This window comes from Prionailurus viverrinus, chromosome C1 (genome assembly GCF_022837055.1).
Source record: "Prionailurus viverrinus isolate Anna chromosome C1, UM_Priviv_1.0, whole genome shotgun sequence".
Classification (NCBI taxonomy): Eukaryota; Metazoa; Chordata; class Mammalia; order Carnivora; family Felidae; genus Prionailurus; species Prionailurus viverrinus.
Window position 1 is genome coordinate 212,494,160 of NC_062568.1, and position 540,405 is coordinate 213,034,564.

Genomic DNA, 540,405 nt, shown 5'->3' on the forward strand with positions numbered 1-540,405 from the left:
AAGAGCAGGTTCGGAGAGTTCTGGGGACATCCCCTAGGCCGGCACAGCTCTGCCCACGAGCTAAGCCCCTCCGGGGGCCGTGCAGACTTGGATGCCCTCTTGGTTTGTACGAGACTCACAATTCAAGGATGGCCCAACCTCCTGTCTCCCAGGACGTCCCTCCAGGGAGGGCGCTGCAGCCCTGCACACAGCGGGCCCTCGGCACCACCGGCTGCTGCCCTTGAAGGTCAGCATCGCCAAGCTGGCACCAGATTCCACGGGTACTGTTACTGGCAGGAGAGCCTGCCTCTTGGGAACCGGAGGGCTCGGTGCTTGGATTCCCGGCAAAAGATATACGTGAGGACTCTGCCTCGAGTACAGACAGCCAGAGGGAAGGTAGCGAGCACAAAGCTGTTTGTTCAGGACAGTGCGCTCTCAGGATGGGGGAGGGGGCGGGCCCAGGGGGGCAGGGCTGTCTTTCATGGCTCACAGCCAAGGTGGTCTCCCACTGAGGTGGTTTCTTGTCGGTTGGGAGGGGGAGTTGGGGCCCTACTGGGTCCTGGCTGGAACCATCAAGGCCCGTCCTCCCCGCTGAAGCGTGAGTGGGGGCGGGGAGAGGTCCAGACGGCAATGTCAATATATTGTAATGAAACTAAGGGCTAGGCGAGGCTGGGAAGCAGGGCGCACGTTCATCACCTGTTCCTCTTGGGTGGCTAGCCCCCCTCCCCCCGCCCCGGAGGTTGGAAACCACAAAATCACTCCTACTGCCGCCTTGCCCCCAGCTCCTCTCTAGCTGACTTCCGACTCTCAATACCGGCATAGTTTTGGTACTTGGCTCCCTGCAAAAAAAAACACAGAGATCTCAAAGAGTGTTAAGTGAGTGTGCAAATGTGGGCGGCAGAGTGCTTCTATCCCCTCTGGCCTGCTGAGGTGGGGTGGGACAGACGCTGCTGCCTTCTGTTGACCCCAGGGCTGGTGACGCCCTCTTTGGGCCCTGTCCCCGCGGGGGTTGGGGGAGCCCCTCTTCTCTGGCAACCACAGTCGGGGCTGAGTGTGCTCTGTGGGGTGGGCCCCTGGGGGGCCTGCTGACCCCTCTCTTGGGTCTCCTGTCACCACCCAGGGGAGTTGGAGCAGAGCGGGGACCCATCAGGGATGGCAGCTGGCGTGTGGGCCCGGGAGCCCTGCTGTCTGGGCCTGGACCCTGCCTCCTCTACCTCTGGCCACAAGGGCCAGCTCCCTTCAACCCTCTGTGCCCCCGTTTGCTTTCGTACTGACTCTGGGAGATAATAGTTCCTACTTCCAATGGCCACAGGGGGGACCAAATGAGACCGTGCTCGTGACGTGGCTGGCACTCTGCCGGGCCCGTGTCAAGAGCCGTGTCTGTGTCAGTGGTTACTCTTTTTTTTTTTTTTTTAATTTTTTTTTTTATTAACGTTTATTTATTTTTGAGACAGAGACAGAGCACGAACGGGGGAGACACAGAATCCGAAACAGGCTCCAGGCTCTGGGCTGTCAGCACGGAGCCCCGCGGGGCTCGAACCCACAGACCGTGAGATCATGACCTGAGCCGAAGTCGGACGCTCAACCGACTGAGCCACCAGGCGCCCCGGCGGTTACTCTCTTTTACGCTGGTCCTGAGTGCCGCTGTATCGCAGATATTGCCTCTGCTCCCAACACTCATGCATGGGGGGCAGGGATACCCCTTTTCCCGAGGAGCAAACAGCCCAGAGAGGTTGTCCCGTCCACAAAGCTAGGATGCCCTGAGGTTCAGAGCCTGTGCTCCTGTGCCCGAGGCCCCTGTGGTGCTCCACTGGGCACCGATGCCTCCAAGTGGCTGAAGCCGGGGCTGGAAAGCTGCAGGAGAGCCGAGGTTAGGGGAGGGCACCACGCTCTGCTGGGCTGGGGCTGGCAGGCGAGGTGGGAGTGCAGGGTGATAAGCGAGAGGCTCCCCAAGCCGTCTCACAAAGCTAGGAGGGCGCAAGCTGGGAGGACGGATGGCCCAGTGCTCCTGACGGAGCCGGAGCGGGACGCTGACAGGTGGAGTCCCCGAGAAAGTGGGGCGCGGAGGGGAGAGGGCTGTGATTGACGGCGAACTGTCGGAGTGCCCCGGGCGGCCCCACCCACCGGTAACGAAGGAAAATCTTAAATAGTCATTAGTCTAGACTTCTAATAATTGAGAACATACCCCAAAACTCCTAGGAGAAGACTTGCATTGTTCCTCTGCTTCTGGAAGCCGGAAGTGTCATCATGCCTGAGGTGCAAGCTCCCGGGGATGACGGAAACCAGTAACTGGATCGCCTGCCTCTGGGTCAGGATACAGACCCTGCCGGGGAAGGTCCCTGCCTGCCTCTCCATCACGGCCTCTGCGGGACTGCTGGTCAAGGGCAAGCCAAATCTTAAACGTCCTCTCCACAAACGTCAGTGAAAAGCCTCAGCCGCGGGAGGCGGCCCTCACCTGTTCCACCTGCCAGAGACACGGTGGGTTTCCACTGTTACACTGTTGTGAGGCTGGAGTGTCTGTGCCCATCTGCGTGTTTACGGACGTGTACAGATGAGTGTTCCCTGTGTGCAACATCTGTCTCCCCCGAGGGTACTGCGGAAAGTAATTTGTAAAAGGGCTCTGTTCAATCGCCTTACAGAAAAATACGCTTTCGTATCAATGATGTACCTAGGAAAAATCGAAAACTGTCTTTCGTCTGGTGAAAGGACAAAGGTTTCTTGGGTGATTGGTCTCTCTTGATGGAATTATGAAAGGTTTTCCTTTACCTTTTAGGCCATCTACCTAGAAGACAAAGATTCTGTGTTTTATTAAAATACTTGCCTGCGTGCGCTGTTTATTTATTTTTCAGAGAGAGAGAGAGAGAGAGAGAGAGTGCGTGAGTGGGAGAGGGCCAGAAAGAGGGAGACAGAGCATCTGAAGCAGACGTGGGGCTTGAACCCACGGACTCTGAGATCCTAACCAGAGGTGACATCAAGAGTTACCGCTCAACCACCGGTCCAGCCACCCAGGGCCCCTTTCATTGTCATTTTCATTAAATGGAGAGCTGATCCCAAAAGTCAAATTCTGGGTGAAGCCTCGTTGGCCTTGAACTATCTTTGGGATTTTGAGGAGGTCCCTGAAACATCTCAAAAGACGGGTTCTCTCTCCTGGCAGAGAGAGATTATGCTAATGAGGCTTACTGGACACATTGACTCCCGTGGGAAGTTCGGTCAAGAGAGCAGGGACATTAGACTTCTGTTAGGGCAGATTTATATACAAAATTCCTAAAGATCTGATATGTCCCAGTAAGAAGGCATCAGCCATAATTTTAAGGCGTATGTCACGGAGTGGGGGCGCCTGGGTGGCTCAGTTAGTTAAGCGTCTGACTTCACTCAGGCCGTGGTCTCACAGTTCATGGGTTCGGGCCCCGCATGGAGCTCTGTGCTCAGCTCAGAGCCTGCTTGGGAGTCTCTGTCCTGCCCCCCCACCCCTGCCCTTCCCCAGCGTGCTCTCTCTCTCTCTCTCTCTCAAAAATAAACATTAAAAGAAAAAACGGTACGTGTCACGGGAATGTCCAACTTTCCTCCTCGGTGTGTCACAAGGCCCCCTCAGCACATGTGTAGATGTGGCGATTTGTAAGTGTTTCGTGTTTTCTCACGCGCAGACGCGTATGGCTTTACTCGAACGCTTGGCAAACCTACTTCCTCTTCAAGGAGATTCACGGAAAAGACTCGGGCGAGTGCGGGCTTGTGAGAACTAAAGTCCATTTGCCTTCGCACGGGAGGGGCAGCAGCGGACCGGGGGCTACCTGCCAGCCCCCCGCCATGTCAAGGGGTAGCAGTCCTGTCCCTGTCCCCCTCCCCCCATTACGTTGGTGACGCGGCGCTTGCATGTGAAGGCTTGTCCCTGCAGCAGGACACTCTGGGGGCCTTGCTGGAGCACCTGTGTGTGTGTGGGGGGGAGGTGGAGCCCAGGCACCCCCCCCGTAAGGTTTTGGGGAGCTGTGTGGTCGTGTAAGATGCACACCTTCCCAGAATGTGTGATGCATCAGATGCCAGCCTATCCAACCCCTGGGGACAGGAAAGAGGTGCGAGCCTGTGTAGGGATTTGGGGGCTTGGGAGGACTTTTATCCCCACCCGGCACGGTGCTTCTGTCCCTTCGGTCACCTGGGGAAGAAGGGGCATGGGGGGCCGGAGACGGAGCAGGGAGCAGCCTCTGAGAACACGAGAGAAGCAGGTGAAAGGTCTGGGGTCTCCCAAACAGGGCCGCCCTCCTAGTAGGGCATGTCTGTGTCACCGGGAGGTACCAGTTGGGGGCTGTGGCAGAGACAACGACTGTCCCCAGGATTCTGTTCCCAGCTCTGGAAGGCCCCCCCCCCCCCCCGAGAGCGGCAGCCCTGAGCAGTGTGCCTTGAGCTCCTCCAGTGGAGCACCCCACGGAGGCACAGCCGATGGCGGCGAGACCTTCCCCGCCCGCCACGCGTGGGTGAGGACGTCGCCCACCCGCGCACCTCGGCCAGGCGCAAACCCTCACGCTCAGCAAGTGGCGTGCTTATGTGCCGCAGAGCAGCGCCCCATCCGCCAGCCCGCCGTCTCCGGAGATGCGGGTGCCACTCCAGCCCGCGGGCGCCGATCCTCACATGCCCCGCTCCCCCTCCGTGCCAGCCCGCGGGGAGGGAACGAGACAGATGACGGATTCCGCCCGATGCCCGCTGACGCCCGCTGTACGGATGGGTCTGTTCGAGGCAATCCGTCCACACAGACCGGTTACCATTCAGCCCAACAGTGACACCGTGTGGACAGCAACAGGGACCAACCACAGCCGCCTCTGGGCGGAACTCCGCGGTCTGGCTGGTGACCACTCGTGGGTTCTGGCCGTTAACCCTCTGTGCTGGCGGGCTGTTGGAAAGGGAGGGGCCTTCGGGCTCAGAAGCCGAGGGGTGACGATCGTGAATGAGCCTCTGTGGGGTCAGGATACGTGGAAGGACGTTCGGGTTGAGCCGCGAGAGCTTCAGGTGGTCCACCAGCGTCTTCCGCATCCTGGCTCGGGAGGCACTGGGCCCCCTGCCCCCCCCCGCAATCAGGAAGCTGATGCCCCAGCCCGAGGATGAGCCCTAGCAGGTGATCCCCAGTAGACCCAGCAGAGGGCGCGCCCAGAAAGAATGGCCACGACCGTGCCCAGGCGAGGTGGCGTAATGCCAAGGAGGCCAAGGAGCCTGGGGCCGTCCTCCGGAACCCTCGGCTAGTAAGGGACTGGCACGTTATAGACAGACCGGTGCCGCCCTCTGAGTGAGGCTCCCCACAAGCCCCGGTTCGTGCGGAGGCTGCATCTGGCCCAACCCAGGCCTCCTGTCACCACGCAAACCAGGCTGCCACCATCAGGGCCGCTGACTACCACGGATGGATACCCTTGTCGAACAGACGGTGATTGGGGGTCACATTTCAAAGGCCACGATGTGGAGCCCCCGCCCCCCTAACCGCCAAGCAGCAGGGGTCGTAGGAAGGAAACATAGGATATGGAACCCGCAGATTAATCCCCTACAGGTAATCACCTTGCCAGTGCGCGGAGTTACTGTCGGGTTCTTACAATTTCAGGGCCTGTTGTGCCCCACGGGCCAGCCTGGGGACCCCTGCAGAGGCACCCAACACCGGCCGGCCCCATGTGGAACTGGCGGGAAGCAGCCGTTGCCCCTGGGCCCTGGATCAACGCGTTGCGCTTCCGGGAACCCTGGGCCCGTCACGCCTGGGAGAGGAGCTGTCTGCCTGAGCTTGCGATGGGGTGGCTCCGGAATGTGTGAGGGGGGCCCCCCAGTCTCCCTGGGACCCCAGTATCTGGCACAAGCTGGGCCGGTGGAAACGCACGGTGGCTGGAATGGAACACACACTGTGAAACGGGGGGTCCTGGCCGGGCGCACCCACCTGCCCAGTCCTCACACCTGACCATGCTGCCCCGCCCCCCCCCAACACGTACGTATGTGCAGCACCTCCCTCACCCGGAGACCAGCTGTGCTCCTTCTGTTCCCACGGGCCGGGTCGTCGGGAGCCGTGTCTGCCCTCTACGGGCCGGGAGGCGCCACAGCGCGCAGAGGTCCTCGCCAAAGCCGCCCACAAGCCCTGAGGGACAGCCAACAAAGCGAGTCCTCTCCGAGCACTGCAGGGTCCCTGACGGGAGAGCCGCACTCCGGAACAGGATACAGGATGGCCTTGGACTCGCCTCCTGCCTCTCGAGGAGTTGTGTGTTCAGACCCGAGGAGTCTGCTACGGCGTCGTCTTTATTAAGTCACACTGAGGACACAGGGCAGCGCCCTGAACCGTCTGAGCCCCAGCCCAGGGCATCTCATAAACCAGTGGGTCCGATCATGGGGCTCTTGGTGGAAAAAACCGTCACTTATTTTGGGAATTCCCGTCCCGATGTGCGTTTTCTCCTGCATGTGCCCGCACTTTTGCTGTGGCCTCTGCTCCCAGTGGAGCCAGAAAGCCACCGACCGAGCCCCCTCCAGGCTAGTGCCGCCCCTTGCTGACCACGCAGGGCCCGCTGCGGAGGAGGGGGCCTGTGAGACTGAGAGCCGGTCACGGGGCACCGGGGGCCTGGCGTGGGAGGAGGTCACGGAGAGGACGCGACCGCCGGTGGACCCTGGAGCCGGCCCCTCACCCCTGCCCGGATGTGGGCTGTGACCCCTCATTTCCACAGCGGGAGCCCCGCGGAGGCCTCTGTCGTGAGATTCTGGCGGGTGGGCGCGGGGATCCCCTCGGCCTGCGGTGCCCAAGACCAGCCTCGTAAGTAGCTTATCACACCTGCTGCCCACCAATCACCAGCCGGGAGCATCTGCCTCTTTCTTTGGGGTCCCCCTGCCCTCTGCGTACGGGGGGCCAGGTAGCCACCCAACAGAGGGAGGTACGAAGAGCCAGAGCCCGGAGGGAGCGTGTCGGTGTAGGGAGAGAAAGAGCTGGGCGTCCGGGCGCTGTGGCCCACGGGTGGGTGCTGGCAGCGAGATGCCACAGACAGGACGCTCTGCGTGGTGGCCAGCCCCAGTCTCTGTCTTGGGACCGGTTGCCGCTGTGTTGGCATGAAAGACTGGGCAGGCAGGGGCCCGGGACCCGTCAGATGGGTGGGTCCTGAGGTCCCCAGGATGGCGGCAGCAATGGACGGGAGGAAGAGGAGGATGCTGGCCCGGTGCCCGAGCCTCGGGTGGGTGTGGGGGGCACCCAGTAGGCCCGCAAGTTGCGGAAATGACGAGAGATGATGTGTGTGTGTCGTGGTAGGTGACAAATAGCATCGGCTGGTGCACCAGCTCCCAGGCTGCCACAGGGAAGTACCCCGCCCCTCCCAACTCCGGGGCCCGAACACCAGGGACTTGTCCCCGGTGCTGGAGGCCAGAGGCCCGAGGCTGGCGTGTCTGCAGGGCTCCGCTCCTTCTGAAGCCTGTATGGAAACCGCCCTGGCCTCTCCAGCGTCTGGCTGTGGCTGGCAGTCCTCGGTGTCCCTCCGCCTGGGACCTCATGCTCACAACCTTTGCATCTGTTGTCACATGGCCGTGTCCCCCGTATCCTGTGTGTCTCTTTGGACAAGAACTCACCCCATGCCCTCATCTTGACCTGCTGTATCTGCAGAGACCCTATCTCCAAACGAGGCCGCACTCGCGGGAGCGGGGTCAGGACTTGAACATATCTGTTCGGGGGACACAGTCTGCCGGGGCAGATGGGCAGTATGTGTGCACACGGCGACCAGGCCCCGACAGAAACGCTCTCTCCACACACGTGTGCACTCTGGGCATCGGGCAGGGGAAAGCAGCTCCCGGCCGGGTCCCCCTGGGCGTGCGAGACTTCTTTCCAGGGACTTTGACAGGCTGCTCCCCTCCCGTCAGCAGGTGGCAGAGTGGCCACACGGGGCCTTCGAACCGGGGCACCTCGCACAGTGCGTGGCGTGAGATGAAACCAGTTTGTCTTCTCTTCCCTCGGAGGACAGGGGAGTGTGGATGCTTACCTTATCTTCCCGATGTTGTGGTTTAGGGTTTTACGAAATCCGCCTCTGATGGAAGCGGCGGTCAGGGGCACGAGGGGCCAGGCACGTACCGCATGGGAGCCCCAAGGGTGGGAGCTCAGAGTTGGACTGTTGGAGGCTAGTGCGTAGCCCAGAGAATATTCCCGACTGCAGGGGCTGTGGGCCGAATTCGTCTTCCAGAGACAGTGCACTCTGGGCGAGACCTCTCCCTCCCCAAAGGGACCAGAGCTGCATCCGAGGCTGCGTAGCGCTGGGAGGCTGTTGTGGTCCCTAGGGATCCGCCTGAGAGCTATCAGATGTTATGTCGCAGAGACGGCCCTTAATCTTTGACTTGGGCGGGTCATGGCGGAAGTAGGGACTACGTGGACAGAGAAACACCCTTCCCAGAGGATGGGGGGCTAGGGACCAAGAGGGCAGGCTTCCAAATGTGGCTTTTTAAAAATAATTGTTTATTTATTTTGAGAGAGAGAGAGAGGGAGGGAGAGGGAAAGAGAGAGAGCGGGAGAGAGAGAGAGAGAGAGAGAGAGAGAGAGAGAGAGAAATTGGGGAAGGGGCAGAAAGAGAGAGAGAGGGAGAGAGAGAATCCCAAGCAGGCTCCGCACTGTCAGTGCGGATCCTGACTCAGGGTTCAAACTCACAAACCGTGAGATCACGACCTGGGCCGAAATCAAGAGTCACACGCCTAACTGACTGAGCCACCCAGGCGCCCTAAAACATGATGGCTTTAAGGCAAGCAGGATTTGGAGAATTGGAAAGGGAGTGTTCTCCTGCAGTTTCTAAAAGCTGAGTTGTTTTCATGGTGACTTTGTCACACATTCTGAATGTCTCGGCCAGAATGGGGGTTTTTCTCTGGCTCCACCAGGCCGCCCACCTTGCTGGGTCCAGGTGCCCCGAGGTCTCTCTCCACACGTGAAAGGAGCTGCAGCCACGGTGGGATCCATGAGGAGGTCAAGCTTTGATGTGCTTCCCTTGGGCGAGCTGCAGCCAGGAGGGTGCTGGGGACAGCAGGCTAGGTTGGGGGCCAGGAGATCTCGGAATGCACACTGTCAAGGACTGGAGCGTCAGCCCCGGTTCTGGCCGGCACAGCTGGCGAGGGGGACGCACACTGCCTTGTTTCTAAGAAACGCAAGGGCCACCCCGCAGAAAGCGTGTCCAGCAACAAACTCCGCATCTCCCACACTCGGCTTCCCCAGGGAGCCTCTGCTCGCTCAGTGTCCACGTGCTGCTGCGATGTCTGGAGGGAGGGGCCCTCCACGAGTCCCCAGGATGGCCAGCTCCCCTCTCGGCCAGGAGCCCCAGGGGAAGGTGCTGGTCGGCCTCGCCATGGCTGCTGGCTTCCTGGGCTGCCAGAAGAAATCCGCAGGCTGGGTGGCTAAAACAGCAGCCCATTCTTCTCTCCTCCTTCTTTGGAGGCCGGAAACCTGAAATCCCTCTGGCACTGAGGGACACCTGTCCAGGCCTCTCTGCTTCCTCGCTTCCAGGGCTCGGTGGCCGCCTCTGGCCTTCCTTCACCTGCAGGCACACGGCCGGACCTCTGCCTCCCTGAGGCCATATGGCCTTCTCCTTGTCTGTCTGTGTGTCCCAACTCTCCCTCCATTCTCCATAAGGACACCTGTCCGTGGGTTTAGGGCCGCCGTAAGTCCAGGGTGATTTCATCCTGACATCTTTAATCACATCGGCAAAGACCCTCTCCCCAGATCCAGTCACATGTGCAGGTACTGGGGGATAGGACGTGGCTGTATCTTTTTGGAGACACAGTTCAGCCCACGGTACCGCTGTCCCCCAACACCTGGTGCTTTGCGTGAATGGGCAGGTTTTTGCTCTCGGTGTGGCAGGTGACCTCAAACACCCTGGTGACCCCTTTCCGGATGCTGCGTCCCGCCCCGGGGGTGGGAGAAGAGAGCGGCTGCAGTGCGGTGTGGGCCAGGCCTGTCCATTCACCAAGCAGTAGGATCCAAGGCTCGGCGGGCACCAACTCTGGAGGTGCCTCTCTGTTGCTTCTGGTTCACGCGTGAGGATGGAAGAACAGAAGGACGGTGTCCAGGGCCACGCACAAGGCACAGGGCCGGTCCAGGGGAACGTAGCTGGCCAGCACCTGCCCCAGAGTCTCCGTCCTACCCGCCACGCTTGAGTGGATTGCTTCTTTGGTTTTGCTTCTCTTTCGGGGCACATGAGGAGGTTTAGAAATGAACTTCAGAGCTGGCTACCCAAAGACTTCCCGCAGACGTGGCAAAAATATTTGGCGTGGGGTTCCAGTTGCCATAGTTTGTGTATCTACAGGATTCCCCCGTCTCTGGCTCCAACCAGCTATGGTGCTGATTTCCCGCATCCCCTCCCAGAGCCGAGCACGCCCTCTGCCTCCGGGCTGGGCAGAGGGGACAGGTGGGGGTGCGGGGGTCTCCAAAGACAGTGAAGTCACCCAGCTATGGACGGAACTGTGCCCCTCCCAAATTCACAAGTCGAAGCCCTAAATCCCAGTGTGCCTGTATTGGAACAGGGCCTTTCAGGAGGTAGTTAAGGTAAATGAGGTCATAAGGGTGGGGCCCTATAGGGCTGGTGCCTTCTAAGAAGAGGAAGAGACAACAGAGCCTTCTCTCCTGGCCGCCCCCCTCTGCCGAGTGAGAACTTCGAGAGCGGGCAGCCGTCCGCAAGCCAGGAGGGTGCTCTCCTGGCACCAGTGGCCGGCACCTTGATCTTGGACTTCCCGTCTCCAGAACGGGGCGGCGGGGCTGCGGTGGGGGATGTCCGTTGTTCACCCTGCTGGGTCTGCGGTGCTCTGTTCCGGCAGCTGGATAGACTGGGACACCCCCGTGGGGCAGTCAGATTTGCGGGACCTCCACCTACCCCATGTGCTTTAGAGCTATTCTTAGGTTCACAGCCGCAGAGTAGGGCGTTTACCAAAGGTCCCCAGAGCCAGACCCTGTGTTCCGTTCTCAGACCTGCAGTTTACAAGCTGGGTGACTTGGGGGTGCTGCTCCCCACTCTGACCTCGGTTTCCCCATCTGCCGTCTCGGCCCGATGACTATAACCCTCCAGGTGGTGTGGAGGGCTCAGATCCTTGGCGGGGGGCGGGGGCACTGCCACATCTCCACTGCTCCTGGACAGCTGGGGGTCCCTGTCTCCCAAGCCCCTCCCAGCCAGGAGTTCCTGCGCTTTGTAGGAAGGCGAGGCGAGGGCCAGTCACCCAGACCACGGGAAGTGGCAAGGACGAAAACCCCAAGACAGAGGCCTGCCAGCTTCAGAAGTGAGCCTGACCACCCGTGGGCCTCTGCAGCTGGGCCGGGCACACGGGTGGCTAGCGGGTCCTAAGTCCCGGCCACTCCTCAGGTCCTACCCAGGCTGCACCTTCCCCTGCTTTTCAAAAACCTCCGGAGGGGGTTGTTTCCACCCCAGGGACCCCCACGAGCCCCTGGACCCTGGAGCACCTAGTCGTCACCCCTGGAGTAAGTGAATTCCAAACCCCACCCAGCTTCATTTAAGTTACCTCTACGCCCAGCCTGGGGCTTGCACTCAGGACCCCAAGATCAAGAGGCGCAGGCTCTACTGACTAAGCCAGGCAGCCGCCCCAACCAGGTTACACTGGCCAGAAGCAGGGTCTCCGGAGGGTGGCTCCTGCTCTGGCCGGCTCGCCCACTTCAGGCCACGGGCCAAGAACGCCCTGCACAGAACAAGGGTAAAAATGCCCAGGGGGTGGTCGGTGATCTGCGACGCGGGTGCCCAAGGGGGAGCACCCAGAGGCACGGGGAGGGCCGTTACCCCCCACCCCCTTGCCCCCGGCCCGGCAAGGGAGGGGAGAGGGCAGCCGGTGACAACGGACCGAGCGTCCGCAGAGACTTAAGAGGGACGGAGGGAGGGCGGAGGGAGGGCGGAGGACTCCCCCAGAGATGGGCGCCTGGGCCCAAGGTCCGCCGGAGGTGGTGACCACTCGCTCGCAGGGCATCTAGACCCGGCGGCCTCGGAGCAGCCGAGCGCGCGAGGCTCGCGGCGAGGACCCGAGGAGGGTTGGGGGCGGGGCCGGGAGGTGGGCGGGGCCGGGGCGGGGGTCCGGGCCGGGGGCGTGGCAAAGGCGGGCCGGCCTCTGGCGCCGGGGCCGAGCGCGCAGTGTCGCGCGAAGCGGGCGCCGGCCGGGCGGGAAGCCGGTCCCTCCACACCTGCGGCTGCGTCCCGCGCGTCCCCGGCCATGGCGCACGTGCGGGCGGCGGCTCCGAGGGTCCGCCGGGACGTCCAGTGAACTGGGGGTCGCAGGAAGGAGCCGGCGCGGGGCGGCGGGCGCGATGCCTGTCCTTCCGGAGGCGACGGCGGCGGGGCGCGCGGTGGCCCTGGCCCTGGTGCTGCTGCTCCCCGCGGGTCCGGCGGGCGCCCTGCCCCGCCTGCAGCCCGGCATGTGAGTAGCGGAGCCCCGGGCCCCTGAGCAGCTTTGTCCCTGGGGCCCTGACAAAGTTGGGCTCTTTGCCGCCCCTGGGGAGGGAGTGGTTAAGACACGGGGGTCGGGGCTTGGGTCTAGGGGCGCTTCCGTGGCGGGGCCACCTCCTCCTCCCCTTACCCTGTCGGTGACCCTCCACTCCGTCATGTGCGACCGCGCGCTCTGGCAGACGCCGCGCTCCAGTCGGGGTCCTCGTGGGCAGGGTCTGGCTAGCGAGCAGGAAGGAAGCAGCCCCTTCTCACTTCCTTCCAAAGCTGCCTCCGGGGGCCTGGGGGGCCTGTGCAGGGGCGGGGAGCGCCCAGACGCGGCGGGGGGGGGGGGGGGCGGTAGTGGTGGTGGCTGGACGTGGTTTATGTGTTAAACACGTGCGTGCTGGGGCTGAGAGACAGAAGGAATTCAGCACCAGAATGGGCAGGAAGAGAGGGTCCGGGAGCCAGCGGAGATGAATTCAGTTTTGAAAGATGATTCCCCAACGGGCCGTTTAGCGGTCTCTCTTAACGGGCAGATCCATCCCGTGTTGGCCTCCCAGGACGGCTGGTGCCAAAGTGAGCCAGAGAGGAGGGGGAGGAGGGGAGGTGCCTGCTGGGGGCCCCCAGCCCAGGGCTCCTGCAGGGTGCTGCAAAGGGGCAGGCCAGTGGCCCGGCCCGGGTTAGGGACCCCTGCCCGGCACTCGCCCAGAGGGCCCAGTGCACCTGGTGGGGCAGAGCTGGGGGGCAGGGCAAGTCGGTGCCCCAGGACCCCCATCCCCCACCCTGGGTCTTGCTTTGCCCCAGGCAGGAAGATTTCCTTGTGGCCTTTGCATCCAGAAATGTGAGTGGCCTGAGTCCCGACTCTGCATGACTTCTGCTGGACATTTTTCTTTCCTGTGATCCCAGTGAGTTCATTTGTCCAAGGGAAGCTGCAGGCTCAGAAGGGATTATCACAGCGGCGGGCGGCCCCTGACCCTGGTTGGCATGTCACCTAAGGCTCCGGGAAGGCTCTGGCCACTCTGGGGCAAGCAGTGGGTCGCAGGAGACCTCTTTCTGCTTCCTGCTTTTCCCCAAAGCCTCCTCTACCCTGTCTCTTCCTCCCCTTCCCCCTCCTCAGGGAGCCTCCCACATGTCAGGGGTGGCTTCCCCTATGGGGGCCTGTGTCCCTGTTTCTTGGCTAGGCTTCTGTTCTCAGATGGCCCTGGGCAGACTGAGTTCTGTGACACCTCGGGGTACACCTTCCACAGCCCCATTGTCTCTGATTGTCTCTGAGGCACCTGCTGCTAGGCAGCATTGAGCTCCGCTGGCCAGCTGAACAGGGGATAGCTTTCTGCTAGGCCCCGGAGTGCTGGAAGCCGGTGGGCTCTGGGTGCCAGAATTTGCTTTTTGCTCCTTGTGCCCCAGAGGAGCAGGGGAGGGGGCCAAGAGAACAGCCGAGGTCCCTGAAAGTGCTTTGTCCTCGCTGGTCCTGTGCCCCCTGCCCCCTTCCCCTGGGGGAGGTCTGATGAGCCCGTAGGGCCCCGCACAGGCCTCCCCACTGTCTGTGACTGGTTTTCCTGGTGGGCCTCTGGGGGAGACAAAGAGAAGAGGGGTGCCGTGGAGTAGGGGTCCCACTGACCCGTGGCCCAGGGTGGCCTTTGTGGACGTGTGGGAGCTTGTGGCTGGTTCTTGGGTTCCCGCTGGCCGACCGTGTCCAGACTGAAAACCCTACAACATGTCTTTATTTATTTATTTATGCCTCTAAGTGCATTTCTGCTGGAAGAATGGTTGGCTTATCTTCCCGGGGCCTGGAGTGACCGCTCACTACACACAGGGCTGGCCCAGGGCTGCTGGCGGGGTCTGGGGATGGGGAGACAGTGTCCCCTACACTGGAGCTCCAACCAGCCCAGGGCCGAGCCTGCAGGCTTCCAAGTTCAAGGGTCGCGCCTGGTCCAGGGGGACGTGTGTTCAGAGGCCCACCCTGGGGCTCAAAAGGGGAGCTTGTAAAGACAGACATGACCGAGACGCTTCTGGGGAGCCTAGCCCTCCTCCTGCACAAGGGTGTGCACGCAGCCCGGCTTCGCCAGCTGGGCGGGGCTGCCTGCCTCTCCCTCCCTGCCTGCTTTTCCCCTTCCTGTCTCCTCACCCTGGGGCCATCATCCTGGGGCCTGCTGGCCTGGAACTGCCTGCCCCAAAGGGACGGCTCACGTGCCCACCTTCTCCTCGGCTCTGGGCTGAGGCGCCGGCCTCCAGCAGCCCCTCTCTGCCCGGGAGCAGATGTCCCACGGAACTGTTTGCTTTGTAGTCTGCGAATTGCCTTGCCTCTCCAGATGGGAACCAGGAGCCAACTGCAAGGACAGGCCTGTGACTGTCCTGCCACTTGGGCTGACACTTCGTCTCTATGTCTGTTCCCTCCCCCATCCCGCCTCCTCCGCCCTGAAGATGGAAAAGTTGGCCCAAGCTGTGCTTCTGAAGGGCTGGGAACTCCCCGGAGGGGATCGGTGCCGCGCTCACCCCCGTCCCCGGGAGGCCAGTGGGCAGCCAGCAGAGCGGGGACTGTTTTGGGGGGCTGTGGAGGGAGCAGCAGAGCCGGAGGGGGAGCCCAGGCCCACGGGCCTCGGGAGAAGTCACGCAGGTGACTAGGGGATGGGAGAGTGGCCCGTGGGAGTGAGCCCACAGGGTTGTGTGACCCTGAGGGTGTCCACGGGGGAGGCGAGCCCACCCCCCATCCCCTTCCTCAGAGGCTGTGGAATCTGGCTGGCCTCGAAAACTTTGTGCCTTGTCTCCCGAAATTTGAAATTTGCCTGTGTCTGGCTGGGGCAGCTGCCCCTCCCCCCACCTCCCAGGCCCCTTCTCTATAACTACCTCCTTCCCGAGCGAGGCACCCTCCTGTCCTTATTTGGGGGCGGGGGGGTCAAGGGCACTGGGGAGCCACTGACATCAGAGGGCTCCGCCTTGCACCCCTTCCACGCTCCCTGGAGGCTCCCCGCCTTCCACACTTTGTCCCACCTGGAGCGAACTCCGTGTGCCCAGCGGGGGCAGCTCAGGGGACATCTCTGAGGCCAGGATGGCTGGGAGGTGGGGGCCTAGGAAGGGAGTCACACGGACGCGGGGGCCATGTCACTGTTCCCGCTGACCCTCAGGCCCCTGTTGTCCAGGCAAAGCTACAATAGTCCTGTGGGTGGTATGGGGCCCCTGCAGGGTGTCTGCAGGATGTGGCCCTGTGGCCGTCCCTCCTCGTCCTCTTCCCACACCTCGAGCCTGGCCCTGCCGCAGGCCTGGGACGGGCACCGCGGGGCCTGGCCCTGCTGTGCACCCCACCCCTGGTGGCTCCACGCCCTGGACTGGGGCCTACTGACCATCTGTCCTCTGTCCCAGGCCGCACGTGTGCGCCGAGCAGGAGCTGACCCTGGTGGGCCGAACCCAGCCCTGTGTGCAGGCTTTCAGCCGAACCGTGCCCGTGTGGAAGCCGGGCTGCGGGCGGCAGGCGTGGTGCGTCAGCCACGAGCGGAGGTATGTGCGGGGGCCCCAGGTCCGGTGTGCGAGCGGGCGGCCGGGTGGGGGGGCTCTCCTGGTCCCAGGGCCGTCCACACCCCTTCCCGCTGCCCTGCGCCTGATGCCAAAGCTTTTCCCGCCCCGGAGGGCAGCTCACAGACGGAGCATTGCTGCTCAGTGGGCCCCGCAGGGAGGAGGGAACTCTGGGAGGGTGCTCTGAGGAGGACGGAGTCCTGTGGCCGAGGCGGGGTGCTGGGGGCAGTGGCTGGCCACACGAGAGGGGAAGAGTGGGGTGCCCGGCCCGCTGAGTGCCCTGTGGGAGCTGCTTTGGCCGAGCCCTGGGCCTCGTTCCCCGGCGGAGCCAGTGCCAAACCTTTTCTTGCTCAAGATTTTATTTCAAAATCAAATTAAGGAGTGCCTTTGCATACCTCTCCTCTCTCTGGAATCTGCCCGACTGCAGAGCCGGATGGTGGGGGGGGCCTCAGCTCGGGCAGCTCCCCCATTAGGTGCAGGGAAGGTGGGAGCGGCCCTTACGTGGGGTGTGGCGTCCAGCTTCGCAGCGTGGCCTTCGAGGGTCGCCTGCATGGTGTCATCCGTGTGGGGTGCCAGCTCCCTCCGCGGGCCCTTGGTGGTCTCTGAGGGCAGCGTCCCTTGTTCCAGGTGCGCCGAGGGTGGGCGCCATAGCCAGCGGGTGGGGGTAGGGATGCCACTGCCCGTGCCGTGGGGCGTAGGGTGGCCCCTCAGCCACGGAGGGTCCTGCCCAAGGGTCAGGGGCGTCGACGCTGGGAACCGGGGGCAGAAGGAAGATGTCTGCCCTCCTGCTGCCCCCAGAGGTGTGCTCTGTGCGGTCCTCCGGGCCTCCTCGTGTGTGCGGCCACCACCATTCACAGATCAGGAATGAGGTCACGTCAGCCGTGTCCCCACGACGACCCGTGGGGAGAGGTGCTGTTTCTAGAAGCTGCCAGGGGCCCCGTGGTCCCAGGGCTGGAGCGTGGGGGGGGGGGGGGCGCGACGTGTGTGCTGAGGGAGCCCCCAGGGCGGACAGTTCCCCGATTTCCCTGTCGCTGGTCCCCAGGCTGGCTTGGGTAGGGGCGGGAGCATCCGGGCACCTTCAGTCTCCTGGCGGAGCATCTGGGGCCCTGGAAGGAAAGTCCCACTGTCTGCGAGGGCCTTGCTGCCTGGTCACGTGGGGCCGGGGCCATGGGTCTCTGCCACGTTTCCTGCCAGGCAGTGGGGAGTGGTCTGTGTTCTGTGTGGGGGTCTCCTGGGAAGGCTCAGGAGGGGCCACGTGCGGAACGGGTTCCTGGCATCCTCTCCTGGCCCAGCTTGAGGTGATGGGGCTGGGGCAGTTTGGGCCCCTGGCCTGCGGGGGGTGGGGGTGCCTGGCCTGGAATGCAGCCACGTGGGCTGCTCCCCCCATGGTCCTCCACCCCACGTGGATGAGAGCTGTCTTACCACCTCTGTGTCCTGTAGGGTTTCTGCGACCTGTGCTAACCGCTTCCCTTCTGTGGGGCGCCCACTGCGCCGTAGTGGGTGTGTCCCCTCCCGCGGTGCCACAGCCGAGCCCCACGTGCTGTCTGGGGGCAGTTGCCCACACGCCTCGTGCGGACGTTTCTCCAGTGGCCATCGAGGCTGTGGCCTCTGCCAGGCACGGTCCCCTTCATCCTTCAGGAACGCACAGGGGCCCCAGCTTGCCTGGGTGGCCGGCCCTGCCCCCTGGCCCCCTTTCCCCATCTGCCAGCTCCTGGCGCATCAGGAGGGTCTCCCCGACAAACCACCAGCCAGCTCAGGCTGTGCCGGGGGGAGGGGCTCCCCTCCCCTGCCCTGCCCCTCCACACTCCCCTGCCCTTTGGGGGGTGTGGCCTGTGCAGGGGGAGGAGGGAGGGAAAGGGTGCTTGGAGGAGCCCGGAGCCCTCCCAGAACCCTTCCCTCCAGGCCCGCCCGACCCCGCACCCCCTGTCGCCCCTGGCCCTGCCCTAAGCCAGCTCCCCGGCGGTGGCCAGAGCCCACCTGAGGTGTCCCGTGTGGGCTGCAGGGGAGCGACGGGGCAGTAGGCCCACCAGCTGTGTCGCAGGGGTCTCTAACTCCCAAGGGCGGGGGCGCAGGGAGGTGGCAGATGGGCCGGCCGGCTCCGTTCTCCTGGCGACCGCGCGCAGCAGCACGTAGCCCCGGGAGAGGGATAAATATTTACGGCGGAAGGGCCCGAACACCGTTTGCTCTGCCAAGAGCCGTCCACTGCTGCGGTCGGTGTCTCTCCAGGCAAGCGGTTTCATGTCCTGCCGAAGTGATGTTTTGCAAAGCTCTCCCGAGCTGCTGTGTGCAGCGGGCACATGAACTCACGCTTCCGGGAAGTGGCCTGCCTTGTTGGTGGGGTCCTGGTCCCCAGGGTGGCCATGGGTTTCCCACGGCTCCCTGCGGCCAAGCCCCAGCAGGCAGCAGGGTGTTTGCTCACCTGGAAAGGGCAGGCCGGGCCCTCGGGCCGCTCCCGGGGCTCAAGGGTCCTTGACCCCATGGCTGTTGGACGAGCCCCGGTCACCTTTCCCACAGACAGCGGTGGGGCAGGGGTGGCCTCGGGTCACCCCCTTCCTTTTGTTCTGTTACTCCTCTCTCTGTCCCTCTTCCCCGGCCTTCCTGCCCACCTCCCCACGGCCCGTGACCAGTCCTGTCCCGTGGACACAAGGACCTCACAGCCACGGACCCAAGGACAGGGGCTGAGCTCCCGGTCTCGAGCTAGTTTCCTGTTGCTGCTGTAACAGGTTGTGACAGACCGTGGGGGCGGGGCTTCAGTGTTCTCTGCCTGGGGGCCTGAGACCCAGGTGTGGGCATAGCTGGTTCCTTCTGTCCCAGGCCTCTCCCGGCCCCGGGCCCTGGTGGTGGCCGGGTCCTGGCTCACACCTGCCTCTCCCCAGTCTCTGCTGCGGTGGTCACGTGGCCCTCCAACGGTGTGTCTGTGACCGTTCCCTGTCTTCCGAGGACATCAGTCCTTGGACTGCGAGCCCACCCGAAGTCAGTACGGGCTCCTCTCAGTTTGTTTCCATTGGGAAAGACCCTGCTTCCAAATAAGGTCAGCAGTCTTCGCCTCTAGGTGAGAAAAGAGAGGCCGGGCTGGGGCAGTTAGCTGTCCATCTGGCTGACCGTCACCGGGTAAGGGTGGAGGTGGGCGGGGCAGGGATGAGGAGGGAGAATCCGTTGTAACTCACTCTGAACAAGGGGGAATGGAGCTTTCCGGAATGGCAGAGACCCTTCCGAAGGCTGAGGCCCGGCAGAAGTGGAGCCAGGATGTAGGAGCCTGGGGCTGTGGGGTGCCACTGAGACGGGGGGCTGTGTGGGCGATGTGGGACCAAGGCACTTCTGCCCCCCACCCTGGCTGCGGCTCCAAGGTCAAGGCCGTGGGGCGAGTCCCAGGACCGTGGGAGGTGGACCCCTTGACCACTGCTCCTCCAAGGCCACCCTGTGGGGCCTGCTGCTGTGCAGAGAAGCAGGGTGGAGGCTGGGGTTGGCCAGCCCGCCATGCAGAGGGCGGGCCCAAAGGTCCTGGGGCTGCAGGTGGTCTGGGGCAGCCTCCAGGGGAGCTGGTCTCTTTCTGGTTTAGTCAACGCCCTCCTATGGGCACTGCCCGTGCCAGGCCCCAGCCTGGCCAGACCCCGGTGCCTCCTTCCAGCGTGGACCCCCTCCCAGCTCCTGCTTGGGGCTCTGTCTCTCTCCGCTCAGCCTTTGTGAGAGCTGCCCCATCCTGAACAGGAACCGGCCTTGGACCCAGGCCGCCCTGTCCCGTCTCCTCTGAGGGTCCCTCCCGCCTGCTCCCCTCTGACGGCAGTGCTGTGTGTGACCACAGTCTGGCCCCTCTGCTGTTGTCCACAGCTGTCACCCTGGGTCCTCGGCTCAACCCTCCACTCCACAGGTGGGGAAGAGGGCCCTCGCCAACCGCGAGCGCTCGGGGTGGTCCTGCTGTCTGGTGTACTGGGAGCCTGGGGTCTGAACTGGCACTATCCAGGGCATAGCCTGCCTAGCACTGGGCACCTTGGAAGCCACTCTTGGTCCTCGGCTGGACATTTCGAGCCTGACTCCGAAGGCCTCAAACCTGGCCTGGGGCCAGACGTGGGATGCTATGCCCGTCCTGACGCTGGCTTGGAGCTGGGCCCCAGCAGGGGCGGAGAGGGAAGGGGGCAGCAGCCCCACGGGCGGAGCTGGCCGGGGCCATTGGTCCTGGCTCCAGGGCAGCCACGTGTGCCCTGCTGCCCCTCTTCGTGCGGGTGTGGCTCACAGACCTTGCCCCCACCTCGGAGCCTGGACCTGAAGGGAACAGTCGGGGAGTCAGTGTGGGGAGGGGTGGGTGGGCGAGAGCCAAAAGCAGCGGGACGTGCCGCCAGAGCTGTGTCTCCACGGTAAGCGTTTCCCTTCTCCCTTCTCTTCTAGAACCATCTACTACACGGGCCACAGGCAGGTGTATGCCATGGAGGCGCAGACCGTGTTCAGGTGCTGCCCCGGGTGGAGCCAGCAGCCCGGTGACCAGGGCTGCCTCTCCCGTGAGTGTCCTCCCCCAGCACTAAATCTGTGCCTCAGAAGAGGCCGCGTCTGAAGGGATCGTCCTCCAGCGGTGGGGGTAGAGGCCCTGTCTCTGCACTTGGTGGCACTTCTCACAGCGTGAGAGTTCCCCACTCTGCCCCCCACCCAGGCTGTAGAACAGAATAATAGAAGAGGAGCGGTGAGCTCCGTAGGCTGATGCGGGCGGGGGCCAAGGAAAGAGGGCTGGGGCTGGTGGGGGCTCCGAGCGGAGGGTGGGGGGCTGTCGGCCAGGGCCTGGCATCCGGGGGAGGGGTCTGAGGGCAGCCCCGGGACCACGCGGTGGTGTGTGTGGGCTCAGGAACCTCTTCAGGGCCCTGTCACGGAGCCAGCCCACACCCCCGCTCTTGGGTCTTGTGGGCCTGTGTTCCCAGGAGGGCCCGGGGCTGGGCGGTGGCCCCCGGCCTCTGTGGACATTCGAGACTGCAGCTCCTGTCCTGCCTCCCGTCCTAGAGCCATGGGCCTCAGACTCCCCAGGTGCCTGGTGGAGGTTTGTCACTGCCTCCCTCAGAGAGAGGGGGTCCTGATCGACGCAGGAGGGACGGGGAGCCCGTGTGTCAGCACACGAGAGCCTCACTGTGATGCCTCTGCTTCTCGAAAGGAAGGGGGGTCACAGCTGTGGAGTCTGGCGGCAGAGGGTATTTGGGAAGCCGTTCCTGGCCTGTGGGTGTGGGCACAGGTGGGCCGGCAGGTGGGTGTGGGCACCGGAGGGTGTGGGGACAGGTGTGTGCGGGGACAGTTGGGCCAGCAGGTGGGTGTGGGCACCGGAGGGTGTGGGGACAGGTGTGTGCGGGGACAGGTGGGCCAGCAGGTGGGTGTGGGCACAGGAGGGTGTGGGGACAGGTGGGCCAGCAGGTGGGTGTGGGCACAGGAGGGTGTGGGGACAGGTGGGTGGGCAGTTGGGGTAACTGGGTAAGAGGAGGCCGCGTCCCTTCCCAGAGAGATGGCCTCGGAGGCCTGGCCTCCCCTGAAACAATGCCGTGGCGCCCCCTGATGTGAGGCGACGGACAGGGCCATGCTGCGGCGGTGGCTGGGGGGTCTCGGCTCCCCCCTGCTGGGATGGGAACCAGACTTGGGGGGCCGTGTTCCAGCCTGTCTCTGCCCCTGGGCCCCCCTCCACACACGGGGAACGTGGGAGCCGCTGAACAGGGGCAGAGAGTTTTTACACGAACTCCAGTTGGAGAAGGGGAAGAGAAGGATGGTGGGTGCTGTTTTCTGGGAGAGGAAATGAATAATTCTCCCCAGGAAGGGAGCAGGAGGGAGGAGGCGAGGAAGTAGCTCCACCTTCCCGTGGGCAGGAGAGCCTGGGGGGGGGGGGGATGTGGAGGGAAACGCCTGGATGCTGGCCAGCCTCCCCACCTCCCTGTGGGCAGGAGAGCCTGGGGGGACGAGGTGGGGGCGCCTGGATGCTGGCCAGCCCCCCAACCCCCGGCGGCGGCCCTTCTCCCCACGCCCTCTGATCGCTCTCTGATCGTGGTGATGTGTGTGTTCCCTGCTTCCGGCTTCTAGGAAAACAAAGGGGTCTGCTGAGTGGGGGTGCAGACATCAAAGCCAAGGCTCCTGGTTTCCGCTGTGAGGCCGGGGCTCCTCAGACCTGCCAGAGGCGTCCCTACCAATCTGGTGGGTGACGGGGGCGGGCGGAGGAGGTGCGGGTGGGGGTGAGGAGCGTGGCCTTTTACACCTGGGAGGGGACACGGATGTGTAGCCACATGGTGGCCCGGGGGTGGGGGGCCCTCTGGGCTTGGCTTCCTGGTTTGGGGGGACTGGCGTGTAGCCCGTCACAGGCAAGGACAGGGGGAGCCCGGGTGCAGGCCGGGGTCTGTACCCCACGTTCCCACAGCCCAGGCTCATGAGCTGGGGTCCCATAACCCTTGGTTTTACCCGTGTCTCAGAGAGACCATCCCAGAGGCAGGGCCAGGGAGCAGCCGCGGGGCCCAAGGGCCGGCCAGACCCTGGGAGGCCCTGTTGGCCTCTCTCCATGGCAGAGACGGGGCCCAAATGCTGGCTTTTCAGGGATGGGAGGCCAATTTCAGCAGAGGCGTTCAGGGCCAGCGGCCACCACGGTCTGCCCTGCCCGGTCTGGCTCCACTGGCAGGAGCGGGGATGCGGTAGAGGGGCAGAGTGGCCTTGGCCTTGCAGAGGTGGAGGAGATCGGCTGCGGTCAGGGCTGTGGCGGTGAGGACATTGTGGGGGGGCGGGTCCCGGCCACAGTGCCTGGCCTTGGTGGTCCCGGTTGTCACCGGTCTCCGCGTGTATCCTGAACTGGAGGCTTTGCCTTTCTTGACTGTTTTTTTTTTTTTTTAATTTTTTATTTTTTTAATGTTTATTTATTTTTGAGAGAGAGAGAGAGAGAGAGACAGACAGACAGACACACAGAACACGAGCAGGGGAGGGGCAGAGAGAGACTGAGACAGAATCTGAAGCAGCTCCAGCCTCCGAGCTGTCAGCACAGAGCCCCATGCGGGGCTCGAACTCACAAACTGTGAGATCATGACCTGAGCTGAAGTCGGATGCTTAGCCGACTGAGCCACCCAGGCGCCCCTCGGTTGTTTTTAAAGGATCATTTTTAGTGCAGGATTTACTTATTTACGTATTTGGGTTTTATCTGTTTATTTGAATGTTCCAGAAAGAGCCCTGTGATCCAGCCTCTCCGGACACCCACTTGTTCCCCGGGGTCTGGGCTGCCGGCATGGGAAGGGGAGGGACTGGGGGGTTCACATGGGGAGGGTCCTGAGCCTGGGACCCTGCCCCCCGTTGCTCAGCTCCCACCGAGCTCTGGGAGGTGAGGCCTGACGGGAGGCTGGTTGCTCGAGGATGCTGATGTGATGGGGTGTGAAGGGGAGCGCAGAGCCAGCCGGGGCTTCGGGGTGGCTTTGGGGTGCAGATGGGCAGGGGAGGCCCGGGGGGGGGGTGGGGGTGGGAGCATTCCGGGAGCCTGCTGGGGCCCCAAGCAGGAGGAAGTGTAGCGGATGGCAGGGGGCGGCAGAGGAAGGCGGGAGCACATGTGGGAGAACGGCCGTGGCTGGGGAAGGTGGGCTCAGCACAGGGAGTGTGCTTCCTGCTGTGACCTCTCCCGGGCTGAGCAGGTGCCCAGAGCCCCCAGCGCCCGGGAGGCCCTGCCCTGGGGGGTCAGGTGAGTGTCTGCGGGGCTGCCTTTGGCCTCTCCATGGGCTTGCCTGTGGTGGCAGGGCTGGGGCAGAGTCTCTGGGCTCCCGAGTGCGAGCGCTGACGGGGTGCCGGGCCCCACTTGGGAGGGGTGCCCGCTTCCCTGGGGTCAGGATCCTCTGACCTTGTCCCGTTCCTCTGGTGGCTTCCGGCACCTTCCCTTGGTCCCAGTGCAGAGTGTCTGTGGCCCAGGGGGAGTGGGAGGTGGTCAGGCTGGGACAGGGCAGGGAGCAGCCCCCGCCCTGCTCCACCAGCCTCATGCCCTGGAAGTGCAGCTGTGTGCGGGCCGACGTCCGGGCCCCCCGTGCGTTCGTGTGGGATCGAGGAGGGGGCCTAACGCCGTCTGGGAGAATGGCAGGAAGCTTCTAATGGCCGTCATGATTGCTCAGAGACCCACTAAGCGGCATTTGTGACCTGGAGGTGACCGAAAAGGAAAAGTGCTGGCTGGGTGGGGCGCGTTGCCTGGTGACCGGGGGGCTTCCCCGGGTCCACATGGCTCCCCTCTGCGTGCGTCCCCAGGGCAGCCTGGCGCAGACCCCCTCTGCCGTCGGGGTGCCAGATTCCTGCCCAGCGGCTCTCGCAAGTCCCCGTCTCTCCCAGTCAGGTGCAGATTCTGCCTAGACCCCCTGAGACCCTGGGTCCTGGCTCCCCCTCATCAAAGGCGGGCCTGAGTGTGAAGGTGGGTGTCTGGGCTGACCCTGCCATGCACGCACCTAGGAATGCGGTGCCGAGAATACGTTCTGTGGCTCCCCGATCTCTGTCCGTATAGGGCTGGGCTCCGGCCATCTGAGGAGGCCACAGGATGCAGAGGAGGGCCCGAGCAGGTGCTGGGAGCCGCACCAGAAGGGGTTCTGCGGTCCTCGCAGTTCTGGTTCCTTTGTTGCAGGACTTCTCAGAGCATTTAACATGCTAATGTGCCCTGAGGATTCCTGAGACAGACCGTAGTGTTCCCAACCAATTCTTTCTTTGAAAAGAAAGGAGGAAGACACAACAAAGTCGAAACTATAAGCAGGGTCCTTAAAGCAGGCCCTGGGGAACACTGACGCAGCTGATCCACTGGACGGACGTCTGTGCGGGGCCGACGCGGTGCCCGGCGCTGCTCTCAGGCAGAGGCTCCTGGGGCTGCTGTCCTGGGGCAGGTGGACACGCGGGAAAGCTTGCAAGCAATGCTGTGCGGGCCGGTGAGACGCGCTCTGGAGAACGCGGAGGTGGGGAAGGGACCGCAGGCCGGGCGGGGAAGGGCGGGCCTTGGAACGGCTCAGATTTACTCCCTGGAGGCCAGAGGTGTCCAGTCTAGGTGCGCGTGGGGGTCCTTCCTTCGTCTGCTGGCTTGTGGCCGCGTCAGCCCCCTCCTGCCTCCTCCCTGCCTGTGTCACCTCCTCTCTCCTAGCAGGGCCTGCCCTGCTCCGAGTGGGCTCGGGCTCTACCTTGGTCACACCCGCAAACACTCTATTTCCAAACGGGGTCACTTTCTGAGGTCCCGGGGCCCTTGTAAGGACAGGGAGCCAGGGCAGGGTCTGAGTGGGGCAGGGACACGGTCTGCTGTGGAGGGCAGAGGCAAAGTCGAGGAGCCACCTCGGGGCTGGCCCTGGGGGATCAGGGAGCATGGTGAGAAGGGGTCGGACTCTGGGTGCGTGGACAGTGGGAACTGCGTCTGGAAGCCGTGGCCGTGGCTGGGGGCCCAGGACCTCGGAGCCCTCCGGACCCCCGTGTGAGCCCAGAGTGCGTGGGACAGCCGTGCCCTTGACTCTGAGCAGACCCTCAGAGATGACCGGGTCCTGGGGAGGACACTGTGGAGTGACCACCCGGAGCTTTGTCCACGGGCTTCCCGCCCCATCTTGGTCACTCATGCCTTCTTGCTGCCCGGGGGATGCCGGGGGAGCTAGAAAAAGTCTGTGGCCTGTGAGGGCTTCACATCAGTAGGGGAGGGACTGACATGGTTCGTTGTCACCGGAGCCCAGAACGGGCTGTGGGGCTGGCCGGGGGACGGAAGCCCAGGCTGCTGACTGCCTGGCAGGCTGGCCCTATAGCTCTCCCTCCCGGGACGGCCGCCGCCTCCTCTGGGCCCCGCTGGTGGGGGCGTTAGGGAAGGAGCAGCCGGGGGGCAGCCACGAGGCCTGGGGACGGCCGCCCTCTGCTTTCCTGCCTTGACGCTCACTTTTCCGTTTCCGTTCTGGACGCGTGTCAGCCCGCGCCCAGCGTGGGAATTTGGAGAGCTGGCGTCCTGGCCCTCCTGTCCTCCGTGTGGACGTAAGCACCCACAGGGTCGCTAGGGGTGGGCACGCTGTCCTGCTGTGACCCCCCCCCCCCCCAGGTCTCTCGCACCCAGTCACACGCAGCCCCGCACGGTGCCGTGCCTGGCACACGTTCGCACTTGTGCAGACGCGTGCCCTGGGCCAGCATGCTGTCCACCCAGGCCAGCTGACCTGCCTCGCGGCCTCACACACGCGCCCGTGCATGCGAGTGTGCTCACACTCCCACATGCGTGTGCACACAATCCCGTGCTCACGTGGATGGTCTCACACGTGCTGACACGCTCACCCTGAGACAGGCGCACACACATGTGCTGTGTGCTCACACACGCACAAATGCGCCTGCACACACGTGCTCGTGCTCACATGCACGCGCATGCACCCGTGCTGCTCACCGGTGTGAGCACTGCACACCCACGGGGGTATGCTCGCACCCGTACTTGCAGCCCCCGGCACTCACACTGACCACGCGCTCCTCCCCCGGGCCTCCAGCACAGGCCTGTGGCGGGCGCGTGCCCGCAGCGGCGCCCGTGGAGTCCCCAGGCCCCGGGGCAGGCACTGGCTCGGTTCTTCCTCTGGAGCTTGGAGCTGGAGTGCCTCCCTCCCCGCCGCGAGGGTCCGGGATGGGCGGAGGTTGGGGTGGGGGCCCGTGGTCCTGGCCTCTAGCCCCCAGCCAGCAGGTTTGGGGACAGACCAGGGACAGAGAGATGGAAGGGTGGGGGGGAACTCAGGGCCTGTCCTGTCCCCTGGGCTGCCGGGGAAGCGCCTCTCTCTCCTGCAGCCCCCCTTTGCTGTGAGGTGGGCACTGTGGTTCCCACACCTGGCCGCCCCGCGGCTTTGCTGGATGAGTGGAGGACCACCCTGAGCCACGGCGCTGATCCACCTGCCCTCCGGGGCGACCCAGGGCCGGTGTCGTCCTCGCTGTCACCCCCTTTGTCTGCGCTCTTCCCCCACCCAGGGTTGTTCGAACCCCTAAGTGCCTCCCTCGATGGCAGACGGAGGTGCTTTGCGCCGGGTCCAGCCCTGACTCCCCTGGCCTCCAGGGCCGGTTGCTGGAGAAGTGTTGGGGACAGGCGTGTCCTCCTGGGGTTCCACCGTGCTGTGTGTGCCCCGCAGTCCTGGGAGACTTTCCTGGGCACCCGGCTGCGTCTCACAGACCCTCCCTCCGGCTGGCCTGGCGGGCTTTGGCCACAGGCAGGACGCTGCCGGGTGCTGGTGTCGCTGCTATCGTTGCTAAGGCTGGGAGCTGGGGACCAGCCATCATCGGATTGATAGGCTGCATTTGGGGTGGCCTCTCTGACCTTTCCTTGAGCCTGGTCCACACTGGGAGCCTATGTGGGCGGTTTTGTTGAGTCCCCATGTCCACCACGTGTCTCGGTGGGGGGCTGATCCCAGGTTCCAACCTTGGAGCTGCGGCCCAGAGAGCCCCCTTCCAGGCTCCGTCCTGGAGAAGCTGAGGGTTCAGCACTGGGCATGCGCGGGGTGCAGGGAGGGGCTGAGGTCGCCTGCAGGTCTGCTCAGGATGTGACCTCAGACCCATCCCATGGACAGGCGTGCCCCTCCTCTGGGGATGCCGTGGGGGAGCTGGTGGAGGGATGGGGCTCCGCTGCTCCTGGCTCAGCCCTCGCTGCGGAGAGAGGACAGAAGCCAGAGGCGTCCGCAGGGGATGTGCGCAGGAGGCCGGCAGCCGGAGTCAGCAGGGTCACAGGCGGGGCACTGAGTCCTGGGTCTGAGTTGGTCGCCCCAGCCCCGGCCTCCTCCAGCTGCAGAATGCACGTAGGGTCTCCGGGCCGCTTCGGCAGAGGGGCCCAGGGAGGGGCTCATTCCCAGCGCTGGCCTGGAGAAGGCCGACGTTCGCCACCCACGGTTGGTGACCTTGGTCGCGTGCTCAGAGCCTGCGGGTGGGTGGCCTGGCAAGACCAGGAGAAACTCGCCAGCCTGGATCACACCTGTCCCGCCTGAGGCCACTCTACTGTCCAGCAGAGGAAGGGAAGAGGAGGGGCCGTGGGCTCGACGACGGAGGGGCCCTTCTGGGGGCGAGGCCTGGGCCTGCGTGCGGGAACCCAGCCACAGTGGAGGGGCCGGGCCCGCATGGAGGGGGCGGGGCCGTGTGGAGGGGCGGGGCCGGCGCGGAGGAGGGCGGGGCAGGTGGCCTGGCAGATACTGCGCCCGCTGCACGCATGGGGAGTTCCAGCCAAGCGCACCTGTTTCTTGCCTCCCACCTCGAGAGAAAGGGGCGCTAAGATGCCACGGAAGATGTCCACACGTGCCGCCCTCACCCTGGGGACTGCGCTCCCGGGATCTGCCATCCTGCCGACTGGACGCCCCTCAGGGCCCTGCCAGCCTGAGGATACGGGCAGAGCCTCCCTCTTTCCCCCCAGAGCCAAGGCCTGGTCCGGGGAGGGGCTGGAACGCTTGGTGAACCGTCACCGTCCTCGAACCTCCAGCCCGCACTCTGTACACCAGAGCAGTGTTCCCCCTTTTCTCCCCAGATCGTGGGCGAGGAGACCGGTTCAGGCCTGGCAGCTGCTGCGGGTAGCGTGTGCGGCTTCAGGCTGAGGCAGTGGTGTGGAGGGGACCCTTGGTCGTGTGAACGTCGCTAAGAATGTTGTATTCGATGTGTGCAAGTCGTGGAGCTTGACAGGACTTTCTGACCCACTGGCTAATATCAGACCGGAGCTTGAACGCCTGTGCACAACACCCAAGCCGCCTGCCTTGCCCGCTAAGGCATCTGGACTGTGGGGCGGTGTGTGCACGGTGGTTCCTGGGGGGCTTCTCCAGCCACGCGGGACTCCCCCGGCTCGGCCCTCCCTCTGCCTGCTTGGCCTTCAGAGAACAGAGCCACCCAGCGGCAGCAGACCCGTGGGTGCCGTGGGCCTGGGTCACCTCTGCCTGCCCTGGCATTTCTCACTCTCTCGAGGCAACCGGTTCCTTCCAGGGCCCCTGAGGGTCCTGTGGGCACAGTCCTGGCCCCCCTGACAGCCTGAGGGGGCATCCCCAAGCCGAGCCTCTGTGGCGACCCTGGACCGTAGTAGGAATTCATAAAATTCATTTTAAAAAATGAGCTAATGTTGGGGCGCCTGGGTGGCTCAGTCAGTTAAGCATTCGACTTCGGCTCAGGTCATGATCTCACTGTTTGTGGGTTTCGAGCCCCGGTTCAGGCTCTGCACTAACAGTGTGGATGGAGCCTGCTAGGTATTATCTCTCTCAAAATAAATAAATAAACCGGGGCGCCTGGGTGGCTCAGTCTGTTAAGCATCCAACTTCGGCTCAGGACATGATCTCTCGGTTTGTGGGTTCGAGCCCCACATCGGGCTCTGTGCTGACAGCTCAGAGCCTGGAGCCTGTTTCAGATTCTGTGTCTCCCTCTCTCTCTCTCTGACCCTCCCCCGTTCATGCTCTGTCTCTCTCTGTCTCAAAAATAAAAATAAACGTTAAAAAAAATTAAAAAAAAATAAAAAAATGAACTAACGTGAAGCGTTAAATACATCTGTTCCTTGGAAATCCCGAAGTCGTTTTGCGAGGCATCCGTCCAGCCTTCAGTAACAGCCACGCGTCGAGGTTTCACGTGTTTTGTTTCCAGGTCTCTTACTCGGTTCTTCTTCCTATCTACCTGTTCCTTTCCCACACAGGGAGCCTCCCTCTTCCTTGTGCGGGTGTCAAACATGCTCATTTGAAAGCCAGGCTCTGGCTCCTGTGCTGTGTCTGCCTGGGGGGGGGGTGGGGGCAGTTCTTCAGTGTTTGCTCGTGCGGCCTCTTCCCTCAGCTGCTGGGGTGGGGGGGTTCCTTGGGGGGCCTGTCCCCTTGGACAGGGGCGGGTCCTCAGCCAAGCCTGCAGCCTTCCTTTCAGTGGGGGGCTGTTCCCCTGCTGGCCCTGACTCCTTCCCCACCTCCTCAAGAAAGTGGGGGGTGGTGTTGCAGGCTCTGGTGGTGTTGGGCCAGTGCATGACCCAAGACAGAACAGAGCTGGACCCTGATCTGGTGGCAGGGTTGGGACTGCCGGCCCGGGAAACCTCCTCCCCTCTCCCCCTGCCCCCCCCCCCCCCCCCCCAGCCAAGGTTCAAGGGCTCGGGCTTCAAGACGTAGTCTGGGCTTTGCTGTCTGTGAGGTGAGGATCTGGGTCCCATCCAGCTCCAGGCCTGGCCTTATGGGGAGACTTAAGGGACCGTCCCCAGGGTCGCTGGTGGCTGGGCTGGGGCTGCCCCTAGGCTGTGGCCCCTTCTCACACACCTTCTCTCCTCTCTCCACAGCCCGGTGCAGCGCTGGCTTCTGTTTTAACGGCGGTCACTGCGCGCCCAGCTCAGTCCAGCTGTGCCGCTGTCCCCGAGGGTTCCAGGGTCCCCGCTGTCAGTACGGTGAGTGGACGGCCGGGCATTCTCTCATCCCCTCACCCTGCTCCCTGCGGCTCATCTGAAGTTGTTGGGAGGAGGGGGAACCCTGAGACCCCCTTCCTCCACCGATGCCTCCACACCCCTTCATCTTAGGGCCTGTCCAGTTGTGGCCTCCCCTGGAGAGATGGGCAGGGACCGGCCGGGCTCCTGGGCGGCCAGGAAGCGGCCCGTCCCAGGGTCTGCAAACGGCATTCCTGCCTTGCTGGAGGCTCCAGCGTCCCCAAAGATGGGGGACAGCCAGGGTCCTATCGGAGGCGACTGGTTCAGTAAAACTGGGCACAGCTGTAAAGTGACGTGTCACGAAAACCCAGCCACGCTACACGCTGTTAAATAGCAGAAACTCAACGGAGCGAATTTCAGAGATCGAATTGGCTTTAGGAATCGATTCATGAACCGGGCAGAATCCCATATAACAAGGGGGAGGGGAGCTCCCGGGGGCTACAGAAAGGAAAGGTTTTTAAAGAGAGAGAGAAAGGGCAGGAAAAAGGAAATCGTCAGCCAAGAACCCTGGCTGCAGGCAAGGGGGGCCTCCTAAGGGGAGCGGAATCTGCCGGTTTGCTTCCTTGTGCCAACCAGGGTTCCCGCGATGACCCCCCCCCCCCCCCCCCGGGGCTTTGAGCTGCAGTCAGGTTGGGTCTTGGGTCGTACACTACGTGGTGCCATTTTGGGGGCCTGCGGTTTTCCTTTTAACAACGTGCCGTCGGGGTGCCGGGAGGGGGGTTGGGCCTTGGAGCAGACGTGCGGGTGACGGGGTTTCTGTAAGGAAAGGGAGTACAAGTGCGTGAAAACGCGTCACAGGAACCCCCACAGACATTCATCCTAATCTCTCTGCGACGGATCAGCGAGAGCTCCCCTCTCCGGGGTTTCCTGCTCGGTCCGGGGTGCCTTCATTGAACGTGTAGCTTTCCGGGTCCTGTCGCCACGGGGCGCAGAGCCACGGCCGCCGGGGGAAGTGAAGTACTCCCGACGGCTTCCGGTGCTTTGAACTTGCTCCTGGTGAGCGGCTGGGGGCTTCTTTGAGGGCGTTCGTCCTGCACCATGCTTCAATGCTTCGGATGCCCAGCAGGCAGCCAGGGGGAGGGTGGGCATCGGGAAATCGTAGGGAGCAGGAGGCTCTCTGTTTATAGAGGAGACCCAGCCCTCTCTCTGGTCCCTGCATGTTCACCTGTGGTGGCCCCCCTGCTGTGCCCAGCATGGGCTGAGGGTAGGGGTCCTGGGGAGACAGGTGCCGGTAGCTGAGGGTGCTGACCATTGCACAAGCTGGCGGGTTGGTGGCTTTTCTGATACCCTCTGTTAGCTGGAAGTTTCTCTGCTCAGCCAGCTCCTCAGTCCCGCTGCTTCATGGGCTCTGTGTGCTGGGAGGACCGATGCCTGGGCCAGGGAGTGAGGCCCGCTGTCTCTCAAGCCCTCTGGGTGCTGGGGGGCCTGCCCTGTGCCCTCTAGGACCCTGAGCCCCTCTGTGGGCTGTGACCCCCCCGCCCCAGGCAGGCTGGAGAAAGAGACACATCTTGGTCCTGGGGTGGGCTGGCTTTGGGGCCGTTGCTGGGTCAGGGATGTGACTTACCAAGTCGGCAGCACGGATGCTCTGTGGTCCCTGCCGCGGGGGGAGGGCAGTGAGGGGATGCTGGAGTGTGGCCTGTCTTTGGTCACGTCCTCCAGGAAGCAGCTGGGGACACCTGCCCTGACCCCCTCAGGGCCGGCCTTCCTCCCATGCCCTGCTTCCTGTCAGCCATCAGCCACCCCCGCTCCTGGCCTGACTCTGTCCAGGTGGCCAGCTCTGAGTCCCGAGGGCTGGTGCTCTCTCTGATGAGCAGCCTCCCCCACCCAGAGACCCTGACACTTGGCCTCACGGGGCCAGGGGTGGGGGTCATGAGGCCTGCAGAGGCAGAATGGGGAGGGAGCATCGAGTGGGGGGAGCTCAGCGTCAGCAAGTGACCCTGTATCCATGGGAGGGGGCCTGTCTGGCCAGGACACCTGCTCGGTGGGCTCAGATCCACACACGGGGTCTTAGGGAGGGGGGAGCCGTGCTCACATGCCTTGTCCTCTAGCTTCCGGGCCTGGGCTCTAGGCTTGGCTTTGCCTCCAGAGCAGCCCCACTCCCCGCGTTCACATCAGGGGGCCTCTCTGGGCCTGGAGACTTGCGCCGTCTCACCGAACCCTCAGTTTATCCACTTGGTGGAAGAGGAAACCGGGATCAGGGAGGCCACGTAGCTGGTCACGTCCCAGCAGAGCTGGGGCAATGGGCGCTTGGAACCTTCCACCGTCTTCCCGCACCAGGCTTCAGTGGGGCCCCGTCAAGACCTGCTTTGGAGAGAGGGGGCAGATCTCCAAGTCCCCACCCTGCCGTGTACACCCTGTGACCAGCCTGAGTCCTCCGGGGTAGGTCGGCTTTCCGGGAGTGGCTGGTCAGGGGTGGGACAGATGTGGCCTTCAGGAAGCGGCAGGTCCAGCTGGAGGGCAGCTGCTGGGCTGCCTCATGAGGCGCCGTCTCCTGGAAGAGAGGCTGGGTGTGCAGAGCCAGCTATGCAGGGCTGGGTGAGGGCTGGGTGTGAGGGCGTGCAGGCTGGGTGTGCAAGGCTTGGTGTGCAGGGGTGGTGTGCAGGCTGGGTGTGGTGCAGGGCTGGGGGTGTAGTGCTGGGTGTGCATAGGTGTGCAGGGCTGGGCATGCAAGGCTGGGTGTGCACAGGTGGTGTATAGGGCTGGGTGTGTAAAGCTGGGTATGCATAGATGGGTGTGTACGGCTGGGTGTGCATAGGTGGGTGTGCAGGGCTGGGTGTGCCCAGGTGGGTGTGTGGGGCTGGCCGTGTAAAGCTGGGTGCGCACAGGTGGGTGCGTAGGGCTGGGCGTGCGAGGCTGGGTGTGCACGGTGGGTGTGCAGGGCCAGGTGGAAGGGCTGGGCCGCCTGCAGGGACAGCCCTTGTCTGTGCTGCTGCCCAAACGTCCACCAGCACCACCTTCCAGTCTCTCCTCCGTCCGGATGAGGCAGACCTGAGCCTCAGCACAGTTGGCAATATTTAACCAACCCCCCAGTTATAATTGCTTCCAGTTTTGAAAATAAAAGCCATATTTTTTTGGTTCCCCCAAATTCTTTCGTTTGAACAAAAGAGAGGGGGGAGGAAAGGACCCAGCTGTGTGAATGGTGGAGCGTGGAGGGGGCGGGGCCCTAGGAAGAGCCCTCCCCCGCCTGCCCCCTCTCCCTGGGGCTGGGGGCCTTGGGGGCCCCGGTGGCTTAGCCCCTTTGTTCCACCTCCACCCGCCCCCATCCCCCCTCCGGAAGGCGGAAGGCTTTCTGCAGGAGCCAGGGGACACAAAGGGGGCCTGTGCGGGCAGAGCCTGGGGTGTGGGGCGGGGTGTGGGGGGCTGGGCCCTGGGCACCCGCAGCAGAGCCCCCACCTCACCCGGCCCAGGCCCTCTGCCGCCAGGACCAGCTTCGTGTCCCGTAGGTGGGCCAGTGTGACCGCGCACAGCATCCTGGACCCCAGTCACTCCTTCTGTTGGGTGGGGATCAAATGGTGTTTCGTGCAAGTCCCAGGCGCCAGCGCAGGTGAGGCGCAGGGCGTCCCGGTGGAAGAGGCTTGTGGTGGGGGTGGTGCTCTCTCCCCCCAGAGGCCCGGTCTGCTGGGCGTGAGGGCCTGAGGGTAGATGACCGGCTGGCTGGGGACTGCCCCTTGTTCCTGTGGTAGCTGCATGCACAGCGTGCCTGAGCTTCCGGACGGTGCTGCTCACATGTGGGCCCTCTGGTAGGGACACCCCCCAGGACTGGGGGCCTCCTCGCCCTGGGGGTGAGCTGCATGTCAGCAGAGCAGGGCCAGTAGCTGTCCCTTGTTGGGCTCCGGGGGCCCTGCAGATCCACCAGGAATGTTCTCACCAGCAGAAAACACGGCTTTGTCCCACCCCTACACCCGGCTCACAAGCGCGTGCTCCTGAGTGAGCCAGTACCTGCTGGTGACGTGAGTGCTTCCTGGCCCCGGGCATGGGGTCTTAAGGAAAATACAGGCAAGAAACACATACATTTAGGGACACAGCTTGCTTTTGCACTGGGCGTCGTGACCGAGCCGCTGGTCATTTCTTGTGACTTGATCTCACTTGACTTCTTTTTTTTTTTTTTTAATTTTTTTTTTTCAACGTTTATTTATTTTTGGGACAGAGAGAGACAGAGCATGAACGGGGGAGGGGCAGAGAGAGAGGGAGACACAGAATCGGAAACAGGCTCCAGGCTCTGAGCCATCAGCCCAGAGCCCGACGCGGGGCTCGAACTCGCGGACTGCGAGGTCGTGACCTGGCTGAAGTCGGACGCTTAACCGACTGCGCCACCCAGGCGCCCCTCACTTGACTTCTTGGGTAAGAAGCAGACTGAGAACTCAGGCCTGGGTTATCTCTAGGTACCTTCTGGGTCCAAGAAGCTTTGGCTTTTGTTCCCTTCTGGGCCTCAGTTTCCTCACCTATAAAATGGGTGGGTTGGGCAGGTCTCTGAGGCAGTTCTGGGACTCTGGCTCTTGGGTCCAGCTGAGCGATCAGGGCATCAGCACCGAGGCCCAACAGAGCGCAGCCCGGAGCGCTTCCTGGAGGAAGAGGGCCTGTGGGCTGGGGAAGGTTTGGGGAGGTGCAGGTGGTTCAGGGTGGGCTTTCCAGGTGGAAGATAGGCTGGAGCAGAGCCGCAGAGAGGAGACAGTGAGCCAGCTTGGCCTGGAGGGCCTGGGCGGGGGCCGCAGGAGGGTCAGCCTGGAACCCCCAGGGCCCTTAGCCTCCCTCTCTGAGCTGGTGGAAGACCTGCTTCCCGGGGCCGCCTGGCAGGTGCCCCTGGGGACCCAGTGTGATCTGTTGCTCTGCCCCCACGCCAACCCAGCAGGGAGGGAAGTCAGCGGTCCTGCCTGGAGCCTCTGCGCCCTGACAGTCTGCCTTCTGAGCAGGAAGCCAGCGGATGGGAGACCCTGGAGGCGGCTGTGCAGGGAAACAGAGCTGCTGAGGGTGTGGGGGCAGGAGGCAGGCCTCAAGGGCGACTCTGTTTCTAAATTGGGATGACTGATCAATGGAGAGGAAGCAGGCCCTCCCAGGCCACCCTTCCGTGCTGCCCACTGTGTCTGAGGGTGGGAGACTGACCCCCGGCCCGAGGTCCAGACACCATCAAGGGCTGCTCCTGGCCAACCGCTGTGACCAGCTCATCGAGGGGCCAGCGCTGCCTGCCTCGGAGGCGCTGGGGCCCTGGGTCAGGGTTGTCTCGTTTTGGAGGGCACGGCCCACAGAGGCCAGGTTCCAGGACCTCTGTGGTCCTGCCACCTGCCACGGGGTTGCTGTCCTGAGGCCAGCAGCCACAGTGGCCCTACACTGGCCCGATTCCCTTGGAGGCAGCTCAGCCACTGTCCTGTGGGCGTGGCCTCGGGTTAACCTGTCCTGACCTGCCTCTGACCTTGGTCCTGGGCCACGGTTGCGGGTTCCCTGTGCCGTTCCCTGCACCAGCCGTGTGGGGTGGCAGGGCCATTTGAGTCGTGCTGGCTGTCAGCGTGAGGTTGCTTTCTGAGCCCAGGAGTTGGGGGGCGTCCCCTGTGAGCACCTGGCACCTTTCGCCTAAGCCGGGGACACACCTTGGCTTCCCTGGGAGGCTGCCCTCAGGCTCTAGCCTTTGAGGAGCTGGGTCCGGTTTCTGGGTCATGAGAAAACCCAGGCATGTGGGGGCCTGCTGTGCGTGGCTCTCCTCTGGCTGCGGGCGGCCCGCTCTGCCCTGCTTTTCCCCCCGGGTGGGCGGACTGGCCGTGGGCTTTGTCTTCTCCATGCACACCTGCTTTAGCTGCACCAAGCCCCTCCCTCGAAGACAGTTCCCGAAATTTCCAGAGCCCCAGTTCCCTGCAGGAGGTGGCCCTGGGCGTCTGCCCAGTGACTCTTGCTTCCTGGCACTGGGTGTGTGTGTGTGTGTGGGGGAGCCCTGCAGCCCCTGGGAGGGGAGGCCTGCTGGCTCAAATGCAGGGGTGGGTAGTGGCTTCGACTCTGCCCTCTGGCCTCGGTCCCGCTGCCCTTGACAGTCGGCTGGGCCCCATGGGTGGTCACTGCGGGTCCATCCCGCACTCGGGCCGGGCCGCATCCCTGCAGGGCCGTGTGTCTGCTCCGGGACAGTGGAGACCAACCACTCGCAGAATCGAACAGGTCTTTCAAAGCGGCTGACTCTGGGAGGGGTGTTCGTGTTCATACAGTGAATCACTTAACTACCAGGTTGGCCACCGCACCCCCCCCCCCCCCCCCGCCCGCCCTGCTCCAGCCAACCACAAAGGCACCTCTGTCTTTTGGGATGACTGTGGCCTCCAGGCAGGCCTCGTGCCCAGTGGGGCTGTGGGCCCCTCCCAGGGCTGACTTCAGAGTCGGGTGGTCTTATGGTATAATTATAGCCGAGAGCCATGGGGCAACCCTCCTGGGGGTGGGCCGAGAGCTCGCCCCGGCTGTGCATTTGCTGAGTGGGCATCTCGATGGCCCCCGCCCACGTGGGGCCTACCGTCCAGGCAGGGTCGAGGCTCAGATTAGAGGACACGGCCTCCGCGCCTCCCCTCCCCGTGCTGCCCCAGGCTACAAGCCCTGCCTCATCCTCATGGGTGGTCTCCTGAAAGGACCCTGTGAACCTGCCCTTCACCCGCCTCGGCCACACTGCCCTGGCCCTCCCTCCCCAGGGTTGGCCCAGACTTTTCCGTGGAGTGCTCTTCCCTTACAAGGGCGGTCCTGGGGCGTACCCTGCGTGGGCTGGATGCTCGTCCCGTTTTACAGATGGGGACGCTGAGCCCTGTCACTTCCTGAGTTGTTGGGGTCAGTGGTGACTCAGTGTAAACAGCCTCTTGCGCCCACCAGGGCAGGACCGGACCCCAGGCCCCCTCCTGGGGGCCCCCCACTGACTGGGGTTGAGGGACCCTGGGTGGTGTCTGGGGGTCTGTGCAGTACGGGTACCCCTTGTGGGTCCCCAGACTGTCGTCACCTTGGGATTGACAGACTCTACTGCAGGAACTCCCTCCTGCATGTTTGGGGCCAAGGGGCCTCTCCCGGGCCTCCGGAAACTTTTCCCAGGGGGTCCGCTGGACTGTAGAGCCTGGCAGCTGCCCGCTGGCCAGGAAGCAGCAGTGCCCGATGGTACGGCACCCAGCTGGCCAGGGTTGATGGCTTGGCGCTTTCTATCTGGACAGAGGAAGGGCTGGGCCGAGCTGAGCCGGGCAGGCTGCTGTCCCCCGGCCCTCAGGGACCCTGCTCCGTACAGAGGCTGCCCCTTGCCCTCCTGCACCGTTGGGTCCTTCAGACTGTCGCTGCCTCGGGCCTTCTCCGCCAGTAGAGGGGAGCAGAGCTGGGGAGGCCTCCGTGGTGGGCCCAGGCGGGTGCCCACTCCAGGAGGGGCGGAAAGATGGGCTTTCAGGTCGGGACAGTTAGCTGGAGGGGGCCGGGGATGCTAGTGCGAGATGGGGGGTGGTCCTTGCATTTGGGGAGCTCTCAGGCTGGACATGGGAGAGAACGTCTCCGCACAGGTGAGGATGGGCACCTGTGAAAGGAACTTGCGTAGGAGGCCATGGGGGTCCTCCCTCCACCCCCCCGTGAGGACCCCCCATGCAGGAAGGGGCACCTCCTGAGTGAGCTCCCCGCCGTGCTGGGCCCCTTCTCGCTGCCCCAGAAATCTGCCCCTGTGGGGGCTTCTGTGGCTCGGCAGAGGCTTTGGGGTTTGAATTCCTGCAGAGTTCCTGCCTCGTGCAGCCCTGCGCTCAGGAGCCCTTTCTGGGCCTGGTGCTGCCTCCTTAGCGGTTGTGCCCCTCGGCCGCCACATCCCTGTCTGCAATCCCAGCAGTGCCCCGAGACTGTGGGGGGAGGGCCTGGGCGGTGAGCACAGCAGGTCCAGGTGGGCCCGGACCCCCGGCTATTTTCAGGCTCTTGGAGAGTGCCTCAGCCTCCTGTCTACCCCATCCCCCCAGGCACTGGCCGCCCACCTGCCAAGCGCTGGCCTCCCAGCGCTGTTCCAGGGGCAAATTCCAGGAAATGTGCTGATTGCTCGTTTTCAGGATTCCTGGGGCTCGTGCCTGCCTCCCCATCTCGGCAGGATAATTAACGAGGGGTCTGCAAGCAGGGAGCTGGCCTCGGCATCCCGGAATCTGCTCTCGGGTCTTGGCGGCTCCAGGCATTCCAGAGCAGGGCCTGGCCCTCTGTGCCCGGGTCGAAGTGGGGCCTGGGCAGCATCGCGCAGAGCCAGGCCAGCTGACAACAGGGCAGCTACTGCAGGAGGAGGGGTGGCAGCCAAGGGTGCCGACGTCCTGCCAGACCGGCCTCCGGCCAGCACCGACTGCACGGGAGCCCCTGCCCCGGTCAGTCTCTCTGGCCAGCATCTCCGCTGGGAGCCCCGGGTACCGGGGAGGTCACCCTGCCATTTGGGGCCAGGGCGAGATGAACCTGTGCATTAGCCTTCCGTTGTGGGGCCCTCTACAGCCAGCCAGCCCCGCACTCAGAGGTCCCTGGAGGGAGGAGGCCGCATCCCCACTGAGCCCCGTGCTGCTGCCCGTCCTGCTGCGGGCTGGGTTTCTGCAGAGCGAGTCTCGAGGCCAGTCCGGAGCAGGACGGAGTGCAGGCGCCCCACGCGTCTGTCCGTGCTCTCCCCAGTGGATGCGGCCGCCTTGACTTGGGGACTCTCGACCCTGAGCAAACTACGGTACGTGTTGGTGGGTGCGGGCCTGTGAGCCCCTGGGGCAGAGAAGACCGGCGGACCTGTGGCCACTTGGTTTAACTGGGAATTTGGGAAGATTCTTGGACACTGCACACCCGGGCACTTAGCCCCAGCTCCTAGCTGGGGATTATGTCCCGGACTCGGTGGCCCCACAGACAGAAGGGGCGTGACACCTGGTGGAGTGCCCCGCCTTCACTCTTCCAGCCCCCTGGGGCAGCCCAACGCCCCCCGGCATGGCCCTGGCTGTCAGACGGGCTGGCTCTGCTCTCGTCCTTCCCTTCCCAAGGCCTGGCAGGGCCTTTTCTGCTCAGGGGAAAGGAAGGGCGAGTTTTGGCAAACCTGTGACACGACTTGTTTGTCAGGAAAGGCGAGCTCACACCTTGTCCTGCAAGCATCACCCTCCTAGCCAGGTGGGCGCGGCCACACGTCCCCATTTGCGCTGCGGCTGCGTCCTGGCGGGCATGCGGGGCGGACGGCTCTGCCCGATGCTAGCTGGGTTTGGGCGCCTGTTGCAAGCTAGGCGAGACAACCTCTGGAGGGACCTCTCCCTCCAGCCCCCAGGGGGAGAACTCGTCCACTGGTGGGCACGTCTGGAACTCACACAGCCTGTCCTTAATTTGAGCTGCATACGAGGTCACCGTCCTCAGGACGGCCCTGCAGAGGCTATGGGACTAGGGAGCCGGGACGTGATACTCTGCTGGGTGCTCACACTGCTCTGTGAGTCCTCTGACGTCGACACAGCCCCCACCTCACTTTGTAGGTGGGGACACTGAGGTTCCCGAGGGGTGGTGTTCAGAGGCACCTCTGTCTGTCCCCCTGTCTGTCCTTCCTTGGGGTCACTGGGTGCAGGGCTGAGCTGGGCAGTCTGTTCGTTGCTTGGCTGAGCTGTGGTGCCAGGCATGGACACGGGATGGGTGCAGGCCGTGCTGGCCACTCTGCCCACAGCCTCCCGGGCCCTCCCATCTCCTGTGCCCTGCATTCTGGTCTGAGGGGGAAGGTGCCAAGGTTTCTGGCCCTTGGGTGTGTGGGACTGGGAGATGCCCCACCTTGGCCCAGCCGGCCCCGGATGCACCTGCTGGGCCCAGAGCTGTCACAAAGAGCCTGGCGAGTCCACCTGGGAAGCCTCAGGAGATCATGCAAGGAGGGTCTTGGGCAGTGTGGCCCCCGTGGCTTGAGGGCCCAGGCTGGCTACCTCCGCTAGCCCTTGGAGGCCACAGACACTGCTCCCCGCGGGTGTGGGCAGAGCACACGTAGATGGCATCGGGGTGACGGGGCCCAGCCTGGGCGGGACTGTCTTTGGGAGCCTTGTGAGCGCCTGCTCATCCTGCAGCGAACATGGTTTCATTTCCTGTTTCCCAGCCGCAGCCAGGCTGGGGCACTGGGGGTGGCCCGGGTGGGGCTGCAGAAGGCACCTGCCCTGCTCCTGGCGGTGAGTGTGGACGAGCTGAACCTGCCCGTTTCCGAGGCCAGGCTCCAGGAAGGGGGCAGTCGGGCCCTCAGCATTGGGTAGCTGCCTGGGCCCGCCTGGCTGTCCCAGAGCAGGAGTGTCTCCCCGGGCGGGTGGGGACTTGGATCCCCTCAGAGGCTTCGGGATGGTGCTTGTGCTGGGAGGCTGCCTTGACTTGCGAACTCAGGGATCGGAGGCAGCTGGACACTGGCCCCAGCCCCTCCTTTCACAGGTTGGACTGTGTTCCGAAACATGTGTGGCTGTGGCACCTCCCTGTGTGTTCTGGAGGGCGGTTGCCAGGCTGGGGCCCTGCTGGGCTTTCTGTGGGCTGTGTGAATGAATGAATGAATGCATGAATGAATGAAGAAATGAATGAATGAACGAATGAATGAATGATATGGGTGATCTGGTTCTGTGGGCTATGTGAATGAATGAATGAATGAATGTATGAACAACAAATGACTGAATGATATGTGTGATCTGGCTCTCTGTGGGCTGTGTGAATGAATGAATGAACAAACGAATGAATGAACGAATGAATGAATGATATGGGTGATCTGGCTCTCTGTGGGCTGTGTGAATGAATGAATGAATGAATGAACAAATGAACGAATGAATGAACAAATGAACGGACGAATGAATGAATGAACGAATGAATGAATGATATGGGTGATCTGGCTCTCTGTGGGCTGTGTGAATGAATGAATGAATGAATGAATGAATGAACGAATGAGTGATAGGGGTGATTTGTAGCCAGGCCCACCTACAAACCTTCCGGCAACCTGTTCCTTTCCTTGGGACGCGCTGGGGTGGGCAGCTCTCCGGGAGCCTGGAAGGTGGTGGGGGCCCTGAGGGGTGGTGGGTGAGGTGGGGTTCCTGCCAGGAAGACGTTACCTTGGGGGCCCTGGCGCCCAGGCCTGGTGGGACTTGAGGCCAGGCAGCCGGCCCTGTGCACCCAGCGGTGTGCCCCCGGGCTTCACCCCACGCAAGGCAGATGTCCACAGAAGGCCAGGTCATGTCCCAAACCATCGTCCATGCTGACCTCTGCCCTCAGTGGGCACTGGGCTCTGCGGGTGGGGTGGGCAAGGCCCAGAGGCTGGCTGGGGGGTGACCCTTGCAAATGGGTCCCTCAGCCCCCGGGCCAGCCAGCGGTGCCCCCGGGGCCGCCCAGCCCTGCCATCCTTTCCAGAGTGTGGCCCGGGCAGCGGGAAGGCACAGAGAGGGTTAGGGCCACAGACCCCTTCCGGGTGGGGTGTCCTGCCCCCGCCTTTCCGGCCTGGGTGGTCAGGGTGGGGCACCGGCGCCCCCTGGTGGCGATGAGAAGCCAGAGCAGGTGCACCAGGCTGCCTGGGAACTCTGGGGTCATTTCCTCAGCTGCTTCTGAGCCAGCCCAGCCCTGTGACGCCTGGTGTCACCCGGTGTCACCTCTGACAGCTGCTGAGGCCTGAGGGATACCGTGGGAAGAAGAATATGAGACCCAGACCGGTCCTGGGCAAGAAAGGGGAGGGACGGCCTGGGAGCCCCAGGGAAAGGGGGCTCGCGTCCTGGGGGCAGATAATAGGAGACACGGGAATGATTTCTGATTTCAGGAGTGGCAGGTGTGAGGGTCGGGCCAGGAGGAGGGATGTAAGTGTCTGGGGGCTGCATTGGTGGGGATGGCGGGGGCTCTGAGGGCTTAAGTACATGCCCCAGACATGAGTGTGAAGGCCTGGCTGGTCCAGGTGGGGGACACGGCCAGCACAGGGCCCAGCCAGGCAGGGGCCGGGTCCCAGGGGTTTGTTTCCGCCGGGACTGCTGAGGGCTCTAAGTCGGGGGTGGGGGTGGAGGGGCAGACTTGTGCTTCAGGGACCGACCACCCGAGGCTCCAAGGCCAGAAGCCCGGGTAGCCGTGGTGGCTCATGCTGGGACGGCTGGTGGCCAGAGGGACATCAGGCCAGGGCAGAGAGGCGGGGCTGGCAGGGAGGGGAGAGGAGTCCACCGGTGGGTACAGGCCAGGGGCGGGTGCTGCTAGCCTGGGGCTCCGCGTGCAGTGTGAGGGCAAGAGGCGTCTCCCGGGATCTGGTCTGAGAGGTGGGGGGCATAGCGGTCCCTTTCCCGCAACTGCAAAGACCGGGGTGGGTGCAGGCTGGCGGGCACTTGGAGCCTCTGTGCCGGGAGCCGCAGGCATGGCCGGGAGGTGCCCCCGGGCCCTGGGGGTGGGGCGTGGACGCTGCAGGGCCCGAGGCTCCAGACACCGAGGTGGCAGCACCATCCTCTCCCGTGTGTGTTCCTATCTGTGGGTTGGGCCTCTGAGGGCCTCTTGGATTCTAAGCCCCGAACCCCAGCCTTATCCCCTCTGCAGGCATCCGGGGACCCAGAGGAGGGCTCTTTTTGGAAAACTGAGCATTTGCACCCAAATCCCGAGTGAGATAATCATCACCTTTAATCTTCCAGGAAGCCCTCTTCCAACGAATGTTTGTTGGCTTTCCCTGCGTACCAGGCGCTGCTGGGGGCAGTCCCGGGGGGTGGGGGGCGGGGGGCGGGCGTGCGGTCACCAGAGGACCTGGTCCCTGGTGAGCAGCCACTCTGTGGGTTGATTCTGTGCTCCTCTGCACTAACTTCGTCCATCTGTCTGTCCGCCTGTTGGATCCCATAGCTTTGGGGTGCCTGCCGGGACCAAGCACGGGGCTCAACACTGGGCCTGTAGGGACTCGCCCTCAAGGTCTCCGGTGACCTCCAGAGAGACAGTCGTGAAGCTCGGGGGAGACGAGTATCTGCTGAGGGTGTGGGCAGGTAGGGCAGCCGCTTGCGGAGGCGCGGGTGACATATGTGTGTGTCTAGGGGCCCAGGCTGCGCAGAGGGCTGAGCTGGCCCGCAGAGTGGGCGGCCCCCAGGGAAGTGACCCTCGTGTGGGCTAAGAAGGAGTGTAGATGGAGGCCGGCGGTGCAGAGGTCCGCGGTGGGCAGCGGGATGCTTCTCTGGGGAAGCTTGTGGGGAGCGGCCTGCCTGCCCGGGGGTAAGTCCTGAAAGGGGCCCCCTCCTCCCCTCTGCTGTAGCGGCCGCTGCTGCCCCGGATGGATGGGGTGGGCCTGGCCGCGGGGGCTCCTGTGGTCTCACACCAGGGAGGTGTGAGGGGCATTCAGGCGTGGAGCAAGGTGTCAGAGCCCAGCTTCATGCGTTTGGTGGGGAGGCTGGGCTCCCAGCGAGGCCTCGGACTCTGCTTCGGGAAAGAATGGAGACGTGCAGGGCCCCCTACCGCCCCCCCCCCCCCCCCCCCCCGGTCCTTCCTGATCTTGGCCTAGAAACTGAGCGAGATGCAGAGAGGGTGTCACATCCTGTTGTCCAGACCAGAGGGTGGACGCCTTGTGGCGGGGCCGCCGGGGCCTCTGGGTTGTGCCGCTCGGGTCTCAACCATGCAGGGGATTAGATTGGCTGTGGGTGGACTGGATGTGAGTCCGGAAGTCCAGGTTCTTGGGACACAGAGAGACATGTGCACTCACACGTGCACAGTGCAGACACACATGCACACACGTGTGCACAATACAGGCACGCACACACAATGCACACGTGCACACACACAGAAGAGTGTGCATGGCTCGGCCCACACCAGCCCTTCCTAAGCGTCGCTCCTGCTGTGGGTGTGGCTGGAGCCCCCGAAGCAGTGAGCTGTTTCGGGAAGGCACTGCGGGGGAGGGGGGGGGCAGAGTGGAGACCTGGACATTGGGGGAACCGAGGAATGTTCTTGGCTCTCTTCTGGGCCTTTTACATTTTGTCTTGTTTTCTGGGAAACAAATGGAAAAAAAAAAAAGCCCCATTCCCACATATTTGAAGGCTGATTTGTATAAACAGACCAAACCCGATAAGTTTCAGAGTAAACAGAGAAACTCTGTCTGAAGTCGGGAAAGGCAGTCCTGTGTCCTGGGCTGATGGCAGGAGGTGATGGAGCCCTTCTGGTCCAGCCACGGGTGGACCTGCTTCCTGAACTGTGCCTGCTGGGGGCCCGTTGGGGGGGCCCGCTGGGGAGCCTTCAGGGCCCCTCGTCGCCAACTCTGCCTGGACCTGCCCCCCATGTCACACCTCCAGGCCCCTCTGGGACTGGCAGCCGAGTGCGATCAGCCCTGTGCCTTGATGGAGCCAGGCCCCCAGAGCTCCACTTGGAGCTCGAATTTCCTTGTTCTGCTACCTTCGCGTCTGGAGCCGGTGGCGGCCTTTGCCTGGTGGGACTGTGCCCACCTCCCCATCCGAAGGCGGTCTCCTGCCGGGTGGGCCTCTTCCTCCACGACCCCTCTGCTTTGCAGAGACAGGGTGTATTCAGCAGATGCTTCTGAGAACTTGCTGCCTCACCTGATCCCGGGCCACCTCTGTGCCTGGCCCCAGGGACACGGGGACCGAGAGCTGGCCCCTGGAATCCTCTGGGAGAGGCCCCAAAGAGGGAGTACGCAGCACCCCACTCCTGACCTGTCCCTACAACCTTCTTCCAGAGGGGACTGCCAGGTGACCCTGGAAATCCAGAGCGGGTGAGGCCTGTCCGACCATTTCTAGGCGACCCACTCTTGGTTTCCCTGGTTGCCCTGGAAACCACAGACGGGGAGGGTGTTGATGGGACCCCCTTCCCCCCAGCCTCTCTGGCCCTGGGAAGGACTCCCTTGAACCTGGAGCTTTCCCTGGCCGCCCAGGCTGTCCTCTTGGAAAACCACGTGAACAGCTGAGCATCCTTAAACACCGATCGCTGAGTGAAGGAAGCGTGTCCAAAAAGGCCCCACGGTGTATGATTCCAGCTGGAGGGCTGACTGGAAAAGGCACAGCCAGGGAGACAGCGCAGAGATCGGTGGTTGCCGGGGCTGGGGGGGGGGGGGGCGGAGACAGGTGGGCAGGTGGGGAGCCGGGGGATGTTTAGGGCAGCGAAGCTACTTAATGTGACACTGTCATGGTGCATACACGGCGGCACACATTCGTCAGACCCCCGGAATGCCCAACACCGAGAGCGGCCCTCGCGTAAGCCGTGGGCTTAGTTACAGATGCTTCGTCAGTCCCGCCCACGTGGGGGTGAATGTGCCTCGAAGGCAGGGAGTTGGTAACGGGGACCCTGTGTCCGCAGAGAAGGCAGCGCGTGAAGTCCTTGCACTTCCTGCTCGATTTCTCCCCGGAACCTAGAACTTCTCTGAAGAATAAAATCTCTTAATTCGTCACAAGGTGATGCAGGAGCCCAGCCTTGGTGGCCGTCAGGACTGGCCTTGCCCGACCCCGCCCTGAGATCGCCTGCCCGCTCTTGGGATCAGGGCGGCTTCCTCGCTTTCTTTCTGTGCCTGCTTGGCATCTTGCGCCGTGTGCCTCCGGACGCCTCATTTCCTTTGTCTCCTGAGGACGAGGACGGCTCGATGGTTCCCGTCTCTGCCTGGTCCCCCTGCCGCACCCCTGCTCACAGCCATTGGGCCTCTAATTGCCGTTGTTACAAATGATTGTAATGTGATATTTCAACGGTCAAATGTGGAGGCGCCTGGTGTGAATTTAATTCCATCCGGCAAAACGCTTTTGGACCTGCCAGTTACCATGGCAACCCCGTGAAATGTGTGTGGCGTTTTCTGCCCCCAGGGAGCTCACAGTCTCCTTGGACCCGGGGCGTGGAGTTCGATCTGGAAACTGGCTAGCAGGTCACACACAGAAACTCCCGGGTTACCTGTGGACCCTTGATCCACTCTGTCCCTGGAACTGCCGGCCGGGTGGGGCAGGGAGAGGACCCCGAGTGGACCCCTGGATGGCCTGTCAGCACAGCCAGAATCATGCGGTGCTGGGGTCAGGGAGGGCTGCTCTGTCTGTGACAGGCTGAGCCCACCCTGAAGCGGGGCCTGCAGCCAAGACCCCTTCCCTGGGCAGTGATGGGACAGGTTTTTGAGATCCTCAGGATAACTGTTTCCTCGCTGGGGGGCGGGGGTGGGTCTGCCCTTGGCTGCCCGCCTGGTCCCTGCCCTACCTGCTGCACACTTCCCCCCAGGGAATGTGGCTCGGGAGCGTCTGGGACAAGCCGAGGCGAGTGCCTGGTGGCAGCCGTGCCGGGAGAATGTGGGTGAGCCCAGAGATGTTCTGTGCCGCCTGTGGGCTTTCCGCATTTCCATCATAGGCCCTCGCAGCCACGGAGAAGGCTCCGGGTCTAGCTATTGTGGGCCTGGGTCCCAGTCTGGGCCCTGGGGCTGTGTGACCACAGGCTTTCATTTTTGACCCGAATGGAATTGAACACTGGCCGGGGCCTCTGTTCCTTCGAGGGGCCCCTCGGGCATCCCCTTCCTGCCCTCCGGTGCCTGCATCGCTCTCCCCAATTCAGAGACGAGGAAGCAGAGGCCCAGAGGGTTTTTGCGACGGGCCACGTTCACCCAGTGGCTGGAGGCTCGGGCAGCCCGGACCTTTGCCTGCGGGACCTGAGCCCTACTTTCGGGCACTGCCTCCCCCAGCTTCTGGGGGTGGACGTGCAGAAGGGGCCTCTTTCAGACTCGGGCATCTGAGCAGGGGCCTGGCTGCAGCGGTGGGTGTGGTGCCCCGTCAGCCGAGGAACACGGCTCTTGGAAGAGGCCCCGGGAACTTCCGTTTCTAGGGCCTCAGGAGGGAGCGTGGCCCTGCCGCCACCTGGTTTCGGCCCAGTGACCCTGATTCTGGCCTCCTGGCCTCCAGAACTGTGTGAGAGAGTATATTATGGTTGTTTGAGCCCCCAGTCTGTGGCCCTCTGTCCCAGCAGCCCCAGGACACTATGCCACCACCTTTCGCCACGGCTGGGACACCTTGCCTGACTCCGGGTGAATTTCTGCTCTCCTGGGTCAAAGCCAAGTCCCCGTCTACAGCTTTCCCCCGACAGAGCCACCAGGGGCCTGGTGACCTGGCCTCCCCCTCGGCCCTGCCCGGCCTTCCTGGCACCGTCACGGGGGTCCCCGCAGGCCTGTCGCTGCTCCACGGGCTCCTGTCAGCGGCTGTCCCCAAGGCTGGTTTGGGGCCCCCACAGGGGCCTTGCATCACCTGTCTTGGGGGCCGGGACGTCCTGTCCTAGATACTCAGTAGGGTGCATGGGAAAGGGGGGGGTCCCCGGGGCGGGGGAGGGTGCATACGCCCAACCCCACCCCGCGTGGGCTCCTGGGGCAGGCCCAAGCCCGTTCCGGCCGGGGTGCCGAGCAGGCATGTGGGCCCGAGGAGCAGGCTTACACAGGGAGCCCCAGTGTCCTGTCTCCCCTGACGGAAGGAGGGGCCGGCTGGGCTCTGGGGGTGGAACATTCCTGGGGAGATAGGGAGGGCAGGCCCCGGCCGTGTGTCCTGCCCAGAGAGGGGGTTCCCTCATCATTCAGGCACGCTGGCTGTGGGGCTGGCCCGGGCACCCCTCTTCCCGGACGTTGAACCTCCCGTCCTTCCTCGGGGCACAGGTACCTTTCCAGGCCCCTCTCCCAGTGCCCTTTGTGAAGCCGGAGCATGAGACCAGCCCCCCTGAACCTGTAGGTCCTGAGCCTTGCGTGGCGACTCTGGTCCAGCCAGCTTTCATCAGCCCTCCCGGCAGAGATGTGGGGAACAGCCCTGGCCTGTCCGGGTGACACCTGGCTGCAGGGAGGGAGGGTTCTTGGCCTCCTTGGCAGGCAGGGCCTCATAAATCCTGGCTGCTAACAGGTTGCCCGAGGCCTGGTGGGCCGGCGGGATGAGGGCTAGCTGTGCCCATGGACCCAAGGCCCAGCCGAGTCCGGCACCCCCTGGGCTTCCGTGGCCTCCTTTTGGGTGCTGTCAGCCTTCAGTGAAGAATTTAAAGGCCCCGGGCCCCGGCGGGTGCCTCACGTAGTTGTTTTCTGGCGGGAAACCCGAGGCTGGTTTGTGGCCGGCGGGTCGTCGAGGCCGCTACCCTGCCCTGCCTGCCTGGAGCGGCTCGAGGCCTGTCCTGCCAGAAAGCCTGGCTCAGAGGGTTGCTTCCTGTCCTGCGGGGGAGACGGGGGAAGGCACGTGTAGGGGGAGGGCAAGGGGCAGTGTGCTGCAGGACCCTGGGGGCTCCCCCCGGCTCAGAGATAGCCTGTGACCCCCGAGGTCCCACTCGGGTGTGGGGGGCTCGCGTTCACGGGGCGCCTGCCCCGTGCGTGTGGGCGGCTGTCACTGCCACTGCAGTGGGATGGCCTTGCCGTGTGGCAGACAGCCTGGTGCCTCTCCTCACCTGCTTCCTGCCTGGGGGCTCTGTGGCCCAGGCCAGCCCCGTCCTCACCTCACCTCACCTCACCTCACCTCACCTCACCTCACCTCACCTCACGGTCGACCTGAGAGGCCCGTGGCTGTCCCCAGGCTGCTGGCAGACGGGCGGGGAGGGCACGCGGGCCGTGGGGCGTGGGCCCCTCTGGTTCCCCAGAGGGTGGCAAAGGGACAGCTGCCGGGGACTCCTCGCTCTGTGGGGCCTGGTCGCCCGCCAGCTGCACAGGCAGGGCCTTCGGAGGAGCGCTCGTCCGTCGGGGATGCCGCTGGCTACTTAGGACGTTTGCAGAGTTGCTGGCTCTCGAGCAAGGGCCCCGCGGCCGGGCCAGAGCCTGCCTGGAGCCGAGGCCCTACCCCAATTCGTGCTGCATCACCCCCTGGAGATGCGTGGTGGGGGGTCCAGTTGGAGGAGGGCTTTCTGGTTGTTGTCCTTGAGGTGAAATTCACATAACGCAGACCTGACCCTTTTAAAGTGATTCCAGCACATTCAGGCTCCTGTGCCCCCTGGCACGCCTACCTGGTTCACGACATTTTCATCACCCGAGGGGAGACCCCCGTGCCCGGCAGCCAGCCCCTCCTCACCTCGCCCAGGCTCCCCCGCCCCCCACCAGGCCTGGCTTCTGTCCCCGAGGGCAGTGTTTCTAGCCTCTTCCGCGTGTCAGCTCCTGGTCTGTCCCTGTAGCTGAGTACTAGTCCCCCCGTGGGGACAGCACGGTTTATTGTCTGTTTGCCCACTGATGGACATTTGAGTGGTTTCCACCTCTGGCTGTCGTGACTCGTGCTGTGAGGGACATTCACGCACACACGTCCATCTGAGTCCTGTTTTCGAGTGTCCCGGGCACACGCACACAAGTGGTGTCGCTGCGTCCTTTGGAGACTCTGCTTAACCTGCAGAGCTGGAGGCGTCCTCCCCGGGTGGGGAGGGCTGGGGGCAGGGCACCCTCCCCTCCCTTCAGCCTGACCTCTTGCTTCTGGTCGCTTCTGCCTGTGACCTGACCCTGCCTGGGCTCAGGCGGTCCCTGCGGCGTGCTGGAGTGAGGGGCCCACGTGGTGCCCAGCCTGCTGGGTTCCGAGACGCACCCCCGGACCGGCCCCGTGGGCGAGAAGGGCAGTGAGACCCGCCTGGGGGTTTCCTGGGCCGAAGCACCCCCCGAGTCTGGGTCACGCACGACGGGCCAGAGCTGAGCGGGGTGCTGGGCTGCAGTGAGGAGTGGGGGCTGCCGGGGTGTAATCTGCTGGAATTTGGCTCCGGGGCACCCCACGCTGAGGCCGACAGAGAATTGATGGATGGCGCTGGAAGCAGCCATCCCGTGAGGCTTGTGAAGCGCATTACTCGCCTGGGCCAGGACTTCCCAGGATCTGCTTCCAGAACCCCCCAGGCAGCTCCGGCCTCCCCTCCCAGCTCCTGGTGCCACCTTTCCTTCCCAGGCTGTGTGGGGGGGCTCCGGGCCCTTTGCCGCCCGCCTCGCTCTGGCCACGTGGCCTCAGCCCAGGCCTGCCCTGCCATCTAGCCCAGGCCTGGCTACTGCTCCAGGGAGGGGTCATTGCTGGCCCCATCCTGTCCTCAGCAGGGCTGCTGATCACCCTGGGGTACCCACGGCACCCACAGCTGCCCCATAGCCCTGTCTATAGCAGTGGAGTTTTTGAAACATGGCTCAAGAGGGGCCTGCTGGAGGTGGGGGGGGGGGGGCAGGAAACAGGTGACCCTGAGCAGGCGACTTTGAACCTGAAGTGTAGTCTCTGGGACCTTACTGCTGCGTGGTCCCCTCCCTCTCCCATGTTCCCCCCCCCCCCCCAGGATGATGGGGTCCCTCGTCTATATCCTATTCCCCCAGCCATGTGCACAGCAGGGGCTCAGCGGAGGGGAGCCTGCCGAATCTGGCCAGCCCCTCCCTGGCCCCAGCCAGGGTCTCGTCCTGCTCCGTCTGGGCTGCCGTTGCCCGAGGAGGGGACCTGGGGAGGGCCAGCCACCTGCCCTCTCTGCTTCCACTGCCCTCGGGGACAGGCCCTCGGTGTGATATTTGTTCAGGGTTCAGTGAGGGTGTCCCGTGGCCTCGGCTGGGCACAGGGACCCCGACACTAGTGGGGTCCTGCCCCCACAGCGAGGATGGTGCGGCCCAGCCTCGCGTGCACACAGGTGCCGAGCAGCCCGCCTGGTGCGGAGTCACAGGGGGCTCGGCCCAGTCAGGGTTGGGGGGCTTCCTGGGGGCTCTGGGGCCGAGGCGTATGGCACGCAAATGCCAGGGGTCAGGGGTAGCAGCGAGGGGTGTAGCGCCGGGCCCCGCAGCCCCCTCCCTGCACCCCCAGCAGTCAGGGCTTTTCCTGGGGAGTGTGGAGCTGCCAGCAGGGTCCGGGTAGGTGCTGGCTCATGCAGCCGTCAGGCCCGGTGGGCCCTGCGCGCCAGGCTGTGAGGAAGCTCCCTTGGTGTGTGTCCTGCCGGCCTGGCACGCTCCCTGCCCCCGGGGGCCCACTTCCTGTCCACCCGCCCACTGGGGCTGGCCTCTGCGCTGTCTCCCCAGCCCAGGCCGACTGCTGCCCCGGGCACCCCGTCTCTGACTCCCGGGCCGGGCTGACCTCTGTCTGGCCCTGCGTAACTCTCTAGGAATTCCCAGAGAATTCCCGGCGTTAACCTCTGCAGGTCTGGGCCGAGGGCTGCATTCCCGCGGTCCCGAGGAGGGTTCTGGCTGCAGCCTTTCGTGTGGAACTGCGGCCTCAGCCCGGCCCGGGGTCTCCCGGGGACCCTCCCGGGGACGTGCAGAGGTGAAGGGGTCATCAGGGGAGGCTTGGGCTCGGTGGGAACACCAGCGGTTGTGGGGTGACCTGTGTGGGCATCGAGCCTTGTGGGAGGGGCTGCTCCCTGCGTGGCCAGGGAGGGTCTGGTGCTCAGTACTCGCACCTGGCCGTCTGTGGCCTGTGGCCCAGCGGGGTCTCAGCGGGGTCTGTGCCTGCCTCTGGGTCGCGTTCCCCATGAAACCAGGGGAGCCTTGGCCTTTGGCCTCGAGACGCCAGGAGACGAGCAGAGCCCCTCTCGGATCTCAGATGGGCATGGGGGCAGGGCAGCCCGGGCCCCCCGTCATCCCACACTCTTGTCCATCCTTGCTGGCAGCCGTGGCTCTGTGAGGTCCCCAGCAGCCTGGGGTCAGCGATGCGGGGGGTGGGGGGCACTGGTTCAGGTCTAGGGGCTCCTCCTGGCCTCGGAGCTGAGGGAGGCCCGGGTTCCCTGGAACGCTGACAGGGGGACTGGAACACGTGCACGGGCAGTTCTTGGAAGGACTCAAAAGAGCAGGTGTGGCTCCTTTATGGGGGAGCAGAAGCTGTGCCTGCAGGGCCTTCCCGAGAAACCGCCCTCCAATGCTGCAGGACAGACAGCTTGTCCTGGACTGACACGTTGGGTGTCCTCTCTCGTGGGGTCTGTCTGGAGGGGCGAGGCTTCCCCATCCCTGCTGCTCAGTATCCCCCTGTGGCCTCTCTGGTCTGGGCCGTGGGGTGGGCCGTGGCTGGGAGGGAGGTCCCCACGGCTCACCAGCGTCTCCCCCTCGCAGACGTGCGTCAGTGTGCCAGTGGCGACAGGGGCCGTGGGGATCAGGGCTGCAACACTGTGGGGGCTTCCACTGCCGCTGCCCCTCCCCTCCCCCCACCCCGGCCGCAGGGAGATGGCAGGACCCGCCGAGGTAGGCCCCAGGGCCCAGCCCACTGCTGCCCCCTGCTGCAGCCTGGCCTCAGCCTCACATCGAGGCCCTGGCTGGTCCCTGGGGGCGCCTCCTCCTTAGTCCCCCCTGGCTGCCCTGGGTGGCACGCGGGCGGTGGGCCCTTCCTGCCCCACCACTCGTGATGCCGTTAGGGCACCCACGTGTGTCTCCTAAAATGAGCCTTGGGGGACCCAGAGAACCTGAGGGGGTGGGGGCACCCTGGAGGCCGTCTTGGGGGAGGTGCCCTTGGCGGGCCTCGAGCTGCAGCTGGCCCAGTGCAGACAGCGGGGCCTCGGGAGGGAGGGCCGTGTGCCCAGGCATGCACGAGGCGCCGGTGGGCACCGAGCCCGGCTGGGGCTTGCTGAGGCCTGGGCTGGAGGTGTTTGCCGGCCTTGGGTATACTCTCGACCTCGGCCCTGTGGTCGCTGGCAGGCTGTCAGCAAAATCGAGAACGGAGAGATTTCCCCCGGGGGTGGGGAGGGAGAGGGACGGATTAGGGTTGAAGCAGGGGGAAGGCAGGGGTGGGAGGGCGGCTCCCCTCACACTCCCCTGTCTGCCCCAGCCCTACCTGACCCCTGACCCCGGGGCCGGGTCTGGGCAGCGTGGGTCCCCCTGAGTGCACACCTGTCAGGCAGCAGCATCTGCCCCATTTCCCCATATTGGACAGTGCCCCACCCCCGTCTCTGTGTCCGGAACTTTCCAGAGAACACTGTCTCCACCGGTGCCAGCCAGGAGCTGTCCGTCAGAGGGCGGGATGGGGCCCAGCCTGCTGGACCGGGGTCCCGGGGTGGGGGGTCTGTGAACACAGGGTTTGCCTGTGCTGAGTCTCTTTTCCAGCGTTTCCATGGCCAGGAGGAGGGCTGGAGGGAGGCGAGCAAGTGCAGCAGGGGGGTAGGGGAGCACCCCCAGTCCCGGTGAGGAGGCCCCCTACCTCACTCCCACCAAATCCGCACGTCCAGTGGCCCAGTGACGTTTTGGAAAGACGGGGCTGGAGGTTTGCTGCCAGTGAGGAGTGTTTTTGGCACCCGTGGGAGAGTCCCGGTGGGGTTTTGGGGGATGGTGTTTGCATTTCCCCACCTGGGACCAGCTGGCAGTGCCTCCAGAAGGGAGCAGGAGGACGGACTGCCTCCCCCCCCGAGAGCCTGTGTACCTCTCTAAGCGGGGAGCACGTGTCGGTGCGGCGAGCGAGTCTGGGGTCCGGAGAGTGCCGGGCCCAGGGCAGAGCCCCGGGAGAGTCTGCTTCGCTGCCGGCTGCCCTGGCCCTCCTCCGCCCCAAGGATGCCCACGTACAAGACGCACGCGCCCTCCGCGGAGGTTCTCCTGGGCTTCGGCGCCCCCACGGCGCCCCTGGAGGATCCTGGTCCGAGCCTCCATCTGCCACCTGACCCTGGTGGACCTGGCCGGTCTGGGCCTCGACTTCTGCATCAGGGTCTCCAGCCTCAGGAAGCTGCCGTCTGCTCCTTTTGGGCCGGTTTGTGCACAGTTTGAGATGGAATCGGGGTCCCCTAGCCCAGTGGCCTCTCGGGTTGGGGCTGGGCCTTGGGTTTCCCACCCCCCCGCCCCTTCCTGTCCCCGGCCCCTAGAGCCGGACCCTTTGTCAGGGTCCGGGAGGCCCTGGGGAAGGTGCTGGGGCTGCTCCAGAGCTGGAGGTCTTCCGACATGTGCTCCGGGCTCCCGGTGCTGCCCAGTCACTGGCCAGGGCCCTGCACGGAGCTAGCACAGCAAGGGTCTGCAAACCCGGCCTCTCCGAGTTCCTTTGGGAAGCTTTGGAATCCCTTAATCCACAGGGTCCCGAAGGGCAGGCGGGCTGCCGCCATCTGGCAGAGTTGTCTGAGGGCAGCGCCGTGGACAAAATGACGAGGTGGGGGGGCGGGCCGGGGGCGGGCGGGGAGGTTGGCCTCAGACCCTGCATCCCGCAGCGCTGGCCTTTTGTCCCCCTCCCGGGGCCCCTCCCTGGTCTCAGCCCCTGGGAGTGTGCAGACCCCAGCCCTGCGTGTTTGGGATGGCTGGGGCTCCGAGTCACCGCGAGGCTGAGAGGGCTCCGCAGAGAGCCAAGCGCCTGCTGTGTTTTCTCTGTCCCCCTGCCAGCCCAGCCCAGCCCCAGCCCCCAAATGCAGCGCGCGAGCCAGTGAGCCGGACCGGTGGGCGGCCGGCGGCCGTGAGCGAGCAGAGCCAGCAGGAAATCAAGATGTTACCGCCGAGGAAAGGGCAGCTCTGCTCGTTCACACGCGGGGTGGTGCGCCCCGAGTTGACGGTGGGGTGAGCCCAGAAACCACTCAGAGTGATGAATCGACGCTAAAACCCTGAGCGCTGGCATGGGAGCCTGGCTGCAGGGCGGCTTGGCCCTTGCTCCGGGAGCATTGCCAGGCCGTGTGCTTGTCATGTTCTGGGACACCATCCTGGAGTAGGAGCCGTGCAATCCATGAGGCTGCGAGGTGGGGAGGCTGGGAGGCCTGGAGACTGGGAGGCAGGGAGGCCAGGAGGCCTGGAGACCTGGAGATCAGGAGGCTGGGAGACTTGGAGACCAGGAGGCAGGGAGGCCTGGAGACCAGGAGGCCAAGAGGCCTGGAGCCTGGGAGGCAGGGAGGCCAGGAGGCTGGGAGACCTGGAGACCAGGAGGCAAGGGAGGCTGGGAGACTGGGAGCAGGTGCACTTCCGAGGTGAGGTTGACGCTTGTCTCAAGTCCCAGGGCACGACCTCTGGCGTGTGTCGGCCTTACCCCCAGACGTGTGGGTTTATGGAGGTGGCGGGCCCCGGGGAGAAGTGTGGGCTCCCCCATAAAACCTCCGTCCTGGCAGCCCGGGGTCCCCAAGCTCCCATCCACGGTCCCAGCTCTCCATGGCAACCCCTCTGGGGAGGCCACTCCAGGGCCAGGCTTTGATGTCAGGCCCGGGATGAGCCTCAGCTTAGCACCTTGGGTGACTCTGAACCTCAGTCTCTTTATCCAGTAAGTGGGACTAAAAGGACCCTTATGTCTCAGGGAACTTGGAGAGGCCCTGGGGAAATGCCTCCAGGCCGCTGGCCCAGTGCCCCTGCAGGCCCCCAGCCCCAGGCCGGCTCCCTCGGTGGCCTGGGATGGAGAGAAGGGCCGTTCCAACCTGGCCTGAACCTGTCCTCCCCCTGGCCTTGGGTAGCTTGCCCCTTCTCCAACCTCACAGCCTTCTCTTCAGCAAGGACCTCTTCAGCAGGTCCGGGGGATTGGGGAGACCACACTGAGGCTGCTGAGGGGGTCCCAAGACCCTCTGGCCGGTCTCCGTGCCTGTCCCAAGCCCCCGCCCCACCCCACGGCTGGCTGGTTGGGTACTGGGTTCGTAGCGCCCCATCTGGAAGATGCGTCCAGGCCTCACGCTAGGCCAGATGGTGTGGCCTGAGGACTGCAGGGACACTGTCACAACGGGGGGAGGGGGTCTCGGTCCCACGCCCTAGGAAGATTGACACTGCTGTTTGGAGAGAATCAGGGTGTCTCTGTGGGGGGAACGTGAGGCCCACAGGCCTGCTTTCCCACGGCGGGTGACCCCACTCACTGTTCCCACCGCCCTGATGGCCCTCCTTCCAGGAGATAAGAGAGGCTCTGGGGAAGGGGCAGCGGTCACTGCCAGGCGGGAGCCAAGTGGGGAGCAGGCTTCCTCGGGGTGAGAACAGCTGGGTCTTTCCTGGGGGGCTGGGTGTGCCTCTCCATTACGCCTCACCGCGGGGGGAGGCCGGCAGAGCTGGGGTCCACATCAGAGTGGCTGTGAGAAACCTGGGGGGCTCCAGGACTTGAGACGGTAACGGGGTCCCCGCGTCCCAGCCCATGGGCCCAGCTTGGGTGTCTGCGCTGAGCAGAGGGTTCTGCTGACCGCCGCCCCACCCCCCACCCCGACCCCCAGGGACACGAAGAGGGGGCAGGGCTCGCTCTCTGCAGGCCGGGCCCCCCCCCCCCCCCCCCCCAGCCTCGGCTGTGGCTGTGGCTCCGGGCCTGTCTCCACCCCCGAAGCAGACGCGGCCGGACAAGTGCTTCTCTGTCGCTCCCACTCTGCCTGGCCAGACTCCTGGCCTGGCCTCCACTGGCCTCCTGGACGTGGCTGCCAGGTTCTCACCATCCCGAGGGAGAGGCAAGAATGTGGGAAGTGACAGGCCTTGATTAGGAGGCTGCGGGGCCCCGTCCCCAGCCTGGGAGGGCCGTGGGCTGACCGGGGCCAGCTGTGCTGTCCTGCAGCGACATCCTGGTGGGGGTGTGACAAGGGGGACTGCCAGGGACCCTCCTGGTGGCACCCAGGTGGGGCCTGACCACACTTCCATAGGGTCTTGATAGTGGGGGGGGGCTTTCTCTGACCCCCGGCCCGGGTCATACTTGGTCCCTCCAGTGGCAGGGCCCCCCCCCCACCCCCCCACCCCCACCCAAGAGAGTCTCGAGGGAGATTTAGCATCGTGAGGACTTCTGCACCTCCCGGGATGATCATGCTCTTGCCGAACCCAGAGAACGGGGAGGGTGGCAGGAACCGTCATGGTGACCTCAAGAAGGCCGCCTTGTTTTGTCCAGCCCACACCACACCCCGGGGCCTGCAGCGCTGCTGCTCAGGGCTCAGGGCTGCCCAGGGCCGCCCAGGGCCCAGGTGACACAATGCAGCGGGAGGCCCAGGGGTTCATAGTGCATCTGGGGTCACACAGCCGGGGAGTGTGGGGAGCCGGGGACGAAGCCTGGAGTGACATCCTGGCCTCCAGGCCCCACCTGGGGGGCCCCTTGCTGTGTCCTCCGGGGCCGTCCGAGCTGGCGGTGCCCGGCCCATAGTGGGCGCTCGGTGAGCATCTGTTGGGTGACCCAGGTGTGGAGACCGGGACCGGGACCTGCCTCGGAACCGAGGTCCTTCCAGGCAGGATGGCAGTGTTTCCAACGAGGCGTGTGTGGTAGGGTCTCCTCCGTCAGAGGCCCTGAGAATCGAGTGCTTTCGTTTCCCGACTCCGGCTGCGTTTGCTCCCCTAGTGAGCCGATGCCAGCAGCCATGCCCTCGGTTAAGGCCCAAGGCAGGAAAAATGATAGCCCTGCTGTCGGCAGTCAGAGCCCGCCGGCGACCGAGAGACCACGGCCTGGCCCGCAGGCCTGCCCGACCCCCGAGTCCGGGGCCCAGTGCCGTTTTCCGGCAGGAGACCTGGGGATGGGCTGCCCGGAGGCACCCACGCGGGTGAGCCTGGGTGCCGAGGCCAGTGGTACAGCCTGAGGGTTTAGGCCGAGGTGCGAAAGGCCAGGTTCAGATCCCCAACTTAGCACAGGCATGGCGGGTAACCTTGGAGGCCGTGGGCCTTACACTCGGGACTCAGCAGGAGGAGGCCGACCCATGTTAACCGTGAACCCCAACGTGCGCTGGGGGCCCTGCCTGGCCAGGGCAGCTGCTGGGGGGTGGGGGGTGGGGGGTGGGGTTGGGATATGCCCCCGGGCCGAGAGGACCGACGAGGGAGGGCACAGCTCAGGAGTCAGGCCGCACCTTGCCCTCGCCCCAGAAGCTTCTGAAACGGAGCTGGGGGCCTGCTGTGTGGGGCAGCCACTGTCACCTGGAATCACAGTAGTCCAGGGCCCCCTGCTGAAGGCTGGGTGGTTCGGGGCGGCAGCGATGTGGAGCTCGAGGGGGCCGTGGCTCACCCGGGGAAGGTGAGAGAGTGGAGACAGAGGCCCCTCACAGCCTCGCTCCTGGGTGGGGGGACTCTCTGCCTGGCAGGGGGCAGGGGGTCTTGCCCTCCGCTTCATCCCTCACCCGGCCCAACTCCCTTCCTTGCGAGTTTCTGCTCATCCTGAAGTATCCCCCCCCCCGCCCGGCCCCCATGCCTCATCTCCTGATTGGATTCTGCCCCATGTATCTTGGCTGCCCCTTGTCTCTGTCCCTCCTTGTGGAATGGTGGCCTCACCTTCCCCTCCCTCCCTGGCTCTTCTCCAGGCATCCCCGGGAGGCGGGGCTGGGCTGGCCTCCACTCCAGTCTCTCCCTGCTGCTCTGGACCCCGCTGGGCTGCTGGGCTTCTGACCACACCCTGGGGTCTGGCCAGAGCAGCCCTGGGGGTGGGCAGCTGTACCAGAACTGAGGGCAAAGGTTTTTCCTTCCTCCTGACGAGGAAACAAGATTCCTGTGGTAAGACCACAGGACTGGTGCATCTCCTGTGAACCGATCTTAGGGAGAGGATGTGGGCGCTCAGAGCCCGGGCCCTTGGCCTGCCGGGTCAGAGCTGGGGAGCCCTCTGGACTTACTTCTTGTCCCTCTGCTTGTCACATGCACGGTGTCTGTCCCTGAGCTCAGCCTCTGTAGGAGGTGGCCTTGAGTACTTGTGGTGTGACGTCGGGGCCTCAGCGGCAGGAGGGGCCGATGGCCAGCCTGCCAGTTTCGGGCTCAGGCACCTTGAAAAGGTGCATATGTGCGGGCTGGTCCCCGACACTGGCTGGAGCTGGCCGACACCCCCGTGACCGCAGTGTCCTGCCTTCGGGTGGGAAAACAGCAGGAGGAGTGACCGACGGGGCCCAGCAGGCTGAGTGGGCTGCTGGGTGAGGGCCTGGTGATGCACCTGGCCGTCGATGTTCTGGTTCCTTCTGGCGGTCTCTCTGGGTGACTGCTGTGGACCAGGGCCAGGCGCACGGCTTCGGCCAGATTCCCCGGCTGGCATCCTCCCCTCCGGCCTTTCCTGCCTCTGCACCCGCAGCCCTGCACCCGCCCAGATGTCCTCCAACGAGCCAGTCTTCACGGCTGCCCCCTTCCCCGCTACCTGGCCACAGTCTGGCTCGTCGCCTTCTCGGGGAAACCTCCCCGTCCATCAGCCTTCCCCGTCTCCCCTTCTCTGAGTAGTGTGAGCCCCAGCGCTGTGCATGCGTCCCTGGCAGCTCAGATGTCCTCGGTGAGAGCCAGGCCTCGGGGGCTGTGCCCGTCGTGGGGGCCGTGGGCGTTCCTGGACTCGGGTGGTGGCACAGCCTGCCCTGGACTCACCACAGCCTGTGCGTGACGGCAGGGGCGTGAGTCCAGGCAGCGGGCAGCCACAGAGCGGGCCCTGTCACGCGCACACACGCATGTGCACACGTGTGTGGGAGGCCTCCAGCACGGCTCTGGGGCTGGCCCTCCGCGGGCGCCTCCCCGGAGCAGGGCAGGCCTTGGGTTCTGCGGCGTGGTGCCGGGGTCCGAGGCCCCCCGAGCTGGCTGGTGCCCGGAGGGCACGGGGCCTGCTCTACCTTGGGCTCTCCTGGGGGGCCCGTGTGTGAAAGAGGAGGGAGCACCCCCATTGCGCCGGGCCCCCGCCACCGAGGCCATAGTCGGGAATGGCAGCTGGGCTCTCGGAAGCAACCGTGGTTTCAATTTTCCTTCCCTCTGCTTGGGTGAGGAGTCCAGCCGGGTAATGGGTTTACCAGGAGGCTGGCGCGGGGACCAGCTGGCTCCCCGCTCCTGAAATAAACTCAGGCAGCAGCACGGGGCGGGGGGGGGGGCAGGGAAGGGGCGGGGGGCGTCCTGCAGGCAGCTCCGCTGGGTCTGGGTTGATCGCGTGTGGCCCCAGACCAAAAACTGGCCTCCCCTCTGGGCTGGGCTCTGGATGTCAAGGGTGGGAACAACCAGGCAGGGCGTTTGTCACCTGGGGGACCGGAGGTAGAAAGGAGGACTTTCCATCTGAGAAGACTTGAGTACCCCCCCCCCCCCCCCACAGGGCAGATTGAACATAAGCCATGGGCTGTCTGATCCCTAGCCTGTCATGTTCGGTCCCTGTGCCCCCAGCCTCGTGGATGGCACCCACACTGCTCTCCCCTGCCTTCGGCGTCCAGTAACTGGTCTCTGCCTTTCAGCCCACCCTGCCCCACTCTTCCCCTTTTCTACCCCCCCCATGCTCCCCCCCTTCATCCTGCACCCTCAAAGAAGCTTCTCCCCGGGGCCAGACAGGTGGAACCCCGTGTGTGTCCCCGGGCACGCTGTGGCTGTGGGGAGGGAGTCCGCTCGGGCACTTGCTGTCTGTCGCTCCCGCCCAGAAGGGACACGGGACACGCCGACTTCAGTAGGAGGGGGAGCAGAGTGAGCAGAGGTGCCGGGGAGCCTGGAGGACCCGGTCTTCCTGCCCGCCTGTGCGTGGGCGTGGCCTCGGCCCCCACACAGCACCCAGGGCCACAGCTGCTGGGTGGCCAGCACCCGCTGTTGGACTCTGGAGCCTGCTGTGCCGGCGACTTCACCCTCAAGTCCAGGCACCCTGGGACCACGGGCAGTGACTTCTGGGAGTCTCTCTGTGTGTCCCTCTCGCCTGGAGCCCCTCCCCCACCCCTGCCCCGCCTGCAGAGCGGTTAGCTCCTCCTGACAAGCTGGGACCCGGGAACGCCTGGCCCCCAGCCACATAGGGAGGGTCCAGGCCTGTGGGCTCCCCCTCGGGGGCCACACAGGGTGCCTGATGCTTGGTCTCCTTGGGTTCTGCTGGAGGGCCTGCTCACTCCATGTCTTGACCCCCAGGAAGGGGGGAGGTGTGGGGCAGCCTCCCAACGCGGGCCAGCATCTCACGCTCCCAGGCTCAGCCAGACTTCACCCGGCGCCCACTCTGCATCCCGGAGCTAAGGCAGCTGGCATGGGGCGGGGTTGGGGGGAACACCTCCCCACCCCCCTCAGATTGGCAGCATGTGGCCAGGCCCCTGAACTGAGCAGGGTGGGGCCTCGAGAGGCCTCAGGGAGGGCTTCAGGGAGGAGGTGTCCATGAGTACCAGGGGACAGACATTACAAGTGGGGGTAAGCTCGCCTGTGTTCTGCTTCCTGCTGGCCCCAGCTGACCCAGGAACATGGCAGCTCTCCCTAAAGCCCTGATGTCAGGGGTCTGTGGCACTGAGGGGGCAGTGTGGCATTTGTGGGGCAGCACGGGGCCCTCACCCCAGCCTGGGGCCTGGCAAAGGAGCCCCGTGGCCGCCCAGCTGGGAGAGGAAAGCTGGAGCCGGCCTGGCGGGTGGGGGGGACACGGCTCCTTCTGCTGACACACAGACATTCCGCCGGGCAGAGACGCCCAGCCCGCATTTCCGCATCGAGAAAGCATTTCCCAAACAGCTTCCAGACCCCACAGCCGCGGCCCTGGATGCGCTCGGCGGCACCGAGCCCGGGGGGCGGGGGGACAGTGGGGCGGCTGTGGGCACTGTCTGGACGGCCGGTGGTGTTCTGTCCTGGGTGGTCTGCTGGCCTGCATGGCTGTGCCTGAGTCCCCGTGCCTGGCCTGGTGGGGGTAGGGCCCAGAGCCATCCGCAGCCCCCCCCCACCCCAGTCCTTCAGGGAGGTGCCAAAGCCATCCCAGGCTCTGGGGACCTCATCATAACCCTTATTTGCTGCTGCTCAGAACCGTGTCCTGCCCACTGCATAGACGAGGAAGCAGGCCCAGTGGGGTCCTGGGACTCGTCCGTGGGCCTGCACCCATGTCTGCTGCTTGCAGACTGTGCTCTGCCCTTCCCAGCCCCTGGCTGTGCCGGTGCTGAGGACAGAGGCCTGGAGCAGCATGCCTCCCCACCCCGAGGCTGGGATGTGCGACGGGGTCCAGGTGGATACAGAAGGGTGGTGACAGCCCCACCGTGGGACGAGGTGGCCCGAGCAGCGGTCCCTGGCTGGGGGTCCTGGGGTCGGGGAGGGAGTGCAGGGGGCACTGGGAGGTGGCTCTTGTGGGATAGGGACAGTCCTGGGGCGCCCGGGTGGCTCAGTCGGTTGAGCGTCCGACTTCAGCTCAGGTCATGATCTCGCGGTTTGTGAGTTGGAGCCCCGCGTCGGGCTCTGTGCTGACAGCTCGGAGCCTGGAGCCGCCTTCGGGTTCTGTGTCTCCCTTTATATCTGCCCCTCCCCTGCTCGCACTCTGTGTCTCTCTAAAATAAGTAATACTAAGAAAAAAAGAGAGCTAGGGACGGTCCTCAGGTCCCTTGGCTCGTCTCAGGCTGGCCTGGCTGGGTTCCAGGATGCCTGTCCTCACGGCTGCATCTGCCATGTTGCAGGGAGCTGGCCAGGTCCCAGGATACCGCCCCTCGGAGACCCAGTCTGGGCACTTCCTTGGGGCTTGCTGCCCCGCCTGGGGGAGGGCCCCTGGCCACCAACCTTGACTGACTCCTACTGACTCTCAGTGAAGCATTTTCCCCATCAGCTTACCGGCTCTGTGATGATCATCCCTCGTTACAGACAAGGCAGTGGGCACAGAGAGCCTCGTGCCCCTTGGTAGCAGAGCTGGGGGCTGGGCTCGGGAAGACCAGCGCTGCCCGGCGGAGGTGGCCGGAGCCACACGGAGAGCCCGTGTCTACCTTAAGTTCTCTGGAAGCAGCACTGAAAAAGGAAGGAAGCAGGTGACGTTAATTTTGACGACGTATCTCATTTAACGCAACACGTCCAGGTGGAATCATTTTAACATGTGATTAATACAAAAATGAGAAGGAGTGCCATCATCTTTTTGGTACCAAGAAAGTGGTGTGTTTTACCCCCAGTGCGTGTCTCCATTCAGGACGAGCTACAGTTCCCGTACTCAGGCCCCCCTGTGACAAGGGACAAGGCAGAGACCTTTCCCAGGGTGGGCTAGACTTGGGCTGCACGGGAGACGAGGCCGGCGCCTCCCCCTTCCTATCTTTGGCTCCTCCTCCTCCCACGGCCCTGGTCCTGCATGGGAGTTAGTGATGCTTCAAGGGGCCTCCACCCCAGAAGGGAGCTCCCGGAGGAGCCCCAGGCCCTGTGCCCCGTTGGTGAGGGTGATCTGTGGATCCGAGGTGTCTCTCTGCCCCTCCCTGTGAGACAGACAGTCTCCACGGCCTCCCGTCCCCCTGCACCCTGGCTGCTGGCTGCAGGGGTGAGATCCTCCGGTTTCTGTTAGCACTTGTTTGCATGCTGTTGGAGAACGAGGTTTACGTTGCAGTAACGGACTGCCAGCCCACGTGGAAGGCCCCGTTCAAACAGCAATCTGACAGTGTGCCCATCGGGGAGACTTCCGGAGGCTCCCCGGGTGAGAGCCCGGAGTTCGAAGGCTGGTGTGCTGTTCAGAGGGAGGCCAGAAGAGAGGCTCATCCAGGAGGCGGGGACAGACAGGCAGGCGGGGCCCCAGGCAGGCCTGTGTCTGCACTGCAGGGCGCCTGGCAGGCGGGGGGCCAATGGGCTGGCCTCCGCACCGCAGACAGGACCGGGCAAGGTGGGTTGGTGCCTCTCTCCCACAAACTTGAGGACCCCACCCATTGCGGGGCAGGGCTGAGTGACGGCCAATAGGGCCTTTGCCCCAGTAGTTGGCCAGGAGCTAGAGGGTCGGCCTAGGCAGGGCACGAGGGCCAAGACATCAGGAGCCAGCATGGGGCCGCCGGTCCGGCGCTCATCGGGGCCGGAATGCATAGACCCTTATGATGCCATTGGCCACTTTGGACAAGGCTGGAGCCTCAGGCCCTGTCCTTGAGCCAAGGAGGGGGTTCAGGGGTCTGGATTTGGACTTGCCTCCCGGGCTTCTGTAGCCTGGCATCTGGGGCTTGCTGTCCTTGTGAGGGAGTCCATTTTCCCCGTGGCCCTCTCCCACCTGCTGTGGGCACAGGGATTCCCTTGCTCCCTCCGGGTGCCTGTCCCTGTCCACTGGAGGACACGACAGTTCAGGGTGCAGGACACCGGGTTTGGGGGCTGCAGGCGTCTCTACCCCTTGGGATTTCCACTTTGGTGGCTTGGCTCCCCACCCCCCTCACACTTAACAGCACCCAACCCCACCCCACCGAGCCGCCTTCTCAAAGCCCCAGGCGGCATTGCCAGGGTGGCCTCCGTTTCTGCCTCGGTTACTTTCCCGCGTTGGTGCTGGAAACACATGTGTTTGAGCATGTGTGTCTGGGTTTGCTGAATACGTCTGTGCAGTGAATACGTCTGTGCAGGGTCCCCTGTGTGTCGCGTGCGTATTTGCACACGTGGGTCTGTTTGTGCACGTGTCTCTGCGTCTTGGCCTGAGGGGTGCCTGTGTCCGAGTGCGAGGGCGCGAGTGCGAGGGCGCGCGCGCGCGCGCGGGAGTGCGCGGGGGCGGTGGGCGGTGCACTGGGGGGCGAGGGCGCGGCCCGCGGGGGCGGGGCGAGGGGCGGGGGCGGCCCGTCCGCCTCTAGGATTTGGCTTTCACCTGCGGGGGGCGGAGGGAAAGCCGAGAACATAAAGGCGAGGGGCGGGGCGCCGGGCTCAGAGCGCGGCGGGGCCGCTGGGGTGCGCGCCGCTCGCCGACCGGCCATGGAAGCGTCCCGCGGCCGCGGGGGACTGGCCGCGCTCTGGTGCCTCGGGCTGCTGGGGGGCCTGGCGCGCGTCGCGGGCACGCACTACCGCTACCTGTGGAGGGGCTGCGTCCCGTGCCACCTGGGCCAGGCCGGCTACTCCGGGAACGCCGGGGACCGGAGGCCAGGTGGGCGCCGCGCGGACTCTGCGCGGGGGGCGTGGGGGAGGCGGTGCCCTGCTCCGCGCTGGGCTCCCTTTGCTCCGCTTGGGTCCGGCCTGCGCCCGTCCCGGCTGACCGGCTGACGGAGCCGAGGTCGGAGGGAGCAGGGCGGGGGCAGTGCCGCCGGCGGCCCCCTTCCTCTGGGACGCCCTGAGCTGTCGACATTCCATCCCCTCTCGGGCCTGGCTGAGGGGGCTGCCGACAGCAGAGTGGTCTTGAGCGGAGGGAAGAATAAAACAGCCCCTTGCATTGGCCTGTGGCACAGGGCGTGCATTTCCCTGGCGCTGGCAGCTCTGGGGGCAGGCAGGAAGGCAGGCTCAAGAGAGAGAGTCCTTGGGGTCCCCGGGGCAAAGTCTCGGCTTCCGGGGTGCCCAGGGCCTGGGTGGATGTGCAGGCGCTAGCCTTTCTTTCTGTCACCTTTCCGCAAGCCTTGGGAGTGGTCAGCCCAGTGGGCTCCGGGTGAGCTGTGAGGACCCCAGCAGATACACCCCTGTCCTGGCTGCATCCTGCCTCTCCCTGCTCTCCAGATCTGGTACCCACGCTGGGCCACCCTCCCTGCGGGAGGGAGCTCCTCAGAACTTGGAGCTGGTCATCCTCAGGAATGCGAGGTGGGGCGTGGTGAGTCATCAACCGGATCACGGCAGGGGCGGGGGCGCTCCCCTCCAGGCCTTCCCGGCCCTGCGTGTGGCTCTGGGCAGGGCACGCATCTTCTTGGAGATGCTGGCCCTGCCCAGCTGTCCCTGGGGCAGTCTCTGCGGCCCTCCGTGCCAGGGGACACATCGAGCACTGAGCTGCAGGCCCCTGATGGTGGCCGTCTCCCACCTTCCCTGACTTTGTCACTCGGCCAGCCGGGTCCCTGGCTGCGTCCCCACGGGGTAGGCAGCCCTCCCACTCTGGCTCAGTCGAGGCCAGGCCGGTGCTGTCACTGAAGCAGCGTGGCACTAAGCGCCGTGAGGCTGTGTAGCATCCCGAGGCCTGGGGCTGTGTGGGGCTGGGCTTCGGGGAGCCCCCCGCCCCCCACCCCCCACCCCAGGCCTGCCTGGACTTGCAGAGAGGAAAGGATCCCGGCCTGTGGTTGACAGGGCGCCACCTGCGGGCCTGAGGACCCTCTGGCGTGTTTGGGAGGAAAGCAGGACTCTGAACTTGGTAACCATCGGAGCCGAGCTTCCCGGCAGCATCTGGAGGGAGCAGGGCTTCAGAAGGGGCTTCTCTGGGTGGTTTCTGCAGGGGCAGCTTGTTTGGCCCTGGCCTGAGCTCCGGGCTTGGGAGCTGCCGTGACTTGATGGGCTCCCGGCCGCGTCGTGATGGGCGTCCCCAGGCACCGCTGGGGAGCCAGCCGGGTCTCAGCCCGGTGATGTGTCACCAGGCTGCTCAAGTCTCCAGCCACACGTGTCAGCTGAGGGCAGCACGGCACCTGTGGGCGATGCTGGAGGCCCCAGGCCCGGCTATTCCTTCCCGTAGCCCAGCTCTGGACCTGCCGGCTCCTGGGCTCCCGGCTCCTCCCACGCAGGTGTGAGCTGCCCCAGACGAGTGTCAGCCGGGCCTCGGGCTGCAGAGGGCAGGGGGTCTGCACCCAGAGGCAGCTTTCGTCCCCTGGCTCCACTGGGTCAGCATGGGAGGTGCGGTGCCTTGGCGCTCTCTTTCGGCCTGGGGGAGGACCCAGGCCCCCTTCTGTGCCACCTGGAGAGTGATGTTCTCTTGGTGGTTCCAAGGCCTTCTGTGTCAATGCTCAGTTGGGGCCCTGCTGCTTGGGGTGCCTCAGGGCACTGATTCCACGGTGGGAATCGCTACGTGTAGGCCACTTGGCCCGAGAGGGCAGGCCTGCAGGACGGGGCCCAGGGGAGCACGGCCAGCCCCCGGGGAGCACAGAGGATCTTACTGTGGGAGTCAGGAGGCCGGGCTGGCCAGAGTGGACATTTGGAAACCTGGATTTCCAGCATGGGTGGTCTGAGCCTCCCCACCCCACAGTTCCAGAAAAGACCACAGAGGGAATCTTTACACGTGCCCCATGTTTAACTCCTGCGGCTGCTGCAACAAATCACCCCAATCTGAGTGGCTTAAAACCATACGGGTCTATTACCTTACGGTTCCAGAGGTCAGAAGTCTGAAATGAGCTAAAGTCCAGGAATTGACAGGCCTGGTTCCTTTCGAGGCTCCAGGGAGAACCTGCTTCCTTGTCCTCCCAGCGTCTAGAGGCACCGCATCCTTCGACACAGCCCCGCCTCCGTCGACACAGCCAGGGGCCGGGTGTCTTCCCATCTCTTTCTCTCTGACCCTCTTGCCCCTTCCTTTAAGGGCCACGTCATGACACAGGACCCCCCTGGATACTCCAGGATCATTGGTCACCTCGCTGTCCTCAACTTAAGCCCACTTGCAAAGTCGCTTTTGCTGGGCCAGGCTCCAGGGATTAGGATGTGGACCTCTGGAGGGCTGACCACACTCTCCTTAAAGACCACTGAGCTGTGGCTCTCAGGGCACAGCCACGGCCACGGCCACGGTCACGGAGTCCGAAGCTCCCGGTGGTTGGAGCGGGCTGAGGACGGCTCTGCTCTGCCCCCACGTGGTCACCTCAGGAGTGGGGCAGGCGGGTTTAGGTAATTTGATCCTGCTTGTGTCCTGGTTATGTCTCTGTGAAGGGGCCCCAGCTAGAGGGCATGTGGCCAAACGCCCCACCACCCTTAAACAGGCTTCCCTTGCCCAGAGAGCTGAAGGGGGGAGGCTTCAGATCCTTCGGCCTTGAACTGCCCGCTGTGTCCAGATACCCACCCGGGCTGACGGCACAAGTGGTGCCCGAAGTGGTGGCTGAGCATCACTGCACCTGCCGGGCCCCCGCTCACAGATCTTGTCCCCACCCCCCCTCCCCAGTGGCAGGTTGCAGATCACCAGGCAGTGCGGCTCCAGGGGCCAGGGAGAGCTTGGGGCTGTGGTCAGTGTGCCAGCCCCTCCCGAGGGGGGCGCCCTGGGAGACGGCTTGGCCGATGTGGGCCTGTGCGTCTTAGCGAAGAGCAGGATTTCTGTCCCCTGGGGTGGAGTCTGAGTGTTCCTGTGCGGGCAGCAGGGGGGCCAGAACAGTGGTCACGTGGGCAGGGGGTGTGAGCTGGGGAGGGAGGCCCCGACTGGAGGGGCCCTGCTGGCTGACGGCTGCCTCCTGCCCCTGCGTCCCCCCCACGTGGCTCTTCCCAGACTGCCCATCTGGTGTCCTTGTGGCCCACAGGGCTGCTGAGCGGGCCCGAGAGGCTGACGTTGACCAGGGCTCCCTGCGTATCCGACCCGCCTGGGAGCTGCTGGAGGGGGCAGTCCTCAGGGTGGGCTCAGCGCCCCCAGCCAGGTGTCTGAGAGGCTCAGGGGCGTGGTGCCATCTGAGCCTGCCTGTCCCCAGGGTCTGGACTGAATGAGCATGGAGACAGAGCTGCTGGCCGAGAGCAGGTTTCCAGAAACCAGCGTCCCTGCCTGCCTGCTCACCCAGCACCTGCCTCCGCGGCCACGTCACGGGGTCAGCCTGCCGGAATGACACCTGCCTGCCTGGCAAGGCCGCTCAGGACACCGAGGCCGCTGTCCACCCAGCCCTCAACACACACGTGGTGCACCTTCCTCAAAGCTTCACTGAGTGCCAACTGTGTGCCCGGGGCTGTGCCCCCTGGAGGCACTTACCTTTCAGGGACTCTCTCAAAGACAGGGATCTGCGCTCAGAAGGGACGGGCGGGGTCTCCAGGGTCTCCTCTCTGAGCCCCCTTGGGTGGGTGCTGTCCGCCTGCCCTGCCCGATGGCTGTGGGTCTACCCTTCTATCCCCTCCCCTCCCAGCCAGCTCTCCCTCAGCTGTGCCCCGGGTCCCTCTGTCCCCCACCCTCTTTGGGGGCTCTGCTCTGCCCTCCAGCTTCCCATGAATCACCCTGGTTCCGTTCTGAGAGGACTCTAAGAGAGCCTCTCTTGCTCCTCTGTTGTCTGTCTTAGGCAGCCTCAGGGCTTGGCAGGGCCCCGGGGATGTCCCCAGAGTAGACGCAGCTTGTGTGTGCAGCAGAGGCCCTGGCTCTGTGTCGTTTCTGGAGTGCCGGCCGGGCACATTCTGAGCATGGACCGGTGGCGGGGTTTGCATAACCTGATGGGCAGGCTCTGGGGTGGCCGGGAGGAGCCTGGCCCCCGTGTGCTGCCTTCGGCGCCCTTCAGAAGTGGGCTCACGTGGCTGGCATTTTAGGGTCGGAGCACTGAAGGTGGGCATTTTCACGGGAACTGGAGGGTGCAGTCGTGGCTTGTACGTGCTTGAGTGAAGCGTCTGTGTGTCTGTCTCCTTGCTTCTGTGGTTAGGGGAGCTGGCTGCTTAGCTGGTGAGGCTGCGTCTGAAAAGTGCAGACTGGCCCGTGGCCCAGGAGTGGGCTCCCGTCCCCGTGCCCGGCACGCTGGGGATGCTCCGTGTCTGCAGCGGCTTCCCGCCTCAGTCTCCGTGTCTCTCGGGCAGTTGCGTCCTTCCTGGCCCTAGCCTCGCACGCAGGTGTCCCGGGCAGCCTGTTCTGACGCCCTCAGTCGCTGCCCAGCCTCCCCTCGAGCTCAGCCGGGTGGACGGAAGCCTGGAGGGAGGGATGAGAGGCGAGGGCAGCCCCAATCTTCTCCACACCTCTGCATTCCTGCAGAAGGAGGTGTGACCCTCCTGGGGTGCATGGGCACAGGTGTCCTGCCCTGGTGGTCGGTGGTCTCAGATGGGAGGTGTTCTCCCAGAAGCGGAGTGCCAGGGACCTCCACTGGGTCCTGTGCTGGGGTTCTTGCTGGTGGTCTCCTGTCCCCCTGGCATTGGGAGCCCCCCTGGGACCCCAGACAGGTCCTGTGCTCGTCTACCAACAGTAGACGTTGGTTCTCTCGCTGTTCCTGGAGGCTGGGAGTCCAGCATCAAGGTCACGGCAGGGCCACGCTCCCTCTGAGACCTCCTGTCCTTGACGTGTCCCCCAGCCTCTCGTGGCTCCCATTGTCCCTCAGCTTGTGGCCACCTCACTCTGACCTCTGCTTCCCCGTGTGTCTCTTGTCAGGACCCCAGTCGCAGGATCTAGGGCCCCCCTCACCCAGTGCGGTCTTGCCTGGATCTTTACTTGCATTTGCATTTTATTTGCGGATAAGGTCACATTCCGAGGCTCCGGATGGATGTGAATTTGGGGGGGCACCTAGTCCCTCTACCCCCTGCCCTCCCTTGGGCTTTTTGTCCCCCAAAGCCTGGGCAAGGGCACCTCATGAGTTACCGGTTTTTTCCTTTGGGGCCCATGGGCCCCAGAGGAGCGGCGGGCACTGGCTGGCACCGTCCCGGGTATTTCTGGATTTGGACTTGGGAAGCGCACTCCACTCCCCCACCGCTCCCCCTGCCCCGCCCAGTCCCCTCTGCAGCCACCGAGTTTCCTCAGTGAGGGGCCCCGACCCCAGGTGGCTGCTGGCTGTTAACCCTTGGCCTTGTGTCCCCGCGCAGATGTGGATGAGTGCCAGGTGCACAATGGCGGCTGCCAGCACAGCTGTGTGAACACGCCAGGCTCCTACGTCTGTGAGTGCAAGCCCGGATTCCGGCTCCACGCGGACGGCAGGACCTGTTTGGGTAAGCGCCCTGCGGCTCCGGGAGCAGCCGGCCCACCCACTTGCTGGGCGCGCCCGCCGGGACAGGGACTGAGAGACCCTCTGGGGTCTGTGTGCTCAGTGGCAGCTCTGACGGCGTCTCCGTCCTGCTGAGTGTGCGGCTCCTGGGGGAGGGAAAGGAGGCGTCCCAAGGACCTGGCTCCCCCTGCTGAGGCTGGGGCCTGGGACGCTGAAGCCGCGTTCCCGGGGCGCCTCTGGGCACCTGGGGAGGAGCCCCTGGGCCCCCGATACTGTGGAGCGCCCTCTCTGCAGAAGCCGCAGTGATGGGGACCAACCTCGGGGGCGACTTGGGTGCTTGCTGGGTGTCAGGGGAGGCCTGGTGAGGGCGGGGGTGGTGTGAGACCGCTCTGGGGTGGGTGGGCTGGGGTTCCCGGGCCCAGGTCCCCCCGCCCCAGCCTTGGGGAGCATAGGGGGGGCCGTGGCGGGGTTGGGGGGAGGGGTAGCCAAAAGCCGGGTCCTGACCCTCACTTCCTCAGCACGGTCTTTTCCTGTGGGGAGTAGGCTTGATGGAGTGCCTGGCCGTGGCCTGCTGCCGTGGCCTGCTGTCCCCGCGAGCCAGCCTGGAGGGCTACTGGGGGGAGGGGACAGAGCCAGGCTCCCGCTGAGGTGGAGGCTGGAGGGGCCGGAGGCGGGTCTGGGGTCTGGCGGCCAGCGCTTGCTCCCCACCCTCCTGTGCCCCTCTCCTGGCTGGCTCTGGACGCAGGGGCCCAGGGCACAGGGCTGCTGTGTCTGGGAGGCCACGGGATGGTCGTTCTCGGTGGGGGGGGTGGGGGGCTGGGGGCCAGACACCCCTTCTCTCACCCCGGAGACCCAGAGCGGGCCCGGCAGGCTCCCAGCGGCCCCATCCCCGCCTGCCTTACTGCTATGTGGCAGGGCGGCCTGCCAGCCCCGGGGGGGCCCTCCCGGCACTCAGGGCGCATACTCACATGTCCGGGCGCTGCTCCGTGAAGCTTCTCTGGGTCGGGAAGTGGAAACAGATGTGGGAAGTGTTGTAATGTGCTTCCAGACAAATCTGACTAGGGTGCAGTCTCCAGCTGCTGCCCCCCGGCGCTAGGGGGAGGGGGCTTCTGGGAGTCTGCTGGTTCACCCTGGCCCCCCGACGTCTCTCTTCACCCTTCCTCCGGGCCGGGTTCTCCCTGGAGAAGGGTGTCCTGGGGGTTGGTCCGGGGTGGGCCGGGCCTGGTGGGTGCCCACTGCCCCCTCCCTGTCGCGGGCTCCCCTGCAAGGGGCCTGGGGCTGGGACCCACCTCCCCAGTGTCTCTAGTCCCCCCGTGTGTGCTGATCGTGGCCTTCAGTGAGGTGCTGGGTGGTGGTGATGCGTGGGCAGCATGCAAAGGGAGGGGGGCCTTCACGGCTGTGGAGGGACAGGCTGTGGCCTTGAGACTGGCCTCAGGCTGTTGGCTGCGGGAAGTTCAGGTGGGGCGCCCCTCAGCCTTGCCCTGGCCCCCAGCCCACCCCCTCGCTGCGCTGGAGCTGTTCCCAGGAGCCTTTCCTAGGAGTCCCCTCTGCTCCAGGCCCCAGAAGTCTTGATTTGTGACATTTGCTTATTTAAAGGTCCTCTCGGGTCTGATGCCGGGCTCCTAGGCGTGGTCTGCACAGCCTGACCTGAGGCTGCTGGGACCTCTCGGCCTCTGCCCGGCTGCCCCTCACACTGCCCACCAGGCGGGGCAGGTGCGCTCCGTACCGAGGTGGCGGCCAGCCCTCTCCCTGTCGGTGCCACCCCCTGGGCGCTCCCCGTAGCCGGAGTGGCTCCTTTCTTAGAGGGCATGCGGCCTCTTGCGCTTTCTCTTTCTTTGGACTGGAATCGCCAGCGGGAAATGCGCGCACTGTGCCCCGCTTACCTGCACACACCTGGCTGTTTTGGGTGAATTCTGGGACCTGGTGGATCCCAATGGATACCTGGGAGTCTGGGAGCTGACCGGTTGACAGGCCGGTCCCCACGTCCCCCACCGTGTCTGGGATTGGTGCAGGATTGTCAGACTTGGTCCATTGGGAGCTGCCTTTCCTGGGGAGGCCTGGGCTTTGCTGAGAAACTTCCAGAGTGGACAGGCGTCTCCAGGGGGCTTCTTCACAGGCAGAGCGGGAAGTGTTCGTTCTAGGGGCACCTCTCCCTTCTTGCTACTGTGCCCTTTTGGTTGCTGAGGGACCTGCCCAGGTGCGGCGGTGGCCTTGGGTGGGTGGGCAGGCTGGCCAAGCATCTGAGATCGTGGATGGGTGGCTTCCGGGTGGGGCTCGGGTGGAGGGCGCCACTGGACCCTCGGAGGGCTCTGAGTTGGGTGGGGGGGCTGGACTTCTTGCCACCGAGAAGTTGTGGGGCCCTGCCCCCTCTCCTCTGGGGCTCCTGGGGAGGAGCTGGGCCTGTCTGAGGTTTACAGGGCGCCTTCTGAGCCCAGACCACCCTAGGGTTGTAGCACAGGATTATGGGAAGCGTCAGAATAGGACCCGCACCCCCACCCTGTGCAGCTGTGGGACAGGCTGCACAGCTGGAGCACAGCTGCTCTGGAACCCCTCTCCTGGGCCCTGCTGGGATCCTCTGCTGGGGGAGGGGTGCTGGGAGCTCTCCTGGGACTTTGCAGGCTGGCAGGAGACAGCCCCAGGCACCCGCTCCCATCTAGCAGCTGGGAGTAAGAGTTCTAGAGATGCTGGGGGGGTGGGGGGAGGGCGGGTAGAGAAGACGCCCACAGGGATATGGCCATCTTTCCTGTGTGCTGGCATCTCTTGGGGTGTTCCACGTCACGGGGCCCTGAGGGACGTGGGAAGTCCTCAAGGGAGGCACACTGGAGAGGGGAGCCTTGAGACACACAAGGGGGGCCTTGAAACCCTTGAGGAACTTGCCTCCGAGGCAGGGAGAGGGCAGGAAATCCCTCCCTCTCAGAAGTTCTGACGGAAACAAAACACAGAAAGGTTTCAGTTCTTAAAGATGAGAATTTGCCAGAAGGATTTTGCCAGCCGCCTGAGGCCCCTGAGCACCACCCACTCAGCCTGGCCCCAAGGGAAGCAGCAGTAGCCGGGCGTCTTGGGGCCCTCCATCTCTGGGCTGCCCTCCTGGGTGTGTCCCCCGGGCTCTGGGGTGGGAAGAAAGAGCAGGGCAGGGCCCAGTGCTAGTGCACCCTGAGTGTCACCCTCGGGTCACAGAGCAGGCCTCTTGCCTTTTCCAACTTGGGGCATCAGGGGCTGGGAGTGCCTTGGTCAGGTGATGTGTTCAGGAAGGCCATTCTCGCTTTTCTGTGACATCTTGCCGAGGGCCCAGCTGCTGGGGGGTTTAACACTTGGCGCTGGGAAACCCGCCTTCTCTGCGCGGCTGGGCGCCCTGAGCCAGCAGGACACCTGCCCAGTGGTCCCTTCTGGACCTTGGACGTGGAACTTCCCCTACTCTCCCGCAGCAAGCGATACAGCACAGGGTCCATCTGAGGGACCATGACCTCACTGGCCCAACTAGTAGGGGGCCGTCTGTGTGATACCCACCCCCCCGGTCCTCTGCCCTTGGCCTTTTGGACTACTCACCCCCCACCCACACCAGCCCTCGCACTCCCCACCCCCCTTCACCCGTGTCCCAACGCCCTGACCCGGGTTCCTTCCCCTAGGAGTCACACGGGCCCTGTGGTGCCCACGGTGTGGGGGAGGGTCTCCCCAGCCCTGTGTTTCCTGGGGCCTCTGCCGGCCGTGCCCCGTCGTCTCGGGGCGTCCTTTCCCCACCAGGCCTGGGTCCCTCAGGGAGGGAGCAGCGAGGGCTGCTCAGAGGGGAGGCTCCCTGCCCCCCAGGAGGCCCCGTTGGCAGAACGTGGGGCTGGCGCCAGAGCCACAGGAAGCGGGAAGGTAGAGGGCTCTAGACTCGTTTCCACGCCTCCCTGCAAAGCTCCTTTGCGGCTCCGGGCGTGCTCTCCGGTGCCTCCCAAACCCGAAACGGGCCACCGTTGCAAGAAAGCAGTGTGCCTTTCTGGCCCCGCGGGGCCCCTGGGTCTCAGTGGGGTGGTGGGAAGGGCTTCCCCGCCCCTGAGCCCCCCCAGGAGAGTCCTGGCTTTGGCCGAGCCCAGGGCCCCAGAAGGGCAGCTGCCGGCACTCGGGAGCGACGGGACGGTCACGCTCGAACCCCGGGGGTCGGGAGCGGTGGCCACAGGCCCTGGGCCGACAGGGAAGCAAGGGCGCAAAGACGGGGTGGTGCGGTGGGGAGGGTCGGCGAGTGTGGGCGGCGCAGAATGGAGCGTGGGGCCGGGCATGGGGCCGGGTGGCCTGGGCTGTGCGAACAGCGGCGGATGCACCCCCAGGGGCTGCGGCAGAGCCCGGGTTCACCCCGAGGTGGGCGGCGCGGGGCGGGCAGGCCCTGGCGCCCTGCTCGTGGCTGTCCCTCTCCCGCTGGGACTTGGGAGCTGGCCGGTGGGTGTGCAGTCTGTGATGGGGCAGGTCCGGCCCCTGGCACATGGGTGGTGGCGGCCCCTGCTGGCGGAAGGCGGCAGTGCAGCCCCACCCTGAGATCCTGGGGGGGGGGAGGGGGTTGCGGGGCCGAAGCCCCCCAGCAGGTACCTCGGTGGGTGTCTTCAGGAGCGGCAGTGCATTTTCTCACAGTTCTGGAGGTGGGAACTTCCTGCTCACGCTGCCGGCCAGCGGGGTCCCGCCTTCCTGGTGGCCTTCTGGCCGTGTCCTATGGCAGAGGGAGAGACAGAGAGAATCTTGCGTCTCTTCTTAGGAGGGCAAGCTTTCTGTTGAATCGGGGCCACGCCCTGTGACCTCATGTAACCTTAATTATCTCCACGAAATCTCTGCCTCCAAAGGGAGTCACCCTGGGGGTTAAATTTTAGGGGCACGCGTGTCGATTCAGAGGAACGGAAACATCAATCCCGTCAGGGGCGGCAGGGCCTGCCAACCTCCCGTTTTCTGACCAGTTCTTGGCTCTGCTTCGGGTCTGAGCACCGTCCTGATCTGCGGGGCCGCGCAGGCTGGGGCATGGGTTCCACGGCCGGGTCTCAGTGTGACCTTCACCACCAGCTCCGGGCACCGGCCGTGCCGAAGCGGGCCCATCCCTGAGCTGCACGGCCCCGCGTCTGAGAAAAATCCGCCTCCTCCAGCTTTCTGGGCCTCCGTGGCACAGGGTGTGCCCGAGGCCGCTGGGCTTGGCTCCCTCGTGCACACAGCTTGGGAGCACCCGGAACCTTAGCACTGTGTGGCCGGGCCGTGGGAGTCAGGTTCCGGAGGCCAGGAGGCCCCACAGCAAGCCCCAGCTCCCTCTGCCAAGCCCACCTGCTGGGGATTTGTCCCCTGGCTCACTTGACGGGGGGGGGGGGGGGGGGGGGGCAGTGCCAGGTCATGCCCGGACTCGTCCTGGGGGCTCTGCCTGTCAAGGGGTCTCCTTTCCACCCCTGCCACAGCCCCCTGGGCCCTCCTTGTGGCCGTGGTACCAGTCCTGTGGGCCGCCCTGCCCTGGGCTCCAAGACCCTGTCTCTGGGCACCTGTCCCACCTGCCAGGAAGGCCTTCTGGCTCCTGTTACAAGCCAGAACAGGAGGGAGAGGGCTGGGAGGTGTGCACACAGAGAGCCCAGGAACCGGGCTGGGTCAGGTCGTGCTCAGAAACCTCTGGGTGGTGCTGGTGGCTCAGTCAGTCATAGTGGCTCAGGTGTGGCAGGCAGGGCCGTGGGGGGTCAGTGCAGAGTAAGGTGGCTGGGTGGGGGAGGGGCTTAAGGGCTGACGGACATCAGACAGCGGCTGCCATGCAGGCCTTGGTCTGGCCCAGGTCCAACATCACTGCCACTCCTCAGTGCATATGGCAGGCAGGTGCTGCCAGGGGACCGAGCCCTCACTGCCACCCTGGTGTCCTCCCCTAGGCTCACTTCCCTAGTGCTGGTTTGGGCCTGATGGGACCCTGGGCAGGGGCTCCCCAGCCGTATGCCTCATGGGAGGAAGTCGGGTCTCTCACGAGGGCGGTGTTCTGGATTTCTCAAGCACACTGCTCCTGGCAGACAGCGTGGTCCTGGCGTCCTCGGAGCCCTGAGGCCAGGCACCCGGTCTGTGGGGATGCCGTGTCCGCTCCCCCATGCCGCCAGGCCTGCCGCTCCCCCTCCCACAGGCGACGAAAAACGGCCCGGGGTGGGCAGGGGCTGCGCAGGTCTGACAGGGGCTGCGGGCCAAGGCCTGTGGGCTGTGCTGGCCACCCGGCCCCTGGCCTGACCGACAGGATAGTGGAAGTGTCTGGGTCTCCACCACCCACAGCCGGCCCACCGCCTCCTCCAGGGAGCCTCCCAGTCTGCTTGGCCTCTGAGCCCCGAACACCTGGGCTCTCAGCGGGGCCCAGTGGTTTGCACTGCGGGCTGGATGGCGCTGGGTAGGTCTGCAGTCCCTGTCTGCACCCAGTCCCCAGACAGGCTGGGGATGTGGAGCCAGAAACAGACCCGCGTCCCGGGCACCCTGTGTATGGACTGAGGAGCAGAGCCGGGCCCGTGAACACCGCAGGAACAGTGTTGCCCTCTCACAGTCCCTGCTTCCGGAACACAGAGCAGAGGAGGGTCCTGGGGGCTTCCTGGAGGAGGCGGTCACGTGATATCCCTGCTCTGTGCCTGATGAGGGTAGGCCCTTCAGCCGGGTCACCCTCCTGGGCTGACCTGGGCTCCTGTCTGTGTGTCCCCAGCCATCAACTCTTGTGCCCTGGGGAATGGCGGCTGCCAGCACGAGTGTGTCCAGCTCACGGTGACCCAGCACCGCTGCCAGTGCCGCCCCGACTTCCAGCTCCAGGAGGACGGGAAACGCTGTGTCCGTGAGTGTGCCGCCAGCCCTCGGGAGAGAGGCTGGACCCCACCGGGGCTCCCATAACCCACAGAGCCACCCGGGGACCCGAAGCCTGAGCCCAGGGCGGGTGCAGGGGCAGATGCTGGGGGGCTGGGGCTGGAAGGGGGCCTCAGTGGAGGCAACGAGGCATCGTCCAGCCCTTGGTGGGCACTGGAGAGGAAGCCCCTCAGGCTGTGCTCTGGGAGCACGGGGGAGGTAGTCCCTTAGGCTGTGCTCTGGGAGCATTGAGGAGGGAGCCCCTAGGCTGTGCTCTGGGAGCACGGGGGAGGGAGCCCCTAGGCTGTGCTCTGGGAGCATTGAGGAGGGAGCCCCTAGGCTGTGCTCTGGGAGCCCTCCCAGGAGGGAGCCCCTGGGCTGTGCTCTGGGAGCCCTGTGGAGGAAGCCTCCTAGGCTGTGCTCTGGGAGCATGGGGGAGGGAGTCCCTAGGCTGTGCTCTGGGAGCCCTCCCAGGAGGGAGCCCCTGGGCTGTGCTCTGGGAGCACTGAGGAAGGGGCCCCCTAGGTTGTGTTCTGGGAGCACTGAGAAGGAAGTCCCTTAGGCTGTGCTCTGGGAGCACGGAAGAGGGAGCCCCTAGGCTGTGCTCTGGGAGCACGGAGAGTGAGCCCCCTAGGCTGTGCTCTGGGATCGTGCATCTGTTGGGAGCAGGAAGGCCAGGACGGGGCACGTGGGGGATGATGGGAAGGGCATCTGTGTGTTGGCCCTGGGCTTTGTGTGGGCAGGTGGAACCCAGGCCCCGGCCCTCGGGTGGAAGAAGTGGACAGGGCGCCACCTGGCATCTCGCCCTGGGGTCTCAGGGCTGCCTGCCACGGGGAGAGGAGCCTCCCTGATGGAGGTGGTGGGGGCAGGCTGGGGGCCCCAAGATGTGGAAACTGGGGGGCGGGGCGCTGGGATGGGGCAGGTACTGCGAGAGCACAACCCCCACTTGGCCTTCTGGGTCCCAGGCCAGGAGTGAGGGTGGGTCTGAGAGGCCGAGCAGCGGGGGCACAGCGGCATGGGGTTGCAGGGGGGGGGGCAGCTCGGCTCCCACTAGAAGGCTCAGGAGGAGCTGGCCGGCACCCAGTCTTCTCTGGAGTCTTCTCGGGGTATCTCGGGGGCTCCCGCATCTGGGAGGGGGAGGCTCCCCCCCCCCCGCCCAGCCTGGTGCCCTGGGGGAGCTCACGAGAGGCCCGGAACTGTCACTGCAGGGAGAAACCCGTGCGCGGACCGGAACGGCGGCTGCGCTCACACGTGCCAAGTGCGCCGGGGGCTCGCCCACTGTGAATGCCACACGGGCTTCCTGTTGGGGGCGGACCGCAGGTCCTGCGAAGGTACGATGCCCCACCCCGGGGTGAGGCAGCCTCTGCACCCCACCTCGCGCGGGGGATGGGCGGGGACAGGGACACGCTGAGCAGAAGCAGGTGGGAGACCTCGGGTTGTATTCTTAGTTCTTATTTTTTAAATGTTCTATTTATTGATTCTGGGGGAGAGAGGGAGACTGAGAGCGGGGGAGGGGCAGAGAGAGAGGGAGAGGGAGTCCGAGGCAGGCTCCAGGCTCCACGCTGCAGCACGGAGCCGACGCGGGGCTCGATCCCACAAACCGTGAGCTCCTGACCTGAGCTGAAATCAAGAGTGAGATGTTTAACCGACTGAGCCAGCCAGGCGCCCCTTGTGTTTTTATTTTTTAAATAGTTCCCATATTAGCTAAGTAGTACACAGTCGTCAGGGAAACAGAAGAGAGATCACGAAGAGAAAGGGAGGGAGGTCACCCGAGCCCGGGTGGCGTCTCCGAGGCCCACTTCTGGATGTCTCCACGGTTTGTTGGGCCGGCGCCCTCGGAATCGTCCCCGGTCCCTGGTCCCCGGTCCCAGACGAAGCTGTCCTTCATTCCTGGCTGCAGGGGTGTGTGCTGAGTGGCCTGGGGCGTCCGTTACCCCATCACAGGAGTTTGGGGCGTGCCCCCTCCTCCCCGTGCACACAGCTCTGGGGACGGGTCTGTGCGCGTCCCCCTGTAACCCTCAGGGTGAGTCTGTGAGGCGATGCGGTGTGTCCAGGGCAGGCGGTGAGCTTTTCCCCGGGCGTCCGAGAGACGTGCCCCCCAGGGCACCAACACCAGGACCCGGTGTCTCGGGCGTCATCGCCCTGCCGCTCTGCGTGCGGGTGTCTCAGCAGGACATGGGGCTGAGGGGCCCCTTCGCCCCAAGGCTCCCCCCACTCCCCCACACACTGGGGGCTGTGCATCCCAGGCCGGCAGCCCAGGGGCCTCCTCCTCGATCTCTCCCATCCAGATGTGGACGAATGTGCCACAGGGCAGGCGCGGTGTGCCCACGGCTGCCTCAACACCCGGGGGTCCTATAAGTGCGTGTGCCACCCCGGCTACGAGCTGGGCGCTGATGGCCGACAGTGCTACCGTGAGTAGACGGTGGGCGGGCATTGGCCTCAGGGGGTGTGGAGGGGCCTGGGGGGGGGCTGCAGGGGGTCAGGGAGGACCGTGCCAGGTGGGAGCGGGTCACCAGACCCCCGTCCCCGGTGGCGGGTGTCACTGCAGGGATCGAGATGGAGATCGTGAACAGCTGTGAGGCCGGCAACGGGGGCTGCTCCCACGGCTGCAGCCACAGCAGCGCGGGGCCCCTGTGCAGCTGCCCCCGTGGCTACGAGCTGGACCAGGACCAGAAGACGTGCATCGGTGCGCGGGCTCCCCGCACACGCCCCCGGTCTGCGTACTGCTGGCTGCCGTGACTCGGCATGCCCCCGTGCTCCCCTCCGTCCTGCTCGCTCTGCCCCGGGCCGGGGGTGGTGGCCGAGGGCGGGCCTGGGAAAGGCGGTACTGGGCCCCCTCGGCCCCCATCCGCTCGGTCACTTGGTTAAGCGCCCCCCTGCCCCCCGTGCCGCCAGGTGGACTCCTCACCCCCACTGCGACCCCCAGTCTGGCCCCCACAGCCGGCGGGGTGGCCCTGGGGCCGGGGCACGTGTGCCGTGTGTGTGTGTGTGTGTGTGTGCGCGCGCGCGTGCAAGGCCGGGGAGGTGCGTGGGTGCGTGTGACCGTGTGCAGGGGTGCGTGCAGGCGGTGCCAGCGGCCCTGTGTGCGCCCTGCAGACGTGGACGACTGTGCGGACTCGCCGTGCTGTCAGCAGGTCTGCAGCAACAGCCCTGGCGGGTACGAGTGTGGCTGCTACGCAGGCTACCGGCTCAGCGCCGACGGCTGTGGCTGCGAGGGTGAGCCGGGGGCCGCTGGGGGGCCGGGGCGGGACCGGGGGGACCCCCAAGGGGGACCCAGGTTTGGCTGCCCTGCCTGCCGCCCCCACCCCCGGCCAGCCGTGTCTCGCTCCCGGGCTGCGCACCCCCGCCTGCTCCTGGCCCGGCCTCCCCCCCCCCGGGCAGGCGTCTGCTGTCCCCCTGACGCTGGAGGTGGGGGGACGGCTGTGACGCAGTCATCCTCCGTCACGCATGCCCCTGACCTCAGTCCGGTGGGCGGAGCCGGGGGTGGGCCGACCCCGAGGCCCCCCGGGACAGGCCCAGCAGCCCCGGGTTTGCCCGCAGACGTGGACGAGTGCGCGTCCGGCCGCGGCGGCTGTGAGCACCACTGCACCAACCTGGCCGGCTCCTTCCAGTGCTCCTGTGAGGCCGGCTTCCGGCTGGATGAGGACCGTCGAGGCTGTGCCCGTGAGTCCCTGCCTGTCACCGCAGGGACCCTGCCTTCTAGGCACCTGTCCCTTATGCCCCCATGCACCCCCGTCCTGGCCAGGTAGAGCCCACCTCAGTCCTGCCTCTGGCTGTGGGACAAGCTGGGGGCAGCGGTGTCGGGGAAGGGGCTGGTCAGACAGGCCTCCGCCAGGGCAGGGGTTTGCCCAGGGGTCCGGGGTGGTCCAGTTCCTGCCCTGCCCTGGTCAGAGAGGGACCGAGGACGGCGTCCAAGGGAAGAGACCGCCCCTGCCCCCCCCCCCCCCTTTGCCCCTGCTGCCCCTGGTCAGGAGTACAGCTGGGACGTCCCCTTGCCATCGAGCTGAGGCGGGGTGCAGCAGGGGCTATAGGTGGGGCCCCAGGGGGTGGGAGCTGCCTCTGGGCACTGAGGGGCGGGGGAGTCCGGGACGGGAGGATGGCAGGGGCTAAGGGGCTTTTGTGCCCCCGCCAGCCCTGGAGGTACCCGAGGCGGACCTGGATGGCCAGCTGCCCTTCGTGCGGCCCCTCCCACACGTCGCGGTGCTCCAGGACGAGCTGCCCCACCTCTTCCAAGATGACTACGTGGGGGCCCAGGAGGAGGCAGCAGCGGTGGAGGCCCGGGGCGAGCACACGCTGCTGGAGAAGTTCGGTGCGGGCGGGCCCAGCCGTGGGGGCTCTGCTGTCGGGGACGGCGGCCCAGCCGCCACCCGCCCTGGGGTCTCGTTTGCACAGTGTGGTGGGGGGGGGGGGGGGGTTGCTGAGCCTGGCCGGACCACGTGGGCCCTGACCTCTCTCTGCCGGTCTGCCTCCAGTGTGCCTAGATGCCTCCTTCGGCCAGGACTGCAGTCTCACCTGTGATGACTGCAGGAACGGGGCCACCTGCCTCCCGGGCCTGGACGGCTGTGACTGCCCTGAGGGCTGGACCGGGCTCATCTGCAATGAGAGTGAGGCCTCGGGGGCGGGGTCCTGCGGGCAGCCACCCTGGGCGGGGGGAGGGGGGTTGTTCCCCGGGGCCTACCCGTTGCCGCGTTCCCTCCAGGTGCAGCGTCCAGCCAGGCGCTGCTCTAGGTGCCGGGGGGCCTCGGGGACTGGCAGGGGCAAGCGGGGCGGCAGCCCAGGCGGCAGGGGGTCTGACGGGGTGCCGCCGGTGGGCGGGACCAGCCACGACCCAGGCCGCACAGCGAGTTGGTACTGGAAGTGCCTCTGAGACCTGCTGTCCCAGCCCCCACCCGGTGACCAGCCCCTCTCAGGTGCACGTGGGTGGGCGGTCTTAGGGCCGTGGTGACTGTCCCCGAGGGTTTGCCTGCTGAGAGCACCGCACAGGAGGTGCACGTACTGGGGTTTAGAGGGAGGGAGTGTGGTGATCGATTAGTGATGTCTGCCGTGTGTCGTGGCCGGGCCTGGGGCACAGGTGCTTCCGAACTGGGGGGCTCACACCCCGGGAGGCGCCTCGGTGTCTCCAGAGGGGCTCCTGGGGCCACAGTGCTTCTGCGGCCGGTGACCCTGGTGCGTTGCTGTCACCGCCCGCAGCTTGTCCCCCAGACACATTTGGGAGGAACTGTAGCTCGTCCTGCAGCTGTCAGAACGGGGGGACCTGCCACCCCGCGACGGGGGCCTGCCGCTGCCCCCCTGGCGTCTCTGGAGCCCACTGTGAGGACGGTGGGTGCAGCCCTCCTGGGGTGGAGGGGATGGGACACGGCCTCCCAGCTGGCCTCCCGGCTTTCTCTTAGCCACCTGCCTCCCGCGGGAGTGGGGAGTGGGGAGTGGGGAGTGGGGAAGGTGGCCGTGTGGATGCGAGCTTTGCCTGGGGCCCAAGTAGAGCTGATGGTGAAGACTTGGCAGGAAAACAGCCCTTTCAGAATGGGTTCCCCTGGAAGATAGTGAGCTGTCCGTTCCTGGAAGCATTCAAGCAGACTCCTGGTGGCTTAGTGGGATTTGCACGAGGGAACGTGCCTGGGCCCATCATTGCATGGGACGACGCTAACATCCTTCCTAACTGTGAAGCATCAACATTTTTGAAGGAATTCAAGAGTCTATATAAATAAGCTTCCAAAAACGCTTTGCCTTTAAGTCTGCAGGCCTTTAAAATTCTGCCTCTTTTGCCGCAGAATGTAGTTAGTGCGTGAACTTCCTGCCTTAGTAAGGGGGTTAGTTTTAGTCACTGGAAGCCATCCCTGGGGCTTTGCCCCCCCCCCCATTCGAGGCTTCAGGGCGTGTGTGGGCCCTGAACAGACCCACGGGGCTCCTGGCACGTGAACGGCTCGCATTGTTTGCTTTTGCTTGTGGCGTGGTGTGGCGTGGTTCCCCAGAGACCTGGGCCTCTGCTGGGGTCCTGTGGGGAGAGTGCACCAGTCCTGGGAGAGGCTGGCAGGCCAGTCCTCGGGTGGGAGGGCTCTGCGGCCCCCGCATAAGTTTCCTGGACTCCGGGCGCTCCAGGGCCCGGGGCTGCATCCCTCTAGCCTCTGCCTCCGTCTTCCCGTCTCCAGCTTTCCTCTCCTTTCCCTTTTAAGGACACTCAGGGGATTAGGCCACTTGGATAACCAAGGGGGGTTCTCACCTGCAGATCCTGGGGATTTAGACAGCCGGTTGGGGCTGTGTGTCCCTCCTTCCCTGAGGGCCAGAGGTTAGGCTAGGTGACCACTGAGGGACGGAAGTCAGGATGCTGTAGATGTGCATGGGGCATAGGAGATCGGGGGAGTCTCTGTGCATCCCACGCGTATGCTGAAGAATGTCCTTGGCTTTGCACCCCGGGCCATCCTCCAGGCCACAGATGCTGGGGAGACGGGCCAGCCAGGGCAGATGGCCATATGTATGGCTCATCTTGTGTCTGCCCTGTCCTCATGGTGCCCTTGCCTGCCCCCCGGGCCCCTCCCTGTCTGGGGTGCAGAGTCCTCTGACTGCTGGTGGCACCAGAGCCCTCTGCCCCAGTGTCCCGGGCCACTCCTAGCTCCTGTGCTAGGCACTGGGGCCCCCGGGAGCATCTCCACGGCATGAGGGCATGTCTAGGGGGTCACTCAGCAGGCCCTGCCTCCCCCAGGCTGCCCCAAGGGCTTCTACGGCAAGCAGTGCCACAAGAAGTGCCACTGTGCCAATCGTGGCCGGTGCCACCGCCTCTATGGGGCCTGCCTCTGCGACCCGGGTCTCTACGGCCGTTTCTGCCACCTGGGTGAGTCCCCCGCCCTGGCTGCCTGCGCCCAAGGGGATGGCCGAGGGCTCCTTCTGTGCCTTGCTGCCTGTGCTGAGGCTTGGGTGTGGCGTCACCACCTGCAGATGACGATGCAGGGCTGGCGAGGCCCCCCCGGCTGGGATGTGGGGTCCGCCCCCGGGGCTGTGGGCTCAGAGCCTCGTCCTCTGAACTGCGCTGGCCTTCAGGGTGTCTCCCGTTACCTCCCGGCCCCAACCGGGCTAGTGGGTGGACCGGCTTCCCTCTGAACGGGGCACGGGCTCACCTTGGCTTTTGGGGTTCCCTGGCAGCCAGGGGGAGTCCTGAGTCCCCAGCGGGGCCACCCCTCCCTGGTGGGCCATGGAGCAAAGGTGGGTGACGACGAGCCGACCTCACCGGGGAGCTCTCCACGTTCCCCTGTAGATCATTGAAAGGGGAGGAACCGGGAGTCCGAGGGTCTCCCGGCTGGGAAGTGGTGGGACCCCGGGCACGCATCCACACTCTGCCGAGACCGTCTCTCATCTATACAACGGGCAAGCGGGTCGCAGCCCCCTGGGACACCAGCGGCTAGGAGGGCAGGACCGCCCTGCGCGGCTCCCGCGGACACGTGTCAGTGAGCGGGAGCTGGAGAGCTGGGACCCAGGAGGGGGTGGCCCGTGCAGGTGGCCAGGCTCTCACGTGGGCTCTGTGGCTGCAGCCTGTCCTCCGTGGGCCTTCGGGCCGGGCTGCTCGGAGGAGTGTCAGTGCGAGCAGCGGAACACGCTTGCGTGTGACCGGAGAGACGGCAGCTGTTCCTGCAAAGCGGGCTTCAGGGGCGAGCGGTGTCAGGATGGTGAGTGCAGGGGGTGTGGGGGGGGGGGGGAAGGGCCCCAGCCTGGCCGACCCTGCAGGCCCCTCTCTCCTTGCCCCCCTGCAGAGTGCGAGCCAGGCTTCTTCGGGCCGGGGTGCCTGCAGGCATGTGCCTGCCCTCAGGGTGTGGCCTGTGACCCCGTCAGCGGCCAGTGTGGGAAGCAGTGTCCCGCCGGCTACTGGGGGAAGGACTGTGACCAAGGTCAGTGGCCAGCCCGAGGGGCGCCCAGGGTCGGGTAGGGTGGGGGTCACCTGCCTGCGCCGGGCACTGGGCCCCAGAAGTGACGGGAGCAGGAGGTGGAGTGAAGCCGCCAGCCTGGCCCCGTGGCACTTGCACCTGCCGTGGCCCCGCCCTGGTCATGCAGGGGTGACTCGGCACTGGTCTGCTGGTCCCGGTGCACCTGTCAGGGCTGCTGGGGCAGGAGTAAGTCTGTGCTCAGGGCCTGGCCCAGGGAAGGGGTCTGCCCCTCCACTGGTCAGCTAGAACGTGTTCAGTGTGCTGGGGGCTCCATCCCGGTGGGTTTAAGCCTGGGGTACCCGGGGCAGCTCTCTCGCGGTGGGTCTGAGTGTGGGACCCGGGACAGCTCCGTCCTGGGGGGTCTGAGTCTGGGGGACCCAGAGCAGCTCCATCCCAGTGGGTCTGAGCCTGCAGGACCCAGGGCAGCTCCGTCCCAGTGGGTCTGAGTGTGGGACCTGGGACAGCTCCGTCCTGGGGGTTCTGAGTCTGGGGGACCCGGGGCAGCTCCCTCACGGTGGGTCTGAGTGCGGGACCCTGGCAGCTGCTCCTTCAGGGGCGACTTGAATCACAATATTGGGCTGGAAGTGCAGCGTGGTGAGTGACAGAAGGCCCCCCGCACGGCTGCCCTGGCCACGCGGTGAAGGACATGGGCAGAGCGGTGGGCGAGGCTGGAGGCCCCTCTGGTGCTCACACGCCACAGGCAGATGAGGAGGAAGAAAGCCCCCTGCGTGGGTCCTGGGGCTGCCCAGCCCTACTCTTGGGGTGTGGACACGTGGGGACCTTCCAGAGCACACGGTGTGAGCGCTGTTTGCACCTGTTGGCCCAAGTGGATGGGGACTGCCCGGCCTGAGCGGTCCACTGGTGTGAGCATTCTTTGGGGGGGGGGGACTGGCTGGCTGGCGCTCCCCCTAGTCTTGGCCTGTCCCGTCCCAGGAACAAGGAGGGGATTGGAGGCCACTACCCAGCCTGAGATGAGTCAGTGTCTCCCTGTGCACCAGGCCAGGTCTCTCTAGAGGGGTGGTCCTAGAGGCCAAGGTGATGACCTCGCAGAGCTCTCAGGTCCCAGGGGTCCAGGAGGAGTGTGTGGGGGGCTGGGAACCCAGCCTGGACCCCCAACCCCCTGTGCACCCCAAGGGGCTCTGCGGTGTCTGGAGGTCTTTAGTAGCTGCACACATCTGCTCTCCTGTCCTACAAGCCCCTGCAGAGCTCAGCGAGTCACAGACTTGCCTTGGGGACCCCTGACTCTTCTCTCTGCCTCCCCCCACCCCACTGGACACTCACGGGAGTACTTGTGAGCACAGCACACACTTGGGCAGCTGCCCCAGGGAGGGGCAGGAGGTCTCTCCGGACACCGTCACCTGGAGCCCTTCTCTGCTGGGTTTCCTTGTTTCTTTCCCTTTTCTCTTTGATAGTTTCTTGCGCCCTAAGGATGCAGCACAGGAAATGCCATGCATATTTTTTTGGGAGTGATGGGCTCCCCACTCCTGTCTGTCTGGAGAGATTTACCACCCCAAATGCGTGTCTGCCGGGCCCCCTGAGGCCCCACGGGACAGCTTCAGCTGGTGCCGTCACTGGCCTCCGTCCCCTGGTCCCCACTGCCCGGCTGCCCGTGTGCGCCTCCTGTCCTGCTCAGGTGCCCTTGCCCCGGGGGCGGGGGGAGGCGGGTGCGCGCCCCGCCCAGGACGGGCCCTCAGGACAAGGGTCCGCAGATGTGTCCTCAGTCCCAGAGCCCCCTCCAGGGACTCCACCCACCCCTCCGACACTCTGCCCCAGGGCAGGGTGCTTGCTCTCCACTCCCCCAAGGGCGCTTTTTGATTCCTCGGGCGTGGAGCTCGGCCCCACGGCCCGTCCCCTCCAAGGGCTGCGCCCTCCTTCCTGGGCCTGCCAGAGCTTTCCTGCGGCAAGGGGCAGAGCTGCAGGGGGGCCCAGGGTTACTGTGCGGTGTGGGGGAGGCCGTGCCCAGGCTGGTTGGAGGCTTAGGGTGCCCTGGGCTCTGCGTGTTCTCTTGGGGAGGGTGCAGAGGCTCCCAGCACCTGCACCCGCAAAGCCCGGCGTCTTCGCCCCTCAGCAGGCTCTCTCTCCCTGGTCTTGGCTCTTCCCCCAGGGTCTTGCTGCCCATCTGCTGGGCAGAGGAGGAGGGGGCCTCAGGACTCTGGGAGGCCCCCCCCCCCACCCTCCTAATGTGTCTGGCTACCACGGTAGCCCCCATCCTGCCGGGAGAGGGCCACAGCGGGGGGTAAAGTGGTGTGTGTAGACCCCCGCCTCACCCCAGCCCTTACTCTTTTGAGGATCTGAGACGGGCCACGCCTGTCCTGGGCTTCCTGGCGGGTGGGGAGGGGGGAGGAAGGAGGGCAGAACTGCCTCCAGCTTCAGTGTGCTTGGGGGCCTGCAGAGTCCTCCCTGCGCCCCCTGCCCCCACCTACCCCGTGCGCGGTCAGCCCAAGCAGGCTCCTCCCTGCCGGCGTGCTCTGTGCCCTGCCTGTTCCTATGACCACCATGGTCACCCAGGGGACTCTGGCTGTGCCCAGCAGCCCCACTGGGGTAGGGGGTTGCCGAGGCCCCACCTACCTGTTCCTTCCTGCAGAGTGCCCGGAGGGGACGTTCGGTGTGAACTGCTCGGGCTCCTGCTCCTGTGGGGGGGCACCCTGCGACCGGGTCACGGGGCAATGCCAGTGCCTTCCGGGGAGGACTGGGGACGACTGTGGGGCAGGTGAGTGGTAGCAGTGTTCTGAGATCCCCTCCCCCCTGCGCTGCACAAGGCTGGGTGGTCCCAGCCCGGACCGTGTTTGGGGACCCCAGCCCCAACTGCATTTGGGGACCCCCAGCCCTGGCCCCCGCCCCGGAGGCCTGCAGACCCCGGCCCCATCCTCAGCAGCTGAGACCCCACGCAGAATCACGCTTGGGTCTGGGGGTGGGGACCGAGCTGACCTACGTGCACCAGGAGCCCGTCAGCCACGGCGACGGACCGGCCAGCCGAGCCGCCTGCCCTCCCTGCGGGCGGTGCTGTGCCCTCTGGGCTGCCGGCTTATGGGGGTCTCCCAGCCTCTCTGATGCACTCCCCATTTTGCCTGTTGAGCTGTCCTGGGGCAGGGGCTCCTCTTTGGGGGTGGTCCTCTGCAGCCCGCAGCCCAAGGAGGGGCCGGGGGCTCCCATGACCCGTTCCTCTCCCTCCCCTGGGCCGGCTCAGTTGGTGCCACCGCTAGGCTGGGACACAGGGTCGGTACCGTGCTCCCCCGGGCCAGCAAGGCCCCCCGGGGAGACTGACTGGCTGTGGTGGGGGGGGGGGTAGATTGTCCCGAAGGCCGCTGGGGGCCGGGCTGCCAGGAGATCTGCCCCGCGTGTGAGCACGGTGCCGTCTGCGAGCCCGCGACCGGAGCCTGCCTGTGCCGCCCCGGCTACACGGGCAGCCGCTGCCAGGACGGTGAGTCCCATGTCACCCCCGACTTCAGACCCTAGCCCGGGCGGCCCCATCCACCGCTCACGCTTCCTCGTCCTGCAGCGTGCCCGGCGGGCTGGTTTGGGCCCGGCTGCCAGATGAGGTGCTCCTGTGCCAATGACGGGCACTGCCACCCGGTGACCGGACGTTGCAGCTGTGCCCCCGGGTGGACCGGCCTCAGCTGCCAGAGAGGTGTGTGGGCCCGGGGCCCGGGGCCGGGGGTTGGGGGGGGCGAGGAGGAGACGGGATGCTCGCGGGTTCTGCCGGGCCTGTGCGGGCTGACCTGGGTTGTGTTGCAGCCTGCGACAGCGGCCACTGGGGACCCAACTGCAGCCACACCTGCAGCTGCAGTGTCGGCCACGGGAGTTGCGATGCGGTCAGCGGCCTGTGTGCGTGTGAGGCCGGCTACGCGGGCCCGCGGTGCGAGCAGCGTGAGTCCTGGCCCGCCCACAGCCGTGCTCCCACGCATGTGCGTGCATGCACCCACGTGCTGGGGGCCCTAGTCCTGGGACAGGCAGGGGTCCCCTCCCCCAGCTCCCCCTGCCCCCCAGCTCCCCCTGCCCCCCAGCTCCCCCTGCCCTGCTGGGCCCAGGCAGCCCCCATATACCTGGGCCTGAGATACAGGCACACTTGGAGCAGCAGACAGGGAGAGGTGGGGTCTGTTGCACCCCACGGGGCACCCGGAGGAGGGGGGCACCAAGGGCCACGACCTTCTGCGTGTGCCCCCCTACAGCTGGGCCCAGGGGGTCCAAAGTCATGCCTGGGGCTCCTCTCCTGGGGGCTCAGTCCTTAGCTGGCTGGGCAGGGAGGGGGTGGAGGCAGGTAGATGAGCCCCTGGGGGACTGCCCCGTGGTCCCGTCCCCCAGCTCGGGTGGCAGAGGCACAGGCAGGTGTCTGTCAGTGTCTCCCCACCTCCGGCTGACGCTGGGCGGGGGCTGCACGGCTCAGGGTGTCCCCAGGGCTACTTCGGGCCGGGCTGCGGGCGGCGGTGCCAGTGTGAGCACGGGGCAGCTTGTGACCACGTCAGCGGGGCTTGCACCTGCCCGGCCGGCTGGAGGGGAACCTTCTGTGAACGTGGTGAGCTGGGCCGTGGGCCGGGGCTGGCGGTGGGCCCCGTTTCCTGGCTGTCTCCCATCACCGCCCGCTCTCCGCAGCCTGCCCGGCGGGCTTCTTTGGACTGGATTGCCGTGGCGTCTGTGACTGTGTCGCCGGAGCCTCCTGCGATTCTGTGAGCGGCTCCTGCCTCTGCCCAGCTGGCCGCCGGGGCCCCCGCTGTGCCCAGGGTACGAGAGGCCCAGGCGGCCCCGGGGGCTACGGGAGGGGGGCCGGGTCCACTGAGCGAGACTCGCGTCTAGGGCCTCTTCCTGGGTGTTCGACGCTGCCTGGTGGCCACCTGGGAAACGCTGCCTTTGCCCACAAGGGCCAGCATGTTGGTCTCTGTGGCCACCCTGCCCAGCTGCCCCGGATCTGCTGCAGCCCCAGCCAGGGCCGCTCCCCAGACCCCTGACTGTCCCCTGTCCTGCAGCCTGCCCAGCCCACTCCTACGGACACAACTGCAGCCAAGCCTGCACCTGCTTCAACGGGGCCTCCTGTGACCCTGTCCATGGACAGTGCCGCTGTGGCCCTGGCTGGATGGGCCCCACGTGCCTGGAGGGTAAGCCCTCCCGAGGAGGGGTCCTTTAGGAGCAAACAGTCCCACCCTGGGGAGTCTGGAACCAAGGATTGTGTCAGCCCTTCGATGAGCCGTGCAGGGTCACGTGGGCATGGGATGCCGGTGACGCGGGTTTCACCGGGAGCGACGGGCAGGGAGGACCAGGGCCTGTCACACCCCCACGGGGCCCGCAGCACCTGGGGGCAGCAGGAGGGTGCCAAGCCCCCCCGAGGTGGGTTGGGGGCCCGGGGTGGCCTGGGGCAGGTTATCTTACATGCAGCCCTGGGGGAGGTCCTCCCCACAGAGCCTGGTGTTGGGTTTTGGGGTGGCTGGAAAGCACAGAACCACCAGGGCCAGCCCTCGACAGGGGAGAGGCGTTGGCCCTGCTGGGCTGACTGGTGGGGTGCTGTCCGCCCCCCCCCCCCCCCAGCCTGCCCCTCAGGCCTCTACGGCGAGAACTGTCAACATTCCTGCCTTTGCCAGCACGGGGGCACCTGTGACCCTGTCTCAGGCCACTGCACGTGCCCAGAGGGCTGGGGTGGCCCAGCCTGTGAGGAGGGTGAGCACGGGTCAGGCGGTAGAGGAGGAGGAGGGACCCGGGGTCCGGGGTGGGTGCCCCGAGTGTCCTGGCACGCCCCCCCCCCACCCCCCCCCCGCCCGACGTCCGTGGGCAGAGGCGGCTTCCTGCTGCTGGGGGCTGTGGCCCAGACCCGTAGTGTGACCAGCCCCAGGCACCTCTCCTCGACGTGGGGTGCAAAGCCCTGGGCGGGGTGGGGGTCTCCTGGGCGCGGGGGGCACAGGGCACTCCCGGAGCACTGTACCCTGCAGAATGTCTCCCGGGACGCTTCGGGGCCGGTTGCCAACACAGCTGCAGGTGCCTCAACGGTGGCCTCTGTGACCGGTACTCAGGCCGCTGCCTCTGCCCAGCCGGCTGGACCGGGGACGAGTGTCAGAGCCGTGAGTGGGCCAGATTGGGGACCAGTTGGGGGAAGTCCGGGGGTCCCTCTGGGCCCATCGGGGCTGGCCTCAGCCTCCCTGCAGGGTGGAGGGCCCGGTGAGGGGTTACTTGGCAGGTGGGGGCAGGGGCGGCTGTCTGAGCTCCCAGGGGTCTCCTGTGGGAGGGCTGGGGGGGCCCCGCTTGAACCCCCGGAGCCCGACCCAGCCCTCTGCCTGCAGCCTGTGCCGAAGGCACGTTTGGGGCTCACTGCGAGGAGCGCTGTGCCTGCCGGCGGGGAGCCACCTGTCACCACGTCACGGGGGCCTGCCTCTGCCCCCCGGGATGGAGGGGCTCGCAGTGTGAGAACGGTGAGCCCCTCGGCGCCGCCGCACCCGGGGGCCCCGCTGCTCGGGTGGGGGTGGGCCCGCGCCGGCCCCGGGGCTCCCTGCCACCCCAGCACATGGCTTCCCGCAGCCTGCCCGCGTGGCCGGTTTGGAAAGGACTGTGGCCAGCGCTGCCAGTGCCCGCCGGGCGCCGCCTGCCACCACGTCACCGGGGAGTGTCGCTGTCCAGCGGGCCTCACGGGGCCCAGCTGTGAGCAGGGTAGGTGACCCCGCCCGGGCGGGCACAGGGCTGTGCGTCCCCCTGGAGCGGCACCCCCACGGTGCGGGGGGGGGGGCTCTGCAGGGGGGCGGCTCTGGGGCGGACGGAGGAGGCTCCCGAGCCGGGCCGGGACCGACCTCCGCCTGCGCCCCAGCCTGCCCGCCAGGCACCTTTGGGGAGCGCTGTGGGCAGAAGTGCCGTTGTCCCAGCGAGAACCAGACCTGCCACCCCGCCCTGGGGACCTGCACGTGTGCCGCTGGCTACCATGGCTCCGGCTGCCGGCAGCGTGAGTGCGCCGGGCCGCCCGCCGGGCCGTCCTTGGGAGGGCTGCGCACTGCCGCGGGCCCGGCCCAGCTCCTGGCCCCTGGCAACGGCCCCTGTCCTCGCAGGGTGCCCCCCTGGGCGGTTTGGACCCGGCTGTGAGCAGCCGTGCGGGTGTCTCCACGGGGGCTCCTGTGATGCGGCCACCGGCGCCTGCCTCTGCCCTGCTGGGTTCCTTGGGGCCGACTGCAGCCTGGGTGAGTGGTTGGGGCGAGGGCTGGGTGGCTGGCTGAGGGAGGGGGTGGCTGCCCTCTGTGCCTCAGTGGGCAGGGCCCCTGACCATCTGCCCCCCCCCCCCCGCCCCCGATTCTCCTGCTGGCCCCAGGCTGGGCTAAGGTGGGGGGTGTCAGTGTGACCCCCGTGTCCCTGCCGGTCAACTCTGTCCCCTTCACCTGTCCCCACTCTCCCCCCCACCCCCACCCCAGGCCCCCCAGCCACGCCCAGCAGGGGCTTGTGGACCTCTGTGCAGAGGCCAGCCAGGCATCCAGCTGAGAAAAGTGCCTTTCTCTGAGTCATGTGGGGACTTCCCGCCCATCCGGGAGCCTGGCTGGGCTGGTGGGGGTGGGGTGGGGGCATCAGTGAGCCCCCAGCAGACCCGTGGGTAGAGGGGAGATGCCAGGGCGGGCGGGGGCACGGGAGGAGGTCGCCTCCGCCCCGTCCGGGCCAGACACAGGGCTCCCCCTGCCCCTTCCCGTCCCTGGGCCGACGTGGCAGAGAGAAGGGCAGCCGGCAGCGGTGGCCACCCTCCTGTCTCCTCCCGGCAGCCTGTCCACAGGGCCGCTTCGGTCCTGGCTGTGCGCGTGTGTGCAGGTGTGGGCAGGGAGCGGCCTGCGACCCCGTGAATGGCAGCTGCACCTGTCCCCCGGGGAGGACCGGCCTCCACTGTGAGCACGGTGAGCACGGACTCCACCCGCCACTGTCCGTGTCAGCCCTTGGGAGTGGGGCCGATGGGCTGGAGCCATGGGTTCCCCAGGGGAGACCTGGGCCCCCAAAACCGGGTGGTACGTTCACGCTGATGGTCTCCGGCGATCCCAAGGGGCTCGTGGGGGCCGAACAAGTTCCAACCCGGACCCTCCCAGCAGAGGGTGGCCGGGCGGGGGGTGGGGTCAAGCAGCTATTTCGTCTGAGGACAGAGCCAGCTTCCTGGCTCATGGTCCCTTGGCATAGCGTCCCGCTGGCCCTTTCTTCTGGCCCAAGAGGCCAGGGACCCCAGGTAGAGGGACGTCTGGAGCACGAGGCATGGGGGAGAACAGGGGTGGCTTGTGCCCATGATGGCACCCGGACCCCACGGCCACAGCTACGGCCCCTTGGCCTGGCCCCCCCACCCTGGTAGATCTGAGCTCTCTGCTTTTCTTTAGTCCTCCTCAAGGAGTCAGTGACAAACCCCCATTCTTTTTTTTTTTTTTTTTTTTCAAATTTTTTTTTTCAATGTTTTTTTATTTATTTTTGGGACAGAGAGAGACAGAGCATGAACGGGGGAGGGGCAGAGAGAGAGGGAGACACAGAATCGGAAACAGGCTCCAGGCTCTGAGCCATCAGCCCAGAGCCTGACGCGGGGCTTGAACTCCCGGACCGCGAGATCGTGACCTGGCTGAAGTCGGACGCTTAACCGACTGCGCCACCCAGGCGCCCCCAAACCCCCATTCTTAACCAGCGGCAGTAAGGAGTCATAAGCCTTATGGCCCGGCTGTAGCTAGGCTGTGTCTTCGCCTCCAGGGGAGTACGGCAGCCACAGTCAGTCGTATTACAATCAGAGGCCACCGGAGGGCATGGCAGCCCGGCCTCCTTCTCAGCCCAGAGGGTGTGCCTGTATGGAGGGCCGCCGCCTCCAGGAAGGCTTCCCTGACCACCTCTTGACAGCTGGGCGGGCACTCCCCTGCCCTGGAGGCCGCTGGCCCCTTTCGTCCTGATCGTCCCTGGCGCCCAGCCGGCCCTGGCATTTGCTAACTGAGAGAACGGATGAATGAGCAGGACACGGCTCGTGTCACTCCCTGGCGCTCGTGTCCCTGGGGGTGGAGACCGGCACCAGCAGGCCCCAGAAGGCGTCTGTTGAAGGAAGGTCTGACGTGGTGGGGACGTGTCCCCAGAGCGTGTCCAGCCCCGCCAGAGCTGTGAGCAGCGCCTGACTTCTGCCTCCAGGCTGTCCTCGGAACCGGTTTGGCATAAGCTGCGAGCACACGTGCTCCTGCAGAAACGGGGGCCTGTGCCACGCCACCAACGGCAGTTGCTCCTGCGGCCTAGGCTGGACGGGGCCGCGGTGTGAGCTGGGTGAGCTCCCGGGCGGCCGGAGGGCCAGGGCCTCGATGGGGGGGGGGGGGGGGCTCTGGGCCCCCTGGAGAGCGTGGGGCTCGGGGCCGCCGCGGGTCTGGGCCAGGCTCCCGAGGCCGCTGGAATCAGGCTGGCGTGGGGGGGCCGCCCCTCACGACCCCGCTCTCTCCGCAGCCTGCCCTCCCGGTCGCTACGGTGCCGCCTGCCGCCTGGAGTGCTCGTGCCAGAACAACGGCACCTGTGAGCCCGCCACGGGCGCCTGCCGCTGCGGCCCCGGCTTCTACGGCCAGGCCTGCCAGCACCGTGAGTCCTGGGGAGGGGACCCCTGCCCGGCATCCGCCCCTGCCACGTCAGGGCCCACCTGGGCTTCCGTGGCAATGGCCGCCGTCCCCGTCCCTCCCGGCGGGGCGGATGGCTTGGGGCCTGGCCCCGCTCACCGTGGGAGTCCGAGGCCAGAGGTCACGAGCGAGCCGGCGGACCTCCCACCCGAGCCCCAGCCGTGATGGGGGAGCTCCCCAGGCCTGGGAGGGGGAAGGGGGGACGCGAGCCTTGGAACCAAGCCCTTTGCTCACTCTGGGCCAACTGAGGTGGGGACTCTAACGCGGGTCCCCTTCAGCCTGTCCCCCTGGCTTCCACGGGGCTGGCTGCCAGGTGGCATGTGAGTGTCAGCACGGAGCCTCCTGCCACCCCGTCAGCGGCCAGTGTCTCTGCCCCGCCGGCTTCCACGGCCAGCTCTGCGAGAGGGGTGAGTGCTCTGCGCTCCTGCGTGCGACCCTGGCCCTGTCCAGTCTGGCGCGGGGACCGGAGGGGACACCGAGCCCGCTGCCTCCCAGCAGGGTGTGAAGCAGGCTCATTTGGAGAGGGCTGCCGCCAGCACTGTGACTGCGAGGCCGGGGCACCCTGCGACCCCGTCACCGGCCAGTGCCTTTGCCCCCCAGGGCGCACAGGGGCCACCTGTGACCGTGGTAAGTCTGGGGTCCCGCTTGGCGGGGCACAGGTGTGGGTCTCTGCCTTTGGCGAGTGCTGCTGGTGCAGGTGGAGCCTCAGCTGTGCTCTGCCCTGGGCACATCTCCCCCCTCTGTGGGGGGCAGCTGCTGGAGGGGGCACCCAGCATGAGGCTCCTGCTCAGGGTCGTCAAGGCCCCACACTCTGCTCTCTGGCCAGAACAGAGGCCCGGTTGGGCGGGGTGGAGACCTGCCTGATCCACCAGCCTGCCCGGACGGAGGAGGGGCCGCACACACGAGCTCACAGTTGCGCGCTCAGCTTGACCCGGGGAGGAGCGTCCCTGACCGCCAGGCCCCCTCTGCCAGCCCCAGGGCCGAGCGGGGAGCGGGGTGGTGACGCTGGGCAGGTACCCGGTACCTGGTGCTTTCTGGTGTGGGAGCTCACGTGGGGCGGGAAAAGCAAGGCCTGGGGCCTCCGCTCCCTCACGCTCCTGCACAGAGGGCCTGGGTCCCCTGGGCAGGGCAGGTGGACGGACCCTCAGGCCTGTCTCTCCTACTTCGTGCTGCCTGCAGACTGCAGACCGGGCTTCTTTGGGCCAGGCTGTGCCTTGCGCTGTAGCTGCGGAGCTGGGGCCGGTTGTGACCCCGTCAATGGGCAGTGCCACTGCGTGGATGGCTACACTGGGCCCACCTGCCAGCAAGGTGAGCCAGGCTCCCGAGGGGGTGGAGGGAGGGCGACATGCTTCTCAGCCCCACCCCCGGCGTCCGCCCCACCCCTGGCGCGGGCCCCATCCCTCCTCCCCACACACGGCGCCCCTGCGAGGACATCACCATCCCAGCTGGGTACCCCTGTTGTCCGTATGGCTGCTGATGGGCGAGGTGTGGACCGTGGGGCCGGGTTCTGCCGCGCCAGCCGCCCACGGTGGCCCTAGACGGCAAGGGTGGGCTCAACCCCTGGGGCAGGGCTGAATGCATCCGCTGACCTGGCCCTCCACCCCTCCCCTCCTTGCCCTGCGTGTGTGAACCAGAGCGTGATGGTGCGCCCGTGTGTGTGTGTGTGTGTGTGTGTGTGTGTGTGCGCGTGTGCTACAATGTATATGCTAACCCCTGTGTGTGCACGCTGGTGCGTGCCCGTGCCCCTGTGCACGTCGGTGCCTGCCTGCACCCCCAGGCAGTGAGGGAGGGTGCAGGAACTGCACCTTGGCCCCTCAGCCCCCTGGGGGGACGTGCCTCTGCAGGCAGAGCTCTGCGGTGCCCCTGGGGTTCCGGGGTCAGCTTGCCCAGACCCAGCCTGCTGAGGGGAAGGGCTGTGTGTGCCGAGAAGGTCGTGCCTGGGGCCCGTCTGGGGCCCGCGCGGACGGGCTGTGCACACAGGTGAAGCCAGGAGCCAGGCTGGGTGGGGATTCCAGACAGGTCCTCGGCTGGGAACCCCAAATGCGGGCCGGATGTTGTGCAAGCGTGCCTTCCAGCCTCTCTGAGGCGGCCCTGGGCCCGGGAGTGTTGGGAGTCCCGGGGGCGGGGTCTCACGGGAGGTGGGGTGGGGGCGGGGCGGCGGAGGCGGGGCTTGCAGGGCTGCGGCTCGGGACGCAGCGCCACCCACGGCGGCACCTGGTGGTCGGCTGTGGGATTGCGCCGCAGGCGCTGCTAGGCGGTCCTAGCAGCCTGGACAGGTGGCAAGGGTCTGGGACCTGTGTCACCCCTGAGCCCGGTGGAAAGGAGGAGAGGCGAGGCCTCCCTGCCTTGCAGTTCTGGGCCCTGCTCACTTTCCTGGAGTGGAGCGGCTAGCTTCTAGTAAAACCCCTCTCCATCCAGCCTCAAAGTCCCTCTTCCCGGCCCTCCGTGATACTGGCCTGGGGGCACTGGGGGCTTTCATTTGCAGAGGGAGGGCCCTACAGGCCTAGGTGGCAGAGAGGCATTTGCTGGTGTCACTGGTCTGTTACCAGGAGACTGAGGCCAGAGGAGGGATGAGGATTGTGCATGTAATTACTTATAACCCAGGCCCCACAGGGTGGCGGGCAGGCCAGAATCTGGACCTCAGACACGGGGCGGTGCAGAAGCTGGGGGGGAAGGGCTGGGCTGTCTCCCCTTCATCGGCCTGGAGCTGGAGGGGCAGGAGGGGACACCTGAAGTGGGAGCCCAGAACTGGCCGGGTCGAGAGTTTCCCCGTGCCCCGGGGCTGACCCTCCCTTCCCCTGTCCCTACAGCGGCCTTGCAACCGGCCTCTGACGGACCAGCACCTGGGCTCAGCAGCAGGGCACAGAAACACTAGCGCAGAGGCAGCAGTCAAGCAGGCCCGTCTCCCGGGTGCTCTGGCGACAACTGAGGAGGGCGCCCGTAGGCCAGGACTCCAGCCGCAGCCTCGTCCCCGAGGGCCGTGTGCAGCCACGCAGCCCCTCGCTCTGCGAGGATCGGCTGGCACGGGGAGGGAGGCCCTGGCCGGCCCAGCCGCAAGGAGCCCGGACGAGTGGACCCGCCCTACTGGCTGTGTGTGCTGAGCAAGCCCGCCTCCCCGGGTGGGGACTGAGGTGTGGGCGCAGGTGCGGCAGGGGACCCCTGCCCCCCGAGCTGGTGCTTCTGGTGCTAGGCCCTGGGACCGCTGTGGCCCCGTCTGTTCGCCTGGAGCCGCAGCCCACTGTATTTATGTAAAAGTATTTATGGGCAGCTGGACACGCCCGCCGCACCCTGGGCACCGAAGGCTGCCCGTCCCCTGCGCCACGAAACCCTGACGCGGGACCTTGGGGCTCTGAGGGGCCTCTGGGTGGGGGACTCTGGTACATGTGAAACCCAGTAATTTAAGGAAGAAGCAGTCGCTTCCTTGTGACCTGTGTGCTCCCTGCTTCGGGCTCACTGTGGTGGCCTCCCGGGTGCGCCCAATGAGTGTGTTTGGACGGGGATCCCCTCCTGACCGGGGAGGCCCCGTCTGGCCCCGCCCCCCCCCCCCCCCCCCCGCTCCCCTAGGGTGTGGCTGGCACATGAGGGTTGGAGTTTGTCCTGGTTCCCGGTGCCCTGGAGGGGCACGAGGGGGCTGGTCTGTGCGTGGGCCCCTCGGGGAGGAGGCTGGCCCGAAGGCAGGGGTGCTGTGGCAGGGTGGGGGGGCAGGCTGGGCACCCCACCCCTCCTGTCTTCAGAGCGGAAACGGTGGAGGGGTGAAGAACATCCAGTAGAGTGGGCTGCACCCAGATGGTCAGGCCGGACACTTAGGGTCGGGGCTGTAGTCCCTCTGCCCTTCCCTTCGACACCAGCCTAGCTAGCTGATCCCCTCAGGGCAAAGCGTCTCATGGAGCGAAGCGACCCACCCTGTCCCCTTAGGCAGACACCTAGTGAACAACCCGTGGCAGAGGAGGTCAAAGGGACGGGCCCCTGTGTTAAGGTCTTAAAGTCCCAGGAGGGACAAGGGGGGACAGATTGGTGACGTGATACAGGAAGCTGCGGTCACAGGAGGACCGGTCGGTCGTGAAGGCTGGGGGTGGAGCTGTGCAGGGTGGGCGGTGCCTGGAGGCGGCAGGGAGGCTCCTAGAGGGGACAGGGGACGGGGACAGGGGACCGGAGAGGACGGTTAGCAGAAACAAGGGGGGTTGTGAACATCCTTCTAATTGAAGTTCTGGAACAAGGAGGGAAAAAAATGACGGAAGCAAAAACAGAAGTCCGGCCAGAAGGTGAACCGTCTCAGACCAGAAGCGCTCCACGCATAACACAAAAGTAAAAGAGCCAGGATCCCAAGAATTTTAAGAAAATCACCGGCAAAGAGAGACTCTAAGACGCCCAGAAAAGAAGGGAAGTCCTGGTGACGTCAGACTTGACGGCAGAAACTCGGGAATTGAGGACCGTGGTGCTGTTTTCAAAGCACGGATGACGCTCGAGATTGATGTTACTGTTCAAGCGTCTGGAAAACAAAGTCAGGGTTCTTCTTGGGTCTCCCAAGTCCCCACTGGGTGAGCCCTCGAAAGCCTGATCTCAAGATGCACTCAGAGGACGCTCACCGGCAAGGAGAGAAAGCCTAGGAAGGTGCAGTGAGATGTCCCCACGGTTCCCGCATGACCTGGTAACAGAATCAGGTATTCCCCTGAGCCGGCAGCAGAGACCCCGAGAGTGTGTGTGGCAGGGGTGGGGAGGGACATCAGCAAGCCCCATGCAGCGGCAGGTGAGCACAACTGAGTGCAGACATGTGCTAACAGGCTAGGTCACTTCCTGCCCGGAGGGAATGTCATCTCGGGTGGAAAGTGGAGAAGGAGGAATAATAAAGCAGAGTGAGAAAGTAGATTAGCAAAGCCTTGCAAGTGGTTACAAAGGACATCAAAACACTGATCCGTGGGTTGCGTCAGACCTCATTCCGTGGTACTTTGTCAAAGACCTGCCTCGAAGGACAAAAACATAAGCTTACGAAATAAATCAGAAGAAAGCCGGGGTAGGAGTTTTAACGTTTCTGGGCAGAAAGCATCGTCAGTGACTCTATAAATACGTGTACAGATAAATGCACGAGACAGTAGAGGCTCTGGAATCCGTAAAAGTGACACTATAACAGGCAGAAATAAACGACGGTGGGTGATTTTAACGTGTTCCTTAAAAAAAAACCACGTTAAGCAAGCAGGACACAAGCAATGATAAAATTTTAATAAACTTTAACATGCGTGGTATACATGTAAACTTACGTTCATATATTTATATTCTTATGTACAGAATTTATATTCGTGTATATAAACTTTACATTCAGCAAGTGGAGAATGATGGGGCACTTAAGCCTAAAATTCCATTGAAGATGAATAAGGAAGAAAAAAACTAGCAAGGCTGATGATACTAAAAAAATTTTTTTTAATGTTTTATTTATTTTTGAGAGAGAGAGAGAGAGAGAGAGAGCGTGAGCGGGGGAGGGGCAGAGAGAGAGGGAGACCCAGAATCCGAAGCAGGCTCCAGGCTCCGAGCTGTCAGCACACAGCCCGACGCGGGGCTCAAGCCCACAAACTGTGAGATCATGATCTGAGCCGAAGTCGGACGCTCAACCGGCTGAGCCACCCAGGTGCCCTTTGATAGTATTTTTTTTTAATTTTTTTTTCAACGTTTTTATTTATTTTTGGGACAGAGAGAGACAGAGCATGAACGGGGGAGGGGCAGAGAGAGAGAGGGAGACACAGAATCCGAAACGGGCTCCAGGCTCTGAGCTGTCAGCACAGAGCCCGACGCGGGGCTCGAACTCACGGACCGCGAGATCGTGAGCTGGCTGAAGTCGGACTCTCAACCGACTGCGCCACCCAGGCGCCCCTCATAGTATTTTTAAACGCAAAGAGAAGATACAGGAGGAAGGACTAACTTACAGACGCAACAGAGAGGAAGACCTAAAAATGATGTTAAGAACGATTACGTATAAGTAACAGAATTAAAACAAAATTTTTTTAACGTTTATTTATTTTTTTGAGACAGAGAGAGACACAGAGCATGAACGGGGGAGGGGCAGAGAGAAAGGGAGACACAGAATCCGAAACAGGCTCCAGGCTCTGAGCCGTCAGCACAGAGCCCGACGCGGGGCTCGAACTCACGGACCGCGAGATCATGACCTGAGCCGGAGTCGGACGCTTAACCGACCGAGCCACCCAGGCGCCCCTAAGTAACAGAATTTTTAAAAAGTGGGTAAGTTTTGAGGGAAGATACGAAACGCCAGGATTGATGCTGGTGGAAATATACACTCGCACAAACCCACAACTGCAGTAAACGCAAGTAGCAACGGAAGCCGCCGCCCGCGGGAGGGCCTGGCCGTATGCCCGTCCGGGTGGCTGGTGCCAGAGTTGCAAGGCCCCGTGAAGTTGTCTAATGGGAATTGTTCCGGAAACTCCCTGAAACCGAAAAGCAGCTCACCTCGTTCCGGGAGGCCCACGTCAACCTGGTTCTGAAGCCAGGTGAGGGCGGGGCAAGCGCCCAAGTCCTAATCCCAAACACGCACCACTCCAAAATGCTTGCAAAGTAATAACCTGATCCGGCGTGAATTGCCCTGAAGACGGCGGGACGGCATAACATCACAAAATGCCTCGACGTGTTTGTGAGATGAGGAATCAGATGATTGTCCGACAGGAGCAGAAAGAACATTCTATACAGTTCGTCTCTTCAGGAGGTAAGTTCTTGGAGGCCCGGGCGGCTGCAGGCAGGAGCTTTGCTGGCAGTGGTCACGCGCCGAGAATCTCTCGCAAGTCTGGTAGAGAAGCTGAGGGGGTCCCGATCTTTAAGCGACGCGACGCTGGCCAGCCCTGCCCGCCTAGCACCCCGCCCCCGCCCTCCCCGCGGCCTGCATCATCTGCATCCCCGGCCCTGACCCGAAAGCCCCCGTCTCTGGCTGTCCTGCCCCAGGAGGACACAGTGCGGGAGACGGGGCTCCGCTTGCTTTGTGCCGGACCCCCTAGGGCCCAGGAAACACTGCAGAAGGAGTGGAAAGCCGGAGCGTCTCCTGCCCCAGGCCCCAGCAGAGCTCTGTGGCTCGGGCCACACTCGGTGCGAGCGAGACACTAGAATGTGAGGCTGTGGGGAGAGAACCCCGCCCGGTGCTCGGGGGGCAGGACCAGGGAACAGAAAAGCTTCAGACCAGTAAGGGGACAGAAAAGGGCCGGCAGACCAGTAAGGATCAGCAGGGCGGGGCATAAAAATCGTATATAGCATATGAAATGTGTAAAACCTGTAAAACTCAATCGTGCTTCAGCGGAGGCCATGACCAACTAGGAAACAATGCAAAGTAAGACGCCCTTCACCTCCCCAAGAAAACCCGTCAATGCCAGCAGATTAATCTGGCAAGAGGATGCGGGAAGCCCCGAACCAAATTAGAACAGACCGGAGAGCCCCCAGTCTGATGTGACCCCGTGCCCAGAGAGCTCCATGATGGCCCGGCAGGGGACAGCTGGGGTTGGGGGTCTGATCTTGGGGATACGGACAGTAACCAGGGGTGGCAACGTGAGCAGGATTTGTGGACGCCCAGGGCCAACGGAGGTAAGGGCGGAAACACTGACCTGCGCATTGAAGGGGCAAGAATCAGGGCTATAGGGACTCCCATCGAGTTTCAGGGACTGGGGAGCCCCAGGCACTGCTAGGGTCCCGCCGTGGCACCCAGGGGCACTGGATGTCTTCAGGGCTGTGGGCCCGACCACGGTGTCCCCGCCAGCCACCAGGGGCGCTTGATTTGGGGGGGGGGCGCCCTGCAGAAAGGCCTTGGAATGTTTCGGAGTGGTTGTAATAGGTGGGTGGGCGGGGACACCTCGGTGTCTGTTCACACTGGGCCCCACGGGGTTTGGCTGATGTCCTAGAAGCCCACCGACCCCAGCAGCAGGCCCAAAAGGGGCGGTGCGGCTGGCTGGGAGGAGGGGCTGGGCTAGATTGCTTCTGGAGACCCCTCCCCAGCAGGGCAGGTGTGGCAGAGTTCACAGAACCCCCAGGAATCCGGGGGTGGGGGGCAGTGCTGGGCACTGCCATGGAGGAAGGGTTGTTTGGGGTCTTGAGACCTCAGCTGGGCTAGAAGGCAGATCAGAGCCATCTCTGGGAGGGGCCGGGGTCCCGGCTGGCCTGCCCCGCCCTCAGGAAGGCACCTCAGGCTAAGCGGAGGCCCCTCAGAGGGTGTCGAGTGGGCACTGGCCCTGGAAGGAGCCCTGGCCTTCCACACTTCACCGCCCAGCCCCACCCCCCGCCCACCTGAGCCCCTCCAGGCCTCCAAGCTGCCAGGGCCCTGTGCTTCTGGAGCTTGCTTTGAGGGGTTCCCGTCCTAGGCTGGTCTGGCCCTGCCCGGGTGGGCCCAGCCCCTCCCCCGGGGTCCTGGGGTGTCCTTCCTCCTGGCTAAGCACCTTACCCCTTGCTTGGGAGGACGAGGGGGCTCCAGCCAACCACTGTGCAGACCGAAATGGGCCTGAGGTGGTGTCTTGGCCCCAGGTCAGGAAGTCGAGGGCCTGGTCTCAGGGCTTTCCAAACCCTCTTTGCTCCATTAACTGGAAAGGTACCCGGCAGAGGGCGGGCAGTGGACAGGTCTGCCCTTCCGAGGAGCTCGGGGGTCGGTGGGGAGAATGAGCAGGCGGGCTTCCTTCGGGGGAGTTGGGCTTACACAGAAAGCCGCCCCCACCCCTGCCTGACACATGCACGCACGCATGTGCACACGCCTGGCCTCGGCCGCCAGCTTGCCCGCACAGTTCTTGGAAAAGAGCCGGGAGTTAACCCAGCTCACAGGTGGGCAAGTCGAGGTCCCAGATTCCCACCTGTGCAGTTAGTGGCAGGAGCTACGGGGGGCTGACTCCAGTGACGGGACCCTGCCGCTATCCCACCGCCTTCTGGTCGTATAAAATCCCCACCCGGGACCCCAGACCCTGCTTGGGCTCTGACCTAGACCTGGTCCTTCCGACCGCCTGTGGCCACGGAGGTCACCCTGGAGGTCGGTGGGGAGGAGGTGCTCACCCCTCCTGGCACTATATTTCTCCCCCAACCCCATTCGGTGGGCAGAGCTGGGACAGCTCATCCCCACCGGGCCCTCCAACTGGCTCAGGCCGGCCTCCCCTCCCCACCTGGCCGGGCCTAGGACCGGGAGAGGCACAGCTCAGGGCCTGCCTGATCGCCCCCTTCTGGCTGGGAGTGTGGAGCCGCCCCCCTGGCTTTCAGACTGGAGCTCCCGCGGGATCTGGGCAGATTCTTGTCATAATGGGAGCCCCCACCCCAAGGACAGCACTGCCCGAGCCGAGGGGGGCCCTGGGAGTGGACAGACTTCCCCACCTGCACGTCCAGGTCCTGGGGGGACAGATGGGCCCTGAGGGAGGCGGGGGTTGGTGGGACATCCCAGAAGAGCCCCCAGACCCACTAGCCAGACGGAGCCTAGCAAAGGAGTATGTGGGGACAGGGGTCAGGAGCCACTGGCCTCGCTCACCAAGCTCCAGGCGGACAGTCCGGCCAAGGCCACAGATGAGCACGGGTGACCAGGAAGAGGGGGGGCCGGACACGCCCCCGGGACCCGGCCCAGGTGACCATGCGCGGGGAGCCGGTCCTGGCCGGTGGCACCCTGGGGATGTTGCAGGGACTGCCCTGGCCTTCCCCGAGGCGCAGGCTCCCATGGAAATCCAGGTGCTAAAGAAATACTTTCTTTAATGTCTGTGGAAACCTCAGTCAGGATTTCAGCACTGGCACCAGAGTCCGCTCCCTCAGGCGGGACCTCCTCTCAGAGAGTGGGGCCCTCGGTCCCACGTGGGGGGCAGGAGAGGCGAGGGAGGAGCTGGGCCACATCCTGCGTCCAGTCACGTGCCCTGCGTGGCAGTGCGGTGGGTGCAGGACGCGTGGGAGACGTGGGGCCAAGCTGGCTGGCGTGGCCCTGACAGCTTGGAGGAGGGTGGCCCCCGGGGGGGGGGGACGGCGCGTGCGAGCTTCCCACCGGATGTGTCTGCAGCCGGCACTGCAGCCCCCAGCGCCTCGGGAGACCCGCGGCTGTCAGGCTCCCGGGGGCCGGTGGATCTGCGCCCCTCAAATCGCCGGGCAGAGCGGGCTACACGTCTGTCTCCACGCGCAGGCGCTCCATTCTGCGCACGTTGCCCTCCACGGCCACGCGGCTGGTGATGCATCGGGCGAAGTCCTCGGGGAACCAGCCCGTCTCCCCGTCTCTCAGCCTCTCGCCGTAGAACCATCCTGAACACAGATGTGGGGCGGGTGAGGGCGGGGTCCGGGCACGAGGGCGGGGCTGCGATGCCCTCTGAGCCGCTGTTCCAGAAGGCACCAGGCCGAGGCCCCTCCCTTACAGCGGATCACCACCGGCTCCTGCCAAGGGGGCCCGGTTCCGGGTCACACGGGCACCCGGTCCTGCATCGGCAGCTCAGCCTGGATGCCGGCGCATGCCCCGTGCGGGCGTGTGCAGGGGCCCCCGGAGTAGCACAGTCACCCTCCGCCCACTTATGACACAGAGTGACAAAGGACCTGATTCTGATCCCGTGACTCAGGGACATTTGAGGACACCCCTGAGGGAGGGTGCCGAGGGTGCCTTGGAGCACCGTGAGCAGTGGCAGAAACTGTGTCCAGGGGGCCAGGGTCAGGGTGCACCACCCACACGGGTGTGCCCTGGGCCCTGACGGGGCTGGGGCCTGTCGCCCGGGGCCTCCCCACCAGCGCCGTTCCACTCACCATCTTCCTGCTCCAGAACCAGGACCACATCCGCCTGCTGCAGGGTGATCTCGTCCGCCTGCTTGGCCAGATAGGCCTTGGTGACCTCCACCTGGGGCAGGTCTGCGGGGGCAGGTGGGGTGGGGGTCAGGGGCAGAGCTGTCCCCGGGAGGACGTGGGCTCCACCTCCCAGCACATCCCCTGTGGCCTGGTCTCAGCAGGGCCTGGGCTGGGCACATGGGCTGGGGACACGTGGCAGCTTCCCCCGGAGGCCACGGGACAGGCTGCCCCTGCCTGGCAGAGGGGGCAGGTGGCTCCTAAGGGGCGGGGCTGGAGCCAGGCTGACAATCTGTGGGCCGGCCCGGCTCCGTGTGCTCCAGGTACGGGGCACGGTCCTCTCCCCCGCACGGACGAGGCGGCCCTGGGACAGAGCTGGGTCTGTGCGCACAGACGGATACACACGTACCTGGGCAGGTCACCCTGGGGGCAGACAGTGGCACGGACGGAGGGCTGGACGATACCTCTCAGCTCCGTGCCGCCCCCCTGCCCAGGGCCGGGGAAGGGGTCTCGAGCCCTGTTCTCGGTGCGGCGGGCGCTCACCTCCTTTGTTGGCGGGACTCTGCCTCTCCTTGTGTGTGAGCGCCACGATCCAGCGGGCCCGGTCACTCCTGGGGCGGGACAGAGCGTGGGTGAGGGCCTGAGGCCAATCCTGCCAGCTTGGGGACCTCTGGTTTCACACGGCCCACCCCCAGTGTGGTGCTGTGCGGGGACAGGGGGTCAAAGGGCCTCCCCGGGGTTCCTCAGGCGTCTGCCCACGGCCCTGGAGCTGTGACCCGCAGTGATGATGAAGTTCACAGGACACTGGTATCCTTTCATGACCCCCCACAAACCAGTTCCCTCGGGGGCCGGGTGTGGGAAGTCACAGGCAAGAGGGGCAGCAGGCAGGCTTTACCGAGTCAGGCCGACCCCGAGTCTCATCTGCCCAGGGTCACAGTCAGGCAGCAGCTGCACCCCTACGACCCGGGCGCTGGGTCCCAAGCCCACCGTCCCTCCCTCCCCTGCCCGCTGAGCCCCACCCCTGCTGGCACCTCCCTGTGCTGCCCAACGCCCCCCGGCCTGTTCTGACCTCATCACCCCCACCGCTGGCGCCCATGCTCGAGCGCCACTGGCCTCACGGCTGCTTCTTAGCAGAGGCCTCCTGCCCCAGGACCTTTGTACTGTGGTGCCTCTGCCAGGCCCTCCTCCCCGGGCCACGCAGTGCCAGTCAGGCTGCCCCCTCCTGGCATTCCCTTCCCTGCCGTGTTTCCCTCCGTGGTCAGGTTCCCCGCCCCGGGACCTCCCCCCAACTCACGCGGAGTCGGACGACAGCAGGATCTTCTCCTGGCGGCCCTCGCTGTTGTGCAGCAGGGTCACCTGGAAGGGGTGCGGCACGGAGGAGCCGCGGCTGCCGCCGCCCCCCAGCAGGGAGGGGTCGGAGGCCTCTGTCTTCTGGACCCGGATGTGGTCCACTTGGGCATAGTCCTGCACCACAAAGCTGTCCTCGCTGCAGGGAGACAAGGGGGCGGCCAGATGCCTCCGAGGGTGTGGGGCGGCCCGGGTCCCCCGCCCGACGGGGGCCAGAAGGACGCTCCTGAGGGCTGCCCCCCTCACCCACCCCCTGGGGAGCACAGGCGGTGCGCTTTCTCGTCCCCGTGGCCTGGGCGGGCAGACCCGGGTCTGCAGGCACAGGGAGAGACCTGGCCGCCCCACGTCACCTGCAGGGGGACCCAGGCCGCTGCCGGGGCCGGGCCAGGCTGGGAGGGGGCCCCCACCGTGTGCCCCAGCTCTGAGGTCTGAGGAGGCCCGGGTGACTCCCCCAGGCCCCTCCCGGTCCCCGTCTTGGGGCCGCATGGCCCGGCACCCACGGCGGCCTACCTCTTCTTCTTGGTGACCACCAGGACGTCGTTGAACAGAAACAGGTAGCACGTGGGCCGGCTGGCCAGTTTTCGGAAAAGCCCGGTTTCCTCCACCACAGAGAGCTCCCCACGCTTCAGCAGCCAGCGGGAGGCAGAGATCAGCGGGAGGGACTGGAAGGAAGGGCCGGGGAGGTGCCTGAGTCGGGGCGGTCGGGGGGCGGGGTGTGGGCGAGGATGTACCGAGGGCGGGTGGGCACCAATCCCTGCCTCCAAGGACTAGGTGACTGCCCCCTCCCCCCGGGCTGGACCGAGGAGGAGGACAGTGAGATGTGTCCTCGCCTCAAACAGAGGGCTATTCAGTTGGCCGACAGGCACAGATGGGGCAGCTGCGCTGTGCCAGGTCCCCGGCCCAGATCCTGCTCGGCCACCCAGGCAGGTGGGTGCCCTCCCTGCCTCCGGCCGGGCCCAGGGACTCTCCAGGCACCTACTGAGCACCCCCTGAGCCAGAGAGGCCCTCACACCCTCGTCCGGGCCTCCGTGGCTTCCCTCTGTCACTCCGTGGCCCTCGTGCCCTGCCCACAGCACCTGCTCCAGCCCGCTGGGCAGCCTCTGCTGGCTGATGACAAGTTGAGGCCCTGCCCACAGAGCTGCCTCCAGGCCCTGACTCCTGCAGAGCAGTTCCCAGGAGGAAGCGTCTGTCTGTCTGCTCCTCTCTTGCTGCTGGGCGCCACCCTCCCCAGGAGGTGCTTCCTGCAGAAGCGGGATCCCGGTGGCCTGGGGCACAGCGGGGTCCTGGGCAGCCGGTGGGACCACCCCTGGACCATGGGATGGTGGGGGATCCGTGGGGACAGAAGTCTGAGCCCTGCCCGCGTGGGACGGCCTTTAGGATGCCTAGTGCCCACCCCCCCCCCACCAGAACTGACGACTATTCCTGGCCTCACGGGGAAACCCGAGACGCGAGCCGGCCCGGACATCGTCCTGCCCCCTGACCCCACCATGCCGCCTGCAGCCCTGGGGGTGGGGGCACAGGCCAGAGAGACCCGCGTACCCACTGAGCCTCGGGCAGGAGCGCCGAAAAGCTGAGCCTGTGGCCAAGGGGGTGGGAGTCACAAGGGTGCCGGGGAGGCCGAGGCAGAGGCCCCGGCCCCCTCGGTGCGGGCGCCCGCAGGGGCCTCCCTCCAGCCGGAGCCCCGAGAGGCGGTGGCCCCCTGACCTGAGACGAGCCGGGCGAGGAGCGGTGGGGGTGCCCACCTTGACCTTGCCGAAGTCCAGCTGCGTGTGCAGGGTGTACATCTGTTCCGTGCGCTCCATCTTGTGGGCTCCCTCGTTGCACCGTCTCACCAGCTGCGAGGCGGGCGTCGGGAGAGCAGGCTGTGCCGTGGGCAGCGGCCCGGCCGCCCCGGCCCCGGCCCCGGCCCCGCCCCCACGGGCTCGCCCATTGTGTTTCAGCTCCACTCCCTCCGTGAAAAGCTGAAACCTTCCCTCCCTCCCCGCCTTGCCCTCAGGGTCTCCACTGCCGGGTGGGGGTAGGGGGGCAGCATTCAGGCCCGGGCTTGGTCTGGGCGCCCCCTCCTCTCCCCTGGACCCTCCTCACCTTGCTGATGGCCTTGAGCGCACGGCTGGCGGCCTTGTACCTCTCAGGGTGGCCCTGACTCTTGAGGCAGAGGGTCTGCAGAGAGGATACCACACGTGAGGCGCCGAGGACCCTTTTGCCCTCCGGGCTCAGGGGCCTGCACGGGCAGAGGCGCCTCCACTAACGTCACACCGGGCGGGGCCGCAGGGAGGTCGAGGGCCAGTGTCCAGAGGGCTCCTGCCAGGCCGCCCTGGGGTGCACGGCCCCCAAACGGCTCTGCTGGGTCAGGCTGGTCCGTGGGACCCGGAGAGAGCACGCTCCCGGGACCCCAGCCCTTCCAGTCCTTGGCATCTTGGACCGGTCTGGGAGGTGCCCGTGGCCTCTTTTTCTACGCGTCCCAGAGGGACCTGGGAGGTCTGATGTCCCGTCTGCTTGGAAAGACGGCACTCTAAGCGGGAGCCACACGCTGCCTCTGTGTGCTGTGTGCACGGCTGCACGTGTACGAGTATGTGCACGCAGATACACCTGCCTGCATGTGTGCGAGCGTGCACACAAGCGTGTGCCTACATGTACACGAGCGTGAGCACGTGTGCACCTGCGTGTGTGAGCGTGTGGACATGTGTGCGCCTGCATGGGTGCGAATATTTGCACACGTGTACACCTGCCTGCATGCGTATGTGTGCACACGTGTGCGCCTACATGTGCATGAGGGTGTGCACACGTGTGTGCCTGCATGTCGAGCATGAACACACGTGTGCAAGTGTGAGCACACGTGTGCGCCTACATGTGTGCGAGCCTGAGCAATGCGTCCGCCTGCATGTGTGCTAGCCTGAGCACACGTGTGTGCCTACATGTATACGAGTGTGAGCACACGTGTGTGCCTGCATGTGTGCGAGTGTGTGCACACATGTGCGCCTGCATGTCTTCAAGCGTGAGCGCACATGGGCACCTGCCTGCCTGCATATGAGTGTGCACACATGTGTGCCTGCATGTGTGTGAGCATGTGCACACGTGTGTGCCTGCATGTTGAGTGTGAACACACGTGTGCAAGTGTGAGCACACGTGTGCACCTACGTGTATACGAGTGTGAGCACACGTGTGTGCCTGAATGTCTTCGAGCGTGAGCACACGTGTACACCTGCGTGTGTGTGAGCGCGTGGACACGTGCACACACATCGGCTTGCATGTGTGCGAGCCTGAGCACACGTGTGTGCCTACATGTGTACAAGCATGTGCACACGTGCACCTGCACGTATGCCTCTCGCCCCCACCTGCCCTGCAGCACTGAGCAGGCATCTCCGAGGCATGAGCCACTCCAGTGAGCTGTTCAGAGCTCCACGCACGGAAGGGAAGGTGACGGGCACCCGGGCTGCCCTGGGGGCCCACAGCCGGGACAACTGGCTGAGGATCCTGGAAAGGAGGCAGCGGCCCAGGACCCGCCCTCGGCAGAGGCCCGGGCAACCCTGGTTCTCACTCATCCACCTGAAGGGACCTCGTGAACCTTCTAGCACGGCGACGAACACCTGCGGAGTGCTGGCGCCGCTCCTGGCACAGAGCCCGGGGGGAGGGCAGGGTGGGGGAAGGCTATCAAATGTCAAAGCCGTCTTACGACTGAGTGACGAGGTGGGGGAGGGGGCGTGCCGTGCTCCACTCCACTGGAGAGGGGACCCGGGCAGCTCCCTCCCGGCGTCTGGCCGACCTCCCTCCCCGGGCGGGGTCCGCGCTGTGTACTCACGTCCGTCAGGAGGGGCAGCCGGGTCACCCTCTGCATGGGGAGGATGAGGAAGGAGATCATGGGGAGACCCCCGCACGCGGGACGCTTCTCGATCTCCCTCAGGGCCTCGTGGAAGGCGGCGTTGCTGCTCCTGTGACAGAGAACGGGGCTTCTGAAGTCAGGGCGGCGGGAGGGGAGGGGGAGCCCGCAGGAACGTGCCCCGAGACCGAGGCCCCCCCAAGACCGAGGCCCCCCGAGACCGAGGCCCCCCGAGACCGAGGCCCCGCTCACATCAGCCTCTGCAGGGCGCGCTGCTGATAGACCTCATTGGAGCAGTAGGCGACGTAGGGGTGGAAATGCTGCTCCGCGTGTTCTTCCAGGATGTCGCTGATGTCCTCCACGCACACCTGCGCCTTGTGCCGCTGCTCTAGGGCCTCGAAAAACCTGAGGGGTGAGAGCGGGCTGGGGCCTGGCCGTCGGGGACCGGCTGCCCAGGCCGGCGGCGAGCCGTGACCTTCCCGGGGAAACCCCGGGACGGGTCAGCTCCTTCAGCCTGAAAAATAGGGCAACTCCGAGGCCACTTCCCGCGCGGTTCTGGCGGAGACCCCGGGGGAGCCCGCAGGCCGGACGGGGAGCCTGCTGCTCTGGTTTCATGCCCTGGACTTGGGTCAGGCCAGCCCGGAGCCCTGGCTCCCTCTGCCCGGCTCAGGGTGGGAGTGGGGGCTCTGGGCGGACTCCCCGGTAGGGACCCCCAGGCCCCGCTTCCCCCTGGGGCTCCCTTCCGAGACAGGAGGCCGCTGCCGCCTCAGGAGGCCGGACGTCCCACCCCAGGACAGCGACGGCCAGCCAGAGGCCTGGGGAGCTCAGAAGCAACCACGTGGCCGCTTGGCACAGAGGACAGCCGGCCTACGGCGGCCCCGGGCCCTCTGCTGCGCCTCACGGACACGGAGCTGAGGGGCAGAGCTGGGCGGAGGGGCAGCCACCATCCCGGGCCCCCACAGAGTCAGTGGCTGCAAGCTTCCCCGGGCTGGTCACCGCGGCTCCGCAGGAAGACTGTCTCCAGGGACAAGATAGCCACCCCCCGCCCACCCCGCACGGCCCTGAAACTTCATGGGGCAACAGGTAGCAGGGCCTGGGGGCTGGGGGCTTGGGGGGCTGGTCTGATGCTGATGTGAGTGAACCGGGGCCGAGCCACCTTCTGTCACCTGCCCCACCCTAGTCTGCAGAGGGGGGCTCGTGGGGCCCACCTATGCAGTTTAGAGAGCATGCTGGGGCATGAGGGACGGTGTCCCGGGGTCTCCTGGGACCCAGCGTTGGGTGCAGGGTGCATACGTGGGCTGTGCCCTCCGTGGGAGTAAACACACACGTGCACCCGCTACCAACCACACTCACACTCACGCAGGCACATATGTGCAGACACACACACACACACACCTGCGCAAAAACACACACACACGCACTCGGGCGCACGGATGCACGCACACAGCTACGCACAGGCCCGTGCAGGTCTGGCCCCTCCTCCACCCCAGACCTTGCAACCAGAGCCCCGGGCCAAGCCCAGACAACACCGGGTGGAACATGACCCGAGGGTGCAAGTGAAGGGCCCCCCCCGCCCCGCCCACCCTGCCCCGTGGGCACCGCCCGCCTCGTCATTCGGCCGCCTTCACCCGATGTCCCGGTGGGGATGTGTCCCGTGGGAGGAACTCCACCCTCTCAAACATCCAAGGGACAGGGCGCTGGGGCTGCCGGGGCGCCCGCGGGCCTGGTGCCCAGCCTGTCCCTGGACCAGCTGTCGGCGGCCTCAGGGCCCGAGAAGGTTCTCGCGTTCCCTCCCGGCGGGCAGCAGCTCCGATCCGTCCACCCCGCAGTCCCGGACCGGGAGTGTCCTGGAGCCCCAGCCCTCCCGCCCTCCGTGGGCGCGGGCCTCACCTCTGGCTGGCGCTCAGGACGTCCAGAATGTTGGAGAAGAGGTGATGACGCTCCATCTGGGTCATCGTTGCCTGCAGCTCCCCGGACTGCAGGAACTCGGCCACCAGGATGCCCAGGCTGTGCTGGTACGAGAACTCTGACGTGAGGATCTCAAAGATGGCCTGGCGGGGAGGACAGCGGCTGCTGGGGCCACCCTGCGCCTCGGGGGTGCGGTCCGGGTGCAGGACGGGCCGGACCCGGGGCAAGGCTGGGAGCGCGGCCGTGGGGACAAGAGCCCGACACCTGGGTATGTGCTCTGGCTCAGCGGCTACCAGCCGTGATGCTGGCGAGGACTCGCACCCGCATCCGAGAAGGGGCGACGGTAGGCCCTGCCACCCCGCCACCCCGCCAAGGGCATCAGCCATCGTCCCAGTGCCCGGCCCAGGAGGTGTCCCCACGACCACCGTCCCCCGTGCGTTGTGTGACCCACGCCAAGTCTTGGGCACAGGACTGGACCCCCCCCCCCCCCCCGCCCCCAGCCCCCTTACCTCCTGCCTCTTGCGCTCCTCAGCAGGCAGCCTGTCCAGGATGCCGGACTCCACCACCTGAGGGGGGCACAGGCCTGGGGGTCACGGGGTGCTCATCCCGGAAGCCCATCCTCCCTTCCAGAGAGCCCCGGGGCGGCTGAGGAACGAGACAGGCATCTGGAGGGGATGGCCGACAGACACCCGAGGGTGGGGAGTGTGGGCTCCGTCCCCTAGAGCTGTCCCGGGGGCCGAGAGGCCCAAAGCCACCCAGGAGAGCTGAGCGGCGAGCCACGGCCATGACTCAGACACACCTGGCCCAGGGGGGCGTGCGGCCTGCCCGGGAGGTAGGAGAGGCGTTCCAGCTCTTCACCCCTGCAGGCCCAGCGGCCCTTGGCTGCCCTGGCTCGCGTGCTGCCCATCCGGCCACAGCGTGTCCGCGGTGGCCCTGCAGAGCCGGCCAGGCCGCCCCACGGCCCAGGGGCACCCCCCCTGCAGGACCCAGGGCCACCTGATCCTGGCCCTTCTCCCCTCTGGGCTGGCCAGAGGCCGTCACCAGCGCCTGGGCCGGGAGTTGGGGGGCTGGGTAACCCCCTGCCTCCTCGTCCAGCCCAGAGGCTTGGCTGAGATCCCCCGAGCTCGGGTAGGAACAGAATCTGCCAGCATTTGGAGGGTGCGGGGTCCTGGACCATTTATGCCAGGAGACCACCCACACACCCAGGCTGCGTGCAGCTCTGTCCCTGGGCCCTCGGGATGGGTCGCCAGTGCTTGCCCTCCTGGGGTAGTGGCAGGCACCTCCCCACACACACCTGCTCAGAGCACCAGGGCCTCTGAACCAGCCGAGCTCTCCCCGGAGACCCCCACAGCCCTAGGGCAGGGCCCTCGCCCTTCCCCTGCCGTCTCCCCCTTGGACCCTCCTGCCGCTTTCCCGGGCCTCGGAGGGGGTCCTTCTGCCCACAGCTCCGCAGGCCACTCTGAGTCGGGCGAGGGCCAGGGGCTCACCTGTGGGGGGCTCGTCACACATGCGCTGATGGCACGGGCCCCTAGCTGCTCTCCTTCCCTCGGGACCAAACCCAAAGTGCCCCTGGAGCAGGGCGGCTCTGAGGGTGCCAGGAAGGGGGGCCCCCTGCAAGCTGGGCATAGGAGGGTACTTCTGGAAGCCTCCTCCCCTCACTGGGAGGAGGACCCCGACCGGCTTTGAGGGGCCAATCGCCCGTGGGCTCGGGCGCAGAGCGTCACCCCACCGTCCTGGCCTCACCTCCGGGAGCTGGCTCCAGGTGATCTGTGCCGGCCGGTAGCTCTTGACCACGATGGGGGCGTCCGCCTTCCCGGTTCCGTCGGGGCTGGACGGCTCGTCGAGCAGGTCGTCGTCAGACTCGTGGCTGGTGTTGAGGCCCCGCTCCCGGATCTCCTGGTAGAACCTGGGGTCTGGGGACGGGGGGTGTGTCACCGGCAGGCCTGGGGGCTCTGAGCGGGTTCCCCCTGGGAATCTGCGGGCTGAGTCCTCCCCGGGAGACCCTGAGGGCATCAGGCGGTGCAGGGCCCCCCACTGCAGGCTCCCCTCAGGCTGGCTGGCTCCCATGGCTGTGCCCGGCCGAGCCCAGGACAGGGCTGGTGTCCCCATGCAGAATGTGGCACCTTCAGACCAGGGCCGAGCTGACCAATCAGAGCCGTGGGGGCCGCCCTCGGTGGGGGCTGCTCCCAGGCTGGGCCGAGAGCAGTGGACGCCTGTTCCCGAGTCCTCCGACCTGAGGTGCGGTCTCCCGCTCTCCCACTCTGCAGCCATCACCACCCCCCCGCCCCCCGGGGGCCAGCTGGCGCCTGGCTCAGGGCCACCAACCCTAACCCTTCTCTTCCTGTCCTGGCTCTGAGACTGGGCACCACCACTCCTCTCCCTGGGGCAGGAGGGGGCCCGGATCCTGACGCCTCCCCACCCCCAGGCCTGTGGCTGTCCACACAGGGGGGCCCCCTCCTGGCTGAGCTCCTGCACCCTAAGAACCCTGCCCCCTCACAGCCACTGGGTGCTGCATCCTGGCGGGCGGGCCCCTCCCCTGCCCCTCCCCCTCCCCTCCCCTCCCCTCCCCCGTGGGGTCCCGTTGGCATCACCCCTCAGCAGGCCAAATGCACTGCTCCGGGCCCTCCTGAGCCCCCAACACTGGGCTCCCTGTGTCCCGTGTGCAGTATACACAGCATGGGTGTCTACACCCTGGGGCCAGCACCCCCTGGCTGCACCGGTGCAGACGGGCCTGGCACACACATGCACGCTGGACAAACGTCTCCTGGGGTGAGTGTGGGCGCTCTGTCCATCCCCTGCCCCTGGAACAGCACAGAAGAGCCCGAGGGAACTTTCCAGACACGTCAGAACTGCACGATGAGACAAGCCACCAGGACCTCCAGCCCCCAGAGAAATCCCAGTCGGCCTGTTCTCCCTGCGCCGCACCAGCCTGCCCTGCCCCCCAGCAGCCCCGGCGAGACCAGCCTCAGCTGCGCCCGGCCTGGCCCATACTGGCCTCTCGAGGTCACGTCCCTTGGCCACACTCACCGTCCTTGAAGGAGCCCTTGTGTGCACGTTTCCGCCCCAGTGTCCTCTGTGCAAACAAGAGACACGGAAACAGGGCCGTCAGTGGGGAGGAGGGGCAGGTGTGAGTCCACAGCAAGGCCACCCTGGGGGCCCGGAGATCTCATAGCACCACATGTGAAGGCATGCCCAACAGGAGGGGGCCTCTGCTGGGCACGTGGAAGGTGCTCGATAGACGTCAGCTCCACAAGGAATGCACGGCCACCAAGCAGAGGCTAGGGCAGGTAGGGCAGGGTGACTGAGAGCTAGGCAGATCCAGGAGTGCTGCCTGGAAGAGGCAGGCAGGCCTGAACTAATCAAGAGCGGTGCTCGGGACAGCAGGGTGTTCCGACTGGGTCTAGAGAGAAGCCCAAGCAAGGCCGGACGGGTGTGCAGAAGGCCCAGGGTGGGAGCCGGGGCCACACCGGGGGAAGCAGAAAGGGCGGGGACTGGCAGGTTAGTGTCGAGCTCCCAGCACAGGCTTGGGGTCCCAGCAGCTGCAGAGGCTGCAGAGGCAGGTGGGGGCAGGCAGGGTCTTCAGGCAGCCCCGGCCCCGGCAGCTGGCCGCACAGAGCCTGCCCCCTTGGCCGGGACACGGTTTTTCCCGACCTCGGGGCTATGCAGGTTCCGGGAAAGGGAGAGGTTTCTTCAACAAGTTGGGGCCTGAAAACTCCCCTTGTGGGTCGGGAATGTGTGGCGCTCCCCCCACACTGGGCCCTGCTCCCCCACCCCGGGCCCCGTGCCCCCGCTCCCAGCACCCCTACCCCTCCTGCTTCTGGGTCTGGGCACCTGCCCAGAGTTCACCCTCTGCTTTCTGCCTCTGGACCACCTCAGAGTTCCTTGGGAGCCCCTCCTCCGTGCTCTGCTGGCCCCCCAGGTTCCCCCAGCCCAGACCGGAGCACCCCGGCGCACACCTGCCCCCTCCCTGCCCTAGGACCTCGCTGGGGGCCACCTACAGGGGTGCCCTAGGCACCCAGGCTCCAGGTGTGCAGAAGTCAGGAAACGTCTGATGCGAGGGAGTGAGGTGGCAGCTGGACGGGCCCTGGGTGGCTGCAGTGTGCCTAGGTCCTGAGGCAGCTTCTGGGGCCCGGGCATCTCAGGGAGGCCTGGCAGGAGCTGCGCCCCACCTCCAAGGCCACGGGCATCTGAGGACTGCAGCCAAGGTGGTCCCCGGGGGTCCCCTCTGCACGTACTCCGACGGGTGGGCTTGGCTTCTCCTCCGCCCGCGGCCACGGCTCTCGGTCCCGGTGACAGCCCCCGGAGAGGCGGCCACCGGAACATCAACTCTGGGCACGGGGGCCCCTTCCCACCAGCCCTGTGCCCGGCCCGTTCTCTCGAGAGCACCGAGGTAGAGTGGCTGTCGGGCAGGGCGGGGAGGGCGTGCGCGCAGAGAGGGCGTCACGCGTCTCCTGAGTCCCCACCCAGGGGGCCCCTCGGGCAGACCCACCGAAGCCAGGTGCTGCTGTGAGGTCGGCACTGAAACTCGTCCTCGAGACAGGCCGGCTCCCCTCGGGGCTCAGAGAGAGAGGCTGCCTTCGGGACGCTCCGTTCCTCGCTGCAGCTGAGAGAGGGGACCCCCGAGCCCGGGGTCCTACGGAAACCCCCCGACCTCGCCGAGCCTCGACTGCCTCATCTGTAAAGCGGGCACACTCACACTCCGCTTGCAGCCTGCCCATCAGACCGAACCGGATACACGTCAGGACCCTGCGCGAAGTAGGTGCTCACTGAATGGCAGCCGCACGAGACAGGTGACGGTGGCGGTGACAGCGAGGGTGACAGTGAGCCTCCGTCTGTGCCTACAAGCTCTCGAGGCCCCTCACGGCACGGCCCCCGCCCCGAAGTCCAGGCGGCACGGCCCCCTACCTTATTCTTGGCCGGGCACCGAGCGGGAGGCTGGCTGGGCTCCTCCGCCAGGGCCTGGAGCTTGGGGCTGAGCTGGAGGGGGCCCCTCTCCCCGCCCGGCGCCTCCAGGCTCTTCATGGCCGCCCGGTAGGATCGGTTCCGTAGGTTCCGTCTCAGCGCCCCCCCGGGACCCGCGTCCACGTCCATGTCGTCCAGGGAGAAGCTGGGGGCTGACAGGAGCCGGGGGTCCCGCCGGGCGGCCTCCTTGCTGAGCACGGCCGCCCCGAAGCTCTGGTGGCGGGCCGGGGTCTTGGCCTTGCTCGACACGGCCAGGCTTCTGGGGATCAGCTGCTGAGTGCCCATCTTGAGGGCCGCGGGGCTCTGCGTGCTCAGGACGACAGCCCGTGGCTCTTCGTCCTTAGGGGACACAGCGGGGGACACCGGGGTATCGAGCTGGAAGCCTTCGTTGTCCCTGAGCTGCAGGGTGCCCCGCACCATCGGGAGCCCGGACGCCGGGTTCCCCCTGGCATCGAGCCGCAGCTCGGAGTGGAAGCGGTATTCCAGCAGCTTCTCTTCCAGGGAGCTGTCCGAGTGTCGCTGGGACATGCTGAGTGGCCACGGTGTCCTGGGGCGAGAGGGCAAAGGTGAGGGCAGGTGGACACGCACACCCTGCAGCCCTCCTGCCCGCGGGCCCCGCCCACCGCCTCTCAGCGCCCGCCCGGCCAGGGACCCCGCTCGGGATGCAGGGCCCGGAGGCTGGGAGCGGGGTGTTGCGGGGGGGCGGGAGGCTCAGGCCTGCCGGGACCCAGCTGCTGGGACCGGAGCGGAGGACAGGCAGCCCCCCGCCCCCCCCCCCCACCATGCTTCCTCTGGTGGGCGCCCACGCCGAGGACGGACCCCCAGGCCGGGGGGTGCAAGTGTGTGGCAATGAGGGGCGTGTGGCCCCGGGGCCCTGCCGGCCCGAGCCGGGTCGGACACTGGGCATCTTGGCACCACCTCCTCCTGGTCGCCGTGAGCACCGCGAACGAAGCTGTCTGTGGGGCTCCCGGGACCCCGGCCTCCACCGCACCCCCACGTTCCAGAGCACGCAGGGCCACGCTCCGCCGTGCTGGGGGAGGTCGTGTCAGCTCGCTCACTCGCGGGACACGCCGGCCGTCTGCATTCTCGGTTTGCAAACGAAGACACGAGGCCCCGAGAAGCCCAGGAGCCCCCAGGGTGTGGGATGGGACGCGTGGGAAACTGGGTGGGGGCTGACCCCCGGCCTGTGTGATTCCAGACCCTCTCTCTTCACCGCCCCGCGTGGTGACTCCCGCGTGGCCGGCTGTCTAGGTGGCCTTTCTGCGTATGCAGTGACACGCCCGGACTTTCCCGCATTCACGGACTCTGAGCAGGGCCGACCGACCCCGTCTCAAGAGCCCACTGGGCACGGTCCCTCTATGCCTGGATGCAGAGGGGGGAGGGGGGCGTCTGCAGACACCCGGGGCCCATAGCCCCTGCTCGGTCTCCCTGCATCCCGTGGATGCTCGTCCCTCCGGGGACCCCGAGCACCTCACACGTGCAGAGCCCCGCCGACCGGCGTGGGGCTGGCTCTTCAGCTCGGTCTGGCTCGTGCCGGGCCGAGGGCACACGGCCCTGCGGTGTGGACGGGCCCGCCGCTGCCTTTCCACTGTGAGGGCCCACACAGGCCTCCCAGCCACCGGCTTCCGGCCAGCGACCGTCACATCCCTCGGCTCTTTTCTGTGCCTCCCGCTCAAGATCGGCAACGTGGGCAGAATGGTGACAAAGCCTCGGGAGCAAGGCTCCCGCTCGCAGGAGTCGAGTGCTGCCGCGGCCCGGCCCTGGGCCGCGGGGCTGCGAGGAGCAACGCCCCAGCCGCCGGGCGGAGCCATGGCCACAGTGACCCGCGCTGGCCAGGGCAACAGTCAGGGTCGGGAGAACTTGGAGGCCTGCGGGAGACGCACTCCTTTGCACCTCCTCCTTTCAACGTTAACGCAAGCAACACTCCTGTGCTTCTTGTAGACACGGGGCTTGTGCACACGAGGCTGGAAGCCCATTTTTCAGGCAGAAAAATCAAGTCTCCGAATCTGCAGCCCAGGTGGCTGAGACTCTGTGCCCAGCTTCCGCGCGGCATCCTTTGCCACGTTCCCTGCCGATCTGGGAAGGAACGGAGACGCAGTTTATCCGACAGCTCCGTGGGAGTGAGGCGGTCACCTGCCCTCTCCTGCCCCGGGGGGGCGGAGGGGGGCGCGCAGCCAGAGGTGCCCGGGCCTGCGCCAGGCCTCCCGGGCCTCTGGAGTCGACGGCTCCCTGGACCCCAGGGACACCACTGCCATCCGTCCCAGGACACGCCAGGCAGGTCCCAGCCTGAGCCTACCTCCCACACTCCCTGCCCAACCCTGCATCGGAAGTTCCCGGCCCAGCCTCGGCTCCAGAACCCCTCCCTGAGGGGCAGCCGGGCCCCAGAGGGCCCTAAGCCACAGCACCGGCCGGTGTGACAGCAGCAGCCGGGAGCCTGGCTGCCTGTGCTCCGACCCCCAACACACAGGGTCTCTGCTGAAGCCATCCCAGAGAGGCGAGTGTAGCTGCCTGAGGAGCCCTGGCCGCCCCCACCCCGGGAGGACTGCCCACACATTCCTGGGGACATTCTGAGTCGCAGGCAGCCAGTGGCGGGCGGTCCCCCACCCTGGCTCACCCACCCCCACGTAAACTTTGCATTCATCCAGGCCTGGCCGAGAAAGGGGTTTCTGGTAGACTTTGACCTCTATGCAGGCCAAGCAAAGTGTCCCCGAGTGGGGAGCCCGAAGGCTCGGTCTGTCCTCTTAGTCTGGGAGGCGTTTACCGTGGGAGCATTTCACCTCGTCGCCCTGAAAACCAGCACTGTGACTGTGCCTTCCACCTGCCCCATCCCCCGTCCTCCCCCTCCCCTTCCCCACCTCAGGCCCTAGGCCTGGTCTTCTGGGCCCAGACCCTGGACCCGGACCCTGGACCCCAGACCCCGGACACAGCCAGTAGCAGGGCTGCTCTCAGCAGGGGGCAAAGTCTACTCTGGGGACAGGAGGTGCCCCAGCAGGAACCTGTCGGGTGAGCCACTGCTGGGTGTGACCTCCGTTCTCAGTAACGTGGCCGCACCCACAGGCCTGGAGTGCCACCCGCGCGGGGACCGAGGCCCGAAGAGGAGTGGATGCCATCCCAGGGCTCTGCTGGACCTCCAGGACCGGGGCCGGCTGCAGCCAGCTGTCGGGGGGGGGGGGGGGGGTGCAGCTGACATGGGCACACTCTGACCTCCTCCTTCTAACCTCAGGGTTCTCACAACTCCCCGGGCACAGGTCCAAAAGTCACACGGCACCGAGAGGCCTACCGTGAAAGACAGGTGTCCGCTCCTCCACTGCCCTGTCCCCCACAGGCCACCGCTCCAGGCTCTACAGCTTTTCCCCGATGTCTGCTATTCTGAGATCTCCTGATCACACAGACCAGCCTCTCCCCGCCGTGTGGACGGGATTCCAGCCCAGTACGCAGGACCCGTGGGTGTCTGTGTTAGTACAGCCGGCTCGGCTGAGCAGGACGCCAGCGCCTGGCCTCCCCTCGTTAATAATTCCCTCTTGTTGACCGGCAGCTGTCCTCCTGTTAACTCCCCACGCGTTCCCGTGTCCCTGCCTCGCGTGTTTGGACCACATACTCCATGCGATCAGTGCATCAGCCCTGGTTCTCCCAGAGACCCTGGCCTCTCTCCCCGGCGCTCCCTTCCCTGCCCCCAGATCCCATCCTGGAACGGTCCTGGAGCTCCCCACCTTCCTGAGGCTACAAGGTAGCCTCACGGGAAGCAGATCTTTGTCCCTGGGGCGGGTAACCTGCTGAGCTCTGAGTCCCGTGGGAGATTATTTTCTTCCAGAATCCGGAGGCCTCCTTTCTTGTCCGGTGCTCTGCTCCTGGGAAAACACCAGACACGCTCCGACGCTGGTTCCCTGGACGATCACAGCCTGGGGCGTCCCCTGCCCTGTGGAGGTGTGGCTCCCACTTTCTGGTGGGGGGTGACAGGGAGCACCAGCACTCGCGGGGAAAGGTCCACATGCACTCCCTGAGCCACAGACTTGTGCCTCCTTCCAGCCCCTTCCTCGGGCCTCGCAGGTCTGGGCGCATCCTGGTGATCTCTCGTGCAAACTTTCCCCCGCCTGTTTTCTCCAGCCCCTCTTTCCGGGACAGCCCGGATCCTGCACTCCGACCTCTGGCATTGTCTCCACGCTGCGGCCTCTTCTGTCCTGGGTTTTCATTCTCTGCCCACGCCGTGGGAGATTCCAACTCTTCCAGAAACCAGCACTGTTGTTTGCACGTCCTGCAAAGAGCCGTCCAGAGCGCCCTGTCCCCGCGGCGTGCTACGGCTTCTGTCGACGCTGAAAAGGTCGCTTGTGGTTCCTTTCTGCTCCCTGGCCGTCCCTGTATGGGCCTCTGTCACCAGCTCGAAGGCAGCAGGCCCTCCCGGTCCCTCTTGGCTGTCTGCTTCAACTTTAGCAGGGAAGACGGCGCCACGCAGGGAGTGTTGCTGCCCCCCATGCTCCTTGGGGACCCCCGCCCCCCGCGTCCCCACCCGCCGCCTCTCCTCTGGCTGGTCGGCTCTGCAGAGCGGCTCTCCCTAGGTCCTCACTGGCTGCCGGCCTTGGCCTGGTGTCCGGGGGCCAGTGCAAGGGAGGGGCCGAGGGCACGGACTCGGGCAAATGCCAGCCACACTGTCCGGGCAATGGAGCTCCCGAGAGGGAGGCCAGCTGCCTTGCGGCGACCATGGGGTCACAGGGGCGGGTCTGCTCCCCAGCACAGCTCCTCCAGAGACACCCGGGGCCCTGAGGGCTGCGTGCTGCGTGTCCGTCTTCCCGAGGGGTCTGTGGGTCCTTCCGGCCCAGGGACGATTTCGGTTCACATCTGCACACGCGGCTGGGCTCAACGGTGAGAAGCGAGCTCTTGGCTGTGGTGGTGCGAGCTCCGCCCTGGTGCCCTCGCCCCGGTGCCGCATCCTCCCGGGGGGCCCTGGGGTCCGTGCCCAGAACCCACCCACACAGGTACTTAGCTTCGAGCCGGCAGAAGCCACCAGGGCGCATCGCAGGGGCTTCCACACCCATCCACACCACCTTTTAGGTGACTTTCAGGGGACTTCCTGCCGTCTCCGCACCGGGTGGGTGGGGGAGGGTGGCGACCTGTTGAGTCCTTGGAATCCATGGCATTTAACTCTCCTTTTGCACTCCGCAGCCGGCCCGGTGTCCGAGGCACAGGTGCAGGGACAGGTGAGGGGCACCTGTGACTTGGGAGGGAGGAGGGGCAGCAGGCGGGGTCAGGGAGGACCAAGCGGCCGGGTCAGCGGGGCCTCAGTGGCACTTGGTGCCGGGGGTCCTTGCAGCCCGGTGCCCGGCTCCTGCGTTCTTCTCACCAGACGGGCTCCCCGGACTCCGTGGGCTCAGCGCCCGCCCTCCCGCTGCCTGACAGAGGAGATCAGTCCGCCTGGCCCTGTGGCCCTGTCCACAGCTGCTCCCACTGCCACTGGGACCACTCCGTCCGTGGGGCCTCTCTGTCCCTTCTGCCCTGCCTCCAGGTCCGGCTGACCCCACCCTGCCCGGTGGGGCCCGGCCTCCCGAGCACCAGACCCTGGTCTTTGCTCAGGCTGACTCGGGCCACGATGATGGTCTTGTACTTGGGTAATTCTGCAGGGCCGCGCTCAACCGTCAGAGTCACACGGAATCTGGGGGCAGGATTTGGCCGTGTAAGTCACAGAGCACACAGCAGACGGTTCCATTTGCCAGGTGGCCAGGGGTGGTTCAGGGACTGCGGTGGCCTTGCCCTCCCCCGACCAGGGACACCTGGCCACGTCCGGAGCCAGTTTTAGAGGTCACGGCCGGCCGGTCCTGACTTGCTGCCCCGCCTGTGTGGGCGGAGACCGTGCCTGCGGGTCAACACCCTGCAGGGGGGACCTGTCCGGAGCAAATGTCTGCAGTGCCTAGCTTAGCTGACTCCACCCCTTCACGGTGGGGGTCAGGGAAGCCCAGCCCCGCAGAGGCCCCCTCCCTTTCTGGTGGGGCCCGGGAGACCCACTGGCCATGCCCAGCCTGGCACCCGGCCTGGCAGCAGGGAGGGGCCGTGCTGGGCCCGCCCCACGCAGAAGCCTCCCGCTGCCTCTTGCTATGAGGCTTCCAGGCTCGGGCAGCGGTCACAGAGAAGACCACCTTCCCGGCTCAGTCTGCGACGTCCACGCCCCCTGGCTCCTGTGTCTGGGTCCGGACGTCCCATAAACCTGGCTCCGGGCCCAGACTCAGCTGACACGCATGCCATTTCCCCAAAGAAGCCTCAGATGGGAAATCAGAGCCCTGACTCTGACGGGAGCTTGGACAGGTGACCAGCAGGTGTCTTCCAAATGCTTTCTCCCCCGCAGTGTCTGCAGTCCCTCCCCCATCTTCGGGAAGGTGGGTGTGTTCCCTCGCTGACAGGTGAGGGAACCTGGGGGGTGGGGGGGGGGGGTCAGGCTGCCTGTCACCAGAGAGCCGGACGAGGAGCCAGGCCTGTGCTGACCTAGATGACGGTCCTGCGGGGCCCCGCAGACGGGCAGGGATTCTCACCAGAAATAAAGACGCTCTTACAGACGGTCGGTCACACGAGCACGGTCACTGCCATGGGCAAAAACGACCAGCAGCCGCGATCCGTCTGGAAACCGAAACTAAAATTCCGGGCCCCAGACGGACGCAGGGTGAGTGGCTGTGCCCATCAGGTCACGCACACAGACTGCCCCTCAGGGACAGCACCCGTGGGGGCCCCAGCAAGCCCCTGCACCCCTGTGCCTCATGTCCCCTGCTGGGGAACAGCACTTCCCGGGCGGCGGCGGAGATGACCCCGGGGACCAGAGCTCTCCCAGGCTTCTCCCCCAAAGGAGGCCCTCTGCTCGGCTCAGTCCCTCTCACTCTGCAGGTGACATCTGTCCAAGGGACTTAAGACCTTACTTCTTCCCGAGGTCCGCACCTCCTGCCGCGCTCTCCCACCAGGCCTGGGGGAGCTGGGGGCAGCGCCTTTGATCTACGTGGGCAGAGGTCGCCCCGTTCCTGTGGCCCGCGGGCAACCCCAGAACAGCTCAGCGGCAACTGAGTCGGGGCCCTCTCTGTGGGTACCCTGACTATACCCCCTTTTACAGACGAGGAAACCGAGGTCCAGGAGCCTCACGTAACTTGCCTTAGTTCATACGGAACCAGGGCCCCCACCCCTAAGCACTCGGCCTCGGGGGTGTCAGGGTGGACAGGGTCAGACACCCTCCTGCTGGTCCCGGCCAGGTCCCCGACAGGCGCCCTCCGAACCCCCACACCAGGAGGGGCAGATTGTTCACCTCAAGGAGAGAGGGAGGAATCAGGCCTTCCCGGGCTTCGGGTCAGATGAAGAGGTTCCCCCCCCACCCCCATGCCGGGTGCTGGGCTGAGACCCACCCAAATCTCAAAGGGGGTTCTTGCCTCCCGGATGCAGAAGCCGAGGCTGGTGTCAGCAGTAAATGGGGCCCCCGGCCCTCCAGAAGCTGCTCCCATACCCCTCCCTCCTCCTCCCCTACTAGGTAAGAGTGAACAGCACCCCTGCCCCCCACCGGGGCCTGCCCACCACATCCACCGGGTGGGGGAGGCGGTGGATTTTGGTCTGTTGTGGGCGGATGTTCGTTTCGGGGGCTGCTGACTCTTGAGGCCAAAGAGGGTTTGGGCAGCAGATTGCCCGGAGTTTGGGGGAGGGTGGTTTTGTCCCCGCTCCTGACCTCCATTTCCAAAGGTCCTGGGGCTCCCTCAGGGTCTCCCGGCTCTGATGTCTAAACAGGAGACCCTGCGACAGAAGCGTCCCCCCGGGGCTCGAGGGGAGGCAGGGGGCGGGCAGCAGGACGCCGGAGGCCGCGCGGGGTGGGGTCCGGGGACCCGGGTCGGGCCGCGCCCGGGCTGCGGGCTCCGACCCGCGGCGGAGGGAGGGCGCCGCCAAGTTTCGCCGACCGCGGGGCGCCGGCGGGAAAGGCGCCCCCGGGTTCCCGGGCCTCCCCGCCCCCACCCCGCTCACCCGTCCCCAGGCTCACCTGCGCCGCGCGCCGGGCGGAGGACGTGGCGGCCAGCGGGCGGCGACTCGGGCCGGTGTGGCCTCCGGGCTCCGCGCCCCGGCCCCGCGGCCGATCCGGGCCGCGCTCCGAGCGCCGCCGGTCCCTCCCAGGCCCCGCCCCCCGCTCCCTGCGCGGCCCCGGGGCCGGGGTGGGGGGGGGGGGGAGGGGAGGCGCGGGCGGGCGCGCGCGCGCGCGGCCGCAGGCCAGGTGGGCGCCCAGGTGGGTGGGCGCGCGCGCGCGCGCGGGCAGGGCGTGGGCCGGGCGGGAGCGGACGGCCGGGCGCGCCCGGGACACCTGGCCGGGCCACCTGCGTCACCGTCCCCACCTGGCCGGCCGGCGCTCACGTGACCCCGCGGCCGGGCCGGCTCAGCTCCCCGGGCCGCAGGTGTCCGCCCCCGGACCGCCCACCCCGCCCGCTGCGGCCCGGCCGGCGTCGCCCGCGGGCTTGGGGCGTGCGTGGCCAGGCAGTGACCCTGAGCGGGCTCCCGCCTTCCTTCCCGGCCTGGCTAGCCTGCCTCCTCCTCCAGGAAGCCCTCCTGGAAGCCCACCGGCGCAGAGGGGAACCCGATCTTCTCAAGGCAGGAAAGGCGCCACCTTCTGGATTCTTTCAAAAGTGCGGCCGGAGGGCGGCCCAGCACCGCACAAAACACTCTTCGCGGTTGTTGATGTGAGGCGTTGGGGGTCCGGGAGCCCATGGTCGAGAAGGAATACTTGAGAGGTGCCTGGCTGGCCCAGCGGGGAGAGCGTGTGACCCTGGGGTGGTGAGTCCGAGCCCCGGGTTGGGTGTAGGGATTACTTAAATACAGTTTCAAAAACTTAAAAGAAAAAAATTCTTTAGACGTTTTTGGTGCAAAAACAGGCCGTGTTATTAAAACACGGGGACAGGCGCCGTGGGCAGAAAGAGCTGTCCTGGGGCTGTGAGAAGTGACTGGTTACATACTTTCAGGTTGGGAGGGGGTTAGGGACTGGGAAAGCCTCTAAGGACTTTGGAAGCAAGGCGTCCGCGACCTTGAGGGGCCGGCTGCTGTTAGGATAAGGCCATTTACTCCTGTCTAGTAAAACCTTAGTCATGAGACCCTTTAGATGTCTATCAGTGGGCCACGTGCTTGGAGGCTGGTGGCCAACATGCATCTTGGGGGGATAAAGGAAAGGATTTTTACAGGATCCTGGAGGTCAGGCTAACGTCAAGCCAAGGTTGCCCTTTGCCTTTAGCACATTGACATCGAGGCAGCTGAGCTCCTCGGGAAGGTCTCTCTGCCTGTCTCAGGTACTTGTCAGTGGGCTGCAAAGGGACTTTAACCTTTTCTGTATTTCTTCCGCCTTTGTTTCCCACACCAGTGGTTTTCATCACCCCCATTTTACAGGTAGGGCCACTGAGGCTTGGGAAGGAGGGCGCTTGCTGGCCTGTGCAAAGTCAAGCCCGGCCTGCAAGCCTGGCCTTTCCGGGTCTTGTCCACGGTGGCTCCCCCGGGCGGAGGCTGCCACAGAGGCTGATTTCAGGAATCAGGATCCTTAGTCCTGCCGGAGGCGCCAGGGGCTGGGAGAGGTGACCTGTCGTTCCGCCAGGCCGGGGCGGAATGTCCTTTGTCACCCAGCCTCCCCAACCCCCAGCCCCACACCAACCCAGGGTGTGGCAACGGCAGAGTGCTCCCGGTTCGCCCCTGCTCGGGAACCGCCCGTGCCCGTCCAGCAGGGGCAGCGGCCTCCACTTCCCCGTGAAGCCCACCCCTCTTGTTCACACCCTGCCTGTGCAGCCCCCCTCCCCGCACCTTTCCAGGGGGAAAGCCCGCGTGACTCTTTCCCAGGCTCCCCATCCTGCGGGGGGGGGGGGGGCCCAGCCCTGCTCAGGAGAGCTGGAGCCCTCTCCGTGGGAGAGACGTCCTCTTGCCCCACTGAGCCGGTGACAGGCCGCCTGCCGAAACCTCAGGGGCCATTGTGTGTTTGTGCCTAGTCACAGGGTCTGCCTCTCGTCCCTGCTCTGTTCCTCCTGCAGCTGGTGTCCCGGAAAGAGAAGGCTCGTGGAGGACAGCCGCGGCGCCCTTGGAAGCCCCTGGCGCGAGGGGCGTGTTCGTTACGGCAGCACGTCCCGGTGAGCGCTGACCGTGCCACCTCCCTTCTTCCTGATGTCACAGCCCTTCATCTGGGGCCAGCCCAGGGTTCATCTGTAGCAAGACGCCTTCTCCTTCCTGCTTTCCTTCTCCTTTCGCTTGGAGGTATTTATTGAGCGCCTACTGTGTGCTGACCGTTGGGCTCAGCGTCAGAGATACAGCTCTGAGCAAATCGGATCTGGTCTCTGTCCTGAAGGTCCTGACTGCGGCTTGTGCGGGGGGGAGGCGGGGGGGGGGTCAGCACCACCGTACTGCCCCTGGAAAGGGCTAGGAGACCTGAGACCCGGCGGATGAGCCGGAGTTAGCTGGGTGACAGGGGACGGAGGGGTGTCAGGCAGGGTCGCAGCACGTGCGGAGGCTCTGAGGTGCGGTCCGAATGACAGCCTGAAGGGCCGTGGAGCATTGGGGTAGGACGGGGGAGACTGGCGTGGCCTTGCCATCTGGGCGCGCGGTCTATTGCTTCTCCTCGGGGCAGCAAGGAGCCGCCCAGGTGGGAGCAACGGGCCGAAATGATCAGATCTGATGGAAAGACCCCTCAGGCAGCAGAGGAGAGGGCAGGGAGGACGGCTGAAGCAGACACCCTGAGCCCCAACCCAGACCAAGGAAGCTGATGTCTTGCCTCTGGAATGCTTTCAGGGCGGGGAGCTCACCCCCTCCCAATACAGATCGTTGCATTGTCTGCCTTCATCACGTGTTTTAGACGTTCCTGGCGTGACGTGGTATCCAGATTTTTCATCGTCCTGGCATGTTCCCCCAAGACACTTCAAAATGTGCCAAAATCCTTCTCAAAATGTGGTCTTCGGAACAGAACCCGGTACCATGCCAGTATAAGAAAACGGGGAAAGACTCACCTCCTCTCTTCTGGATATGATACCTCTGTTAATACAGCCTCATCCTGCTGCAGCCCTTACACGTATCCATCCCACAGCACAGAGCCCGAGGCCCTATATGCAGCAGGGGCTCAGCCAGTGCCTGGTGACTCACTGATGTGTTCTGAGGTCCCAGGACTGAGCCCCAGAGATGGCGAGTGCCAGCCTCCTTCTGACCTGTCTCCAGGCTCCCTTTTCCGGAAAGGCCCATTGCTAAATTTCCATTTGAACGCACTGGGACGTGCATTTGGGTGAATTTTCAGACCACCTTGGTGCCTGTGCTGACCCCAGGCCTTGGTGCGGTGGGCGTGTCAGCCCGCAGGGCACAGTCTAGCCCGGGGGCATAGGGCCGCCCTCCCCTGGCAGCTACCTCTCCAGGACTGGGTGAGGGGGTGCCACAGCCTCACAGGGCCGACTTGGCATTTTCTTGGGTGTCGTGGTTTGAAGGGTCCCGCCCAGCACACCTGTGGCCGGCCCGATGCTTGCCCGGCGTCGGGACTCCCATCCCCTGCCACGGGGTGTAGGTGCCACCTGGGGGACCCAGGTTGGCCACGGGAAGGTGCCCAATGGGGCCGTCAGTGCCATCTGTGTGTGTTTCGGGTAGGGGGTGCCGATGGCTGACCCCTGTGGGTGGACAGCTTCTGGGCAGAGCCCTGGGAAAGGTGGGGCGCTGCTGCCCTCCAGAGGCCATCTTGGGTACTGCACCCACAGGCCCAGCCTGTAGGAAGGGGAGTGGTGGTCCTTGGGCCTTGGTCCGGGGGGAGACGAGGGCCCGCGGGTGCCTGACCCCCACTCAGTGCTTTCCTATAAAACACATCTTTAGAACTCTGCTTGGTCATTGCAGGGTTAATCCCCACCCCAGCCCTTCCTGCCCAGTACCTACTTGGCCCCACCAGCACCCCGAATCTGGCTCTGTCCCCAAACTGGGGGGCTCTGGGGGGCATCTCCTTGTCTCCAGCTGGCTCAGTGTGTGGTTGGGGCCAGGTGACCCGGAGCGAGTGGCTTGCCTTCCCCGGGCCCCTGCTGTCTCAGTCGCAAGCTGGGGGTTAATGATGATCGTCTAAGTAGTGTAGACCTGGTTCTCAGGCGGGGCCTGGAAGAGAGCGGCTCCGGGGTCATAAGTGGGGGGAGAAGGACCCCAGGGCTTCCCGCAGGGGTGAGTCTCTGCAACTCTCTGCGCCCTGTGGCTGAGACCACGAGTGCCGGGGGCCAGGGGACACAGTGGCCCTCCTTCCCCGCTTCGGGCCTCCGGGCTGGCCCCGCCCCTGGCTGACAGATGAAGGATGCTTATCTCATGAAACCCCACGAGGCCCTCTGCAGGGCCCCCCAACGTCAAAAATAAGGACCCCAGTGTTTGCTCCCCGAAGCTTGGGGCCTTTGCACATGCCATGGTTTCTGCCTGGGATTCTCTTCCTCGGCAGTCTTCACGGAGCTGTCCCCCGATCCTGCACACCTTTGCCTCAGGCACACCTTCTCAACCAGGCCTTCGCTCACCACCCCACAGAGGAGGGAAGGCACTCCTCACCAAACGCATTACTCCTGGTTCCTTGAGGTGGGTTGACTTGAGCCCCTCCCCAAATACGTTAAAACCCTAATCCCAGTGTCTGTGACGTGCCCTTATTTGGAAATACGATTTTGCAGATGTAAGTAAGGCAACGTCGGAGTAGAACAGGCCGGGCCCTAAATCCAGTGCTCAGTGTCCTCATACAAAGGGGGACATTTAGACACAGAACAGAGAAGGCCAAGGGACAACAGAGGCGAGGGCTGGAGTGACGTGGTCACAGGCCGAGGGACACGAGGATGGCGGCAGCACAAGAGGCTGGAAGAGACGAGAAGGACCCTGCCCTGGAGCCCCCGGAGGGCAGGCGTTCAGCCCTCCAGCCTCCAGACGTGACGGGACCCGCTTCTGTGGCTTAGAGCAGCCCAGGGAGCAGACTCAGGCAGCCGTCTCCCTGTCTCCTCTGCCCTCCGGTGAGTCCTCTGCTTTGCTCATCTGTTTCCTGGTGTCCCTCTGGGCCTTGGACGCCCGCTTGTGGGGGTGGGAGCGGGCTGATCTGCAGAATGGTGGCCGGTCGGCCCGGGTTTCACGGGGCTCCGTGTGGTGGGCCTGGAAGGGCTTGGAAGGGGCTGGAAGGGCCCAGAGGGGGCTGGAAGGGCCTGGAAGGGGCTGGAAGGAGCTGGAAGGGCCTGGAAGGGGCTGGAAGTGTCTGGAAGGGTCTGGAAGGAGCTGACAGGTCCTGGAAGGACCTGGAAGGGGCTGGCAGGGCCTGGAAGGGGCTGGAAGGGCCTGGAAGGGCCCAGAAGGGGCCAGAAGGGCCTGGAAGGGTCCAGACGGGCCTGGAAGGGCCCAGAAGGGGCCAGAAGGGCCTGGAAGGGGCTGGGGCAGTCGGCCGGAGCTCACCCCGCACACCCCAGACCCCCTACTGGCCCGAGGGTTTTTTAGCCTTGAGAATTGAAAGGCAGCTGCTGTGTGGCCCTGGTCCCCGCCTTTCCCATGAAAGCCTTGGAGGTGATGCCACTGTCCCATCTCTGGGCCACCGCAGGAGGCCACAGGCCGCCTCAGCTCCTACAGCCAGTGTCCCAGGCCTGGAGCTGCACATCGGTGTGTGTGCCTTTGGAAGGTAACGTGTGGGTCAGCCTGGAGCACAGGAATGAGGGGCCTTCCCCGTGCAGCGTCCCCAGTGGGGGGAGGATGTGCACCCCCAACCCCGTGACTGCCCGGGTTTCCCTCTAGGGAAGTCGATGCTCAAGTCTGCAGGACCCCTTTCCCGTGGCCTGAGGGCACCCAGTGCCCCTGGACGTCTTGCTTTGAGACTTCCAGGGGCCGCTGGGGCTGCAGCCCAGAGAGATGATGCCCTGGGGCCGGCGGCCCCGCAGGAGGCCTTTCGGCCTGACCATCCGGGTTTCTGGTGCCGGGGCCGAGGACAAGCAAGGCTGTGGGGCGTGTCTACGTCCCCTTTCAGGGCCGAGCGCCCAGTGCCCGTGGCCTGCCCCCCTCCCTTCCTGGGAATGTGCTGGGGGGAGGGAAGGGGCACAACCGTGTCCTTTATTCTCTGGGCCCGGGCACCGGGCTGACCGACCCCTCGCTGCGGGGCCCCGCGTCCAGCCGGCGGGCAGCTGGGAAAGGCCTCGCTGATCTCGGAGGACGCTGCGGCCGTGAGTGGGCCTGAGGACAGAGGCTCCTCTGTGCTGGGTGAGTGGAGGCCCGGGCCGGGTGGGGTCCCCAGAGGGAGGCGGGGGCGGCACAGGAGCCCGATTGCCAAGCGGGGCCTGGCTGCCTGTCTGGCCCACCAGGGGAGCCCTGCCGAGCAGAAGGCTCAGGTCAGCAGAAGGCCACTCACCCTTGTCCCCCAAAGGGCAAACGGTCATTACTTGCCGTTAAGCGCCTACTGTTTGCATCCTTTTATTAAGTTCTTATGCCACGTAACTGAGAGGTGATGCTTTGCCCGTTGTCACCTGGCTAGTGAGTGGCCGCAGTCAGGATGAGTCTGTCTGACCGCAGAGCCCGGGCCCCTGTGCAGTGATCACGGACTCTTTCAGGTTTCCAAAGAAGCAGGGAATTTTTTTAAAAACGTGTGTATGGCCTCCAGCTGAGAGTTTCAAACATTGGAAGGATTTCACTTACAGTGAAAGCAGCTCCCACAATCACCAACCAGAAAACTGAACAGAAACCACAGGAAGGCGGGGGACATGGTTCCTGGGAGGAAGAAGCGAGTCGGGAGAGCCCCACAGATGCACGGCTTTCTTCCAAGAGGCAGAACGCGGTGGTCTGACCCAGCTGGGGGGACAGACGTGGGGTTCAGGGAGGTGGGGGAGGGGGCGGGGACCTCTGGCAGAGGTTCAGAGACGGAGCTCCAGGAAGCCTCCAGAAACATTACTCTGTGCACACGCAGAGGGAGGTCCCAGGAAGCCAGGCACGGAGCAGTTACCAGGACCAACAGCACTCAGTGTCCACGCAGGGCCTGGGGGCTTTAAATGCCAGTCACCCAGAATGAAGAGGCCTCGTGGCTGCGGGGCATTTAATGGGGACCAAAGGCCGTATTTCAGGTGTGAGCTTAGCCCTCAGGTGTGAAGGCTGCTGTGTGCCTGAGCCGATGAGCTGTGCAGTAAGCCTTGAAAAGACCAGGCGGGTCTCTGTCATCACTTAACACCCCGTTGGCACAAAACTCAACATCCTTAAAAAGAACGCCAACAAAATCTAGGATCTCAACAACTTAGCATTTACAAGCTCCAGCACCTGGTGATTTAAGGAATCTTTGCCCAAAAGGATTTAAAGGAATCTGTGCACAAAATCAAAAAAAGAACGTATGGTGAGTGTAATCAAAAGGGAAAGTATACTAGTCAAATGCAAATTCTAAAGACAAAAATAGACAATATATAAAAGTAAAAGAAACAGTAGCAGCAGAAAAGATGCTACGGAAGAAAAGATCCGTGAACTTGAAGCTCGGCCGATACGAGTTCCCCGAAATGAACACCGAGAGAGCAAAGCCTGGAAAAAGCAGGCAGAGGCTTGCTGATCTGGGCTGATGTCAAGCAGTCTAACGATAATACGTAGAGTCGGAGGCCCCAAAGGGGTGAGGGGCAAGAATGTCTGTGTGACAAAGTCATGGCCAAAAATGTTCCAAGTGTGAGAAAATCCTCAAGCCCACAGATCCGAGAGCCTCAGGAGTACAAAGAGAGCCCCACCGTGGCACCTGGCACCTCATAATCGGATGACTAGGAACCACGGCGGAGAGAAAGCCCTGACGCCTTAAGAGAATCAAGACACGAATCACGGCTGAGTCGTCACTGGAAACCCCGTGAGCCTGGGGAACGGAGCCCCGTCCCCGGCGTGTTAAAACCATCTACAACCGAGATGTCCTTCAAAACTGAAAGTGAGGTCAGTACATTTTCAGACAAAGGATAAGAGACCTGGCACCCCAAGAATGTCAAAGGAGGTTTTTTGGGGCAAAAGGAAATGATGAGAGAGGTGCATTCAGGTGTGCCCAAGCAATAGAAGCCCCTTGGGAACTGTAAACACGTGAAAACACGTGAGATTTTTTTCCTGGATGTATTTTAACAAGTTCTTTACAAGATAGTAGACTATTTTTTTAAAAAATATTTTTTATTAATTTTTTAACAAATTTCATTATAAAAATTTATAATTTTTTAATAAATGTTTATAAATTTCACACTCTCTCTCAAAAATAAATTTAAAACTTTTTAGTATTTATTTTTGAGAGAGACAGAGACAGAACGGGAGCGGTGGAGGGGCAGAGGGAGATTGAGGGAGACACAGAATCCGAAGCAGGCTCCAGGCTCCGAGCTGTCGGCACAGAACCCGACACGGGGCTCCAAGTCACGAGCCTTGAGATCATGACCTGCGTCGAAGTCGGACGCTCACCTGAGCCACCCACGTGCCCCGGAAGTTGAGTATTTAAAGCAAGAGTAATGAGGGCCCATCATGGAGTTTCTGACACGTGTAGGAGTAAGATATACTGAGGCAGAGAATAGAATTATACTTTTGCAAGGTTCATACATTTTATGTAAAATGGTATAATGTCATTTAAAGATAGATACTCGTAATAAATTAAAGATAAAGCACTTGACCCAACCCGGGACTTAACGACGATAAAAATCGTGGCGATGTAGGGACAGAAGGGAGCTTCCTCGTCCGGGTACAGGCACCTACAGCTGGCATGGTGCCCAGCGGTGAGGAGTGGGCAGTGGTCTCCTTCGGCTCTGGTGCCAGAGAGGTCCACCCTGTCCACTTCTGTTCCCTGTTGGTCCTTGCCAGGGCCGTGGGGCAAGAAAAAGCATACATTTTGGAAAGGAAGAACCGTTTCTCTCTCTTTAAATGACCCCCTAAGTGTCTACAAGTCATTGCGGAGAAGATTGGAGCTCCTCCCCAGCCTTTCCCCCGCTCCCCCCTCTGTCTCTCCAGCTTCCCAGGGAAAACCACTCCCAGGGCGCCTGGGTGGCTCGGTCGGTTAAGCGTCTGATTTCAGCTCAGGTCATGATCTCACATTCGTGGTGTCGAGCCCCACGTCGGGCTCTGCGCTGACCGTGTAGAGCCTGCTGGGATTCTCTCTCCCCCTCTCTCTGCCCCTCCCCTGCTCTGCACGTGCACGCACGCTCGCTCCAAATAAATAAATACACATTTAAAACCCAGCCTTCTCTGAGTTGGGTATTTATTCACCTCGTACATGTTCCTATCCGCTTTCTGCTCGCATAACCTGCCATAAACAGTCCGCAGAAACGCTCCTGGCATTTTTAAGCTGTGCGGGCGGTTTCAGCTGGAAGTCTGTGCCTACAAGGTCTGCACTGGGTGGTCCGGGCGGGACTTGGGTGGCCGAGGGGTGAAGGGCGGGCACACCCAAATGCCTGTGGTAAAGCAAGGCTGGGAGCCCCCCGAGCTGGGCCCCCGAGATCCAGGCTGGGTGCTGTAGAGGAAGAGCCCCTCGCAGGGCAGGCTGGACAGGTGGGGCCCCTCCCTTGCCAGCCTGGGTGGAAGGTGCCAGTCCCTCTAGGGACCTCAAGCTTCATGATGGACTCGGGCCTCAGAGAGGGAGTGGGCGGGACACAGTTTTTACAAAAATCAGGTTAATTGAGGTACAAGGCACCTGTAACTAGACCGCCCCTCGGAATGTACTGTTAGTTGAGTCTGACACAAGTGCGTAGGTGTGTAACCACACTCATGCCCCGGACAGCCTCCCCCGCCTCTCTTCCCACCTCCAGCCCCCTCCCCGTCCCTACAGCTCTGCCTTTTCTAGAATGCCGTGTGTCCGTGTATTTTCAGAGACCGAACGTACTGACGACGGCCAGATCGCATGTAAAGACAGGACTCTGAGCTCTGACCCACAGTGTGAGAGAAAAACCCAGAAAGTCAAACAGGAACCCCTGGAACGATGAGCCCAAAGGGGCCAGGACTCGATCCATCACCGGCGGCCTCCCTATGTTTTGTCCCCACCTCCGACTCTGGAGCAGCCAGAGGAAGCCGCGTGCGCCCCAACCAATCACGTGGGGTGCCTGCTTCTGGCCAGTGCCTCGACTCCCTGGTGCCATCTGGGCTCATCTGGAACTTTCCCTTTTTCCACCGGGAGGCTCCCCAGGCCCCTGCCGTCCTGCGAATCTCCGCCAAGTCCCGTGCTGTTGGCGGACCCCCTGCTGCACGGAGCTCTGAGTAACGTCCTCTGTCCTCTGACGGGCGGCCTTCCGTCACGCCCACGGCTTGTGCTTTCACTCACCAGTGGATGGACACTCAGGTTCTTTCCAGTTTGGGGCGATTACAGGTAAAGCCACTGTGGACGTCGGCATACAGATCTTTGTGCAGATGCTGGTTTTTCAGCTCACTCACTGTGTTCTAGAAGCAGGCTCTTGCTCTCTACAGGCTTTAAGGCTTCCCGGAACCTCCCGAGGGGCTCAGGAATCGGAGGGCCACGAGCCAGGTCCCAGGACAGAAGAGGCAACTCTGTCCTTTAGGGTTTTGGGTGGCCCCAGCCCCCCACCCCGCGGGGCCTCAGCTGGTGCCCACGTCCCCTTTCTTGTAACCTTAGAATCCTATCCTCTTCTGCCCTGGACCCTGGAGCTGACTCTGGCTTCCCTTTCCTGAATCCAGAATAAGCCATGTAGAAGACGTTGCCGGCCACGGTGAGCACAGGTGCCTTTTCCTTCACAGAGACTGCGATCCTGGCTGGCGACTGCGAGGATCCCACCAGAACCCCGCCCGGCTCCTCGGACCCCACCAAAGCCACCTTGCGTCGGGCCATTTTGCCCCAAATGAGGACACATCTCGGTTTGGGGAAGACATTTGCTGCCGCGAGAAAGAAGGTTAACGAGTCTCAAAATAGCTTCTCTGCAAATAAGCAACAGGCTCGCTTGGCCCCAGATGAATCTGAGGGCAATTTCAAAAGCATCTCTTTTCCCAGAAAACAGATTCCTCACTGACACATGTTTCTCCAGTTGATTCTTGCCCCCCACCCCCTGCCTTTTCCTCTGTCTTTTGTGCATGGAGCTGGGTTGCAGAGACAAAGTCCGCTTGTCAGCGGCTGGTCCTCTCTGCTCTCCCTTCCTCCGGGCGCCCCGACAACGGGGCTATTATCAGATAGCTCCCTCGTGGCTTGGATTTTCCTCTCCCCTCAGGGCGAACGAGGAGAAAGGTTGCCAGGCTGGACAAGGACGGGCGGGAGGCACTGGAGCCCCGGGGCGGCGAGCTCCGGGAAGGGCCGCGGTGGGGGGCCCTGGACACGGTCACTCTGTCGCTGGAGTAACTTGGAAGCACAGCCATTCATCAGGCTCATGATTCGCACGATCTGTCCTCCGAGAACGGAAGTGTGTCCCCCCAGAGACAGGCCTCTCGTGCTGCCTCCTCGCCTGGAGCTCTGGGGTGAACCCCACATCTGACCATCGGGGTCAAGACCTCACAGACACCTCATCAGTCACATCTGGGGGGAAAATGACCTGGAAACGTTTAAACGCTTCCCCCAAGCGACGCCTCCCTGGGGAAACACACTTCACTTGAAGGTATTAAGAGAATGCAGAGGCTCAATGCCCCAGATTTGGGTCCGGGGATCTTGTTTCAAGATCAACTTCTGTTTCTTCCCTTTTGTGGCTACCAGCACTGCCGTGGCAGGGACCCCAGGCCTCGTCTCCCCATCGCTCCCGTCAGAGCCCGTTCGGGCCCCTCAGAGGCACTGCCGTTCCCAGAATCCATGTGGGAACTTGCCTGCAGTGAGGGTCCTTATAGCAAACCGTCTATCCGTCCGTCCATCCACCCATCTACGCGTCCACGTGTGCAGCCCACCTTCTACCGAGAGAGTGTTCAGGCCTTGGGGATTGAGAGGTGAGTCCTGACATTTCCCATCTCTGCAGCCCCAAATCCAGTGCAAGTGGTGATTTCCGACCAGGGAACAGGCGCAGGGGCCTCTGTGAGTCCCGGGGGGCCGAGAGGTTGCGGGGAAACTCTGGACCAGACTCTTCTACAGCTGCCAGGGGGAAGGCATCGTCCCCCAGTTCGTCTGTTGGACATTAAATGTTGTTTTCTTCCTGCCTCACACCCCTGGGGAGGGCCGTGTGTCGTCCTGGGGAGGGTGGGGCCTGTTCTGCTAGACAGACAGCTCCTTGAGTGTGCAAGGCAAGCTATCCGCCTCAACTCCATGCTCTGGTGGAAGGAGAGAGGCCACCGGGCGGACTTCCTGCTGTGAGTCCCCGGAATTTAGGGGCTGAACCTTGCACTTGAGTGGGTGAAGGTGGGGGGCACGTAAAGGAGGGGCGAGGAGCCCCCCTGAAGCCCCAGGCATCTGTTCAGTCCCAGTCCACCTGGCCGTCGCCTGGGTCCCAACTGGGGACAGTGCAAGGACAGCAGGCATAGCCACTGTGGAGGGCTGGCCGGTGGGGAGGGCTAGTCAGTGGGGAGGTCCACCCTCGGGAACGGCTGTGTTTAGGATTGGCCTTATGGGAGGGGCTTCTCCACCGCCAAGAGACGTCATACAAGAGTTCCCGGTGGCCGGCTCGGGGCCCAGGTGCAGCTGGAGGCAGACAGGCTTGGAGGTGGACACGCCTGGGGGCCAAAGTGCCTCGGGGGAGACGCACTTAGGGGAGAGCCCGCCTGGAGGTCACCGCTCTCACCGCAGGGCCATCCAGAGTGGTGGCACCTTCACTGAGATTGTTTTCTGGGAAATGTGACTAGCGAGGGTACCTGCCCTGGCGGTGGTGTTGAGATGATGGCCTTGCACGTCCCGCAGCCTGTCCCCGGGGACCCTTGACCCAGGCTGGCGAGCCTTGCCGCTGGCCACGCTCCGACCCCGAGTCCTTCCCCACCCCGGGGGCCTCTGTTGCCCCTCAGTGAAGCTCGCGGGCACCGAGACTTAGAAAAGCACACAGATTTATTGCGTATCAATCTCATGTATAAATTCATTGTAGCATCGGAAAGATTACATATAGTCCTATTCTACAGCATTAACCTCCGATCGGCTGCTCTAGCCTTCATCTTAAAGACGTTTCTCGACACAAGTACATCTGTCTTTATCACAAGCATCAAAACGAAATCTGCAGAATCACTCTCGATGATTTGCTACACGGGGTGTCTTTGACTTCACGGTCGTCAGCGATTTCCGCGTCGATTAAGAACTGCGCTTTGGCGTGAGCAGTTCTGAGCTCCTAGTCCGGAGGACGTAGACCCTAATCACGTAATTCAACAAGTGCATCTACGGAATTCTCCTTTTCATAAAAATTTCACGAACAGACACAGTAATGACCGCTAAACACGAGCCATGCACGGTTTACTGGTAACAGAAGCAATTTACAATCAGGGGGACATGGGACACACACCTGCCTCCTTCTCAATGGTTTTTTTTTTTTTTTTAAAAAACATTATCTGAAAGCCTGACATTTACACTTGATTTCTTTTTCAACACTATACAGTTCTAAAAGAAAAACGAAACAAAAACCCAGAAAACAAACTGAACCGAATCTGTAATGGAACAAGGGCAAGTGGGGGGGGGGGGTCTTGCCAGCAGTTACATATGCACACGTGATGTGTTCTGACACGGGGGCTCAGCCTCCCTCGTCTCGGGAACACCGACGGTAGGAAACACACCGAGAGACACCTTGGGAAGTGCTCTGCTCACGAGTGAATTGCACGATTGGAAACTCAAGCTGCCTTTTGCTTTGTTTTCTTTTCTTTCTTTTCCCAAAGCCGTAGGACGAATCGGGGACAGAAAGGAAAAACACCACAAAACTGGAATGCAGGGAGGGAGGGAAGGCTCCTGGACTCACGCAGGAATGTCTTGTCACAGTATTGCTCGCTGCTGCACAGACAGTTTCATGGCTTTTGATTCCCGGCTGACCTCCACCGACCGGGAGCGGCCGCGGCCTCGCCACCCTAGCCGGGCCGGGAGCGAGGTACCCGGCTCTCCTGGGTGGCGCTGCCCCCTCGCCTCTCTCCCGGGCAGCACAGTAAATACAGCTCAGTAGATTTCAGTCACTTGGGCAGGGGGACGAGGGACGGGGGGATGGGGCGGGGGGACCACAATCCAGTGCTTCGAGGCTTCAAGGCTACCACGGGTGACACGTATTTGGGCAAGTGCTTTGCGAACGCTCATTGAAGAAGCAGCTAGGACAGAGAGGGCCGAGGGCCCTGCGAGTTTCCGGGGCCAGGCTCGGGCCGTGGAGGCGCTGGGCCTTTCAGGGTCTGGGCAGACCGGCTGTGCTCCTGCCTCGGACGGGAAGGCCGCAGGGGCTCACCCTGTCCACTGATGCGCACCCGGGGTCCCAGGCGGGCTGCAGGAGTGCACACCCCTGGGTTCAGAACAGGGCGTCTCTGGGGCCTACTCATGAAGGCCCTGTCTAGCCAAAGGATCGGAGCTCCATGCGTCCTACCCAATTGTCCCGGGGCCGAGAGCAGCGGCGGGGGTGGAGTGGGACGGCGGCCGCTGGCGGCCGAGGTCTGAGGGACGGAGGGCAGGGCAAGGAGGCTTCCTTCTGAATTTCCATTAGGGGATGTCAATCGTCCAAAGAAAGAACACCGTCGAGGCTGGACAGAAGGACCCTGGCCCGGTGGTGACCGAGTGCACGGGCCTGACCCTGGCCACCACCCAAGGACACGGCCAGCCAGCCCGTTCCCCTGTTGCAGCCGTGCCCTGAGGCTGGGGTCTCAGAATTCTGGCCGTCCGGCTCCCCGGCCCCCCACCGTCCGGGCTGGGCCTGATTGGCCCGTGCTGGTGCTGTGGCCCGGAGATGCAGAACCGCAGGGAGGGCAGCTCCCTGTGGTCTGGGGCGGGGAGAAGTGCCAGGCGTGGGGAGGAAATGGTCACTCTGTCGGGGGTCCAGGGACAGACCCCCCCCCCCCCCGGATCTGTCAAGTGCTTGGGCCCACGGGACTGAATGTTTAGGAGAAATGGGGCTAGTGCTCTAGCTGTTCTCAGGGGGACAAAGGTAAGGACTCAAGATGTGCATGGGGTGCTGGGAGGGAGGGAAAGAGAAAGATGCCTGCCGGGACTGGCCGGAAAGGACACAACGCCCCTTATCTGGGACCACGGAGAACAGGCACTCAGGTCTCTACCGGCCAAACTTCCTCTTTTGGGCGGAGAGAGGCATATCGCAAAAAAAAGCACACACCTTACTCTTTAGCAGAAGAAATGTAATTTGGGTTTACAGAAGTGGGCGTTTACGTCCAAGGTCGGCTCTGCGAAACGGTCCGACGCGGATGGAGGGGAAATCGGAAAGCCCACGCCACGCCTGGCGGGCCCGGGGTGGAGGTGGGTGCGTGTGAGGAGGTGAGGGGGCCCCGCCTGCAAAGCCTCAGCTCTTCCTGGAGCGCGGCCACCTTCTAGCCACACACGCGTGTGAGCGGCCTGGGCGCCCGCGAGGCCGGCTGGGTCTTGCTGCCTCCTGTGGACCGAGAGCGGGGTGGGAACCCTTTCGCCGGGGCCCGCGGGCCCCACGCGGGCCTCCAGCGCCGACACAGACGATTGTCGCTGGCCTGGAGCGGCGGGGGGGACCCGGGGGCGCGGCTGCTCCGGCCTGCCTGCTGCCCCTGGGCCAGAGCCAAGGACTCGTCCCCCGCCAGACCCCCCGTCCTCAGGTGCGGCCGCGCCCTCACCGCTTGCGTCTACATTCTTTTTTAAGGGCCACTTGGGCGATCTTTTTCTCTTCTTGTTGGGACACTCTTTTTTTTTTTTTCTTCCAAACAATAAAAGAAATAAATAGAACACTTGTCTTAAATGCAAAGGTAACTGAGACTCTAATTTAACAAAAACACGTGATTGTCTGGAAACGGGGCAGCAGGATCCGTCGGGGGGCGCGGGGGTATTTGGCACATTTAAAACCTCCCCGCTCCCTGGTTATCAATCACACAACACACAACCTTATACACGGTTTTGGTCCTTCACTAGATACTTATATTAACAATATTTCTTCACAATAAGAATGTCTAATGCCAAAATACTGTTAAGGAAGAAATAAAATAAGAAAAGAAATGAATTAGAAAAAATTACAAGTTATATACAGATTCAGGTAAATTCCATCAGGGAAACGAATTGTGAGTTGAAATTGGCCCCTACGGGAATAACTTAAAGCCCATCCGAGTGGAGAAGCAGACCCGTCCCGACCGGGCTGTGCTGTCTTTGCTCCCGAGGCAGGTCCCACCTGGATGCCCTTCCGTCCTGGAGCCGGGCCGGCCCGCCAGGAAGCCGCGCGTGGAGCAGAGGTGGTGGTCGTGTCCTGGAGCCCGGGTCTCACGCGGGCACAGAGCCTGGCGGGCGGCCTCGGGCAGGGGAGCCGCAGAACGCGCCCCACGGCGGCCACGGGGGATGCCCACTCTCCCCCTTGTCCGTCTGACGGTGCGGGTGGGGGTCGGGCTGGAGACCCGGTGTGGCCAGCGGGGCCCCCCTTCGGCAGGGTGGCCGGCGTGGGTGTGGCTGATGTGCAGGCCGTGTGGGCAGGAGCGTGGGATGCCAAGCCCACCCTTGCACAGGGGACCAGGGCCGCGGCTCCCACCTTCCCCATTCAATCGGGGGGGTCTTGGTGGGGGCCGCAGGCACGACTCACATGCCACACACACTTCCCAGCCTTGGGCCAGCCCAGGACACCACGTCTAAGAATTCCGAGGTACAGTCTGAAACTGCTCCCAGGGGAGGGCCCCAGCCCCCTTGGTTCTGCGCAGGGCTGGGGTGGTGGGGGGGGGGGCAGAATCACGGCTTTACAAACACGGTCAGGGATAGAAAATTTCTCCGTTATCTACAGTATAAAGAGCACACCCAAACACGGTACCAGTTCCCAGTGTGGGCTTGCAAATAGGCTGAGATTTCAAAGCAATGCAAAATTACTCTTAAAAAACAATTTGCAAGTCATTTTTCGATTCTTTAAAAAATACTGTCTATTTTTAAAACCACATGCTTAAATAGACTCTGTCGTCAATAAGATTACCAAAAGGGTTACTCTCGTGATTCTCATTATAAAAATCGTTGGGGCGATCTCCCTTTCCAGGGCACACCCGTGTCTGTCCGTTCCTTTCCGAGGCACCAGGCGGGTGCCAAAGTGGCCCGGCTGGCTTCAGTTTGGGACTGAAATCCCGCCCTCACCCGGCGGGTCGGTTCCGTGGGCAGCTCCCGCGAGCTGCACGTGGCCGGCCGTGCGTTGTACCATTTCTGGAACGCTGTTCGGGAGACCAATTCTTAGACTGTGGGGCTCCAGGACCGCTCAGCGACTCCTGGGTTCTGAGTTTTCACCGGAAAAGTTAGAGCTGAACCATAGTGTGTGTGTGTGTGGGGGGGGTGCTGAGGAGTGATCCACACAGGTGATGGGGGGTCTCTCTGGCCCGGGCCGCGCCGCTCCCCAAGGCTCACTTCTCCATCTCCCGCAGCCGGGACTTCTGTTGGGACGTCGGGGCCCCACGATGCCTTGCTTGGACTCAGACCCCAGCCCGTCCTGGGCCCGTCAGAGGTGGTTGATGGGGTTAAAGGCTCCGGACTCTGGCGTGGCTCCCGTGATGTTTAACCAGGCGTCCAGAGGGCTCTGGGAAGAGGTGTGGAGAGGAGCCTCCTCGGAGAGGGACAGCATCATTGCATACGCCTGGCCGGGGAGAGGACAAGGACACACGTGCACACACACACACACACACACACACACAATAGGCAGGTGAGCTGCGTGAGCTGGGGTTCTGCAGATCCCAGAGGGCCCCTTCCTAGCCCCCCGTTGCCCTCTGGCTGGGCTTAGCCTTGCACAGATCCAGACTCTCCCCTGGGGCCGGGAGCGGAAGATGTGGTGGGAGGTGGCGGGGTGAGCGTCTGCTGGGCTCCCGTGCAGACAGCGGCAAGAAGCCTTGGTCCTGGCTGGCCTCTGTGCACAGGAGCCCCTCGGCTCTTTGCGGTGCTCCCCCTGCCCCACCCCCACTTTTTCGAGGGCCCTGGGAGTTGCTGGTGGTCGACAAGAGGCAGTGTCTGTCTGGGGGGCACCGGTGGGCCTGGGGGCTGCCCGTCGGGACCACCGTGGGGACAGCGCGGGGCGACCCGGGGAAGCGGACGCACAGCTGGTCTGAGCTGGGTGCCGACGCGTTTCTGGGCCTGGGGCATGGCTGGCCCACGGGACGACTCTGCCACAAGACACAGGCCACGAGGTAATGGGACCCGGGGACCATCCGGAGCAGAGCGGGGCGGGGGAAGGCCGACCCTCCTCCCACCCGGGGTTTACACTCTGGACAGGATTAGTAAAAAGACAAAGACAGACACGCAGACGGTTTTTGCCGAGACTCAGGGGTGGGCCGACGGAGACCCCGCCCCTCTAGACGGATGAAAGCAGGAAGCAGGGCCCTGCGGCCGCCTGCGCTACAGGAGGGGGGGTCGAGGCCCACCCTGACGCCCTCGCTGACCCTGCCGGAGCTCCATTGTGGAACAAGTGGCTGTGTGAGAGGGGGCTTCCTTCGAGAGAAGCCTGGGCCGCCAGCCATTTGTGCTTGAATCGGAGAGGGAGGAAGGCCCGCCCGGCTTCAAGGCTGGACGCCCGGCCGTGGGCGCCTGTCGCCGGGGACAAGAGGGCAGCGACCCAAGCGTCCGGGAGTGCCCGGTCCCCATTCATCTGCCTCAACCTCTCCCTGGCCCGCCCCTGCTCGGGGGGGAGGGGCGGTGGCTTGGCCGTCTCTAGCCGATGCAGTGGGCCCCGGGACAGCGGTCCTGGCGTGCCCCAGGCCCAGGATGGCCACCACGAGAGGAGGCGCGGCCGCCACCTGCCACCTGGCCTGGGGGTGTCGGGGGTGGGGGGCTCTGCTCGGTACCTACCTGGTTCTTAGCCTGCCTGTACAGTGTCTGCTTTAAAGTCTCAGAGTCTAAGGTGGGATTAAGCACATCTTTAACTTCAAACGCTTCCTCAGCTGCTCTGCGCAGATCGAGCCCCTTCCCAAAAGTCGGCATCGGCTCCAAAGCTAACAGACCGCCTGGTTGCTCCTCAATACACCTGCACCAATGACCGGGGAGAGGGGGCCTGGCGTTAGCTGGTCTGGCCTCTGGCCGCCTCTCTGATGCCCCACGGCCGGCTCCGTGCCTGCATGCACGCCATGGCACCTCCGCGAGCCACATGCACAAGGAGACGGACACACAGACACGTCGACACCTGGACAGAAGCCACACAGATGCAGGAGGGCCACGGACGGAGGCCACCAGAGGGGGCGAGGGCGTGCACACACCACAAGCAGCAGGCGGGGGGGCGCCCGGGGCTCTGGGGACGGAGGACAGATCGGGGGGCCGCTCTGGAGGGCGCGGGGGCTCCCGCTCCCAGGACCCAGGGGCGAGGGGAAACGGGCAGTCCCTGCAGGGCTCCCCCAGGACCGTCTGGAGTGCTGGCCGCATCCCTGGTGCCCGACAAAGGCAGTGAGCAGCCGGGCCGCGCAGGGAGGGGTCCGGCCTGCCCTGCTTGCAAACCGCCAGTGCTCAGCCCGCTGGAAGCCAGACACCACTGCCCCGGCCGCAGGATGGAGGCCGTGTCGCTACGGACCAGCTCCCGCTCAGCTCCCGCTCAGCTCGGGAGCGTGCCTGCCCCCGCCCCCCAGGCTTGGAAAGTGTGTGTGGGAGGGGGCGGGCCAGCCCCTGACCCCCTGCCTCGGGCTGGGCCTCGCAGCCTGCGTGTGGAAGCTCCCACCGCGGTGGAGACACCTGCTGGGAACCGGGGTGAACCCAACCAGGAGGATGCTGGGGCCTCGGGTGGCCTGAGAGCGAGGTCGCCCGCACGATGTTCAGGCCCCTCCCTGGCCCGGGCCCTAGCAGGTCAGGCTGCCCGGGCGTGGCCCCCACCTTCGCGTGTGTTCGAAGCCCACGGCCAGGGAGGTGGGTGGATCCTCGTCCTCCTCGTCCTCATAGGCACCCTGGGGTTCGGGCGTGGGGGACACGGTGTCGTCCTGGGACTTCCCCGCCAGACTGTCGTCGTCGTCCTCCTCCTCTTCCTCCTCCTCCTCCTCCACGTCCTCTGGCTTCCCGCTGGCCAGGCCCGGACACTGGGAGTTGCCGTCCAGGTCCTGGACCTCCGGCCTGAAGGGACAGGGGAGGGAGTTAGCCCCGGGGCCCACAAGGCCTCCGACTGGGCTCTGGTTGGCTCTCCCCCCACGGCCGTCTTCACCCCCCTGTGGAAAGAGCCTGCATTGTCAGAACCCTCGGCCTCAGCAGCCCCTTGAGGAGCGAGCGAGGGCGTGACAGGGGCGAGAGCATGGATTCAGGATGTGCGCGTCAGGGAGGGAGGCCATGACCAGTCTAGCGGGGACAGGGGTCTTGGGCGCTGGAGCTGGGGTTGGGCACTGCACAAGGGGTACCCTTGGGGAGGTTTGCTGATCGACCCTTGCTGGCTCCTCCTGGCCAGCCACGAGGACACAGGGACACCGGCAACCCAGGGTGAGGGGGCCTCTGCCGACAGAGGCTCTGGGGGCCTAGGGCTCTGTAGGGTGAGGGCTGGGTTGCTGTCAGCCAGGGAAACCCACCCAGATGAGTTTGTTTCGGAGGCCGATGGCCTCCCTCCTGCAGCCCAGACCCCACATCTCCCTCCTAGTGACTCTGGCTGGGTGACACTTTTCCACTCTGGATCCTCGTTATTAAGAGGAAAACACCCAGGGGACCTGGGTGGCTCAGCCAGCTAATCGTCTGACTCTTGATCTCGGCTCAGGTCTTGGTCTCGACGTTCACGGGTTCAAGCCCCAAGGCAGGTCTGCTGTGTGGAATTCTCCCTCTCTCTCTGCCCCTCCCCTGCTCTCTCTCTCTCTCAAAATAAATAAAAACTTAAAAAAAAAAAAAAGGGAAAAAACCCAAGCCGAGTGATGGTGAGCCTTCTCGTTTCTTTCTGAAGATCCTGGCAGGTGTCCAGCGTGGAGGGGGAGGCGGAGGCTGGGCAGACGCCTCCTGAGCCCACGTCTGGGCCGGAGTTCAGAGCCCCCAGACCCCGTTCCCCCTGGAGCTCACATGGCCCACAGGAATCCATCCACTGATGTCAGGGGAGACCGGGGTCCTGGTCTGGGCATCAGGTAGAGGGGATGTCACTTCCGAGTGACTGCTGGCCTCCACGCTCAGGGATCTGTGCAGACGGATCTGGGCCGGGAGGTCCCCGATCTCCAGGCTGTCGGCCATGCTGATTTTCCACCCTCGCCTTTCTTGGAGGAAGTGTAAGATGCTGACACGCGACCGGCCTTCCCGGACGTGCAGAACCCTTGACGTCCCCCTTCTCGATGGCCCCTCGCACTGTCACCAGGCACGCATCCATCCGCCAGGGGCAAGGGCTCTGGAGCCAAGTGACACGGGCCGGGACCCGGGTCTCGCCTTTGTCCCTGGCTCTCTGGTGGGTGACCTTGCCATCTCGGAGCCTGTGCCCCCTCGGCGGTGTGAGGGTGGGATGAACCGCGCAGGTGGCTGTCTTGGGGGCCGGGACTGGGACTGTGTTCAGCAGGTGGCCCTGTGCATGTCTAATCGGAGTTAAGAGAGCTTTGCAGTTTCTATATATGGGCCCCTCTGTTTGGAAGCAGGGACCGCAGCCCCGCGCAGGAGGCCTGTATCCACCAGGAGCACTCAGTGGGGGGCAGCAGGGACAGAGGATGGGGTCCCGCAGGCTGGCGTCAGCTTCAGACAGAGTGGGCACCTGTGGCAGGTGACGTCCCGGGGCCACCGTGACCCAGCGCCGGGGCTGGGCTTGCACAACTGGAGCCCGGACTCTCCTGGTTCTGGAGGCTGGAGTCTGAGAGCCGGGTGCAGGTGGGCCTGGTTCCTTCTGAGGCTCAGGGACAACTGTCCGGGCCTCCCGCAGCCGCTGGCGTTTGGCAGGCGATCCGTGGCGCCCGATGGCTGTAGGTGTATCTCCCCATCTCCCATCTCTGCTACATGACACGGCTTCTCCCCGTGTGTGCTGTGCCCTAATCTCTTCTTTCACGACATCGCGTGGCACTGGGAGCCACCCTGGTGACCTCATCTTAACCAATTACATCAGTAAAGACCCTATCTCCAAACGAGGTGACGTTCTGAGGTCCTAGGGGTCAGGATTTGGCGGGGGACACAGTTCAGCCCAGGTATTTAAGCGCTTCCGGGGCCAGGGAGCCTGGCATCCCTAGATTCTCCTTGACGATCAAGAGAAGGAAACTGGTTCCGGATGAGAACCCGATAATGTCAGCGTCGGCCCCACACAGAACCGCCAACGTCTCAGCACCTGACGCAGGGTGGTGGCTTCGTGCCAACTGTGATCGTGGTTCTCACTTCTGGCGATGATGTGGGACATCTCCTGGAGGTTCCCCAGCTCCCGGGGACAGGGTCTCAGCGGGACAGGCCATCCGAGGGCCTGGGTCTGTGGCCAGCTCCGCCCCGGGCTTTCTGAGGGACGTGGGGCCCAGTCTTCTCTGTCTGAGCCTCGACTCCTGCCCCCCCCCGCGGGGGCTGGACGGGAAGCCCCGGTTGAGACGCTCCGTGGAGAAGGTTAGGGTGATGCCGTCTCCTCTCCCCTCCGTCCTGCCGGGTTTCTGGTCCTCACGGCGAAGAGCTGGGCCACCCGGGCTCTAGACGTGAAGGTCTTCCCGGCACTCCTGGGCTCACCCTGGCATGGCCGCCCACCCCGTGGTGGATGCCACTGACAAGCCCTTGTAGGCTCTTCGTTGGCCTCTGTCTTGGGTGGCCCTCCTGTGGCCAGCCTAAGGGCCAGGGCTCTGGGCCCAGGTTCCAGTCCCGGCTTTGTGGCTGGAGCAGCCCCCCCCCCCCACTTCACCGGGCTGTCTTCCTCTGCAGAATTAGGGGCTCACACCCCAAGGCCACTTGAAGTTTGCAGCGTCTCTGGTTTTATGCCGGCTGGTCTGGCCCCAGCTTTTACGCAAGGAGAATGTCTTCCTGGGGGTCTGACGGGTCCTTCCAGAAGGGACCCCCAGAGTAAATGCCACACCGTGAGCCTTGGGATCCAGGGTTGTGCAGTACACCCTCCACATCTCGAATCTGAATTCTGCCATTTTTCTGCGACCGTGTGCATGTACGTGAGTGCGTGTGTGTGTATGTGCATTGTGCATGCACGTGCATGTGCATGTATATATGTGGTGTGCATGTGCGTACGAGTGTGTGTGCATGTGCATGAGTGCGTGTGCGTGCATCTGTGTGCATGTGCATGTATATATGTGGTGTGTATGTATGTGTGTACATGTGTATATGTGTGTAAATATACACGTGTGTAGGTAAGCATGTGGGTAACTTCATGTGTGTATATACATATGCACATGTGTTCATGTGTCAGCACATGTGCATATATTTGCGGGTATGTGTGTACATGTGTGCATGTGTGTGATTTCATGCAGATGCAGACATGTGTGCATGGGTTTGCATGCGCACACGTATGTACGTGTGCACACACGTACATACACGCACACATGTGTGCCGTCGTGTGCATGCATATATGTGTGTGCGCGCATGTGTGTGCACATGCACGTGTGACTTCGTGTGTGCACACGTGCACATATGTGTGTTTAAAGGGGCGGCGCTCCTGTTTGAAAACCTGCAGTGCCTCGGACTCCACAGAAATGTTCTAGACTCTCACATCCACAGCAGAACTCACGCCAGAGCCCTCACCCGGCCTGTGCTCCACGGCACGCCCGTGACGCCCAAGCCAAAGCACGCCGGCAGCTCGGTGCGGCTGTAAGCACACGGCGCGCACCCTCAGCCTGGGTGCTTACTGTCACCACCAGAGACCGAGGCAGGAGGGGACCCCCTGGCCGAAGCCCCCCCCACCCCCCACCACGTGCAGGGGGCAGAGCCCGGCCACAACGGTGCCCGTCGGTCTCACCCTGCGCTGCGGGCCCCTACTCATCCAGACTTGGGGCTGGGTGGGGTGCCCCTGCTCTGGGCGTGGCCAGGCAGGTGGGCTTGGGGTCCGGAACGGACTTCTTACCGTTTGTCTGTTCGCGTTGATGCTTGGTTCATCTCACTATTGGCAATAAAGTTTCTGATTTCAGAGAAATAGGAGTCCTCTTTCTCGTCTAAAAGTGCATGGTTGTCTGACTCGGACGCGGGGGAGGAGGCACTGGTCCCCAGGTGGTTCGTGAGGACCCCGGAGTGCTGGCTCACTGTGGGGACGGGGGGGGGGGGGGGGGGAGCATCAGAGAAAGAGCATCCCTCAGCTGAGCCCTCCCCTCCCCTTCCTCTCCCTCCCGTCTCTCCCCTCCTCTCCTCCCCCTCCCCCTCCCCTCCCTTCTCTCTCCCCTGTCTTCTCCTCTCCCCTTCCCCCTCCCCTTCCCTGTCTTCTCCCTCCTCCTCCTTCCCTCCCCCACCCCCACCCCATGCCCACAGCCCACCTGGGGCGTGTTCGTGCTCGTGCTTCTTGAGGTGCCGGTCCAGGTTGGTCTGCTGCCCGAAGCAGCGGTTGCACAGGTGGCACTTGAAGGGCTTCTCCTTGTTGTGGATGTTCCGGACGTGCCGCTGCAGGTTGGAGGAGATGCTGAAGGAGCGGTCGCAGTACTTACACCTGGAAGACACGCGCGCCTCAGAGAAGCCCCGCCCCGCAGCCTCGCAGACGCCCCGCCCCCGCCTCCTGGCCGGCGGGGCAGGGGGGCGGGCGGTGGGGACTCACGCGGTGCTGCTGCCGCAGGGGGCCTCCTGGGCGGGGCCGCCGGTGCACCCGGGTCCCCCCTCCCCGCTGCCCGAGGGCCGCACTCCCAGCAGCCTCAAGGGGGCAGCCGAGCACCATGGAAGCCTCTCGATGCTTTTCCTTCGTCCCCCCCAAGGAGGAGCCTGCATCCTGCTCCCGGCCACCTTCCTCCCGTCGGAGAGACGGCGAAGAGACCCCACCCCCCCACTCTGGTATGGGGAGAGCTGGCCTGGACCCGGCCGCCTTTTAGTGGGTTTGCGGGCACGTGGGGCCTCGCGTGCCAATTCACTAACTGGGGGCCGGGGGCTGCCCCAACTTCCCCAGAGGCCGTCCCCCGCCTCCCTGACACGGACCGCGAGGGTCCCGCGGGCCCCACGCGATCGCCTCGCGTCCCTGCCCCTCTGCGGACGGTGATCGCGGGCCCGGGGCCGAGCACTGAAAAAATCCGAGAACGACGCTCCCTCCACCGGCGCCTCAGTCGGGTCCCTCAGAGTGTCCGTGACCTGAGCGGTGCCCCCTCGGTGTGGGGGCCTGGGGCGGGCGCGGCCTTTGCTCGCATCGCAGGCCCCGAGGGCAGGAAAGGGAGGCTATTCTCCCAGTTGAGGGAAATATCCACACCCAGAAGCCAGAAACAGCGGCCCAGCTAGAGCTGGAGGGAGGGTGGCCCGACATCCGCCACCACACGTCTGCAGAGCCGCGCCGGCGCCTCCTGGTGGCGGAAGTCCGAGCAGAGGGGACCTGATGCAGTCGTGTTCAGGTGCACATGTGTGTGTGTGCCCATGTGCAGGTGTGTGCACGCGCGAGCGTTCGTGTGCAGGAATGCACGTGCATGTGTGTGCGTGCCTGGTCCTCAGAAGGCCTCCAGGGATGCTTCCCCGTGTCACAGGCTGTGAACACTTGCAACATTGTCCGCAGGCTAGTTTATTTCCCGGTCTTGGAAAAAAACAGCTTCGGCAGGAGACAGGAGGCAGTGCCCCACCGAGTCTCTCAGGAGCCGTCTTCCCAGCAGGTCCCAGCAGGGCACGCGATGGAGGTGTGTGTTCTTCCGGAGGGTGCGGCTGGAGGTGCCAGGGACCTGTCCTGAGTGTGGCAGCGTGGTGTTCCCACAGGAGGCCCCTCCCCCCCTCCATCGCTCCAACATAGAATACGCTCACGTGCCCTGGGCCACGGGAACCGAGTCGTGCCCGAGGGTGCTTCCGAAACCCCAGCCTCCCACCCGGGGCCGGGCCGGCACGCTGTGAGGCCGGCCTTCACGGCACTGCCCTGCCCGGCTCGAGAGGCACTGGCGCTGACCTTTGACACCTGCCCAGGCAGTCTGGCCATCACAGTGCACTTGGGGGAGGCCCGAGGCAGGAAGCTTTAGGCCCCCCGCTGGCAGCTGGAGCCTCCTGCCTGAGCCCCCGGGGCGGATAGCACTGCACCCAGGAGCGGAGCTGTCCCTGCTCCCAGGGACAGCTTGATGAAGCCGTCCAGGGGAGCCCACTTCCTGCCTCACGGCCCCTGGGGGGTCTGAGGACGGATGCACGGCAAACAGGGCGAGTCCCCATCAGAGGGGACCCCGGTCTCCCACGGTACGGTTTTGGAGCTTCTCTCATTCGGTGTCTGAAGCTTTTTGGCCGAGGCTTCGCTGACTCTGGCGTCCTCCACGGTCGGCGGGCAAGGAGCCATTCGTGATCTTAACGTGAGCGGCTTGGGCCGCCGTCCCTGGCGAACTCCTGAGTGACCTTCAGCCTTCTCTGCCCCTCAGCCCAGGACTGGCCTGGCGGCTTCTTCCCTGTTGGGCTGGCTAAGCCGCCTCCGGGCCTCTGGAAGCACGCGGATTTGGTCACAGCCTCTCCTCCCACGCCTCACGATGTCCGCTGGCCCCAGCGTGGACCCGCCATCCTGGAAGCCCACACGGGCACCAGCGCTGTTCTGCGTGAGCTGCACAGGGACCGAGGCTTGAGCCCTTCACGCGGCTGGGTCAGCAGTGCTGGGGTGCCCTGGGCTCCCCCTCAGGATGGCCCAGGAAGGAGAGCTTTTACATCCCTGGACACCCCATCTCACTGTCACAGACGTCTCCTTGCCCCCGATGCTGACAGTTCCCCAGGCGACCATCCTGCTTTCAGGGCGATTGCTCAGGAAGGACCGAGTACAAGGCCATGCTGGCTGGGCACCTGCCCCCTGGCCACACAACAGGCCTCCCCGGGGCCTGTCTACGCGTGCGCTCACACACACCCACACGCGGCACCCTTCTCATCTCTTTGGAAATGCAGGAAACTTTGACAGCTTCCACCTGACCCACGAGCTCTGGCCGGGGCGCACCCTCGGTCAGACACGGGGTTGGACGGGACTGTCTCGTTACTGGAAACCGAGCTCTCTCTCCACCCGCTGTGGGGCCGGGGAGGGGGGCGGAGGGGAGCCATACATTGGATTTGGCCACAGAGAGCCCTGAGTGTGGCCCTCTCCTGGTTCCAATCTAAACCGATGGCCCGGATAGAGAAGCCCATTTGAAATTTAGGGGAGCAGGGAGCCCTGGGCTTTGGGGGATCAGCGTCCTCTGAGCAGCTGGGGTTTGCCTTGTAAATAAGCCGACAAGTGGCTAGCGAAATTTATGGCCTGGCTGTGGACCATCACGGCCATGGCACTGGCTGCAACCAGGAATGACCGGTGGCCCGGCAGCATGCAGCGAGGGCCTCGAGAGGACCCCTTGGTCACCCTCGCCCGAGGGAAGCCAGCCAGGCAGAGGTGCGGTAACAGGGTGGGGGCAGGCGCAGGGTCCTTCCCGGGACCGGACATCACAGGGGGACATGCTCTGCGTAGTTGTAAAAGCAAGGGGGAAGGGAAGCGAAGAGAGAGTTTTGAAATCCAGCCCTAAAAATCAGAACTAGGAAAGCAAGGGGACGGTCTGGGCCACCTGAGGGGATGGGGACAGGGCCCGGCTCACGGGGAGGAAAGGAGCTGCGGCTGGAGAGGCACGTGTCCCTCCGGGAGCCCGCTGGCCAGACCGCGAAGGCCTGCACCAGACCGTGACCCGGGTCCTGGGGGGACCCGTGGGCGAGGCGCTGGCATGGGTACAAGGAGCAGCCCCTCACCCCAAGCCCAGGTTTACGTCCGTCCAGCCCAAACTGCACCCCGTGCCCCCCACCTGCTGGAGCTTTCGGAGATGAGCATGTGTTTTCTGGCACCTTCCAACCTCAGGCAAAGATCTCTAAGCCCGGAGAAGCCATTAGCTGAGGACACTGGGCCGGCAGGTGGGCTGACCTTCCCTCCAGGAAACAGACTGTCAGTCACGCTAAGGGGTCTTCCTTTCCCCCCTGAGAGTCAGGGCTTTGAAACACATTCTGAGTGATTTTAGGTAATCTCGGGCAAGGGCTTAAAAGGAAGCGTCCTGAGGTCGTCTGGTTTGATTGTCTCTACTCTGCAGCACCCCAGCAGCCCTCCCTCCCTCCTCCTGCCCTCGAGGAGCCTCCAGGGGCACACGAAGGGGGGCACACGAAGGGGCGCACGCCTGGGGCTGGCCCCGAAGGGGAGCTCACCCCGGGTGGGCAGCCGGTGGTTTGGATTCACCCTGCCGGGGTGGGGGTGGGGTGGAGTCCTTGTCTTTTGGTGGAGGTGCTGGGGGGGGGGGGTGGGGGCTGTCCCCTGGACAGTTTCTGAGGACAGACGGACGAAATTTCCTCCTCCAGTGTAGATTCTCCCAATGATCAAAGTGATCCCAGAAGCGCCCAGTGATGTCAAAAGGGAAATCACACACCCCACCCTCCCCATCACAGGGCTGCCTTGAGCCAGATAAAGTCAGGATTTGCAATGCAAACTTTCAAAGCAATTATTGTTAGGAAAGTCGAAACTCACAGATTGGAGAGAGCAAAAGAAATCAATGATAATTAAACTCTTCCATAAACACCGCCCGACCCTCGGGGGGGGGGGGGGCTCCTACACACAACACTGTTCAGAAGGTGGCTACCCTTACAGGAAAACACGTTTTCGGGGAGGAAGCCAGACCCAATCAGCCTTCCCTTTGCTAGGCTTTGTGGAATGGGGGGATGGGGGAACGTGCGTGTTGGGGTGGGCTGGGGGCACTGAGCAGATGACTGCTGAGTGACCTGAGCTGTCACTTGTCCAGGCAGGACGGGACATGGCCCCGTGGTGGTCGCATCTCAGGGTGGGGCATGGGGACCACGACACCTGAGGGGACCCCACGTGGCTGCCCTTCCCAGGGACGGGAACTCCAAGCTCTGTGTGGCCGGGGCACAGGAATCTTGTGCTGCCGACTTAAAACCAGACTCCGAGTTCCCAGCAGGTGCCGCTCTCCAGACACACCCCAGAATGAGGTCTTGACATCTACACCAGCGTTTTCCCTGATTTGCCGCCTGGTCACTGCCACCCGGTCTCTCATTTAAAATGCCACCTCTCGGGGCACCTGGGTGGCTCGGTCGGTTAAGCGTCCGACTTCAGCTCAGGTCTAGATCTCGCGGTTCGTGGGTTTGATCCCCGCATCGGGCTCTGTGCTGACAGCTCGGAGCCTGGAGCCTGCTTCGGATTCTGTGTCTCCCTCTCTCTCTGCCCCTCCCCCGCTCATGCTCTATCCCTGTCTCTCTCTCAAAAATAAATCAACATTTAAAAAATAAATAAATAAAATGCCAACTCTCAGGCTCGTCGCTGAAAGCCAGATGTCACCCCCATCCCTTCTGCTCCTGATGAAGGCCCCAGGGATTGAGGGACAGGCTCTGCTTCTCTGGGGACAGGACGGTCACCTAGAGAGGCCATGGGCTCCACCCCCGGGCAGGTCAGGGTGTCTAAGCCTCTGGCTCAGCATCTTTGAAACAGCACCCCCGTTTCACCCCCCTTGGGAACAGAAGTGACGGCTCTCACACCCACTTGCGGGGTGGCTGCGTGCCCGCAGGTAGAAGCCCAGCATTGAGGAGACAGGACGGGAGCAGACACACGGCTTCCATCCAGGGCTAGCGACCCGAGAGTCCCTCAGGATGCCCCAAGCCCGGGCTCAGACTCGGATTTGCATGGAGCTCCTTTTCCACTGCGCGCCCCGCCTTAGGTGCCGCCCTGGCCCACCACCCACCCATCGTATGGGAGTTGAGCTGGGTGGGGGTGCGGCGGGATCTCTCCATCAGGCCACCCAGGGCCCTGGCTTTGGCCGGTGCTGCTCTGAACACCCTGCCCCCGTCGACGGCGGCGGTGGGAGAGCTGCTCCCAGGCACCCGACTCTGGGGGTGGGCAAGAACCTTCAGGAAGCCCGCTGGCCACCTCCTGCCTAATCTTTATGACACCCCAGGACACACGACGGCTCTGGGGTCCAGGGAGCGACCTGACCCGAGCATGCTGGCTCCCACTCCTTCCTGTGAGTGGGAAGTGGTGGGGGGGGGGGGGTGGGACGGTCTCACCGGGAGCCTGCCTACCCACCGCCCCGGCCCCGATGGGACAGGCTCCTACCTGTACGGCTGCTCCCCGGTGTGCGTCCTCAGGTGTCTCGTGAGGTTTGCCGATCGGGGGAATATCTTGCCACAGTACCTGGGTGGAGAGGGCAGGGGGACCGTTAGGCGGTCAGGCTGCCACGGACTGGGGCACCGCACCCTTTCCCGTTGCAGTTCCTCCTACTCGCTGTCTAGGGCCCGAGGTCCCACAGCTGGGGGGCAGGTGGCCTGGCTGTGGCCCCCAGGACTGCAGTCTGTCCTTCAGCCCCAGGGCCCAGCTGAACTTGACAGAGAGGCCTGCACCTGCCGCTGGACAGACGGGCCCCGCCTACTCTGGCCTGCTGGGACTCCGCCCCCTCCCCCAGCAATATGTCAGCCACGTTGAACGGGCTCCTGCCGCTGGGGACAGGCTGTGCGTCTGGGCTTTCCACCCGGCTCTGAGAACCGGGCTTACACGCTGACCAGCACACCTTGGCTTCGGACCCTCCGAGTTCTGATCGGCTGGGTTAAGGCTGCATTCTCTTGTGCCACCCCACACCTACACGTCCGTGGGGAACGACCTCCATTGGAGAGCAAACCGTGTACTTCTACCCCGCGGTGCTCTGGCTTTGACCTAGTTTTCCCAGGACGCGCAGGCTCACGGCCGCTGCGGGGCCCCTGCGGCCACCTGGCGGGCCGCCCACCGGCCCCGCCCCCCCGGGCACGCCCAGCCTTACCTGCACGTATACCGCTCCTTGCCCTTCCTGAGGATGGGGTCTGACAGCGTGGGGGGTGGGGACCGGAAGTTGAAGGGGTGGTGGGGGAGGGGCTGCAGGGAGCTGCCCGCTTCCGCCTTTATGGCCGCGAAGCTCTCCAGCTTGTCTGTCATGGTCTCGATGGCTGACATCTGTCGGCAGGTGAGAGGGAGAGACGGGGGACCCCCTGAGCTGCTACCTCTCCTGAGCAGTGTGGACGCCTCTCCCGGCGACCGAGCACATCCGCAGCTGGGCCAGGACAAGAGGCTTGTGCGGGCCCTCAGGCTGTGGGTAGAACGGGCCGTCTCCGGGCCTCTTGGCCACTGTGGCCAGCCCTGCCGCTCGTCCTTCCCTGGGAGCCCCGTTTCAGCCCAGGGCCCAGGCCGTGGGAGCCTCTCTGCCCGACAGGGGCACACGGTGGGGCAGGCTCCTGCCTTGCAATGACACCTCGCCTTACCTGGGACCCCCACCCCCCACCCCGCCCCGTTGGCCTCATCCCTGGCCGGCACTCCTGGGGGCCTAGCTTGGTTTAAAGACAGAATCATGTCTGATTTCTCTCTCCTCTCTTTTCCTTTAATTTTTTTTTTGAGTCGTGAAAAATCAAGAAATCTACCTGCATTTCAGGTTAACAGGGACCAGGGGCCTGGGCAGCACCACCTAGTGGCAGCGGGCCATGATTGCAGGCAAAGTTCTAAGAAGGAATCTGACAGCCCAAGGCTGGACGCCCTGAGTGTTCAAAAGGATGATGCCCAGGTGACCCAGCACAGACATGGTGACCTGGATAAGAGGGGCCACCTCTCCAGGCCTTGGAGATGCCAAGGGCTTGCCTGGGGGAGGAGGACGCGGCACTGGCCGTTTCCGCCTGGTGGGGAGAGTTCTGATCAGGGTCCCAGACTGTGCCTGTCCCCGAGGGCTCAGGGTTTGGGGACAGGAGAGGGGAGGGGGCCGCTGGGGCTGCATGGACACACGATGCCACCAGCCGTGGGCTGCCTTCCCTGTCCCTGCTGACAGCTTGCCCCTCGGCTGCTGCCCGGCTTCTCGCTGGCCCCTCCACCGCCTGGACGATGGGACCCCAGGCGCACAGACTGCTGCCCAGCTGGCTTTGCACCTCAGTTTTAGCTGCAGCCTTGAAAGGCTCTGGAGCTCTCTGCACACAGACTCCCTGGCAACTCCAGAGGTGGTGTGGGGCCGCGGTCAGGCAGGACCACCTCGTCCTGTACCCCAGGGGCTGCACACACCTGAGTCGGGCGTCAGAAAGGCCCTGGCAAAGTCCTGCACTTGGCCACTGCGGGCTGATGTCTTTATACAGCGGTGACCCTGTCCTTTGCAGAGGCCATCAGTTATCGTGCCCGAGTGACTGCCGGACCTCAGACCATTTAATTAGGTGACTCCCTAGGCTTCCTCCTCCCCTCCCCTGCACTCTGGCCCAGGGGCAGGCAGCAGGGGGGGGGGGGGTGGCTCGGCTCAGGGGGGAGCGGCAGGAGGGACAATGGGCAGCCGGCCCCCTGCCAGGCCTCTCTTCCTCAGGCCTGGGTGGGTCTTGCTGAGGCCGCCCAAAGGTCCGGCCTGCCGGGCCTGCTCCCCCGATCAGATATTCCGGGCCGCTAGAGCTCCCGCACAAACACAAACACAGGATGCGCCTGGCTGGCTTGTCGGCTTTTTCCAGCCCGACCCGAGGAAAATCAGGGGAAGTTATTAAGCAAACCCCATGGCCCCGACGAAACAATGGGAGGTGCTAAGTTTAGCTGTGAACCCAGGCGGGGGGCAGGTTTCACCGACTGAGGGTGTTTGTCCAAGGTGGGAAACGCAGAGAGAGAGAACAATGCCCGGCCTGGGGTCTGGTTCAGGCCGTCTCACTGTTCAGGTACCAGGACGCCCAAGTGAGGTGGGGGCGGCCCCCAGGGGTGAGGACAGGTGGACAAACTCTCCCCTCTGCTGCGCATCCCCCACATCTCTGCACCCACCCCCTGGGAGGACGCAGCCGGAGTGGGGGATGGGAGTGCCTGCAGGCGGGCTGTGTGGCCACGACCTGGCTTGGGGATTCACATTCCCAGACCCCTGACCCTGGTCTTCCCTCATAAACATCCTGGGTCTGTCACCTTATGTTCCAAATTCTTGGACCCACCGTCTCCAAGCTGTTGCCCACGGCCTTGCGGGCTCACTGCCCCTCCTAGAGCCTGAACCGTAGGTGGGTGAGTGCCCTCATGCTCTGGGGTCTTTGGCCGCCTCCGAGAGACCCACGGGGCTGCCCTGCAGAGCACCACTCTCCTTCCTCACTTGTCTTGGACCTTGTCATCCTTCCGGGCTCATGGGAACCCATGGTGGCAATCCCCTGGCCGTCTGACGGACAGGGGAGCTGAGGCACACCTTGGGTGTGGGAGCCTGCCCCCTGCAGAGCCCTGTCTGTCTGGGCAGCCCGGCTGCAGGGCCCCAGGACGGGGGTTCTGAGCCCAGCCCTCTTGCCTGGCCCCAGGATGGGGGGTCCCGAGCCCTGCCTGCCCACCTGGCCCCAGGATGGGGGGTCCCGAGGCCTGCCCACTCACCTGGCCCCAGGATGGGGGGTCCCGAGGCCTGCCTGCCCACCGGGCCCCAGGATGGGGGGTCCCGAGCCCTGCCTGCCCACCTGGCCCCAGGATGGGGGGTCCTGAGCCCTGCCTGCCCACCTGGCCCCAGGATGGGGGGTCCCGAGGCCTGCCCTCTTGCCTGGCCCCAGGATGGGGGGTCCCGAGCCCTGCCTGCCCACCAGGCCCCAGGATGGGGGGTCCTGAGCCCTGCCCTCTTGCCTGGCCCCAGGATGGGGGGTCCCGAGGCCTGCCTGCCCACCTGGCCCCAGGATGGGGGGTCCTGAGCCCTGCCCTCTTGCCTGGCCCCAGGATGGGGGGTCCCGAGGCCTGCCTGCCCACCTGGCCCCAGGATGGGGGGTCCTGAGCCCTGCCCTCTTGCCTGGCCCCAGGATGGGGGGTCCCGAGGCCTGCCTGCCCACCTGGCCCCAGGATGGGGGGTCCTGAGGCCTGCCTGCCCACCTGGCCCCAGGATGGGGGGTCCTGAGCCCTGCCCTCTTGCCTGGCCCCAGGATGGGGGGTCCCGAGGCCTGCCTGCCCACCTGGCCCCAGGATGGGGGGTCCTGAGGCCTGCCCACTCACCTGGCCCCAGGATGGGGGGTCCCGAGCCCTGCCCTCTTGCCTGGCCCCAGGATGGGGGGTCCCGAGGCCTGCCTGCCCACCTGGCCCCAGGATGGGGGGTCCCGAGCCCTGCCTGCCCACCAGGCCCCAGGATGGGGGGTCCTGAGGCCTGCCTGCCCACCTGGCCCCAGGATGGGGGGTCCTGAGCCCTGCCCTCTTGCCTGGCCCCAGGATGGGGGGTCCCGAGGCCTGCCTGCCCACCTGGCCCCAGGATGGGGGGTCCTGAGGCCTGCCTGCCCACCTGGCCCCAGGATGGGGGGTCCTGAGCCCTGCCCTCTTGCCTGGCCCCAGGATGGGGGGTCCCGAGGCCTGCCTGCCCACCTGGCCCCAGGATGGGGGGTCCCGAGCCCTGCCTGCCCACCAGGCCCCAGGATGGGGGGTCCTGAGGCCTGCCTGCCCACCTGGCCCCAGGATGGGGGGTCCCGAGCCCTGCCCTCTTGCCTGGCCCCAGGATGGGGGGTCCCGAGGCCTGCCTGCCCACCTGGCCCCAGGATGGGGGGTCCCGAGCCCTGCCTGCCCACCTAGCCCCAGGATGGGGGGTCCCGAGCCCTGCCTGCCCACCTGGCCCCAGGATGGGGGGGTCCCGAGCCCTGCCCTCTTGCCTGGCCCCAGGATGGGGGGTCCCGAGCCCTGCCTGCCCACCTGGCCCCAGGATGGGGGTCCCGAGCTCTGCCTGCCCACCTGGCCCCAGGATGGGGGGTCCTGAGGCCTGCCTGCCCACCTGGCCCCAGGATGGGGGTCCCGAGCTCTGCCTGCCCACCTGGCCCCAGGATGGGGGGTCCTGAGGCCTGCCTGCCCACCTGGCCCCAGGATGGGGGGTCCCGAGCCCTGCCTGCCCACCTGGCCCCAGGATGGGGGGGTCCCGAGCCCTGCCCTCTTGCCTGGCCCCAGGATGGGGGGTCCCGAGGCCTGCCTGCCCACCTGGCCCCAGGATGGGGGGTCCTGAGCCCTGCCCTCTTGCCTGGCCCCAGGATGGGGGGTCCCGAGGCCTGCCTGCCCACCTGGCCCCAGGATGGGGGGTCCTGAGGCCTGCCTGCCCACCTGGCCCCAGGATGGGGGGTCCTGAGCCCTGCCCTCTTGCCTGGCCCCAGGATGGGGGGTCCCGAGGCCTGCCTGCCCACCTGGCCCCAGGATGGGGGGTCCTGAGGCCTGCCCACTCACCTGGCCCCAGGATGGGGGGTCCCGAGCCCTGCCCTCTTGCCTGGCCCCAGGATGGGGGGTCCCGAGGCCTGCCTGCCCACCTGGCCCCAGGATGGGGGGTCCCGAGCCCTGCCTGCCCACCAGGCCCCAGGATGGGGGGTCCTGAGGCCTGCCTGCCCACCTGGCCCCAGGATGGGGGGTCCTGAGCCCTGCCCTCTTGCCTGGCCCCAGGATGGGGGGTCCCGAGGCCTGCCTGCCCACCTGGCCCCAGGATGGGGGGTCCTGAGGCCTGCCTGCCCACCTGGCCCCAGGATGGGGGGTCCTGAGCCCTGCCCTCTTGCCTGGCCCCAGGATGGGGGGTCCCGAGGCCTGCCTGCCCACCTGGCCCCAGGATGGGGGGTCCTGAGGCCTGCCTGCCCACCTGGCCCCAGGATGGGGGGGTCCCGAGCCCTGCCCTCTTGCCTGGCCCCAGGATGGGGGGTCCCGAGCCCTGCCTGCCCACCTGGCCCCAGGATGGGGGTCCCGAGCTCTGCCTGCCCACCTGGCCCCAGGATGGGGGGTCCTGAGGCCTGCCTGCCCACCTGGCCCCAGGATGGGGGTCCCGAGCTCTGCCTGCCCACCTGGCCCCAGGATGGGGGGTCCTGAGGCCTGCCTGCCCACCTGGCCCCAGGATGGGGGGTCCCGAGCCCTGCCTGCCCACCTGGCCCCAGGATGGGGGGGTCCCGAGCCCTGCCCTCTTGCCTGGCCCCAGGATGGGGGGTCCCGAGGCCTGCCTGCCCACCTGGCCCCAGGATGGGGGGTCCTGAGCCCTGCCCTCTTGCCTGGCCCCAGGATGGGGGGTCCCGAGGCCTGCCTGCCCACCTGGCCCCAGGATGGGGGGTCCTGAGGCCTGCCTGCCCACCTGGCCCCAGGATGGGGGGTCCTGAGCCCTGCCCTCTTGCCTGGCCCCAGGATGGGGGGTCCCGAGGCCTGCCTGCCCACCTGGCCCCAGGATGGGGGGTCCTGAGGCCTGCCCACTCACCTGGCCCCAGGATGGGGGGTCCCGAGCCCTGCCCTCTTGCCTGGCCCCAGGATGGGGGGTCCCGAGGCCTGCCTGCCCACCTGGCCCCAGGATGGGGGGGTCCCGAGCCCTGCCCTCTTGCCTGGCCCCAGGATGGGGGGTCCCGAGCCCTGCCTGCCCACCTGGCCCCAGGATGGGGGGTCCTGAGCCCTGCCCTCTTGCCTGGCCCCAGGATGGGGGGTCCCGAGGCCTGCCTGCCCACCGGGCCTCAGGATGGGGGGTCCTGAGCCCTGCCCTCTTGCCTGGCCCCAGGATGGGGGGTCCCGAGGCCTGCCTGCCCACCGGGCCCCAGGATGGGGGGTCCCGAGCCCTGCCCTCTTGCCTGGCCCCAGGATGGGGGGTCCCGAGCCCTGCCTGCCCACCTGGCCCCAGGATGGGGGGTCCCGAGGCCCGGCAGCCCTGGGTCTTACCTGGGGGTGGAAGAGCAGAGGGGACGGCCGCAGGTACTTCTCCTTCAGGACTCCCACGGGGTCTGTCACCTTCCGCTTCTCTACCCTGCTGGACGGCAGGCAACACAGAGGGTTACGTACCCCACCGAGCCTCCGGGGGTGCACAGGGAGGGTGCCCATCCGTGCCCCCCCGCGACTACTCTGTGCACCTGACAGTGGGGGGTGTCGTGAAGGAGCCCACCTGCCCACCTGCCCGAACGCTTGCTGTACCTCCCCCGCTGCTCCCCACGCCCGGTTCCGCACCCCTGCAGGTCCACCAACCCCCCCCCAGCGTCCACCAACCACCCAGCGGCTGTCCCGGGGGGTCCTCAGGGCCTCCCATGGCTGCCACGTGGGGTCTACCGAAAAGCTCACAATGGCTGCCGGAGAGGACAATTCTAGAATATTCCCCAGATGCTGGTGACAACCCATCATAGGACAAGCAGAGGAAGTAGCCGGAGCCTCAGTCCCCTCGGGGCGGGGGGGGGGGGGGGGGTGGCTGGGTAGAGACTCACAGAGTGCCATCTGGGGAGACCTGACACTTCTCTGCACACAGACACGGCTGTTCTGAGCAAACCCTACACCAGCCACTCCTGTTTTGTCCACACCAGGGCCTTGCTCTGCTGCACAGCCGGGAGCCGGCTGGACGCCGACCAGAGCAGGATGTACAGAGGGCACAAGGAGAGGGGCGAGCCGCAGGGAGACAGCATGGCCACCCTGGGACTGTCCCAGGGGCCACCGGGAACCGCGCAGGCCCGCCGGCCTGGCCCAGGAGGGAGAGGGCGCGGGAGGGGGCGTGGAGGGCCTCCCCCCGGAGAGGCGGTGTTGGTCGTGTGGGAAGCTGGCCTGGAGGGCGTCTCGCTCTGTGGGGCCTACCCGAGGCCCTATTCAGAGCTGGGCGGTGTCGGACTCGGCCGTCGAGCGAGATGCTGTGGGGTTGGTGGATCGTCCCTGAAGCCAGGGGACCCCAGGGAGGAGGCTGGGCAGTCGTGTCAGGCCGGTTCCTGAGCATTCAAGGCCAGCTGAGCCCGGCTGACCGCACTGTCACGTGCGCCCAGCCCGGGGGATGGAGGATTGTGGGTCACGTGTTCAGGGTGAACAGGACCCGGGGGCCGGCCCGTGGGGGACGGTGCAGGGTTTTGCTGGAGTCACCCAGGAGAGGAGGGGGGCCCTGGCCCCCAGCCCCAGGGCCCGGCCTGTTTGTGGGCAGTCGCAGCCGCCCACACCTTGGCTTGGGGAGGGACCTCCAAACACCGCACGTTTGTCCTGATGGGCTTGGTCGTGGCAGGGAGGGATGTGGAGCCAGCCTGCCCTAGGGCATTTCGCTGGTGTCTGTGCCCGAACCTGGGGCCCAGGCAGCCCCTCCCTCGGCTGATGGACCCCAGGACTGACAGCCAGAGCCAGGGGTATGCTGGGTCTCAGAGGAGCCCCGATTGGACTTCCCCTTCTTGGCCTCACCCAGCTTCCGGTAAAAGGCCCGTGGCCCTAAACCAGGTGAGAGGGGGCAGAGGGGCGCAGCGGGGGCCTGAAGAGAGGGCGGGGAGGCCAGGGGCAGGGTGGGAAGAAGTTAACTGACAGCCCGCCGATTCCAGCCCTGTGGCCCGACGGGGAGGTCCCGTCTCTCAGCCTGCAATCACCCTGCCGTCCTCTGCACATCCCAGGGGCACTCAGGGCCGTGCCTACAGTCTGGAGAGCCTCACCGAACTGTCAGGCACCCTCTAGGCCTTTCGCCGGGCACGTTTGGCCCGGAAAGCTAAGGAGACGCATTTGGCAGGTGGAGAGTCACCCCCTCCTCTGCAAGCATCTGGTCAACTTTCTCAAACCGTCTGTGGATGGGGTGTTCCGCACCAAACACTTAAAGGGGCATTTTCCACGTTTCCTGTCGTGACGACGTCAGTCCTTGGCCGCACACACAGGCGGCCGGGGCCATGGGTGCTGAGTGCAGAGGGTGGGAGGCCGGGCCAGCCCGGGCTCGTGCTCTGACGTCATTCTCTCCCATGCGCACCTTCAGCAGATGTGGGCTCCTCACTCGCACACCGTCTCCAGGCCGCAGTGGCCCCTTGGGGAACTCAGGCGTCTGTGCCTTCAAGGCGGCCACATGCTCTGGTGCTCCCTGAACACCAGGTGTACACGCACATGTGTGTGTGTGCACGGGCTTGTCACACACGGGCACCGGCGGTATCGGCCTCAGCAGCCTGAGCCCCACAGCTGTGCCTGGCGCCTGCTTCCTGGACCCCCCGGCCCCCCTCCCAGGCCGCCCTCTCCTCGAGGCTCGGCCTGCCCAGCACCCGCAGGACACCGTGTGGTGGCGGCGGGACCCCTCCCACCTAACAAGCCCACCTGATCGGAGCCTGCCCAGAAATTGGGGAGGGGGTTCCCCAATTGAGGGGATGAAAGCCCTCACTGGGAGGGTTATCAGAGAGGTGGATGCTGGTATTTTGCGGACCCTCCAAAGCTGCTCCTTCCCCCTCCTCCTCCCCCTCCCCCCTCCCCCCCCCCACTCCCAGAGACCAGCGGCTCCTTCTCTGCTTTCTCCTGGGCCACCAGGAACCCCAGCTGTGGCTCCGGGGCGGGGTAGGGGCCACGAGGGCGGCCTCGGGACCGGGACTGGGAGCGGAGGAAAGAGCAAGGGTCTGGGTTTTGCAGGAGGCACAGCTGGTCCAGAGAAGGCGGCTGGAGACACAGCGGGGCCGGGTGGGGTCCGAGGGGAGGCCGGGGATCCCAGCGGCTGTCCGCGAGAGGGAGCCCCGAGCATCCGGGAGGCCCCGCCCAGACGCCCAGACGCCCAGCCGGGCGGTGGCGGCCCCTCTGGGAGAGCAGGTGAAGGCAGGGATGTTAATACCTGTAGATGGGGTCCATGAAAAAGGGCGATGGCTTGGCGTAGTGCAGGGAGGGCTGCTGGGGCAGCTGTGCCGGGCACGCCTTGGGCAGCCCCTCCCCGGCCCCCAGCTTGCGCTCCCCGTAGACGTGGTTCTTGCGGGGCTCCCGCCCCCCTCCGTTCTGGCTGGCTCGGACGCGGCTACCGATGCTCAGGTCCAGTGGCTGCTCCTCCCCGGACGCTGGCGCCGGGGGCGCCTTGGGCGCGGCCAGCACGGGCTTTGCCTCTTTTGGTTTGGTGGTGAGGTCGAAGGGGGACTCGGCGCTGGGGCCGCCCACCTTGAGGGCGTCCCGGGGCGACCTCGGCTCGGCCTTGACCAGCAAGTTGTGGGCGAGGGAGCGGTCCGCGAAGGGGCAGAGGGCCGGGGGGAAGTTGGGCAGAAACTGGAAGGGGAACACAGAGTGGTAGGGCAGCGAGCCCAGCTTCTTCTCCTGCATGCCCACGAAGCCGGGGCCAAAGTACTTCTCCGCGATGGAGGCGATGGCCTTGATGGAGTCGCCCGCGGCGCCCGAGGCGGCCAGCAGCTGCTCGTCGGGCGGCGGGAAAAAGGCGTGCTGGGAGTAGAAGACCGGCACCTCGCCCACGCTGTTCGGGGCGCCCGGGGGCGCCGCGCCGCCCCCGCACTCGGGCTTGCCCTCGGCCGCCTTGCTCTTGTCCTTGGCCTTGTCCCGGTCGCTGTCCACGTCGCTGTCCAGGTCTGAGCCCGTGCCCGTGGTCGTGTCCAGGTCCGTCCCGGTCGTGGTGTTGACGTCCTCGAAGTCGCTGCCGTCGGACAGGTCGCTGCCCCGCGTCTTGAGCTTCTCGGCGTATGAGTCCTCCAGGCGGCGCTCGAACTTGTCCTCGGGCCCCGCGGCGGCCGTGGCGCCCTGGCTGCTGTTGCCCACGGCGGAGACGAGGGGCAGGGCCGGGTTCCCCAGGGGGCTGGGGAGCTTGGCGTCCTGGGTGTGGTTCAGGGGGCTCTTGAGCAGCGGCGTGGGAGGTAGCAGGGGCGGCCGGGGGTACAGGGACGGGGGGAAGATGCCCGGGAAGCCCGGGGCCAGCGCGGGGAACGGGGGGGCCGCCGCGGAGAAGGGCAGGCCGCCCGGGTGCGGCCGGGACGGGAAGTACTCGTTGAAGCCCAGGCCGGCGTGGTTGAGGTTGGGGGGCGGCTTCGCCTTGTCCATCATGGGGCTGGGGGTGAGGGGCAGGCCCGGGGCGAAGATGCCGCCCGGCGGGTAATGGTTCTTGCCCTCGCAGAACCGCCGGTGCTTGTTGAGGGAGGAGGTAGTGCTGAACATCTGCCCGCAGTCCTTGCACTTGATCTGCGTGCGGCAGTCGGCGTGCATCCGCTTGTGGCGGCACAGGTTGGAGAACTGCGTGTAGGATTTGTGGCAGACCTCACCTAAAACATCAGCACAAAGCAAAGACAAACGATATGAAATTACGGGGAAACCCTGCGGCGGAGGGGGCGGGGCCCCGCGACCGGGAGCAGACTGCTTGTGTGCGCGAGCACACGTGTGTGCGTGCGTGTGCACGCGCGTGTGTCTGCGTGTGTGTTCGCACGAGTGCGTGTATCTGTGGGCCCGTGTGCACGAGCATCCATGAGTGTGCACACACACGTGTCTGCGTGCGTGTTTGCACTAGTGCGTGTATCTGTGGGCACGTGTGCACGAACGTCCATGAGTGTGCACGTGCGTGTTTGCATGAGTGCATGTATCTGTGGGCCTGTGTGCATGAGCATCCATGAGTGTGCACACACGTGTGTCTGCGTGTTTGCACAAGTGTGTATCTGTGGGCATGTGTGTCAATGAGTGTGCACGCGCGTGTCTGCGTGCGTGCTTGCTTGAGTGAGTGTATCTGTGGGCACATGTGCACGAGCGTCCATGAGTGTGCACACACGTGTGTTTGCACAAGTGCATGTATCTGTGTGTGCACGAGCGTGTGCGTGTGCATGTATGTATGTGCCTGCATGTGTGCACACGTATGTAAGCGTGTGTGGGCACCCTACCCTGGGGGCTGACCTGTGGTGACCGGCACACACTGGTGAGACCTGCCTGCACCTTCCCACTCGGTCAGGTCTCAGGCGCCTGCCTCAACCTTCCCGTGAGAAAGTGGGGTACATGTGCTGTTTGTGCACGTGAGTGTTTGTGATGTGGGGGCCAAGGTCTCCTGGAATCCCTGCCGGGGGGTAAACCCCGGTGTGCAGCCACCCAGGCACCTGTTTCAGTCCCCCCCGGGCCCCAGGGTTCCCACCTGCAGTCCACCTCAGTGGACTTCCCACACTGTCCACCTCAGTGACACTGTCCCCGCCACTAAGAGGAAACCCCACTTGCCAGATTAAGTCTCTTGCTCTCCGTCCGGGGAGAGGGGCCTCGGGGGGACCAGCCCACTCGGGGGATTCTTAGGGGGTCTGGGCGTGGGAGCACGTCCCCTGGTTGTGTGTAGTGACCGTCGGGGGATGGCTAGAAGGTGGGCACGGGAGGGAAGCCCAAGCCGGGCCGCGTGGAGACAGGCTGGTTCCGAGTTCGAGAGAGCGAGAGGTTGGGGTGAAGAAGCACCAGGCTCAGGCTGGGGGACACCGGCCTCTGCTCTCGGCCGGAGGGGGCGCTGCTGGCCAGAGCCGAACACCAGGACCCCCGGGCCCAGGCGACCCCGTCTCCCCATTTCCCCGATGGCTTGTGAGTCGAGTGTTGTCACGGAATCACCAGCTTTGCTTCCTTTCTTTCCTTGTTTTTCTAGCCAGAAAGGGAGGAGTGCATGTGCACACGTGTCTCTCTCTGCAGGACGATTTGCCCCCTGAACGCAGCCCCAGTGGAAACAGTGATTCCAGCCTGTCTCTTGTTCACACAAATCCTCGGCCGCCTGGTGTCCTGCTCCTGCCGCGGGGGCTCTGGCCCCGGATTATCGAGCACTTTCATCGCAGTATCTATTTATATTAAAGGCCCTGCCTTCCTGGCCTTCGGCGTGGCGGGACGTGTTCTAGGCTGAGGGGGGAAGAGCGCGGCCTCGTTGGATCAAATCTGCCCTTTTTGGGAGGCGGCTGATACAGAGGAGACAGTCTATAAATACACTCGGGTCGCCCACCCGGCCTCGGGGGAGCAAGGCCATTCCTCAGCTCGGGCTGCCCTTGCTGGCTGAACGAGTGACGTGTCACTGTGCCCCGGCCCGGCTCGCCGATGCCTCGTCACTGGCTGCTACGAACCCCAGATTGGGAACCGGCCTCGCGCACCCCCTCCCCCACCCACTGGGGCAGCTCCTGGCAGGGCCTCAGGGCCGGCCCCGCGCCCGGTCGTGGGGAGTCCGGGCCCCTCGGCTCCCACTGCTCTGCTCTCAGGGTGGAGGGTGTGGCAGGGACGCTGGGGCTACCGAGGACCCTCCTGGGGGCCCGAGATCCTCACGGGGCGGCTGGACCCGCACGCTGGCAGCTGGCTCAGAGCCGGTGCGGCCCGCGGTGGACGTGAGAGGGGCCCCCCGGCCCTGCCGGGGTGCAGAGTGGCCCTGGCCACCGCGTGTCTTTTGTTCGCAGGGTGTGTGCGCGAATGCGCTCCCACGCGACACTCACTCTAGGGAGGGGCCCTTTCCGGAAAGTGCCCACGGGAGGCTGACCGCCTGCGTGCCCGACACCGCCCTCCCAAACAGCCAGCACACGCTCCGCTCCGCGGGGCAGGAGGCACCCTGGGAGGCCACGCCGCCTCGGCCTGCGTGGTCAGCGGGGAAAGGGCTTGGGGGCGTCTGGGCAGATCCCACAGTTGCCGTGTGCATCCACGCAGGGGGTGCCCGGCAGGTGGACGCCGTCTGGGCACGCCCGTGACCGCGCTGCCGTGAGCCCGCGCCCCTCCAAGCAGCCCGTCCTTCCTGACCGGCGCGCGCTGTCTGCGCCCCTCCTCGCTCGTTTGCGGGTTCGCCTTTCCAAGCCCAACACGGCCTTTACCACGGGCCGAAGGAGGCTCCGCCGGGGTTTGGAGGACGGGCAAAGCCACACTTACGTGCCATTTCCCAAGCGTGTGCCACCCTATCTGAGGCACGTGTGTGTGCAGGCAAGCCGGTCGCAGGAGCTGCGGCCCCGGGGGCCCGGCCAGGCTGCCCCACGCCCTGCCCACCCACACAGGGAGTCTGTGCAGGCGGTGCGAACGGTGGCAGAGACCTATGGTCCCTGGAGCTTCTGTCACTAAATACGTTCCAGGGAGACTTCGCCGAGTTCTCCACGTGCCCGGAAAGGCGGTAGCTTTTGAACCTCTGCACGACTTCCTGCTCTTAAGCTCATTTAGAAACTCCGAGCTGCTATTCGATGCCCCACGGTGGGACTCCCTGGGACCCTCATCCACAGAATGCAGGACACATACCTGCAGTCACCAAGTCCCAGCCCCTGGCTCCCACTCATACCCGCTCGCCTCTTCCTGACCCCTCCCAGGGGGAACCACTGGTGCACCCCAGGGCGCACAGGTCTCCATCCAGGACCTGCAGGTGACTGGGGGGCTGAGCGGCCGAGGAAGGCTGGTGTCTGGGTCATCTCTAGCAGGGCAGCTGGAAGCTTGGGCTGGGGACAGCAGCAGGAGGAGGGCACAGCCCCAGCCACCTGACAAAGGCCTGACCGGCCGGTCAGCCCTGGGTGTCCCACACCAGAACAGCATCGCTGAGACGTCCCCCAGCTCCCAGTCCTCAAGCTCCCAGAGTTCCTCTTCCTCACACCGGTGTTGTGGGGTCTGAGAGGCTCCACCCCCCAGCCCAGGGTCAAGGGCCAGGCCTGGGCTAGAATCCAGGCTCTGCAGCGTGGCCCTGAGCACCTGCTCCCCTAATGTCTGCAAGCCTCAGTTTCCTTCTCTGCCACTAGGAGACAGTGTGGCCCCGAAGGGTGCTATGAGATCGTGTGTGTGAAATGCTGACCCCATGCAATCCCATGTGGATGATGAGTCCAGGCAATTCTGGTGATAACTCTGCACAGGTCACGTGGGTGACGACTGCACAGTCCGTGTGGGTGATGACTCTGCACAGTCCGTGTGGGTGATGACTGCAGAGTTGATGTGGGTGATGACTGTACATTTCGTGTGGGTGAGGACTCTGCACAGTCCGTGTGGGTGATGACTGCACAGTCGATGTGGGTGATGACTGACTGCACAGTTCGTGTGGGCGACGACTGCACAGTCCGTGTGGGTGACGACTGCACAGTCGATGTGGGTGATGACTGCACAGTTGGTGTGGGTGATGACTCTGCACAGTCCATGTGGCTGATGACTGCACGGTCAGTGTGGGTGATGGCTGTACAGTTCGTGTGGGTGATGACTGCACAGTCGATGTGGGTGATGACTGACTGCACAGTTTGTGTGGGTGACGACTGCACAGTCTGTGTGGGTGATGACTGCACAGTCTGTGTGGGTGATTACTGTGCAGTCGATGTGGGTGATGGCTGCACAGTCGATGTGGATGATGGCTGCACAGTTCATGTGGGTGATGACTGCACAGTCTGTGTGGGTGATGACTGCACAGTCCATGTGGGTGATGACTACACATTTCGTGTGGGTGACGACTGCACAGTTGATGTGGGTGATGACTGCACAGTCCGTGTGGGTGATGACTGCAGAGTCGATGTGGGTGATGACTGCACAGTCGATGTGGGTGATGACTGACTGCACAGTTTGTATGGGTGAGGATTCTGCACAGTCCGTGTGGGTGATGACTGCAGAGTCGATGTGGGTGATGACTGCACAGTTTGTATGGGTGAGGATTCTGCACAGTCCGTGTGGGTGATGACTGCAGAGTCGATGTGGGTGATGACTGCACAGTTTATATGGGTGAGGATTCTGCACAGTCCGTGTGGGTGATGACTGCACAGTCGATGTGGGTGATGACTGCACAGTCCGTGTGGGTGATGACTGCAGAGTCGATGTGGGTGATGACTGCACAGTCTGTGTGGGTGATGACTGCACAGTCTGTATGGGTGATGACTGCAGAGTCGATGTGGGTGATGACTGCACAGTCCGTGTGGGTGATGACTGCAGAGTCGATGTGGGTGATGACTGCACAGTCGATGTGGGTGATGACTGACTGCACAGTTTGTATGGGTGAGGATTCTGCACAGTCCATGTGGGTGATGACTGCAGAGTTGATGTGGGTGATGACTGTACATTTCGTGTGGGTGATGACTGCACAGTCCATGTGGGTGATGACTGCACAGTCCATGTGGGTGATGACTGCACAGTCCATGTGGGTGATGACTGACTGCACAGTTTGTGTGGGTGACGACTGCACAGTCTGTATGGGTGATTACTGCACAGTTGATGTGGGTGATGGCTGCACAGTCCGTGTGGGTGATGACTGCACAATCCGTGTGGGTGATGACTGCAGAGTCGATGTGGGTGATGACTGCACAGTCCGTGTGGGTGATGACTGCACAGTCCATGTGGGTGATGACTGCACATTTCGTGTGGGTGACGACTGCACAGTCCGTGTGGGTGATGACTGCACAGTCCATGTGGGTGATGACTGCAGAGTCGATGTGGGTGATGACTGCACAGTCGATGTGGGTGATGACTGACTGCACAGTTTGTATGGGTGAGGATTCTGCACAGTCCGTGTGGGTGATGACTGCAGAGTCGATGTGGGTGATGACTGCACAGTTTATATGGGTGAGGATTCTGCACAGTCCGTGTGGGTGATGACTGCACAGTCGATGTGGGTGATGACTGCACAGTCCGTGTGGGTGATGATTGCACAGTCCATGTGGGTGATGACTGCACAGTCGATGTGGGTGATGACTGCACAGTCCGTGTGGGTGATGACTGCACAGTCCGTGTGGGTGATGACTGCACAGTCGATGTGGGTGATGACTGACTGCACAGTTCGTGTGGGTGATGACTGCACAGTTCGTGTGGGTGATGAATGCACAGTTGATGTGGGTGACGACTGCACAGTTGATGTGGGTGACGACTGCACAGTCCGTGTGGGTGATGACTGCAGAGTCGATGTGGGTGATGACTGCACAGTCGATGTGGGTGATGACTGCACAGTCGATGTGGGTGATGACTGCACAGTCCATGTGGGTGATGACTGCACAGTCCATGTGGGTGATTACTGCACAGTTGATGTGGGTGATGGCTGCACAGTCCGTGTGGGTGACAACTGCACAGTCTGTGTGGGTGACGACTGCACAGTCCGTGTGGGTGATGATTGCACAGTCCATGTGGGTGATGACTGCACAGTCGATGTGGGTGATGACTGCACAGTCCGTGTGGGTGATGACTGCACAGTCCGTGTGGGTGATGACTGCACAGTCGATGTGGGTGATGACTGACTGCACAGTTCGTGTGGGTGATGACTGCACAGTTCGTGTGGGTGATGAATGCACAGTTGATGTGGGTGATGACTGCACAGTCCGTGTGGATGGTTGCTGAGTGCAATTTGTGTGATTGGCGACAGTGCAAATCACTTGACGTGATGGCTGAGCACAATCTCGTGTGAATAACTCAGCACGCTGCCAGGTGGAGAGGAATCTTCCGTGGCTTCCGAACTCCTTGAGAATAAGGGAGGTGACCCTACGCTGGCTCACAAAGTCCCCACGACCTGGCCCTTGGGACCCGTGGCCCCTCTCCTCTTAGGCCCCCTCACTTACTCCCCCACACACGCCAGCCTCAAGGCCTCTGTGCTCCCAGTTCCCGTCCCAAGCGCCTCCGTCCCCCGCAGGGGCCCCCTCACGCCCGCCCGTCCGCCAGCCGTCCACCAGAAAGCCTCTCGTTTGACAAGCCGTCCTGGCCCCCCTGCACTCACGGGACCAGCGCCCGCCTGGGCCACCCTGGACACTCGGAGAGCCTCCTAAGCCTGCGCCCCGTCTGGGCTGATAGGCCGGACGCACGTGCCCTCATCGTTCATCTGGTCTAGCCTCTATCTCCTCCACGGCGCGTAAGCTCCGTGAGGACAGGGGCACTTACGGCCGCCACCTGCCGTCCCGACAGTGCTGGGGACCCAGGCCGGGCTCCCTAAAGGCCGCTGTGGGGATGAGCAGAACTCGGTGAGCGTCACCGGCATTTTCACGCCTCTCAGAGCTCCGGCCGGGGTGTGAGTGCGGAGGAGAGTAGGGAGAGCGGGGCGGCCGGGCTGGGGGACCACTTACATATGAAAGGTTTGACGGTGCTGTGGATGTGCTTGTGCTGCTTGAGGCCCGAGGACGTGGCGAACGTCTTCCCGCAGTCAGGGCAGGCGTGGGCCCGGGCGCCCACGTGCTGGGAGCGGATGTGCCGCTGGAGGTTGCTGGGGTCTGTGAACACCTGGGGGGACAGACACCTTTGCTCGCTCCCCTGTGGGCCCAGTTCTGGCCGCCGGGTCGGGGGGCGGGGGGCAGGTCTCACCACTGCTCTGCCCCCTGAGCCGAGCCTGGCCGGGAGGGGTCTCTGCCGTCGCAGTGACCCGCTGGACGGCCCGGGGTGAGCTGCCCGTGTCCGCCAGACTGTCCCCTCAGTGGTAATGCCTGGGGGACCGGTGGCCGGGGGGGGACGCTCCGGGCACGCGCTCGGAAAGCGTGGCCGACCCGAAGCACTCTGACGATGCGCTGGCGGGTGGGGGGCAGGAGCCCGCCCTGGAGAGCGCGGGGTCGGGTCTCCCTGCGCCCCCTCCCGCTGCCCTTTCTCCGTCCCCGGTAAACCGAGAGCCCCAGAGGGCTTCCGGTGTCTTATTTGCACCCTCCGTCCGCACGCGTGTGGGGGGCACGGGCGGGGGCGGTGGGCACGTTACCTTCACACAGTTTTCACATTCGAAGCGCTTGCCACTGTCGTGGGACATCTGGTGGCGAATGAGGTTGGACTTCCAGTTGAAGGCCTTGGGACACTGGTCACACTTGTACTCCCGCTCCTCCGTGTGCACGACCATGTGCTGCTCCAGGCTGCACACGGACAGGGGGCTCGGGTCACCGGGGGGGGGGGGGGGACTGCCCGCCGCCCCGCCCGGCCGCGGCCCCTCCCATCCCTACTGCCCCCCGCCCAGAGACGGGAGTGAGTCCCGGCGGGCAGCGCGTCTGTCCGCCCCCTCTCTGGACGGGCCAGCAGGACGGAGGGCGGAGACGGCCCTCCCACATCCCACGGGGAGGAAGCGCTGCCCGGACAGAGCTCAGGCCCTCATGCAAACGTCTCCTCCAGGCGGCCGGCGGCAGGGCAGGACCCCGGCTCACAGCTCCTCGCTGCCCCTCGGGGTAACCTTAACCTTGAGGCTGACCTCAGACAAGGGGCGCAGAAGCCGCCAGCACCGCCGAGAGCCCCGGAGTGGGGGCGAGGCCCGGGAGACCCAAGGCCACGCCCGGCCTACCCGCCTGGCACACACCGAGGGGGCGGGACGGGGGTGAGCGGGTGGGTCCCCGAAGGTGGGGAGGACACAGCCGCCGGGAAGGGGCAACTGTGCCTGGACGCAGGAGCCACTCCTCACCCCTCCTCTCGGGGGGGGGGGGGGGAACGTCCTGGCTCGCCTCCTGTCCCAGGTGTGACCGTTAATCTCCGTGAGCAGAGCAGTAATACATCACGGCCCGTTAATTACGGGGCCCAGCCATCCATTTACATCAGAAACGCTTGGTTCTCGAGTGCTGGCAGATTGTATCTTTTTCCCTGTTGTTAATTGTGATTTATGTGTTTATGTAAAGAAAACACGGACCCTCTTGGGCAGCGCTTACCGCCCAGGGTCTCAGTTGGGATTTGCCCAAACGCTCATTTTCTTAGTCATCTGTTCAGGGTGGAGGGTTTCCCATCCCCGGGAAGCCCACGGTGGGATTGGCGTTCGGTTCCCAGCAATAGCACAGCCAGTCAGTGACCCGACGGGGCTTTGCTCTGACCGTGCAGGGCTGTCCTGGGGAGATTCTCAAAGGTCGGAGGAGGGGCCTACCTCGGACGAGTCGTCATGCTTCTCGCAGGAGCGCTGGGACCGCATGCCCCTGATGCTGTCCCCACAAAGCCCAGAGGCTCATCTTTCCCGGGGGGCTCCCAGGGGTCCTCAGGGCCCCCACTTCCCAGGGGGAGGGCCAGCTCGTGCCTGCTCTAGGCTGAGCACGTCCGGCGGTCACATGGCGGGCCTGGTGTACCGTGCCCACGCCTGCGAAACCTCCCAGGACAGGTGGGTTCCATCCCTGGAGCAGAGGCCGGTGCCCGGGGTGGGGGATGAGGGAACCCCGGGCGGCCTTGAGCCGCCAGCTCCCGCCCACCGTGTGAGGAGTGGTCTGTGTGTGCAGAGGGTCCGGGGCACCGCACGGACCCCGGGACAGCAGGGTGTTGCCATCCTGCCTTCCTGGTCTTGGGCCTTGCTACGGGAGTGGCCTTGGGGCTTGAGCCCTGCACGTCTCGGGGTCTGGCCTGCATTTCTCGCCTTCCCCGTGGTCTATCTCCAAGGCTCAGCCCTGACTGCCGAACGGCAGGGCCAGAAATATCTCTACTGACCACGCGGATCTTCCGGGGGTGGGAGGCACCGGCCAGGGGTCAGAGCCGGGAGCACCCGTGGCCTGCAGCCACCAGCTCATGGGCCACGCTGTGTGTAGTGACAGATGAGTGGGCAGGGAGGGGTACCTGCCCCCGAGGTGAGCCACACTGGAGGGGACGCTGGTCTCCCCCCGTCCCTAAGGCTCTCTCGGCCCGTCGGTGTGGACAGGGCTGAGGGCCAAGGTCCCGGCTGTGGTCCCAGGGTCAGCTGGCTCTGCTGACCAGCTTGGGGGGCCTGGGGGGCAGTGAGGGGGTGCGGAGCGGGGAGGACAAGGGGGGTGCGGGGGGGGAGGGGAAGAGGCCTGGGGGGATGGGGGCAGCCGCACCTGTACTTGTTGGGGAACATCCGTTCGCAGTCCTTACACTCGTGGGCCTGCTCGCCGCCCCCACCGCCGAGCCCCTCCGGCTTGAGCTCCTCGCCCAGGCCCTCGTAGAGCGTGGCCCCCACGGAGCCGCACGCGTACTTCTTGTGGTGCCGCAGGTCCAGCTTGGACTGGAAGAGCTCGTCACAGGCGTCGCAGCGGAACGTGGGCTCCCCTGCTAGGGACAGAGGGTGGGAGGTCCGCGGGGAGCGCGAGACGGGGCCCAGGCTCCGGGCCCGAGGGGGGTGTTGGGGGTGGGGGCGGCGGGCCCCGCCTCCCACACCGGCCGCTCCCGCACCTGCTTCCTTTCCGCCCTCATGCCGGGCCGGGTGCGGCCGCCCCGGGGACCTGGGGACCGAGGGGACCCTGCGTCCGCACCATCAGAAGTGCCGAGAAACACCGGGCCCCACCCCGCGTGGCAGGAGGCCACGCCGGGCTCCAGAAGGCCCCGCGCTTGGGAGCAGAGAAGGAAGCTGGCCAAGTGGTTTGTTTATGAATCAGGGGAAAAAAGAAGACAGAGCTCTAATGCATATCGTAAATTACTGTCGTCAAGGTCAAACAAATTAAAAGGGGGGCAGCTATTATTAAGTTTACGAGGCGGCATCCTGACCACCGTGCCAAGCCAAACAACCCGCTCAAAGCCGTAAATTTCCCGGCGGAGACGTCCTCTGGGCCCATCCCCGAGCCCCCACCCGGGCCACTGCTTGCGAGTGGCTTCTCCCCAGCACCGTGTCCCCTCCCTGCCCGAGGACGGGACGGAACGCTTGCGCTGAAAGCTGGGACGCAAGTCGGAAAGCGTGCCTGCGTGTGCGCTGAGCGGATGTGTGCATGCTCGTGTGCTTGTGCACGGGTGTGCGGCTGTGAGTGTGCGTGGGCACGAACGTGTGTATCTGAACACATCTGCATCCTTGTCTGTGCACCTCTGTGTGAACGTGTAGAGATATTTGTGCATCCACACTTGTTTGTGTTGGTGTGCGTGCGTACTCGTGTGCGTGTGCCAGAGCGCGCATGTGCTTCCGTGTGCGGCTACACGCGTGGAAATGTGTGTGCTGGCACATGTTCACACACGAGTGCGCCCGGGCGTTAGGGCACCTGTGCACGTGTGTGTGGGTGTTAACGTGCACGCTTGCTCTGCATGTGCAAATGTCTGTTTCTGTGCACACATTTGTGCACACGGTTGGCATGTATTGTGCATGTTAAGAGTGCATGTGCACATATGTACATGTGAGTGCACACGTGTGTGAATGTTTGGTTGTGTGCAGTTGTGCGTGTGCTATGTGGCTGTATTTCTGTGCGTGGCTTCGTGTGTGTTTGTGTGAACGTGTGTGGGTAAACAGGTATATGTGTGCAAGAGTGAGCCTCTGTGTGTGCCTGTGACCGTGTGTTGGAGTGTGGACATGTGTGCCTGGGCTTCTGTGTGTGTGTGTGTGTGTGTGTGTGTGTGTGTGTGTACAAGCTTGTGCAGAGCTCAGCCTTAATAAGCTGTCCCAAATGGCCTGCCCCCGAGGGGCGTGGAAGTCAAGGATGCAGGGAGGTGGGGGCACAGGCACGCCCCCTCCCATGTCAGAGAGACCACCGGAAACATCTCAGAGTGCTAAGGACAGGGAGGGGGTGCTCTGCAGCCCGGACAGGGGGTCAGGAGAGAGGGCGGGCCACCTATTCCCGACCAGAAGCTTCCTTGAGACTAACGTTGGAGGCACCGCTCCCGGTGTGTGGTCACACCTGACATCCCCACCGGTGGCACCTGGAGGCCCCCACTCCCCGACACCCAAGGGGCAGGCTCCATGGGAGCTGGATCCGAGATGCTCCGGGGCCTTGGACGACCCCCTCAGGTGCACAAATGTGACTTCTGTCCACATCTTTGCGTGGAGGCAGACATCTGGGTGACGGGGGCGGGGGGGGGCTGCCGAGAGGGGCCCTGCGGACAGGCCGGGCGGGCTCCAGTGCTGGTCTGACGCAACGTCCGGGCCTGCCGGCCTGCCCACCGACCAGAGGGGGCTGTTGAGAAAGTGTTCGTTTGGAGGAATTCAACACAGATGGGGACAAGCAGCTCTCGCTTGTCTGGGTCAGGGAGTCGAGTTACAGCACCCAGCCCTGCTCCGGGCGAGAGCCTGGCGGGGCCGCCGTGTGGGCCTCTGAGGCCGTGAAGTCTCTGCCCCAAACACCTCCCCGAAGGGCCGCAGACGCATGGCGAGCTGCGAAACGGACCAGGAGGAGGCAAGGCCAGCCGGTCCACACCAACCGCAGACCGGGGACTGGAGGAGGCAGGGAGGGCGGCCGCCCCAGTGACCCTTCAGTGCATCTGCAAACACAAAGACCAGGGCAGGCCCCTGTTCCTGCGAGGGGCAGACCAAGGGGCGGGAGGATAGGGACGGCGGGGCCCGGGGCCGCCCGGAGCACCAAGTCAGAGAAGGCCCTGGCACAAAACCCATGCGGGCACTGGGCGGGCACCCCTGGGTGCCAGGGTGGAGTCCGGGGAGGGGGAGGGGCGCTGGGAGGGTGCACATCACCGCGCCATCATCCCCGCGCGTCTCTAAAGCATCGCCTATGCGGGAGAACCGGAGCGTCCGCGGGAAGGGCCGTGGACGGCGATGGGGACCCTGGAGGTCTGGGAGCCCCCACGCAGCAGGCGCTGCCATAGGAATTTCCCGGTGTTCGCGGATCTAAGGCTCGTGCCAATCCACGCACTGCCAGGGGGAGAATATTCTTACCCCCGATTTATAACTGGGAAACGGAGGCCGGGACAGACGGAATGGCCGGCCCAGGGCGCCCGGGGAGGAGGGGGCAGAGCCGTGTAACTGGAGCCTCAGCACCGGGCGGGGCCCTGGAGGCAGGGTGGCGGAGTCCCGCCGTGTGCGGCCCGGGGAGAGCACCGAACGGGCCGCGAGAGCTGGGCTCGCCCTGTCGTCTCCTGCAGGCCCGCCTCGACTGAACACATGTGGCTTTCCTCTACATCTGAGGACCGAGAGCCCCATTTCACAGCGGGGCCGGATGCACGGACCCCACAGAAACGGCCCCTGTGGGTTTGTTCTGACTTCCTGGGGCCCTCCCACCGCCACCGGCACCATGAGTAAGTTAGAAACGCCAGTCTGTAGTTTATTCTTTCTGGACCCAACTGGGAACAGTCCCAGAAGTTTGAAATTTGACAACAAATACGAGAAGAAAGGCCGACCCCACCCGCCCATAGCATCAACCAACCCATTCTCTCAGTGTTGATCTGGAATTTGGATTTAAAATGAAAATCCTGCCTGATTCTCACTCTGACGGCGTTTGAGGACCTCCTAGAGGCCACGGAACTGACTGGAGATACATGTCGCCCTCTTTCCCTGCCCCCTCATCCCTCCACGGACCCACGTTTGCCCTGGTTGAAGGACAGAGACGGACACCGGACATGTCTAAGCCTCAGTCCCCCACGCCCCGTGCCGTGGCGTGGACAGGTGTCCCAGCATCTCCCACGCAGGTAAGGCGGGCGTTGAGTGCACACGTCCGGGGCACGCTGCACAGGCCACAAAGGATGCACGCAGCCATGTGGGTCCCAGGGCCCGGCGCAAATAACCCCACGTGAAAAAGCACCAAAAGGATAGGTTATATTCTGGTTATATTGTGTTACGTTGTATTATATCATGTTGTCGTGTTATGTCGTATTACGCTACGCTTATATCATATCATCTAATGTTACGTTACATTGTATCATATTCCTCATACGCTTTATATACAAGTCACTGCATCCCTGCGACTTCTTTGGAAGGGGGAGCGAAGTTAACGATTTTAAGCCTTTCTCGAAAGAAAAGCATACTGGAATGGAAATGATTTTCCTTATTTTCTCCCAAGATCAAGAAGCTTTTCCCGCAAGGGAAATCTCTCCCCTCCGCGCTGAAAGAATAGGCACAAAATAAAAAGTCGCCGCAACTATTGAATGAACCTGAACGCGGCGTCCCTGTGCTCTGAGTCCCTTGCAGGGAGACTGAAACTGCGTTTCTTTCCAAAGCCGCGGCTTTCAAAGAGCATTTCCAGGCCGGGATCCACCAGACCGGCACCCTCGGCCCCCAGTGGGCCGGCCCCCAGGGGCCCCCGTGTCTGCCGCGACACCTGAACGCTGTCCCCGCCAGAGGCCCCCGCCCGCAACAGCAGCACGAAAAATTGTGAGTCAGCTCCGAATCTGGCGGAGGCTCCGTGTGCTACCCAAACCACAGCGGGCCCGGGCCACGGCAGCCCGTGCTGTGCGTGTCACATCCACACCCCGCCTGTCTGTGTGAAGTCCCGTCCGCAACCTCACAGGGCAGGAATGTGACAGAAAAATAAATCGGTGCCTAATGGCTTCAGAGAGCCGAGGGGGACACAATTATGCGGTATCTGCATGGCAATGGACCAGACCGGAGGCTCAAAAGTGCTGGAGAACCCACTCCAAATTCCTGCCGTGATAAGGGGCCTCTGCGTTTAGCTGGGGCCGGGAGAAAAGATTTTTATGATAATTATCTTAGCGAGGAACGATTTTGCATTTTCTTTCTGTGCGATTCTGAGTTTAGCTGGGGAGGGGGCGGCCGTTGGGGGGCTGGGGGACGACTGTGACAGCAGAGAGTATGAAAAGTCAGATATTTGATGCTAGACCATTATGTGTGGAAAGCAATTAGCCCACAAGTGTTTGATGAATTATTAGGGAGATGTGGACCCGGCTTATTTTAAGATCAGGGGGCCCGGTGGGGGCGGGCGAAAGCAATCCAGGTTTTTAAAACCTTTTGGAAGAAAGAAGTTTCATTATACAAGCGACATTCCCTGGCCGGGTGCTCCCCGAAGGGGAGTGGGTTTATCTTCCCGAGTTCTCGTGTGCTACCTGAGACCCATAGGTCTTTTCAACGATCATTTTAAGGAAAATGAGGCCATCCCCTCACTACCCAGACCTCAGCCGTTAATTTTTCTTTTCTTGACGGCCTAATTAAAACCAAACTTGAGAGGCGCGCGCAGACAGGATCCGGCTCCGTGACGACTTGGGAGCGGCGGCTCAGGGACACGGGCCGCGGGGAGGAAGGACGCAGCCGCCGGGCCAGGCTCGGGGATCGAAAGGGTAAATTAAGGCAGAGATCTCCGTGTTTGCTCTCAGCGCTCCCGGCCCCGGCCCATGCCACTCCCTCTCGTGGCATTATTAGAGGAACCTGCGGTAAGTGGTGTTAATCATTAAGCCTCTGTGCCTTTGGAGGGGAGGGAAGGAAAGACAGGAAGGGGAAAAGGCGGCCTCCCGCCTGCTCCGGCGTGAGCTGAGCGGAATCACCAGCCCCGGCTAGAAGGGGAGGTGGCTCTTCTGCTCCCTTGTGGGGTCTCAGAGGGAAGACGCCGCGAGCTCAGCGGCGGCACTCAGGGAGTTAACCACCGGCCCTCCGCTGCCAGTGCAGGGTTCCTGGTTCCTCGGAGGGACCCGAACGCCGTTCCAGAGTCCCCAGGTGAACAGCATGTTGCTTCGCAGTGGGGACGAAGGAGGAGAAGGCCGCGTTCCGGAAACGCCAGCCTGCTTGCGGCTTGAATTTTCTAACGCCCTCTGAGATGTAGGTGTGTGTGTGCGAGGGAGGAAGGGTGGGAAGCGTGCCCGGGGGGACGAGCACCGAGTGACGAGTCGGGAGCAAAGGACAGGAGGGCGGCTCTCCACACACAGTTCCGGGGGCTCAGCTGCCGTCCAAGTGCCCCTGTGGCAACGCCCCAACCCGAAATGTCCCCCCTCACGACATCAGTTTCCCCTTAACTTTTCTCTCGGACTCTGCTATCGACGATAGACAGGGCACCGCTTTCAGAGACCTACACGCCGGTGCTGCCCTCTCTGAAGTGACCCTGAAACGTCTCCCGCGGCACGGAGCTCTGCAGGGTGGAGGTTTCCAAGCCACAAAACCGTGCTGCTGATAATACAGTAAAAAAAAAAAAAAAAAAAAAAACAGTCCCCCGGGACACTTCCACGACAAAGATATAATGCCACACGATACCCATTGGCTCCTATGGCCCGAAGTCCTGGCGGGAATTCGGCGTGTGGCTCATATAACCCACGGTGGGGAGAGTGCGACGCTTCAGTGGAGAGCTTGTTAGGAGGGGGCCGGTCCCGCCGGCCCGGGGTCTGAGCGGCGGGCCCCGGCATGTGGCAGGAGTGACGGGCGGCCTCAGGAGGGGGGGCTTACCATCCAGACCGGGGGGCACCGGGCCCAGGGAGTACGCGCCTTCCTTCACGTGCACCAGCAGCTCTTCCCCAGGCTCGATGTCCTTGATGACTTTATAATAAATCTAGGCGTAAAGGCAGAGAGAAGGGGTGAGTGTTGCCGTCCCGGCTGCCGAGGGAGCCACGCTGCGTGCACACAGGCGACGCCCGCGGGCCACTCGACCTGCCCACTAATTGCCGCTGAGAGTCTCCCTCCTGGAACTTCGCAGAATATGCTCACAAGGGCTAGAGCCCCGTGTAGTTTGTTCCATCCCGTTGTTGGAGGTCGGTAAAGGGGACGGAGGACGCCGTGCCCAGGCGGGGCGGGTCCCAGCGGCAGGCACCAGGGAGGCTGGCGCTTCTCACGGGCAGCGGGGCCTGGCTTGGGCCTCAGGCTCCTTTTCTCAAAGTGTACGCGAGATGCCCTTTGCCGGTGGGGGCCTGGAGGGGGTCGAGGGCCAATCTGGACTTTCTCAAAGTGGCCGTGAACTCCGACAGGGGCTCTGTGGGCCAGGACGGCAGGCCGTGAGTCTCCCGTGAGCGTGGACACCGTCCGCGGGGACGGTGGAGGGACACGCATGCCTGCGGCTAGCTTGGTGACCGGCACCCGGCAGCCCTGGGGACCCAGACGGGGGCACCCTGAGCGCGGGGAGGGGTGCGTGGGGCCTGGGGGAGGGGCGGAGATCGAAGCCTGGAGCAGTGGGCTCAGGTACTCGGAGCGCCTCGGCCGGTGCCGCTGCATGTCCTGAGAAAGGGCCGTCTGCTCTGGGGAACCCTAGGGCTCAGCAGGGCCACAGGGGCAGGGGCTGTTTGGGAGGGGACCCCGGAACCAGCTGCAAAGGCCGGGGTGACTGTGGGAGAGAACCGGGCTCTTCTGTGCCGGGGAGCCTCCCCACCCCTGGAGAGCAGCGACACGGGTCCTCTGCTGGGGGAGGGGGTACCGACCCCTCACACGAGTGGGGCTGACACCAGGAAGGCTTCTATCTCAGTTCCAGAAATGTCAGACAGCCAGGCCACTGCCCACCACCCCAGCACTTGGGTATTTGGGTCTCTATCCAGGCGACAGTAACCAAGGTCCTTCCAGAAGCCCGAAGGCCTGGCTGCAGGACTGGCTGGGAGACCAGAGAAAGACCTAGAAGATTCCATCTGCACCCAGGAAATTCGAGGGCTGAGGCTCCTCCAGGCCCTTCCCTCCCGGAGCTGTTCCGGCCCCGCCCTCACGGAGGACCTGGGCCTTAGGTGCCAGGCCAGGCTTTCCAGCATCGGGGGGCGGGGACACGGTTCGAGCTGGGCACACGGCCTGCACGAGCCCTGAGCCTCCCCCCTGGCCCCCGGGCCCCAGGAAACATCTGGAAGCCTGAGCCATCCCCGTCACTTGTGGGACCCCTTTTCCCCTCCACAGGCCACATCCGTGCGGACTCCTTTACAAACCACCAGTCCTGACAACAGCAGGGAACCCCCCCCCCCCCCAGGACACACAGAGCCCCACGGTGTCCCCGGGGCCTGCCCGGATTGATTCCCAGGGCACCGCACGGCAGAAACACACACGGCCCGGGTGTGTCACGCGGCCCAAAGTTCCTCCCCGCCCCCCACCCGCCCCCCACGCACCTTCATTTTATTTGGCAACTGCCGTCACACACGTCGCTGCCAAGACGTGCGGATTTCAAATGGGGAAGGGATTTTAGCAACTGTCGCCACAAAGCCATTGCTATTAAGATCCCGGTTTTGTATCACTTTCACTAAAAATTGCAGTGGCCAAATGGTTACTTGAAAAACAAATCAGATGAGCCACTGGATCTCAAAGTGGGCCCAGCGTATGGGACACTCCAACAAAGCCAGGGGACCCCGGAGTGACCGGGGAGGGGGCCCCGAGTCGGCAGGCGGGTCTCACACGTGCATCTGGGCGGTGAGCGAGTAGGCTCACCAAGTGCACGTAGCCCCGGCCGCCAGCTACGTGCGCACAGGCTGGGGCCCGGCTGGGGCCCGGCTGGGGCCAGAGGAGGGTCCTGGCGGCTTTCCTCGGGCCCCGTTAGAGGGCAATGTGGGCCCGCCCACCACATCCCTCCGCGGCCGCGTCCCTCCCCGAGGCCCCGCTCTGACCTGGCGTCCCGCTCAGCGCGGCTCCTGGGGCCGCATCCTGCCTCCGGCTGGGACTACTGAACTCCTGCTCCAGCCCGGCTGGCAGGGGCTGGGCGCGGCCCGCCTCCCCTCTCCGCCTCCCTGTCCGACCCCCTCGGAGGGCCACCCGGCCTCCCGAGACCCCCCCCCCCACCCTCCTCACCCCCCTCTCTGAGTGCCACTGCCTCTCCTGGGACCCCCCACCCCGGTGGCTCCCAAGGCCACTGGACCTCCCCGAATCCCCTGCCCGCGCTCCAAGGCCACCTAGGTCCCCGCCCCCACACCCCTCCCAGCTCTGAGGGCTGCCCGGACCTCCTGGGACCCCTCTACAGCCCCCACGTGTGGTCCCAGGCCGCCTGCCTCCCCGGGGACTGATCCTCCTGCCAGCACAGCCTTGGAGGAGCTGAGGGAGGGTCTGGTGCACTTGGCCACAGGGAGCAGCTTTGTGCACAGCGGGCGCCCCCTCCCCAACCTCGGGACGGCACCTGGCAGGGGTGTGAGTGCAGCACAGGAGGGCAGCCAGCGGCCCGCAGCCGTGGCCGCCTGGACTTTGAGCGGAAGACAGAATTAATTGCTATTGGTGCTAATCGCAGGGCCCTGGTTAGGGTGGGGGGGCAGGGGCGCCCCCAACCTGCCTCCACCCGGAAGGGGAGACAGGAGGTGAACAGGGACCGGGGCAAACTTTTCCAAACTCAGCCGATGCCATTGCCAAGGGCACGGAGGTGTGAGGGAGGCTCTGGAGTTTTTATGACCTGTTCCCACCGGCACAAAGGCCTTATATCAGCCAGCCGCCTCCTGATCGTTGGTCCTCAGGCTCTGCTGACTTCCCAGGACAAAGGCGGCGCGCAGGCTTCGGTGGGACTGAGGCCTGGGCGGCTCCTGGCCTCTGGGGGCGTTACAAATTGCGCATTTACGGTGCAGAGCCCGGCCCCTTCCGCAGGGGCCTGTAATACATGATTCTGTAGCCCCTTAAAAACTCCTGAAGTGGGCGGGCGACTCCCGTTCACCGTGTGCCCCTCGGCGGCTGGGCCGGCTTCAGACCGAGGGCCCCGTCTGCCATGTGGACGGCTGAGCACTCGTTTATCACAGGAGGGAGAGAGGCCTGTTCCTCCAGGAAAAAGAAACCCTCCCCTGTGGTGCCTCGTCCACCGCGGGAAAAGGAAAAAGGTTTGTGTCTGTGACAGCAGCGAAAACCCGCGCCCTCAACAGCTGCAGCCCTGCACGGCTGAAACCCTGTCTCCGTGCTCTGGGCAAGGCCCAGCTGGAGTTTTCTCTCTGGTTTCAGGATCTGAGAGCTGGGGAAGTCGCAACAGCTGGGTTCATGGGAGCCAATAAACGTCTGCTCGCAAATGGCTTTCAAAATACCGAAGCCAGACAGACAGGTCCGAGGTTAGGTCCCTGTTTGAATGTCTCTGCTCTGTCCGCAGGGACGGTGGTGGCCCTGAGTGTGGGTCCTCTCCTCCCCCTCGTCCCTCTCCCAACACGGGAGCGGGCCCCTTGCAGGTGGACGGAGCTCGGGGACAAATAAGCCCACGTTCCCAGCACAAGGCGGAGAGAAGTGCCTGAGAACAGTCGATTTCACACAGGCCGTGCTCATTCAGACCCTTCCGCGAAAACAAACGTCACTCCCTCCCCCCAACGTTCTTTAAGACAAAGACATATTTCATATTTAAAATGGATGTCACTTTTAGACAGCTCCTTGAGTTCCTCAAGTATTTTTTTTTAAATATCAAATCAACTCACGAGGGTGATACTGTTTTCGAACACGACGACTTAGGTTCTACGATTGTCATTCCTACTTAATCTGGGGGTGTTATGATTGAAATTACGAGAAGCTGCCCCCGCGTTGCACGGGGTGCTTGGCCACGGCCACGGCTCTGCCCGGCCCGGAGCAAACGGACGGCTCAGAAAGGTGAAAGTGGTCAAGTGCACGGGACCGCTTCTCCCCCTCTGACAGTTTGAGGACCTTTCAAGGAGTGTCTGAGTTAACGCGGGCAACATCGCTTTCAGTGTGCTTATCGCAAAAAGAAAACCTCCCTGCATCCCGGATTTTGGCTTTGTGAGGGATCTGTGAAGGCCTCTGGGGAGCTCTGCGAGGGCTTTTCACAAAAGAGAAGCAGCAAGGGGGAGTGGAATGGCCGGTCTGCTTCTGGCCTGTCCCCGCAGGGGACGCCGGTCCTTGGGCATTCTCCTCTCAGGGACCCCCGAAGAGGCAAGGCGGTTCCGGTGCGGACTCTGGCAACACCGCTGTGCGTCCTTCCTCCTTGAGGTCCCCACGCTGTGGGCAGTCTCTGCCTGGGAAGGGCTGTGGACACCAGAGCCCTGAGGCTGCCTGAGGGCTTGAGCACTTGGAGTTTAAAAAGCCACCCAGGCGGTGCTCCAAGCCGGATTGGGGACGGCTCCGGGAGCCGCGGGGGGCTGCGGAGGCCTGCCTGTGCCTTTTCAGAGCCGAGCGAGACCGCGGGGACAGCGGGTCTGGGTCGGGCCCCCACGGCAGGCTCAGGCTCCAGGGACAGGCAGACAATTCCTTCCTCCGCCGGGGGGAGGACACGGCCTGGCGTGCCTGGCGGTTGCCACGCTCCTGTCTTCCCACGCGGGGCTGAAGCAACTCGTGTCCGAGAATCTTTCCGGTCTTGCCGCTGTACCGTCTCCTTCCCAGCGGCGCAAACGTGGGAAAAAGTCCCGCACGTCTGTCTCTTCCTTCGTCGTACGGTTTGGGGCTGGAGAGCGTGTGTATCTACACACGCACATTACCGGGGAACGTGGTCCCCACCGTTCTTACGTGGCTCTCCTAATCTGGCACCCCATTCGGTCAAGAAGGAGAAGAATGCAAATTCTGACAAGGGCTCCGGCCGGTGTTGTGCCGGCGTGGTCGAATTTAGGTCTTGTTCCTTCCCGAAGACAGGGTCAGCTTGCTCTGAAGAGGCCACCGCAGAACTCCGCGGCTTTCGGACTCCGATGAATTTGATATATATGTTAAGTCTTTTGTAAACTGGCCAAGAAACGCTACAATGAATCCCCTGCCCTTCTCGTTTCAAAGGGGGAAATTGTATCTAATTGTTTGGGAGCTACCATTGAAACGGGCCAATCCATTTACAAGGTTTAATTTAGAAAATCCTGGGCGGTGGGGGGAGCAGAGGCGGCGGGGGACCCGTGCTGGACGCCATCCTGCGGGTTCCAGCCCCGGCGGACGGCTCCACGCCCCGACCGGCCACCGCGGCGGGGTCCCCGCATCGAGGGCAGGGAAGCGAAAGCAAAAGAGAAGCTTCCGGGCCGACGTGCGGCCGGCCCGGGAGCACCAGGTTTTCATTAAACACAAGCGCTGGCTCTCCTGGACGCGGGGCTGTGTGGTTATCGGCCGGCTGATCTGCTAACGAAATGCCTTTCTTTAACAAGCTTGTCTGCTTCCTCTTCGGGGAGACCCGGCCCCGGTGCCCGGGCGGAGCCGGCTGTGCCCCGGGAAACCTGCTGGTGCTGTTGGGTTTTCCCTGCCGCCCGGCCGGCCCTGGGGGCGCACAGCGTGGGCCCCGGGGGCTCTCCTCTGTGCGCGGGGGCGTTCGGAGCCCCCGAGTCGTGCTCCCCGACATCTGCGTGTGACCCCAGCACTGGCTCACGCCCTCCTCGGCCCCGCTGGCCACCGACGTCGGGCCCCAGCATCCTTGCCCCGGTGAGGCGGGTGGGGACGGGGAGACAGCGCGCCATGAACAGGCCTCCGCCCCTCTCTGCTCCCTCCGGTGGGCGTGTTACTTCCAAGCTCTTGATTTTGGGCTTAACGTTAAAACAAATCCAGGGACAGGCCCTGTCTGTCTCCGGCAGCGTTTCAGACCAACTCGTGTGCCCATAATTGCGGGAAAAAGAACCACCCAGGGGTGATCTGAGCGTCTCAGATTTTCCAGAAGGAAAAGCAGGGGCTGGCGGGCGGCAGGGGGAGGGGAGTGAAGGTCGCCCGGGGCAGGGGGAGGGGAGTGAAGGTCGCCCGGGGCCGGGGGAGGGTCATGCTACCCGGGGGGACTCTGCTGCCCGCGGGCTCCCCTTTGATTCCCGTTTATGCTAAGTGGGAAGGTCAATCAGGGCCCTCCAGAGTCTACGGCTGTGATCCGACCACTTCCAAAAACCCAGAGACAGACCTGGAGCCCCCAGCCGTAGGCCGTGGACACTTTGTCCGGAGCAGACCGGCCGCCCTAGAGCCTGTGTTGGCCCAGGACCGTCTGTGAAAGCCGCTCGCCACTGTTTAGTGGATAGGGCTGAGTCCAGGAGGAAATCCACGGCCCGATTGTGGCCTCTCTTGCCCTGGGCTCCCCCGTCTGGAGCTGCAGAGAGGGGGACAGAGGTGGCCGTCAGAGCCACAGGGCGCCAAGAGGGGGCCTTGTGGCATGAACGAGACGCTGGAGGCAGGGCTGTGCTCACAGCCATGGGAGCCGCAGTCCGTGGAAGAAACGCGTGGCTCCCTCGGAAGGACACGGTCTCCTGTTCGGAGCTGCCAGCTCGGTTCTTCGGGGAGCCGTGACTTCAGGGACTTTCTCCTCGCGCCCCCGAGACCCCCTCCTGCCCAGGGTTCTTCGTCCTCTCAAAACGGGGGCTGGGGTCATGTGACGGGCTTCTGAGCACCATCTGGCAAAACCCACACTGCCTTATGCCTCTTAGATTCTCAGTCTGGACGCTGTCCCCTCCACGTCCGTGCTGTCGAGAGCGGTGTGTGTGTGTGTGTGTGTGTGTGTGTGTGCGTGTGTGTGCGTGTGTGCGCGTGTGCGAGTGCAGGCAGCGGGGGCTGGGGTGTCCATAAGTGCCAGGAAATCCTGGTAGAAACTCTTGGGATTATGGACATCTGAGAAACCCCATTAATATCGTGTAATGTTTCCTTCTCAAAGAGAAGCTTGTCTTCAAAAATCTTTGTTTTGTTATTAATATTTCGGGGACGTTCTTATTCCAGCTCCAACCCAGGCCAAGCCTGTTGCTCTGTAGAAACCGGTGTTCCCAGCCGTCGGGACCGGTCGCCCCCCTCAATGGGGTTGAGGGAGACAGCCGGGGTTCAACACTCACTTCACCCCAGCCAGAAGCATCCCCGTTCCCTGGGGGAAGGAGATGGAAAGACTTTGCTGCAAAGCAGTCAGTCCCACGTGGACCCTTATGCGGAGCCGGCAGAAACGCTTCCCCGAAACGTTAATAAGAAAACAAAGATGTCTGATGACACATCTGTGTGCTTTTCTAGAAGCTTGTCATGAAAAGGTACCTGCTTTGCTACTAAAGTTTGGCTCAAACGGTCCAGCAAACGTGTTTCTTAAGCGGAGAATCTGGACCCTGCCTCTCACGGAAGTGCCATCCTGGGCTCGGCCCCACGGTGTTCCTTCCGCTGCCCATCAGCTTCCAGACGCGGGTCGAGGGTACGCGCGGTCTGCACAGGAGGGGCGTGCCTAGATCTGACCTCCCGTCACTCAGATTTCACTTTCATTTGGAGGAAGGAAAAGAGGTTTGTTTTTTTTTAAGTTCTCTTCTAATTTTTGAGGATTATTCTTTTTGGCTTCAATTTCTGCAATATTTTTTGCAATCAGAAAAAAAAAAAAACCAAAACAACCCAAACCACCTTATTCTCAAAACGCTGGGTTCTGGCTACAAGCTGTAGTCGTCTCAGGAGCAGAGGTGGGGCAGCTTGTGTCCAGGGCTTAATCCAGGCCGAGCCCCAGGGCCGAGAAGGAGCCTGAGCGGATGAGGGGGGGCAGCTGACGGGGGTCCCAGGGACCTCCCTGGTGCGTGCTCTCTGTGTTTCCTAATGCAAAACTGTCTCTCTGAAGTCAAGAGCCTCGAACCACTTTTAATGGATTGCACGGGCGACGGGAGAATGCAGTCTTTGTTATGTGGTCTCCGAAAACATTTTTGGAAGCAGTGGAATCCCTTTCGCAGATGAAATCTCCTGTGGAAGCCCAAGATATTCTCGGCAAGCGCACGCTGCTTCGATCGGCCGGGTCGGGCACCCGGGCACCCCGGGTGGAGCCCGGCGCTGCTCCGGGAACGCAGTGGAGACGCGCCGAGGGGCCTGGCTCCGGGGTGGGGACTCTTCGGGGGCCATTTGCAACCTTGTAGTTAAAGACACAGAACAGGGCCTCCCAGCACTGGGGACACGTGGGGGCTGCATGTGGCATCTTCTCTCCTGTTCGGCGCTCAGCCCGGACGGCCGCCATGAGCAATGAGGGCCAGCGGTGCCTGCGTTCCCAGGGTGGCGTGGAAATAGCACGGCGAGTGAGGCTCCAGCGTGCCGAGCGGGGTCCTTGGCCTCCAGTGGGGCTGGCAGCGGGAGTGAGGCCAAGGGGCCTGGGGCTGAAGTCAGGGCCACCCGGCTCAGGAGAAAGATGCGTTGTCGGCCGGGGGAGCCAGCGGCCTCCGCAGGCTGGCCGGGACGCCGTAGGGGCTCACAGGGCACCCCCGGAGGGCGGTGCCGACCCCCCAGAGAGCACTTCCGAGCGGAGCCACAAGGACAGCCGCGCGTACCTGGATGGCCAACAGAAGGCTCCAGGGAACAACCACGGGGTGTCACGGAGCTCCCTGCCCCGCGGCAGGACAGGGCCCGGCAGGGCCCGGCTGCCCCTCCGCCCCGGCACCCCCCGCCCCCACCGTCTCTCTGGGCGCCGAGGCCCCCAGAGCCCCTCCGAGGGCCGGTGTGCAAGCCCCAGACCCACCTGCTCGTTGATCTGGGACATGGTGAGGTTCTGGTCATTGCAGGAGCAGGCCACCCGGATGTACTTCAGCCAGCTGCCGGACCCCGCCGGGGCAGCGTCCATGCAGAGCTTCTCCGTGCTCAGGTCTTCCGAGATCTGTCGGGGAGAGCGAGAACCGAGGAGGGTCAGAGACATCCTGTGTGCTGGTCTACACAGCCTGCAACTGCCCAATGAGGGACCAGCTGTCTGGGCCCAGTAGGAAGGCAGTTGGCGTCTGGACTTCAGCAGACCCCCTGGGCATTGGCCACGTCCTTGTCCCCCGCCTCCCCCCGGCTGCCCGTCCCAGGAGCCTCTGAGAGCCTGGCGGAGGGACAGGAGGACGGCCCTTCCTCTCACCGAGCAGACTGCAGCCCTGGTCTGGCAGTAAAGGGGCTGCACAGCCCGCCCCCCCCCCCCCTGCAGAGCCGCCCCACACGTGAGAAAGCGGAGGCCACTGTGTCTAAGAACAGAGCCCTCTGCTAAGGGGAGCTGGGGCGCTGGGCTGGAGGAAAACATTCTTGAAGGTAAAGGTGTTGTCGGGGTGTGTGACCGCACGGGACTCGGCGTGAGTGTGCGTGTGCAGGCGTGTGTAGAACAAGCAACGCATTCAGTTTTCTTAAAGGTGAAAAGTTTCCGTTTGACACCCGGGGCCCGCAGATGCCCGGCCTCTCCCGGCGCGCCCAGCGGCCAACGCGCGTGTGACCGGCGTCACTGACCCGGTCCCCGCCGCGGGTCTCTGCACAAGCCCCTGGCGGGCAGGGCTTGGAGCCTCTCCGGGTGTGTGCGTCCGAGCGGGTCATTTGCTAGAAGACCCGAATGCTGTCCCCCGCCGGGAGAGGGGTGCCCCTGCAGCAGAATCCCTCCCATCCTCACCCCTGCTCCGTCCGGGGCTTGCGCGGGGTTCTGAATCCAGAGCCGCGGAAGCCAGCGGCATCTTGGACCAAATTCCCGGGCAGCGCAGCCCCAGGTCTTACAGCCTAGGAGGGAGGGGCTGAAGCCTCAAAGAAGGAAGGGGCGGCCAGTGGGCAGGGAAGATGAGAACAGGGTGTCAGAAGGACCCAGTAAAGTCAGGGCAGGGGGTAGCAGCCGTCCCGGCAGAGACAGAGGAGGCTGATCCCAAGCATCGTGGCCTCTGCTCCCCCGCAGGGCGTCCTGAGCGCCCGTTCTGGACAATAAAGCCCGGGGAAGAGCAGCTCCCCGCCGAGGCCCGCAGAAGCTTCTTCTGACCAGCAATCTGGATGCTCTGTAACAGCTCAGGTGCTCCCCAAATGTCCACAGACACTTTCTACACAGCCAGGGCCTCTGATGGTGAGGAAACGGAGATCTCGGGAGGCAGGCGCGTTGCTGCGGGAGATGCGGAACCTGCCTCTGTCCCGTCTGCCCCCCCCCCCCACCCCGCACACGGGGGTACTTGGAGCCCCTCCTGGAGCCACCAGCAGTGCCTCCCATAAGTGACAAGTCTCGGAGCAGACAAGCTCGGGCCCAGCTTTGCTGACGTCTCTGGAGGCTGATCTGGAGGGGGCTCCGAACCCAGGGACCACGGTTCTGTGATTCTCTCTTTTTTTGGGGGGGGGCTTTCACCAAATGGGGCTAATTCTGAGAGAGGGAAGAGAGGCCAGGGGGCCCGGGGAGGAGGGAGGTGAGAGACGGAGGGGTGGGGCTGGAGGGCGGTGTGGCGCAAAGAAGCCGGACCTCGGGGTGCCAGGGGGCGCAGGGGTATGGCTGGCTCCAGGCCGGCATCGGGAGGCCACTTGGGGCTGGCCGGCAGGGATGGGAGCACAGGCCCACGCGGGAGAGGCCCCTCTCTGGGCACTAACGCCTCTCAGGGGCCCCCCTTGCGCCTCCTACCCCAACTGCAGGAAACCCGCAGAAAAGACCCACAAAGCAAAACCTGCGGTTAGTGGCACGTCAACCGAAGGGGCAGTCCTGCCACCTTCCTCTGTCACAGGAGGAAGAGGGGCCGAGCGGCCGAGACCCATGGACCCCACCCCGCCCTCCTCCGGGGGCCCGGGTTCCCTGTGATGCCCCCCCCCCCACAGCCACTGTCTCTGTCCGACCCCACCCGTGGCACCGGCTGGGGAAGGCGAAGAGGGCACAGGCTGCTGGGACCGTCACAGCCCTTGCGGCCTCTGCCCCCACTGCCCATGCGGCCCCCGTGGTTCCCCCCACCCCGGGCTGACCTGTTGCCTCAAGGGTGTTGCTTCACCTTGACGGGCTTGGGTCTGTCTCCCCAAGTAGTGGCTAGGGGGACACTGATCCATCCGTCCAACTAACCGAGTAACCACTGTCCTAAGTGCTTAGAAGCCCTCTTCACCCAGTTTGCTCATGTACGTGTGTGTATATGCGTGCGTGTATGTGCACGTGCATGTGTGAGTGTGCATATGTGTGTATGCACGTGTGCGTGTGTGCACGCGAAAGTGCACGTGTGTGCTTATGTGTGCCTTGTATGTGTGCAAGTGCATTTGCACGTGCACGTGTATGCTTGTGCGTGTGTGTGCACACGTGTGAATGCACGTGTGTGTGTGCGCGTGTGAGGCGCCACTCAGGTGGTTGCTGAGAAACCAGCAACATGTTTTGGGAAAAGACAAACCAGCCCCAGTGAGGAGGTGGCCCCGAGGGAGCCTACAGGACCGACCCCCAGAGACCCCCGCTTCCCCCCTGCACGCACCCTCCCCGGGGGGCCTCGCTCATCTGTGTCCTTTTTTGCCACCGTCCTCCACGGCTGCACCCTCCTGTCCCCCCGCCTCCCGCCTCCCCGGCTGGGAACGATCGTCCTGGGATGTGGGTCCCAGAGGCAGAGCACATTCTCTGGGGGCTGGGACTCTGCACTGCGCCTTGCAGGCTCAGTCCTCGGGGCTCTTGGCCTGCCGCGAGGGGACCTCCGTGCCACGCGGGGGTGGCTCCACACTGCCCCCCAGAGAGTGAGTCTGACCCTCCGGGTACTCACAGGACTTGTCCTGGGGGCAGATGAGGGAAAGCACAGGGCGCCTGGACCACAGTGACTGTCCGTCACCCTCCGGCACCTGTCGGTCCAACACCGCCACCTGAGCCCACGCCCGAGTCCCACGTGCGCACCTGGAGCTAGCCGCCTGGTCTCCCCTCGGTCCCCCCGCGGTGGCCTGGTCTCCCCTCGGTCCTGCTGCGGGCAGGGAACACCTTCGGCGCGGACGCCCCAGCCCTCCCGTGAGCTTTCTGGGTCCTCGTGGAACCAACCTCTCTCTCTCCCTTAGGACAGCCGGGCAGGTGCTGGCATGTGGCCCGTGTTCTCCTGAGCCTTCCCCGTGCCAGGCAGCCCTCTCCGTCCTCTCAAGCACGTCTGGGCGTGGACACGGCTGGCTGCTTATCCGCACGGGACGCCAAGCCGTCCCTGTCCCTGTGGGGCAGGCTCCACGCTGGAGGGCCAGCAGCCCTCCTTCCTGGTGCCCCTTGGGAAGTGCCCCTTCCCTTCAGCCCAGAGGGCCTGTCCCCCCAACCCCTGACCATCTGGGTGGTCACAGGGTGGGCGTCACCTCCTGGCGGGTCCTGCGGGTCAGAGGGGACTCCTCCCTGAAGCTCTACCTCTGAGCAGCATCAGGTACCTCCTCGCCAGAGAAGGTCCGAGTCCTGGTCTGGGGCCCGAACCTGCAATGCCCGTGTGGTGGGAGGGCCCAGGCCTGCGTCTGCCGTCTCGGCTGGGCGGTGGGGCCTCACCTGGGCCTCACCGGGGCCTGAGCCCCTGGCTCGGCGGGCAGGACACTGTAGGCCTGGCTCTGGTTTGGGGTGTGGATGGGCCCGTGCCCTCTGTGACTCCAGGCAGGGAGAAACGGGGTGCAGACACGTGTCTCCTCTGGCTTCCGCTCCTTTCCTCTCTCCGTCCTCCCCGCAGGGCCTCTGCAGTGGAGGAGCTGGGCCTTTGGGAAGCCCACCCCGAGAGCCCCTGCGGACTCAGGTCTCCGTCTGTGCTTGCGCGGCCCCGTACTGGTCACCGCAGGTGCTGGCGTTGCCGGGTTCGCCGCAAGAGGAGACAGAAGCCAGACGCAGGGCTCTGGAGCCAAGTCAGGGACAGGAGGGAGGGTCTCCGTGCCTGCTCAAAGACCCACGGGGTCCTGGAGTCCAGAAAGCAGGCCCAGGAGGCCACAGGTCTCTGCCCTTGCCTCTCCTACAGTGAGACCTTCCAGCGCCCAGAAGGCCAGGTCAAGACCACCCCTCACCCGCCTTGGCTCCTGGAGCCCGAGACAGTTACAAGTGGATGCGGGAGGGCGAGAGCGGCAAGCGGCTGACCCCTGATTGTGCGCGCTGCCTGAGGAGGGAAGGAGGGAGGGGGCCCAACCCCCCGGCCTCTCCCCCCTGCGCCCCTCCACCCCCGCCCCCTTGTAGGCAGCGGCCTGGGGGGCCTCGGGGCCGAGTCTCTAGATTTGCCATTCGGCTGCCTTGCCTGACCCCACTCCAAAGCCTTGCTCTGGGTTATTCGGGGCTGAGCTTCGGGGATCCCAGAGCCTCTCCTGGCAGCTGCCTCCTGTCCGTCCCCCAACTCGGCCTCACAGGCCCCCCCACCCCCGGCCCCCCTGCCAGCTCCCCTCGCTCGTAAATCACCGCCATCAGAAATGCTGAGTTATGAAGCAAAGGGATGGAAAAATTCTTTTAACCTTGACAATTTTTTTTGCACATCATTTGAGGTTTCCTGCACTTCTAATCTGTGGGCTCTCTGCTGGGCTGGCTCCCTCACGTGCAACAGCCACGGCCCTGGCCGGGCGTGCAGGGGGGACGCCGAGGCATCTGTCGTCAGCTCGCCTAATGGACTCGGGGCATGCAGGAAGGCGCGGGCACTGCGAGCCTGCCCCCCCCTCCCCGTGGCCGTAAGGTAGCCCCGTCGAAATCCGGGCATGGTGTCCACCCGTGACAGTGGTGGGGGGACCGGGGAGGGCCTCCTCCTACCCTGACCCCTTCTCTAAGGACCCCCAGAGCCGTGGGGGTCTCGTTTCTGTCCAGAGGCACATGCAGGCACGTGCACACACGTGTGCACACACACACACACACAGCGTGGTTATGATTTATGGGGTCCATGAGTAACTAAAGCAGAAAGTCCATTCTTGTGACGGAAGGAGGTGGGGGAAAGGCATTCTGGAAACACCTCTGTCCGGGTGCAGAGGGAGCCTGGATGAGCTCATAAATCCCCTGTCCTGACTCTCATTCTGGGGCTCAGTGGTGCTATGACCAAGCACTGACCAGCAATGTGGCTGACAGCATGGGGTCATAACACAAGCAGACAGGAGTCCTGGCAGGCAGGTCATGGGCCTGGGTCCCCACCTGCTCTGGCTGAGAGGGAGGTGGGGATGAGAGGGGGAGTGAGGGAAGGGAGGGGTGGAGGGGGGTGGAGGGAGGAGGAGAGATGGGAGAGAGAGGGGAGGGAGGGGTGGAGGGAGCAGGGGAGATGGGGAAGAGGGGGAGGGAGGGAGCAGGGGAGATGGGGGAGAGGGGAAGGGAGGAGAGGTGGGGCATGGAGAGGGAGGGAAGGGAGGGGTGGAGGGGGGTGGAGGGAGCAGGGAAGATGGGGAAGAGGGGGAGGGAGGAGAGGTGGGGGATGGAGAAGGAGGGAGGGAAGGGAGGGGTGGAGAGGGGGTGGAGGGAGCAGGGGAGAGGCGGGCAGAAGGGGGCTGCTTCCAGGAAAAACAGGTATCTCATGGAAGCCAGTTCTCCAGGGCAAGGGCCACCGTGGCTCCCAAGCTCATGGCGAGAGAGGGGCTAGAGAGCCAGTGTTTTCTGGAAGCAGCTGGAGGGGGCTCCCCATGTGTGTCTGGGGAACACAAGGGCCGAGGTCGTTGGTCTCAAGGATCCGAGAGAAGCATCTCTAGCTCAGGGCTGCTCTGAGCTGCCTGCAGCAGAACCGGGGTCACTGGCCCTTGCTGTGACCTGAACGTGACCTTGCTCTGGGGGTCCCCCCACACTCTGCAGCCTGAGGGGCTGTTTGGGGGCTGGGCTTCCTCCCAAGCGCACGTCTTGTCCCCAGGCCATGGGCTGTAGCCCTGACCCGAGAGGAGCACACGGGCAGACTGGGGATTCGGACCAGTGCTTGTAAGTGTCCAAGGGAATAACGGGACAGAAACCCCTCGAGTGGTCAGCAGTGGTGGAGGTGGCGGTGGCGTTGGGACATCTCCGCAGGCAGCCCGTGGACGGGCGAGGGGCCTTGCGGAGAGGCGAGCACCCCGTCACTGGGGGGATTCAAGGTGTAGGTGGCCGTCCTTCCAGGGTGCTCAGAGGGAGGCTGGACTCTGACCTGTATGTGCCTGTCCTGCCCTGAAATCGCATCATTCCTAACTCGACAACACGGGGGTTGTCGGGTCGTCTTGCCTCAGTCCCTCCTTTGGAGCTAGAAATCCTCTTTCCTGATTTCCGGCTGCGTGCGTGGAGGCCCTTGGCTCCCTGCACACGTGGTGTGCACTGTAAGGGACACTTGGTTTCTCTTTGGAAGCCTGCTGCACACACCCAGCACGGAGCCCCGGGCCCACACCGGTTCCGAGAGCGCTCAAGTGTGCGCGTGCCTCGGGGACTCGTTTCCGGCTACTGATGGCTGTGGCGCCGGCTGCTTCTCCGGCTGGCCGCACCTGCTCCGCGGGCTCTCCGGAGACGCGCTAGGCTGGGGGGCTCTGTCCAGCACAGGACCGTGAGGGCACCGGCCAGAAGCGGGGCTCTTTCCTGGGTCTTCTGGCTGGTGAGGAAGTCGTTCCCTGGCCAGTCAGGAATCTTCAGTGGGAGGCCCCAGGACCCCGACGGGGACAGATCAGTTCTGGCTGTGAGCAGGAGAGGGACGCCCAGCAAACAGGTGTGTGTCTCCCTTCAGGAGCCCTGCTGCCCACCTGTGCAGGAGGTGGGCTTTCTGGAGTTTCTCAGGGTGTCCCCAAAGAGAAAGCCCCTGGTCACTACAGAGAGAGCCCCGGGCCCAGCCTCGGCCCCCAGCAGGAGAGGGTCCTCGTCACAGACCCGCCAGCACCAGAACAGCGAGCTGAGCCAGGGGCTGATGGGCGGGAGTCCCGAGGACCCCCTCCCCTTGCCCCGCCCCATGGGGGTGCAGGCTGTCATGGCCACTCCCAGGGGGCGACTTTGCCCAGAGGCTCCGTCTTCAGATGTCATTCCTGGGTTGACATAGACCTTCACCTGTGATGTCGTTTGTACGTTGAATTTCTGTAATGGGGACCCCGTCTACAGATGCGTCCTCCTTAAAGGTGTCCTGCATTGAGGTCGAACGGAAGGTATTCCAGAAGGTGAACGCCCTGTGTATGACTGCCTGGTTGTGTTGGGAGCGGGTGGAGAGGAGGTGGGAGGGGACATCGAGGCGGGCGCAATAGTGAGAAAGTCACCCAGCCCTTCCCGCGAGACAGCTGGGACCCCAGGGTCTGGTGTCGGAGCTCCCGAGGGACGTGCCCGGCGCTGACATGCAGGGGGGGGCCCGTGCGTCGCCTGGGGGCCACCTCGATCTGCGATGATGGCACACATCATTCCCTCCTAGCCAACCCAGAAGGACAGCAGAGAGGGCCACACTCTCCCGAGGGTCCCAGGAGAAACAGCGGGGTGACTTATTGATATCAGTGCCTGGGGCGCTGGGGCCTGGGGCCTGCTTTGTCCGTTCCCTGTGGATAGTCAGGGGCACCACACCAGGACTGGCCTTCCGTCCCCGTGGGGACGCCTGGGTTGGCTGCCTGTGCCGAAGCCCCTGCCGCCCCCTCTCTGCTGGACGGAGTGGGCTCCTCACGCCGATGGCCCACCTGCTCTCACCCCCAGGCCGAGCCCCAGGCGTCTGCAGCCATAGGGCGGCTGGGCCCCACCACACCTGTCCACCGACCCACTGCCGTGGCCTTATGGGAGAACTTCTCACAAGCATGGAGACGGGGTCTCAGCTGAACCCAGATTCAGGAAAGCAGGCCCCGTAGACCAAGGCCTCCCTTCCTTCCCACCTCTTCGGGGCCGGCTGGTGTGACGAGAGAGGTCTCTTGCCAGAGCCGGTCTCGCTGAGATTCCTGACCTCAAATAACCCAGGTATGATCTGGGTGCACACGCTCTGTCCCCGTGTGCACCCCCACCCTGACCCGGCATCGCTGCGGGGACACCGACACCTGTCTCGTGGGCGCCCAGGTGCAGAAGCATGGTCCCGCCAGGGCCCCCGGCAAACACCGGCGCGGAGGGTCCCAGCCCCACTCGGCCCCAGCTCCTTGGGTGGAAATTTCACAAGTGGTTCTGCTGCTGGGCCTGGAGGCTGACGGCGGGGGCTGAGGCCCAGGGAAGGGCGGAGCCAAGGAAGGCCACCGAGGGTCGGACAGGTGAAGGCCGGGTCCTGGCCTGGCTCACGAGGCCCCCCCCCCCCCCCCACCGCCCCACCGCCCAGCTTGCAAGTCCCACACCCTCCTGCCCCTGCCCCTCGGGCTGCTGTGGTTACGATGCTAACAGCCCCAACGTCTTTTCAAACCCTAATTTGATTTGAAGCTGGGCCGGGAGCAGAGAAGCCTGTGAGCCGAAGGGCTGCCTGCACCGCAGGCTCAGCTGTGACATTCTGAGCGAGACACCTCTGTTTTGTTCTCGATCATAAAAAAGATTGGAAAAAAAGCCCAAACAACCAAAACCAAACGCCTGTGGCGGCGTCCTTGCCCGGGGTGGGTGGGAGCCCGGGGTCTGCTCACAGGAAGCGGTTCCACCGACAGGCTGATGCGAGGCCCTGGGAGGTGTCACATTTGTAACCCTTCTCTGGCCACATAGAGGGTGACAAACTGCAGAGCTTGTGAACAGGCGCACCCCCCCCCCCCCTTCCCCGGCAGGTGCGGGAGCAATTCTCACAGCTGCTGCAGCCTGCGGGGGGCGGGGGTGCTGGAGACCTCCAGGCACGCGCTCTCGGCTGGACAGAAGCCTCCAGAGTGGAAGCCAATGTAGAAGCCCACCCGGGCCCCCCAGGGCCTCCTCACCCAGCTCTGTCTGCTCGGCTGCTACCTGTGCGTCCTCCAGCCCGTGACCTGGATAGAACGCTCTGAGGTCCGGGGCCTGGTTGTCCTCAGACCCTCCGGGTCCATCCCTGTCTCTGCGGACGACGATCATGCACGCAGGCTGCACCCAGGAGTGATTTCAGATGCACCTCTCAGAGAACCAGATGCGTCTGGGTGGAGAGAAGCGCAGTCTTCCCATCCCTTCCTCAGACATTCTCTACAGGGGCTGCCCACCCGGCCCTTCCCACCACGCTCCCCGTCATGCGGAGGCAACATGCCCTTCTGGCCACCACCCCCCTGCAGACCGCTGACTCTGTAGTCACTGCCGAGCCTCCCCACCGAGTCACGAAAGGCTCACATCCACCCAAAGGGGCAGCCACCGTTGTAGGCACTTCTGTAGATGAGGAAACTTACAGAGAGGAGTTGGGTAACTGGCCCGATGTTGCACAGCAAGAAAGGGGCAGACAGGTTGGATAATGGGTCCTGGCTGCCTGCCTCATTCCTTTCATGGCCTATGGGGACTAGTGCCGCACACCCTGGCTGGTCCTGTCCTTCTCACCTGTCTTCTACCTGAGGATGGTGGCCAAGAACAACTAAGGCTTCCGCAGAGCTTTGCCAAGGACCGGTGTTCAGTTGGAGCTCACTGAGCATCTCCACCAATGGATGGATGGATGGACGAATGGGTGGTTGGTTGGATGGATGGATAGATGGATAGATGGTAGGTGAGTAGATAGATGGGTGGATGAATATGTTGTTGGAAAGATGGATGGATGAGTGAATTGCTGGCTGGCTGGCTGGCTGGCTGGATGAGTGGACTGTTGGATGGATGGATGGATGGATGGATGGATGGATGAGTGGACTGTCGGATGGATGGATGGATGGACGGATAGATGGATGGATGAGGCACAATTTTCCAGACCTGTCCAGACACATTTGGCTTCCTCCACTTGCCAAAGTGAGATATAAGGGAGCATCTTTCCAGGAGATGTAAAGCAGCAGAACACAGGGACGCCTCTCTCAGGAGACCTGCCCTGATCCCACACATCAGGGTGGGCCCCTCTGGGGGTCCTCACAGTCCCTGCCCCATCACGGTACAGATTACAGTGGGCTGTGACTGTCTTGTCCACACGATTCCTTCCTCTTCCCCTGGATGATGAGAGCTTTGAGGGTTTCATCTGATTCCCAGAGCCAGGCAGACAATGGGTGCTCAGTGAATGCTTAGGAGACAAAATGGGCACTTGAGACCTCTCCCTCCTGCCATATTCCATATGGCTTTGCCCAGTGGGTCTTTCTTTCCTCATCTCCCTTTGTCCCACTCTCGACCCCTCCTCCTTGTTCCTCCATGGGTTCTGCTCAAGCAACTACACACCCTCCTTCTAGTTGCCCTGCCTTGCTGGAAATCAGAGCTACAGTTTTTCCTGGATCCAGGGTGACAGTACGACTTCCCCCTAGTCAACGTGACAGCGTCCTATTTCCCAGGGCAGAGGCCACGCTCACCTGTCGGGCTCACACCCTGTGGAACCTGGCACACAGTAGGTGTTCAAGGACGCTGGGGCAGCGGCCAGGATAGAGCCGGTGGGGTATATTTAGTGCCTTCCCTGCTGCTGACTCAGTCTCTCCAAGCCCGTCCTTCTTCCTCCTTGGGGACGTATCAGTCCAGAGAAGTACCATGACTCACGGCCTTCCATATCGGGCGGTGTTTTGAGATCAGCTCCTGGAAATAGCTCAAATCTCAACAGGCCAAACCTAAGCAAATACCTGCCTGTCCCAGAAGGAGCACCTCTTGTAGCTCTTTGACATACAAAAATGGTCATTGGCAGAGGGCTTCTGGTGCAGACGCTATTATCTTTGGATGCCTTACAAATAGGCAACTCTGGGTCCTTCCCAAGCAGGCCCAGAATACCCCCCCGGGCCTGGGTCTGCACCTTGTCTGGCTTCATGGAGACTGGAGGTCCGTTTTCCCTCCGAACAGTTGATTGCAATGATTCTACCTCCTAGGATTTCTTGCTTCCCAGGGCACCCAGAGCTCAGCCACTGTCTAGTTGCGCGAGTGGGGAGAGGCCCCCGGGGTCCCGTAACTGTAATCCAACAGGCCCATCCTTTCTCTCACACCCAGCCGTCTCCGCGTATCAGACGTGGAATGACAGAGACGGGGAGGGGCAGTACCCGCTTTCTGGGTGTCACGGGCTCCTGGATTCTCAGGCGCTATCATCCCGGCCAGAGGCCATCCGGGTTTTCGGTGATGGACCCTGAGCCGCACGCCAGGCCTGCCCTTGGACGTGAGCTCGGCCTGAGACGTCTCCCCGGGAGCCCGAAGCCGGCTTCCTTCCCAAGCCGTGGGCACATTTGGTCCGATCGGCAAGTTTGAAAATGATTCATAGACAGAGGTGGGCAAAGTCAGTCTTGAATGACAAATGGGACCAATTAAATTCAATAGCTCTCCCTCTTTCCCCATGTTCCAGCCAGTTCCTACGGCCAGTCACCTTTGACGAAATATATCAAAGGAATTAAAAGTGTGTCCCCCACAATGATATTACCTGGATCCCTTTCAGGTCCACGCCAGCCAAGTTCAAGCATCTATTCAAGCCCAGGAAATAGAATCGAAACGGTTTATTAAAAACCTAATCACAAGCATTTATATGACACAAATGGTCCTGAATGGCACCCACCAACTCCACGGCCCCTCCCGGGGACAGCACAATGCAGCCGATTACCCAGAATTTAAACGGGGGTGTTTAAGAGCCTGGGAACATTTTAATGGGGATCTTTCTTTGTGGATTCTGCTATTGTGTTATTATTATTATATTTTTTTTTACTTGAAAAAAGCAAAGGATGGGAGGGCGCATTCGCTTTCCTCCCTTGAGTGATATAAGAATATATGACTTATTCTGGCAGATCTGTTTCTATGGATGCTGTCAGGATGTGAACATATACCCGTGGGGAAAGGGAACACCCTGCCCGCCTAATTAAAGCCGCGCAGCGTGGCTGAGGGCGGCTCCCGGGTCAGCTGTCCTGAGCGGGGCCCTGCAGCAGGTGCGGGGCTCGGAGAAGCTCTCCCAGGCGAGGGCCGGGTGCGGGTCTCTGGTCCCTCTTGACTCTCTGCATCTCTGGATCTCTGGCTCCCCGACAGCCGGGCAGAACAGCTATGCATCAGAAGACTTTCCTTTGAAATCCTCCCGGTGGCCACCCCGGGGGCTCGATGGCGGGGCCCCCTCTGGTGGCCGGGACCCCCAAACTTCCTCCAGTTGGAGGTGCTGGAGAGCCGGGCTCCCCGGAGGCTCCTGGGGTCTTTGCCAGAGCCGGGCCCACCGCGGCGGTGGCCCAGCGAAGCCTGCACCTGCCCCACGCCAGCACCCCACGCCAGCAAGGTTCGGGGTCGCTCTGGCAGGACGAGCGGGTCCTCAGTGGTCCCTCGGAGGTCAGGGATGAAAGGGCACGGAGCTAGGGGTTTCTCTTCAGGGCACACGGTCCCTCTCTCTGTTGGGGCACAGGCTCTTTTCTAGAAGATTCTCTGTCTCCGTGAGGAGGTTCAGCCCTTCAGTGCGTCCGATGCATTATTTCCTTTACCCCTTACTCTCCAAACGATACACCCGTTCGCTTTCATTTTATTTTTGTTCAGTCCTCCCTCTAGAGGATTATTTTGAAATTATTCCTTCAGCACAAATAACCCCAACTTTGACTCTTTCCCGAGTGCCTTGTTTTGAGGACGAGGCTCTCCCGTTTGACTATCCAGTTTAATTTTTTAACGACATAGTGAAACACGCAACAGGATAGAAACATTCAAAATAAGCACGCTCACTTCCCACCCCCGTGATTCATTTGCCGCATCAGCTACAAATTGTGAAAACCAACTTCAGAAGCGTAATTGCTTCAAAACACATGACTCCTGGGGCGCCTGGGTGGCTCAGTCGCTCGAGCGTCCGACTTGGGCTCAGGTCGTGACCTTACAGTTCATGAGTTCGAGCCCCGCGTCGGGCTCTGTGCTGACAGCTCGGAGCCTGTTGCCTGATTTGGAGTCTGAGTCTCCTTCTCTCTCTGTCCCTTCCCTGTTCATGTTCTCTCTCTCTCTCTCTCTCTCTCTCTCTCAAATATAAAATAAAACACAAAAACATTTTTTTTAATAAAAAATGAATAAAGTACACGACTCCTTCCACTTTTGGCCGTACTTTACATTTATGTACACATTCCGCAGCGGAAACGGCGTCCTCTCTGAAAACACGACCTTAAAATCCCGAGGGGCGCATCGGAGCCACGGACAACGGCTGACAGATACAGGCGGAGCCCGGGGTTCTGCAGCTGGCATTTTGCAGGTACCATCCACTGCGCCGGTGTGTTTGTGTTTGTGAAACGCATCCCCGGCTGAGTGACCCCACGGCACGGCCTTCAGCTCTCTCTGGGTGTTTCTTTAAGATTTGCAAAGCGGCCCAATCTGGGGGGCAGTCCTGGGCAGCCGCCGGTTGGAACTCCCTGTGGTCAAATGTACTTCTTCCGAGTCTCGGAGGCTGGCTGTGACGGAGGGCTCCAGGACGGGTCACGCCAGAGCTCCGTGGAGGGCCTCCCATTTGGGGTCCTGGACAAGGCCTCTGGGGACACTTGGCACATAGAACTGTCCCTGGAAAGGGAGCCTCGTCCCAGGTCCTCGCCTCCGGGGAGGGTGCGGCAGGGGGCACGCTCGGAGATGTGCGATTAGGACGAGTGCTCGCCGGGCTGTCACCGCACCCCACCGCCTGGGGCGTGACGGCACAGAGGCGGCCTCCGGAGGCCAGGGGGCCTCACGTTATATAACCACCCGTGAGAAGATCTCCATCTTTGGGTTTTCTGCAGAGGTCGGTGGAGAGATTTCAGGATTTGCATGGAACTCAGATCCTGGAACGTTCCAGCGAACAGCTCAGGGGCAGACAGGGATTAGACCTCATTTGCAGGGCAGGGGCGTGGAACTCTGAGTGAAGGTTCTCTCCAGCTTTGCCACATTACCTCCTACTCACCCGGGGAGCGGTGGGGGGGGGGGGGGCTCCTTTTCTTTTCACATTTGGGTGGATGAGGATTCACATCAGGTTTGAGATTTTCATCCCGTTTTGGCTTCTGGAGGGATGTCCTTTCACGGGAATCTTCGAGAGTCAACTAGTTGCTTTTAGGAGCTGGTAAGTTGAGACACGGCCACGAAATCGGAGGACCGCAGGGCTGCACGCATGTTTTGGACGACAGACACTTGGGCGCAGGGAGGTCCTGGGGCCCCGTCACGTCCTGGTGGCTCCTAAAAAGCCATCTGGCTGTCAGGTGACTCGAGGGTCCCCTGAAAGGTTCCCTCAAGGTCCCCACCCTCCCAGCAAAGCCAAGAGCATGCATCTACCTGACCTTCCTCTCCGCCGGAGGAGACCCCTCCCGAGCCACACCTGCCACGCCATCCACAAGGACGACCTCCTGTCGGTGGTGACCCCCTTCCTGGGACGGCCAGATCCCCCAGCTGCAGAGACCCCTTTGCTCGTCCAAGTGCAAACACTGGAAGGCAAGTGCCCCTTCCTTAACGGGCCGACATCTCCTAAACAAAGCAGAGAAAATAACACACGCCCCCCCCCGCCCCCCCCGGCTGCCCCCAGTGCTACAGTGTCCCCTTTGTGAGCCCGTGACTGGGGTGGACGGGGCCGGTGTGCGAAGACGCGTTTACAGCCTGGCATTATGCAACAGGATCGTAACCACACATTCTAATAATAAAATAAAATAAATACTAATAAACATTCGACCTAAAGATCCTTCACGAGACGCCCTAATCATTTTTCTGCTCCCACTTCGGTTTTTTCTGGAACAGCTCCAGCGAGCCCAGGGTGGTGCAGCAGCCTTTTTCTCCGAGGGAACAAAAGGTCTTTTTTAGTCCTAAGTTTATCCAAATATTCTCAGCTTACTACTAGCCCCTTTCTGAATTGATATTCCCAATAAAAGGACACTTTGTATCTTTAAGCCACACTGCCCACCCCCCCCCCCCACCCGAGCGAGGATGGAACCCCGGTCTGCCACTTCCTCGGAGATGGGCGGGAAGGGGGACATCCCCGGTGTCGTGGGGTGGGAGTGGGCGGCCGGGGGCCCAGTGCGGTGGCCAAGGCCGTGCGCCGGGGGCGGAAGACGGAACCCACGGAGGGTGCCTGCCCTCCAGCACGCCGGGCTCTAATTTTGTGCAAGCCCATCCAGGCTGCACGCACCTGCCAAGCACGTTGAGTCCTGCGTGAGCTCGCGGCAGGGGAGAGAACTCCCTCCAGCCGGGCTGAGATGTGAGGCCTGTGTTCTGGGCCGCGAGCGCCGCTGGGGAGCCCGCCTTTCACGCCAGGCACAGGCTGCTTCTTAGCGTCGGCTCCTCCCCATCTGCCCAGACCCTCTCGCACCAGCCAGCGTCGGAGCCGTGTCCTGTGCGTGCACGTGTGTGCACGGTGCCCACGGCCTCGTGCGCGCGCGTGTGCCCCCAGCAAGCACGTGTGCGCACACAGAGCCGTCCCCGCGGCCCCACAAAGGGCATTTCCTTCCACCCCGGCCTCCTCCAAACGGCTCTGATTAGCGTTAATGATAATTCTCATTAATCACCTTCAGTGGCCGCAGAATGGAAACGAGGCCTCGGCGAGGTGACAGGAGCCACTTAGGCGGGATTTATGACTTGTGTGCGTGGTGGCAGCTCCGGGCCCTGATGCCTCTGGCCTGTGGCTGACATCACGGCCACATTTGGGCTCCAGCACGGAGCCTTTCGTGTTTCTTCTCCCCGCCTGACCTCAGGGGTGCCACCGACCCGGGGGCCCTCCTGGTGCACAGCTGGGCAGAGCAGGGGCGGGGAGGGGGGCAGCCTCAGGGTTTGGGAAGAGGAAGGAGCAGGAGAGGCCCGTGTATTACCAGCAAGTCTCCCACCTTCCTCCCCAGGAGCAGCCTCACACCCCGTTTCTGCCCCTTGAGCCCTCGGGAGGGCCGGCCGCCCCCGCAGAGCCCAGCACAGACAGACCCACCTCGGACGTGGGACTGCCTCTGATCCACCCGTGACCTTGGTGGCCTGCACAGTAGGTCCTTGGGGGGTTTGGGGCTCGGCGTGGGCTGCGTGGGGGGCAAAGGAGGGGTTGCAGGGCTGAGCTCATGGGAATCCAACGGGAGTCCCCCTGAGCGGCCACCCAAGGTCTTCGGGTCATGGCTGACTCGGCAGCCCAGCCCCCGCGTTCCCGCGTGGCCCGCACGGAGCCTACGGTCCGCTGAATCCCGGCTGCTTCCGACCCCTCCTCACCCTCGCGGCCTTGCCCACTGGCCGAGCTGCTCGCTGGCTGAGGGGAGCCCTGCTCATCGTGGGGACCCTGCAGGTTTCCTCCCTTCCCATCGCCACTTGTGGCCCTGCCCTGGGACTCTGCTGGTTTGCACACAGCAGGCACGGGGGTCAGAAGAACGGTGCTCTGGAAGGACTGATCCGCCCTGGGACACTCCGCTCCCCTAACAAGCAAGCAAAGTGTCTTTCTCGGGTCTCAGGAAGGAGTGGGCCCATGTGTCGGGCTTCTGGGGCTCCTGGCTGGACCCTGATAGTTCAAACTGTGCCCTCGGTCTGGTCTCCACAGGCCCACCGGGCTGCCTGGGGCAGCTGGGGGCGGGGAGGGGGGCGGGAGGAAGAGCCTGGGCAGCAAGTAACGACGTCGCCATCAGCCCGGTTTAATTTTGCCCTTGTGCCAGGGGGCCGAGTGCGGGAGCGCAGGGTCATTACTAGGCTGTTGCCAGGGCCAGGGGGGTGGGCAGGACCGGCTCGGGCAGGGGATATTCTGGAGTCTCTGTTAACCTGGACTGAACTAGAAAAGGAGTCGGGAAATGAATTGCCAGCCTCATCCAGAAGCACCCTGGGTGGGGTGGCCGCGACCCAGTGCGATAACCTCCCGGGCCGTCGCCAGGCCCTTCCGTGTTCCTGAGCGGCAAGGCCAAGGTGAGCTCTCTGAGGGCTGCTGTGCGGGGCTCTCTGGGATCCACGTATGGACGAACCAGGAGCCCCAGAGAACCAGCCAACCACCTACAACGCAGACCTGTGCCCCACACCTCACACCGGGAGCAAAGGCTTCTTAAGAAAGGAACCTCTGTGCCAAGGCGAGGACAGCGTGGGCGTGGGCTGTTCTGAGCTCTGTGCCGTTCCGTGGCAGCCATGGGGGGGGGGGGCGCCTGTTTGAATGTCACCTGGGAGTTCCCGCGCTCAGGGCCCCCGCGGCCTAAACCACACCCCTGCCCTGGAGAGACACAGCTTCTCCGTGTTTCTGAGGGGCTCTCGGGCTGCATCGGGTCCAGGATGCTCATTTGGGCGCTGGTCTCAGACCCAGAACCACCTGCTATCAGTTGGGTGCTTTGCATCCACCTGCACGGATCTGGGTTTGGTTTGTTGTGGGGTTTTCCCCTCCTCCTCATCCTCCTCGTCCTCCTCGTCCTCCCTTCCTTCTCCAAAAGGATTTTCATCCCAACATCCAGCTTCCTGAGCATTCCCGGGGCGGCTGTAATCACTTGAAAGAGAACCACCAGGCAGTGTTGAGGCTTGTTTGGAAGGGGCCTTTTGGGGGGCGGGGGGAGCTTCTTCAGGAGCTTGCACTTCTGAAAGCATAAAGCCTGGATCACACTCTCCTAAACGAACACCCCCGCGAACGATGCTCAGGCGGAGCAGCCTCATGGGAGGCCCGGGGTGGGGGGGGACTTGGAGGTCTCGGCCCACCGGTGCTCCACTGGACTCCTCGGCCCCGAGGCTTCGGGGCTGTGCACCCAGAGACTCCCTCCCATGTGGGGAGGGATTCCCCAGAAATGAACACCTTCCTGCGGAAGGTTTACTTAGGGACGGTGCAGTCTGCGTCTTGTTGGTGGTTAAACCAGTTGTCAAAGGACAGGGACGGTGAGGGGACCGCAGTTACTGGGACACCAGCCCGTGGCGCGGGCGTCTCCTCGGACACCGCCGTCAGGGGAGGTGGCGGCCTCGCAGCCTGGGCGGAGGTCTGCCTCCGGCACCTGACCCGGCCGAGAACCAGGTGTCCCCTGCACGCCCTGGGCTGGAAGGCCCCCGAGCTGCAGCCAGCCTCCCAGATTCTGGGTCCCTCCCTCCACTCCTGGGGCGCAGACGAGGGGGCCCTCCAATGGCCTCTAAGTAATGAGGCTGCACGTTGTGGCGTCTTCGAATCCCTGCTTCTCAGACGTCTGGGGAGACGCACGCCTGTGCTTCAGAAGGGGACGGAAGTTCTTCAGATCAAACCCTCGATGCCCTTTGCGGTCCAGGTGGGCCTCGAGCCCCAGCTCCACGAGCGACCTCCGGGCTGGCCTTCCTGTGACCGTCCAGCCTCCGCTCTGCCGTCCCCACCTGCCCTCGCCGTCCCCGTCCCCGCCCCTCCAGGGAGTCCTGACGCCCGGCTCACAGCCAGGACTGTGCAATCTCTCGCCTCTCCTGCAGGAAGCCTGATGCATCGTTGCCCCCCCATATGGGTCTCCACGCGCCCTTGGTTCCCAGCAGAGGACCCCGGGCCGTCCTGTGCACAGCACAGGCGAGTCCTGTGCCACCACGTCCCCTCTGGTTAGAGTGTTCAGTAGGACTGGAGATCAGCACTCTAAACGCCGTGGGACACTTGCCGGAGGAGGAAGGACGAGGTCACCGGAGTCAGCGGGCGGCCACCCCGGGCTCCTTGCAGAGAAGCCTTGCTGGGAGGCGGGGCCGAGTCAGGAGAGAGCACTTTCCCTCACCTTCCAGATGGACGTCCCGGGCTGGCCGGCCACCAGCAGATGCCCGCGCCAGGCTGTGGCCAGTTGGGCCTTGTCACTTCCCACTTGCCAAGACTCTTTCGAGCTCACTCTTCTCCCTGGCCTGCTTGGGGCCTCTCCCAAAGTCTGGGACACCTTCCTTCCTGTTCTTCAACTGCTCCTTCCTCCGGGAAGTCGGGTTTGGGCAGGTGTTACGCCCAAAATGGGTAACGTTTGGACTACACCAGCGGTTGTGTTGATAAATCTCTCTCTCTCTGTTCACTTGTTCCCCTTTAAGGAAACAATGATTATCTTGGACTACACACGGCCTTGAAGGGGCTGCATGGTGAAGTGGGGCTCCCCAAATGCCTGGAGCCTTGGAGAAGGTTCTAGGTAATTAACGCTGCAGTGTTGGCCCGATCACACGGAAGGAGGCCACGGACGTGCGGAGCCCATCAGCTGGGACAGGTTCTCCAGCCCCGCCGGGCGCAGCGCTCGGGCCTCGGAGGCCGTCCCACCTCCCAGGCCGGTGGCGAGGACACCGGAGCGGCATCCAGCTCAGAAAGCTGGCCCTTCCTCTTCCTCAGGGAGGGAAGTCTCCAGAGGGAAGGGCAGCAGCCCCGTGGCCACTCAGTGCTGGGAGCCCAGGCTCGGGCTCAGACACCTCTGCTTGTCTGCAGGGAATGGGGTGGGGGGGGGGGCGGTCAGCACGACTCACATGAATGCAAGCCCCCAACCACACAGCCTCATCCCCAACTGGGGGGCTGGGGGTGCAGGCCCCTCGCACGGCACAACCTCCTCCATCCCAGCTGAGCAGAACCTTAGTCCAACAACATAGACTGTTCTAGAAGGATCCGGCTGCTGCCAGAGAAGACTGGCCCCTGTCGCAGCAGAAGACATCTCCCTGGACAGAAGCCCCCGGGCCCCCCACTCGAGTTCCGCACTTACGGTCATCATTAACGCGCCGAGTCCCGGATGACGGGATAAGAGACGTATTTGATTCATTTATCAGAGCTTTCAAATAGGTGGCAATTAGGGACAAGGGACTGTGGCCCAGCTGATAGGAACACACGGACTTAATTACGTTTGTCTGGTGCTCCTCTCGGGACGCCGAGCTGCTGCAGGAACCCCGTTCTGGGAGGGGGGTCAGGACGCCCCGTCATCTGTTTCCGGGGTGAGCCCGTCTGCACGCAGGGCCCGAGTCATGTCCAAGCCCAGACAGGTGTGTGGCTGGCAGCTTCCATTTTCTGGGAGACCTCACGCTCTGCACACCTGAAGCCCTTGTCCGGTGCCGACTTCAGATCTACGTGACCTTCGAGTGAGGGCGTTGCTCTCACGGGGCCTCGCTGTCCACGGGCGGGGGCTCCGGCCTCCCTGCCCCCACACAGACGACGTTTTTTCCCAGGGGGAAAGAAGTTATCACCGCCAACGGTTTTCTGAAGACGCTTTACAGGCGGCCCCACAGGACGGAGGTGACAGGGCTGCTGAGGATAAACAAGGGTGACAGGTGGAGTGGACCAGAGCCACAGAGTCACTGCGGAGACACTTCCTGCAGACGGAGGGGGCAGCCTCGCGGAGGGCGGCCATGGGTCCCGCTCGTCCCGGAGCCCCGGCCTCGGGCCCCGGACGGAGGGCACAACATCCTCACGGCCTCGGGTGGCAGGGTCCGGGGGGAGGGGGCTGTGTCAATGACCTTCAGTCGCAGGAGAGAGGGGACCGCCCTGTCCAGGAGCTGCCCAGGCCCCCGCGGTTCGGTTCGTGCCCCCAATTTTCTGAACTTCCGGAACAGTGCGCCACTTAGAAATTCAAACACGATGTGTTTCAAGCCTGCGGTGGGCACGCAGAGCTGGGGTCAGTCTGCTGAGTGACACGATGACCCCCGATCACCCTGTTGGCCGTGGCCATGGCAGCACCCTCCCTGGCTCTCCTCAAGGGGGGACCCATGGGCCACCGTCCAAGCCCCCACGATTTTCTCTTCTCCTCGGGCACGACGGAGGGTCCGTTTCCCTCACAATGGTTTGAGTTAGGAGTGAGCTCGCCTCCTCCCCCGGCACGAACCCCCACACACGGGGACGACGCAGAGACGCGGAATAAGGTGGAAATCAAGCATCATTTCCTATTGCTGGGTCCCGTTGTCTTTGGTGGTGTTTGTTCCTGGGCCCTCCGTCTGGTTTGCTGCCACTGCCCCTGCTGTCACGCTTTGAGGGATGTCGGGAGCGGCGAGGGGTCCCCCCGCCTCTTCCCAGGCTCCGGGCGCCCGCATCCCTGCTGCTCTTGGAGGCCGGGGCAGGGCGTCTGCAGTGAGGTCGTCTGCGCTCCGCTCCCTGGCTGCCACTGTGGGGGTCTCACCACCCCCCATGCCCTCTTAGGGCAGGGGGGCATCTGGTGTCCCTTTCCAGATCTGCTTGTCTTGTTCCTGGAGCCAGAGCCTGTGAGTTTGAGTTGCATGGTGACTTTTCCCTGCATTTGGGGACAGGGGACAAACGGGCCCCCCATCCCCGTGGAAAGAGGCCCATTGAACTGTGTCTGCACTGCCCACGCTGACCTAGGCGTGTCCAGGGCCCGAGGGCAGACGCGGGCAGGACAGGGCCACGCACAAAACGGCTTCTATATTCTCAAATCCTGGCATCGCATTAAGAGCACAGCAAGGTTTACCCAAGGGCACGTTTTTGCCACAGCGTTAATACACGTCAGTGGTTTCGCTTTACCAAGACCGCAGCCTCAGACGGGGCCCCTCCACCGCAGCGCGTTTGGACCCGGACCGCACTCTGCTGTCGGGGGCCGGCCTGGGATCTACCCAGTGGCATCGCCAGTGTCTCCTGGAAGGCAGTATGGCCCGTGGGTGAGACCGTGGGCAGACGCTCTCCCCGCCGTCACAGGCAGGCCCCGGGGCACGTGAGCGGCTCTGGGGGAGAAGTGGGTTAATCTCGGAGTGGGGTCTGGGGAAGGTGTCTCTGTGGAAGCCGTCTCTCCCACGGGCGCTAGCCTGGCACCTGTAGAGAAAACCGTGCTTTCTGGATGCAGGGGAGGGAGGAGGAGGGCTGGGCGGAGGTCCAAGGCGCGAGAAAACTCTGCATCTGAGCCACGTGGAGGGGCTCCACTCGGGCACCTGGTGGGTTCTCTCAGTTCTGCCAGGCGGAGGGTACCAGGTTTCCCACGGCCGATGCTGAGATGGGGAGGGGAAGAGGCTTCTCCAGGTGAGCCCCGCGGCTCCGGGAGAGACGACCCCCCGCCAGGTGCACGAAGCCGTCGAGGGTGCTTTGAAGGACGCGTTTCATTCGCTCAGAAAGTGCGTCGTCAACAGAGCAGGGCTCCAGACGCGGAGAGAACGCCGTTTCCAGGGAGGAAGGTGGCCCCTGGCTGGCCTGACCACGAGGTCTCCCCACCCGCCCCAGTTCACCGCCCGGGTTGGGGCAGGGGGACGGTGGGGGCCCGCCGGGTAGTGGAGCTTCCAGTCTGTGCCTGGCTGCGGATTGCGGTGGCTCTCGCGGGGTCGGGGTGAGGGGCTGGGGGCCCCTCTCTGCGGCTCTGTACCCAGCGTCCTGCGTGTTTCCTCCAAGGCTGGTGGGATAGGAAGCGAAGCTGCCCCACCTGTTTGCTGCCCCAGGCACCTGGACGGCTGGTGGCTGGCAGGCTTCAGCTCCCTGAATGTCTCTGCAGTTCGGGGACTTTCTCCGTGGAGGCTGGCCAGCTTCCAGGACGCTGCTCCTGAGAGTGTCCTGCTGTGAGGGCCTCCTGGACCTGCCCCCCGTGACTTCACTTTCCTGGCCTTGGATTTGCACATCTGTGAAATGGGTGCAGCACTGCTCTGGTGGGACTGGCCTGAGGCTTAAGCAAGACCACAAACATTTGTATCTGACAAGTGCTCGGAGGGCCAGCTCTGCAGCCAGCAGGCTTTCGTTTCTAAATGCTCTGCAAACAGGCGGGGGCGGGGGGGTGGGCAGGGGATGCTCAGTGCTTCTCTGCTGGAGAACGAGGGTTTCAGATGCACCATCCCCTCCCTGGGCTCACTAGGGCTTCCCCCCACCCAGGAAGGTTCCCGTCTGCCCCCCCACCTGGTTCCCGTCTGTGCCCCACCTGGTTCCCGTCTGCCCCCCCCCAAACACCTGGTTCCCGTCTGTCCCCCCCCCACAGCTGGTTCCGGTCTGCCCCCCCACCTGGTTTCCATCTGTCCCCCCCAACCTGGTTCCCATCTGTTCCCCCCACACACACCTGGTTCCCATTTGCCCCCCCCACCTGGTTCCTGTCTGTTCCCCCCATCTGGTTCCCATCTGTGCCCCCCCTTGGTTCCCATCTGTCCCCCCCACTTGGTTCCCATCTGTCCCCCCCACACACACCTGGTTCCCGTCTGCCCCCCCCACCTGGTTCCCATCTGCCCCCCCCACCTAGTTCCCATCTGCCCCCCCATCTGGTTCCCGTCTGCCCCCCCCACCTGGTTCCCGTCTGCCCCCCCACCTGGTTCCCATCTGCACCCCCCCTTGGTTCCCGTCTGTCCCCCCACCTGGTTCCCGTCTGTCCCCCCCACCTGGTTCCCATCTGCAACCCCCTTGGTTCCCGTCTGTCTCCCCAACCTGGTTCCCATCTGCCACCCCCATCTGGTTCCCATCTGCCCCCCTCACCTGGTTCCCGTCTGTCCCCCCACCTGGTTCCCATCCCCCCCCACCTGGTTCCCGTCTTCCCCCCCCAACCTGGTTCCCGTCTCTCCCCCCCACCTGGTTCCCATCTGCCCCCCCACCTGGTTCCCGTCTGTCCCCCCCACACACACACCTGGTTCCCGTCTGCCCCCCCACCTGGTTCCCGTCTGCCCCCCCACCTGGTTCCCGTCTCCCCCCCCAACCTGGTTCCCGTCTGTCCCCTCCACTTGGTTCCTGTCTGCTCCCCCACCTGGTTCCTGTTTGTCCCCCCCACCTGGTTCCCATCTGCAACCCCCTTGGTTCCCGTCTGTCTCCCCAACCTGGTTCCCATCTGCCACCCCCATCTGGTTCCCGTCTGCCCCCCTCACCTGGTTCCCGTCTGCCCCCCCCACCTGGTTCCCGTCTGTCCCCCCCAACAAACACCTGGTTCCCATCTGTCCCCCCCAACCTGGTTCCCATCTGTTCCCCCCACACACACCTGTTTCCCATCTGCCCCCCCCACCTGGTTCCTGTCTGTTCCCCCCATCTGGTTCCCATCTGCGCCCCCCCCTTGGTTCCCATCTGTCCCCCCCACTTGGTTCCCATCTGTCCCCCCCACACACACCTGGTTCCCGTCTGCCCCCCCCACCTGGTTCCCATCTGCCCCCCCCCCACCTAGTTCCCATCTGCCCCCCCATCTGGCTCCCGTCTGCCCCTCCCACCTGGTTCCCGTCTGCCCCCCCACCTGGTTCCCATCTGCACCCCCCCTTGGTTCCCGTCTGTCCCCCCCACCTGGTTCCCATCTGCCCCCCCATCTGGTTCCCGTCTGTCCCCCCCAACAAACACCTGGTTCCCATCTGTCCCCCCCCCACAGCTGGTTCCAGTCTGCTCCCCCACCTGGTTTCCATCTGTCCCCCCCAACCTGGTTCCCATCTGTTCCCCCCACACACACCTGTTTCCCATCTGCCCCCCCCACCTGGTTCCTGTCTGTTCCCCCCATCTGGTTCCCATCTGCGCCCCCCCCCTTGGTTCCCATCTGTCCCCCCCACTTGGTTCCCATCTGTCCCCCCCACACACACCTGGTTCCCGTCTGCCCCCCCACCTGGTTCCCATCTGCCCCTCCCACCTGGTTCCCGTCTGTCCCCCCACCTGGTTCCCATCTGCACCCCCCCTTGGTTCCCGTCTGTCCCCCCCACCTGGTTCCCATCTGCCCCCCCACCTGGTTCCCGTCTGTCCCCCCCACCTGGTTCCCATCTGCCCTGAGCCCCACTCTCTGGCCCGGGGCCTCTAACCTTTAGCCTGGGGGCTGAGAGAGGATGATGGCGAGGAGGGTAGGGCTGCGGGTGCGGTTGAACCAATTCCACTAACACCAGCCACGTCGGGTGGTTCGGGGCTGGTGCGCAATCCACCTGCCCGCTGCATACTGATGCAGGCCAGATTAATTAGGGAGGTTTTGCTAATGCCGTCGGAGAGTCGCCAGAAAAGCAAACAGCACTGTTTCCACAAGAGCGAGGGTCTTGGACCCTTAAAATCGCACTTGGTTCAAGGTGTGGGTGGCGGCCGTCTCCTCTTCACCGACGGGCCAGTCGTCTTTGTCGGAAGCACCCAGGCGAGCCGGAGCTGAGTGTCTTCGCCCACACGCCTCCCAGATCTCCGGACTGGGGGCGCTGGGGGGAGGGGAGCCCTGGGATAGGCAGAGCACCCCGATTTCCAGAGGCAGCCGGTGGCACGAGAGGTCGGGAACTGAGCCCGGCACCCAGGTCCAGCTTGTCTCCCTGGGGCAGCGGCTCAGCCTTCTCGTCCGCGTGAGCCCAGAGCTACTGAGTGCCCCCACTCGGAGGAGGTCATGAGGGTCGTGGGAGCCACCGTGCTGTCCGGGAGCGGACGCTGTCCTTATTCCTACTGTCACTGACGTGCACCTGCGAGCGGGGCTTCTCCAAACCAGGCCCCTTCAAGCAAGAGCTGCTGCGGGGAAAGCCTCTGATGCCCATTGTCCGGGGACATCGGTCAGCAGGGGCCGTGGCCGCCTCTCTCTGGGCCCTGCTGCCTGCTGGCCGCAGAGAGCACAGTCTGTGCGTCTTCAGGGGGCAGGGCTCCCGCACACAGACCTCACGCACACCGCGTGTCAACCCTCGTTTGCTCCCAGGGAAACTGAGGCCCTGCTCCCCGCCCTGCTGACTGAATGGAAAGAGAAGGTGTGGGCGGGCCGGGCTGCGTGAACCCGACTGGAGGACGAGGGGTTGCCGCCGGGGGCCAGGCGGGTGAAGTGAGGAAGGAGCTCAGCCCCACGGCTTTGTCTCCCGCCCGGGGGGCCTCCCACCCGCACCCTCCGGCCTCGCCCCTCCCCTCCCTCAGCGCCCCAGGCCCCACACGCGTTCGCGGCACCCAGACCTCCACGCGCTTCTCGAACACCTGCAGGTCGGGGGCCCTCGCTCCAGCCTCCCCGCAGCGGGCCCCCGAGGCTTCCCCTGCCGTCCGTCCTCCCGTCCAGGTTTGCTCCCAGTGGCGCTCCCTGCCTGCCCGCCCACCGCGGTGCTGGGCCTGCGCCCCGGGTCACGCTTCCACAGGCTCTGGAAGGCCGGCTCCTTCCGGCCCCGGGACACACTCGAGGTGCTCGCCTCCCCGAGCCCTGCCCATACTGTGTGTGCCCGGAAGTCCCTGTCCCGCCTCCGCATGATCGTGTATCACACACACGGCCTCTTGCCTTCTCTTTCCTGATGGTATTTGCTGGAAGGTGGCGGGGGCGGGGGAGGGGGTGTGTGTGTCAGGATTTTGGGTGTCCGGGTCCCAGATTGCTCGGTGGGAGCCATGAAGCCCGCGTTTACTCCCCAAGTTCTAACGGGAAGGAAATTGTTCTAACTGCCTGATGGTAACGGTGCCCCTGCACACATCTCCACTGCACCCTGCCACAGCCCTTCTCTGGGGACGCCTCTGGGGACGCCCCGGACCCTGACCCGGGCAGGGGCCTCTGGGCTCCTCTTTGAGGTCCCCTGCCCTCCTGTCCACGGCTGTGGTCGGCCCCAGTCTCTGTGCCGGCCTCCCAAGCGTCTGTGCTTGAGGTGAACCCCAGGCCTGGGCACCGAGTCGGGGCCAAAGAGTCGGGGATCATGTGCCAAGGCCCGGCAGGGTCCTCTGTCTCTTCTAGTCCCTCCAATACCGCATCATTCAGAGTCCCTGGCACCCTGGTCTGTAGTCGATTTTCACCCACCTACGCCGATCCACTCAGTTTCTCCCAGACAAGTGTCTGGACCAAGAACCAGTTCCACAAGCGTGGGTCTGGTGGGAGAGCCCCCAAGAGCACCCCAGATCGCCCTTCTCTCGGGACCTGGGGCCAGGCCCGCGTGTGCCCAGCAGCCCGGGTCTCACCCACGTGCAGGTCCCTAGGCCCCGGGTTGGCCTCTAGATTCCTCTGGGCTCACAGAGAGCAGCTCCTGGCTCGGCTGGGAACCAGGGTGACCTCTGGGGAGGGAGGGGCTCCACAGGTCGGGGCAGCACAGCGGACGTGGACCCCCCTGAGCTTTCTAGCTGGCCCTCTGCAGAGCTCACCGGAGGCAGCATCGGGGGGGGGGGGGGGGGTATGTGTCATCAGCCTGTGGCCAGCGCAGCACTTACATGAATTATAAGCGGCTGGCAGTGGGGACCGGCCTCGAAAAAGGCATCTTGGGACGACCCCCAGGCCAGGTGCAGGGGGCCGCTGGATGGAGCCAGGTCCACGTCCAAGAGGTGACCAGAGGTGCCCTGGGCTGTCCCCCACCCCACCGAGCTGCGGGGACCCTGGATGCCGTCTGCAGGCGAGCAGCAGAGACCCAGCTCGGAGCAGGTCAGGGGCAGATTATCCGCCGTCATAAACTTTTACCACATTTCACACCCGGTTAACTTTTATGACACCCTCCAAGAGGAAGCAGCGGCAGCTGGGGAGCACGGAGAAGCAAGCCGGTCTCAGCTACAGGGGTGACCCCCAGGCGCGCAGGAGTCTGGCTGGGGGCCAGCGTGCGAGATCTGCCCTCCTCGCCCCCGTGGCGGGGACCGGCCGGGAGCTCAGCACCGCGCTTGGCCCCGCCTCGGGCTGCTGCCCAGAAATGGCCCTCAGCCTGGCCCCCCGCGGGCTCCCCAAGGAGGCCCCGGCCACTCCGGGGACAAGCCTGCAGGGTGAGCGCCCCAAACTGCACCCCAAACTGTACCCGGGCCCCCCTTCGACGATGCACTCCTCCCCCCACCCCCCAGCCTCTGCGTCACTTTTGCACACGACGTGGAACTTTGATGAGTTCCAAATGTGGCCTGACCTACACCCCCAGCTATCTATTGTTCATTAAACGGGGCAGAGGCCCCGGTGGGGGCCCCGAAACTGGGGGAGGGCGAGGCAGGGGCGGGGGCTAATGTCTGTTTTCAATATGCGGCCAATCACGGCCTTTTCTTCCCGGTTAGTATAATTTATACTGGGTGGATGTACTTAGGGCCTGAATGGCTTGACAGTAATGGTTGATACTCTGCATTAGGAGGCTCCAGCGTGAGTATCGGACGAGCCGCCAGTCCGCTCTCATCAGATGGCCGGGCCGCAGGCCTATTAAAAGCAGCAGGAGACCTTGAGGCTTAATCACAGAGGCTGGGCCCGCGGAGGGAGAAGAAAGGGAAGGGGAAGGAGAACAAATGACGTGGTAGAACGCAGAGGCGGGGATGCTTCTGGAATCCCCCTCCCCCCCAGGCGCAGTTAGCGGCGGGGGGGGGGGGGGGGGTGAGGCAGTGGAGGGGGAAGGGAATGGGAGGGCATTCAGGAGGGAAAGCAATTAAAAACTGCAGTCACCTCTGCTGCTGGGGACCGCGGCTCTGTTGGGCCGTCTGCGAGGGGCGGGCAGGGCTGGGGCTGAGGAGGGCAGAGGGCAGCCCGCGGGGGGCACCGGGGAGCGGCCCCCACCCTGACGCGCCGGCTGCCCCCAGAGGATGGCCGCTGGCACGTTCCCTCCCAAGAGTGTCCCCTCTGGATGTCACGTGTGTGGTTGTCCTGCTCTCTCGGGGTCTGGGCACCCGGGCAAGGCTGGCGTGGGCACAGCTGGGCCCCCGGGAGCCTCAGAACCAAGTCACGGGCGCCGTGGGGTCTCCTGCTCAGGATAAGGAAGTGAGTCCCCACCGGGGGCCAGAACCCCTCCAAGTGGGCTGGAGAGTGGGGGGCAATGGTGAGACCGTGTGAGAGGGAGACAGAGAGACGCGAAGCCGCGGGCACCGAGTGAGTGGCAGCGAGGGCGGGGGCTCCGGGCGCTGCAGCACCTCGAGGCGGGAGCGGGGCGGCCTCTGCCGGGCACCTGCTGACCGCCCCCTCCCCCCCGCCCCAGGCAGCCGGGTCCTGCTGAGGGACCACGTGCACCCTCCTGGAGGCGTTTCCGAGTGCAAAACGTGAAGTTCGAGGTGGGGGGAGGGAGGTTTGGTTTTGTCTGAGAATCTGAGAATGAGGCTGGAAAAATTTCAGAGCTCTGCCTCGAAGGGACCTCCCTGCCCCCGTTCCGGCTTCTTTTTCTGAATTCCAGGGTCAATGTGGCGAGTGTTACGAATTTGGGGGAAAATGAATAAAAGACAAAAAAAAATTCCTCTGAATTTTTACATAAAATATACACCTCACCCAGCCTATCTGCACAGAAGTCAAGGTCCCCGCAGGCACCCAGCTGTCACAGTCCGCAGGGGAGGGGCAGCCAGTGGCCCTGGCCCTTGCTAAGCCCTTTGGCCTCCGCAGACCCAGACACCCAGCTTCAGGGGCCGAGAGGTGTGAAGCCCAGTCTTTGGAGAGCTCCACCCCCAACCGTCTGGCAGTGGTTCCTCATCAGTCGAGACAGGTTCCATACAGGTCCCGGGACCCCAGGCGGGTGGGTCCCAGGGCAGAACTTTCTCCTAAACACAGTCAGGTGAACGGGTGTTCCAAGTCAGAAATCTCCAGGTAGGTGCTCAGAACTCCTGCCCCTAACAGGGTCTTTTCCACCTGAAAGCCCGGGTTCCCTCTCTGTCTGCCCAGGGCCCCGTGGGTGAGGGTGTGGCTGGGAACCCGGGCAGCACCTGGGTGGACCCTGGGGGCATGGTCGGCTCTGCTCAGACACCCCGAAAGCCAGCGGACAGGCCACGTGCGATGCCACGCCTGGCCCGGCCGGCCGATGACCATTCCCAGGACGAGGGCAGGTCCCGCTGGGGGCTGCCTGGCAAGCCGGGTCTGTCTGGGTCTGGGAGAAGCTCATGCCAGGTGCATCACCCCAGCGGCCCGGTGGGCAGCGTGCAACGGTCCAGACGGTCCCGCTCTCCGCTGGCTATTTTTGGAAATGGTTTTCTGATTTTTTTCCCCCAAGCTCCAGGATAACAAGAGCCCAAGAGCAGCCCTGATGCCTCCTTCGGAGCAGCCTCAGCAGGGACAGGGGCCATGTGACCCGGATGGGCTAGGACTGGCCACGTGCCACCACCTGGGCACAAACATGAGGCTTGGAAAGAGGGAAACATTGGGGGTCGCATCGGGGACGGGGGCGGGGGGAGGCGGGGATGCCTCGCAGACACAGAGCTCTTGCCGGGGAGGGAGCTATGTGTTTTGAGCCAAAGAAAGGCTTTTGGACATCCGGGTCCGGGTGACACGGGGCCTGGCTCCCCTGCTTCCCCTGCCTCCCCTCTGCCTGGTGGAGACTCACTCCATCTACACCCCGGTGCGAGGGGCCCCAGAATAGCATCCCGGAGGCCCGTGCAGCCCCGGGGTACATGTATCTTTGCACTAACACACATCTCCACTGGGCTGGGACTTCACACTTGCACCCTCACCGAGCTGGACCCTGACGGCAGCCCCAGGACATGCAGACGAGGAAACGGAGATCAGGAGGGGAGGTGGGGGGCCCCGGGAGCACTCAGCTCCAAGGTGGCAGAGCCTGGCACTTCTAGCCCCTTCCCTGGGTTGGGTGCGCACCTCTGACCCCTGCTCTCCCCGCTGGCGCTCAGGGCTCGGGCTGGAGCAGGCCGCCTGAGGCCCGGCTAGGAGGCAAGTGAACCGAGCGCTCCCGGCAGGGGGCGCCTGAGCCACGTAGACCGGGGCCCTCACTCCCCACGCCCGGCGTGGGCTCTGGCGGGGCCCGGGCTCCGTGTGCGTTCCGGGCAGCAGCGATCCTGCAGGACATCCAGCCGCGGGGCCTTCGAGGCCCCCAGAGCTGGCCGCTGACCTGGCGGGGCGGAGAAGGCGCAGAGTGAGCTGACTTTGACCGACGCCCCGAGCCCCGACGACAGCCGCCCCTTAAGTGCTGCTCTCTCCCACCGGCCCCGAGGCTGTTCCCTTTGGCCATCCTGGGACAGGGATGCCCCTGGGATTAGGACGGCCGCTTCAAATGAGCGGACACTGGGCATCGACGGGTGCCGGCGGGCGGCCGCGCTTCCCACCCCGGCCACTTGGCGGGCGCCTGACCTCCGGGTTATCGGGGGCAGCAGCTTGTGCGATGACCTCATTAAATGCGGCGGCCACGTCAGCACCTTTCTGAAGCCCCTTTTATCACTCACAGCGTGCCGGTGCGGCCCCGTCGGCACCTCCTCCCTGACACCGGCTCTATCTTATCTCCCTCGGGGTGGGGACCCTCGCTGGGAGCCAGAGAGCAGGTCTGGGAATGCCTCCTCCAGACGGGGGCCCGGGGGCCCGGCAGCTGCTGACCCGGCGGGGGCGGGGCGCGGGGACCGTGCATTCTTGCTGACGACACGGTGCAAAAACGCATTGGCTTCTGGCTCCTGAAATTTAATAACGCGGGGTGGCTGCGCGTGCGAGGGCCAGGCCTGTCCGGCCAGCACCCGGGCCCCCGTGGCGGGCGGATGACTGTCCTCTGAGGAACCCAGGGGCTGGTGTCAGGAGCCCTGCACGTGGCCGGGTGGCACCTGGTGTTCAAGGTCACCTCCCGAGAGGCGCTGGAAGAGAGGCGTGAAGACGCTCGCTCGCGCCCTCCCCGCCACCCTGCACACGCAGACTGCCTTTGTGACCGCACGCCTGATGGCCCGACGGAGACGGCCCTCCGTCCCCTGCCCTTGGCCCACGGTTCTAGGGACGGGCTCAGTAGCTGCCCTCCTGCTCGGCTCTCTTCTCCACTCTCGGCTTTGCCTCTCCCGGGTGTCCACACGAACACGGACGAGGGCCCAAGCAGGCAGCCAGTGTTTGCTCTAGAAAGCTCAGGGCCCAGGCCCGGGGTTGGGGGGCAGGGGGGCTGGCAGAGACCCAGGGACCCCGCAAAGCCCGCAGGCCTCAGGCTCACGGTCAAACCTGCAGAGACGCCCGGCCGGAGGACTGAGGCCGGGCCTGGGCTACCGGGCTGGAGCCCGGGGCTGGCCACGCCTGCCCTCTCTCATCTCCGTCCCGGGCTCGCCAGGGCCCCGTCCCCTTGGTGCTCCTCTCCTGGCCCTTCCGTGCTCCCCTCATCCTCACCCACGTTGCAGGCGAAGTTCTGCTTCCTATCGCCAAATGGGTCCTCTGTGCCCGTCGACCTACAGCTTGCTTCTGGCCCAGGCAGGATGAGCCATTGAGATATGCAGGCCAGGGTCCAGATCCTCGGGAAGGCCCAGGGCCCAGCACCAGCCCTGGGGATACTTGGAGGACCCCATAGCCACATGGGATGGGCCACTGTACAGGACCAGGTGGTGCCCTCCCTGTGACAGGGCCCCCATGGCCAGTGCTTGCCTGTGGAAGGTTCTGGGGCATTTGCGGTGGGGACCAGGGCCAAGTGGAGCCTGGAGCGGACCACTGCTTGCTCTCTCTTGGGCCTCCTCCTTAGCCCAGGACCTGCCTGTCCCCCGTGGCACACCCCAGCATCACAGAGGCACCCATGTCATGCACCAAATGGATCAGTGACCCCTCCCCGTGACTCAGGCTCATACTGCCCTGAACGTGAGCGGACCCTGTCCGCGGGGCGAGACGGCTCTGACTTCCTGCTGCTGCCCCTCGGCTGGCCCCCGGCCGCCCCTCGCGTTCATTCCAGAGCATGTACTGAGTGCCCACTGTATGCAGAGCTCTGCCCTGGGTGCAGAAGGGACAGGGATGCACCTTGAAGAAGCAGACAGACAGCATTTATCAGTGGGACCCAAGTCACCCCCGTGTGACGCCCAGGGCGCTCCAGACTCCTTCTGGGACTGCAGCCAGTGACCGTGCCAGAACTTGCAGAGGCTCCCAGGGGTCACTCCCTCCCTCGGCCTGATTCCCCACCTGGAAAGGGAGCCGAGGTCCCTTTCAGCATCTGGGCTGGCTCTCGGCTGCCCCGGTGCCTCTCTGCGTGTCTGCCTGGTGAGAAAGCTCACGTGGCATCGTGAGCCCAGGGTCAGTGGGCTGGGAGGTGGCGTCCCAATTCCTTCCTGTTTTCCCAGGGCCACACACCTTTTTGCAATCCTCCCACTCTCCTGGGACACGACTCTAAAGCTGGGTCCTCTGAGGTCTCCAGGAGCTCACAGCAAGGTGGTGGGACATCTCTGGGCCTCCCTGAGCCTGGTCGGGCCCCCACGCCAGAGCTGAGTGTCGGGGAGAAACATGAACGAGTCCTTGAGACAGATGTCATCAGCCGTCTCAGGAGAAAACACGGACACTTGGGGAGAGCGATGACAGGGGTACGTGGAAACAAAGCCAATTCGAGTGACCGGTCAAAAGCGTGGCCTGCTCGACGCCCCACATAACGCGCCAGGCGCTGGCCACACGCCAGGGATGGGCGTGCGTCCGAGGCAGTCCCTCCCCTCGTGCAGCTGCCCACCGAGGCAAAGCAGAGTGGGTTCTGCACGGGCACCAGGAGGGGCCACTGGGGCAAGATGAAGCATTAGCGTGTGCCCCCTAGGGGACAGAGGCCGCTCAGAGGATGAAGGGAGTGGGCCTGGCTGGCCGTCTGGATAAATTTCAAGGAGGATGTGGCTTTTGCGCGGCCCCTGGGAGACTGGGGCAGGTGGACACGAGAGAAAGGAGGCCCCGGGACGGAACGGAGGGCGGTTATGTGGAAGCCTGGGATGTCCCGGGGGGACCACAGGGCACCCGAAAGGGAATGATGGGAAATCCAGCGGGGGGCGCGTCGCGGGAACGGCGGCACTTTCCGGACGTCGGACTTATTCATTCAGATGGACGCTTCCTCCAGTCGGGCAGCCCCAGCGTCCCCCCCAAGACCCCTGACTCTCCACAGCCCCTTTACTGACAACAGCCACGCCAGCGACCTGAGGCCCGCGTTCTGGGAAACCCGAAGCCCCTCGCCCAGTCTGTGTGGAACCCAGCACACGGCTGCTCTGCAGACGCGCCGGGATGGGGGACGGGATGGGGCGGGGGGGCACCACTGCCCCCCACCGTGGGGCAGAGCCAACGGGAGGAACGACCAAGGAAACCTGATAAACAGTTTCCATATCCAACATTTTCCACATTCAATTATTTTTAAATTAAATAATCTCTCCCTAGGAGAAAAAGGAACGTTCCCACTCAGCTCAGCCCTGCCAGGCCTCACAAAGCCCACATTGTGGGGCCCTGATGGAGAATGCGTCTCCTTGGAGCCCGCCCCTCAATGCCCCCCTTTATGCTCACACTCAGAGGCAGCCCCTCAGACCGTTCCTGAGCGGTGGAGACCCTGGCCCACAGCCACGTGGCCTCTGTGGGCTCTGTGGGCTCCCGGGAACCCGGGGTGGGGCCTCAAGCAGCTCTGGGTGGAGCGAAAAGGCCGCCAAGAAAAACTGAGCCGCGGAAGGCGGCATGGAGAGTGAGGGGTGACCGGGATGGGACCGCAGGACCCAGGAGCCGGAAGAGCGTGAGGCTTGCAATCAGCCCCTCGGGGTTCAAGACAGGCTCTCCTCCTGACGGTCAGGTGTCCTCCAGGAGAGGTGCTCGACCAGGGTGAACCTCGCCATGGCCAGCGATACGACGACCATGGCGTTTGTGCTAGCCGCGTCAGCGAGGGCGACGGCACGAGGCCACGCAGACGTCACACAGACGTGCGCACGGAATGCCGAAGGACGGGGGCTCCGGAGGCTCTGACTCCAGAGTAGGTTCGGGCTGGATTCACCGCCCCCCCTGCAGAGAACAATTACACACTCTGGACAAAATAGATGAGAAAAACAACGGGAGGCATTAAGGAGCGACCGGAAGCAAGTAGAAACTTGAGGGAACCACCCCCCGCCAGAAGGCGATGCACTGGCAAGGTGCACGATCCTTTGGCTTCTCCTCGAGGCCACCTTTTGGCACGCGGTGGCTAGGACTCCAGCAGAAAGCCACAATCTTGCCAGACTGGGGTGCCGGAGGACGGGCCTGGAGCCTGCCAGAGCGGCTCGAAGTGGAAGGAGGAACTTCTGGAGAGGAGGGGGGCATAGACAGGGGGTCCCCAGTGTGCAGCTAACCCCTCCGAGTCTTGGGCTTGCTCGCACCGGCCAAGCCCGGGGGACACCGCAAGGGCCCCAGTCGAAGGCAATGGCCGGAAGGCTGAGAGAGCTGAGCAAACATCCCAGCTACCGCTCCCCACAGCGGGAGAACGAAGATCCGGGATTCGAGCCCTGTCAACTCGGAGGGTAAGAGCAAAACTGAAACAGATACACCCCAGCCGAGTATTCGCAAAGCTTCTGTGAGGTGAGTTCAAGGAGGGGCAGCCGGTGACTGAAAGGTCGGCCAGAACAAAGCCCAGCAGTCTCCAGAGGAAACTCACAGAATCTGGACTTTCTCCAGCATGTCACCCATGACGCACAGTACGATGAAACAAGAAATAATTACTGGGGCACCTGGGTGGCTCAGTCGATAGAGCGTCCTACTTCGGCTCAGGTCATGATCTCATGGTCTGTGAGTTTGAGCCCCGCATCGGGCTCTGTGCTGATGGCTCGGAGCCTGGAGCCTGCTTCGGATTCTGTGTCTCCCTCTCTCTCTGTCCCTCCCCCATCACGCTCTGTCTTTCTCTATCAAAAAATGAATAAAAGTTAAAAAAAATTAGAAATATTACTAAATGTATAAAGGAACAGGAACATGTGACCCAGAGTCAAAGGAAAACAGCCCAGATAAGCCAACTCTGATATGACCCAGGTATTGGAATTAACAACAAAAACTTTAAAGCAGCTATTTACGTATGTCTGAAGACTTAAATAAAAAGATGATCATAATGAGTGCACAGACAGGAAAGGCTGCCAGAGAAATGGAAAATGCAACGAAAGACCAAACAGAAATTCTAGAACTGAAAAGTACAGCGTGGGCTGGGGCGTCTGGGGGGGCTCAGTCGGTTAAGCATCTGATTTCGGCTCAGGTCATTATCTCACGGCTCATGGGTTCAAGTCCCGTGTCTGGCTCTGTGCTGACAGCTCAGAGCCTGGAGGCTGCTTCGGATTCTGTGTCTCCCTCTCTCTCTGCCCCTCCCCTGCTCACGCTCTGTCTCTGTCTCTGTCCCTTTCTCTGTCAAAAATAAATAAACATTAAAAAAAAAAAGCACAATGTGTGAAATGAATGAGTCTTTGGATGGGCTTTCAAAGTAAGTTGAAGATGGCAGAAGAGAATGTAAGAGAACTTGGAGACAGACCCACAAACATTATCCAAACAAAAATTAAAAAAACAAAACGAAACATTGAAACAAAAGTGAACAGAGCTGCAGTGACCTGTGGGACAATATTTGGTATATGTGAAACCAAAGTGTCAGAAGAAAGAGGAGATAGAAAATGGAACAGAAAACATAAATTGAATTAAAGAAGTACGAAACACAAAACATTGAAAAAACTTCCACTCACCCCAAAACTCAGTTCAGGAAGGAAAAAGCCACGCCATGCGGTAGGAGAAATATATTTGCTGTATGTGTAAAACGACTAAGATTTATCTCCTAAAGATTTCCTAAAACTCAATCAAGAAAAAGACAGTCTAATTAAAAAAATTTTTTTAAACATTTGTTTTTGAGAGAGAGAGAAAGACAGAGCGCGAGCAGGGGAGGGGCAGAGAGAGGGGAGACACAGAATCCGAAGCAGCTCCAGGCTCCGAGCCGTCAGCACAGAGCCCGACGCGGGGCTCCAACTCACAGACCATGAGATCATGACCTGAGCCGAAGTCGGACGCTCAACCGACTGAGCCACCCAGGAGCCCCAACAAACAACTGAATTTAAAAAGTGGACAAAAGACTTGAACAAACGTTGCACAAAAGCCATTACACCCAAGACTCATAAGCACATGAGGTGAAAATATGTTCAACACCATTCATCATCAGGGAAATGTGTACTGAAACCCCAGGGAGACGTCGTGTCAGACCCACTCAAATGGCGGGAGCTTACAAGATGGACAATGTTGAACGTCCGTGAGGAACGGGGCGGCTGAAGAGTCGGCCACTGCTGGTGGGGACGCGAAGTAATTCATTACGTTCGAAAACAACCTGGCGATGTCTCACACGCTTAGACATACACTCACCCTAGGACCCAGAGATTCCACTCCTAGATCACTTACACGAGAGAAATAAAGACTTGGGTCCACAAAGGCCTCGCAGCCACTATATTCACGGTAGTTAATCTGGAAATGACCCCCAGTGCGCCACCCGCAGGACGACAACAGAAAAACACCGTGATCTCCTTCGGCCATAGGACACCACTCAGTGGTGACAAAGAGCGAATTACTGGCAAATGCAACATCGTGGATAAATCTCAAACATCATTAGGTTGAGCAGAAGGAGCGAAGGAAGAGAGGAGACGGTATGAGTCTGTCCGTAGGAATCTCAAAGACAGGTGGAAGTCATCTGGAGAGGCCATAGCCGTCAGAAGGGGGTGGCCGCGTGCCCCGGGGCGCCCTGGCCGGCAGGGTCGGGAGTGACAGCTGATGGAAATGCCCTCCACCTCAGCTCGGGTGTGGTTACATCTGTCAAAAGCCGTCTGTGCGCACGCTCGTGATCTGCACAGTTTATCATCCGTGCGACGTGGCGCGCGTGTGGGGCCCGGAGGCCATGCTGCCCGGTTTGAGTCTCAGCTCCACCCCTGGCTGGACGGGAGGCTGTGTGGGTCCTGTGTCTTTTCAGGGCCTCAGGTCTCTGATTCATAAAATGGGGACAGAGTCATCCGGGTGGACTGTTGTGACAGCTGAATGAGACCCCCGGGGAAACTCCCAGAACGCCGTTGGCACAGAAGAAAAACGCTCCGTCCTGTCAGCTCCTGCTATCTTTCGTGTGAGCGGGCCGGAGCCCCCCGGAGCCCCACATTCACAAGCTGCGGGCCGCCTTCCCTGCGAGCCACCTTCCCTGCGGGCGTCGAGCAGATGTGACGCAAGCTGCCGCCCGATTAGTGGGTGGCCTGGCCGTCCCGTCCGCCCCGTGGCTTTCCCCGGATCCGCGGCCGTTCATTTCTCTGCCCTGGAACTTGTCACAAGCGGCTCAGTGGGGGAGGGGACTCCCTGGGGAAACGCCCGTGAACTCCCCCGAGGACCTGGCGTGGACTGCGGGTTTCAAGGTTGTTGCTGGGGCGCAGACGGAAGAGCAGCCATCAGAGGCCAGCGGGTGTGATTTTCCGGCTGCCGCCTGTTGGCGGAGCGAAGCGGCCTGAAAGATCGGGGGCGCCCGGGTGGCTCGGTCTGTTAAGCATCCGAATCTTGATTTCGGCTCGGGTCACGTGGCTCCGAACTGACAGCGGGGAACCCGCTTGGGATCCTCTCTCTCTCTCTCTCTCTCTCTGCCCCTCCCCCCTCCCCACGCTCTCTCTCAAAAATTAAAAACTGCTTTAAACAGTTTAAACATTAAACAGTTTAAACATTAAAAAACTGCTTTAAAAACCTAAACTTTGGCTTCGTGCAGGCCCTACTCCGGTTTTGAATGAAGACACTGCTGATCTTCGAACCAAGAAAGCGTGTGTAACTCCCGACACCCTGCTTCCCCATCTTCGTCTGCCCCTTGCTGCGGGCCGCGCCGGCTGGGCTGGCCGGACACACGGATGGAGGCTGTGGGATGTCTCTGGTCGCTTGTTTCAGGAGATGCTCTCGAGGCACGTGGCCCAGCAGTCAGTCTGCTCTGGGCTTCCCTCAGCGGACCGGGAGCTCCCAGAGGAAATGGCTGTCTGAACACGCTGCCCCCCGGCCCCGGGCACCCGGCCTGGCCCTTGCTGGGCGTGAAGGAGGCTGAGGGAGCATCTGTCACTGCCTCTGTGACCTGCATACCCTGTCTGGGGGGGAGCTTGGCAGGGTGGGGGAGGCTGGCTGGGGGAGGGAGGCTGGCTGGGAGGGGAGCCTGGCTGAGGGGGGGGAGCCTGGTTGGGTGGGGGGAGCCTGGCTGGTGGGGGGAGCCTGGCTGGTGGGGGGCCTGGCTGGGGGAGGAAGCCTGGCTGGTGGGGAAGCCTGGCTGGGGGAGGAAGCCTGGCTGGGGGGGAGCCTGGGTCGGGGAGAGAGCCTGGCTGGGAAGGAGCCTGGCTGGGGCGGTAGGCTGGTTGGGGGGGAGCCTGGCTGGGGGGGGGGGGAAGCCTGGCTGGGAGGGGAGCCTGGCTGGGAGGGGAGCCTGGCTTGGGGGGACCCTGGCTGGCGGGGGGAGCCTGGCTGGTGGGGGAGACTGGCTGGTGGGGGGAGCCTGGCTGGGAGGGGAGGCTGGCTGGCAGGGGAGGCTGCCTGGGGAAGGAGCCTGGCTTGGGGGGGGAGCTTGGCTGGGGGAGGGAGCCTGGCTGGTGGGGGAGTCTGGCTGGGGGGGAGCCTGGCTGGGAAGGGAGCCTGGCTGGGAGGGGAGCCTGGCTCAGGGGGAGCCTGGCTGGCAGGGGAGACTGGCTGGTGGGGGGAGCCTGGCTGGGAGGGGAGGCTGGCTGGTGGGGGAGGCTGCCTGGGGAAGGAGCCTGGCTGGGGGAGGGAGCCTGGCTGGTGGGGGAGCCTGGCTGGGGGAGGAAGCCTGGCTGGTGGGGGAGCCTGGCTGGGGGAGGAAGCCTGGCTGGGGGGGAGCCTGGATGGGGGAGGGAGCCTGGCTGGGGCAGTAGGCTGGTTGGGGGGGAGCCTGGCTGGGGCGGGGGGAAGCCTGGCTGGGAGGGGAGCCTGGCTGGGAGGGGAGCCTGGCTTGGGGGGAGCCTGACTGGCGGGGGAGACTGGCTGGCGGGGGAGACTGGCTGGTGGGGGGAGCCTGGCTGGGAGGGGAGGCTGGCTGGTGGGGGAGGCTGCCTGGGGAAGGAGCCTGGCTGGGGGAGGGAGCCTGGCTGGTGGGGGAGCCTGGCTGTGGGAGGGAGCCTGGCTGGGGGAGGAAGCCTGGCTGGGAGGGACCCTGGCTGGGGGGCGGGTGTGCACCTGTGAACTCTGCCTGGCGCCTTGGCTGTGAGCTTGTTCACAACCTGCCGTCCTGTGGATGCTCTTCCCGCGACAGCAAAGTGGAAGCCACGGCTCAGACAGCCACGTGTCCTCCTCCTCGGCCCGGGGCCGTTGGCACCACGCTGCCTGGCATGAGGTGCTTGGGGACCTGCTGTGCTCCCTCCTCTGGAGGCACCCCCCCCCAAGAAGTGCTCAGCTCTACCCCTCTCCCCTGTGCGGAGGGGCACAGGGGCACCTTCCTTCAGTCCCTCTGGGACTTGTGCTCCCCCTCCTCACCCATCTCTCTGGCTGTTAATTTCATAAAGAGGCCATTGTTCATCTAGATGGTCTTTACAGAAGCATGTCCCCAGCGAGTGGAAACATTTAGTTAATAATTTAACACTGTGCTGTCTGCTGAATTTTCAGGCCCCCAAATACGATCGATGAGGCTTACAATTGGCTTATTGAGTTTCCCAAAGACACAGACGAGCCGAGAAGGGACGGCCGGGGAGTGGGGGAGGGGAGCGCCGTAGAGGGAAAAAATGTAGATGGGATTGATGCAACTTGTCAAAAATAATCGTTTTCTTTTCCCTGGGAATGTTCCAGACACCCCCGGACGCACTGATCCGTGACGCTGGCTCTCCAGAAGCAGGAGTTTGGCATTTATCGGCATTTTGCTGCCCCCTCCTGAGATGTTCATCAGGTAAATGCTTGTACTCATTATGTTGCAGCCTATCCCCAAATTGTTTCGGGGGGAGGGAGGGAAGGAGAGACGATGGCCACAGTCCTTCCTGCTGGCCCCCCGAGGGGTGGGTGGGGGCTTGGAGGGCTTGCCCCGGAGGGTCAGAGGTATCCGAGTCCATGTGGGATGTCGGGGATGCTCTGGGTTCGGAACGTCCACAGCCAGGAGACACAAGACAGAATGGGGCCCGGCCAGCGTGGGCAGGACCCCAGTACGAACTCGGCTGGTGCTGTCGAGGACCCGCGGCCCCTTTTCCAGAAGAAGGTGGGGATGGAACTCTGTCGTGAGGACGTCAGGTAGCAGATTCCAGACGGCAGGTGCGTCACTGCTTCCCCTTGGGATCATCTCAGAAATTCTGCTGGCAACCCCAGAGGAGGGGGGGGGCACTCAGATCACACCTTCCCTGGTCCCAGCACCTGCCCGTCAAATGGTTTTTCCAACTTTGGTCCGCCGCCCGGAAGCGTTGCCTCTTTCCACGGATCGAGAAGCCGTCTGCCTGAAGTCCTCACCTCCTGGCTGGGTGGGTCCATCCTTCCCCGTGAGGGGGTGGCTCTCTGCTGATTCTGGCAGTCGGGGACACGCTGGGCAGAGGAGGGGTCGGCCCCACCTTGCACGTTTCTTGTGCGCGGGGCCCACGGTGAGAGATGTTGGGGTCTCATGAGAGCAAGGTGCTGGTCTCTCTCCAAAGCCCCTCCCGTGCCCGTCCGGCCTCCCTGCCTGTGTCCCTTCATCAGGGACAAAGCCTGATGCCCTCTGGATTCCGGGCAGGGCAACACCTTCTCCAGGGAGGTAGGCACCCTCTCCACTGCGCTCTGAGCATGCCCCAGGGCTCACTGCCCAGGCCCGTCATCGCCCAGCCGTCCGTCTGTTTACAATTCCAGGCACTGACGCATCGGTGCCTGTATGCGCCTCACTCCAGGCAGGAGCCAGGGGTGTTAAGATGGGCAGGACACCTCCCGTCCCCAGAGGGCTGTTTCCACTGGGGACCATGTCCCACAAGATGTGGTTCAGCTCTTAGTGGCCAGAGGAGAGGGTGCCTAAGAAACCGTGCTTTAGGAGGGGAAAGATCAGGGGATGCCCAGAGTGCCTGGAAAAGAAAGGGCCTGGGAAGGACAGAGCGGAGCGAATGGTTCAGAAACTCCCAATTAATGGCCCGAGGGGGCAAATGTCTGCAGGGAGAGAAGAACTCCAAGGCTGCCTGTCACCCTCTGAACTGGGTCTTCCTGCTCTCTGGGGCTTGGGGAGCTCAGCACAGTCCCTCCAGCACAGAAATGGTTTGGACGGTGCTCCCTCGGCAGCCCATCCTCAAGGATCCTATCTGCTCTGGTCAGCTCCCGGCTCGGCACCAGGAAATGGGGTCCGTGTGCTGCCCACAGAGGCCCTCATCCCATCCACGCGCAGACACCTTCTGTCCTGGTTGCATCTGGAGCCCCAGGAGGGCATGGTGGCCAAGACCCCTGGATTCTGGGTACTCTTCCCCCCCTCCCCCGCCCCACCCAGCCAGCTGAGTGCCCAGCCTGGCATCAGACCTGGGTTGTCAGCACAAGAGCCAAGCCTGGAAGGTATTCGTCAACCATCAGCCCTGGGTAGACAGACGGGCAGGGCGGCCAGCACCCCAACTTTGAAAGGAGCTCTGATGTCAGGAGGTTGGGTTAGGAGCCCCAGGGACCTCTTAGTTGCTCAGACAGCTGGGAGCACATCGAGCATCCTGGGCCCGCGGTACGTCTGTGGGAGCCCAAGAGCCAGATGCTCCGGGGGCCTCTTCAGCCCTGCAGCGAGGAGGGAGGAGGGCAGCTGGCCCAATGACACATCCTATCTGAGGATCACAGACGGTTTCTGGAGGCACGCGGGGGTCCTTGCACCATGTCAGGGGGCCTGTACTCTGTCCCTTCCTTCCCGTCAGATGCCCCCCTCTCCCCAGCTGGAGTCTCCCTTGGAAATGCCAAGTAACTTCGCCTGCAGCCCCCAAAACAGAATTTGGTTTGTTCGTTTCTCTAGAATGAAAAAATGACCACCGTCTTCCGTGTGTGCACGTGTGTCTGTGTGTGTGCCCGTGTGCGCGTCCTGTCTCTTTCCCCATCTTCTTTCTTTCTAGCGTCACCGCTCAGGGCACTTGGCCCTGGGGCGTCACGTGAGAAGGGGCTGGAAATGAAAATCAGGAAGAAATTTACCTCCTGTGCCACCTCGTGTCCCCAACCAGAGAGGACAAATGGAAAACCGTCCCACATCACGCAAAGGGAAGGTCACCGGCTCAGGGCCGTGACGGCCGTGTGGCGTGCACCCACGGTGTCCGTCTCGCCTGCCCAGCAGCGCCCGGGCCCCCGGCCCGGGAGCAAAGCCTGGGGCGCAGCCTTCCCTCGGCCGCTCCACCGGGCGGGGCTCGAGCAGAGGGGCCCCTCCAGGCAGAGATCGCGACCCTGCCGGTGATGCCTTGGGAACCCAGCCTGGTCCTGGGGGCGCGCCCCTGCCCCCCGAGACTCCAGCTCCAGAAAGCAACGCTCTCCTAGGAACCCACATGACTGCTCGTCCACAAAGGGAGGCTAGGCTGCCGGCCCAGAGAAGTAACAGCAGGAAACATCCGGAAGGCTCAAATGAGGAGAAAAACATAGCCAGCCTCACGGGGCTCCTTCTCCTCCTCTCTCCTGATTTAGCCTTCCACGGCGGGCGTGCACACACACACACACACACACACGCTCATGCACCCTATCCAAACATACCTCTCCACGCGTGTGCACAGGCACGTCCACATGTGCACGCACTCGGAGGCTCACACTCCCACACCAGCGCACGCGTGCACGTATACGTGCCCGTGCGTGTCTGAAAGGCGCACACGATGGGTTGGCCTGGCGGTCAGACTCTACCCCACCCCCCACCCCCGCCTCCAGAGTCCTCCAGGGCCGGCTCGGCGGACGGGGCTGGCACACAGACTCGTTTGCTAGCGGGTGGGGGTGTCACGGCCTCGTCTGTCGGCAGCCAAGGGATCCGAGTCTAGAATTCCACGAGGGAGTTTCACAGGGATGCCAGGTTCTGACGGCCGGCGGGGAGAGAGGTCCCTGGCCCAGGTCAGGGGGACCAGCCCACGCGGCCCCTGTGACCCCGGCTGGGGGCTGGGGCTGGCAGAGGGGCCCCTCCTCGCACGGGCCACGTGGAGCTTTTTTCTGCCGGGACTGGGGACGGAACCCGGAATAAGGGTGGACTCGGAAAGAAGTAGACGTTTTCCTTCGGAAAGTTTGTTTGTGGATTTACGTCGGGGGGCGTGTTTTGCCTTGTGTTTTAAACCTCAGCCTCTGGGGTCAGATTTCAGATGTCCTTCGGCTCCTTTGAGGTCCCGTTTATGTGTTTGGCTTGGCCGGTCAAAAGTCAACACACACGCTGGACTCCGCTGAGTGCACTTGTGGCCACGTGCCACGTGGCCGAGTTCGGACACACAACGTGCTCTCTGTGGACGCCTCGCGGGAGGGGCTTCCCAGTGTCCCCTGAGGTTTCCGTGCGGCCCCTCGCTCCGAGTCAATGACGTCCTTTCATCCACCGTGCCGAGCGGAAGGGCCGAGGAGGCGTGCTTCCGTGCAGGGACCTGGCCGCGCGAGGCGCCCGGCTCCCGAAACACGGCCTCCATCGGGGCTGCCGCACACAGCGCTAGGTCCGCGTGCACTGTGTCCCCTTCTGGGTTGGGGCCGGAGCCTGGCAGTGGGTCCCCGGTCTTCTCTGGGAGACCAGCTGTGTCTCCTCCCCTCCCGCCCGTGCCCGCGTCCGGGTGAGGCCAGGGTCTCTGGCTCTTTCCAGTATCCGCGCAGGCGCTGTCTAATGGGGTGGGGGGACGGTCGGCCGTCGGTGCGGGGGCAGGTCATGGATGAACTCGGAAGCCTCCTTTCCTGCACAATGGGTTTGGTTGTTGGCACTAGATTTGCGGAGAGAGAGGCGCCTCGGGCCCCCCTCCCTGTGATGGCTCCGGCTGGTCACTGACGGGCACAGTGCAGGCCAAGCTGGAACTCGGGAGAAGCCCGTGGTGGCCAAGGCGGCCATGGAGGCATCCGGGGCGCTGAGCCCAGGTGGCCTGTAGGTGGGCGCTCGGGGGCCAGCTTTCACCAGAAGGGTCTGGTCGTCTCAACTTCGGGAATGACTCGAGTAACGTCTGCGGTGTCCCCAGAGAAGGGAGGGACAGGCTTGGGTCTGCTCTCTGACCTCGGCATGTCTCTCAGACTTTGTGGCCTTGCTGATGGGAGCTCCTGGGTCCTGGCCTGGGGTCCGGGGCTGTGGCTTTTCACGTGGGAGGCTTCCAGACCACACCATGGGGCGTGTCTGCCCCGTCTTTGCTGTTTCCTGAAGTTCGCGTGTGTTGGGTGTGGGGCCATGCGGACTCTCATCCTCGGGTGCAGGACGCGTGAGCCTGTCTTCACTCGACAGGGAGGGCGGCCGATGCCCAGGGCATCGACCCTGGGTTTGAAGTCAGGTGCGTGCCACGTCAGCTGGACTCCACATCTACGACCTGTACCACAAAGACTCTGATGGAGGGAAGGTTCCAGAAGATTTTGGAGGCAGGCGCTTTAGCCCAGAGAGGAGAAGCCTCGCTTGCGCGTTCCACAGACATCTGCCTCCTCTCCAGTCCTGTGCTCCTCTGCTCCAGCCCCGTGCTCCTCTGCTCCAGCCCCTCCCCGAGGGCCTCCCAGGGTCCCCAAGGTGCCCCCTCACCGGCACCCCTTCCCATCACCTCTGCTGCCCAACCGCATACGCTTCGTCCCTCTAAGATTTGTAGGTGGACCAGATGACCCAGCAGGACCACCCTAAGTAACATCCCGAACACCCGAGGTTCGAACAGAGATTTGGACACAAGCGTTCACAGCAGCACGATTCACAACAACCGAGATGTGGAAACAGCCCGAATGTCCATCAACAGAGGACTCAACGAGCAAAATGCTGTCCGTCCACACAACGGGACGTTATTCAGTCATAAAAAGGAACGCGTTACCGACACCTGCCGCGTGGTGGACAAACCCCCAAAACGCTAGGAGGAAGGACGGCAGACACGAAGGGCCGCGTGCCCGGAATGGGGGGACACAGAGACGCAGAAAGCAGATGTGCGCTTGCCAGGGGTGCTGCCGGGCACGGGTTCTGGAAGGGGGCGACGGCTGCACAGTGCTGGGGACGCCACCGAACTGCACCCTTGAAGATGGTTACGACGACGAGTTTATGTTATGTATCTTGCCACACAACACAAGAGACAAAAAAACCAAAAAACCCCAAAAAAGCCAGAATAAAGCAAGCCGGGGCTCCCCACAAGCCTCAGGACCTGACTTTCCCGCCTGGTCTTTCTCGGCTCCCCGTGGGTGTGGCCCGCGGCTGGGGCACGGGCTGGGGCGGGGGGTGGTCCTGGGAGTGCAGCCGCTGTCCCCTCCCCCGGGACGGAAGGCACCGTGGGGACCCAGGCTGCCCCCCGCCCGAGGCAGGAGGCCCCAAAGCCCCCGAAAGAAAGGACGGGCTCCGCGCTCGCCGGGGCCGCGGGAGCCGAGGGCCGGCCTTGGCCGTGGCCACTGGCCGCCGCCCCTCGGCAGAGCTCCCCCTGCAGCCCCCGCCATTAGAGGCGTGATGATTGCTTCTCTAACCCGGAGCTCCCGCCTGTAACAACGGGGCCGCCTAATTGAAATGTATGAGAAACAATTAAGAGTAATTGGAATCAATTAATAGATGATTTTCTTGGGAACTAGTACACAACGTGAGGCAGAATGTAATTACCATTTCCAAGTGCACGCACCTCCCCAATCGGGAGCGGGCATATGCCACCTGGGCCTGAGGATGGGCGAGAGCGGAGGGGGCGGGGCGGGGCGGGCCGGTGTCCCCGGGGCAGCTGCATCCGCCCGGGGCACGGCCCTAGGGGGGGCCCCCACGCCTGTTGCCTGCGTCCGCTGGCCCCAGGGCCGGGCTTTACTCTTCAGGGACGCGGTTGAGCCACTGTCCAGACGGACGTGGAGGTCACACCTCTGTCATCCTTTGAGACTCGGGGACACCTGTGTGAAATGAAAAAAACACCCCAAGCCCGGAGTCCCCAAACCCCTCCAGGACTACGCACAGAGCGGACAGAAAGGGGACCCGGGTGACAGCTCATGGCCGTCCCACCCAAGGAGGGGAGACTGCTAATGAGGGCCAATTAGCCCAGAACAGAACCGCCAAGAGCCCAGGACAGGGGACCCAGGGGTGACGGCTCCTCAGCCTCTTGCCAACACCTCGGCCCAGGGTGCCGGGCAACAGAGAGAAAGGCCATCCTGCCTGTTCCCCTGCCTGTCGGTGTCCCAAGGACCAGGATCCTGCGCGGCCGCTAATTAGGGGTTTTGGACAAACGCGTTTTTCCTCCAGGATTTGGCTTAATTCTTAAAGAACAGGCCGAGAGAGGCCCCCTCCCCCCACCCGCTGTTCCTGCCCCCTTTTCAGTGGTCGCTTAGCCTGGGAGTAGAGTCTGGGATCTCTGCCGCCTGGTCCCTTCGTTCATTCGTTCACGCGTTTCTTCGGCAAGGGTGTTGGGGCCTCTGGGGGCGGGGTCTCCAGTTTGTGGATCTGCCGACCGCCTGTCCGCTGCAGAAGCAGCGTGTGTCTCAATCAACAGGCCCTGGGATAAAGGGGGGCTGTCGGCAGAGCCCGCGGGGAGTGTGTGTGTGTGTGTGTCGGGGGGAGGCGGCCTCGGGTGGGCTCTGAGTGTGCCCTGTTGGGTGTGCAAGGGGGAAGGGAGAAGCTGCAATCCGCCACGGCCAAAGCCCACCCTGGAGGCCGAGACCCCTTCTCCCCAGGGAGAGCTTCTTCCCAAGCTGGCCGGTTCCAGGCTGGCGGGCAGGAGGCCCTGGGGGGCGGTGGGCGAGGGCCTGTCAGTGCGGGCTTAGCGTCCTTCCTTATCAGATGGAACCCGGCTGGGTGGCTGCTGGAGCTGAGAACACCGAGCTGTCCCCAGCGTTCAGGCCTGCTTCCCGTGCTTTCCACGAAAGCCCCCCTCCCTCTGGGCACAAAGGACCACCTCTTGTGTCCTCCCCCTCTGACCCCAGGCCCCCTCGGAGGCTCTAGCTCCAATTTCTGCCCCGGAGCAGCAGGTGAGACCAGACGGTTCCCCGAGGGGGGAGGGCAGCATCCTCAGCGGCCTCCTCTCCAGGAGGGAGCAAAGGTGGGCTCCCTGATTCTGGCCCAAGATCTGAGGGCCTCGCAGGGTCCACGCTTCCCCACGAGCCGGCCCTCCCCTGCAGTGCCCCCACGCCCCCCCCCACCCCCCGCCGGGTGGTCTGTTTTCTCACTGCTGTGCAGCCAGGACGAGTGGGCCCTGGGGAGGCCCTCGGCTCGGGATCTGGAGAGGGGGCCGGCTGGAGGGGGCATGTCTGTGTCCCCAGGATGAGGACAGGGAGCACGGTGAGGTGGAAGGAGACAGAGAAAGGGCCATGAACCTCGGCAGTTACAGGTGGGGCTGCGGGGGCAGGAGGAGGGAGGCGAGCAGAGAGGAGGGCCAGCACGCAGGGGTGAGAGCAGGGCGGGCGAGGCGAGGCCGGAGGCTGCTCTCGGCTCCAGGTCAGCGTCATCCCAGCCCAGCGCCCGCAGCTCCGGCCAGGCAGGAGTTAAACGCTGCCTGCGACTTGGCGACTCCGAGGTAAAGTGGGTGGCCAGAGTCTCAAAGGCGTCCTTAACCCCTCGTGGCTGAGAATTCCAGCTGTTGTTCTCCAGATAGACTCCCGTCATCACTTGTCACTTGACACGGGAATCAGAGATGCTGGCAGCGAGATGGGCTTGCGTTCTTAAAGGGACAGTGAGGCCACACATCCCCGCCCCCCCCCCCAACCCCGGGAACTTCCGTACCTCAGTGCGTGTCTTCCCAGATGAAAGAACCCCACGCGGCCCGGCCCCAGCCCGCTGTGAAGGGCGCGGCCGTGGCGCCCAGGACTCGGAGTCAGGCCCACGGCAATGACGGTTGTGTCGGCCGGGGCGGGGGTGGGGGGTGGCCCGGGGCCTCTGACGATGCCCCTCTCTGGAACCTGCACAGACCACAGGCGCCCCTCTTCCCGTGGGCTGAGCAGCTGGGAGGGGGAGGGCTGGCCCCGGCAGGGAGCTAACTCACAGGGGGTCCTGCTCTGCCCTCTGAGTCTGGAGTCTCCGTGGGTCTCAGCAGCGTGTAGGACTCCCGAAAGAGCCGCTTCCGCTGAACCCCCCGGTCTCCCTTTTCGGTGTGAGGTCAGGACGATTCTAAGCCGCATGCCTGGTGCCTCGGCCACGCGAAGTTCTCGAGCGTCAGTGGGGAGTCCGGTCGGATCCCCGCAGCCTCGGCAAGCCAGTCGAGGTCCCAGCTCACTGCCCAGGGCTCCCACGAACTCTGGTTGCCCAAATCCGGACAGTGAGACGCTTTGGGGGCCGGGGGCGGGCCGGGGGGGGGTCGGTGAGCAGGAAGGGTCCTACTCCGATACTTAACCCTTGAGGTGAAGAAGCCGGAGAGAAGCCCCCCAGCCTCAGGCTCACAGCACATCTGCCTCCCACCGCAGAGCCCTGAGCCCACGAGAGCCCCATGGCCACGATGGGCTAACTCCGTTTCCACCTGCTGCACGGCCCAGCCCCACCGTCAGCTGCCGGCACTGCCCTGAGCACAGCCACCCGAGGTGCCACGGGGTCAGAACAGGGCCCCTGGGTGGGGAGAGCAGTCCCCTACACTGTGTGGTGCAGGCTCCGCGGGGCCTGAGGCCAAGGCCATGCTCAGGAAGTGCGGCCTGTCTCGTCCCAGGGCACGGTGTCCGTGTCCGGTCTGGCCTCCTCCGGGACGGCACCCACACCTGACTTTAGCAGAACGTGGTTGGTGGGTTTGGGGACAGCTTGAGAGGCCGTTACAGGGACAAGAGCTGACTGACGGAGGGGCTCCAAGCTCTTTCCTTGCTTTGCCATCAGACAGTGGGCGCAGGGCGAGGGTGCCCTTTCGGTGGCTGGAGCAAGGGGGGGGTGTGGGCTGCTGGGGGGGGGGTCATTCCAGCCACGCTGGCATCGGTGCTCACTCCATGCTGTTGTGCACTGAACGAGAAGCCGAGGGGTGAGCTCTGTGCGTCGTGCCTTTGTACGGCAGGGAAACCGAGGCATTCGGGATCCCACCCAGCTGCAGAGCCCCAGTGTGAAGCAGCTCACAGAGCCCAGGGTCCTTGCCAGGTCCGCACGTGAGCCTGGTTCTCCAGGGGGGACGGAGGGTTGTCCAGGGTCTGACAAAGCTCACTCCCAGCAACACAGTGTCTCTGCACGGGACCCTCTTTGTCCCAGAGGAGGGGCTGTCCTGTGTGGCAGCGCCTGGTGACACGGGTGCCACCGTGTCCTATCGGCTCCAGCAGGACGCGGCAGCCTACGGCCCTTCGAACGAGGAGGGTCTGTGTGTCTCCTGCTGCGTTTGTAAGAGACCCGGTGGCTCCGGAGGAGTAAATCTGCTCCCGGAGCAGGGCTGATGGAGCAGGAAGCCACCTCAGCCGGGGGGACCCCCTCCGCCCGCAGTGTCACCTAGCAGGTGGAAGCCAGGGATGGGTGAACAACCCCCCCCCCCCGCCCAGTGCACAGGGTGACCCCAAGCAGAATGACCTAGCCCCAAGTATCAGCAGATCCGAGGTCGAGTGCTGTGGCCACAGCAGCTGGGAGTGGGGACTTCTGGGGACTTCTTGGAGTCCCCCCAGGTCCAGTCAGCTCACTGCTCAGCCCAGCAAGGCCTCTGTCACGGGAATCAGTCCCCCAGGACTCTGTGCCCAGATACCCAGCCCTTCGAGCCATAAGATACGGACCCAAAGAAGCATCTAACAGCTTGTACAGCAAGAGAGCCCTCCGTGGTCACTGTCCTGATGGAGAACTCCCGGTCCTCCCAGGCCCCGGAGACCCCTGCTCCTGAGCCCTGGGTCCCCCGTGCCTCTGACCCTCCATCAGAGCACCTGCTATGAGGGGCCACCCAGGAAGGATGTGAGGTTCACCCTCGAAGCTCTGGGACCCCTCCCAATGCGGGGCCACCCCGACTCTCCTGCTGTCCCTCCCTCCTGGACAGGGGTGAGCCCTGATGCCCAGGCCCCTCGTGCGTCCTCCCTGCCACCATGACACGGCCTCCCCAGCGAGGTCCCGCTTCTCACCCCAGATGTCTGCGAGCGGCAGCCGGGTGCAGAGGCAGAGCCGGCAAAGAGCTGATACGCTCAGTATCAGTAACGGATCAGCGTCCGGGTCAAATAACTTATTGTCGGGATAAACAGAATTCCTGCCCGGGACCCGCCGCGTTTGTTGTCCCAACGGTGTGGACGGGGGTGTTGAAAGACGACTCCAGGGTGCGTGATTAGGGAGGGCGGGGTGGGGGGCCCGAGGGGCTCACGGCCATGGAGATGGGGAGGCAGACAGGTGGCAGAGGGGCCCCTGGCAGAGGCTGCCGGCCGAGCCCCTGCCTCACAGACGGACCCAGCTTCTCAGGAACCGTCTCTGCACTGGCCCGAGGCACTGCTTCGGTGCGGGGTCCGGCAGGAAGAAGGACCCCCCGGTTGGGCAATTTTGTACCTGGGGTCTCATGAGGGCGGGGGCCCTGAGGGGGACTCCTGGCCGAGCGACAATTCAGAAATAAAAAGAAGGACGTAGGAACAAAGGATTGCAAATGGCGAATGTTAGTGTCGGGGTCGTGTCGGGGTCCTTCCTGCTGGCCCGGGGGGTGTGGGCCCCAGGCCGGCTCCCTGCTCCCTGCTCCCTGCCTGTGGCCCTTTCGTCCCACGGAGGGTTGTCTGTGGTGGCCCACAGAGGCCTGGGGACTCAGAGAGCTATTTTCCCTCTCCGACACACTGGGCCCAGCGAGGCTGAGTGTGGCCCGGAGGGCAGGAGACCCCTGCTCTGCCCCCGGCCCACATACACAGCGGCTGTGTCTGTGGGCCCGGGGGGCAGCCAGCGGAGGCCCAGGAGCCACCACGGTCACGGGCCCCGAGGGCTGCTGCTGGTCAGGCACGCGTCAGGCCAGGTGGCCACGCCCCGCACCCCCGCGGCCTGCCGTCCGATCCTCTTTCCTGGGCTCTGGCTCCCACACATGGGGCCCCCTCTCTGCTCTTCTGCTTGACGCTGGCAGGGGGAGCGGCATCCATAGGCAGAGGTGAGGACGTAGGCGCGGGGGTGACGGAGGGTCCCGGGTTCGCGGCTGCACAAAGGCAAGGAGCAGTCACCTGGCCGCTGCCCTTGCTTGGCTGGCTTCCAGCCCTGGCTGCACGTGCCCCTCCTAGAGCTCTATGTGGTCCCTGTAGTCGGTTCAACAGCATCCCCCCAAGAGTCACGTCTGCCCAGAAGCTGAGAATGTGCCTCATTTGGAAGGAGGGTCTTTGCAGACACACGGGAGAAGCCACGTGACAACGGAGGCGGAGGTCGGGGCGTGGGGTCTACGGGGCGAGGATGGCCGGCACCATTACAGGCCCCCAGGAGGAGCCCGCCCCACAACACCTTGATTTCAGCTTTGAGACGGCAGCACCGTGAGGGTAACCGAGGGCCGCTGGCCGCCTCCCAGCAGCGGGCACTTGCCACGGCAGCCCGTCCCCGAGTGCCTTCCCCGGCGGGAAACCCGCTCACGCCAGCGGTCAGGAGCACAGAGGGGACTGCCCCGCACCGTGTCCTGTGCTCTGAGGGGCATTCATCACGAGGGGGGCTTTGAGCCTTGCAGGCAGCAGATTTCCTGGAAGACGCTCCCGGCGTCCCTCAGAGAGGGTCTGGGGGTTTGGGGTAACCGCTCCAAGGAAGTGTTTTCAAGTCACAACACCAAGAGCAGGGGATCTGGAGCTGGTGGGCTTTGGGGGCGGCCGGTCCCAGGAGCCGTGGCTCCCCTCTGTGTGTGGGGGGGGAAGGGGTCTTGGGCTCTGGGGATGGGGCGAAAAGCGTGTCCCTACTGGGTAGCCAGGGACTCTGCCCAGACCCCTGGTGTGTCCCTTCCACAGAAACAGCACCTCTTCTCTGTGTGGCCCTGGGCCCCGCTGTCAGCCTAGGTGATGAGGACCATAGAGCCTTTCCTCGGGGAGGGAAGGAAGGACGGAAGGAAGGAAGGAAGGAAGGAAGGAAAGAAGGAAGGAAGGGAGGAAGGAGGAGGGAAGGAAGGAAGGAAGGGGAAAGAAGGAAGAAAGGAAAAAGGGAAGGAGGAAGGGAAGGAAGGATGGAGGGAAGAAGGGAGGAATCTGTCAGACGTGTGTCTCACGACGCCCTCCCGCGCTGGCAGCACCGTGCGGCGTGCACAGGGAGGTTGTCTGGAGTCTGCTCCAAGCTTCTGCCAGAAGAGGGAGGGGGAGGGCCCAGGCCGGGGTGGGGGTGCGATGCAGCAGGTGCAGCTTCGGGGAGGAGCGTCGGGGGGACTAGCCCCCCAGGCCCCGCTCTGAGAGTCCTGCCCCGTACCCCCTTCGTGGCGTGGCTGGGACGGGGAGGGGGGGGACAGGAGTGCCCGGGGCCACCGTGACCTGTCCTGGCTGCGTTAAGTCCACACCACGCTTGTTCCTCTGGTCGCGGGAGGGGAGTGTCCAGGAGCCGCCAGCCCCTCTGCCCGCGAGGCCCACCCCCATTTGGGCTTCTGATGCCCAGTCGTTCTTCAGCCCGGGGCCTCCCTTCCATCCGGAGACGGGGGAGATGGCGGGCCCCTCCTCACCCCGCAGCAGCTCGCAGCCTGTTCTTCTCCTTTCCAGCAAGGGAGCTGTTCCCGCTTCCTGGCCCCGCCCCCGCAGCCCCACAGCCCCGGGGAGATGCTGCGAGAGAGAGCCCGGAGCTGGGGACGACCAGAGGCTCTCTAAGCTGGAAAGGCCTCTTGACATCATTACATAAGCTGTCACATTGTTACTCGCCTTGCCAGAAGTTGTAAATACTCAGGGAGAAAGCCCTCTTTGTTGACGAGGTTCTGGGATACGGGGCCTGGCAGCTTTTACTACTCTGGATTAAGGGCGATCAGGCCTGCTGGAAAGCACGCTGCCCGGGGAACCTCCGCGCCCTTGAAGCGGCTTTTTCCTGATCGTGCACATTTGGTTTCCTGGCGGGGGGGGAGCGCCGGGGGGTCCCCTCCTGGGCTCACAGGCACCCGCATGTGGCCGGAGGGGTGGCCCCGGTTCTCACGAATCCTTTCTCCCTCGGCCGATCCGGCCCCCTGGGCCCCCTGGGTCCCAGAGAAGCCCCCTGCTGGGCGCGGAGGGGAGCCGCTTTCCCAGGCTGGCCGGGCAGGAGAGCACCTGTCCCGCTGGCAGACACATCCCCGGCTCTGGCTGCACAGGCGGGGTGAAGGTCAGACGCAAACCACGGCCTGCGGCGGCCCGAGGGCTCTAACCCACCCCGGTCCGTCCGACTCCCAAAGCCTCTTGGGGATGGCGGGCGTCTGGTCGCTCTCGGCCTCTCGGTGCGCCACGGCCAACGCCCTCGAGGGAGGGGGCTGTCAGTGGAGGGGGTCCCCAACGTTCCCGGGTGCAAAGTCCCGAGACAGGCGCCCACGGGATCCCAGGTTGGAAACACGCCGACAGCATCTCACTTCCCCACCAAACCACAGCAAGAGGCACACAGACCCACGGACTGCTCCTCGTGGGGCGCTAGGTGGCCTAAACCCAACACCGCAGCCCCGCGCAGACGCTCCCCACAGTCGCACGGGGGTCCAGGGTCCTGTCCCAAGAGCCGGCGTCCACATCAGCCCCCACGCCCCAGCCAGCGCCCGCCCCCCGCATCCACGGGCCCGGAAATCCCACCGAAGCCTGGAGCATGACCTCGGCAGAGACCGAACCCTGGGGAGGGCCGCATGACCGAACCACAGCGGTGAGCAGAAAGTCCAGAATGCCATAAAGCCCCGCATAAGACAGTATTTTCTTTCATTTCTCCCCAGGGGACTGGCAGGGACGGCGGGGTCCTCTGCAGTGTGGAGCTTTGCACAGAAGAGGGAAGACGGACGGACAGGGTGATCGTGGCCCAGTTTCTGGGTATAGGAGGCTCTGCCTGGTCAAAGGGTCTGGGGGAGAGGCCAGGACCCCAAGTGCAGGAATTTCTGTCTGCACAGCCTGTGGATGCGGGGCACCTGCCCGTGACATCTGGGCCGCCCCAAGTCTGGGAGGACAACAGAGCCCATAGACCAGCAGGGCTCCCCAGTCTCCTGCCTCAGAGTGGGTCCTGGGTTTGGGACCTGCCCACGAGCCCTCCCCCCCACCCTGTCCACAGGCCACAGGGGCTGGGGCTGGGGCGGCCTGGAGCCTCAATTGGTTTTAAATTCTGTTTTTACAAGGAGAGGGAGATTTATAGGCTCTCGAGGGGGAAGAGAATGATGTCACTTGAGTCAATCAACTGTCGGTTTCTTCCAGGCCCGTTTCCTCTCTGTCTCTGAATTCTGGAGGCGGCCTGGGGAGCTCACACGCACACGCCGCCCTGCACGCACGTGTGCACACAGAGGCACACCCGCCTTCCCCCCCCCCCCCCGCCCTGCTCAGGTCCACTGGCTCAGACCCAGACCCAGTGCCACTGCACACACCTCCTGCAGCTGTCCCCAGGGTGTGTGATGAGGGCAAACCCGGCGTCTGGCCTTCCTGTCCCTCCTAGAGTGCGACACAGTGCGCCCCGTGGGCTGCGGTCACTGGAGAAGCACACCCCCCTTCCCCACTCGACCTCAGCCGGCTCCTCCCAGAGGCATGGCTGGACCCCGCTGACCAGGTATAGCTCAGAAGCCCCTCCTGTCATAACGGCGGCTGGGGCGGGGTGGGCGGGGTCTCTGAGTCACCCGGGCTTGGGGAGACGCCTTTGCAGAGATCGATGGAGATCAAAGGACTTTGTCTTATCTCAGGAGGACCTTTGCGCAGTGCCGGGAGGATGGCTCAGTGGGAGGCGTTTCTGTAGATACAGGTCCGCATTATCGATTCCCCTCTCCCCCCGCTCAGGGTCAAGGTGGACAGATGCAGACTTTGTGCCTAAAGATGATGATAACAGTGGCCTGGCCCACCTGGAAAATGAGCCTGTTTGTCAAGAAGGCAGGTGCACTGCCTGTGCCCGCCCCACTTCCCGTGGAGCACGCTGGAGGCAGCCCTCGCCCTCAGCCTCTGCAGACCCACGCACACTCACGCTCCCCTACACACACACACACACACACACACACACACACAGCACCCATCTACCTTTTAGTTGTACTTTGCAAAGCCAACACCCTGCATTCGAATTCCCAGGGACCTCTAGGGTCTGGTCCTTAACAGACAGCAATTTGTTTTTACTTTCTGGTCTCGGCCTGATTTACATGTCTCTTCTAATTCTGGGTACTCGTGCATTTTATCAGGACGCCGCAGTACAGCTAATTACCAGTAGAGGGCGTGATGTACACTTTGCGAAGCTTGCATGGGGGGGAAAAAGGAAGTAGGTCTCCCAGAAGGTCGTACCTGGCCACTGTGGCAAGTCTTAGGCTCCTCCCTCTCAGGGACAGCCTCCCCGTTCTCTCCCTTCACAGCCCTCTGCCACACGTAGCCAGAGTCGTGCTGACTGGGAGGCGGGCCACCCTGAGTCACTCAGCTGTGCCCCCCCAGAGGCCGGGAGGCCCATTAGTGTAACCCGGCTGGTCCCGCCTTGGCTTCCGTCAAGCGTGGGCACAAGACAGCGGCGCCATGGGAGAGGCACATACCTGCCCATGGACGGTGGTCTCTAGGCCACGTTAGGTGGCTTGGGGTGACAGTCCTCTAGACTGGGAGCCAGCAGGGCTGGGCTGGGCTGTGGCTCGGCTCTGCCCCCGAATTGGGGAAGTCAGCGTCACCCCCGGGGGTCAGTTTCCCCAACTGGACAGCGAGGTGGGACGTCAGGCAGGTGCTCAGATCACCCCTGGAGCCAGGGCCCGGCCGGCAAGATTCCCACATGGGGAGGGCTTCTCTCCCGGCTACACTCCTGCCCCCCACTTGGTTTGACAGCCTCAGACTTTTGTCTCAACTCTGCGGGAACCAGAAGCAAGTCACAGTCCATGTTGTTCCCCATCGTTCACCTGCCCCGAAGGCCGACGCTCCCAAGCCAGAGAAGGCCGGACTGTTTGGAACAAATGCCCAACTGAGCATGTCAGAAGAAAACTGGCCGGTTTTGACTCGTCCTTCAAATATGGAGACTTAAGGCCAGCTTCTAATCTCCCCTCCGACCTGCAGAGGAGCTGGAGGGCCCCGCGCAGAGCCACATGTCCGAGCCCCGCCCCCCAGCAGGCCTCCCCCTCGCTCCTCGACACCTGCAGGGCCTCTGGGGCCGCCGGACCCCCTCCCACAGCGTCCTCGCTCACGCTGCACGTCACCCGAGCGTGCTCGTGCCCCTGGCTTCTGGAGGAGCGTTGACGGCGGGACACGCGGGGTCGGAATTCCCGGGTGTCACTTCAAATGTCACGCCACGTGTGTAGCCATTTGTGGCATTAAAAACGCAAATGAATTTCAAAATGTAAATGAATTAATTACGGAGCTGGGGGGGCCCTGCTCTGTCAGTCACAGTTGTGTGTTTCCAGGGAAAGTGGCTGGGCGCGGGCCGCGGGCACGGTTCCCTCGGCGGCGATCCGATGACTTTTTATTGTTACCAAATCTCTCAGTAAGCAGGGGAAAAACACACCTCTCCGGCTTTCTGGCACGCCATAAATATCCAGATGATGCTCGGAATTTACAAATTTGCTTTTGTTACTTGCAATTTAGAAATGTGGTTACCGAGATCCGCCACCCTACCAGGAGGTTCAAGGCCGCGAGGGCTGCTGGCAAGGGTGTTGGCAAGGGCGGAGCCAGAAGCCCAAGCTGGAGAAGAAATGACGTATCTGTGTGTGTGTACACGTGTGTGTGCGCACAGGTGTGTGTACGTGTGCATGCGTGTGCACATGTGTGCATACACATGTGTACACGTGCATGTGGGTGTGCATGTGTGTGCACACATGTGCAATGCAGCTGTGTGCACACATGTGTGCACACAGGCGTGCTGTGTTACACGTGTGCACATGTGTACATTCGTGCAGGTGTGCACACATGCATGCATGCGTGTGCGTGTGTGTTTGCACACATGTGCCTTGTGTACACATGTGTGCTGTGCACGTGTGTGCGCGTGTATTTGCACACGTGTGCCTGCGTGTGACATGTGCACTGTGTACATGTGTGCATGCGTGTGCGTGCACACGTGTGCGCGTGTGCGCGGGTGTGTGCGGGTGTGCGTGTACACACATGCTGGGCCGAAGCTTCCTTTCCCACATTTTCCGGTCTAAGGTGTCGAAGAACAAGAAGAGAACGACAGGGAAAAAGGGAACTTGAAGCAGATCGTTTCCTCGAGCACAGGGGCGCGTGTGACACAGCTGTAGGTTAGCAACCTGATAAAGCGGGGCAGAAAGGAGCTCGGAAGAGGCTATTCATACGGTTATTAAAAGTCCTATACGTGTCTTCCCTTGTAATTGAATTTCACCGCATAATTTGGGAAAAGCCACACAAAAAAAAACTTGTAGTAAAAAACTGGGGTATAATTTTCTTCAATCAACTCTGGCTCATGACTGCAATTACCCCGAACCCTTTGCGAGCCTCGCCGCGATGCTCGGGGCCGGGCTCGGAGCCGCCGTGGGTGGTGCCTCTTTCATGTGCCTCCCAAACCCTTCTTTATTGTAAGGTTTCGAATTAGCGCTAGCAGCAATGAGCAAATTTGATAATTCGATCTCAAATTAGTTAATGTAATGTGCCAGTAACCACTAACTAGTGCATTACAAAGAGGAAAATGTATCTTTTTGGAGTTGGGATATGAAGTTAACCAGCCTGTCATTTTGCCTTTGGAAACTTTTTTGGTCTTTATTAAAAGGAAATAATCCTCTGAACGACGTGCATCCCTCACGTTGCTGGTGCTGTTGGGGCGAGGAGGCCGGGGTGTGTGGCAGGTCCGGGCCCGCGATGCCGGCCCCGCCGGGCCTGCCCTCAGAGGGCTTCCCCGAGCGGCCGGGGCTGGAAGGCCAGGGCTGCCGAGGCGTGGCCCGTTCGGGGGGACCCACCCCGACGGCAGCTTTGCAGGAGGAAGTCGGTTCCCAGGGGAGAAGCTGGCTCTGGGTAGAAGCGGGGTGCGGCGGGAGCCCAGGGCCCTCCGGCCCCGGAGCCTTCCCACGGCTCTGCACCTTCACCGAGACCCTGGCCGCCCGTGTCTGCACCCAGCCTAGTAACGGGGCCGGCAACAAGCGACAGGCGCCCGGAGAGAATGGGCACCGGGGTGCCTGTCCTTATCAGCTGGGGTCCCCACAGGGTCAGCGAGGGGCTGGCCAGGAGTGTCCTTCTATTCCCCTTGTTACCGTCACCCCCCAGGGAAGTGCCAGCAACATGGCCCGGGGTGCCTGCTTCCGTCGTCGGAGCAGACAGCCGAGGGGCCGAGCGGCCAGAGAGATGGTCCCCCTCCCCCCCGCCCACCTGTCATACTGTCAGCCGGCAAGGGGTTCAGGACTGAATGTTTATCCAGAGCTTTTGTTGGACCGGGATGTGGAGAGCCTCATGCCTGCGTCTGGGTCACTGCACGTGTCACTGGTTCCCGCCACACTGCGTCCCTGCCTCCCGCCACACTGTCTCTGCTTCTTGCAACACTGTGTCCCCGCTTCTCACTACATGGCCCCTATTTCCTGCTACACTGTATCCACTCCCGGCTATACGGTATCTATTTCCTGCCCCACCGTACCTCTGTTTCCTGCTACACCGCATCCCTTTCCGCGCTAACTGGATCCCGGGCCCCTGCCCACTCCTTTCTCCTCCCAGGTCCTCACCTTCCTGGGCTCTGGAGTCCTCCCAGTGCTTGCTTTCTACCGGTGGGTATTTAATGAGCTCCCACTCTTCCCTGGGAGGCGGATGGATATGCGGTTGGGGACCTGAGGGGCCTGGAGCCCTTCCTTCCAGGCTGGACCGATCTCAGGGCCTCGGAAAAGGCGGGGTTCCTCCGGAAGGCCAGGCCGGCGGCTCCCCTTCCCCGTGGTGCGGGGCAAACCCGTAAGTAAAGCAGGAGAGAAGGGCTGGAAAGGCTTTCGAAAGCTTCACTGTGGCCCTGAACTTGCTACTCTAATCAGAGCTGAAAGGTCCCTCCCGCCCCCACCCGCCCTCAGTCAGTGACAGACGACTCCTGCCCGAAATGGTTTAGAAGGAAGAGGAGAAGCTCTTTATCTGTGTGGCCCGAGCCCGTTTGCCCGGGAGAAAGCCCCAGCCCCGTCCGGCTGAAAGCCATGGTTTGTTCTCTCATCTGATGGATGAAAGGAATTTGGAAGCCTGATACTGTCCCCTGAGATGTCATTCAAGTCCTTAGATACCTTCTCCAGGCAGGGCCACCGCCACTCACACGCATCCTCCCTGCCCCCCCTTCATCCCGGGCCCTCACCTCGGAGCCGGGCTCTAATCAATAGAAACCAGAGTGACCTGGGGGGGTCTCCAATTGGTAGACCAGGAAAGTAAAAACATGATTAGAAACGAAGTCGCTGGGGATGCTCTAAATTGGAGCTCTTTGAAACCAGCCCAGGCAGATCGGCTTTCCTTCATGGGGGGATTTCTTGTCAGTTTTCATGTAAACGAAAAAGATGAAAAATACAGAAGACAAAGCTTGTGACCCCTCCTCTCCAGGCTGCGCCGGGGACAGGGCAATGTTCTCTTGGCTCGTTAAAAAAGTACAACAAAGAACAACAAATTGTTAAGTGTTTCCTCTTAAAAAGAACAAAGAGAAAGCCGCAGGTCTCAATGGTTCTTATTGATGGCTTATAAATGTGCCCATGTCCTTCAGCTAGAAGCTCTTCCTTGGCCAGTCCTCCTCGGTTTTATTCCAAACTCCCCTTCCACCATGCACGCCCCCCCCCCCCATAATAATTCAAGCAAACTTTAAAATCTATAGATGCAGCATTCCCGGGTGATGGATTTGCCCCTCTTCCTGAAATTCAAATATAAATCCCCCAGCCTTCTGCAAAGTAACCATGGCAGCTTGATTTATTTGGGCTGCTGCAGAGTTGCCCTGTAGACTTTCAAAAACTTGGAAAGGCAAAGAATGCAGGGTGAGGGAGAGGGAGAGGGAGAGGGAGAGGGAGGGAGAGAGGGAGGGAAGGAGGGGGGAGAGAGGGAGGGAGGGGCAGGGGGAGGAGAGGGAGGGAGAGGGAGGAGAAGGAAGGGTGGGGGAGGGAGGGGGAGGGAGGGAGAGGGGCTGCGCCAGCCTCCCCCATGCCCTGGTGGGGTTCCCGGCCAGCCCCAAGGAGGGGCTTCCCCCAGAGCGGGGGAGGGAGGGGTTTGCTCGGAGCAATCTCGTGAACCCGGTCAATTCATCTTTGCCCGGATATCACTAATCTGCACATTTCTCTTCTCGTGTGATGTTACCATCGCTTTATCATAAATGGGCTATGAAGACATTCGGAGCTGCTACTGTTGTAATCTATCCAAGATGAATAGGGGCGAGGGCTGAAAGAAACTCCCCGCTTCCTGTCCCATCTGTCTGCCAGACTGCGGCTTCAGGTCAGGGCATCCTCCCTCTGGGCTGGTAATTGCCAAGAACGAGGCGGCTGAACCCGAACCAGAAGATCAAAGCCCAGAAGAGGAGGAGGGGGTCGAGCCTTCTGAGAGCAAACTGGCCACGGGGGCGAAGGAGATCGGGGAGGGGGGGGCGGGGGAAACAGCACCAAACCCCAACCTGCCCTCGCTAACAGAGAGAGAGAAGCCGCTGGCGGGCGACGTTCGCTCCGGTGATAACTGGACCCGAGGTGGCCGGGGGCTCAGACGCGCCAGGTCCTTGTCCCCGTGGCCCTGTGGCCCGCAAGATCTGATCAGTCTCCGGAGAGAGACACCGTCTCTCCCCCACCCCTCTCCCGCCACCCCTCCCTCTCTCCCCCTCTGCTCTCCAGGGCCAATTTAAAACCAGTCTTGGCCACGACAGAGTTGAGAGAGCCGGGGAGAGCGGCGCTGGGTGGCTGAGTTCACGCCCGCCGGGGCCCTGACGCACTGTCCTCTCCCGCCACGTGAGGCGTCCTGTCGCTCTCCGGGGACCCCTGCACCCACAACTTCTGAGACGCCCTGGGGATCCAGGCTCTCTCTCTAGATTTGGGGGACGGAGGGGTGGCTGGTCCTCCCCTTCGGGAGGAGGTGTGCTCCCGGGAGCCGGTCCGAGGGACGCCTCTAAAAACCAGGTCGACGGACCCGTTTCTGGGGCCCCACACTCGGCGACTCGTTAATCACATTTTGCATTCAAACGGACGAAACTCTGCAACGGAGCGATGTTTCCCCGGCATCATCGGCAATAAATCGCGGCCGGGAGTGCTAACAGAGCTCACATTTCCTCCTGTTAATTCTTCCTGTTTCTGGATGCTGGGCCGGGTCCAGGCTCGCTGCCTTACAAGCCTTGCTGCTGGAGAGCGAGGCCCCCAGGCCGCGTTCCAGTTCCGACTGGCAGCTAATACCTTCACACATTCGCAGATCCCAGGCCGGGCCGCGGGGAGCCCGAGGGTTGCTGGGGTCAGCACAAAGCGGGGCTCGACCCCGGGGGGGCGCAGGTGGGGCGGGCCCTGGGCGGCAGGCCCCGGCGCACGCTTTCTAATCCGGGCGAAAAGTTTCTGTCCGCGGTCGGTTTTTCTTTCCACTTGGTCTGTGTCCCCTGGGCACTCAGGCGGGGCCACGAGCGCCCTTCTCTCAAGGTCTCGACCTTGACCTCCTAGAGGGGCAGCACGTTTCACAGGCACCTGGCCGTCCTCTCGAAGGCTTCTGGTAAATTCCGCGTGCGGGGGCTGGATGCTGCGCTCTCCCTTTCTGACTCACGGCCTCGGGGATGACTAATCCTCACGGTCAGCGTGGGTCCAGCTTCGAGGCCCCACAGGGCAGAGCGGATCGGGGAGCGTCTCACGGACAGCGAGTGCTCTGCCTCACCGCCTGACCCCTCGTGGGCAGAAGGCCGGGGACGAGGCGGCAGAAACCACATCCCGTCAGCATCCACACACTGGGAAGCGCATTTACCGCAGCGGGCAGATCGGCCGAGGGCCCTCAGCTCCCCAGGAGACACCGCGTGAAACACGCCCCCGGCCCACACCTGCCCGCCACGTATGACCACGGCCTGACGTGGGACGGCTCGGACCCTCCCGAAAGCCCTTCCGTGGACAAAGGCATGTGGCACTTCCTCAGGCGGACGCCCAAGGTGCACTCGGTGCGTGTGTGGGCACACACACCCGTGTGTGTGTGTGTGTGTGTGTGTGTGTGTAGGATTTGAAAGCTTTTCTCCCTGTATGTCAGGATCACACGTGTTCAAAATCCAGGCACACTTTTCAGAAGTTATTTCTGGAAAAATGTTGAATCTCATAACAGCAATAAAAGGAAAACACTGCCTCGGCCAACATAAATGTCTCTCTGGAACATGCTTGGAGAGCTCGGGGATATTTGTGTAAGTTTGAAATTCCAGCCTTCCGAGCCGAGCAGCGCGGCTGTCGGTGGGCTTTGAGGGGCGAAGGCTGGAAGGGCCGGTTCTGAAAGCCCCTTGCTGGGTCGATCCATTTGGTGGCGCAGGTCTGCTGGCCTCGGGCTCCTGGATGGGCTCATGACGCTTTCCACCGAGAGAGATCCTGGTGTCAGATGCAGGCCGGGGGGGGGGGGAGGTGGGGGCGGAAGGCTGTTGGGACACGGTTGGCGAGGGCGGGGCCACGGCCTCCTGCTATGACCTGCACCCCAGGTCCCGGCACAGGAGGAGCATGGGAGGAGCAGAGGGGAGCCCAGTGAGGGTGAGGGAGTACAGGACGCCGCTGGGCTAGGCCGAGCACCGGCCTGTTCTCCCACTGCCTCGTCTGATCCCCACGGCACCGAGGGTCCTGGCCACCATCCCGATTCACACAGGGGGAGGCAGAAGTCAGGGTCCGGACCTGGACCTCCTCTCCAGGGACGGGCAAGCTGGGTATGGAAGCCGCTGGCAGCATCCGAGGCCTGGGCATTGCCGGCCAGGAGCTGACCTGTGACGGTGACTCTGGGGCGGGACTGTGCAGACCTGTTGGCTTTGCAGGCCTTCCGGACTCAGGGGAAGGGGCAACGGGGGCGTGGCTTCCGACTGCCTGCAGGCAGGGCTCTCTGCGGGAGGTGGGGTGGCACTGGGTTCATTCTCCTGGGATGGGACACCAGGCGGGGCCGTCTTTGGGGTCCGGCAGCCCTGGCCTCCGGCCCTGACCCTTCCTGGGCCACCCGCAAGGGCTTCTGGACCTCTCTGTGCCTCAGTTTTCCCATCAGTTACACAGTCAGGTGACGAGTAAACAGAACAATCTACGGTGCTTGGCCCGGTCCTTGGCCGGATTGATCCTTGATCATTTCCTCTTTTCCTTCCCTTGTACGTCTGACTCCCCGAGACCGGCCCGCGGGCCCAGAGCCTCCCCGGGGCCAGGATCAGCCTCAGAGCGGTGGCCCAGTGCGGGGTGCGGCGGGCACGGCGGAGGGGCAGGTTTCTAGGCAATTTGGGGAAGAAATAAAGAATCTCTCTCTCTCTCTCTCTCTCTCTCTCTCTCTCTGGGCTTGGCTTCTCCTGTCTGTTTCCAAAAACGAAGGAAAGTAAGGCAGCAGACGCACCGAGCCTGCTCTGGGGAGCACCAACAGAGATGCGTCCCGGGAGCGGGAGCGCGGGAACACTGCGGCGATTGTTGGAGGACGGCTCTGGTTTGCATTAGCGGGAAGTGACGGCTGTCTTGGCACAGGACCCCGAGCCCGGCCCGAGGGCGTTAACCCCTTCCCCGCCTGGCTGCCCTCACCCGCACACCACGGGCAGCCCGAGCTGGGCAGTCCCGACCCCCAGGTCCGGGTGAGGGCCGTCTGCACCCTGCCGCCAATGACGAGCCTGCTGGTGCTCACACACGTGTGCACACGCACGGGGCGCTCTTCCCTGGGGCTCTGCAGAGACTCACCTAAACCATTAAAGGGCACGAGGGAGCGGGACAGAGGAGGGAAGGAGCCAGGGGGAGCCTGGGGCTACAGGTGGGGTCAGAACCGGGTCCGCTCAGGCGAGAAGGGCTTGTTGGCTGGGCTTGGGGACCAGGGGCAGCCGTGGGCACAGGGAACCAAGTGGCCCAGCTGGTTCAAGCCTCCGCCTCTGGAGACCCTGACTTGGCCCCAGGCTGGGCAGCCCGGAGACCCCCGTGCGCCATGATGTCAGAAGTGGGCAAAGCGGGAGGAGCTGCGGGACCCCTGCCCCACCCGGATGAGGAGAGGGCGTGTGAGCGTGCCAGGGGCCTGGGGTCTCCTTGGGACGTGGGTGGGGGGACCCTGGGCTCCAGAGGCTGAAGGACGAGAAAATTCTGCCGCTCGCAGTGGGCTACGAGTAGGCTAATGTCCCATCAGCACTTGAGGCGAGCGTCCATCGCCCCCGCGCGTACCGAGGAGGAGATGAGTCCCCCAGAGGCTGTGACCTGACCCGGGGCCCTCCGCCGGGCAGCGGCAGGGCCACGACGTGTGTACGTGACTCAATCCTGGCTTTGTATTTTAAAATGCACTTTCCGCGTGGAAAAGGATTAAAGCAAAGTGCAATCCACGTGATGCACACACGTGTGCACGCACACCTGTGAGTCGGGTCCGAGGGGCCCCTCTCCGGGGGCCGGGCCCGCGCTGAGCCCTGCGTGGACCCCGAGGCTGGCGGCAGCGGGCGCTCTCGGGCTTTCCTTGGAATCCGTGGTCTGAATGTGGCACGGTGTGGGCCCTGTCCCCCTCGGCGCCTGCGGCTTCGCTGTGCTCTCCATCCCTTGCCCCCCGGGGCCCTCTGCCCACCCTGTCCCCGAGAGCGGGGGTCGCCCAGGAGAAGCACGTGCTTCCGGAAATGCCCCGCCCCAGCCGGTGTGGCCTCGGCCTCCAGAGTGGTGGCGAGTACCCGGAAGCTGGGCACAGAGCGAGCAGGCCTCGGGGGGTCGGGGGAGGGGCCGCCCGTCCCCCGGACGTTTGCTGAGCGTCTTCTCCGTGCTGAGTACAGTCACTTGCTCTGCCTTCTCCTGATCCTGTTTGGCATCTTGCAGACGGGACGCGAAGCCCGGAAAGGTCGAGGGCACTGCCCGTGGCTGCGGAGCTGGGATGACGGAACTTTGGAGCCACCGAAGGTGCTCCCCACGTGTGCGTCCACGGCGGCCGGGCCCTGCCCTGCTCCCTGACTGGAAGGGGGTTGCCAGGCTCGGGTCCAGGCGATATTTTCTAATGATCAGAATCCGGTTTCTTCCCCGTGACCCTCTGCTTCCGGCAGAGGGCAGATGGTGCCCACGTCAGGGGAACTAGAAGGCCTTCTGGAAAGGGAACCGGGTGCTGGGGAGGTGGGGCGGGGGGTGGGGCGAGGGCAGAGGACCGGTGTCTGCGGCTCCTTCCTACCCTGAGAAAACCTGGGAAGGCGGTGTGGACAGGTGCTGTGGGCTGGGGGATGTTCAGGGTCACTGGGGACCGGCCCATCCTGGACCCTCCGTGGACCCTCGTCATTACGTATGTGTCACCGCATCACGTCACCCAGACTGTTCGCACCTCTGACGGAGGAGACCCAGGTACAGCGATGTTGCGTCACCTACCAGGGCCACATAGCCAGGAAGTGGCCAAGTCAAAGGTCTGGCTGGAGCCCAGGTCTGCAGTGAACCCTGGCCGGGCAGCGTCTGGGCCTGAGTTGGGTTCTTTCTCAGGGCCGCGGGAGACACGGCAAAGCCACACCTGAGCGGGGCTTGGGGACGACAGGGCTGCTGTTCTTTATGAAACCCAGGCGCAAGGACACAAGTCACAAACCCAAGGTGGCCGTGGTGATTTGTACCAAGAAGAGGAATCCCACACACACACACACACACACACACTGGTCCTGCCAACTGCTGAACTTGGGGCCGGAAAGCAGGGCCATCACACGTGGCCGTCCACGAATGTCGCTGGTCTGTCAGGTGACCAACCCCTCTGGCTGGCAGGGGACTGAGAAGTGTCCCGGGACCTGGGCCTTCAGTGCTAAACCTGAGGAAGTCCTGGGCCAACCAGGACGGTTGGCCACCCGACTGAGGCCACACGGGGCCGTGTTGTCCAACGGGCAGCGTTGGACCGGAGGGGGAGGGACACTGCCTGCCAGCAGGCCCCCCTCCCCAGCGCTCGCGGGAGGGCACATGGGACCACTCGACGTGGCCCCGGGACCTTAGGTGAGTGGGGATCAGATGGGGGAGGTTGGAGCCCTGAGAGAGCACGGGGATCCCGAGGAAACCATGCGGGGCTGATGTCCCCACCGGGGAGGCTTTTGCAGACGACCCTGCCCTTGGAGACGGTCCCCAAGCAGGCACAGAGCCTTGTCCACTTGTCCACGGCCACGTGATGCCAATCCAGACAGCATTCCCCAAACTGTGCATTTTAACTGAGGGACCGGTTAGGGATGTGAGCTGTATCTCACGAAGCCGCCTTGAAACTTCAGTGACTGCGGAGGGCAACCCTGTTTCGGCGTTCCTACCTCCCTGCGGAATACGCGAACGTCTCGGGAACATCCCGCACCTGTGTGCACAGAAGAGCTGCTCCTCAGATTCTCCCAGAACAGCCTCCGTCTCTGCCCCTCGCATGTCGCCACGTGGCTGCCTCTGGGCGCAAAGGAAGTTCAGCCTTCCGGAACCCGTCAGTGCCCCGCTCGTCTGGACCACGACGTTTTCCAGGTCGGAGAGGGCGTACCCCTTCTGACCGCTCTGCCCTTGGAGACGGAGGGTTTCTAAAGCCTGTGCGCCGTCTCCTGGCCTTTGGTTGCTGGGTTCTGCGTGGACGAGCCACGTGTGTAAGGGGGGTCCACAGAGCCCACGGGAGCCGCGGTGACGGGCCCGACGATCCCGACCCCTTTGCACCCTCGCTGGCTGCGGGCTCTCGCACCTGAGGGTCACGCCGTTTTGCTGCCGTGACGGTCAGCTACGACAACAGATCATACCGACAGATGAACTTCAGCCAAAATCATTAGCAACGTGCAAGAGGCCGCGAGAGAGTAAGCAAATAGATAGAAAGAAAAGGAAAATCCACTAATACCTAATTATGTAGCTGGATGGTTGCCACGGATCAGGCCCTGGGTGCTCAAAACCAGCAACCAGCCAGAGGCTGCGCGGAGAGAGGACAGGACCGCTCTGCGCCCCCCCCCCCCCTCCCCCCAGGCCCGATGGCCATCTAGGGCTCTGCCTGAGCGTGGGCTTTGCATGCGGTTCCCGCAGCCCCTGCCGCCCCTCTGCTGGGATTTCGTGACTTTGGCGTGCCCGTGGGACCCTCCGCGGTGGGTCCTTTGTGAACGTTCACGGAAACGTCGCACAGAAGCACCAAAATGCATCAGCGCTGCTTGCAAGGCGGGTGGCTTTCCTGGTTCGCGCTATTTCTGGCCCGTGGAGTCTCTGCTATGTTTATTTGCCCGTCAGTGACCCTGGCGCTGGACGGTACTGGGTCCATACAATCCATTCCCTGGGTCTGAGTGCAGATGTGGCCTGTCCCACACTGGCCGGGCCACGAGGGAGCTGGGTTGGGTCCCAGGTTCCCCGATGGCCGCGATACGGGGGCTGAGGAGGAGGAGGAGCCCCGGGAGGTGACCCTTGCTCTGAGGCCGCCCCCTCGCCTCTCTGGAGGATTTGGGGTGCGCTGGACCCCGGGAGAAGGGGGCAGCGAGTGTTGGAGGCTGTGTCCCTGCTGTCGTGAGCTCACCCAGGAGGCCCCTCCCTGGAGCTGTTGCACATGATGGGCTCCCTCCTGCACCTGCACTTGGGGGGGGGGGCGCCACTCGAGGCCAGCGGCCCTGCAGGGCGGGGATGAAACACAGGCTTTCTTTGTTTCACAGAAGGGGATGAGCGTGTGCCTTGGGCTACAGACGGGGTTTCAACTAAGACCTGTCGCGAGAAAGTTCCACGGAAAGCTGCCTTCCTTCCTCCCGGCTATTTCAGAGGTGGCATAGTTCACAGATGAGACGATCCCCCTGCACCGCCTTGGCCGGGCTCCTGCCTCCTTGTCCCCGGCGTCCCGAAGCTGCTCTCCTCCTGCACCGCCCGGAGCTTCCTCTCCCAAAGCAGCACGCACACGAGACACACGTCACACCCGCGTCACACCCACCGGGACGCTGCCATCAGAAACGATGTGCCGGGTGTCGGGGAGGATGTGGGGAATCAGACCCCGGGACGCCGCAGGTGGAAACATAATACGGGGCAGCCGGGGCAGAAAACGGCAGGCAGTTAGTTCCTCACAAAGTTCAACGTAGAAGTCACCGCACGACCCAGCAAGCCCACACCTATCGGCACCCACCCAGGAGAAGCGAACACGCGTTCGCACAAAAACCTGTAGGCGACCGCCCGGGGCAGCGCTGTGCGGAACAGGCCCGATGCGGGAACCCCCCCAAGCCGGACACCTCAAGGGGGTGCAGTTTGCTTGGCACCGGCCACACCCCAATAAAGCCGACAGACGTCGTAGCATCTCGGTATCCAGATTCCGTATTTGCGAATTCAGATATATCTGTAACCCCCAGACCAGCAACCGCACGTCCTCTGTCACCCGTGGACACGCACGGTCCGCCACGCGCGCTCCCCGCGGAGGCCGGCGGGACAGCGCTCTGCCCGGTGCAGCACAGGCTCTAACCAAAGCGTCCCTCTCGCTGTCCGTTTAGTGTCTGCTCTTTTGCCTTCTTGTGGGTTTTGTCGGTGATTTCACCATTTAAAATGGCTCCTAAGCACGGGACGCAAGGGCTGTCCGGCGTCCCGAGCCCAACGAGGCTGTGATGGGCCTCAGGAAGAAACGGTGTGAAAGAAGCTCCCCGCCAGCACGAATCACACGCTGTTGGCCCTGAGTTAACGTTTGTGAATCAACAGCACGTGCGAATGTGTCTTCAGACAGCAGCATGCACGACACAAGGTTGTGTATCGATCCGAACACAAATGCTGTGACCAGAGGCCGGCAGGAATTGAGTAGCCTGTGTCCCCTAGGAGCCGTGGGTGACGTTTAGTGTCCCTGGCAACTTTATAAAACTCAGCTTCCACAGACGATGAGGGTTGGTGGTGTGTCTAAATGGGAAGGAGCTGGGTTCTCGGGTAGCTTAAGGGGTCTCCCCAGTTAGCCTGAGCGAAGCCTGTGTGCGCCCCCCCCCCCCCCCCCCCCCGCCGTGGCCCAGCACGTGCCCGCAGGCTCCTGAGGGAGGGGCCTCAATCAGAGGAGTCAGGAATCCCCCTGAGGCTTCGACTCTGCCGTGCCAAGTGCATCGACCTGAGCGAAGATGCCCTCTCTCAAGGATGCTCAGGCGGCAGACGAAGAAGGCAGCTCAAGACACAGAGGGTGGGTGTCTGGGGGCAGGTTAGACACCAGGGCCCGTTTGGGACCGTGGCTTTGCTCAGGGTAAGTAACAACCCACCAGGCAAAGCGTGAAGCCCATCTCTGGCTGGGGCTCCTGTAATATCTCTGTTTGTTTTTTTTTTCAATTTTTAAAAATGTTTATTTATTTTTGAGAGAGACAGAGCGTGAGCAGGGGAGGGGCAGAGAGAGAGGGAGACCCAGAATCCAAAGCAGACTCTAGGCTCTGAGCCATCAGCCCAGAGCCCGACACGGGGCTCGAACTCACGGACCGTGAGATCATGACGCGAGCCGAAGTCGGACGCTTAACGGACTGAGCCCCCCAGGCGCCCCCGTGTGTCTCTGTTGATGGGCAGGCATGCCCGTCCTGACCAGCTTTAGACTCCAGAAGCCTTGGCCGCAGGCTGTGGATGGGGCGTAGAGACGACCTTGTCATGGCGAGCTACGTCTTGTCCTTCACACTGAGCTGGGCACACGGTCGTGAGATGTTTTCCTCGGAAAATACAATGACAACAGAGGGACGACGACCAAGGGGCCACGTAACGTGACAGAAATCCAACTTCCCTCTGTGTCTGACGCACGCGCCCCCAACCACATAAGCACCTACTCTTTTTCCCTGTGTTCGTTCATTAGCAGGTGTTCCTTGGACCCTGTTAAGGGTCAGGGTCTCCGGTCGAGGGCTGAGGCCTTGTCCTCGAGAAGCTCGCTCAGGGGAAGGGAGACGGACCCAAGAAGACAGGGACAACTGTGGGGGATAAGTGCAGAAAGCAAACAGACAGCCCACCAAGCGGCCCTTCCTCTGCCCAGCGGGGCGGTCCCCACGTGCGGGAATGACGGCCGAGACGGAAGCCGTCTCTCTCTGTGGTTGCCCGTCACTCACCCGATGGACGGAAAAATGTATCTCACACATGTGAGGGGGGGGGGGAGGGGCGGGCACAAGACAAAAACCAATAACAACAAGGAAAGAAACTGGAGGGAGGGCTACGGTCGCATCCAGACCGGATGTGGGGGCACGGAACGGCGCACAATGATCCACGCAGCCCAATTGCGTGATCGTTCCAGACGCCGGCACGCCAGAAACCTGCTCCTGGACCAGAGCAGGGCAGAGCAGAGGGCCCTTGGGACTCGGACAGTCTGTCTGTCTGCAGACAGAGCTCAGAGTCTAGTCCACAGCCGATTCCAACCCACTTCTTTGAGGGACAGCCGATGTCACTTTACACTCATTCAGGCTCTGAAGGTCTGGGAGACCTTCTCTAACGGCCCCGCCCCTGTCTTCCTGCTCTGGGGCGGCTCCCTTGGTTCCCCTGCTGAGCCCCGGACAGCAGCCTGAGGGCAGAAGTCAGCCTGGGTGGGCACCGATGTGACCCAGGAACCCGGTCCCCCTCCCTGATCCTTCCTGCCTCCGTGCTCTCATATCACCTGTAGCCTCACAGATGGCGATAGGGCTCCCGAAGCCCAGGACACTGAGCCACAGAGAGGGCGTGGACACCCCCACAGACCCCAGCACCTGCCGCAGGGTGGCCCCGACGGACGACAGGGCTGTGGAGCACAGACTGGACAGGCCACCCCCACCAGAGAGCCACAGCATAGAGAGCGGGCCGGGCAGGGATGGGGCGGGGGGCGGGGTGTGGGCAGCTGTGGTCATCAATCCCAGATTCCTTCTTTTCCTTTTGAGCACCCCTTCTCCCCCTGCTGGAGCGAGTCCCTGGCGGAGGGGGGCGGGCGGTGGCGGCTGGAAGCCCCTCCCGGCCCAGCCCCTGGCCCCTGGGCACATAAAACAAGACGGGCCTCCGGCATGAGGCAGGGGACTGAGTATCTGTCAGGTGGATCCACGGGGCACTGCGCCCGGTGACGGATGCCGCCTCTGCGACCATAGACACTTGTGGCACATCTTTTCCAGGAGGGAAACGGGGCCCCTGTGTCCCCGCGTGGGGTGGGGCCGGACGGCACCCCGACGGGGCTTCAGGCAAGGACCGTTAAAACCACCGCCACATAAGATCTGTCGGTGTGACGGGCACCCGGCCACGGCCACACCATCGCCGCCGGGAGCTGGGATCGAAGGGATTTGAGCAGACAGTTCAGGCTGGTCTGGAGACTGGCCTCTGTCCTGAGTTTAGGATGCGGGCTGGGGGTGGGGGGCTGCTGAGCCCTACCCTCCTGCTCCGGGGCCTTTGGGAACACCGTGTCCCACACTCGAGGCCTTCCGGTGGGGCGTGGGGTGTCACGCTTCAGTTACCCCCGTTCTCCCCTCGCTCTCGCCCTCGGGAGAGACAGGAACTTCTCCATCGAGGAGGGCTATTTACTCTCCCCTGGGGCTGCCTGAGTGGTGTCTTCAGCCTACAGAATTTTGGAAGAATTTGGAGAAAAAAAGAGCCCGACGCCCAGAAACCCAGACTAAACAAAGTCTGCAGTGGGCGAGCCGCGGCGTGCGGGCCTCGGGAGCCGGACGGCACAGAGGGAGTGGAGGCAGGCTTCTGGGTCACAGGCGGGGCCGGCGCCGGGCCCCGGGGAGGTGACGGTGAAGGGACCCTTTGTTCCTGTGGCACACGTGCAGGCTACCTTCAACGAGTGGGGGCCGCCCACCTGCATCAAAGGCCACTTCGTCCCATCCCCCACGCGCTGATGCTCCCGGGGGTCCGAGCCGGGGGCACGAGGGCCAGCGAGGGACCCGGACACGAGTGTCACCTGGATGGGCTCATCACGGGACGAGCTCGTCTAGGGCCTCTTCCACGAGGGGTCTCCCCCATCAACACGACCCCCTCCCGACCTACACTCAGACGAGCCCACCCTCCTGTAAAGAGGGAAACTGAGGCCAGAGGGGTGGCAGTCCACAACCCAGCCCTCCTGCGCACCATCTGACGTCACGGCCCTGCCTGCGGCCGCCTGGTCTCCCCCGCCTCTGTGTCTGTCTCCGCATCAGCGGCTCCCATAGACGCAAAGACAGGGAGACACGGGACTTAAGGGGTCGGCCAGGGCTGGGGTCCCTCTGGAGGCAGCTTTTCAAAAGCCAGTCCAGGCCCCGCAGGTGGGAGAGCACCTCGAGTACACGGGGGTTTCCCGGGGTGGGTGACGCCCCAATGGTGGCTGAAGGGTTCCACACGCTGCCTCCTGGCACATTCCTGACCACGAGGTGGGCTGGCTCCGTGTGTGGGCGCACACCGGCCCCCCCACGATGGGGACCCCGGCTAGTTTTGAGTGGTCCCGCTCAAGGTGCTGGCTCTGATTTCCTCGTGGACACTCCCGGCGGGACCGCAGGGTCTTTGTTAATTCGGAACTCAACAAGGTGTGGCCAGGGAGGGGCCAGCCAGCCTCTTCCCTCCAGGTTCCTTGAGATCCAGCTGGCTGGGGGTGCTGGTCCTTCTGGGGACTCTGTTCTTGGGGGACAAGTTGCTGCTGAAGAGGAGGGGGGCACATGGGAGCCCCCAGATGGGACGGACCGGGCCCCCCGATGTCTGGGCAGACGGGCCGGGTGCTGACGCCACGGGCTTAACTGACTGGGGACGCCCCTGTCCGCCGTGATCCTGCAGCCAGGCTGGGAGGGGAAAGCGAGTTGTGGGGCGGAGGCCCCTGGAAATGCTCCCCCAAACCACAGCTGGAAGGAGGCTGAGCAGAGACAGGGAGGGGGAGAGGGGTCCGACCTGCCACCTGCTTCCTCCACACAGAAAAAGCCCGCTCGGGGGGCTTCACGGAGAAGGCCCAGGGGGTGCGCTGCCCCGTCCACCCCGGGGACACCCTCACTCTGAGCTGGGCTCTGCCAGGGCAGGGAAGCTCTTTGCACTGACGACACCTCACCTGCTCACCTAGATCTCGCCGTTGGTGTCCCTCAGGTGGGCGCGAGGGGGGGACGCCCGGGTCCCGAAGGAGACAGGGAAACACGTGGCTCAGCCGAAGTCCCTGTGCCCGAGTCCTCTCACAAGTGCGCGCACAGGGGCACACGCGCACACGCGGGGCTCCCAAGCACCTGCTGGGAGCTGTGCTGGACCTGCGGCCGTGCCCTGCAGATACCCCAGGCCCTGCAGGGCCGGAGGGAGCCTCCCGTTTCCAGGGGTGAGGTGAACCGGGGGTGCTGAGAAGCCCACCCGGGATGGAGGCAACGGCAGTGCCCACTCCCCACCTCCCGGCAGCCGCCGAGCACGCGGCACAAACAGCCACACGGGATCCCTCCATAAATCCCGTTCAACAGGCTCTTAACAATGAAATACCCTACTATTAGCCGAGACAACCTCTTACTCAAAACAAATACTGGTCTCGAGTTTAGCTGACGCACAATCCCCTATGATCATCGGTTCCTGGCCCGGGTGCTTCAATCTCTGTATTTATGAAACAATAACGGAATTCTATTTCACGGCACGGCGCTGGGGCCCAGCGCCTCCGATGAGCTTGCAAAAGCATTCGTGCTTTGCCCCCGGCGATCGGCTCCTTCCCATTACCGCCTTGTCCTGCTTCACAGATGGATGGATCACCGCCCAGAGAGCAATAGCACCTTCACCCACGTGTCATTATCAGAACCAGTGTCCGTGGCGATTTGCAAAGGTTTCATTCCGGCACGGCGGCGGACGGGCTGGGTGGGGATGGAGACGCAAATGTGGGTCCCGGTTGCCGTCCTTCCGTCCCCACAATCCCGCCGGGGAGACGCTGCACGTCTCGGGTGGAGAAGGGAGCCGTCCGGGCCCCCTGGCGTTCTGGCGGGCTTTGCCGAGGCCCCTCCCGGACAAGACCCTTCCCTTTTCCTCTGGCGGCTGGTGGGGAGGGTGAGGTGCTTACTCAAAAGCCTGGAAGCCCCGGCCACGTGTCGGGCACCAGGGTGGGATGCGGGGTCAGTAGGATCTGGCCCCCATCCTCGTGGGCCAAACAGCTCTGCGGTAACACTCAACATGGGTGCGTTCCCTGTCCTGGTAATTAGCTGTGGACAGACAGTCAAACGAGGCCGGGCCAGAGTCCAAGTTCATGAGACAGACGCCCCCCCCCCCCCCCCGTTTGGGACGATTCCAGCGAGATGAGCCGTTAAGCCTGGACGCCTCCCCCGCAGAGCTCGCCACACCTCTCAGCCCCCCGAGACCCTCTGGGGCCGTTTCGAAGGGATCGGTTTTTCCGTCGCTCGGCTGTGGGGTGGGACCCACCAGCCAAGATGTCGGTAGAGGTGTTCCGCCCGGGCCCCCCTCTCTGCCTCTGCACCAACCCCCCGATTCCCATCTCCTGGGCTCACCCCCGCCCGTAGGGACCCTAGCAGTGCTCCCTCGCCGCCTGCCTCGTCTTTCTTTGTGGGGGCGGGAACACTGTCCCTCCTTTCCTTCCCCTTCTCGACACCCCCAACTGCTTATCTGCCACCAGACAGTGCGGTCAAGGGCGAAGGTTACGTATGCGCCGCTTGCCAAGAGAGCCCTTGTCAACACGTGGGGAGGCCGGTCGAGGTGCTGCAGGGCCGGCACGGCTCACTCAAGTGCTGTTTATCTTTTCGCGCCCTCTGTCTCTCCGTGGGTGGAGCCCCCGTGGGCCGGGCTGGAGGATCAAAGCCTCCCGGACGGAGCCGGTGGCCACTCTGATTCACAGGAGCTAAAAATGCACGGGTTTGGGAAGGCCGTGCACCCTCCCGGCTGCGTTATCACCTCCTCGCTCCCTCTCATCTGGCTTTGCGCCGTAATAACTCAAGTGTTGAGTAACAGGCTTGCGGCTCGGCCACGGGAGATTCCTTCTGGCGATGCCATCGGACAAAACAACTCGACCTGTTTTCCTCTCAATAAATCCAGCGTGTGCAGAAGGTCGTCAGCATGACCTTGAAAGGCAGGCACCCTGCCAAGGCCTCTTTGGCCCGAAGACTCGGGCCCCTGAAACGGCCTTTCTGAAACGATCACGCGCGGTCACGCTGGGTTTCCTCTGCCGTGCGCAGCTCCGGCCGGACTCAGGGGCGTCTGGAGACGCCGGGCCCTGCGGCAGCCCCTGTGGAGACGTATCCACGGTGGGTGCGGGAGACAGGCGCAGGGCGAGTTCTCACACCTTACCGGGGGACGTCCCAGGCAGTGGGAGGCCTCCGTTTGCTCCCTGTGGAGAAGATCCTACAGGAACAGTAGCTGGAAGCAGATCTGTCCTGTGCAGGCCAGTGGTCTTCCTCCGGTCAGGATCACCCGCAGGGCTCAGTAAGAGACGGGAACAGAGCCCTGACCGCGGCCCCCGAGCTCCGCCCGGAAGGTCTGGGCTGGACCCTGAGCACCTGCATTTCTGACGGGTCCCCGGACGACACTGAGGCTGACGACCTCTAGCTACCACACGCACGACACTTCCGTGGTGCTTTTTGCATTTGGAACTTATTTAAAACTTATTCAAAAACTTATTTAAAGCCAGCAATGGTTCCATCAGCAGGCAGCGCGTGGCTGGGGAGGCCCTGTCCCACGGTGGCCGCTGGGTGGTCCACGTGACCCGCAGCACCTTGGAGGCTCCAGTGCCCAGGAGGCCCGCGGACCCCGGGGGCCGGCCCTCCGGCCTTCCAGCTGCTGGAATAGTAACAACAACAGATGATGTTTCTTGAGAGTCCAGGGGTCAGGTGCCTTCTGTGTCAGCTCCTGTCCCCGGAGTCCTAACTCTGGGGAAGTCACACCGCTGTCTGGACAGCTAGGGCCCCGGGACACGGCTGCTCCCGCACCTCCCTGGTGCTGGGGACGAGACGGCCTCTCCCAGGCCCTGCGGTCAGGAGGCCAGGCTGCCTCTCACGCCGTAGGACAGTTAATAAGGCCCCGATGAATGATGGGGTTGGATTTCTGCACCACTAATTTCCGTAACTATCGCTCTTTGAAAGATAGCTCGGTCCCCGGTGCTCCCGGCCCTTCCCAGACAGAGCTGTATTATGTGGCCAAGTTCAGGGCACATATCCCGTTTCAGGGATCGAATAGGGCCCGCCTCGGAAAATTTTGCAATATTTTGCGATGCGTGGCCCCCGTCTTGAGTTTCCTCCTCTGCCGCGAGGCCTCCCGGAGCCCGTTCAGGCTCGGGCCCAGTGCTCATCCGCAGGGGGGACGCCGCTCAGCAGAAGGGGTCGGGGCCACACGCCTGCTTTAGCAATGGCTGCCCCAGCACTGTCCTGAGCGTGTCCCTCTGTCCCCATCATGGGAGGAGCTGGCCAGACTCGGTGCGGTTTGGGCTCAGAAGTGGCATAGAGCAGGAGGGAGACACCACGTGAGCGTCTTGGGGAAAGTGGGGGTTCTGGCCGTCTGTGTCCCACCCGGCTCGGGGGGACTTGAGCTCCAACCGCTCTGTGCCTCGGTCTCCACATCTGTGCAGTGGGGGTGCCGAGACCCTCTCTGTGGCCGGGTCCTGGGAAGATGGCAGGAGCTCACACTTTAGGAGCTCAGAGCCAAGCCGGGCTGGTGGGCACCGTCTTTCATTTGCTTCCGTTTTCTGCCCCCAAAGGCTGGGACCCTGGCCTCTCAGGGAGGCCCTGCACAGGAGATCTGGGGATGAGGCTCGGCTCCCGGGTCAGTATCTTCAGGAGGCCGACTGTGGGCTGGGCTGCGGATGCCGCGACAGGCCTCCTTTGCCCCAGCCCCAGCCCCAGCGCAGCCCCAACGCAGCCCCAGCCCCGGCCCCAGCCCCGGCCCCAGCGCAGCATGGGCCCCAGCAAGGGGCAGGAAGGTGAGTTCAGGGAGCACCCAACAGAAGGCACGGGGGCCAGAGGTCCAGATCACCTGTAGGTGGAAATGTGCTGCAGAGAAACACCTGTGAACCTGTACCTGAGCACGTGTATGGCACCTGCATGGCCAGGAGCACAGGTGTCACCCGCTTTAACTGTCACTTGGTAGGTGTCCCATCTTATAGGTCCCTAAAGCGAGGCCCGGAGCTGAGTGGCTGCGCTGGGTCTCCTGGGCGGTGGGGGTGGGGGTGGGGGTGGGGGTCGGGGGAGGTCTGTCTGTCTGCAGAGTCCTTATCATCACCACTGGGCCCCCAGACTGTGGTGGCAACAGGACTCCCAGGGGGGTTGTTAGCCTGCAGACCCCCCGGCTAACACTCCACCCCACGCATTCCCCTGGGTCCTGTGTCAAGGGGCTGGGACCATACTCCCTGGAGCCCTGCCCCCCCCAACTTGTGACCCCTAGTTCCTGTGGCCACACGGGCAGCCTCCCCTCCCACCTTCCTTCCCTTTCGGGGTTCTTCCGCCTACGGCCTGTAGTGACTGCCCAGAGCACCAGGAAGAAGGCAGGGCCCCGGACGCAGCACCAGCCCCTCCTCTGCAGGGACTGGGGTCATCGGCCAGGGATGGATGGCGTCCAGGCAGCTGGCCAGCTGAGCATGCGGCCCCGAGGCCCTGCACGGAGGTGCTCCAGGGATGGCATGCCAGCTCCCCCCCCCATCGGGCCCACCCCCCCTTTGGAAATTCTGAAGCCTCACAAATCCTGGACGCACCGGGCATCGGCCATGTGCAGGAAGAGAATAGCTACACTTCCTCCCACGGCGTCGGCTGAACCCGCACGCCAACCCGTGCCCCAGGACACGCGCTGGGGAGGGAGGCGGGAAGGGCAGACCGTGCCTCTCTGACCCCGGCTCCTGGCTCCTGGCTCTAGGCCTGGGGTCTCATCTGCACTGTGAAGGCAGCGGGTTAAACTCCCTGCAGCAGGATGGCCGGGCTGAGGGGGAGCGGGGCACAGTCCCCCCACCACCCCGGCTGAGCTCTGTGCCGGGGGCCTGCACCTTGACTTTCCCGGGAAAGATCCCGGGGGCCCCCAGTGGCTGGGCTTTCCGTGCCCAGGGCATGTAGAAGAGTCTGGAGGTGCCTTCCTCCAGAAGCTGGCAAGGGGAAAGCACAGACAGGAGAGCGGAAGGGGGCGTCCCGGCTGTGCCGTGACCCTGACCCACAGCCTCACACCACAGAGGACGTCCAGGACCCGCCCGGCCCCCAGGTGTCTGCTCCCCTGTCCAAACACTGAGCTGGGCACGGGGGTCACAGGTCAGCACTCAACGCCAAGGCCCTGGGAAGTTCGTCACTTCCTCCTTGAGGCTGGGAGCATCTGCGTCCTTGGGGACGCAGGCCGTCGTGGCCGCCAGAGAGGACACCCCAGGTCTCCTGGCTGAGGCGGCTTTGCCTCTGTGCCGTGTGGCTCTCGTGGCCCTGAATAGACCTGCCTGGAGTTCCAGCAGCACATGAGCCAGGCCGGCCCCGGGCCCCTCCGTGCCTCTGTTTCCCTCTTTGGAGCAAGGCCCTGAGAGAGTCAAGCGTGAAGTACCCAGAAGGCTGTCAGCACGGAAGCCATCGCTGCCGTTGCTGGCGTGGGCGGTGTAAGCGTGCTCGCGGGACCCCCAGGCTCCCGTGCGGGGTGCGATGCTCAGAACCCTCAGCTGGGATCCCCTCCCAGCCACGGGGGAGCCGGTTGGCCCACTCGGGAGCCCGGAGGGCGGCGAGGAAGCCCCCCAAGAGGAAGGAGGGGGTGCAGCAGGGGCCGACGGAACCCAGCAGTCCCCTCCCCCACCCCACCCCTGCACGTTCAGGAAGGCCGGGAGTTTCCCACCCTCTTCCTCCTCTGCTGGGGACCCGGCGGGGCGCGCGGCTGGGGCGGGCTTGCCGGTTCTCGGGGCCAAGTGCAGCCGCACCCCCCCCCCCCCCCGGGGTCCACACACGCTGCCCCGTTAACAACGGGTATTCCTGGCACCCGCGCCCGCTTGATTCCACGATGGGGACGGCTTGGCGGGGTGAACCCTACAGGGACCCCGGCGAACGCTCGCTCGAGTGCCTGTCGCCGCGGGGGAGCCGGGGCCGGCGGGAGGAGGGCGGAGAATGCTGACTCCATCGCTCCAAAACTCCTGTAATTGACTTTTTAAAAAATGACATTAGCATTTAAATGGTCCCATCGTTATGAGGGTGAAGGTTCACTGGAATATGATCAATTTATTGAGCTTTTCAAATGTTCTCTTGGTATTTGTGCTTGGCCACTGCCGGGGGCCTTCAGCACCAGGCTGTGATTGGGCCCCGCAACCGCGGAGAGCGCCGTCTGCCCGTCCCGACCCGCGTCCCGTGCACGCCGCGGGCAGGCGCCCCTGTACTTGGCCAGCAGCCAGCCCTCACCTGACCAGGTGCCCACGGTCCCGGGGGAGCGCCGCGGAGGGCTGTGACCACCCCACGCTGACGTCGGGGCGTGGGTGGAGGGTGGGGCCGGGGCACGCAGGGCAGTCCCATCCCGGTGGCCGCGGACCTGCCCGCTCCCAGGGCCAGCGCCAGCCGTCTGAGCTTTGTGAGCAGGGGCGAGACACCAGCTGTGGCAGGGTCGTGCTGTGGCCTGGGAACGTTTTACAGAATTACAGGGATCAGGTGGAAATGTAAAGTGACCTAAGAGAGAGCCTGCGGAACAATGGGGCGCAGGCAGGAGGGTGAGCTCCTTTCCCAGGGACACCTGGAGAGGTAATAAGAACGACCAGGTGGCCAAGTGGAGGGGAGAGGGCCTTGCCCTCTGTGGGGCTGGGGCCGAGTGACGGGGCCCCCAAGCCAGATGGGGCCTGATCCCACAGGCACCTGGGGCCCCCAAGGGCACCCAGTGGGCTCTGAAAACCTCTCCAAGGGCTGCGGGGAGATGTTCCCACTGGAGCTGGGGCCACGGAGCACCAGCTTGCCCCCCCCCCCCCAATCTGGGCTGTCCGAGGCAGCCTCAAACACCTCGGGCTCCTGTGGCCGGGGACCCCGCCCCCATTGCCTCCCAAAGCCCACGATCTATTCCTGGGCACGTCACTCTGGAGCTCAGAGCTGGGGGAGGGGCCAGAGGGCGTGGTGGACATGCCACCTGGGTCACTGAGCCAAGAAGCTTCCGTCTGTCGCTGTGGACCGGACCACCCGTGCCAGGCTCAGGCTCTGGTCCCTGCTCTGCCCCTGGCCTGACCGGGACGCTGCACTTGTGCGGCTCTGTCGCCCGCTCGGGTGGGCTCTCTGGGGTTTTCTAGATGAAGAGCTGTTTTGAGAAGCCAAGCACAGAGCCCCCAACCGCCCAGGGTTTCATCCCTCTTTCCCCGGCACGGGATGAAGCGCCCGATTTCCCTTCATAAGGCTGCAAATTCCGTCACAGAGCATCTGTCTGTACCAAGGCCACATCTCCATTCCGTCGGGGCCAGGGGCTCTCTGCGGACCCAAGCTGTGCACGGGACAAGGTGCTTGACACCAGGGGGGGCAGGGACCCACTCACCCACCAACACCTGGACAAAGGATACCGCGGACGGTCCCAGCAGACCCTCCAGGGCACACTGGGGGGCGTTCTCTCAGGTTAGGTGGCACCCCCCCCCCATTCCCCCCCGTGGCTGTTGGGCCTTCCATAAACTCATTCCCAAATGTGGGACTCATAAAAGCTTCGCCGACGACACGGAGCCCACATGCCTTGGAAAGGTTTCCAGAGCTGTTAGAGACGGTCGTCAGCCCAGGGCCTCGCTCAGGTGGGGCCCAGAGGTTAGCAGGATCCCCGACTTTAACAGGACGCCCGGGCCTCTCAGGTGACACGAATGTGGAACTCATCTAATGGTGACTGGGCATCCTCAGAGGCTGGGAGGCCTCCCAGCTTCTCTCTGCAGAACCCAGTCCAGAATTTCAGGGAAGGCTCATTGTTACGGGAAGTGTAGGCTTAGGATCCGATACTTCCTCTGCCTCAGCCCCCACCGGCCTGTCCCTCCTGCTCTGTCCCGATGGGGAAGGACTTCCGTGGCCCCTGACCCCTCGGGGATGGCCTGGGGGGGGGCCCAGTGCTGCCCACACAGCGTGTCTGCCTGGCGAGACCCACGTGTAGGGCTGGCCTCCACTTGTCTGGTCAGGAAAGCCAGACGGACGCACTAGGACGCAGCTGTCCCCTCAGTGAGTCACTGGAAGGAGAAACAAATTGCCACAGAGGGAGATAAAAAAAAAAATCATCCATTTGTTCCCAGGTGGAAAACTGACATCTTAGACACGGAAACACAAAAACAAAAGCGGAAGCCGCTCTCCATAAAGCACTTAAATACGCTTATTAACTCTGATGTTTGAATGCACGCAGGCAGTTTGGAACCCGGGCAGGAAAAGTGTTCTCCCCAAGCTGGAACGTGCGAAAGAAAACCGTAAAGGTGGTTTTCCTCTGCAGCCCTGCCTGCCATCCGTCCCGTCCCCGCCGGCAACGTCCCGCCAGCGGAAGAGCCCCGAGGACCCCAGCCCTGCTCCCGACGCTACACGCACACAGCCCGGGGGAAAGCTGGCCCTGGGGAGGCGTGCCCCCTCTCCCTTGTTTCCGGAGCTTTCTGAAATGCTCGTGCTCTGGACAGAATGCCAGGCCGCCGGGAAACGTCATCTTGGCCGGACCTTCAACCGCTTTCCATGAACGCTGACTTAACAGGACAATGTCCGTTTTCCTTCCTCCCCAGCCCCCTCCCCAGGTAGGCACCGCCGCTTAAACGCTCGAAAAACAACTCACGCTTCAAGAACCACACGGTTTATATTAAGTCAGACTCTATTTTAAAGGTTCCCAAAAGGCAGATAATGTCTGGGGAAACCGGGGCGTGTGATGTCGGTCTGCAGGCTTTCGAGCTGCTAGGGTGTTCGGGAGGAAAGACGTCGTCCCCCAAGCAGGCGACAGAGGGCGCCTTCACCCCAGCCTCCGGGCAGCCCGGTGGCAGCCCCTGCCCAGGCCCGGACCGCAGGAGGCGAACTGACCAGCCTCTGGGGTCCGTCCCTCCAGGCAGCCGGCCACCTGCCACGCAGAGCCCCGCCCGCCACCGCCGGGCCCCCCAAACTCTGTATCTTGAGATGCTCCTGCCTGCCAGGGGGGAGCCAGGGTCCCACCCCAGAGCCTTGCAAGCCTCCCTCTGCCCCACCTGATCTCCTGCAAATAACTTGGCTCTGTGAGATCGAATGATGGCCTTCCACGGTCAGGGCTTTGCTGGAAGGTTCTGGAAGAAATAGGTGGGTGACAAGGCTTCTCCCTTGGAACAGGGTGGCTGTCCGGCCTCACGGCATCCTGCCCTTGACCCTCTGCTCCCGCCCACCCTGTCCGCAGGTGTCTGCCCGGGACCTGGGACTGCAGGGCCCCGTGCTCGAGGCACCGAGCTAACAGGAGGCAGGGCCCCCCCACTGGGCCAGACTTCTCCAAATACAGTGTCGGGAGGAACCCCTACGGGAGGGCTCTCCCCTCTGACCTGGGCTCTGACCTGGGCTCACAGAGCTCCGCTTGCTTGCTGCTAGGGAGCCCTCCAGAGCCCCTGGCTGTGCCCACCGAAAGGGGACAAATGCAGAAGAGAGAAGAGAAAGGGAAGTCGCCGTTGCTGGAACTGCCCCACTCTGCCGGCCTCCCTCACCGGGGCCTTCGGGGGAGAGGCTCGCTCCGTCCCCGAGCGCCCCGGCCCTGCGGCCTGCAGCCCTGATCACGCATCGGGGGGAGGGACACACCCAGGTTCGACACGGACGCACACACAACAGTGAACACACCAGCAAGCGAGGCTAATGACCAGCAGTCTCGCCTGTTCAGACGTACACAGGCTTCCTGGATTTTTCTGCAAGTGCTTTCCAGACACGAGACTGGGGTCCGGGGGGACCTCGGTGGCCGTGGCCGTTACCAAGCTTCTTGGCTACTCAGTCATAAGACCCTCCGGTCTCAACTCTCAACACAAGGCGGCCGTCCTCACTGCGGGCTGACTCTAGAGTAGCCTGCATGGGGGGGGGGGGGGGCGGGGGCGGCTGCCGAGACCCTCAGCCATAGGGGATGCCGGCAGGGGCAGGTGGAGGGAGGGGCTTCTCGAACCAGAGCTGGCCTCTGCTCCCAAAGTATCCCGAGGCCCAGACTGCAGGGGCAAGGTCTCTGGGTCAAGGACGTGCGGCTGCTGAGGGAGGAGCCGGGAGCCTCCGTCTGGCTCGCAGGCAGCTCCTGAGCTGAGCCAGGCAGCCTGCGTTTCCAGGGTAAGTGCCAGAGCCTGGCACTTACCGACCTCTCCATGGAGATGTCTGCGTGCCAAAGCCAGCCCCAAGCACATTCCTCTTCTAGAACATTCTGAGAACTCACGAATCGGTCCTGTTTATAGGTAGGCGGGTGGGGCCAAGTTGGAGGCCAGTTTCAGAGGCTTTTTCATTTGCAAGTCTAAAGGGGCTTCCTGGGGAAAGGAGGGGGCTGGCGGCTGCACCCCGGGGGCTGGACGGAGACCTGGGCGGAAGGCAGGGTCCACGCAACGCCCGTAAGGACCCTCCGCTTAAGCAGAGCTCTTCGGCTGCTGTGAGGGGCTCTGGCCCCCCAGAAGGCATAAGAGACGCATAAACCCCGTGGGAAGCCCAGACCTGCGTCCTGAGGGGCCTTCGGGAAACGTTCCACTACGGAACCTGTTCCAGGGCCACCTTCCCGACGGGTCCGTCCTGTCTTCCTCCTGGCTCCAAGAGTTCATTCAGAAAATGCCCACCAAACACCTACTGTGTGCCAAGCCATACTCTGGGGGAAAGAATCGGTGCGACAGCTAGGTTCTGCCATCATGGAGCCCACGTCAGAATCTCCAGGCTCTTGGGGGTCCCCACGCTTGCCCACCTACCCCAGAGTTCACGGCCAATGGCCACAGCCGGCCACCGCCGGCCATGACGGCCCGTGCTTCCTCTGTGGGGCGGTGCCCACGGGCGTGTCCTCGGGTGGGGAGCCGGCAGCACAGAACGGCGAGGTTCGCAGTGACAGGACATCTGGGCACCCTGCAGCGTTGTCCCCAAGGCCCCGATTCGTGATTCTCTGATCCTCCGGGGCCCCTGTCCCCCCCCCCCCCACCCCAACCCGTGCTCAGCAGTTCCCTCCAGCTTCACGGCAGCCGCGGGGCTGACAGCATCGTCCCCACTTGCAGATGAGTTAGGGACGCGGCCGGACAAGGCTGCCCAGGGCAAAGGACCGCCCAGAGCCCTGCTCTCTGAGGCCCGGAGCCCCGGGAGCCCGGCTTGGGAGGAAAGCACAAGCGGGGCTGTGGACCAAACCCTCAGGTCTCCTCGCTGCTTCCGACCAGCCTCCCCGAACCCACCTGGGTCCTGAGCAGATTCTCACTCCCTCCCCCACTGCCCGGGGGACCTGGCCCTGGTTTCTCGTGGCCCCGGGACGGCTGGCTGGCCCTGCCTCCCACCTGCCCAGGAATGGGTCTTGCCCAGGGTTCCCTTTTATTAGTATTTTTTTTTTTAAAGCTAAATACCTCTTTCCAGACCTCAGAAGCTTCAGTTGGTGCCACTGTGCTTGTAGCCACGGCCCTTGGTGGAGGCCAGGGTGACAGGTGGGGCTCTCCCAGCGGGAGACATGTGGGGACGATAGGAGCCCCAGGCCCTGAGGCGGACGCTCCCTGATGTGGGGCTGGACGCAGTGGCGAGGGTGGGGGGGGGGGGGGCGACAGAAAACCACGCCCTCGGCGCGAGAGTCAGGCCAGACCCGTGCCCAGGTGAGGCAGGGAGCCTCAGTGTGGAAAGTGACAGTGACGGGGCCACTGGTCTGGCCAGCTGTCCGGTGAGGCTACACCATTCCCCGCCGAGCACCATGCAGCGACTACAATGGAGAGCCGGCCATGCCCTTGGGGCGCCACGCCGCTCGGGAGGGTGAGTGCGAGAAGCCGCGGTCACACTGCGTCTGGGGTGTGACCGCGCGTGGCACTATGCAGAACCGCTAAGCGCGTGTGTGTGCCACCCTCGAGCACAGCTGTGCACAGGCGGGCACCCGCCCGAACGCAGATGTATGTGCACCTGGCTAGGTCTGTGCCCACTCGGGAGTCTGTGTCTCCCTCCCGGAGCCCATGCGTTCATCCTGTCGTCCCAGCGGGGGAATCATGGTGACCGGGATTTTCTCATTTAAGGGATCCTGGTTTCTTCCCCATAATTGTTCCACAAAGGGACTTGGGATTCCCAGAGGTTTTGTCCCAACCCGGCTCAGGCTTTCCTGGTGCCGGAGAGGAGGCCATCTGCCAATTCTGCATTGGCTGGCCTTCTGGGTGACATTGCCTCGGGGCGGGCTGGGCACAGGCTGGCTTCCCTGTCACCTCCCCTGGTGGCCCTCCTGCCTGCCCGCAGCTCCAGGCTGTCCACGGGCCCCTGGGGGGCTCCCTTCCGAGGGGGCCTGGGCACCAGCCCCTTTGTCCCTGCCTCCCTCCCGCCGGGCCCTCCCGCAGCACCCCCCCCCCCCCCGCCCCCAGTTTAGGTAGAGGAGCGGCCTCCCCCTCCCCCTGCTGTCTCTCTCCCTCGGCGGGAAGCGCTCTCAGAGTTTCTTACTCTGTCCTGCCCTCCAGCTGGCCAGGGCAGGAGAGAGCCCTGAACCAGGGGTGAGGCCAATGCAGCAGGAAGCCAGCCCCGTGGCCTGTCGTGTGCAGGGGTGCCTGGCCCGAGGCTGCTGTGCAGGGTGGCTCCTCCAAATGCCGTGCGCCCCACCGTCCGTCTTTAAGGATCTGACCTGAGCTCATTCACTCCCAGACCCAGCTGTGTTCTGGGCTTGACCTCGGGAAGCAACTCCTTGTTCCATCTGCCCTGCAAGTGCCCACAGAAGCCCCACCTCCTGCTAAGAAGCCAGGGGCCCCTCTGGGTGGACGGGGTGGCGGGGGGGGGGGCGGGGAGGCGCAGGGCCCCTGTGATCATCTGCCCTTTGACAGGAGGGTTCCACGGTCCGCCTCACACTTCAGGGACCCAGGACTGCCCTGGTGGCCTTTGGTGGCGGCTTCCACACCCACTTTCTTTGCAAAGGCTGCACAGAGAGGATGCGGGGCAGGCCAGCCCCTCGGGCCTGATGGTAGTGAGAGGATGATGATGATGGACAGACAGACAGACAGCATACTAGAGGACAGAGGCACAGGCGGCTTCTCTCCGAGACCCACTGGAACTCCACACTCTGGGGCCGGAAGCACTGGGTGGGGGGGGGGCGGAGGGGCGACTGGGGGGCTTGGGGGCACCTGGCCCTCACGACACCGGGCGGCTGTGCTACGTCACCCCATTTCCCCCCCAGCATCTCTGTCCTCAGGTCAGCAGAGGTTTTCTGAATTCAGACCCCCCCCCCCAGCCAAACGCACCACCAGACAATTTGCCAATGAAGTTGGGAAAACGCTCGGGGGGTCACTTTTCACCGGGCTGGGAGCCTTGCATGGAGAGGCCCCTGGTGACACCGGCCGCGAGCTCCACAGCCGGCCCGGCAGTCGCCACTGGGTATCCTGGCTCGCTGTGCTGCCGGAGGGGACCCGGAGGTCTGAGGGCTGGTGTTTCTCCGCCAGCACAAGGACTTCCTGAGGTGCCCGCATCCTCTGGCCAGTTGGTCCTCTGGCCGCCGGCCCCAGTGAGCAGGCCCGGGCTGTCCCTGGGAAAATACATCATGGGAGACAATCCACGGGAGGAACTGGGGTGTCCAGGGAGACCCCGTGAGGCCTCGGGGGGTCCTCTCCGCCACAGGCAGGGAGGGTTGAGACCCAGGCGAGCACCGGGAGAACGGAGGGGGTGGGCCTGGAGGGGCTGGGCGGCGATGGCGGGGGAACACGTGGAGGTCAGTTGGCAAAGAGCCCAGACCCTCCACGTCCCCAGACTCCTACTCTGGCCACTGTCCTTTCTGGAGCAGAGGACTCCCCCGCCTGCCAGCATTGCTGCTCACGCAGCTCCCAGAAACAATGGATCGGTGATGTTAGGAGGACACGTACACGCGTGTGTGCATGTGTGTGTGAAGGGGTGTGAAGCAAACTAGGACTCATTGCCCTTTCCAGGGCACTTGGGGATTCACTTGGGGCCGTGCCCCGTCTCACCTAGGCCCCGATGACCAGGGAGCACGCGCCCAGGCCACACCCCCGAGGGCATCCGCACATTCCCGTCAAAAGCCTGTTCTTTCCTCCCCAAGAAGGAAGGGTCGGGCCAGCAGGGGGCTCCCCTTCATCGTGCTCCTGGTCTGTGCACACGCGCCCGGGGTACCGCATCCAGAAGAGGCCTTAGGGGGTGCCCATGGGTTGGGGGGGGGGCGGACCCAGGCGGTCAGCGCTCCCGAGGGTCCACACCGCCGCCCCAGCCAACGTGCCTGTTGGCCTCCAAGCTGTCCCCGAGGCTTGTCGATGCCCGCCTGGGGAGAGGGTAGGCCATGGCCTCTTGGCGACATCCCCAGGTGACACGTGGCCCAGGGGCCGGAGCCTCACCCGACCTTCCGGCGGGTCCGACGGCATGCAGACACATCCGTTTGCCACACAGCCCCCCAGCTGGCCCTCCTGCAGCCCCGTCCCAGCCTGGTTCCTGTCTGTCTGCTGGTCATCGTGCACAGCGACCGCGGAGCAGGTGACGAATGGCTGGTGTCGAGTCCTGTCATGCCAACGGAGTCCTGGGGGAAATGTGAGAGGCTCTCAAAACGGCTTTATTACCAACCTGTGGCCACAGAGATGATCAATCAAACTGATCGGTGATGGCAAACACCAGGAGACGAGAGGCAGACGCCGGCCCCAGGGGCCGAGGGTCAGGGCCAGGGGGGCGGGGGCGCCCGGGAGAGGACGGCGGCACATTAAATGCTGAACTTGACTGCGGTCCAGGCCCCGTCAGCGCACTCGCTTTCCTTGCATTGCCGGCCGGCCTCGGGGGCCCTGGCGGGGGCCCCCGGGGACAGAAAATGCCAGATCAGCAGGGCAGAGGGCTGCGTGGGCAGGGGGCTGGTTCCCGTGCCAGGGAGAAATGAGAGCCTGGGGGGCTTTCAGAAAACGGGGGCTTTCTGTGCCTCGGCCCTGTTGGCGGAGGGGAGTCGGCTGGCGGATGAGGTCCCGAGCCCCGAGCTGCCCGCGGGCCGGGGACTGGAGACGGTTCCCCGCGCGCTGTCCAGGGCAGGATGAATCAGACCTTTCTTGGGGAAGTGCCTCCCCGCACAAGGACGTTTTAGTCAGACATAATTGCAAGGAAAAATAAACCTGCCTTAACAGAAAACAGCTTTCCAGTTGTTTTTTCCCGTCCTTGAAGGCCTTTCAACTCCAGGTTTTGGCAAGTCTTGGCCGGGGGTAATTGTCAACACGGTGCCGCGTCCAGAGACCAAAGCCAGCGGCACGGAAGTGGTACCCGCAGCTCGAGAGGGACCCGGGCGCTCTGGTGTGCGCACACGCCCTCCGCGGGGGCCGTCCGACCGCAGGCAGCAGGGAACTTGGGTCTTGGCCGCGGTGCACATGGCTCAGCAGCAACTCGGAGGCTCTGAGCCCCGAGCCACAGAGAGGCAGGCCTCGCAGGGGCAGCCGGAACCACCCGGCCGCTGCAGGGACCCTCCGGTTTGGGGCAGCCCCCTCCCACCCTCTGGGCTCCACCCCCGATTCTCAGGTCGCCCGGCAGAGAAAGGTCCCCCGGGTCCTTGGTGGCCTCCTCTCCCCAGGGGCCTGATGCAGTTCTCAACGGCACTGGGCCCACCAGCTGGGCCCCGAACTGGCCCCTGAAAGAGGGCACCTGCCTGGAGCAGAGCTGGCCCCTCGGGGCCCGTGCTGTCAGGGTCGTGCCAGCCGACAGCATGTTGGATGACCGCCAGTCTGTACCCGCCCCCCCTGGATAGGCCCAGCCAGACCCTCCTCCTCCCTCTGTCTTCCTTTGGGGGTCCCACCCCCAAAGGGCCATGGGGGCGAGCAGGGGACCCGGAACAGGCAGCTGTGGGCAGGGGCCGGGCTGGGGTCTGCCGGGCCTGGAGGACGGGACGCCCACCGCTTTGTCATCACCGACGTCCATGTTGTTCACGGGAGGGAACCTGTTACAGGGCCTGTCAGGCCCACGGCTGACAGGCCGATGTTACTCACTTGGCTGGGTTCTGGAAGACTCGGGCTCATTTGCCAGGCAAAATTAATGAGAAAGGAAAGACGTAAACGAGATAGTAATTTATGACTTCCACTGAGGCACTCTCTCTCCCCGCTCCCCACGCATGGGGGCGCCTCTCATTTGAAATAACGCTCTGCCCTCGGAGGACGGGGCCGGGCCACGGAGCTGCCCTCATGGGCCCCCAGCCTGGACGCCGGTCCCGCCGGGCCATCGGTACACGGCGGGCCCCCGGGGTCTCCGGCATGCAGCGCGCCAGTTTCCAGCTCAGGCCACGGGGAGCAAACCCACGGCGTTTTGGTGACTCTCGTACCGTCGGCCCCGACTCTGGCTTCCCGAGGCCCCGATGCGCCTTTCCTCTCTTCCTTGCCCTCGCCGCCACTAGCCCCCCAAAAACACAAAGAAGCATGTAAAGGGAAAGCTGGCAATTCGGCAGCAAAATAAACCTTTCCTAATGGCTACCGAACTTGCTGAGTGTCACAGCTATAGTGACTTTGTGCAGGGAGTCTGTAATAATCACGCAGCTCAGAGACAAGGCCTCTCTCCGGCAGGAGCCAACATGACAGGGCCTGGAAGGCAGGTGTTACTGTAATTAGCTATTGTTTGACTATCAAAAGTCAGGGCTGATTAAAGCCACTAAGCACGAGTGCACTATTTTATTTCAAAGAATATTTTGAACTGCACGCTGGGCCCTTTCAGAGAGGACCTTCCTTCCGCAGCCGGCTAAGAGCCCATGCCAGCAGTAATCAGACGCGAAATCTGCATAAACCTTCAGGGTTTAATTCAAGCAGAGACCTTTCATTAGAAATATGTTACTTTATGAAATCTGGTCGCCAGCAAGGGGAGAAAAATGTGACTTCTTAAGAAAAGTGAATGGCATCTCTTTAGTGATTAACCCGAGATTAATGGAGGTCCCCACTGCTCGGTCTAAGTCCATTTTATTGCTAATTCATTTAGGTACCATTTCAGATACGCTTCATGAAAGTTACCTGCCAGGGCGTCGGGCTTTGGCAAACGAGGATAGCCATTACGGTCAAAGCCCCAATACACTTTTCATTAAAGAAGCTTTGGAAAGTGTCTCGTGTTAGTCTTTCTTCCCCTTTCTTTTTTGGGGACTTTCTATTTAATGTACTCAATCAGTTAAAGATTTGGATCCCGATTCATTATGCAGACATCGATGTGGCTGTTTCACCTTCGGGGCTCGCTCCCGGCGCCCCACGCGGAGCCCGCGGTTGGGGACCGGCCCCCACGCCCACGCGCAGACGCGCCACCCTGGAAACACACGTGGGCACACCCCAGAACGCAAGGATCCCGGCGCATGGGCAGGGGGCACCCCCACTCGCCACTTCTCCCCCAAAGGCCCCTCCCGTGGCCGAGCACCCCTGGTGCTTCTGGGGGTGGTGGGGCTCCTTCCACGTGGTTCAGAGAAACTAGGGTGTGGGTGGGTGGGAGGTTAGGGTTAGGTCCTGCCAAGCCGTCTCGCCCTGCCCCCATCCTGCCCCGGGGCTTCCTTCTGTCTCGGGGAGGGGGCTTTGCCTCGTCTTTCCATTCTGAAGGCATCCCCCACCACCCCCACGCAGGCCCTGACTTTCCTCCCGGCAGCCTCAGCCCCACCAGGACACCTGTTCAGGTTCAGGTGCTGCCCCCCCGCCCCCGCCCCCCATTCTGGCTCAGGGGGCGTCCCTGCCGCACCCCCGGGGGCTGTGGAGTGGGAGTCGCAGCCCAAGGAAAGAGGGTGGCTCTGGGTTCCGGGGGGGCCTTTCCGTCCCTCATCTTTTCCCCAAATTGTATCAGACCTCGGTGTGTTTTGGGGGATTTGAACAATGCAGCAAAGAACACGGAACAATGTAAAACGTTCGCTGCCAATTGAGGACGTTTTATTCTCTTCCCTGTGCTTTTTCGTGGAAGGAACAGCTTTCTGGGTAAGGTGAGCCCTGCTTTGGCCAGACTCTGCCAGGCCCTGCTGCCTCATGCAGCCAGAGCGGCCAGGGTCCGGCCCCGGGCTGCTGGGTGTGTCCCTCACCGACACCTGGCCTGACTGCTGACGTGGCACCTAGGCCCTGGCCACGCCCCAGACACACAGAATGACCCGCGGCCTTCTACGTGCTGTTCCATGCTGCTGGGCCTTTGCACATTCTGTTCCTTCTTTAGGAACACCTCTCCTTGGACAATAACTGATGGTTTCCACTCTGTCAGGTCCTGCCTGAACCTTCCCCAGCACGAAGCCTTCCGCAGCCCCTGCCCCACACGCCCCTTCAGATGGCCTGGGTGCCTTCTCTTCACCCCCCAGTGCCCGTGAGCTCCGGCCACATCAGCGGACTTGGTGTGAGCCCCTTAGACGGACAGGGCAGGGCACGCAGGCCATGCAGGCCTCGTGACGGGTGTGGCTAATGAACGAGTGGACGGATGGACGGGTCTGTCTCACACCATACGTGGGGTCCCTGGGCCCACAGAACCACTGAGGGGGATACGGCATGGAGGAGGGACCCCGATCCTCTCGGCAGATACACAGACCTGTGCGTCCCGCTCACTCCTCAGCACAAGCCCACCGGGATGACACGACACGGCCCTAGGGCCACGGTCCCTACCGTTTGGCAGGTGAGAGCCCCCTCCCACGGCAGAGCATCCTGTGTTCTTGCAGGCACTGGGGCTTTGGGGGGGCCAGTCCAGGCGGGGGGGCCTGGGTGTGACCGAGCTGCGATCCCAGGGCCCGGCTGCCCCTTCACCGGCATGCCTCCCACAGCCACTGCCCTTCCTGGTCCTCGGGGGGCACGGGGCGCGGAGCTTTGCCCTTGCTCCGGCCCGGAACGCCAGCCCCCAGCCCCAGGTTAAGGCAGAAGCCGTGGGGTCCCAGCTTGGCGCCTCCCAAAGATCCAGGCATCACACCAGGAGCTTTTAAATCTCCCTCAACGAATGCGAAACCGGGGACATGTAGCCAACGTGTCTGTTATATTCCAAACCCGTGCCGTCCCAGGGCCAAACGTGAGTGTCAGGAGCTGAGCCCCGGGACACGCCGTGTCCTGAGAACCTGCCGGCTCCCTGCCGGCCAGGCCTGGTGTGGACGGAGCAGCAGGACCCACGGGACACCGACAGCCCGGGCTGGAGGGTCGGCCTCCGCGTGCTGTGGTGTTGGTTCCTCTGCGTCCCGGCGACTGGGAAGACGCGTCCAGCCCCCGCCTCTGCAGGTGGGGCCCGTAATGCATGATCTCAGGCTTCTTGCTCCTACTTCCGTCCTGGCCCACAGATACAAGAAGACAACAGCATCCCCGGGCCCCCAAATCTAGGACCTGGTACGATCTTCCCTGAAAGAAACCGTCAGCCAGATCCCCCCTCTTCCCCCTGGTTTAAGCACTTCCTGGGCTCCAGTCATCTCTAGAAGCTTCTGGGAGCTTCTAGAACCTGCCGTCCTCCTGCAACCCACGGGGGCTTTGTGTCCCAGCCAGGGTCACCCCCTGGTCAAACAGCTGCCCCCCTGGAAAAGAAAACCCACGAGCAAGGGTGCCTGTGGAGCTGGGAGGGCTTGAGTCATTGCGTGGGCGCTGAGTCCGTGGCAGGGGCCGTGCGTGATGGGATGGGGGGGCAGGGGGGAGGAGCAGGGGAGGTGTGGGCGGATCTAGGGAGGCAGAGGAGAGAGGGGGACACTGGTGCCCTGGGGCTCCTGAGGGCTGGTGGCCACGGTGCTTTCTCGTGCCCAAGGGGCAGGGATGGGCAGACCCAGGCCGAGGTCAAGCCAGAGTTGTCCTTGGCCTTCCTGCCACCCAGATCCACCTCCAGTGGACCTTGGCCGGCAGCCTGGCTTCGCCCCAGAACCAGAGCTGAGAGACGTGGGCCCAGGCGGGTCCGCAGGACTGGTCAGCAGGCCCTGGGGCAGCTCTGAGGTGATCCCCGGAACCCACTGGGCCTGGATTTGGTCGGCAGGGACTTCAGAGTGAATTCTTTACTCCAAAGTCCCCTTGTCACCGTTCTCTGAGGCGAGAGAGGCCTGAGGGCTCTGCCAAGAACAGAAGCAGCCATCAGGGGCTTTCTGGCCGTGGGTGACCCCGGGGACCTGGCTGGGGTCTGCAACAGCTTCTGGAAGGCGCTCCCCTACCCTGGGGCTTGTCCAGCCCGCCCCTTCCTTCCTCCCGGGTACCCGACACCAGAGGCTGGCCTCATGAATTCCGACTGGAGGCTTCCAGGACCCGGTGGGCCTGGGGAACAGGACCACCGCCCCCGGCCCCGCCTCCCCGGGCCTGTCGTCAGCGCCCTCCACCCACCGCCCCACCTGCTCTGGGCCCTGAAGGTCAGCCTTGACCTCTGCACATCCTAGCAGCCTTTTCCTGGTACCTGATCCTAAACCACACCAGAAACCCATACGGGGCGCCTGCTGTCCCCTGCCTGGAGGAACGTGCCAGAGACCGTGTTGCCGGGACCCCCGTTTCCAGCAATGTCTAGCAGAACCTGGGAGGGACTGGTCGCCAGAAGGGGTTTGCTGCTGTGGGGGACCTGTGGCCGGTCATGGGGCCCGGAGAATGAGGGCCGCTGTACCTCGCAGGGCAGTTCCCCGGCCCTGGGGGCTCGTGTCCCTCTGGAGGAGTCTGAGTATTGGGTGGTTTTCAGGGATTCCCCCGCCCAGCAGAGGAGGCCATCCCCCCACCCCCCGCCCAGGGGGAGCCCCGGGTGAAGGCCGAGAGGACAGCAGAGCAGCCGGGAGGAGGAAGTCTACACCAGTCTCCCTTCTCTTAGAGGCGTGGGGTTGGGCTTGCTGGGGGCCCCGACCGGGTCACCTGTACCTCCAGAATTCCAAGAACGTTAGGATATCCTAGCGGCCTCGGTGGGCTTTGGGGTGGGGGCGGGGGCCCAGCTCGGCAGAGGGCACGGGGTCCCCCAGCCTGTTTTCACCTGTTCATTGTCACCAGCGAGGTGGCTCCCCTGGAGGCCACGGTTTCTGCTGTGGACCGTGGAGTTTTCTGCTCCCAGAGCCGCCTGGGCTTTCTGTGACCTGCCCTGGGAGCTGGGGCCAGAGGGCCTGCCCACCAGCACGCAGCGCTGTCCCCGGAGAGCCGCGTGCCCCGCCAGGGGCCCCCTCACCTCCGCAGCCGGCCCCGCACAGCCCGGCACCCTGTCCCCATAGCCCGTCTGACAGTCTCTTGTAAACGCACGTGTTAATTATCTTTCCACTGCTGTAATTTCTCCCCGTGGCCCATTAATTAAGGGGTCACAGTCTGAAAGCATGTTTACCCAATAAGCTTTATTTTTTAATTATCCTAATTGCTCGGAGACCGACAAAGACTCTGCTCTTCTCCCGGGGGATTGGCGGGTCACAAACACTTGCTCGCACCCTACCCGATGCTCCCCGAGTGGCCGGGTCTGTGTCCACAGCGGGGTCACGTGGCCCTTCCTTGGGGTCGGGGCGCTCACGGGTGGCTGGCCGTGGGGCCGGTGGGCTGGCACCCAAGGCCTGCTCGTTGTGTGTTCACACGCGTGTGCAAAGGTGAGCCGGAGTTGGTCACGGGCCGAGGGCCGAGGGCCCAGGCCGTCAGGGGTATGGGCACCTGCTTGCCAGGTCCGGAAGTCAGGGCAAGTCAGCTCACGTACGTGCGTAAACTGCAGGCAAACCCAGCCCCAGTGTGAGCCCCAGTCAAACCTAAAACCACAGTTTGGGTTCCTCGTAGGGAGGTTCACTTCTGACCCGGCTCAGAACAGGCGTCAAGGACCCGGGGCCAGGCTGGGTCCCTGCCTCCATGCCCTCTCGCCCTGATTGGGGGGCAGGGGGGTAGTGGCCTGCTCTACCCCGGTTTACAGGTCAGCTGGGGGGTCAGTGGGGGCCGACCCTGTGGCCAGTCTGTGAGCCCACCCTTGCTTTTGAGCGACTCTGAGTCCAAAGGGCACAGACACGTGCAGAGGTGACGGGGGCTAGGGGCCGGGGAAGGCAGTCTGACAGCTCCCTGGAAAGACACAGAGTCACCTTAGCGCCCAGCAAGTCCACAGCTGGGTGTCTGCCCCGGAGAGTTGAAAACAGGGACACAAAGCGACACAGGAGCACACACGTTCACGGCAGCACTCCCCCCAAGAGCAAGGGGAAAGAACACGAATGTGCGTGGGATGGGGAGCAGGTGCAGGGGCAGGGCGGGTGCACACGGCGGGATCGGGAGGGAAGCCCGGGGACACGCCAGGGTGGATGTCACTGGGAGGCAGCCGGAACGCAGACCCCAGGGGCCACACACGGATTCCCTTGGTGGGACCGTCCAGAGGAGGTCAGGCCACAGAGACGCGGACCCGCGGCCGCCTGGGGCTGGCGGGGAGGGGGGCCTGGGGTGCCAGCTGCCGGGTCGGGGTCTCCTTGAGGTCAGTGAAGGTCCCTGGGGCCAGGCCCAGCCGGGGGCCGCCCGACAGCACGAAGGGACCGAACGCCACCGAATCGCTCTCTTGAAAACGGTTAATCCGTATGTTTGCGAATTGCGCCTCAATGGGAAGGAGAAAGAAGGCACAGCCTTGGTCCCAGAAGGCACAGCCTCGGCTGCACGTGCCCGCCGGCCGCTCGGAGGCTCCTGGGGGCTAAGGGGCGCGCGGCTGCCGAGGTGAGCGGGAGGAGAGGCCCCCGCGTGCATTGTTGTGCGGGGATTAGGGGGTGCCGGCGTCCCCGGCCCCGGCCACTCCCTGCAGGCTCTCCTGGCGTCCGGCTGTGCCGGGCAGGCCTGCCTGTGCCGTGCAAGTTTACGTCTCTTTAATAAAGATTAAGATGTCAGAGGGCCAGCGTTGCACAAAATCCCACTTTTATTAACTTCCCATTACCAGCCGAAGGGCGAAGACCATTCTGGAGCTTCTGAGGCGGTGAGGGGAGGGCGGTTATTAAATATGCATTTATGACGACGGAAACCTCTGGCAGGGCTCGCTGACTCAGCACAACGGCCGCCGGCCTCCCTGCTGGACACAAGACGACGGAGACCTGGTGCAGAGCTGCAGCACGGCCTGGCCCAGGCTGCGGGGAGGGGGAAGGGCCTTGGCCGCTTGCACGGGGGTGGGGGGGCCCAGCGTGAGGGCCGGGGGCTCACCCTGTGGTGGGGGCATCATGGGGCGTGAGGGTCCCAGGCCCACACCAGAGACCGACCGCCAGATCCGCCGTGCTGTCCAGACGGCACGCCGGTCCAGCCGGGTTCACCATAACCTCCCCCGCGAGCCACCCGCAGCCTCCAGCCTCGGCCTCGCCCGATGGACCCCACAGCCCACCTGCTCTGGGTCTCTGGAAGGGCCTCGGTTGGCTTCACCCCTCCCCCGCTTCCCAGGAGCCCCAGACAGGTCCCCCGAACCACAGGCCACCTTGCTCCCCGCCTGCCTGCACCCCCAGGGTGAGCATCTGCTCACGTGGGGGTGGCGGGGTGGGGGATGTCCTCCCCGCCCCCCTCTCTGCTGCTCAGGCTCTCCCTTGGCGCCTTCCACATCCGCAGCCCCTGGGGGGGGGCGGCCCCAGCACCAGGGTTTCCCGAGTTTGTAAATCTACATCCACCTGCCCACGCTGACACCTTCGTGGCACATCTGTCTACGGGGCGTCACAAAAGCGAGGTGGGCCAGACCGACATCTCCATCCCTGCCTGCCCCCTTCCCCAGGCGCCCCTGCAAATGGCCTCATCCTGGCCCCAGGAGCTGGCGTCTGGCCCCTTGTGTCCAAGTACTGAAGTTTCTCACTCTGAAATATCCCTCATACGGCCACCCCCCCCCCACCCCTAGTCTTGCCCCACCACCCCTGCCCTCGGCTCCCCACGCCTCATGTCCCCGCCGGGCACCCAGCACCGGGCCGGCGCTTGGGACCCACCAGCCCCTCCAAGCCCCCTCCCTCCTGGCCCTCGGGGGTTCTCAGCGGCATATCCTGCCTGCCGTGCTCTCAGCTCCGTCCTCACAGGCCTCCACCCGCAGGGACCTCCCCCAGTGGCCCCCAGAGGTGCCCTGGGGACGCCAGCCTGTGCTCCCGTCACAGCCCCTATGTGCCGTGCCAGCCTGCGGCCCTTCTGGTCACTTGCTCACATGCTTATCGCTTGAATTTGTGTCTTATTTGCCTCTTTGGTGTAATCAGACTGAATGCTTGTGTCCCCCCCCCCCCCAAACTCACATGCTGAAACCGTAATCGCCAGGGTGATGGGTTTTGAGATGGGGCCTTTGGGAGCCGGTCAGGTTTAGATGAGGTCCGGGGGGCTGGGCCCCCACGATGGGAAGAGGGCTCTCTTAGGCAAAGACTCCAGAGAGCTTGCCCCTCTGCCCCTCCTCCCTCTCTCTGCCGTTTGCGGACGCCCCGAGAAGACAGCCGGCCGTAAACCAGGAGGAGGGTCCTCACCAGACACGAAGCTGCCGCGTCTTACTCCTGGACGCGCAGCCCCCACACCCGTGAGAGAGAAGTGCCTGTGTTCGGGCAGTCGGTCCTGTCTGTGGCTGTCTGCCATCACGGCGGAGCTGACCGACGGCCGCGCGCGCAGACCGAACCTTCCACCGCTGTGGCTGAGCGCTGAACGCCCCCGACCCGCAGCCTGCGGCCCACCGGTGCCCGCCCACGGCACAGGCCGCCGCTCCATCCAGCCCACGCAGTGGCCTGGCGGGCGCGGGGCACAGTCTCCACCCGGCGGCCCCGCCTTGTCTGCGTTATCACCAGCATCACCTGCGGGGTCACGGAATCGCATCCCCGAAGACAGCAGCCCCTCCGTGGCGCTCCCACCTCCCTGACCGGTTTGAGAACAGAGCGCCCAGGGGCGGAGGCGGGCAGGGACCCCACGGGGGCCTTCGACCCGCGTCGCCTCCGATTAGGTGGGTCTGTCGGGGCCTTGAGATCTGCTGGGTTTGTCTTCTCCCCGTTGGCTGGCTCTGCCTTGAATGGAGTCCCACCTTTCCTAAGTGGGGTGCTGACCCCTGGAGTCCCCTGTGCTGACAGAGTGCTCAGAGCAGAGTCTCTCAAGAAAAGAAAGGAGTGCTGGGTCATCAGAGTCCAGGGACCCGCCCGGGTGAGCAAGGGCACATTTACTTAGCAAACAGACACCTGTTGAACAGCATTGCATCCTACTGCTTAAAAGCACGGAGCCAGATGACCCCGCGTCGAACCCTGGTTCCACCTCTCACCGCTGCGTGACGTTGGGCAGGTTACTTAACCTCTCTGTGCCTCGTCCGTCCCCTGTAAAGGGGCGCCGATCTATCTGGACGGTCGGCCCCATAGCCAGTCTTTTGTAGCAAATACAAGTGCCCAAGGAAGCACCAGCCACGTGCGCAAGTGGGCTCGGTGCTCAGTCTTTCGCCCAGAAAACACCCTGCCGTGGGGCCTTCGTTCGGCTTTGGGAACCAGTGGGGTAGGTGGCTTGGAAAGGAAAGGGGACGGAGGGGTCCACGGCACGGCCCCTTCCCGTCGTGCCGCCTCATGGCCCGGAATGGCAGCAAGAAAGTGCACCCCAGACCCGCCAGCGGCCGAGGAAACCGGCCCCACGGGGGGCACTTCCGGGCTGCGGCCAGGCTGGAGGGTGACCCAGGCCGTGCGGGAAAGGCCCCTTCCAGGAGGCAGGCCGTGCCATCACAGCACCTGGGCCCCCTGCGTGGCAGCGGAGGGGCGACCGGGCCGGCCTGCCCCGAGGGCTCGGCCGGTGTGGAGTGTGGGCGGGCAGGCGGCTGTCCCGTGCACCGGCCCTCACCCGCCCCGGTGCTCGCTCAATAGCCTGTGCTCGGGCCTGTTTACCAAGGGGTTGAAAAGGCTTCTCGCTGCTGTGTAAACAGACTTCGCAAAGGCCTCTGCTTTCTCACCCGCTACAGCTTTCTGAACGCACGTTATGAATTGGCCGGCTTATCGGAAGGGCCGTCTGGCAGTTAAAAGATGTTTCCACGCATTGTGAGGCTGCATGGAAACCAAGTTGTGTCAGCCCCCAGGACAAAGGGACTCAAGTGTTTGAGATGCAAAGATATTTTGACCCGACTACATCATTTTTCAAAGGAAAAAAGTAATTCACGGCTCACAATTCACTTGCTATCTTGCAGGAAGTCCTGTATTTCTTATTAACTCCCCAAGGCCTGCTTCTCTGTGCGAGAGGTCATCTCGGAGGGCCGGTATGTGAGGGACGTTTATGAGTTTTCTTTCCGTCTCTTCCTGTTGTTTTTTCTTTCAGTGCCGCTTCGTGTTTGTGAGGTACAAGCCAGGGCCCCGCGCTAGCCTTATCTCTGGTCTCCTCCCAGTCCAGGAACTCGAGTGGGGTACAGATTGTCTGTCCTATGCCTCCAGGTCGGAAAACAAGGTCCCGAGAGGTTAAGTGACTCTTGCCCAGGTCACACCCACTGGTGGCAGAGCCCAAACCGGAGTTTCGGGGGGGGGGGGGGGGGTCTTCTGATCTTTCTGTGGATCTCGCCTGGGTCCTCGGCTTCCTCATGTAAGGACTGCATCTGGATGGGCTCTCAAAGACTCACCACCGTTATCACAAGCACCAACATCATCACCACCACCGTCACGTCCGTCTCCCCCACGGTCACCACCTTGGTCTCACTCGGAGTCCTAAGCACGGGCCGGGTGCTATTGAACGTGTGCTCTATGCATAGTATCTCATGTAATCGCTAACCAGAACTCTGGGGCAGGAGCTATTATCACCCGCACTCTGCAGATGAGGAAACTGAGGTCCCAGAGGATGAAGAAACCCTCGTGCGATCCTTTGCCTTCTAAGAACTTTCCAGCACCAGACCTCCCAGGTCCTTAGAGAGCGCCGTGGATAGGCCTGCATGGAGGCCGCTCGGCAGCTCATTGGAGGCCGAGCAGAAAGGCAGCCTTTGGGCTTAGCTGAGCGGGACGTCTCTGAAGCTGGGCTTGGGGGTCTGGACCCCGACACCACAGGAACCAGGACAGCTCTGGAAGTACTCCCACGGGTGCAGCGGGGCAGGGGCGCTTGCTGGGGTTCGCGGGCCCAAGGCTGCTTGTCCTGCTGGCGGACCAGTGTCCCCCCTGTCACAGCGAGGCGGCGGTGAGGCCCCGGGGGCAGGACCAGGAGGGGGCGATGGGGAGACACAGAGCTCTCCGTGCCTCGCGTCGCGTGTGGCGGTTTCCGAGGAGGCAAATGATGTGTCATGATGGAGACCAGGGAGCCAAAGAGGGGTGAGGGCTTTGAGGAGCGTTACGGTGGCCCTTCGAGGCCGAAGGCAGCTGGCCTGTGGGACGTCTGCCACACTGGCGGGAGGGCAGACCGGGGACAGGGCGACAACCAGTGAAACCAACCGGGAAAGGAGGTGGGCGCCAGCCCAGGCCAAGGGGAGGCCCCACCACCAGCACCCGGTTCGGGGGGGGACGCACGCTTCCCGTTCAGATCCCAGAGGGTGAGCCGGCAGACCGTCCGGAAAATGCCTTGCCGGGGCCCCCAGGGAAGGGCCTCTTGTACCGGGGTCTGGGGCTGGGGGCCTTCTGGCAAGGGCCCAGTTTGCAGCCCGCTGCCTGCGTGACTGCGGTGGGTGAGTTGGCCCGTGTGACCCCAGGGGAGAAAAGTATCTGCCTCGCGGAGCTGCCGTGAGGCACCCAGCACGCCTGTCACCCGGCTCAGGCTCGGGACCACGGCAGTGAGTGGGCAGCCGGGGCTCCTGCCTCCCTGGGGCCTGACTTCACACACGGAAAGTCACAATCGCTGTGGCCCGGACACAGGAGCTGTCCTGCCCACCCACGGCTGCTCACCCGAGCACCTTCCGGTCGGCACTGGCCTTGACCCTCGTCCTGGGTGAGTGAGCGGGGAGAGACACAGGCCCCCCTTCAGGCTGGTCCTCCCTCCTGGAGGCCTGCATGCTGGCAGACGTGGAGCAAAGGCGCCCCTTGTCCCCCCGCTGCCCCCCGGCTCGGGCGGCCCCCGCCAAGCCAGACCTCTCCCAGGGCTAACTTGATGTCTCTCTCCCCCTCGCTAGCTCTCCTTCACTCCTGCCTCTGCCCTTCTCGTCCAAACCAGGAACACAAAGGGAGGAAAGCTATTCAAAATTCCTCCTCCTCACTTTATATCTGCTGCTCTCTGGGGTGCCCACGCTTCAGACTCTCTTCCGATAATTATCTGCCCTTTCGAGGCCTTGGTAACCCGGAGCCTCTGGTCTGGGAGGCAGGAAGAAAGTGCCGGCCTGCCCGCCGCACGCGGGACGCCCTCCCGTAAACTCTGAATGTGCACCGGCTCGCCCGTCCCCTGTACACCCAGCGCGGCGCTGGGGAAGAGGAGTTTTGTTATTATTTTTTGTTTGTTTTCGAATCTCTCCTCCCTCTCAGCTGATCCGTGATGAACATCACATCAGACTCTCTTTATGTGATAATTTTCCGTCCCCGGCAATGCAAACATTTCTGTGGCTAATACTCAGAATCTTGGCCATTGCTCAGAAATAACAGAGGCAAGGTTCCAACATAAAATAATAAGTCTTGCCTTTTATTACTTAATTTATCAACACTATACTGGAGAAACATCTTGTTAACTGGGTAAGAAGAAACCGTTCACCAACACAGCCTTGGCTGATGAAAGGGGATGTCAGGTGGAATAATGAATCCTGTTAGCATACAAAGAGGCCGGTGCTGAAGGAGGGTATTATTCAAAGAAGGAAATATTATTAAGAAAACGGGGCACTCACAGTGAATCTGTTAAATTAAGAATCCCACTCTTCCTGGCCAAAATCTATTTGTTATCCTCACAATTTCCCCTGTATATAACAGGGGATTAAAAAAAAGGGAAAATTGCCCGGAGGACCGACTCCTTAGAATCACCGACCGTGCGGGGACACGGCCAAGCCCACGTGGCAAGATGGGGTCACTGCCACCCGAAAGGAACAGAGAAAACAGCATAGGAGGCTCTCGGAAGCTCACCCCACCGTGACGAGGGGTATCTGACTTGGAACTTTGCCGCTGGGCATCCCCAGGGGACCAGGGGCACGAGGCCATCGGCACAGGTGACTGAGGTCCGGGAAGGACACGAACCCCGGGAGGGCAGCAACCTGGAGGAATCCCACTGCGCACAGTAGGCGCTTCGTCAGTGTTGTCAGGTGACTGACGAGGCCGTGCTGCGGTGATGAACCCGGAGCCCCGAAGACAGGACCAAATGGCTGCATTTCTCCCGTCTGCCTCGCGTGATTCACAGCATGGCTCTGCTTACGGTAAGTGCCTTGGGAGCTGTCCAGAACTTTCTGGCTGCGGTGTGGGAGGGCAGGGAGCTCTGGGGACTGTCATACCGGCAAGCGGCCGCTGGGTGTAGAAATGCCCACTGGCCACGCGGCTCGGCCAACCACAAGGCGGGCCGACGGCCGCGCAGTACCGTGCTCCGGGAAGGCAGAGGCCCACACGATGGGTGCGTGGCCCGGCATGTCGGCAGGACAGGGAATCTTGGCCACAAGGGGTTTATGATCCAGCAAACGGGAACACCGTCCACGGGCCAGCCGTCACCACCAACCACAGTGGTAACGTCCTTTGCCATCTGGCGTTGGCGTGGGCCAGGCACTGGATAAGCTCTTCACGTAAGTCAACATATTTAACAACCAAAATACCGCAGACAGATGTTCGCTTCAAAAGAAGTCAGCCACCACGTCACAGCAAAGAGTGACGTCATCATTTTTGTATTATTTCCTCGCGGCCTTTCCCCGTATGTGCGTCTTTCTACACGCACGTATGTTTTACAGAAGATGTGTGTGCGCGATTGCCACTTTTCCAAACTCCTGTTCTTAAAAAATTAACTCTTTATTTTTTAGAGAAGTTTAGTCTTACAGGAACCCGCGTGTGAAGTACGGAGGGTCCCCGTAACCCCCCTCCCCTCCCAGCTTCCTGTTTTTTTTTTTTTAAATTTTTTTTTCAACGTTTTTTATTTATTTTTGGGACAGAGAGAGACAGAGCATGAACGGGGGAGGGGCAGAGAGAGAGGGAGACACAGAATCGGAAACAGGCTCCAGGCTCCGAGCCATCAGCCCAGAGCCCGACGCGGGGCTCGAACTCACGGACCGCGAGATCGTGACCTGGCTGAAGTCGGACGCTCAACCGAATGCGCCATCCAGGCGCCCCTACTGCAGGCAGTTCTTAATAGAAACTTTTTTGGTAATGTTTATTTATTTTTGAGAGAGAGAGACAGAGCATGAGCAGGGGAGGGGCAGAGGGAGAGGGAGAGGCAGAATCTGAAGCAGGCTCCAGGCTCTGAGCTGTCAGCACAGAGCCCGACGCGGGGCTCGAACTCAACGGACCGCGAGATCGTGACCTGGCTGAAGTCGGACGCTCAACCGAATGCGCCACCCAGGCGCCCCTTCCCCTGTTTTTAATAGCTTGCGTTAGTGTGGTCTTTTGTCACAAGGAACGCCCGTCATTAATATTGGGGGGGGGTCCCTCCTGGATGGGACTTTCCCTGGGTTTGGATGAATATCAGGCACACGCAGCCACCACGGGTCACACAGAATAGCTTCGCTGCCCTAAAAATCTCCTGTGCCCCGCCTGTTCACCCCCATCTCCCTCCCAAACCCTGGCAAACACCGAGCTTTCTGCTGTCTCCATGGTTCTGTCTTTTCCAGAACATCACAGCGCAGCCTTCTCAGATTGGCTTCTGTCACTTGGCCCCGAGTCCTTACGGCTCTTCCTGTGGCCTGACAGCAAAGCACTTGTTTTACTGCGAGGTCATCCGAGTGCCTCTTTGTAGCGCCCCCGCCCCCGCCTCCCCGCCAGTCCTGGGGGTCCGTGCCCAGTAGGTCGATGTCAACAAAAGGAAGAGGCTACCTTCCCTCCCGCACAGGGACCCGGGACACCCCCACGACTGATTGGCATCGCGATTTTCTGGCAACTCTAGACCGCAGACCAGAGCCCCTCCGAGGAACAAGCGGTCGTTCCTGAGGGCCGGACGCATGTAAGAGGCCCCAGAAGCCACCAGGCATCCTTGTCTTTCCCTGCGTGCTCACAATTTACTTGCCTCGCCGCGGACTCCGTTCTCTGGCCCCGCTTTAGCTTGTCACCTGGGAACTGGTCACGTGCCAGCTCCGTGCCGCCTCCTGCGGGAAGCCTGCCACAGTCGAACGCGCCGGGGTCCCCGCCTCCACCCCCTGTGCTGCAGGACCACACCCCTGCCCTGACGGGCACAGCTCGCTCTCCCGCCCTGCGGATGTGGGTGCGGCACGCTCCTGCTGAGCCTAGGCCCCGTGATGACGGTGCGTGTCCCCTCTTCTTCTGCCATCACCGTGGGGACAACGTACCCCACGGAGCCCACTGTTCCGAGGAGGGTGACAGACATTCAGAGCAAACCACACAGCCGAGCCCAGCCTGGAGCAGCCGACCCGCACACGTGTAGGTGAGGACAAATGAGCGTTGTCTTAGGCCGGGTTTGGGGGACCGTTCGTTACACAGCATCACGTGGCAATAGCTGACTGAGACACCCACTTCCACTCTGCGCAGCCTCACTCTGGCTTCCCTTCCTCCGAGTGCAACGGGGGCCACGGTTTGGTGCCACCCGAACGCTGAAGCGTGTAGGCGAGCTCCGTCTGGTGGGAGGCGCTGGAGGCACGCGCCAGCACACGGTTCCTGAGAACGCTGGCTTCAGGGTCTCGTCGGCTGGCATCTGGGGACTCCTGGCCTCCCCGCTGAATCACGCGGCCTTGGGCAAGTGACTTAAACCCCCTGTGCCTTAGTTTCCTCCTCAGGAAAGTCGGGACAGTAACGCCCGTCTGGGATGACTGGGGACCAACGAGCTTATGGACATGACGCTCCGTAAGTGACAAAACAGAGGACATCCTCGCCGGGGCAAGCGGGGCCGGATTCCTCTTCTCTACAACCCCCTGCACCTGCCTCTCCCTTCCCCCCTCGGGCCCTCCTCCTGGTGCCTGGCCCTCTCACAAGGCAGCGCATGTGGCCGGCCCAACAGCAACATGAGCTTCGAAGCTGCCGTGGGTGCCGGGGCCTAGGCCGGAGGCTCGGTGCCGGCCGGTGTCGGGCCCACGGGGGCCACCACCCGCACCCCCGGGCCTGTGGTGTCAGGAGCCGACGCAGGAAGCCAGGGCCGCAGCTCAGGGGCGACGGCGAACGGAAGGCCAGCGGGGATGCTGGCGGACCCGTCCCCTCCGCAAGCCGGCGCGGGTGTCCTCTTGCTTGGACGGCCGGTGGCCTCGCAGGCGGGGTGGGCAGGGCCCAGCCTTCCCTGCCCAGAGTCTCCGCTGGCCAGGCAGGCCTCGGAGACCCCTGAACGCAGGCCCTCTCGTCCCGTCTCCAAGCAGAGGGGCCTCCCCAAGCCCTCACGCGGGCCTGCGCGGGGGGCGCCACCGAGGGGACCTCGGGAGCCAGCCCTCCCTGGAGGCCTGGGGGTGCTCGACACGTGCCCCGAGAGACAAGCGGGCACGGCACAAGTGACCGCGTGGAGGCAGGGTCCCCCGCGCCCACAGCCAGTCGCACTGATGTCTTTCACCCTGGAGAGGGCAGGCCCGCCTTGACAGCCCGTGTGTGAACACGGGAAGTCGGCCTCGCACGCAGGAGGGTGGACAGTGACGGGCTCTCCGAGCGGAGGTGAGCCGGGCCTCCTGGTGAGAGCATCTGTGTGGGGGAGAGGCCCCCCAGCCGGTGACGCCCCGCGTCGCTGGGGTGCGCGTGTCTGCGCGTTTAAGGCAGAAGACTTGCTAACTAGGCCTCGAGCTGATGTATTTTCTCTCCTAATAGTGAGGCACAATTTAATTAACTTGCTATTGCACCCACCTGAAGATTACCGAGTTTATTCACACCACCATCTGGCTCCTATAAAGCCAGTAATGTAGATAATAAATCTGCTTCATTACCCGGCGTGAGAGGCGTTGTGCCACAGTCTTTCCCGGCGCCCTCCCGCGAGCGCCACCCTGGACACCCCGAGGCTCGGTGCGGTTTCCAGGGGGGCCCCGCTGCCCGGGGCCGTCCCCACACCCCCGACGTCCCCCCAGGAGGCCCCGCTGCCCAGAGCCGTGCCCAAGTACTGTCTTGTCACCCAGCCGACTGCCGGGACCGAGTCAGGTGCTGACGCCCATTATCTCTCAGCCCGCCGAGAAGGAGCCGGAAACGCACGAGGCCAAGCTCAAGGCTGAGGGCCACGCCATCCAGGGCCAACCAGATTCAGAGGGCAGGGGGGGACGGGGCGGGAGCGGCAGTGCCGGACCGGCCCAGCCTGCCCGGTCTCTGGAGCAAAGGAGAATTTCTTTTGTTTACCTTCCGGGTTAAGGCGTATTTCCAAGTGCTGAGTCTGCCCTTGGAAACTGGTGATGTTTTATCTGCCTTTGAGATTTAAGTTTGGGCAGCTTGTGTGCAGGGCGGCTGGGGGTGGGGGTGGGAAGGGCCTGACCACAGCGGGGGGGGGGACCCCCATCACCTGCTCCCACAGGTCCCGCCAGTGGCTGCTGTTGGGCACCGAGGGGCCTCCCGTCTGCCTCCTCCGGGAAGTACCCCAAGCTGTAGCCCAGAAGGCTTTCAGAACCTGTTTGGAAGGAGGCGCTCCAGGGAGAGCAAGAAACCCAGCTCGGCTCGTTGCTTTTCTCAGTTGCAAGAAAGGGGAGGAACTAAGCACTCTCCCCGCCCCCCGCCCCGCCTCCCCCCCCAGGTGTGGCTCTGAGAGCAACATGCCCCCCATAGCCTGCCCACAGCCCAAGGGCGCCCTTCCTCAGGCACAGCAGGTCCCTCGGCAGGTGACAAACTGATGTGCGGCTTTAAGCTGGTTTCAGGGATCCCTAGGGTGGGGCAGGGGCAGAGAAAGGGAATCGACCCAATTTAGGGGCGCAAAATGCAAGAAGCTTACGTTTATAATGTTGTCCCCCAGCCCTGCGGCTGCCCCTAGCTCTCCCATGCTGCCACTGTCTGCCCATTAATCACCCTTATCAGGACTGGAAGTTCCCCCCCCCGCCCCCCCCCCCGGCCACCGCCCCCCCCCCCCCCCGGCCACCGCCCCCCCCCCCCCCCCCCAGGGACAAGTTCAGGAGCTTCAAGGTGGCCAGAGGTCAGAGTCCGCCAGCGGTGGGGCTGAGCCTCCGGGCTGCGGCCCCTCCCTTGGGCCTGACTCTCAGCCCAGGGCGCTGGGGCCACCGAAGTCACACCTAGGCGGCCTCTTCAGATAAGCGTCACAGTTGTGAAATCAGAGGCCTCCTGAGGCGTAGGGGCCGGAAGCCAGACTAGAGGCTGGGCGGAGGCGGCCGAGGGTCCCTGGGACCGTCTGGGGAAGGGGACTGGCGGAGGCACTCCGGTCTCGGCCCCCTCACACCTCTCCGCTTTGCAGCCTTTGATTCAGCAAAATCAGGGGTGCGAACTTCTTAGGAGTACTTAGTTTCCATGGCAACCGAAGCTGACCTCAACATTATTGTTCTCAAGAGGCACTGACTTTACTATATGTTCATTCGCTGAATTAATGGACTCCTGGCTCTTTTGTCAGCGGCCCCCGAACAAAGGAAAGAGAGACGAGTAGTCAAAGGGCTTTCAGCCACTGCCCAGCCTTTTGTCCGGGGCTTACTGCGTCCAAGCAAGTCTATTCAGCCCGAGATTACCAAAATCAACTCGGGGTTGTCTCCGTGGCAGCTAAACACACTTTGATTTCATAAAGACATAACCGATCCCCCATGCAAATTATTAATTGTGACTGCGGGGTTCTGAGGGCTTGGGTCTCTGGTGAGATTTGGGGGGGGGGTCATAAAACGTGTTTGCAGGTACACGGGGCCTCGGTGGCTCCCGGGGGTCGCGGGCTGGGAGGTGAAGTGGAAAAAGGAAAGGATGGCTGAAACTACCCTCGCCAGCACCGGCAAAGCGGAAGGACCGCAGCGAACCTTCCCGGCCCGCTAAGACCAGCCGAACCCAGCCCGTGCACGTCAGCGCCGTAAGCTGGGGCTTCTGCATTTTCCGACCTCCTTCGTGTTCCAGACACGTCCCTTCCGTCTCCACCGCCCTCCCTGCCACCCGGGAGACACCTCTGCTTCCCCCAGAACGAGGCCAGAGAGACCGCAGAATGAGACACTGAACACAGGCACCCGTCTGTGGGCGTGGGCGAGGCCAGGAACCGGGCTCGCAAACCGCCGGTCCCAGCTTGGTCGCACCGCGCTTGGACCTCGGGCCGTGTGGGCCCCTCAAGCGACCGTTGCACAACAGGTACTCGGCGGTCGTCCGTCCCGTCCGCTCCCGCCTTCCTGACGCTTGAAGAGTTGTCTTTCCTGACTCCCTGGCCGGCCTTCCTTAGCCCCCAGGTGCCCCCAGGGGGGATCCCGGACACCGGAGGCATTTCGCCAGGGCCAGGCTATGGAACACGTCCGCGCACAACAGCCCAGTGGTGCAGACCACGGCCCTAACATCCGAATAATCATTTCACAAATAATAATAATTATCAATCAATCACCCTGTGTGGACAGTGCCAGGCTGGCCTATCAGATGGCTTTTATGACCTGTGGCATTTTGCACGTAATGACAGGGAGAGATTTATGGAGCCATCGCGCCCCGTCTTCCAGCCGTGGGACTTCATTAACTTCCTTTAGTTTCGAGTCTCCGCGGCACCGTCCCCCCCCCCGTCCCCCCCACCCAGAAGGGCGCAGAGCGCTGGCTGGGTGGCTGTGATCCTCACCCCCTGGGCTCCTCAGGGGTCCTACCCCTACTGCTGCACATTCCTGAGTGCTGGGGCGGGGGGGGGGGGAGGGGGGCAGACGGAGAAGGGGAGGAGAAGAAGAAATAAAAATAAAAAAAGGAAAAGGTCACTTCCTTTTGTTTGCCTTCCCCCCCAGTTGTACCGTATTAACACGTCCTTCCTTTTCAAGATGGTCAAAGAAAACAAGATAAAGTGGGACAAAGGGAAGGCTGCTGGGGCTTGGTGTCCCCTTTTCACATCACCAGAGAGATTAAATCAAAATTCTTTTAGCTGATATCATCTCCCCGGGTGGACTGCACTCTTGTTAACGGATAAATTCAAGCCCTCCAGAAAGTCAAAGAATAAATTTAAGCCTTTTGCCAAATGTCTATCCTATTGGATTTTGATAAGACGGCCATTGAGTCTTAATAACGTCTTGCATCCATTTTCAGCAGGCCCTGAACGCGGCTCTTTATTCGTCCCCAAAGCCTCTTCGCTGGGCCTTTTTATTACAGGCTCCGGAGGGCTCTCCAGGGAGCCGGGCGACCCGAGTGATGGATGGACAACTCACTAGATTATCTCCCGCAGATGTTTGCTCTGCTGGAGCCCCGGGCTTTCCCTCTAAGTAAACAGAGACTAAATAGAGTCCGCCGGAGGGAGCAGTCCCAGAGGCCCGGCACCGAGGCTGGAGGAGGCGACGCGGCCGGACCGCAGGCCTGCAGTCACGCTGCGGCCCAGGGCGCGCGCCTGCCCGGCGGGCGGGCGCAGGGGACAGAGAGGCCTGCGGGGCTGTGGGGGACACAGTGTCAGAAGTGCTGGTGGCCCCAGGATGGGGGTGCAGGGAGGTCAGGGGCGTGGCTCACAGGCTGTGGGCGCGGTCACGCCAACGGGAGCCCCGCCCTGTGCCTCAGGCCATGCCACAGCCCTGGTTCGAACCCCACCTCCCCTCGGGAGTGCGGGCGCCTCCAGCCTCCCCGGTCCTGGGGTCCTGCCCCCCCCTGCAGCAGAGGGATTCCACGCATCACCTATCCAACAACCTGGGTCTCTAATGCTTAGAATTTATAGCCACGACTTCCCACCAAATATCACATTTTCTGCGTCTGCTGTCAGGCCATTGATTGCATGAATTACCTTTTGTTACACTTGACTGAGGCGCAAACAGATCGGGAAGTATCCTCATCCTAAGGACTGGATAACCAAAGCTCAGAGATGTCGGCAACCAACCCAAGCCCCCCCAGCGATTCCCCGGGGTATTTTTAAAGCTCCCAGGCCTGTGGGGGAGCACAAGCCCTGCTCAGCCAGACACAAAAATCCCAAACCCCACAACTGATAAATGGGGGTCCACCTCCTCTCACCAAGGAGTTCACTAAATGCACGCTTAACACAGCCCACGAGGCAGGTGCGGTTATATTCGGTCGTGTGTGTGTCTGTGTGTGTGTGTGTGTGAGTGACATGCATCCGTTTGTACAGTGGGACCTTCTTTTTGGAAAGAGGGTCCAAGGAATGTCGCATGTACCCATTTTTCAGCCTCGGTGCATGAACCCATTTGGCGTGTACTTTAGCCCCGATCTCCCCCCACCCTTCTTCACTCCCTCCCAGATCGTCTGGGCATGGAACCGTAACCGGATGGGTCCAGATCTAAGCACCAAGGTTAGGTTTTGATCATCCCACCAGTGTGACCCTGGGCACCCATCCCGTCATACTTGAATGCCCCCAAAGCTGATAATGTCTAAGTTCAGTGCGAGGCCGGAAAAATCCCAGAGTTCAGTGGATGGCCGAGCGCTGTGTACCAGCTTCTCAGTGTGTGTGTGTGTGGGGGGGGGGGGGGGGGCATTGCATGAGGAGGTGGGCAGAGCCCCCTTCCAGGCAGCAGGCTCCCCCCGCCCCCCGAACAGGGGCCTGCAGGGCAGCCGAAGGCAGAGGTGCTCGGCTGGGCGTCAGGGGGCCTGTTTCAAAGCAGCCGCCAAGGCTCGCTCCGCTCTGGGGCCCGGGCCCCCCTGACCGTCGGGTCTGTTCAGATTCTGTCCAAGGAAACCTGGGACCGTCCGACGGGCCTCACGAGGGCCTGTGTTTGATGGGATGCCCGCGCCGAGCACCGTGAGTGGGTCCCACCCATCCCCTGGGCGGCTCTCAAGGAAGACCCCCGACCGTGTCAGCCAGCACCCGATGGGCTGACTGTTTACAAAAGAAAAATGCAAATCAGGAGCACCACAGATGATGTGCCGACTGGAGTCCCCACTCTGTCTCTTTCGGTCACGGCTCAAAGCATCCAGCACTGGCCTCCTCCCCATCCTCACATTTAGACTTAACCTTCTTCTTCTTTTAATGTTTTTATTATTTATTTTTGAGAGAGAGAGAGAGAGAGAGAGAGAGAGAGAGAGACGGAGCGTGAGTGGGGGAGGGGCAGAGAGAGAGGGGGACACAGAATCCGAAGCGGGCTCCAGGCTCCGAGCTGTCGGCACAGAGCCCGACGCGGGGCTTGAACTCACAAACCGCGAGACCATGACCTGAGTGGAAGTCGGACTCTTAACTGAGCCATCCAGATGCCCCTCGACTTGACCTTCCGGCCCTGAGCCTTGAGCCTTGCCCCCATACCCGACAACCGTCTGCCTGCCCTACCGGGAACGTATCACCCCTAACCTCCCGCCTGGCGGCAGATGGTCAGCTGCCTGTTCACGGTGAGCCAAGTGGAGATTTCGTGTTCTCCTACAGGTTAAGAGGCCGGAGTGACTGCAGCTACCTTTTTACGGGAAGAGAAAAGACCTCGATTCGTTGAAATACGGGAAACCTGTGTAAAGTCTCCACCCCCTTACATCCTCCAGGGAAACAGGAGTTTGTTCCCAGAGGCTGGAAGAGGGAAAGGAGTCTGTGGGGATCGATGCTGCGTTTTAAGGAAGAAAGGCCTCAGGCCGCCCTGGGCAGTGAGGCTGGGACGGGACGCTGTGCTTTACGGAGAAGGAGAAGTTCCTTCAGGAGGTCACTGCAGGGTCAGAAAATGCCTTCTTTGGCAGGGTTTTCTCCCAAATCGGCACCTCTGGGGCTGAGCCCGGCGAGAAGGGGCAGGTCCCCCGTCCCTTGCGGAGGGCACGGCCCAGACCCTCCAGCCAGGCACAGGGATCTCCTGCCACGTTGGCCGGTGCTTGTCCCTGCTCGAGGACACGGACGCCCAGCTCACACCTCGGCCTCCTCCCCCTGGGAAGGGCCGACTGTGCCCCGTAAGCAGGCGGCGGGAGCCACGGCACAGGACGGGAGCCCGAGCGTCCGGACGCTATCTTGCGTCCTGCTCAGGGGGGACTCCCCGCCTCGCTGGGCGGTGCTCGGAGGCAAGCGTGTCGGGAGAGGGCTATTGCCACTCTGCTGGAGAATCCAGAAGAGACGGTCAGCGCCCGCGTGCGAGCGCAGCTGTGGCTGTGCGTGCTGTGTTTGTGCGTGTGCGCGGGTGACCCGAGCTGGGCGGGAGAGCCGGGCCCCCTCTGGTGAACGGCTTCTGGGTCTGGGGGACGATTTCTGGGTCTGATCCCCTCTGTGACTGGCCAGCCCGCGGTGCACAGGACGCCCCCCCCCCGGGTATTGGGTTTTTTCTGGGCCTCGTTTATCCTCTGGTTCTTGTAGAACTAATGTCTGCTGCCCGGCTGTCGCCATCGCCCCAGGTAGAGCAGGCGGCCGCGCCCACGCTGACACTCTCTCTCATCTAACGGGCTGCTCATTTAGCGCCCAGCCCGACCGAGCCCTCTCTGGAGGCTGAGCACAGCAAAGGCTTTGTTGGATTTTCAGCCAATTGTGGGGATTGTCCCCTCTCCGTATTCTTTTCACATGAGCATCCAGTGAAGACGGTGAAACAAACACGACCCGCATTTGTTTAATTTCCCGCGTCCGCGTGGCCTGAGTGTTCCCATGGGCGCGGGCTCTCCCGGGTCTCAGGAGTCAGGATGGTTCAGTGCCCCCCACCCGCTCACAAGATGAAAACAAGCGTCCGCCCTAATGTCGTCGGCGTCACCGCCCTGTGCACGCGCTCCACCCGGACAAGGCATTGCTCCCACCGCGGACCTGGCTACGCGAAAATGAGCTCAGGATCGCACGCGGGCCACGGCGAGGGAGAAGGCACGGAACCAGGTCTCCTACCTTTTGGATGCAGACCTCCTGGGACGACACCTCCGCATCCGTCAGCATTTGCTGCAAAACAATGGTGAGAGGGGGGGTTAGTTTCTGAGGAACCGAATGCCCATCTCGGGCTGCAGTGGCTGTAAGCCGTGGGGCAGATCATCCGTCCCCTGAAATGACCAGGGGGCGGGCGACCCAGTGGCTTCTCCGTGAGACGGAAGGACGTGCCCTGTTGAGAAGTCAGGGCCTTTCGTCCCACGGCGTCTGCTGGTTTGTTGAGAACCACGAGGGCCCCTCCTGGACGCCACGTCCCTGGGAAGGCAGCCGGGTCCTTGCCAGGAGGGAGCCACTCTGTGCGGCCCACCCCGGTCCTTAAAGCAAGCCACACGCTATTAAACACAGATCGGTGGGGGCAGGAAGACGTTTCGAAACGCGCAACGGACTCTCTCCTGTGTCCCGAGCTCCGCCAGCAGAGAGGGGCCCGTCTGGACGTGCCCCCCCTTGGGCCACGCACGGCGAGCGGGAGGACGCACGCACCCGCCTGCGTGGGGCTTGCAGTCCCTCCTGTGAGGCCAAGCCTGGCTGAGCGGCCGGCTTCACCCGGGGACCCGGTAGCCACGCTCCAAGGGGAGCCGCCACGGAGGAAGCGAGCATAGAGGGCGGACGGCTGGAGCCTGGCGCGACCTGGCGGTGACCGCGGGGCCGGCGGGGCTGTGATTCGACGCCATCGCCCCGCTTCTCCTCTCCTGGCAAATCAGAGGGGGCAGCATTGCTCTTTACTGCAGACCCCTGGGAAGCGCGTGCGGTTTTTGGAGGAAGCTTCTCACAGGAAATCAGGCTCAGGCAGACAGCGGCGGCGGCCCGGTCACAGAAGCACCCTAGGGTGGCCGTTCACGGCCAGCTCCCCCGGCGGTGGGCTGTGGGAGACCCCAGGACCCCCGCCCCTCCCCCTGCCCAGGGACACAGCCTCGGGTGGCGAGGACAGCGAGCGCCAGCCGCTCTGGGTCTCTCTTCCACCCGACAATTTTGACTCGGAGCTTTTCTTGGCTCGGCTTTGGAGAGCTGTAGCGTTTTGCCTGCCTGGCGTCTCCTCTTAAAAACCACCAAGCTGCACTCCAGAGGGACAGCATTTCAGCGACGGGTCCCCGAGTGCTTTCTAAGCTAAGCAAACTGACAAATTAGCTGTATAAATGGGATTTTCCCTTCTGGATCACAAACCGCGGGCGTAGACGCGTCCATACGTCGCAACGTCGTTTCCATAAGAACAGAAACCGAGACCGAAGCTAATAGTGGAAGAGCGACACGAGAAATGGTGTCCCATCCAAGGGTTTCATTTGCCCTCCCCTTAAAATCACACCAGGGCCCTTCCAAAGCACCAGCCCGGAGCCCGGAGCCCCGGCCAGTGCCCACGCAGGCCGGTGAGGGGCCGGGGTGCTGCCATCCAAAACGCTGGCACGTTTGCCCGGCTCAGCTGTAATAACAATAAGTCGTATTTTTCAATGTTGAGAATTCTAACCAGTTGGGGATTTTATGTTTCTTTTAATAGATTCCGAAATTGCGGTTTGGAAGGTGGTTCTACGTGGGGAGAGACTGAGCGGAGCAGGTGGGCAGCGCAGAGCCCCCGGAGGCCTTCCGGGGCATCCTCGGGGAGCCGGGTCGCCGGGGGCCCACCCGCGAGGGCCGGGGCAGGGTCAGCCTCAGGTGCGGGGGGCCGAGTCTGCCCAGCGAGGGGCCCGTGTTTCTACTCCCTCATGATCCGGCTTCGCACGCCGAATACGGAGCCAGAAAGCCTGGTGGGTGGCTCGGTCAACTGGGAGCGAGAGGACGCGGCAGACGGCCTGACTGTCAGCAAAGCTGTGGCTTCCGGAAGGGGCTGCGCTCGCCGACGCCCAGAGGCCAGAGACGGGGCCCGCCCTCCGGCTGGGGGCTGCCCAGGCCTGCACCCTGGACACGTCCACCCAGCAGGACGGAGACCTGTGTCAGCACCACACAGAGCCGCGGGCTCCGTGCTTGGGTCATGAGGTCCCTCAGACCAGGTGGGCCTGCCCCTTATGGGGGGTCGGGGGGCAGCTGGATCCAGGAGGAAAAAACCACGTCTTATCTTTCTGAGCCGTGCAGCGCCCCCGGGCGGCGGACACAGCCATGGGAAGCAGCCGCGGGAGGGGAGCACCCGTGGGACGGTTTCCGTTCCTGGGAAGTCCTGAGCCCTGAGTCATGGCCCTTCGGGACTGAGTCGCGGACACCATGCGGCTGTTCCGCAAAGCCCGGGAGAGCGGGCTCCCCGTGACGAGGCTGCCACATGACTCTTTCCTGGGACCCGTTCACGGGCTGGCCTTCTCCGCCTCGACTGCGTCCCTGCAAGAGCCTGGGGACTCGCTTCTCTAACCACAACGCCAGCGTGGACGTCAGGCATCCGGAGAAGCCGCCTCCAGCAGGGGACACGGCTTGGGAGGGCTGCGACCTGCCCACGGCACCCGAGGCCGCCCCGAAGGCAAAGTCCTGAGCTCTCTCTTGGGTGGCTCCAGCCCAGGCCATGGGCCGAGTCTGGTAAAGGGGACGCCCCCCTCCCGTGGTGGCCCTGGGGGGGGTCCCCCTTGTGTGTGGGAGGGAGCTGGGGTGCCTCCCAGCAGTTCCCGCTGCAGCCGAGCCTCCGCCAGCAGAAAAACTGTCTGTGGGGCGTGTTTTGAGTTAAAGGCTGGGCCTTCCTGGCGATTCTCGAGGTGCCGATGTTGTCTCTCTGGGGCAGTGCCACCTGCACGCACACCAGGGACAACGGGCCCCCACGCCGGGCCAGCCTGGCTCGCTGCTCACCCCCCGCGCACCCAGCCTGGGCCCAGAGGCACTGGGTGGGGGCTGGGAGTGCAGTTGGCTGCCCTCTCGTTGGAGATCAGCAGGGAGGCACCTTCCTCTTCCTGGTGGGGAAGACAGCTCGTTGCTGGAATCTCACACCCGGTGCCCAGCTCTCTTCCTCCCAATGGGCACGTCACGGAGAGCTTCGGAGAGAGCGAGGAAGCCACGTGCTCACCCCAGGGGGGGGGGGCCTGTCAGCCCACAGCCCCACACGGGAGCCCTCTGGTCTCCGGCACGCCCCGTCCTGGGCCCCAGGGTGGGAGCCGCCCTCCCTCTGCCCGCCGGCCCCTCTGTTGGCCTGTGTGCCATCCCGGCCATGTTTCCTTTTGAGTTCTGGTGGCCCTGACCTCCCTTTCTCCCTGCTCCCCAGCGGGGAGTGTCCTGGGCTGGAGGCCCAACCTGGACAGAGAGGCAGCTGGGGTCGCGCCGCTCCGGGCCGCAGAAGGGGCACGGCACCCTCTGTCCCTAAAGGTGGCACAGGCCATGTTCCCGCAGCGTGGGGCCCCGAGGTGGCCCTTCCGGCAGTCTCGGTCCTATGGGCTCCCCAGCCGGCATCCGAGGCACCTGCGTGGACCCTCCTGACTCAACCAGAGACCGCCGGTCACACGGCAGCAGGAGACGCCTTCAGGGAGAGCCCGGCCAGCCCTGCACGGAGCCCAGAAGACGGGGCCCGTCCTGAGTGCGGCCTTGCTCCCCACATCTGCGCTGTCCTTTACACAGCCGGCCCGTGTCCAGACCCACCGTGTCCCACGGGCTTCGGGCTGAGGGGGGCCAGAACCACTGCCTTTTGTCCGAGGCTCAGACTGGCCCCGTGGGACGAAGCATCCCAGGAAATCTGCCCGTTGGACAGCCTCGAGGCTCTTTTCTCCCTTCTGGGAAGAGTCCCTCGAGGTCTGGGCACACCGGCTCGGAGAGGATCGCCACCTACCCAGGAGTCTGTGGTCAGATGGGGACGTGGAGACGGCACTCACGCCACACTGTCCACAGAGTTGCTATGCCTGACACACGGAAGCAGGGAGACCAGACAGGACGGAGCACCTCCGCGGGGTGGGGGGTGGACAGGCGGGACCAGGGTTTCTTCACCCCTCCTCTGAGCCTGGTCCTCGGCCCCCTTTGGGCTGCAGGGCGGCGGCCCGGAAGCCCAGCCGTAGGACCGCAGGTGACCAGGAGGAGGCCCCCCACCCCAGTCACACGATGGAGACAGGGGAGGCCGGCACTTTGAAGAAAGGAGTGTCCCCTCGGAGCAGGGGATGCCTGTTCCAGCAGCTTCCCTCTCTGCCTGCCCTGTGTAACAGCCCGCCTCGGCAGGCAGGCACATCGCCATCCACCATTCACCCACCCCTGACCTCGGGTGAAAACCCACCGGACGCACCCCTTCTGGAGCCTCTCGGCCCCGGCCTTCCCCGCCACGGCTGCCGCTTTGCTGAAAAACCTCTTTACTTTGCTAGCTGAGCCTCAGCACGCGCGTTGCTGGCTGGCCGGCTGCTCTCGACCCCCCCTCCACGCCCCGGCAGAAGTATTAGGTGTGTTTTGATTAAGCATTTTGGCCAAAAAAGGGAGGTTTGACCTCCGGCATTTCACTTCTTTTGCGGGTATCGGTGCCAGGATTGAGCTAAGTGGGGTTGGTCAAAACATCTTTTTTGACTCTTAAAATAAATACCCTCTGTTCTGCAGAAAGTCGGCCCGGAGTAGACACACACACACACAGACATCTCGTTCGTTCACAGCTCTGGAGCCCTGGCGCGTCCCCCGAGGGGGGCTGAGCTTTGGGGCCGGTGTCACAAACGGATCCCAGAAGGCGTCCTTCCCTTCAAAATACTTACTAAAGCATCTGAAAACAGACCCACAGGAGGGAACCCAAACGGAGCCATGACCCTGTGGACCCCCAAAACCAGACGGAAGCGGACGCAGCCCCCAGCCCGGCCCGGGGCCCAAGAGAACCCCGTCGGCTCTCACTTACTGACCTCCCACCCTCGACCTCCCAGCCAGACTCTCTCCGACCCGTATCCCTCTTGTCGCCTGCTGCCATTCTCCACCCAGGGATGTTCGGCCAGGCCCAGAAGCGGCCAGAAGCTGGATCCTCGGCCCCTCCCCTTGAAGGAGCTGCGGGGGGTGGGGGGCCAGCTCGGTCTGTGCAGGGCCCGGCACAGGGTTGTCCCGAGAGGTCGGGCACGGGCCCAGGTGGTGGATGGGGAGCCCTCCCCACGCGGTCCCCACACACAGCCTCCTTCTGATGACCTCTAGGAGACCAGGGGCTCAGGTCCTGCTGGAGACACAGACCGGGCGGACAGTTCAAGACAGATGCCGGTGACCCCTTGGAGGTCAGCCGCCGTGGACTCTGTGTGGCCTGCCCTCTCAGGAGGGTTTCTGCCCAGCCGAACGGCGCCCTGGAAACGGGCCGGATGAGCCAATGGTCAGAACTGACAGAACGGCCGCACTTCACCCTGTTTCCTCAGCCTGGGATGCCCACGGCCTCATGTGTGCGCCCCCCTCTCTGGGAAGACGGAGTTTTTAAAGGACAGCTCTCGCCCGTAGGTTTCTGTCCATATCAAAGTCCTGCCGGGAGCACCACCCTCCCTGGCGTGCACGCTGCATTGACATCATGGTCCCAGAGGCCACAGCAGGGGGGACGTGGTGACGGGGACCGCTAGACGCCCCTTCCGGAGCCCCAGTCCCTCACTTGTGTCCACAGCCCCGTCCGGCAGAAGCTGTCGGGACCTGGCAAAACAGAAGGGGAAGCAGGGGCCCCAGGAGTCGGAGCAAAGGGCACGTGTCACAGAGCCGCTAAGTAGGGGGCCTGTGTCCAAATCCCGGCCTCCGGTTCCAACTTCTGCTCTGGAGGAACAGGGTCGTGGGGGAAAGAGGCCACACGGCCTCCCTTCCGAGCGGGACCCTCCCGGGAGGGGGCTCCCCACGGTGGGTCCACGGCCGGTGGCCTTCAGCAGAGCCGGGTGGTGGCCCCGCCGGCCGCCCCGCCGGGGGACCGGGAAGGGCGGGTTAGTCACCGGTGGCTGCCCTGGCTCCCGGCACAAAGCTCGGCCGGTGTTGACACAGACGCTTGGGCTCTCAACCGGGAGCAGGGTAATATTTATTTATTTTTTGCATTAAAAAAATCGGCTTGGCTGTGATTGAGCTACAGAAATGATTTTTTTTTTTTTTTGAAAGGCGCCTTGGACCCTGTTTTCAGCTTTTATGCCTAAACAGATACTTCTCAGTTCTTTCAAGTGAGATCTACCCATGAATGCAGGCTCTCTCTTTACTCCTAAGAAAAATATTTACACAGTCAAGTACGGCACGAGAAGGGACGCGGGCTCCTTCAGAGGGCCCACCCCAGAGGCGCATGGGTCCCACACCGCTGTTTACATTCCCAGCCCACACCTCCTCCCCGAGGGCGGCTCCCGCCTCCCGCCTGGGACCCTGCAAGACTGGGGTCTGCACTCCACGCCTGCCTGGGAGCCCACACTGCCGTCCGGCAGGAGGAAACCGCCCCGTGTGGACGACGGCACAGTCCCACCTTCCAGACCCCTTTGTTGGCCAAGACAACCCGGCAACTCGGCCTTCAGGGCCCCAGGAGCGGAGCCCTTATCGGCACTCAGCCCCAGCCTGCTTCTCCCAGGGGCGCGCGTCCGAACCTCGGGTCTGGGCGTGGGGCGTTCGCGCTTGACCCCTGGGGAGGGTGGCGGGGCCCGCGGCTTCGCTCTGGCCCCAGGAGCTGACGATGGGCGGACCACGGTTCCTGGCCAGCGCGGCCTTGCACAGACCCGGAATCTCTGGGCACGGCTCGCCTGTTTTCAGACGTGCCGAGAACACGCTGTTCGCTGGCACCATCCCGTCCTGGGCACGTGCCCTCTGCCGGGACCCCCTGGCCTGCCCGTCTGGGGCCCGCACCTTCCTTCCTGCAGAACGAATGGACCTCCCGGCCCTGAATCTTCCCCTCGCCAGCTTCTGGTCCAGTCCGCGCCTCCGAGGTCCCCTGAGGGCAGGACTCAGAGCCTCGTTTCAAAAGGAGCACCTTTTGTCTACACTGCCCCGTGGAAGGCGCCTCAGAGGCATTAAAATTGAGTCCGGGATTAGCCACTTGGGGGCAATGAACAAAACGGACCCCTCCCTCAACAACAGCACAGGTGTTGGGAAATGGGAGCCCCCCCTGGCCCCCCCCAGTCTCCTGCTGAGAACCAGGAGTGAGCGCACACGGCCCTTCTGGGAGCCAGGAAACCCCAGGCTGGAAGTGGGGGGGGGGTGGAGGAGGCAGAGGAAGGGAAGGCACGGGAACTGAGCACCCCCAGAAAGTGGCGGGGGGGGGGAGGGCAGGCTTGGAAAGGCCCCGGGGGCTCGCGGTATGTGTCCTCGAGTGCGAATCTGGACAGTTGGGAGCAGGGCAGGGAGCAGGGGAGGAAGGAGGGGCTGCAGGGCACAGCCTCATATTGACCCCTACGTCCCTGCGTGACCGCAGTCCCCCCGTCCCTCCATGACTGTAGCCCCCCGGTCCCTCCATGACCGCACCCCCCGTCCCTGCATGACCACAACCCCCCGTCCCGCCATGACCGCAGCCCCCCCGTCCCTGCGTGACTGCAGTCCACACGCCTGCTCTGAGTCGCTCTCAGGGCGTCTTCCCCGTTCACCGCAGGTGGGCCTGCCACGCTGGGCTCCCGGCAGCCAGCGCTCAGGCTTCTGGGCCCCCTGGTTCCCACCAGTAGCTGTGGACCCACCGGGGGCTGCCTGGACGACAACAGGGGGACAGAGGAGGACCCAGGGCTGACGGGGCCGGGTGGCACACCTGTCTCACGTGACACATTAAGACGTGGAGCAGCCGTGTCAGGAAGGGCTGTCGTCTCTCCGTGAAAGGGAGGGGGAAGCTCAGAGGCAGAGCCATCGTCCGTCCCGCATCCGCACAGGGATGTGAGCCCGGGCTGTCAAGATCCAGGTGACGGGGGCCCGTGGGACAGGGCCCAGTCGGAGGGCGGGACGGGGCGAAGGAAGGCAGAAGGCAGCACGGCTGTGGACCGGCCCGGCCTCCACTCCCAGGTCTCCCAGACAGAGACGCAGCCCCTCAACCGCCCGTCTTCCCGATAAAGGACCCAGAGAAAGAAAGGCGATGCCACCAGCCCAGCCCCCACTCCCTCCCGCCCCCAAAGCCGCCTTATTAACAGCTCAGCTCCCTGGCTGACCTCAGTGCACACGTTCCCTGAGCGGACAGCAGGTCTGTGGCCCAGAACCACAGAGGCCCCTGGGTGACGGCTCCTGCCCCTCACTCCCGCCAGCCGCTGACCTGCCCCAGCTAGGATTTGCTTTGTCCCCTGCATCTAATGCCACGGGGACACGGGCAGAGCTGGGGACAGGCCTCGGGCTGACCACCTCCCCTGGGGGCTGCGGCGTCTGCAGGGGCTCCCTCTCTCTCCGGACCGACCCTCCCACAAAAGCTCAGAGATGAGAGGGTACGGGGGACCCCCAGCTCAGCACATCCCAACCTCTGGAGCACTTGGGCCTTTCCGACCAAGGGTCTGAATTGCCCATGAGGCCAAGCACGAGGCTCCCCCCAGAAGTGACACTCGCAGTACCCGGGGCAGCTCAGATCTCGGGCCGCCACCCCCCGCCCCCCTCCCTGCAGAAAGAAGCGGCTCGGCTTCATGCCAGGCTGGGCTCCGGGCACGGAGAGGACTTGCTGGTGGCACAGGCCAGTGAGGGCGCCCTGGCCGGGGTGCTGACCACGCTGACCAGGCCGGACGAGGCCGCCGACCCCACAGGAATATCAGGTTCTGAGCCCCTTCTCTGCCGGGCTGTGAGCTGAGGTTCAGGCCCGGGGCGGCCTCTGCAGGCCCTTGTCCTGAGGAGATGTGTGCCCAGCACTGCACCTGGCCCCTGGCGGACAGCTTCCTCCTCCTGCTTCCGGAAGATCGATGTCCCCAGAGGAAGAGCACGTAAATCACGAGAGCCGGGGACGCGTGGCACTTCCAATCAATGACTCATGACAAGTCATAACTTCCGCCGTCAGAAAGGGAAGCTCTGGCACGTCCAGGAGCCGAGCAACAGCCAAGCCCAGGAACTGGACACGCATGCCCCGGAAACGGGGAGAAAGTTCCGCAGGGCTGCTGGTTCCTGGAGCTGGCGCCCAGGCTTCCTTCCGAGCGCTCGGGTTCAAGAGGAGAAGAGCCACGAGCTGGAAGGAGCCGTGTGGATTTGGGAGGTCCCGGACCCTGCAGAGGGGGACCTGGGGGGCAGGGCTGACAGAGGAGACCGCACACCCCTGTGCTGCGGAAAGTGGGTGGTTCTACGGGGCCCCCGGTGGCCTCACTCACTGTCCTCCGTCGCTCTGAATGTTTCCCAGCCCCTCTGAGCGCACACAGAAGGGAACGTGCGGGTCTCAAAATCTCCCCGACTGGCTGCCCTGTCTGCCTGCTCCCCCCGGATCAGGTGGGTGCTAAGGTCAAGGGCAGGGTCTGAGACCCCAGTGTGGTTGTCCTGGACCAGAAACAGCTGTAGAACCCAGACCCAATACAGGTGAGCAGGTGAGTGAATGTGGGAACCCTTCGTGGAGGGCTCACCAAAACGCTGTCCCGGGCACTCTCCCCAGTGCCAGCCCGATGGTGGGAGGGGGCAGCCAGGTCATCCCCGCTGTGGGGGGCCCAGACCCCATGCCCAGGGCAATTCTCTGTGATCTTGGGGACTGGGTGCCTATACAGCTATCCTAGAAGCTGTGCCATGTAGGAGCGGGGTTCTCACCTTGCTAGTCTGGGCAGGTGCCTGGCCTTCAGACAGCAAGGTCCGAGGGGCACAGAGCACAGCCCCTTTGATGTCCAGGTGGAGGACAGGAGGGGGCCCCGGTGGATCTGAGCCATGCCGGTGGAGGCGGTCCTCCCAGGCCCCGATACCAGGGGGCAGCCTCTCTGCGTCCATCAGCCCCCGACGCAGGGGGACCAGCGTCCCATTGCCCGGGACTGTCTGGGGCGGAGCACCGAAAAGCCGCCGTCCCAGGAGACCCTCATTTGGTCACTCTGCAGGAGGAGAGCCACCAGGGCTTGACCCAGAGGAGGCCCCCCTCCCAGAAGGCAGGTATGTATGAGGGATAAGATCCCTAAAGAGAAAACCCACACGACTATCACACACAGGCCTAGGTCATCTGGGAGTCTGACACGCCCCCAGTACACGGAGATAAATTAATGAAAATGCCTAATGCAAGAATTTCCAAGAGCTTCAAAGAGCTGAGGGCTCCGGGCTTTGCCAAGACAAATAAAGCGGGGTTGGGGGGGGGGCTGACAGGTGCCTGTCCCCATTCTTTAGCAGCCACTCAGACACTTAACATAGCCCGGCCAGATATTCTAGAACGTTCTTTCATGTGCCGGGCAGCCCGCAAACATTGTGTTTGTCCGTGGTGAGTGTCGGTGCATACAGGGCACAATGTGGCTTTGGGGCTAATGTCTCCATTTCCTTAAATCAACACTCAGCTCTGTGGACGGCAAGCCCGAGGGGACTCTCCCAACCCGGGTCTGGAACACTTGTCCTCCGAGGCCCCTATGGGCCGGCCTCGCCTTGCTCTGGAAGGCACTCACTGACAGCCCTGTGCACGTCTGTGCTGAGCTGGGTGCCAGGCAGTGTCCCCCCCAGGGAACGGGCGGGGCTGCGTCTGGACGCCTCCGTGACAGCCCGTCCGAGAAGCCGCCTCGGGGACTCCGGGGCAGCCCTCCGGGGACTTGGCACCTCAGTGCCTCCCAAGGGGGAAAATAAATCACGGAGTGAGTTATTGGTTCTATCTGCACATTTGTCTTCTATCCTCAACCCTCTTTAGTTACAGAAACAGCCTGGGTATCGACAGAATCGTATTAACGCACTTCACCTTGACCCTGCCTACTGATAATGTGTTTCTTAAGATTATCCTTAATAATCATACGTGAGTATGAAGGGGTCACAGATCTCCAGGCGATGGCTGCCCAGACGCTAGTGGGGAAGCCCCAAGCCGCAAGGTCCAGGGGGATGGGCTGGGCCAATGCTGAACTTGCCCCTTCCCCAGGGGACGCCCCCAGGACTCAGGCTCCTCATGGGCTAGGAGTTCCCACCCCTCCGGGGTTTGGGGTAAGCTCTCATCATCGGAAGGTGGGAGACTCCAGATCACCACTCCACAGTTCAAAGCAGAACTGAATTCCAATTCCCATAAAAATGGGGGCAGACAGAGCTTCCCGGGGATTGCAGAAGGCGGGGCACCAACTCACAGCCACCACTCGTCACCCTCCCCTTGGGGTGACGACGTGGGGGACAGAAGGCCTCTCCCCCCATCAAATTCTGGCCTCACGTCCTTGCTGTTTAATTATCCCATCTATCCAGTCGGCAAATATGGTGGACCCTCTCTCACCGTCGGATTCTGCACCCTTGCAAGGCGGTGAAACCAGAAAGACAAACCTGACCTTCCCGCCCCCGAGAATCCTCTCGGGTCCCCCACCTGCCCCTGGGAACGCTGAGCTCGGAGACTGAGTGGCCGGAAGGGCGTGGCACAGCTGACGAGCGGCTGGGATTCGGGCCGCGCGCTGAGTCGCTGGGTCACACGGCCTCAAGACGGGCTCCTTTCGGAGACCCGGTGGGGGGCTGGGGGCAGGGAGGGGGCGTGATGCAAAGGAGCTGGACTTTGTCTCCCACAAAGAATGTTCCCGATCTGTGGGGAGGAGGCCTCGCGGCAGAGCCCCGAGTGTCCGGGTGTTTGGTCACAGCTGCCGGGCTGACTCGAGACCCCCATGCGTGGGGGCGGGGGAGGCAGAGGGCCACCAGACGAGACCGCACGCTTCCTAACGGGACCCAATTACAGCAGCAGCTGTGTGGGGGAACTCGGTGCTGATCCGCTGTGAAAAATGGGCAGCGCTCGGAATCCAGCGGCATCCGCGCGACTGTCCCCCGGGGCCGGGAACCCCGCGGCCAGGCTTGCTGGGGAGGGTGCAGGGGGGGCAGGTGGAACCAGCAAGGCTCCAGCCTCTTGCATTTCCAGCTCAGGGTTGGGGGTCGGAGGTGCCCACGGGGAATCCTGGAGGACTGCTTCCCACCCTGAGGCCCTCGAGGGCTTCTGGCTAACATGGAGCATCAGCCTCACCCTCTCCCTTCCGGAACCTTCGCGGAGCGGGGCGATGCCCCAGGAGCGGCACGGAGAACCCGGGCTCGGAGCCCCATCTGGCCTTTTACAGGAGAGGCGCGCCGACCCCGGGCTTGCGGCAGACGCGGCTTCCCAGAGGATGGAGATGGGAGCTCTCCCATCCAGCTGCGAGCCGCAGATGCAGGCCCCAGGCTTCCTGAACATTCTGTGGGAACAAGAGGCTTGCACGGGCAGAGGCCGCCCTCCTGTCCCAGGGTGGAGGACGCCCAGCAGCGAGGCAGGACTCCACGCGGAAGAAACGTTGTAGGTTTTTCAGTTCCGATGCCCCAGGTCTGCGGCCACCACGAGGGGACCCTCCAGGCAGGTGGGAGAGGGGTGGCCAGCGAGCCCGGCAGGCAGAGTTCCCAAGAACACCTGATCCTGCCGACAGCTGCGGCCGCGCGGCCTGGGGACCGCGGGGAGCGCATTCTCAGCTGTAGCCTCCCACCAGGGAAAGTCGGTGTGAAATCGGACGCAGTCTGAAGCTGCTCTGTTCGTTTCCCTTTCTTTCTTTGTGTCCCTGCCTGTTTTCCGACAAGGAGAGGCTCTCAAAGTTGGCGCGAAGCGAGGCCCAAGCCGCCACTTGGAGTTTCTGCCTCCAGCCTCTGGGCTCCGCTGGGTGTTCGGCCTCCCCCGAGATGCGGTACGGTCCCTTCCGGGGGCAGGGGCGCATCCTCATCCCCAGATGCCTCGGGGTGGGGGGGGGTGTCCTCGTAACATCTGGGGACCTGGAAGGCTATTGTAATTGGCAGCCTCGAAACCGCCTTCTGGAGAGTGGCCTTGAAATCGCCTTCCAGAGAGCGGCTGGAACATTAGGAACCACACGACAGGTGTCGATGGAGGCAGCTGTCTGGGTGGGGATCCTCAGCTATGGAGCTCGGGCCCCCAAACTGTCCTCTGGCGATTTCACTTCACGATGATGTGGGCTGGGGGGGTTACCCTGCGGCCCCAACCGCTGCCTGTGCCGCCTCAGCCACAGCAACACCTACCTCACAGGCACCTGCAGGGTGAGTACCGGCCAAAGACAGAGGCCAAAGCCCCTGCTTTCCCCCCCGCACCCCTGCGCACCGTGCAGTCTTCTCCCACGTCGCCTCGCCCTGCTCTGCAAAGGTGGCCAGCACGTGTGCAGGTCCTGGGGCCGTGTCACCGTCTGAAGAAGAGGAGAACCTTGCCTGGTTCTGAGAACCGGCTCTGAACCCCACCGCTGTCCTGGGGCCTGCGTCCAGGAAAAGTGTGCACATCTCCCTCCTTCCTCTCCGTGGTCCTGGTTTCCCTGCAGCTGGAACAAGCCACTGAGTTCACAGACCCTGGAGGCATCTGGACCGGAAGGCGCTCGGATGAGCCCGGAGACCACGGCAAGAGCGCCTGCCGGCCTGGACGCGATTGCCGCAGCCCGGCAGCCCCGACGGGCGTGGATGGCCCCCGGATGCTCGCTGGCTGTGCGTGCACCTGTCAGTTTAATGTGACGAGGTCACCGTCTGTGTGCGGGGTGCACTCGGGAAGATGACCCCCATTAGCTCAGGGGGGACAGTGCAGCACAGAGCGCATGCGGCTCCCTGGGCCGTGGTGGGGGCGCAGGATGGCGTTCCGGGTGGGCGGGCTCCTGGGCGAAGACGCCACGTTTCGCTAAGGACACCGCTCACCTGGACTCCCGGCCGGCCTCAGCTCGCCCCGCCATTCCCTCCCCAGGCCAGCTTCTGGAACAAGCCCCTGGGAAGGCGGAGCAAGACGAGACCCCCGTTCTGGCTGACCCTTTGCCTGGACTCTCGTCTCGGCTGGGCCATGACCCCTCTTCCCGGGCGGCTGCCACAGCGTCCCTTTTGCCCGCAGAAACAGACGGCCGTCCAGGGAGGTACAAAAGGTCCCTTCTCTGACCTCCGGTGTGGGGTGTTGTGCTTGGCCTCGCGGGCTTCATGACGGCACATTCGTGTGCGTAACGGACACAGTTGACCCTTCAGAAACATGCGGTTTGGGAGCGCCGGCCCCCCGAAAAGCTGAGTATAACTTTCGACCCCTCCCCAAACTTAACTAACAGCCTGCTGTTGACGGAAGCCCTACCGGTCACCGAAACAGTCGGTTTACACAGAGCTTGCGGGGTACGTGTATCATGTCGTATGATCTTACGATAAGGTCCGCTAGGGGAAAGAAAACGATACGAAGAGAATCACAGGGAAGAGGAAATACCGTAACGCACTGCCTTGAATGAGGAAAAGACCCGCGTATAAGTGGGCCCGCCAAGCCCCTGTGGTTCAAGCATCCGCCGTAGAACCCTGTCAGTGGGGGCTGCTCGGGGGTTGCAGGTTAAAGCAGAAGGTTTGGGGGGCCCGTCCCCCACTGCACACTTGAGACGTTTTGTTTCCGAAGGCAAACGTATTCGTGGACCTTCATGGGTTTCCCTCCCTTCCCTGGAAACTCTGTGCTTCTGTTCCCTGGGACGGTGCATGTGGCCGTGGACAGGGCCTCCCCCGGGCTCTCCTTCGAGGAGGGACGTCCTCAGATCGGACCAGCGTCACCAGCACGGGGGCGGCCTCCTGGCGGGAGATTCTTTTTTTGTCTTGTTTTTCCCTAATGCATAAAGGTTTATTTGAATAAAACTGTAAAACTCACATGTAGCCAAGAGGCCACATCTCAAAACAGAACCGGAGGAGGAGTGCAGGAGGCCCCAGACCAGCACCTGTGCTCAGAGCCCCCCCGGGAGCCAGAGACTCGGGACACAGCCGCCCGCCCGCAGGAGGCTTTCCGCGGCCAGCGAGGGGATTTGGCCGTTGCCCTCACCAAGCCGCTCCCAGAGCTGGGCCCCGATCCAGTTTCCAGGGCCCGCTTTTGGGCCCACGGGTCCCGTTCGCCTTTCGGCGTCGGCCGATAAGAGTGAGCGGCAGACCCCGTCACGGTCCGTCCCTGAGCTCCGCGCTGTCACAGTCCTGCCTCCCCGAGCACCTCTGCTCAGCAGCTCACGCCTGAAAGACACCACAATCTTTTTACCCAATTTTCCAGCTGAGTTGACTGGGGCCGGCAAAGGTCAAGGAGCTTGCCCAGGGTCACTGAGTAAAACAGCCAAGCCTCTGGCCTCAGGACAAGGACGCGGGACTCCGGTTCCCCTTCCTGACCGCTTAACCAGAGGCTCCTTCATAAATAATGGCCATAACGGGGCTTCACTCTGTCTTTGGCGGGCAGGCGGTGCAGGCAGCCACCGGGGCTGTGGTCCCCGTGCACCGCCGAGCCCTCGCGGGGCTGCAGGCCGCCCGGCCCCGTGCACTCCCGGGACGGAGTTGGTCGCGGGCGTCCCAAGACCTGGAGAGACAGTCCGACGGTGGGTCGGTCGGTGGGCACATGCGACCGCGGCTGATTACTCATCACTGACAGTTATTAGCCTATTATGAAACGTATGAATTGTGTCTTTCATACCACATCCCTGTCCTTAAAGTGCCTTATTAACTGACGTTAACCAATCCAATTAGCAAAAGACACTGTATTCGCGTAATTAGTAATTTGAGGCTTTGTCCCGTCTTGGTCTTAAAGAGAAAGGCACTGGCCTATGATTGGAGCAGCACCACACAATTAAGTGAAGTGCTCACCGATCAGCGGGGGACACACTCCATCCCTGGGGTCCCGCCCGGGACCTGGCTCTGCGCGGGCGCCGGGGTTCGCGTGTGTGGAGTTCAAGTGCACCCGCACTGCTCCTCTCTGCTGCTGGCCTGGCCTGCTACACCAGGACGGGAGATGTTTATTTTTCTTATAAACTGAGAGGCCAAGCAGTGAGGAACCTGGTTATTAAACACTCCGAGCCCAATTCTGCAGAAAATCAAAAAAATCCAACTTTGAGGATTGATTGCAAGTTTTTTTTTCTAATCGGACGCCAAAAGGAACATTGTGGGGAAAGATGTCTCAGGGCGGTCCTCCTCCAGGCAGCTTTTCTGTTTACGTCTCCGAGCGAGCAGTTAGGTTTCGGAGACGCGAAGACGGCCTCCACGGGGCCAGATGTTCTAGATAAGACCTTCGGGCTGCGGGCCGCGTGTGTGCACAGCGCATCCACCCCCAGAGCCGGCTGCGGCCTCGTCGGAATGATCGGGCTGCGGGACGTCCGCCGGGAGAGCCCGTGTTGGAAGTGACCGCAGCACGACGTGACTGGGGCCCTTCTGCTTTGCCCGCGGGACAGTCCTACCGGCCTATAAAGCCGCGGACTATGCTCTGTGAGTCTCAGCCCACCCCCTCCCCCTGCTTTTTGGGTCAGCAAAACTCAACAGCTTTCGTTTAGCTTTATTTGTATGTATTTTGTTCATCAGGAGGCTTAGCGCACTCGGAACAGGGGTTCCCCCGACGACCCCCTGCCAGCCGTCCCTGGTTCTGGACGGGAAGGAAGGCCGTCTGGCCCTGGTTCCTAGCACCTGAGCTGCCTGAAGGAGGCAGCCGCCGTTTCACGACACGTCCTTGAACCTGCCCATCCGCCTGGCACTGTCCCCACTCCGCAGGCCAAGCCTTGTCCCGGAAGGGGCCACCGCAGGGATCCAGGCTGGTTACGGCTATCACCCCTGCGGCACGGACGCGGGAGAATCACCCCCACCAAATGCGCTCGGCTCCTCCAGAGGGAAAAAGGTGGCCCTTGAGGGTCGATGGCCGGGTCTGCGCCCTGCCCACACGTCTGGCTGTCCCCGGGGCTTGTCTGTGCTCTGGGAGCCTGTCCTTGGCGATCAGACACTTCGGGGGGTCGCGCCTGGGTTTCCCACTTTGAGTCCAGATGCCGACTTCGTTCCGGCGCCCATTTTGGACGCAGCCTTTTTTTTGCCTCCTTCGAGTAGGATTCTCATTGTTTTGTTTTGTTTTTTTTTCCGTTCCGTGTCAAAGGAAAGTTCAGATCTGAACGCCTGAAAGCATCGTCTTTCCTGATTCTCCCCGTGCGTGCGTGTGCCCGTCGGCCGGGGCAGACGGGAGGAGCCCGCGCGGTGCTCACGGGAGGCGGGACGGGCGAGGAGACCCTGGCTGCAAACATTTCAGAAACCTCTTCAAAATATCTGGGTTTGTCAAAATCCCAAACCACCGTTTGCCAGGCACTTTTCCCGCTAGTGTTTGAGCCCGCGGGTATTTTAAAGGAAATGAAATCCGTGTGTTTCTGATTTATTTATACTTAACTCATCAAAATGCTGTTTTAAAGAGCTATTTTGTGTCCAAAATGCCCTTTATGCCTTTTTCCCTTCCAAACTAAAAGCCATATTTTGCCAAGTGTATGTGACCTTAAACGCTAACATTTTTCAAGGCTCTTTGGAAAATCAGGTTCACCTAGCCCACGCAGACCTGCACGGGACCGAACGGTGTCCCCCAACACAACTCCCCCCGCAGGAACTAACGGTGTCCCCAGGACACACGACTCCCCCCCAGGAACTAACGTTCCCTCCCACATGCTACTCCCGCCCCGGAACTAACAATGTCCCCACGACACACGACTCCCCCCCCAGGAACTAATGGTGTCCCCCCGACACACAACTCCCCCCCCAGCAACTAACAGTGTCCCTCCCACACACAACTCCCCCCCAGAACTAACGATGTCCCCACGACACACGACTCCCCCCCCCAAGAACTAACGGTGTCCCCCCACAGACAACTCCCCCCCCCAGCAACTAACGGTGTCCCCCCGACCCACGACTCCCCCCCCAGGAACTAATGGTGTCCCCACGACACACGACTCCCCCCACCCAGGAACTAACAGTGTCCCCCCCCCACACAACTCCCCCCCCAGGAACTAACAATGTCCCCACGACACACGACGTCCCCCCCCGGAACTAACAGTGTCCCCCTGACACATGACTCCCCCCCAGGAACTAACGGTGTCTCCCCGACACACGACCTCCCCCCCCAGCAACTAACGGTGTCCCCCCAACACACGACTCCCCCTCACCCAGGGGAAACCCAGTGACCAGCTGCGGAAGTGATTACCCTTTGGCCTTACCGGCTTTTTGCTCTGACCCAGAGCACCCCACCCCGAGCCCAGAGCCCCTGAGATGCTGTGCCTGATGGCCTGATGGCAAGGAGCAAACTCTCCAGAGACGAGAATCCCCAGGTCGTGATTTTATGGTCTCTCTCCCAGCATTCTTGCTGGGCCAGCTCAGGGTCATCTCGAGGTGGGCCCCCGCTTGCCCCAGTGGTAAGGGGCTCCCTCCCCAGGAGGGCAGCCAAGCTCGCTCTCTGGTCCTGTGGAGCCCAGCTACCCGCAGGCTTAACTCGTCGGCCTCCCGGTCCCCGGGGGCCTGGCTGATGCAGGCGCTAGGTGAGCCAAGGCAGAGAGAGCGTGTGCTCTGCCCACGAGAGAAGGGCAGGTGCGGGGGGGGGGGGGGGGAGGGGGCCGCCGTGGGCCACGTGCAGCCTGGGTCACTCGGGAAAGGGGCAGGCGAAGGCCCCCGTGGGGATAAAAAAACGGAGTCTTGGCAACACTCTTGCCTGACCTATAACACGGGGACTCAAGCGATATGTTTAGGGTGTTATATTTATTTCTACCTGATTTCATGCAATGGAGTTCAATTATGAATTTGATTGCTTTTTTTTGTGCACAATATAAAATCCTTTATCCGTCTAGCATTTAATTGTGTTCCCTGGCAGATTTGGTATTCGTCATGGCCCTGCCGTCCCCAGCCCCAGAGATAAACCATCCGAGGGGCCATAAATGTCCACTCTGATTATTGATGCTTTCAGGGAAATTGATTATCTATTTGAGGGGCAGAACGGGCTGATGTATTACTGCCTCTCTCTCTGACATAAGAGCTTCCCTGAAAGACAAATCCCTTGATTGGTGAATTGGAGAATGGATTTCCTATTATATTTTAAATTTTCGAAAGCGATACCGTTTATCTTAATATTTGCGAAAGGGGGTGGGGTTGGAAACCGGCGTTCTCTCTCATCCGTTCACGGGCTGAGGAAAGCGATGCGACAGGGAACCCGGGGCCGCGAGGCCGGGGTCGGCTCCTTACTCCGGTCGCACGGTCCGCGGCCGCGGCCACGGCTGAGCGCGCCGGACGCCGGGCCCACGTGACACGCGGCACCAGGTCCGTGATTTACTGAGAAATTTGCTCCTGAGGTTGTGATGATTTCTATGTGCTCCAAATATTCAAATCGATGGGTATTTCCCTGCGGCCCGAGAGGGGAAAAGGGAGCTTTGCAGGAGTTCAATTTGATCTAAAGGGGGGGAGAAAAAGAAAACCCAAACCCAAGCGGATTTACCCTGGATTTCACGCCGAGAACCTTGATGGCCGGAAGGTCTTTCTCCCTTTTGTCACCATTTAAAACAAAATGTGTGGTGCTGGCACGGCTATGGGGGAAGTGCCGCCCCACGGGGCCGGATGGAGCTGGGACAAAGGGTGGACTTCGGCTCATCAGCACCTCTTGTATCAGAAGATAAGAGGCGCTCGGCTCAGGCGGTGTTTGCTCACCACGAAGATCGATACGGCTCCGTAATCCGCGCCGTGATTAGCTCTACCCCGGCTACAGCCAGGTGATAATTCCCTAACAGGAGAAAGAGGCCTTTATTTTGGTGGCGGTGGAGACAGGGAGAGTCATCTGGGCCGTGTCAGCTCACTCCCAGGACACGGTGCGCCCCCGGGCCGGTGGTCCCGGGCAGCCGCCCCACACAGGCCCCACACATGCCGTCCGTCTGCCCGTCCGAACGCCCCCGAGCTGGGAGCAGGCCTTCCGGGGCTGCGTGGCAGGGCGAGCTGGCCGCACACTTTCCCCGGTCCCCTTTGGGGGCAAAATGCGTACACTTCAGGGCGTGGAAACCATCGGCCGAGGGAGGGCAGGCGTGCGCGGAAAAGACAGAACGGAGTGTGGCCACGGTGCTGCGGGTGGGGCTCTGGTCCCCGGCCCCGGCTCCGGCCGCACGTTGGAAACGCCCGGAGGCCTTGCGAAATGCCGGTGTCCAGGCCCGCCACCCGTCACGGGTTCGGGCCCTGGCTTCAATGTTGGTGGAGTCTCCCGGTGACCCGGAGGACAGCCAGGGCACGCAGCAGGCCTTGCCCAGCACGGGAGCTGGGGCGCTGGCATGAGGCCGCGCTGTCCACGGGCACGACCCGACAGGGGCCACCACCGGAAGCCTGGGCCAGGAGGCAGCGACTGCTGACAAAGCGCTGATGGGGGAGGGGCAGAGGCTTGTCCTCAGGAAGGGGAGGAGCCCAGGGAAGCACATCCCGGGCCTGGCCTCCCGAGCGGGGGCCAGCAGGCGTGGGGGCAGGTAGGTCTCTTCCTCTGGGCAATTTGCTTTGTCGGGGGATGGGCCCGAGGTCACGGCTCCTGCCACGGAAGCCCAGCCCTGTGAGTGCCCCTGAGACGGCCCTCCCTTCCCTCCCACGGTGCCAGCGCCGGGTCTGTGGGCCTCTGTCGGGGAGCAGTGTGTGTTCTGGGGTGCAGGGAGCAGAAGCGTGGCCAGCCAGCTTCCGGAGGCTTCTGGTGCCACATTCCAGCCTCTCGGGCTTTTCCTGAGCCTACGTCACAGCAGGTCACCTCTGAGGGTCTCCAGGTCCTGGGACTCTGAGAGAAGAGTGAATTTATGTGTGCCTGCACGCACATGCGAGTGTGTGTGCGTGAGAGGGCGTGCGTTCTGTGTGCACAAGCGCCTACGTCCACGCTGGTGTGTGTACGTGTGTGCGTCCACGCGAGTGTGTGTACATGTGAGTGTCCACGCTGGGTGTGTATGTGTGTGTCCAGGTGGGTGCATGTACGTGTGTGCATCCACGCTGGGTATGTACGTGTGAATGTGCACGCGGCGTGTACGTGTGAGTGTGCACGCTGGGTGTGTGCATGTGAGCGTCCACGCTGGGTGTGTATGTGTGTGTCCACGTGGGTGCGTGCATGTGTGCATCCACGTGAGTATGTGTACATGTGAGTGTGCACACTGGGTGTGTACGTGTGAGTGTGCACGCTGGGTATATATGTATATGTTCATGTGGGTGCGTGCATGTGTGCGTCCACGTTAGTGTGTGTACGTGTGTGCATCCACGCTGGGTGTGTACGTGTGAGCTGGGTGTGTACGTGTGTGTCCAGGTGGGTGTGTGCACGTGTGCGTCCATGTGGGTGCGTGCATGTGTGCATCCACGCGAGTGTGTGTACGTGTGAGTGTCCACGCTGGGTGTGTACATCTGTGTCCAGGTGGGTGTGTGCACGTGTGCGTCCATGTGGGTGCGTGTACGTGTGTGCATCCACACTGGGTGTGTACGTGTGAGTGTGCACGCGGGCGTCTACATGTGAGTGTGCACGCTGGGTGTGTGCATGTGAGTGTCCACGCTGGGTGTGTACGTGTGTGTCCAGATGGGTGCGTGCATGTGTGCATCCATGCGAGTGTGTGTACGTGTGAGTGTGCACGCTGGGTGTGAAGGTGTGAGTGTCCACGCGGGCGTGTATGTGTGTGTCCACGGGAGTGTGTGTGTGTGTGCACACAAACGTGTACTCGTGTGCATGCGTGTGTCTCCCCCCGTGTACAGGGTCTGCACAGCTCAGGGCCCGGCAGGAAGGGGACCCAGAGCACCTCTGTGCCTCGGGAGCGGTGCTGTGAGTGTGGCAGATGGAGACTTTTCCATGACTGACGGCCTGGCCCTGACTCTATTTCGACTGGAGAAAACACCGTCTCCCAGGCAGGGCCCGCTTGGGACAGGGGACTCAGCATCCTTCCTCGTCTGCACAAAGACAACGCACCCTGGCACCCGTTCACATCTTGTCCGTGAGGTCCCACGTGCGTGGTCCGGGTTGGTCCCGTCCCTCACGCTTTGAGGCAGATGCTCAGAGAGGTTAGGTGCCTTGTCTGAGGCCACAGTGCACCAGAACCTGGAGGACCCGAGTCCAGGCCTCTGCTTCCTGAGCCTAGAGGCTGTTTCCTTACAGACCAGAGTGTGGTAAAGGCGGCGGGGCCTGCCAGAACTTTCTCCCATGTCTCCTTCTGTGCCGGAGTTGTACACGGTGGGTCCGACGCAGACATCAGCCGTGGCCAGCCGGGCTTCCGGGGCTGGACCTGGCCCGATGACCACAGTCCTTCACCTACCCATCCCTGCTGGGGCGCCGCCTGGTCCCCGCACGTGGTCTGCCTGACTCGACCGTGCACGGCGAGCGTCCCGGCACTGAGCGCCCGCAGGCTGACGGGAGCCGGCTTTGCTGGGTGCTGACGGTCATCCCGAGCTGGCTGCCCTTTCCTGCCCAGGCCGCCTGTCCCTCGGGGAGGAGAGCAGGGCCCCTCCCCACGCAGGTGGAGCCTTGGCCCCCGTGCCTCCACACTGCCTCTGGCTCGGCATTGCCGTTTGCCTGGCCTCCGTGGAGCTCCTTCCATCGCCAGCGTCACAGAGCTCTCTTGGTCCTGGACACCCCAGGGGCCACCGGGGGACGGAGCAGCCTCCTTGCCTGGCACTGAGGAGAACCACTTCCGAGGCTGGCCTCTTCTAGACCATTCCGGGGGGCACCTCTGCCCCTCAGGTGGCAGAGAACCAGCCCAGGTGGGCAGCAGGATCCAAGCACGGTCGGGCCAGGTGCTCCTGAGGCCCGGGTCCCGGGACCTATAGCTGGTCCCAGCTCTCTCGGCCCCCTCCAGCTGCTCGCCGAGCTGCTCCAGGCCCTGCGTGACCTGGTCTAACGCCCGATGAGCTGACCGGAGGCAGAGGTCACAGAGGACGCCTGACGGTGCCTCCCGGACCAGCCCTGCGGGTGCACCTGGACCGGGTCACAGCACAGCCTCGGCACACGCCCCCTGTGGCTCCACAGCCCCGAGGACACTTCCTGGAAGAAGCCCCGTTTGCACGGGCTGGGAGAACGGTAGGATCTAGAACGACAGCGACGCGGGGAGGAAGGCCCTGCAGATGGGGAGCCGGCGTGGGCTGAGCTCAGGGAACAGAGCGCTTTCACCCCCAGCTCCCGTGGGCGCGGAAGGACCGTCTGCTCAAAGCGAGGCTCGTGTCTGGAGATGTAGGCAGGCCTGTCCTCCAAGAGCTACCCGGAGGCTTTTATTGTCTGAGGTTACGTGGTCAATGGGTTTCGAGAGACGTTCATTATTACCTCAGCGCCGAACATCTGTGGCCAGCGTGACTGCCTCCTTAGTTCCCCGAGGAGCCCCCGTCAGCTGGATCCTCATTCCACGCTGACCCTATGGATCCCGAGGTCCCGAAGCCCAGAGGAGACGTGGCTTTTCTGGGGGGGACCCACCCAAGGCTCTCCCACGGCGGGGAGGTGATACCCCCCAACGCGCGCTCACGCACCCGCCCAGGGTGCTGGACGGTAACGGGCCGCGGCGGTTGGTTACGGTTGCCTTGAAAGGCCACGTCAGAGCCGGCCCTCTCCTGGGCCTGTTCAGTGATTAACTCCCATGGGACATTATCTTGAACCGAATCTCCCGGGTGCAAAGCTGCGGCCGGGCTCTGGGAGAATTTTATCGTCCTGTTCCCGAACACCGCAGACAGCCCTGGGTAATAATTAACTTCTGCCTCTCTCCGTTCCCCGAAGATGATCCTGCCCCTACCAAAGGCACGCCAGCCCCTGGCCTCTCCTCCCACGCTCGGACCCCTTCCCCCGCCCCAGCTCCGAGGGGAAAGAAAGAGAAAGCAGGTCCTCCGGGAGCTGGCATGGCAGACAATGTGTGTCTTGTGTGAGTAATTTAGCACTGTGGCCAGTCAATCTGGTTTCTGGGCCCGCTGCCCTGACCCTCTTTAGAGAGGCTCGCTCTCGCCGGCACAGTGTGAAACATTTTCTTTCACGGCACTGACACTCTGCAGATTGAGACGTCAGCCCGGCCCGACTGCAGCAAATTAGCAATTTTTCTTTTGCTAATTGGAAATAAAAATGTTTGCCGAGGGAGCCGTTTGTCGGCATGCGGTTTTTGGTTTCTGTGCACCGGGAGGCTGCGTTGAAAATGCATCCCGAGACGCTCCCCACCCTGGGGTGCCCCTCGCCACAAATTCTAAGGGGCTTCCTGGTGGCAGTGTGCCGGGGGCGCCCCTCCCTCGCGGCCTCCCTCCAGGCCCGGGACCCCTCCTCTGGGAGAGCGGTTCCCAGAGCCACCGTGCACCTTCGGAAAACCACCAGGACCGGGCAGGTGGCAACACCGTCTGGGACGAGCTGGTGAGACAGCCCTTTGCCGAGAGGAGGGGAGCAGAAAATCAGGGGTTAATGGCCGAGGGCAGCCCACACCTTTCCGAAGCACAGAAACGTCTCCTCTCTGGAAAAGCCAGCCAGGTCACATGGTTCCTGAATCTGTGTGGGGAGGGTCACCCACCCTCGCCCCGTCCCGTGTGCGCCCTGGGAGGGACTTCCTCCGGCCTCAAGGCGGCTGCTGGTTTCAGCCAGCCCTCCCTTCCAAGGGTGGGAAAGACCCCCGCGCCTGGATAACGGGGGGCAGAGGCGCCTGCCGGGGCGGGGAAGGGAATGAGGCGTTTTCTGCTGATTGGAACAAAGGAAGAACCACGTGGAAGGCCCGGAGTGTCCCTCCCTGAGGAAAGTGGGCCAGGACCTTTAGACGGAGTGCAGTGATTTGGAAATCTGCTTGTAAATAGGCCGGAGCGCACCCACCTGTGCACGTACACACGCTCGCATGCCTGTGCCCGCACGCCCGTGCCAGCGTCGCCGCGGGTGTGCGCGTGAGTGCGTGGCGTTGACCGTGGCCGCCCCACCCCCGCCCCCGTGCTCCCCCGTGGCCCGGGCTCCCCCTCGGGACGCCCGGGGTCTCTCAGGAGCCAGGCCAGCGCAGAAAGGGTTACCCTGCTCCCCCTCCCTGCTTTTCTGATAAAGCATTTGACAGCCCTGCTTAATAATTCTTTCTGCTGGGTTTTTTTTTTCTTGATGTCTTTATGTGAATATGAAGCCGGAATGAAAGGCTTTGGGGGACCCCCACGAGAGAGGAAAAGTATGAACCAGGGAGGAAGAAAGAGTTGCTGTAGGCTCCCCGCCGAGAGCCAGGCATCTCCTTTGGCGTCCACGACTTGGCTTCAGAGGCCCTTTGTAAGTGGAAATGACTCTTCCTCCCTCGCCACGACAATAGGTGTTTTGTCAGAGGGGGCCGGGGTGGGGGGGTCCGCAGCGGCAAGGGGCTAGCCCCCGGGGCCTGCAGATGTTGGACCAGGGGATGATTTATTGCTCTGGTGTCCTCGGTGGCATTTGGCCACCTTCCCAGACCCCAACATCGGTGGCAGAGGAGGGAGGGAGAGACGGGGAGGGACAGGGCTGTGTCGCCAAGGGGCCCCGCACCTTGTCTGGGGGGACGGTGCTGGGGGTGAGCGGCGCCCCCCACCCTTGGGCAGAAGACGGGGCGAGGCAGCCACTCCAGGCCGGGACTTGGGGGGAACTTGAGGGAAGCGGGCTGTGCCCCCTCAATGGCATCCCCCAGGTTCGAAAGGCAACCAGGTAAGTACGGGGATGAGCTGCCCAGGGGTAGGTGAAGGAGGAGCAGCGAGCCAGGCGACGACGGTTTGCTCTGGGAAGTCACTGCCCGGCCGCGGTGCCAGGAGGCCCCGAGTCCCCCCCGCCCCGGCCGTCTGCACCCCTGCCAAGTCCCCCAGTGGCTCGTGTGTGCTCCCGGCCGCTCCGCGGATCCGTTTTCCTCCCGAACGAGGAGCCGAAAGGAGCGGTTTTCCTCTGGTTCCCTGACCTGGCCCAAGCCAGAGGAGCCATAAATCCAACCAGGAGGGCTGTTCCCAGGCGTCCCGGTCCCTTTCCAGACCTGGGAGCGTCCACGGGAGCGGCTCGCGGGTGCGGGCAGCCTCACGCCTGGGCCCGGCTGCCTGAAGCAAGATAGTCCCTGAGCCTCGGACGCCTCACCGTCGCTACACCCACCCACTCGCCAGTTCAAAGGCCCGTGCCGGCCATCTGGCACGCCGGCCACCACGCCGAGGTGATGCTGGGTCCTTTCCAGTGAAAAGACATCGCTGCTGGACAGCTCACACACTGCGAAAACCACAGCTTCCTAGCGGAATCCCGCGTGGGGGCGAATTCCACTTTGGGCCTCTTTAACCCGGGTTGGAATGAACTTTGAAAACACCAAAACTTGGATCAGGAAGCACTGGAGGGAGGGTGTTACATAAACTCGACGTTTCTGGCTCCGGGCTGGGAGTGGGACCGCACGGAGGAAGGCGGCATGACCCCGGGGTGGTGGCTTCGTGCCGTGGAAGGCAGTGGTGGCCCCGGGAAGGGACCGTGGGCAACCTGTGTCCTCTGGCTGCCGGTGGCCCCAGGCTTTGTGATGCCGAGAACGATTTCAAGTTCCCCGACCTCAGGTTTGGGCCTGGGCCTTCACTGCATGAGGCCGTATGTGGCCCAAGGACAGTGTGGCTCGTGGCTCCCCCTCCAGGTCTGGGGGTCTGCCCCTCTAGGCGGGGTCTGGCAGGTGACGGCCACCCAGAAGGCCCGGGGGGGGGGGGCCACAGGACCCCCGTGAAGCCACCGGCCGCTGGGATGCAGCGTGTCCGTGCGTCGTGGCCCTCCCCGCGGGCTGTCACGTGGAGAGTGGAGGGGGGCAGGGGCCGCACGGGCCGGCACGCATGCTCCGTGCGGCCGCCAGGCTCCCCGGCCCCATGGCGCTGACACGGACGTGAGAACCACTCTGTGCTTTTTGTTTGTCGGACACTATTTGGACACAGCCCGTCCAGCGTCGCGAGGGCCCCGCGATTGCCACATCAGCACAAATATCCCCCCCCGCCCCTCGACTTCTCACTGGGATATGCGGAAACATTTTTCCCATGGAAAGAGAGTGTGGCCTTTGTGAGGGGGGCACGGCCGGCCCGGATTACAGTAAAGATTAATCCCGAACAAGAGACAAGAAAAATAGACAAAGAGCATCATACACTTCACTTTTCAATGGCTGTTTTCATAAATGTATGAATAATTTAAATTATCATTGCCGAGTATTTATTCGAGTGTTTCAGGGGGAAAAATGCCTCCTCTTTTCTCTCCTCGATTCTTTTCATTTTTGTCTCATCTCTTTTATGTGCTGCATGGGCTGTTTTCTTGCCATCTGAATCGGCCTAGAACAATGGGATGTATGAGGCTGAGGGGGCCGCGGAAGAATGCGGGCCTTGTTGCTGATGCCGTGCTTGACATTGATTAATGAGGGTGCAGACACGGGCAGAATCTGTGAGAGCCAGGGGGAAATCAGAGGGCCCGAGGGCACCCCGAGGCGGAGGGCAGGGATGGCAGGGAGAAGGCCGCAGCCGTCCGTCCACGCCCAGTGGGAAAGGGCAGAGGGGAGGCGGCGCTGACGGACGGGCACGCAGACGGGTGCCCCAGGAACCAGGCACCGGGAGGGGCCCGGGACCCCAATCTGCCCGGCGGAGGGAGCGCAAGCCCACCTGCCCGCTCCCACCTCCCAGGCTGGCCGGCCCCTGCCCGCCGTGCAGAGGGGCCTGGCCCAGAGGGACGGTCCGAGGGGACCGCGGCGGACCCCGCCTTCGGCTGGGGCTTGCCCCGCTCTCCTCCTGATGGGGCCTAGTGTTGCCTGCCGGCCCGGGACAGGGTCTGGCCTCTTCCGTCCTCTACCCCATCCCGCCCTGCTTGCATACCTACTCATTTGTAGTAACAGCAAAGAACTCCCGGGGACAGGCCCTCAGTTGGGACTGAATTCTCAACCCAGAGCTCCTGAGTGGCCATCGGGGCAGATCAGGGACGCGTGTGCAGACGGGGTGGTGTCTTCGAATGGTCCCCGTGACGACGGCCTCCAAAGCCACCCCCCCACCCCCAGTCTCAGGCCTGCTGTTGCCGACCCTGAGTCCAGGGGGTCCCGGGGTGGGGGGATGGCTGGGGGACGGGCACCTGGGGCATCCCCCAGGCTCCCAGGCCCCGCCCAGCGAGAGGGTGCGTGTCCACCTGCCCAGCACGCTGCACCACGGTCTCCTGGGCCAAGGTCAAGGTTGTGCCTCCGTCTGTGGGTCTATCACGTGCGATGTGGATGCCGCCAGCCCAGCGGGCGGGGTCGGGGGCCGCCTCGGGTTTCTGGCTCCTGCCCCAGGCCTGGGGCTCCCGGGGCCGGCGAGTCTGACCTGGGCTCTCACTTCGGAAATCAGCTCCTGGAAGCTTCCATTGCTCTGGGCTCCCAGGGCCATTTGGATGGAAAAGGCGCTACGTTTGCTCAGAAGGAGAGGTGGGGTTGGGGGTTGACAGGTTTGTCAGAAACCAGAAGTTTCTGGTTTGTGTCCGACAGGAAAGCCGAGTGAAAAGGCACTTATCTGAACAGGGAGACCCTGATCCTTCTTTCTCATTTCCCCCTTTTGTAATAAACTGTTTATGGAGAAACACATTTTCGCCCGGCCGTGTTGAGTGCCTTACGCCGGCTGTGCGCCCCCCGGAGAAGGGGCTGGCGGAACAAGAACCAGAGGTTGCAGACGGGTCCGACCGCGTGGCCACGTGAGACGCGGACATGCGTCCGGCCACGGCTCGCCTGGCCGTTCCTTCAGCTCACCGGCCACTCCCTCTGGCCTGCGTGCTTCCAAATTAATGTACCAGGCCGAGCGGCCTTGATAATGATCTGCACTTGCAGGACGAATGGGGGGCGGTGAGGCCTCGTGGAGGGCACCCCGGGGGCCTTTCGAGTCCTCGGTTATGGCCGTGGCTGTGACCTTGTCCGTGGGAGACCTTGGGGGGACACGGCGTCCCGGAAACGTCGCTTCCTCACCCGGAGTGGGCGGAGCCTGGGAGGGGCCACTCAGCCTCCGGAGTCCAGAGGACACAGGCTCCTATGGGTTCACGTCCGACTGGCACAGGCCGGTCCTCGGCCCCTGAGGAAAGCAAAAGACTCCCCAGCACAGAACACACACAGTGAAGCCCCCAACGTTGAAAGGGGGGCACCTCCCGGCGCGACACTTGTGGCTTCCCAGCCAGTGACAAGCCTGAGCGGCAAATTGTAGTCGTTACGATTTCATAATTACCACGGCTGAGCGGGGACAGCCGGGGTCCCGTCACCCTGCCCCACACAGCCCTCTCCCCAACAAAACAGGCGGGGCTATTTCCGTCAGCAAATTAGGCAGAAATGGCTGCATCTATGGCCCGATGGGCTCCCCATCTTTAATTCATAAAGATCTGGGAAGGTGTTTTTCTTCCCTCTCCTCCCTCTCGCCGAATGAGCAGTGCGTACTCGCTGACTCGGGGACCTGAAAATCTGAGTTTGCCGGTACCGTTCGCGCTGGTGACTCTTTTCTGGCAGGGGATGGGGCTGCCAGCGCACAGGACGCGATCTGCGGCGGCTTCGAGAGCCGGGGCCTTCCGAGGAGGGGAGCATCCCTCCTTCCTCAGGTATCACGTGCCCTGTCGCCAGGAAGCTCCCCGCACACGGCCCTTTGGGAGGCTGCTTTTACGGCAGCGCCCGGGGTGGAGGGCTCCCCAAGAAATGGAATAAAATGCCCAGGGACCCCGACTCAGGAACAAGAGAGAGGATTCCTTATGAAGCAGGATACTCAAAAATTGGGCTCCTTTGATGCTGTGCCTCAGGGAGAGGACAGATTGCTGGGGGTGGGTGGGGGGAACAGAGCCAGCAAATGTTGGGTGGGAGCCAAAAGGACACTGCCTCGTTAATTTTAATTTGTGTTGCGCCCATATATTGTGGCAAGCGAGGCAGGGGCGAAGCGGGGAACCAAAGACAGGATGTGAGACTAGGAAATAAGGGATCTGCAGCCAGGACCCCAGAGGGGCCCCAAGCCCTGGGGGCAGAGGAGGGATGTGCTCCGGGCTGCCTCTGGCGCCCCCCCCGCCCCCCCATCTCGGCCCAGCCCCCCACCCCTGGCGGGGACGCCCCGAGTGCCCTTGGTGGCCTCGCCCCAGGCCGCCCGGCCCCTCCCCACCACCTGGGGCCGGGGGGGGGGGGGGGTGCCGAGATCACCTGAAAGGCAGCCCCGAGGGTGACCCAAGCCCTGAGCCCCTGGCGGGGACAAATGAGGAGCTTAACTAGTGCGGGGCCACATAAAAGGGGAACAGGAGGAACAAAGCTTCCTGTGGAAACTGGCCCCTTTCCCACCACATCGCGCCCCCACTGAATGGGGCCGGGCTAGGCGCAGTCCCTCCGCGGCGCTGACGGGTTTTCACGGGAGGGTGAATGGAGTGCAAATTAGCGGAGCCCTCGGGACGCTTGTTACTGTCACTCCCAGACTGACGCCCAAAGGCCACGTGAGGATTAATCCATCTAAAGAACGCGTCCATTATCGGGGCAAGGTAGGAAGCTATTTATTGTGGTCCCTTTCATGTTCGTCCACGTTGCCCACTGCCGTGAGGCTTTCCGCAGGGACCAGGCGGCGGGCGCACACGCTGTCCCCCCCCCCGCTCCCGCGCGTGGGCCCCGGCTCCCGGGCGTGGCCTGCACGCGCGCGTGCACGCACACACGCTTGCACACGCATGCCACAGAGGCGCCCCGGTCTGCTTCCCGCAGGTGGATTGTTCAAAAGGACCCGGGCTGTCTGGTCGCTGAAATCCCTCCGTGAGAGGCCACGTGGGGTGGAGCGGGGCCGAGCCGGGTGGCCTCACGGTGCTTCCCGGGGCCCCTGGGGACAGAGGCCCCACGATCATCGAGCAGGAGGAGGACGGGCAGAGCAGAGCCCAACTCGTTTTCGAGATGCGAATCCGCTGAAGTCCCCAACCCAACAAAAGAGCCTCCATTTTAGGCCAAACCGTCTTCTCTTAGGGCCGGCCCGCTGCCCGCTTCCCGGCGGGTCCAGACCGCGGCCTTGGCACGGAGACCACCGTCGAGTCAGACCCTCACTCGTCTCAGACTGGAGCCGGACGATGTTCGAGGATGCAACTCACAGGTGGTTTCGACGGGTCTGTTTGGGAGAGGGAGAGGGACGCTGAGGACCCCTCGGCCTGATGGCTCACGAGCGGGGTGGCCGGCGGGCGGCCGGCCCTGGGCCGTACGCGTGTCTGAAGAGCGAGTACATACACATCTCACAAGTTGATAAGAGAATATGTAAGGGAAAAAGGAAATAGATATCTAACGAGGCAATACATAAATATCTAATAAACGAATACACAAATACATATCGAACGAGTAAGTCTCTAACGAGCGAATAAATAAAGAGGCTAATGCTCGGATGAATAAATATATATCTAGAGTTGGAGAGTGAGTCCTTGCAAATCCCGCGAGTCAGGACATGCGCTTCGCTGCAAACTCTCTTTCATTTCAAACCCTCAACTGGGACTACGGGGCATCCGTTCTTGGGAGGATGTCTTGGAGGTTATTCTGTGAGCCTGTACACGTGGCCCGAGCCCCGTGTGCACACACGCCTCTGAGAACCCTCTCTGATGCCTGTGACAAGCCTGACGAGGCCCCTCCTGAGTCTGCAGGACGTTATCACCTTCCCGGGCCTCAGTTTCCCCGTCCATCACGGGAAGAGCATTCTTTGCTGCGACGGCTCACGCCGATGGGGTCCCGAACCTTGAAGACCCGCCCAGAAGCCAGTGTTGCCCTTGCTGTGGTCCGGACGCCCCACGAGCCCACAGTCAGGAAACTGAACGTGGGAGCGTATCCAGCTTATAGAAAGCTATTTTCCGGTAGAGTAATTCTGAACGCAGGTGATTTATTCAATATACGCCCGTTCTAGACACTCATACCTGGGTTACTTTGCAAAATAAGGTTATACTAATAGTCGCTGATTTTCTGTCGCTGGGAGAGAAAAGCGGCTCCCAGTGCGGGCCGTGTTCTCACAAGTGTCTCTAGAAGGTGCTACGGCACCTTCCGTGTGAAATGAGGGTCCTGGGAATGGACTGGTATGAGAACAAAAGCGAAAAGCACCCCCAGCCGTAGGGGATGAGAACGCAGCTGGTTGAGGCTATCAGCCTTGGCCAGGTCCTCTTATGCCGCCAGCCCGGAAACTTCTGGAGACAGTCCTGGGCGGCAGTGACCAGGGGGCCACGCTACGTGGCCCAGAACTCCGGGAGGTCCCTGCCCGGGGTGGGTGGTGGAGATGCTGGTGTGGAGGCTCCAGGTGTCAGTCGCCAGGGCCCCCCAAAGCAGGGGCACATTTGCGGTAGGGCGGTCCCCCACAGGCTCCCAACTTGGGGTTCCAGGGCACTCCGCCCGGATGCCCCGCCCCCACCCGCACCTGCGGAGTTTCCAGCTGGAATGTGCAGGAGGGGAGCCCAGGCCTTGGCCGCCTGCCTGGCTCTCGAAGGGGAGCACGTGCATGGAAGTGACCTTCACAGGCCTCACCCGGAAACGGGAGCCCAGCCGGCTGTGGTCTGTCCGAGGTCACGGCGGAGCAGGTGTGGAGGTCGGGACAACCCCGTCGGGACGCGGGGGCCCGCGGAGCCGGGCTTCTCCACTCTCCAGCTCGGGACAGTTTTCGGGACTCCTGGGGGTTTTGAGCCGGGCCGTGCTTGGCAAACCCCAATCTAAGACTGATTTCATGTCCTTATCTTGCTGCTTTCCTACTCAGGCATGAACCTTTACCGGATCAATGATTAATTTTTCTTGTCACTGGAGCCAGAATTTTCCCATATTTTTGACAAAGACATTCCAAGGCTGCCTGGCGTCTGGCCTACCCCACCCAGCAAGCAGAGCGTTCCCTTCCCAGCTCATCGGGAATTGCCAAGGCGGCCTCGTGGGCGTGAACTCCGTCCGCAGCCACCGTCTCCCCCCAGCAGGTGGCTGCAGGAGGGCTGGCCTAAGTCACCACTGCACCCGTGGATCCACGACCCCCCGCATCAAATGAGAGATCAGCGCCGGGTCACGGACAGGAAAGCCTGCTCTCTGGCAGCGAGCCAGGCTTCCCCTCTGCTCACCGGGACTCTGCATGGGGGCCAGCGGGGAACCATGGTGGAGTTTGGCCCCCCAGGCTATCCGAGCCCCCTCCCCGGCCCACCGGCCTCGTCACACCCCCGGCCCATCGCAAGGGCCTGCCAGCTGCTGCCATCCAGGGGGTGGGGGGGACCCGCTCGTCCCTGTTCAGGGCCGGACAGGAGGGCCTGTCGTCTGCCCTCTCCGTGTCTCCCGGGGTCTCCGGGGCACCTGTATGGCAGCTTCAGACAGGAGGAAGAAGAACCCAGCTTCTCCAGGCCTGGGGAGGGGCCCAACTCAGGGATTAGGCCAGGTCCTCAGGACGCTCCACAGAATTCGTGGTAAGACCCGCGGCCTGGGCCCGAGCCCCCCTGGAGCCAGGGGCACAGGCTGGGGCTCAAGGCCCTGAGTTGGGTACAACTGGGCACTGCTGTCCCCTTGGCACGTGGACGCCTGGGGGCTTCCCATGGGCACCTGGTCCTGGGGGACAGCAAGGTACCTGCCGGACAGAGAAGCAACCACGCCGAAGGCAGAGGTCGGAAGAGGGGGGGATGGATTCCTCCTCAGCCCCCCTTGTTCTCAGGCGAGGGCGCCTCTGCTGCCCAGAGGACATCTGGCAATGTCCGGACACACGTCTGGCCGTTGGGACTTTGCATGGGGGCTGCTGCACCCCACGTCCTCAGCACCCTGCGTGCCCAGGAGGACGCCGACAGCCGAGGCTCCCCGGGCCCCTCGAGTCGGTACGGGCACTGGGAGAAACCTGCTTTGAACGAAGAACACGAGGGGCCGCTGTGTGGGTCACTCCACTCACCCTCCTGTCACCCCCTGGGGCAGAGACCCTGTGACCGTGGGGCCCCCTCACGGTCCTGATGAGCCGGTAGGCTGCAGGTAGACCGCGGTCCGAACGCAGAACACACGGGGCAACGGCGGGAGAAGCCGGGACCACTTTCCAGACGGGCACACTGAGGCACGGCGCGGAAGGCCACCAACCGAATGGGGGGGGGAGGGGCTGAGGCGGGATCCAAATCCCGGGCTGTGGAAACGGGTCTCGCGACCACCCTGCCACGGGCCACAAGCGTGGGCGAAGGGACTTCCCCTTTGGCCCCGCCCACAGCACAACTCAAAAATAGACCTTAAAGCAAAGTCCCGCCCTGCGCTAGCTCTGGCCTGCAAACTCTGAATTACAAATGCACTTGGCCGCTTCCACACTGTCCCTGGCAATGCACTGGCCACCCCGGGAGGCAAAACTTCACGTATCTTTGCCACGCACGGATGCCGAAGGCACTGAGGTCGTAAAACTTGCTGTTAGGAAGGGACCCGCTCGGGGAGTGTGCACGGCGGAGCACGAGGAGTGGTGGTTAATTAAATGACCTTGTGAATTTCTTTCCAAATCATAAAAAAGGGATAAACAGCATTGAGCTAGAACTCTTTCCTGGATGTTATTTTGGAGACGGAAAGCTGCCGAGCTGGGACACTGACCCCGGCATGGATGCGTCCGCCTGCCTGGGTGCCCCCCACCCCGGGACCATCTCCACTGCTACAGAAACAGATTTGTGGGCTGCAGAACACGTAAATCGTACACCCGCCGTTTCACAGAGCAGCCGGGTCTCAGCCCCGAGGGCTCCTGAAGCACCCGTGTCGGCCGCCCTGCTGGGAGGCCACCCCCAGGGGACCCCCAGATGCTTGAAAGGGACCCCTCACTGCACATGCATGTGCGTTGGCTCATCCCCAAGGACTCCGAGCCCTGTCCACCCGGCCTGGGCGCCCACCTGGCTGTTCTCTCCCTCCGACACCTGGATAAGTCTGCCTCTTCTGGGGTGAGGAGCTCACGAAGGTGTCTGAATGTGGAACGTGACTCTCGGCCCCAGGACACCTTGCCAGAGCCCAGGACTTGCCACCTATATGGGCTTTGCGCCTGCCTGGGTCCTGGCCCGCGCAGGCAGGGGGGACGTGCACGCAGCCACCAGCGAGTGGCAGAGCTGGGCTCCCGTGACCCACGGGAGCAAACCCACGGCACCAACAGAGACCGACCCTGTGCAGGATGTTCACTCACCGGGAGGTTTCACACTGGGGCCTCCTGACAGGCTCACGGCCCTGATACGGACCCACTTGGGGACGGCGAAGACCAAGCCCAGGTCCGGGCGGGTCAGTGGGCTCTCGAAGGCCACTGTGAACCAGCTCTGTGACCCCGGACGAGGGTCTTTACCAAGCAAACTGTGACAAGGATGCCACTTGGGGTCGCTGGCAGCAGGGAATGAGGTGGGGCGGCTACCCCGTCCACGACTCACGGGAGCCGCTGAGCACCAGCCAAGGGGTCAGGGCCGAGCAGAACCTGCGGGGTGGGGGTGGCTGTTTGGGGCGCGCCTTGCCTCTGTGCCGTGGGGAGTTCTGGAGTTCGAACCCTCCGGATCTCCCAGGCACCCAGATCCTTGCGAGAGGGTAAACCGGGCAGGATTCTGAGATGCCGAGTGCGGTCAGAGGGCACAGGGGGGCCAAGAGGGGGCTGGCCACCCGCCATGGGTGGGCCTCGAACGGCAAATCAGCTTCTCCGAGGACGAGGACACCAGGAAGGCCGTCCTGGGTCCCCCCCCCCCAGGCGCCCAGCCCCACACCTCACACACACCGTGTTCCTTTTCATGTCCAGCAGGCCGCCTAATAACCAGACCCCGCGTCGCTCTTAATCCCTACTTTCTTTAAAAAATGGATTAGGAAAATCTCATCTGGAAAATTAATTAATGTGTGAATTCAACAAATATTTACTGAGCATAGCACTTTGTTAAGTATTTATTTTTTTATGGAAGCCCGTGTGTCCCCCCCCATCTCCCACCCCCGCCCCCATTCTTTCTATGGGTTTCGTTGCTACTTTCAACAGCATCCTCCTCCGATTCAGCTCGCAAGATACGTTCCTGCATCTGGAATGGGCCACAGGGCACGTATTAAATCTCCACGCTCGGGCTGGAGACAGAGATGTAGAGAAATCCCCCGGCCTGATCACAGGTTGCGGGGGGGGGGGGGGGGGGGGCAGGCATCCTTGGCGGTGGGGCGGGGGGGGCTCCTCTGACACGGGCGACCCGGCCCACGGCCTCCCGGGAAACGTGCGGGCAGAGGGAAGGAGCTCTTTGCAGCGCCCTTGATGTGTGCGTGCGATTGTGTCCGCTGTCATTCCCCCGCGGGCCTGGGGATTATTTTCAATGCCCCTTTTTCCCGCCCTCCGCCTGTCACTGGCTGTAGGTAAGTACATCCCCAGGAGCAGGCCCCGCCCCCCGCCGAACAAAAGTGGGCTTGCCCCCCCTTTCCCCAAGAAAAGAAGCCGAAGCCTTTTCATGGGCAGTGAATGGGGCCCCTCATTTAGGCCGTATTATACCCGGGCCTTCATTTCCCCTTCCCTTCTTTACCTCATTCAGGGGGGCTCTGACTTCAACTAATTCGATAACAATCCCGCCGGGCCTTCCCAGCCCCCGGCCCCGGGGGACATTGTCCGGGTTCGCGGCCTTCCCCCCGCGCCGGGCCCGCTCTCCAATTAGCCAACCGCTGGGCCCCTCTGTCCCCCTGCACTGCCTTCCTGCCGCCCGCCCACTTTTCACCGTGGCTTTCTGAGCTGGACTCCCGAGGGCCCCCGGGGGCGCAACCCCGCGCGGGGTCAGCAGACCTGGGGGCGGGCAGAGCAAAGACACGCGTCCGCAAGGCCCGCGCCGACACCCTGAAACGCGACACAAACAGCCGGGACTCTGACCCCTCAGCCTCGCCGGTTCCGGGGTTCAGTCTCCCCGCGGCCGTCTCCCCCTCTGACCCGAGCGTCACTGCTCCGGTCCCGGCGACCACTCCCCTCTCAGGTGCGAATACTACATCTTTTCTCCCCTTAATCCGTTTCTCCTGCTCGAGGAAGAGAGTTCCAGAGCCCCGCAGGGAGGCCCTGCAGGCTGGCCAGGGCCCGCGCGCACACAGATCGGGGCCCGCGGGAAGGCCGTGCGTCCGCGGGGGCAAGCCGGGTCCCACGTTCATGATCCCCCAGCGGACAATGTTGGCTCAAAGAACAACTGGCTAAAAAGGCTAACCTTGAAAAGTATCTTACTGTTATGACCTGGGCTGTGATTCACCAAACCCCTCCCGGGTCAGGCACGGCTCCTGGCCGGGGGTCTCGGGCACGAGCGTTCCTTCAGGGACACCAGGACCAGGCGTCGTAGCAGCATCTCCCGTCACCTATGGTACCTGGGAATGACCGGGCCCAGGTGTGTTTGATCTCTGGGGAGTCTGTCTGGGTTGCATTCTGCCCCCCCAAGGTTCACATGTGAAAGCCCTAACCCCAGGCCCCGCAGATTGGGGCCTTACGTGGAAATAGGGTCAATGCGGACGTAATCAGTTAAGGTGAGGCCCTGTTGGGGTGTGCAGGGCCCAACGTGACAGGCGTCCCCGCAGAGAGGGGCACACTGTGCACCTGCAATGCCGTGTAAAGACGAAGCCAGAGATCCTGGGGTGATGTGTCTACACATGAGAGATTTCTAGCAAACCACCGGATGCGGAGACGGCGCCCTGCGGACGCGTCGACCCCGGGACCTCCGGCCCCGGGGGCTTTGCCAGGGCGGCCGCCCCTCCTCACTGTCAGGTGCGCCGGGACCTGGAATCCACTCTGCGAATCTTTCCCTCCACTGCTCTGTTCAGAAAGTGCCTTGGAAGGTGGGCTCACCAAGACCGTCTGGGCAGCAGTCAGTTTTGGGGAGGCTCCTGATCACGTACTCAGGCCAACGTGTGGGGGGTGCACGGAGCCGTCGAGGGTCACTTGTGATGACCGCGGTGTGCGCCCTTCTGCACAAGGGCCCGGAGGAAACACAGGAATGAGCCAGGGGCTCGGGTCCGGGGGGCGGCTCTTTCACACTCTCCAGGAAGAAGCCAACAGGGGCCGGTTAGCTCACGGGGGACACAATGCCCTTGTGGAGAGAGACCGTGGCCCTCGCTTTGGGGTGCGCCGCCAGGTTCCATCAGACCCTTCCTTCCCCCCTCGTGAAGACCAGGGTATTCAGGTGATAGGCAGGGGATGGGAGGCGCCTTCAGGACGGCGGGTGTCAATCCTTGCTTAACAAGCGGGGAAGCCGAGGTCAGAGGTGAGGACGGCTTGCTCGAGTCTCAGAAGCACCGTGAGTCCGAGCCGCCTTCCTCTGTGCACCGCGCCATCTCAGAAAACCCCACAAACTATCTGAAGCTTACGTGAGACGCACGCGAAAGTCTTGGAATGGCCATTCGGTCCCTCACCTGCTCGTGCGTTAGAGCGCATGACACGGTCCCCGCGATTAACACGAGGAAGGCTGATGACGTGGGTCTTTGCGCTCACAGCTCTGACCCCTGCCGCGCCAGGGACCGGCCGGGCAGCCTTCTCGGTGCTCCTGCGTCTCCCAACACGAGGCGCGCCCCGTTTCCTGGAAACGGGTGAGGGGAAGTGAACCAGCCTCAGGTCTGAGCTGGACGCAACGCCCCAGGTTACCTGCTCTTTTAGCAACATTCGCTACCCTTCCTGAGACTCGGTTTCCCGTTATGCAAGGGAGAGGACGAAAATCCACCTGGAGGTAATGGGGGGGCAGGACAACACCTCCCAGGGAGTACCTCCAGGTAAGGACCACGGAGCTGTGCTGTCTGGACCCTCAGAAAGGGGCCCGTGCAGACAGCCACCCCCAGAGAGGGGCTCCCCACCGCACGTGGGCTCTGAGGACTGTGGGGGGCACCCTGGAGCAGCGTGACCGTGCTCCCTGAAGCCGGGGCAGCTGGAAAGCCCTCCTGCCCTCAGCCGTGTGGCTGTGCGGGGTCCACGTTACAAAGGCACAGCTCAAACAAGGAAGCCAGACGAGCCGGGGCTGCGCCTGAAGGCCCCAGAGGAAGGGGGCCGTCCGCAGGCAGGGGAGGCCCCCGGACAGGGACCCGCCCCGGGCGCTGGAAGCGGAGGAACCGAACATGCAGCCGGGTGCGGGGCGCCACGAAGGCCACCCTGGGCCTGACGTGCCTCCTGGCTCGCGTTCCTTGCCTTTAATGTATTTCAAATTCCAAGTAGGATTAAACGAGGGAGTCAATCCAAGACAGACAGACCCTAAAGCATCGGGGAATTCTGGTTTTGCTCTGGTTTCCGCGAGAGCCTCACATCTCCAGACAGGCCCTGCTTGTGGGCCTCGGCTCCTTGTGAGGCTGGAGGTCTGCTGGAGGGACGCACGCTCACTTGGCGTCAGAGAGCAGGCACCTGCCAGGGGCGGAAGGACACAGACCACCCCCTTGGGTGCCTTGAGCCCACTGCTCCGAACGGCCAGCCAGCCCGCGTCCTCGGCATCGGTGGGGATGCCCCGTCCTTAGCGGTGAAGTCCAGACCTTGTCAGGGACCGTGCCCCAAGGGCCACCTGACTGACGCTGGCATCTTCCGGCACGACGTTCAGTGACAGCACCGAACACGGAGGCTCAGCGGCATATCCTCTAGGTGTTTTCTCCCAGAGCCCCTGACCAGGCTGGCCAGGCACCCCAACTCCCACTGAATTTTCAGGAGCCCCCACCTCATTCTTCTGGTCCCACCAATGGCTTTGAGGTCTCTTAACGTACTGGAATCTAAAGGAAGCCACTGGCAAAGGGCCACGGCCACGGCGGCGTCCCACAGGCCGGCCAGACCTCAGGTGCCGAGAGGAGCCGGCCGAGGCTCGCCTTCCCCAAGACCAGTCCTCCCTGGGGCCGTCTGGCCGTGCGGCCGGGCAACAGAGGGGCCCCTGGGCAGCCGCAACGCGGGCTCTCCCTGCCGGAAGGTCGGAGGTGAGCCCTCAGCCTCCTCGGAGAGTCAGCGCCATGGTTACCTTGGCGGGCGGTCTGGCATCACAGCCGACTGTGCGTCCGGGAGACGCGAGGTCTCATTCTTCAGGTGACCCCGGGAGGCCGCGACGTCCACATTTCCCGGGGACGCAGAGAGACACAGACAGAAGGTGGGGCTGCAGCCCTGAGCCCTCCACGGGCCAGCGTCGCCTTGGAAAGCTCAGATTTGAGACAGGGTCAGCAGGGGCCCCCTGGGACCGCGCAGGGCGGTGACGGCTTGGGCAGGGGTCAGGATCCGCTGCCGTGCGCCCTCTGGCTCCTTCTCGGTTGGCGAGCCCTCGGGTGGGTGGGACCCGCGTGGGGCGCTCGGGGGCTCAGCTGGCTCCCCCTGGGCTGGGCACACTCACGTCCTTGTCACCTGGTGAATCTTCACGCACACGAGGCTTGGTGGAAGTTCACTCCATGGGACGCTCCCGTGCGAACCAAGCTCCAGCCACCAGAGCCGTCGGAACCTTCTAGAAACGTGGACCTTGGGAAGGTCCTCAGCTCCGAGGTCTGGCCCGGGAGAGGCCTCTGCTCCCTGGTCGCTGCCTGGGACTCCGCTCTCTGGACAGGGCAGGAGGGAGGATGGAGCTGGTGGCTCTGTGGGCAGACCCGTGGCTGTCACCCTCGATGGCGTCTCCTGGGGCTCCGGGGCCTGCAGGCCATTTCACATCCTTTTTGTTATTTCCAGCCATGATCCCCCCCGGCACATGAGGTTTTACTCTGGCGCAGAAGGAGGCCGGGGGAGGGGGCTCGGCCACCCACAGGCCCTGCCCTCTTCGGCGAACACCTGACTGCGTCTTCCCGGCCGGTCCCTCCCTGCTCTTCCCACGGCCATTTCCTGCTTTCGCCCCGACCCGAAGGTGCCCGTGGAAGGGGAGGACCCGCCAGGCATCCTAATCCCTGTCCCCTCCTGGCAGCCGCCTCCGGGGCCTCCGCTGAGTGCCTGGCTGAAAGCAGGCTGATAAATTCGTCTAGAGGGAAACAAGGCTGCTCCGACTTGTAAAAGGTCATGGCGACTTTGTTCTGGGTGAGGGTTTATCTCGGCTGCCGCAGGGACAGACAATGCCTCGGGCCTAAATGGCAGAAATCTTAGCTCCTCGTGAAATGACTGTGCTGATAAACCCGAGGGACTTTAGAAAGATCTAAATGGGCAGGAGTGATGCGGGCTTCTGGAGCAGGGCCGAGCGGAGAGGACACAATGGGATGGGCAATTAAACTGGGCATTAGCCCAGACGGGAGAAGGGCTGTCCTCCAGCCAGACGCAGGTGGCTCCCGAGGCAGCAGGACACACACGCGGGACCCTCGAAGGGCCGGGAGCTGCCACTGGGGTGTCCTCCAGGGTGGCGGGTGTCTGGGCCCGGGCCAGCGCTGAGGGGAGCCGGGCCCCTGGCCCCTGAGGGGGACAGGTGGCCATTCCGGTCTCAGCATCTTCCTTCCTGGAGGAGGAGACCCCACCAGATACACGAGCGTGTGTCCTGAGGGCTGATTTTAAAAGTCCCCTTTCAGGCTCTTTCATTCGCAGTGTTCTAAGTGGTGTGAAAGGCGAGATGGGCACTGCCTGGAGGCCGTCCCGCGGCCTCTGCCCTGCGCCCAGACGGGCCGCTTGCCCACAGAGAGGCTGCCCTGGGCTGACTGGCCCCTCGATCAGGGCAAACCCGGCGGGACCCGGGGGGCGCCGACGCCCTTCACCTGCCCGGAGCTGAGCAGTATGCTCACGGCCGTGCTGCCCTCCGTTTTGGCTGGGGCCGAGGTGGCCCGTGACATGCCGAGAACACATTCCTAACCCAGGGGTGACCGGTCACAGAAATTCTCAACTGGAGAGAAGCTCTGATAAGCAGGCCAGGCCTGGCTGGGCGGTTCACGCCCTTGTCCCATGACCCAGGGAGACCTTTTATGGCCTGAACGCCGGGGGCTCTCGTCTGATCCAGCGGGAAGGAGGCCCACGGAGGGGCCGAGGCCGTGCTGGGGTTTCCCAGGGACCCTCCCCCCCACTCCTCTCCCTGGGAGGCCTGCTGCTGGGAAGTGTCTGGAGTAGAACTTTCTCTGCATAAATGACGATGCTACAGATGCGTCGTCCTGGCAGGTGTGCCCTCACACTGCTTCCTGCCTGGGGGGCGGGGGGGACAGGGTCAGCCCCGAGGGGCCGCCCTAACCGCTGCGGGCACGGGGGAACCGGGTCCCGCGAGTCTGGCCACTCGCCCTTGTGCCAACCTACTGTGTGACCCTGCGTGACCCCCTCTCTCCACTGTGAGACTGGCCGCTGGCCACCACAGCGGTTTCTGGGCACGAAGCTGTGGCCACAGCCCCAGGAGGGGTCTCACCACTGGTCAGCCCTCAGGGGCCACCGTGTGGGGGCGAGAGCTCAGGCTGGGTGACGGTAGGGCCCCCGCAGCTCCTTGCCCGTGGGGACGGCCCCGCCCCCACTCCCTCTACAAGGCCCTGATAAGGTCTACGGTGAAGAAAGGCTCTGTGGCTACCTGGTCCCACACCTGCAGGAGAATGTCTCTCTGGGGTCGCAGGGGTGAGGAGAGGGAGGCACCGGGAGGCGGGGGCAGGAAATTTAAGGTCAGCCCTCATCCGCCGAGTGTGCAGACCCTCATGGCTGATTAGGGTGCGCGTTCCTGGGGACCCCCACAGGAACTCGGATCCAGTATTTTGGCCCCAAATCTGCATTTTGAAAGTGCCATAGGGATGCTCAGCACACCAGTTTGGGACCCAAGCCTGAGGTGAGCGGCTGGGGGCGCGGGAGGGGTCTGCCCCTCCCTGGCCTCTCTCTTTCCGGCCAGAACAAAACCTTGCGTGCAAAGGGCGATCCAGACTGTGCCTCGAAGGCTGCCCGGCTGGGACGGGTTCCTGTCCGGACTCGTCTCAGCCGCACCCGGGCCCCGGGCGCTCAGGGCCGAGGCCGAATCCTGACCCCAAGGCTCTCTCTGGGGCCTGGAGAATTCCACGTCATGATGCCCTGCCAGGCCCCGCCGCAGCCCACGGGGCTGGGACGTGGGGTCGTCTCCGCGCGGTGGAGTAAGGGCCAGGACTAGGAAGAGGGTGTGTGGACTTCATGTGGTGCACAGTAGGTGCCCGGCCGACTCGGGCCTCTCCCCTGGTCTGCACCACTGGCCACGGGTCTGCCCAGCCTCGCCAGGTGCCCTGTCACATCCCCCCCCTGTGAGCGCTCTGCTCTCTTCCTGCAGGAAAAGGCGAGAGAAAGGGGGGGAGGGAAGAGGGGACAGAACCTCGGGAGGCGGCGAGCAGGGCCCAGCCAGAGCCCCACGGGAGGAGACCCGAGCTACCCAGCCTTCCCTCCGCCCCGCTTTCCTGCCCACGACCCCCGTCAGGATTTTCCACGTTCACAAGCAGCCCTTTGCAGAGTAGGGGTGGGTTGGCTTGGTTGTCACTGGTGTGAGAGAGACGCAGAGGGTAAAATACCATTTAAGAAGTTGGTATTTGGGGACGTCTACTCGAATATGAAAAGAAAATATTTATTTCCTTTTTCGCTTGTGAATCAGAATGCTCTATTTAAAGAAAGTACCCTCTGCTGGATTGCGGCTGAGTTATTACCCCTTAAGGAAATAAAGGAGAACAGTATCAGGGAGGTATTCTTAGTTAGTCATTCTCTACCCTTTTTTCTGAAATTCCTTATATACCCGCGCCTCGGAGCCCGGCCAAAGATAGTGCAGGATCTCATGGCATTCTTGGGCTGAAACGTCTGGACCCAGTGTCACGGTGCTCGGGGGTGATGGCGGAGGGGTTGTGCTGAGTGGCTCCAGGAGACCGAGGAGACCGAGCATGGGTCTCTGTGCATCCCTACACCCCCCGCGTGCACAGCGAGCCCAGCCCGGGCCCCGTTCCCACAGGACGCGGCCCCTCAAGTCCAGAGTCCCATTGGTCGGCCCCAATACACCACCGTCCAGGTGTGGTTTCCAAGGGTGTGAACGTGCACTGAGTCACCCATCTAAGACTTCCAGAACGTACGGTCAGCCTCCTAAACGGATTCGGAAAATCATTGGGCGGCGGGGCGGCGGAGGGGGGCGGGGAGCCCATGCAACGTTTCTCAGCCTAAAATAAAACTCCAGACCGCCCTAGACGGAGGGGGGAAAGCGCCAGGGGGAGTCAGTGCCAGGCAGGGGAGGGAGAAGTAGAGAGGATCTGAGACTCCCGGGTCCCGGGGGTAGGATGCTGCCTGCCGGTCCCCAGTGCGCAGAGAGAGAGGACGGCCAAGCTCTGGGGCTGAGAATGCCATGTTCGAATACTTAACCCGCGAGGCTGTCAGACCAGCGGGAAGCCGCACAGGGAGCCTCCGCGACTCAGGGGGGCCACCCTCTCCCGGCGCCCACACGGCCACTGCTCTTGTGCCACTGTCGGCATTACAAGTCACACAGGCCGAGAGCCACCCCAGCCTGTGTCTGCTCCAGGGTGGGGGAGACGCTCGGAGGAGGCTCATGTGTGAGCCCTGCCCGGGGGGCGCGTGTGCACGGGTGTGTGTGTGTGTGGGCCTGGTGTCCTTGCAGCAGAGCCTGGTGTCCCTGGGCTGGGGGCTCTCACTTCTCAAATCACCTGGAGCGCCTGCGGGAACTCGCAAGTCCAGCGTTCTTCTCCCGCCATCCTGGGGCCGAGGGGCCTCCCCGGCTGGCTGGGCCTGAAGGGCCTGGGGTCCCGCGGCTATTGGAGGCTCCTGGGCAGAGGAGCACCCTGCCTGCTGAGCAGGTGACCGCGGGTACACGAGCTCTGCTTCTGCAGAGGCTGCCGGCAAAATGAAACACCCACGGGTCCGAACCGGCCTCTGGCCACTGTTGGTACTTCTGCTGAAGGACAAACCGTTCCTCCCCGAATCCTGGGGGATGATCAAGCCTGGCTGTGGGGGGTGCCGGCTGCCCCGTCCCCTTTGGGGCAGGATAGGAACCCACGGCCCGAGGGGTCAATACAGGGGGCAGGGTGCTGGGGAAGGCGGCTTACTCTTCCGGAGACATCAGACGCCTCGAGGGGCTTGACGGTAATGTGGCGACTACATGGGCCTGGCTCTGGGTCGACCCTCGTTCTTGTTCGGTCAACTGTGTGGTCAGGACTAGAAAGAACGGAAGCAGGTTCCCGAGAGCCTGGGGAGCTCTGTCTCCAGAGGGAGGTGGGTCCTTGGTTATGAGAGGGCACCCTCCTGCCTGGGCTCAGACCTACGGCAGAGCTGGCCCCAGCTCCTGACCCGGCCCCCGGTGGGGGCGGGGTGGGGGGGCCTGGTCCAGGTCCCGCAGCGGCGGCAAACTGTTGTGGCAGTGACCGTGGAGAAGGGGAGCCTCGAAACTCCATCTCCTTGCCCCCTGGCCCCCAGCCAAGTCCCTTGTGATAAGAGACCACCCACTCAGTACGTGCACGTGGGACCCTGAAGCTCTGAATCGAGTGGTGCGCTCGTTGAGAGAAACACAGTTCTAGAGGGGAGGGTTGGCGGCTTAGGGCTTCCTCTGACGCCCAGAGCCCGGGAATTAATCCGGAGCCTGCTAACTCAGAAACTGGGCCAGAGATCACGTGAGAAGCGTCCCCTCAGTTCCCCCAACGCACACTCGCGGAGCCAGCTGCCCAGAGCTGCCAAACCTAGACAGGGTGGACGGGACACCTCCTGCCCTTGGAGGCGGGGCGCCCAGTCTAGGGTTTTCAGCAAAAACCAAAGGTGTGCGTGCGTGTGCGTGTGCACACGTGTCCGTGTGTGCGCTCGCGTGCGTGCATGTATACACTCACATGACCACACCGGGGCGAGTCTGAGTTCACTTCTGGATGTGGAGGAGAGAGGCACAGGTGTTTGAGGTGAAGGATGAGTGGTGGGGAAGAAGGAAAAGAGGTTCCCTCTAGAGACCCTGGATCCGAGGAGGAGAAGGAGGCCTCGGGTGGGGGGCCGGGAAAGCCTCCCGGGTCCCTGGAGAAGCTAGTCGTCGGCGCTGTGCTTCCACGCGTGTGTCACCGCACCTCCGAAAGCCCCCCGGAGACTTCCATCCGGAGGCGGGAGAGGCTGCTCGGCCACGCGGGAGGCAGCCCAGTGCCCGGGGAGCCAGCGGGACGCCCACTGGGCCTCATCGCCAGCCTCCACTTGGGTCCAAATTGAGACCTCCGAATTTCCTGTCGTTTTAAGGATGCTCGGCAGCTACCTTGGAAAAGAAATCATTGCTTTTCTAAAAATACACGTAGGTGGACAAGCACGGACACCCAGGGAGTCAGCTTCCGTTGCACCCCGGGCCCTTCTCCAGGGCTGTGTGTTCCGGATCATAATGTGATCTTAAATGCACGGCAATCTCTCAGCATCTGAGAGCGCAGGGCCGCGTGGTAGCTTTTGCCTGCACAACCCGCCCCCCCCCCCCGCCCCGCCCCCAGCCTGGCCTCTCTGGGTATGTCCTGGCACCCCAGGGTCTACAGGGGGCAGGGGGGTCCTGGCCCTCGGCAGAGCCTGCCAGCAGGCCCCCGGGGATCCGTGGGGGAGTGGGCCTGGGGGCTTTGTGATCGAGGCGTTGGAGCATCAGAGCAGCCTGCGGCCTCGGGGCCGTTTTCCCCTGTGACCCCAGAGCTTCCCATGTGGCCCCGGCCCAGACACGGCCTGTTTGTTGACTGACCAAATGAGCACGTACGTGAATGTTCAGAAAGTAAAGCCAAGGGGCGAGGTAACCCATTGGAGTGAATTCTTCAGATAAATGAAGCCCCATCAAATCACGTTAACAGTTCCCCCCAGCCTCTTACAGGGAGGCAGGCACACTTATTCAACAGCTGATGTTAAAGCGCCCGTTACGGGCCAGGCAACGCTCCGGGCACCGGGGACGCTGCCCTCAGCTGGCTCTCCAGGGGAGACGACGGGCTCTCAAGGAGGCGACGAGCCAAACGCGGGCAGTGTCGGGGTGAAGACGGTCCCTGCCCCCCCCCAAGGGGCCGGCACGGTGCCCCCCCCCACCGGCCACAGGCCTTGCCCGGGGGCAGGTGGCACCCCCAGGAGCCCACTGCCTCCGGCTGTCACTCGCAGCCAGCTCTTAATTAGCAAAATAAGCCCCACGATGATAAATGTCATGATTTACTCAACAAATGATCAAAATCATTGTTTTTTCAGACCCCAGGGCAATCAAATGCAATCACGGGGTGATTTATTCTGGGCAGAGTGAGTGGTGGCTGTATTAGCCAGCAGGCTGCGTCTGGGCGGAGGGGGCGGGGGGTTTGGGCCCCTTCCCAGGCAGGGGGACAGGCCACCGCCCTCTGAGACGGATCCTGGGGGCCGTTGCCACACACCCCACACTCCCATCTGGACACAGGGCTGGAATGCAGGGGACACTCCTGATGCGGGGGTCACTCCCTGCCGTGTCCCAAACCACCAAGGAGGAGGGAGGTCCAGGGTCACTGACTGTCCGATGAGCGCGTGGGACGGGAGGTGCAGGGGGCAGTCGGAGGGACCTCCACACGCATGCCCGTTACTGCCCCCGTGACCTGGAGCCTGAAGGTCGTAGGTCACCCATGGCGCCCCAGTGGGCAGGAGACGCGCTCTTGCCAGAAGGGTCACATCACCAGAAACCACGCGGTGGCCAGGCACCGCGTCCATCAGGAAAAGAGAAAAGAAAACAGGACCGTTTGGTCTGATTTCCAAGGAATGGTCCGGAAGAAGAATGTTGTTCTCAGAGTAGAAAGAACATTGTTGCCATGGTGCCCCCAAATGACGGTACGAATATCCTATTTGACCTTGATTTCAAACCAGTCCTCCAGCGGACGCCTGGCCAGTGTCCGGGGTCCCTCTGGCTTCTCCCTCCCGCCTGCCCTGGGGCGCAGACCGTGCCCCGTCTTCCCTGGATCTCCTCTGTCATCTCAGCTAACCCGTCATCACTGGTTCTCCTCAGGAAATGAGTCCTGCGTAAATTGCAGCGAAATCAAAGCACCCTGATCCGTAACACTTAAATACCGGCGCGAGAGCCAACAGTTACGCGTCTAAAACTCGGGCCGCCGCAGGATGATGCGCGCACTGGGGTGTTGTCGCTGGGACGGGCCTGGGAGCGTCCTGGCTGTGACCAGAAGGCCCGCGGAGGGCGTCTTCGAGGTCAGAGTGCCTTTTAGCATTCATGGCTCAGAGCTCCCCGGAGCCCCCTCTCCTGTCCAGAGCCACAGAGCGACCCGGGCTGGGGCCCTGTTTGCCCAGGCAAGGACGGGGCCTAACTGAGATGGGGCACCTGGGCGGGCCGGCCGGCCTGCCAGAAGAGGGTACAGGGTCACGCAAAAGGGCAATAATCTGTTTGCAGGTGACAGTGGGGAATCCAGCAAGGGCGGCTTAGTTACATCAATTTTCCGGTCCCCAAGCCCCAAACGGAGGTCCGTGGAGCTAGAAAGAAGCCACCCGGACCTTACGTATTTCAGGGGAAAGTGGGTTTTCCCCGAGTTTTCAGGGTGCCTGCCTCCTCCTCTCTCCCCTTGGGGGAGACGGAAGCTGCCCGCCCAAGTCGGCCATCGGTCCTCAGTCGCAAGGCACAGCACAAACACGGCTGGGACCCCGTGTGACGGAAGGCCACCAGCCCCAAGACAGATCCCAGAGGCAGGTAAGCGGCGCCTGAGCTCACGGGGAGAACGAGGTCGGCCGAGATAATGCCGGGGTGCGTCTGGAAAGCTGTTTGAGGACGTTGGGCTGTGCACACAGTCCTGAGTGCTGGCATGAAAGGCAGCTGTCAGGTCACGAGCACGGAACAAAGCCCGCTGCGAAAACGGGGGGCGCGCCGGGGAGGGAGAACGTTCCCTCACGTACGCGGAGAATAAGCACTATCGAAAAGTCAACAGGCGCCGGGCAGATCACAGTGACAGCAGGTACCAGGCCTGGCACCGAGCGAGCATAAGCGATAGGGGCCGTTTCTTTAAGGAAAGAGCAAACAGAAACGAGCATCAGCACAGACAAGAGCAAGGTTGCCTCAAGGTCGTCCAAAGCCCCACCTGTCGCGTGAACCTCTGCCCTCTCAAAGCAACCTGCTCATTCAACAGTCCGGATCCTTCTGAGTGTGTCAGAAAAACAGCCTTAAATTCCTCTCTGGGGAAGCCAGGTGGGAAGGACAGGACAGGCAGGGTCTGCAAAAGGCCACCTTGCAGCCAAAGCCACTTGCCTGTCACGTTGCTGGGAAAAGGCTCTCCTTGGCCCCCCGAGGGGCCACCCCAGAGCAACGTGCCCACAGAACGACTCTGATTTCAAACCCCTTCGCTACCCGCCCCACCCTGCTCCCAGGCCCTGATCTGCTGTGAAGGTGACCCCGACCTTGAGGAGCACACACCCGTCACCAAGGGACGGACAGGCTCCCACTCCGGGGGTTCGGCCTCCCCCATTCCTTCATCCCTCTGATCAGCCCGCTGCTCGTCTGAACCCTCAAAGCCCCACACGGAGCTCGGGGCTCTCAGCCAGTGCACCGTGTGCCCGGCGTCCACACCCCACGTGCCTCCTGCTGGGCGGTCGGGCTGCCAGTGTGCAGAAAGGGAGACCCCAGTGTGCAGTGTGCAGAGTGGAGACCCCACTTCCGCCGGAGACCCCCCTCCCCCGGTACCACCACGGGCACCAGCACACCCAGCGTCCTGGAGATGCTGCGGAAGGTCCTCAGCGCTGGGCGCCTGGGCTCGAGGGCTGGGGAGCAGGGCACACACGTGGGCATCCCAGGTCTCCGGGAGAAATGTAGGCACAGGGGGCAACGTTTAGAAACCATAAAGCCTCCGGAGCGAGAGCAGACACGGGCCTGAGCTGGGGACTTTTCCCAGAGGCCCTGAGAGGTGGGGAGCACGGCCTCCCCTGGCCCTCGCTCCCCTGGTCTCCCCCAGGCAGGCCTCTCTTCCCTCCCTGGACTGTTCGCCCCTTCCAAGAGCTGACCTGCAGCAAACACCGTGGAAGGGTCTGGGTTTATGTCTGCATTTTCGACCCAGGCAGGGTCTCTGCGGAAAATACCACCGCGCGTCGGCTGTCGTGAAGCAGATCGGCTGGGGCCGGTGCAGAGAACGCTTTTGTGGGGCTCGTGGTCCCCATGAAGACCATCTTGAGAGACCCCCAAGCTGGGGCCCGGCGTCCCTCCTGGCCTAAGATAACTTGCAGGGGGAGGGATGTTCTGGGGGTCATCGGCACCCCTCACCTAACGGTCTCCCCTCTCCTGACCGTACGCGGGCTCCGGAACCAGCAAGCCGGGCCCAGATGGTGAGGGAGAGCGAATCAGCACACACCCCTCCCTGGCCGGATGAGACGCGCGCCCCACGCTGCCCGAGAGGTGGGGGCCCCGGCTGAGCAGGCCACGGCGGGCGGGGGCTTGGGGTGAGGTGCAGGGCCCTCTGGGGGCAGCACAGCCACCAGGCACACAGTGCAGGAGCGTTCCCCAGAGTGGAGACTCCTGTTCTGGGACATTCCATTAATCTGCACGGCTCTGCAGAGACCACGGCCTTAGCACCTCAGGTCCAGACGGGGAGCACGGGGGTGTTTTAAGACATGAGCTCATTAAAGACACATTTCCGGGAAGAGAGCAGGCACGGGGGCTGACAGGCGCCCACGAGGACCGCTGATGTTTGCGGACTCGCGTCATGCGAGCTGCAGGACCAAATAAGCCTGGGAAATGTGACATTCGAGCGCTCTCTCCGGCCGAGCCTCCCGCCTCGGGCAGCGCTGCTCAGCCCGGCTTTATAAATAGATGGAACACAAGATAAATGGCCGTGATCAATCACGCTCACACGGGAATGCTCACCTCCCATCCAAAGTCGGCCTCCTTCAACGTGGCCCGCGGTGCCACCATGTACGGGCCAAACCTCTCCCCGATTTCCATCCTCTTCTTGGCCCAGACCCCCAGGCCGGCCCCTGGGATAGAGGACTCTCGGAGCTCAAAGTCTGGCGGGATGGGAATGTCCTCAGGAATGTAGACGGGGGCCTCGTACGGCGAGCCCTCCTTGGGGGTGAAGTCCTCGCTGGTGGGGAAGGGGGACGGCGGCCCCATGGGGGTGGGGGACACGACGCTGTCCTCGGTCTCGTACTCCGCGCTCTCGCCAGCCAGCAGGTCTGGGTCAGGCTCGTGCATGTTATTTACAATGTCGCCGTCACCTGAAGGAGACAATGCAGCGTCAGGCTGTGTGGCACACCCTCCCCGTGCGGGACCCTCAGGGGGCCCCCGGGACACAGGACAGGATGGGGGCCGCGGGCTCCGAGACGCCGCCGCCGCCACCCCCTGCCCAGGACGCGTCCGCTCTGCCCCGCCCGGCACAAAGCGGCCCTCCCTCCGGGGACGCGGCTCTGCGGGGCTCCTTTGGGAACCGGGGTTCGGAACCACACGGCACAGCAGAGGTGTGCGTTTCCCTGCGGCCCCACGCCGCCACCAGAGGACGCGTCTGCCCCTTCTGCTTTGGGAAAGCGAGGCAAGGGGCTGCCCACGCTCCACGAGTTTGGGAGCGGTGGGGAAAGCCGTCACAGGGGGCACCCTACCCAGGGCCGGGAGTGAACGATTCCTTCCGGACCATTCTGGTTGCCGTGTAGCCTTGGAAATTAGGGGTCGGAGACATGTCTCGGGTTCTTGGGATTTGGATTATATGAAATTTGCCCCGACACCTGGGCAGCACCTTGGTGGGGCCGGGGGCCCTGGGGATGGGGTCCCTGAGAGCCCGGTGACCTTGGGGCCAAGTTAAGACAGAGGTTTGCTGCAGGTCTCGGGGCTGCAGGTCACGGGGTCCGCCTGTCTGGTGCAGGCCTCTCTTGGGGTCCACCCTAAGAGAGGGTTGGGGCCAAGATTTTGCCACCTGGACAGACAGCAGGCCTGAAGCACGGAAGAGACGGTGAGAAGCGGGCCAAGGGAGGAGTGGGGTCAGCCAGGACAGCGGCTCTGCTCATAGAACGGGAAAGGGGGACCCAGACAGCTGGGTGGCCACGGCAGCTTATGCGGAGTCCCCAAGGGCACAAAACACCCTGTGTCCGTCCTCAGACAGACAAACGGACTGTCCATCCACGCAGCGGAATATTACTCAGACACAAGAGGAACAAAGGCTGACCCCCACCCAGCAGACGTGCTGCTCGGCCGAGGGGGCCAGGCACAGAGCACACAGGGTGCGACCCACACGATCCGCTTGTAGAAGCATCCGGAAAAGGCAAATCCATAGAGACAGAGCTCATAATAGTGGTTGCTGGGGGCCGGGAGGGAGGAGGGCCAGGAGGGGCTGAATAATGGGCACGGGGGCTCCTCTGGGGGAAGAAAACGTTCTGGACCGAGAGGGAGGAGGTGGTCACACACCTTTGTGAATGTGCCAAAGGGACCGTTCACACTCAGGAGGGGGATTTGTGCTCAAGCCGCGCGGCACGGGGAGCCAGAGGAGGGCTGGAGGGGTGAGGGCGCCGCTGACCTCCGACCTGGCTGCTTCTGCCTCGACGCCCCTCCCTGCCCCAGCACCCCCCCCCCCCGCCCCCCGCGTGGCTGCTGGAGCAAGAGTCTCCTGAGGGGTGGGGGTGGGGGGGACAGGGACGGGGACGGTGACCTCAGGGTCCTCACGCTGGTTGCAAACAGATCCGCCCGAGAAGTAAGAAAACGTTTTCTTTCACAAGAAACCAAAGTCTTGAAAAGACAAAAAAAAAAAAAAAAAAAAAAATCATGGGGCTAATACTTATTTAATTTAGCAGCATTCACAGAAGTAATTATTCCGCTTTAAGTGGCCAATGGTTGTTCTGATCGACTCGTAGGCTCCTTTCAAAAACGCAACAACAGACCCGCAGCTACCGCTCCCTCCACCGGGAAGATCCAGGTCGTTAGGTTTGAAAGAACACCCCCATAAACCTTCGCGCGACTGCGCCCCACAGAAAGGTAAATTACAAGGGGGGGTAATTAACAAGCCGCCTCATTATCTGGGACTGGTAACTGCGCGGGGCTCACAAACAAAACCAGGTTGGGAGCCCCCCCCCGCACCCCTGCGCGCTTCCCCAGCCTCGGGGTGCCGCGGCTTTGCCAGCGCAGAAAGTGGGGAGGGGTCCCCATCCTGTGCATATTCAGCTCAGGGCTCTCGTTCGGCGTTGGGTTTTATTTTTTTTAATTTTTTTTTTATTTTTTCCTGTTTGAATTCTACTTCCCAAAACTCTTCACCTACTGGAGGAAAATCAAGGCTTTAAAGGCATGTTTAATTTACTGGCCGAGCAAACAGTTTAGGAGAGAAAGGTGGTGTTTCCTGCTGATTAAAGGCAGGCAGCACATGGCTGGCCTCCCACCCCCCGGCGGGCACAGGGGTTAAGTGATTGCCTGAAGCTGCCAGGAGAAGCCAGGTCTCCAAGCCGCGGCCCCTGCTGTTGGGGGGGAGAGAGAGAGAGAGAGAGAGAGAGAGAGAGAGAGCCTTCCAGGAGGACCAGCACCAACTGCCCAGTTCCCCAGGGTCCCCAAGCAAACCAGCACCAGGAGACACTGGACCAAAAGAGCATCCTTCCTCAGCCGTCTGCCCTGGGCAGGGTGGGCATTTCCAGGGACGGGGCGGCGTTTTGCCCCCGGCCTCTGCCACCTAGGCCCGCAGGACGGCCAGCACATTCCAGCCAGCCCTCTCTCGAAAGTCAGGACGTAGAGCCAAGAACATGAGCTTTTTATGACTTTGGAAATATAGGCTGTGCAATGTGTGTTGTTTACTTGTCGGGAGAGCCAAGGTCCTTTATTTGGGTTTTGCGGTAATTTCAGGCTAAGGGTTCACGACAGAGTCCATCACTCCTAAAAATTCTTTTGGGAGACCTACCCAAATAATAAAAGCGGGCAGGGGAGGGGAAGGGAGGGGAGGGGCAGGAGCCTGGAGCCAGTGAGCCAGCCGAGTCATCCTGAGCCTTGGCCCCCGGGCACCTGCACCAGGCCAGGGTCCCAGCCGGGTCACTGAGCTCTTGGTGAATGAACTTCATGCCGAAACCCCGTTTGGAGGCCAGTCACGTGCTGTTCTGTGCACGCACGATGGACATTTGGTCTCATCAAACGGGTCAGAGAAGTGAAACCTAGCCGCTCCCCAGGTCTGGACCACAGCGGCTGGGAGTCACCAGGTCCTCAGCACCCCCCTACCCCGTGGGAACCTCTGTGCCCCGGGTGGGAGCCTCTGCCTGTGGCTGGGGGACTGAGGTACCAGGGCCACCTTGCCCTCTGTCCTTCAAGGCTGAGGCATGGTACTCGGGCGGCCCCCACGGTGGTCCCGAAGGACATCCTGATGCTGGCCTGCGACGTCGTTGTCCTCTGGGGAACGATGACACTGCCCACTGCCAGCGGGCCCCGTGAGGGACTATGGGGAACCCTGCCCGACCGCCATCCAGGACCAGCTCTCCCCCGCCGGGCTCGCTGCCCTCCGGAACACGGTTTCTTTGCCCCAGAGGTTTCTGCCTCTGGACACCTGAGGTGGCCGCGCCAGCCCATGGGGACGCGTGCTCACACCACCTCCCTGGGGCTCCCTCCCCGCGTCCCCGCACCCCTGCAGGCCCACCCCGCCGCCACGCGGGCTCCTTCGGCGCAGGGAGGCCCAGCGAGGGAGGAGGGCTGCTTCTGCCACTTGTATGCTTTTGCTCCTGGAAACTGTGGGGTCGAGGGGAAGAAGACGGGCTCCTGGAGAGGGGCGGACTTCACACTGGGGGTGGCCCCAGGGCCCGCTAAAAATGGGCGCTCACGGGGGGAGAGGGCGGCCGAGGGTCAGCAGAGGACCAGGCGAGGCGTCCTTAGGGGCCGGGGCGGCCGTGGGCCTGTATCCCGGCTGTGGTGCTGCGTCCGCGGACCTCCCCGGGGTTAGAGCTAAACGCTGGGGGGGGGCCCGGGTCAGACCCCGCGCCTGGGGAGGTGTGCTGTGTCCGCATCCTACATCACGTCCCTGTGGGTGTCATGCTACAGAGGTACCCCTGGGGGTCACAGGGCAAAGGGTACCCGGCATTTCTGTGTGTTTACTCTTTTTTAAAAAAATTGTTAATGTTTATTTTTGAGAGAGAGAGACAGAGCGTGAGCAGGGGAGGGGCAGAGAGAGAGGGAGACACAGAATCCGAAGCAGCTTCGGGCTGCGAGCTGTCCGCACAGAGCCCGACGCGGGGCTCGAACCCACGGACCGTGAGATCGTGACCTCAGCCGAAGCCGGACGCTCAACCGACGGAGCCCCCAGGCGCCCCTCTGTGTGTTTATTCTTACAGCTGTGTGTGAACGCACATTATTTCAATTAAAATCTCTGTTAAAAGAGCCCCTCCTCCAGAAAACGGCCGTTCTGTGTCCCACCTGCGTGCACATCCCAGGTCCTTCCCTCGGCTCTGGCGGTTTACGCGAGAGCACATTTAACTATTCTCTCCTGTCACAGATGCCTCGGCGCCGGGTGCGGGGGGGGGGGGGGGCAGGGAGGTGATGCTTTAAAACAACAAAACCAGCCTCTGAGGGTGACAGCTGTGTCCCCAGTAAACCCAAGAAAGGGGACCCTTTTCTCACGAGGGCACACATGGACGGACCGGCAGGCAGCCCGTGAGCGAAACCACCAGGGAGGGTCCCTGTAATGCAGGCGGGAGCCGGGAGGTGTGGACCTCGCCCCCCGAGTTCCCACCGCGTCCCACCTGCCCGTCGGCACAAAAGGTTGTGCCGATCCGCCGGGACCCGGGTACGCCGTCTGGGTCACACTTGGTGCCGACGTTGGGGCAGGGCTGGGACGGGGAGGCCGGCGAGGCGCCCAGCGCCCGGCCCTGTGACTGAGCCCCTGAACTCTGCCCCTTCTCCCCTTCGGGCCTGACACCCTCCCGCCCCGGTGCCCCCGACAAGTTCTCAGGGGCAGGTCCGGTGGGAGCCCGCGGCCCGACGGGACGTCTGTGAGCCTGTTCCCCCGAGTTAAGACGGACCCAACATCATGCGTTCGTCAGAAGACTGGGCGTCATCACAAGATGCCATGGTGATCCGAAAATACTAATTCTCAGAAACCCCGTGTGCTGTTGCCATTGTAGTTCGGGTCGGGAACGCGGACCCCACCTTCAGGAGGCCCCCAGGGGGTGGCGGACCGGGTGGTGCGTGGGGCCTCGAGGCGGTCGCTGGATTCACCCCAAGTCTGAAGCTTTCCTGGGAAGCTCCCGCTGGACTCCTCGAACCCCGAAATTCTGCTGCATCTCAGGAGGGGCCCCGGGGGAGTGGGGAGGCCAGCGGCCGTCCCGAGAAAGGCCCACACCCGGCAGCACAGATGCAGGAACACAGGCAGGGCATGGAGAGGTCAGTGCCCCGAAGGCCACCCTCGTCGGCCCCATACGCGGTGGGAGGAGGGGCGCAGCCGCCTCACAGGCACCACCTTCTTGCTGCTGAGCTGCCCGCTTTACAGGCCGGGAAACATCCGTAAACACCATCCCCACTGGTCTGGGACGGGCCCAGCCTCAGGGGACCGGCAGCTAGATCTGTGGACCCCGCCCAGCGAGGGCCGATCACCTCGGGGTCTGCGGTCAAAACCAAAGTGTCCTCGGCTGATCTGATGGTGACTCTCGAGGGGGCACCAACGTCTGGAACTGGGGGGGAGAAAGGACCATGGGGAGAGGAGGGGAGGAGTTGCCACGGCCCCCAGGAGCTGAGCTGCTCAGGACAGGGCCTCGGTGTGCGGACCCCGGCCCCACAGACCTGGGGGTGGACAGTCCTGCCCAGTGGGGACACGCAGGCTGACCACGGCCTGGCCCTGAGGAGGGGGGGTGGCGCACCTGCTTCCTGGATGCCCCGGGGTCCGGCCTGCCGGCTGCAGCCGCCTCGTGGGGCCCACAGAGCCCATGGAGGAAACCGTCCCTGTCACTCCACAGAACCAAGCCCCAAGAGGCCCTGTTGCTGGCCTCAGCCCTCAAAGCTCAAAGCTCAAAGCCACCTCCCATGTTCGTCCTCAGAGGACCCCCAGCAGCCTGGCCTGGGTGGCCCCTCCCGTCCTCCGGACCCACCTGTCCCTGAGCAGGTGACAACGATGCTCCAGGCCCGGGCCCGGCCGGCTCCCCAAAGCTCTTGGGGACACATCTGGGGCTGAACATTGTGACAGACATCCTCCCTAGTCGGACAGGGTGCAGTGAGCACTCTTGGCCCCCGTGGGGCACCGCAGCGGCTCTGGGCCGGGGGCACTCCGCCTCCAAACCCAGAGATCCACGGCCGCCCCGTCAGAGAGGCCGCGGTTTCTTGTGGGCACTCCTGGTGCCCTGCTGGCACAGCCACTTAACAGACATGAGGACGCTTCTTGAGTCAAAAGAATCAGAGTCACAGTAAACTGCACTGAGCTGGAAGCCAATCTGACGGTCGTCCCCGGTCTGGGGAACCCCAGGTGGACTCAGGAGCAAGGGCAGGACCTAAATGTCACCGCAGGCAAGCCCACAGGCATGGCATCCCGCTGTGGGTCAGGCCGAGGTGCTCAGGGAACCGTGCCCAGAGAAGGAAGTCGTGCCCACCAGCGGCCCCGAGCGCCCTGCAGGGGAGGACCGCACCGGCCCAGAAGGCCAGCTGCTGAGCGGCAGGGGACGGGCCCTCTGAGCGCCCACACAGAGCAGTGACCCTGGGCAAACCCTGGAGGCTCCTGGTGATGGGTGGCCCTGCCAGGCCAGGTGAACCCAGCTGCTGGATGCTTTGGGGGTGTCCTGCCCCTCTCTCAGATTGGAGTCCCTAAGCCAACAGCCCCAGCAGTCCCCCGACCCCGCTCCAGACCCGCCCAGGCTGAAACGGGGTGGGCGAGGGGGGTCCGTGGGCACCCGCAAGTGAGGGGCCAGCCCGCACCAGATGGGCTGAAACGGTGGAGTGCATGTCGGGCAGACGGGGTCTAACACGGAAGGAGCCGCGTGTCCTTAAAACATCCAGAAAGTCACCCTGAAAATCCGGACCAGCGCCTGTCCACACGGCCCCGACCCACTCAGCTCTGACCCGCTTCCAACCAGCCCCGAAACCTGGCACATTTGTTCGAGCTACCGGTCACCCCGTCGGGTCCCGAGAGAAGGGAATTGGTATCCGTGCTCCTCTGCTGGAGGCACTTACAGAGGAGGTGGCAAAGAAGCCGCCCGCGTCCCCCCGGGCCCGAGCGCAAGAGAGACTTCCAAGGACGGTGCTGAGGGCTCCCCTTGTCCTGCCCACAGCTCTGGGCCCCCAGCTGCCTGCTGTCATCAACGGGGTCTCCGCCAGGTGACGGAGTTCAGCACCGCCACCGTACCTCTAAGTGCCCCTCTCTTCTGAGCACTGCTGGTGGCGGGGGGTGGTCTACACGGGGTCGTACGTGGAGGCCCCCACGGGTGGACCGCAGGCCTCTGGGAAGTGTGTCCCTCCCCGGGGTCAGTGTGGGCCCCGGGCCAGAAGTCGCCATCACGGCAGCCACTAGCAACGGCCCCAGACCATGGTGTCTGCCAGGGAGAGCCTGGAGGAGCACAGGGCACCACCCCCAAGGCCAAGGCCAGCTTTCTGTGCCCTGGGTAGAGAGACACCTCAGCGGGCCTCCCCAGAAGCGGCATTTACAGGTATCAGCTCGGTTCGGGGCAGCTTATGTACAGAATGTGAGGGTTGGCAGTGTGGAAAGCAGAATGTCCCCATCACAGCCCTGAGACCGTGGACAAGCACACCGTTCAATTCTAGAACCACTCAGCAGGGGCTCTGGAAGCAACTGGGGAACTACAGGCGGGCCTGCTCACAGCATTTTCTTCTCCTTGGTTCTGCAGGCTGTGGGCACCTGTGGGCACCTGTGGGCACCAAAGGCAGCTTGGCCTTGGGGTTTCACAGGCTGCTTGGTGCTGATGGGGCCCAGGGAGCATGCAGCCAGCACTGCCCTAGATTCAGGGGAGGCAGAATTGAGACGTCCCCCACTTTGTATATCAAGTCAGGAAAGTTCAAGGAATACCCACTTGCTCATGGCCACAGCGGCAGCCAGGGCCCAGCGGGGGGGTTGCCCAGTCCTGATTCTAAAGCTCTCAGATGCCACAAGTTTCCAGCTACAGTGAGAACACACCTAAAAAAGTGTCCCAACATTTAGTGATGGCCTCCCTCATGCCCCATGGAAGACATACAAGAAGTGAATGAATAACTTGATGGTGGAGGAATGGGTGGGTGGGTGAGTGGATGAAAAGATGGATAGACGGATGTATGAATGAATGGGTAGGTAGGTAGAAAGATGACTGGGCAGATGGATGGATGGGAGGGTGATGAGTCAATGTGTAGATGAATGGAAGGATGGATGGATGGATGGATGGAAGGATGGATGAATGGTGGATGGATGGGAGGATGGATGGATGGACGGACGGATGGATGAATGGTGGATGGATGGGAGGATGGATGGATGGATGGATGGAAGGAAGGATGGATGGATGGAATGATGGATGGAAGGAAGGATGGATGGATGGATGGATGGAAGGATGGAAGGATGGACGGACGGATGGATGTGAGGACAATCTTGAGGGCAATTCTTAACAGTAAAGGTAGAAGGCAGGAGTGTCACTGCTTCTTTCCCTGAGGATGAGTCCCATTAACATGACTCCATGGCTCTTCTCCCTCTTGACTCTGATTAGTTAATCTGGGACGAATACCTGGGTTTGCTCCACCCAGCCCCCACCTTGGGAAGGGGGCCAGTTTCTCTACTGCTCCTTCAGGACTGCCCTCCCTCCACCCACCCGCCTGGCCCAGCATTCCAGGGGTGAGGTGAGCATTCTGTGATGCTGGGGCTCAGCCCGAGCCTGCCCTGCCCTCTCCCTGAGCTCTTTGTGGAGAAATAAGGTGGGAATTTAGTTCTTATCTTCTGACCCTGACTTCTCCAACCAAGCAGGGAGGAGTACTCCGCACTGGGCCCCTCGAGACCCCCCCAAAGCTCCCCCTGCTTCAGAGCCTGGAAGTCCGCATGAGCTGTCACATCGCCGGGAGAAGGAGACGCGCACTCAGTCAGGCTGGGTCTACGGAAGCCCCCCCACCCTGGGAAATGAGATGTGTCTGTTTCTCGGAGGATTTCTGTGGGGTGCGGCCATTCGAGGAGAAGCCCCCTCATCGCTGGAAGGGGTCTTGGAACTGCAGACCTGCTCCTGGAAACGGTTTGCCAGAGAGGGAGGCGGGAGTCGGGGGTTCTGCCTCCCCAGGGTTCTTGCACTTTCCTGGACCACAGCAAACGCGGGGGCTCGCCTCCAGGACCGCCCCCGCCAGGAGCCGCCGCCGCCCGGGGACCCACCTCCCGACCAGGCGGCCTCAGGCCCGCGGCTCATTGGCATTCCCCTCGCCACGCAGCCGCCAGCCCAGAGCGGTAGTGCGGCTGCTATTACCGCGGCAGACTAATAGCACCGAGAAAAGACGTTTCTGCAAACATGCCAAATATTAATAATAATCAATCGTCGCTTATATTCTCAAACCCACGCCCGGGACTCTGCCCACAGGGACCGGAGGGCAGCGAGCCCCAGCTGCAGGGCCGATGGCGCAGAATCGTCATTAGGGTCCGCGGGAGCCTGGGATGGTGACGGTGCTGGGCTCACCGCCCTCTCGGAGCTGCTCCTGCAGGGAAACCTCCCCACAAAGGTGGGGCTTCCTCCCTCGTCTCCCCAGTCTCGAGGCATGGCGGGCATGGCGGCCTCTTGACCTTCATGCCTGCTCTCTCTTCACCTCCGGCGCTGGGTGAGGCAGGGAAGGCCCCGGGGCTGCCTCCTCTTTGGGGTGAGGTCAGAACAGCCCAGCGGCTTGTCCGGCGCCCACAGCCACAGGTCCAGGCCTTCCGGCTCGGGAATGGTCCCCACCACCTCCCACCGCCCACCCCGGACAGTCCCCAGGATGTCCCCAGCATGGGGCAGCTCCCAAGACTATGTGAGTTGAAATGTGTCCCCCAAACAGATATGTTCTGTCCCAACCCCGGTCCCGTGAACGTCGCCTCATTTGGAGACAGGGTCTTTGCAGCAGGTCAAGATGAGGGTGTTGGGGTGAGTTCCTGTCCAACGTGCCAGGTGTCCTCAGAAGAGGAGACACAGGGAGACACACGGGGGGGGGGGGCATGGCCACGTGATCCCAGAGGCCCCCAGAACACGAGCAAATCAACTTCTGTGGTTTTCAGCCACCCCCCGTTTGCGGTACTCCGTCACAGCATTCCGGGGGGGTGGCCTGGGGACCGCCGTCGCCCCTCCAGATGCCCTCTGTCCTTCCTCTGCCATGGTTCCATGAAGCGGTTCAGCCTGCCCATTTCGCAGATAAAGAAACCGATGCTCTAGAGGATGCGGGGCCCAGCTGAGCCCCTTTGCCGGAGCGGGGAGCTGGAGCAACAGCGCCGAGCCTGGGAGACTGGACATCCCACGAACCGGCCTCCAGACTGCTGTCACAGTCCACAGACTCCAGGGTCAGCTGTACCTCCCGGGGGGCCGGCCTGTGAATCCAGAAGGGGAGCCAGAGGGGTTCCTCCTGCCCTCCCGCCCCACCACACACAGCAGCAGACGGGGCCCTGGGCCTGCTTCACAGCCCATACCACCTGCCCCTGCCCCGGGGCCCCCCGCCCTCCTCAGCTCCCGCCGCAGCCAGGCCTGGGTGCCCAGGGGCTGCCTGCTGAGACAGGGCCCCGGGAGCCCATGGCCCTGGACGCTCCTCCCTAGCCCCCGAGTCCCTTGTCCGGCCGAGCTGACACAGGGCCGCGGGGGGCTCTGCCCAGCAGCCCGGACCACCTGGCCCCTGCTTAAAGCGAGTGCATTATTCTAAGACGATTATTTATCCGTGCAAAGCTCCAGGGACGGCAGTGTTCCTATTTCAAGCCCCATACCCCTATTTCCTCACTGCCTCCACCGCCCCGGGCAGGCGCTGAATGGCTTGCGATGCCACTGTAATTTTTATCAAGGCTTGTTCCTGGTAAAAAGCCTCTTTGTTTCAGGGAGATGTGATTTGGCCTTTTTTCTTCCTCTCCTTTATTCCTTGGTTAATATACCACTTCCCCGAGCCCTGGGGGCAGCGAGGTAGCCCATGGATTGCTCAAATCTGTCTGTTTTTCTTCTAAATCACAGCCGACTCTCCCTGGCCCCCGTGCTAAGCACTGTGTGAGCTGGCGGCCGAGCAGGGGCGTTCCCCCAGAACCCTCACGTCTGCATTGTTAATATGCTGGTGGGGGGGGGTCCCCGGCCGACAAGACCCCCCCAAATATCAAGGGAGGTTGGCCCCAGACACCAGCTCCATATGTAACCTGACATCTGGCAACAAAAGAGTGTGCTTTTTAAAAATTGTGGTAAAAGACACATCACCATTTTAACCATTTCAAGTGCACGGTTCAGGGGTGTAAGTGCGCCCCCACTGCTGTGCCACCACCCCCGCCATCCCTCTCTGGACCCTCTCTCATCTTCCCAAACCGAGACTCTGTCCCCACGAAACCCTCCCTCCCCATTCCCGCCCCAGGTCCTGGGGTCCCCCCTTCCCCTTTCTGTCCCTGAATCTGGTTCTTTAGGGACCTCCTCCGAGTGGAGTCCTATACGATCCGCCCTTTGGATTCTGGATGATTTCACGAGCTCGAGACACCTTCAATGTTGCGGCAGGGTGGCAGCGTTTTTAAGGCAGAGTCATCCTCCACGGTGCGGCCGGACCACATCTGTGTCTCCACCCGTGTGCCGCTGGGCACCGGGGTCTGGTGGAGAAGGCTGCCGTGCGCGTGGGTGGGCAGGTGTCTGAGATCACAGTGCACTGAGGCACGAGCAGAGCCCCCGGGGAAGAGGGGCTCACAGGCTATCCCACCAAAGTGAAACGGGGTTCCATCAACAGCGCCCCCGGCCGGCCCCGCGCCCTCTGCCTCCTCACCCCAGCTGATTCTCGCTCGGGACCTACAAACAGGGCAGGCTCTCCGTCCGTCTCCCACCCAGACCCAGCCTGTCCGGGGATTCTAAGTGACGGTGCACCTGCACATGGGGACACAGCCCCTACCTCCGGGGCCCGCCAGCAAACACAGGCTGCACCAGCGACCAGCATGGCCTGCAGTCGTCCCTGAGCCGTCCTCGCCCCTGCACGCCAGGCTCTGGGTGCTGTGCTGGCAGCCGGACCTCATGGCTGCTCCCTCCTCTGGAGGCTGCCTGGGCTCTTCCCACCCTCTGCCGGGGCGCTGGGGTCCAGGCCCGAGGGCACTGGGGACTCCAGGACGCCCCAGATGGAGGAAGGGGAGGAGGAGTCCAGGAACAAGCTTAGCCCGGGACAGGGACTGGTCTGGGGAAGGGACCCTCCCAACGCGCAAAAACACACCATTCCACAGACGCAGAAGCCTAAACAGGGTGCTGGGGGCGCGTGCTGAGGGCACGAGCCGAGGCGGGCCCAGCTGCGCCTGCTGGTGGACGGCCACCAGGGTGCAGAGGACTCGGGGGCTAGAGGCCGAGGCTCTGCAGGCCCCCGGGGCCACCCCACAGGCGCGCGGCGGGGAGAGGACGGCTCCTGCTTCCCCACTTCTGCCCTCAGCTTTGCTTCCCTCCCCGTCCGGGCGCCACCGTGGAGGAGGAACGGGTTAATGCTGAGCAAACAGCCCCGACAACCGCCACCAAACTATTTATAGACATATTTATCTCCTCAGTTCCTACCAACTGGGCCTGTGGCTGCCATTCACAGGCCGGAGTAAGTCATGCCGCAAGGAAACAAATGTTGCCCTGAAATAAAAATCAGGAGAGGAAGAAAGCCACTCCAGAGCACCTGCCCCTCGACCCAGAAGGCGGGTCTCCTTGGGGCGGCCTGAGACACAGGGTCCTGGCGGGCCCGGGGTGGCCTTGGGGCCCGCCAGAAGGGGCGGGGCGTCCTGCTGCCGGGGTGGGCGTGTGTCCTCTGCCCCCTTCCCCTCCCTGGAGGCCCCCTCGGCTCCCTGGGCCACCCTGGTCCCCAGCAAAGCATGGGGGGCTCCAGGGGTGGGGGCTGCAGGGATGCGATCTTCGGAGGCACGCCATCCCCCCGGTTTAGGAAGGGGGTCCGAGCCACCGGCCCCACAGGACAGTGATGCCTTCTCGAGCCTCGGCTCTCAAGGGGCTGGGAAGACCGCCCCCCCTCCCTGCATGGCCGCGCTGCCCGGACGTGGGGCTGCAGACAGGAGGGACGAGCCATCAGCCACGGGGGTCCCTACTCTCTACGCAGGAAAGCCCCCGCAGACCTGGGGGAGCCACTCACTGGCCCCTACCCCCCAGCAGGCGCCACCCTGGCCCTCTGGCTGCATTTTGCCCTAATAAAGACGTTTCTAGTTTCAACCATCAAATAAAGTGCCTCAGTCCGCACGATCGTCCGGCTCAGCCAGTCTGCAGTTTCATTTAGCAGGCCAGTGGCGAGAAAAAAAAAAAAAAAAAAAAAGACAGAAAGAAAGAAAGAAAGAAAGAAAGAAAGAAATTCATTAATTTTTATTAACAGGGAGAACCATTTGCTCCCTGTGACAATATTTGACTTGTCGAAATGATTTTCACCTCTGCCATGAGGTGGGCGCTCCCCACATACATCACCCGATTACTCGGAGCACGCCGGCCGCAGTCATTAGGCAGTGAATTAACGACAATCCCCACCACTATTAATCACCCTGACAAGGCAGTAGCTTGCTGCTGACCGGAGCGCGGCCGGCCCGGGACCGGGAGCCAGAGGAGAGCTGCTCCGAGAGGCGCCAGGGGCTGGAGCCGACGCCGGTCCCTTCCCTTCCTTCCCCCCAAGACCCTGACGCCGGCCAGAGGGCGCCAAGAGCTGGCGCGGTGACACGGGGCTGGGCGGGCCCGGTGTGATGGGTCCCAAGGTTTTCCTTCCTTCGTTGTCTGGTTCTGTGTCACTCTCCTGGTCCAGGTCGCGACCAACAGCGATGCGCTGGCCGCCAGTGATCTCGCCAGTAACCCCAGGATGAAGGCCCAATATTACCCCCATTACACAGAGGAGGAAACTGAGGCACAGATAAGCCCCGACCCGCCCCAGACAGTAATCTGGTGGTGCGCAGAGTGGGGACCGGAATCTGGTCCAAGCTGCCACCAGGCCACTGCTCTGGGCTCTGAGCCCCGTGCAATTGTGCCCCGGCCCCGATGTCCCCAAGAAAGCCGCCGGAGAGTCGGCTTCAGTTACACAAAGGGTGTTTCCTTTGGCTGTTGGTCAGCTTTGTGAGAATATTTTCTAGCCATATGTACTTGGAATGCTAGGCCTACGGGGCAGATCTCGGAAGCGGATGTCCCGAAGTTCAGTCGCTCCTGAGGTCCCAAATCTGTGGGTTCTGCTGATAGGGGCAAGCGGTGTTAGGGACAACTGAGGCCCGTGTCCGAGGGACGGTGCCCTGCACTGGCTGCGTGTGGGGCCGGGCGACTCCCTGGGCTGGACGTGGCTCCCGAAGGGTCTCCTTCTTACAAGAACAGCCAGTCTCTGGCGATGGGAGAGCCCCGGGCAGCCACCTCGAGCTCCCCCCAGGCGCTTTGCTGCGGGTCCCGGAACCCAGGGGGTGGGTCGGCAGGGGGCTCTCCGGGCTCTGTGTCGGCTGGACGATACACCTGCTTGTGGAGCTTCTCTGCGGAGAGGAGCCTCGGGCCCACCCGCCGGGTCCTTGCAGGGACCAGTGTGCAGAGCCCTTGGCACGGGCCGGGCAGGGGGCAGGCGGCCCCGTCACGTCGGCCCCTCGCCCGGGTTCCCGGACGCCACCTTCGCCACTTTGGCGCATTAATCCGATTAATTGTCTCTACATTTTCAACCAATTTCTTCCCATTAACCCGGCCTCCGGATCTGTGTTTCCGTCCGGTCTAACCCAGAGTTTGAAAGCACGCGGGCGGGGGTGGGGAGGGACTACCTCCGGACCCATTTATCTTCTTTCTCTGGGCTTCTCATTGTTTATGCCTCAGCAAATTTCCTAATCTTCCTCATTAGCAACTAATTTACGAGCCTCAACAATCTTCCCACCTGTTCCGTTCACGGTGGCTGTCACGGGGCCGGAGACAGCCACGTGCTCCCGCGTGGGATGCTGGTGCCGTGTCCCGCAGTGGACGGGCCTGGGGACAAGGCGGGTTCCCCTCCCCACCTCGGTCAGCAGTCACGGTGGGCAGACTGTGTCCCCCCCCACCCGCCCCTGCTGGCTGACCCTGGTGACCATCGACCTCCTGCCTCCAGATGGGGCCTGTCCCTAAAGCCGCATGCCCACACGGGCCCACGGCCCCAGGGACCGGGGCCCCCCAACTGGGCACCTCCGGTTCGACTGATGGCCGACTGGCGGGCTGGCCTTGGATGGGGCCCATTTTAGAAACTCCTCTCACGTAAGAGCTTCTCGTGCTGCGTGGAGGCCGGGGACAGAGGCCTTCACCCTGGCTCTCAGAAAGAGCCTTCTCCTTCCTTTTCTCCTGATAACACCCTTGAACCTGCCTTCTCCAGTCTGGGGCCAGTGGTGGCACCAGTGGAGTGTAGACCGGCACCGAATGAGTCCAGGCTGCCTGCCACCAGCTCGGTGTTAAGTCCTCGGGAGTCCTCCTGACGGGGAGGCAGGACTGAGTGGTGGCTTAGAGGACAGTTTTCAGCCTTATTCTACAGCATCTGGCTGTGCGTTCTCGGGCAAGGGCCTTGAGGTCTCTGGGCATCCGGGCGGCATGTGCACAGCAGGGATGCTCCGACAAGGGCTGGTCAGAGCAGGAGGTGAGCTAACACAGGCGACGGACTTCTGAGCACCCTGGGGACACAGTTACCACCCAGAACGTCTGGCCTGGTGATCGTCCCACGGCACAGAGACCTGAGTTCACTCGAGAGGCCACGAAGCTGGCCTGAGCCCCACCCCTACTTCGGCCCGCCTCCTGCTGACCACGGGGAGGCTCTGGCCAGGGCCCGGCCCCCACCGGGCACCAGGGGCCTCCCTCCCAGAGCCCGTTCTCGCTTGCAGAGAAGGCCACGGCCATCGGTGAAGCGCCGTCCCGGGGCCGTGTCCCTGACCAAGTGGGCTCGCGAGGGAAGTGAGGCGGCCGGCGGCTCCCGTGAGCCCGGCCCACCGTGGACCTGGGGGCCCATTCTCCTTTCCGGAATTCTCCAAGGTGCCCCGACACGGCTTCGGAGCGTGTTCACGGTTGCTCGCCGCAGTCAGACCGCCGGCCCCCGGCACCTGGCGCGGACCCCGGGGGGTGTCTGCCACCCGCCATGCCGGGAGAGCCGGCGGCCCGCCTTCCTCGCGGAGCTCTCCGAGGCTGTTTCTCGTTAGGTGCATGCACCAATTTGATTTTCTCTGCTTAAGCGGAAGGCCGTGGCAAGAGCTGGGTTTGGAAATCCATGATTTCCTGGCAGTTAATGAATTTCAGCCAAACGGAAAGTAAGGTGGGGCTGCAGTATAGCCCTCAGACCCGGACACAGGAAGGGCCAGGGGCTACGGAGGGCTCCACCCTGCCGATCCGACACCCCCTGCCGTGCCCTCAAAGCCCTTCTCCAAGGCACTTCTCAACTTGCATTTTGTTGAACGTTCAGTAAAGTGAGTGGTGCGGCCACAGGGGAAGGAGGCTGCGTCCCCATCTCCAAGCCCAGGCAGGTCCCCTTCCCCGAGCCCAGGCTGCGTCCCCATCCCCGAGCCCAGGCGGGTCCCCTTCCCAGACCCCAGGCATGTCCCCTTCCCAGAGTCCAGGCAGGTCCCCTTCCCAGAGCCCAAGTGGGTCACCTTCCCTGAGCCCAGGCTACGTCCCCATCCCAGAGCCCAGGCGGGTCCCCTTCCCTGAGCCCAGGCGGGTCCCCATCCCTGAGCCCAGGCTGTGTCCCCATCCCCGAGCCCAGGCGGGTCCCCTTCCCCGAGCCCAAGCTGCATCCCCATCCCCGAGCCCAGGCGGGTCCCCTTCCCTGAGCCCAGGCGGGTCCCCACCCCTGAGCCCAGGTGAACCTCTGTCCCCAAGTCTAGGGAGCTCGTCCCTGAACCAGAGTGGGAGCTCCCACCAGGAGGCTGCGGGCCTGTGTCCCGGGTCCCTCCGGAAGGGCCGTCTGCAGAAAAACCCTGGAGCTTCTGCCACCAACGGCACAGGCCTCGAGCCACGTCTGAGCGTTTCCTTGCGCACTGGGCCACCAGGCACAGAGGCACAAAAACACAGATACAAGGGCCAATCGGCCAACCGAGCAGGTCAAAGACAACCAAACTTGGGGTGTTGGGAAGCCTCTGGAGGGCAGGGGCCCCACCCTGAATGCTGGGGCGCAGGCACAGGGCCCAGAACACGGTGGGGGTGGGTGGCGAACGGGCCAACGTGGAAGATGACCGGGCGTTCGTCGGGCCCATCCTGCCCTGCAGACCCCCATGGGAGCCAGACGCCCCCGCCCCCTTTCCCAGGGCCCCCCAACACGGCCCCTCCCCGGACTGCCTCCCATCAACACGGCAAGGCCTCGCGTGGGCCAGCGACGTGGCTGCGACCTCATTCTCTCGCAGGGGACCCGCTCACCCACGCCCCTTGCAGGCCACCCACACGGCGACGTTTTCTGTCCGCTCAGCAGGTTGCCTACGGGATCTCACGGTGGCGGCGGGAGGCTGGGGCCGGGCTCCTCACTCACCCAGCGCCAGGGTTATGGTGTTGAGGCCCCGACCCGCGAGCCTAGGCGGCCTGTGGGAAGAAATGGCTCCTGGAGGCTGTCGCCCGGCCTCGCAGGCTGACATCGGTCATGTTTCTAGAAATTAGAAACATGGAAGCAAATGCTTCCGTTTAGAAATTCTGCCTTCTCGAATTGCCGAGCACACCGTCTGCCAACCCCAGGACGGCCTAAAATTATTCCACATCACTTTTCAGACCTTAGAGAACCACAGTAACGGAGTGATCGCCTGTGTTTATCACACATTCCACTTAAGCTGCTGGCCGGCCAGATGAGGGGCACAGAATTCACAGGGCAGGGGCCCCCGCAGTCTGCAGCAGACCCAGGTTTGGGGGCAGGGCAGGCCAGAGTCCCAGCACAGACGGTGTGCACCCCACGACTGTTTCAGAGGGGACGCCGAGGCCGGCCGGACTGGCAGGGATGTGTGCCTGCACCCTGGGGTGGCAAGAGCCGAAGTTGGGGCAAGCCGGACTCTCCCCAGGGGCCCCTCGGAAAGATGGTGTCATGTGGGACGACGTGGGCAGATATCCATTGTCGTGGGCTGATCCGTGTCTCCCCAAGTTCACGTGTCGGGAGTCCTGACCCCCAGTACCCAGAACGTGGCCTCACTCGGAAATGGGGCCATTGCGGATAAGCGGTTAAGCTGAGCTCCTCAGGTGGGGCTCATTTCCTTGTGACAGGGACACCCGGACACAGGTGCACACGGGGAGTGGCTGGCTTAGATGCCTCGGAGGTGCCAGCCGACCCCGGGGACCCGTGGGCAGGCCTGGGACGACACTGCCTCGGCCTCAGAAGGAAGCCACCTGCCCACAGACTCACCGGCCCCCGACTCCCGGCCCCTGGAAGAGCGGGAGATATACCGCTTCGGCCATGGGAGCCCCCAGTCTGGCGCTTCGTGAGGACAGGGCTGGAGACGAAGGCATCCAGCCACTTAATCCACGGACGTCAGCTTGAACTGAGAGCCCGCTTTGTTCGGACGGTCCCAGGAGCTCGTTCCTGGCCCCCGTCGGACGCTCGCTTTGACTCGGAGCAGAGCTACGTGTCTGAGACACCCCCAGGCACCTGCCGGGGTTGGCACTCGCGCCCCCCTCCTGGAGCGTTCCCGAGCTGCGTTCGCAGACGCCCCCGGCTCTGCGGCCACCCTGCAACGGCGCCGCGCTGACCCTTGGCCTTGGACCTCCTGCCGCCTGGTGTCAGAGACCGTAATGCGGGGACGATCTCGTGCCTCCCTCGACCGTGACTCTGAAGGTTAAAGACGGCCGAGCTCAGTCAGACCCGCGCCTGACCCGTCCCACGTGTTCCGTGCGACCGCCTTACTTCCCGACACGCAGTCCGGCCTCCCCCGCGCCCATCGGGGTTTAGAGCCCCCGCGGCGGGTATGCTCTCGCTGCTGTCAATCCCCAATTACTCGCTTCCCGGGGCAGGGTCATTTCTGTCCGAACAGGCCTCTTACAAAACCAGGGTAAACGGGCGATTAATAAATGCATACAGAGGACGACCCCGGCCAAGGCAGCGGCCGTTCCGAAACGGCGGCCGAGGTAATCTTTGCTTTCCCGGGATAAAAGATAAGCCAGCAAATCCATAAAGACAGAAAAGAGAATGGAGGCTGCCAGGGGCCGGAGGGAGGGGGGACGGGGGCTGCGTGCTGAGCGGAGACGGAATTTTTGCTGGAGACGATGGAAAAGTTTCGGGTAGAGATCGGTGACGGCTGCGCAGCCCGTGAGCGTGTCTCACGCTGCCGAACCGCCCGCTCACCCAGGGCTGAACTGACAAACGTTATCTGGTTACCACAAAGGCGAAAAGGCCGGTTCTCGGAGAGAAGGTTCTCCGGGGCGCTGCGGCCTCCCGCTCGGCCTTCATTGGCACCTCCTTGGGGAGAAACCCTGCTTCCTCTGTGACGCGCAGGCCCCCGACCCCAGACCGGGCTACACTCGCTTGCGGGGGTGACGAGCCCAGCACGGCGTGGTGGCCACGCGCGAGCGTGGGGCCCGGGGTGGGGGGGTGGGGGGAGGCAGACGTAGGGCAGCCCCCCGGGGCGCGATATAGCTCTATCGGCCCCCGAGTCAACCCGCCGGCCTGAGACTCTGGGGACAACGTGCCTCCTGGGCGAGGGGACCGGGGGCCGGTGTCACGAAGAACACAAAGGGCACGGCCCAGGAAGTGGTTTTAAACCTAATTGTTCCGATTTCTTTTGCGAACCGCCCTCGGGGGCGCCGGGGAGGCCTGCCCACACGGCTTCCGGCGTCGGCTAGCCCACGAGATTGTGCGTGGGAGCAGCCCCCCGACGGCCCTCGCCTCATCGTTACGTGGGGCTGGCCTGCGTTTCTTTATGCGCCCGGTAAACTCCCGACACAGATGTCTGCTGTTTCGAGAGAACAGAGAATGTGACAGTCCCTCTGTGCGGGCTGGCTGGGGCTGGGAGCCATCTTTCCTGACCGGCTTCTCTGGCAGCCGGGCGGGCAGGGGACACTTAATTGTGGAGCTCATTTGCTGGCAGGAAGCCCTGCCTCGTCCAGCGGGCAGCCAGCATGATAATGAGACAGTTTCTATGGAAATGAGCTTATAACTATTCATTTTCTCCCCATTCCCGACCCATCCACAAAGAGGTTTTCCAAAATGACCCCCATTTTCCTTCCCCCAACATGTCCTCACGCCACGGCCTGAGCCGCTAATCAGCCCGAGGAGAAAGGAGAGAGGAAATGCTGTCCTTTGACAAGATGTGGGAAAGCACTTGGTTGTACTTGGTGTGGCTGTGACCAGCACACAAAGAACCCTCCCGGCTCCAGGGGCCAAGTTCCAAATAAACTTTTTTCCCTGACCACTTTCCAGTGTGTTCCCGTGTGTGTTTTCTGCCGGGGTCTGGGGCACGCCTCTGCCATCTTTTGAGAAACTCTGAAAACCGTCTTTTTCTTCTGGAACGTTCCCAGCGGGCCTCCCTCACCTGCCGGCTGCTGCCCGTGAGCCCCCGTCTTTCTTGGGACGGAGAAGCACCCGGCCGCCAGGGAGCCAGCCCCCTCCAGATCGTCAGCGACCGGGGAGAAGCTTCCGAGAGCCCATTTCGCTGCATTCTGTCTCCCTGTTAGGGTCTCAGAAAACAGAGCGACAACGTCTTCACGGGGATGGGGAGAAGGAAAGCCACAGACCCACGGGGGAGCTTTGCCCAAGATGCAGCACGGGGCTCAGACGCGGGCTCGCCTCCTCACGGCTGTGCGGCCTCAGGCAGGGCACCTGGCCTCTCTGAGCCTCCTGGACCCTGTCCGGAAGTGCAGAGACAGAGACAAATAACCCGGACAACTCCTGCCGGGCTCTTAGCAAGATGTCCGCGGCCAGGTGCCCTCAGTCAGCGGCCACTGTCATGTTCTTGTCCGCCGCGGGTACGGCTCCGGGACCCCGACCCGGAGGGGCATCCTGACCCGGGCGACACACAGGAAACGCGGACCCCATTTGCTCCATGGGCCCTGGGAGGTCCTCTATCCCCTCCCTGGAGCCCTCCTTACCCCCGGGTCCTTGTCCTTTCCTGTCCTCTGCAATTTCAAACCTCAGCTGTACACACGGGAGGCACCGCACGGATGCTTGAGGCGGGGGAGGCGGCGTCTCGGGCAGACCCCGTGCGCACCCGGGAGCAGCCGGTGTTGGGGGGGCCGGCCCTCGGGCTGCGAGGTGTGAAGTCCTTCTCGGTCGCTCTCTGCCTTCCCAGCCCACCCGGACAGCCACGGGGCAGGGCCTACCGTCTCACCCCGGGGTCCCCAGGGCTGATCCCTACAGGACCGCCAGCTCTGTGTGCGGTGCTGAGACCCCCCGGCTGCGGGGCTCAGAAATGCCCGGCTGTCCGCAGCCCGCGCCCTCCGCGGACCCCACGCCTGGCGGAACGTGTGAGGTCTCCAGCGTGGGGTGAGCAGAAGTAGCAGATAAAATCCGGGACATCCAACCAGTCTTGAATTCCAGATAAACGAGGGGTGACGTCTGAGTGCAAGTGTGACCTGTGCCACGTTTGACACCCTCCTGCGCGCCTGCCTGCCGGGGGGGGGGGGGGGGGCGGGGGAGGGGCGTGCCTGGGACCCTGAGCCTCCACTTTGTGAAGAAAAATATGTAACCAGCCCTTAAGCTCAGACTCCTTCCCCCACGACAAAAGCCGGGCTTGTCTCTTCTAATCAGATTGGAAAGTGCCAGCTTTCGGGGGGAGGAGCCTTCTCAGCCACTAAACAAAACACCAGTTTCAAAGCTTGGTTCCTGGTTTTGGAAAGTAACCCCCTTGAGGACAAGACCCGCGCTCTCCTCCCGCGCCGTCTTACGGGACGTACTACGTGCACGAAATACTTTTCATAGAGAGTTACGTAATTGATATATTATCGGGTGACATACATGCGCTGATATGGGAAAGAAACAGCAGGTCTGAAAACGTGTGCTCGGCGTTATCTCTAGATGGTGGGGCATGGGATTTTTTTTTTTTAATTTTTTTTTCAACGTTTATTTATTTTTGGGACAGAGAGAGACAGAGCATGAATGGGGGAGGGGCAGAGAGAGAGGGAGACACAGAATCGGAAGCAGGCTCCAGGCTCCGAGCCGTCAGCCCAGAGCCCGACGCGGGGCTCGAACCCACGGACCGCGAGATCGTGACCTGGCTGAAGTCGGACGCTCAACCGACTGCGCCACCCAGGCGCCCCAAGGGGTCATGGGATTTTAATCTGGAAACTATTTTTCTGTATTTTCTACAACGAGCGAGCGTTGTTTTTTTTATGGCTGCATACTTTTTCTAATATATGCGGTAATTTACGTGAAAAGTTTGGGTGGGAAAGGACGACTGGGCGCAGACGCTGGGGGGGCCACCGCAGGCGGGCTGAGCAGGGGGAGCGCTGGGCCCCGCGGCGCCCCTGGGGCGTCACTGTCTGGGGGTCCCGTCCGGGGCCCTCGCGTCTTGCCGCTGGATCCGAGCCAGCCCCACGCAGCCCGTCCGTGCCGTGTGCTCACAGGGCTCCCGCCCAGTGCCATCCAACCCGGGAACGTTCCGGAGAAGGCACTCGGGCCACAGCCCCCGGCCACAGAGCAGCACTGGGACTCCCCCCGGGCTGCTATAAACCAGGGGCCGTGGCTTTCCTGCAATCGACCTTCTCTCTCTGTCGTGCAGGGTCTTTTGCCAGACAGGCGGACCCCCGCCCACCAAAGGACCAGATCTGGCGGAGTCTGTTTTCGAGGCTGCAGCACGATGTCAATAAATTACAGGAAAACAAATAAAATACAATAAAGCACACGCCGTGCTCGGGATTCGCTTCTACTAAAGGATTATGTGCCGTTTATCTGGAATTCCAGGAGGAATTAACCAGGCGCCCCCCACTCCCCATCTGCTAAATCCAGCCACCCTCCCTGCGGGGTGAACCTTTGCTTGGGCTCCGCCATCGCCGAGTGACCTCCCTTTTGCACTCCCGGCCCTGTGGGCCGAGCAGGTGGCCAGGTAGGTGCTAAGCCCCTGTCCTGGGACCTGCTCCTGCCGACTAGGTGGCCATGGCCATGCCTTCCTGCCCAGAGACCCACTGACCTACGCAGGGTGCCTCATGCAAACCACACGGCGGTGGGGGCCTGTCTCATCGGTCCCTCTCCGGACACTCTGGGGGCCCCCAGCCCCCACCGAGGCAGCCGGAGGCCGCCCCCCAGGCTGACCCCCACCCCTGAGTTCCTACAGGAGGCTCTTTCTGCCTCTGCTTTCCACCCTGCGTGGAAACCCCTCCTGACACCCGGGAGGGAGCAGGTCCGGGGCTCTGACCTGCAGCTGTGGGGGCCAAGGGCAGGTGTGGAGGCTCCCCTGTCTGGAGCGGAGAGAAATCTCCCAAAGCGGCTTTCTTCCCCCGTTTTCCGATTCCCGGCAGTTAAAACCCATCGTGAGAGAAAGCCCCCAAGTGCGCGGCTCGTGCCCTCGCCCGGAGGAGGGAGACATCAGCAAACAAAAATCCCTCCGAACCAGGAAAGCATTCTGTGTCTCTTTCGGGGGGTATTGATTTGGGTTTGGGCCAATTCTTCTTTTTAATACCGTTCACATCGTTCACGTGTCATCGACCTCATGAAACCCAGCCACAGACACAAGAGCAAAAAGGCTCCTTTCCCTCCGGCTCAGAGAGCGCGGCGAGGCTTTGTGGCAGAGATCACCTTGTGCCGCTTTCCTCCGGGAAGAGTTTCCCCAAAGTCACCCGAATTCAGACAGATCCCAAGGAACCCTGCACCCGGCCCCTGTGAAAGGCGTCGGGACCGCCGCGCGTGCGGCCTCATCTGTTGCTGGGGCCGCCGGGACCCCTCATTCTATCACGGCCCAAGTAGGTTATCTGAGTAAACGGAGAGGAAATCAACGAGATATATTAGCGCTGCGGGATATTTGTCATTTCCTCTGTCTTTCCTTCTCCCAGAATATCGGTGATGAATTTGCAAATGGTCCTGGATTATGACAGAGCGTTTCTCTCTTCATTATTTATCCCTTCCCTGAGCACCTCGATTAGAGGCCACAGTGACAAACACATGAATAAAAGGCAGAGACAATATTTTAGCGACGTGTTGTAAATCTCCTTCTATGCATTATTAATTTAAGGAAGTCCATTACCCCGAGCAGCCCTGAAGAGGAAGACAGGGTAAGGGAGGATTGGCTTGGGCACGTGAGGGTCAGAGGAAGGAAAAACAGAGGCTGTGTCCCTGAGCTGAGGTCGGGCCGGGCGCTCACCAAAGCCCCGCAGCCCTCCAACCACCGAGGTTTTGTTAAAATAAAAGACAGAAGCCCTGCCCCCCGCCCCCCACCCCTCCCGACGCAAGCTCGCTCTGCAAAGCGGGAAAGGCACGGTCCTCAGCGATCTCAGGTTTCCGGAGCGGTGCACGAGAGGCCCGGGCGGGTCCCCGACTCTGAAATCAGGGGCAGCGAGCAGCCACCAGCGTGAGCTGGCTCCTTCCAGAGCGGCACGGCGGCCACGCGCTAGACTTTTCTTTCCATTTGTATTTTCTTTTGAAATCCTCCAAGAACGGAGCTGCGGGTGCCTGGTCCCCCCACCTGCCGCGGCTGGCTGGTGATCTGCCCCCCCCCCCATCTAGGAGCCCACTCGGGGTCTCCGCAGGGATGCAGCCACCCTCAGATCCGGGGGCCCTAGGGAAGGGGCGGGAGGCCAGGAGGCCAGGAAGGCCACCAGCCTTTCCGGTCCCCACCTGACCGGACCCACACAGGCTCCGGCACCCGGCGGGGAGAGCAGTGGTTATTCCCACGAGGGATGAAGGGGTCGCTTCACGCGGAACCTTTATTCACCCACACCGACTTGTTTTTGGTGCATGTGGCTATTTTTAACGACTGAATTCAGGTTTCTTTTTTTTCACTTAGACTGATTTTCCAGCGCTTTTTTTGCGGGCTGCTACTCCCCAGCCCTGTGTGGCTGGCCTTGCCCGCACTGGACACCCAGGTTCCTGATGTAAGGACGTGATGGTGGCCTGGAGGCGGAGGGGGGGGACAGCAGGGGAGGTGAAGTCCTATTCAGAGCCCTGCGCCTTCCTTGGCCATGACGGACACGGAGATCTTCCCACTCGGGCTGCAGCAGGTGTGGCCTACTGGGGGGGACTGGAGATCACGGGGACCCAGCTGGGGCCACGGGGGAGGCAGAGGCGGCAAGGTCGGGGGAAAGCCCCCGGAGTCCGCCTGACACTGGACCCACGGGACTGTGGGGCTACAGGAGGCTCACGTTCTGGGCCACCGCCCATCCCGATGGTGCCCCACGCGGCGTCCCTCTCCCTGAAGATTCAAGCTGCTCCTATAGAAGGAAAAGGCCTTCCGTGGCTGTACAGACAGTCTGCCCCCTCCTGTAACAGCCTGTCGGGTTGGGATGAGAGCTCGCCCCGAAAAGTACCCCCCCCCCCGCCACCGCCCCGCCACGAGAGTGCTTCAGCCGGCGGTGACAACACTCATCAGCCCGTTTAGGGACACGTTGGCAGATCGCTGCGGCAGACCCTAATGACTCATCACAGGCGAGGCCCTGGCAGGTCCCCGTGACAGAACACAGCGGCACGCGCGGGAAGGCAACAGCAGGGCCCAGTGGGGCGCGGAGGCTCGAAAATCAGAAACTCACAAAGAAGCTCATAGATCAGGAGACGGGTTGGAAGAGGCAAGAAACGCCAAGGTGGATCTTACTTTCTTTGTGTTCATCAGCCTAATGGCTTCGGAAGCTGTGACTTTCTTTAAAGTAGAGCTTGTAAAGGAAGACTCCCCAGCAACACGTTAAATCAAAAGTTCCCGAGCACGGATCTCCGCGTAGACGTGTACTTGTTCATTTGAACTTTGTGAGAGTGTGGCGTGTTATTAATATAATTGCCAGTTGCAGAAACGGCACATTTACTGAGTTTTCTGTATAACCGTGCGTCCCGTGTTTCTCAATGGTGTCAGTTTGATATTCAGCTGGTGTTTACTTAGCATATGACTGTTAATCAGCGTAAATTAAATGTGTACTTGAAACCCCCACTTAAAGCCCTGCTAATTATTTTTTGATCCAAACAGGACTGCCTTTTCCGGAAGGGTGAATCGGGGCTCTCCGGGACCAAATATTAGCGAGAGAAACTGTTGCCAGCGTTGAGGACTGGCCTCCAAAGAGACGCACCGCTGTTTTGCCTACGGCGAATCACGGGTCGTGTCCGCAGGAGCTGTGCTCTGGTCCAGCCCCGCGGTCATCCCCATACAAGCAGGCTGGGGGTCAAGAGCTCGCTTTTCATCTGGGAGAGCCGCGTGCCCACCGGGTGGGTGACAGCCGCGCGAGCCGTTCCTCTAACCTCGGGCCGCGTCCCCGGCACAGACGGGTAGCCCTCACACAGGCACGCACACGCACACACGTGCACGCAGCCCAGAACCCCCCAAATCACCACCCGGGCCCCCACTGTGTTTCTGGTTCCACTCGCGACCCACGCTCCTAATTCCCTTCTAGACCCCTCCCGGCCCCAGCGCACCCACAGCCTCTGTCCTCTTTGGGACCATCCACCCCACCGCCTGCTGTTGCCTATGAACGCAGAGATGTGCAGGCAGATCTGGAGAGGTGGAAAGGAAGGTTGCGTGGCAGGCCCAACGGCGAAGGCCCGGGGACGGGGGCCACCTCCTTCTCCCACTCAGAAGAGAGGGGCATACACGAGTTCCGGCACTGCCCACGAGCCAGGTCTGGCCTGGCCTGGCCTTCAGCCTCAGGCCATCTGGTTACCTACCCCAGGCGGGCATTTCCTGGACACTTCCTGAGTAAGGACCCCTTAGCAAGGGCCAATGTTAGGCTGTTCTTCTGGGGACAGTTCTTAGTGGCCATCCCTTAGCCCTGGGCTCAGTCGGGCAGAGAGGGGATACGCAGGAGAGGCAGCTGAGAAGAGGCCTGAGCCTCTGGGCAGAGCTTGTATTGCCTGAGATGACGCAAAGCTCCTCTAAGTCTCTGTTTCTTTGTCAGAGATGGGCATCTAAGAGTACCTACTGAGAGGATGAACGAGGCAGAGCACAGACAGTGCCTGATAGGTTAAGGCCCTCATACGTGTCAGTGGATGAATGGCTGGCTGGCTGGCTAAATAGGGGATGGATGGATGGATGGATGGATGGATGGATATGTAGATGGGTGGATGCATGGGTAGATGGATGGGTAGATAGATGGATGGATAGATGGGTGGATGGATGATGGGTGGGTGGGTGGGTGGATGGATGGATAGGTGGGTAGATGAATGAATAAATGGATGGGTGGATGGATGGATGGATGGATGGGTAGATGGATAAAAATGGGTGGGTGGGTGGATGGATGGGTAGATGGATGGGTAGATAGATGGATGGATAGATGGGTGGACGGATGATGGGTGGATGGATAGGTGGGTAGATGAATGAATAAATGGATGGGTGGATGGATGGATGGATGGATGGGTAGATGGATAAAAATGGGTGGGTGGGTGGATGGATGGGTAGATGGATGGATGGATAGATGGGTGGATGGATGATGGGTGGGTGGAGGAGAGGTGGGTGGGTGGATGGATGGATAAATGAATGAATGGATGGATGGATAAGCACTGCCTGTAGTTCAGGGGCCTCAGGTGCTAAGTTTCAAATGGGGCCTAAAGGGCTTTGACCCCGGATTCTGACTTGAGGGTCCTCAGAGACCCCTCACCTTTCCCCCACACACCCCAGCATAGGAACACCCGTGTCCAGCTGTGGCAAAGGGCATGAGGCCGGGGGTTGGTTCCCATTCAAAGGCAGCACAGCTAAGACTTTTGCAGTCAATCTCCCACATCCCCACATACCCCGGGGGTTAAAGGGCAAAGTGCAGCCTCAGCTATAATGTCACGGCTGGGCACCAGCTTCCCCCAAACATCTCTTTTTTCTCCTACTTGTTTGAAGATCAAACCCAGAGACGGGGGACATCCAGATTCCTTGGGACAGGAGGGTGAGGGCAGACACACTCTTTGGAGAGAGGGCGCGCTCGCAGTGGGCGGGAAGGGCTGTCTGTGCAGGGCCAGAGGGTAGATGCGTGCCTTCACGGACTGCCTGTGGCCATGTGTCCAGAGCCACAGTCCAGAGGGTCACGGGCACGGGGAGGACTCACATTTGGCCCAAAGCCCTTCCCCTAATTAGCAGACACCCGAGGCTTGCTGACCTTGCACTTGTGCTTAGATGCTGGATTGTGTAGATTTGGGGAGGACCTTCTGTACCCAACCTCATCGTCTGGGGTGCGTTTTCTCCTATTAGGAGCCCCCCGTCCCTTGAGGGGGAACCTGGGGGGTGGGGGGCCCTGGCACATCCCAGCCATGGCAGGTCTCCGTCTGTCGTTGGCAGGGCCCAGAAAACACCCGGGCTCCGGCTCCCTAGAGTGCTCAACGTCAGCATCGAAGACTGCCGCCAGCCAGTCCCCAGTGAGGGAGCCTGTCCCAGGCCCACGTTAGCTGGAATCGGCCTCCAAGGTGACAGCAGGCCCGAGCACATCTCAGAAAATGCAATTCCCCAGCCTGGAGCCGGATGGTCAGCCCTGCTGCTGAGGCTGGACCCTCCCTCCTGAGCCATGAGGTTGAATGAAGAAGTTAATACGAACTTGTCGGTTTCCTTCTGGTGAAGTAAGACCCAGCAGGCTCTTGGTGCCACGTGGTGCCCTGTGCCAGGGGGCAGGTGGCCGCTCGAGGCCCCACAGACACCAGCCTGACCTCTGACGCCGTCGGAGCAAACCCCGGACGGCACGGGCCTCGCGCAGGCTGGGAGTCTCCGGGCCCTGCAGGAGGCCGTGCAGCCGGGTCGGGGCAAGGCCCCACCTTCGGGGCTTCCCGCTCCCCCTGCGACGCGGAAAGGGAACCGACTTGTCGCAGACACAGACACGTGACCCCAGAGCTGCAGAACCCTGGGCCGGACCTCGGGAGCTCAGGCCGGACGGGGCCTTCAAGGCTGCTGTGGTTGACGCCCCAGCAGGCTGACGGCGCCCCGGGTGCGGAGGCCTGAGGGACTCTCCGAAGCCGGCAGAGCGCCAAGCCACGTCCTCGCTCACTGGCCCGGGAGCCAGCCGGGTGAGCCGCGAGGCCTTCTACTGACCGGAAGAGCGGTACTGAACGCTCTGGCTTTTAGCTCTTTGGACGACGGTAAGTAAAGGGACGGGTTTGGGGACGTGGGGGAGACGCGTCTCAGGAAAGCAGGGCAGGGGGTGAGCGTCCACGGTGTCCTGGGAGCAGCTGGCACGCCGGCCCAGACTGCCCTGTGAGGCTGGGTGGGAGGAGTCCAGCTGGACGGAGGGTTCTGTCCTGTCGGTGCCCCCGGGACAACCCCCAGACTGTGCTCTGCCAGCTGACAGGGGTGCCGGACCACACGGCGGGTCGAGGGGGGCAGACCGCGGGACTGACAGGAACTGACAGGGCCTTGGTGGCCCCGGAGAGTGCCCCCCACCCCACGGGCCGGCCCGACTCCCGGTGGAGGAGAAGCTACTGATGACGCTCGGGTGTTGAGACTCGGGGCAGACCAACTTCAACCCTGACTAGTGCTGGCTTCTCATCTTTGTGGCCCCACATCCGGAGGAAGGGCGTCGAGACCCCCTTCCCGCCCCTGGTCCTTTCTTAGGGCTCACCTCTTCCTGCCGCAAAAGCCGGAACCAATTGTGGATCCCAGCCCCTCCCAGGCCTGGTCACAGAAGAGACGGAGAGGTCCAGTGGACCTTCTCCAGTGTTACCTGAGCAGATCCTAAATTAAACGGAAGTTTCTTAAAAGCCACATGGTGCAGGGCGCCTGGGGGGCTCAGTCAGTTAAGCGCCAGACTTCGGCTCAGGTCACGATCTCGTGGTTCGTGGATTTGAGCCCCACATCAGGCTCTGTGCCGACAGCTCGGAACCTGGAGCCTGCTTCGGATTCTGTGTCTCCCTCTCTCTCTCCCGCTCTCCCACTCAACTGTCTCTCTCTCTCTCTCTCTCTCAAATAAATAAAAACATTAAAAAAACATTAAAAGCCACGCGGTGCTCTGATCCCACTGGAAATGGGACTCTGAGAAGCCAGCCCGGTGTTTGGGGGAGGAAGAAATCTAGAGAAGCAGGTAACTGAGGTCAGGAAGCTGCGTCGTGCAGCCCCGGGGCAGGGCCAAGGTCGGCCGAGCAGGGGACACGCATGTCTGGGCGCCCCCTGGACCCTTGGCCACCTTGTCCCAGAAGCCTGCTCTGCTGCCTGTGAAGGACACCTTCAACGTTCTCCTGGAAAGTTCCGTGTCACGCGTCATGTCCTTGACCTAGACAGAACGGCCTTCCCACCTAAGCCCAGCCCTCTCGGGGTCATTCAGAGTCACAAGTGCTTTTCCTGTGAACTTCCCGGCACACACCGGACTCTCGAGAACTTTCTCAGAGGAGGAAGCACAGGGAGAACACTCCCTAAACTCGGATCAATACAGTGCACCTTTTCACAACTATCCCAATTGATCCACTGTCTACGGACAGCCTCAGAGGCGCGGCCTCAGCTTTCACAGAATGCTAAGCTTAGGAAGCACCTTAATCGATCCCCTCCCCTGGGGAAACTGATGCAGGGAGGGGCAGGGGAAGGGCTGGCCCAGTGCAGGCTGCCGCTGGGCGGGGAGTCCGCAGGGCTGGCGTGGGCACCCTCCATCGGGTAGGCGAGCCAGGGGCACGCCTGTGTGGCCATCTCGATGCTGATGGAGGGGCCCTGGGTCTGGGCACCGCCCGGCCGCAGCTCCTGAACGGACTTGGAAAGCCAGAGAAAAATGCAGGTGATAGCAGTTACGCCCCCCGGCACCTCACGGGCCGCAGACCTGCCACAGGCGCCCCCCCCCCCCCCCCCCCGCCCTGCCGGCTTTCTTCCCCATGTGCTGGGGCGGTGCGGGGGGGGAGGGGTGCCGGGCACGTTTTGGGGATCCCAGGGATGGGGAGCCTCTTCAACTTCACGCAGTGCACCTCATGTGCAACCCCCCCGAGTCGGGGGGAGCCTCAGGACAAGGCGGGGAAAGCGAGGCTGCAGACTCCTTCCGTCAGCTGGCAGGGGCTGGACGGACGGCGGCACGGGGAGCCGAAGCTGTCCACCTTTCCCGGCAGGGCCTGTCCGGGGGCCGCCCTCCACCATCCGCCACGTCCCAGGGAATGCGGGTCACCGAGCCATTGGCAGAGAAGGACACTTGGGGCAGAGAGGGACTTTACAACGATGGGGCAAGGGGAGCCTTGGGCAGGACAGGCCACAGCCCACCCCGGGCTCGCAGGCCCGGCCCCCCGGGCTCCTTGCCGGTGTTGGTGCCCCAGGAGCGCCAGCCTTCCCGCAGGTCTGGCTGGTGAGGGACACCTGCCAGAGTCAGGCGCCCACGAGGACATCCATCTGTGACGCTGCTCTGCCCCGGCACCCAGACGGCTCCCATCGAGGCACCCCTTAATTCCCCTGGGGGCTCCTGCCCACCCCTCAGTCGGGGCCCCCTCCGTGAGGCGGTCCTGGTACCCCCACATCATGCCGCCATCCCCCAACCACGGCAGCAGTGAGCACGGGGCTGGGGTCCGCGTGCAGCCGTGTGATGCAGGGGGAACAAGGAGGAGTCGTGGACAGAAGGCCCCTCAAAGCCCAGAGTGATGCTTCCTCTTCTCGGTCGCCCATGCTGCCGCTCAGAAGGGGTTTCCGGAACAGGGTTCGCAGAGTCGGGTTGAGGTCAACCCAGAATCACAGATCCTCAGGGCTGCGTTTCACAGCGTCTGGCCCAGAACGTGCATCTGAACGGAGGCGTCGTGGGAAATGAAACCTGAGGCGGACCCCGACGCAGAGCCCGTGAGCTCCCCACGGCCCCCGCTCCCGGACGCCTCTGCACCTCCCCTGGGAGCAACGCTGTCAGGTGGAACCAGGCCTCCCAGGTCAAGACCGGGGGCCTCAGCCTTCGCCAAGACGCTGCAGGGCAAGGGCGACCCTTCCCATTCGTCCAAAATAGCCACAGAGGGAGGGACTGCGCGGGCGACCCGGCCTCTGTGGCCTCAGCTCACAAACGGCCCGAACGGCCCACAGCGCGGTCCGAGGTCGTGTCACAAATGATGGCATCCCCGAGGCATCTGGTGGTGGCCCCGGGTCCCCCCGTATTTCCATCTGCCTGAGTCTGATGGCTGGGGAAGGGGCAGCCGGGCCGGGAGCGGGGGGCAGGTGTCCCCATGATGCCCGCTCACTGGGGCTCAGCCTCCTTTCCCTCCCTAGGCCCCAAATTACCCAGCGCTTAGGGTGCGTCCTCCTCACCCTGCTTACAAGGGAACACACACAAACACGTGCACATCTCGTCGCAGACACACACACACACGCATGCACGTACGTGCACACACAGGACACCTTGATCACAGGCTTCCACGTGGCTATAAAACGGGTCATTGACATGACTTGCTTCCGGGAGGTGCTTGAATGATTTCTATGACCCCCCAGGCAGGTGGTGGCAGTCCCAGCGGAGCGCCCGCTCTCAGCAGAAAGCCAGCACCCATTTGCTGGCTGGTGGGCGCCCGGTTTCTACCAGAGAAGGGTGAGGGTTGGGGTGCGTGTGCCAGGGCAAGACATCCTGAAAGGCGCAGGGACGTGGACACGAAATCCAGAGGCCCTGAGGGGCTGGGGTGTGGCCTGTCTGGGTGCCTTCCGCCTGGTGGGACCCCTACAGCTCAGAGAGCTGCGTCCAGCCCTGGTCCCTCAGAGGGGTCAGAGCCCCATCCCAGCCCGGAGGCCCTGCGAGCTCCCAGGTGGAGGGCACATCTTCCCGATTCTGCTGACCCGGTGCCTAGGGACCACATGATGCCATCCTGACTGGGTATCTGGGAGGGCCAGCGTCTCCGAGTCTCTCCCAAGGATGCCAGCCGCCCACGCTCTGGGTCTGGGGTCCCGTTGAAGGCCCCCTGTGGGGGCGGGGGTGGCCGGGCCTCGCCAGCTGGTCACATGGGGTAGAACCAGTGGCCGGTGTTCTCGGACCTCCCTGCAGGGCGACAGGGCCCATCGGCCCAGCACCGGGGTCTGCAGAGGGAGAAAGAGTTTCAAGGCTGTGGCTGTCGTCCCCATCAGGAGAGAGAAGGCGCTCACACAGGCTCAGTGCAGAAGGCGTCCCCTGGGTGGGGGTCCTGCTGCCCCCGTCCCGACGCCCCGACCGGTAGGCAGGGGAGAGTCCGAGCGGGGCCCAGACCCGCATCCACTCTGCCAGGCCGGCCAGCGCTCGCCACGCGCCTCGCCGGAACAGCGGAGGAACCCGAGCTCAGGCCACGCGGGCCCACGCGGAGCGCTCCGGGAGGAGGCGAGGACCAGACACGGCCCCGCGCGTCTCCTGCTTCGCCAGTGTTGTCTCCTTTCTTATTTTTATTCAAAATGACAGGCGACCCAGGAGGCGGAGTGCAGGCTGCCGTGCGTGCACGTGTGGTCACCAGCCACGTGTGACCTAATGGGAAACACGGCAGCCGCAGCCGGCATCCGAGAAAGGCTCAGGGCTCCCTAACGGGGAAGCCTCCACGGACGGGTCCACATCCCGCCTCGGCACCGCCGAGTTGGCGGCACGGGCGGCTCAGGGCCCCCGTGGCGGCCGCAGCCCGGGCGCTGGGTTAACCTCCCAGCGACGCCCAGGCCCGGCCGGGCAGCAACGCCCTCTCACCGCCGCCCTTTGCCCTTCCGGACACCGGCGGCTTGTCACGAAGCCCCCGAGCGGTGCTCATCAAGGCAAACGTCCACTCTCGAGGGAGCGCGTGGCTCGGGAGTCCCGGGAGGGCACGCGCTCCGGGCAGACACCTGGCGGACGGAGGCCGGGTCCTGACGCCCGGGGCTCCAGCCCTTGGCGTCCGCGCCGGCTGAGGATGGCCCCTGTGCGCCTCCTGCAAAGATGCCTGCCTCCCACGACCCACGAGCACCTCTGCAAGTGAGACGAAGCCTCCTCTGCGGCGGCACGGGGGCGCGGGCAGGACTCTGGCCTCCGCCCCCCTGCGCCCGGGGCAGGGCTCCCCACGCTCGGCCAGGCGGCTCGTCGTTAGCTTGTTCACAGATGTTTCCACTCGATTTTGCAAATGTGCTCCAGGCCCAAGACATCACTGTTTGTTCTAGAAATCAAAAGGTCTTGCCTGGCTGTGAAAGATGCCTGACCGCCACCGTCCCAAGTCCCTCCCCGATCCCTTCCTGCAGGACCAAACCCCTGATGAATGCGCCCCGGGGGGGAGGGGACGCCCAGACCGCTTTCGGTTTCTCATCGGCCTCGTTCCAAAACCCGCTCCCTGCCCTGCAGTTCTCGCCTCGCTCAGTCCACGGCGTCTGCCCCCCCCCCCCGCCCCGCCCCGCCGCCTTGAGTGGCAAATGCACCGCATGACCCCGGATTTTAAAGGAGCACCGTCGAAACGCGTGCCCCTGCCACAGCTGAGCCCAAGCACCCTTGGCTCCAGAGGGTCAGAAAAAAAATGTCCCCTGCCACAGCGGCACACACTTCTGTCACAGGATGCCGGGGGCCATCCCGGGTCTTTGCTCGGCGTCTCCGTGACCGATTTCCAAGCGCTGTCACCGCTCCCGGAGCCAAGACGGTGGGACTGGGTCCCCTGTTTCAGGAAAGTTCTGAATCCATGCACCGTCTCTGTCTTTCTGCTTATTTCTCTCTGCTCCCCTGTGGCTCTCAAAAATCAGGACTAGCAAAGCACCACAGAATAAGGCCATTTATTTCCACAAAATTTATCATCCCCTTAACGGGCTGCCGTGGCCGGCATATTATTTACACCGCATCGGGACCCACTCGGCGCTCCCGACTCCCATCCTCGGCAGCTGGGGCGGCCGGGAGGGTCCCGGCAGGGGCCAGGCCCGGCTTTGATATCTCACTGATAACGTATTGTACAATTAGATCAATTTGACAATTTCCATTATGGCTGATAAAATATTTATCGAGCCTTGGAGATGATGTCTGATCTCCGCATCATTTGTTCTGCTAATGGGGGGGGGCTGACGAGGCCGCAGACAGAGCCGGGGGCCCACCCCTCACCCCCCTGCTCCCCATTAGGTTTGCAAATTGCTGGCACCAGTCATAAATTACCGCCCAGCCCAGCGAGATTGATGCTGAGCTGACAGGGCAGGTAGGTGACTTGTGATGACATTGTTCTATAGAAGCATTAATCATGGCAGAAAGAGAAAATACCCTCAAATTGGCCCATAAGTCTAAATATTAAGGAACGAGGCGCAGGCAGCTGGAGAGCGGCTTCAGCAAGAGCTGGAAATTGGGAAATGAAAAACATTTTCTATCATTTAACAAATCATCTTAATAATTCCCAGTGTTTGTGCTCGGAGTGCCAGGGAGCTCAGACCCGCGTGCCCTCCTGATGCCTCGCACGGCAGGCCGGGGACACCGAGGCGGCCTCGGGCCGGGGCGTCCACACCCGCGCTCAGAGCTGCAGGCTCCTCGGCGCACGGAAGCACTGCCCCTGTGAGCGCGGGGACAGACGCCCAGTGCAACACGGCCGTGCGTGCTCTCGGGAAACTGAGGTGAGGGCCCAGAAGGGCTGCCGGGCAGCGGGGGCTCTGGGTACAGGAAGGGACCGCTCGGCTGTGGTCCCCCCGACGACTGGGCACACGGGGGCAGCAAGGGCGCCCCGAGCGCCACTTGGGAGCCCACGAGTGTCTGCAGCCCCGGACCGGGCAGTGGGGGGGGGGGGGGCGGGGGGACATCACCGTAAAAGACAAACGGCCCTCGAGGAATCGCCCCGAGTTAGAAAAGCCCACGTGCTTTTAGCGGCAAATGAAAAGCAAACACGTCAATGAGTGAGTGAAGGGCACGGTCTGCGGCCCGGTGCTCAGCAGGGGTGAGCGCCGGCAGGGGAGGCTGGGGGTCCGAGCGCGGCCCCTCAGCTGTGCCCGCCCGACGCTGCCGGGCGCATCCCAAATCGGGGGCCCCGCGAGAGCCCCCGGTAGCCGTGCTCCTGCTCGGAAGGCTGCAGTGCAGAGTAATTAAATTAAATTGATGCTGTCCCTGCTTTGAGGCCACCCTTGATTTAAGGCCAGAAAAGGAAGCAATTAAATTTAATAAAAACCAGGTCCCTAAACAAAGATATACGGCCAGCGCGGCCGTCCGGAGACGGCATCCGCCCCGCGAGAGGCCGCTCTGGGCGCTGCTGATGTCGGGTTTAAAATAAAAGAAATAATCACCTCCCGGAGCCTCTTTTCCAGCGCGCCTCTCTGAAGCGCCCGTCTCGCTAATGACTCTGTCAAGCACCAGAAGCCGGCAGTCCCGCTCAGAGGGGGACCCACGGCCACTGCTGACTGGGGGACGCGGCGCTGAAGTGCGCGTCCGGCAGGGGCAATTAAAGGTGGGCTGTCGGGGCTCAAGGTCAGGGTGCACGGCCCCCGGGGGACAGCGCGAGGGGACGGCTCTGGGACGAGGGGTGAGGAGCGGGAGGCGCCCGTCCACCCTCCCGCGTCCACCCCTGCCCCCAAACCCCTCTCGGCCCGGAGCCCTTCCTTCCGCCTTTGACGGGAGCACCCCCCCCACCCCCGTTAACGGGCCCGGGCACGTGTGCGGCCTGGAAGGCGGGCCCCTCGCACTCTGAAAACGGCCTCTGTTCTCAGCGGTGAGGGAAGTCGTGGCAGCCCAGGCAGCCGGAGCGCGGACCACAGCGGGACACAGCCAAGGAGGCTGGTGACCGTTCGCGCTGGCATGGACACAGCGAGCTCAAGTCCCCCGCGTGGCCCCCAAGACAGAGCACTGCAGCGCTGAGCCCCTGGAGGGGCGCCCGGGGGGGGGGGTCTGGGGCCCCAGCGGGATCCCCGCCTGCCCTGATGGCACCTTCGTCCCTCCACTGTCGTGGCTGGGTGACCAGCACTCAGGAAGCGAGTTATCTGCTATCGATCTGCTGCCCGCTTTGGGCAAAGGGGCACGTGACTCATTATTTAAGCACCCGTCCCCCCTGGAAGGTTGTCAAGGGCAGCCCCACCCCTGCTTCTCCGTGGTCCCCGTGAAAACGTTGGCTGTGCTGGGGCGGGGGGTGCGGAGGGAGGCAGGATTCCCGAGTGCTGCGTTTCCCTGGGGAGGCAAGGCCAGGGTGCCAGGCAGGGCGGGAGCGTGGGCCGGCCAGCCCGCCCCTCCGAAACGAGAGAGCAGAAAAGTGCAGACGTGTCGGTGTTGAGATTTGTCGGGACGATAAGTCGGGGAGCACACTGGGCCTCTGAGCACTGGGTCCCGAGCCTCTGCCGAGAACAGAAGCCCCATTCTCTTATTCCAAAGGTCAGAGTTGAGCGCCCACGGCACCCAGGAAAACCGGCCGAGGAGGAGGTGAGAGGGCAGCACAGGGAACAGTCTTGGTTCCTCCTCCTGCTTCCCAAGGGCTGATGGAAGTGGCAACAAAACCAGAGAGATCCCGGATCCACCAGCCAGCCCCAGGCCTGCGCACATGGCTCCTTCCCCAAGGTCCTCTGAGACCACCCCCCTCACTTAGACGGCTGAGTGACCACGAGGCCACATCCACCCCACCCCACCCCCCAACATGGCTGGAAGGTCTGTGCCCTGACACCTGCTAGGCCAGAGCAGGGAAGCCTTCCGGAACTTTCTGGAACTTTCCCGAACTTTCTGGGCCACATCACCCAAACCTCCCGAGAGGCCAGTACCGTATTCCGAAAAGAAGAACCTGTGACAAACAGCCAGGCCCTCTCGGTTGCCTTCCGGGTGAACTTTGCCGACCACTCCTGGGGCCAGCCACAGAGCGTAGGGAAACCCGGGCCCCGGAAACGAGGACGTCTTGTTGGCTTCTTCGGATGAGGACACCTCAGGGGAGGAAGCGGAGGATGCCGCACCCACCTTCCGCCCACACAGGAACTGGGGAAGGTGATGGTCCAGGAGGTGGGCACAGGCGTGCGGGCAGCATGGCGCTGGGAGACCCGGGGTATGGGCCGGGCGTTCCCGGGGGCGCAGCAGGCGTGCCTGGGATACAGAACCGGACGCAGCCTCACCCATCGGCGCCCCGACAGTGCTCCCTGAGACCCAGCCCCTCAGGATGGGCCCTGAGAATCCCTCGTGTATCTAACCGACGGGTTTTCTCTCAGTCCTTGGAGACGTGGGTGCAGAGTCAGTGCTGTTGAACCTGGACCAGACCCTTGGGGTTCCACCCAGAGCTCCGTGGCATTGTTCGGTCAGGACGGAGGCGGCCCCACACCCTTCCCCCCGAGCTCCTGAGATTACACAGAAGAAGAGGTGGGGGGGACACGCTGTTACTTCAAGAGGGATTTGGGGTCCCCCCCCTGTCCTTTCCTAAGAACACAAGCTTGTCATGAACAGCATCCAAGAGCCAAGGTCTGTGGGCTCTGGGCCTCCCACCCGCCCACCCAGCCCAGGTGGCCCCTGCAGCCCTCGGCCCTGGACCCACCCCCCCCCCCCCAAGGGACCTGAGACATCTTAGCGCTGGTGGGAGCCTTGGCCCGGATCCACCAGGTTGGCGACACTGGAGGGGAGGGGCTGGCCCGGCGCTCCCGGACACTCGAGGTCCAAGCAGCCGGTGCTGTGGCCGCGAAGGCAGGAGGGCGGGCGGCTCTGCTCTTTGGCAGGAACCCCGAACAGGCAGTCCCAAGAGCGAGGCTTTCCTCTGGTGTCAGGGATACTTCCCAAGAGCCCACTTTGTAGGAAACCTGATTCCCAGCCGCTGCGTGGAGGTGAGAAGCTATCTCAGGGTTTACGCACCCGAGAAGGAATCCTTCTCAAGCTTCCCTTTGTTCCTCTCGGGGAAATCTCCACCCTCCTCTATCCACGCAAAGCCACCTCCTCCAGGGAGCCCTCCAGGGCGTCCCCTCTGCACCCGGCCACATCTGGTCTTACTTGCAGCACCTCCCTGGTTTCCAGGACTCGGGCACTCCAGGGAGAGGTGCTGCTACCGGAACATTCTGGGATCTTGGAAAGAAGCATCCTACACACGTTGCCTGGGCGGTTTGGGACAGCGCGGGTGGCATCCCCCTGGCAGCTACCACTGTCCCCGGAACTGATCTCTCACACATGATGGGGCTTTGCTGGGAGGGGGAGGGCTCTGCATTCCTTGTTTCCTGTGCGACAGGCACACATCTAAATCTGCATCGTGTGACCCGCCTCACATGCCGGCTCTCGGGCTGGCAGCTGTGAGGTCAGAGAGAGGGGAGAGGGGGCCCGGGGGCCGCCGGAGGGTGCCGCTGCAGGAGCCCTGTCCCCGGTCCCCTGGATGCCTAGATGAGGGAAAGGGGTGAGAGCAGGGATGACGTCCCAGGGCTGGTCTGCACATCCCGGGCTGGGGCTGGACTCCCTGCGGCCACGGCCTCCCTGACTCAGTTTTCTCCTCTCTACAATGGGATAAAACTCTGTCGACGGCTTCCCCGCCCACCGCATTTGTCTGACGACCCAGCACTGGGATGAGCCCTCTGGACCAGCCCCTCCCCGGCCCAGAGCCAGGCGTGCAGGGAGACGGCACGTCCTGCCTCGTTCTCCTCAGAGCCCCGTGAACCGTTCCCAACGTCCCAGCACAGACGGCTTGGGACACGGACAGCACGCTGCCCCAGGAAGGGGTTCGCGTGTGGAGACGGTGGGGGGCCTGTGGGGCAGTGGCTGCACCTATGGGGCAGTGTTTGCCAGAACTCAGAGGTGGGGTGGTGGGGGCCCCTCAGGAGACATCCCACGAGCCCATTCTCCGTCCGTCCCGTGTCCAGGGCCTCTATCCCTCAGAAAGCCCAGCAGTCCACAGAGTTGACTCGTGGGTGCAGTGACTCAGGGGTCACTGTGTCCAAAACCTAGGGACCAGCTTCTCCCGTTCTGCCACTCGGCAAGACAGGGACGATAAAACGGGGGGGGGGGGGGGGGGGGCGGGGCCCCGGACATGGCGGGGCCTGGGTTTAAATCCGGCCTCCAGACTTCTGACACCATCCGTCCTTAGAGAAGTGACCTTGAGTCCTCCTTCCTTGTCTGTAGGACGGTCGGCATGTGGTGAGGACTGGGGCCGGCGAGCCCGGGCGCCCCCACCTCCCGGCCCCACCCTCACCTCTGCCACCATCACCTTGCCCGGGGCAGGTGGGCTGACGGCGGTGGCTTCCACTTTCACGGTGCCCCGAGTCACTGCGCCCCAGTCAGCCAGTGGCTGGGTATCACCCCCCCACCCCGCTGGGTGCAGCTCGAGGCCGAGACCCGTGGGTCTACCACCAGGCCGCGCAGGCTTCACTCTCTCTTCCCAGGGGCAGCTCCTGGGCCCCTGGCCGGCACCCCGTGCCCCGTCCTGGCCCCCGTCCCGGCCCCCGTCCCGTGTCCCGTGGCTCCGGACAATGGGGAGCCAAACGATCTGCTTGCACCTGGACGTTTAATTCCAGCTGCTGGAGAAATAACAAGAGACGCCCCCTGCTCCTCTCCCGGCTCCCCACCGGGCCCCCGAGACGTGGTCCAGGCCCCTCCCCAGCCTCACCCTCCCTGGGCGGGCGAAGGACACTGAGGAGGGGGACGGCACTTGGGGGACCAGCCGAGGGACGAGGGGAAGGGAGGGCTGGGGGCGGCCGGGGTCCAGCACCGGACTCAACAATGCCAATACCTGTTTCTCGGGGTAACCTGACCCTATAATTATGCCTAAGCCCCCGTGGCGGGGGAGGGTGCTCAGAGCCACAATGCGAGTGCTCGGAAGGAAGCCGGGGAAGAGACCCTTTAATTGTCATTGCCACGCCGGGCGCATTGCGTCAGGCGGGTTCCAGTTACTGGGCTCACAGCTGGTGTGGCACCTGCCGCCTGGGGTCGGGGGTGGGGGGTGGGGGGTGGGGGGTGGGGGGGGCGCACGCCTTGGCCGAGCGCAGAGGCCGCCAGGCTGGGCCTGCTGCCCCCGGCCCCGTCCACCGGATTTGTTGCAAAAGCCCCTTCCCGGGCTGGCGACAACCTCATTGTTTGCCCCTCAGATAAGAAACACGGACTCGTGTGTTTTCTTTTCTTGAGGAAACGTCGGGCCCGAGGACGGTGTCTTAGCACAGGAAGAGCCGGCCCAGGGGAAAGGCCTCCCTGGGCCCGCCCTTCCCACCCAGGCCCGCAGCGAGGACCACAGGCGCCCCTGCGGCCCACCTGCCTTCACACCTGCCCTCCCGAGCCGCGGCGCTCCTAGCGGTGACCGAGGCCCCTGAGTGGCCAGGGGACCCAGGCGTGCCGGGAAGACCCAGCCGGCGGCCGGCATGCGGACACGGGACCCCAGGCCCTGGCCCGTGGGTGGCCAGCAGCCCCCCTGCCGCCCGGCGGGCTAATCCGCGGCTCCGGAGCGCCGATTCCCTCCACCGGCGTGCGGGGCGATGGGCTCCCGCGAGCCCCACGCAGGCTCCGCGGGCAGCCCCCCCACCAGACAAAAGGCTGCCTGTTCCTTGCCTCTGCCTCAACGCGGCTTAAGGACATTTTTGTCATTTTTGACCAGCTAATGTCTTGAAAAAGAAAATAAGTTGGCTAATCGCTTTAAGATTAATCTTCGCTGTTTTTGAACACTCTGGGTGCCGACGCTGGCTCTCCTGGACCCATTAGGTCACGGCCCCCGCTGCTCACAGGTCTCTTCCTGCCCCGCCTGCCCTCCGTGCCCGCGGGAGGCGCTGGAGGCCTGGGCCCAAGACGTCCCCGCCGGCGGTCACAGCCGCGGGCTCTGAAGCCGCAGCCAGCAAGGCCCCGCAGCCCCAACCCGGACCCACCTTCCCGCCTCCCGGCGGCTCCCCGGCCGTGCCCTACGCCTGGCGACCCCTGCCCTGCCGTCTGCCCCTGTGCCAGCCAACTCCTAGTGTCTAAGAGTCCAGACGCAGGCCACGCTCCGGGGACCCTTCTGGACTCCCACGCTCCTCCACACGCTGCTGCCTCTCTGGCCCTTTCCACACAACCCCCCTTATCTGGGGAGTTTCCGTGCCGGGCCGCCCTCCCCATCGGCCACCAACCCTGAGGGCCCAGGCCTGGAGCACCCTCGTGGGTCCCCAGCGCCGACCCGGCCCGCCCTGAGCCCAAGGTTCTGGCTTCACTGGATGCCGGATCCCTCGGCCAGGCCGTGAGCCTCCGCAAATGGGGCATGAACAGCCCAACGTGCCGTGGGTTTTCGCAACAGTCGGGTGGGATGCGGGGCGGTGGCCGGGGGCCGGCCGGCTGGGTTTGTAAGAACTAGCCGGGGAAGGGCGGCTCTGGGGGTCCTGCCCTGCGTGACCCACGGGTCCAACTTCAGCAAAGTCTTCCTCTGGGTAAGACACAGCTGCTCCCACCCCAGGGCGCGCCCTGGAGCCGGTAGAAGTCAGCCCCGCCAAGAAACCCAGTGGTTTCGTCTCCAACACCCAGTCGAGGCCGTCCCTCCGGTCTTTGCCAGGAGGCAGCAGGTGTGGCCGCCACGCCGGGGCCTCACGGCCACCCCGCTGGATGCAGGAGGGCCTCCATGGCCAATGTAGATGTTCAACATTTAAGCTCCTCTGAGGCTCACCCTGGCGTCTCCTGTAAACACGCTCCGCTCAGGGCGTTCGATATGGCTTCGTGTCAATGACAAGCCTAGTTTTCCATAAACTGAGGGCGGGAGCTCGGCGTTTGTGCTGTATGAGGCTGTGGTCCCCGGTGTGTGCACTTGACTGGGCAGACCTGCCAAGGCCACCTCAGGCCTCCGTCTCCGACCCCCCACCCCAGGGTCCCTCCAGGAAGGAGAGAACTCCTAACTGGATGTGGCCAGTGCTCCCCCAGGCAAGTCCCCAAGGAATACTGGGCCAAAATAAGGGCCCTTTTGCTTTGAAGACAAGCTCTGTTTAAAATGATTCATCGCCTCTCACTTAGGAAGTGGAGGTGCTTACTCACAGAGGCAGGAGTGTGAACAGGATGGTTCTAGAACATTCCAGGTTCATGTGGGAGGAAGGAGGGCGCGGTGGAGGCAGGTTGAGAAGCCGCCTCCCACGTTTACCTAGCATCCAGGGTCTGAGGCAGTGAACTACGAATGCTGTAGCCTATCTGCCTCCTGGGGCATGTGTGCTCCTCTGGAAGGTTCTGGAAAGTTCTAGAAGGTTCTGTGTGGATGTCACCTGCAGGAGCCCAAGGCCTGGGGTTTCCCATCTGGCTTCCACCCGGCAGCCCCTTCCTTGCCTGCTGGCCAGCGAGTAATCTGGGCAGAGAGCAGGGCCCGGGTCCAGGTTCTGACACTTGTAAACACTGTCGACATAAGATGATATAAAGGCCACATGGTTTTCTGCCGCGCGGCCACGTTGTTCTTCCTCCTGGCCCCCATCCGCCCTCCTCCTCCTCCTCCTCCTCGGCGCCCACCATCCGGGCTGCTCAGGCTGCAGACACCCAACCCCAAACTCTGATAAATAAGTTCAAACCTTTAAAAAGTGCCCTTAATGCCCCATTGTACCCTTGATTGCTCATTTCCCAGCTATATAATTAGCACATAAAGAACTCTCTCCTCCGAATTAAATGGCAGTAATTGGGTTTTTAAAAAACTAATTTAAATCCTAAACCCTTTGAAAAAAAATTGTCATTGTTTACATATTAAATGGACTAGCATTTTAAGTATTATGGGGCTAATTTAACAGGCTTATCTAGGACGTGGGCCACGGGGCAGGGCTGGGAGGGAGGAGACGGGCCTTCTCAGCGCAACAAGCAACAAGCGGAGAAAAAGGCCTCACGCTCACTCGCAGGGGGCCGGGAGCAGGACCCCAGGGCAGCCCGGCCACCCCGAGACAAACTCAGAGCCACCTTGCGCCCCTTGCTGACCCAGAGCCCCACCCAGCACCCCCAGGCCATGGCACTCACGTCGGGGGCACCCGCTACCTTCCCGACGGCTCACCAAGACTCGCCTACTGTTTCCAGAGCCGTCTCTACCCGTGTACTTTCTGCACAGGCGCAGTAGACGGGTGTAAGAGTTCGAATTATTTCCACTTTGGAAGTTTTTTCTCATGCTAAAAAAAAAATCCTCGGAAGTAACTAACGCACTGGGGAGTCTATGAACCGAGCCGGGCATTCAGGGAAAACCATTTTGTTAAAGACCCGGGCTGAATGGCGGCCGCTCCCGTTCCTAAGTGGGGAAAACTACAAATCACCAGGATTCCTGGCCCCGACTTTAACCCCAAAATGGAATATGGCTGCAAAATAAATATGTGTGTTTTAACTGGAGAAACCTTCCCGACGGGGAGAAAACCAGTAAAAGCTGACAAGTGCGGGGAACCGTTGGAAACAGAAGGGGAACCTTGCTTCTCGGTGAGAATTTAAATGTTTGAGGATGGTTTGCGGATCCCGCAAGGACAATACAAACAAAAACGAAGTAGCTACAAATTGCGCAAGGCACAGGCAGGAGGAAGCAGAGAGCAGAGCCCGCCAGCAGGATGGAGTGTTCTAGAAGAAAGGCATCTTCACTGCCCTCGGCAGGGCCTCTGAACAAGCTCCCTCGTGTGCTGCCCATCAGAATAGATGGCCCCTGGGGGCCCACGGAATCCCGGAAAGACATCGTCACCACAATTAAAAGGACCAGCAGCTCGGGGCAGGACAATGGGGAACCTGCCTACTGTGAGCTCCTGAAACTTCGGGGCGGAGAGGAGCGGACCTCAGTGTGAGAAGCACCCCCCACCCGGGCCCCACACGTGCCGATTAAATGCGCAGTGATGTGGCAGCCGCCACGCCCGGCGGGAGGGGACAGCCTCTGCTCCCGGACGGACGGCGATCGGAGCGGCTTCGGGAGGCCATCTGGCAAGGCTGGGCAGAGAGCAGGGCCCGGGTCCAGGTTCTGACACTTGTAAACACTGTCCACCTGACCAGGCGGGGCTCAGCCTCGCCCGGAGCTCTGATAGGTGCTGCTGAGTTGGGGTTTTGTTTGTGGTTTGCAGAGGACACAGGGATGGGGACGGACGGACCCTTTGTGGCCTCCAGGGATGAGCCCAGCTGCCCATAGGCCGCGGGGGCCCAGCCGGCAGGGCCCCTGTGCTGCCTCCCTGCCTGCCCAGGACGGGAGGGGCTGCCGGCCCGTCACCCAGAGCCCCCGAGACCCTGAGGGCCGGGCGCACTGCCGGGACCTTCCAGGGGACCAATTAGAGTGTCTTGGGGGTCTCAGCGCCTTCAGGTCCTTCTGTAAAAACGGCTGGGCTGAAGTAGGTCCCTTGTGTCAGGAGATGACACCCCCATATCCGCGAGGCTCTGGCAGCCGAGTCCAGCTGGCCCCAGGTCCTTGGTGGATACAGACGGGTGTGAGCCTCGCAGGCCCGGGGCGGTGGTCGGGGGGTGGTCCTCACAGCTCCGGGGACCCTGGCATCCTTCCTTCCACCGGCCAGCTTCTCTCTTTCCCTCCTGCCGTGTAAGTTCAGCTTCTATGGAGTCAGCTGAATCGGTTAGAACAGAGTCTGCACACAGACACGCTGTGTGTGTCATGTGCACACATACACACGTGTGTGCACAACACAGAGGAACGGACGGAGAGAGAGAACTCGCCGGGCCGGGACAGACAGACGTCTCTCCCGAGTCCTTCTTGCCCCTCCAGGAGCTTCCACTCCGCTGAGGAGCCTGCCACCCCCCACCCCCACCCCGTGGCCTCACGTCCCACAGAGAAGCCGCCACGGAGGCCCCTGGGCTCCCATCCCATCCTGGCCCCGAGCGTGAGCGCCAGGATGGGTCCCCGTGGGTCTCAAGTGCACAGATGCTCCCAGCCGCCCTCGACGCTGCCCTTTGCGTTTCTGCATCTGTTCACGTGTGCACACGCACCCACACACACACGCACACACACGGGCATGTGCCCAGGTTCCCTCATGGATGCCCAGACAGCCCTCACGTTCCAGCAGCTGCGGGGGGAGAAAGAGGTGGGCGGGACTGCTGACACCCCACCTGGGCCTGGTGTCACCCGTCCTCGGACCGGCCAGGGGACAACTGTCCCCCAGCGATCAGAAGCACGGGGCGGCCCCTCGACCTTGGACACTCAGCCTTCAGAATCAGGTCATGACCCCGCCCCCATCTCCTGCTGGGATAGGGACCACTCTGGACCCCGAGCAGGGAACCGGCTGGGCCATGAGGCCCCCACTGCAAGCCCCGGACCTCAGCCCTGCACCCGGAGTCACGCAAGTGAGCCGCACGCGGGGAAGGGGCGAGGGAGGCCACGCGGTGCTGGGGCTCAGCTTGCCTGTCTGTGCCCACACGGGCCCGCGTCCCGCCCCAGCTCGCACGCACACATGCACGGGCGCGCATGACGCCGGGCCTGTTATGAGCCCTCGAGTTTAATCTCCGCGCTCCAAACGCATCGACCTCCTCAGCCTCCTGGAGCTTCCTGTCACGGCCGGCCCGCCCCAAACGGTGCAGCCAATGCCCGAGCACCCCTGGGCTGGGCCGGACCATCCCGGGCGTGAGTCTGAGAGCCACCGCTGCAGGAGAGAAGGTCCCCAAGGTGAACCACCCGCGTCCTGGTCCGTGGGTTCCTTTTTGATGTCTCCACACTGGCTTTCATTTTCCAAAGGCGGACATGCGACTTCGTGGTCAGAACGCAGGGATAAGGACGCAACCCCAGAATATTCCAAAGTCCGTGTCACCAGGGATAAAACAGGACTCAAAGTGGGTTTGATGGCCCCCAAGGTTTCTAGGACACAGTCAAGAGCAGTGAGCAGAGATTCTCACGGCTTCCTGTCACACCTGACGCATTCTGCTTCCCTTTTTCTAAAAATAACCCGCCCACCGTGACGAAGAATGTGCTTGGAGGACGGACCCGGGGTTTTCTTTCCATTTTCCAGCACTGAGAAGGACTCCTTCTCAGCTGAAATGGAGGTGCCCCCTGAGCCGTGGGGCTGACCAGGGGGACCGGGGTTTTCATCCGTGCACGGTCTGAAGTGGAGGGAAACATGTTGGCCCTTTTCTCAGGGATTAGCACCTTAGGCAGGAAGCGTCCTGGATGCCAGGAACCTTCCAGTGAGGGCCTGCCGTCCAGCGCTCGGCTCACAGCCCCTCCCCGTGACCGCCCCATCCAGCTCTCTGCCCCAGGCCGCCGGGCCGCCGGGACTCCCCGGCCCCTGGAGGACCTGCTTCCGGTCAGAGGCAACAGGCCTCTGCCCAGCGGGACACCACCCAGGTCCCCCTGTCCCCTGCCCTGCGGAGAAGGGGCAGGGTCTCAGGCACGGAGGGAGTGCAGGGCCTGGAGTGCCTGCATTGTTTTACAGGCAGGATGGATATGTTTAGCAGTAACTCTTCCAAAATGAAACCAGAAACCAGGTCTAATCATTTGAGCTCGATAAAGACTCCCCGAGTGCCCAGGAACCGGGCCGGGCCGCACCATAACCGGCGTTCCTTCTGTCCAGGCACGGAGACGGAGCTGGCTGCACCCCCAAAGTTGAGGGGTGGGGGGGGGGCCTATCTCGCGAGGGCATCGTCTGGGTAAGATGATATCTGATGTAGCACACAAGAAAAGCAAAGTTCAAGAAACCAACACAGATCAGCTTTTGGCAAGGTCTGTGCACCGCTGTTGTGCATTTTAGATCGCTCAGTGCCAAGTCGTAACAGGCTCCCTTTGCCAGAAACCAGGAGGGGTCAAGCGAGGATCGCGGCAGAGAGCAGAGATTCGTCTTTAAAAAGCACGGTGCTGAGATCTATTTTGAGTTTTGCAAAACAAGAGACCGTCTGGGCCTCTCTCTCTCCGTCGTCTCTGTTCCGCTCTCCCTTTGGGTTTTAAAACCAGCGGCCCCGGCCCTTTCCCGCCTGCCGCCTCCCGCCTCCGGCTCCAGGCCCTGGTGGGGCAGAGCCAAGGGGTCGGGGGCGGGGGGGGGGGGGGGGGGCAGCCAGCAAACATGTCCACTCACTGTCCCGCCTGCTGCCTCCCCGCTGTCTGGTGAAGCCAGCTGTCAGCCCTCCTAAGTTTGTGAGAACACGCAGGGAGGGCGTCTGGGGCCCCTGACGTGGGAGACTCTGAGCCCCTCCTCACCCGGTGTGCCAGCCACATAGGATCGGGGGCCTTTCTGGAGTATTCCTTGCACCTCCTGCCTCGGCATGTGGTTCCTCCATCACCAGGTGCGCCCTTCTGGCCGGGCCGGGCCCCTCACCTCCCTACCCTCCCTCCACAAGCATTTCTCCTGCAGAGTCCTGGGCTGGGGGTCACCGGCCCCACCCCGCCTGTCCTCCTTCTCCACAAGAGCTCACAAACTGGCGGAGGCTGCTGCCTGCCGTCACCCAGCGCCCACGGGCTTCCAAACCCCACCTGGGGATTCCGCAGCCACGCCAGGTGTCAGATAGGCTTGTTTCTGAAGGGACCGGGCACACGCGGTCACGTGGTTGGAACGCCCCCTTGACAAGCTAGAGAGAACCCAGACGCCGTCTGCAGGCAGCCAAGCCTGGAGCTCTCTGCGCAGCCCCCACGGGACCCTCAGGCCTCGCCGTATCCACCTGTACAATGGGTGTGCCTGTGCCTGTCCCCCAAGGCTCAGGGAGGGACCCAGCCGCCGGGGGCTGGGAGAGCCCGAGGAGGAGAACGGCCACGGACAGCTGGGGCCCACCCCGCGGACATCGTTCCCACGCGCAGCCAGGCCGGCCGGGCGAGGGCCTGGGGACAAGCTGCCGCCCCCGCCCGGCCGCAGGAGCTGGCCAGGGGAAGGGAGGCCGCCCAGCAGCGCCCACAATGGGCCCCTTTCTCCCCTTGCTGATTGAGACAGTTCAGTTGGGAATATTTAAACAGTTGTATATTCACAGACCTCGAGGAGGGGACGCGATCAATGCTTAATCAGATAACTGCCCGCTCTCGACAAGTCTTCACGGAAGATCAGCCACTCAAACGCTAATTCCTCTTGCTAATTAAGCAGCCTGTTAATTGCTCCCGGGCTCTAATGCCCGTCATTATGCCCGTAACAGCCCGCCTGACAGCACTGGGCCTGGGGCTCGGGGCCCACAAAGGAGCGGCCGTAATGAATCCGCCAGCGCTGGGACCCCCGACGCCACCAGCCCGCGCGGCTCCAGGCACGCAGGGGTCAGTGCCCCTCACGCCAGCCGAATGCGTTACGAGTCCCGGAACTCGCCAGGGCCGGCGGACCCCAAAGGAGAGGTGCCAGGAGACGCGTTCTTTCTTCCTTTTAGAACAACCCTGCCTGGGCCCCCAGGGACCGCGCGATCCCTCGCTAGAACCCACACCCCCCCCTTCCCCCCCCCCCCCCCCGTAAACCTTTTCAAGAGCCCGCTGCCGGCCGTGTTCCATCGGCGTTTCCAAGTGTGCACCTGCCGGGCCGGGCCCTGCGCCCTTCAGAGCCAGCGGGCCGCAGCTGAGTGGCCTGGGGCCTCAGTTTCCCCTGCGTGACCTGGTGCTGACGGTGCATACCTCAGGGCGTCCCAGGAGATATGCGGGTACCGCGGAGTGCGGCTCTCCCCGTAACTGTCCTGTCTGGGGCTCACAGAAGTCACAGGCCCGGCCTCCCGGTCCACGTGGAGGCCTCTCGGGCACAGAGCCCCGGCCCGGGCTGTGCAGTGACTCCCAGGAGCAGGGTTTTCCCGGAGGCCCAGAAAGAGACACAGAGAACACCAGGGGCCCAAGGGCCCGTGGGGGGGTGGGGGGCAGTGCCGGCCGAATCTGAGCCCTGGCAGGGGGCGCCTGGCACAGCCACACCATCCCTGCCTCCTTCCGGTGCCTCGAGACCCCACCAGGCCTGCAGATCCAGACACTTCTGGGCCCTCGACGAGGCACGTCAGCCGGTCAGGAGACGTCACCATGCTGCCACTGCCTCTCCCGAGGCTGAGAAGGGTCCCACCGGTGCCACGGGCCAAGCAGGGTCACAGGCCTGGGTCTGTCCGAGCCTCGGTCCCCGCTGCCCTTCCTGCCCAGGGGGCCTGGCAGGGTGGCCCAGTGGCCATGAGGCCGGGTCGGGCCTGGGATATGGCCAGAGGCTGCTGGCGTAGCAAGAGGCTCCCTCCTGGATAGAGGGGCCGGCCTTCACCCCGGGGCTGTCGCCTCTGTCCTGCCCTGTCCGCTCACTGTTCCTGGAGGTCGTGTTTACACGTGGGGTCGCAGATAGCTCCTGGCAGAGGCTGCGGCCAAGCCCTGCCAGGCCAGTGGCAACGCAGAGCAGCCTGTGGGCTCAGAAGAAACCAGCCTCGCCTGGGGCCCCCGCAAGCCTGCGACCTCGCTGGGCACGAAGCCGTCCCTGGACCCTGAGGAGCCAGAGAGACTGAGCCAAGCCTGCCCTTGGGGGTGGGGGGTCTGCAGGTGTTCCCACTGTCCTGCTTCAGGACAGAAGCGATTCCCGCCACGGCCGCCACCGGGGCTGGGACCCACCCCTTTCAGAGATGCCCTCGTTCAGTCTGGACGAGGACACGAGTGTCTTTTCCAAAGGAGGACGGGCAGGGTGACTTAGTCCAGGGAGGATGTCTGATCACCTGACCGGCAAATAGAACGAGTCTGCTTCCGGCCCTGTCTCCCGGATCCCAGAGGAACGGGAGCGGTGGCCTTCAGCACCCCAGGAGAGTGCACGGAGGGGCTGGGCGGGGCTGGGCGGGGCTGCCCCACCCCCGGGAGCACTCTGGGCTTCCTTCCCCTGGGAACACGCTTCCATCTCAGACCCGAGAGACGGTACCAGAGGAGGATGCGAGAGCCCATGTCACAGACTAACGCCTCCTCCAGGAAGTCCCCATGGGCTCCCCCTCTCTCCAACCACACCTGGGGAAAGCATTTTATCTCTGCCTCCCACACCTTGCTTGGGGGTTTACAGATTTCACAGATGTCACCCCTCAGTCAGCAAAGGTCCCCAAGGGCAGCCATGCCAGCTTCCCAGCCCCTGTGCAGGTAGAGACGGACGCATTCCCTGACCACGGCACCTGCAGCCCCCGGTCCGCCTGCAAGGGGACCCCCAGGGTTTGAGGAGTGCGATCGATGCCGGGGTCCGGTCACAGAGAAGGCAGCTCTGAGGACTGGGGGCCCCTGGCCGTGCACGGGCTACAACCACACAGTAGGCACCCAAAACCTGAGGGTTGACCCTCCTCCCTGTCTCCACCGGGCACCCAGGTGCGCAGTGGCCAAGAGGGACCGACGCCTCCTTCCCCGTAATCCTTGCTGAAACCTGGGGTCTCCCCCGCCCTCCTTGGCCCTCTGCGCCCCCCCCCCGCACCACCCCCCGCTGCCCCCCCCAGGCCCGGCTCCCCCGCCATCCCGCTCGTGGGCCCCACGGTCCTCCCCCCCCCCCCAGGACAGGAGGCGGCGGTGCTGGTTTGAATTTGCGGGTCCGGGGCTGGTTCCCATTCCCAGCCGCCTTCCCAGAGCCCTGCAGGAAGACACAACCCGCACCAAGGAGACCGAAGTCAGAGACAAGAGCGCCCCTCCTCCCCGTATTGAATTAACCATTCTGGCCAGTAAGGGAAGCCCCTAAATTTGATTTCCTTTCCTGGGCCGACTCTTCTGGAAGGAGCAGGACTGTGGTGGTGTTGAGTCGGGAGGGTTCATTTCTCCCCCTGCAGGCACCTGAGTGCTGTTTATTCTGCCAAACCTGAACCCCTCCCCTGGGGCTGCTCCGAGCTGCCAGGGGGCCTGGGAGGGCAGCACCTGAGGAGGCCCCTGGCCTTGGCCGCACGGCTCCCCCCGGTCAGACATCAGACCCTTCCGCAGACCGGTCGCTGGGTTTTCGGGGCTCGGTCCCTCTGGGGGCTCACTCACCCCAGCGGCCACGTTTGGCTGTCGGGGGGGGACGTGGGGCCGCACCAGGAGACAAAGGACTGTTTGCAGAGTGTCGGGGCCGAGCTGTCTCGGGAATTGTGACAAATGGAGACATGTCTTCCCCTCGCTGAACAGGGAGGCGCGTGGCGGGTCCCCACAGGCGGGCGGGCGGGCGGCCCTGACCCGGCCGCGCGCCTGGCCGCCGTGTGGCTGCATGCGGCCCCCTGACCCCCTCGCACACCATGTGCAGGCAAGGGGCTTGCGGTGAGCGCGGCTCCCCTAATAAGATCCATATTCCGCCGGGTGCACATTTAATATAAAAGATCTGCCGATACCCACCGCCCGCGCCGCTCGGGTCCAACTGAAAGGCCTTTGTTCAGGGAGATTAGAGGAGGATTTGCTTTCATTTTTCACCATGTTTCACTCACTACATCACCGAGGTTATTGACGTGGTCGCGGCCCCTCCTTCCGTCCACGGCCCCCCAGCCCTCACACTCCGGGGTCTCTGGCCGCCAAGGATGGAATGCGGGCCCGCCCAGGCCCTGGCCCCGAGGCCGCATGGATGCACTTCGGTCCTGCCCCTGACGCCCCCACCCGCCCCCTGTCAGCCCCGTCCAGACTCACGTCTGTTTCTCTGGGTCTGGAGGCCATGTCTCCGTGCCCCACCTCCTGGTCCTGGCCACGGAGCCACGGAGCCACGGAGCCACGGAGCCACGTCGGGAGCGGGCCAGCGGGCCCGCGGGTCAGCGACCGCTCTGCTTCCGCAGGCCTCCACAGAAACGGTTTTGTTCCGGTCGGGGCCTCTGGGCTACGGCTTGATCTCGCCGTGTTTTGTTTTAATTAAGAGCCAATCTTTCTAGAACCCATTCCTGAAAATAGCTCTGTGTTGCTTTCTTCCAGGACATGGGGCTTTTAAAATAAAAGCCTTTTTGAAAAACAAATAACGTGGTGCTCCCCACCGGCCCCCACCCCCCCCCCCGGGTCATTTTCGTGGGCAGATGCTGGCGTGGGAGCTGCCGTTGCCCTGGGAGTCGCCCGCTGACCCCACGCACCCAGAGGGCCCAGGCCAGGCCTGTGGCCGTGGGCTTTGGGGGGGGAAGCAGGCCCGGGGCCCGCGCGAGCCCAGCGGCCTTCTGCGCGGAGCCTCCGTCACCTCCCCCAGCCCTGCCTCAAGAGCCAGGCACTAATTGAGGCATTTTCCTGCACAACAGACAGAAAAGAGGAGAAAACACCCACTTATGTTGTCCCAACACAAGATTCTGACATGTTAACAAGTTTATTATATCCTGTTTCTAATCTAAACACAGAACGAGTTCTCTGCAGAAGTGGGAAGTCAGCCTCCAACGGTCCTCTCCGGGGCCGGCGGCCTCCCTTTGCGCCTGGCCTGGGCTCAGCCTGTCACCCTGGGTGCCCCTCCCAACAGCCTGCCGTTCCCAGACCCTCCGGCATCTACCCCGGCTTTCACCACCGAAAGCTGCAGAAGCTCCAGCAGGACGGGAGGCAGGGGTGTGCACCCGCCACGCCCTCCTCTGGGGTCCACAGGGCACCAGGACCAGGAGCTGACGGCCGGGGGCCTCCTGAGGTCCAGCCTGGCCGTCCAGCGTGCCAGGCCCAGCTGACGGCCTGCTCCCTTTTCTCCAGCATCAGGAGGCGTGGCAGACCCTCCGGGGCCGTTAAAAATGCAAGACTAGGTGTGCGGTGGGGATGGTCTTCACGACCACCCCCCAAGGTCACGAACAAAGCCACACCTCAGCCTCTCTGTGTCCCGGGGCGGCGTGGGTGCCCTCCGTGCGCCGAGGGCCGTCACACAATTCCTGTGCTGCGTTTACGCTTCGCCCATTTTCTGGCAATTAGGGTGGACGGGCACGGCGGGGACCCGGCTGAGACGCGTCCCCGGAACCTTCCAGTGCCTGGGGAGGGGCGGCCGCCAGACCGTGAGGGGCACGTAATATTTGTGGAACGACACGATACGGGGCCAGGAGGAGACATCTTACAGATTTAATCCGTCCCCTTAATTACTTGGATTTCAAGCCGTGGGCTGAGAACTCAGCGGGGCGGCAGGGCTGGCCTGTCCTAGGCCCCCCACGCTGGCTCAGGGAACCACCTGTGGGTTCCGGCCAAGGACGGGCGACGGCCGGCCGGGACCCTCCCCGAGCGAGGAGGCGGGGCCCTGGCGTCTCCCTGGATCCCTCTGCCCAGCGAGGGGCCGATGGCACCCACTGCCCGGTGGGGCTCAGGCTGAGCAGATGGGCAGGCCGGGAAGGCGGGCTCCCCCTCTCCTGCCCCACAGAAGGGACAGGACGGTGGCCTGTGAGGCAGGGCAGCTCTGGGGGCCCCAGGGATGGGGTGCTGCCCTGCCCCCAGCCACGGCCCTCCCCTGAGCTCTACAGATGGGCCTGTCAGCTGCTAAGTAAGAGACAATCCAGCGTGACCAGAAGGGCAGGCCTTTCTCAGCTTCTGGAACAATTTTCAAACACTTAACTCCACGGCTTACATTAAGAAAAAGGATCAGTCATCAAAATCTCATTGTGCAGGCACAAAACGCGTTACCCCCACCACTCTCCCACATTTCCAAGCCCCAGGTCTCCGTTTCCTTCCTGCCAGCCTGGTTCCAGGGCCCCCAGGTTTCTAGAACCCTCTCCCCGGACACACTGCCCAACCCAGTGCCCCAGGCTGACCCAGAGGACACACAGCATGGCCTGCGCCACCCCCCCCCCCCAACCACAGCCAAGGCCGCGGGGCCACCAAGTCTGAGAACCCTCGCCCACCTCCCCAGCCTGGCCCAGGCCGGCCTGAGAGCCCCCTCACCGTGCCCTTTCAGGGAAATGACTTTCCACGCCGGGGTCCGGAGAAAGGTAATTAACCAGACCCCAGAGGCCGAGCCTGCGTCGAATCACCCGCCTGGTCACACAAAGAGCCACCGCCGTGCCGGCCTGGCCTCGGCGCTCCCACATGGCTAAGAGGTGGGTGGTTCACTCTCCTCCACCCACGCCTCAAAAGGAAGCCCCCTGTGGCGGAGAGAGGCACCCAGCTGCTCATGAAAGGGAACCGCAGGACTCTGCCAGGCAGGGGGCATCCTCGCGAGCCCTGCGGATCGATGCGCGTCCGGGAGGAAGTCTCAAGGCCGCTGTGCTTGGCTACAACGGCCCCGGGCCTGAGAGAGTACGGGGAGCAGGGCGGAGGTGGCCCGTGCCCACGCTGTCCCCACCTCCCTGGGCGGCCAAGGCGGACGGGCTGCCCGGCTGGGATCCCTTCTTGCAAAGCACCTGGGAGAGCTGGGCCGGCACCCTTCCGGCGCTTTCTTCTGGGGGGGGGGGGGGGGTCCTGAGTTCCACTCAGCCTCGGAGGCACTGCCTGGGCCCTCGTGTGCCCACTCGCTCACGCGCGCACACGTACGTGTTGAGCCCTGCCCTGTGGGCCTGGCTCTCCCGGTGCTCTTGTCTGCCCTGGGCTGGGGAAGTCCCCGGGACCCCAATCTCTGCGCGACTTTCAACCTCAGCAGATGCCACCCACGGGCCACAAGCCATGCCAGGAAGGCATCACAGGCACAGGAATGTGCTCCCAGCTCCGGCAGGGCCAGCAGACTCGCCTCTCTGGTCGGGCTGGAGAGAACTCAGTCCCACTCCGAGGCCGCCTGGCCCGTGGCTTCAGCTCCACACAGTGAGCGCGGGGCCGGGGGAGACCGGGCCCCAGGAGCCCTCAGCCCCCAGCCCTGCTTGGTCTGGGCGACTCCGCGAATGACCTGGGAGTGGCCGGAACATCCACGAACGGACGGTACACCGTGTGTGCGGCAGCGGTCAGGTGCTGGCCCGCCGGGGCCTGCACGCCGCCCCCCACCAGACCCGAGGCCCCCCGGCCCTGTCCTGGGAGAACTGGCCGTGCCGGACAGAGCAGGAGGGGCGTCTGCACACGCCTCACCCCAACAGTGGACTTCCAACCTCCCCCACACGCACTCTCCGAACCCCTGGTTTCAATTGGCCGGACCCCTCACGGTCTAATCTGATTTCCTGCCTCTAAAAAAGGCCGAGCCCATATTTGTATTTGAAATGCCCTTAAACCTGGCCCGGCCTGGGGCAGCTCTCACAGAGGTGGGTATGGAAATGGAAAAACCAGGAACGAATTATTCCAAGTGGATGTTAACTGAGAAAACCGTGGCTAAACACGTTATGAGAGAGCACGGGGGGTGGGGGGGTGGGGCCCACGGAGGACGGAACTCACCAGGCCCGAGCCACTGGCCTGTCCCCCCAACCCCCGCGGACCTCTGCGGGACGGCCAGTCCTCACCTGTCCAGCCTTGCACACTGTTCCCACACCGTCGGTACAGGTGCCGGCCGCGTGTGAGTGCCCTCAAGACGGTGTGGTTGTGGGGTGACCCAGCGAAGGGCACTTTACCGCGTTCCACGGCTCCGGCACGAGTCGGTTCCCAAGCTTCGGTGCAGGGCCTGGGGCGGCTGTGTGAGACCCCGGAGGAAGCAACGGTGACCCTTCCCGGGGCTGAGAAGCGCAGGCCCTTGGGGGCCCACAGCCCAGGCCGAGTCAGCCGCCGGGGCTGTGTCCACCGGCCGGTCCCGCGGCCAGCAAGGAGCAGCTCTGACCTGCCTCTAGCCCCACCTCTGGAGTGTGGGGAGACCCTCACCAGGCCCGGCCTCGGCTAGCCAGACCTGGGGTCCCACGGTGTCTGCGATCCGAGTAGGGGCAGAGTCCAGGGTAGACGGACAGAGGCCCGGCAGGGCTGTGCGGCCCCCGGAAAAGATGAGGGTCCACGTCCCGGAACGACCAAGCCCAGTACTGCCCTCCCGGGACCAGGGTCGGTGGCATTCAGGCCCAGAGGCCTTAAAATTCCCATGAAAGCAGGGAGGAGGCCACCTCCTCTCCAGGGCGGCCCTGGGCACTGTCACCCCCTACCGCTCCCGCCCTTGGCTTTGGCCCTTGCTTTCGTAAACAGCGTACTCGCCCTCCACGAGCAAACGCGCCAGGGAGTGGATGCGGGGGCTGAGCCTCTCTCTGGTGACCCGCTCCGGGGCCTGGGATGGTCCCTCCATGGCCCAGGAAGCACTTGGTTCCCGCCGCTGAACTCGGCCTCCGGGGCCGCCGGGGGGCAGGAGGCGCTGTGACGACGGCAGCACGAGGTGCCCGACGCAGGGCCCGCGTGGGGGACAGCCCGCAGCACGGCCGCCGGGGGGGCCGGGGGAGAGCCAGATGGACGCGCTGGACGCCACGTCCTGAAACCGGGCCTCAGCCGTCGGGCACCCGATGGCTCGCTAATCTGCGCCCTGGGGCCACCAGCCTGGCTCGTGCGGGGGACGCCCTGCCCCCGCCTGCCTCCACGTGGCTCACAGCGAAGGTGGCGCTGTGGACAGCGTGCGTGCAAGACTCTCGCCGGATCCCCTTTGTCCTCGGGAGCCGGGCTCGCGGGCCTGCCTGATGGAATATCGATCCTGGGAATGCCAAGTCCAGCGAGCCATTAGTCCAATCTGCTCTCAAGCTGACAGGGTCCCATCATTTGTCATCGGCCCTGTCCTGCCGGGTTTGTTTAGGGGCGGGGTATTTGCTCTACGCTGCTTTCCAGGCCTCCCCGCTGCACTCCCTCCCTGACGGGTGTTTGTGGAGCGACCGTGGTCCCACAGGCCCCGCCCCCACCGCCAGGATGGCCTCTGTGGTCTGAGGCCTCCACGCCAGGTCCCGGAGCGGCCCACGCCAGCCCACGGCAAGTGTCTCCGCAGCCACCCCGCGAGGCCAGTGCCATCGGACCCCTCGCCCACCGGGACAGTGGTGGGGCACAGAGAGGGGCGGCCCCTGCCTCAGGGTCACGCAGCTAGCGAGGGCCTAGCTGAGGTTCGGAACCCGGTGCCGCGGGAGCCAGAGGCTACCTCCCCGGGCACAAGGACGGCGTCACCAAGCAGGGGCCTGTGCGGGACGGGGTGTGAGTGGAGGGGCCGGGGGCCGGGGCCGGCCGTGCAGAAACGGGCTGCACCCTCACCGCTGACGCCACCTTGCCTGGCGGACCTCTCGGTGTCTGCGGGACCCCCGCTGCCCCTGCCCCTGATGTTCGGGCTCTGCCAGTCACCCCCCCAGGGCTGCCTGGGCCATTCCAGCCACAAGAGCGATGCCCCAGTGGCGAGGCTTTGGGGGTGGACACAAAGGGGCACGACGTGCAGGGGGTCTTCGCTGGGGGCCCGGAGCCACCTGTGTGCCTGGCAGCAGGGAGGGCGGCTAGCTTCCCAAGTGTGCCCGTGTGAGCCCACGTGTGGGAGCGGGTGTGAACCGTGTGAGTGTCCACGTGCATATGTGCACACGTGTGAGAGTGGGTGTGAATGCATGTGAGTGTGTGTGTGCATATATGCACACATGTGAGAGCAGGTGTGAGCGCGTGTGAGTGCACATGTGAACATGTGTGTGAGTGTGCGTGTGCATATGTGCACACGTGTGAGACGGGTGTGAATGCATGTGGGTGTGCATATGTGCACACGTGTGAGCACACATGCAAGAGTGGGTGTGAATGTGTGTGCATATGTGCACACGTGTGAGAGCGGGTGTGAGTGCGTGTGAATGCACATGTGCATATGTGAACATGTGTGTGAGTGTCCATATGCATATGTGCACACGTGTGAAAGTGGGTGTGAATGCATTGAGTGTGCGTGTGCATATGTGCACACGTGTGAGACAGGTGTGAATGCGTGTGGGTGTGCATATGTGCACACGTGTGAGCACACATGCAAGAGTGGGTGTGAATGCGTGAATGTGCGTGTGCAGATGTGCACACGTGTGAGACAGGTGTGAATACGTGAGTGTGCATATGTGCACACGTGTGAGAGTGGGTGTGAATGCATGTGAGTGTGCGTGTGCATATGTGAACATGTGTATGTCTGTGTGCATATGTGCACACGTGTGAGACAGGTGTGAATGCATGAGTGTGCATGTGCCTATGTGCACACGTGTGAAATGGGTGTGAATGCGTGTGGGTGTGCATATGTGCACACGTGTGAGCACACATGCAAGAGCGGGTGTGAATGCGTGGGTGTGCGTGTGCATATGTGCACACGTGTGAGACAGGTGTGAATGCGTGAGTGTGCATGTGCATATGTGTGCACGTGTGAGAGAGGGTGTGAATGCGTGTGAGCATGCGTGAGCAGGTGTGAGAGCAGGTGTGAACCGTGTGAGTGTCCATGTGCATATGTGAACACGTGTGTGAGTGTGCATATGTGCACACGTGTGAGAGCGGGTGTGAATGCGTGTGGGTGTGCATGTGCATATGTGTGAGCAGGTGTGAGAGTGGGTATGAACCATGTGAGTGTGCATGTGTGTATGTGAACACGTGTGGGCACACGTGTGAGAGCTGGTGTGAATGAGTGTGAGTGTGCATGTGCACATGTGAGCAGGTGTGAGGACAGGTGTGAAAGTGTGTGTGTGTTGTGTATGTGCACACGTGTGAGCACAGGTGTGAACTGTGTGAATGTGCATGTGTGAACCCATGTGAGCGTGTGCGAGCAGGTGTGGAGCGTGTGAGTGTGCATGTGCATGTGTAAACACGTGTGAGCATGCGTGCATGAACACTGTGGATCTGCTATCAGATGTGTGTGAGCGTATTCGTGGGTATGTACGAGTTTGTGAGCACGTGTGTGACACCATGAGTGTGTGTGTGCGTGTGTGTGTGTGTGTGTGTGTGTGCGCGCGCGCTCACGCCGGGGGAGATGCCCATGTCTCCAGACACGTGGTGACCATCCAAATGCCAATCCACAATTTAGAACCTGGCAACTTGGCCGCAGAAACTCATCCCCCCACACACACACACCCGTGGTTTTAAAAACAAAACATAAAAGGGAGAAACGCCCTGTTCTCAAGTCAAAACACACCCCGCGAGCCCTGGGGCCAGGGCCCGAGCAGGTGGGCAAAGCCGGGAGACCTCTGGGCTGTCAACACTGCCGGGTGCTGTCGGGGGCAGAGGCTGGGGACGCTGCCCCGAGACAAGGGGTGGCCGGAACACAGTGTCCAGGGGCCGGGAAACCCTCCCGGCCCCTCCCGGGCTGCTGGCCCTCGGGCCCCAGGCTCCCTGCCGGCCCGTAAGGTGTCTGCCTGGACCCCCTGCATCTCTCCTGCTTTCTTTCCTCCCTGCACACCTTCGCTGAGCCCCAGCTGCGAGCTGGGGGCTAGCCAGCTGGGACCCGGGTTAGAGGGTGGCTGAGTGGACAGGGCCACGGGCCCCCGCCCCCGACTCGGCCCTCCCACACCAGCCTCCTTCCTCCCGGACCACCATCCTCCTCGTGCCGCAGCAGGGCCCCGGAAGACAGACCTTAGACGAGACCGCTCTCCTCCTACCTACTGTGGAGCCCGGACGCCCACACCCTCTCTGGCCTCCAGGGTCCCTGGCCTTGGGGGGGAATGGGTCCAAGCTGCACTGAGTCAGTTCCAGGGTGGGCGCAGAGTACTCGTGACCGCAGCTGGTGCTGCCCCGGCTTTAGAAGGCCCTCTCGGCCCTGGGGGTGCGTGCTGATCCCCATAATGGCGTACTGAGTCTGGAGCTAGCGGGGTTTGGGACTGAGCCCCTCACAGGCCTCCTTCGGACCGGGAGACCCCACTAGCCACCCTGCTCACCTCCCTGTGAGACGCCCACCCGGGCGTTGCAGACCTCGGGTCCATCTGTCAAAGACGTGGGACTTCCTCCTGAGGCAGCAGAAGCCCCTCCCCGCCCAGAGCGGCTGCCCAGACGTTGGGGCCGGGTCAGCAGCGCAGGAAGGCCCCGCCGGCGGGAATGTGGCCTGGGAGCTACCGGCGACGGTCCCCGGCCCGGGCCGTGCGGCGCGGGGTTCGAGCTGTGGCTCACTGAAGTCACCAGTAGCGAAAATAAACACCCCAGTGCACGGTGGCTCCCGATGTGCCTCCGGAGCGCCGCGTGCGTCCGTCCGTGAGCAGGCCGCCTCCGGGCCCCGTGCGCGCGCACGCAGGGGGCTGGTTTTGTTTCATTTAAGGAAAACTTGTGTTGCGGCGAAACATCGTTCGTGACCAAAGGAAAGCAAAACTCAGAGGCCTGAGGCTCACCTCCGTGGACAGTGCGGACACTCCACCCGAGCGAACGCTCAGCATTTCTTGCGAGCAAGCGGGCATTTGGAGACTTCTGCCGTCTGCCCTCTGTCGCCAGAGGGGAAGCCCCGAGGCTTCCCCAGGGCCCGTTTAACCCTTTCAAGTGAAGGCCTGGTTGCAACTTTGCCTCTAACGGGGGTCTCCCCGGATTGGGTGCGTCCGCCCCAAAACACGGGAAAGACGAGGGAAAAAAGGAACTTGCCGACTCGGAGGCACGGATGGGGCCGGAGTTTTATTAAAGTCGTTTCTATGTACTTCCCACCTAGATAAGATCTTAATCGCAGCCCCCAAATTATCCGCGCTGACATTTATCAACGCCCGTCGGCTGCTCCCGCCCGCGACGGCCATCGGCCTTTCTTCCCGCCCTGCCTTTCAATGGAAGTTAATTTCGAGTACATGATTTATCTTGCTGGGTGAGCAGCGCCGAGGCGCCCACCTTTTCAAAGGGCGGGCTGGGGAGTGAATTATAGCGACGCTGTCCAGTGATTGGGTTCCGTGGGGAAGGAGAATAGGCAGCTGTGTGTTGCCTGATGTGATGCTGGGCCTTTTCAGCCCGCGAAGAAAAAAAGATTAGGCCTCTGACGGCGGGGCTGACAGGCGAGCTCAGGGCAGCAGACAAAAGGCCGGTACCTGAAAGCCGGACCCGCGCCCCGTCCCCCGGGGGTGTGTGCGCCCCCGCCCCGCCCCCTTTGCACCAGCTCGGCCACTCAGCTCTGGCCCACCTCGCCCCTGCCTTCCTCCTCGTCCTCCCCCACCCCCTCCTGCCCCTGCTCTCCCTCCTCCTCCCTGCCCTCCCCCACCCCTCCCTCCTCCTCCTCCTCTCCCTCCTCCCGGTCCCTCCTCCCCTCCCTCTTACTCCTCCCTCCTCCTCCTGCTCTCCCTCCTCCCCGTCCTCCTCCCCCAGCCCCTCCTTCCTCCCCTCCCTCCCCCCACCTCCCCCCCAACAGAAATCCTTCGGGTCCCAGGTCCTGCAGTCAGGTCACCCTCTGGCTCACAGCCCTTTTGACAAGAATCCCTCCTCTGTGCGTGGATTCCTCCCGTCAGCACCCCCTCCAAGAGGGAGAATCTTGTCTGCCACAACCCCCCCCACCCCCACAGCTCAGAGAACACACAGAGGCCTGTGCAGACCCGCCCCCACAAAGGGTGGCAAAGGCCAAGGCCCTTTCTCTACAGTCCGCCCGTCCCTGGGGGTCTGGCAGGCTGGGCTGCGGGCGTGGGCGCAGGGCTCCAGGCGGGCCGCGGGCCGGGGCTGGGGTGGCCTGAGGGCTCAGGGCCCGTCCCTGCCGCTCTGATGGTGATGCTGCTGCCCCCGGAGCCTCAGGAGGGCCAGGCCCGGCCCGCCCAGCCGGAGCGACGCTGAAGCATGTTTGTGTGCAGAACCTTCTCTCCAGGCCCGCAGGAAGCCCACAGCTCGGCAACGCCACGCCAAAATAAGCCGTCTCTGCGGACGTCCACTGGCACGACATTTTGAGGGAGAGGCAACTTGCGATCCACTTTCGATCGCTAACATTTACTGCTGATCTGAACGCTGGGGCGGGAGGTGGGGCATACAGAGGTGCCCCTGGCGGAAGAACCCCAGGCCCCAGTCGCCCTCAGCACAGCCTGGGCCCCCGGGGAAACGGCCTCCTCTCTGCCCGGCACGGAGGGGCTGACCAGCTTGTCAGCACAGCATGCGATTCCAAAGGGAACGGGTCCACGCAGCCTGCCTGGGGCAGAAGCCGGTGGGAGGGTGGCACTCGGGTCGGCCTCTCGAGCCGGCTCTCCCGGCCCCCTGGAGGGCAGTCTCGGCACCATGGGGTGCACCGTGCTGGGGTCACCTCAGGGCTCCCAGGGCCTATTTGAGCTGCAGATTTGGGGGTGTGGGCCTCCCTCCTCTGTCTGGCTTCTCTTTCTCCCCAGGGCTTCCTGACAGACAGGGCCCTTCCTGCTGAGATCAGTGCGAGGAAGAGGGCAGATGGAAGAAGGGGTCCTCGGGGGCATCCGTGGGCTCTGGGGAGGACCTCTGGGCCCGGAGCTGAACAGAGTTCACACCTGTCCCCTGCCCCCACGCGCATACCCTCTGCCAGCTGTTCCCGCACCCTGGTGTGTGGTGGGTGAAGGGTGAGTAAACACAGCAGGGGAGGGTCCCGGCGAGACACGGCGCACCATCACCGCCCATCACCATCGTGTCCTCTGTACGGACGGGGAAGGGCCAAGGGCAGCAGCCGCCAGCACCGCAGCCCTCCCCCGCCCCTCAGGAAACACACCCGCCCATGGGCTGCGCCTGCGTCCTCAAGGGGGTGATGCCACCGTGAACTGGATAGTTTCCAAGCCTCCCCCCAAATCACGCCGGTCACTGATCAAATACACCTGCTTCCCCCCCGAGGGTTGTGGGAAATCTGGTTCCCGAGACCCATGGTAATTTCAAGTTTCACTCTCGCCCGGACACACAGACTCGGAGGGACAGTCCCCTACGCCCGGTGCCCTGGGATGATTCGATGCTGTTCACTGACGACTCCAGTTTCCAGCCCTGGTGCAAAGCCACTCCCTAATCACCGCACAATTAATCCTTGGCAGGAGCGCCAGTCTAACGACTGGTGATGCTTCACGAGGCCCCCGGGGAGCTCTAAGTATCAGACAGTTATTAAAAGGCAGTTGACTCCTGGGAGCGCCGGGGAGTGGAGTCATCTGAGCATCTGTTCAGGGAGCCACGCTGTGCACTGGCCCCGCGGAAGCAGGAGATCACGGGCCGCGTCCTGGGGCGGTGCGTTAGCCCTCGTAACGGTAATGGTAATAATAACACATGCAAGCTAGTGTCTACCCGATTCGGTCTCAGCTAGGAACCCGACAGCCCACCCACCTGCAAGGCACTGACCGGGTGAAGAAGCACCTTCGGGCCCAAGACGGGGAAAGCCAGCAGCACTCAGGACAGAGCCTTCAGCCTCTGGAGGGCACCGCACAGCACGTGACTTTGTCATAGTCTGTTTTTGTAACGCGGGACACTTTTTGGAAGAGCCCAAGGCCTTCTTGGAGTGACAGGGCGGCTGGGTCTGGTCTGAGGCATCTGCCCTGGGCGCCCCACAGCCTCCAGATCTGTGAGGGCAGAGTGAGGCCGGGCCCACTGCCGGTTCCAGCCCCGCGGGCCCCCCCCCCGCCCCGGCCGTCTCAAGGTGGCGTCAGCTCCTGGCAGGTTACAGACTCCAGTCAATGTGCCTGGTTCCATCAGGCTCTGCACACTGACCCCCAAACAAACCCTCACACGTGTGGAACTTTGACCTTTCACAGGGGGCTGCTGCAGGGTTATTATCTGGTGGCATCCCAGGTCACGAGACCGGCACGGCCAGTCCACGCACCAGGCTGGGAGAGCTGCTCCCCGGGAGGCTCATAAATGAAGTCAGATCCCTACCTCACGCCATACACAACTCCCACTAGAAGGAGGGAGGGACTTAAATATGGAAGAGCAAAACCCCAAAACGTCAAGAAGGGAGTAGAGGAGACTCTGACCTGGGGACAGGGAAGGGCTTGTGAAGGAAGACACGGAAGCCCTGAGGACGAAAGGCAGCAGTGGTTGCCGGGCCCCACCTGCTCCCCCCTCAGCCACAGACGCAAGATTTCAAGCTCTAAGCGCCAGGGGCCGTGAAACTGGTTTGTCACAAGCAAGGAGAGAGCTTGGCAGGGCCCGGTGTGGAAAAAGCTCCCTCGCACGGGGACCATGGCGGGGGGGGGGGGGGGGGTGGGGGGGGTGGGGGGGGTGGGGGGGGGTGAGGGGTGCCTCTGCGGCTTCCCTCTGGTGCTCCCGTCCCCCTGCATGCAGGGGCCATGTGCATTCTGCCCAAGACCTCTCGGGGGAGCCCAGCCCCAGGCTGGCCACACGGCTCGTCCACGTGTGTGTGTGTGTGTGTGTGTGTGGGCGGGGGGAGGAGGGGCTGGACTCGGCTGACAGTTGGGGGCAGAAGGCAAGCAGGCACTTTTGGGGGCTGAGCCCTGGGGAGGTGCCTGGGGCTGGCCAGCAGAGCCCCCCGGATCGTGTGTACGCCTCACCAGAGAAGGAGGTTCTGAGGTGCATCCGTCCAGCGGAGAGGACAATAGGGGAGTGAAAATCCTCCGGGGCCGATTCCCATAATTACTGTGATACTCGACCAGGGTTGACCACAAACACAGCTCATCAGGGAAATGGGCTGAGAGCACAGAAGTTACCTGGCAGGTATTTCGAGCTGCTGTTAAGAGGATCTGCGGGCTCCCTGTTGAGCATTAAGTGATATATACTTAAAGGATTGCTCTATTTACATTAGAATTAGTCGAGCAGGCTGACACCAAGGGACCGCTGGCTTCCAAATCCTGGCCAGTAATCTCTCGGTGAGCCTAAACCACCTGGGCGCAGAGTCACGAGTTGGCAGCTCCTCCGGGGCCACCAGCCCTGCCAGCCGAGGGCTCCCAGGCCTCTGCCTTGGCCCCGCTGGCTGGGCTGGGGGTGACACCTGCAATCCCCCAGATGGGCACTCCCCCGCAAGACCAGCAGAGCGGGGGACACTCGCAGGGGGGCTCAGGGGCCCTGTGGATGGATGACAGGACCTGACACAGAGCGGCTTTGTTCTCCGGCACAAGGCTGCCCCCACCCACCGCCACGGCCCTGAGAAGTGACCGGTCTGCTTCCTGAGTGCTTTGCCCCAGAGGCCGGAGCAGCCGTGGGCACCAAGCCTCGTGGCACCTACTGTCCCTGCTCTGATGAGGTCTGAGCTGCCCACCCAAAACCACGCCACAGGCTTGACCCCAAGCAACCTGACCCCAGGGCCTCCCGCCCCTCAGGCCAGGGCAGGGACAGGAAGCCTCACCCCGTGGCTGGGCCGGCTCCGCGGGCCCCGAGAACGAGCTCCCAGCAGATGTGTGATGCTGGTGGGAGCCCTCGCCAGCCACGTCAGAGGGGCACGTCCGCTGGTGCAGGTTCAGGGACGGCGCTGCCTCGATGCGGCCCCGAAGGCTGCGGGCTGGGACCTGCCCCTCGAGGCTCAGGCCCAGCTGGTGAGGACAGAAGGCCGGGGGAGTCCTCCCTTCCCAGGGCCCGCGTGGCGCCCTTGAGCCCGGGCTGCCCCCGCCCCCGCCCCCTCACCTGCACCCACCCAGGCTCCTCTCCAGTCTCCGCTGTGTTCCGGAGTCTGAGTGACCTCTGACGAGTGGGACCAGGCTCACACGACTGTCCTACCAGAAGCCCTTCGGGGGACCGCCCGTTACACCTCGAGCAAAGCCCACCACCGGCCTCACGCAGCCCTCACTCAGCTTCTCCAATACACCGAGCCTCAGGGCTCAGCACCCCCGGCCCCTCTGGTGGCCGGCTTTCCTCCTTCTCTGGGCCTTCCGCTTCCCCAGTGGGTCCCCCGTTTCTCGGAAAGGTGCCCGTTCTCGGCACAGGCTGGGTCATCCTCCAGCCCGGGGGGTTAGCAGGCCGGGCCCCTGGCAGCCGCTGTCACCCACGCTGCCCACCCTGCATCCCCACACCCAGCAGGGGGGCTCCATCCCCGCGTGTGCCACCAAGGTCCTGTCCCAGGCCCGGCCGGTGGGGACGGCAGCTCCCGGGGGGGTGGGGCCGGGCCAGCCTCGCAGGACACACACCCCCAAGCTGGGGCAGAGGTGGACGCCCAGGGGACACGCAGAACGGCCGGAACCCAGGGGGAAGGGCTCTCAGGGCCTGGGACTTCCCGGCCTGGCCTCACGGGGCACCTCACCCGTTTCTGTCCTGTCTGAGGAAGAGGAGGGGTGGGGGGTGGGCTGTAAACAGAGGCGCCTCCCTCCGGCCCCTTTCTCAGGGAGGAGCTAGAACCCCCTCTCTCGGGGCTAATTAGCATGCTGTCTGTGGGCCCAGCTAGGAATGTAATTACCGAGGAGGCCGTGCCTGCCCGAGGAATGCATTTTGAAGGTTACCATAGGAATGGGCCTGGCCTATTCATCGTGCAGTACGGTGCTAATCACGGTCATGAGGAAGGGATTGGGGGCTCTGCAGGTTAGCTGGGGAGCCGCCTGAACAAAGCCCCCGCACTCACTCCTTAACCCTTTGGGATCCAGACTGGTGACCGTGGGAGGGCCCGTTCCCTCCGGGCCGGTTCCAACCTCCATGCACCACTGTGCTCTGGAAGAGTCTCCTGACAGCCACCGGCTTGGAAGGCGCGCGGCCTCCTGGGACCACCCCGCCCCCCCCCCCCCCCCCCGCCATCTCCTGTCCACCTTGCGGTGCACAGAGGGAACCAGGGGGTTTAGGCCAGAGGTGAGCTGCCGGGCCCCCACCCTGGGCCTGGCCACGGGGGCGGCAGGATGGCCACAAGGGCCCAGAGAGGCAGACGGGTCCAATCGGCCAGCGGGCCCTCGGCACACAGAGACACGTGGACACGGATTGACGCCCCGGGGTGGGGCTGGGGAGCCCAGTGGGCAGGACAGCGGCCTCCTCCAGGGCAGAGCCCTCCAGGACACTAGCTGTGGAAGCCCCCACTGGTCGGGGGAGAGCCGACGGCCCCCGGGATGGCCTCCCCGCGCTGTGCTGGGGGTGCTGGGCTCCTGGGGAGGCGGCCCTGCCAGTGTTCCTGCCCGGGCACCCTTGAGCCACACCGGCGGTGACAGCCATTTTGGGACAGTCCTGCCCTCCGCCCCTGCTTGACCGGCGTCTTCCCTTCTGATGGATTCGCCCTGAGACACACCCTCAACTCTCATCCAGGCTTTCCGGGGACATTTAATAAGCGCCTACTGGGTACCAGACCCTTCTAGGAGTTGGGGGGACCGGGAAGACCATCTCTGCCCTGGGGTCGTGGTCTTCTGGGGGGACAGCCATGCCTAGAAAGGCACGGGGGTCCAGGCGATGCTACCACAGGGGGGCAGAGACAAGAAAGGGGTCTGGGCAAGGATGCTCAGCTTGTGGCCCACGTGTGCAAGAAGGGACGGCAGAGCCAGACCGCCGGGGACCCTGAGGGCCACCCGGGACACTTCTCACCTGTCCGGCCGGGTCCCTGTTCCCGGCTGGACTGAGGGCTTCTGGGGGTCCGCTTGGGCATCCCACCCTCCCGGCGCCCTGAGCGGTGCACACAGCCCGGGCAGCTGGGCCAGCAAAGGCAATTCTCCGGGGCTGTTGTGTGCGCAGTGGGCTCCGAGCCCCTGCGTGGGGGCTCCCGCCCACCGGAGGTGCCCACACTGTCCCAGCCCCTCCAGAGCTGTCCATCGGGACCCCCTCCCAGCCCCTGGGTGGGCTTCCTTCTGTCCAACACACATGCTTCCAGCCCCAGTGCACGGAGGCTCCCGCCTTCCAGTGCCTTCCGGCAAGCACAGGCCTTCCGGGGGCCACCTCCGGGGTCCCCACCACGCGGCTCGTTAGCTGGGGCTCTGAAAAGCCTGGAAGGGGAGAGCTTGCTCCTAGGGGACCTTGTCTCCGTGGGATCCGCCATTCAGCAGTGACCCAAGGAGCTGTGTGTTGTCAACATGCCTTCCCCCGGCCAAGGAGCAGACCTAGGAGGAGGAAGGCAATTTGTTTGTGAATTTTGCCCTTTGTTATGGAAAGCTGCTGGGTTTTAAAAAATTGTAAAGGTTTGAACCGTTAACTCCCAGGGTAGTCCCGCCCTGCGGATGGGGAACTTTGAGGAGGTGTTTATTCCTTCTTTTTTAAAAAAAACACACAGAATTGATGTTAAGTAGCCGTATGCAAATTTCCTGGGGCCTGTTGATTTCACTCTCTTGAAATCTTATTGAAAAGGCTCAAGCCCACAAAAATGAGAAAAATTGTCCTCTCCAGTCAAGCCCTGATTTTCACGGACGTTTCTCAGGTTCAAGGCCTCTCTTTTAAGCCCATTTGGCTTTTCAGAAAGGACCTCGGGCTAATTGCACACTTCCTACCCCTCCGGGTGCATCTGAGGGCTGGGCTGCCCGGAGACCCCACGGCCCTCCGGCCCTGTGCGTCTGTCTCTGCCTCGCCCCTCGAAGGCCTGGGCCTTCCCGGGTCCCTTCTGCAAGCTGGTTTCTCGTGGGCGTGGGAGTGCCCTCGCAGATAAGCACGCCCTCAGAGCCCCGACGAAATGTATCTACAGGTGGGCAGAGAGGGTGGCAAAGACTTTGTTTCGGGGTGAAGTGTGTCCTCAAAATCTGTACGTTGGAGCTCGGACGCCAGGACCTCAGAACGTGACTGCATTTGGGGGCAGGACGTTCACAGAGGTGACTAGGGCAAAATGATGTCGCTAGGGGGGGCCCTAGTCAGGAAGACACGTGTCCCTGTAAGAAGGGGGGGATAGGGACACAGACGGGCACAGAGGGATGACCCCGTGAGGACACAGGGACAGAACGGCCGTCCACACTCCGGGGAGAGAGGCTCAGGAGGACCCAGCCCTGTCCACACCTGAGCCTCTGACCCTCCAGGCTCCAGGACCGGTTTGAGCCCCCGGCGGCTGGTGGTCCTGAGAATCTCGTGCAGCCCCACAGCAAAGGGACAGAGTCGCCCAGGTTTCCCGCCAGCGCCCCGCCACAGCCCCGAGTCGGGGGGCTTGGGGAGGACGCGCTGAACCCGCCCGGGGCCAGACGGGGAAGAGCCTGGCTTCGCGTCTCCCCTGCAAAGACGCGACTGGTGGCATCCGGTCTGGGCCGAGGACGGTGCGGACACGTCACGCATTCAGCACACGCGCTGGGTTCCTCTGATGTGACCATGACGCTCAGAAACGCAGGTCGTCCCTGAGGTCCCAAATCGCGTCACTGGCCAGCTGGGCACAATCTCATCGAAGGCAAGGAGAAGGGGAGGAGCCCGGCAGGAAGCCGCACGCTCCAGACCAGTGTGTGTCTGCACATGGGCGTGCGGCTCCGCGGGGTCCGGGCAGGCGAGCTCCGCGCCCCGTGTGCCCGCAGCGTCTCACCCTGCTTTCAGCTCCTCAGAGTCAGAACAGGGCCGAGCCTGTTCCTTCAGCTCTGGCCGGGGGCTTCTTCCAAGGGGAGACGGGAGCTGCGTGCAGACAGGAGGGTCTACAAGAGCATCGGCGACCTCGAAACGGGGAACCTTCCCCGCAAGGCACAGAAAACCCCGGTTAGCACTTCCTCAAATGTGCAAAGGGGGAAATGCAGGTGCCTTCGGGGGGAGCATTGCTACGGCCTGGGGGGTCCCCAAGAGCTCTGGGGTCCCATCGCCCACCAAACTGCTCGTTCTATAAAGTAAGGTCTTGCGTGAGGTTCAGGTTAAAAAGGACCCTGTTGCTAAAAATGTTGGAAGACTGACCCGGGATCCTGCCTCCTGCCTGAGGGGATGGAAGCCGACGAGGGGGGGTGGCCGAGGGTGGCTGTGCTTTGCCCCGAGCACCTAGCCAGCCAGGCGGGACCTCAGCACGGCGCAGGCCTCCCCCGGTGGGTCTGTCTGGGCCTGGAAGGGACAGGCATGGGGTGGCTGCTCGGAAAGTTCCGGATCACTTAGGTTACTCCCCTCTCAGCCTCAAGCCGCCCTGAGTCCTCCCCACTGCTCCTCGCCTGCCGCTGGCCCGGCCCCGCCCTCGGTGGCTCCCCCGGGGACCCCGGCAGGTCCCCTGCTCCTCAGGCGGAGTCCACCCAGCCTGCCAGGAGAGGAGCCACCTCTCACGGACAGCGTCCCCTCCCCAGACGGCCCCTGCTCCAAAGGTGCCCAGGACGGCCGCTCCCAAACACGTCCGCTCAGGCTGCGGTGCGGCCGCCCATTCAGCACAGATAAGCCCCTTCAGAAACGAGGGGGGATTTAATTCAGCGTCTGACTGACAGCACCGAGATTTATCCCCCTGCCCAGACAATGCAGCCCTGGGGCTTTAATCTCCCCCAGACAATGAGCTGCCTCCCGGCCCCCATCCTGCGCTGTTCCCACGATGGCTGGTGATTAGCCGAGGTGCACTGGACGGGAGCCACTATCTCTCACGAAGAGTGTTTGCTTGTCCGCCTAGGCCCGGAGGCTTCTCCCGACGGCCCTCCCGGGAGCCCCCGGGCCAGGTGGATGCTCGGTGCGAGAGATCCCCTCCCCCCACGGACGGCACAGCCCCACTCCCCAGACGGGACACCTGCCCAGGTCCTGGTCCTTCCGAGGGGCCCCTTGGCAGATGCCCTCCCCTCCTCCTCCTGGAGACTTGGGGCCAGAATGGCAGCACGTGACAGAGTGACAGAGGTCACCTTGAGTGAGCGTTTCCCTCTCCGACGGCCCAGCCTGGCTCTGTCCCTGCGGGAGGGGCCACTGTCACAGCTTTTGCCACCGCACCCGTCCGAGGACCACCCCCGAAAGCCCGGGCCCAGGTAGGTCCTCAGACTCACGGGGCTGGCCAACATCCCCCTTGTGCCCCCTCGCCCACCAGGAACGACCGAGGGTCTTCAGGCTGGCTGAGTGTGAGGCTTCTCTCTCCCTCGAGGGACGGTCATGGGGGCAGCTCCCTAAGCCCGGATGGGAACAGGGGGCTCCCGGAGAGCTGGCCCGGCTTGCTTTTCCAGACCTTCTGGACGCCAGCCAGAGGCACCTGTGAAGGGCCTGGCCCACCCCAGGAGGGTGGGGGGTCCACATCGCTGGCCTCAGGCCCTCAGGGAGGGTTTGACTACCTGCCACCTGTCACCGCAAAGCTGGAGCAGGGCACGGTGTGAGCTTCTTGACTGCTCGCGCTCAAGTACCTGCTATGTGCTAGGCGTGGACTCAGACCCCTTGGCTGTCACCTACCCCTGCCCTCCCCCCTCCCCCCCCCCCCCGGCGCCCAGGGCCCCAAGCCCCAGCCCAGTCGGCACAGTTCACAAAGCCTGGGATCTCTCGGAACCAGGCTCCGGACGGCCACACACGGCCTCCTCCCTGTCCCCTCCTGTCCACGTTCTTCTTCCACAGGGGAGAGGCTCGCCTAGACCCACCGGTCACCCCTGAGAGCCCGGCTTTGCAGGGACGGCCTTTGGTCCATCGCCACTGTCATGGCGCCCCAGCCCCCAGTGCTGCCCTCGGTTCACACACCCTGACACCCCACACGTCCACTCAGCCTGCGTCCACCTCCTGGACACAAACACGCGTCCCTCCCTGCCCACCACCCAGGGCCAGCGAGGTGGGGGCGGCCCAGCCTGGGGCTCTGTAAGAGGAGGCACCGGGCAGAGTGTTTAACGCAGTAAGAGAAGCAGCTGACCCCCTGGCCTCTGTCACCACCACGCCAGGGACGGAGGGCCCTTCCCGCAGACGCACGCTGGTGTGTCCTATCCCCACCAGCCGCTGCAGCCACCAGAGCAAGCCTAATGCGCGGGGAAGCGTCACCCTAGCATACGCGGCCCCTGCTTTCCAACCTCCGCTCTGCGCGGGGTGAGCCCCACCCACGTTCAGAAGTCTGTCCGGGGCCGGGCAGGGCTCACACCGCCATCCCCCCACAACCCGTGCCCAAGTGTAGATGGGAAGTCAGCAGGGACCACGCGGCGAGAGTGGACAGCCGCACCCAGTCCCTTCTGTCCGGCCAGTGCACCTGCTGCGTGGCCGTCGTCAGCTTACAACCCAAACCTGAGAAACAGGGGCGCCTGGGTGGCTCAGTAGGTGAAGCGTCTGACTTTGGCTCAGGTCATGATCTCACGGCGCGTGAGTTCGAGCCCCGAGCCGGGCTCTGTGCTGACAGCTTTGGGTCCTCTGTGCCCCTCTCTCTGCCCCTCCCCTGCTCACACTCTCTCTCTCTCTCTCTCAAAAATAAACGCTAAAAAAGGGTTTTAAAACTGAGAAACAGCAGAACTTAGTAGCTTTGTCTGCTGAGTGTGGATTTTAGTAAGGATGGGAGTTTCTTCCGCATTCAGGTTAGTTGTTTTAAAATCATGGAGTCGAGGCGGCCCTGATCATGACTGATGGTTACCTGGTTATGACTACAAACGGCTTTGTTGGATCGAGCAGACAGTGGTAAAAACGACCTCGGTGCCAACCTCACGGCTCGCCACCTGCCCGCCCGCCCACCCTACAGAGCCAACTTGGCCTCCCCCGCCGACACCCTCCTGTCCCTCTGAGCCGGGGTCTGGGGCTCTCTGACCTCGTCTGTCATTCGCCACAAGCTTTCCACTGCGGAGGCCGGGGGCACCCTGGCCCAGCACACAGCAAACTGGCCACAGGAGCCCACAAATGCCAGCCGAGCGGCTGACTCCTGGTTCATCCAGACCAGGGGAGGGAAGCGGGGGCGGGGGCAGGGGAAGCCGGTCATCTTGGGCACAGCACACCCCCATGAGGCCGGTGGCTCCTACAGAGCTGCCCTGCCCAACCCCAGACCCTGCCCTGTTTGGGAGGTGAGGATTATGCCCCCCAAAGACATAGATGCCCCTCCCCTTCAGGGGGCTCCTTGCCGTGATCAGCCAAGCCTGAGCCGGGTCCTGGAGCTTCCCTGTGAAGATGGTCAGCTCGAAAAGCCAACCGGGCACATTCACCTGTCCCATGTCCCACACAACAGGTGCGGGGACCAGGTTACAGAGCGGGCGGAGCCTCCATGCTGCTAAGTAAAGGTGACACAGTCCCGGGCGGGGTGGCCGCGGACCAGCAGTGGCAGATACCTCAAATGGGGGGCCGAGGGGGGGACAGAGCCAGCCGGACACGGGGAGATGCCCCAACCTGAGCTCACAGAGGGGGCGGTGGAGAAATGTCCCCCCTGCCTGCCACGAGGCCACAGACGGTGCCCTGCTGACCTGATCCCTCCCTAAACAGCAGGCTCTGAGGACAGAAGAAAAGTGACCCCACTGCCCCCTCCTGTCCACTGGCGTCAGGAGGAGGTGCTTGGCCAACGTTGGGGACACACGGGACAGAGCCGAGGGCCCGGTCCCCCAGCCCCCACGGGGACTCAGGAAAGCCCCTTCCACCCGAGGCCTCCGTGCCTAACGGGACCCCCAACGATGGTGCCGCTCGTGGTGTCCCCCCCCTCATCTACTCCCCAGGTGACGAAGCAGGCTGTGCTGCAGGGGAGCCCCTCCTCCTCTGAGACGGGTTCCCACCCGCATTTCAGGGTAACCACCGGCTCCCGGGCCGTATCCCCTGGGAGGAGATGTGGGGAAGGGTGGCCCCATCGGCTCACGTCCCTGTCCGCTGTTCACAGCTTCCTGACTCTTTTTCCTCCTGTGTTGAGGGCAGGGGGCATCTCTTCCTTTTAAACAATCAATGTCACCCGTTTTCTGACGCGGGCCGAAGGTCACGGCCCCATGGCGGACCCCAGAATATAGGAACGAATGCGTCCCCCAAGTTGGGAATGAATTCTTGAGCTTGTCTCTGCCCCCCAGCTACAAGCATGGGGCTCCAACAGGCCCGGGGTTTGGGGACCACCCGTCTCTGCGATGCTCAGGAAATACCCGGCAGCATCCCGGGACCCATGTCCCGCCCCTCGGCCCCCTTTGGTCGATGCCCAAACCAACCTCTCAGCCCGCCTGTGACATTGGTGACCCAGAGCCGAGCAAACAGGACTCCAGGGAGCCTGCGTCTAGCCCAGGCCTCCTGACACTGGTCACGGATGTGAGTGAAACGCCTTCCTCTGGTCAGCCGGGGCAGGGGGGGGTTGCTGGGGGGCGGGGCTTATCCTCAGTATTCCCAGTGCCCACGGCCTCCCTGCGTAGACGGGTCCTTTCGGGCAGGTGCATGGGAGAGGGAGGGGAAGAGGCAGCCTCCCTTTGCCCCTCCTCTCCGGCGAGGTCGATGAGCGCATGCTGAGTGCTGTGTACGGGGCCCCGATGGGAAGTTGGCAGATCGGCACCAGGGGACGTGGGCCCGGCCCTCCGGGGCCACACGGCCGGTGGAGGCAGAGATTCCCAACAGGCGGCGTCTGCCAGGGCTGGGGGCAGAAAGAGGCTGCAAAGGGGAGCCCCCATTGCCCGCAGGCCTGCCTGTCCTCCGGCAGCTCCCAGGGGCACCCTGTCTTCAGCTTGGGGCCATCATCCCTCCCGCACAGACCCACGTGGGGCCCCTCCTCTGCCCCCGCCTCTTCCAGGTCAGCAGCGCCCTGCCGTAGACCCAGGTGCCAGCTGGAGTGGGGCTCTGGACACCCTAGGCATCCCCGGGGCGAAGCCCAGCCTCCGGCGAGGCGGACCAGGATCGGGGTGTTTTATCCTAAATTAAGTCGTGGCTGATCGAAGGTCTCGGCCCCCACGGACCCGACTCCTCTCCTGCTCCTTCTCCACCGGAAGAGGGTTTGCGGAGGGACTCGGGCGCTGCTCCTTCTGTGGCGGGGGGACATCGGCGTGCCTCAGGGCGGAGCAAGCCCTCAGAGCGGTCGCGTCCTGGGCGGGCCGTGCCCCTGAGTTTCAGGGAAGCCTCCTCTCTGCCCGTCAGGTGGGCACAGGCCACGAAGGAGGCCCAGGGCAGGGCAGGGGGTCGTTACCCAGAACCAGAGACGGGACGGGGACACCGGGAGGCTGGCCGGGAGCCTTTGGAGGGGGGAGGGGTGTGACGCGTTCTCCCGATCGTGTCGGCTGTGGTGCAGGTGACGGGGCCGGCTTCCAGCTTCTGCCGGACGACCGGGCCCTGACCAACCCCTGCCAGCGTGGCAAACTCCAAGGGACGTACGGGGACGCAGGGACGGAAGGCTCGCCGCTCGCAATTATTATTCATCATCGCGTTATCCTGGGCGCTACGAGGCGGGTGGGGGGAGCTGCTCCCAGCCCCCTCCCGGGTGGACATCCTCACACCCACCCCGTTGATAAGGAAGTAGACCTCGAGAGGTCAGGAAACTTGCCCAGAGTCACAGGAAGAGTGAAGGACCCATCGGGATCCAAAGTTTGTCCGGCAGAGCTGGACCTTGTAGCTGGATTCATGGAGAGCCTCCACTACCCTGCCCTTGACCTTCCTGTGGCCCCAGTGACCACAATACATTTGCAGGCCGTTCTCCGAAGCCGGGTCCTCACCCAGGAAGCGGCAGGGGCGTCTCCGACCGTCACGGTCCCCAGGGACACACACACCCGGGCGTCCAGGCTGATCTCGTTTGGAGGCAGCGGCTCCCCGCGGGGAGAGCAGGAAGGGGCGCAGGGAGACGACGGCCTGGCTCCAAGTCACCAGCAAAGGGCCCCACTGGTCCTGCCGAGGACGGTGGCCACCTCGCCGTGGGACCGGCCCCGGGGGACAGGCCAGCTCGGGGAAACCGAGGAAGAGCAGGGCCCCGCATCACCCACACTCTCCGCTCTCCCGGCAGAGAAACGGCCTACTCACCGTCTGCCCCCGCTTGGAGGCGAAAACGCCTTCTCCGGAAGCTTCTGAGGCTTGCCATCCCTGAGCCCCACGCCTCCCTCCTCGCTTGTCTGGGGGCAGGAGAGGGAGGCCCTGACGTCCAGCTCCCACGATGCCCTCGACGTCGAGGCGGCAGTGACATCGAGGGAGGCCCGAGGCCGGCGGGGAAGAAGCCCGCGCTGGCGAAAGAGGAAGAGCCAGGCCGAGAGGGAAGGGGTTCTGGCCTCAGCCTTGAGATGTGGGCTCTAAAACCAGACCCTCTCCCTCCCAAGCACGTGACCCGCCCCCACCCATGACCTCAATCCTTCCCAACTGGGGGCCTGGCTTGGGCAGCACTGGCCGGCGGGGCTCAGAGCAGGAGAAAGGACAGGAGGCCCGGGGGGGCTGGGGCTGGAGCCACAGGAGGGAACCCCCACGGGGGCAGGGGGTGGGGGGCAGGGCGTGTGGGGAGGAGAGGGCGGAAGGCCCTTCCCTCCATGGGGGGCCCTGGCGCCGCGGCCTTCCTTGGGCCCGCCGCACAGCCCGAATGGACAGGCGCCAAGGCACGGGGGAGACAGGCTGCGGCCCACTCCAGCCCAGGCCACGCGGGGGGCCCGGGCCATCCCCGGACGGAGGTCACCGGGCTGTTTGCGAGGGAGCGAGGGTGACTGGCCCCCTGACCTGGGCTCGACCCCGACACCGAGTGCCCGTCATCAAGCCCACTCTGCTGAGATGAAACGAACCTCTGATTTGACCCCACGGACTGGCTGTGCGGTCCGGAAACAGTACGAGGCAGCGTCCGACCCACAGGCGCCCCAGGGCCAGCCCTGAGCAGGTGGCGCCCACGTCCAGACAACCAAGTGACGAACGCGCCCCCACAAGTCACCCCTGACGCCACGGGGACACCCCACACGGACCCTGGTCTCCCGGCCCCAGCCCACGGCTGTCCACACACCCTGCAGGCCCGGCCGAGTCTCGAATGGGCACACGGTCCCCAGTAGCTGTCTGGACAAGGAGGCCGAGCCCAGGCTTTGTCCAAAATCCACCTGCTGACCCGGAACCTTGGTCGTCAGCAGCAGAGGGGGCCATGGGGGCCATTTGCACCAACCCTCAGGCCCGTTTCCAACGCCGAGGCCGCACCCAGGGAGGCCCCAGGCAGGACCAGACTCCAGCCCTCACCTCCTGCGGCTCGCTGCCTGGCCTCATGGCCTCACTCCCTTTTCTGGAACCAGTTGCGACGTTCCCCGGGCTCTGGGGTCCTCCTGCCTCTGTCCTTCTCCCCCACTGCCCCGACCCCCGGCACAACAGCGGGAGCCGTGCCCACACGCACGCACCTCCCACGTTACTGATGGGGAAACTGAGGCACAGAGGCTGGTCTGAGCCTCAGCGAATTCACCCAGCTTACTCTGCCTTCTTCCCAAACCCAGAGGGTGAGCCCAGGCCTCTTCTGCGAGGACCCACCTTCCTCAGCGGCCGTGGGCGCTCCAGGCCCCACCAGCCCCGCTGGGGGTTTCTCCTCGCCCCCAAACGTCCACCAGCACCGGGGCCAGCAGCCAGGAAGAACGAGCCTGGGGCATCACTGCCCCCACTGGAGGCGTGGGCAGAGCTGCAAGCTGGCCATGGGCACCAGGCGGGGACACCGAAGGAGCCCTGGGGCAGCAGAGGGTCCCCGTGGCTCCAGCCCCCAGCCTCACCCCCGCCCGGGCTTTTCTCGCTGAAGACTGGAAATTTCCCATGCTGCCATAAAGCAGGTCAGTGCCTCAGGCTGCCAGGCCCCTGGGGCTCCACGACACCACCCACTGGAGGGAAGACTGGGAAGGAAACCCCCGCCCCGGGGCGCACACTCCGCCTCTGTCCCCTTCCCGGCCCTCGGGGCTCTCCCAGGGGTCAGGCGCCTCGCCCAGTGACACCAGCAGGGCAGGACCCCAGGGCCCGGCTGCGGGAAGCGGGGAAGCTCCCACCAGGTCTCTGTTCACTTCAGCAGGACGGCCACCAGCTGGCTGTGTCCCAAAGGCACAGCCCTCCTTCTGAGAGCAAAGCCCACATTCAGGGGATGCCCGTGATCTCCACTAAACGAATCTGCTCACACCAATAAGTGCCACGCTCTCCTGGTCACCAGCGTGAAAGTCACCTGCCGGTCACTGCTCCCCAGAGCCCAGTGGAAGTGACAGCCACTCTCTGCAGGGTCCCCAGCCCGGCACTGAACCTCCATGGGGCCCGCAAGCCCTGCCGTCCCAGCCAGGGCTGCTCCCTTTTGCCCAAACTGCCCTCTGACCAGGTTCTGATCCTGCGGGGGGGGGGGGGGCACCATCGAGTGACGTGAGTGTATGTCCCTCTGTTCTGAGAATCCCACCTCCTCCCTGGAGATGCTTAGAAGCCATGAGACAGGACAGGCAGGCTGGGGGCCTGGGTGACCGCTGTCCCATCCCCCCACCCCGAGCCCCGGCGTGGTGAGTTCCCCCTCCCGCCCGGCCCCCGCCCCGAGCACTCCGGCATCGGTTTCTAGGTCACCGGTGGTCACAGACCACACTGACTGCAACCACTGCTTTCCCCAGACCAAGGTGACTGGACTCAGCCACGACTTCTGTTTGGCACGTCCTGGAACACAGCAGCCTGACCACAGAATCACAGAAGTCCAAGTGCCGTGGTGACTTCGAAAAATTCTCAGCACTCAGGGGAATTTACCAGGACTCTTTCCTTATGCCGCCCACTCTCTGTCTAGGCATGTCGGGGGTGCACGGGCCTGACCCCATCACCCAGCCCACCCCCCAAATGTTCCCGGTCCTTCCTTGCCCTTTGGAGCCCATCGGTACTGGCTGTCCCTAGGCTGTGGCTCAGGCGGGGGTCAACATTTACCCACAATTTGACAAAGCTGTCGGCCCACGACACCGGACTGGCCTGGGCCCTGCCGGTGACATCGGGCCAGCCTCAGTCCTGGGAGGTTTCGGCTGGGGAGAATGAGGAACCACAGTGGACTCAGGGAAGGGACCATCGAGGTCACCAGCCCCGGCTCACTGTTGCTTCTTGATCACAGAGCTGGGCAACGGTTTCCAGAGGCGGGGACATCCCTCCATACAGTCTGAAGAGACCCACACGGCCAGACCTGAAGCCCGTTGTCACCACCCGCTTCAAGATGCCGATGGCAGCTGTAATCCCTTCCTATCTTCCCCGGATTTTAAGTTTTGTCTTGAGATGTCATGGCCCCTCGAGATAAGCAGAGGCGGCACCCCCAGGCCGGGCCCCAGTCCTGGAGCAGCCGGCAGGTCCACCGGCACCTGGGCACCCACCTCGTGGCACCGAGCTCAGGCGGGGACCACCGGCCAGAGGGAGGAGGGCCCCACGGCCGGGGGGCGCCAGCACAGCACTCGTCCAGAACCATCCGCAAAAGCCCCCGACCGGCCCTGACTTTCCACTTCCCAGTCCCTGACCGTAGGTGGTGAGCATAGGTCTTTCTGTAACTAAACGGCACAGTTTTCATGGGCTGAAAAGGGACTCTGCCGGCACGCCCATCCACACCTGCCTGGACCGTCCCTGGGCCCGTGACTACAAAGCCCTCTCCCTGGACCCGATCTGTGACCCTGGAGTGCTGGTGGCCACCTCGGGGGCACGCAGGGTGCCGGGGCGCAAGATGAAGAAGGTTTAGGATGTGCAACACGCGGGATGGACCCCTCCGTTCCTGGTGGCTGCAGCCCCGGGGAGCATGCGGCCCCTCTGCCACGGGGCTGACTCTGGGGGGGGGCCTCACGCCCCCCACCCCACCCCCAGCAGGGGCAGCTCGCTCCATGCTGCCGGCTGGAATGCCTGCGGGGACGCCCCCGGGGCTGGCAGATGTGTGAGCTGGGGGACCAGTGACTTCAGTCCTAACCCCATCTGCCTCGGCAACCCCACGGGGGTCCGAGCGTTTCCAAGAAGTCCGACCTCTCCGGCTCCTCGAGGAGAGAGCCCGGAGGAAGAGCCGGGGAGACAGAAGCTGGAAGTTCGGTTGCACCGTCATGGGAGAGTCGGCCCCCGGCAGCGTCCACGGGCCACCTCTGCTTCCCCCGTCCTCCCTGGGCCTCGGGGTCCCCGCACGCACAGCTCAGGTACAGGAGGTCCTGCCTGGCGTGAACGTCCTGCGCCCTTTCTCACCTTGTCGCATCGGCCGTCTCTCTTCGCTCCCCGAGCTTCCTCTTGGCGCCTGGGCTTTGGAAGAGGAGGCTCCCATCCCGCACCCCAAGCGCAAGACTGTGGTGCGGGCTTCAGGGGAGAGCCGAGACCCTCCTGCACAAGCCGGACCCTGCTCGGCTCCTAGGTCCCCGTGCGCCAACAGGGCCCCCCGGCGCGGGTGTGGACGGCGGCCTGCCCAGGGAGCCCCGCTTCTGGACGTCTCGGGAGCCTTGACGTTGCCTTTCTGGTCCTCGAGGCTCACCAGAGAGCACCGCCAAGGCGCCCTGTGGCCCTCGGAGTCCAGTCTGTCTGGTGGCCCCCGAGTCCAGCAGGGACATCGCCCCTGCTTCGGGAAAGCTGAATCAGATGGGCTGCTTGCTCTCCAGGAAAAGACACTCCCAATCTGAAATCGGGGTGCCTCAGCCAGAGGTCAAAGGTGGGAAAGCACTGGGGGTGCAGTGGGAGGTCACCACTAGTGTCGCGGGAGCAGGCAGTGGCCAAACCGTGTCCCGGGCCCCCCAAGCCAGGGGCCGCCGGAGGCCAAATGAGGGTCATGGGTGTGAGAAGCCCACTGACAGGGACGCACGTGCGGCCGGCCTCCAGAGCGGGACACCTGCCTGGAAGGGGTACGGGGCCTGGCCCAGCGTCTTTGGGCAAAAATGGCCACTTGACCGCTGACATGTCTCCACCGTTACCTGGGCCACCCCAGGGGAAACGGGCACCGCCCCAGGCGCGGGGACAGGCACAGAGGGGCCCCGCGAAGCCCTGTTGAGCCACAGGCACGGTCCTCTGACCGGACAAGGCGGGCGCACGGCGGAGTCTCCCGGCTGGACTGCAGTTGGGGCAGGCAGGCGGCTCCTGGGGTCACCCCACCCTGTCCGGCCCCCCAAGCAGTCTGGATCCCCAGGGTCCCCTTCGTGCGGTGACACCTCTGGGCTGCCCGCCAGATGCCAGGGAGCTCGTCCACACTCTCGGTCCCCCAGGGCCCGGCAGGTGGGACTCGCGGGATCCGAGCTAGAGAGCGGAGGGCAGCTGATGGGTGGAGGAGATGGGGTTTGAGCCCGGGCCAGGCTGGCACACGTCTGGGCTCCTAACCGCCCGCCGCACGCAGATCCGGGCTTCACGCGGCCGCGTTCGTAGCGCACTTGTCCACACAGACCGTGAGCACCGAGGAGGCAGGACAGGGCCGAGGGGGCACCCCGACCGTTATGGGCACTGAACAAATGAGTGAGCGAATGGACAAATGAATGAAGCGGCTTCGGAGGACAGTGCTCACCCGTGCGCGGGCGTGGCGAGGTCGGCATGTGCCGTGGGCCCATTTCACCAAATCAAAATGCCTGCGGGGAGCCGGCGGGGCCCCGGGATCAACGTCCCAGCATGGGGCTGGGCCTGGGGGAGACGCCAGGAAGGGGGGTCCGCAAGCCCCGCACACACGGCTCCCTTGAATTTTCTGTGCCGCGTGGCTGTGCGGGAACGAGCCACTTGGGGAGCCGTGCTCCCCGAGAAAGCCGTGTTTGGCCCGTGCCTGGCAGGGGCGCTTCTGTTTCGATGAGTAAACTCTGTCCTATAAAAGGCTGATTGAACAATGTGCGTTTTATGGCCTGGGGACGTTTTATTTTTCCTGTGCAGGAACAGGGCAGGCTGCTGGGCTCACAGCCCTCCCGTCCCCTCCCGCCGCGTTGAATGAGCTCACAGACCCCCTTGAGCTCCAAGTAGGTGAATGGGCTCCTCTCTGGCCAGCTCCGCGGGGAACGCAGGCCCAGGCGGAGGCACCCTGGGCCGCAGGGACGCAGGGCTGGACGCGGGAGGCCGGGATCCCGCACCTCTCGGCCGGTACCGCTGTGCGGCCGCTGGCGTGTGACCAGCTTAGGGTCCGACACCCATCGTCTCCAGGCAGGGGTGACGGTGCCACAGCCACCCACCTCTGTCCACGCGTGGCGGGGCCACGTCTACGGAGTGCATTCCCCAGGGGAGGACGGATGGGGGACACGTGGCCGAGTGCCAGGCAGCCCTTCTGAGCACACGTGGGGAGGGGGTCCCCAGTCCCTCCAGAGTGGGAGTGGGTTCTGAACTAGAAGTCGATCCTGTGCCGATGGAGAAAGGCAGGACACGATTTGGGGCGGGGAGGGGGGTGAAGGGGGCAGCCATGACCTCCCCATGAGTGCTCCCCTCAAGGTCAGCAGGCCCAGCAGCCTGCCCAGAGACTCGGGGACTGGCAGCGGGGTGCTGCATCTCCTACAGGCGAGGCTGCCTGTGTCCACTGTCCCCCGCAGCAAAAGCACCCCCAGGAAGGGTGGGGCGTGAGGGGCGGCATGCCGTCTGGATGCGCGTGTCACGTCCCCACCGGCTCCCACCCCAGCGGAGTGGACTTCTTCAAGCACACCAGAGCACACGTGGGGAGAAGGCCGTTTGGCGGGGTTGTGACTGCTTTCTGGAAGGTTCTGAGTGCCTCGGGGCCCCTATCCTCCAGCGCCCGGCCTGCCCTTCTCCCACGGGGAGACTTCTTGGCCGCACAGAAGCCCTGCGCGCACACCTCGCACCGACGGCGGCCGAGGTCAAACAGCCAGGGCAGCACCGAGAAGACAGAAGATAGACGATCCCGCCGCACGTTTAGGGCTCATAAATCCCCACCGCGCTGCTGGCTGGCTTTAGAAGGTGACAGGAGCAACATTACGAAACAAAATGAGGAGAGCAAGAAGAATGCAGCGCGAAGGCCAAAGAGCAGGGGCGCCGCGGGGGAGGGGAGGGGACGCGGCTCCGGGAACCTGGGTGCAATCTTCGCTCAAGCCCAAGCGGGAGGCCGGACCCCAGTGCCGCTGACACAAACGCGCCTCCCTCCCCGGAAAATTGATTTGTCAACAACCAGAGACTCGTCCAAAGGCATCTCAAGGTTGTTGGTTTTTTTTTTAAAGGAAAGACCAAACCCGTGGGCAGCGTGCACGGTCAAGAACGCGTTTTGGAAGCTGCCGGGGCTGCTGTGAGGGCCTCTCTGGGCTGACGGTCGCGAAATGTGGGATTGGCGGCGGCCGAGGGGACGGCACGCAGTGGGCATTCTTGGCTAAGAATTCGTTTGGAAAAAAAAAAAAATCAAAGTTGGTTTAAATCTCTGATGAGCTAAAAAAACTCCTTCCCACGAACCCAAGAAATGTGCATTTCCTCATTTGGGGTCGCGTCGCTTGCCGAGCACAGGGAAGGACCCTTGACCTGACCCCAATGTGGTAAGTGGTTCCCGGGCGGGCGGGCCCCGCGGCGTAACCCTGGGGAACGGGGCCGCCACGGGGCCTCCAGACGGGATGCCCGGGCGGGGACCCGCTCCCCTCCACCCTGCAGACACCCGCCAGGCCCCCTTTCAGAAGTGAGCCTCACCTCACCCTTCACCTCCAAAGGCCGGGCCGGGCGCGCAGAACCCCCAGCGTGGGCTCCGCGTCCCCCTGCGAGCACGTGGCCCTGGGCTGAGAGCCACTGTCACTCGGATTTCGGTTTTTCCCTTTGCTTTGTTTTGTTTTGTTTTTAAACTTTCATGGGGGGTGGATGGTACTGTGTTTCAAATTGCCAAATTCCATCACTTAATTGCTTCACTACTGGAAATTCCGAGGAGGGGTTCTCACTTTTCGCAGAAAACTCCAGGCGCCGCCTCATTTCTGCCCATCTTTTGCCTAATTAACAGCATACTCCATAAAAATAAATAAATAAATAGGGCAAGCACCGACCGATGAAGCCAGGAATCTTTCCTTAGCTCGGAAAGGAAGTCTCCAGAGGGGAGGCACTTGGTAAAAGCCCCACCCTCGGGGTCTCAGGTGGGGGCGGCCCCCCCAGGGGAGGGTCTGCTCTGCCGGCCCTGGTTGGTACCGCCGCCCGGGGTGCCTTCTGCTCCCAAACAGGACCGGGGTCCAGACGGGAGCTCACCCCGGGGCAGGCACGTCGGGCAGGGGCCCGGCGGGAGGAAACCCAGGCCAGGCTCTGGCTCCAGACGTTTCTGTGCTGAGGGGGTGCGGGGCCCGGGGCCCGCGGAGTCGTCTGGCCGGAGCGGGCCTCGGCCTGAGGGGGAGAGCCGGAGCCCTCACACGGGACAGGAAGTGCAGGGTGACCAACCCCAGGCCGGAGGCCGCCGAGCCAGGGCGTCAGAACCCACGACGCCGGAGTCCAGGCCGCCCGCCCCGGCCGGAGACCCTGCACGCGGACGGACGCTGCCCGGTCACCGCGACTTCCTCGTGCACCTGTGCGCCCTGAGCACAGCTCCACTTCCTGGCCTACCTTCCTCCCCGGCGGGAAGGGGTCCGGGGTGCAGAAGCAGAAAGGCACCCGGCGGGAGGCGACCGCACAGTCGTGCCAGGCCACCGCGGCCTTCCGGGGCGCCCTGAACGCATAGGAGGCTTCGGGGCCAGCAGGTTTGCGGTCGGGTGCGGACAGCCGCAGGGCCCCAGAGCAGCTGACCCAGCAGTCAGCCCGCGTGTATGGACTGCAAGTCTCAGGACCGGACATGCTCCTGGGACTCAAGAAGCTTGGGGCAGGCAGGCCCCCCTGGAGCCCCCGAAAACCTAGGGGGGACGTCCCGACCGAGGGCTTCCTGCCGGCTCTTGTGAACCGGGCAGGCCACCCCAGGCTCCCGCAGACGACCAGCCAGGGCCCCTTCCACGGCTCCAGGAGGACAGTTGGTGTGGGTGCACAAGCCAGCCCGTTCTTGATTCAACCACAACCCTCCAGGATCCCGTTTCTCAGCGGACACTGAACGAACTGGGAAAGGCAGGGGGGGCCGGTCGCACAGGCTGGGGGCGGGGGGGCGGGGTTCCGCGGGCGTCTGCCTGAGCCCAGAGCCTGGACTGCTGGCCCGGCAGCCAGCCTGTGAGCACAGACGGCACCCTTGGACGTAGGGTCAGGACGGACGCGCTTCCCTGGGCGGAACGTCCAGCTCTTGCCCCGGGGCGCTCTTCCCTCCTCCCCCCCTCCTCCCCCCTCCCACCGCAGTTTAGAGCCACATCCAGGGAGTTGGACCTGACCCATCCATGGTCCTCCCAGACTCCGCTGGGCAGCCAGACGAAGCTTCGTCCTTGGGCTGCAGGACGATTTGAACCCCATGAGGCAGAGAACCCCGTCACCGCAGTTCGAGAAGAACAGGGCCCGCCAAGACGGTGCATGGTCCGTTCGTGTCCTCGTCTCTTCCAGGCCGCGGGGCTGCCTGCACGTGCTCAGTTTGTGCTCACTTTCTGCCTGCACTTGGACAGGGCCAGTGGCGGGTCCCGGGCACCAGCCCCCAGAACAGCGAGATGCGCTCCTGTCCACGGACAAGGACAGGAATGAACCGGGGACTGAGGGGGGCAGGAAAGGGGGCCCGAATGCCCCGTGGAAGCAAACCCCAAGCGCGCCAAAGCCTGGCCAGCAGCCGCGCCCGGCGTGCGTGGATACACCCGGCACTTCCTGCCTGCGGCCCGCAGACGGGCACCCAAGAACTGCCAGCCTCCCCGCCTGGCCTCCCCACGGCAGCGGTAGCCCACGGGACGCCCCCAAGCAGCCCGGTCTGGGAAGCAAGACGCCGCCCAGGTCTCTCCAGACTTCGTGTTTTCTAAGCGGGCGGGAGCCCTGGGTCTCGGCAACGGCAGACGCAGCCGGGACTCAAATTCTCAAGAGCAAAGGCAGAGCGGACGGTGCCTCCCTGGCTCAAATGTCCCGGGCCAGCGGCCTCCACTCTGGGCCCGCACCTCAAATTTCGGCGACGGAGCGGCCACAGAAAGCATCCCGCTTTATCGGTGGCCTGCGGGAGCTCTATATCACCGTGGCCTCTCACCCCGACATTCCACGCCTCCCAGGGGGGCAGATAATCCCACAAAGGGCCTCATGCCAGAGTCCCCACGCTTTCTCCAGTGCTGAGAGCTTTGACTTCGTCAGCACTGGTTCGCGGGAATCTCCTTACTGGGCCCCAGGGTTCAGATCGAATGTCCTTTTGAAAGGGCCAGAGGGGACCCTGTGCCCCTGCTCCTGTGTCTGCGTGACACCAGATCCAGCCCGTCCCCTGGTGCTTTTGGAGGCCACCGCCTGTCCCACCCTAGAGGCAAAGGCCCCCGACACCCCCAGGGCCCTCGAGGACCGCCGTCCCTGACAAGGGAGGAGGGAAGGGCCTGTCCCCTGGCCCACAAGATGCCAAGACCCTTTGTCCCGCAGGGTCCCACGGACTAGTGCTTGGACTCGGCTGTACCAGCCTCCCTCTCCTCCTGACCCAGCGGCAGCTCCCTGCAGGAGGGTCCCTTCACTCACCCGAAACGCGCTCTGCTCGGATATCTACGTGCACACCCAAAAAGTGTGCGTGTGTGTGTTCCTGCACGCGTGTGTGTGCATGTGCGTATTTCTGCATACATGTGTGCGTCGGTGTTCCTGCACACACGTGTGCACTCGTGTGTGTGTCAGTGCACGCACAAACTGATTACAGGAAAGCCCCGTTATCCTGTGGTCCCCTGAGCAAGTCCTAAGTTCGTCCCTCTGGATGTGCAAAGACGCTCCAAAGCAGACGTCAGCTGGATGACAGGGAGAGAGAAGCAGCTTCCCTCCTTTGAGGTTTGGGACCTGCCACTCGGCGCCCCAAAGCCCTCTGGCAGACAGCTAAGCAAAAGACCCCCAAAGTCAGGGCTCACGACAGACCCTCGCCCCTTCCCTGGCTGTGCCCTGTCGGACCCTGGCAGCGTGGCTCCCCACAGTCCCCGACTCCTCTCCTCCTGGGAACTTGGGGGACGGGGGTCCCCAAATCCAGTGAAGACACCTGCGGGGGTCCCCCTGAGCACAGCTGCCCGAGGCAGCCGGACAGTCAGCGGCTCGCGGACGGCGGGCACAGCTCCTAGGGCCAGGCGCGTCCACCCAGGACCAGAGCCCTCTGCCTGCTTCCCTCACTCTCCACTCACCACAACATCATTTCAGATGAGCTTCCTCATCCGTAGCCTCTGATCCGGAGGCTCCTACGCCCCGCACATTCCCACACATCTGCCCTCAGGCAGGTGCAAGAAAGTTCCAGAAACCCCAAACAGCCGCCGACAAAGACATCATAGCACTGATAATGCCACGTTCATGGGCCCCCCCCATACACCATCCCAGCCTTCTGCCTCTTGCCCCGGGTCCCATCTGAGCCGCTCAGGTGAGCATCCTGCCCCGAGAGGAGGGGAGAGGCGTGGGGCTCACCCCCACTGAACGCGCACCGGGAATGTCATCCTTCCAGCCAGTCCGACCCTTCTCGTGGCTTGGAAGGGACAGAGGCGGCACGGGACCCCCACGTCTGCCTCACTGGGTCCTGGAGAAATTCCCCGGCCCTGCAAGGCGGGCTGGACACGTCGGGGATAGAGGGCACGTGGCACCCGCCCTCGGCCCGTGCTCTGTCCGGACCCCGCAGAGACGGGATGGGTCAGGACCCAGGAGCTGACCTGCGGGGACAAGGGTGCCGTGATTGTGACCAGGGTGTGTCCCCCAGTCCAGCCCCGGTAAGGGTGCAGGATGCTTCCCGGGGGCCCCCTGCTCAGCTTCTCTAAAACTAAACTCACCCTTGGCCAGGGCCTCCTGAGGGGACTGTCCTTGGAGCCCAGCACGTTGGGGCCCAGTCGCCCTCAGGGGTCTGACTTATCAGCAGGTGTCCTGTCTCCCTCCGCTTCGGCCAAGGGAGACCCCAGATGGAGGGTCAGGATGGCCTGGAGGGGCCCTTGCTGGACAGACAGGGGGCATGCGAGGGGCAGGACATCACCCCTGCAGCACTCCCTGAGACCACCCTGATCGCCTTCCCTCTGCTGGGGCCACAGGGACCCTGGGGCCAGCCCTCCAACCCAGGCACCAGGCAGCAGCACTCTGCTAGCAGGCGGCCCATCAAGTTCCTCTGCTTTGTCCAAGGTCAGCTGACATGACGGAGCCACTCACGCCATTTGGGATTTGGGAAGCCAACGCCAAGACTGCCTCCGAGGCCGGGAGCAGGCGGCCCTCAGGTCCGAGGCGCCCGGTGGTATCGCTCACGGGAGCATCCACCACCGCTCCTGGGGCACTGTGGCTCCATCGCCCCAGCCCTGCCTGCTGAAGGCCTCTGCCTCTGGGCCGGGCAGGTGGGCAGGGGGCGGGGGGGGGGGGTCGGCTTGGTTTTGCTTTCACAAATTCGGTGAGCGTCCCGGGCTTCGACGGGAGAAGGCATCGTGGCCCCTGGGTGGCCCTCCTGGCCCTGGCGGTGCCCCTCCCATGCGCCCTGTGGTGGGGGCCAGCACGGCGGGTGTGGGTCCCCAGGAGGTCCCGGTGTCCGGCCACTGCGGGCCTCGCCAAGTTGTCTGTGGGTCACTTCCTTGCATGCCCCCTGCCCCCCCTCCCCCGGCCAGCCACGGACACTGCAGGCGAGGCTGAGGATTATTCCAGGGCCTGGCGAATAGGGAGTCGGGGTTCTTTGTCAGAGAAGTCGGGCTGCGCCCCTCCCTGCCCAGCCCTCTCCCTCACGGTGCCAGGCGGAGTCTGGGGGCCGAGGAGCGGCTCCCGAGGGGCACCTAGGACTGGCCGGGGCAATGGGCTTCTCACCCTCGTGGCCATGGCCCCTCCCCTTCAAACGCGGGCACAATGTCAGCATCAGGGGGCAACCTAAAACCCCCGTGAGGGAGATCTTGGGTTGCAGTGAAGAATGACCCCTCTCCAGGCTGCCAGCCGCGGGGGCCACGCGGTGCGGCCCAGACGGGCCTCGGACCAAGGCCGCCACTGTAATTAGCAGAGGAGATTCAATAACAAACAGCTTTGAGCGGCTTTATCTAACCTTTGGAAGGTAAGATTAACACCTTCGATGGAGAGAAAGTTAAGACTCCGGGGCCCCTTTGCTTTGCGGTTCGGACTCCCAGCCGAGAAACGAGAGCCCCTCCTGGGCCGTCTCTCTACCCCCGGGGTTTCTGAGGACTTCTTTCCAACAGCCCGGGTAGTGCTTTTGTTCCCCCCGCGAGTGTGCAGGCACTGAACCGCACCGTCCCGTTCCCCAGGATGCGCGCGCACACACACACACACACGCACACGCACCAGCTCCTTGAACACGGCTGAGGGCTCCCCACGTCCAGACGGGAGCCCCCCCATCTCGCCAGCTGTTGTCAGAGATGCCGCGTCTCCACAGGCCCGGTGGAGACACGAAGAGTCCCCTCTTGTCCCCGACTGGCTCGTTGCTGCCCAGATTTCATTGGCCCGGAAGAAGACGTCGACCACGCTCCTCGGAACAGAAATCCGTGATCCGTCCACCCCGTCGGAAGGAGGGCTGGCCCTGCCGAGGCTCGCTGCCCGCTCAAGCTGCTGACCCGTGTTTCAGAGCACGGACCGTCTGCAGAGCCGCCGACTGGACTTCGGAGCTCTGAGGACAGCACGCGGCCTAGCTTAGCGGGTCTTATTTCCAAAGTACCGTCAAATCACTTCCAGGGAAAAAATCGATCTGTCTCTGACAGCTTTCCTCCCGCTAACGTGATAAATAAATAATCAGCCACCTCGTTGGGCTGTTTCATTAAAGAAAGGGATGGCTGGATGGGCCGAGGCGGAGGACCGATCGGAAGGCAGAGTCCGGCTGGTGCCCCCCACGTTTTATGACACCATTTGTATTTTGTCAGTCACTGGCTTCACGCTCAGCCCGAGCCGGGAACTGAATGCGCCATTCAGAGAGGCACTCACAGGAGTGTTATTGCAATTGAATATTTTCGCACACAGACACATCATTATCTCGGAACCTGACACTGCGGCACAATTCTGATTTTTCGAGAGGCCCTAATTTTTCCAAATGTGAGCGCTAGGGCCCGGGATTATCCAAACACCTCCTGCTTCTCTTTGTTTCTTCCGGGGGGTTGTAAACGTGTGGGGAAGTGCCCCCAGATTGCCTGCGCTCCACCTTTGAACTTCTCTGTTCCCTTCCCTTCTCCCACAATGGCCAGCTGCGGACGGCGCTGGGCCTGGCCGCCACAGCCACGGTTCCAGACACGGCGGAGAACTGAGCAGCGTGGGGGGGGGGGGGTGGTGGCGGGGGAGCCTCCGTGCACAGCACAAGTGGGCAGGGACAGGACAACGTCACTGACAAAACAGAAAGAACAGCCTGAGGGTGAGTCTCGCTCAGACATGAGACCCACGCTCGGACACAGGCGCACACGCACGGAGCACCTGCTCGGTAGAAATGTCTGTGCGCTCCGGGGCCATCTCCGCACACAGACCAGATGAAGGGGCTGTGCCGGGGGCAGCGTCTCCCACCGCCAGCCGTGGCTCCGGCCGACAGAAACACCCCCCGGTTTTCAGGCGGTTCAAGAATGCACTGACTTTCCCAGGGATAAGAGCTGGGAGGGCTTTGCAAGGACAGCCAGGTTCCCCCAGGGAAGCATCTTGGCATGCACGGGCGGCAGTCTCCAGGAAGGGGGCCCAGCCGTGGACACGCACGCCGCACCCCGTGCTGGTCGCTACAGCCTAAAGCAGCCCATAAACTCCCATCCGAAAGGGACCCCGGGGGCCTTCCGGCAACACGGGGCCCTCCTCTGAGCTGAAGGACGGGCGCCCCGGAAACAGTGCCCGGGACCGCTCGGGATTTAACCCTGACGACAGCAGCATCTCGGGGCTGTGCCAGCAGGGGTGACTGACAGCCACTTGCGAACCTGCCGGCTAGAAACGCTGGCCAGGTCAGCACAGGCCAGAGATGCTGGTTTGCAACGCAGCAAAGACCTAAGTGTATGGCTCTCCCGGGACCGAGGGAGAGAACGGGCCGCCTGGTAAAAACGTGAAGTCTGGGGAAATGGCCTGAGTCTGCACCTGCACCTGACCTGACCTGACCAGGAGCGCCGTCTGAGGGCCCTGCGGCCGGGAGGGGGGAGGCGTGGGCACGCACGAGGGTCGGCACCCTGCGCTTGCCCGCGGCGGGCAGGGCTCCCCTGTGTTCACCATTTGGGCTCCTCCGGTGAGCGTAATTTCCAGTCTTTGTTTAAATGTTTTATGGACCGATGTGGCCGGGCCTCCCCGATGAGGCTGTTACAGCCCATTGAGCAGATACAAATGTCTGCGCGCCTTTAAATGCGTGCCCCTTTCCCTCGGAGACGCAGCCAGAAGGGGCAGTGGCAGTCTGTTCTGTAAATCCATATTTCGGCATGATATCGACCGCCAGCTTCTGAATATAGATACGGGGATCAAACTGTGTCACAGGAAAGGGTTCTCAGCCGTAGCAAGTCCCCATTCATCACGCGTCCACCCAGGCACCTCCTCTCCGTGCCCGAGTGTTGGAGGTGCCCTGCCCGCCGTGGGTGCCAGGGAAGCCCCACGCGTGCCAAGTGAGCCACTGAATTTAAAACAGAGGCACACAGAAGCAAAGGCAGACGAGCAAAGCTCCTCTCCGGGCATCTCTCCCTCATGTCCCCTCCTTCTGGCCTTTTTAATCTGAAATAGAGTCACTAGTCGGCTCCCGCGTGGACGCCAGGCCAGGGACGCCTGAGAGGGTTTGCCTCCGGACGCGCTGAGGCTGGGGGCGGCCTGTTGGTCTGATCTGGCTTCCCCTCCGCCCCAACAGCTTGGACACGAAAGCCCAGACCCTGGGGCAGCGACCCGTGAGCCCCCAGACTCGTCACGCTGCCCAGAGCGTGGCGACCTGACACCTGTCTCTGGGAGGCCACCCCACAGCATCCTGCAACCGTGTGGCACTCGGAGGGAGCCCTGCACGCAGTAGGCCCAAGGACAGCGTGTTCCGCTCCAGGGCAGGAAGGAACAGACAGATGGAACCGAGCCCCCGAAACACACAGAGGACCCTGAGCTCCTGCAGGAGCGGGGCGGGGGAGGGTGGGGGGCTCTAACGAGAGGAGAGCTGGCAGATGTCAGCAGCTGTTGGAACCCAGAGACTGCGTGAGGATAGGAAAGGTTTGGGAAGGCAGCGGGAGGGGGTGGCTGCCCTCGGTGCAGGCTGCAGGTCAGAGGGGCCAGATGAGACCCCAGCACCCGAGCTTCCCAGTTTGAGAATAAAGACAAGCTGAGATCTCGTCCATGTGTTTTATTTCATGGCCGAGCCAAAGAACCAAAGCGGACCTTTGCTGGCGCAGAGCAGACCTCTGGGTGCTACGGCTTTGCACCCTCGGCCTGACTGGCACACATGTGTGCAAGCCTGCACGCCCCCACCGCTCCCCCCCCCCCCCCGTGGGCCCCCCGGGTGACCCTTGGGAAGGCTTGGGAGCCTGGGGACCAACAAAACGTCTCCCCAGGCAGACGCGGGGGACGAAACCCAAGCTCTGACTGCCGGTCTGAACGGACTATGAATTCTGCCTCACTCCCTGCCTGGCTCCAGGATCCTCCCCCCTCCAAACCCCATGCTGGACCCTTCCAGAACCTTCCACGCAGCTCAAGGCTGGGGGACGAGTTAGACGCACGTGCACACAGGTATTTGTGGGGGCGGGAGGGTGAGCAGGCAGGCCCCGCACCCCTGCCTCGGCTCAGGCGGAGACAGTCAGGGGAGAGGATAGGGCGGCAGTAAGGTCGGGAGTCACTCTGGCAGCAAGAGCAGGGTGTGGGAATCGGGAGCGGGGCACCCACGGTATGAAGCCAGGTTTCTGGGGCCAGGACGGGAAGCCCCCAGCCTGCCCCACGGCGGCCTCAAGTGCAGCGTCCAGGTCCGGGGCTTGATATTTGCAGGAAGCATTCGGCTTTGTTATTCTTTCTCAAGTAGGAAAGCAGGCAAAGCCATTCACTTCTCGACCAGGTAGCACCTCGAATGGAAAGAGAACGGCCCGAGGGCACACGCTGGGTAGGCGGAGGTCGCGTCAGCGGGACTGGTCCCCAGAATTGGGATCTGGGGACACCTGGCTGCGGCGCGCCCCACCCAGCCCCAGAGGCCACATCCCTGAGGAGCAGGAGGGGGCTCCAGACCTAAGGACGCCTCGCCTGTGTCCCCGTCAATGTCCTCCCATCACCCACACCGGAATCCATCAGAAAACAGAAATGTGTCCAAAGTAAACCCATCCAGGTGAGTCAGGAGGCCAAGGAGTAGGGCCAGGGGTTAGCCCTCCATGTGGCCAGAAAAGCCCAAGGACGTCTCCAGGAATTCCCCGAGAATCCACTTGGAAAGCCTGGGCACCCCTCACATGCCCCGGGGCACTGCCTGGGCCTGGGGAGGAAGGCCCTCTGGAAGGAGCCCAAGGCGAGGCTGAGCCCGCCTCCTTCCCTCCCCACCTCCACGCTGAGAAAGGCCCACCTCGAAGCTCACCTGAGAGCCAGGAGCCACCGAGGAGCCCCGTTCCCCACCACCCTGCGCCCAGGTCCGTCCCCCCGTCACCCGCCATGCCACCTGCGGGGTCAGCTCGGGCTGGGCACGGACGCCCGCGGACACTGCCGACCCCACACACAGCCCATGCGCCGGGGGCGCACCCCCGTCCCGGCGCTGGGCCGCCACGAGAACAGCAGGGGTCTGGTGAATTGTGCGGAGAAGCCCCACCTCGGGCTCAGAAAGCACGTGTGTGAGGGTCACCGATCCTCTCTCTTTCCCGCGCGGGGGTTCACCGGGGAGCACGACAGAAGCTGCTCCTGGCTTCCCCAGGTTTGAGCGGGAACACCGCCGTCCCTGGGGGGAGGGTTCGCTCCCACGCCCGTAAAACCCTAAAGCCAGGTGTGTTTATGGGTCCGTCCGCCCACCGGGGGTCGGGGGGGGGGGCGGCGGGAAGGTCTGTGGCGCCAGCCTCGGGGTCCCCTCTGGCCCCGGACAGATTTCAGAAGGGTCTCGCTACATGTGACGGTCCACGTCAACACCGGGGTCGGACCAGCACGGAAGGAGAGGCGAGACCCCACATCACCAGGTTTGTTTAAGGACGGGCCCCGCCATCTCCGCCCTGAAAGAGGAGTATTTGGGGTTGAAAAGGGCCCGGGCATCAGAAAGTAAAGCGGACAGGGATGATGCAGGGCCTTCCACGGAGGAGAGAAAATATTCACCGGGACCCAGCCATGTTCTAAAATGATTATAAATTATTTTAACAGTGCCTTTGCAAAGGGTTATAAAAACAGCCATAATATATTTTTTTCCTTAGATTCTAGAATTACCAGTGTGACAGCTAATGCAATAATGATTTGTTTCAAATGCCAGTGTTTAAGCTGTATAAAGCTGATTTTATACATTTTTCCAGTAGGCCGCATTGTAGTTAATGAAATTAAACACTCCAATCGCATTTGTCCCCAGGGGACGAGGAACTGTACACAGCACTGGTTTATTTTTTTATTAAAATAAATTGCAGCCAGCACGATGGACTTAATTGCAGACAGAATTGAAAAAGAAACATTCCATTGATATAATTAAGCCAATTTTCATGGACAGAAATAGTTATAGTGGATATAAAATAAGCAAAGCCTTCACCAGAATCTGACTTCCCTCCTCTTTTGCACAGAATGTTAACTATTAAACAAATATGTATCTCGGAGCCGAGGCACCGCTCTCTCGGAGCTCCGGGGCACTGTTCCGGAGTCTTGGGAGAGGCCGGCCAGGCGGGCCAGCCAAGGATGTGATGGCAGAAAAGCCAACACAGAGAGTAGTGGGGCAGGAAGAGGCCTCCCTCGTCGCGCGGGGGGCCCACAAAAGCTTCGGGGCACTGGCCGGCCCAGGATGGGTACCGTGGCCCGGGGGGTAGCCCGTGAGACGCCCAGGCTTAAGCAGCAGCGGCCGATTCCGGGCTGGACCTCCAGCTCCAGCTCCCAGTTCCTCCCGCCCAGTGGCTGAGGTCCACACAGCAGCGGGCTCCACCTCTCCCTGATTGCCTCGGGGGAGGGGCAGTGATTATTTCCCTCCAGATTTGGGGTGGCAGCGGGAGGGTGAGCAGGCAGCCCCCACACCTCCGGCCTCTGCTTCGGCGGAAGGCAGCACCTAGAGGGTGTCGACACTTCTGGCGCTCTGCACCTGCCCTGGGGAGAGGACGCCGGGACCCAGGGGCTGGAAAAGCCCAGGGCGAGCGTCCTGCGCAGCCTAGGGAAGAGTCCAGGCCCGGGCAAAGAGAACCGGGCCTGGAGGAGGCTGACGACACAGTCAGCCAGCTGCATTCCCAAGCGGGAAGGACACCGATGTCCTATTTGCCGTTAAAGACCAGACCTGTTATAGGCTGAGCACTGGCCTTGGGAGAACGCTTAAACCTTGAGACAGTTAAAAAAAAAAAAAAATCCTGTGGAATCAAGTGCAGCCTGCAGGACCCTAAGGAAGGGGGCGGGGAGGGGGTGTGAAACAAGAAAGCTTGGGGAGCTTTGCCTAAGTGGCATTCAATTTCATCCCTAACTTGCTGTGTGCCTTTGAATGGGCTAGTTGACCTCTCTGTGTTTGGGAGTTTTTACCACGAAAAGTGGTGCCCATGAGGCCGAAATCCCTCCTCCCCGGGTCAGTGAGAGGAAGTGGGGTCACGCCCAGTAAGCGGACCAAGAGCGCCTTTCAAGGATCCTGGACCCTCCCCTGTGTCCGGAGGCTGCGGCTGAGGCAGGGACCGGGGCATCGGCTCAGGCCGCAGGTCCTTCTGGGCCTCCGGGGGCAGGTGCTGGGGCGAATGCCCGAGGGGGGGGGGGGTGGTGGGGACCAATGGGCCACCCGGGGCGGAGCTGGAGGAAGCATCCCGGGAAGGCAGGGTTGACGGATCCGCAAAGCCAGACCTCCACCCTGCGCTTGCTCATCTCAGCATCTCCCCCCTCCCACAACGCCCAACAGACACCCGCTTGAAGCGCTCTCTGAGACTTCGTGCCCAGATCCGCAAAGCCACCTCGACGGGGACGCGGGCCTGCCCCCCACAGTGTCGGGGTCAGGGTCAAGACTCAGGGAGTTCAGGCACAGAGCCCGCCCTCCTCCATCCAGGAAACGGAGAGGTGGGGACCCTCGGGGCCCGACCTCGGCCCTGGAGGAGGAGGGCGCTGCTCCCGCGAGCTGGGCTGGGGCGAGGCACGCCCCGGCCGCTGCTGCCGCCAGGAAGCCGGCTGCGCTGTGTAGACGGCAGCGCCGTTCGCCCCGCTCGGTGGTTTGCCGGGACTTTGTGAGCGCGGAGGACAGGGGACTTCGGCAACCATCCGCTCGCCCTGGGGTCCCCAAGGCCCCGCGGCCCGGCCAGCCCGCGCCAGTGTGCAGCCCTCGCGCCTGCGACCGCCGCCGTACCGCGCGGCAAGGCCCGGGTCTCCTGTCCCTTCGCCAAGTTTCCTTCCCGCAGGGGGACAGCGCCCAGGCTGTCCCTTGTCCTCCCGCGCCCGCTGCTCGAGCTGTGGCGTCCAAGACTTGTTACACGGGTTTGATTCAAAACCTGATAAATTGTCTCTAACGCCATTTGAAATTTTTAAACGAAATTATTCAAAAGATTTTTAATCCTGGATAATTTTTGTTGAAACTCTAATTATACATCACCTTAATTACCAGCCCCAGCCCCCCAAGGATCCCTAATTGCCTCCTAATTGAATAAAACAGGGGGCTAATAGAGCCCACAGCCGCCCTGCGAGCTGGTGGCCTCCCCCTGGGGGCCCGGTGGGGGGAGCCTCTGGCTGGCCCCACCGCCAGCACCGGGCCTCGGGACCAGCTCCCCAGCTCCGAGCTGTGCCCAGAAGGGGAGCTCAGGGCGCTCGGGGCCATGGGGCCTGAGGGTTGGAGGCCCAGCCCGCACCTGCTCCAGACCTGCAGCCGACCAGGAGGTTGCAGGGCGGCCTGGTGGGGACCTCGGGGCACATCCAGTGCCCTTCCCCTGGGAGCCCGCTCGGGGGTCACTCAACGCACAGCACTTGGCCTCCGCCCACCCCCTCCCCCCACAGGCCTGGACGCCCAGGCACACCCGCAGGGCCAGTGTGGAAGCCGGAGCCCGAAGGCACCCGGCGCGCGCACTGCCGCGGGGCACCTGGCCTTGGCCGCCAGCCCTGCACCCCGCCCCTCCACGGCGGCCTCCGCGTTTTCGCCCGAAGCGGGGCGACAAGCTGCACTCCGGCCGGACATTTCCCAGCACTGCTGCCCTCGCAGGCGTCCAGACAGGAGGCCGCTGTCCTGGCTCCGGGGAGAGAAAACTGGTGGAAGGGGCAGACCTCCCCTGGCGGGCAGGCGGGGGAGGGCAGGGCCCAGCAGGGCGGGAGCCTGGCCGCTGTGGCCGGGGACAAGGGGCTCAGCCTCCAGCCGCGCTCCCCTCACCCTGGGTCGCACACACACCTTCCTCACGCGCACGGCGCTGGAACTCACAGACGAGACGCGCCAAGTTGGACGTCGGGCAGAGGCAGCGGGCCCCCCAGGTCGGCCCCAGGGGCTAGGCGGCGGGCGCCCCGGAGGACGCTAACCCCGGGCCCGGAATACGTGGGGTCTAGGAGTCTATCGCGCCCGTGGGGATCAGGTCTCAGGCGCCGCTCTAACGGGGGCCGCGGCGGCCGGACAGTCTCTGGGGACGCTCCTTCCCCTGCACGGGGTCCCCCAGCTGTGCTAGCAGGAGGTCAGGAGGGGGGCACCTTGGCTGGGTCGACCCCCACCTGTTCACCTGGCTCCCAACAGGGGCAGAAACACAAAGCTTTTGTTAGGCATTTCATTTTTAAACGTAGGGCAGGGACGCCTGCGATTCCCCGCAGGCCGGCGGTGCCCTGGCCAGCGAGAGGGCACTCTGGTGGACCGCCCCCCCCCACCCCCGGTCCTCACCCTGCCCGAAGCTGTCTGGGCTCACATCGAGGAGACGGTGAGCACGTCAGTGGCCTCTGCCCTTGGAAAGCTCCATTCGGAGCCCCCGGCGTGGGCCCCAAAGGTGCTACCAGCTCAGTAAAGGTGCTACCAGCAGCCCCAGCAGGGGAGCCCCCTGGAGTGGGGTCCCGGGAAACACAAACGAAATCACGGCCCCAGACGCACCCTCTAAGGCAGCCCCCGCGCTCCGACTCAGGGACTGACGCTCGCTGACCAGGCTGTCCTTCCACGTGGCCTCAGGCACAGCCCAGCCCTGCACGCTGGCCTGATGACCATGACCCCTCGTTCCTCCCCCAGCCCCCCGACCCTGGCCGGGAGGTGGCCTGAAGGTGGGGGGGGGGGCGCAGATTCTGTCGGCCGCCCTGGGGCTGCCCTGCTGCCTCACATTCAGGTAATGGAGTCAGGTCCCCAGGGACGTCCACATCTGCTTAAAATATTGTCCAGTGAAATGAAATTCCTCAGCGGATCCAGGGCCCGGTGTCAGGCAGGCAGCCGTGGCCCTGTGCCTGCCTCGGCCGCCTTCCTGAGGAGGGCCGAGAGGGGTTTCCAGTTCCTGCCCCAGTGTGGGCTCCAGCTGGGTCTGGGCCTGAGCCACGCGCTGTGCTGGGCTCTTCCTCACGCAGGACTCCCAGGAAGGGGGAACCTGGGCTCTGCCCTACCCTGGGGTCTGGTTCCCTGGCCTCAGGGCTAGGGATGCCGCAGGACGCTGCCAGGAACCCGTTCTGGGTCCTGAGGGGAGCAGGCAGCGCAGGCTTCCCCACCTGACAGAAGGGCTGGAGGCCAGATGGGTGGCCCGCAGGGGCGTGGGACGCTGGCTGTTCCCGGGGCTGCTCTGGGGGCACTGAGCCGGCCTCTCGCTTGCGGCGAAGGCCCAGGGAGAGCGCCGCGCTTTCCACTCTCTCGCTCAAAGCTTCGGCCCCTTCGAGAGCCCGAGGGGGCAGCTCGCAGCCCAGGGGCGAGACTCTGAGAAAGCCCGCTGCGCTCCCGCACAGACCCCAACGAGCACGGGGACACCCACACCCCACGGCCCACGGGCCCACAGGTAGTGCAGGCACATCCCTGGAGCAACCAGCCAGGAAACACTGGGGCCTTGTTCGCACCAAGAGGGGCCAGAGATCACAGGAGGCGGAGGAGGCCCAGGCTCTGAGCGCGGGGCAGGGGAGACGGGCTGGAAAGGGGAGCCTCGAGGGGGAGCCCCGCACGGCCCCCGGGGGGACTCCAGGGGCGCCCGGCAGAAGCCGGGAGCTGCTTTTCCCCCTGGCGGGCGGCGGGTGCCTGGCCTCCGGCCGGGCCGCCGGGGCGCAGTCCTGGGGAGCCGGGCCGCCCCAGTCGACGGAGCAGAACTTCTCGCGAAAAGTGTGGGCAGTTTCTGGCCCACCAAGGCTCGTGCTCAGGGGCTCAGCCGCCGTGCGGTGAGGCTCGGCCTGGGCCGGGCCGGGTCGGGCCCGGGTCAGGCCGGAGAGCAGCGCGCTGGACGACCTGGTGGACGGGCGGGGATCCCGAGGGGGAGCGGGCCGGGCGCCCCTGCCGCGGGTGGGCGGGCGGGCGGCCGGCGGAGGAGGGGGCGGCGGGAGCAGGCGGCGCCGGGTCCTCTCCGCGCGGCGCTCGCCGCTTCGCTGCAGCCGGGCCTCGGCCGGGCTTCGGGAGCCGCGCTCGCCCGCCCCGCCGCGCCGCCGCTCCCACCTGCCCTCCGCCCGGGGCCGCGATCCCGGGCCCGCGGGCCTCTCGGCCGAAGGTGCCGGCGGCCGGAGCGCGGGGGGCGCGGCGGGGCGGGCGGCCGGGCGCACCGGGCCGGCGGCGAGGACCCGGCCGGCGGCGGGCTGGGCGCGCGGAGCCTGGGGCTCGGCCCGAGACGGAGCGAAAGAGAAAGTAAGACCGGGGACCGGGCAGCGTCGCCGGGGGCAGCCGTGTCCCCGCCGGGCCTCGAGGCTGTGCCGGGCGACCAGGGGCAGGGGGGCTGGGGAGAGGGGAGGGGGGGGGGCGGGTGGCCGAGCGGGGCCGAGCGGGGCGGAGGGCGGCGGCAGCAGCGGGTCGGAAGGCGGCCGGGTGGGGACCCTCCTGCCGGAGGCACCCGCGCCGGGGCTGCCCGGGCCACGGAGGAGCGCCCGGCCCCCGCGCGGGGGCACCAGTCGGGAATAAACTTCCCGACCGCAGCTCCAAGCCCAGGAAAGAGTCTCCATTTTGCTCCCCAAGTGGCCGCGGCTGTCCCGCCGCCGCCACCCCTGCCCCTGCGCCCGCGAAGCGGGGTGGACGCCGGCCCCGCGCCCCCTCCTCCGCCCCCTCCCCGGCTCGGGGTCTCCCTCCTCTGCGCCCAGCTGGCGGACGCCAAAGGCGGTGCTCTAGCGCCCACTATTTCAAAAGCCCGGAATATGATTTGACCAGGACTGAGAGCCACTCCGAGAGAGAGAGGGAGAGAGCGAGCGAGGAGGAAAAAGTTGCTCTACCCTTTCGTCAACTTTTCGCTAACTTTCGCTTTTCGCTCCCCTCCACCCCCAGCCCTCCCCCTCCGCCCCCCTCCCCGGCCCCCACCGCGCGCCTCGGGTTCCCGGGCCCGAGCGCCTGACACTGGGGGTGGGGGGGGAGGGGGTTCGCGAGGAGGGGGCCGGCGCCTTCGGGGAGCGCGCGGCCCGGGCGCCCCGAGCCTCTGCGCCGAGCCCGGCCGCCCCGGAGCGCGGGAGGCGGAGCAGCCCCCGGGGCCGCGCGGCCGATCGGAGGGCCGGGAGCCCAGGGCGCGCCGGCCGCGCCCCGACGCGCACCCCTGGCCCGGGCGCCCCGGCCCCGCGGCCCGGACCCGGCGGCGCGGCGCGGCCGAGCGCGGGAGACTTACTTTTGGCCAGCTTCCTCGCCCTCGCCTTGGATCGCATGGTGCCGGCTCGCGGAATCTCTCTCCTCCTCCTCGAGTCCAGAAGCGGCTACACACTATCTTCATCTCCGCAGCATTGTCAGTTTGGACACCTTCGCACATGCGCACAGAGCACTCAATCTGACACCCCTCGCCGGGGCCAAAAAAACTTTGCAATGTATTCATCATCCTCATCGTCGCGCCGCCGTCGCCGCCGCCGCCTCGGCGCGGGATTGGGGGGCTCTCCTCGGCCTTCCCGGTCTTCAACTCACTTATCTCTCCCCCCCCCCCCCCCGCCCCCCTCTCCCCCCCCCCCTCCCTTTTCGGCGCAGCTCGGAACTGGCCCTTTAAGAAAACATTCTGTGCACGGCGCTCCCGCCCGGGGCCCGCACCCCGGACACTTTAAAAGGACCCAGGTGGCCCCGGAGGCGAGGTGACTACTCCCCCCCCCCCTTCCCCTGCGCCGCGACGAGCGGCTGCTCCCGCCCCGGCCCGGGCCGCGTCCGCGCCGCCACTTCCTAGAACGGGGGCCGCGCGCGCCGAGAGTTCGGACGCGGGTCTGGCTGGGTTGCTTCGTTTTGTTGCATTTTATTACCGATTAAAGAGCCTCGCGTTCGCCGCCGCCCCAGCCCGCTCCTGTTCCCGCGGCCCCCCCGGCCCGGCCCGCCGTCGCCCGAGGGGGTGTCCGGGCCCCGCGCGCCGAACCCGGCTCCTCCGAAGCCCCCTCCGGGCCCCCGCGCCCCCCTCGGGCCTGCCCGGCTCCCGCCCCTCCCCTCCGCCCCCCCACCCCAGCGCCGCCGCTCCGGGCTTCGCGGCTCGAAAACAACAGCGGCGGCGCCGCCCGCTCCGCCGCAGCCCCGGCGGGCGGGCGGCTGAAACTCGGACCCGCCGCCCTCGGTCCGCGCGGAGCCGCCGAGAGCAGCGCGCCGGTCACCGGGGGACGCAGCGCGGGGGCAGCCGTCCGAACCCCGGGGCGCCCCGGACCTCGCCGCCCTAGGGGCGCGCCCGCGCACTCCCGCCCCCGCCGGCCCCAGGTGAGTACCCGGCGGCGCGACCCCCGCCCCCCACCGCGGGCCGGGCCACCTTCGGGGAAGGGGCCTCTCGCGGCCCAGGTGCGTCGCGGGCGGGAAAGGCCGGCGGAGCAGGTGGCAGGGAGCGGCCGGCCGGGCGGCCCTCCGACGCGGAGGGCCGGGCGGGATGTCCGGGCCAGGGGCCTGGTGGGGACAGTGAGAACTCCTCATTCGAGGGTGTCTGGGATTCGAGAATGAAATGCGGGTGGGGGGGTGGGGGGGAAGGAGGCGCTGACCCCGGCCCTTCCTCGGGCGGGAGCTCTGCCAGGCTGCAGGGCCGGGAGCCGTCCCAGAGTCCGCCTGAGCAGGGCAGAGGCCGAGCCTCGGATGCGGGTCTCCGCTGCGGCGGATGGGCTCTCGCCCAGCCGCTCCCCATTTGTTGTGCAGCGAGGCCGGGGGCGCCTCCGCCGAGACCTGCGTTCCGAGCCTCACGGAAGAGAGGTGAAGTCGCCGGGGTGGAACAGCTAACACCGAGACCCTGGGGTCCTAGCAGAGGCCCTCCGGTGGCCCGTGCCACCCCGGGCGGGCGAGCTCAACGGAGCAGGGCTTGGCAGGGGCAGAGGCGGGGATGAGCTGGGCCTCTGCGCCCCCGCGGCCCACAGCTGCCTCCCCGTCTGAATTCCAACGCCCACTGAGCTCCCCCGGGCTTCGGGGTGCCCCGTCTCGAGCCCCGCTTGCTGCCCCAGGCGGAGAAGGCACTCTCTTCCCTGCTCTGTTTCTCGCTGAAGGCAGCCTCTGCTGTTTCCGGCCACAGGTGAGTGTTGCCCCTCTCGGCGCCGCGGGGAGCTCACCGGCGGCCGGGTCCCCTTGCCTGCAGTCCGTCCCAGGGCCTGTCGCCCCCACCCCACACTCTCTCTGTCCCCACGGGCTGGGTGGAGAACTGCCGGGGCCGGGGGGTCCCTGGCCTGGCTGCCAGGCTCTGGGATCATGATGGGTGGTCCCCATGGGGGACTGGGGCCTTGCCGCAGCCCCTAGCAGGCTCCTAGCCCACTTCAGTCCCAGGGTAGGGGGTCACCCGGAGGGGAAGGAGGGCACCTGGAGCCCAGAGCTGGGAGCCATTCTATAACCCAGCCGAGGCGGCTCCAGCCCATGGACCTGACCTGTCTGGTGCCACTGGCCAAAGAGGACACAAGGTCACCCTCAGACCTCAGCACCCCAGGACCCCCTTTCCCCACGCCGGGAGCCCCCTTGCGAAGTTGGCGCCCAGGCCTGCGAAGCACTCTCACCTGCAGTTCTTCCCCCCACCTCCATCCCCCACCCCCAGTGCAGCTCAGGCCTCCTTTTCCCCTGCCCTGGAGGTGGCCAGCAGGCTCCAAGGTTAGGAAGGCCCAGCCTTCTTCTTGGGGCACCCCAGCTCGCTCTGGCCATCTAGCTCAGCTCAGAAGGTGATTAAAATCTTCTGGGCCATGATGCTCTCTCGACTCTGGGGCTGTTACCCCTTCCAGGGTCTGGGGAAGGAGGACGTGAGCTGCCTCTTCCCTGCCCTCCTCCAGGGCCCTGGGCTGGGGGTGGGGGTGGGGGCCGCAGCTCAGGGCCTGCCGGGGGAGAAGGAAGTAGGGGTCAGGAATGGCCAGGAGAGAGCCTAGCTGCTGGCACCCCCTGGTGCAGAGCGCTGGCTCCCATCCCCCAAGGGTTCTGCCTGGGCCGACCATCCTCAAGGCCATGGCCCTGGCCTGGCCGGGCCCTGCCCCCGCGTGGCCAGATTTAGAACCGAGAACAGGTCAGGCTTTGTAGAGTCCTGCAGAGAGAAAGGGCGAAGAAGGGGGGCTCAGAGGCCAGGCCAGATCCTAGCCCCGCCCTGCAGACATTTGGGGACGTGGGGGAACAGGTATGGGCCGGCGGGGGCCACTAGAAGAGGGGCAGTTTTCATTTTGTGGACACTGAACAGTCGGAGGGCAGTTTTCAAGGCAAGCCAAGCCAAGCGTCAGGGACTCCCGTGACCGAGGCCGGGCACAGGGGACACGCACTGTAACGCGGGCTTCGGCCGTGGGCCAAGGGGCCCAATGGTCAGAGGCTGGTGACCTGTGGGCAACAGGGACACCCTTCAGGACCCGGCTTTGTTGCTGGGGTTCAGGGTCCTTGATAGAGGGCTTTTCCCGCCAGTCTTTGCCACAGCCTGAAGTCCGGCTTTAGCCAGGAGCTCTGCCCACCAGGGCCTTTCCAACAAGCAGGGAGGTAGGTGTAGGTGGAAACCCAGGATCAGATGCACTCTTTCAGGAAAGGGCCCGATTTGAGAGGGTGAGCAAGCCAGTCCTCAGTGCTGTCGTAAGCAGCGAGCAGGGGGGTCCCCAACTCCGGGACGCCCCGAGAAGCCCAGGAGTGCCTCTCGCGTGCTCCCAGGGTTCACTCTGTCCTCGACTGGAGGGTCCCTTTGCTTGGCTAGGACCCGTGCTTCGTGCTAGCTCTTAAGGCCCGACTGCCGGAGAGCTCTGCGTTGTGATGTGTGTGCATCTGGAGTGCAGGGCCCTGGCCTCCTAGCCGGCACCCAGCCACCCGCCCAGGCCCTCGGGGCCCCAGGGAGCCCCACTGGGGCTGGGAGGCAGGACCGGGCAGGTGGATGGGCCCCGATTCTCACTGCTTCCCCCCTCCCTGTTTCTCTCTGCGCTCCTGAAACTTGGCCCTGGGCTTTCAGGCACTCAGCCTTCGGGGCTCAGTTGGATTCCCGGTCAGGTTTTGACCTCCAGTTCCTGCTCAGAAAAGCTCTGAGTCGCTTAACAGAATAAAAGCACGTCTCCCTCAGTTTACATACGGAACTGCCCCCGAAGGGTCCAGACCACCAGTCCTTGCCCCACCCCCATCACGGGAACACTGAATCAGGCTGAGACGAGGGTCTCCCTCTCTGGGCACATCCTCCTGCCCCACATGGGGTGGAGACGTCTCCCAGACTTGAGCAGCAGAAGGCTTGGAGACCACTGGGATGCTGGAGGACCATCTGGTTTGATTCCCACTCTAGAGAAAACGGAGGTGGCGCCCAGCAGGGCACTCAGCGGGGACCCAACGCAGAAGCCCGTCCAGTGCAGGGCCCAGAGCTAGCTGGAGCCTTTGGTCTAGGATGCTGGGGCTGTGGGGCACAGCCTCCGCGGTGTTTGTCCTCCTGGTGCCTCAGCTCCGACCGGGGCCACAGGAGCCTCCCCAAACTCTGGGGTTAATGTTTCAGGCCCCGTTTTGCCCTTCATCCCACCCCAAGGCCAGGGACACCAGCCGTGAGCCGGCTAATTTTAGGAGACAGAGGACACAGGCCCTGATCTCTGGCCCAGCAAGTTCGCCCGTGGAGTGGCAAGGCTGTTCCCTGCGCGGCTCTCAGCGCAGGTCTCCCAGCGCACAGGCGGCCCCTTCTCTGGACTGGGTCCTGACTGTGTTGGGGCGCTGGCGGCCAGCGCTTCCCAGGAATGTGAGCCATGTACTCGATTTCCAACAAACCCCAGGTATTTGGAAGCCTACTTCCTCCCGAGGCAGGAGGACTGGGTCCCTTGCGGCCGGGCAGCCTCTTGGGCGGGTCCCCGGAGATTTCGCTGCCCCGGCTGGGACAACTATCCCTCAGGGGCACAGGCGCAGGCGTCTGCGCACTTGCGGGGCGTAATCAGAAATTCGTCTTGTTTTGTTTGGTTTTTCATGCAAGAGATTGCAGCTGTGGGCCTAAACTCCCCAGCTGAGCTCCCTGGGGCGGAGTTCGGTCCCAGGACCCCTGGCCCAAACGGGCTCTCTCCAGGGAGCGCAGGAAGCCCCCAGATGCGGCTTCCTCCGCGGCGCGCACAGGGGGCCCGGCCGAGCGGCGGGTAAGCGGCCAGGCTCCCGCAGCTGCGCGCGGACTCCGGCTACCGCCGCGCGAGCCACAAACGGAATCGGCTTCCCTCGCCGTTTCTCTCCATCCCAGACCTTTCAAAATCCGCCAACGAATGTGGTTGCGGGTTCGCGCCGATCCCGAGCCCTGCGCTCACCCCGCGCCGCTTGGAGCGGGGACTTGGCGCCGCGCTCACCCCCGGGGCCGCCCGCCTGCGCGCCGGGAGCAGCTTCGTTCCACCGAGCGCCCGTGCCCAGCAGCGCCCAGCGCTCCGCGCGGCGGAGGTGGCGCGGTGGTGCCGCAGAACGCTGCCCGCGTGGACGCCGCCGCCTCCTCTTGCTCCCGGTTCCGGCCGAGCTCCGGCAGGCCCCGGGGAGCAACGAAAACCGCGAGCCCAGTCGCTTTCCCGGAGGCGGAACCCCGGGAACCTCTGGGTGGGCGCCCGCCCTCCGCTTCCCCCAAAGCCCCAGAGGCAAGGACAGTGACGCAGCGCCCGGATAACTGAGCAGACTCCCCAGGTCAGCTTGCGCCCCTTCACCTGTCGGCTTGCAAAGCCCCCTCCTCTCCGTCCTCTCCGCCGTGGTCCCCGCCCCCACAACAAGGACCCTCTTGGTTTGGAAACCAAATGTAGCCTTTGCTCCTGCCGGCTCGACCCACCAGAGCTGTAACCTTGGAAAAGTTGCGATGGGTTGCTTCTTCCCGCCTCAGTTTCCCCGTTTGTGAAGTGGGGCCAAATCCTGGGCCCCTCCCACAGGCTTATGTGGGGCAGGTTGGAAAACCGATGGATGGAGCCCCCAGGCGGGGCTTGGGCACGCAGCACATCCCTTGGGACGCGTTTGCGCCAGGAGGCTCGGAGCTGCTGCCCAGGAGCCCCGGGTTGCGCTCGAGCAACTCTGGCCGGTCCTGCCTCGTGCGTCCCCAGCCGCGTCCCGGAACTGCCCTCCCCGGGGCTCCGTGCAGGTGGTGTGAAGGCCCAGCTCGGCGGCCGGAGTCTCCTCTCTGCCCCTGCCTGGGTTTTGCTCGCCCGGCCGTTCTCTCGGGTTCCTCGGGGCCAGGGTGCAAGGAGGCTTAACACGCCAGGGTCCAGCTCTTCTGGTGGTACCACCGGCACCCCAGGCCCCGCAGAGGGAGGGTCCTGGGGCTGCCAGGGAGCGGAGACCAGCGACAGGGGCCCGAGTCCCTGCTGAGTTCCCAAGGGGGACTACGCCCCCCCCCCCTCCTCCTCCCGTCGCTGCGGGTGCTGGGGAGATCCGGTGCGGCCAGAGCTGGAGTGTCCCGGCAGGCGCGGCGGGGCGGGACCCTGAGGGCGTGCCCCTGCGGTGCTCTTCCCCGCTGAGTGGTGTCCGAGGGGCTGGGGCTGGGGAACCAAGGGGAGGGGGCATGGCCTGAGCCAAACTTCCAGACCACGCACTGCTCTGGGCAGGACTGCCGATGCCGAGCTGGGGAGGGGAACTGGGGCGACCGAGAAGTGCTCAGGGGGACACTCCCTCCCCTACACCCCTTTGCTACTTCGAAACCCGTAATGGGGGCGGGAGGGGGTGGCTGGTGGAGACCAGGACCGCCTCTGGGGAAGGCAAAAATTGACCTCCCCTGCCGAGGACCCGGGAGGTGGATGGAATCAGTCATGAGTCCTCCCTCCCAGGACAGAGCCTCCTGCCCTTGCCCCGGGCGCTGGTGCCCTGACGCAGGGCTCTGCAAGGGAACAGGACCCATGCCTGTCTCCGCTCTGGTGCCTGAAGCACAGGGCCTGCTGCTGTCCAGCTCCACTCCCCGACCCCCCCCCCACCCTCCCCCTGCATCCCACCCCACCCCTGTCCTTGCCTCCTGCCTTCTGGAGGGAGCTCCCGTGAAGGAAGGGGGCCAGCCCCACGCCCCGTGCAGCCCAGGCAAGTCCACAGACCCCCCCCTGGCCTGGGGCAGGGTCCTGGCCTTGGGTGGCTCCCCATTCATGGGACAGACCCCCCGGTGCCACCCCTCCAGAACAGCAGAAGTATAGGGTGAGGGGGGCCGAGAGAGCCGAGTGGAGGGTGAAGGCAGGAAGAGCCTTAGCCGAGTCCGACCCCACTCCCTCTGGGACCCCGAGTCTGTCCCCCAGCTTCCTGGGCACCCCAGTTTCCTAATGTGCAATTTGGGGGCCACCGAGCCAGGGGTATTGTGGAGAGAGCTGCACGCAGACCCCACTGGCCCCTCTGGGTTGTGGCAGCTGTCATCAGCAGGGATCTCTGCGCCCTCTGACCTCTCAGGTCTGTCACTAGGGACTCTGAGCTGGAGTCATGGAGAGGAGCTGCTCACTGGCTGGCTGGACCCGGAGGGCGAGTGGGCCAGGCCAGGGCTCCTGGGAGGCTCGGGGCGCACGGAATCCCCAGGTCTCAATGGGCTCCCAGAGTCAGGCCCCGCCCTCTGGCCCCGGACCTGCCCTGGTCTTCTCACGGGTGCACCCCTGCCCTCTGTGAGGCCAAGGCTCTGGGACCAAGCTGCAGGCCTAGCATTCACTCGCTCACTCGTTCGTTCATTCGCTGACGTGGCCAGAGGCCCCCAGAAGGCAGAGTGCTCCTGGAACTTACCAGGTGCTGTTTGCCCCTGCAGCCTCCGGGGCGGCTCAACAAAGCCCCAGGGTTATCTGCAGCTCCCGCGTGGCTCAGTGAATGAAAGAACGAGTCGCGAATGAATGAAAAGCACCGAGTGCGAAGAAAGGGGCTCTGAGATCTGATTTCGGTCCAGAGGCCCAAGGGGACGAGGGGAACCTTACCAGACGTCACCCGTTCTGAGTGCCGGAGGCCGCGTGCCCTGTCCTGCACCTGTCCCGACTCGCACAGGCCGCCAATGCCGGGCCCACATGACAGGGACACGGCAGTGAACAAGCACCCGGTCCCCTGCTGCATCGTGTGTGGAAAAGGAAGCCAGCTTGCTCGAGGTGGGGGGGGGGGCGCTCCGCGGGATGATGGGGGCAGGGGGTGACGGCGGCAAGAGAGAAACTGGCCCCATGGCGGTCCCTGGCTTGCCGTGACGGAGCGCGGGCGGTGCCGGGGCTCCTGGGCCAGGCCGCCGCCGTGTGACCCTCGCGACAACGCGGCAGGAACTGCAATTGTTCGCACCTTACGGACGGGAGACCCGCGCTGGGAGGCGCAGGGGCTCGTCAGAGGGGCAGGAGAGCGGGGTTCATCTGCCTGACCGCCGAGCCCTACGGTGCTGGTCGCCAGGGTGGGCGCGTGAGAGGCGCTGCTTGCAGAGGGGTCTCTGTCTGGGACCCTTTCTGGGATTCCTTGTGGTGCCCGGGATGTGAGCCCCAGAGGGCACGCTGGCACGACGGTCACCCGCCTGCTCCTGGCGGTGGCCAAGGCATGTATTTGTGGGCGTCCCGAGAGACGGAGCCGTTTGTGGTACGTGTTTCCCCAGAGTCCGGTTCCCACTGGGGAGTCGGGGTCCCCCTTGCCTTCCCAACACCCGCCCCTGGGGCCGTTCCGCGGCGGCCCCCGCGGGCCAGGCCCCGCACCCCAGCCGGTGGCTTTGGGGACTCCGCGTGGGGCTGACGTGCCCAACTAGTCACGCTCTGTATCTGGGCCTCCGGGGAGATATTTCCAATCGTAAAATGTGTCGTTCAAAAAACATATGTGTCAGTGGAGTCCTCGCTGAGCCTGGACCACATGGGACATAGTTGTTCTAATAAACGCGAATGGGCCAGTGTTCCCATTAGAGAGGGAACAGTTTCTCGTGGAAAGGCGGTGCTTTTAACAGAGGCTAATTAATAAACAGCGGGTAATTGTTCGTGGCACATTGTGGCAGAGAGTAATTTTCGTTTCAGAGGGTAGGAGGGCCAAGCCCCCCTCCCCCCTCAGCCCTTCTGTGTAATAACCACCTTGGCTTCACCTCTGCCTTGAATTTTTACAGCTGGAGCTGTTTACCATCTTCCAACTCTCACGAAGAAAGGAAAAACTATCACTTAGACAGAGCCATTGAAAACTCAGCATCGTACGTGGATTTCTTCACGTAAATAAATCACACGAAGCGAGACTCGTGTTCTCCGAGTGACGTCATCCGCTGAAGGCCACCTCCCCCGTCAGATCAGCGTTGGGTGCTTTCCTCCTCGTGCGGGCGCCCTTTCCGCAAGACCAGGGCCTGGCCTCGGGGATCGGCCCGGGACGCCGGAAAGGTCTCTGCCTGGGTCAGCCCGGCACGACCGGGTCCAGAGGGCGAAAACAGTTCCAACTCCACAGACTGCTCGGAAGCTTTGCTTTGGAACCATAGGTTCTGAGGTTGAAAGGCCGTGAACGCGTCCAGAAGAAACGTGTGCAGCGCCCAGCGGGAGGTGAAGGCCCTTTGGGTCCTTCCGGAGCCCACGGTGACGCTGGCTGCGGCGTCATCCCCTTGAAATGAACGAGGAACCGGAAAATCACCGGGAAGGCGTCCAGGAGATGTGGCGTATTTGGCCACGAGAAGGGACAAAGTCCTGACACGTGCCACAACGCGTGTGACCTCGGAAACATTATTCTCGGTGAAAGAAACTAGTCACGAGGCCACGTGTCGTCTGGGTCCATTTACAAGAAGTGTCTAGGACGGGAAAGTCCGCAGAGACAGAAGGTGGAGGGGTGGCTGACAGGGGCTGGGGGAGGAGTGGGGGGTGGTGACTGTTGACGGACGGGGGTCTCCTTCTGCTGGGTGAGGACTGCGTTCTGGAACCAGCTGGCTGTACTCAATGCTATCACACCGTTCGCTGTAAGACGGTAAATGTTACGCTGTGTGGACTAGATCTCACTACATCCGTTATTGTGCAAAGTCGCCGCTGAGCGTGCACGTTTCAAACCGCCGCGCCCATCTCGAAACCCTTGTTAAATTCGGGACCGAGCGCACAGCAGGCAGGGCGGGTGACGGGGGTGTGCTCCCCGCGAAGGGATCCGCGAGCGCTGGCCCGGCACCTCGGTGAAGCCCAAAGCCACGGCCCCTTTCCTCGGGGCTGGCTGTGCGGCCCCCTCCCCTCAGTCTGTCTCCTTCCCACCAGCCCGGAGGGAACCCCTACCCGGCATTTTGCGCTAACCGTCTCCTTGCCTCAGTTTACAGCGTCTTCACCCAGCACAGGTGCAGAGTCGAGCTGCAGCGTCCGTTCAGCAGGAAAATGAGTGAGACGCATTAAAATCACCATAAAAGGGCAGGGGAGGCGTGATCCGTCCACACCACGGGTTATCGTTTGGCCACTGAAAAGGGCACTGACGTAGCTATGACACGATGAACCTTGCAGACGTGATGCGCGGCACAAGAAGCCGGTCACAAAAAGCCATGGGCCCTACGACTGTATATGACGTGCCCAGAGGGGCGCCCGGGTGGGTCAGTCGGTTAAGCATCTGACTCGATTTGCGCTCAGGTCATGATCTCACGGTTTCGGGAGATCGAGCCCTGTGTCGGGATCGGTGCTGACGGCACGGAGCCTGCTTGGGATTCTCTCTCTCCCTCTCCCTCTCCCTCTCTCTCTCTCTCTCCGCCCCTCTTCCCACCCACCCCTCAAAATAAATAAATAAACGTATTATACGAAGTCTCCAGAATAGGCAAATCTGTAGAAACAGAGAACAGGTTGCCGGTCGCCAAGCTGCGGAAGGAAAGGCAGTGGCGTCGCGGGCGGGTGAAGGTCTCAAGGGACCAGCCAGACCCGAGTCTTAAGACCCTCAGTTGGAAGCCGGGGGGGAAATAAAGCTGACCACTCACAGCCCCCGGCCCTTCTGTTAATTCAAGCAGCCCACATTCACCGCACGCCTGGTGTGTGCTGGTGTGGCCAGAGGCCCGTAGATGTAGCCGTGACCGAAACAGGTAAAAGGCGTCCTCGCCGTGGAGCTCGTGTTCCCATGAGGAAGGCAGCAGAAGCAGGCTGAGACCCTGTGCAGCAGGTTCAAAGTCTCTGTGCGACGTGGGGGATAATCGAGGAGGGAAATGAGGAGACGAGCCGAGACACGAGAGAGCCAGAAGGGAACACTGTGAGTGTCTAGGGAACAGCATTTGGGCAGAGGGAACAGCCAGTGCTGAGGCCCTGAGGCACAAGTGGTCAAAGTGGCTGGAACACAAGGATGGAGGGAGGAGATCAGTGCGGGGGCGCGGGGGGCAGGGGCGAGGTGGTGCAGGTCAAGGCTACAGATGGGGTTAAGACTTTTAATCAGTCTCCCTTTCTCCCTCTCTCAAGGTTGGTTGTCCTGTATTAGTCAGTGGGCTCAACGTAATCACAAGGGACCTTAAAGTGGTGAAGGGAGGGGCGCCTGGGTGGCGCAGTCGGTTAAGCGTCCGACTTCATCCAGGTCACGATCTCACGGTCCGGGAGTTCGAGCCCCGCGTCGGGCTCTGGGCTGACGGCTCGGAACCTGGAGCCCGTTTCCGATTCTGTGTCTCCCTCTCTCTCTGCCCCTCCCCCGTTCATGCTGTGTCTCTCTCTGTCCCAAAAATAAATAAACGTTGAAAAAAAAAAAAAGTGGTGAGGGGAGGCAGAAGGATTCAACCGGCTTTGAATGTGGAAGGGGCCCCTGAGCTAAGGAACGCGGGTGGGCTTCTGACGCTGGTTCTAGACCGTCCCCGGAGGGAGGCACGCCTGCCGATGCCTCGGTTTTCGCCTGGTGTGACCCCTTTCAGACCTCCCATCCGCAGAACCGCAAAATGACAAAGGGGGCCGTGTCGGGCCACTGAATTTATGGGATTTTGTTGCAGCGGCCATAGGAAATTCGCACGGGGCAGGAGGGGAGGCGGGAAGTTCACACGTGGTCGGGACAAGGCGAGGGACCGTGACCGCAAGGGTGGTGGCACACCCGGCCCCTTAGTCACTCTACTCGGGTAGGGACTGGGAGTCCTCAACATCTGCCTGCAGCCGTGGCCCTGGGGCTGCTGCCCCTGCTGTCCCCTGGGGGGCGTCCGCTGGGCTCTCGCTCCCCCGGCACCCACATCGTCGTGGCCTACTGTCTCATTAAAAAAAATTTGGGGGGGGGTAGCGCCTGGGTGGCTCAGTCGGTTAAACATCCGACTTCGGCCCAGGTCATGGTCTCACGGTCCGTGTGTTCGAGCCCTGAGTCAGTCTCTGGGCTGACAGCTCGGAGCCTGGAGCCCGTCTCGGATTCTGTGTCTCCCTCTCTCTGACCCTCCCCCGTTCATGCTGTGTCTCTCTCTGTCTCAAAAATAAACGTTTAAAAAAATAAAAAAAAATTTTTTTTTAATGTTTATTTATTTTTGAGAGAGGGAGAGAGAGAGACAGAGCATGAACGGGAGAGGGGTGGAGCTAGAGGGAGGCACAGAATGGGAAGCAGGCTCCAGGCTCCGAGCTGTCAGCACAGAGCCCGACGGGGGCTCGAACTCACGAACCGTGAGATCATGACCTGAGCCGAAGTCGGACGCTCAACCGACTGAGCCACCCGGGCGCCCCTATTTTCTCATTTTTCTGGGGCACATCCTCTAGGAACTCCCGATAGACTGGGAGGTACATCTTTTAGGACCTGCATGTCTGAAAATCCTTCATTCTTCCTCCACACGAGTGAAAGCCTGGCCGGGCGTGGAATTCGAGCTTAGAGATGCTCGTCATCCAGAATTGTAAGATTATCGTCTTGCTTCCGGAGGAGCTGTGGAAAAGTGAGGACACTCTGTCCCCTTGTGCTTTGGGTACAACGTGCTTTTTCTTTCTGGGAACCTCATAGAGCCTTCTCTTTGTCCCAAGTGTCCCACTCGGTGGAGCATCAGGCCAATGTGTGCTGGGGCGCTGGGGTGCTGGGCTGTTGGGGCGCTGGGGCTCTGGAGTGCTGGGGTACTGGGACATTGGGGTGCTGGGGCACTGGGATGTTAGGGCGCTGGGGTTCTGGGCTGTTGGGGCGCTCGGTCTCTGGGGCTCTGGGATGTTGGGGCACTTGGGCTCTGGGGTGCTGGGATGTCAGGGCGCTGGGGCTTGTCTGCTCTCCTCCAAGGGGGCTTCTTTCAAACTGGGAGCTTGTGTCCCTCAGTTCTGGGGAATTTCCGTGAAATCCCTCGTTGCGGATTTTCTGCCCTCTGTTACCTCCTCTCTTTGTTCTTGGAATCCGAAGGACACTAAGAAGTTTTCTTCTGTCCACGTGGTCTGTGTGTCCTCCAGCTGGCTTTGTTCTAGTCGTTTTAGTCTCTGCGAGTTCATCTTCCGTCACCGCTCTGATCTGAAGCGGGGGGCACAGAGCTGGCTGGAAGATGGGGGTAAGGGAGGGGCTCGTCACCCTTGGCGCTCATAGCGGGGTGATCCTGGCAGCACTCGATGTCAGCGTCTTTAGGGACGGGTCTGATGCCCAGGCAAGTTCTCCAGGGGCTGAGGGGGGGCCAGCCGGTACTCTGGGAGCCAAGTTGGGGTGTCTGCGGTCGGCGGCGGGTCACGGCTGCCTGCGTGCCGGGGCAGAGGCCTTTGGACTGTTGCCAACCTGGGGAGGGGCGGGAGGAGCGCGTCCAGCAATCCTCTCCCTCTCAGCCGGCCTTCCCGCCCACAGCCGTTCCTGCCCCCCAAGTCTCAAGCTTGCTTTTATGGCCAGTCCTGGGTTTGGGGCGCTCTTTGTATTAAATCCGGTGAAAGCCGGGCGCCTGGGTGGCTCAGTGGGTTGAGCGTCCGACTCTCGATTTCGGCTCAGGTCATGATCCCAAGGTCGTGGGATCAAGCCCTGTGTCGGGCTCTGTGCTGAGTGTGCAGCCTGTTTAAGATTCTCTCTCCCTCCGTCTCTGTCCCTTTTCCCGGCTCATGCTGCCTGTCTCTGTCTATAAAATAGAAATGAAATGGGGCGCCTGGGTGGTGCTCGGTTAAGTGTCCGACTTCAGCCAGGTCACGATCTCACGGTCCGTGAGTTTGAGCCCCGTGTCAGGCTCTGGGCTGATGGCTCGGAGCCTGGAGCCTGTTTCCGATTCTGTGTCTCCCTCTCTCTCTGCCCCTCCCCCGTTCATGCTCTGTCTCTCTCTGTCCCAAAAATAAAAATAAACGTTGGAAAAAAAAATTAAAAAAAAAAGAAATGAAATGAAATGAAGTGAAGTGAAGTGAAGTGAAGTGAAATGAAGTCAAATGAAATTAATCCTGTAGGTGCCCACCTTCCCTCTCTCGGTCCGGGGCCGTCTCTCCCTCTCGTCCATGAGCCAGGTGCCATGGGTCCCTCTGCCAGGGGGTCTTCAGAGATTTGCCGCTGCCCTGCCCTGCCCTGTCCTCACCACTCCCGTGGGTAGATGTCTTTTAAAGTCTCCTTTTTTGTGCGGTTGGTGTGGGCATTGCAGAGTGGGGACGATAGGTGTGTTTAATCTGCCGTCTTCACCCAGAGTCTTTTGTGGCCATTTTTTTATTTCATTTTGTCCTTTTAGTTTTTGTGTGCTTCTATTAGAAAGGCTGTGTCCACTTTAGATCCGGGTTTAACACCGTGTGGGCTCCACAGGCTCTGAGGTTTTCTGGGTCCTGACCTGTGAGTCCCCTGGAGCCCCCGCCCCCTTGAGCCGTGTCTGTGGGGTCCATACGTGGACTGCTGTCCAGACAGTGAACCTGACGGTGTGGACACATGCGTGTCGTCACCACTGATATGACCCTGAAACACGGGGGGGGGGGGGCCTTTAGGAATACGAATTGAAATATTAACAGGAGTCTAATCTGAGTGATGAGACTTCAGGGTTATATTATATTGTATCATAACTCCTGGGGGGACAGGCTCTTCCTCTCGCACCTCTGCCTTCTCCCTCCTGAGCCCACGTGGGTCTGATCGGATTCCCACTCATCACTACGTGGACACTTTGCTTTGTATTTGAGATTTTACTCACTTTTTACCTGAGGCTCAACCCTGAGGGCTGCTGGGGGCTGTAGTTGTTCCCAGGTCCTTGCCTTCCCTTTGTCCCGGACCCCAGGAGGACACAGGGGATGGGGCAGAACCCCATCCAATTGGGAGAACTGGGGGCTTTCGCTGAAGGCTTGAAGGCAGAGACTGGCCTCCATGCGCACCCTTAGAATTGGATCCGTTCCTCCAAAGATGGCTAGGCTGGCCAGGGTCCACGGGCTCCTGGCATTTCCTCTCAGGGAGACCCCTGGACCATAGGAGCCCGGCACCTGCCCCTTCGCTCAACCCCAGACCAGCTCCTCAGGCTCAGGCAGGCTCCAGGGAAGGAGCTTCTCTGTGCCCTCTGCCACCAGCCTCTTCCAGGACACTGCCATCTCTCACCGGCTCTCTTACCTCCTGGCTGGTCCCCAAACCACAGTCTGTCCTCCCATGCTATCCTCAGGGCCAAGAGGTGAGCTTCTTGCCTGATTTATTTCCTCTTATTCTCTAGGATCTAGCAGAGTGTGGCACATGGAGATGAACAATGGTTTGGGATGGAAGGAGGGAAGGAGGGAAGGAGGGAAGGAGGGAAGGAGGGAAGGAAGGAAGGAAGGAAGGAAGGAAAAGAAGGATTAATGGATGGATGGATGGATGGATGGATGTTTGGAAGGAAGGAAGGAAGGAAGGAAAGAAGGAAAGAAGGAAAGAAGGGAGGGAGGGAAGGAAGGAAAGAAGGGAGGGAGGGAAGGAAGGAAGGAAGGGAGGGAGGGAGGGAGGGAGGGAGGGAAGGATTAATGGATGGATGGATTAATGGATGCATGGATGGATGGATGTTTGGAAGGAAGGAAGGAAGGAAGGAAGAAAGGAGGGAAGGAAGGAAGGGAAGGAAGAAAGGAAAGAAGGGAGGGAAGGAAGGAACGAAAGAAGGGAGGGAGGGAGGGAAGGAAGGAAGGGAGGGAGGAAGGAAGGAAGGAAGGAAGGAGGAAGGAAAAGAAGGATTAATGGATGGATGGATGTTTGGAAGGAAGGAAGGAAGGAAGGAAGGAAAGAAGGGAGGGAGGGAAGGAAGGAAGGAAGGAAGGAAGAAGGAAGGAAGGAGGGAAGGAAGGAAGGAAGGAAGGAAGGAGGGAAGGAAGGAAGGAAGGAAGGGAGGGAGGGAAGGATTAATGGATGGATGGATTAATGGATGGATGGATGGATGGATGTTTGGAAGGAAGGAAGAAAGGAGGGAAGGAAGGAAGGGAAAGAAGGAAGGAAAGAAGGGAGGGAAGGAAGGAAGGAAAGAAGGGAGGGAGGGAGGGAGGGAAGGAAGAAGGAAGGAAGGAAGGAAGGAAGGAAGGAAGGAAGAAAGGAGGGAAGGAAGGAAGGAAGGAAAGAAGGGAGGGAGGGAGGGAAGGAAGGAAGGGAGGAAGGAAGGAATGAAGGAAGGAAGGAAGAAGGAAGGAAGGGAGGGAAGGAAGGAAGGAAGGAAGGAAGGAAGAAAGGAGGGAAGGAAGGAAGGGAAGGAAGGAAGGAAGGAAAGAAGGGAGGGAGGGAAGGAAGGGAGGGAGGGAAGGAAGGAAGGAAGGAAGGAAGGAAGAAGGAAGGAGGGAAGGAAGGAAGGAAAGAAGGAAGGAGGAAGGAAGGAGGGAAGGAAGGAAGGAAGGAAGGAAGAAAGGGAAGGAAGGAAGGAAAGAAGGGAGGGAGGGAGGGAAGGAAGGAAGGGAGGGAGGGAGGGAAGGAAGGAAGGAAGGAAGGAAGAAGGAAGGAGGGAAGGAAGGAAAGAAGGGAGGGAGGGAAGGAAGGAAGGAAGGAAGGAAGGGAAAGAAGGATTAATGGATGGATGGATTAATGGATGCATGGATGGATGGATGTTTGGAAGGAAGGAAGGAAGGAAGAAAGGAGGGAAGGAAGGAAGGAAGGAAGGAAGGAAGGAAGGATGAAGGAAGGAGGGAAGGAAGGAAGGAAAGAAGGAAGGAGGAAGGAAGGAGGGAAGGAAGGAAAGGAAGGAAGGAAGGAAAGAACGAGGGAGGGAAGGAAGGAAGGGAAGGAAGGAAGGAAGGAGGGAAGGAAGGAAGGGAAGGAAGGAAAGAAGGAAGGGAGGGAAGGAAGGAAGGAAGGAAGGAAGGAAGGAAGGAAGGTAGGAAGGAAGGGAGGGAAGGAAAGAAGGAAGGAGGAAGGAAAAATAGAGAGGGGGGTGGATGGATGGTGGATAGACGAACCCCTGCCCAATGAACCGAGGAACTGGAGTTTCATGATGAAACTAGAGATGCACTGGGGAAACTGAGGCCCAGCAGAGGGGAGGGTAGAATTTTCTCACGATCACAGCGCACGCTGGCAACAGAGCTGGCCCGGGACCCCAGAGCTCTGCCCTCCCTGTCCGGCTGCCCACAGTGGTTACGTTTCACTTTGACAAGCAGTCAGGATGCGTGTCCTGGGCCCTTTGTTGGCCCCAAGGTGGAGCTCTCCAGGGCCCCGGATCTGTGACCCCTCACCTCTGTTCGCCCGCACCTGTAGGCAGCACAGTAGCCCTGAGTGTCCTTCCTAACTGTGAGACCCCAGGCTCAGGACCCAGGGAAGGAAAAATGACAAGCTGATGCCCACCTCTCAGGGTTGCTGCTCAGAACCAGTAAGGTGGTCACGTGACACCTGTGCCCTGCCCCTGCCACACACTCTGTTCTGTGCCCCTCCTTCTGCTGAAATGCCTCTCTGGGCCCCCAGAGACATCGGAGACGACTCTGTTCTACTTTGTCCCTTGTCCCCCTGCAGCACTGCACGTGCCCCTTCAACTCATTCCTTAACGTTCCCCAAAACCCGCGTCCCCCTGTGACAATGCTCAGACCCCTCCCTGGGTTAGGGTCTTGGGATCACCCCTGAGGGACAGCCCATCGGCTATCCTTCCAGTCGGGTGTAGACAGGCACCATCGGGTGGGCCAGAACTCTCCTTGGCTGTGGCCGTGCTGGGCACAGCACAGCCTCCTTCAGGGTCATCGGCCCCGTAGAGGGGACTCTGACCCATCAAGTTCCCCTGTGGGGCAGCTCCAGGCTCTGTGTAAACGAGGCATTGCGAGAGCAGCTGCCTCGAGCTCCAAGGTTTTTATGGGTTTGCCTTAAAGATTTTATTTCCAGAAAAAACCAAAAGCAATTAATCCAAATTACAGAGTAGTCATTTGCAATAATATTTGCTTTAAATATATGTATTTTTTAAAACCCCTAAGCTGTGAGCCTCCAGTGAGTTCGAGGTGAAGGACACCTTGAAATAATTACATTTTTTTTGCTTGTTTTATGTTGTGAAAATGGCTTGGTCGATTTAGGGAAAAATTGTAAAATAGTCAGCTGACTCCTTATAAAGGCAACATTATTTTTTTTCTCCAAATTCTGCCAGAATAACCACATCACGCTCGTTTACCCTCTTGCCTTGAAGGTGGATTTCTTCCAGAAGCGCCTCAAGCATCTGTTCAGCTGCCCCTCACCCCAGCCTTGGCCAGCAAGGGCAGCGATGCCCCTCCCAGAGACACAACCCAGGGGTGGCGTCTCCCAGCGTGCAGCCAGGAAGACAAGGGTCCAGCATGGTGAGGGTCCGTGTGCCGACAGACCAGCCGACCACCCCACCCGGCTGGGTGGGAGGGAGGGGACCCAGGTTCACCTGACATCTTTGTGTCAGTGATGATTAGGGACCCTGCCAACTGTGATGCGTGTAGCCCAGACAGAGGGCACCCAGCCCAGCTAGGACCCTCTGGCCAGTGAGCGTGCGTAGTGAGAGGCTTCGCTGCTTGGAAGATGGAGATTTGCTGGAAGATTCAATTGTGCTTAGTAGAGCATCAGAGCGCCCAACCACGCTGGGTCAGGATGCCTGGTTTTGTTGCCAGCACAGCCCCCGAGTGCCTGGGAGTCCTTAGGCAGAAGCTTTCCCCACTGTTCCCCAGACATTTTATCATCCAATGTGTCCTCCCCAGATCTGTGAGTTGCAGATATGTCCTCCCAGGACTTGGCTTTCCTTGTCATTTCTGTAGCAGTGTCTTTTGAAGAAGAAACTTCTTAAATTTTAGCAATATACTATTTTTTTAACTTAGAGTTACTGCCTTTGTTTCTGTCTTGTTTTGCCTAACCCGAGGTCACCAAGATTTTCTACCACCTTTTCTCTTAAAAAGTTTATGGTTTTAAGTCTTAAATTTGGATCCATTTTGAATTTGTTTGTTTTTGTAGTGCCTTTGAGGTTTTTTGGGTTGTTTTTTTTTTTTTGTGGTGTGAGATAAGTGTTGAAGTTTTGGTTTTTTGTGGGTTTGTGTGTGTGTGTGTGTGTGTGTGTGTGAGTGTGTGTATGTTTTGCATATGAGTGTCCAATTTCTCCTGCATCATTTGTTGAAAAGTTGATGATTCCCCCCCCCCTTGAGTTGCCTTGGCAACCTTGTCAAAAAATAATTGACAAAACATGTATGGTCTACTTGTGGACTCTGTGTTCTGTTGATCTCCGTATTTATTCTTCACCAGTACCACACTGTCTTGATTAGTGTAGCTTTACAATAAGCCTTGAGATACAGTACGCCTTCCAATCTTTTTCTTCATTTTCAAAATTGGTTAGGCTATTTTAGGGCCCTTGTGTCCCCACATAAATGTTAAGACTCACTTGTGAATTTCTCCAAGAAAGCATTCTGGGATTTTTTTTAATTGCTATGGCATTGAATCTATAGATCAATTACAGGAAAATTGTCATTCTTACAATATTGAACCTTCTAATCCATGAAAATGGTATATCTCCCCCATTTATTTAGATCTTAATCTGTTTCAGCAATGTTTGGTTATTTTCAGTTTACAAGCCTTACACAATTTTGGTTAAACTGATTTCTAAGCATATCATGATTTTTATCCTATTATAAATTTTAAAAAATTTCATTCAGTTGCCAATTGTTCCTTGCTAGCATGTAAAATCTGATAAATATTTGCACATTGACCTTTTGTACATTGTGATCTTGCTACACTCACTTATGAATCCTTATGGCTTTTTTTTTTCAGTTTCCTTTGAATTTTCTACATAGGTAAATATATTATCTGTACCTATTTATTCCCTAAGTGAACCCTGGTAGTTTGTGTTTTTCAAGAAATTTATTCTTTTCATCTTAGTTTTTGAATATATTAGCATAAAGCTGTTCATAGCATTTCCTTATTACCTTTTACTGTCTATAGAGTTGGTAGTGATGTCTCCTCTTTCATTTCTGACTTTGATAATTTGTGTCTTCTATTCTTCCTAACCAACCTGGCTAGAGGTTTATCAATAAATCTTTTTAAGAACAGGTTTTGGTTTTATTGATTCTTGTCTATTATTTTTCTTTTTTCTATTTCATTTATTTTTTTCTTTTTATTATTTCTTTTTGTTGACTTAGATTTTCCTTCATTTTATAGTTCTTTCAGAAGGGAGCATAGATTTCTAATTTGAAAGCTTTTATCTTTTCTAATGTAAGAAATTTTAAGGATCATTTTTAAATTCTAGGTAGCTTTCTTTTTTTTTTAAGTTTATTTTTGAGAGAGACAGAGACAGCATGAGTGGGGGAGGGGCAGAGGGGGAGGAAGAGAGAGAATCCCAAGTAGGCTCTGCGCTGTCAGCACAGAGCACTATGTGGGGCTCAAACCCATGAAACCACGAGACCATGACCTGAGCAGAAATCAAGAGTCGGACGCTTAGCTGACTGAGCAACCCAGGCACCCTTAATATAAGAATTTAATGTCACAAATTTTCTTCTAAGCACTGCTAGGCTGCATTCCACAAATTTCAAAATATTGTGTTTTCAATTTTGTTCAGTTCAAAATATTTTATAATTTCTTTGGTGATATTTTTGGCCCATGAATTATTCAGAAATGTGTTCGTTTTCAAATATTTGGGGATTTCTGGATATCGTCTATTATTGATTTCTAGTTCAATTATATTGTCATCAGAAAAAGCTTTGTGGGCACCGGGGTGGCTCAGTCGGTTAGGCGTCTGATTCTTGATTTCAGCTCGGGTCATGATCTCACGGTTCAAGAGTTTGAGCCCCACATTGGGCTCCATGCTGACAGTGCAGAGCCTGCTTGGGATTCTCCCTCTCCCTCTCCCTCTCTTTCTCTGCCCCTCCCCTGCTCTCTCTCTCTCTCTCTTTCTCTCTCTCTTTCTCTCTCTCTCTCTAAAATAAATAAACAACAACAAAAAAGAAAATATACTTTGTATGATTTCAGTCCTTTTAAGTGTACTGGGACTTGTCCATAATGCAGTCTCTCTTGATGGCTCTTATGTGCACGTGGGAAGAAAGTGTATTTTGCTCTTGTTAAGTGCATGCATATTTAGAATCACCGTGTCCTCCTAAAGAATTGACTCCTTTATCAGGATGAAATGTCTTTCCTCATCCATAGTGATATTTCTTATTCTGCAATAAACGTTTTTGATGTTAATACAACAGCTCCTGCTTTCTTTTGACTGGTGTTTACATGGTGTGTCTTTTCCACCTGACTTATGTATGTTTTCCTGGCATTCAAATCGTGTTTCTTGTAGATAGCATAAAATCGGGTCTTGATTTTTTTTAATTCAACCTGAAAATTTCGACGTTTAAATTGGAAAGTTTAGGCCATTTACATTTAATGTGATTGTATATGGTTGGGGTTCAATATACTGTCTTACCTTTTATCTTCCTATCTGTCTCATTTCTTTGTTGTTCTTGGTTTTCTGCCCTCTTGAATTAAATGTTCTCAAACATCCATTTTACCTCCAATAGGGGCTTACTAGCTATATCTTTTCTCTTTAGTGACTGTTCTAGTTTGCCACATACATCTTTAACTTATCAAAGTGCCTTCAAATAGTGTTATACCTCTTCGTGTATAGCGTGGAACCTTATGGTAGTGTGGAACCTCACGGTAGCATGCTTCTATTTCTCCTCCTCTTTCCTTTGTGCTCTTGTCATAGAGGTTACTTCTCCACCTTATCAATTGGTTAATATAGTATTTTCCTTTGAAAACTTAATTTCTTTTCAAATTGAAATTTTTATTTAAATGTTCTTATATTTACCCACATATTTGCCACGTCCACAGTATTCATTTCTCTGTATGTGTCCCTTTTCCATCTGATGGAATTTCCTTCCATGCGAAAAATGTTATTTAAAATTTATTGTAGTGTTGATCTGCTGACCATAAATTCTCTTGGCTTTTATTTTGGCTAAAAAATTATTTATTTTGCCTTCATTTGGAAATTTTGCTGAGTATAGAATTCTAGCTTGACAGTATTCTCCCTTCAGAACTTTAAAGAAATCTAAGTGGCTTGCATAGTTTCTGATGAAGTTTTTTTTTTTAATTTTTTATTTTCATATAGAGAGAAGAGCACAACTGGGGAGAAGGGGGGGGGAGAGAGAGAGAGAGAGAGAGTAACAAGCAGGCTTCACGCTCAGCATAGAGCCCAATGTGGGGCTCAATCCCATGACCCTGGGATCATGACCTGAGCCAAAATCAAGAGTAGGACACTTAACTGACTGAGCCACCCAGGTGCCTTGGGAAATTTATTTATATATTTTTCTTTCTTCATCTGTCCATAATATGTCTTTTATTCTCTGGCTATTTGTAAGATTTTCCCTTTACCACTTTAGCAATTTGATTATGATATATTTTGATATGGGTTTCTTCTTGCTTTTTTCTGTTTGGAGTTCATTGAGATCCTGGATCTGTGAGTTTGTAGCATTTTTAAATGGAATTTTTAATATCTTCAGTAACCATTTCTTCAGAAACTTTTCTATCCTTCATTTCTTCCCTGTATCTCAATGATAATGTCTGTTAGATTGTTTCCTGTTACCCCAGTGGTCACTGTTGCTCTGTTCATTTTTTTCAGTCATTTTTCTTTGTATATCATTTTGGAAAAGTCTCTTGCTCTCTTAAAAGATCCCACTTATCTTTAAAAAAAAATTGTTCTGCAACATCAAATCTACTGTTGACCCCATTCTGTACATCTTCCCATCTCAGAAAATGCATTTTTTCCATCTCTAGTTCATTCTGGGTCTTTTCTGCATTTTGTGTTTCTCCCCCATCTTATTTATGTTTTCTTCCACCTTTAAAAAAATTTTTTTTAAGTTTATTTTGAGAGAGAGAGAGAGAGCAGGGGAGGCACAGAGAGAGAGAGGGAGAGGGAGAATCCCAGGCGGGCTCCACACTTGCGGTGCAAAGCCAGCACGGGGCTCGAACCTGTGAACTGTGGGATCGTGACTTGAGCTGAAATCAAGAGTCGGACACTTAACCAACTGAGCCACCCAGGAGCCTATTGGGGTCTATTTGTAATTATTGCTTAGTCTCTTGGTCATGGGACATATATTCTGGCCTTTTTTCATGCCTGGTAATTTAAAAATATTTGTTTTATAATCTCACTTTTTAAAAAGCTGCCGACTGGGTGTCATATGTACATGATGAGTCACTGAATTCTCCTGGAACCACTAATACTATGTGTTAAGTAACTTGAATTTAATAATTTAATTTTTTTAATGTTTATTTATTTTTGAGAGAGAGACAGAACACGGGTGGGTTAGGGGCAGAGAGAGAGGGAGACACAGAATCCGAAGCAGGCTCCAGGCTCCGAGCCGTCAGCCCAGAGCCCGACGTGGGGCTCGAACCCACGAACCATGAGATCATGACCTGAGCCGAAGTCGGACGCTCGACCGACTGAGCCACCCAGGCGCCCCTTGAATTTAATAACTAAAAAAAAAAAAAAGCTGCAGAGGAGCACACAGGGTTCCAACATCCCTTTGCTCAACTTGCCCGAGTGCCACCATTTTATGTAACCCGAGTACAAGCCGGGAAATTCACTGCTACCATACGATCAGCTTATCACACGTGTCCTCTGAATTTCACCAGTTGCGCACATCTGGGGGACCCTGAACGCATCTGCCCCAACTCCCCACGAACTTTAGGCTTGGCTTAGGTTCCCCTCCCTGGGGACAGCCTGGAAACTCTCCTCGGACAGTGAGCAGGGCCGTCGCGGGCGGGAGTCAGTCTCTGGGAGACCCGCCGCCTCACTCTTGTCTGGGACGGGCGCACATCGCTGTGGTTTGAGGAGCACCCAGAAGCTTCTGGCAACCTCCGACTCAGGATCACGTGGCCTCACATTCTGGTATCAGAGACTTGCTCCTCTGGACTTTAAAGAGAAGAAAGCAAGCCTTCGGAACCTCACCGCTGCTGTATTTCCTGAGAGGGAGACAGGAAGCGAATGTGGCTGCACAGACACCTGCTGCGAGATGTGCTTTTCACCTGCTTCTCACTGAATTTGCCTGGTCCCTCGGACGCACCGGAGGCAGCGACCACAATCCACTCTGTCTCCCGTACACGCCTGGGGCAAGTGTCGCAGTCCTCATCTTATCCCCGCACACACCCGAGACAGGTGCCGCGGTTCACACGACCCTCTGCACACACCTGAGACAGGTGCCACCACACCCATTCCCCAGGGGAGGGCCCCGAGGAGCCTCCAGAAGTCCCTACAGACCCAGAGCTTCTAAGTGCAGACGTCCTTCCAGCTTCCCTGGAGGGGAAGCTCAGCCCTTCGGACGTCACACCAGGTCCTCCAAGGTTGGGAAGAGGGAGTAGTGTCTGCAGGGTGGCTGGTCCTGGAGCTCAGAGCCCATGCCAGGACTCACCTCCTCCAGGAAGCCTCCCGCCCTTCGCTGCACCACTCTGACCTCCGGGAGCAGCCCTCTGATCCTCTGCCCCGGGGGCCCCCAGGTCTCTCTTTATGCCCAGCTGAGGTATGAGGCAAGGGTATTTAAGGAAGACTTTGAGATAAAATGGGCATATTTCTGGGAAAATACAAAGTGCCAAGCCTGGCCCAAGAAGCAATAAAAGCGTAAATGGACATAAAATGGGAACCGGGGTTTTTGCAGCTTTCTCAGGAGAAGAGCCTTTTGCCAAAGCAGTTTACGGCCCCTCTCCGGGACAGAAAGTCCGTATCTTAAGCAAGCTTTTCCAGAAAATAATAATAGAGGCCAAACAATATGTTTCGTTTCAAGACACTGGTGTCCTTCTGGTTCCAAAGCTGGATAAGGGCAACACGAGGTCAATGTTCCTTATAAACACAGGTAGGAGACTCTCGAATGAAATATTAACCAACGGGATCCCACAGCATGTTTTGGAGTACACATTCACGGGGCGCCTGGGGCGGGGGTGGTGGTGATTGAGCATCTGACTCTTGGTTTCAGCTCAGATCATGATCTCGCGGGTTCACGGGTTCGAGCCCCGAGTCGAGCTCCACACTGACAGTGCAGAGCCTGCCTGGGATTCTCTCTCTCTCCCTCTCTCTCTGCACCTCTCCCCCACTCACGCTGTCTCCGTGTCCCTCTAGAATGATAATTTAAAAAGTACACACTCACCAGAACGGCTGAAGTTGAAAAGACGGTAACTTCAAATTTGACAAGAACGTGGGACTACCCAGAGCGGTGGTGACGGGGCACGCGGGGTAGAGATCCGGCCGTAGCTTATACATCGAAACACGCAGGTGCCCCCCGACCCAGCAGCCCGCCTCAAGTTGTTTACCCAAGACAAGTCAAAACACATGTCCACAAAATGGCTTGTACGAGAATTCGATCCGTAACATCCCAGAGGTGGCAACATCCCACGAGTCCCTTAGCGGGAGGACGGATTTAGCAGGCTGGACGGAATATTACTCGGTGATAACACCAGACGGACCGCCAGCCGCTCGACGCCACGGCCAATCCCAACACCCGACGTCTCTTTGAAAGAAGCCAGACGCAGAGGGTACGCGCTGTGTTCAGTTTCCGCGAGCCTCTAGCACAGGCAAAGCCAGCTCACGGTGGGGAAGAAAATCAGAGCTACGCTGACCTCTGGGGAGGCGGGGGGCTGGGGAGCAGCACGAGGAAGCTCCCCGGGGTGACCGTCCCGCACCGCCGTCGGGGTTTGGGTCACACAGGCGTGTGCGTTCGGCAAGGGCGTTGTACGTACATTTCATCTCAAAAGGGCAACGACAGGGACCAGGCAGAATGTCGTGCTGGAGAATTCAGGGGCAAGTGAGCTGAGAGTCGCGAGGTACCTCGACGCGCCTCAGAAAGAGGCACAATGTGCACAGCACCGCGATTACCGTCAACACTGCATCCCACACTTCACAGCTGCTAAGAGACGGGGCGCTGATTGTCGTCACCACGAGAGACGGGCGATAATTCGGCGAGGCGATGCAGATCCTAGTTAATCATCCTGCAATATATAAACGCATCAAATCAACACGTGATAACGCTTTAGACCCGCCCGGCGCTGTGTGCCAGTTACATACAGATCAATAAAAATAAATTGCCCTTAACAAATGAAAAATTAGAAAAACATGAGCCGATGGATGGATAGACAGACGGATGAGTGCGTAGCGGCGTGATAAAGCGTGTTTAGTCAAGTGCGAATGTAAAGGGCGTCAAATGTTAGCAAATTTTATTAGTAATAGGGTAATCTAAAAAGCCCTCTAAACGCAGGTGCTCACGGTACGACTCGACTTTTCTATATGTCGGAAAAATTTCATAACACAATGATGGAAAGGATACAACGTGGCCAAGCAGCGTTTATCCCCGGGATGCAGACGTGGTTTCCATTCAGAAAATGACCCGTTACGTCAACAGGCTGAGGAAAAAACTAACGGGTGCAGCGTGAATATGTGATAAAGATTATCGCTTACCGTCTTTCTAGAGACTCCGAAGACCAGAGCACAAGAAGCTTTCTCAGCCTGATGAAGGCGGTCTTTACAATACCGCCAGCAGGGTCCCCGCGATGGGGCTTGGGGGTGTCCTCCCCGTGATCAGGGACACTTGCGCCCGCCGCTGGTCGTTGGCCCTGGGCGGTCCTGCCTCCTCCAGCAGACGCACACAGGAGATGAGGGTTGAAAGGAAAGAATGAATCTACCCTTACTTGTAGGAATGAAAATACAAAAGGCATAAAATAAGAATGGAGACAAAAAGAATGGTTGTCTATCTAACGACCACGTCAAAATCCTAAATGACTAACAGACAGACAACAGCCACGGCAGCAACATAGGTGAGATTCTAGGTTAAAAAGAGACCAACCAGGGACACCTGGGGGGCTCAGTCGGTTGAGTGGCCGACTTTGGCTCAGGTCACGATCTCACGGTTCGTGGGTTCAAGTCCCGCGTTGGGCTCTGTGCTGACAGCTCGGAGCCCGGAGCCTGCTTCGGATTCTGTGTCTCCCTCTCTCTCTGTCCCTCCCCCGTTTATGCTCGGTCTTTCTCTCTCTTTCTCAAAAATAAAAAAAATTAGAAAAAACATTTTTTAAAAAGAGACCAACTCACACACGGACCAGCAGGAATCAGTGAGAAAAAGTAGTAGAGAGCATATGATGCTGCTCACACCGGCAGCAGAACATCCCGGGAGACCCAGAGTCAGCCTAAGCAAGAACTCACCAGACTTTTCCGGGAGATGCGTCTCTGTGGGAGCGAAACAGCCGGACGGAAGGAGAGCCGCGCTGGGGACAAGTTGGGTTTGAGAGACAGCACGTCCGGAAACAGGCTCAGAGAGGCCCGGCCCAGGCCAGCTTTCGCTCTGCAGAGAAGGTGTGCATTTCCACGGATGCACTTGGAAAACTGAGTCACCGGGTGGGGAAAAAAATCAAGTCTTCGCACAGGTGCACTTTGGACAGAGAAAACCCCAGGTGTGACAGGCGGACGTACAGCGCGTTTAGTAAGGAAAGAAAAGGCGGGGGGTATCAGTCATCTTGGGGCAGAAAAGAACTTTTTTTTGTTTGTTTTTAACATCATTTATTTATTTTTGAGACAGAAAGAGAGAGACAGAGCGTGAGCAGGGAAGGGACAGAGAGAGAGGGAGACACAGAATCCGAAGCAGGATCCAGGCTCCGAGCTGTCAGCACAGAGCCTGACATGGGGCTCGAACCCACGAACCGAGAGATCATGTCTTGAGCTGAAGTTAGACACTTAACCCACTGAGCCCTCAGGCGCCCCGGGGGAAAGAACTTTCTTAATTAGACCTAACGTCTTTACCTGTAGCTGGGGATCAAGGCCATGTCTGAATTAAATGTATGAACAGGCAGGGGCGCCTGGGGGCGCACGACACAGGTACCCACGCAACACGCACACGCATCGAGCCCAGAACCCTGAAGGCAGCCGCTACCCCAGGCCCCAGGCCGCGGGGACTGGAGGGTGCCTAGGGCTGAGTCCCCGGAGCTGCTGAGGCAGGGATGCCCCTCTGGGGTCCCAGAGATGAACAGCAGGTGCGGGGCCTAAAGGACCAGCTGGCCGCAGGTGTGTGGCCGCAGGTGCCAGCTGGGGTCGCAGGCCGTGGGCTTCCCCTAAGCCCTCCTGTCCCTACTCCAGCCCCGACCCCCCCGGGGGGCGGCAGAGCACCTGGGTCCTGGTGGTCAGCATCAGTGTCTAACCCGCCACAGGCTTCAGGCACGGGGACGGGTGAGGGGTGGGAGATTTGGGCCACGTGACCCCCCGCCCCCCCCCACCGCCCATGCTCACGGTGCGAACTCCAGCTCGCACCAGCGTTCCCGAGGGTCGTCCTGACAGTGGCCCGGGAGGCACGCTCCTCACAGTCCCTGGCGGTCAGCTCGCGCCTTACTCCCCACCTGCCCGACCGATTCAGCCGTTTTCCCGCACTTTCTAGGTTGTTCACGTCTTCTGTGTTTTTCACCTGAGGAAACTGAGTCCCAGGGCAACCAGGTAAGGTCCCCACGGTCCCAGGGCTGGTGAGCATTGAGCTCCATTTTGCGCCAAGGCTGGCCAGCTGCCCCGCGCCACAGCCACCCGGGGCAGGTGAAGACAGTGGAGTCGTCGGAGGAAATCAGAGGCGAGCGTCCCGGGTGTGCGGCCTGCCAGAGACGCGCCCGTGGTCAGGCCTGGCCAGCACCCGGTGGCACGTGGGGCCCGGCAGCATCCCTGGGCCGTTCCTGGGTTCCCAGCCTCAGGACCTTAGCACGGCAGCGTCCGCCCGGGTGTGGGGTGAGAGGCCGGGGAACCGCGGTCCCGAGGAAGACACGGGGGTGGGAGAGGTCAGCCCACGTCTATGGCTCTGGAGTCCGGGCTCCTGACCACGGCGCCCAGGGGATTCTGCCCAGCGCACCAGTGAGGGAAGGAGTGGGGACCGTGCGGAAAAGGCTCCGTGAGGGTCTGCCCTGGGTGGGATGGGGACCCCAGAGAGGAGCCCTCGGGTTCAGGACCCCAGGGGCTAAGACCCCGTCCTGCAGGAGAGTTGGGGATGCTCCCAGCGCCTTGCCCCCCGCCCTCCCCCTCGCTGGGTGAGAGTCTCACGCCAGGACCCGGGTCCTGGGGGCGTCACAGACCCACAGATGTGTGTCAGCAAGACAGATTTGCTGGGGCTTCTGGGGCCGGGGAGGGGGCTCGGTGCAGCCCCCCGCCAGCTCTGGACACGGCGGGCGCGGCTGGCTTCCAGGAGCGGCAGGGGGAGGGCAGGGGTGCAACCCACCGAGGGGAGTCCAGTCAGGTGTTGGGGGTGGGGGCTCTCACTAAACTGGGCTCAGAGGAGTGTGGTCTGGGAGGGAGCCCTGGTCCGGTGGGGGGGGTCCCCTCTCTGCCACAGACTGGGACCCTTTGTGCTCGTCGCCCCTGACTCTCGGGATTTTCCTGCTGAGACCCGGGACTGGGGGGCTGGTCGCTGTGGCCTTCCACAGACACAGGCCCCCCACGCATGGCTGTCATGTCCCCCACGAGCCTGTAGCGTTATGAGGCCCCCGCCGACGGCTGGCGCCCCACCAGGCTGGCCGAGCTGGTGCCACCCCCGAGCCCGACGTCTTTGTGACGTCCTCTCTGAGGGGCCCAGCACAGCCGGCCACGGCCCCGCAGACGGTGGCCCCGACCCCCCGCCCAGTCCCCCACGGACGCCTGCTCGGCGCTCTGCTCTCTCCCTCGTGGTTTCCGTGGCCCCCTCCGGGGGGTCACCCCAGGGTCCCAAAGCACAGTCTGTGTGGGGGACACATGTCCACCTCTCGCAGCTCATCACCGGGCAGATACCCCCCCCCCCCGATGGCTCCCCTGCCTCCCAGCACCCCGTGGCCGGAGGGGACGACCCGGCTCGGGAGACCAGCGCTGGAAGGGACCAGGTCTTCGTCCGTCCCCTCGCCTTGTCCTGGAAGGAAGCCTCGGTCCTCCGGCCAAGGGTTTGGAGCAGGAAGTTTCCCTCCTTGTCCTCGGGACAGAGGGAGAAACGTGTAAAAGAAAGGCGGTTGTGTAATCGTCGGAAAGAGTGACTCTGGCTTCGTGTAAGCCCATGAGAGCTGCCGGGGTCATGTCAGACTCCAGCCGCTCGCGAGTGCCGGTGGGTGAGGGGCGGCGGGGGCGGCAGGGAGCGAGCGTCACGTGACGTGGTCCGGCCTCAACGCCGACTTCCCTCCGTCTGTCCCCGGTGCCCAGCCTGGGGGCTCCCGCAGCTGGGCGTCCCTGACCTGCTGGCCCCGAGGACCTGCACGGGGCACCCGGGTCCGGATGGCAGGGGGGCACGTGTGCGCGGGTGGTGGGCCCGACGTGATGCTGTGATGGAGCAGGGCCCGCGCCACCGCCCCCCCCCCACCCCGCCTGGGGCTGCCCAGGAAACCCCGCCTCTGCAGGACACTCAGGCCACGGAGCCCGCGTCTTCAGCCGCTGGACGGCCACATGCACCTCCCTGGAAATCTCTGGCACTTCCTGTGCACAGCAGGGGGTGGCCGTCCCGGGGGCCAGAGTGGAACCGGGGCCAACTTGGACGTAGAGCCGGTTGTTGCTGTGGCTCCTCCCTCCGTGTGTGCACGTGTGTGTGTGTGTGTGTCTGCTTGTCGGCAGGTGCACGTGTCTGCACGTGTGCGTGCGTGTGCACACGTGTTCACGCATGTGCACGCGTGTTTACACACACGTGTGTCTGCACCTCTGTCATGTGTGCGTGTGGGCACGTGTGTGTGCCTCTGCGTGTGCGTGTGCCCCCACAGCCTGCGATGCACATCCCCCCACCTCCGAGGGTCCCCAAGATCCAGGAGGCCGAGCCGGGCAGGGCCAAGAGCCCGCTCGGTGCTCACGGCCGTGCCCTGAGGGCCAGAGTCACGGCCCGGGGGCTGAGTCACTGAAGACGCGTCAGCCAAATGGGTCACTCAACTCCTTCGGCTAACGGTTCATCAGGCTCACGGTAACTTACGTTATGTGGCCTAGTTTCAACATTAGAGTGACTTTTTCCCCCAAAGTCTGGGCTTTGCTGTGCTTTGGCTGCAGCAACTTTAAGTGTGTACTTGGGTTCTGAAAGCTTGGCTCCTATATTTTATTCACCAGCTCTCAGAAAAGCAAGCTGTTTTCTAGCCTCTTGCAAGCTGACTGAGCCATTTCGGGCGATGTTCGCGCGTCTCTGCGAGCTCGGGGCGTAAGGGGCTCGGAGAAGCTTGGCACGTGGCCATCGGATCTGCCCGGGGCCCACACCGTCCGGCTGCTCAGTGGCCAAACATCACTCTCCTACCCTCACGTTCGGACCCAGGCGCCTCTGGAGCTCATGCAGACCTGCGTGCAGAGGCGCAGAATTCGGCCAGTGCGGGCCACAGGCCCAGGCGTCTGAGATGCCCCCGGCAAAGGTGCGGCCCCGAGGTGCCTAGGGAAACTGACCCTGCGGTGCGAGGCGTGTGGGGCGGGCTTGGTGGCGAGCGGTGAGCCGGCTTTGAGCAGAGGGACTCCTAGCCGGCCAGCGTGGGTTTCCACCTGCTCGCCCAGAATGTGCCAGTCCCCATCCGGCCCTGCCCAGCTCGTCCCCCGGCACCCCTGCGCTGTGGGGAGTGCCTGACGGTGAGGGGTATTTTGAGTAGAAAGCACATTGCCCTGAATGTCCTAAACACTTTCCCTTAGGGTGTGTGTGTGTGTGTGTGCACACGTGCAGACAGAGCGCCCCAGAGAACTGAAGCAGCTTGAGCCCGAAGGTTGTCTGATGGCAGAGCTCCTCCCCGCCCCCCGACCCCCGGCTGGAGCTCCGTCTTTGTTCTATCCATGCCTTCAACTGATCGGACGAGGCCCACCACGTACTCTGCTCAGAGTCTACTGACTTAAACACTCATCTCATCTAAAAACGTCTTCACGGCCCGGTCTAGACCGGCGTTTGACCCAACGTGTGGCCCTGTGGCCTGGTCAAGCCGACCCATGACACTGGACATCGCTCGCCTGTTGCAGGCTCGGCCAGGACGGTGAGAGGAAGCCCTGCCCTGGACCCCACGGTGAGGGCTGGGTGTCCCGAGCTCTGGCTGTGGCTCAGCTCACGGAAGGGACCGGATCACGTGCAGGTTGGCTTGCGAGCAAGTAAAGCCATTCGCGTCTCAAACGATGCTGACAATTTCGTGAAGGCGACGTCAGCAGGGAGTCCTGAGGGGAAACGGGGACAGGCCTGGAAGCGGGATCTGGGGGCGCGTTTCCACGCGCTGACCACGGCCTGCATCGGGGAAGCCCGGTCGTCCGCCCTCGAGGGCGCGAGGGTGTCCCCAGCAGGGAGAGGACGGGAGGCCCCTGGCACCTGCCCCTGGGAACACAGGCTGCCTGCCCCGGAAAACCCGCTGGTCTGCCTTCTCCCGTGCACTCCCAGCACCCCCGCCCCAGGCAGACCCACCGGGAATCTACCCCGGACGCGCTAGGGCCACACGGGGAGGCGGGGGCCCCGTGCACTGAGGCTGAGGGAGGCTCACACCCGCAGAAATGTCGGGCACGTTTATCACCGATGCGCGTTTCTGTTGAGGGTGAAAAATCTGTGGTTTCTGCTGACGGACGCCCACCCCTAACCCTGCAGCCCCCACCGTGGCACCTTTCTCCAAACGAGGGGCAGAGACGCCCGGCTGGACGGGCAGGGACCGGGGAGGGGGGGGCTGGGAGCCGGGGCTGGGTGGGGGACTCCCCCTGCTCCCAGTTCACAGGCACCCCCAGGACCCCGAGGCGTCCCCCGAGCCTCCTGGCACTGCGCTAGCCCCGGGGGTGCTCAGGTCGCCGCCCGTCGCTGCGGGGACACCGACGTCGGTGAGCGGCCACCTGTGTGATGGGGGCTGGCCCTGGGGCCGGGGCGCGGGCCTGTCAATCACAGGACACACCGCGGACCCAGAGAGGCCGGCCGGCCACCCAGCGTCTTGCCGGGCGAGGTCCACGCTGGCCTCCGGCGGCACACCCGCCCTCCCCAGCCTGGAACCGCGTCTCTCGTCGCGGGAAGCCTCGGGGCCGGCCCGCAGTCACACGGCCGCGGGGTGCGTCGTGCGTTTCTGTCCCCGGCACGCGGCTACCGTCTAGGTGTCCCCCTGTCTGCTAAAGCTGCCCACTTGCCCTGTTCCGCTCACCGGAAGAGAAAGGGAGCGTTAGGCATGCTGTGAGGACCCGGGAGGGGGACGGCCAGCTGTGGTCATTCCCTGCCCTGCTGGCCGCGCAGCCCTCCCCGCTGGGGACGCTGCCGGGACAGCCGGTGCGGGGGATGCGGGGGTGCGGCCCCGCCCCTCCCGGGGGGGGGGGCTCCGGCGGGGTTTACCGCGGCCCCATCCAGGGGCTCCCCTGAAGCCCACCCCTCCCGCCCACCCGCGGACCTCAGGGCGAGGAGGAGCCCCAGGGCGGCCCCGCGGGTCCGCGTGGGACCCGGAGCAGGTGCCAGAAGGCGTCTGCAGGGGGCGCTGCTCCCACTTCGCCCGGGGCTGTGGACTCAGGTTTTTCTGGTTAAGAGCCTTACCGCCCACGTGCACAGGCCAAAGCCCATATTTTCAGGTCTTGACGGCGTCTTCCTTCCACTTTCTGATTGATGGTCCTGGGGATGAGTTTTCTGTGAAACATTCTCTGAGCTCCTCGGCAGATAAAAGGCCCCGCCCTGGGGGTGCAGAGCCTCCCCCCTCGGCTCGTCTGTCTTCATGAAGCCCAGGTGCGTGGAGGGGGGACTCCGCTCGCTGCCGGACCGCCTCTCGTCCCTCTGTTCCAGGCTGCAGCCTGAAGGCCACACACGAGGGGCCGCTGAGTTGTGTCTCTCCCCGCTGAGCCTGCAGGGCTGCGGCTGCCCCCGGCGGGCAATGCCTCCACCTGGACGTGGGGCCCTTGCCGCGTATCCCGGGCTCCGGAGCCACGTCGGCCAGAAAGGGGTGTGCTGCCTCGCCACAGGGGGGTCCCCGCGCAGGGACAGCCTGCTCTCTGCTCCCGGTTCCCGCCATCCTCTGGCTCACAGCCCCTCCCATGCAGCCGGGAGCCCCCCACCCCGCCCCCCGCCTCGACCTAGCCCTCCATTTGGTCCACGCTGGGGGTTTCTTCCGTGCCCCAGGCCCTTCCGGACTCCGTGGCACCCCGGTGCAAGGGACAGCACTGTCCCCGTGTTTCCTGAACCGCGGGGGACACCTGACACTGTGGGCTCCTGCCGGATGGCCCCCGGTGCACAGACCGCCGCTCGCTCAGCACCAGTCCGGTAATCAGACGGGTCTCGGCCTCCCGCCCCCGCCGGCGCCGGGGGAGACGGCAGACACCCCTCCATCCCGGCGCCCTTCCAGACCCAGATGTGCAGCTCGTGCGTGAGGCGAGCAGGTCTCGTGCGGAGGGGGGAGACGCTGGAGAAGCCCTGCCACGCCTGCCCCCTCCCCGCCTCCCCGCGCCTCCCCTCACAGGCCCAACAACCTCTCGCTCTGGAGCGGACCGTGCTTGTCTTGGCTGCCGACAGCGGCCATCCTCGGAGACCCGGCTTGCATAACCGTGAGGTATCCGCTTTCTCCGCGGACGCCTCTCCGCGAGGCCTGAAATGGCCCTGAGCGGGCGGGCCGGCCTCCAGCTCCCTCCCCCAGGCTTGGGACGCGTCCCTGGCGGTGGCCCCCGACCACAGGCAGGCGGACTGGCCGTGGCAGAAGGAGCCCCCGGCCTCCGGGAGCCAGGAGCCGCCGTCTCCGACCGAGCTGGCCGGCACGGGCCGAGGGCCGCCTCCGCCCTGTGACGGCGTCCCTCCTGGCGTCATCCCCGGCCCTGCCAGAACCGTGGGCCTCGGGTCAGGAGACGACTGCTGCGGGGAGCCGATGCCGGAGTGCTCTGACGGACGACCTCGTCGCCGGCCAGACCCCCTCAAGAGCCGTGTCCGGCGCCCTGGCCGTGGCCCCAGGCCCTCGATGTGGCCAGATGCCCACGTGTGAGGACTCCACGGTCCTGTGCCCTTACGGCCCCGCCACCCTCTCCCTTCGGCTGTTGCCGCCAAAAGGTGGGGCGAGGGAAACAGGAGATTCGAATAATGGGTGAGAATTATTATGTCTTCGTGTGAGCTGGAGCCCAGCCCCGTTCCCTGCGAGCGTGATAACTGGGGGCCCCGCGTCTTACATTTCCGCGCCGCGAGCCAGGGCCGGCCGTGACAATGAGTGCATTGTTCCGGGTGCTGGGCATTGTCACCGGCTGACCGAGCCCCGAACACAGGGGATCCGCACGCACTGGGAAACGGGGACGAGGCCCTGGACACTCACCAGAAAGAGGACGGGGGACACGCCGCCTGCTGCTGACGGCCGTGCACGCGCGGCCTGGTGACAGGTCTGCCCGCAGCTGGGACAGGCGCTCGGGGAAGGATCGTGGGCACCCTCGTGGGGTTTTCATTTTGAGCAAAACCGTGAGGCTGGAACCAGCACCGGCTTCCCTGACTGGGAGCGGCTGAGGGCCCAGGGGCTCCGGGCCTGCCTCAGGTTCCCCCCACCCTCCCCTCCCCGGGACAGCAGTGAGCACAGGCCAGGTCCTGCGCCAGGGGAACCAGGAACGACAATGTTCCAGGGCCTGGGTCTTTGCCCGCCCCGTGGGGCCCGGCAGGGATGGGGCAGTGCCCCCGGGAACCTTGTAGGAACAATGAAAAGTGAGCAGAGCCCAGAAAGGTCTCTCCCACCCGGGGCCCTCCTCCCTCTCTGCCCTGCTTCAGGCCTCGAGGGCAGGGGTGGGGGCAGGGGAGCTGTGTCTCTGTCCTTACCGGGCCCACCCTGAGCCCTGCCACGGGGACACAGCTGCTCACCTAGGGCCAGCCATCAGACCACCCCTTGGAGCCCGGCCTCTCTGTGCTGGCCCCGGGCAAGCGTGTGAGGAAACTCAGGCCTGACCGCTGCCCCCCCCAGCTCGTGCCTGCCCCCCGGACCTCAGGTTCTGAGGTCACCTTCCCGGCGCTCGCACAGCCCGCGTCGTGGACTCCAGGAGGCATGTCGATCTGCCCGGCCCCTCAGCTGCAGCCCCTCCCCACGGCCGTCTCCTTGGGCCCAGGGTGCGGGGGCCGCGTGCGTGGGCCCGCACGGCTCGGGGGTCCAGAAGCCGGGGCACCACCCCATCCTTCTCCGTGGGGCCTCTGGGAGGCTGGAGAGTCACATGCATTTCTTTGGGGGTCGGTGCCGATGCGGTCGGTCTGCTCTGCCCACAGATGCCCGCCCCGCCCCTCGGGCCATGTGTTCAGAGGGCAGCCGGGGGCCCCGAGAATGGCCCACCTCCCGTGCCTTCCCAGGGGACGGCAGCCCTGTGAGTCAGTGCAAAGGGGCAAGGGCGGGGACGGGGCCGCCCGGGGGGAGGTATGGGCCCCAGGGCCCCTGGCGGCCGGCACCGGCTCCCGCAGCCGCCCCAGTTCTCTTGTTATCTGCCCTGGATTCCCCGGGTCTCAACGCTAAGCCTCCGTAAATCCCCTCTCATATGGAAGTCAGCGAGCCGTATCATACTTAAACTGTCCACGGTCGCACCTCATTGGTTTACAGGTTTTCCCTGCTGGCACTGGGCCTCCGAGGCCTGTGTCTCCCAACAGCCCCGTAAGCCCCAGGCCTGGGGCCAGAGGAGCCCTGTCGCCACATTCGGGGAAGGACGGGGACAGGATCAGGGGGAGGGGGTACAGGTGTCTCCCTGCCCACGGACTCCAGGGGAGTCTGTCTGGGGTCAGGACAGTGTGGTCCGTGCTCAACGGTCCCACAGGGGTCTTCCAACCTCAGGGCTGAGGATGGGAGGGGGCGCCGGGCAGGGGCCCGGACTCCTGAGGCTCCTTGGCGCCCACGGCACTACCGGGCAGAGGCTCCCGTCCATGCAGGTGTGCGGGGCTGCTGGCGGGGGCGCGGCTCACGGCTCTGGACCCACCCCCGTGGCGCGGTGTCCAAGCACAGAACCTGGGCCGGTGCCGGACTCAACGTTCCCTGGGGCCCTCTGCTCTGCCTCCTGTGGAGCGAGCGGGTGTTCACCACACACGTCAGGGCCGTGGCTCCCATCCACGTGCACCCCTCTTTGCTCATGCCCCCTCCCGTCCTTGGCAGCCATGTGGCCCCGTGGGGGACGCAGCAGCCCCCGGACCTGGGGGGGAGGGGCTCCCACCAGAGCCCGTGAGGTGAGCAAATGAGTGAGTGAGTGCACGCGGTCACCACAGTCACCTCAGCTGAAGCCCCTTTTGGCAGAGGGCACGTTCCCAGGCCGAGAGGTGAGCAGGCGGGGACCCCTTTCCCCCGTGTGTCTGCGTGAGGGCGGCCTCGCCTCCGTCTCACGGGAGGGAATCTGCAGTCTGGCCCCCCGTGTACTCGACGCACGGAGGGGGGGCGTCTCCCGCTCTCCTGGACCCGGGGTTGAGGCCACGGGGCGATGGCGGACACAGGGCCAGACCCGGAGTGACGTGTGCTCTCTCTTGGGCTTCCTCCTCCACCAGTGGCCTCATGGCCCCACGTCTGCAAGCAGAAGCTGTCCCACACCTGCTGGAACACGCTGCTCCCCAGAGCTGGAATGAGATGCTCCCCGGAGCTGGAACTTGGTGCTCCCCAGAGCTGGAATGAGGTGGTGCCCAGAGCTGGAATGGGGTACTCCCTGGAGCTGGAATGACATGCTCCCTGGAGCTGGAATAAGGTGCTCCCAGGAGTTAGAAAGCAGTGTTCCCCAGAGCTAGAACGAGGTGTTCCCCAGAGCTGGAATGAGGTGCTCGCAGAGCTGGAACAAGATGCTCCCGGAGCTGGAACTCGGTGCTCCCTGGAGCCGGAACTCGGTGCTCCCTGGAGCTGGCCCCAGAACTGCTTCCACGTCTTCTACCACCCCTGGGTTGAGGCCGATGCAGGAGGACAGTTGTGACCCCCGGGAGGAGGGGTGGTAATCACCCCATTATAGAGGGGAACACGGAGACTCCGAGCGGCCCCATGGCTTTCCTGGGGCCACACGGAGCTCGGCCCACACACTGCAGCCAGGCGGGAGGTGGGAGGCCGCTGGGGCCTGGAGCTCTGCTCTGGCCTCCCAGGCAAGCGGACCCGGGCCCAGGAGGGAGCAAAGGGCTGGGCAGGGGCGCAGCCATTTCCTGAGGGTCAGTGTTGTGCCCGGACCCCGACGTGGAGGGGCTGGCACGCAGACCACATCTCTAGAGAGCAACAGAGCCTCTGTAGGTGAGCCCGTGACTGGCTGGCACCCACGGGCCCCGCAGGGGTGTCCAGGGCTGGCCTTGGAGACCGTCACAGCAGAGATCACGGAATCCAGGGGATAGGTGGGTGTCAGGAGCACAAAGGTGCTTTCCCTGCGTGTCCTCTGCCTCCCTGCCTGATGTCCCCATCACCCTGATACAGACTGCCTGCGTCTGGCTCCCACCACGAGACACGGCTTTGAGGGTGCCTCGCAATTACGGCCAGGATCGCTCATGGAACCTTCTGGGAACCTCATGGCAGCTGGGATTTAAGAGCAGGGGAACTGAGCACCGTGAGGGGACACTGCAGGCTGTGGGCATTGCTGAACACCGCGCCCTCAGAACACGGAGGAGCCCGGACCCCAGAGTCACACGGGCTGAGCTTCCGAATGTGAGTGACCAGTCCGGCAGGGCCGGCAGGGGCCCTCAGTAGGGGGATAGGAGAGCTGACACGGTCTGGGCTCTGCCAGGGACACAGCAGGTCAGAGCGAGGGGCGCACTTGGCCTCTGTGTGCCATCCCCTCCGCTCAAGCAGAGCTAGCCTGCCTACAGCATCTCCATCATACCTTGCACCCAAATGGTGCTTCACAGAAAGATTTTGTTTGTGACCACGGGGATGGGAAAAGGTGGGAAGGGCTTTGAAGAGGACTCTGTCGAGATGTGGGGAGGGCGACCCATAAATCAGAAATAGAAAACGGGCTCAGATTCACTCCTCGGTCTCTCTCCCGGCAGGCGGGGTCTGAGGAGCTCAAAGCCAGAGGACGGTTTCCCCCCTTCCTCCAGGACCTAGCCCACCCCGGCCCCAAGCCCCGACCTTTTGCATTAGACAACTCTGGGCTGACGCAAGGGTGAAGCCGCAGATGGGAAGGCTGAACCCACAGCTACTCCCGTCTGTCTAGCCTGCCTGACACTCCCCTGGGCCCCCTCGCTCCCTCAAGGAAGCCAAAACTGGAAGCCAGACCTGGTATGAAGCTCCTGCTATGGACTCTACCAGGGACTGGGGAGCTACGTTCCCTCTCCACGCTAGAGCACCCTAGGGACAAAGTGCTGAGGATGACCTAGCGGTCAGAAAAGTGCCATCACAGCCATCAACACCACCACCATGGCCACCATCACCTCCATCACCATCAACATCGCCAATATCACCATCACCATCATCGCCAATATCACCACCATCACCTCCATCACCATCAACATCGCCAATATCACCATCACCATCATCATCATCACCATCACCATCATCACCACCATCACCATCATCATCATCATCGCCAATATCACCACCATCACCTCCATCACCATCATCATCATCACCATCACCATCACCACCACCATCACCATCATCATCATCGCCAATATCACCACCATCACCTCCATCAGCCCAGAGCCCAACGTGGGGCTCGAACCCATAAATCGCGAGATCGTGACCCGAGCCGAAGTCGGACGCTTCGCCGACTGAGCCCCCCAGGCGCCCCGAAAGCAGAGTATATTGAATAGAATAAAAGGGGGCTTTGTTTTAGTCACTCTTTGTGGTGTGGCTGGGTAACAGGAGGACAGTCTCGGGCAGAGTGGGGTGCGAAGGAGTATACAATGGAGGAAAGAGCCCTAGAAGCTGGGCTGAGAGCGGTTCTCACCTTATTACGTGGTTTTGGAAAGTCACGGCTCCGGAGCTTGACATCCTCACTTGGAAAGCGGTGACCCTGACGGGGAGGGTATTGAGAGTAAGGACCAGTGGCCCTCTCTAAGTTCCTTTAGTGACCGTTAGGTATGATGGAAAGAGATAAACACACTCCTCGGGAGCCCCATGCGTGAGCTGAGTCCCCAGCCCCACCCGGCATTAACAAGATGGTCGGAGGAAATGGTGGACGAAGGCTAGCTGACTCTCTGCCTCCCCCTTCCCTGGTGTCCGTGGGACTCAGTGGGGAACTGAGCGTTCACCCCCACTCAGAGGCAGTGAGGCAGGCAGAGTTAGTCGGTTCTTACTTCCTCCCGAGGCCTCAGTGGGGCCGAGGAGGGAGCTGAACGTCCACCGCCCCACCCCCGGCCGCGGCAGGCCGTGTGAGTCAGTGCCCGTGTTTCTGGGGCGTTGGCCGTGGGGATCCTCAGAAAACTCCACCCAACCCTCGTGCTACACCCCAAGGGGGGACAGTCTACTACAAAAAAGATTAGATAGTATCCAGAGTCTCAGGACTTTCAAAACTTCCAGGGTATAATAGAAAATCACTCCTCATACCAAGACCCGAGAAAATCATAGGCTGAATGAGAAAGGGCGAGGAGCAGGCCCGATTGTCGCAGCAGATCGAGCTGAATCCGAGGCTGGAATTGTCTGGCAGGGTTTTAAAGCAGCCATCGCAAAACTGTGTCAGCAAGCAATTGTGAATTTCCTTGCAACAAATGCAAAAGCGGCAACTCTCAGCAAAGAATTAGAATTTACAAAAGAAGGACAAATTATAGAACTGAAAAATATCCCTAAAATTTGCAAATGGGCCGGTGTGGGGCATGGGAGGGGACAGAACTGGTGAATTTCAGGGCAGGCAAGTGGGATTTATCCAAACTGAACCACCAAGAAAAGAGGCCAAAAGAGATGAACAGACCGTCGGGAGTCCAGGGGACGATACAACATGGCGGGAGGAGCGAAAAGAGTGGACAACACTTCCCGAATTTGGCAAAGGGCATGCATCTACAGATTCAAGAGGCGGCGTAGATCCCAAAGGATGAACCCAAAGAAATCCACGCCCAGACACACCATCATTAAGCTTCTGGGAACTACAGACAAGGAAAAGCTCTCGAGAGCAGCGAGCGAGAAACAGCACGTTACCTGTACGAGGGCAGCAAATAACTGAGGGTCTCGGATCTGCAGCCCTGGCGGCCATGGAGAAGGGGCCCACGCATCGTTCAGGTGCTGAAAGGGAACGGTTACCTGCAGATTCTATGTCCACAGAAAATATCCTTCAGGGGCGAAGGAGAAAGAAAGGCATCCTCTGATGACAGAAAGCCAAGAGAACTCGCCACTAGAAAACTACCCCTAAGGAAAGACTAAGGGAGGTTCTTGTAAACAGAAAGGGGCCTTGGAACCTCAGAAGCACCAAAGAACATGGATAGAATAAGGGTAACCACATGACACGTGAGTCTTTTTTTTTTTAATGCTTATTTTTTTGTTTTATTTTGAGCAGAGAAAGACAGCACAAGAAGGGGAGGGGCAGAGAGGGAGGGAGAGAGAGAGAATCTCGAGCAGGCTCCACACCCAGTGCAGACCCTCGTGCGGGGCTTGATCTCACGACCATGAGATCGTGACCTGAGCCAAAATCAAGACCTGGATGCTCAACTGACTGAGCCACCCAGGCGCCCCAAATTACGGGGTATTCTAACGAGTTTCTTAAATCATTTGATGGTAGAAGAAAAATTGAATACCTTTTTAGGTTGTTCTCAACATGTGTAGAAGAAACAGGACAATTCTATGTTAATATTTGGGAGGGTGAAGGGACCTCAACAGAAGTATGTTTTCTGCATTTCACTCCAAGTGCTAAAACATCACTCCAAGTGGACTGTGATGTGCACCTGGGGCAATCACCAAAAAAATCAATACAACTCAATATGCTGAAAATCCCTGTCAATACATCAAGAAGGGATTAAAAAAAAAAGTTCAACCACCCACAGAAAGGGGAGAGAGGAAGAACAGGAAACAAAATAATAAGGAGGCAGAGTTAAGATAGAACATACTGCTTTAAATGTAAACAAACCAAACACACCATCTAAAAGGCAGAGATCGGTGTCACGGCCTCGACAAGGGACCCAGGTACCTGCTACCTTCACACACACTGTGTGCTCACTCTAACTATGACATAAGTAGCTTGACAGCCAAAGTATAGGAATAGATTATGGACGATGCAGACATGAAATACACACACGTGTAGAAAATGGGTGTATTTCATGCAGGCTGAGATTTCACGTAGTCCTGTCTTTAAGACTTTTTTCTCCCTCTTGCCCTCTTCCCTTCCCCCTGCATTCTGCCTCGTCCCCTCCTTCCTGCACCAACCAGTGGCATCTACCCTTCTGTTCTTTGCTCCACGTGCTTATTACCCTATAAAAAAATCCCCACGTGTTCACTAGTACAAAACATGCACAGGTAGGCGTGGGGAAGTGCTGTTGTTTTCTTCGCCAGGAAAAAAAAAAACAGGAGATCATTTTATAAAGACATTTCTGTATTTTGTTCCTTTCCCAATATTATTTTGGGAGAATTCTGCCAACTCAATGAGGAGTTGCCCTTTGTGCATAACTTATCCAACCGTTACTTTATCGACGGCTGGTCACTTTGCGGCCAGTATTTTACTCCCAAACAACGCCATCAACATCCTTGGAGGTAAAAACAAACAGACACATCACGACAATCAAGTAGGGGTGTCGATGCTTCCATGCCCCCTCGGAGCAGGGGCCCTAGAGGGTCCTAAACAGACGGCAGTTTCTGCTGCTGCCCCACACCGTCCGCCCAGGACAAGGGCTCCGTTCTGCTCCCGCTGCCCGGCCTCGTACAAGCAACGAAAGCCATACTTTGCTGAGGACGCACCAGGTAAGCGTCTGCTGGCCCCCAGAGCAGGGCAGCGCTCATGATTGTCCCTGTCCCCCACCAGGGCTGACCATCTCAGACCATCTGAAATGCAGATCCCAGGGCCCTGCTGAATCAAGCTCCAGCATGAGGCCTGGGCCCCTGCCTTTGGTGCAAACTCTGCAGATGTAACCCAGGGCTTTCTCGGGAGAGGAGGGTGGGGGGGAACCACTTAAGAGATTCGCCACCAGGGTTGCAAATTACTCTGGTGCCACCTAGAATAAACGGCCCGATGTGTCCAAAAGCTGCACCGTTTGGTCTTTTATTGAGCGTCCTGCTGATGCCGAGGGGAGAGTTCGCACCCACCCCTGCCCACAGCCCCTCAGAAGCACCTTCTCTGGACCACGGATGTCCCAAACTCCTTGAAATCCGCGGAGGTGACCCACATCTGCTTGAAGCTGCTCAGGGAGGTGACAATGGAGGCCCCAATCCACGTGGAGAACCACCTGTCGGGGGGGGCCGTGATCTTGATGGGGGTCCCTTTGGAAGCCAGCTGCTCCAGCTCCTTGAGGAGACGGTCGTCGAGGCCCTGGAACAGGGTGGTGCCCCCCGACAGAACGATCTCCCCAAAGAGGCTCTTCTGGATGTCGGCGTCACACTTGGTGATGCTGCAGGAGACCATTTTCGAGAGGCCCGGGTTTTGGATGCCCAGCTGGTCGGGTGCGAACAGGGCCTCGGGCGCCTGGTACAGCTGGTCCCCGATTCGCACGATGTTCCCGTCCGGCAACTTGTACTCCCTCAGGATCTCCTCCGGCCTCCGGGAGGGCTCCTTCTCTGGCTCCGGGGCCACATAACACAGCTTCTCCTTGATGTCGTCCACAAGGACTTTGTCTAGCGCGCACGGGAAGGTCCACCCGCCAGCCAGCAGCAGCCGGGTGAGGTGCTCTGTGATGTCCCTGCCCGCCACGTAGAGCTTGGTGACCGCGTGGGGCAAGGAGTACCCCTCGAAGATGGGGACGGTGCACGTGACCCCGTCCCCACTGTCCACCACCAGGCCCGTGATGCAGGCTGAGGCGTAGAGGGCCAGCACCGCCTGGTCCGACAGGTAGAAGGCGGGCACGTTGAACTTCTCGAACATCAGCTCGGCCATCTTCTCCCGGGCCTCCCTGGGGTTCAGCGAGGGCTCGGTCATGAGCACGGGCCGGTCGCTGGCCTTCACCCCCAGTTCCCACTCAAACAGATGCCTGCAGAGGGTCTCCACGTCCTCCCAGCTGGTGACCAGGCCCCGCTCGATGGGGTGACACAGGTGCAGGACCTCACGCTTGTGCAAAGCCTCTTCCCCCACAAAGTCCTTCTTCTGGTTGGGTCCTGCCGAAGGCGTCTTGAACTTGGGGTGCCCCACGACGGAGCTGATGACGTGGCGGGGGCCAATCTCCCCAGACAGGCCTGCCTTGCAGAGGCCGGAGCCATTGTCGAAAATCACGGCCGGAGAATCTAACACGTGTGGATTAAACATGTCTGCGGTAGCCTCGCCGAGATAAAGACAGAACTCTCTCGAGCTACTTTGTGACACGAGAGGCCCCCTGGAAGCTTTAAGGGCACGGGATTCCACGACTCCCAGGAGGCACTAGCAGGCGGCCCGTGCCTGAAAGCCCCCCATCCTCCCCACGGGTCTGCCCTGCTCTCAGACGGTCCGGGGGCCGTGGCCTCTTCAGGGGTGACGGTCCCACATGTAACAATCCAGCCAAGGCAACAATTGTCCTCAGCCAGTGGCATGGGACCTTCAGGGGCGGGGGGCTCAGAGCCCCCCAGCGCTCCCTTCCTGGTGAGATTCCAACAATCACGGGATAAGCCAGACCCACAGGAGGTATTGCTAGGCCCATGTGCCGAGGCCCGGCCTTGGAGCTGAGAAGAGCAGCCCAGCCTGGGCCTACCCAGCACCCATCGGGCTGCTGTTATGGGGGGGCAAAAACACATTTCCCTTTGCACGGGTCCAGGTTGGAGGGACAGTGCCCAGAGCCCATCACAGCAGGTACTCGGAACATGCAGACTCCTCCAGGAAGGCCTCAGGGATTTCTCTTCCCTTTAGCCCGTGGCCCTGGCTCTCTATCCCACATAAGAGATGCTAAGCAAAGCTGTCTGGGCCTGCTGGCTGTCTCTCTAGGCATGTATAGCCGTAGCAGTGGGGTTGGGACACGACCTCTGAAGACGGGATCTGAGGTTTCTGGAGTCGGGGACACCTGTGTCTACGGACCATCACACAGCCGGCCACGCCCCCTGGTCAGAGATGACCAGGTCAGCAAATCTGAGGCCGGCAGGGAGGCTGAACGGTGGCAAGGCTGTGAGCTGTAGCCCCAGTCCTGCTCTGCCCGAGGGGCCAGGCCAAGGGGCACCCGCCGCAGCCTCCCAGAGAGCCAGGGCCAACAGCACTGAGCCCTGGAGGGTGGAGGGGGGCGTGGGGGACGTGTGAGTCCCCGATGGTCCCTCCCCTCCCCGCACATCCCAAATCAGCCTCGGGGGGTCCAGCTCCGCCCCCGTCCAGAGAGCCCTCCCAGAGGACCCCTCCCCACTAGACCTCCTGGCCTCCTCCTGCCGGTGGTCCTGTGTGTCCGGCCGACCCCTCTAAACCCACCAGCAAAAATAGTCACGTGTTATTTTGTAGTGTAGACGTGTGGTGTAGCTGTGTGGTGTATACGTGTCATGTAGACAAGTGACAGACGTAGGACTTTGGGGGCACCCTTGGGGCTAAGTCCTGGGTGAGAATCGATATAAAGTTGGCATTGCTGGACATTTTCCCCAAAGGACACCTCAGGTAGAAACTGAGTCACAAGGGCAATGGGGTTGGTGCCTCGGGATGACCCCGGGCGGGGTCTGCACAGCCCCAAACCACCATCAACTGCCCCTGCGGGGGCTCCCACCATCAGGAGGCTCCAGCACTTAGGGAAGGATGTGTCCCCGGCAGGCTGCTGCGGGTGTGGGGACGGTCAGCGGAAGGCTGGGTCTGGGGGGTTCCAGCCTCTGCTTACACCACAAAAGGCCTATGTGCCCGGGTCTCAGGCTTTGCTGGAATTTTCTCCTTGTCCCCAAACACTCCAGGCAGAATCAGGAGGAATGTGCTCTCGAGGTTTCTAAATTGGGCCCCAAAGCGGCCCACGTGGGAGGTGATGTAACATCAGATGTCAGTTTCACACGCCGGGTCGAGGCACACGGGTGACACGGTTGTCCCGGGGGGCGGGGGCCGGGGCTGGCTGGGGCTGGGGGGCATTTGCAGGAGGGACAGAGAAGGAGAAGAAGACCAAGGCAGAGGCGCAGCTTAGACCGGCCAGGGGGTGTGGGACCGTCCTGTGGCCACTGGGCACCCCGTTGTCGTAACAGCACAATAACCGTGTCCCAGAGGCCAGCTGCCTCTGACCCGGGCGCAGGCCACACGAGCACACAGAAACCACACCTGCCAGCCCCGGACAAGCTCAGACCCCCGGGGACAGAGCCGGGAAAGGGGGCCCAGCCGTCAGGACAGTGGTTTCTAGCAAAGCCATCCGAGCGTTTCCAGGACCCCTTCTCCAAATGTTTCCAGTCTCCCTGCCGAGCCGTGGCCCCTGGGTCGCCGCACGACCGGCAGAGCGACCCCAGGAAGCGGTCCTCACCTCACTCTTCTCCGCCCGCTTGGGACAAACACCCGTCCCCCGCCCGGAACGCACCTTCCCCACCGCTTGTCACGTGTGCCTGTGCCTTCGAAGCCTGGCCCCGGGCTCGGGGAACCCTCTGCCCCCACCATCAGCGTCCAGTCTGGCTCACGACTGTCCACCTCACGGAGAGGAGACCCACCAACAGGAAGTGGGACATCCGCTGGGGGGCGGTACCACGCGGCCGCTGAGGAAACCGAGTGGGTTTAGGAGCCACAGCCCACGTGATGTTGTGTTGGTTTCAAGCTCCCAGCCGGGGGCAGGGATTCCACCCCATGGGGCTCAGGTGCCTGGGAACCTCTCCCCCACCCCAGCCCTGCCTCCTCGCAGCCGTGTCTGCGGTCCCTCGCGGAACCGCCCCCGCCCCTCCCAGCCCCGGGGTTGTGCATCTGGGGAGGGGGGCAGCACGCATCCTGTGCAGGTGCCCACGTCGGAGTCCACAGGCGTCTTTGTCACTCCGGCGCAGGCGATGCTCCCTGCAGCTCGGCATTTGCCGCCAAGGTTGCATTTGCTATTAACGCAAGGACGTTACCGCCCTTCAGACTCCGGTGAGAAGCTGGCCTCTGAGGCTGCCCTGCCCCCACCCCAGCCGGCCATGCCTCGTAAATCGCTCGAACAAGTTTATGGGCGAACCGGCTGTGACTCCGTCCCCCTCCACAGGGCAAGGCTCGCCACCGTGATCGTCCGGGAGGGCACTCTTTTCCGTCTTACACGGGAAGGCTGGCTCTTATTTCTGGTCCAGCAGTCATGCCCAAAGGCAGCCCTCGCCAGCCCCTGCACGACCCCCGCCTCCCACACCCTTGAAGGAGCCCCGGCCCGTGGGGGGAGGTGTGCAGCCCCTGGGCAGCCTTGGAAAGCTGCCAGGCATTTAGACAGGAGCGGGCAGCCCCGGATCGGCCGAGCGCCCCTGCTCCCTACCGCCCTGGTGCAGCGCGACTGGGCGACACAAGTCCCGGGCTGGGGGCCGCCCTGGCTGTCCCATCATCCCTGGTTCCATCTGCCACTGATGCCCAGAGCCTCAGCCAATTAGTGACCAGCAGGCTGGCCTCATTAGTCGTGGCTGACATCTGGCGGCCAGATCCTGTTTGCCAGGGTCTGGTCCAGTGTTGGCCGGCAGCCTGATGGAACAGGGACACAATGTGAGCGACAGGATGGGCACTGCTCCCACAGGAGAGAACTGGCTACATGTCCGTGGACGATGTGGGAGTGCAGGGGCCACGGGTGCTTACAGGTTTTCCCCAAATGTCTTCTCTTCTAACTCTTTGCCCCAGGAAGCCCAAAGCCCTGAGCACTCTGTGTGGTGTCCTGGCTCTTTTGAATCTCTCAGAAGGAACTTGTGTCACATTCCCACTCATCTATTCTCCATCTACCATCCATCCACCCACCCACACATTCATCCATCCATCCATCCATCCATCCATCCATCTATCTTATCTATCCATCCATCCACTCATCCATCCATCCATCCACCCACCCATCCATCCATCCACCCATCCATCCATCCATCCATCCATTCATCCATCCATCCATCCATTCATCCATTTACCTACCCATCCATCCATCCATCCATCCACCAATCTTTTTTTTTATTTTTTATTTTTTAATTATTTTTTCAACATTTTTATTTATTTTTGGGACAGAGAGAGACAGAGCATGAACGGGGGAGGGGCAGAGAGAGAGGGAGACACAGAATTGGAAACAGGCTCCAGGCTCTGAGCCATCAGCCCAGAGCCTGACGTGGGGCTCGAACTCACGGACCGCGAGATCTTGACCTGGATGAAGTCGGACGCTTAACCGACTGCGCCACCCAGGCACCCCTATCCATCCACCAATCTTTTTTTTTAATTTTTTTTTTCAACGTTTATTTATTTTGGGGACAGAGAGAGACACAGCATGAACGGGGGAGGGGCAGAGAGAGAGGGAGACACAGAATAGGAAACAGGCTCCAGGCTCTGAGCCATCAGCCCAGAGCCTGACGTGGGGCTCGAACTCACGGACCGCGAGATCTTGACCTGGATGAAGTCGGACGCTTAACCGACTGCGCCACCCAGGCACCCCTATCCATCCACCAATCTTTTTTTTTAATTTTTTTTTTCAACGTTTATTTATTTTGGGGACAGAGAGAGACACAGCATGAACGGGGGAGGGGCAGAGAGAGAGGGAGACACAGAATAGGAAACAGGCTCCAGGCTCTGAGCCATCAGCCCAGAGCCCGACGCGGGGCTCGAACTCACAGACCGCGAGATCGTGACCTGGCTGAAGTCGGACGCTTAACCGACTGCGCCACCCAGGCGCCCCTCCACCAATCTTATCTATCCATCCATCCACTCATCCATCCATCCACCCACCCATCCATCCACCCATCCATCCACCCATCCATCTATCCATCCATCCATCCACTCATCCACCCACCATCCACCCACCATCCATCCATCCATCCATCCACCATCCATCCATCCACTCATCCATCCACTCATCCATCCACTCATCCACCCACCATCCACCCACCATCCATCATCCATCCACCATCCGTCCATCCATCCATCCACTCATCCATCCATCCATCCATCCACTCATCCATCCTTCCATTCATCCTTCCATCCATCCACCATCCATCTATCCACCCACCCATCCATCCATCCATTCATCCATCCATCCATTCATCCATTTACCTATCCATCCATCCATCCACCCATCCATCCGTCCATCCATCCATCCACTCATCCATCCTTCCATCCACTCATCCATCCACTCATCCATCCATCCGTCCACCTATCCATCCATCCATACACCCACCCACCCATCCATCCACTCATCCACCCACCAACCACCCACCATCCATCCATCCACCATCCATCCATCCATCCATCCACTCATCCATCCTTCCATTCATCCTTCCATCCATCCTTCCATCCATCCACCATCCATCTATCTATCCACCCATCCATCCACCATCCATCTATCTATCTATCCACCCATCCTTCCACCCACCCACCCACCCACCCATCCACTCATCCATCTATCCATCCATCCATCCACCACTCACCTATCCCCACCCAACTATCCATCCAACCTCCTCTTCAGTTATCCCTCCCATCCCCCTCTCTTCTCTCGGTAGCTGAAGTCAGCATACTCACTTGTCTTTATCTACCTCCTTTCTTTCTGACCTCTGGGTTTCAGCTGAGCCTATGGGGCCCCTACAGCTGACAGCACAGCAATCATGAGCCCTGCCTACCGTTGTCCCCTTCCAGCCAGTTGGGTCAGGAATAGCATCGTTAGGTGACTCTTCTCTCAGCCTCCCATGAGTCTGACTCACTAAACTGGCCTGGATGGGCAGACCGGGCTCACTGCAGCCAATGTGACAGCAACAAGTCAGTATTCAGGGGGCAGAAGGAAGGAATTGGTGTGGAGCTGACATCCTCTTGGGAGTTCGGCGACACAGCCCTTAGCAGAGCTTTCCACGGTTCAGGGCGGCGCTGTGGAGACACTGCTGGGCGGGAAAGGTGAGGCAGGCCTATTTGGGGGGAGAGACGGTCTGAGGCCAGACCACCCCTCTCCTGCTTTTTGTCCCCACCCTCATGGAGCGCTGGTCCCCAGCACCTACAAAATGTGTTTTCTAAATACATTTGTTGGAGGAAATTTGGCAAACATAAGAAAAAACATTATAAAGCTGATAAGAAGTAGACCCGACCCGGTCACGCTAAGCACTGCTGATACCTTGGCGTGTTCCTTCGGGTTTTAGATTTCAAACTACAACGGCGACGTGCTGTACGTGCATCCCATCCCTCCCCCACCTGACCCTCGCCCCGCCCCACTTCACGCACCACCTCCTGCCAGGCGCTGTGACAGGTGCCTGGTCATTTTCAAAGTGACGGCTGGCCTTTGTCACATAGGTTAGAGCGTCAGGGTGCAGGGCCCTTCCCTGCGCCCCTCCCCCTGAATTCTCATATACTGTTCAATATCTGCCTAAATTATCGCCTCGTGGGGGTGGCCTGTGGCCAGCAGTCAAGTGGCCTGCCGTGCCTTCTGCACCTGCGGTCAAATGCGCTGTGGTGGGCTGGCCTGTGGCATCCCCAAGCGCTCAGGCCGCTGACGGTGTGGAGGCAGAGGGAAACTTCCCGGGACATGTGGCTCTGTGGCCCGGCGGGAGTGGGGGCCCAGCCCTGGCGGGTGATGAACTTCACCCGGGTACATGCTGGTGAGAAGTGGACCCCTCATCGCGGCGGGTATGGCCGGAGACCCGAGGCAGCTTTGGGGGGACCCAGGTTCCCGATCCATCAAGGCAGAGGCCTTCCATGCAGCAACTCCAGGGCTCCGTGCCTGGTCCGCCTGACCACAGGGCAGGCAGGAGAGGAAGATCTCTCCTTGTGGCGGGTGGCGGCCACCGGACTGCTAACCACCGTAACCTGAGCCCACATCTTCGGGGCATCAGGCCCCGTGTGGGTGGGCACAGCTCCAGGCCTGCCCCGAGACCCAGCCGTTGCCGTCGGGGGGCCGTCCTGGGCAACTCGGGTGCCATAACAGAACAGCACAGACAGAGCAGCTTTAACAACAGACGTCCGTGTCTCATGCCTCTGGGGGCCGGACGTCCGAGAGCGGGGGTGTCGGCGGGGCCTGGTCCCGGTGCGGCCCTGCTTCCTGGCCTGGCCTGTGGACTCCCACCTTCCCTCTGGGTCCTCGCAGGGCGGAGTGAGGGCTGGGGTCTCTCCTTCTCCTTGGACGGGCACTAATCCCCCTGTGGGGCCCACCCTCACGACCTCATCTGACACTAACCACCTCCCAAAGGCCCCCTCCTGACACCGTCACACCAGGGCTTCAGCGTAGGAATCTGGTGGGAGAAAACAGACATTCAGCCCATCCCAGGTGCTGTCCCATCCGCCCCTCTGCGGCAGGAACCCGCAGCGTGACCGGCCCCACCCAACTGCAGGGCAGGTGGAAGACGATCTAGGCCGGGACGCAGAGGAGAGGGGGGAGAGCCCAGACGTGCTGAGCTGCCGGGAGCCTCTGCGTGGAAGGCAGGAAAGCAGAGTGGGGAGGGGCAGAGGGGAGGCCAGCCGGCAGTGGCGGGGGGCGGGGCTGGGCCGGGGCTTCACCTGCCTCCAGGGGAACAAGAGACAGGCTTGTGAACCACCGTTCTCCCTGGTCCTAGACCCGGAAACCTTGGGGTCCCACCATCTCGTCTCCCCTTCACGGGACGATGCCTGCGTGGGGTCGGGGGCCATGGGGCCGTGGCCATCCTGCACCCCGTTGGAGGCTGGCGAGGCTCCAGCCCCAGCAGGACGAAGCGGAGGTGAACAGAGTGGACGCGGCCCGCCCTTCCCTCCCCGCGCACCGTCCCGTCCTTCCCACAGGTACGCATCGTGAGTTTCTGTTTTCAAGGGGCCTGCAGAGCTCGGGCTCCGCCTTCCGAGCGGCTGCTCAGCGACCGGGTGCCCACTTCACCCGATTCTTCTGACCGTGTAGCTCTCTTCAGGGTTTGCCCTGAGTGAGTTTTCCGCTGTCAAGGTTTAAACGATCACAAAGCCAGAGTGGGATGTCCTGTACGTCTGTCTTCGTAGGCTTGGTGTGTACGTTAGGGGTCTGATTCAGGTGCCCCATGGCCGAAGGGACACACACTTATGCCGGGGGCAGAGGCTGCCAGAATCTGAGCCCCTGTTTTTAGAGGAGGAGGGACCTACCGCCCCAAGAGTCCCTTCCTGTCCGGGTGTCATGGAGCCTCCCGGGGGAAAGGACAGGGGGGTTGGAACCACCTGTGACCTGGGGCTGCTGTGACGGAGCCCGCGGCCAGGGCGGCTTGACCACAGACATGCAGCCAGGTGGCCCTAGAGGCCACACGCCTCCCCGAGAAAGGACCCTCCAGGCCTGTCTCCGGGCTCCTGGTGGCTCCTGGCATCAGCAGAACCCCAATCCTCCTGTGCATTCACTCCGTGCACGGGTCTGTGGCCAGTTTCCCCTCTGTATAGGAACGTCGGTCATATTGGATTAGGGCCACCCTGGTGGCCTCATCTTAATTATATCACCTGCCAAGGTAAGGCCACCTGCACAGGTCTGGGGATCAGGACTTCAGCCTAAGAATGTGGGGGACACAACTCAGCCCATGCCCTGCACCTGCCCAGCGAGAACAGAGTGTGTTGATGAGCAGGGACCAGGTGAGGAGGCGGGAGCCCAGCGAGCACCTCAGGGGAGGGGAGGCCGCACACAACTCAGAGAGGGGCTGTGGTGTCACCTAGCCCCGCCCAATGAGTTAACACGACACTTGGCCACTGAAAACAGCTGTCAGTTCTTATCTCGAGGTCTCTGTGGGCCTGGAATCCGGGCTCCGCTCACCTGGGTGCCGGAGGCTGGGGCCGCAGTCTCATCTGAAGGGTCCACGGGGAGGTCGGGGTGGGGGGGTCTGCTTCCAAGTTCACACACGTGCCTGTGGGCAGGCCTCCGTCCCTCGCCGCGTGAGGTGTCTCGCCCAGGTCGGGAGTCACAGCCCTTTTATACCTGATCCCGGGAAGGACGTCGAGTCATTTGTGCCGCCTTCTGTTGTTCCGAGGGCCATCTGCTGGCCCAGCCCATGGGGAGCCGCGCACGTGAAGGGGCGCGTGCCCGGAGGTAGGATTCTCAGGGGCTACCTTGGAGGCTGTCCACATCCACCAGAGCGCTGGTCACCCAAGCCTCTGTTGGTGCCTCTCTGGCCTCTGTTTCCTCAGCGGCAGCGGGGTCCCTGACAGATTAGCGGGGGGCTCTCCGCTGGCCTCGTGAACTTAAACCGCTGCTGCTGCCCGTTCTGATGGCTTCAACGTGTCGCGTCCCTGACCTGAGCCGTCCTCTCCCCAGGCACCCAGGGGAGCCATCTCGGCCTCCCTCGGCCCCGGGTCTCGGTGTGACAGTCACCCTGCCTGCCCCAGACCCATGGTGGGTCCGGCGGGAGCATCTTAGTGTGGCCCTCAAAAAAGAGGGTCTCCCGCCCCCTGCTGGCACCCGGCGGAAGTGTCAGCAAATCGGGGTGGCTGGGGTGTCCCTGGAACAAAAGGAAGCTTGTTAGTTTCAGGCGAGACAGGACAGGGCGGGGGGGGGGGGATCGGAGAGGAGGGGAAAAAAATCAATGTTTGCTAAACAGGGGGGAAAAATCACCGTGCCTCAGTGGGGAAAGGCTTATTTTCAAGTGTATTAAAGTGATTACCCAGAGGAAAGCCAGGGCGAATGACCGAGCGGCAAGTCCCCCGTTTTCCCAAAGAGCTTCCGACGAGCAGAGCGTGCTCGCCCTCCCTGCAGCCGGACACGGCCAAGCCTTCGGTTTTAAATAGTTTATAACATCTCCGAGGCCGCGTCTAAGTGAGGGCGGTCCCTGGAGATGCTCGGCAGACCCGTACATTTAGCCAGTGATAAATAACCAGGAAAGCACAAGGCCCGGAAGGATCCCAGCTTTAATTCAAATAATTTAAAATCTAAGGTTGAAAGAGCTCTTTGCATTCATGTGGTGTTCGCGGTTCCAGCTGGAGAAAGAAAAGGCTTTGTGTGCGGGGTGGGGGCAGGGTGGCGGGTTGTGAGCCCGAGGTACGGGGACTAACCTTTTTACCATGTGCCGCTCGCAGCCGGCTCGCCGGCATTTTTCATACCGTAAGTGGCAGGCGTCGTTTCTGAAAGCCAGACGTGGGGGCAAGAAGATTTATCATCTCCGCGGAGTTTCTATTCCAGGTGAAAGGATTTTTGTCCACGGCGAGTCTGCCGAGGGGAGCCGAGGGCGCTGCCCCCTCCCCGCGGGCGCTCGCCCCTCCGACAGCTCAGGGGGGACCCGCTCGCACAAGTGCTGTGCACTCGGCGGCCCGGTCCCCATCACGGGGGCGGACGCGGCTGGATGGCAGGTCCGACCGCAGGCCCGGCACGGCCAAGGCGCCTCCGAGGAGGGAGAGCCATGGTCAGCCGCAGACCGGGAAAGCGGCCGGGGCCACCAGGAGCTGGGGACAGCCTGGGGTGGGGGCGATGCGGGCCGCAGGGATCGTGTTCGGGTTTGAAGGCTTTGCAGAGCTGTGTGCCGTGAGCTGACGGTGTCCCCCAAAGAGTCACGGCCACCTGAAACCTCGGAATCTGGCCTTATCTGGAAATGCAGTTAGATAAGATGAGGTCCTCTTGGATGAGAACGGGCTCCAAATCCAGTGGTGGGTGTGCTCAGGAGAAAGGGCGGACGCAGCAGCCCAGACCCTCCCTTGGGGCCCCCGGAGGGGCCAGCCCTGCCCGCACCTGGCGCCCAGGGAGGGGACGCGTTTCTGTCGTCGTAAGGCCTGCGCCTGCGTCTCGTAGGAGGCTGTCCGACGTGTGCGGCGTGTGGCTGCAACGTGCACCCTTCTTCTCGATGTGACGGTGACGAACGGTGTCACCCTTCCGGCCCCTCCCCTCCTTGAGTCTGCTTTGAGGTGGCACCTGGTGCTCTGATCCCCGAGACGCTGTCAGGGGACGTGAAACAGCCCCCAACTCACCTTTCGAAAATGATCCATTTCCCCCTTTCCTGACTGTCGCCTTTTCTATTAAACGGCATCCGTGGGACCTTCACTTGGAAGGCTCCAAAGAGGAGCATCTGTTCCCGGCTTGGCTGGCAGAGGCCGGGGAGCATCTTCTAGGAGGAGCAGAGCCCAGAGCAGCACTCGGCAGGGGGAGGCCGCCCCCCCGACCTGGGTCTCGGCACCGGGCCCTCCCTGTCGTCCCCCAGCCACATCCCGTGCACGTCTCCTCTGTGCCACGAGGTGCTGTCCGATTCTGGGCCACTGGAAGCAGATCTAGGATGCTAAGGGGTGGGGGCAAGATTTCTCGAGAAACAAACACCGTCTGTCTTTTAGGAGTGGCACATTCCGTGACATTCCGTGGCACTCTGGGGAAGCGTCCCTGGGCGGAGCAGACGGGGGGGGGGTGGGTCTGAGGTCTGGGCGGCCACTGCGCGCGGGTTGGGGGACCCGAGCCCGGCGCCCGGAGCCCGGAGCCACCACAGGGGTTTCCCGACCCGCCGCACGGGAAACCGCAGCTGTGGGCCTCAGTCCCGCGCCCCTGCTCCGCCCACAGCTCCCTCCCACTGACAGCCGCCCCCCTGCTCAGGCCGGGGGCAGCCAGGTCGGTGGCATCAGCCCCCGGCACAGACCCGCTGCCCTGGGCGGGAGAAGCAGCAGCCGGAAGGATCTAGAAAACGTGCAAGTCACTTGGTCATAACCCTGGTACCACCGTCTACACTTCTCCTTCGGGCTGAATAAAATCCGCGTGCAGACTGCTCAGTCCCCATCCTTCCCACTGTCCTCCCCACCCCACCCCCCGGCTTCTGTCCAGCTCCTCGGGCTTCAGGGGCTCGTCTCTCTGCCTGGAGAGGTTTTCCTCCCAATTCCCCGATGCCAGCAGCCTCTAAACCTGAGAGATCCGTGTGGTAACTCAGACACCTGTGACCACAGACGTTGGCGTCGGTCAGAATAAGACGCTCGGGGCCCCGGGCACGTGTGGCTGGCAGCTGCCAGACCGGATGCACAGGTGCGGGCCTGCCCACCAGGGCCTTGAGTTCCAGCGGTCAGGACTGGAACCGTGTCCAGAACCACAGCGGAGGGAGTCTCTGCCTCCCACACTCGCCCTTGCGAGTTCTGACCGCCTCTAGCTAGTCTCTGACCGTGATCGGGTCTGTCTGTCTCTCCCACCAGAGCTCGCGTTCCAGGAGGGGCTCTGTGAGCCCAGTGTCCCTGAACCTGCCAGCCCGGCACCTGCCCCAACGACAGCCATTGGGACGGACGGACGAATGAATGAATGAATGAATAGACGGATGAGAACAAGGTGCTTTGGGCGGCCCCTGGCCCTTCCCGGAGACCCAGTGTCCACCCCCTGAAGAGGAAGCAGCTCCCTCAAGGATGGGAATCACAGACGAGCTGGGCGATCCAAGGGCTCCGTCCTGCGGGCTCCCATGCGAGCAGCGACCTGTCTCTTCTCCTTCTTCTCTTCTCTTGAGGGCGTCCGCCAAGGGCAGGTGTCGAGCAGCCAGCCGGGCTCCCATCGCCCGCTGGACACGACGCGGGAAGGCCGGCCCGCTCTGGGCGCCCAGCCCCCGGGATGCTTCTCTGCGTCCTGAGTCTTCTCCATCAGCTGCCCGCAGACCCGAGACCCGGGCCGGCGGGAGCCTCCACACTGTCCACGCGCCATCTGTTCCCGTGGTAAGAAAGACGCCGAGGGCCACGGGAGAGCGGGTCGGCGCCTCTGCCTGGAAGGGACACGTGTCACCTCCGCTCGCGTTTCACGGGCGCCGTGGCCTCGCTCACCCACGAGGGCTCCTGACGCGTCTCGTCGGTCGGGGGGCGTGCGCGCGTCTTCCAGAGTCTTCCCCGGCCGTGCACGCGTGGGGCTGCCAGGAGATGGGCCCACGCTGAACATCATCCGCGTTTATCTGAAACGCGGCTGGGGCGGGCTGTCCCGTGTGTGCAGTCCCCCAGAGCCGGGCCTCCCTGGCCTCGTGTCCTAAGCTCCACGGCGCCGGGTGTGCGGGTGGTTGGTGTTTTCCATTCAGGAGCCTTAAACACGGACAGACGTCTTGCTCGAAGGCAGGAGAGAGGAGCCCTGTCCCTCGGGCCGGGAGGAAAGAGACACACGAGGAAGGGAACGTGAGCCAGGGAGCTCTGGCCCCCGGGCATCTGTGCCACAGACACGCCTGGAGCTTTCCAGAAGGGAATCAACCTAAGAATAGAAACCGGCCCCCTTCTCCGCGGGCCCCGCCGGTCCGCCCAGACTCCCAAGAGAGGGGTGCCGGGACTCGGCCGGCGGAGACTTGAAACACCCACCCTGCGCCTCGCGAGAGCCGGGGGGGTAACCGTGACCTGCCCTCGGGTCTTGTCACCAAGCTCCCAAGATGTCCACAAGATCGGTTAGCCAGAAGCGACCAAAGCCAGGAAAGGGAGCTTGACGGACGTCGGGAGCTGCAGACGGGGGTCCGCCTCGCGGGCGGGGCAGAGCGATGGGCCCCATTGGCTCAACAGGGGAGGGCCAAGTGCAGCGGCTTCCCTGCCTGTCCCCTCCTGCCGCCGAACCTCTGAGGACATCACATGAACAGTTTAGTGTGGACGAGGCCAGGGTCCCTGCCTTGTCCCAAGTGCCCCTGCGCCCTGTCCGGCCACCGCCCACCCTCTGTGACGGCTGCCATCCCCCCCTCCACCGTGCACCTGCCATCGGCCCCCTAGGCAGTGCTGGGCACGCTGGGGACGGTTGGGAGGCGGTGGGGTGGGGCAGAGGCCAGTTAACAAACACGCGTCCAGATGGTGTCGGAGGGGCAGATACGCCGTGAGGAAAATAACACATAACGTGAAACACGGTCAGGACAGACTGGGCTGGGGGACAAGTTAAACCAGGTGGTCGGGGGTGTCCCCCCTGAGCTGAGACCCCAAAGCCAAGGCCAAGAGCACAAGGGAGACCTGGAAACAGAGCATTCCAGCATGGCAAGGGAGCGGCGTGGGGCGGGCAAAGGCCCTGGGGCAGGAATCGTGTCACCCTCCCTGGCTCTTTGCCTATCATAGCACTGGCTCTCTGGCTTAGGGTATTTCCTGACCAGCCCTGACCTGGTATATTATAGAGGCTCCTGCGGGGGGACGCATCACCACCAAGCCCGGCCAGAGAGGCAGCCACGTGTGGTGTCCAGGCCCCGGGGTCAGGGCCACGCTGGGTTTTCGGCAGCTGGGAGCCCGTACTGTGGACCAAGCCCCAGGGCTCAGGTGCCCTGGCCTCCGGCCCCTCTCTGCTCCCTGGGAATGCAGCCACAGCCGGGCCCTCCCCCAGGACGTGGCCACAAGGCCTGGGTCGCTGGGGACGGACGCTCCCAGGAAGAGCTGAAATCCCGACGGGCAGGCCCCGAGGAGTCCCATCTGCGCTGGCTGTTGGCCCGCACCTTTGCCGAGTGCTCCCCACGCCCTGGCTGGGGCCCCCCACACCTCGGGCAGGGTTTGCGAACCTGCCGAGGGTCCGTCCGGCCTGCTCAGAGCCGGCAGAGGTGAGCGGTGGGCAATGGACCCCCTCACGCACGCACCTTTGCCCGGGGCGTCCTGGGCTCCTTGGGGTCCAGTCCTAGAGGTGGGATTCGGGGGGTCCGCTCGGGCTGCTGAACAGAACACACCCGGGACCCGAGGCTTCAAAGACAGACATCTCCTTCTCGCTGACTTGGAGGCTGGACGCCCATGATCAAGGCGCCAGCACGTTCCATTTCCGTGAGCGCTCCCTTCCTGGCAGGTGGCTGCCCTCTTGCTCACGGGTCGAGGAGGGGGGGGGGCGGGAGAAAGGGGGGAGAGCTCAGTCTTCTCCTGCTCCCCCGGGGGGCTCACCCTGTGACCTCATCTCACCCGAATGACCCCCCCCCCTGCCAAGGTGCTGCCTCCTACCGCCACCCCCTGGGGGTTCGGGGCTTTAGCTTAGGAACCGCGGCGCCAGCCGCAGGGGACCGGGCCCTCCAGGCACAGGTGGAACCAGGGAGGGAGCCCCCACCCCCCGATGGGCCGAGCTTTGTGTGGGGAGAAGCGGCCCCAGGAGCAGACGGGCTGATTCGCGGACGGTGGGCCGCAGCGGGGGGAGCTGCTCAGGGACGGGGTGCGCTGGGCACGGGACGCGCGCACGGGCCTCTGAGGGTGGGCACACAGGCCCCCGTCGGCACGCGCGGGGAGCTTCCGCTGTGCGAGGGCACCAGCAGCCGAGGGCGCGGGGTGCCTGGGCCAGCTCCCCACCACCTCCTCCCCCAGCTTCCTCCGAGTTCGAGTTCGAGCGATGGATGCGCGGATCAAGTGCCAGGGGGCATGGCTGGGCTGCACGTTGGCGCCATCGTCTGGACCCGTCCGATACCCAACTTGGTATCGGAGACTGACCCTGGGCCCTGCCGCGACACCACCCCGCAAAGATACCAACCGGCCGCTCGGCGGCCCTTGTCCCGTGGCACCGTTTCCAGGCTGGGAAGGCCGGCTCTCCACCTGGGGCCTGGCGTGCGCTCCGGGCGCGAGCTTGCTCTTCCTGCTTTTCCAGCACCGCACACGGGATTCCCGAACGACGGGCCCCTATAGATGCGGCGCAGACACGGCGTTTTGTGAATGCGGAGCCGCTCCTCTGCCTGTGGTCTCCTCCCAGAGCCAGCGACAGGTGGGTGGCGCTGTGGCCGCGTTAGTAGCATCCACGGATTCGGGAAGCGGGCGGGCACACAGGTGGTCCCACCCATCCCGAGTGGCTGACTGTGAGCCCCCCACCCCCCCCACCTTTGGCCGTGTGGGTTCAGACGTTCTGGTGCCCAGAGGACGCGTGTCCCCGAGGTCACGCTAGGAAGAGCCCTCATGAGTTTCGGACGGTCCTGCCTGGTCGCTCTCGCCGGACTGTGCCAGGAGAACCCCAGGCGCGAAAGGCTGACTCTGGCGGCGGCCGAGCCTGAGGAGTCTGGTGTCTGGGATGCCAGGGACTGGGACACGCCCGCGTGTGCACCTGCTGTGCTCGAGTGCCCGGCTGTAGCTCTGAACGGGTAAGCTTGGGGTTGACGGCCTGAAAAGGCGTAGGACCCAGGCTGTCAGGTCAGCTGGACCAGGAGGAGTCCCGGCCCCGGGGCAGGCAAGACAGAGGACGGGGAGCGGCGAGTGCTTGTCACGGTCCTGAGATCCGTCGGGGCCGTGGGCTGTGGTCGATGGCACCGGCTCCCTTTCCGGAAGATTCCGCAGGGATGGAGGTCGCAGACTCACCGGGACCCGTGCCCGGGCAAGGTGCGCTACCTAAGACAAGAGTGTGTGGGTGCTGCTGGGGCCGCTCGGACCCCCCGCTGGACCAGAGGCTCCGTCTGCCCGGTGCGCCAGTGTCGATGGGCAGGACTCGCCCCGCCCCGGAAGTCAGCTGTCCCCTGGGGAGGCTCACGGCCATCTCTGCCTTCTCTGAGGCCCCAGGGCCCGGCCCCGGCCCTTCCCGTCCCCCCGCAGGCTTTCCCCGACCAGCGCTGCCTGAGAACGCACACGCCACGCGCCCCGCGGCTGGGGCACCGGGAGCAAGGGAGGCCCTGGGGGGCCGGGAGGTCCGAGTGACACAGACCCCGAGCGGTCCCTGGGACAAGAGCGCTGAGGACGAGGCCGAGACCCGGTTCCACCCCCTGGGGCCTCATCCTTCGCCGGCCTTCCTAACGGTCGCTGTGGCAGAAACAGGGCCCCAGAAACCCCAGTGCCTGCAGCCCGGTCCCAGACACTCTGTTGCTTTCTAAATTTAGAGCTTATAAAAACCACTGAATGGCTGGAAAGCGGGGAAAGAAAGAAAAGTAGAATTGTGTGCCCATATATGTATATACGTCCAAGTGCCAGGGGTGAGGGAGACGTGGTATTTATATCCCGATGACTGGGATGTCCCCACACACTTCTTCTAAGGAAACATCCACCGTCTGAACGACCCACCACCGTTCTCCCTTGGTCCTCACACCTCTCCCTCTGGATTTGGACCCTGTCACCCCACTGGGCGTCCTTGGCCAGCCCTCCCATCGTCCCCACCCCCAGCTCGGAAAGTCCTCTGATACAAACGGGGTGGCTTCTGGGAGTGCCAGCTTCGTCCTGGGTCCTCCCAGGATGTGCCCTCTGTGCCCGCTGGGGATGCGCCCTCTGTCCCTCTGGGGACGCGTCCTCTGTGCCCTCTGGGGACATGTCCCCCGTGTTCGCTGGGGATGTGCCCTCTGTGCCCTCTGGGGACGCGTTCTCTGTCTCCTCTCGGGACACGCCCTCTGTCCCTCTGGGGACGCGTCCTCTGTGCCTGCTGGGGACGCGCCCTCTGTGCCCACTGGGGATGCGTCCTCTGTGCCTGCTGGGGATGTGCCCTCTGTCCCACTGGGGACGCGCCCACTGTCCCTCTGGGGACGCGCCCTCTGTGCCCGCTGGGGACACGCCCTCTGTGCCAGCTGGGGCTACTCAGCTGATGGGGACACATCAACAACACACGCTCACGCCTCGCACTCCGGAGGCCGGGAGTCCAGAGTGGGACACCGGCAGATTCAGAGCCCGGTGGGGATCGTCTTCCGGATTCATAGACGACGTGTTCTCCTGTGTCCTCACGTGCAAGAAGGGACAAGAGAGCTCTCTGGGGTCTTGCACAAGGGCACCAGCCCCATCGTGGGCCCCCCTGTCAGACACGGTCAGCTCCCCAAGGCCCCCCTTCTAACACCCTCACCTTAGGGTGACACATTCGCTGTCTCTGAACGCTGAGGGGGTGCTCCTGAGGCCGCCAAATAGTCCTGAAGCCTCCAAGGTCCTGCTTCAGCAAAGGCAGGCCCCTGTCTGGTGGGCAGAGGCCCTGGGACTCCAGGAACCCCTGGCTGTCCGCACACCCCAGAAACCTCATCCCTGTCTCACTAATCGCCTCTGGAGGGGACCACGTGAAGACCCCCGAACCCAGGTCAGACTCTCACCTGTCCGCATGCTGGGGAACCACACGCACTGTCCCCGTCACGGCTTAGCGCTCCCTGCCTGACAGGTGTGTGTGTGTGTGTGTGTGTGTGTGTGTGTTTGCGTGAGTGTTAAAGAGAGAGAGAGAGAGCTCTCCCGTCCAGGAAGATTCCAGTCGAGATAACCCGAGAACCGTCCTATTTACGAAATAGCTTAGAATGGCCAGGTAAAATATGACACACATCTCTTAAAGAGAGCTGAGCTTGCAAAAGAGTAATGGAATTTTCCAGGGGCCCAAAAGTGAATAACATGACCCAAACCAGTAATCGAGGTTAGCTAATGCCGCGGCTGCCTGGGGGCTGGCTCCCAGATGCGGAATGTGATGTAAACGGGCTTGAAATGTGTTTCCACGACAGGGCATGAGGCCCCGCGACACCTAGGGCGCAGGCTGGGGAAATGGCTTCTGCACGAAGCCACCTCAGCGAACGGAGCAAACCAACAAAGTCCGCCCACCCGCACACGGATGTCAAAAGCAGGCTCGTCGTCGGTCGTTACCTGGACTGAGAGAAAGTTTGAAAGCCCTGCCCGAGAAGAAGCATTTTCAGAATGATGCTCCTCCACAAAAGCAAGGGGGCCACTCACAAAAATCATCAACATCAACTTTTTAAAGTTCTAGAAATTCCCCCTAAGGCCTCCGACAATTGGGAGCGCATTTGTTCATAAAACGGTTGAATCCGGATGAGAATAGGGCGTCTGTGGCCTTTTCGCTCACTATCCACCACCCCCCCGCCCCCCGGCCCCCTGGGCACTGTTACAGTCTGAACACCAGCACGTGGGCTGTGAGAGACCAGCCTACAGACCAGGGGGACGTGTGAGTGCGTTCCCGAGGAGCCAAAGGCCACGTGCGTGTGCAGGGACTTGTGCCCAGCAAGGACCTGGGCGGGGGGGGGGGGGGGGGGGCGCGAATCTCTCACCTCCGGCTGACCTTGAGACTCGGCATGAGCAGGAACTGAAGGTGAACTCAGAACCACCCTGCTGGGGCACTGATGTCCTTCTCAGTAAAGTCCGGAGCACTTATTGGCTCAAGGTATTTAAGGACATCTTCTCCCAAACATAAGCTGACCTGCGAAGCAACCAAGCAGAAGTTTCTGTGGCCGTCACGACAAGGACAATTGACTTCTAATCTGTAGAATGAGTTCGGGAAAGTCACTAAATAAAGAAAGAGAAGCAGCAGCCAATCTCTGGGGAAAAGGGAATCTGATTTCCAGACTTGCCATGTTATATTACCTAAAATGTTGATCTGCCTTTTTTTTTAAGTTTATTTATTTATTTTGAGAGAGAGAGAGCACAAGTAGGGGAGGGGCAGAGAGAGAAGGAGAGAGAGAGTCCCAAGCAGGCTCCCCTCTGTGAGCCCAGAGCCCAATGTGGGGCTCGATCTCACAAACTGTGAGATCATGACCTGAGCTGGAATCAAGAGTGGAATGCTTCACCGAGCCACCCAGGCACCCCTAAAATGTTGATCTTTCAACAAAAATTTGCCACGTGCACACACACACACACACACACACACACAATAGGATGATATATTCCTGCCCCTCAGGAAGCCCCATTGTTGGACTTACTAGACAAACATTGAAATCAGCTATTATATCGTGTGTTAACTACGCTCAGATAGAAAAAATTGGAGGGGCCTGGGTGGCTCAGTCAGTTAAGTGTACAACTCTTAGTTTCTGCTCAGGTGATGATCTCACAGTTCATGGGATCCAGCCCCACCTGGGGTCCTGCACCGATGGCACAGAGACTTCTTGGGATTCTCTCTCTGCCCCTCTCCTGCTTGCTCTCTCTCTTTCTCAAAATAAGAACTTCAAAATTCACTTTTAAAAAAATTGAATAAATCGAATAAAGAAATGGGCAAGAAAAAGAAATAAAAGGCGCCCGGGTTGGAGAAAAAGCAAAACTACATTTATTCACGGATAATATCATTTTGTATATAGAAAATCCTAAGAAAGAAAAGCCTATAAGACCTAAGAACACTGATAAGCATACAAAAAGGGATTATAGTTCCACATACTATCAGTGAACTATCTGAAAATGAAATTAAGGAAACCATTGGATTTGTAATGACTTCAAAAAGAATGAAATCGTAAGGAGTACATGCAACAAAAGGTATTTATTGCTTGCACACTGAGAACACCATGATGAAATGAAAGAAATAAAGGATGTAAATAAATGGAAAGACACCTGTGATCCTGGATCAGAAGACTTAATCCTGGGAACATAGCACCATTCCCTAACTGGTCTGCAGAGACAATGAAATCCCTGTCAAATCTCAGTTGCATTTTTTTTTTTTAATTTTTTTTTCAACGTTTATTTATTTTGGGGACAGAGAGAGACAGAGCATGAACGGGGGAGGGGCAGAGAGAGAGGCAGACACAGAACCGGAAACAGGCTCCAGGCTCTGAGCCATCAGCCCAGAGCCCGATGCGGGGCTCGAACTCACGGACCGCGAGATCGTGACCTGGCTGAAGTCGGACGCTTAACCGACTGCGCCACCCAGGCGCCCCTCAGTTGCATTTTTGAAAAAACAGAACCCGAGGGGTGCCTGGGTGGCTCAGTCGGTTAAACGACCAACTTCGGCTCAGGGCACGATTTCGCAATCTGTGGGTTTGAGCCCTGCATCGGGCTCTGTGCTGATGGCTCGGAGCCTGGAGCCTGCTTCGGATCCTGTCTCTCTCTCTCTCTCTCTCTCTCTGCTCTTCCCCCACTCATGTTGTCTCTCTCTGTCTCTCAAAAATAAAATAAAGCATTTTTTAAAAATTTAAAAAAAGAGGGGCGCCTGGGTGGCGCAGTCGGTTAAGCGTCCGACTTCAACCAGGTCACGATCTCGAGGTCTGTGAGTTCGAGCCCCGCGTCGGGCTCTGGGCTGATGGCTCGGAGCCTGGAGCCTGTTTCCGATTCTGTGTCTCCCTCTCTCTCTGCCCCTCCCCCGTTCATGCTCTGTCTCTCTCTGTCCCAAAAATAAATAAACGTTGAAAAAAAAAAAATTAAAAAAAAAAAAAATTTAAAAAAAGAAATAAAATAAAATAAAATAAAATAAAACCAGAACCTGATAAATGATCCTAAAAGTCATATGGAAATGCAAAAGGCCCAGAATAAACATTCTTGGGAGGGGAGAAGAAGAACAAATTTGAGCGAGGCATATCTCAAGGACACAGGAACCAATCAGAAAGAGCGCTCACCGGCCAAAGCAGAAACAATTTGAATAAGAAAATAAATAATACTAGTATTTGATTAAAACCCAGAGGGGAAGATAGCTACAAGTCCATAAGCAAATGATTGAATAAATAAATAAATGTGGGAAGGGGGTGCCTGGCTGGCTGAGTCAGAGAAGCGGGCAACTCTTGATCTTGGGGTTGAGGGTTCGAGCCCCACAGTGGGTGTAGACATCACGTAAAAAAATAAAATCTTTTAATAAGGAAAGAAAGAAAGAAAGAAAGAAAGAAAGAAAGAAAGGAAACGGGCAACTCTTCTTCACGGTAATATTCCGATTAATACACATAAAATGGTTGGATGGACGGCAATTTTAAAATCACCTCTACAAAACCGTGGTGATAACCGCTGTAGGCAAGATCCACCCATGGAAGCTAGAATTAGCGGGTAAAAGCTTATGGAGAAACGGGATGTTTGGGCAGCCTTAAAGCATTCCTCAAATACAAACGGAAAATCGTGATTTTGCAGTGTAAACCCTGACAGAGATGAAGGTTAATGTCACTGCTACAAGCTGTAGCACCAGCCCAGGCTCCCTGACATACAGCATCAAGGCCATAGAATTCCCTCCCCCCAAATCCGCCACCACAATGTAATCATGAGAAAACAAAATCCCTGTGGGATCCGGGACTGGGTCCTGGCTCCTAACAAGTACCTTAGCAGGAAACCTGGTGAAATCCAAACGAAGTCCATCATTTGGTTTTTAAAAACAGAAGCAAAAAAGTAAACATAACTATCTGGAAAAACAAATCTCTGCCCATGAAAGATAATTCGAAATATACACATAAAATACATCATCAGAATCTACTAATTTTAGAGGGTGGTCTCTGAAATATTTGATAAGTGTAACATCGCGATTCTGAATCAACTGTTTCAGAAACTAGAAACAAGAAACACCCGCCCAAATCATCTAGTGAAGCTAAAATCACTTTGATAATCAAGATTGGGAAAGGACAGCACAAGAAGGGGCAAGTTATAGGCTAAATTCATTTATGATCATAGTAAAAATCATAAATAATAATCTAAAGATTAAATCCGGCAATGTGAAACATGCATACAAGCAAAACACAAAATATTATGGCCAAAGTAGATTTACCAGAGGAATGCAAGGCTGGTTTAACAGTAGGAAGTCTGGCTCAAATTAGTTGCCATGAGTATTAACTGAGCTCAGGTTTGAAAGCGTTTGACAGAACAAAAGTGGCTTGAACACAGAAGGTTTAATTCTCCCTTGCGTGGAAAGTTGGAGAGAGGCCATCTGGCCAGCATGGCAGCTCCCTTTCAGGAGATTATCCGAGGAGCCAGCCTCCTTCTGCTTTGTCTTCATTGCCTCTGGGGTACGGCCCTCAGCTGTCTGGTCCAAGAGGATTCAGATCACAACCACATGTCTGTGTAGAGCAGAAGCTGAGAAAACGAAAACACAAACAACCAAAAAACCCGAACATCCCTCCGTGCACAATCCCGAAACAGTCCTGGAATCGCACGTGTCACTCCACCGCCGTTCGTGACATCGTTAGCTTGGCCACGACTGCCTACAAGGGAGGCCGGGCTGTGGGGCTTATTACCTCGGGCAGCTGAGTCCTGTTGAGCACACAGCCAACAATTCTACTGCTATGAGAGCAAATGTGTTTCCATCTCTTGGCAACATGTGGGCCTCTCCTCCAGGTCTGGATGTGCCTCCCTACAGAGCAGGAGAAGACACGTCATATACCCCCCAGACAGACACCCACAACACAATGGTGGGAGCAGGAATTTCATCGGCAGATGTGATTAAGTGCTGAATCAGCTGATAGGGAAATGTTCCCCGGTGGGCCTCACCTAATCAGGTGGTCCTTTAAAGGGAGTAGGCTTGTTCTGGCAGAAGAGATTTGAAGCATGAGAGGGATGGTCTATGCTGCTGGGTTTAAGGATGGAGGGGACCACATGGTGAGGATTTGAGAGTAGATTCTGGGAGCTGAGAACAGACCAGCCAGCAAGGAAATACTGATTCCTGCCAACAATGACGTAAGTTTGAAAGAGGACCCCTAACAGAAGGGAACGCAATGTGGCAGACACCTTGGCTGAAGTCACGTGAGGTCCTGAGCAGAGAACAGCCAGGCTGTACCCTGACTCCTGACTCAGAAACTCTGAGGTAATAAAAAGGGGGGTGTTGTGAGCCACCCGATGTGTGGTATTTGTTACACAGCCTAGGAGGCTGCTACACTTTCTGTCTCTGCTTACAAGCGACTAGCTCCATTTTAATGTTATTCCCATCCTTACAGACTCACGAAGCAGAAGAGTCTGGAAGCAGATGCATCACATGGACATTTGACTTCTGACAAAATAGCAGCACAGAGGAGTGGGGAGAGGAAGACATTGTTAAGCAATTGTCCTGGGTCAATTGGATAGTCACATGCAGAAGAAAATGAAAATTCGTCCCTACCTCACACCATGCAAAAAAATATACCCAGATGGGGTGTAGCTGTAAATGTAAAAGGAACAACGATAAAGCTTCCAGAGGACATCGTGGAGTATGTTCACGACCATGGGCAGGCCGGGATTTTAAGCAGCACTCAGAGGACTAACCATAAGAAAGGGAGTAATAAACTGAACTGTGTAGAATTGAATTTCAATCATTACAAAATGCTACTATGAGAGCAAAGAGCAAGCCGGCATGTGGAACCGCACCCCTGCGGCAATACAATTGGTGTTCGCAGAGGACACAAACAACAGGCAACCCTACAGGAAGGTGGGCAAAAGTCTTGAACAGGCCCCAGATGAGGGAGGGACACCACAGGGCCAGATGACCCGGAACAGCTCCCGGCCTTCTTAGTCGGCAGCAAAATGCAAGTCAAGGCCATGGTGAGCACCACCGCACACCTCAGCCAGCCGTGTGCTGGCAGGATGGGGAACGACAGGCCCCCCCGTGCGTGGCCTGAGGGTCTGCAGTAGGGCAGACCCTGTGAGAGACTGTTTGGAAGTCCCGCTAAAACCAGAACGTCACTCAGATCCAGGTGCTGATGCCCAACAGAAATGGCACCCACGCGAGTCAAAAGGCATTTACAAGGTGGTTGATATGACCCTCAATCAAAATATCATAAAACCGGAAACGACCCGACTTCATCAATGTTAAAATGTACAAATCTATCGTGCATTAAAATTTTTTTTAACATTTATTATTGAGAGACAGAGAGACACGGAGCACGAGCAGGGGAGAGGTAGAGAGAGGGGGAGACACCGAATCTGAAGCAGGTCCCAAGTTCTGAGCTGTCATCACAGAGCCCGACGTGGGGCTCGAACTCACAAACCGCGAGATCATGACCTGAGCCAGAGTCGGTCGCTCAACCGACTGAGCCACCCAGGCGCCCCAAATCTATCACGCATTTAAACAAGGGGCCACTATGAAGGCACAAGAAGGCAACAGTGATTATTAACAAGAAGGCCCTGGTGATTATTCTTGGCAATGACACCGTGCACCCCACACACAAACATGGCACGGAAGAGACCAGACACGGCCGAGCAGGCTGCGTGACTCCACTAACGCAGAGTTCAGGAATAGCAACGTGTCCACAGCAGTGCAAGTCAGGGCAGTCACTACCTTCAGTGCAAAGGTGGGGGTGTAAAGGTCCTTCCCCAGGAAGGACCCAGCCGTCTTCTGGGGTTCTGGAATGTTCTGTTTCTCAGTCTGGGTTCCGAGTGAACGGGTGTGCCCAGTTGTTGAAAATGCATTCAATCACACACTTACGACTTGCACATTTTTTTTCTGTATGGTGTTGTCTTTTTATAAATGTTCATTTAAAAATCAAGAATGGGGCACCGGGGTGGCTCAGGCGGTTAAGCGTCCGACTTCGGCTCAGGTCATGATCTCACGTTTCGTGGGTTCAAACCCCACATCGGGCTCTGGGCTGACAGCTCAGAGCCTGGAGCCTGCTTCAGATTCTGTGTCTCCGTCTCTCTCTGCCCCTCCCCTGCTCATGCTCTGTCTCTCTCTGTCTCTCTCTCTCAAAAATAAACATTATAAAAAAATTAAAAATCAAGAGTAAACAGAAAAGATAAGACATTCCAACAGAAAAATGGGCAAAGGCTATGAGTGTTTTATAGATGCAGAAACAACCGCCTGGGCATTGAGGCAGCGATGCTCAAAGTCAGCAGGCAGGAGGGAATGTTAATTAGGCCGCCCCACAGATGCCAGATGGGCAGCCACACAGGGTCTGAGGCACCAAGCGGGGGCGACCTCTCTCACACCGCTGGGGCCAGAGGCCCCCGAGTCGGTGCAACAACCCCCCGTGTCATTTGGCCAGCTTCGTCGGTAAAGTCACACCTTCTGCCAGCAATCCCACCATTAGGCGTGTTCCCTAAAAGAGCTCACTGGTGTGCACCCAGGAATCGCGTGCAGGAATAGCCCCAAATGCCGTCACCAGGACAGCGGGTGAACACCGAGGGGTGTAGCCTTGCTCCTCCCAATGGGTGCTCCACCCGACAGCACATCACATGGGAAGCCACTTACAACCCATCCAGACCACATGCAAAGCAGGACTAAACGTGCGATGCCCAGCGGAAGAGTACAAACCAGGCCTGGCAATGATCGAGACCAAATCTGAGAGATTCCAAGTGGAAACAGGACGGAATCAAGGGCTGTCCAACGAGATAAATGTGACAAAGGTGGGCGGGAGTGTGAGTAGGGGGTTTGCCTGTTGTTCTCTGTACTTTTCTCTATGCTTGTAAGATTCAAGGCGGAAGAGTCCTGTGAAGAAGCCGACGGAAATGAGAACACAGCCTGGCTCCCCTCCCCCGAGCGAGGCCCCTGTGCCCCTCTGCCTGCGTCTCCCCCACGGGGATGTGGTACGGTGCGTCTTCCTAAGGGTCCCTAGAGGAACAGCCTTGGGTTTTGGTCCCAGCTCCCTGGCCCCGGGTATCCCCAGTCCCTCTTACTGTCCCCACCGGAGGACACCACGCAGGAAGCCTATGGAATGAGTGCTGGCACGGGGAGGCTGTCCCCACGCCGTTGACTCCTACAGCCTGCCACCCCACCAGAGATCTCGCTCAGCCAGACCGAGCGTCAGGCCACCTGGACCACAGCGGTCACTGTGGTCCATCCCTGTTGAGACCGTGGGCAAGTGCTCAGCTACCATTCAAAGGAGAGTCCGAAGCTCATGGAATGCTGGGCCCAGGTTCCCACAGGTGGGGGTCACAGGAGGGCCACTGCTCCACTTGGCCTGTATTTCTCTGCCCTGGGGCACCGTAGAGGGAGGGAGAGGAAGGCTGTGGAGCCTGGGCCACCCCTAGTTAATGGCCCCTGACTCTCACTTCCCCGGTGTTAAGCCCCCCTCCACCTTGCCCACTAATTATCTGGAGGTTTTCCAGATCCTGGGCCTGAAAAGGGATTTCTTGGGGGATTTGGGTTGGACAGGGAGAGCCTTTCCTGCAGGAAGGGCCTCCAGGTGCCCGGCCCCAGTCCCAGACAGAGGGCTTGTTCTTCATCTGGCCTCTGTGCACATGCAATTTATTCACTGACTTCCCGGTTCTTTTGGTCTTCACTGAACCACCAGCCACGGGTGCAAGCCCCATGGCCTACCCCATAGCCCAAGAGAGGGTGGTGTATTGCCATAATTCCAGAAGGGAATTCACACATCAGTTGAACACTTAGTAGGATCCAAGTAAATACTTCTTGGATGGATGGATGGATGGATGGATGGATAGATGAAATGAGTGCATTGGTTGGTGGGTGGGTGGGTGGGTGGATGGATGGATGGATGAATGGATAGATGAAGGAGTGGGTTGATGGCTGGGTGGACAGATGGATGGATGGATATATGTATGAGTGGATGGATGGATAGATGAATGCCTGGCTGGCTGGCTGGCTGGCTGGCTGGATAAGTGGATGGGTGGGCAGGTGAACAGATGAATGAGTGGGTGAATGGATGGGTGGATGGATGGATGAATGAGTGGGTTGGTGGGTGGGTGGATGGATGGATGAACGGATGGATAGATGAAATGAGTGGGTTGGTGGGTGGGTGGGTGGGTAGATGGATGAATGAGTGGGTTGGTGGGTGGGTGGACAGATGGATGGACGTATGGATGGACAGATGAATGGATGTATGTATGTATGAGTGAATAGATGGATAGATGAATGGCTGGCTGGCTGGCTGGCTGGCTGGCTGGCTGGCTGGATAAGTGGACGGGTGGGCAGGTGAACAGATGAATGATTGGGTGGATGGATGGGTGGATGGATGGATGGATGGATGGTTGGATGAGTAGATGGACGGTTGGGTAGGAGAACAGATGGATGAAGGGATAAGTAAATGGTAAATAGACGAGTAAATTGGAGTAAACTGATGGCAGTCTCTGCAACTTTTGACTCTACCTGAAGCCGAGGTTTCCTCTTGGGGTATTTATTCAGAAAACTCCCACCAACAGCTCCCTTGGGGTCTCAGGAGCCCCAGTGAATGGAATCACAGTCCTCACTGGCCAGGAAGCCACATTCAGTTTAGCTTTTACGACAACAGAAAGCATGTTCTAAGGAATCTAAAGCAGTTTCCATACCTCCAGAAGCGGGTCAGGAGGTGGCAGCTTCAGTTGTCTGAGCAACAGTGAGCTTTGGATTCAGCTTCCAGGCCCTCCTTGTCGGGCTCACTTTTAGGAATATTCTGAGTCCACCCCGGGACGGGATGGGGCACGCAGGGCAAGGGCCCTTTCGGAACAGCAAGGACACAGGCCCTCCCCAAGTCCCGGGGAGAGCTGGGAGCTTTGGGATTGGCATCTTTTTCTGAGAAAGTGGAAGTCATGAAAACTGAAGCCCATTCTTCTCAGCAAGATCCTAGACACTGTAGAAACCACAAGCAGCCCCGGCTTCTGGAACTTTCCTCCTAGATTGGAAGATTCAGCTAAGATATTAAAAACAGGAGCACCCTGTCCAATAGCTACAGTTTCAGAGTAAAGCCAGGTGTTTGCACGTCAGGAGCATACCAGCAGGAAAGACCCCGGTGGGCGTTGGGAGGGTAGGACGCTGTCTAGCAAAGGGGAGGCCACATCCGCGAGGACCCGCAGCCTCTGAGCACGTTTGGCAGATGCACCGGTGGCTGCAGTGGTCTAGAAAGACCCGAAATCTTGGCCCAGGGAAGAGGAGAGACCAGGGTCCGCCAGGACACAGCTGGCCAAATGGTAGGGGGTCTCCTGTAACCCACACAATAGCAACCGAGGTCTGCGGGGCTCTTCCCTGGGGAGGTTTCCTAAGAGACCGTTGCTGGTCTGTTGTGCAGAACGTTAGTGAGTTTTGCATATGCCAATAAAAAAAATAAAAGCCGCTATTAAAATGAACCCCTGGCACATACCTGGTTTAGATCACATAGGAGCTGGCCTTTTGCACTGGAATTTGCAGCATCTGTCGCAATTAAGCCTTGCTTTTTAGCTTCAAGATATTAGCCCGATCACTAGTGTTCTGTTTGGACATGAATAGCGCATTGTTCTGCCCCGAGCAGCCTGCAGCCTCGCAGACACCATTAAACGGCTTTGCGGCCCAATTAGAAATGGAGGTAGGCTGGCGGTGGGGGCGGGGACTGACCACCAGGGCCAGGCGCTTCATGGACACAAGTCAGGGGAGGCAGCTAACGTGGACCATGTGTGGGAGAGCGGGCTCCGACACGCACGGCCGGCTGCATGACAAGCAAAGACGTGTTCATCCATCTTGACTTTGGACGTGCCCCTGGCCCAAACAAGGTGGCCAGAGCAGGGTGTGGGGCGGCTCCCCGGGGCCTGAAAGATGGACGTCCTGGCTGACGGCAGGGCCGAGGGAGTTCTCACGGGAGGCCTACGCGGCGTTCCCACCGTACCCACCAGCTGCATCCTCCAAGCCCCCCCTTCCCTGTGGGGGCACGCATACACACTTGCACACACTCAGACACACATACTGATGTGCACACAGTCACACGCACACGCATACATTCACACACCGTCCTTCTCACACGCACAAAACGAGGTATCCCACTATCGCCGCTCCCTCCCACCCCCATACCTCCTGTGACCAGCACATTATTTCATGACCTGCTGTTTTCCCTCCGCAGCTGAATCTAGGAAATACGTTCGGGCAAATTGAGGGGTATCATCAAGAAGAAAGGATGTTTGAAAAGATGACAGATGGATAATTGGATGGATGAAAGAAAATATGAATGGATGGATGAACCAGTGGATGGATGGATGGATGGATGGATGTTTGGAAGGAAGGAAGCAAGGAAGCAAGGAAGGAAGGAAGGAAGGAAGGAACAATGGTGGCTCCATGGATGACTGGATGGATAGAATGATGGACAGATGGATGGAAGGATGGATGGATGGATGGTTGAATGGACAGATGGATGGATGGATAGATGGATGGACAGACAGATGGATAGAAGGATGGATGGATGGATGGATGGATGGATGATGGATGGAAGAAAGGAAGAAGGAAGGAAGGAAGGAAGAATGGATGGATAGAAGGATGGATGGAAGGAAGGATGGGTGGATGGATGGATGGAGGTGGGTCAGTGCATGCAAGTGAATGGTTGGATGGATGGGTGTGTGGACAGAAGGTAGATGAATGGAGGTAGATGGATGGGTGGATGGATGGATAGATAGGTGTAACTGGATGAGTGGTTGGAAGGAAGGAAAGAAGGAAGGAAGGAAGGAAGGAAGGAAGGAAGGAAGGAAGGCGGATGGATGGATGAATGAGTAGTAGGTAGGCAGGTAAGTAGAGCCGTGTGATAGAAAACACTAGAAGACAATGTAATGGAGTGAGATTCTGAATATTGTCTTTCTCCTCTTGCCTTTCTGGATCTTCCAAATCCTCCGCAGTGAGCATGAATTGCTCCCATGACCTGAGGCGGGGATTCCAGCACTAGCCGTCCCCTTCCCAAAGCCAAGAAGAGGGATTCTGAGGCACTAAGAGCTGGCCTGTGCTGGCCCTTGGTTTGAAAAAGAGGGGCCTCTTCCTTCCCTGGCTCGGGCTGGCAGCCGCTATGACCTCATCCCTGTGGCGTGTAACTCGAGAAGCACATTGGGAAGCGTTGGGCTGATTGATCACGCGTGCTGGTGTCCTCTCCCGGGGGCCTAGGGGCCGGGCTCGGCGGGCAGCCGGATCGGGGCTGGGAGCCGCATCTTTATTCTGCAGGGAAAGATTCCGGCACACGTGCAGGGTCCCCTGCCGTGTCCCGGCCCCTCTCCCCTTCAGGTCTCACTGCCCACCCTGCCGTGCTGGCTCCCTGGGGGGGGGGGGGGAGCTGTGGGTGTCACCCCTTCCCCGGGCAAAAGAAGACAGACAACGGGGCGGCTGGGTTGGGAGGGAGCGGACAGGTCCAGGCAGCTGACCGACACCCCGGAGCAGGGGCAGCGGTTTCGTCTGATGTCTTATGTCTGAGGCTGTACCGTGAGCAGGTGCGCTTGAGAGGCCCAGGAAGCTGTGGGCTTTGGCTTTGAAAGTCCCCGAAGCCTCCGTGCTGAGGCGATAAAATGGGGAGACGGTGTCCACCCCTCAGGGTGGCTGAGGCACAACAGGTGTTCAGCTTGACCACGGGGCCCAGGTCACGACCGGCCACCGGTTCTGCCTGGTCTCCTGCGGTGGGTTTCAAGAATCACATGAACATCCCACCCCTGGCTGCCGGACCCCCAGCAGGCAGGCGGCACCGGGACACCCTCCCCCTCCCCCTCCCACGTCATTTCTGTGCCCCGTGGGGGGAGGTGTGGTGCATGTCTCAAGCCTAGGAAGGGGCACCTCGTGGTGGGGGTGGAGGGGTCGCTCTCGATGTCCCCTTTTATTCCTTATTAGATGAGCAGTCAGGACACGGGTCTCTCTGTTAGAATGTCCCTGGACACATCGCAGAGGCCTCACCGCCTGGAACGCTCAGGATGGCACTCGGTGAACGTGTTGGTCCTAATCGCCCCTGCGTGGTGACCCCCGGGCCGGGCACGGGCCCCTCCCTATCCAGACCCACCTTGGGGTCTCCGAGGCAACAGGCTGGCTTTGAGGTGTCGCCTGCCGGGCTCGCCGGGGCGGAGGGAGGGCAACCCTGCGGGAGCCCCTTGGGAACAGCTCCTGGAGTCTCTGAGCCACATGGGAGAGGTGGGTCCCAGGTCCCCACGGCCGCCCAGGTTGGCCGCTCCAACCACCCACGCAGGGCCAGAGTGGACGGGGCACCGTTTCTAACACTCACGCCGACCACGGGGGCCAGAGGCGGTCCTCGTCCTCATGGCCCTCTACCCGGCGGGGGCTCGGGAAGGTGCCACAGCAGAGCCGGGATCCAGCCGCACGGGTCCGGGTCTTCCCAGAACACATCCTTCCTGGTGTCGGGCCGGACGGCCCGGGCCAGGGCACCCGCGGTCCCTGCCACCCCCGTGGGGCTGGCCCGCCACACCACATTAGCTAATGCAGTGCACAAAGGGATGCTAAAGAAAAGAATCGATTTATAGTAAAACCGGCCATCTATTCCAGGGCAAAAACAATTACCTTTATGTTCAGGAGAAACTGGGAGAAAGCACTTACTTAAATTGCTGTCTTATAACTGCCTCAGGAGCTATTTTCAGAAACCGCTCAAATGTTTTTTCTTCTCTTCCCGGAGAAATCCCCCTTGCTCCTGCCCCAGGTTTGCCAGGCTGGGACCTGGATGGCACACAGCTGCAGAGCTCAGGGGACCCCCACCCGGCACCACGGCTCCCGCAGGACTCCCTCCCGAGGGCCGGGCCAAGTGGGGGGTCCCGGGCGCCTTCCCCGAGGCGTCACAAACGCGGACTTTGGAGGCCACGGGGCTCACATCGCCGCTTCTCCACGGTGGGGAGACGCAGGTCAGGCCCCCTCACTGAGGCAGTTAAAAAGTAAACATAGCCCCCAAATCGCGTTAAATATGTTAAGCAAACACACGGCAGGCAGCGTGGATATTAGGTCATTTCTCATAAATATTAATACCGGAGTTTTCCAACGGGGAAAATTAATGAAACAAAGCTGCCTGTTCACTCATGGACGCACAGCCCTGGAGCGGGCCCAGCCGAGGGGGGAAAATCGAGGCAATTCAGCCCCCAAAAAAGGCTTCTCGGGCGCTCACACGGAGGCTGACAGTTGAGGCTGGCACGGGGCGGACTCTCCGAGGACCCTGGGGCCTGCCCGCCAAGGGAGGTGACAGGTCGGTGACAGAGGGCATGAGGAGGCCAGGGCTCCGCGGGCCTCGGGGCTGCGCCTCCCCGTGGCCTCCTCTCTGCGGGGTCTCCCCTGGGCTCCCCGAGCAGTCCTCTCTGGGCTGGGACCCCGCGTGTCCCCCGGACTGGGGCCGACCTGCCCAGAGCACCTGGTGAGGGAGTTCGTGGTTCCACCCACATCCCACAGCATCCGGATCCGCCCGCTGCTGCCCGCCTGCACCAGGGCGGGGACGGAGGAAGGCCAAGCCCTCAGCCAGGAGCAGGGCCAGAGGGCAGAGCTGGGCACGCCTGACCACCGGGCTCCCCTGCCGGGCCGGCCGCCCGCACCCGGCTCCCTTGGGACCCCTGTCGGCCCACCTGTCTGCCCGTTGGCCCTCCGGAGGCCCGGATGGGGCTGAGGAGGGCGGTCTGCGTGGCCCCGTGGGCTAGTACGGGCCACTGGGCCACGCTGGTCCTTCAGAGCTAGCATCGTGGCAGTGAGCCTGCACTTGCCTGACTCTGTCTAACCGGGGGGCAGAGAGGGAGGCTTTGAGGAAAGAAAACATCGTCGGAAACACTGAAGCCTGTCTTGTCTGTATGGTATCTGCAGGGTCATGGGACCCGTGTTCTGGGGGCCTCTCCTCCCCAAGATGGGATGAATCTGGAGGCTTCCAGGGGTCCTCCCCTCCAGCCCTGGGGATCCCGTCAACCCGCGCCCCGGGCTGGGTGGGAAGATCAGAGCGGCTGGGGGCTCAGGCTCTGGAGTCCGGAGGATGCGACCCAGCTTCTGTGTGCTGCCCGGCGGCCGGCCAGGGGACCCTGGAAGAGCCTCGCGTCCCTGCACCCGCGTTTATTTACTTTTCATCTGGAAGGGTGGTTGCAAAGCTCGATAATTTAACACACGTAAGGAGAATATGTTCACGGTCGGGTTGATCGGACCAGCACATAGAGGCAGCCTAGAAGCGGCCACGTGGCACACGGAAAACCCACAGAAATGGGGGCGACGGCAGAGTTTTTGTTAGGAGCCACGCAGGCTGCAAGGGTAACATCCTGCAAGAAAAACTTTGTAAAAGTTTCCAGCCCTGTGAACTTAGAACGCTCTACCCAGTGAAAACGTCGTTCAGATGACAAAGTGGAACCCAGACTTCTTCAGACCTGGAGAAGCTGAAAGAGTCTGGCAATGGCCAGCACGGCAGGGAGCAGCAGGGACACGGCAGCGGGTGAGGCTCCGAAGGGCCCGTCCACACTCGGGGACACGCCTGCCACTCACCCTGGAGGGACGGGAAGCAGGTCAGCGTCGCCCGGGGCCGGGGCTGGAAGGACGCACGGCCGCCGAGGGCACGGGGGGACTTTGGGGGACAACGGACACACTCACCACCTCCGTTACGGTGACGGCTTCACAGGCATATCCGTGTGTGAACACTTAATACGCGGCACGATTTAACCAGTTTCCTGTATACGACTGTACCCCAATAATGCCGCTTTAAAATAAGGACAGGACAGGGGCGCCTGGGTGGCCCAGGCAGTTAAGCGCCTGACTCTTGATCTTGGCCCGGGTCATGATCTCTCGGGTTCATGAGATCAAGGCCCCTGTCGGCCTCTGCGCTGACAGCACGGAGCCCGCTTGGGATTTTCTCTCTCTCTCTCTCTCTCTCTCTCTCTCTCTGTCTCTCTCTTTCTCTGTTTCCAAATAAATAAATAAAATAAACTTAAAAAAAAAAGAACATGGGACAGTGCCGGAATGGACGAATGAGCATCCCCTCCTTCGTCAGGTCTCCTGACGGCCCGTCCTGCAGGATGAAACCCGAGGCGGGCTGGGGGACTCCCCAGCGCTCTGCAGGGCCCAGGACACAGGCTGGAGCCTGGCCCACCCCCAAGGCCAGCCCCACCCCTGCCCACCACTCTCTGTTACAGGTGCGCCCCTCATCCAAGCTCCACCGCCTGGAGGAACCCCCTGGGAATCTCACTCTTACTGGGTTATTTTGGGAAGCTGTTAATGATTCTGTTTGCCTTTCCAATGACCTCAAACGTTCCACTGCCACGGACCCCTCCCCCTGCTGCCATATGCCCGGAGACCCCTCCCTCCTTCCCTCCCTCCCCAGGGCAGGGGGGGGCCCCCTCTGCACACCCATCCCAGCGATGCCTCAAATATCGGGAGCGGGCCCTGCGGCCCAGGGGTTAGGGTGTCCCTGCTGCTCAGCCCCTCAGCCAGTCTAGGCATGCTCCCTGCCTCGGTTTACTCTCTTGAGCAGCGGGCGCGATCCCGGCACCGGTTGCATGGCCGCGGGTCTGCCCCACGTCAGGCCGGGCCAGGGAGCTAGAGGTCGGGGGGCCTCAGACTCGCGGCCTGGGGTCGGGGCTTCCAGGGCCTGTCAGACGCCATCCCCCAACACTTGCGGGGAAAACGCACGCGGCAATTTATTAGCCCAACGCTGCGTCTCCCTTGATTTCTAAACCCACGTGTATTTATAAAGGAAATTTAGTCGGGTTGTTTTTAATTCTCTCACACTTAACTCATCAAAGTGCTATTTGGTAGGAGCGGGAGCCGACGGAGCCCACGCACCCCCGGGCCGCCCGGGGGGACACTCGCTCCACAGGACTGCCCCCTTCCCCGCATCCGGGGCGCAGTCCCAGGGATGGGGCGCCGGCCCTTCGTGGCCAGCACGAGCTCCTCTGCCCCGCGAGAATCTGGGGAACTTAGAAAGCGGCTCCTGCACCCCAAATGCAACCCGAGGCCGGCCTGGCCCCCAGCTGGAGGCGAGGCGGCCTGAGGACACAGGCCGGACGTGGTGGAGCCCCCAGCGGACCGAGCCCAGGCGGCGGGCACCTCTGCCGTCCGCGGATGGCCATCGCTGCGGGGACAGCCCGCTGCCCCGGCCGCCAGCCCCGGAGCCTGCTCTGGGAAGCTTGTCGGAGTTCTGCCTGGCTTGACCCGTCTTCTGCAGAGACAGAGATAGGTCCAGCTGGCCGTGCTGATGGGGAGGGGACAGCAGGGGACACCTATAAATGACGGAGAAAGAGCCACCCTCCTGGAGACAGCAGGCACCAACACGTCCGTCCCACCGAGGCAGCCACAAAGCTGCCAGAAATGAGGCGCGAAGTGCTCGCAAGGCAGGCGGGGCTCCTGGCGGCTGATGGGCCCGCGGAACCGGGGAACCAGCCCCCGGGACTGGTGTGAGGGCATCGGGGCGAGGAGGGCCGGGCAGCCAGACCCCCAGCCGAGCAGCCGAGCGGCCGCGGGAGGGTAGGAGCAGCTCACACAGCCCGTCCCTCCTCCGAGACACCCCTCGGGAATCAGGCCCTATACACACATCCACAGACTCACGACACTCAACAGGCTCTCTCGACACGCAGAGCCCAGAGCTCGGGGCACCTGCCTCCTACCCGAGCTGTCCCACCCTCCCCACAATCGGCTGGGACAGCTATGCAATTGGGGCGGGGGGGTTCCACCTCCAGAAGCTCCCAGCCCCTTCCACACCCCGGGAGCCTGCCGATCACTCTGTCCACTCCTAGGCTGGCCCCCTGCCTTCCTTGTCCAGCACAAGGGGAGTCGAGTACGTGTGGGAGGCCACGAGTCTCCCCCACCCAACCCACCCTCCCCTCTTCTCCCCTACCCGGGGCCTCTCCGGGGTAGGGCCTGGGGACCCGAGGTCAACTTGGCTTGGTCCTGCCTGGGGGTAGGGTCTCAGTCCAGCGGGGAGATGACCAGCGGCCTGGCAGTCCTGGCCCAGCGTGGCCAGCGCCCGGACGGACAGACCCAGAGGGCTCGGGAGGAAGAGGTCCCCGCATGCCATCCAGCCAGGCAGTACGTTCCAGGCTGGGCAGCCAACGTGAACAAAGCTGGAGGGGACAGGAGTGTCTCAGGACTAGGAGACAAGCACAGGACCTGGATGATAGGTGTCGCCCTGAGAGCAACAGATGGCCCCTGAGATGGCGGTGGGGCCTAAGAGGGGTGGGGGCCAGGGGCGGGCTTTGAGAGCTCAGGGGAGCTCGGAGCCCCTCGGAAACCGAGAGCCTTCCAGAGCACAGAACCCGCCTGTCCAGCAGGCTGGCTTCTGGGTTTGTTACCTGATTTTTCTGACTTGGGGGAGGCCCTTCGGAGGGAAGGCCAGCCCCCAGGTGCTAATCCAAACGGGCTGTGCTCAGCCTTGGGGGCAGTGGAGGCAGCGTCTGACCTGAGGGGCTAGGGGGCGAGGACAGGAAAACCGTCAACCACCCCCAGGGCTGCCCAGATCGCTGGCCCCGTGCCGGTTCAGGTGGGTGTCCAGGCCCCCGGAGCCTTCCTGCCCCGAGACCCAGAGGCTCCTCCCCACGAAAGCAAGGGTCCCAGGTCACCCCAAAAGCCACCCCACCTCGGCCGTTACGCAGCTGGCCTTGATCCAGCCTCCAGGGCCTGTGTCTGGGCCCCTGAGAGGGACGGTGGGCAGCTCCAGCCAGGTCACCCGGCCGCTGGGACCCGGTGGGCCGCCGTCCGTGGCCAGCCCGTCCCGAGGGGCGAGGGCGGGGGGTGGCCGAGGAGCCCACAGTCAATGGCCTTTTTATTCCATTTGATTTCACCTCCTCTGAGTGTGGGCCCCTCCCTCCCTAATAGAATTACTCTTATCTGCAAGTGATTTAAACTCTAAGGTTTACTGAAGATTTAAAGAGTGTGAACACAGTTGGAATGTTTTAAACTAACAGTACAAGTTGCATTTTAAGAAAATAATTAACTCCCAGGGGAGGTGTGGGTTTTGGAGCAATGACAGACTTCCAAGGCTGCCTTCCCTATATGGGGTTTCCAAATAATAAAATATCTTTGATTCCCTGCTGATGTCAGACGAGAACCTGTTAGTGAGCAAGCAAACTGTCATTTTTTTTTAAGAGGGCCCATTAGCGTCTTAAAGACGCAGGCCGAGCCCATCGAGGAGGGCGAAGGGTCTGCTTGGAGAATCGCTCACCTGCGGGTCTGTCCCCCCGCCGCTCCAGGCCCCCCTGTGGGCACGCAGAGGGCCGTGTCCCCCTCCAGGAGGCCGGGCGATGCCTGGGGAGTCTGGACGCCCCTCGGGCTGCAGCACCAGCCCCCCACCTGGGCACAGAGGCAGTGCCCGCCGCCCGGGCCTCCAGGGTCTTCCTGCCGGCGGTGTGGGAGCTTGAGCACCGAGGCCCTCGGGGACCCACACCTGGCTCTGCGCTCGGCCACCGTCCTGCGAGGACGCCGTGGGAGGTGTTTTCATCGTATTTCATTTGCTGCCCGCAAACCTCCAGGGGGGCGCCTTCCCCGTGTCCCTGATGGCACGAGGCTTAGTGCCGCCGAGGGCCTGACGTTGCTCGGGAACCGGGAAGCCTCGTCTGCGGAGCCCGTCTGGGCTCCCTCGGTGGCCGGTCCCTCCCCGCGCCTGGGGTCAGGTTACAGGTCAGCCGAGTGCGGTCTCAGGGCAGCCGGGGTCTCACGTGGTGGAGGCGGGCTGGACGACTGGGGAGGGGGCCTCCCTGTGCCAACTGCCTCCTGGCCCCGGGGCCCGGTCACCACTTTGTGCCCCGTATTCTGGCGGCAGCTCACACGGTCCGCCCACCGGCCACGCCCAGGGTCACGGTGCCCGGGATCTGGTGAACGGTGCCCGCCGTGCCAGCTTGGCGTTGGGCTCCGTGCCTCCACCTGGGCGGGGCCCTGGCTGGGGCCACGTGTTGTAGCCACCACTGCTGAAAGCCCGGGCCCCGTCGAGTCTTCCTCTCCGGCTGGGGACGGAGCTCTGTCCACCGCCTCCGACGACAGCCTGGGAGAACAGCCCTCTCCCTGCAGGGGATGAGGAGGGGACACACATGCTCTCTGTGCAGTCCGGACCCTCCCCCCACACCCGCCACGGTCCCGCCTGTCCCTGGACCACCTCTGGAGGATGCCGTCGAGGGGGGAGGCGTTCCAGAGAGCTCTGTGGCCCCCCATGCGGCTCGCGGCGCCCCCCCCCTCGCAGGAGTGGCTCCTGGGGGCACCCGTCTGGAGGCATTCCCCGTCCTCCCGCCCCCACTCCCCACCAAGCCTCCGAAGCGGGCCTGTCCGGCCCTCTGCCAGGAAGGGGGTGGCGGCTCTGAGGCTGACGCTGGCCATTTGTCCGGTGTCCTGACACTTTCCCACAAGCCTCTGTCCCCCTCAGGAATAGCTCTTTCTGGTAATTTACTTGCAAAACATTTGGCCATTAACACCCAGGCAAGAGTGGACGGCAGGTCACGGACGATTAAACTCCCCACACCTGGGTCCCCAGTCGGCCTGGTAACCGCCGCCCGGCGGGGAGGCCGGTGAAGGCTGCGTCAGCCGAGCCCCAGGCAAGCGAGGGTCACCCTCCCACCGTCCTCCTCCCGGCCAGCAGAGTGGCCTCATCCCCGCTTCCTGTGGGGAGGACCTCTGGGGTGTGGCGGTGAGGCCTGGCTCAGGTCGGCCTTTCTGGAAGGACAGTGGCCACGGACGCTGAGAGCCTCTGGGAACGGCGGCCATGCAGGCCTGCTTCCCGTGAGCGTGTCCCCTAACGAGGACCCGCACGGCCGAGCTCCCACCCAGCCCCTGCGAACCCACCTGCTCCCCGGGGTCGATTGCCGCCCCGCTAAATTTGCATGCTTGCTTTACAGGTAAGAGACCTCAGGGGGAGGGATGGGGTGGGGAGCCTGGCCCTGACTTTCCCCTCACTGGGGCTCAGTCCCCAAATGGGTAGGAGGGTCCTCACCCGCCCCCCGGCTGCTCTGCTGGGAGGGGCCGCTCTGCGGGGCCGTGGACAGCACGGTGCTCACCTGGGCAGGAGGTCAGGAGGCCCAGGAACCCACGACTCCAACCCCATCCACCCAGCCGGTGGGTCCAGGTCCCCTGCCGGTCCCAGGAGAGACCCCCTTCCTGTGCGGCCACCTGTGAGCTTTTGTGCTGAGTCTTTGGGGCCTGCCGGGAGGCCTTCATTTCTGGGCATCTGAAGGATGAGTAGTGCTGATCCGGCCGTGGGGGATGAAGGTGTGAGTGCTCCTCTCCGGGCCCCCAGCCCCTCAGTGCTGGGGGCGCACAGGAGGGGAAGGTGGAGGCTCCTGGCATCTGGGAGCCCCAGACACGTCCTCCCCATGAAGGAGGGGAGCCCAGGCAGCCCCTTCCCAGCCGCACGGCGGTGGCCACGACCGTCCAAAGCCGAGTTCAGTCTCCCGTGAGTGGCGGGAGAGACAGGTGCTCTGGGTCCGGCCTGACTCGGGACCGGCACCTCCTACCCCTCAGACCCGCCTCCGAACCAGCCCCCCTGGAGACCCCGGCCGCCAGGTTGTGCAAAGCAGGGCTTCAGAGACAGGTGCACGAGCAGGTGCGTGCTTGTGTCTGTGTGTCCGTGCACGCGGGGGCACGGCCTCACGCAGGCACAGACGGGGTGGGGTGCAGAGCCGTAATCGGCACCGCGTGGGGAGGGGCGGGAGGTGGGGGCCGAGCCCTAGAGACGGGGGCCCGGCCTGACAGACACACGGCACCGCAAGCCCGGGACCCCGAGAGATGGGGGTCGTTGGGCGCTGAGCGCCCTTTAGGGACCTCCCTCTTCACACGAGCCCTGGAGCGCGGAGCCATCGAGTGACTGACTCACGGTCATGCAGCTGGGAGGGGCAGACATCATCTCTATCGACCCTCAGCTGCGGCCACACTGCCTTCTGGTGAGGCCAAGGTCGGGCCACCACACCGTGTCCCCCAAACCTTGAACCACCAGGGCTCAGAGACACCCGGGGATGCGAGGACTCACCGGGCAGGCTGCTTTTGGTGGCGGTCCTTCAGGGTCAAGAGGGCAGGAGTTTCACCCCCAGGAAGGCTTGAGGCCCAGCCGGGCCTACCCCCGGCTGCAGTCTCTGCTGGGAAAGGCCCCACCGGGAGATGGGGAAACCGAGGCTCGGAGAGCCTTAATTAGAACCCTTGTGATTGATAGCAAGTGACAGATTCCAACCCAAACTGGTGCTGCTGGTGCCCGCGGCAGAGGGTGCTGGTGCCGTTCTGGCTCCTGGCGAGACTCGTGGGCTCGACTCCGCTCGGGCAGCGAGACGGCGGCCTTCCTGTGACTCCGCCCAGGTCTCAGGCCTGAGGATTTGCCAGGCCTGCGAAACCCAGGGTGCTGCTCAGGTCAAGGCTGTGCCTGGGAGGTGGGGGCCTGGGGCAGACGCTCCTCCTCCCCCTCCTCCCACCCTCCTCCTCCTCCCCCCTCCCCCTCCCCCTTCTCCCCTCCTCCTCCTGCCTCCTCCTCCTGCCTCCCCCTCCTTCCTCCCTCCTCCTGCTCCCCCCTCCTTCTCTCCCTCCCCCCTCTCCCTCCCCCTATCTCCCCCTCCTTCCTCCCTCCTCCTCCTCCCCCCTCCTCCCCCTCTCCCTCCTCCTCCTCCTTCCCTCCTCCCCTCCTCCTACTTCTCCCTCCTCCCCTCCCCTTCCCTCCTCCTCTTCCTCACAGGGCTCCTAGGGCCTGTCACCAGACGGGAAAGAATGCTGGGGGAGGTCAAGGTCACACCCTGAAGCCCCAGGCCTTCCAGTTCACAGGCCAGGAGCCTGGCTGAGAACCCTCCTGCCTCCTGCCTCCCCCACCCCCAACCCCCCGCACACCAAACAGCCCCAGAGCCAGGAGGAGCCCAATAACAGGGCAGCCGACCAGGGGCAGCTCAGCGGACCACAGGGTGGGCGTCTGCCGGCCCAGCGTGGACCCAGCCTCGGGGCCCGGCCGGACAGCGACGCATCGGCACGGCCACCTCGGAGAAGGGGCAGAGGTGTGGGGGGAGGTCAGGGTCCCAGGCCTCAGTCTGCGGGAAAAGCCCCACCCCCTCCACCCCTGGTGTCCCCCCCACACCAAAGGGGTTTATGAAGACCTGTGCAGTGCAACAGAAAAATACCGCTATCATTAAGGGATTTAACGACAGCTTTGCCCAATATTGGGGATTTGTTATGTCTCTTATTACACGTTTTAACAGGCACATTTCTCCGAGACGCAGCCCCGCGTGAGGGCCGTCCTCTCCCTCTGCCTTGTGTGACTTTCATTAGAAGGCGTTTTATAAAGCCACGGATCACAGATGCATGCCCAGCCCGCAGCCTTGGCTGGCCGGGGCCTGGCGTCGTGGGCTGGGTGGCCGGGGTGTGCCCGCGGGTCTGTCTGCCTGTTTCTGTGGGTGCAGAGAGGAACCCCTGTACTCAGACCGCACCCCTCCTGACACTCCCGGCCGGGGGCACGGACCCCAGCCTGGAGTCGGGCTTCCTGCCCCTTCTGCGACGTGATCCCAGATGAACCTCGGGCCTCCTGAGCCTCAGCGTCCCCATGTGTGACTTGGGCATCTGAGCAAATGACTTCCAGCATATCTCAGCAGTAGGACTCTGTTTGCACACAAACCATCAAATAGCGGAAAAGCAAATTTAAAAAGGCGGAAATGAAGCTGATTCTGCAGAAGCAAATCTCGGCCACCCTGCGCCTTACCCCCAGGAGGCCGCTGGATTGCCACCAAATGCCTGGGGTCTTTGGAGCACAGCTTAGGATGCTGGCTGGTGGCTGAGGACTGTGATGTCCCCAGCTCCAGGGCCTGAAGCCCTAGCATTGCGCCGACCGTGCCCACAGAACGACAGCCCTTCCCTGAGCCGCAGCCCTGCAGGCCCAGCCAGCTCGCCCCCCACCCCGGGGCCCCCGGGGCAGGCCACGCACAGGGGCGGCAGCAGGAAGAGTAGGTAATTCCAGAGCCAAGCCCTGACTTCCGACATGCACACCCCTCCCGACGCTGAAATGTGTCTTCTGAGCTCTCTGCTCCGAGCTGCCCTTCCTGGCCCTTGGAGCACGTGCTCAGGCCATCGCCGCGGCCTCAGAAGCTGGTGTATAAAAGGGGAGAGCACAGGCTCCCTGAGGGCAGCTGGAAGCGAGCCGATGTGTAGCTGAGACCAATTCCTGCCAAGAAACTTCCAGACAAGCAAGATGTGCGCTGGGAAGGATCCAAGTGAACAGGCCGATGGTGGACGGGGAGACCCCTGCCCTCTGGTTCCCTGGCCAGAGCCCCCCGGCACACTGACAACGGGTCGCCCGGGGCCAGGATGACTGCAGCCTCCCTCCAGGCTCCCAGAGACCCTCCACACGGCCAAGCTCCTCCTCCAGCATCCACACACTGATGCCTTCTCCGGACTTCTGGAGCCCCATCTACACCACAACGGCAAGGGGCCAGAGCGGGGTCCGCTGGTCTCTGACTCCCCTGCCCCTAGCAGAGGGCTGGCTCTGAAGAGGTTTGTAAACAGTCGGCCCCAAAGAAGCTCAAAGAAGTCAGTGGTGGGGCCAGGACCAGGGCCGGAGCCGGTGCGGGAAGGGGCAGGTGAGGCCCCTGGCCTCCAGGGGTCAGGATCGGGAGCTCACCGCTTGCTCCCTTATTCTGGAAGGATCCCTGGGTATGAGAACCTTCCCCGAGGTCACCCGGGTCCTCCCTCCCTTTCCCAGACAGATGCCCTCAGGACAGGAACATGTGGAAGCCGGGACAGAGCAGCGGACGCGGCCCCAGCTGTGACAAGCTCCCCGCCCCCCCGTCCCCCCCAGAAACGAGCGAAGGCATAAATAAATAATAAGCCCTGCCGATCGCGCACCGCTTCCCAGATAGGGCTGGGCACGGCCCGGCGATTACGCCCACAATACCTCGCATTCATTACGCCCCTTAAAAACGGTGTGCTGTGTCTGGAAAACAGGAAGTGGCCGTCAGTCTCCCGTGTAAAAGCCATCTGAAGCCCGTGGACCAGGCATGTTCTCAATCAGGAAGCAGGCAGTAAATAAACATTTACGTCCCGCGGCCGCGCGCACCCGCCTGCCCCCAGGCTACAAAGGGGCACGGAGAGCGGAAATTTGTTTAGTCCTATAAAAGCACAGGCCATATATCAATAGATGGTTAAAAATGGAAACGTGGCCGGCTAATGGACGGTATTGATTTTAATAAGCGTTAAGTACATGGAGCTCGCAGATAAGGGCCGCTGGGCCATCCCTCCGCGCTCTGGGAAAGTGACTCA

The 540,405-nt window shown here is 62.8% G+C and overlaps 4 protein-coding genes and 4 long non-coding RNA genes across 17 annotated transcripts; 5 read left to right on the forward strand and 3 right to left on the reverse strand.

Annotated features, from left to right (window-relative positions):
• The first annotated feature begins 5,644 nt into the window (after positions 1-5,644).
• MEGF6 (multiple EGF like domains 6) lies at positions 5,645-97,790 on the forward strand. Of its 3 annotated transcripts, none has more exons than XM_047869961.1 (37): positions 5,645-6,736; positions 15,711-15,845; positions 20,244-20,353; positions 30,058-30,162; positions 69,989-70,111; positions 76,766-76,891; positions 78,108-78,230; positions 79,188-79,310; positions 79,448-79,585; positions 79,996-80,115; positions 80,440-80,562; positions 81,032-81,208; positions 81,372-81,503; positions 82,090-82,218; positions 83,597-83,725; positions 84,420-84,554; positions 84,639-84,773; positions 87,394-87,519; positions 88,099-88,230; positions 88,309-88,437; positions 88,545-88,676; positions 89,194-89,322; positions 89,400-89,528; positions 89,771-89,899; positions 90,327-90,455; positions 90,725-90,853; positions 91,073-91,201; positions 91,308-91,436; positions 91,591-91,722; positions 91,826-91,954; positions 92,522-92,650; positions 93,897-94,025; positions 94,200-94,328; positions 94,642-94,770; positions 94,859-94,990; positions 95,543-95,671; positions 97,174-97,790. In XM_047869961.1, the coding sequence occupies exons 3-37, from the start codon at positions 20,281-20,283 to the stop codon at positions 97,236-97,238; spliced, it is 4,416 nt and encodes a 1,471-aa protein (XP_047725917.1). In that variant the 5' UTR covers positions 5,645-6,736; positions 15,711-15,845; positions 20,244-20,280; the 3' UTR covers positions 97,239-97,790. The 3 variants fall into 3 exon arrangements, with proteins under 3 accessions (XP_047725917.1, XP_047725915.1, XP_047725916.1); XM_047869959.1 differs by lacking the exon at positions 5,645-6,736 and adding an exon at positions 12,087-12,345; XM_047869960.1 differs by lacking the exon at positions 5,645-6,736 and adding an exon at positions 12,087-12,345 and having other exon boundaries at positions 94,862-94,990.
• A 6,249-nt stretch (positions 97,791-104,039) lies between these two features.
• Positions 104,040-125,258, reverse strand: ARHGEF16 (Rho guanine nucleotide exchange factor 16). 2 transcript variants are annotated; one of them, XM_047869978.1, is made up of 15 exons: positions 125,137-125,258; positions 117,093-117,696; positions 115,215-115,260; positions 113,931-114,100; positions 112,697-112,753; positions 112,170-112,291; positions 110,532-110,684; positions 110,262-110,391; positions 108,548-108,622; positions 108,205-108,297; positions 106,973-107,124; positions 106,410-106,601; positions 105,659-105,726; positions 105,080-105,181; positions 104,040-104,590 (listed from the first exon to the last, which is right to left on the reverse strand). In XM_047869978.1, exons 2-15 carry the CDS (start codon positions 117,675-117,677, stop codon positions 104,451-104,453), a joined length of 2,085 nt encoding a protein of 694 aa, XP_047725934.1. In that variant the 5' UTR covers positions 117,678-117,696; positions 125,137-125,258; the 3' UTR covers positions 104,040-104,450. The 2 variants fall into 2 exon arrangements, with proteins under 2 accessions (XP_047725934.1, XP_047725933.1); XM_047869977.1 differs by having other exon boundaries at positions 112,170-112,330.
• A 587-nt stretch (positions 125,259-125,845) lies between these two features.
• Positions 125,846-127,208, forward strand: LOC125172243 (uncharacterized). Its single transcript, XR_007154655.1, has 3 exons — positions 125,846-125,918; positions 126,370-126,424; positions 127,151-127,208. It is a non-coding gene; the product is annotated as an uncharacterized LOC125172243 (long non-coding RNA).
• A 10,770-nt stretch (positions 127,209-137,978) lies between these two features.
• PRDM16 (PR/SET domain 16) lies at positions 137,979-453,822 on the reverse strand. 5 transcript variants are annotated; one of them, XM_047869965.1, is made up of 17 exons: positions 453,543-453,822; positions 353,107-353,456; positions 302,964-303,014; positions 190,264-190,398; positions 181,458-181,560; positions 175,267-175,477; positions 173,220-173,367; positions 172,603-172,756; positions 164,484-165,900; positions 161,624-161,708; positions 155,814-155,983; positions 155,117-155,194; positions 149,394-149,563; positions 148,991-149,165; positions 144,895-145,128; positions 143,887-144,061; positions 137,979-142,684 (listed from the first exon to the last, which is right to left on the reverse strand). In XM_047869965.1, exons 1-17 carry the CDS (start codon positions 453,577-453,579, stop codon positions 142,550-142,552), a joined length of 3,828 nt encoding a protein of 1,275 aa, XP_047725921.1. In that variant the 5' UTR covers positions 453,580-453,822; the 3' UTR covers positions 137,979-142,549. The 5 variants fall into 5 exon arrangements, with proteins under 5 accessions (XP_047725921.1, XP_047725919.1, XP_047725920.1 ...); XM_047869963.1 differs by having other exon boundaries at positions 161,624-161,711; XM_047869964.1 differs by having other exon boundaries at positions 175,267-175,480.
• On the forward strand, positions 311,748-321,175 carry LOC125172240 (uncharacterized). Of its 3 annotated transcripts, none has more exons than XR_007154652.1 (7): positions 311,748-312,298; positions 312,791-312,842; positions 313,576-313,677; positions 314,761-315,165; positions 315,441-315,544; positions 315,654-319,091; positions 319,157-321,175. It is a non-coding gene; the product is annotated as an uncharacterized LOC125172240 (long non-coding RNA). The 3 variants fall into 3 exon arrangements; XR_007154650.1 differs by having other exon boundaries at positions 319,185-321,175; XR_007154651.1 differs by having other exon boundaries at positions 311,749-312,298; positions 315,898-319,091; positions 319,185-321,175.
• LOC125172242 (uncharacterized) lies at positions 323,077-327,659 on the forward strand. The gene is made up of 2 exons (XR_007154654.1): positions 323,077-323,113; positions 324,360-327,659. It is a non-coding gene; the product is annotated as an uncharacterized LOC125172242 (long non-coding RNA).
• Positions 453,823-453,996: 174 nt separating the features above from the next.
• On the forward strand, positions 453,997-462,986 carry LOC125172241 (uncharacterized). The gene is made up of 3 exons (XR_007154653.1): positions 453,997-454,591; positions 455,015-455,381; positions 462,297-462,986. It is a non-coding gene; the product is annotated as an uncharacterized LOC125172241 (long non-coding RNA).
• A 33,312-nt stretch (positions 462,987-496,298) lies between these two features.
• On the reverse strand, positions 496,299-497,727 carry ACTRT2 (actin related protein T2). Its single transcript, XM_047869994.1, has one exon. The coding sequence runs from the start codon at positions 497,517-497,519 to the stop codon at positions 496,386-496,388; it is 1,134 nt and encodes a 377-aa protein (XP_047725950.1). The 5' UTR covers positions 497,520-497,727; the 3' UTR covers positions 496,299-496,385.
• Positions 497,728-540,405: the final 42,678 nt, after the last annotated feature.

Coding starts and splice junctions, on each gene's coding strand:
- MEGF6 (XM_047869959.1), top strand. CDS start 12,236: ATGCCTGTCCTTCCGGAGGCGACGGCGGCGGGGCGCGCGGTGGCCCTG. Junction 91,955..92,521: donor TGGGGCCGACTGCAGCCTGG/GTGAGTGGTTGG, acceptor TCCTCCCGGCAG/CCTGTCCACAGGGCCGCTTC. Junction 94,329..94,641: donor CGGCCAGGCCTGCCAGCACC/GTGAGTCCTGGG, acceptor GGTCCCCTTCAG/CCTGTCCCCCTGGCTTCCAC.
- ARHGEF16 (XM_047869977.1), bottom strand. CDS start 117,677: ATGTCCCAGCGACACTCGGACAGCTCCCTGGAAGAGAAGCTGCTGGAA. Junction 108,298..108,547: donor CGCTCAAGGCCATCAGCAAG/GTGAGGAGGGTC, acceptor CCCGCCTCGCAG/CTGGTGAGACGGTGCAACGA. Junction 105,182..105,658: donor GAGTCCCGCCAACAAAGGAG/GTGAGCGCCCGC, acceptor CTGCCCCCGCAG/ACCTGCCCCAGGTGGAGGTC.
- PRDM16 (XM_047869962.1), bottom strand. CDS start 453,579: ATGCGATCCAAGGCGAGGGCGAGGAAGCTGGCCAAAA. Junction 190,399..302,963: donor AGGAGGTCTGCATCCAAAAG/GTAGGAGACCTG, acceptor TCTCCCCGACAG/ATCTCGGAAGACCTGAGCAC. Junction 149,564..155,116: donor ACCGGGGAGCAGCCGTACAG/GTAGGAGCCTGT, acceptor CGTGTCTTCCAG/GTGTAAGTACTGCGACCGCT.
- ACTRT2 (XM_047869994.1), bottom strand. CDS start 497,519: ATGTTTAATCCACACGTGTTAGATTCTCCGGCCGTGATTTTCGACAAT.